Here is a 576,716-nt window from a genome sequence, read left to right as displayed (position 1 = left end):
TTAGTATTAGCATCTTAGTGATAGCAGTAATGGTTTTTATATTTTCCCATATAAAAACCATTATTGCAATCATTATTTTATTACATTTGGAAATGAATGACTGTTTTTGTAGTATTTATATATATTAGTATCTTTGTCATATTTATTGGTGAACACATGTTGGGGATGTGCATGTTGATTGCTTGGCTGGTGTGCGGTCAAAAAATTTGATTGTCATTACTGTGGAGAATGAACTGGACAGAGCATAGAGACTAATTTCGTGATTGTTAGAGCATTATTTGGCCAGGGTTGATGGTGTACTGGTCTGGTTTGGCATAGGGGATGGAGATATGTGGATAAGCATGATTTAAGCAGTAGAAGCATTAGTAGGGTTTGACATTTTTGGCTTTTTGAAAGTGAACTGAGCTTTTGAGATGTTAAAACCCGGCTGCTATAAATTGTTCAAGAGTTCTCAAATATTGATTGACAAATAACCATCAATTAGTTTTCAAACATTGGTTGACAGGTTGCTTAATGTAATATTATAAACACATTAGTACTACCCCATTAATAAAGAGAATGTCTTCCATTTGGTGTATCAACAGTATATCAGTATATGGAATAGTACCAGGACTTCCAGTGTTCCTCTAAAAGGAAAGGTGGGGAAGTATGGGGGAGAGCTTTCACAGGAATGCTTCTGTTCTGGTGCCCCTTTCCATGTCTCCATTGATTTGAATGCTTTACCCACCTTTCAAGGAATGAGGCCAGTTCCTGAATCAGTGCTTCTGCTGCTGTCTGTGAGACCACTGCTCCCCAGTGCATCTTACTTCCCACCTGGATCTGCTTGCTTTGTTAACAGGGGCTGAATATACAGTGACTTCCAACTGGTGTTTCTGTTTCTCCATTCTGGGGAGTTAGCCTGGCCCAGGATCTTGCTACTAGTTGGTGGAAGTGATAGAAGATCCCTTTTCTTCCTATAGTTCATACCCAGTTAGCAATAGTGCTGTTGGTAGCAGTTGTGAACCTCTGAGGCAGTGATTCTCAATAGTGGCTGACTGTGGTGGGAAGGAGAAGGTAAATTTGAAAAAGCATCTTTTTAGAAAATGGAAAAAATAACGGCTTTATGTTTTTTAATCAGTGTGTATATTTTTAAATTTGCTTCATTTAAAATCATGTATGGGGCTTCCCTGGTGGCGCAGTGGTTGAGAGTCCGCCTGCCGATGCAGGAGACGCGGGTTCGTGCCCTGGTCCGGGAAGATCCCACGTGCCGCGGAGCAACTAAGCCCGTGAGCCATGGCCGCTAGGCCTGTGCGTCCGGAGCCTGTGCTCCGCAACGGGAGAGGCCACAACAGTGAGAGGTCCGCATACCGCAAAAAATAAATAAATAAATAAATAAAATAAAATCATGTATGCATTTGAACGATACGTGTACATGTTAAAATATTCAAATATTAGTACTAAAAATATACAGTAAAAGGTAATTCTCTCTCCCTCATCTTCCAAGTTCCCCTTCTCAGAGGCATCCCTAGGCACTATGAACAGTACTTGTGAAACCTTCCAGAAAGAGTCATGCCCGTGTACTGTGAGAGTTACTTAAGTTTGACATTTCAACTAACATTTCCTGCTTATTCACTTGCACTTAGCTTTCAGAAGTTCTACTTTGAAGAAGGCTGTTGTAGAGCAAGTAGTGGTTAACAGAGCAGTTCAGTTATGTGTGTTTTGTAATGTCTGAGTGGGACTTTTGTTCATGAAAAGGACTAAAAATTACTTGGGTTTCAAATTAATGTTCAGTTTATTTAAGTGGCAAATTAAAAAACCTAGTTTTTCTTTAGTCTTGTTATTGTACTTGTAAGCATTGTAACTTATGCATAGAAATAAGAATGATAACTTTCACTTGCTCTTTAATTAATGTTAATTCAAGCTTAACTGATTAAATTCCTTCATACCCCTTTGTTAGTGAATTAAATTTTCTTAGATATTTAAAATACATTTATACTGTCAGTCTGTCAAACACTGCCAGTCCTTGAATCAGATTAGTTCCTCCCCACTCTGCCCCCTGGCCACGTTGCATGGCATGTGGAAATCTTAGTTCCCCGACCCACACCACCTGCATTGGAAGCATGGAGTCTTAACTGCTGGACTGCCAGGTCCCCAGACTGGATTTTTTATTTCTTTCATATTTTCCTTGTCAGGCTTTATAGTTATTTTAATTTGGGGAGTTGGAAGTGACTAGAGTTCATATCCCATACCTGCCATGCTTTGTGAACATGGACAAAGTATTAATTCTTAACCCTTCTGAGACTGTTTCCTCACCTAATAAATGGGTTCAACAGTAGTATTCTTTTACTGCACGTTTGTTTTAAGGATTAGATAGTTCACCCCAAGTGCTTAGCAGAGTTCTTAAGCATGTAGTAAACTTTCAGTAAATGTTAGGAAATATTATAATGACCTTGATTTTAAAAGTCTTTCCTCTGTAGTAGTTCGTCAGGATACAGTGTAGCTGCATAATTGATCACAGAGTAACTTTTATCTTCCTGGGGTTTCAGTGGGGGAAAATGTGGCAAGGATGGGAGAGGGAAGAGACAGGGAGAAGAATTGAGTAAATGGGATAAACTGTACAACATTTGCTCCCTGAACCATCTTCCCTGGAGTTCTGTGACACACTTTCTTGGTTTTTCTCTACCTTTCTAGCCACTCCTCAGTTCCCTTAGGCCTCTCTTCTGTGACCACTCTTTGACTTACCAAAGAGTACATCCTTAGCCCTCTTGTGTTTCATCCTATGCATTGTTCCTAGAAGTACATGCCTATGCCCAGGGTTTTGGCTTCCAGCTCCTTGCTAATTAAGAGAAAATTCATCCTCTCACTGGATGATAGCCAGCAACCTACCGGTCATCTTCATTGGACTGTTTCCCAGGCACCTGTAACAGGCTCAGAACTGACCTCATCTTCTCTTTAAGTGTGTTACTTTTGTATTCTCTGTCTTGATGAATGACAAAACCCTGTAACCCAAACCAGAAATTTGGATGACACTGTTCTTCTGGTTGGTGATGCATTCCCATCTGTTTTACCTTTAATATTTCTCAAATTTGCCTGCTTTCCCCCACCTCTTCTGTCCTTAATTCTGGTTTCTTCTCATTTAGATGACTGCCGCAGATTCCCTAGTTGTCTACCCATTATTATTTCCTTATTCCAGGTCATGTATCACACTGCTGCCAAGAGTGATCTTTTTGACTTCCCTATCTAATCATAGCACTCCCCAGTTTAAAATCCTGTGGATAAAATCCAAGCTCCTTATCAGAGCAAGTTTGTGTGACCAACCCCTCTTAACCTTTTAGCCTTACCTTTTCCCCGTATCCTTGACTGTGCTGTACTCTTTCAGACCCTCTGTCTTTTGGACTGCCCATCTCTTTTTAACCTTGCATTATAATTTCTTAGGTAGGGATCAGCTCCTCCAATGAGCATTACCTTACTGACTGTCTCAATTCTGATCTAGGTATAAGATCCTTGTGCTATTTCTGTCAAGTCACTTAATCATATTGTGTGATAATCCAGACACTTATACCATACGTTGACACGTGCAGATTAATGGTTTTAGAAGGATCTTGGTGGTCCAGGATGTTTAGTAATATGTAATTTTGCTGAGGCATGGATTCGTATTACTTGCACTTTGAGTTTGGTGGCAGCAGGTGAGTTCCCTTAGTTCTTCAGTGAGCCTAACCTCGCTCAGCATATAAAGCTGTCTTTTTATTATTTCCTTCTTTTTCCTGTTCATTTTCTAGTTTTGTAAGTTTTCTGATTCCAAAACTGGAAAATACCTTTAAACAAGAAACTGTAAGCCCGTGTAATGGCTTGAAAATTCAGAACGTTTTTAAGATGTCTTTTCTTCTCTCTTCTTTCCATCTCCCTTATCTTTGGCATTAAGTTTGTCAGCGGATGCAAACTCAAATATGTTTTTGGAAGCTGGGCAGCTTATATGAATGAGAGAAGTAGATCTCTCGGGTCATATGTCATACTGGAGTTTCCATGGCCTATCTAAAGGAGTTCATATTCAATATTTTTATAACACAGTGTGCTACCAGTTTGCAACCTTCACTGTAATTGCCAAAGACTGTACCTATATGATTTAGTTTATCTTTCTCTTTGAAACTGAATTCATTAAATAAACAGAAACTTAAGTAACTGTACTACTGCGTAGTCTTCTAGACCCTGCTGAAGTATCACTCACTTATGGAAGTCTCCTGAATTCTACTAGGAATTGTTTTTTCCTCCTTTTAGGTTGGTATAACAAATATAGTATTGATCACAATGTTTTTTGGTTTTTTAAAAAAATATTTATTTATTTATTTGGTTGCACCGGGTCTTAGTTGCAGCATTTGGGCTCCTCAGTTTTGGCACACGGGCTCCTTAGTTGTGGCATGTGAACTCTTTTTTTTTTTTTTTTTTTTGCGGTATGTGGGCCTCTTACTGTTGTGGCCTCTTCCGTTGCAGAGCACAGGCTCCGGACGCGCAGGCTCAGCGGCCATGGCTCACGGGCCCAGCCGCTCTGCGGCATGTGAGATCTTCCCGGACCGGGGCACGAACCCGTGTCCCCTGCATTGGCAGGCAGGCTCTCAACCACTGCGCCACCAGGGAAGCCCCATGTGAACTCTTAGTTGCAGCATGCGTGTGGGATCTAGTTCCCTAACCAGGGATCGAACCCGGGCACCCTGCATTGGGAGTGTAGAGTGTTATCACTTAGCCACCAGGGAAGTTCTGATCACAATGTATTTTAATTACTCATTTTCATGTCTTAATTTCCTGTTAGTTTATTGAGGACAATTATGTATTGAGAAGCATGTCTATTAATGCTATTATGTGTTCAATACATTGGTGTTGAACATTGAGCCAAGTGCTGGGCATATAGTAAACAGACATGTTTGTTGATGAACAAGTATCAATACCAAAATCTGGGGGCTCTGTAATATAACATTTCTTTTTCTTTTGATGATTCGAAGGGCTCTGTAGCTACCCTAAATTTCAACTTTGTTTCTTGGAAATTACCAAGAATGTTAGGGATGATCGATTATTGGATTGGCCAAAAAGTTCATTCGGTTTTAAAGTAAAAATAGAAGACACATTTTTCATTTTCACCACGAACTTTATTGAACAAAGTATTCACTGTTTTGTTCCACTACCTTCTGCCATTTTTCAAGCAACGTCATAATTCCATCTTCCCAAAACATTTAATCTTTTTGAGCAAAGAACTGTTCCAGGTGCCTTTTACAGTCTTCCAGGGAATTGAAATTTTTTCCATTAAGAGAATTTTTTAGAGACCAAAATAAATGGAAATCTGAAGGTGAAATGTCTGGTGAATAAAGCGGTTGAATCAGAACTTCCCAGCCAAGCTGTAACAGTTTTTGCCTGGTCATCAAAGAAACATGCGGTCTTGCATTATCTTGATAGAAGATTATGCGTTTTCTGTTGACTAATTCCCGATACTTTTCATTGAGTGCTCCTTTCAGCTGGTCTAATTGGGAGCAGTACTTGGTGGAATTAATCGTTTGGTTTTCTGGAAGGAGCTCATAATAGAGGACTCCCTTCCAATCTCACCGTATACACAACATCACCTTCTTTGGTTGAATACTAGCCTTTGGTGTGGTTGCTGGTGGTTCATTTCGCTTGCCCCACGATGTCTTCCGTTCCACTTTATTGTACAATATCTACGTTTCACCGTCACAATTTGTTTTAAAAACGGAACGGTTTCATTACATTTAAGTAGAGAATCACCGTGGAAATAGGGTCAAGAAGGTGTTTTTCCTTAACTTGTGTGGAACCCAAACATCAAAGCGATTCACATAACCAAGCTGGTGCAAATGGTTTTCAACACTTGATTTGGATATTTTGAGTATGTCGGCCATCTCCCGCATGGTATAACATTGATTGTTCTCAATTAATGTCTCGATTTGATCGCTGTCAACTTCAACTTGTCTACCTGACCATGGAGCATCTCCCAGGGAGAAATCTCTAGCACGAAACTTCACAAACCACTTTTGACATGTTTGATCAGTCACAGCACCTTCTCCATACACTGCACAAACCTTTTTTTGTGTTTCAGTTACGTTTTTCCCTTTCTTGAAATTAGAAAGCATAATATGCCGAAAATGTTGCTTTTTTTCTTCCATCTTCAATACTAAAATGGCTACATAAAAATCACCAATTTTGATAAGTTTTTTTTTTTTTTTTTTTTTTTTTTTTTCGTGGTACGTGGGCCTCTCACTGTTGTGGCCTCTCTCGTTGCGGAGCACAGGCTCCGGACGCGCAGGCTCAGTGGCCACGGCTCACGGGCCCAGCCGCTCCGCGGCACGTGGGATCTTCCCAGACCGGGGCACGAACCCGTGTCTCCTGCATCAGCAGGCGGACTCTCAACCACTGCGCCACCAGGGAAGTCCGATAAGTTTTTTTTTAAATGCACACTGACATGACAGCTGTCACAATACAATCTGACAAATTGTTTCGATTGAAGTTAAAGACAACTAAGCCCTACCAGAGCCATTTGAGGGAAAAAAATCGAATGAAGTTTTTGGCCAACCCAATATGTTGCTGTGTTTGGTGCAGACAGATCTGTGTACCGATGGTAACTAAACAGACTTAATTGCAAATAATCAGTCGTTCATCCCCTGAGAAAAGATCTGTTACAAGGGGAACTTCTTGCTTCTAATTTCATATGATTAAGACAAATTAATCACCTGATGACTGTGGAAAATGTAAAGAAATTTGAGTACACCTTGGATAAAGAAAGGGTTTGGAGTAAGCAGACCTGAGTTCTATTTCTGGTAGTACTAATTAGCCTTGTGACTTTAGGCAAGTCTTTCCCGGTCACAGTTTCTTCCTCTGTAAAGTGATAAGGGACTTTATGGTTTAACATCCTTCTATCCCTAAAATTATTTAATTCTAATACACTGTAATTTCGGGACTTCCCTGGTGGTTCAGTGGGTAAGACTCCGTGCTCCCAATGCAGGTGGCCTGGGTTCAATCCCTGGTCGGGGAACTAGATCCCACACACATGCTGCAACTAAGAGTTTGCATGCCGCAACGAAGATCCCGAGTGCCACAACCAAGATCCTGCATGGCGCAACTAAGACCCAGAGCAGCCAAAATAAATAAAAACAAAACAAAAAACAACTAAAAAAACAAACAAGCAAAAAAACCACTGTAATTTCTAAAATATTAGGACCAGAGATACTCATGGCCTAGCTCATTCTAAGGAGAATTTGAAGTAATTTACTGATACAAATATAATCCCATTGTGTGTGTGTTTCTAGAGAGAGTGCATTTAGGAGTTCTCCAGAAAGACACCAAAGAAGCTGGTCAGTAATAATGATCACTAGGGATTGGGGAACTGGATGCCTGGTGGGAAGGATACCTTCTATTCAGCGTATTTTCTTTTGTAGTGTTTGATTTTTATAGTGTGTGCTTGATTATCTACCCAATAAGGACAAATAAATTTTAATATATAAACATACACATAAAGAAGTCAGAGTAAAGGGAAAGTAAGGGTCTTATGCTAAGAGAGAGGCATGGGGATGGTAGTGCAGTCCATTAGGTCCTATGCAGTTATTTAAAGAAGACTGTATATTGAGCTCTCAAGTTATATTAGCCAAAGGTTCCAAGAGATTCACTTGACTTACAAGATACAAACCATCATCAGTAGTGAGAAACAGCCTTTCCTGGCACTGTGGTTTGAGGCATTTTCCTCTTAAATGGGATATTGTGTGATATGGTGAATGTTTTCAATAGAACCTCTACAGTCATACTGTAATGCAGTATCTCAAATGGGGGTCCTTGGATATATTTTGAAGAGAAGTTTCTTTGAGAAGACTCCAATAGTTTTTAAAATTTCAGTAACCTGAACTATAAGCATATGAATGACTGCCCCGCTTGTAACTGAGTATTGCCACACAATTTCAGTTCCCATGTTTGTGTGTGTGTTTAGGATCATTGGTTATCTATGTCTTTATTTGTAAGTAAGTAGTTTGTGGGACCAGTCAGTGGAAGGCCAAGTAGTGCTGGGCACACTGGGCAACTTGTTTGCAGTTGTTTGAATGGGAAAGTGATGGGAGAATTAGTATTATATGATGTATGTGTTTAGGCATGCCAAGCTTCAAAAAAAACACACTGTTGGGGGTTTCCCTGGTGGCGCAGTGGTTAAGAGTCCGCCTGCCGATGCAGGGGACATGGGTTCGTGCCCCGGTCTGGGAAGATCCCACATGCCGCAGAGCGGCTGGGCCCGTGAGCCATGGCCACTGAGCGTGCGCGTCCGGAGCCTGTGCTCCGCAACGGGAGAGGCCACAACAGTGAGAGGCCCACGTACCGCAAAAACAAAAAAAAAACAAAAAAAACACACTGTTGTAGTAGGTGATGCAATAGCCGTGTTGTGACTGGTGATTTAATTTCAGCATTAAATCTGTTGTTATCTATTAATATTGTTAATTTGAATCTTACTGGTTTTATATTTTTATATGTTTGTTTTGGTTTTATAGTTGTATAATAGCACAGTGTTATGTTTATATTTATTCATTAATAAAAATTTTTAAATTAACATTGAAGGTGTGTTAAAAATTTTGTTTCCTTTAAAATGTAATTTGTATCTCTGAAATTTGAGAAATCCTGCAGTAGTGATTACAGCTTTGCTTATTCTAAGCTGAGTCCACAGATGCCCAAATAAGAGGCAGTTTTCTACTCATCATTTCTCATAATTGATTTTGTTGAATTAGGAAAAAACTTTGAAATCATGAGTACAGTTGCTGATTAATGACACATCCAACTTACTTTGAAAATAAAGAAGGCTGAAGACAGCGGTGGTTCCTTGAATAGGTGGTGACTCCATCTCTGTTTACATGGAGCAACTGCAGGCAGGACTGAGATGGTTATCAGGAAAGGGTTCACCTGCTCTAACGCACAAATGAATGGATAGACCAGACTCCAACCTGCTCAGTTGAAGAGAGCATGACTTGAATGAGTTTAGTCTGAAAAAAATGTCGAAGTTGAAGTACCTGGTTATTCATTTTAGCTATAGAAAGATATCACTAATCTGCCTAATTTCAAAGAGCATAGTTTTCTGCTGAGTCCTCTAATAAGGACAACTCTTTTGGAAAAGGTTACTCTAGAAAACAGAATTGTACTATTTTAAAAAATTGTTGGATATTAACTTCCTGCTCAAAATGATTTTGATTTTATTTATTTTTTAGTATTTTAAAATATATTTATTTATTTATTTGGTTGTGCCGGGTCTTAGTTGCATCATGTGAGATCTAGTTTCCTGACCAGGGATTGAATCTGGGACCCCTGCATTGGGAACGTGGAGTCTTAGCCACTGGACCACCAGGGAAGTCCCTCATTTTGATTTTAAAGTTGTTGATCTGAAGCCATTTTTTCTGTTAGTAGCTTAGAAGAATCACTTTTCTGTTAAGGTAATTGTTCTTGACATCAAAATAATATTTATCAGCATAGAAGAGATAACTACTTTCTCTTTTACATTTCAAATAATAGTAGTAGAATTTTAAAAGAAGGGTGCAAGGTTTTATATTCTGTGCAGTGTTATCTGATCTGGCAGGAGTCTGTTGAATCCTACCATGTGATCTTAGGGCTGTAGACACCATTTATCAGATTAAGGAAGTTCCCCTCCATTCCTTGTTGCAAAGAGTTTTTAATGAGTGGATGTTGAATTATATCCCATGCTTCTTCTGCATCTATTGATATTCATATACTATTTCTTTAATCTGTCAGTATAATAAATTACATTAATCAACTTTCCATGAGAAAATGCTGTTTTATTCTTTTGAGCTCATTTTATATAATTTTTATTGTAAAATATACGTAACAGGACTTCCCTGGTGGCACAGTGGTTAAGAATCTGCCTGCCAATGCAGGGGACATGGGTTTGAGCCCTGCTCCAGGAAGATCCCACATGCCACGGAGCAACTAAGCCCGTGTGCCACAACTACTGAGCCTGCGCTCTAGAGCCCACGCGCTGCAACTACTGAGCCCGTGTGCCTAGAACCTGTGCTCCACAACAAGAGAAGCCACCACAATAAGAAGCCTGTGCACCACAACAGAGTAACCCCCATCACCACAACTAGAGAAAGCCTGCGTGCAGCAACAAAGATCCAGTACAGCCAAAAATGATGAATAAATGGATTTGCCTTAAAAAATAAATAAATAAATAAAATAATAAATAAATAAAAATTTAAAAATACATAACAGAATTTACCATTTTTACGATTTTTAAGCGTACAGTTCAGTGTACATTCATATTGATTGTTGTGATATCATCACCACCATCCATCTCCAGTACTTTTTCACCATCCCCAACTAGAACTCTTAAACAGGATGTTCCTGTTCCTACCTCCCTCTAGCCCCTGGCAACTACCTTTTGTTAATTAGAAAGGTAGCTTTTATTATTATTTTTATTTTTTATTATTATTATTTTTGGTGGTACGCGGGCCTCTCACTGTTGTGGCCTCTCCTGTTGCGGAGCACAGGCTCCGGACACACAGGCTCAGCGGCCATGGCTCACGGGCCCAGCCGCTCTGCGGCATGTGGGATCTTCCTGGACCGGGGCACGAACCCGCGTCCCCTGCATCAGCAGGTGGACTCTCAACCACTGCGCCACCAGGGAAGCCCAGAAAGGTAGCTTTTAAATGAAACACAATTTGGTCATGGTGTATACCATATCATCTTTTTATCTTATACATTGATGGCATCAGGTTACTAATATTTTGGTTGGAATTTCTTCAGTAACAGTTCAGACTATTTTCTAATTTCCATTGTGGTTTTATTCTTTGATCCGCAGGTTATTTATAAGTGTGTCTTTTAATTTTCAACTGTGAGGTTTTTTAATATTGGCTTATAGATTTAATTGCATTGTAGTTAAAGAATATGGCCTATATGATTTTAGTCCTTTGGAAATTAGTATTTATTTGCTGTTTGGCCAAGTATATTCTTTACTGAGATTACACATTGTTAATGTTAAATTGTTAACATTTTACCATAATTGCTTTATCTTTGTCACTATATCCATGTAGGTACACAGTTTTTCTGAATCATTTGAGAAGTAAATTGCAGACAGAAGGCTCTGTAACCTCTTAATCAGTATGTATATCCTCAAAACAAGGGTACTCTTCTGTTTAACCACAGCACACTCATTAATATCAGGAAATAAATATTGATATAATACTGCTAATTCACAGACCCACTCAGATTTTGCTGATCTTCCAGTTATGTTCTTTACAGTAAAAACAAACAAAAAACCCCAAAGATCACAAAAACCCAACTCCCCCCTCCAAAAACAAAAGCAGAAAATCCTCTTCCTTTCCCTCTTACATTTCTAATTCAGAGACCATCCAGGACCATACATTGCATTTAGTTTTCATGTCTCTTCAGTTAAAGTTAGTTCAGAAGTGTTTTGCACTTCCTAGTAAGTAAACATTATACATTTTGTGAGATGATACTTTGAGGCTATATGAATAGTTCATTTCTCATCAACTTTTTACCTACTAGTTTTAGCATCTATTGATGATTTGTGCCTGAGTCAGTTATTACTATAGTGGTTACCAGATGGTAAAATTTTAAAAATTTCATCATTCCTTCTGCGTTCATCATTTGGCATTTCACTGTAAGAAAAAGCTTTCTCTCCCCCTTTTTTCTTTGTATTTATTTATGTATTTATTTATTTATATATTTGCCTTGCTGTGCGGCATGCAGGATGTTAGTTCCCTGACCAGGGATTGAACCCGTGGCCCCTGCAGTGGAAGTGCGGAGCCTGTTTTTGACTGCGTTGGGTCTTCACTGCTGCACACGGGCTTTCTCTAGTTGCAGCGAGTTGGGGCTACTCTTCATTGAGGTGTGGTGGCTTCTTGTTGCGGTGGCTTCTCATTACGGAGCATGGGCTCTAGGCGCACGGGCTTCAGTAGTTGTGCCACGCAGGTTCAGTAGTTGTGGCTTGCGGGCTCTAGAGCTCAGCCTCAGTAGTGTGGCGCACGGGCTCAGTTGCTCCGCAGCATGTGGGATCTTCCCGGACCAGGGATTGAACCCATGTCCCCTGCACTGGCAGGCAGATTCTTAACCACTGCGCCACCTGGGAAGTCCCAAAGTTTGGAGTCTTAACCACTGGACCACCAAGTGGTCCCTTTTTTTCTTTTTAAAAATCATTTAAACATATTAGCATGAACTCCTGGATTCCTGTGTTATTCATTTATCATTTATTTTGATGCTTGAATTGTCCCAGATTTGGCCATAGGAACTCTTTCAAGCTGGCTCCTGTGCCCTTTTTTCATGTCCCCATCATTCTTTGATCACTTACTTTTCTTAACTTTTTTGCACAGTGAGATTTTTCATGCTCATCTTGTACTTTCACTGCCCCAGTTGTGGAATCAACCATTTCATCAAGGAACTCTGGTTCAGACCTTTTATTAGGGGCTATATTTAGAAAATAAGATCTGAATACCAGATATGTTCTTTTCTCCTGGGGTATCATTGCTCTTAGGCTCTATTAGAGGCCAGAGGTAGGATATTGTTTTAAAATGTACCTGGGATTTAATTTATAAGTACGACTGAGTGATGGCATGAAGAGGTCAGTGCCATTGAAGGAAGTTTATTACTCATAGTTTCTCAGACGCAGGAGGCACCATGCTATGCAGGGCCACATGGGAGAAGCACTAGGGTCAGTCAGGAGGCAGAAGGAATGAGGGGAAAATATGGATGAGGGCCTTTATCATCGTGGTGGTGGGAAGTTGTTAGGTGGAAATTTTCCCTATTGGGCAGGAAGTGAAACACAGATGCTGGGGTTTGTGGTTGGAGGGTTTGTAATAATTTATACATATACATACACATGTATACACAAAACATACACAAACATCGATGTATGCCTATAAATATTGAAATCCATGATTTCACTCTGATATGTTTAGTTCTGTTTCAGTACCACAGGATTTTTTCTAGTGTTTCCCCTTTCTGAATTTGTACCTCCTTTCTCTGACATTTAGAATCTAGCTTTCCATCTTTTTTACTCCAGCCCCATTGTGGGTAACAGTCCTGTGAGCATGAGGGCTATCTCATTGACCCCAGCCCCACTGAAAGTGCTGGCTGAGCACCCCCATCTAGTTCCATGAGTCACTTTTATATACAGAAAATTCTCACTTTGCATAGTTGCAATATGCATGAATTTCCAACATGGTTTAACTGAATGACACTGGTCCCCAAATAACAGTTAATATAACTAAATATAACTTGTGATCAGGAATAGCTTCTCCAAAAAATTTAAAATTTACTCTTACCCTGTAATAGCTGATTAATACCTCCCCTAGACAGTATTCAATTGAAGGTAGCCTTTTTTTACTTTTTAAAGGAAAATTACAGTCTCTGCATAGCTCTCAGCTTAACTTTACACAGCTCTGCATTTCCCTCTGTCAGTTCCTCTTGGAATGGTGGGTGGGTAGCAGAAGAGAGGATATGTACAAAAATGTATTTTTAGTTCTTTTGAACAGAGGGGTTGCTACAGCCATTGCTATTGATGACAGGAAGTATATTTATAGCTCCAGGGAAGTAGGGTCCTGGTTTAAGAAAACCTGGGAGGCTGTACTTAATATATTTCACTAAAGCTCATTTGCACTTCATAGGAAGTGAAGTCGAAATGAATGGACCTGTAACTTATCTTATGAAGTGTAGTTATTTTCATAAGTATATTCAGTCTGCTCCTGAATTTGGAAAAACCTTCAGTTTTGAAATTTCACAGTTGGTAGCACCTAAAACAAAGGACACCTGTAGAGTATATGGGGTGTGTGTGGACAGTTCAGATGGTGGCATGCAGTTGTACAGTTGAGGGGTTACCAAATACTGGTCCCAATTAGACGTTATTTATGAAGTTCTACTGGTAGAGCTTCTGTTGTGATTTTCTTTTAAAGTCTGAAATGAAAATAATTGTTTATGGGTCATAAGATAATCTCTGTAAAACCAATTTGGGGTTTTCCACTAGGCACCATATAACTTTCTCACAAGTTTGATTGGGACAGGACTTTTGCCATTGATTATCATGTGCAATGAACACATTAAACACAAGTTAAATTATTCTGAAGCCTTTTCTCTTTTTTTCCCCCACTCCTTTTCTTAATTGAGAGAAGCCAAGAGTTGGTTTCCAAGGATACATCTTCTCTCTTACACGGGTCTCAGATTGATGTAGTCATGGAAACCAGGCAGTAAACTCATTCTTGGCAGCGGCCACCACTGGTCTGATCCTTTCTTTTAAAGGCATAAGATTCTTTAATAATTCATTTTGGGAAGGTTGGGGCCAGATGATTCCAGGTCATCCCATAGGGGTGGTTGGGAATGTTGTTAAATAGATGTGATTGAGTTAAGTATTAAGAGCTTGCTAAACAAAACTGCAGTGATTTAACTAAAGATTTTATGCCTAATTTAAACAGGAATTTAAAATACAGAATTATTAATGTTTAGTTCTTTTTAAGAATATTTTAAAACATTCCTAAGTGTAATTTGAAGATTTTATTTTTTGTTTTTAACTTTATGAATTTAAAATGTTAAGAATTGTAGATACGTTGACCTTTGTTTAGCACAATGAAGGTTTTCAGCTGGCCCACTAAAGGCTATCCACTGATGAAATAAAAATATGAAATAATGTGCTCTTTAAAATATTTTTTGTGGATTCTGAAGCTGACTGCCTTGGTTCAAATTCCATCTTAGATATGTAACCTTGGGCAAGTTACTTAACCTCTCTGTGCCTCAGTTTCCTCTCTGCAAAATGGGGCATAATAACATCCACTTCATAGGGTTGTGGTGAGGAGTAAATGAGCTAAATTATGTAACACACCTAACTTACCAGGAGCATTCAGCAAATGTTGGTCATTCCATTTATACATAAGGAATAGAATTATTGATGAGGTTGTAAAGGCTGAAAAATAACTAAATTCAGAGAAGGTTTGTACTGAGTTCATTTATGAAAGACTTTTAAAGGAAGGAAGATATCTTTTTTAAAAAAAATTATTTTATTTTTGGCTGCATTGGGTCTTCATTGCTGCTCAAGGGCTTTCTCTGGTTGTGGCGAGCGCGGGCTACTCTTTGTTGCAGTGCGCGGGCTTCTCACTGTGGTGGTTTCTCTTGTTGCAGCATGGGCTCTAGGTGCGCAGGCTTCAGTAGCTGTGGCTCAAGGGCTCTAGAGTGCAGGCTCAGTAGTTGTGGTGCATGGACTTAGTTGTTCCGTGGCATGTGGGACCTTCCTGGACCAGGGATCAAACCTGTGGCCCCTGCATTGGCAGGCGGATTCTTAACCACTGTGCCACCAGGGAAGTCCCAAGATATCTTTTTAAAAATAAATTTATTTATTTTATTTAATTTATTTATCCTTGGCTGCTTTGGGTCTTCGTTGCTGCCCGTGGGCTTTCTCTAGTTGCGGCGAGTGGGGGCTACTCTTCGTTGAGGTGCGCGGGCTTCTTATTGTGGTGGCTTCTCTTGTTGCAGAGCACCGGCTCTAGGCATGCAGGCTGGGTAGTTGTGGCTCATGGGCTCTAGAGCACAGGCTCAGTACTTCTGGCACACGGGCTTAGTTGCTCCGCAGCATGTGGGATCTTCCCGGACCAGGGATCGAACCCCTGTCCCCTGCATTGGCAGGTGGATTCTTAACCACTGCGCCACCAGGGAAGCCCCCAAGATATCTTTTCTGACGTGTACTATTTTTTAGGTTAACAAGGGTGGTGGAGGATTTAGAATCTCCTCCCTATCCCAAATGAATAAACCATCTGTTACTTTTCCCTTTTAAAGATTTAGTATTGGGTTTACATAACTTAGCAAGATATTTGTCAATTTGGGAAACAGTAATCGTTTGATGGATTGCTACATACTAGGCAGGTACTTAGATTTCAAAGGTTAATGAGGCACATCCTGTTTTGGAGGGGGTATGAATGGAGAAGGGTAAAGAAGTGAGAATGACCTATTCTTTCAAAACTTAATTCTTTATAAATTGTGTTAAACGCTATATTAGCAGAATTTTAAATTTAAAAAAATGATACGGTGATAGCACAAATTAACTTAATAAGAAATATGCAAAACTAATATGAAAAAACTAAAGCTTTACTGAAGGATTTTTTAAAAGATATAAATAAATTCAATATTTATATTCTGTTCCTCAATGTGAGAGACTTAAATATTATAAAGATATTATATAGATGTCAGTGCTCCTCAAGTTATTCTACAGATTTAATGCAAATTGTTTGTAAACCCTGTGATGTGAGCCTTTTCGAGATCTTGACAAATCACATACACAGTTCATTTGGAAGAGTAAATGCAGTAGTTGAAAAATTTTGAAAAACTTAGAAGAAGAACAATAACTGGAGGTCAGTAGAAGTGGGGAGGGTATGTGACACTTGACCCTCCAGATAGTACCGTATACCAGGAAGTTAAAGGTGTTTAAGACAGTTTGGCGTTTGTGTTAGAATAGAAAAAAACAAGTATTTAGAGCAGAATAGTAAGTTCAGAAACAGACCTGGATATGTGGGGAATTTAGAATGTGAAAAAAATAACATAAAAATCACAGAGAGGACTTCCCTGGTAGCACAGTGGTTGAGAATCCACCTGCCAATGCAGGGGACATGGGTTCCAGCCCTGGTCTGGGAGGATCCCACATGTGGTGGAGCAAGTAAGCCTGTACGCCACAACTACTGAGCCTGCGCTCTAGAGCCTGTGAACCACAACTACTGAGCCCTCGCGCCACAACTACTGAAACTCACATGCCTAGAGCCTATGCTCCGCAACAAGAGAAGCCACTGCGATGAGAGGCCCGTGCACCGCAATGAAGAGTAGCCCCTGCTCACTGCAACTAGAGAAAGCCTGCATGCAGCAGCGAAGACCCAACGCAGCCAAAAATAAATAAATAAATAAATTTATTAAAAAAAAAAATCCGGGAGAAAAGGATGGAGTAGTCAATAAATGGTCCTGCCACAGTAGGCTGTTTTGGGGGAAAATACATAAAGATTACTAATTTAGACTATGCTCAAATAATCACGAGATTACAGAGTATGGTTAACCAGATTACTGAATTAACCACACTTTTTTTTTTTGGCCGTGCCTTGCGGCATGCAGGATCTTAATTCCCCAACCCTGGGGATTGAACCCGTGCTGCCTGTAGTGGAAGTGTTGAGTCCTAACCACTGGACCGCCAGGGAATTCCAAACCACACTTTGCATTCTTTAGGATGTACTGAATGATTCTTAAGATGATCTGAACACTGATGGCTGACAGACTACTCTCTAGTATACCTTGCCTTCTGTAATCACTAGTTGAATTTATACTTTCAGGAGTCATTATGTTCTAAACCTGCTTTTATGCCAGTTATACTTACTGTAATTTTGTAACCTAATTATATATTATTTAAACCAAGGAAATATGTAAAAATAGTTGTTTTTAAGTTAAGTTGAAGATCCTGGAAGGATTGGATAAATATAAGTCCCTCCCTTCCAGATTACTTTCTTAGTAGTTTTGGGCATGAACACTTTAAAAGATTAAGGGAAAGAAACCATAAAAATCTTATTAAAGGTTCTGTGCTCATTTGTCTCACAATTGTCTAAGTTTTTGTTCCACGCTAAAGAAATTGAAATTTGAAATCATCAATATGTATTATGGATATGATGATCTATGCAAGAAACATTAATTAGCATATCTGTACTTAAAGAAGATGACTTGGTATTCTACCAAAATATTGGCAGATGAATGTACATGTATTTTTTAAGTAAAAATCAAATATTTAAGTTACATACATTTATATATTTTTTGATTACCTGATTTACTGTATTTTTTCATGTAACCAGCCAGGCCGGGGTAAAAGTTTTTACCATTGTGTTGGGTAAAAGTTTTTACCATTCCCTGGAGGAAGTAAGAGGTGATGCTTTTATGTGCTTAGGCTAAAGAAAACCCTTTCTCCAAAGCAAGGTAATTAGACAATTTCTGTAAAGGGCCAAAGAGTATGTATTTTAGACTTCGCAGTCCAAAAAGCAAAATTGAGGCTCTTATGTAGGTACTTTATAACAAGAAAGAAAACACATTTCCACAAATTTATTATTGATGAAATTCAAATATGATAATAGTAATAATAATTATTCTTATTACTGAGTACAACTTTTTGTAATCCAAGTATACTAATGAGAAAAATGGACTTCTTTTTTAGGTGATGCATTTTGCTTAATTGGGGTTCAGAGTTACTGTTTCCTGTCATCAAAATTGATTGCAAATGTTCATCTGTTAATGCTGATCTGTAATGAGATTTTACATATTTCGTCTTTGGAAATATCTTCACACAGATGTACAGCCAAATATTGGTTTCAGCCCACAAGCATATGATTTTAATTGAACATATTAATCAATTGGGAAACATTTATAGAATTACATTAGATTTTTCTCTTAGTATTTGCCTTTTAGCATATCATTACATTGTAGATTAATTACTTCCTGTTAAAGGTTAGGTGTAAGTGCCATAATTGCACTGTTAAATAGATTTTGAAAGATGGAAATTTTCTCTGCACTTGCATTGAAGTCCTAAAAATGCTTCCAGAATTATAGTTTGAGCTAAAAATATATATCCACTGCAAATTTGTTTGAGAATTGAGATCTCACTTTTTGTTTTAACTTTTGACAGCAGCTTGACATTATTAGCTTTTGTGTAAATGAATTAACTGCAGTTTAAGTTTCACATGTAAGTCCAGTTCTGCCCTATAATGTTAGGTTGAATTTATTAAATAGTATAAAATCTTCAGCAAAAGCTAAGTTTCATTTGTGATCATAGTGATAATAGTGACTGAAAAACGGTCTTATTGTTCTGAAACTTCAATCTCAGCCCTGAGCTTTAAAAAATATATATTACAGTAAAACTTTACAGCTGCTAAGCCATCAAACTTGCGTGGGCAGGCAAGACAGGTTATTCTGCTTCTGCTGCTGACAGTGATTTAGCCCATGACAGTGAATGAAGTTCACCATTGACACTATTGGTTCAGTACCATGATAAATTCAAATATTTTCCACAGTACCTGCTGATGAAAAATAATAAACAACCACCTTATATCTTCACAAGCTTTGTAAGTTCCAACTAAGCCTTTTTCTACTCCATATATATTTTTACAAACATCATCAATTATAACTCATCTTAGCAGATTCTACTTCAGGTTGTTCTAAATTAGTATTTTCTCAGCTTCTGGCCACACAGACTATTCATAGAAGCTACTTCTTCAAATACTTTAAACTTGGCATTGACTCCTTGAGTAAACAACAGCAACTGAGAAGTATTAGTAACATCTAACTCATCAAGGGACAGGGGAATCAACTTGAAATCATTTGCCTTTAAAAAAAAATAGATTATTAATTTTGTTCCCATTGTCCTCAACTTCTGGAGCAGCTGGTTTTGCTGAAAGGCTAATAATAGTCTTAAGTTTATTTTTTCTGAATACATTTCTTGAGCTCCTGAAGTCAAGCATTAGTTTATTTAATTTTAATTTTTGGCCACCCCACATGGCTTGTGGGATCTTAGTTCTCTGACCAGGTATCGAACCCAGGCCCTCAGCAGTAGAAGTACAGAGTCCTAACCAGTGGACCACCAGGGAACTCTCAGCATGATTTTATCAGCTCACAATTGGCAAATTACTTTCCTTGCTTGGCTAACAAATGAGCTTCTTGGAAACTTACTTTGGTTGCAGCCTTATTTTTTTTTCTTCTCTCCTTCTCTTTCTTCCTTCCAGAAATTCTGCTGTGATGAGATATTCCACTTCAAATTTTCTACTTTTTCTGACCATTGCTTTCCTGTGAATTGGGAATATTGAGATGACTACTTAGTCTGGTAATGTTGATGTATATTGAATTTTTCTAGCACAGCTGTAGTGTCATTGCATAATAAACACAATGCTTTCCCATCTGACTTGATAACAAAATAATCCACACTCTCCACTGTGCCTTAAAAGCATGACAAAGTCCACTTTTCTCTTTTCTTGTTTTGACTTGATGGCTATGCACTGGTAAAAAAAAAAAAGATCACAGTATGCCAATATGCATGTGTAGCACTCAAAACGCTGTTGACTTGCAACTTCATCACTGCATTGTATGGTACACTGAGCAGCAGTGCAAAGCTCTGTGAGTACCACATATACAAGGAGCCACTCGATTCTGCCATTGTAATGTTAAAGCCAGCAATACATAGCCAATACATCAATGAATGAGTACCACTGTGATATTATTTGTGGACACTGGAGTTTGAATTTCATATAATTTTTGTTTCATGAAATATTCTTTTTATTTTTTCCAACCATAAAAAATGTAAAATTGTTTCTTAGCTTGCAGGTCTTACTAAAATCAGATGATTTGCTCACCTCTATTTAGGGTAGAGCATTACACAAGGCCAGAATCAAGAAGGAAAAGATTGCATAAAATTTGACTGCTTAAAAAGATAATATAAACAAAACTAAAATATTAACTGCAAATTGGGGAAAAATATTTGCAGCCATATGTCAGGAAAAGGTTAATATCATCCTAATATGAGAGAGTACCTACAGATAAGAAACAGACCAATATCCTGTTAGAAAAATGGGCAAAGACAATTCACCAAATAAATACAAATGTCAGTAACTGTATGAACTATTGATCCAATACTGAACCAGGAAAGGCAAATGGAAACATGGGAGGCTTTCACTTCATAAACTTGAGTATTGCTTGAGACTTTTACAGCAAGCAAACACTACATTTATCAGTGTTTAGAAACCAAAAAAAGTTTTCTTGTAATTTTTGAATTGCTGCTTGTTTTTCTGGTACCTAAGTTTTCTGTATTCCTGAACAGAGGTAGAAGAGGGTGAGTCCTGTCCCTTTCCTGCTTCTGCTGTACTATACATGTTCGTTCGGTTCAGAAGCCAGAGCATGTGGAGTTGAGGCCCCAGAAAATTCCCCCACCCCAGTCTTTTGTATCATCTCGGGTGTTTTACTGGGAAAGCATGATGAGCATTGCTTGCATTTGATACCTGTTGACCTTGAAGTCTAGAGTTTGATTTTTCAAATGAAGCTAGAACTTTGCTGGTTCCATTAAGCATTTTATAAATAACTTTGATGTTAAGAGTTTTGAATTGCTTTTTATTTCCATTTTTGTTGTTTTAAATAGTTCTTAATAGAAGCAAGAGGGTGGAGAGAATTTTTAAACCAACTCTTGTTTAAAATAGTTCTAATTTTGATAGGATTCTATATTTTCCTAGATTTGTTAAATATTTCTAAAGATGTTTGGCATAGGTATTAACACTTCGTGGGCCTGTTGTATACAAACTAGTTTTCTGGTTTTTTTTTTCTTTTTCTAGTTATGAATTAAGTCAGTCATGAGCAATAACTGAACCTGGAAGGTGTGTGACTGCTACTGCATTTGCTCAAAGCATTAGGTTAGCAAGGTGAATCACAAGGGATGAGAATTCTACTTTGCATTTCTTTTCAAATCAGGAGTTGTAGAATTTGATGTGTATGAAGCATGTTGTGTTATTCTTTTCCTATTTTCTATGTAGATGATTTCATTATAGGGACTTTGACTTTTAGATCTTGGTTTAAAACTCTGATTGACTAAGTGACGATTAAGTATATTTCATGTGGAAAAGGAATAATATGCTTGTCCTGAAATAAGCTGATCTGATCAGGAGGAACCTTATCCTAAGCACGGAAGGAAATAAACTTGTAACACCAATTACATACAGTGTAGCAGCTTTGATTGGGGGAAGATGAGTATGAGAGAGAGTAAGTAAAAGTAAAGTATAAATTATAAGAAGTTTGAGAGAAAGTGACTTTGTGATCTAACTTTGTGAGAGACAGAAGTGGGAATATTGGACAGGCATGTACATGTCCGTAGATTTTTAGGAAGGCATACTTCAAAAAGGTAGAGAAGACATGGGTATGAATCAGTAGGAATGGTATACCAAAAGGAACGTCAGTTTAGAAAAAAACAAAAACTACTCTCAAACTAAAGATAGGTGGTTGCTTCTAATAGCCATTCAGACTTGAATAAGAAATTAGAAGACAAGGACTTCCCTGGTGGCGCAGTGGTTGAGAATCCGCCTGCTGATGCAGGGGATACCGGTTCGTGCCCCGGTCCGGGAAGATCCCACATGCCGCGGAGCGGCTGGGCCCGTGAGCCATGGCTGCTGAGCCTGTGCGTCCGGAGCCTGTGCTCCGCAACGGGAGAGGCCACAACAGTGAGAGGCCCGCGTACCACCAAAAAAAAAAAAAAAAAAAAAAAAAAATTAGAAGACAAGAGTACTGAAAAATATACAGGGTATGTTAGTCTATCAGCAAATATAGAAAAAGTAAAGTAACTTCTCTTAAAATCTAATTAGTATTAGACTAATTTTTTATGAAAAAGCTTTTAAATCTTTTATGGCTTTTACTGCTATTCTCTCGAACTGCACTGTCCAATATGATAGTCATCAGCCACGTGTGCTAGTGTATTGGGTAGTGCTATGTAGAACATTTCCAGCATCACAGAAATTTCTATTGGGGAGTGCTTCAAGAATGAGATACATTATTAGAAAAGCTAGTAAAAAGTAAGTTGGGGTATAAGGATACTTTTCTGTCCAGAAATTTTGCTAAGGAAGAATTAGATTTTTATAATACTGAGACATTGGTGTGTTCTTTATTGTTGTACTTGCATTTTGTCCTTTATTTTGAAATAATTTTGAATTTACAGATAAGTTGCAATAATAGTACAGAGAACCTTTTCCTTTCCTTAACCATTTGTGAGTAAGATGATGACTTGATGCCCCATCAGCCCTTAATACTTAAGTGTGTATTTCCTACAGACAGGGATATTCTCCTATATAACCTCAATATACCCATGTAATCAGGACCTTAATATTGATACAGTAGTACCAGCTAATCCTTAGATTTCACTGATATCAGATATACATAGATATCATTTGTCCTGATAAAAATATTGTATAGCAGGAGAATCCAGTTCAGAATCACATATCACATTTAGTTGTCATGTCTGTCTTTGACTTGATCATCTTGATACTTTTTTTTTTTTTTTAACATCTTTATTGGAGTATAATTGTTTTACAATAGTGTGTTAGTTTTCCCTCTACAACAAACTAAATCAGTTATACATACACACATGCTCCCACATCTCCTCCCTCTTGCATCACCCTCTCTCCCACCCTCCCTATCCCACCCCCCCAGGCGGTCACACAGCACAGAGGTGATCTCCCTGTGCTATGCAGCAGCTTCCCACCAGCTAATCTTGATACTTTTGAAGAGTATAGGCTAGTTATTTTGAGGAATATTCCTCAATTTGGGCCTGAATGTTTCTTCATGGTTTGATTCAGAATATGCATTTTGTCAGGAATACCACATAAAGGGTGCTGTATTTTTATTCTAATCTTATTCACAATTTCCATTGTGTCCTATTTCTCGTAATGTTAGCCTTGTTGACTTGATACTAAGGTGGTGTCTACCAGTTTTCTCTACTGTAAATTTATTCACTTTTCCCTTTGTAGTTAATAAGTGTTTTGTGAGGAGGAGGTACTTTGAGACCATGTAAATTATCTCATTTCTTGTCAACCTTTCACCCACTGGTTTTAGCATCTATTGATAATTTTTGGCAGGATTATTACTATGATGGTTGCCAAATGACAGTTTTCTAATTTTATTATTCCTTCCATATTCATCAGTGGACATTCCATTGTAACAAAAAGCTTTCTTTTCTTCCATTCATTTATTAAATTGATACGGACTTATTGATTCCTATTTTATTTAGTGAGTTATTATCTATTAATATAATTTGTTACTCTGAGCCTGAATTTGTCCCACATTTGGCCAGTGGAAACCCTTCAAGTTGGCTCCTATATCCTTTTGACATGTCCTATCATTCTTTAATCACTTCCCTTTTTACCTTCTAGCACAACAAGATGTTCCAATCTTTCGTATTATACTTTTCCTCCCTCAGCCCTAAAATCAAGTCATTTCAACAAGCCCTGGTTCCTTTTATTGAAGAGCATGTTTAAAAAGCAGGTCTATGGGACTTCCCTGGTGGTGCAGTGGTTAAGAATCTGCTTGCCAGTGCAGGGGACATGGGTTCAATCCCTGGTCTGGGAAGATCCCATATGCTGCGGAGCAGCTAAGCCCGTGTGCCACAACTACTGAGCCTGAGCTCTAGAGCCTGCGAGCCACAACTACTGAAGCCCGCCTGCCTAGAGCCTGTGCTCTGCAACAAGGGAAGCCACTGCAATGAGAAGCCTGTGCACTGCAATGGAGAGTAGCCCCCACTGACCTCAACTGGAAAAAGCCCGTGTGCATCAATGAAGACCCAACAAAGCCAAAAATAAATAAATTGATTAATTTTAAAGAAAAAGAAAAAAACAGGTCTGGGCTTCCCTGGTGGCGCAGTGGTTGAGAATCCGCCTGCCAGTGCAGGGGACACAGGTTCGAGCCCTGGTCTGGGAAGATCCCACATGCCACGGAGCAACTAAGCCCGTGACGAATAGTAGCCCCCACTCGCCGCAACCAGGGAAAGCCCGCCCACAGCAACGAAGACCCAACATAGCCAAAAATAAATAAATTTTGAAAAAAAGCAGGTCTGGGAATTCCCTGGTGGTCCAGTGGTTAGGATTTCGAGCTTCCATTGCAGGGAGCATGAGTTTGATCCCTGGTCAGGGAACTAAGATCCCACAAGCTGCACAGCACAGCCAGAAAAAGCAGGTCTGGATGCTAGGTATGATTGTTCTACTGAGACATTGCTGCTTGTAAAGCCTCTGGACAGAGCTAGGGAATATACATATACATACACAAAATATACTCTTACATATGCATCCATATCTATATTTTCTCTCTGTATATATATATGTATATATAAAATGCTATGAGTTCACATTGGAACCTCCAATTCTAGGCTAACACCTCAGAGTTCATTTTATTTTCTCCCTTTTTTTGTACTTGAAACACCCTTCTCTGACAGAAAATTTTGCTCGTATTATTCTTATATATTTATTTAATTGCTCAGACCCCTTTTTAAAATAAACTTATTTATTTTATATATATATTTTTTATTTTTGGCTGTGTTGGGTCTTCGTTGCTGTGCGCAGGCTTTCTCTGTTTCTGGTGAGCGGGGGCTACTCTGATGCAGTGCTCAGCCTTCTCATTGCAGTGGCTTCTCTTGCTGTGGAGCACGGGCTCTAGGCGCACAGGCTTTAGTAGTTGCGGCACGCGGGCTTAGTAGTTGTGGCTTGCGGGCTCTAGAGCGCGGGCTCAATAGTTGCTGAGTAGGCTCACATGGGCTTAGTTGCTCTGAGGCATGTGGGATCTTCCCGGACCAGGGCTGGAACCCATATCCCCTGCATTGGCAGGCAGATTCTTAACCCCTGTGCCACTAGGGAAGTCCCTACTCAGACCCTCCCTTTAATGTACCCAGTCTTTCTTTCCTTCTGAGACCAGGTGGATGCCAGCCTTGCTCAGCACCACCTAATGAGTTTTAGACTTAGTTATTCAAGAAGGAAGGAAGTGCAGTGTATCAAAATTATTTGTAGATTTATCTACTTGCTAAAATTTATTTGTGACCCCAGAATCAGTACTTGCACTTTCACGGTTGTTTGGGGACATGTGCAGAGGGGTGAAAAATTTGCATCATCCAACACGTATATTCCCAGCTAAAGTCAAACAAGGTGACTCTCTGCCTTCTTGTTTCAGCTGTCATACTGTCAACAAGTGTCCTTTTTTAGTCTATTTAGTACTATGTTCTTTTACATTTTTGTGCTTTTATTGGTAATTGGCCTCCAAGTGTGCTGTGTAGTATTCCTAAGTTTCAAGAAGGCTGTGATGTGCCTTATGGGGAAAATACATGTTTTAGGTAAACCTCATTCAGTCATATCTTACAGCACTGTTGGCTGTAAATTCAATGTTAATGAATCAACATCCAGAAAAAGCAAAGGGAAATTTGCTGATCTATACATGAAAGTACTAAGGTAACATGTATAGTGCATGTGAATCTATGGAAAAGAGGGGAAAGTGGGTAAATTTGTGGATTTGTGAGGTGATAAACATGAAAAAGGCATAGTGGACAGCACTGTTATAAGGCTGAAGGCCAAAGAAGTTTACAGTTACATTATCCAGGACAAAGAAAATATTAAACCCTTCTTGGCTAGTGCTGGCTGGTTTACATTTCTAAAGGTGATACTGTGTGAAAAATGGTAAACTTGCAGGCAGTGCAGGTTCTACAGATCAGGAACCTTCAGAAAAAAATTTCTAAATACCTGCTAAGTGTCATTCAGGGAAATGGTTATGTGGAAAAATAGGTTTTCAATTCTGAGATTGGTTTGTTTTATAAAGACATTGATGAATGAACTTATATCAACACAAATGGCATTTTGGTTGACAAAATGTTGTGACCATGATAACATAACCCTGTATTTCTCCTTAGGAGCAGCAGTTCAGTATTTGCTAATTCAGTGTTCCTGGCAACTTTACAGAACATAACTACCACGAATAGCAAGCATTGGCTGTAGTTTTACTGTGTGTGTTTTTTTAAAGAAAACAGTTGATTTTTTAAAATAATTAATTAATTATTTATTTTTTGGTCTGCGTTGGGTCTTCGTTACTGCGCGTGGGCTTTCTCTAGTTGTGGTGAGTGGAGGCTGCTCTTCATTGAGGTGCACGGGCTTCTCATTGCAGTGGCTTCTCTTGTTGTGGAGCACGGGCTCTAGGTGCACCGGCTTCAGAAGTTGCGTGCAGGCTCAGCAGTTGTGGCTTGCAGGCTCTAGAGCATAGGCTAAGTAGTTGTGGCGCATGGGCTTAGTTGCTGCGTGGCATGTGGGATCTTCCCGGACCAGGGCTCAAATCTGTGTCCCCTGCGTTGGCAGGCAGATCCTTAACCACAGCGCCACCAGGGAAGACCCCAAACAGTTGATTTTTATTCTCTGTATAGAAGTAGCATCATTTATTATCTTTAGTCTTAGAATCACTTGTGAAAAACCTTGTTAAAAAATCAAAGTCTTAGCTTTTCTCCCAGTTTGTGATTAGTCCCATCCTTCCTCTCTACACACACATTTGAGAATCTCAAAGTAAAGATTTCACTGTTCATGGCATACATGTGAAGAGGTATCACAGGCAGAAAAAGAGGTATCTCAAATTCAGTTGGTGTAAAAACCTCACTTGTGCAGACCGTACCACCTTAATTGGTTTTGCTTGCGTAGCTAAATTCTTAGTCATACTTTAAATTACACGGACTTTGCTAAAAATTGAGGCAAAATCCACATAACATAAAATTAACCATTTTAAAGTATACAATTCATTGGCATTCAGTATTTCACAATGCTGTGCAACCAAGACCTCTGTCTAGTTCCAAAACATTATCAGCCCAGAAGGAAACCTTGTATCCATTAGGTACTCACTCCCCATTCCTCCCTATCCCCGGCAACCAACCACTAATCTGCTTTCTGTCTTTATGGATTTACATATTCCATTTCGTATACATGAAATTATACAGTATGTGACCTGTTTTCTGACTTCTTTCATTTAGCATAACATTTTCAAGGTCCTTCCATGTTGGAGCATGTATCAGTACTTTATTCCTTTTTTTTTAAACAATAATGTCTATCATTTATTTAGAATTTATATGGAATTTACAGAGGTTTAATAGCTTGCTTCAGATTACCAATGGTTAAATGGCAGAGCAAGAAATGGCAGAGCAAGAATTCAGCCCTGTTCTTCTGAATCTGCATAAATTACTTTACCATAAATAATGCCATTATTATATTGGGAGAAAAACTCTTATTCAAATTTTGGTTGGCAAATTTTAGGTATTTAATTTTGTTCTTTAGACATAAAATGCTCTAATTCAAGTGGTAGTTTGCTAGCTTTACACTGTATTGAGACTACTGTTAGTATATCCTCTAAAAACTAAACATTTCCTTTTGCTGCCCTTTAGAGGTTATAAAAAACAAAGGTTTGTTTTTGCTTTATAAAAACTAAAATTCCAGAATGAATGTAATCATTTATATGCAACTCAACTGTATCAACTGACATATGGTCGTTGTATTCTTTCGAATATTGCACTGGAAGATTGATCACCAACTGTCACCTACATGAACTGTTTTGATGAAATCAAGATGGTCATATATAAGAGTTTGGTTGCTTTCAGCATTTAGAAAACTAAAGTATTCTAGTAACCAGTAAATCAGATAGATTTTTCATACATCACACAGGTAAATATGCATTCCAGTAAGCTATCCCATTTTATTCTAAGGGTAAATACATCTTATTTCTTTATCCTGTGTCTTGAAGTTTGTGCTGTCATCTATGTATTGGGTTGGCCAAAAAGTTTGTTTGGGTTTCCCATAAGATGGTATGGAAAAACCCGAATGAACTTTTTTGCCAATCCAATATATATCTATCTATTTATTCTTTATATTTATCTATCATCTATCTATATTACTTAGAATATTTAGAATATCAGTCAGAGAAAATAACATAAAATTCAACTAACTCATTTAGTAACAAAGGCACTTTTTTGGCTAACTAGCTGAAAAATTTAGAGCTAGAGAATAAATACTTTGTCTGATGGTATCTTTAAGGCTGCATATCCATTTGTTTATGATGCTTTCAGCTTTTTCTCACTATGTTGGTTTCATCCTTATTTTTCCTCACAGTACTTTATTACTTTTTAAGGCTGAATAATATTTTGGTGTATTTGTATACCACATTTTGTTTATCCATCCATCTAGCAATGGACATTTAGGTTGTTTTCACCTTTGGGCTATTGTGAATGATGCTGCTGTGAACGTTTGTGTACAAAATTTTGTTCGAATACCTGTTTTCAATTTTTTTGGATATATACCTAGTTGTGGAATTGCTAGGTCATATAGTAATTCTCTGTTTAACATTTTGAGGAACCACCAATATGTTTTCCACAGTGGCCACATCATCTTACGTTACCACCAGCAATGTACAAGGTGTCTCAGTGAAGTGGATCTCATTGTGGTTCTTACTTGCATTTCCATAACAACTAAAGATGAACATTTTTCCATGTGCTTGCTGGCCATTTGTATATCTTCTTTTTGGAGAAATGTCTAGGCGAGTCCTTTGCCCATTTTTTAATTGGGGGAGGGGGTCTTTCTGTTGCCAGGTTGTGAGAGTTCTTTGTATATTCTGGTTACTAGACCCTTATGAGATACATGATTTACAAATATTTTCTCTCATTCTGTCTTCACACTCTATTTTTAAAAGTTTTTTTAAAGTTTTATTTATTTTTGTCTGTGTTGGGTCTTTGTTGCTGTGTGCGGGCTTTCTCTAGTTGCAGTGAGCTGGGGCTTCTCTTATTGCGGAGCACGGGCTCTAGGCACGCGGGCTTCAGTAATTGTGGCTCGCGGGCTCTAGAGCACAGGCTCAGTAGCTGTGGCGCACGGGCTTAATTGCTCCGTGGCGTGTGGGATCTTCCTGGACGAGGGCCTGAACCCACGTCCCCTGCATTGGCAGGCGGATTCTTAACCACTGCGCCACCAGGGAACCCCTCTTTTCACTTTCTTTTTTTTTTTTAAACATCTTTATTGGAGTATAACTGTTTTACAATAGTGTGTTAGTTTTTCCTTTACAACAAAGTGAATCAGTTATACATACACATATGTTCCCATATCTCTTCCCTCTTGTATCACCCTCTCTCCCACCCTCCCTATCCCACCCCTCTAGGTGGTCACAAAGCACAGAGGTGAACTCCCTGTCTAGCTATCTAATTTACATTTATTTGATAGTGTATATATGTCCCTGCCACTCTCTCACTTCGTCACAGCTTACCCTTCCCCCTCCCCATATCCTCAAGTCCATGCTCCAGTAAGTCTGTGTTTTATTCCCGTCCTACCACTAATCTCTTCATGACATTTTTTTCCCCTTAGAGTCCATATATATGTGTTAGCATATGGTATTTGTTTTTCTCCTTCTGATTTACTTCATTCTGTATGACAGACTCCAGGTCCATCCACCTCATTATAAATAACTCAGTTTCATTTCTTTTTATGGCTGAGTAATATTCCATTGTATATATGTGCCACATCTTCTTTATCCATTCATCTGTTGATGGACACTTAGGTTGCTTCCATGTCCTGGCTATCGTAAATAGAGCTGCAATGAACATTTTGGTACATGACTCTTTTTGAATTATGGTTTTCTCAGGGTATATGCCCAGTAGTGGGATTGCTGGGTCGTATGGTAGTTCTATTTGTAGTTTTTTAAGGAACCTCCATACTGTTCTCCATAGTGGCTGTATCATTTTACATTCCCACCAGCAGTGCAAGAGTGTTCCCTTTTCTCCACACCCTCTCCAGCATTTATTGTTTCTAGAGTTTTTGATGATGGCCAATCTGACTGGTGTGAGATGAACTTTTCACTTTCTTGATAGTGTTCTATGTTGTGCAAAATTTTAAATTTTGATGAAGTACACTTTATATTTTTGTTATGTGTGCTTTTTGTTGTTTTTTTTTTTTAAAATCTAAACTGTGTCCTTAATGCTTAGGGTGTTTTTGTTTGTTTGGTTTGGTTTTTTAATTAGTTAATTAATTAATTTTTATTTTTGTCTGCGTTGAGTCCTTGTTGCTGCATGCGGCCTTTCTCTAATCGCAGTGAGTGGGGGCTACTCTTGGTTGCGGTGTGCGGGCCTCTCACTGCGGTGGCCTCTTCGTTGCAGAGCCTGGGCTCTAGGCACGCAGGCTTCAGTAGTTGTGGCACACGGGTTCAGTAGTTGTGGCATGCGGGCTCAGTAGTTGTGGCTCGCGGGCTCTAGAGCACAGGCTTAGAGCTGTAGTGTGCAGGCTTAGTCTCTCTGCGGCATGTGGGATCTTCCCGGACCAGGGCTCAAACCCATGTCCCCTGCATTGGCAGGCAGATTCTTAACCACTGTGCCTCCAGGGAAACCCTTAGGGTGTTTTTGTTTTGTTTTGTTTTTTTGCGGTATGTGGGCCTCTCACCGTTGTGGCCTCTCCTGTTGCAAAGCACGTTTTTTTGCGGTATGTGGGCCTCTCACTGTTGTGGCCTCTCCCATTGCGGAACACAGGCTCTGGATGTGCAGGCTCAGTGGCCATGGCTCACGGGCCTAGCCGCTCCGTGGCATGTGGGATCTTCCTGGACTGGGGCACGAACCCATGTCCCCTGCATCAGCAGGCGGACTCTCAACCACTGCGCCACCAGGGAAGCCCTAGGGTGTTTTTTTGCTTGTTTAATTTTGGGTGCACGGGGTCTTAGTTGCGGCATGAGGGATCTTTAGTTGCAGCATGCAGACTTCTTAGTTTCAGCATGTGAACTCTTAGTTGAAGCATGAGTGAAGGATCTAGTTCCTCAACCAGGGATTGAACTTGGGCCCCCTGCATTGGGAGCATGGCGTCATCCCCACTGGACCACCAGGGAAGTCCTTGTTGTTTGTGCTTTTGGTGTCACATTTAGATAAGATTTTTAGGACTCCATTTCCAAATCCAGTATCACGAAGACCTACCCATTTGTTTTCTTCTACAAATTTTATCGTTCTTTTCTTATATTTAAGTCTTTGATTTGTTTTAATTTTTGTAAACAGTGTGAGATAAGGGTTCAGCTTCATTCTTTTGCATGTGGATATCCATCCAGTTTTCCCAGCACCATTTATTGAAGAGCCTGTTCCCCCCCATTGAATAATCTTAGCGCTCACGTCAAAAAATCAGTTGATTAAATAAAGGTGTATGTGTTTATCTCTGGATTTTCAGTACTATTCCTTTGATCTTTATTTCCTTATGCTACTACCACATTGTTTTGATTACTGTAGCTTTGTAGTAAGTTTTGAAATTGGGAAGTATGAGTCCTCCATCTTTTTTATTTTTTAAGACTGTTTTGGCTGTTTGGGGCCCCTTGCAATTCCATATTAATTTTAGGATCGGCTTTTTTATTTCTGTTAAAAAAAAAAGTACTGTTGGGATTTTGAAAGGGATTACATTGGCTCTGTAGGTTGATTTGGGGAGTGTTGCTATCTTAACAATATCACGGTCCTGTAATCCCTGTCTTTCCATTTATTTAGGTCATGTTAATTTATTTCAGCAGTATTTTGTACTTTTCAGTTTACAAGTCTTGTACCTCTGGTTAAATTTACTCCTAAGTATTTTTTATTTTCTGATTATATTTTAAATGGAATTTTTCTTAACTTTATTTTTGGATTGATCATTGCTAGTATATAGAAATACAACTGATTTTTTTAAAGATGTATTTTATTTTATTTTTTGATTAATTAATTTATTTTTTGCTGTGTTGGGTCTTTGTCGCTGCGCGCAGGCTTTATCTAGTTGCAGCAAGTAGGGGCTACTTTTCGTTGAGGTGCGCGGGCTTCTCATTGTGGTGGGTTATCTTGCTGTGGAGCACAGGCTCTATGTGCGCAGCTTCAGTAGTTGTGGCGCACGGGCTTAGCTGCTCTGCAGCATGTGGTATCTTCCCGGACCAGGGCTCAAACCCATGTCCCCTGCATTAGCAGGCAGATTCTTAACCACTGTACCACCAGGGAAGTCCCTACAACTGATTTTTTTTTAAATTATTTATTTATTTATTTATTTAGGCTGTGTTGGGTCTTCGTTGCTGGGCACGGGCTTTCTCTAGTTGTAGCGAGCTGGAGCTACTCTTTGTTGCAGTGTGTGGGCTTCTCATTGTGGTGGCTTCTCTTGTTTCAGAGCACGGGCTCTAGGCACGCAGGCTTCAGTATTTGTGGCATGTGGACTCAGTAGTTGTGGCTCGTGGGCTCTAGAGCACAGGTTCAGTAGTTGTGGCGCACAGGCTTAGTTGCTCCGTGGCATGTGAGATCTTCCTGGACAAGGGCTCAAACCTGTGTCCCCTGCATTGGCAGGCAGATTCTTAACCACTGCGCCACAAGAGAAGCCCCCTACAACTGATTTTTGTGTTGATCTGGTATCTTGCAGCTTTGCTGTATTTATTAGCTGTAACAGTTTGTGTGTGGTTTTTTTGGATTTTCTATATATGAAGAGAGATAGTTTTACTTCTTCCTTTCTATTTTGAATGCCTTTTTTTTTTCTTTTTCTTGCCTAATTGCTCTGGCAAAATCTCCCAGTACCTTGTTGAATGGAAGCAGCAAAAGTGGGCATTCGTGTTTTATTCCTGCTATTAGGGGGAAAGCTTTCAGTTTTCCCCCATTGAACATAGCTGTGGGTTTTTCATAATTCCCTTTTTCATATTAGGGTAGTTTCCTTCTATTCCTGGTTTGTTGAGTGTTTTTGTCACGCAAGGGTGTTTGATTTTTGTTAAGTGATTATTTTCTGCATTAGTTGAGATGATCATGTATTTTTCCCTTTTATTAATATGATGTATGACATTGATACATAGACTTTTAAGTAGTAATTAATTAGCTGTTAGCTTGTGTTTTATCCTATCTTTTGCATTGTATGTAGGGTTTATTATGAATGACTGTTCTGCAAGATTGTATTGCAGGCATGTCTTCAGGATATCAAATACTAAATGATATTATCTTCTTTTTTTGATATTATCTTCTTAAAATCAACTTTATTGAGGTATAATCAATCTACTTACAATAAAACCTGCCCACTTTCCATATACAGTTGAATGAGTTTTGCCAAATTTATATACCTGAGTGACCATCAACACAGTCAAGATATATAACATTTCCTTAACCCCAGAAAGTTCCCTGTGCCCTTCTCAGTCATTCTTCTCTCCCCTTACTTCCTGCACCCCAGGCAACTGTGGATATGCTTTCTGTCACTGTAGATTAGACTGTCTTTTCTAGAGTGCTGTATAACTAGAATCATACAGTAGTACTCTTCCATCTGGATTCTTTCACTCAGCACGTTGTTTTTGACATTTATCCATGCCGTTATATTAGTAATTAATTCCTTTTTTCTTTTTTCTGAGCAGTTTTCCATTGTATGAATATACTATAGTGTATCTTCGGTACGTTAATAAGCATTTAGGTTATTTCTAATTTGATTCTCTTATGAATAAAGCTGCTAGGATCATATGTGTACACGTCTTTTTGTAGATATATGTTTTTATGGAATTGCTGAGTTTTATGGTTTAAGTGTATGTTTGGCCTTACAAAAACCTGCCAAACTGTTTTTCATAGTTTTACACTTTATATTCTCATCAGCAGTGTGCAAGAATTTTAGTTCCTCGACATCCTCACCAACACTTGGTATTGTCAGCTTTTAAATTTTAGTCATTGTAACGAGTTTGTGGTTGTGTCTCATTGTGGTTTTAATTTGCATTTTCCTAATAACTAATGATGTTGAGCATCTGTTTATGTGTTTATTGGCTATATTTGCTTCTGTGAAGTGTTGTCTTAAATCTTTGGCCCTTTTTTTTGGATTATCATTTGTTAAAATTATCTTACACGTGAGTTGTTAAGAGTCCTTTATATATTCTGGATACAGTTCATTAATCATATATACATATATTATATGTATATAATATTGGGTTGGCCAAAAAGTGCCTTTGGTTTTTAAGTAAAAATAAAAGACAGATTTTTCATTTTCACCAAGAACTTCATTGAACAACGTGTTCACCGTTTTGTCCCACTACCTTCTGCCATTTTTCAGGCAACATCATAATTCCATCTTCCCAAAACTTTTAATCTTTTTGAGCAAAGAACTGTTCCAGGTGCCTTTTACAGTCTTCCAGGGAATTGACATTTTTCCATTAAGAGAATTTTGTAAATAACGAAATAAATGGAAATCTGAAGGTGCAGTGTCTGGTGAATATGACGATGAATCGGAACTTCCCAGCAAAGCTGTAACAGTTTTCGCCTGGTCATCAAAGAAACGTGCCGTCTTGCATTATCCTGATGGAACATTATGCGTTTTCTGGTGACCAGTTCTGGACACTTTTCGTCAAGTGCTGCTTTCAGTTGGTCTGACTGGGAGCAGTACTTGTTGGAATTAATCGTTTGGTTTTCCAGAAGGAGCTCATAATAGAGGACTCCCTTCCAATCCTACCATATACACAACATCACCTTCTTTTTTTTTTTTTTTTCCCTGGTATGTGGGCCTCTCACTGTTGTGGCCTCTCCCATTGCGGAGCACAGGCTCCGGACGCGCAGGCTCAGGGGCCATGGCTCACGGGCCCAGCTGCTCTGCGGCATGTGGCATCTTCCCAGACCGGGGCACAAATCCGTGTCCCCTGCATCGGCAGGCGGACTCTCAACCACTGCGCCACCAGGGAAGCCCTTTTTTTTTTTTTTGAGAGGCAATATCTACTTTAATATTTCCTTCGTTATCATCAATTTGTCAGTTTTTCAAAAAAATATTTTAAGATGTACACATCATTGATAACAGAAATGTGGTTAAAATGTGGTGGTATGGAAACTACATCTTTGATTCTAAGAAACACTGTAGTTTTTTGGTTTCACAAACCCATTGTCATGAAACTCACATCTCAACATAGCATGAACCTCCATGGTGAAACAAGGATTGACCGTTTCAGACCTTGATTTTATTCACTGTCATAAACTATAACCTGTGGGTGTGGGATAGTTTAAATTATTATTTCTATTTTACAGATGAGAGAAACAGTCAAAGAAAGATTAGAGTATCGTTTCCAGGGTCAGACATTTAATAAGAAAGAGGCAGGGCCAGGATTTCAACCCAGATAGTCTTCATTCCAGAACCTTTGCCTCCTAACCATTATGCTTCCAAGTTGCTAAATTCAGTTTTGGACATGTTGAGTTCAAGGTATTTGTGGGAGGGCCAATGGCAGATGTTCAGTATGGTGTATAAGTTTGAGGCTCAATAAGTAGTGAATTGTTGTCGAACCCAAGTTCGTGTGCCCGACCCACAGTGAGGCCAAACAAACCAAAACGTGGAATTGGGAGCGGAGAAAGGTTTATTGCAAGACATCACCTTCTTTGGATGAAGACCGGCCTTTGGTGTGGTTGGTGGTGGTTCATTTCTCTTGCCCCACGATCTCTTCTGTTCCACATTATTGTATAGCATCCACTTTTCATCGCCCGTCACAATTTGTTTTAAAAACGGAACATTTTCATTATGTTTAAGTAGAGAATCACATGCTGAAATACGGTCAAGAAGGTTTTTTCGCTAAACTTAACATGCACTGAAATATCAAAGCAATTCACATAACGAAGCTGGTGCAAATGATTTTCAGCACTTGATTTGGATATTTTGAGTATGTCAGCTATCTTCCTCATGATATAATGTTGATTGTTCTCAATTAATGTCTTGATTTGATTGCTGTGAACTTCAACTCATCTACCTGACCTTGGAGCATTGTCCAGAGAGAAATCTCTAGCACTAAACTTCACAAACCACTTTTGACATGTTTGATCAGTCACAGCACCTTCTCCATGCACTGCACAAACCTTGTTTTGCGTTTCAGTTGTGTTTTTACCTTTCTTTAAATAAGAAAGCATAAAATGCTGGAAATGTTGCTTCTTTTCTTCCATCTTCAGTATTAAAATGGCTACAAAAAATTCACCAATTTTGATGTGAAAATTTTATTTTATTTTATTTATTTTTAAAATTATTTACTTAAATATTTTTTACCACATTGGGTCTTTGTTGCTGTGTGCGGGCTTTCTCTAGTTGCGTCAAGCAGGGATACTCTGTTGCAGTGCGAGGGCTTCTCTGAATGAGGTGTCTTCTCTTGTTGAAGAGTACGAACTTCAGTAGTTGTGGCATGCGGGCTCTAGAGCACAGGCTCAGTAGTTGTGGCACACAAGTTTAGTTGCTCTGCGGCATGTGGGATCTTCTCGGACCAGGGCTCGAACCCGTGTCCCCTGCATTGGCAGGCGGATTCTTAACCACTGTGCCAGCAGGGAAGTCTCTGATAAGTCTTTTTTTAAATGCACGCTGATATGACAGTTGTCGCATACAGTCGAACAAAATTGTTTCGAATGAAGTTAAAGACAGCTAAGTGCTACTAGAGCCATCTTATGGAAAAAACTGAATGAACTTTTTAGCTAACTGTATAAATAAAATAAATATTCTCTCCCAGCCTGTGTGTTGCTTTTTTATTTTTTAATGGTGTTTCTCAAAGAGCAGAAAGTTGTAATTTGGGGGTCCAGAGTCAGCAAGGAAGAGTCAGATGATTTAAAACATGAGAAGGATTGAACAAGAGGGAGATTTTTCCATTGCTGGCTTTGAAGATGGAGGAGTCCATATGGCAAGGATTGCAGATGGCCTCTAGCAGCTGAGAATGGCCCTTGTGAGACAGGAGGGAAGCGGGCAGGGCACAACCATTGAAAGAGTGACACAGCTGTTGAGAATATGATAAAAACTTGTTAGAACCAACTAGGCCCAAGGTGCCTTAAGATGACTTCCAGCATTCTTTGAGCCTCATTATGTGCTCATTGTAATATATTATCATGCTAAATGACACATCCACCAGCACCATGACAGTTTTGAGGCCGGCCATAAAAGGCCAAAAAGTGGGTGGTGGCCCAACTCCTGGAAATCCCTGCCCCTTCCCCAAAATAGTTGGAATTACCCAGCCCATAAAAACTAATCACCCTCGCAGCCCGGGCCCACTCTCACCCTCTGAGATGGTCCACCTTCTGTCTATGGAATGTGTATCTCCTAGGGATCTTTCACCTTCTGATACGGCCCATGCTTTGTCTATGGAGTGTGTATCTCCCTGAATAAATCTGCTTTCACTCTACTTCTGGCTTTCTCTTGAATTCTTCCCTGTGCAAAGCCAAGGACCCTCACTTGGTGGCCTATTCCAGGGACTTGCCCGAGACCTGGGATGTGACCATTCTCTCGTGCCCCCTTCTCCTGCAGCAGTTGAATGAGAAGTAGCAAAGAAACAGGGACCATTGTCCTACAACTGCAAGGAACTGAATTCTGCCACAACCATGTGAACTTGGAAGAGGATCTTGAGCTCTAGATGAGAACACAGCATGGCATAAATCTTGAGTTTATCCTGATGACTGAGCAGAAAATCCAGCCATGGTGTGCCTCTAACCTTGTGGTAACTTGTTATGCCTTTAGCAGTTTCCTCTACTTTCTTGAGAACTTACTTAAACTTTTCAAAGCATGTAAGCATTTATCTAGTATTTTTAGATTTTTGTGGCTGGAGAGTTTTAGCAGATTTTCTAGACTCCTGTATTTGAAGATAAAAAAGATAAGACTGTGTGCTTTAAAGATTGAGTTTAATGTACAGAAATATTGGGCATCAGCCAAAGTATAAAATTAGTTTTACATATTCATTTATTAATTTCCAGTTTTTTTAACATCTTTATTGGAGTATCATTGCTTTACAATGGTGTGTTAGTTTCTGCTTTACAACAAAGTGAATCAGTTATACATATACATGTGTTCCCATATCTCCTCCCTCTTGCGTCTCCCTCCCTCCCACCCTTCCTATCCCACCCCTCTAGGTGGTCACAAACCACCTAGCTGATCTCTCTGTGCCATGTGGCTGCTTCCCACTAGCTATCCACCCTACGTTTGGTAGTGTATATATGTCCTAATTTCCAGTTTTAAACGACAGCTTTCCCTTTAAAGAAAGAGATCAGGAGCCTGATTTTCTTGTCTGTTTCCTGAGGAAGCAAAAAGGCAGAAACTTTGTGAATAGCAAGACCAGTGGTTGCTATAGTAAGCATGGGACTTCCTGACAATGGCTCTATTAACAGTAGGAAATGGAACCATGGCAGTATTCTAATTTGCTGTAAGATTTTGTTTCCCATCTTTAGAGTAAGAGGTTCCGCTATATCAAGGAATTGGCTCTTCCAGTTTATTTTATTCATTTAGTTAGTGATTAGAAAGCCTCACTGGTTGTGTACGTGGCACCATACTCAGGAGTTTTGTAATTATATGACAGTTATGATACATTTCAAACAGGGCTTTGAATCTTTCCTTCTGGAGGAAGCCCTTCTCCTCTAGTGGCTATTGACCTACCTTGGTTATAGACCCTATTCAACCAGTGGGGAGAGCATAGATTTTGGAATCATATATACCTGGGTTTGAGCCTCAGTCTTGTCACCTACCAGTTGTTTGACTGTGGACAAGTTATTTAACTACTCTGTGCCACAGTTTCTTCATCTGCAAAATGAAGCATATGTTTTCTGTGCTTGTTTTGAAGATATGTTAAATACTGAACATTATACACTTTGACACAGTGCCTGGCACATACTAAGCATTAACAAATGGTTATTATTCTGATCCTTGTTAAGCTGCTGATTTTTGATGTTTCTGGTTATGTCTTTAATTTTTTTTTTCTTAGTATGCCTGGTTTTTCCTTCTTTATTGAATGACTTTCAAGATGTGATTATAGTTGAAGGTGCCATTTAGAAAGGAGACGTGTGTAGAAGGCATAAAGTCTGCTTATAGACCCAGCTCTCGTGATAATCAGCAATGGTATTGGCATCTCAAGTTGATTGTTTCAAAGATCCATACAACATTTCATGGCCTTGAAAAGCAGAAAACACCCAGAAAACAGAAATCGAGCAGTTATTGAAGCATTGAATAGCAAAGATCATTATTATTTGTCCTTGATAAGGAATATCTTCCATGTTTGCCTGAGCCTTTATTTAATGCATTTTAAAATTTGTTGTATTTTTCTTTTCCCTTTAAACCTTACTGTTAAGTTCAAAAATGATCTGACCTAAAAAGAAACTGATGTCTTAGAACAGACATGTTTCTTACCTTCAAGGATCTTACTGTCAGTTGAAGGAGGCCATAAACACTTATAATAGTTTGTGACAAGTACTTTACTAGAGGTAATGATTGATTCTTGTGGCTAAAGGAGAGGAAGGAATTGGGACATCTAGGATCTCCGGCTTGGGTAAGGGGGCAGACCAGAGTTGGCAAACTGACCTGCTTGACAGTTTTTTGCACAGCCCACAAACTAAGAATTGTTTTAACATCTTTAAATAGTTGGAAAAAGTCAAATCAAAAGAAGAATGATATTTTATGACTTGTGGAAATTATATAAAATTCAAATTTCAGTGTTCATAAATAAAGTTTTATTGGACTATAGCTCCACTCAAACTTTACCTGTTGTCTTTTGCTGCTTTTGTGCTACAACAGCAGAGCTGAATAATTGTGACAGAGACTGTATGACCTACAAAGCCAAATGTTTACTATGTGGCTCTTCACAGAAAAGGTTTGCTGATTCCTGGAATAGATGGTGATTTTTATCCACTGAGATAAGCAATTAAGGAGGAATAGATATAGGAGAAAATAACATATTTCTATGAATGTTGGTTATTTGAATCAGAGGTGCTTGTGAGCTATACAGGTCTAGAAGGCAAGGGCATATATAGATATGGAATTCTGAAGAGAATTTGAGGCTGGAGATACATGGGGGGAGAAAAGATGAGATCCAGAAAGCCTGATGGAGGAGTGGTTCTCAGCCCTGGCTGCACATTGGAATCACCCTGGGTACTTAAATTAAAAACAACCCAAAAAACGCAAATACACACTGCCAGGGATACTTCCTACCTCCACCCTCTGAGGTTGTGATGTCCTTGAGTTGGGGGCGGTGGGGAGGTGGTTTAAAGAGTTCCCCAGCCTTCTAATGTGCAGCCAGCTTTGGGAACTGCTGGGATAGAGTGAGAAGATTGGGCATGGAACCAGTATTTAAGAGGCAGTTCTATATCTACTGAGATGAAGTGCTGATTGAGTAATGATGGGACTTGTGGCAATGGTCAGATTCACAGTTTGGTGGTGTAAATAAGGATTGTGAAGTCTTCTTTGGAGATCGTTGTTGACTCTATCAAGAGGAGTTTCTGTGGAGACCAAGTGAGAGTGTACGTCAAAGGGTTTGAGGTAGAGGAGGAGAGAAACTGAGTGTACTATTGAGAAGATTGGCAGGGAAGGAAAGGGGAGAAATTGATAGCTGGGAAGGGGAGGCATTGGAGATTTGGTTTGAGAGGTTCTTTAAGTTGATAAATGCTTGTGTCTATTCATGTACTGAGGGAGTCAGCACTTGGCAAGGAAACTGCCTGGTATGGCAATATCAGATGCCACCATTCAGTTTTTCATAGAAAAGATAGATTTTGAATAGCTCTTGGAATAATCTTATTTTATCCTTTTTGGGATTGTATGTTTAATGTGCTTCCTACATTTGGACACATTATCTGTATAGCTGGAAACAGAAATGGACATAGGCATTGAGAAACAAGGCCAACAACTGTTCTTCCCTTATCCTGTCTGGGGCATAGATCTCATCCATGAGAATAGGAGGGTGAACTGAACAGCCTCCATTATCTCTTCTAAAAATCTTTAATTTAAATGAGTACAAATTTTAATTACACCATTGAAGAACCCTATGAAATGTCTATGAAAAGCCTGTGAAATGTCTGTGAAGCCCACTGCCTGATCTTTTAGTTCCTTAGTACCTGGGCATGTGCTTTTTTTGAAGAACACCAGCAGTTTGTTTATGACTCACCCCTCGGTGAATTTGGGGGCACATTGTGTACAAAATATACCAACTTACCCTACCATTAGAATATTTCCTCAGGAGAAAAATTTAGTATAGAGTCTTCTTTTAATGTTTTTTATTATGTACAAGCAATAGATGTTGGTTAAGGAATACTTGGATAGTACAGAGTTCCCACCATTGTTGTTAACATTTTAGTTTATTTATTGGGAGTCTTATTTTTCCCCACTGGTTTTTTTTTTTTTTTTTTTTTTTTTTTTTTTTTTTTTTTTTTTTTTGCGGTACGCGGGCCTCTCACTGTTGTGGCCTCTCCCGCTGCGGAGCACAGGCTCCGGACGCGCAGGCTCAGCGGCCATGGCTCACGGGCCCAGCCGCTCCGCGGCACGTGGGATCTTCCCAGACCGGGGCACGAACCCGTGTGCTCTGCGTCGGCAGACGGACTCTCAACCACTGCGCCACCAGGGAAGCCCTCCCCACTGGTTTTTGTTTCTCAATCAGGGTACATTTAATATATGTGCCAGTGGGTTCTTCAGGAGTCAGATTGAGATGGAGTAGGAGGGCAAAGGGCTTACTGAGGAGTAATGCCTGTGAAGAAAAAGAGAAAGGATTAGGTTGGGCATGGGAAGCCATCAGACTGCAGTTCACACCTGACAAAATCTCTGCCAGCTCAGATTGCCAGATTGCCTCACTGGTTGGAAAGGGCTAGGCCATTGTACCACCACATTGCCCAGTCATTGGCTGGGGGAAGTCCTGAGGAAAGGGTGCCCTCTGTTTGAAAGCTAAGGTGGATTCTAAAGGGGTTAACAGCAGGAAGCTGTCAGCTAACCACAGTCTTTGCAACTAGACAGGAATTCCCTTATTGAAGGGGGATCTGAGCAGTATTATCTTTGTGCCTGCTAGGACATAAAATGTTCTGTCCTGCTCACATCAATTAGGATGGCTACTATCCAAAAAACAAACGAGAAAACAAGTGTTGGTGAAGATGTGGGGAAATTAGAACCCTGTGCACTGTTGGTGGGAATGTAAAGTGGTATAAAAGCTGTGGAAAACAGTATGGAGATTCTTTAAAAAATTAAAACATAGTATTACCATATGATCTGGCAATTCTGATTCTGGTATATGCCCCAAAGAATTTAAGCGATATTTGTACACCAGCGTTCATAGCAGCATTATTCACAGTAGCTAAAACGTGGAAACGATCCAAGTGTCCATCAGCAGATGAATGAATAAGCAAAATGTGACATATACATACAGAGGAGTAAAATTCAGCCTTGGGAAGTTCTTCGGTATGCTACAACATGGATGAGCCTTGAGGACATTATGCTAAGTGAAATAAGCCAGTAACAAATACTGTGTGATTTCACTTATATGAGGTACTTGGAGTGGTTAAAATCATAGAGACAGAAGAACGGTGGTTGCCACGGGCTTTGAGGGAGGGGAGTATGGGGAGTTATTGTTTAATAGGTATATAGAGTTTCAGTTTTACAAGATCCGAAGAATTTTGGAGCTAGATGGTGATGATGGCTGCATAACAATGCTAATGTAGTTAACACCACTGAATTGTGCATTTAAAAATGGTTACAGTGGTAAAGTTATGTTATATGTGTTTTAACACAATTTAAAAAATGAAAAAAAGTTTCCCGTTTTTCCTGTTTACATAAGTGGGTTATTTTGTAATTTTTCTAAACTTTTAAAATGGATACATAATATTCTAATATAATATTCTAACAGCTTTATATGTCCATTCCTTAAGTTTCTAAATTTTCTATATTAATAAAAATAGAGCAATGAGCATCTTTCTATGAAGTTCTTTACCATACTTAGGATTGTTTTCTTTGGATAGACTCCAAGAAGTAAAGTAGATTGAAGAGTTTGAACATTCTTATGGCTCTTCATGTTGAAAGTTCTTTTACAGTGTCAGTGCAAGGTATAAGCAGCCTATAGCATCAGATCCTCAACAGTTTCAGATTTGGTTTTCTTAATCTTGTCTAATTCGTAGCTTAAAAATAGTGTCTCTTTGTTTCTGACCTACAGTCTGTATGGTCTTTAGTGGGCTGTGAATTGAGGGATTTGGTTAACTCAATCCTCTGTCCAAAGGTCCAAAAGGATGGAGAAGATAATGTTAAGAATGAGGGCTCCACTGTGCTCCGCAACGGGAGAGGCCACAACAGCGAGAGGCCCGCATACCGCAAAAAAAAAAAAAAAAAAAAAAAAAAAAAAAAAAAAAAAAGAATGAGGGCTCCAGAATCAGATTGATCAGGTTCAAATCCTGGCTCTGCTGCTTACCACTTTGTGACCTTAGGCAAGTCTCTGTGCATCAGTTTATTCATCTGAATAAGAAGGATAGTGGTAGCATCTGCCTTATAGGGCTATGTTGAAGGTTAAATGAGGTAGAACATATAAAAACACTTAGTATGATCTCTGGACCATTGCATATGCTTAAGTGTTAGGTATTATTTCAATATAAATTGGATTATTTTAGTATCTTAAGATTTAGAATGGGAGAGAACATTAAATTCAGACTCTAGTGTTTTTCCAAGGGAGAAAATGGAGTTTTAAAGAGGTTAATAAATTTGGCCTGGGTCACTTAGCTAATGGGTTGCAGAGCTTGGACCTGAAGGTGAGTTTTTGACCAATGCTGGGGTTTTCAACTTTGGCCTTTGGGATAATTCTTTGTCATGGAAGGGCTGTCCTGTGATTTGTTAGACAATCAAAACTATCTTCAGACATTGCCAAATGTCCCCTGGGGGGACGTTTTGGTACGTAAACAACCCTACAGTGGAATAGTCCAGGTTTTGGGATTAGGGAGGAAGGTCCTCCACAAGAAGGACCTAATATATTGTTGAATTCCGTTCTCATGAGTTCTTCAGTGATCTGAATTAACTGTTTAAGATGGAGCTTTGTCCTGTGGCTTCTGAAATGTTCAGCACAGCTCTGTGAGACATCTTGTTAGAGTGTACTCCTCTCCCCTGGAACAACCAGTGGTATTTAAATAGGGCTGATTTATCTTTCTAAAGGTTTTTTCCTGTAATTGCAGGTGGCACAACTGAAAAAAGTTATTTATGGAATTCCAGTGAGTGTTGATGGATGATGCAGTTCAAGTAACTAAAGTAAGAGAAACAAAACCTGAGCTGCAAGGAAACTTTGTCACCTAACTTATTGTCCTCACAAAATATAGCTAAAATCAGATTCTCTCTCACTCCATTTTATTTCCAAGCTATAAGAGTAGTTTATTTTCTATGATTAAAAATGTTATAATTATCATCCTTTAAGACAGTGGTTCTCAACCTGGTCATGAATCAGAATCACTTAAAGAGCTTTAAGAAATAAAAAACCAAAGTCTGGCTTGCTCTCCTGCCCTTGTTGAATTAAAGTTTCTGTGGGTAGAGCACAGGTGATCCTGATGTCAACTACATATTGGCACTTGCCATCTGCCTGTACAAGGATCAAATCACAAGCTGCAGCGACCGCTGACCTTCAACACACCCTGAAAGGAGTTCAGGTTGGAGATCAGGAATGAGGCATTGTGTGCTCTGGGAAAAACTGGCAGAACAGCCCTTCAGATAGGTATTTTCAGGGGAAGATTTTATGAGCCCAATTCTTGCATCTCCTTGTATCTAGAAAAAGCACTAAAATCTTTCATGGTGACATCTGCTCCTTGTAACTGGCAGTAACCTTCACGAGACTAGCAGCAACCTTCTGCAAAAATATGTGCTTGATTGCGTGTACTCCACCTTCACCAGTTGCACATATACTGACCTTCCCCCCTACCTCTTCGGAGCAGTTTCTCAGAGCTATCTGAAATGCTGCCTCCCGGGCTGTAGTCCTCATTTTGCCCCACGTAAAACTTAACTCACAACTCTCACGTTGTGCAATTTTTTGGTAGACACCGAATATGGATCCTTGTTGAAAAACTGATGCACTGAGAGATTCAAAGAATTCAATACTTAGTTGGCGTAGCATTAAACAACTTGTATTAGAAAGGAAAAACAGGTTTTCATTATTCAATGTTCCCATCATTCTAAGTTTTAAATGGCAGTGTAAACCAGCAACTACAGTTTTGGAAAACTGTTGGATATTTTCTACAGAGCTAAACATACATGTACCCAATGACTCAGAAATTCCACTCCTAGGTATTTACCCTTGAGAAATGAAAACATATGTCTACATAAAGACTTGCACGTGAATATTCACTGTAGCTTTATTTATAAAATAGAAAAAGAAAGGAAATAATCAAATGTCTAAAAACAGGTGAAAAGAGATACAAATTGTGATATATTCATACAGTGGAATTCTACTCAGCAACAGAAAGGAATGAACTACTGTACAACAACGTGGATGAATCTCACAGATACAAGTTTGAGTGAAAGAAGCCAGACGGAAAAAAAGTAGATATAGTTCAGTTGCCAGAAGATATGATGATAGAAATAAGACTAGTGGTTCCTCTGGCAGGAGGTGGGAGAAGGAAGAGGTATGAGACAGCAGCATTGAAAAGGTTTTACATGTTAATGTATTCATATACATATTTTTCTTTGTTGTGCAAAATAAAGATTGTGTTGTACATAACATAAAAATTAACGTTTTATGCATACAAATCATTGACATTAAGTACATTTACATTGCTGTACAGCCATCACCACCAACAATCTCCATAACTTCATCTTCCCCAACTGAAATTCTGTACACATTATACACTACCTCCCCATTTCTCCTTCCCCTGAGCTCCTGGCAACCACATTCTACTTTGTTTCTGTGAATTTGACTACACTAGGTACACATGTAAGTGGAATCGTATAGTATTTGTCCTTTTGTGGCTATTTCACTTAGTATAATGTCTTCAAGGTTTATTCATGTTGTAGCATGGATCAGAATTTCCTTCCTTTTTAAGACCGGATGATCTTCTAGTGTGTGTATATACCACATTTTGTTTATCTATTCATCCTTCAATGCACATTTGGGTTGTCTATACCGTTTGGCTGTTGCGAATAATGCTACTAGGAATATTGGTGTACAAATACCTGTTCAGGTCTCTGCTTTCAGTTCTTTTGGATACATACTTAGAAGTGTAATTGTTGGATCAGATGGTAATTCTATGTTTAATTCTTTGAGGAACCACGATAGTATTTTCCATACTGGCTGCACTGTTTTACATTTCTACTAGCAATGCACAGTGGTTCCAATTTTTCTTCCTCACCAACACTAATTTCCGTTTTTTTGTTTGCTTGATAATGGCCATTCTAATGGGTGTCAAATGGTATTTCATTGTGGGGTTTTGTGATTTTTTTTTGAATTTTATTTATTTTTTTATACAGCAGCTTCTTATTAGTTATCTGTTTTATACACATTAGTGTATATATGTCAATCCTAATCTCCCAAGTCATCACACCACCACGCCCCCCACCGCTTTCCCCCCGTGGTGTCCTTATGTTTGTTCTCTACATCGGTGTCTCAGTTTCTGCCCTGCAAACCAGTTCACCTGTACCATTTTTCTAGGTTCCACATATATGCGTTAATATATGATATTTGTTTTTCTCTTTCTGACTGACATCACTCTGTATGACAGTCTGTAGATTCATCCACGTCTCTACAAATGACCCACTTTCATTCCTTTTTATGGCTGAGTAATATTCCATTATATATATGTACCACATCTTCCTCATCCATTCGTCTGTTGATGGGCATTTAGATTGCTTCCATGGCCTGGCTACTGTAAATAGTGCTGCAGTGAACATTGGAGTGCACATGTCTTTTTGAATTATGGTTTTATCTGGGTATATGCCCAGTAGTGAGATTGCTGGGTCATATGGTAATTCTATTTTTAGTTTTTTAAGGAACCTCCATACTGTTCTCCATAGTGGTTGTATCAATTTACATTCCCACCAACAGTGCAAGGGGATTCCCTTTTCTCCACACCCTCTCCAGCATTTGTTGTTTGTAGATTTTCTGATGATGACCATTCTACCTGGTGTGAGGTGATACCTCATTGTAGTTTTGAATTGCATTTCTCTAATAATTAGTGACATTGAGCAGCTTTTCATGTGTTTCCTGGCCATTTCCATTTCTTTGGAGAAATGTCTATTTAGGTCTTCTGCCCACTTTTTGATTGGGTTGTTTGTTTCTTTAATATTGAACTGCTTGAGCTGTTTATATATTTTGGAGATTGATCCTTTGTCTGTTGATTTGCTTGCACATATTTTCTCCCATTCTGAGGGTTATCTTTTCGTCTTGTTTGTAGTTTCCTTTGCTTTGCAAAAGCTTTTAAGTTTCATTAGGTCCCATTTGGGTTTTTTTGTTCTTATTTCCATTACTCTAGGAGGTGGATCAAAAAAGATCTTGCTGTGATTTATGTCAAAGAGTGTTCTTTCTGCCTATGTTTTCCTGTAACAGTTTTATAGTGTCCATTCTTACATTGAGGTCTCTAATCCATTTTGAGTTTATTTGTGTGTATGGTGTTAGGGAGTGTTCTAATTTCATTCTTTACATGTAGCTGTCCAGTTTTCACAGGACCACTTATTGAAGAGGCTGTCTTTTCTCCATGGTATATCCTTGCCTCCTTTGTCATAGATTAGTTGACCATAGGTGCGGGGGTTTATCTCTGGGCCTCCTATCCTGTTCCATTGATCTAATTTCTGTTTTTGTGTCAGTACCACATTTTCTTGAATACTGTAGCTTTGTAGTATAGTCTGAAGTCATGGAGTCTGATTCCTCCAGCTCCGTTTTTTTCCCTCAAGACTGTTTTGGCTATTTGGCGTCTTTTGTATCTCCATACAAATTTTAAGATATTTTTGTTTTAGTTCTGTAAAAAATGCCATTGGTAATTTGATAGGGATTGCACTGAATCTGTAGATTGCTTTGGGTGGTATAGTCCTTTTCACAATATTGATTCTTCCAATCCAATAACATGGTATATCTCTCCATCTGTTTGTATCATCTTTAATTTCTTTCATCAGTGTCTTATAGTGTTCTGCATACAGATCTTTTGTCTCCCTAGGTAGGTTTATTCCTGGGTTTTTTATTCTTTTTGTTGCAGTGGTAATCCTTAATTTCTCTTTCAGATTTTTCATCATTAGAGTATAGGAATACAAGAGATTTCTGTGCATTAATTTTGTATCCTGCTACTTTACCAGATTCATTGATTAGCTCTAGTAGTTTTCTGGTGGCATCTTTAGGATTCTCTATGTATAGTATCATGTTATCTGCAAACAGTGACAGTTTTACTTCTTCTTTTCCAATTTGTATTTCTTTCATTTCTTTTTCTTCTCTGATTACTGTGGCTCGGACTTCCAAAACTATGTTGAATAATAGTGGTGAGAGTGGACATCCTTGTCTTGTTCCTGATCTTAGAGGAAATGCTTTCAGTTTTTCACCATTGAGAGTGATGTTTGCTGTGGGTTTGTCATATATGGCCTTTATTATGTTGAGGTAGGTTCCCTCTATGCCCACTTTCTGGAGAGTTTTTATCGTAAATGGGTGGTGAATTTTGTCAAAATTGATAAAACAAAATGCCTAATCTTCTCAAAGAACCAGCTTTTAGTTTTATTGATCTTTGCTATTGTTTTCTTTGTTTCTCTTTCTTTTATTTCTGCTCTGATCTTTATTTATTTCTGCTCTGATCTTTATGATTTCTTTCCTTCTGCTAACTTTGGGTTTTGTTTGTTCTTCTTTCTCTTGTTCCTTTAGGTGTAAGTTTAGATTGTTATTTTGAGGCTTTTCTTGTTTCTTGAGGTAGGCTTGTATAGCTATAAATTTCCCTCTTAGAACTGCTTTTGCTGCATCCCATAGGTTTTGGATCATCATGTTTTCATTGTCATTTTCATTTGTCTCTAGGTATTTTTTGATTTCCTCTTTGATTTCTTCAGTGATCTCTTGGTTATTTAGTAACGTATTGTTTAGCCTCCATGTGTTTTGTGTTTTTTACGTTTTTTTCCCTGTAATTGATTTCTAATCTCATAGCATGTGGTCAGAAAAGATGTTTGATATGATTTCAATTTTCTTAAATTTACTGAGGCTTGATTTGTGATCCAAGAACTGATCTATCCTGGAGAATGTTCCGTGCACACTTGAGAAGAAAGTGTAATCTGCTGTTTTGGGATGGAGTGTCCTATAAATATCAATTAAATCTATCTGGTCTATTGTGTCATTTAAAGCTTGGGTTTCCTTATTAATTTTCTGTTTGGATGATCTGTCCATTGGTATAAGTGAGGTGTTAAAGTCCCCGGCTATTATTGTGTTCCTGTCGATTTCCTCTTTTATAGCTGTTAGCAGTTGCCTTATGTATTGAGGTGCTCCTGTGTTGGGTGCATATATATTTATTGTTGCATGTATAAGATACAGTATATCTTGTTCTTGGATTGATCCCTTGATCATTATGTAGTGTCCTTCCTTGTCTCTTGTAACATTCTTTATTTTGAAGTCGATTTTATCTGATATGAGTATGGTACTCCAGCTTTCTTTTCATTTCCATTAGCATGGAATATCTTTTTCCGTCTCCTCACTTTCAGTCTGTATGTGTCCCTAGGTCTGAAGTGGGTCCCTTGTAGACAGCATATATATGGGTCTTGTTTTTGTATCTATTTAGCAAGCCTGTGTCTTTTGGTTGGAGCATTTAATCCATTCACGTTTAAGGTAATTATCAATGTGTATGTTTCTTTGACCATTTTCTTAATTGTTTTGGGTTTGTTTTTGTAGGTCCTTTTCTTCTCTTGTGTTTCCCACTTACAGAAGTTCCTTTAGCATCGTTGTAGAGTTGGTTTGGTGGTGCTGAATTCTCTTAGCTTTTGCTTGTCTGCAAAGCTTTTGATTTCTCCATCAAATCTGAATGAGATCCTTGCTGGGTAGAGTAATATTGGTTGTAAGTTCTTCCCTTTCATCACTTTAAAAATATGTCATGCCACTCCTTTCTGGTTTGTAGAGTTTCTGCTGAGAAATCAGCTGTTAACTTTATGGGAATTCCCTTGTATGTTATTTGTCGTTTTTCCCTTGCTGCTTTCAATAATTTTTCTTTGTCTTTAATTTTTGCCTATTTGATTATGTGTCTCGGCATGTTTCTCCTTGGGTTTATCCTGTATGGGACTCGCTGTAATTCCTGGACTTGGGTGGCTATTTCCTTTCCCATGTTAGGGAAGTTTTCAACTATAATGTCTTTAAATATTTTCTCAGGTCCTTTCTCTCTCTCTTCTCCTTGTGGGACCCCTGTAAATGCGAGTGTTGTTTCATTTAATGTTGTCCCAGAGGTCTCTTAGGCTGTCTTCATTTCTTTCCATTCTTTTCTCTTTATTCTGTTCTGCAGCAGTGAATTCCACCATTCTCTCTTCCAGGTCACTTATCCGTTCTTCTGCCTCGGTTATTCTGCTAGTGTATTTTTCATTTCAGTTATTTTATTGTGCATCTCTGTTTGTTTGTTCTTTAATTCTTCTAGGTCTTTGCTAAGCCTTTCTTGCATCTTCTCGATCTTTGTCTCCATTCTTTTTCCAAAGTCCTGGATCATCTTCACTATCATTAATCTGAATTCTTTTTCTTGAAGATTGTCTATCTCCACTTCATTTAGTTGTTTTTCTGGGGTTTTATCTTGTTCCTTCATCTGGTACATAGCCCTCTACCTTTTCATCTTGTCTATCTTTCTGTGAATGTGGCTTTTGTTCCACAGGCTGCAGGATTGTATTTCTTCTTGCTTCTCTCATAGGTTCTCAATGAGCCTTCACCAGGCAGACGAGAACAGTAATTCAAAGGGCTCAGGTGCGCCTCACCAGTGCGTTTGTTGTTAGGCTCCTAGCAGTCAGCTTAGGAGCCCACTCCTCATCAACAGAAACTTTTGTAGCATTTTGTAAGCTTTGCCCTTACTGTGGGTGCCAGCCCATCTGACAGTTGTTTCCTGAAGAGCAGGGAAGGGTGTTTTACAGCTTTGTTGCTAGGAAGCGCAGATGTTGCAAGGTGTGCTGTGGCGAGGTGGTAAAGGCTCTTGCTGTCATGATTCCATGATTCCTGCACCATCCAAATGAGGTACTTTGGGCAAGTTACTTGACCGCTCTGAACGTTCAGTTTCTCATACTTCAAAAAACGTGTGCTGAGGTTCTGTGGCAACAGAACTGTACTGCTGGCTTCCTGTGTTGCTTTCTGTTTAACAGTTTGTTGTTTGGGGGATTGCTAGTGTTGGAAGATCTCCTGCAGAGGCGGGGGTTGGCTGTGGCTCAAGGTGAGGACAAGCACACTGGCAGCAGAAGTCTGGGAAATACTCCTTGGCATGAGCCCTCTCAGAGTCCACCATTAGCCCCGCCAGAGAGCCTGTAGGCACTCATTGTGGTTTTGATTTATTTTTCCATAATGATTAGTGATGTTGACCATCTTTTCATGTGCTTATTGGCCACTCGTATATCTTCTTTGGAGAAATGTCTGTTCAAGTCCTTAGGTCATTTAAAAAATTGCAGTCATATTTCTTTTTCAAAAGTGAGATTATTCACGTTTTAATAACTTGTTTTTAAAATTCTAATTTTTATTATACTACACACACATGAAAGATCTGCAGCACACATGAAAGAAGTGAAAGAACCTGAAATAAACATGTTCTCAGGTCCCCATCCCACTCTGCTGAGGCAGTCTTTAATTGTTTGAGACTTTTTCATGACCTCCATAATTCTAGATTATATATTTATATTGCTGTTTAACCTTAAAAGAAATCACAATTTTCTGCTTCTCTAGTATGAAAGAAGAGGGTTACCTCACATCACCGCCCCTCATTTGATATTTTTCATTGTTTTTTGTTCTTCTGTTATGTATTAGTTTCCTGGGGCTGCTGTTAATAACATACCACAAAACTGTGTGCCTTAAACAACAGAAATGTATTGCTTTACAGTTCCATAGGCTAGAGGTCCAAAATCAAGGTGTTGCTATGGTTGCTTCCTTCTGAGAGCTGTGAAGGAGAATCTATTCTTTGCCTCTTTCCAAGCTTTTGGTAGCCTCAGGCATTCCTTGACTTGTAGATGGCATTCTCCCCGTATCTTCACATAGTCTTCCCTCTATGCATGTCTATCTCTGTGTCTGAATTTGTGCTTTTTATAACAGTCCATTGGATTAAATTCCACATTAATGATCCCATCTTAACTTAGTCATCTGCAAAGACCCTATTTCCAAATAAGGTCCCATTCACAAATACTGGGTGTTAAGAATTTTGGGAGGATACAAATCAACCCATAACAAGTTGGTTATCTTTCCAGTTATTAGAAGTGTTCTTGAACTTCTGTTTTTTGTTGTGTTAATTTTGAGCAGTATTAGTTGAGTTCCACTTTGTCAGATGTGGAGATTAGTACTCCTGCCTTTCTGTCAGGTATAGTTTTCATTTTAAGCTGTCAGAATTGTTAACCTCTGCATACTGTCCTGTAAACACCGCAAAGCCTTTCGTGGTCTGTCCATAGGTTCTCTTTAAACTGGAAAGCCAGTAATCAGCATTTATATTATTATAGCTTTGTAAATATTGATCACTGTCAAGCCAAGCATTGTTTTCTGGGTTTATATTTCTTTCTCTGTGGGTTTTACGTCATGGACCCTGCACTGTTCAAAGGAGAAAATGAAGAAAACGTTAATTCTCTTTTTGAAACTATCAGTTGCTTCCAGTCATATCTTTATTTCTTGTTTGGACTATAACTTTCTCATATAATTTTCTCCCTGGAGTTTTTCTTATCTGTCTGTCTTTATTATTAGCCTACTTTCCCCCAAGCTCTCAATCACACATATTCTAGTCTATCAAGACCCTGCTCCAATTTGTACTAATTGTTCTTTAGGTCATCTGAACAGCTTGTTTTCTTGGGATTTTCCTTTTTGCATGTTTGAGTTGGATCCATCCTGCTGATCTTAGATCTCAGTCTTCTTTTTTAAATTAAAACAAATTTAAAAAAATTTTTGCTGGCGTTCATTCTCAAGTAACTTTTTTGGGGGGGGTATAGTTGTTTTACAATGTTGTGTTAGTTTCTACTGTACAGCGAAGAAGTAGAGTTCCCTGTGCTATACAGCAGGTTCTTATTAGTTATCTATTTTATACATATTAGTGTACACATGTCAATCCCAATCTCCCAATTCATCCCAACCCCCACCCCCCACTCCCCGCTTTCCCCCCTTGGTGCCCATATGTTTGTTCTCTACATCTGTGTTCGGTAACTTCCTGAGAGAAAGAGTACCTGCAGATAAACTGACTCTTTCTGATGTCTGTTCTTCCCTCATGTTTGAGTGATGGTTTGGTTGGGTTTAGAATTCTAGTTTTCAGGTTGTTTTCCCTCTGAACTTTGAAGTCATTGCTCGGTTTCCTCTGGCATCCATTGTTCCTCATGAGAAGTGAAATTTAGTCTCATTTTGTTTGCTGTAGGAAATTTATTTTCTCCCTTCTCTGGAAGCTTCTCTTTTTTCCATATATAGTTGACCCTGAATAACACAGGTTTGAACTGCACAGGTCCACTTATACACAGATTGATTTCAATAAATAACAGGCATACTTCAAGGGTATTGTGGGTTTGGTTCCACACCACCACAGTAAAGTAAATATTGCAATAAAGTGAGTCTCACAAATTTTTTTGGTGTCTCAGTGCGTATAAAAGTTATGTTTGGGGGAATTCCCTGGCAGTCCTGTGGTTAGGACTCCGTACATTCACTGCTGAGGGCCTGGGTTCAGTCCCTGGTCAGGGAACTAAGATCCCCCAAGCCACACAGCGCAGCCAAAAAAAAAAAAAAAATTATATTAAGTGTGCAATCACATTATGTCTAAAAAAATGTAAGTACCTTAATTAAGAAATACTTTAATGATGAAAAATGCTAACCATCATTTGAGCCTTCAGTGAATTGTAATCTTTTTCAGTAGTAACATCAAAGATCACTGATCACAGATCACCATAACAAATATAATAATAATGAAAACATTCAGAATATTGTGAGAACTACCAAAATGTGGTGCAGGGACACGGAGTGAGCAAATGCTATTGGAAAATGGTGCTGACAGAATTGCTGATGCAGGATTGCCATAGACCTTCACTTTGTAGAAAACACAATTTCTGCAAAGCACAGTAAAGTGAAGTGTAATAATAGGAAGCATGGCTGAATGTACTATAGCACCACATGATGGTTTAATCTGGGGATGCCGACCCTGCGATGAGGAGGGCGGACTATAAAGTTATACATGAATTTTTGATTGTGTGTGGGGGCAGTGGAGGGGGGTCCTGGTCGACATCTCTAACCCCCAAGTTGTTCGAGGATCGACTGTATTCTAGAATTCCATAATGGTGTACTTGATGGGCCCCCTTAATCTGAAGACCCATGTTTTTCATGTTTAATGATTATCTTATGTTTTTTCTTAGATAATGTTCTCCCCTCCATTTTCTTGTTTCTTTCTGTCAGAAACTTTGATATTGGGCCTCCTGGATTGATCTTATACTGTTCTTATCTATTCTCTCATTTTCAAACTCTTTGCCTTTGGTTTCCTTTTTTAGGTTCTCTCTTCTGGGAGATTGTCATGACTTTATCTTTCAGTCTTTCTATTGAATTTTTTTCAGTTTATTTAAAAATTTTCTAGAACTATTTCTTATTTTATGATTTTTTAAAATTGCATTCTGTTTTTGTTTCCTCTCTGAAGATAGTTTTTTAAGTTTTTTTTTTTCCTCTGGAAATATTCCTCTTTCTTTTAGTCATTTTCTTTTCCTGCTTGTTTATCTTTGGTGATCCTTGCCTGTTCTTTCATTTTTAAGAATGAGAGATTAGAAAAGTTGAGTAAGAGCTTTCAGTACATAGGCAGGGCTTGTCAGCTGGCAGAGTTAAGTGGGCATTAGCTGCCTGTTAAACTTTGAAGAATGCAGAGGGCTTGACCACTGCATTAGCTCTCTTTATTCTTCTTATTTCTCCAACTTTACTTTAGCCCTTGCTGTGTGTTTACACACATTCTTATTTACTTAAAGTACATCCCTGCTTTTGAACACCGTGTCTTCATTAATGAGTGAGGTAAGATTGTAGGCATTGACATCAAAAAATGACCATAAAATAGTGTAGGACAAAAAAAAGAAAAATCAAGTTGCAGACTTCTGGTTCATGATGCCAGATTAAAGACATTTATTCATTCTTCCTGATAACACCTCACTGAAACGATAGTGGAGGAATAATAAAAAAAAGTTTAACAATGAGAAATTTGGAATAGGGCCCATAGTAGGTGAAAGAAAGGGAATTGGAAGAGAGGAACTAAATGGAGGAAGCCACAGCCCAGAGAACTCATGGGATGGGCTCTGGATCAGGAAGGATCTGTAGTAAGAAAGGCCTAGAACCTGGAAATGTTGGCAGTGAAGCAGGCATTGACTGAAGAAAATTTACTTAAAGGTTTGTGGATGCTCCAAACCCCACCTAAGCCAGGCTGCCTGGAGTCAGATTTCTAGTTTATGGTAGAAGGAACCCGAGAGTAAGCTCCCAGCCCCTAATCACATCCCAGAGTGTCTGTGGAAATGAGGAACAGAGTGAGCTGTTACTACCAACATAAATGCATTACTGTTTTCATTCTCATCACTTTTGAGGTTCAAGGAACCTGTAGAATGCTTCTTAGGGAAAGTTTAAGTGTTCTTACAAATTTGGGTGTTATGAAATTGAGTTATATGGAATTTGAGTTCCTCATCTTGAAAGTGTACACCGTAAAAATCAAGGCAAAGAAATGTGTAATTTGAATACAAATGGTCATTTAATCATAGTGAAGGATTAGTGAATAAGGAACATGTGTAGGGGGAAACTTGGATAGTGCCTGCTGTATACTAGACTTTATGATGTGGTTTTATAGTATTACATGTAGATATATTTACATTTATATTACATTTTTATTTTTGGCTGCCCTGTGCAGTATGCCTGACCAGGGTGTGAACCCACGCCCCCTGCAGTGAACTCATGGAGTCCTAGCCACTGGACCACCAGGGAATTCCTGTATTGCATTTTTTATAGTACTCACAGCAGTCCTCTGTTATCAGTGGGAGACATTGCTATTTTAAAGATGAGGAGATGAAAACTCAAATACCAAGAGCTTTTCTAATCTGTAGTAGTGACAGAGCTAAGATTCATATACAAGTTTGTGTGACTTCACATTCCATGCTTTTTTCACTCCATCCTGTCACCTCTGTAAGGAAAATAATTGCTTTCTTAATTTCTCATGTATTGAGCATTTGCTGAGTGAAGTAGACTTAGATTCTGCTTTCAAGGAGTGTATAGTGTAAGTTAGGGGCACAAAAAATAAGTTTGCCTGTGGGCCATGAACTCATTGAAGACAAGAACTGGTTTTAATTGGCTTTCTGACCCAGCACTATACTACTATGAAATTTTATCAAATTGTATAACCACTGCCACAATCAGGATACAGTACTGTTCCATCACCACAAAGAAAAAAAAATCCCTCATGCTGCCCCTTGATATCAGAACTTCTCCCCAACCTAAACCTTGGCAGCCTAATCACTGTAATTTTTTTATTTCAAGAGTCGTATATGAAAGGAATGTATGTAACCTTTTGAGATTGGCTTTTTCACTCAGCATGATGCCGTTGAGATCCATCCAAGTTTTTGTGTGTATCAATAATTTGTTCTCAAAAAAAAGTAATAATAATAATTTGTTCTTTTTGGAGCTCAGTAGTATTACATTGTGTGGATGTACCACAGTTTATTCATCTGCTTGTTGAAGGACATTTGTATTATTTCCAGTTTGCTGGTATACAAAAAACTGTTACGAACATTCATGTACACATTTTATGTGTGGACATGTTTTCCATTTCTCTGGGATAAATGCCCAGAAGTGCCATTGCTGGGTCGTGTGGTAAGTATATGTTTAGTTTTTAAAGAAACTGCCAAGCTATTTTGAAGATAGGTTATAACAATTTTATATTTCCACTAGCATTATATGAGAGATGAAGTTTCTCTGTATCCTCACTAGCATTTGGCATTGTCACCTTTATAAAATTTTGGTCATTCTGATAGATGTATAATAGTATCTCATCATGGCTTTAATTTGCATTTCCCTGATGTCTGATGATGGTGAACATCTTCATGTCCTTATTTGCCATCTGAAAATATTCTTCAGTAAAATGTCTCTTCATGTGTTTTGCCTATTTCTAATGAGATTCTGTTTTCTTACTGTTGTGTTTAGAGAGTTAGTTATACTTTCTGGATAAATGTTCTTTATTAGATATGTGTTTTCTCCCCATCTGTGTCATGTCTTTTTATCTCCCTAACAGGGTCTTTGAGAAACTTAATTTTTAGTTTTGATGAAGTCCAATTTATGATTTCTTCTCTTATAGGCCTTGCTTTGGTGTCATGTCTAAGAACTCTTTGCTCAACCCTAGATCACAGAGGTTTTCTCCTGTGTTTTCTTGTAACATTTTTATAGTTTTACCTTTTATATTTACATCTAGGATCCATTTTGAGTTAATTTTTACATAAATTTTGTATCTCTGTTTTTTTTCTTTGCCTACGGAAGTCCATTTACTCCAGCCCCATTTATTGAAAACACCATTCTTCCTTCATTGGATTGCTTTTATATCTTTGCCAACAATCAGTTTAGGCATACTTGTAAGTATATTTCTGAATTCGCTATCCTGGTCTACTGATCTCCATGTCTGTCCCTTCTTCAGTACCATACACTCTTCGTTTTAAATAGATTTTATTGATTGATTGGCTGCGTTGGTTCTTCGTTACTGCGCACGGGCTTTCTCTAGTTGCGGCAAGCAGGAGCTACTCTTCATTGCGGTGTGCAGGCTTCTCATTGTTGTGGCTTCTCTTATTGCAGAGCACAGGCTCTAGGTGCACAGGCTTCCATAGTTGTGGCATGAGGGCTTCAGCAGTTGTGGCTTGTGAGCTTTATAACACAGGCCAGTAGTTGTGGCACACGGGCTTAGTTGCTCCGTGGCATGTGGGATCTTCCTGGACCAGGACTTGAACCTGTGTCCCCTGCATTGGCAGTTGGATTCTTAACCACTGTGCTACCAGGGAAGTCCAGTACTGTACACTCTTGATTACTGTAGCTATATAGTAAGTCTTAAATTGGGTAATATGGTTCCTCCAAGTTTAATTTTCAGTATTGTTTTATTCTAAATTCTTTGTCTTTGCACGTAAACATTACAATGAACTTATCCATATCTACTTTAAAAAAGCTGCTGTGGGACTTCCCGGGTGGTTCAGTGGTTAAGACTCTGCACTTCCACTGCAGAGGGCATGGTTTCAATCCCTGGTTGGGAAAGATCCTGCACGCCACATTCTGTGGCCAAAAAAAAAAAAAAAAAAAGCTGCTGTGATTTTTGATAGGATTTGTGTTAAATCTATAGTTCATTTTGGGGAGAATTGACAGCTATACTAATGTTGAGTTGTCCAAAACATGAACACAGCATGTCTTTCCATTTATTTAGGCCTTATTTCATTAGTGTTTTGTAATTTCCAGCATACCAGATCCTAAACATGTTTTCTTAGATTTATACTTAGATATTTTCTATTTGGGGGAGTGATTGTAAATGGTGTTATGTGTAAGTTTGTTTTTCACTTAGTCATTGCTAGTATATTGAAACATTACTGATTTTTCTGTGTTGCTCTTAATATTTTATAACATTGTTAAACTCAGTAGTTTCAAGAATTTTTAAATTGATTCCTTGGGATTTTCTATGAAGATATTCATGTCCTCTACAAATGGGGGCAGTTTTAATTCTACTTTACAACCTGTGGAAATTTTTATTTCCTTTTCTTGCCTTACTGCACTGGTTAGGGCTTCTGGTACAATCTTGAATAGGAGTGGTGAGAGCAGATATCCTGACCTTTTTCATAATTTTAGGAGGAAGTAATCAGACGAAGGTTTTTGTTTCTTTAGATGCCTTTTATCAGGTAGGGGGAGAATCCTTAAGTTCCTACTTTGCCAAGAGTTTTTCTCATAAGTGGTGGTTGGATTCTTTCAAATATTTCTTCTGAATTAGTTGATAGGATCTGTTGATTCACATATATATTAAAATATTTTGGTGGAGAAACCAAGATGGTGGAGTAGAAGGACGTGCACTTACTCCCTCTTCTGAGAACACCAGAATCACAACTAGCTGCTGGACAGTCATCAACAGGAAGATACTGGAACTCACCAAAAAAGATACTCCACATCCAGAGACAAAGGAGAAGCAACTGTGAGGTGGTAGGAGGGGCACAATCACAGTAAAATCAAATCCCATAACTGCTGATTGGGTAGTTCACAGACTGGAGAACACTTATACCACAGAAGTCCACCCACTGGAGTGAAGGTTCTGAGCCCCACGTCAGGCTTCCCAACCTGGGGTTCCGGCAATGGGAGGAGGAATTCCTAGAGAACCAGACTTTGAAGCCTAGTGGGATTTGATTGTAGGACTTCGACAGGACTGGGGGAAACAGAGACTCCACTCTTGGAGGGCGCACACAAAGTACTGTGTGCATCGGGACACAGGGGAAGGAGCAATGACCCCAGGGGAGACCGAACCAGACCTACCTGCTAGCGTTGGAGGGTCTTCTGCAGAGGCAGGGGGTGGCTGTGGCTCACCATGGGGACAAGGACACTGGCAGCAGAAGTTCTGGGACATGCTCCTTGGTATGAGCCCTCCCAGAGTCTGTCATTAGCCCCAGCAAAGAGCCCAGGTAGGCTCCAGTGTTGGGTTGCCTCAGGCCAAAAAGCCAACAGGGAGGGAACTGAGCCCCACCCATCAGCACTCAAGCAGATTAAAGTTTTACAGAGCTCTGCCCACCAGAGCAACAGTCAGCTACTCTACCAGTCCCTTCCATCAGAAAACTTACACAAGCCTCTTAGATAGCCTCATCCACCAGAGGGCAGACAGCAGAAGCAAGAAGAACTACAGGCCTGCATCCTGGGGAACAAAACCCACGTTCACAGAAAGATAGACAAGATGAAAAGGCAGAGGGCTATGTACCAGCTGAAGGAACAAGATAAAACCCCAGAAAAGCAACTAAATGAAGGGGGGATAGGCAATCTTCCAGAAAAAGAATTCAGAATACTGATAGTGAAGATGATCCAGGACCTCGGAAAAAGAATGTAGGTAAAGAATGAGAAGATGCAAGAAATGTTTAACAAAGACTTAGAAGAATTAAAGAACAAACGAACAGAGATGCACAATACAATAACTGAAATGAAAAATACACTAGAAGGAATCAATAGCAGAATAACTGAAGCAGAAGAATGGATAAGTGACCTGGAAGATAGAGTGGTGGAATTCACTGCTGCAGAACAGAATAAAGAAAAATGAATGGAAAGAAAAGAAGACAGCCTAAGAGACCTCTGAGACAACATTAAGTGCAACAATATTCGCATTATAGGGGTCCCAGAAGGAGAAGAGAGAGAGAAAAGACCTGAGAAAATATTTAAAGACATTATAGTTGAAAACTTCCCTAACATGGGAAAGGAAATAGCCACCCGAGTCCAGGAAGTGCAGCGAGTCCCATACAGGATAAACCCAAGGAGAAACATGCCAAGACACATAGTAATCAAATTGGCAAAAATTAAAGACAAAGAAAAATTATTGAAAGCAGCAAGAGAAAAACGACAAATAACATACAAGGGAATTCCCATAAGGTTAACAGCTGATTTCTCAGCAGAAACTCTACAAGCCAGAAGGGAGTGGCATGATATACTTACAGTGATGAAAGGGAAGAACCTAAGAACCAAGATTACTCTAACTGGCAAGGATCTCATTCAGATTCGATGGAGAAATCAAAAGCTTTACAGACAAGCAAAAGCTAAGAGAATTCAGCACCACCAAACCAGCTCTCCAGCAAATGCTAAAGGAACTTCTGTAAGTGGGAAACACAAGAGAAGAAAAGGACCTACAAAAATAAACCCAAAACAATTAAGAAAATGGTCAAAAGAACATACACATTGATAATTACCTTAAACGTGAATGGATTAAATGCTCCAACCAAAAGACACAGGCTTGCTGAATGGATACAAAAACAAGACCCATATATATGCTGTCTACAGGAGACCCACTTCAGATCTAGGGACACATACAGACTGAAAGTGAGGAGACGGAAAAAGATATTCCATGCCAATGGAAATGAAAAGAAAGCTGGAGTAGCAATACTCATATCAGATGAAATAGATTTTAAAATAAAGAATGCTACAAGAGACAAAGAAGGACAGTACATAATGATCAAGGGATCAATCCAAGAAGAAGGTATAACAATTATAAATATATACGCACCCAACACAGGAGCACCTCAATACATAAGGCAACTGCTAACAGCTATAAAAGAGGAAATTGACAGTAACACAATAGTAGTGGGGGACTTTTAACACCTCACTGACACCAATGGACAGATCATCCAAACAGAAAATTAATAAGGAAACCCAAGCTTTAAATGACACAATAGACCAGATAGATTTAATTGATATTTATAGGACACTCCATCCAAAAACAGCAGATTACACTTTCTTCTCAAGTGTGCACGGAATATTCTCCAGGATAGATCAATTCTTGGATCACAAATCAAGCCTCAGTAAATTTAAGAAAATTGAAATCGTATTAAGCATCTTTTCTGACCACAACACTATGAGATTAGAAATCAATTACAAGGAAAAAAATGTAAAAAACACAAACACATGGAGGCTAAACAATACGTTACTAAATAACCAAGAGATCACTGAAGAAATCAAAGAGGAAATCAAAAAATACCTAGAGACAAATGACAATGCAAACACGACGATCCAAAACCTATGGGATGCAGCAAAAGCAGTTCTAAGAGGGAAGTTTATAGCTATACAAGCCTACCTCAAGAAACAAGAAAAGCCTCAAAATAACAATCTAAACTTACACCTAAAGGAACAAGAGAAAGAAGAACAAACAAAACCCAAAGTTAGCAGAAGGAAAGAAATCATAAAGATCAGAGCAGAAATAAAAGAAAGAGAAACAAAGAAAACAATAGCAAAGATCAATAAAACTAAAAGCTGGCTCTTTGAGAAGATAAACAAAATTGATAAACCATTAGCCAGACTCATCAAGAAAAAGAGGGAGAGGACTCAAATCAATAAAATTAGAATTGAAAAAGGAGAAATTATAAGAGACACTGCAGAAATACAAAGCATCCTAAGAGACTACTACAAGCAAGTCTATGCCAATTAAATGGACAACCTGGAAGAAATGGACAGATTCTTAGAAAGGTATACCCTTCCAAAACTGAACCAGGAAGAAATGGAAAATATGAAGAGACCAATCACAATTAATGAAATTGAAACTGTGATTAAAAATCTTCCAACAAAAGTCCAAGACCAGATGGCTTCACAGGTGAATTCTATCAAACATTTAGAGAAGAGCTAACACCCATTCTTCTCAAACTCTTCCAAAACATTGCAGAGGGAGGAACACTCCCAAACTCATTCTATGAGACCACCACCCTGATACCAAAACCAGACAAAGATACTACAAAAAAAGATAATTACAGACTAATATCACTGATGAATATAGATGCAAAAATCCTCAACAAAATACTAGCAAACAGAATCCAGCAACACATTAAAAGGATCATACACCATGATCAAGTGGGACTTATCAGGGATGCAAAGATTCTTCAATATACACAAATCAATCAATGTGATACACCATATTAACAAACTGAAGTATAAAAACCATATGATTATCTCAATAGATGCAGAAAGAGCTTTTGACAAAATTCAACACCCATTTACGATAAAAACTCTCCAGAAAGTGCTCAGAGGGAACCTACCTCAACATAATAAAGGCCATATAAGACAGACCCACAGCAAACATCATTGTCAATGGTGAAAAACTGAAAGCATTTCCTCTAAGATCAGGAACAAGACAAGGATGTCCACTCTCACCACTATTATTCAACATACTTTTGGAAGTCCAAGCCATGGCAATCAGAGAAGAAAAAAATAAAAGGAATCCAAATTGTAAAAGAAGGAGTTAAACTGTCTCTGTTTGCAGATGACATGATACTATACATAGAGAATCCTATGATGCCACCAGAAAACTACTAGAGCTAATCAATGAATTTGGTAAAGTAGCAGAATACAAAATTAATGCATAGAACTCTCTTGCATTCCTATACACGAATGATGAAAAATCTGAAAGAGAAATTAAGGAAACACTCCCATTTACCATTGCAACAAAAAGAATAAAATCCCTGGGAATAAACCTACCTAGGGAGATAAAAGACCTGTATATAGGAAACTATGAGACACTGATGAAAGAAATTTAGGATGATACCAACAGATGGAGAGATATACCATGTTCTTTCATTGGAAGAATCAATATTGTGAAAATGACTGTACTACCCAAAGCAATTGACAGATTCAATGCAATCCCTATCAAATTACCAATGGCATTTTTTACGGAACTAGAACAAAAATGTCTTAAAGTTTGTATGGAGACACAAAAGGCTCCGAATAGCCAAAGCAGTCTTGAGGGGAAAAAAACAGAGCTGGAGGAATCAGACTCCATGACTTCAGACTATATTACAAAGCTACAGTAATCAAGACAATATAGTACTGGCACAAAAACAGAAACATAGATCAATGGAACAAGAGCGAAAGCCCAGAGATAGACCCATGCACCTATGGTCAACCAATCTATGACAAAGGAGGCAAGGATATACAATGGGGAAAAGACAGCCTCTTCAATAAGTGGTGCTGGGAAAACTGGACAGCTACATGTAAATAAATGAAATTAGAACACTCCCTAAAACCATACACAGAAATAAACTCAAAATGTATTCGAGACCTAAATTTAAGAACAGACACTATAAAACTCTTAGAGGAAAACATAGGCAAAACACTCTGACATAAATCACAGCAAGATCTGTTTTGATCCACCTCCTAGAGTAATGGAAATAAAAACAAAAATAAACAAATGGGACCTAATGAAAGTTAAAAGCTTTTGCACAGCAAAGGAGACTACAAACAAGATGAAAAGACAGCCCTCCAAATGGGAGAAAATATGTGCAAACGAATCAATGGACAAAGGATTAATCTCCAAAATATATAAACAGCTCATGTCGTTCAATATTAAAAAAACAAACAACCCAATCAAAACATGGGCAGAAGACCTAAATAGACATTTCTCTTAAGAAGACATACATATGGCCAGGAAACACATGAAAAGCTGCTCAACATCACTAATTATTAGAGAAATGCAATTCAAAACTACAATGAGGTATCACCTCACACCAGGTAGAATGGTCGTCATCAGAAAATCTACAAACAACAAATGCTGGAGAGGGTGTGGAGAAAGGGGAACCCTTTTGCACTTTTGGTGGGAATGTAAATTGATACAGTCAGTCTGGGGAACAGTATGGAGGTCCCTTATAAAACTAAAAATAGAATTAACATATGATCCAGCAATCCCACAACTGGGCATATACCCAGAGAAAACCATAATTTAGAAAGACACATGCACCCCAATGTTCATTGCAGCACTATTTACAATAGCCAGGTCATGGGAGCAACCTAAATGCCCATCGAGAAACGAATGGATAAAGAAGTTGTGATACATATATACAATAGAATATTACTCAGCCATAAAAAGGGGCGAAATTGGGTTATTTGTTGAGACATGGATGCATCTAGAGACTGTCATACAGAGTGAAGTGAGTCAGAAAGAGAAAAACAAATATCGTATATTAACTCATGTATGTGGAAACTGGAAAAGTGGTACAGATGAACCAGTTTGCAGGACAGATGTTGAGACACAAATGTGCAGTACAAATGTATGGACACCAAGGGGGGAAAGCCGTGGGGGGGTTGAGGATGGTGTTGTGATGAATTAGGCAATTGGGATTGACTTGTGTACACTGATGTGTATAAAATTGATGACTAATAAGAACCTGCTGTATAAAAAAGTAAATAAAATAAAATTTTTAAAAATAATGTTTTGAACCAGCTTTTCATTCCTGGCATAAACCCCACTTGTTTATGGTATATTGTTCTCTTTATGTATTGCTACATTTGATTTGGTAGTATTCTGCTGAGGAGTGTTGTTTCTGTGTTCCTAAGGGAAGTTGGTCTGGAATTTTGTTTTTGTTTACTGTGTGGTGTTTATCAAGATAATGCCAGTATAAAAATGAGAATTGGGACGTGTTCCCTCCTCTTCTGTTTTTTGGAAGAGATTGTGTATAATTGGTGTTATTTCCTTCTTAAATATTTGTGGGATTTGCCAGTGAAGCCATCTGGGCCTGAAGATTTATTTTTCTGAAGTTAAATGTTTCTTTAATAATTATAGGAGTTTGTGATTTTCAAGGAATTCATCCATTTTGTCTGAGTCAATGGATTTCTGTTTATCAAGTTGTTCTTAGTATTCCCTTATCCTTTTGATGTCTGTGGTTTCTATAGTGATATATCTTCTTTACAGTTTTGAAGGTTTGTTTTATGAACCAGCATATGGTCTATCTTGGGGAATATTCCATAGGAGCTTGAAAAAAAGTCTAGTCTGCTGTTGTTGGATGGAGTGTCCTATAAATGTCAATTAGGTCTTGTTGGTTGATGGTATTGTTCAGTTCTTCTGTATCCTTGCTGATTTTCAGTCAGGGGTTTTGTCAGTTACTGAGAGGGGGTTATTGATTTGTCTGTCTCTCCTTTCAGTTCTGCCAGTTTTTGCTTCATGTATTTTGAAGCTGTTTTTTGGTGCTACATATTTAGAATATTATGTCTATTTAGAATTGGCCCTTGTATCATTATGTATTATTCCTCTTTGTCCTTGATAATTTTCCTTGCTCTGAAGAATACTTTATCCAATATTAATATGGCTACTTCAGCTTTCTTTTGTTTGGTACTTCAATGGTGTGTCTTTCCTCATCCATTTAAAAAAATTAATAGAAAAAAAGCAGTTTATAGTAGAAAATGCAGAGTTCCCATCTACCCTCTTCTCACCACCCCCCACCAGTTTCCCTTATTAACATTTTGCATTAATGTGGTCAATTTGTTACAGTTGATGAGCCAATATTGATACAGTATTATTAACTAAAGTCCATAGATTACATTAGGGTTGATTCTTTGTATTGTACATTTTATGAATTTTAACAAATATATAATGACATGTATCCATTACAGTATCATACCAAATACTTTCACTACCCTAAAAACCTTCTGTGCTCTACTTTTTTATCCTTCCTTCCCTCCCCCTAAAACACGGAATCCATTTATTTCTAACCGGTCTGTATCGTTATATTCTATTTGAAGTAAATTTCTTGTAGACAGCATATAGTTGAGTCTTTTTCCTTTCTTAACGAATTCTGCTCATCCTTGTGTTTTAGGTGGTGTATTTAGACCATTTATATTTAATGTAATTTTCAGTATTTTGCATTTAAGTTTGCCATTTTATGAATTTTTTTGTTTTTTCATATTTTTCTTCTGCTTTCTCTTTCTTGTTTTCTTGTGGATTATTTGATTTTTTTTTTTTTTTTTGGCTGTGTTGTATCTTTGTTGCTGCATGCAAGCTTTCTAGTTGTGGCAGGCAGGGGCTACTCTTCATTGCAGTGTGCAGGCTTCTCAATGCGGTGGCTCCTCTTGTTGCAGAGCACAAGCTCTAGGTGTGCGGGCTTCAGTAGTTGTGGCACGTGGGCTCAGTAGTTGTGGCACACAGGAGTTGCTCCACAGCATGTGGGATCTTCCTGGACCAGGGATCAAACCCATGTCCCCAGCATTGGCAGGCGGATTCTTAACCACTGCACCACCAGAGAAGTCCCGAACATTTTTTTAGTACTCCATTTTGGTTTTTCTGTAGTGTTTTGAGTGTATCTCTTTGTATAGTTTTTTAATGTGATTGCTCTAGGGATTAAAATATATGTACATATTTTATCACGGTCTACTAATAATCGACCTTTTTACCACTTTAAGTGGAAACCTTACTACATTTTAGGGTCTTTTACCCTACTCCCTTTATGGTACAGTTGTCTTAAGTATTACCTTTATATACATTGAGAACCACAAGGCAATGTTATAATTTTTACTTTCAACCATCAAACGTAATTTTAAAAACTCAAGAAAGGAAAAATTGTTTAATTAGTGTATATGTATTTATATGTATATATGCAGTACATGTACAGCATGTATACTTGTGTGCACACACTCTTTCTACTGCTCATTATTGCTGCTTTTTGAGGTTTCCTTCTGTTATTATTTATTTCCTATGTGAAGAAATTTCTTTAGCCATTCTTTTAGAGCTGTTTTGCTGATGACACATTGTTTCCCTCATCTGCCAATGGCTTTCTTTCATCTTCACTCCTGAAGGATATTTTTACTGTAATGTAGTATTTTCACTTGATCCTTTCTTTTAGCATTTGAAAAATACTGTACACTTCCTTGTGGCTTCCATAGTTCCTGATGGAAAATATGTTGTCATTCAAATTGTTATTCTCTTAGAAATAGTGTATCATTTCTCTCTAGCTGCTTTCAGGACTTTTTCATTAGTTTTCAGCAGTTTGAAGGTTTATATCCTTAACTAAATTTGGGACGTTTTCAGCCATTATTTTTCAAATAATGTTTTCTATCTCTGCATTCTTTTTCTTCTCATTTTTTGGGACTCTGGTGGCACAAATGTTAGGTCTTTATTATTGTCCCCCAGGACTCTGAGGCTCTGTTCATTTCTATTAAATCTCTTTCCTATCAGTTGTGCAGATTGGACATTTCTATTGATTTGTTTTTAAGTTCATTGATTGTTTCCTCTGTCATTTCTGTTCTGCTGTTGAGCCTGTCCAGTGTTTTTTTGCTTTTTGGTTTTTTTCAATTTCAGCTATTGTACATTTTAGTTCTAAAATTTTCATCTGGTACTCTTTATATCTTCTGTTTGCTGAGTTTTTACAATTTCTTTTTGGAGAGTTTTTAGGATAGCTGCTTTAAAATCATTTCCTAATAATTTAAAATCTGTATTATCTTGGTGTTGGCATCTATCAATTGCCTTTTCTTCATTCAGGTTGAGATTTTCATGGTTCCTGGTGTGACAAGTAATTTTGGATTGCATCCTAGACATTTTGAGTATTCTGATTCCTATTTAAATCTTTTTATTTAACAGGCAGTCAACCTGCTTAGGTTTAGAGCACACACCCTGGCCTACTTTTGTTGGCTGTGGTTCAAAAGTCAGTTTAATTTTCGAGGTCTTGCTATGCTATTCTGGTCTGCCCTACTTGTGTGCTACCAAGAGACCAATCTGAAACCTGGGCATTATTTCAGACCAGTATTTTGTACTGAAACCTTTTGCTGTGTTGCTTCTGGTCACTTTTACAAATAGGTCACTCAGAGGTAGTCTAGGATTTTATACTGATATTTAGAGGATTCATTTCTCTAGCTCCCTCCTCATCATAATCTTCCCCCCATTCTCTAGGTGGGCTGGGTTGGAGCTCCACCTTATTATTCCAAGGTAGAAATGGAAGACAAGGCTCCACCCACATTCTCCAAAACTGCAGCCTAGTGGGGGTGGGGGAGGTGCTGCCTCATTAATACAGGACAAGGTTGGGAAACAGTGCCTGGTGAGGAGAAGGAGGGGTGCCAGTTTTTTGTTGTTGTTGTTTGCCTGGAGTATGTATGTTGAAATGTTTCTGTCTTGCTGTGCCTTTCCTTGGTCCTTTGTCTAGAGAAAGCAGGCTTTTCTTGGTACTTTTTTGTTTGTGCTCATTGTTGTTATCAGGTTGTAGACCTCTCCAGAGCTGAGGACAGGACATATTAGCAGTCAAACCAAACAAAAATTAGGAAACTTCCTGTGGGGTCAGTCCTTGTGTCCCATGGTCTCTAGCCAGTCTATCTTCTTTTTTCTCCTTTTTGGAATCATCTGTTAGTTGCTTCATGAATTTTATGTGGGCTTTTTGTTGTTGTTGTTGTTGTAATTAATGGGAGGAATAGGGTGAAGTTTGCTTATTCCACCTTGTCCTGAACTGAAAGTCCCTGTTTCAGTTTTAAATTATGAACATTAATTTATGAATACTAGTTTTCACCTATGTACTTTTTTTTCTAAGTACACAGTCATGCATCTACAGATAAGTTTGGGGGGTGGTTCCCCAATAATTATACCTCATTTTGTTTTCTCACTCCATTTAACTAGAACTTGTAAAACAGGTCAGCAAACTATGGCCCATCTCCCATACTCAGCCTACTGCCTTTTTTTTTTTTTTTGGTACAACATACGAGCTCAAAATGGGTTTTACATTTTTAAGTGGATGGAAAAAGACTCAGAAGAATACTGTATGAACATTACATGAAATTTTAAGTGTTCATGAATAAAGTCTTTTTGGAATACAGCTGTGCTCATTCATTTGCACATTGTCCATGGCTGCTTTTATGGTACAGCAACAGAGTTGAGTCTTTACAGAGACTGTGTGCCAGCCCCTGTTGTAGAAGATTACAAAATCATTATGGTGATAGCCAACATGCTTTTTTTTGTCCTGGTTTAGTGATAAATGATTTCAGTATTTTGCTTTTCAGTATATTGTTGGCCAATATTTTGAGATAATTTTCTCAGTTGAAAGATTCTTTTGTTTCTGGTTTTTAAGGATTCCTGAGAATTTTCCCTCACAAATTTGATTCTTTTCCTTTGTTCTCTGACTCACTGAATCGCACAAACTAGGTAAACCAGAAACCCAAGAGGAGTAGCATTTGACACCTCCTCTCCCTCAGCTCAAGCAAATCCACTATCAGGTCCTATGCATTTTACCTCCTAAATGTCTTCCTACTTGTAATACTTTACATCTTTGCCAGTAGCCTGGCCTCCTAACTGGGCTACCCACGTCCTGTACACTGTCCTCCGTACCCAGCTAGAGTGTTCATTCCAAAATGCCTGGCAGATAAATCACTCTCTAGTAGAAATAGAAGTCATGCTTCTACTGTTCAAAGGCTTCTTAATGCTCTTAGGACAAAGGAAAATCCCCCTTATGTGGTCCTTGACCTGCATCCCCACCCTTCTCTGGTACCGTGATCTTCCTTGTTCTCTGTGCTCTAGATATAACGGCTGCTTTCAGGCCTTGTTCCCACCATTTCTGAGACTATTGGCTAGAATAGAGTTCCCTATACTCCTTGTCTGCTTAATTCCTAGTCATCCTTGACATCCCAGTTCAGGAGTCAGGAGTTCTCAAGGAACTTTACTGAACTCCCTGACTAGGTCAGATTTTCTTCTTATAGGCTCTTAAAGTCTTGTAATTCCCTCTCACATTTATCTCTGAGGTGGGTTGTTTAATGTCAGGATTTTTTTTGCTCTTAGACTAAGTTTCATGAAGGCAAGGAGTCAGTTAGGTTTTGCTTACTGTTTCATTTCTAGTACCAGGAATAGGACCTAGCACAAAATGAGTGCTCAGTAAATCTTTTTGTCTGATGAATGCCTTTTTTAAAAATCAAGAATTTACAAGCAACCATCAGGGTAATCATGAGGCTTTTTATATTTTGAATTATTTTTGTGAGGATTTTTATTAATATGTTTCCTAGTAAGAGACCATTGCTAAATTTCTGAAGTAAGCTTTACTTGGTCATGTTGTAGTATAATTATAACACATGCTGCATTTTCTTGGTTAGAATTTTAAGATCTTTACAATTACTGTGTGTGTGCATGTGTGTGTGCTTTGTCAGATATTGATATCAGAGTTATCCTATTATTTTCATGTTTTATTTTATTGTTTTTTAAATTTTCAACTTTCTATATACTTATGTTTTAAATGTCTTACAAACAGCAAACAGTTGGGTTTTTTTGTTATTAGGTCTTATAATTTTCATATTTTAATTGGAACATTTAGTTCATTTAATGAAATTAGTTAAATTTAAATCTGCCATCTTACTCTTTTTTAAAAATACATTTATTTATTTATTTATTTCTGGCTGTTTTAGGTCTTCATTGCCGTGTGTGGGCTTTCTCTAGTTGTGGCGAGCTGGGGCTACCCTTCATTATGGTGTGTGGGCTTCTCATTGCAGTGGCTTCTCTTGTTGTGGAGCACAGGCTCTAGGGCATGCAGACTTCAGTAATTGTGGTGTGCATGTGCTTCAGTAGTTGTGGCTCGTGGGCTCTAGCGCGCAGGCTCAGTAGTTGTGCACAGGCTTAGTTACTCCGTGGCAAAAAAAAAAAAAAAAAAAAAAGCCCTGATTGCTTTTTCTTGAAGAAAATATTTCTGTATTTTCTACTGCTGCAAACCTAAGATTCCCAAACTTAGTTGTTTAAAACAACAGCCATCTGGGCTTCCCTGGTGGTGCAGTGGTTGAGAGTCCGCCTGCTGATGCAGGGGACACAGGTTTGTGCCCCAGTCTGGGAAGAGCCCACATGCTGTGGAGCGGCTGGGCCCGTGAGCCATGGCTGCTGAGCCTGCGCATCCAGAGCCTGTGCTCCTCAATGGGAGAGGCCACAACAGTGAGAGGCCCGCGTACTGCAAAAAAAAAAAAAAAAAAACAGCCATCTACAAACGATCCCCAGCTTACAATGGTTTGACTTATGATTTTTTCAACTTTATGGTAGTGTGAAACAAATATGCATTCAGTAGAAACCATACTTTGAATTTTGATTTTTGATTTTTTTCCCCCAAGTTAGTAATACATGATACAATACTCTCTTGTGATGCTAGACAGCAGTAGTGAGCCACACCTCCCAAGTCAGCCATGTGATCCCAAGGGTAAACAACCGATACCCTTATAACCATTGTTTCCATACAACCATTGTTTTTCACTTTCAGTACAGTATTCAATAAATTATATGAGATATTCAACACTTTTTTGCTCAACTGTAGGCTAATGTAAGTGTTCTGAGCATGTTTAAGGTAGACCAAGGTAAGCTATTATGTTTGGTATAGGTTAGATTATTAAATGCATAAAAAAAAATTTTTAATGCATTTTTGACTTGGGCTCTTTTCAGCTTACAATACGTTTATCAGGACATAACCCCACGCTAAGTTGAGGAAGATCTGTTATTAGCTTGTGATTCTGTGAATCAGCCATCTGTGCTGGGTTTGCTGTTTGGTTCCTCTGTAGTTTTGACTGGAGTCATTCGTGCAGCTGTAGTCAGCTAGGACTGAGATTGGGACTGAGAGTGTCTCAAGTACATGTCTGGCAGTTGGTGTTACCTGTCTGCTGGAGCTCTCTATGTAAAGAGGTCAGCAAGGGCTACTTCACATTATGGCAGCAGTGTTCCCAGAGAGCAAAATGGAAGCTGTAAGATCTCTTTAGGTCTCAACTTAGAAGTTATATGGTCACTTCTGCTGCATTTTATTGTTTCAGTCAAGTCACAAGGCCAGCTCAAATTCAAGAGATGGGGAAATAAATTTCACCTTTTGGTAGGAAAAGTACCAAAGTTTCATTATAAAAGGTATATGTACAGAAATGAGAGGAATGTTTGTAGCCATCTTTGCAGTCTGCCACAGTGTCTTTTTTTCCCTTTTGAATGCTTAATTTTTCTAAAAAAAAGAAAATTGTTTTCAGAAGTATTACTTTAGTGTATCTAGACACAGATTTTATTTTTATTTATCTGCTTGGGGTTCTTGGAACACCTTAAATCTGTGGCTTGATGTCTTCTGTCAGTTTTGGAGAATTTTTAGCCTTTGTCTCTTCAAATATTTCTTCTGTTTCATTTCCCTCTTTCCTCTTATCTGGGACTCACATTACATGTAGGTTAGATCATCTCACTCATATTCTCCCTACCCCTTATCCTCTCTTGTGTATTTTTTATCTTCTTGCCTCCCTCTGCTTTATTCTAGATAAATCCTTTTGACCTATCTTCCATTTCATGAATTCTCTCTTCAGCTGTATTTTATCTGTTCTTAAATACTTCTATTGAGTTCTTTGTTTCAACTATTGTATTTTCTCAGTTCTAGAATTTCTGTTTGTTCTTTTTTCTTTTTTTAATTCTGCCATTACCTTTTTTTTTTTCTTTTTCGGTACGTGGGCCTCACTGTTGTGGCTTCTTCCGTTGCGGAGCACAGGCTCTGGACACGCAGGCTCAGCAGCCATGGCTCACAGGCCTAGCTGCTCCGCAGCATGTGGGTTCCTCCCAGACCAGAGCACGAACCCGTGTCCCCTGCATCACTAGGCAGACTCTCAACCACTGCGCCACCAGGGAGGCCCTGCCATTACCTTTTTTAATAGCACTGACCCTTGGCTGAAATTCTCAATGCTATAGTACTTGTCTATTTTCTACTTATTTTCATGTTACTTCTTCATGGACCAGACATTGTATTTTTAAAATTGTTTATAGAAATAATATGAGACGCAGGATGATATCTTTTTTCTAGAGGATTTACGTTTGTTTCTGGCCTTTCATAGGGGTCTTGAATCGTTTTAATCCAGTTTCAGGGATTCAGTTGCTTTTAAGCAGGGGCAGGTCGACTTCAGTCAACTACCTAGGATACCTGTTATGTGTGGGAAACTTTGCTAGCTGCTGGGTAGGTCCTGTGAGCAGAGTAGTCATAGTCTTTGATTCACATGGAGCAAAGAATATTGATTACAATTGACAGGTAAATGTATATACAATTAAGTTTGGGAAAGCAATTAATAGGCTGTTATGGTAGTGAATATTTGGGATGGGGACGGAGTGAAAATGATCCTATTATAATTAACTGGGGCAGGTTTTGTTTAAGCCGAGATCTGGCTGATATGAGAAGACTGGGAGCAGAAGCATTCAAACAGCAGCAGTGCCAGTGTAAAGGATGGATGGCAACCAAAAAATGGGTAAGGGGAGAGGTGGGGGGAGAGAGCTGGGATTGATTTAGAACCATAATAATGAGCCTTGGAGACAACACCCCCCTACCCTGCTGCCACCGCCATTTTTGTTTCATTTTCCTTCAGAAAGATTAATGAATTGGGAATTGATAAATCTAGGTACTAGATCTAGTTCTGTGATCTTAGACTAGTTACCTAATTCTTCATTCAGAGCAAAATGGAGGGAGGGAGAGAAGGAGGGGACAAATGTGGAGGTGGGATGGGAAGTAATGAAAGGAGCACATGAGGAGAGAGACTATGTCAAGTTTCTTTGTATTCCTCACACGCTGTTTGGCGTGTATAGTAGTCATTGTACACCTGTTGATTTAGCAAAATGAGAACAGATCAGATCATATTTTTAATGGGGAATTAATCATGGACGAGAAGAATAAGAATTTTCCATCTTATTCCTCTACTACTTAAAGGAAAGAGAGTAAATGAATCAAAATGAAGAATAGTCATATTCATCTACCTTCTGGATGACAAGGATTTTATTGACTACCCTAAAATATTTTGGGTAACATGAGAATGGTAGATGAGAGAACACTTGAGATGTGAGCTTCTCAAGGGCAGGAGCTTCTCTCTCCTTTGCGGCCTCACTTGGCACAAGACAAGAGTTTGCCTGAACAAATTAGCAAATGAGTGTTTCCCTGCTTTGAAGCAACTTGGGCTGTTCTTACCTTATCAGACAGTTTACCATCCATTTGCTTTGTATAAGTTCCAGGGAGGGATTAAGAAACTATTTCCTCTCATAATATTATTAGCTCAAACTTCTGAACTGATTGATGGATTATAGAACTTAAATTTCTTCATAGCCAGCAGTCAGAGAACACGTTGTTACACTTAGGTAAACAAGATCATACCTCACAGATCCTTATGAAGTATTCTGTCTCTGGCCACAGACTGTAGGACTTGAGCTGATATTTGAGAGGGAGAGATTGGAACTTAGTAGAGTTACACTCCCTGTTTCTTAATTTTCCAACCATTATGTAAGGTTTTCTTTTTCTCGAAAGAGACTAAACTGGAATGAGAATGAATTCTCATCAGTAAAAGCAAAGCTTTAAGTAGGTCACCTGACTTTGCTTTTGTGCTCCACATTCACTCTGGTTATAAAAGGGCCTTTCATGAATTTTCTATGCTTTCATCACTGCCAGACTCTCTGCAGGCATTATAAAAGAATTAAACCACCCCCCCATGCCTGTCTCATTGACTCTTTCATAGAGTACACACTGCACTATGTTTAGCTCAGCAGGAACTCTTTGCAGACACTGAATATATGAAAAATCCTCCTTCTAGATAAGAGAATTCAGTATTGATTAGTGTCATAGCTACAAAAGTTAGTGTCTGCTAGAATCTAATAGATATAGTGACTTGTAGCCTAATTTTTGCCAAATTATTAGGTCAAAGCTTAACAAGTATTTATAGTAAAGTTATTATATGTAAAATTGGCCTATAGATAGTTTGTCTAATCAGTTGGATAGGAGATTGATGAATGCTTCAAACAATCTACATACTCATAATTAACTTTTCTAAAAATATTTATTTATTTATTTGGTTGCGCCGGGTCTTAGTTGCAGCAGGTGAGCTCCTTAGTTGCAGCTCGCCTACTCCTTAGTTGCGGCACGTGTGCTTCTTAGTTGTGGCTGGTGGGCTCCTTAGTTGCGGCTCACCAGCTCCTTAGTTGTGGCATGCATGTGGGGTCTAGTTACCTGACCAGGGATCAAACCCAGTTCCCCTGTATTGGGAGCTTGGAGTCTCAACCACTGTACCACCAGGGAAGTCCCTCATAATTAACTTTTTAAAAGAAGACAGTCAGCACTGAAATTGTTTTGCCTGCAAGAGTAGAGGAGGAAAGTAAACATGGAATTTTGAAGGGATATTAAGCAAGCTGCTTGTGACATTATCTGGTAGTAAAGGATTTGCATTTTATTGGCACCCTGTATATCTCAAGGAAACTATAACTGCAGTTGACTGTTGAACAACATGGGTTTGAACTGCTTGGGTCCATTTATATGCTGACTTTTTTCAATAGTAAATACTACAGTACTACATGATCCACAGTTGGTTGAATTCCGAGGGTAAGGAACCATGTATACAGAAGGCTGACTATAAGTTATATGCAGATTTTCAACTGCATGGAGGGTTAGTGCTTCTAACCCCCATATTTTTCAAGGGTCAACTGTATATGAAGTTAACCACAACCACATTTATTGATTTTTCAAGGACTACAGCCTATCATTTACAATGAATTCCAAACAATTCTGGTGAAATTAGTTTCTTGGAGTGTGGGGGGCTTCAAGTTTATTTACTCTGTTGTTCCCACTATAAAATATTCTCCAACAGCTTTTGAGTTTGTAGTCACTTAAAGTCTTTATTTTCTCTAATCATCTTTAATATCTACCTTCCTCTCCTACCAAGGTTAGACTGGTTCTGCAATTCAGCTGTTCTCTTGCTAGTACTCAACTCTGCTGGTTATATTTCTATTACATTCATCCAGCAAAACCTTAATTCTGTATGTTCTCCAAACCATTATTACTTAGAGCATTTTTCCAAAAGAGAGTTCTTGAAAAATGGATTTCATCTCACTTGGGCCCTCAGGGCTGTCCAGTGTCAACACACTACCATTTTCTGCAGCAACACTATTAGTCTGATCACTTCTTAAAGCTTTATTCCACTATCTCCTCCTCCTTTTTAGCTTTTAATTTTGCTTTATACTTCACAGGAAATCTTGAAGATGAAAGCCCCCTCACTTTTCTACTAGTTCTCTTATCTCTTCCTATCTTTCTTACATACCTTCCTTTCCTTCCCTTCTGATTCCTTCTTACCAGCATTTACACATGATTCATTCTCTTCACCTAACAAACCAACCCTCTCTTGAGTGCGAATCAGTGGCTATTTTTGCAGGGTATAAAAACCTATATCTCGTCACCTTGGTAGCCCCCTGATAATTTGCCTATATGTTCTTGTGGATTTTCTGTGTAAATGATAATATTTCCTGCAAATATGTAATTTTAATGATTAATTTTTATGATTTTGATTTTATGGTTCTGATTTCTTCTTATTGCAAAGGCTGGGACCTCTCATACATTACTGAATAGAAGTAAGAGTGGGTAACCATGTCTTATTCTTCCTTTTTAAAGAGAATGCTTTCAATGATTCCTCATTGAAGATGATAATTGCAAAATTTTGTTGTTGTTTTAAAATAGCTGTTTTATCAGGTTAGGAAATTTTCTTCAATTCCTAATTAAGAGAGTTTTTTTTAAAAATCATGAATTCATGTGTTTTAATTCAGTGCTTTTTCTACATTTATTGAAATGATTATATGATCTTTCTTCTTTAATATGGGTGAATTATATTTATAGATCTTAAATTAAAACATCCTTGGGGCTTCCCTGGTGGCACAATAGTTAAGAATCCAGCTGCCAGTTCAGGGGACACGGGCTTGAGCCCTGGTCCAGGAAGATCCCACAGGCCGCGGAGCAACTGAGCCTGTGCACCACAACTACTCAGCCTGCGCTCTAGAGCCCACGAGCCACAACTACTGAGCCCACACACCACAACTACTGAAGCCTGCATGCCAAGAGCCCGTGTTCTGCGCAACAAGAGAAGACACCACAATGAGAAGCCCGTGCACTACAACGAAGAGTATCCCCCGCTTGCCACAACTAGAGAAAACCCGCGCACAGCAACAAAGACCCAACGTGCCGAGAAATAGATAAATTTCAAAAAAAGAAAAGAGAAGAAAACAACATCCTTGCACTTCCCTGGTGGCGCAGTGGTTAAGAATCCCCTGCCAATGCAGGGGACATGGGTTTGAGCCCTGGTCTGGGAAGATCCCACATACCATGGAGCAACTAAACCTGCGTGCCACAACTACTGAAGCCTGCACACCTGGAGCCCATGCTCCACAACAAGAGAAGCCACAACAATAAGAAGCCTGCACACCACAATGAAGAGTAGCCCCTGCTCGCTGCAACTAAAGAAAGCCTGAGCACAGCAACGAAGACCCAACACAGCCAAAAGTAAATAAATAAATAAATATTTTTAAAAAATCCTTATACACCTTAGATAAACTCAGTTTGATCTTGGGTTATCTTTTTCGTATACTGAATTCAGTTTGCTAATATTTTGTTTAGGATTTTTGAATCTATATTATTGAGTGGAAGTGGTCTTATAATTTCCTTTCTTCTAATGTTTTTGTCCAGTTTTAGTGTCAGGTTTTGCTCACCTCTTAGAATGAGTTGGGAATTAGTTCCTCTTTCTTCTCACTTACCATCTGGGCTGAGTGTTTTCTTTGTGGGAAAATTTTAAACTGCTGGTTCACCTTGAAGTTTTCAAAATTATTTGCTATAGTTATTGAAAACAGTATTGATTTTCACATGCTGTAGTTGTAGTTATTTCCACTTTTCACTCATAATATTTTGTCCCTCTTTTTATTTTTTGTTTGTTTATCAAAGAACCATCCTTTCACCTTATTTCATTTTTATTGTATATTTTATGTACTTTTATTGTGTCTATTATTTCTGTAATTTTTAAACAACTTTATAATTGACATACAGTAAACTGTACACATTTAAAGTTTAAGATTCAGTAGGTTTTGACATATCTATACAGCGGTGAAACTCACCACAGTCAAGAGAGTGTGAACATATCCATCACCCCTCAAAGTTTTCTTATGTCCCTTTGTAATCCCTCCTTCTTGCCCCTGCCTACTCCTCCATCCCCAAGCAATCAGTGACCTGTTTTCTGTCACTATAGGTGTTTGTATTTTCTAGGTTTTTTTAAAAAATCAATTCATTTATTTAGTTAGTTATTTGGGCTGCATTGGGTCTTCGTTGCTGCACATGGGCTTTCTCTAGTTGTGGTGAGGAGGGACTACTTTTGTTGCAGTGCACAGGCTTCTCACTGCTGTGGCTTCTCTTGTTGTGGAGCACAGGCTCTAGGTGTGCGGACTTCAGTAGTTGTGGCAGATGGGTTTCAGTAGTTGTGGCTTGCAGGCTCTAGAGCACAGTCTCCATAGTTGTGGCACACGGTTTAGGTGCTCTGCGGCATGTGGGATCTTCCTGGACAAGGGCTCGAACCCGTGTCCCCTGCATTGGCAGGCGGATTCTTAACCACTGAACCACCAGGGAAGTCCTCTAAGTTTTCATCTAAGTGAAGTCATGTGTTACTGTATTAATCATGTGTTTATGATGCTTTGACATCTGGAACCTTGCTGACCTTGGAGAGACTTCACCTCCTGGGTTAGCCAGTTTCTGTAGATAGTAAACAACTCACCTGCTAGAGTGCCTTTCATATACAAACCAACCAATCCAGAGCCCACACCCTAAATACCTCCTTTATTGGGCTCTCATACTCTGGGTCACTGTTGACATGCTCAGTTCACCCTAGGACCATGTACCAGGTGACTGAGGACAACCTTTAAGCCCCAGAGCTAGTCTTAAAACTTTACCTTGTCCATTGCCCATTCCTTCCTGAAGAAACCACAATAATGGCTCTTATCAAGTTTTCCGCTCACTCCCTCTCCTTTCGTGCCACATCCTTTTGGGAACTGTGAGTAACAAACTAACAGACTATCTTTTCAGGGACAGTCATCTGATTTGTTGGCTCGCCATGCCTGAATAATAATAAAACCTACATTTTAAAACAAGTGTGTACTCTTTTGTCTTGCTCCTTTTACTCAGCATAATTATTTTGAGATTCATCCATGTTGTGTGTATCAGCAGTTCATTCATTCTTATTGCTGAGTAGTATTTCATGATATGTCTATACCAAAATTTGCTTATGCATTCATTTATTGATGGGTACTTGGGTTACTTCCAGTTTTTGGCTATTACAAATAAAGCTTCTGTGAACAATAATAAACAAATTTTTATATGGACATACCTTTCCTTTTCTCTTGGGTGAATACCCAAGAGTAGAATGACTGGATCATAGTATATGTTTAGCTTTTTAAAGAAACTGTCAAATGATTTTCCAAAGTGGTTATACCATTTTACGTTACGACCAGCAGTGTGAGGGTTCTGATTTCTTTATATATTCTTGACAACACTTGGTATTGTTGATTTTTTATCTTAGCCACTTCAGTGAGCAGATAGGGGATCTTGCATTTCACTTTGCATTTCCCTGATGATTAATGATTTGTAGCCTTTTTCATGTGCTGGTTTCCCTTTACATATATCTTCTTTGGTGAAAATTTGTTCACATCTTTTGCCCATTATTTTATTAGGATGCTTCTTATTGTTGAAGGTTGAGAGTTTTTGTGGATACCAATTCTTTATCAGATAAATGCTTTCTAAGATTTTCTCCCAGTGCGTGGCTGGTCTTTTTAAAAAATTGTGGAGAGATGTATATATAAATATATGATAAAATGTACTGTTTTAACCATTTTTAAGTATATGTGGTTTTTTGTTTTTGTTTTTTGTTTGTTTGATTTTTTGTGATAACGCGGGCCTCTCACTGTTGTGGCCTCTCCCGTTGCGGAGCACAGGCTCCAGACGCACAGGCTCAGCAGCCATGGCTCATGGGCCTAGCCACTCCGCGGCATGTGAGATCCTCCCGGACCGGAGCACGAACCCGTGTCCCCTGCATCGGCAGGCAGACTCTCAGCCACCACGCCACCAGGGAAGCCCTAAGTGTATGTTTTTGTGGCTTTAATTTTATTCACATTGTTGGGTAGCCATTACCACTGTCCATCTGCAAAACTTTTTCATCTTCCCCAACTGAAACTCTGTACCCATTAAATAATAACTTCCTATTTCCCCCTTCTTCAGCCCCTGTGACCACCTTTCTACTTTCTGTCTTTATGAATATGACTCCTGTACATACTTCATATGAATGAAATCATACAGTAGTTGTCCTTTTGTGTTTGGCTTATTTCACTTGTATGATGTCTTCAAGGATTATCATGTGGTGGTATGTGTCAGTTTCCTGTGTAAGGCTCCATTGTATGAATATACATTTTGTTGATCCATTTATTTTTCGATGGACACTTGGGTCACCTTTTGGCTGTTGTGAATAATGCTGCTGTGAACATTGGTATACAAGTATGTGTTAGAATTCCTGCTTTCAGTTCCTTTGAATATATACCCAGAAGTAGTGATATTGTATCCTATGATAATTCTGTATAATTATTTTTAAATAAATTTATTTATTTTATTTATTATTTTTGGCTGTGTTGGGTCTTTGTTGCCGCACGTGGGCTTTCTCTAGTTGCGGTGAGCGGGGGCTACTGTTCATTGCAGTGCACGGGCTTCTCACTGCAGTGGCTTCTCTTGTTGCAGAGCATGGGCTCTAGGTGTGCGGGCTTCAGTAGTTGTGGCTCACAGGCTTCAATAGTTGTGGCTTGCAGGCTATAGAGCGCAGGCTCAGTAGTTGTGGCACACGGGCTTAGCTGCTCCGCAGCATGTGGGATCTTCCCGGACCAGGGCTCGAACCAGTATCCTCTGCATTGGCAGGCGGATTCTTAACCACTGCGCCACCAGGGAAGCCCAATTCTGTATAATTTTTTGAAGAATCAAAAATATTTGATGGTTTCCACAGTGGGTACACCATCTTACATTCCAATTAGCAATGTACAAGTGTTCCAGTTTTTCTACATCCTTGCCAAAACTTGTTCTTTTCTTTCATTTTTCTTTTCTTTCTCTCTTTTCTTTCTTTTTTTAAAAATAATAGCTATCCTAGTGGATGTGAAATGGTATTTCCTTATGGTTTTGATTTGATTTCCCTAATGATTAGTGATGTTGAGCATTTTTCATGGGCTTATTGGCAACTTGTGTATCTTTGGAGAAATGTCTATTCAAGTCCTTTGCCCATTTTTTTTTAACCAGGTTGTCTTTTTGGTTGTTGAGTTGTAGGAGTTCTTTATGTTTTCTAGTTTTCAATCCCTTATCAGATAGGTGGTTTGCATATATTTTCTCTCATCCCTGGGTGTTCTTTTCATTCTGTTGATAGTGTCCTTTGATACACGGAAGTTTTAAATTTTGATAATTTAGGTATTTTTTTATTTTGTTGCCTGTGTTTTTAGTGTTATATTTTAAAAAATCATTGCCAGATCCAATGTCATGAAGCTTTTCCCTTATATTCTAAGAGTTTTATAGTGTTAGCTTTGATGTTTAGGTCTTTGATCTATTTTGAGTTAATTTTTGTATATGGTGTAAGTTGGGGGTCCAACCTCATTCTTTGTCATGTGGATATCCAGTTGTCCCAGCACAATTTGTTGAAAAGGCTGTCTTTCCTCCATTGAATTGCCTTTGTACATTTGTCAAAAATTACTTGGGCATATTTGTGTGGGTCTGTTTCTGGCTCTTAATTTTATTTCATAGATCTGTACATTTTAGCCTTAACACTGGGTAAATGGATTCCCCACATTTTATTCTTTTCAAAATTGTCCCTGGTTTTTGTTTTTGTTTTTTAATTGAGATATAGTTGACTTACAGTATTATATTAGTTTCAGGTATATAGCATAGTGACTCAAATTTGTATAGATTACGCTTCATTTAAAGATATTATAAAACTACTCACTGTAATTCCCTTTACGGTATAATATATCCTTGTAGCTTACTTATTTTATACATAGTAGTTTGTACTTCTTAATCTCCTACCCGTATCTTGCCCCTCCCCCATTCCTTCTCACACTGGTAGCCAGTAGTTGTTCTCTATGTCTGTAAGTCTGTTTCTGTTTTATTATATTCATTTGCTTGTTTAGTTTTTATTTTTATTTTATTTTATTTATTCTATTCTGTTTCCTTCTTTCCTTACTCTCTCCCTTCCTCTCTCCCTCCCTCCCTCCCTCTCTTCCTGTGCAGCATGTGGGATCTTAGTTCCCCAACCAGGGATCCCATGCCCCCTACAATGGAAGCGCAGAGTCCCAATCACTGGACTGCCAGGGAAGTCCGTGTTTATTTTTTACATTCCACATATAAGTGATAACATACAGTATTTGTCTTTCTCTGTCTGACTTATTTTACTAAGCATAATATCCTCCAGGTTCATCCATATTGTGGAAATGACAATTTTTCATTCTTTTTTATGGCTCAGTAGTATTCCTGTGTGTGTGTTTGTACACACCACATCCTGTTTATCCATTCATCTGTTGATGGACACTTAGGTTGCTTCCGTATCTTGACTGTTGTAAATAATGCTGCTGTGAACATTGGGATGCATGTATCTTTTCAAAGTAGTGTTTTTGTTTTCTTTGGGTATATACCCAAGAGTGGAATTGTATCATATGGTAGTTATATTTTTAGTTTTTTGAGGAACCTCCATACTGTCCTTCTTTGTCTTGTGTTACAGTCTTAGTTTTAAAGTCTAAGTTGTCTAATATAAGTGTTTGTACCTCAGCTTTCTTTTGATTTCCATTTGCATAAAATACCTTTTTGCATCCCATTACTTTCAGTCTATGTGTATGTCTTTAGATCTGAAGTGAGTGTCTCATAGGTAGCATATATATGGGTCTTGTTTTTGTATCCATTCAGCCACTTGGTTTTTTGATTGGAGTATTTAGTCCATTTACATTTAAAGTAATTGTTGATAGGAATATACTTACTGCCATTTTGTTAATTGTTTTGGGGTTTCTTTTTGTAGTTCTTTTTTGCTCTTTTTGTTCTCTTGTGATTTGATTACTATCTTTAATGTTATGTTTGGAATCCTTTCTCTTTTTTGTGTGTGTATCTATTATAGATTTTAAGTTGCTGATCTCTTAATTTCAAATGCATTTTAACAACCCTGCATTATTTTTTAACTCCCTCCTCCCATGATTACTGTTTCTGACATCATGTTTTTCATCTCTTTGTTTTGGGTATCCTTTATCTACTTACTGTAGATATAGATGATTTTATTACTTTTGTCTTTTAACTTTCCTACTAGCTTTTTTATGTGGTTTATTTAATACTTTACTATTTATTTGCCTTTATTGATGAACTTTTTCCTTTTGTCATTTTTATGTTTCTAGTTGTAGCCTTTTTTTTAAAGAGAAGTCTAAAAAAACATTTAACGTTAACATTTCTTTTTTATTTATTTATTTATTTTTTTTAAACATCTTTATTGGAGTATAATTGTTTTACAATAGTGTGTTAGTTTTTCCTTTACAACAAACTGAATCAGTTATACATATACATATGTTCCCATATCTCTTCCCTCTTGCATCACCCTCTCTCCCACCCTCCCTATCCCACCCCTCTAGGTGGTCACAAAGCACAGAGGTGATCTCCCTGTGCTATGCAGCAGCTTCCCACTAGCTATCTAATTTACATTTGATAGTGTATATATGTCCCTGCCACTCTCTCCCTTCGTCACAGCCCACCCTTCCCCCTCCCCATATCCTCAAGTCCATGCTTGAGTAAGTCTGTGTTTTATTCCCGTCCTACCACTAATCTCTTCATGACATTTTTTTCCTTTAGAGTCCATATATATGTGTTAGCATACGGTATTTGTTTTTCTCCTTCTGACTTACTTCACTCTGTATGACAGACTCCAGGTCCATCCACCTCATTATAAATAACTCAGTTTCATTTCTTTTTATGGCTGAGTAATATTCCATTGTATATATGTGCCACATCTTCTTTATCCATTCATCTGTTGATGGACATTTAGGTTGCTTCCATGTCCTGGCTATTGTAAATAGAGCTGCAATGAACATTTTGGTACATGAGTCTTTCTGAATTATGGTTTTCTCAGGGTATATGCCCAGTAGTGGGATTGCTGGGTCGTATGGTAGTTCTATTTGTAGTTTTTTAAGGAACCTCCATACTGTTCTCCATAGCGGCTATATCAATTTACATTCCCACCAGCAGTGCAAGAGTGTTCCCTTTTCTCCACACCCTCTCCAGCATTTATTGTTTCTAGAGTTTTTGATGATGGCCAATCTGACTGGTGTGAGATGATATCTCATTGTAGTTTTGATTTGCATTTCTCTAATTATTAATGAGGTTGAGCATTCTTTCATGTGTTTGTTAGCAATCTGTATATCTTCTTTGGAGAAATGTCTATTTAGTTCTTCTGCCCATTTTTGGATTGGGTTGTTTGTTTTTTTGTTATTGAGCTGTATGAGTTGCTTATAAATTTTGGAAATTAATCCTTTGTCAGTTGCTTCATTTGCAAATAATTTCTCCCATTCTGAGGGTTGTCTTTTGGTCTTGTTTATGGTATCCTTTGCTGTGCAAAAGCTTTTAAATTTCATTAGGTCCCATTTGTTTATTTGTGTTTTTATTTCCATTTCTCTAGGAGATGGGTCACAAAGGATCTTGCTGTGATTTATGTCATATAGTGTTCTGCCTATGTTTTCCTCTAAGCGTTTGATAGTGTCTGGCCTTACATTTAGGTCTTTAACCCATTTTGAGTTTATTTTTGTGTGTGGTGTTAGGGATTGTTCTAATTTCATACTTTTACATGTAGCTGTCCAGTTTTCCCAGCACCACTTATTGAAGAGGCTGTCTTTTCTCCACTGTATATCCTTCCCTCCTTTATCAAAGATAAGGTGACCATATGTGTGTGGGTTTATCTCTGGGCTCTCTATCCTGTTCCATTGATCTATATTTCTGTTTTTGTGCCAGTACCATATCGTCTTGATTACTGTAGCCTTGTAGTAGAGTCTGAAGTCAGGGAGCCTAATTCCTCCAGCTCCATTTCTCGTTCTCAAGATTGCTTTGGCTATTCGGGGTCTTTTGTGTTTCCATACAAATTGTGAAATTTTTTTTTCTAGTTCTGTAAAAAATGCCATTGGTATTTTGATAGGGATTGCATTGAATCGGTAGATTGCTTTGGGTAGTATAGTCATTTTCACAATGTTGATTCTTCCAATCCAAGAACATGGTATATTTCTCCACCTATTTGTATCATCTTTAATTTCTTTCATCAGTGTCTTATAGTTTTCTGCATACAAGTCTTTTGTCTCCTTAGGTAGGTTTATTCCTAGATATTTTATTCTTTTTGTTGCAATGGTAAATGGGAGTGTTTTCTTAATTTCACTCTCAGATTTTTCATCATTAGTGTCTTTTTTATTTATTGATTGATTGGCTGCATCGGGTCTTGGTTGAGGTACGCAGGATCTTTTGTTGTAGCACACAGGCTCTTTGTTGTGGCGCACGGGTTCTAGAGCGCATGGTCTCAGTAGTTGCAGCATGCGGGCTCTCTAGTTGTGGTACACGGACTTAGTTGCCCTGCACAGCATGCATGTGGGATCTTAGTTCCCCGACCAGGGATCGAACCTGTGTCCCCTGCATTGGAAGGCCGATTCTTAATCACTGGACCACCAGGGAATCCCCCCTTTAACATTTCTTGTAAAGCAGTTTGATGGTGCTGAATTCTTAGCTTTTACTTGTCTGTAAAATTTTTGATCTCTCCATCAAATCTGAATGAAAGTCTTGCCAGGTAGAGTGTTCTTGATTGTAGGTTTTCCCCTTTCATCAGTTTAAATATATCATGCTACTCCCTTCTGGCCTGCAGAGTTTCTTCTGAAAAGTCAGCTGATAGCCTTATGGAAGTTCCCTAATACATAGCTTATTGCTTTAAATATTGTCTGTTTATCTTTTTTTTTTTTTTTTTTTTTTTGCCATTTTAATTGCAGTGTATCTTGGTGTGATCCTCTTTGGATTGATCCTGTTTGGAATTCTCTGTGCTTCCTAGACCTGCATGTCTGTTTCCTCTCCCAGGTTAGGGAAGTTTTCTGCTGTTACATCTCCATATATGTTCTCTGACCCTTTCTCTCTTCTTCTGGGACCCCTGTAATGCTGTTAGTACTCTATTTTTGGCTGCGCTGGGTCTTAGTTGCAGCACACTGGCTCTTCGTTGCAGCATACGGGATCTTTGTTGCAGCGTGCAGGATCTTTTTAGTTGTGGCATGTGGGATCTAGTTCCCTAACCAGGGATTGAACCCAGGTGCCCTGCATTGGGAGGGTGGAGTCTTAGCCACTGGACCACCAGGAAAGTCCCAAATGTTAGTACTCTTGATGTTGTTCTCACAGTCTCTTAAACTGTCCTCATTTCTTTTTGTTGTTGTTGTTCAGTTTCAGTGATTTCCACTACTTTGTCTTCCAGCTTGCTGATCTGTTCCTCTTTGTCATTTAATATACTGATTATTCCTTCTAGTGCATTTTTCATTTCATTTATTGTATTCTTCATCTCTGGTTCTTCTTTATATTTTCCAATTCTGTTTAAAACTGCTAAGTTCTCACTCTGTTCATCCATTCTTCTCTCAGGTTCTTTGGTCATTTTTACAGTCATTACCTTGAACTCTTTATCAGGTAGACTGCCTATCTCCACTTTACTTAGTTCTTCTTCTCGGGTTTTATCTTGTTCATTCATTTTGAACATGTTCCTTTGTCACCTCATTATACCTAATTTGCTGTTTTTATTTCTGTGTATCTGGTAGGTTACATTTCCTGACCTTGGAGAAGTGGCCTTTTGTAGGACATGTCCTATGCATCCCAGCAGTGCACTCCCCTCTAGTCACCAGACCTATATGCTCTAGGGGTGCCCACTATATGAATTGCATGGGTCCTTCTGTTGTGGTGGTCTGGTAGGTGTGGCTGGCCCCTGGTCCATTTGGTTGCCAGGCCCTACCTTGTACGGAGGCTGCTGGCTGCTGGTTGGCTGGGCCAGGTCATGAGGCAGCTGGCTGTGGAACCCCGAGGGGGTCCCAGGGCTAGTGCTGGTTCACTGGTGGGCAGAGCCGGATTTGGTGGAGGCAGGTTGCAGGGCCAGGGTTCCTGGATGTAGTGTAGCCTGCTGGTGAGTGGGCCCAATTCCTGACATGGCTGGCTGCAGGTTCCAGGATGTCACAAAGCTGGTGCTGCTCCACTGGTGAGTGGGGCTGGACCCTGGAGCACCTGGTTGAGGAGTCCAAGGCATCTCAGAGATGGTGTTGGCCTGTTGGTATGTGGGGCCATGGCTGGTGTTGACCAGCTAGTGGGGGGGGCCAGGTCCCAGGGGGTCCTGGGACTAGTGCCAGCTTGCTGCTAGGAGGAGCTGAGTCCTGGGGTCTCTGGGTGCAGGGCCCCAAGGTCCCAAACCTGGTTCAACCTGATGTTGGGTGGGGCTGCTGGCTAAGGGACCCAGGGTGTCCCAGAGCTGGTGTTGACCTGCTAGTGGGCAGAACTGAGTCCTGGGTGAGGGGGTCCCAGGGCTGGTGCCAGCCTGCTGGCTTGTTATCTGGGTCCTGACAGGGCAGACTGCAGGGCTGCGGTGGCCCTGGGGTTGGTATCCACCAGCTGATGGGTAGGATTGGGGTACAAGGGATCCCAGGACTGGTGCCTGCCCATCAGTGAGTGAAGCCGGGTCCCCCGGTCTCTGGCTGCAGGGCTAAGTGGTCCCAGAGCTGGTATTGAACCTCTGGTGAATGGGGTCAAGGTCTTAGAGGTTCTGGGGCTAGTGCTGGCTCACTGATGGGCTTAGCTGGGTCCTGTGATTTCTGCTGTAGAACCCTGGGAGTCCTGAAGCTGATGTTGGCCCTCTGGTGAGTGGGCCCAGTTCCCAACACAGCTGGCTGTTCTTTCTAGGGTGTCTCAAAGCTTGTACCTGCCCACTAGTGCATGGGACCAGATACCAGGCTGACTTGCTGAGGGGCCCAAGGTGTCTTGGAGTTGGCGTTGGCTTGCTGGTGGGTGGAGCTGGGGCCCAGGGGGTCCTGCGGCTAGTGCCTGCCCACTGTTGTCTGAGTCTGGTCCCTGGGCTAGTGCCAAATCACAGGTGGGCAGAACCAGGGCCCAGGGTCTCTGGCTGCAGGGTCCTGGGGGTCCTGGAATTGGTGTGTTGGCTCACTGGTGCTCCTGCCCACTGGTGGGCGGAGCCGGGTCTTAGGGTCTCTGGCTGCAAGTCCCTGGAGGTTCCAGGGCTAGTGCCTGTCCACTGGTGTATAGGGCCAGGTCCTAGGCCCTCTGGTGGACAGGGCCATGTCCCAAGTTGGCTGTGGGCTCAGGAGGTATTAAGGTAGCCTACCTGCTGGTGAGTGGGGCTGTGTCCCTGCCTGGCTGGTTGCTTGGCCTGAGGCAATCCAGTACTGGTGCTGACAGGCTGGTGGGCGGAGCAATGTCCCAGTGCTAATAAGCTAGAGGGAGGATTCCAAAATGGTGCTTGCTAGCACCAATGTGCACGTGGTAGAACAAGCTCCCCAAAATGTCTGCCACCAGTGTCTGTGTCCGCAGAGTGAGCTCCAGTTGCCTCCTGCCTCTCTGGGAGACTCTCCAAGATTAGCAGGTGGGTCTGACCCAGCCTCTTTTCAAATTACGGCTTCTGCTCTGGATCCCGAAGCATGTGAGAATTTGTATGTGCCCTTTAAGAGGCTATTTCCCACAGCTCTCTGGGACTCCCACAAGTAAGCTCCCTTGGCCTTCAAAGCCAAGTATTCTGGGGGTTTGTCTTCCTGGTGCAGGACCCCAAGGTGGAGCTCAAACCCGTTGCTGCTTGGGGAGAACCTCTGCAATAAAAATTATCCTCCTGTTGCGTTTTGCCCTCCTGGGACTATGGGTCTTGACTATATTGAGACTCCATCCCTCCTGCCCATCTGGTTGTGGTTTCCTTCTTTATATCTTTGTAGATCTTTTCTGCTAGATTCCAGTCTTTCTCATCAATAGTTGCTCTGCAGATAATTCTGATTTTGGTGTGCCTGTGAGAGGAGGTGAGCTCAGGGTCATCCTAGTCTACCATCTTGGCCAAGCTCCGTCTCTGGTTTGTTTTAAAATTTTATTTTATGCACGTAACCTGTACTATATTTTGGTTTTATATCTCCAGTAGTTTATTCCAGTATGTGCTTTAAGCAGAACAAATACTTTTCTATATTGTTCTTTGTCTTAATTAATCTGCAGTATAAATTTATACTAAACTATTTTGTTTATTGAAGTAATCTGATTTCATTGCCTCCAGGCCCCAGATTGAATCTTGCCTTAGGTGTAACTCAAAGACAGTAGAATTTAGCAATCTATTTCTCAACCTTAGTGGTCCTTTTTCATTCTCTACATAAGCTCATCTTTGGAAATGAGCTGCTCTTGAGAGCTTCAGGCTCCTATTAATTTTAGGGGTTCCTCTCCCCTTTATTTTGGACCTGTATCACGTTGTCTTTCTCCATTGAATACCTATAATGAAAGTTGATTTCTGGTGTTCCAGGACTTCTTCAGGACCCTGTCAGCAGTTTTTCAGGTTCTTTTTTCTCACTAGCAAGTATTCAGGGTATGTGTGCCATTCCTACTCCACCCTCCCTTAGTGGCATGTGTCAATTTTTTTTTTTAAGTTGAGAATTATATTTTGTTGTTTGATTATTTATTTATTTATTTGGCTGCGCCAGGTCTTAGTTGTGGCACGTGGGATCTTTTGAGTTGCGGCATGCGAACTCTTAGTAGCAGCATGTGAGACCTAGTTCCCTGACCAGGGATAGAACCCAGGCCCCTGCATTGGGAACGTGGAGTCTTAGCTACTGGACCATCAGGGAAGTCCCAGGCATGTGTCAGTTTTTTACTCATCAGCACCCACCTACTCCTGCCTCCTGTGCTTGTCAGATGTCTCCTGCCTGACTTGCTCATTGCTGCTTTTGTCAGTCTCTACAGCTGTCTTCTTCTTTTCTTTGGCTTACTGCCTGACTTCCGTGGCAGCTGCTCTGTCATTGCCTGTCTGCCGTTCTGCCCCTTCTCCAACCCTTCACCCCCATTCCTTCCCCTGTAGATACAACATGTACTGTAGTACTGCACTGTTTTCAATGTTCAGAACTATGCTCATCACCTTCCCTATGGTATGTCTCAAAGCAATCATTCTCCTGCATATAGCATTGAGATTCATCTAAGTCAGAGACCTGGGCCTTCCCTGCCTCTGGCATCTCATTGTTAAGTTTTCAGTTCTGTCCCTATACACTTATCAGCCCTGCTCTGAGGTCCTCCTGGTTTATTGGCTAGATTATTTCAGAAAGCTTCAGTCAGCGGCCCTTCTAACCTCAAACCACACCAGCTGATCCTCTACCCTACTGTCAGTCATTGTTTTAAGATCCAAATTGTTATGGTCAACCTCCCTGTGTTAAAGCCTTTGGTGGTTCCTCAGTGTGTTCAGTGGAAAGTCAAAACTTTTTATTGTGGCCTAACAGGCCCCTTTGTGATCTGTTTGCTGTTTCTTCTTGCCTCATCTCCTGCATTTCCTCCACATATCCTCACAGACCCCAATCTGTAATGTCTGCCATTTTCACATTCATTTAGCAAGTGTTTATCGAGGTCCTGCTTGATGCCCTTACCTAGCTGTTTGCCATTCCTGGAACCAGATAGATCTTCTCAAGCTTCAAAGTCCTCTTTGCTTTAAAGACTTTTTCTTGTTTCTGACCCTTCTCCTGGCTAACTGCTCTTTATCCTTCCAAATTCATCTCAAGCATTACCTCCCCTGAAAATTCCTTCTGTGGTGTGCAGTTTTACTACCTCACCTTAGTGTTCATTGACTAACATTATGCCAGGTGATAATTCAGGGTTTGGAATAAATAGCTTATTTGTGCCTCACTGCTAGTTAGTGAACTACTTGATGGCAATCTATACCTACTCCAAATCTAATTGTCTGTGTATTCACATTATCTGGTTGGAGGTTTTTTGTTTTTTTTGGGGGGGTGGGGTTAATTAATTTATTTATTTATTTTATTTATTTGTTTTTTTGGCTGCTTGGGTCTTCGTTGCTGCACGCAGGCTTTCTCTAGTTGCGGCGAGCGGAGGCTACTCTTTGTTGCAGTGTGGAGGCTTCTCATTGCAGTGGCTTCTCTTGTTGTGGAGCATGGGCTCTAGGCATGCGGGCTTCAGTAGTTGTGGCTTGCGGGCTATAGAGCGCAGGCTCAGTAGTTGTGGCGCATGAGCTTAGTTGCTCCACAGCATATGGGATCTTCCCGGGCCAGGACTCGAACCCATGTCCCCTTCATTGGCAGCCGGGAACTTTGGAGTTTTAAAAGCCCTGAGTTTGAATCCTAGTAGGCACTTAATAGGTATGTGGCCTTGGACAAATTCCTTAACCTCTGTGATCTTTATTCATTTGTAGAATGGAGAAACAGTACCTAACTCAAAAGGTGGTTGTGGGGATTAATTAGGTTAAAGTATATAGAATGCCTCATACAAATGCTTAGCACATAGCAGGCAACCAGGGATTATAGTTGTAAAAATAGTTTTTGATCTTAATAATAAATAATATAATGTTGATGAATAAACAGTTAGCTGAAGGAACTGAACTCTCCATCTAGGTGCCTTTTTCTCAAATCAGAGAACGTGAAAAGCTCTGGAAGAAGGCTCAGGCAGAGCATAACATTCCTAGCTGCCACATCTTTGTTTCTTCCACACCTGGGAGACATCTTTCAACAGTCTTTAAGCTTTTGACCATTGTTATGGTCAAAATATCTTCACAGTGATATGTGAAGAAAAGTCCGGTAGATCTGGATTTGAATTCTACTTCTACAACTACCAGCTATGTGACCATCTCTCAATTTCTTTATCTTCAAAATGGGAATATGAAGACTATCTCTCATGTAGAGTTGCTCTGAGATTCAACTGAGATAAAAGGCCAAATATTGAGATAAATTGTACCTGATAACTTGATCATATTTTATCAAAGTATTGAATATTGAATGCTTAGCTTTGTATAGATGGACTCTTAATGGAAGCTGTCACAGCCAGAGTCTGTACTCTGGAGAATGTGCAGATTGGCTGAGCTCTCCTTTGCTAGTGGGAACTTCATAATATTAATTCCTTGTAACATTTTTTCTTTAGCAGATGTATGCAACATTGTGCTTCCTAGCAAGAGCACCAAGGAAAATGGATTTCAGAGCACCCTCATCATTTCCATTCCTTATCCATAGCAAGTCATAATGTTAGGAGTTGGTCTTCTTATTCTTTATAACTATCTGTATCAACATTGGGGTTGGTTGCATATATCAGAAAATAAGTTTATTTCTTATATATATGAAATCTGAAAGTAAGCAGGGCTGGTATGACAGTTCAACAGTGTCATCAGAGAACTTGGTCTCTTTCTAGCTCTCTATTCTATTATCTTGAAAGTCACTTCAGGGTCCATATGGCTGCTGGAGCTCTAATCATCACATCTGAATTCTAGATTACAGGAGAGAGAGGACAGGGGAAAATGACTCCCTACCTCCCTCCCTGTTAAACCACCTTCCTAGAGATCTCATAATATACTTTAGCTTATATCTTCTTGGCCAGAATTTAGTCACTTGTCTACACCTAGCTGAGGAATGGGCGTGTTCTCCTTAGTACTAGCATCCAGTTTTCTTTCTTTCTTCCTCTCCTTGTTCTTAGGTGAGGGTGGCATGTCTCTCCGGACCTCAGGGTCCATTGACAGGGAGTGTACATCTGTGCAAGGAGTGTTTCTCTTTGGCCAGAAGCTCAAAAATTCTTTCTTTACTAGATACTCAATATGCCTGTGATGGTTCCTTCATCTTGGGTGCAGTATATATATTTCAAATAATTTACCCCTGAAATGTGTGTAAGCATGTATAATTGATTGCAATTCAAGAGAGACTCCCTCCCCACAAGATACACAGCATGGTAAGTTGTAATAACACCAATATCAGCATCATAGGATTGGGAAGGATTAAGTGAGAAGAAGCATACCAAGTGCTCAGTGCAGACTGGGCTTTGAGATGGGAGGGCAAGTGTGAATGATTTAACAGCCAATGAACACTGCCCACCATCCATGTCCCCACTGCAGAATTCAGCCTCCACATGATTCCCTAGGGAATGCCTCAGATCTGCTGTGCTGAATTTGAATTTTAAAAACATTTAGGAAATGTTCTTAGACACTAAAATATTAGGAAAACAATAGGTATAATTTTTCAGAACTTCCTTTGTCGTTTGTCCTAAGGCTTTTAAGTATCGCTAATGGCATCTTGGTTTTCCTTTGTTATTTGAATGTTAAACTTTCCTGGCTTATCTCCCTAATGTATGTGCAATGGAAACAAATTTTTTTAAGCAAGAAATGTTTTTGTAATGAAAAAAGAACTGTATATTAGCCTTTTGTTTGGGTGTGGTGGGGTAGGAGAAAGGATACAGTGTGTATGCCATGTGTCCAATAAATTAGGGAACTGCCCAAACCTTCATGACTCGTCTCCCAAAGCCTCCCTGCTCATTTATTCTAAACTCACATAACCAAGGGCTTATTATTCATAAGCGTGTTTGAAAAAAATGAAAAATGTATAAGCTTTAGTTTCTTCCATTATTTGTGTTTCCTGGAGTATATAATTCTATCTTTACTCGGGCCACTGTTGCCCAATCAAAAATAACATGTGAGGACTTCCTGGTGGCACAGTGGTTAATAATCCACCTGCCAGTGCAGGGGACACAGATTCAAGCCCTGGTCTGGGAAGATCCCACACGTCGCGGCGCACCTAAGCCCGTGTGCCACAACTACCAAGCCTGCGCTCTGGAGCCTGCGAGCCAGAACTACTGAAGCCCGTGTGCCTAGAGCCCGTGCTCCACAACAAAGAGAAACCACTGCAATGAGAAGACCACGCACCGCAACGAAGAGTAGCCCCCACTCACCGCAACTAGAGAAAGCCTGCGCGCAGCGAAGACCCAACGCAGGCAAAAATTAATTAATTAACATTAAAAATGTGTAAAATAGAGGAGGAGATCATATATACAGTTAACTCCTACCTAACAAAAGCAAACAGAGGGGCTTCCCTGGTGGTGCAGTGGTTGAGTCCAGTCTGTCTGCCGATGCAGGGGACACAGGTTCGTGCCCCGGTGCGGGAAGATCTCACCTGCTGCAGAGCGGCTGGGCCCGTGAGCCATGGCTGCTGAGCCTGCACGTCCGGAGCCTGTGCTCCGCAACGGGAGAGGCCACAACAGTGAGAGGCCCGCGTACCGCAAAAACAAACAAACAAACAAAAAAACAGGAAGAAATGAATAGGACAAAAAATACAGTAACACTTTGAACATAAAAACTTGAATAAATAGGCAAAATACTATGTCCCAAGATTATGCAATGCAATACCATGAAAATACCAGTTCTCTCAGAACTGACTTTTGTAATCAGCCTTTTATTCTAAACATTTCAAATGTAGAGAAGAGTTGAATTTTATATCCACCCAGCTAAATTCTACAATTAACATTTTACTCTACTGTATCTGTCTATATCCATCCCCTGTATTCATCAATTCATATTGTTTTTAATGTATTTCAAAGTAAGTTGTGTATATCAGTGTACTTCTTCCCAGTTATTTAAGCATACATATCATTTACAACATGTGTTTATGGGTGGAATCTTTTTAGAGATAAAATTTATGGGGCTTCCCTGGTGGCGCAGTGGTTAAGAATCCGCCTGCCGATGCAAGGGACACGGGTTCGTGCCCCGGTCCGGGAAGATCCCACATGCCGCGGAGCGGCTGGGCCCGTGAGCCGTGTCCGGAGCCTGTGCTCTGCAACAGGAGAGGCCACAACAGTGAGAGGCCCGCGTACCACAAAAAAAAAAAAAAAAAAAAAAAAGATAAAATTTATGTACAGTGAAATGCACAAATCTTAAGTTATCATTCAGTGAGTTCTGAAAAATGCATACACCCACACAATCCATTTCCCTGTCAAGATATAGAATATTACTGTTGTCCAGGAAGACCCTCATGTTCCTTTTCAGTAAATCCTCCATCTCTTTCCCAGGCAACCATTGTTCTGATTTTTCCACCACAGATTAGTTTTGCTTTTTCTAGAACTTCATCTGTATGGAGTCATATGTTATGTACTCTTTTGTGTAAGGCTTTTTTCACTCAGCATGATGTTTTTTAGATTTATCCATGTTTTTGTGTGTATCGGTAGTTCTTTCCTTTTTGTTACTGAGTAATATTCCATTGTAAGAAAAAACCACTTTGCATTTATATATTCTGTTAGTGATAGTTACTTGGATTATTTTCAGCTTTTTGTTATGAACATTCTTGTACTAGTCTTTTTTTGGACATATGTTCTTATTTCTCTTGTGTAAATGTATAGAAATGGAATTATTGGGTCATAAAGTTAGGTGTATATTTAGTTTTAAAAGAAGTTGTCAGACAAGCTAATTTTTAAAATAAAATAAAAGTATCACAAATACCTCATCTAAAAATCATTCTGTGACAAGGCAGAACCATTCCTACTATTAGAATTTGTGCACAGGCTTCCTGGCATCATGCAGACTATAGCTGAAAGGGAGGGCTGGTTTCCTTCTGACATTTGATAGTGCATCTTTCCCTCAGATTCAAACTATTTAACTGTTCATCTGTGTCAAGACTAGGCCTTCGTCATAGAAACAGCTTTCAAAATCCTCAGTTCAGAGAGAGATATGGGAAAGAGATAAATTTGGGAGAGTATGGGATGTCAATAAATCAGATGAGACAGAGAGGTTGAGGGATTTAACAACAAAAAAGTCGTGTGTGTGTGTGTGTGTGTGTGAGAGAGAGAGAGAGAGAGAGAGAGAGAGAGGGAGAGAGACACACACAGAGAAGGGTGGGAAAGAGAGGAAGAGAAAGGGGAATGGGCAAAGGAGAAAGAAATACCAGTGGGCTTTCCCTCTTGTGAATTTTTAAAAAATATTTATTTATTTATGGCTGCATTGGGTCTTAGTTGCAGCATGCAGGATCTTACATCGCATCATGCAGGTTCTTTGTTGCAGTGCACAGGCTTCTCTCTAGTTGCAGTGCACGGGCTCTCTAGTTGTGGCATGCAGGATACAGAGCACGTGGGCTCTGTAGTTGTGACACATGGGCTCTCTAGTCGTGGTGCACAGGCTTAGTAGTTGGAGTGCATGGGCTTAGTTGCCCCATGGCATGTGGGATCTTAGTTCCCCAACCAGGGATTGAACCCACGTCCCCTGCATTGGAAGGCAGATTCTTAACCACCAGACCACCAGGGAAGTCCCTCCTCTCATGAATTTTGAGTTTTTTGCAAAAGTTATTATTATTTTTATTTTTTGGCTGTGTGGGGTCTTCATTGCTGCACACGGGCTTTCTCTAGTTGCAGAGAGTGGGGGCTACTCTTTATTGCAGTGTGCAGGCTTCTCATTGCAGTAGCTTCTCTTGTTGCGGAGCATGGGCTCTAGGCGCACGGGCTTCAGTAGTTGTGACTCGCAGGCTCTAGAGTGCAGGCTCAGTAGTTGTGACGCATGGGCTTAGTTGCTCCGTGGCATGTGGGATCTTCCCGGTCCAGGGATGGAACCTGTGTCCCCTGCACTGGCAGGCGGATTCTTAACCACTGTGCCACCAGGGAAGTCCCGCAAAAGTTATTTTTAAGATGGTTCAAAATTTTTTAAAAAGTCTTGTGTGCTGAAATAAAATGATCTCCAAAAGAGCCTCATTTTGTTTAACAGCTGCATAGTATTCCATTTTATGAATATGCCGTAATTTATTTAAACACGTTCCCCTCTCCCATTGATAAACATTTGGGTTATTTTCAGTCTCTTTCTATTGCAGACTATGTTTCATTGAATAACCTGTATATTGGTCACTTTCAAAGTATGGGTATATCTGTAAAATTCTCAAGTAGAATTGTGTCAAAGTGTTTGTGCTTTCGTAATTCTGATAAATATTTACAGATCGTATGAGAGTACTTGTTTACACAAACCCTTGCCCCAGCACAGTGTTGTTAAAGTTTTTTTATATTTGCCTATCTGATAGGTGAAAAATGATATCGCAGTATGGCTTTAATTTGGCTTTCTTTGATCATGAGTGAGTTTAAGCATTTTTTCTTATATCAGTATTTAAGAGAACTATTTAGTTTTCTGTGAATTGTCTGTTTCATCTCTTTTACTCTTTTGCCATCTCTTAATCTGTAGGAGTCCTATATTGAGGAAAATAGACCTTTGTGAATGAGTTGGAAATATTTTTAAAGAGCTCATTCTTTAAAAATATGGAGGTAGCTGTTTTAGTGGAATGGTGGAAAAAGAAGCCAGATTGCCATGGAGACAACTCTTTCTAGAAATTTGGCTGTGAAGTGGAGTAGAGAGAATGCTAGCTGGAGGATTGATATAGATTAAAAGGAGTTCTTTGAGAAATTCTTAATTGTGTTTAAATGCTGTTATGATAGGGCATTAAACCTAGGAGATGGTGTTAGAGTATCTACAGGACAAGGTTCCTAAGGGACTGAGATTCTTGGGAGGAATTGCAGAGAAGGAAGAAATTTGTAAATAAGGTGACAGGTAGGTAAGGGTGTCCCAGTCTAGTGGTTTCTCTTATCTCTGAAGTGAAGGCAAGGCCAACAGCCAAGGATGTGAGAGGAGATGGTTGGAGAGGAGAGGAGGTTCTTTGAAATCACTGGAGCATTAGAGAGAGAGCTGAGTGGGGAGATAGAGAAAGATTGCAGAAAGTGTTCAGAGTTCCATTGAGGCAGAAACAGTGATCTTAACCTTATGGGTTGTTTGATTTTCTTAAGGAGCATTTGGCAGTCCAGGTGTAGGGCTGACAGTTGGATTAGTTCAGGGTTGGGGAATATTTCCCCCATGTAGGTGTGATAGAAGAACAACATAGCAAAAGAATTTAGGATATTAGCAAGGTAGTGATTGAGCTAACACCAGGTTTTCTTGGTTGAGTAGAGAAGGAAATAAAGACAACAGAGATATTGGAAAGAAAATTAGAGGTTCAAGGGACTGAAAGCCTGGGTGAGGTCAAAGTTCAGGTATAGTAGACATAATAGAGTGTGAACTGCAAGGGTAAGGGAGTATGGTTGGAGAGTGGGAAAGTAAGATTCAGTATGAGAGCTTTTCCTTGTGCTGACAAAATCTAGAGTGCAGCCATTGTCATGACTGGCCCCAGTGGAGTGGAGGTATAAGGTCATTGGAGTTGAGGAAGTCAGGGAACTCAGAAACTTGTCTGAGTGATGTGAATTGTGGCTGTCATCTGTAAAGATGTTGAAACAAAATCTTCCAGGAGAATATCAGGACCTTGGAATCGGAAGAAAACTGTGAGCCACAATGCAGTGTCTTCAGTGACAAGTGAGTGCCAGGAAATCATAAGACAAAAAAGCCCTCAAGAACAGGGCGTATTAGAGCAGACTCCAGGAAAAATGGTTTGCATATGGCATCCTAGAGGACTGAGGAAGCCTCAACTGTACTTCCTGACTTTTCAGCTTTGGAATACTTGGAATGAAAGACTTGGAGACTGGAGGAGGGAAAGTTAAGCATAGGTGTGGTTGCAGTTTAGTCAGGGTGTCAGAAGTCACAGGAATTTACCTGAGGGTCTTTATATCCTCTGAGAAGAATGAGGCCTTTACGATGGTTTTCCTGGTTGTGGTCCATGGATATACCTTGTTACTGACATGGCTCTTCTTAAATTCTGACATGCCTCCCACTCCCTAGTTTATGCATACAAATCCTCTCCAACTTGCCATCCAGTATGCATTTGTTCTTTTCCTCGAATTCTTTCACTTCACTTTCCTCTGCAGTTTCCTTCCTTTAGTTTTGCTTCATATATTCATGCTTTGTAGTGAAATCTATTTTCTTTTTAACTTAACTTTTATTGATTATTTTTATTTATAAAAATATCATGCTCCTTATTTGAAAAATCTTGGAAATAAAATACAATATAAAGAAAATAAAACCCAAAAAATGCTATGCTAAAATGTTTATAGATCCTTCCAGGCTTACTTTCATGCATATACATTCATATACATACATAAATTTAGTTGAGATCAAATGGTATATTCAGGGTTTTTTTAGTATTTATTTACTTATTTTATTATTATTTATTTGGTTGTGCCAGGTCTTATTTGCAGCTCTCGGGCTCCTTAGTTGTTGCTCGAGGGCTCCTTAGTTGCAGCTCTCGGGCTTCTTAATTGTGGTGTGTGAACTCAATTGCAGCATGCATGTGAGATCTAGTTCCCTGACCAGGGATCAAACCTACGCCCCCTGCATTTGGAGCACGGAGTCTTAACGACTGCACCACCAGGGAATTCCCTATATTCAGTTTTGATCTGATGGGTTTTTTTAAGCTTAAAAAATGAAGGGCTTGTTCCATTTTCTTAAATTCTTCGAATATAGCATATCAAATAGCAACAATTATTGTCTTGAATAGCAGCGTAATACTACTGACTTTTTCCTATTTTCCCTATTTTTGGGTATTTGGATTGTTTGTATTTGACACTTAATGAATAGCTCCATATCATTTTAATCTGAGTTTCAGATTATTTACATATACTCAAGAATAGAACCTTGGAAATGGATCAGAAAACAATGTGGGCACCTTTAAGATTCTTGTATAATCTTTCTGGAAAGGAGTTTGTTACAGGCTAATTGGTATTCCCATCAGTAGTTTAAGTTCTATTTTGAGTACCATGGAGCACAATTGCTTAGGTCATATGGTAAGAATATGTTTAGTTTTGTAAGAAACCACCAAACTGCCTTCCAAAGTGGCTACACCATTTTGAATTCCCACAATGAATGAGAGTTTGCAGAAACACCAGATTTGATGTTGTCAGTGTTTTGGATTTTGGGCATTCTGATAGGTATGTAGTGGTGTCTCATTGTTTTAATTTGCAATTCCCTAATGACTTATGTTGATGAACATCTTTTCATATGCTTTTTTGCCATTTGTGTATCTTTGGTGAGGTGTCTGTTCAGGTCTGACTATTTTTTAATTGGGTTGATAGTTTTTTTATTGTTGAGTTTTAAGAGTTCTTTATTTTGGATAGCAGTCCTTTATCTGATGTGTGTTTGGCAAATATTTTCTCGCAGTCTGGCTTGTCTTCTCATTCTCTTGACATTGTCTGTTGCAGAGCAGAAGTTTTTAATTTTGATGAAGTGCAGCTTATTGATTATTTTTTTATGGCTCTGCCTTTGGTGTTGTATCTTAAAAGTCATTGCTAAACCCAAGGTCATGTAGGTTTTCTCCTATGTTATCTTCCAGGAGTCTTTTGCATTTACATCTAGGTCTGTGATTCATTTTGAGTTAATTTTTGTGAAGAGTATAAGGTCTGTGTCTAGATTTTTTTTTTTTTTGTATATGTATGCCAAGCTATTCCAGCACCATATTTTGAAAAGACTATCTTTGCTCCATTGTATTGCCTTTGCTCCTTTGTAAAAGATCCATTGACTATATATTTATGTGGGTCTATATCTGGGTTCTCTGTCATGTTCCATTGGTCTATTTGTCTATTCTTTCACCAATACCACACTGCCTTGATTACTATTTGCTTTTTTATATTACTATTTGCTTTTACAGTAATCCTCCAACTTTGCTCTGTTTCATTATTGAGCTAGCTATTCTCAGTCTTTTGCATCTCTATATAAACTTAACCAGTAGTTGATATCCACAAAATAGGTTGGTAGGATTTTGATTGAGATTGCACTGAATCTATAAACCAAGTTGGGAAGAACTGATGTCGACAATATTGAGTCCTCCTATCCATGAACATTGTTTATGATTGATTTCTTTTATATTTTGTAGCTTTTATTTTTTTCTATTGTCAGATATCAATTTTTACCTTTGTGATTTATTCCTTTGTGATTTCTTACAATGCATTTATGTTTAGAAAATCCTTCCTCACTCTGAACTCACATTTTCATTTATTCCCTCTTAAAATGTGTTTGTAAGCATTTAATTTTTCAGCCCATCTGAATCTTATTTTGACATATGGAATGAGGTGATGGGCTAACCCCCTCCCCGCAAATACATTGTTATTTTTCCTAAAACCATGTCCTATTGGTTTATCAAGAATAGACATGGATACATAAATAATAATCAGCCTTCCAATCTGTTTTCTAACCCTTATGGAGGGAATTGTATGCTTTCGCAATTTTGGATAATGGTCGGGGGGAAGAGGGGAACTGGTCAAATCTTGTATAGCTGTACCTTGGGAAGGCCACTGGCTGAACCCAATTCCCTGCTAGGCATGGTTATTTGTACCAGAGGCAAACTCCTGGGATGTTCATAAACCACCTGCATTTCTCCACGCTCCCTCAGAGATTGTCATGTGCCCTGTGGAGAGGCATGTTCTGAGTCCCTTGGAGAGTCACTACCATATTAAATTACCTCTAGGCTGTGAGTTTCATGAAAATGGGACCTCTGAGTGTATTGCTCCCTAGTTGTTTCCCTAGTACCTAGCTTAGTATAGGGCATAGACATCTGAATGGATGAATGAGCCACTACTACCAATGGGAATGTGCCATAGCCCTCTGATATGGTTTGAAGTGAAATAAAGGTTGAAAACAGCTGTATAATGTCTGCTTTGGAGGGCACTACATTCATGCAGTCAACCTACCTTCTCCATACTTCTCATTCTGAAGACACTAAAGCTGCACATAGCAATTAACTGGGAAGCTTTTAAATGGATTGCTACCTGCCTCTCACCCCCAGAGATGTAGTCTGGCACAGGGATTTTTTTTTGTTAAGTTCTTTGAGTGATTCTAAAGTACAGCCAAGGTGGAGAACCACTGCTCTTACTTATAGTTGTGTAAAGATTCAATTAAGTAGCTGGATTCCTGGGGAATTGTGCTTACCAGACTCCCAAAAGATCATTGGTCCTGTGTGTGCACTTTAATAGCTAGGAAGAGTTTGCCCAAAATACTCCTTTGGTGAGTATTTTGGACATAGTTACAGTATAATGGGACCTTATCTAAAATGGCTCTCTATTTTCCAGGTCAACATGGATTCCTGGTTCCTTCTTGTTCTGCTTGGCAGTGGTCTGATACATGTTGGTGCCAACAACACTACCATAGGTAAAGTGCCATTTGATAAGACTGGTATTTGGAATAGAATTTTGGTTTTATGTTTAATGACCCAAATTTAAAGGCCTCGGTGGTACTGAAGAAAGAAAAAATATTAAAGTTTTACTTAAAAGTGATAGTAAAATGTCTTTGCACATAACTGGGTTATAGTGTATGCTATGCTCAGCATTGTTCTATATACCATATACTACTTTAAATAAAGAGATTATGTATTCATTCCTGAAAACTTAAAAGAAGAAAAGAAAACGGTTGCTATTTAAGACTCATATATTGATTCTGAGGAACTAAGTAAAGAATCCAGTTTCTCCCTCCATTAGACAGTAATCCTTTGGAAGTGAGGGAAGGATTCAGCATTAAAAGAAGAGTATGTACTACTTGGCATATACCCAGAGAAAACTAATTCCAAAAGATACATGCACCCCTATGTTCATAGCTGCACTGTTCACAATAGCCAAAACATGGAAACAACCTAAATGTCGATCAACAGATAAAGATGTGGTACATGTATACAATGGAATACTACTTAGCCATAAAAAAGAACGAAAAACAAAGGAACGAAATAATGCCATTTGTAGCTACTTGGATACAACTAGAGATTATCATACTAAGTGAAGTAAGAAAGACAGATCCCATATGATACCACTTATATGTGGAATCTAAAATATGGCACAAATGAACCTATCTATGAGACAGAAATAGAGTCACAGACATAGAGAACAGACCTGTGGTTCCCAGGGGGAGAGAGGGAGGGAGAGGGATGGACTGGGAGTTTGGGGTTCGTAAATGCAAACTATTACATTTAGAATGGATGAAGAACAGGGTCGTACTATATAGCACAGGGAACTATATATCCAATCTCCTGGGACAAATGATAATGGAAAAGAATATTTAAAAAGAATGTATATATATGTATAACTGAGTCACTTTGCTATACAGCAGAGATTGACACAACATTGTAAATCAATTATACTTCAATTTTTTAAAAAAGATAATAAAAGAGTGTGAGTGTGTGTGTGTGTGTGTGTGTGTGTGTGTGTGTGTCTGCCTGCTCATTGGTCTCCAAGTATTTGAGAGTGTAGTAAGGGCTTGCTGCTTTGTGCCTCATACCTGTTGAGCTCTCAGATTCTTTGTGTGATGTTTTCTTGTTTTTTCGTGTTTGTAGTTTCACCTTCAGTAGGCGTTACAAGATCTATTAAAGCATCTACAGCAGAATCACTTAAAGAAGAGACCAAAACTTCAAATCCTACTTCTTCAGTAACTTCTCCTTCCTTGGCACCAACATTCAGCCCAAGCCTAACTCTGGGACCCACCTATGTAACCACTGTCAATTCTTCAGACTCTGACAATGGGACCACAAGAACAGTAAGCACCAATTCTGTAGTCACTGCAGTTTCACCAAATGGAACATGGCTTCCAGATAACCAGTTCACAGATACCAGAACAGAACCTTGGGAGGGGAATGCCAGCACTGCAGCAACCACTCCAGAAACCTTTCCTCCTTCAGGTACTAGAGGTGGTTTCTATTTGTTCTTTCTTTTCCTCTTTGAGTTTGTTCACCCTTTGATTATTTTTGTTTGTGTTTTCTAGCCGTAAAATTTCTTGAAATAAGTAAAATCACCCAAGCACAAAGTAATGAAACCTAGATATAGGGGATTCTCAGGAATATCTGGTTAACACAGAGTTAAGAGGAAAGAAGATAGGGGACTTCCCCTGTGGTCCAGTGGTTAAGACTCTGCACTTCCAATGCAGGGGGCCCTGGTCAGGGAACTGAGATCCTGTGTGCCGTGTGGTCAAAAAAAAAAAGGAGGTAAGAAGATAGATTCTGGAGGTTATCCTGCTTTGCATGGGATTCTGGTTACACTGGGGAGACTTAATCATGTTTAATGGTAGAGATGAAGGTTGAAAATATAAGAGAAAGAGGAGAGCTAATTGATGTGAGAGACTGAAGATGAAAGGATAGTGAAACTGAGTAATAGTATTAGCCTTGAAAAGAAAGGGATCCATGGAGACCATGGGAAGGAGAAGGGGTCTGGGTGTCTATAACAATTAGATAAGAGTGGAAGGCCTGTGGCCAGGAGTAGAGTTAGGAAGAGGAATTCAGGGAAACAGTTAAGTTACACTGCCAGTTTGTTCAGGGCCTCAGCCCAGCCCACTTCTCTTCTTGAATCAATCACTGGTTGAAGTGAAAGTGGCTTTGAAGATAGAATCAGAGACCTGAATCTGAGACCAGGTGGGGTAGGGCAAATTTCCGAGGACTGGAGGGGGTCCCTCAAAGGGCTTCTGTGAGTAGTAAAGGAAATAATTGTTCCCTGACAGCTATATAATTGTCATTCCTTTTCTAGCAAAAATCACTGTTACTCTTCTTTGGTCTTATAGCCTTGGCTCATATTTTTTCCTTGTTAGAAGGTGAGTGCCCCAGGTGGAATCACATATGGCTCCTGGGGGACATATTTACTGAATTGAATGTCATTTGCTGATGACATCTTTTAGCTAGACCTTACAACTCAGACCCTGCACCTTCCAGCTTTAATCTCATATTTTCTACTATAAAGGTTATGCAGCATTTGCAGTTAAGAGCACAATCTGCTGAGCCACACTACTTGATTTTGAATCCTAACTCTGCCATACACTAGCTGTGTGACAATAGGCAAGTCTGTTTAACCTCTTTACCTCAGTTTCTTCATCAGTATATAAGAATGAATGATGATGATAGTACTTACTTCATAAAGGAGCTGTTAGGATTAAACAAGTTAATATGGGTAAAACATTTATAATGGGGCCTACATATAGTAAGCACTAATTTTAAGTGTTAGGCATTGTACTACAAGTTTTACAGAAGTAATTCCTGTGAAGTATCCTAAGGATCCTATTAAGTAGGTTCTATATTATGTTTTATAGGTGAAGGAGTTTTACAGTGTTTTTCAAAGCACAGGTCATGACCGATTCTTGAAATCAGTTTAGTGAGCCACCACAAATTTGTGTGTGTGTGGATGGTCCTCTTCCATTTTTATTCTTTTCATGTTACATATATTATTTTGTAAAACTTTTGTTTCAGTTATATACAAACACATACTGAGTAATGGTGTAAAAATGTATTTCTTTCTGTAAATTATGGCCATTGCTTAGAGAGGAAAAGCAAAATAACTTGTACAAGCTGAAGTAGTAAATGGAAAAGGTGAGACTGTCACTGACTGTCTTCACGGCCTGTGTTCTTCTATTCTGTACTATCTTTCATTTAACAATTCTTTGAGATGACCAGGAGTAATTATCTCTTTTTAATAGTTGCTTGATGTAAGACCTTAGAGGTTAAATAATTTGCCTTAGATCTGAAGGCTGTCAAGTAGCAAGTAAGACCTATTTCTCACTTCTGTGGTCTCTCCACACTGCTGTTAGGGAACCGAGTTTTCTATAATCCGCTGTAGGTCCAAACTATGCCATAGCTGAGAAACCAGTTACTATACAGTTAACACATTTCATGTCTCAGAGAAGGCTGAGACTGCCTTTCACTGGTGGCTCTTATTCAAGATCAGTAGAAGGAAAACTATGGTACATCAGGTGTTACAGCCTGAAACCCCATTCAGTAGAAGGAAAACTATGGTACATCAGGTGTTACAGCCTGAAACCCCATATCTGCCACGTCACCACTGTTTTACCAATCCTTCCATAATTGTTACCTCATAACTTTTGGTAAAATCAGTATTTGATGTTTTATATTACTATGACTATATAATACTATTCCATGCTGAGCTGTGATGTGATTATTTTTTCTTTCTTGTACAACTTTTTTCTGGATTTAATAATTACCTTTTATTTTTTGCTATTGAAAGCCACTTCTTCCCAAACTTTCCATAGGCTTGTAATACAGTTAGTTTTCCACAAAGTCAGACCTATTAGATAATCTGTTTATTTCTTTTTTACCTAGAGATCGTCCTCTTGAGTCTTCCATTGTCATTGCCTTATTGAAGCCTAGGTTTTTTCTGATCACTAGGGCTGCTACTCAAGTGTCAGCCTGGGATTTCCCTTCTCTATCATTCTGGGAATTTCCTTTGCTGCTTCCTGGCTTCCATATTGTCTTCTTTCATGGATTACCCCATCACTTGGTAGAACATATCCTCCAGTAGCTTCCTGAGAAAGGGGTCTATGGGAGGTAAATTGCATGAGGAATTACATGTCTAAAAATATCTTTAGGGGTGTGTGTAGAATTTGAGGACATATTTTTTTTTCCCTAGAATTTTTAAAGCATTGTCCTAAGTGACTTCTAATTCCCAGGCTTGGAGAATTCTACTGCTATCCTGATTCCTAATTGTTTGTGTGTCTTTAAAGATCTTCTCTTCATCATTGGTGCCCTGAAATTTCATAGAAATGGGTCTTGATGTAGGTCTTTTTCCTTCATTAATTATTTTGGGATAGGAGCTTTGGAGCTTTTGTCCTTCAGTTCTGGAAATTTTTCTTGTATTTGTTCAAAAATGTTCTTCCCTCTTCCATTTTCTCTGTTCTGTTCGTCTAAAATCCTTATTATTTGGATATTGGACATATCCTGAATTAATTCTTTAATCTTAACTTTTCTTTCCTATTGACTTTTGCTTTGAGTTTGTTTTTCACTTTTCTAAAATAGCAAGTGTGTGTGTGTGTACATATATATATACACACACACATACATACCTTTTTTCTTCATTTATAACACAGATAATAAATGTACTGTGTACATTTCTACACATTACTTTTTTCAGTTAGCCTATGATACTTTTTCTATATTATAGTAAGGGGCTACCTCATTGTATGGCTTTACTTTGATGTATTTATCCAGTCTGCCCTATTAGCCAATGTTAAGGTTGGTTTTTTAAAATTAATTAATTAATTAATTAATCTATTTGTTTATTTTGAGCTGTGTTGGGTCTTCGTTGCTGCGTACGGGCTTTCTCTAGTTGCCGTGAGCAGGGGCTACTGTTCATTGTGGTGCACAGGCTTCTCATTGCGGTGGTTTAGTTGTGGCTCGTGGGCTTTGGAATACAGGCTCAGTAGTTGTGGCACACGGGCTTAGTTGCTCCGTGGCATGGGGGATCTTCCTGGACGAGGGATCGAACACGTGTACCCTGCATTGGCAGGTGGATTCTTAACCACTGCGCCACGAGGGAAGTCCCCCCACTGTTTTAATGACTGTAACTTTATAAAATAGTTAATGTCTGATGAGTCATCCCTTGTTAATCTTATTTTTCAGAATTTTACTAGCAATTCTTGATTATTTTTCTTCATAAGTGTTATAATCAACTTGTATAGCTGGAAAAAGTTTTTATAGGTCATGTTAAGTTTATAGATTAACAGGGACAATTGATATTTTTAATTCTTCCTATCCAAGAATGCTGCATATTCCATTTGCTGAAGTCTTTTATTTTGTATTTCTTGGAAGTATTTTAAAATTTTCACCACTCATGTTGCACGTGTTTTGTTCAGCTTATTTCTACATATTTCAAAGGTTTTTCTTTTTGTTTTGTTGCTTTTGTTAGTATAGGTGGAATATGATATCTTCTAACTGGTTGCTGTTGGGGCTATGAAACCTATTTTTTTTTATTGAGATACAATTGACATAATACTGTTTTAGTTTTAGCTGTACAACATAAGGCCATTGATTTTTTTTTGTACATACAGTATATTTTATACTGATCATCTCAATTAATTTCCTTTGTGTTTGACATAATTTTCTTCAGTTATCATAAGTTTTCAAATCATCTCATCTGCAAATATCTCTTTTTAAATTTCCAAATTTTTAGATCTCTTTTCTTCTGTTTAAATGAATTGGTGAATACCTCTAGAACAAAGTTAGGAAATAATAGTAAAAATAGATAGCCTTGTTTTGTACTTGACTCTAAGGATGATCTCAGTCGTTTTTCATTAAACATGGTGTTGACTCTTGTGTTGAGATAAACATATTTATCGTGTTCAGGATTTATTGACTCATTCCTGTTTTAAAGAGTATTTATGTCAAGAAGTGGTGTTAAATTTTGCCAGTTGCCAGCTCAGCATCATTGAGCAAGATCTGTATGGGCTTTTTTCTTTTTTTTTATCATATGCTTCGGTGAATCATATTAATTGATTTTCTAATTTTGAACTATTTACATTCCAGCAAAAATAGCTCCACTTGGTCTTGTATTTTTCTTGAATGAACTGCTGCAATTTATTTGATATTATTTTATTTCAAAATTTTTCATTGATATTTCTAAGTTATTTCTTTTTTTGTTAAAGATTTAATTTTTTATTTATTTTTGGCTGCACTGGGTCTTTGTTGCTGCACGTGGGCTTTCTCTAGTTGTAGAGAGCAGGGGCTACTCTTCGTTGCGGTGCACGGGCTTCTCCCCGTGGCAACTTCTCTTGATGCGGAGCACAGGCTCTAGGTGTGCGAGCTTCAGTAGTTGTGGCGCGCGGGCTTAGTTGCTCTACGTCATGCCAGATCTTCCCGAACCAGGGATTGAACCGGTGTCCCCTGCATTGGCAGGTGGATTCTTATCTACCGCACCACCAGGGAAGTCCCTCTAAGTTATTTCTAAATGGGATTGGTATATATGTTTCCTTTGTATGTATGCTATTTTTGATAAGTTTTGTTTGTCAGTGTTTCGTTTTGCTTCATAGAAATAATTGAAGTTTACCTAGAAAATTTTGCATTTCATTTAGGTTTTCAAAATTATTCAAATAGATTTGAGGAAAAGTCATCCCTTAGGGTTAATTTCTTACATAACTGTGACTATTTCTTATTTTATGTATTTAAGTCCTTTTTCCTGTTTAGGTTGACTAACCATTTATTTCATGGTTTGTTGCTTTTTTCTTCTAAAGAACCTGCTATTGTATATTTATTAGTTCTGTCATTTTTCAGTTTTTTATTTCATTAATTTCTTTTATTCTTATTTTTTCTGCTTTCCTTAGATTTATTTTGTGCTTTTTCTATCTTCCTGGATTGAATACTTCATTTGTTTATTTTTATTCTTAATTAATATGTATTTAATGCTATGAATTTTTTATAAGCACAGCTTTAGGCATATCCTATAAGTGTTCCTGTAGGTAGTTATATTAGTTAGGGAGTGGTCTAAGCTACTCTGACAAAGACATACCAAAATTCATTGACCGCTTAAGACACAGACGTGTCTTTCTCTCCCCTTTCACATTCCAGAAGTAGACAGGAGGGCTTTGCCTCATCAGAGACCAAATTCCTTTTTTCTTGTGTCTCTGGCATCCTGACAGTTGCCCTCATCTGCTTGGTCAAGAGATGGCTCTCATCACTGGGTTCTGGTTCCAGCCCCTGGGAAGGAGCAACAGAGGAAACAGTTACAAATAATTTCTTTTCCAAAGGGTATGACCCAGAAGTTACTCTCATTGCTTTTGTTCACATCCGATTGACTGGAATTCTTCATGTGATTACACCTAGAGTCTCAGAAATGTAGTCTCTAAATGGACAGGTTTGTGCTCAGCTAAAAGTGGGGGATGTTCTGTACTAAAGGCAAGAAGAGGAAGAGACTGATATTGGGGGGGCGTCGGTAGATTCTGCCACAAGTGTGATTTGTTATTTGTTTAGGCATTTTGCAGTTCGGTTTTAATTTTAATTTTCAAGTGTTTTCTTACTTTGTTAATTTCTAGTTTTATTGCATCATGATAAAAGAATATTGTCTATTATTTCTACTACGAGGAATTTATAAGGGCTTGAAGGGCTTGTGGATATTTCATAAGCCTTTGAAAAGGTTTTCTCTGTTAGTATACAGAGTTTGGTCTATGCCATTTAGATTTTATTATCTATTATCATTTAAGTCTTTTATATTTTTAACTTAATTTTGCCGTGTTGCATTTTAATGGCTTAAAAAGACATAAAGATCTCAAGTACCATTGTGTTTATTATATTTCTTTTGGCATTCTTGTATTTTTTGTGAATGTCGACGCTGCATTGTTTTTGTACTCAGGGAGAAGGACAAACCATTGATAAAAGTTTAGTGAATCTGGGCAGTCTTATTTCCCAGTTGTTGGAGGGTGCCTCATTGTAGCTCCAACATATACAAAGGGAAAAGTATCCATATTCCTAGAGCTTATTTTGTTTTACATTAGATTGAATAATAATGTTTGTCTTTAATCTGAGTGAATGTTTCTATTTTTTTTTACTTATTACACAGGTAATTCTGACTCCAAGGACAGAAGAGGTGAGCCATTCACCTTGTGTTTCTTGTCCTTTTAACAATGTACAATATTTGTTGCGTTTCCTCTGCTCAGTCTGTGGTAACCTTGTGCATCTCTGACTGTTAGGTGTTTATTTTTCCTTAAGTTGTTTCCATATTAACCTCATGGAGAAGAGTAACAGAAATAAGTATTCATTACGTTTTTAAATGTAGATGTTGTTTTTTCCCCTGGTCTATAAAATGTTGACCTCTTGTCACTTTATATGGCTTTTATGGATTTTCAACCCTCTGGTGTAACGTCCCTATGACTGGAGATGTTATGTCAGTTGTCTAAGCAGGACTGCAGAATCCCTGTTCACCAGAGAATAGAATACATGGGTACTCTTGTAGAAGTGGCATATTTCTCTTAGGACAACAGTAAGGCTACCATCAAAGAGTGTAAGATAGATTATCCAGTGGTCTAAGAAATGATCATTGCATTTGAATTTGGAAAATGTTCATCTGTGAAGCTATTTTTCTCATCTTGATTTCCTGTTTTATCAAATCAGGCTTCTTGTGTTTTGTTTGTTTTTTTTTTTTTTTCTGATTCCATTATTTAACAATGCACAATTTTTCCTGCATAAGTAATGGAACACTTGAAGGCTTATGAAGTCCCATTAAGTAGGGAGCATTTGAATCAGAAAAGTAGATACTCTGTACAGAAACTATAATTTAAGAAAGGAAAGAAAAGTAGATACTCTAACCCAAAGTGTTGCCCATCTGCCACTGTGTTTGGTGAGGAACAGTGAGGTGTTGTTATCATACTGTGTACAGATTTCCCTTGATTTTCCAGCTCTCGCTTTCTTAAACTCAGGAACTAGATTTGATTAATGTAGTGCCCTTGCTATTTACTTTCACTTACCAGATTCTCACTATCAAATGTAGAACTTAATAGATTTATGTTGCAATAGATACTTATATTTGCTCCCTAAAACGGCTCTTTTAACCAATCTTATAATAAAATTAGAAATCAAAGTGCTAGGCTTCAAAATTAAACATAAGATCTCTGATTCCTTCCTCTACTTAGTGTATATTTTCTTACTCTTCAGCCTTTTTCTTGCCCCATATATTATCCCTGTTTTACCTAGCTGACTAATATAGATGTGAGTAGTTTCAGTATTATGATTAAGAAGAAATAAATTACTTTAATTATCTAGATTATTGCTAATTGTGACAAACTAATATAATAAATCTTACCAAACAGGAAGATGAAGAGGCATACACAGTCTCAGCCCCATGTGTTATGATGCTTTTACCAGAGCATGTCCTTAGAAGTATTGCTATAAATTTTGATATCACATTCTAATTTTTTTTTTTTTTTTTTTTTGCGGTACGTGGGCCTCTCACTGTTGTGGCCTCTCCCATTGTAGAGCACAGGCTCCGGACGCGTAGGCTCAGCGGCCATGGCTCACGGGCCCAGCCGCTCCGTGGCATGTGGGATCCTCCCGGACTGGGGCACGAACCCGTGTCCCCTGCATCGGCAGGCAGACTCTCAGCCACTGCGCCACCAGAAAAGCCCTCACATTCTAATTTTAAAGCCAAGTGCTTTTTGAGAAATTAGGCTATTGTTTTGAAACATTTGCATTATAATGGGTGTGCTAAGCAAATGATGTCTTATGCAGATGATTAAGGGTTATAAATTTTTATGCATTGGCCTTTGATACGCTTTTGAACAGCAGTAGCTGGTGTTTTATTGCCAGCACATATAAGCATAAAAAAGAGAGGACAGGAAGCAAGCAACTTTGCTTCCTTTCTTTCAAAGTTGAAGAAACTAGTTATTTTCACATGTGTATTATTTTTAAAATGTATTCCAAATTATTTTGGTAGAGCCAGCCTTTTCCCAATTTTGAAAAATATAAATCATATAAGATTTACCATTTTAACCACACAGTTCAGTGGCATTAAGTACATTTACATTGTTGTGCAATCATCACCACCATCTGTCTCCAGAATTTTTTATTTTATTTTTTTAATATCATCCCAGACTAAAACTCTGTAACCCATTAAACAGTAACTCTTCATTTCTCCTTCCCCCAGCCCCTGGTAACCACTAATCTACTTTCTGTCTCTGTAAATTTGTCTGTTCTGTGTACCTCATTTAAGTGGAGTCATACAGTGTGTGTTCTTTTGTAACCAGCTTTTCTTTTAAAACATTTTCACTGGTGTTAATTTGGATGATTTGTGTACTATACAGTAATGTATGCATTATCTACCAAGTACCTCTTCACCATGAAGTCAGTGGTCATGAGTATACTTTCCAGTTGTTATTTAGTCTTTGCTAGTTTTAAATCTCAGTTTCATTAGTTTTATTCTAGGGGAAACAGACTCTGAGATAAAGATTCTCATGCAGCCCCTGTGAGACAGTGATGGCACTAGTATTGGGTAGAGGGAGGAAATGAGATACCATGGGGTCCGAGCAAAGGCAGCAAAAGCATTAGTATATGTGGTTAAAACATGGGCTCTGGAGCTAGACCACCTGAGTTTGTATGTTGATTCTTTACCACTTACCAGCAGGGTGGGGTAGGTATTTAACTCCTATGCCTCCTTTTGCCATTGGCAAAATAGGATGGGAACAATTTCCTTCATAGGGTTGTTGTGAGGAATGAACTAACATTGAACTAGTGCTAGGCCTACTGCTGGGTCAGCATATAGCAGTTGCTCAGCAACTCTTACCACCACCACCACCACTCTGTTACTATTACTGTTAATTAGATGGGAGACTAAGGGGATCAGGAATCTCAGCCAGCCAGTCAGAATTTGTGGAAACAAGGATGCGCTCCAAGGCAGGGTCACACTGCAGTTTACTACCACAACTGTAGATATTAGCTCATCCTCTGCCCTGTACCTTTTAAACAATATTCAACATAAACCTGTCTCGTCTTACTTTTTATTTTAATAGTTTTTTAAATTAGGGTTTTCACATGAAGACTTTATAACTGATATTTGTTAAATAGCAAGAGTACAGGATAAAACTATTCTAACCATACTTTACATTATTTTAGATGTAATCATTTCTATAACTGGGTTTTAAAAAAAAATCTGGACTAGTACCCTGTTAGTATTTGTAAAGGAGTCCTTGAGCTACAGAGTTCTAAAACCAGGCAGGGTAAACATTCTGTTGCACCCCAGAGGCTCCTTAAAGTTTCTCAGCTCTCAAATTAGATCACCTGCTCTCCCGGCTTTCTCTTTCAATACTTTGCTAGAGTTGAAGTCTAGAAGGAGGTTGGCATTCTTGTTAGAGAGGTATTTTGGGGGCTTCCCTTGTGACACAGTGGTTAAGAATCCTCCTGCCAATGCAGGGGACACTGGTTCAAGCCCTGGTCCAGGAAGATCCCACATGCCGCGTAGCACCTAAGCCCGTGTACCACAACTAGTGAGCATGCACTCGAGAACCTGCAAGCCACGACTACTGAGCCCGCATGCTGCAACTCCTGAAGACTGCGTGCCTAGAGCCCGTGCTCTGCAACAAGATAAGCCACCGCAATGAGAAGCCCATGTACCACAATGAAGAGTAGCCCTGGCTCACGGCAGCTAGAGAAAGCCTGTGTGCAGCGATGAAGACCCAACACAGCCAAAACATAAAAATAAATTAAATAAATAAAATTTTTTAAAAATAGGTGTTTTGGGATTATCATAGTAAGGGACATAATTAAGTGAACTTCATTTATGATGGCTTTCCCTAAGCACCTTTAATAATATATTCATTCAGCACCTATGAGGTGCTGATGATTCTAGAAAGAAAAAAAAAGAAAGTTCCCTGTCTGATGGAAGAAATGTGTGAACACCAAGAATCAGAGCCCACTCAGCTACATGCTATTGGATATATACCATACAAAGTGCTATGAGGAGAGCTTAAAAGGCTCACTGTACCTGGGGAGTGGGAAGGAGGCATGAAGGTGAGTTTTAGGCAGTTTAATATAGTAACTGAGGAAAATGAGGATGCACGAGACAGGGTAAAAGCAAGGAGACATGAAAGAGCCGGTCATGTGTTTGAGGAGCTGTGCATGGTTGACGTGTGTGAGGTGGGAAGTGGTCAGAGGTAGCCTCAGCAGCAGTGCATTGAGTTCAGGGTGTCTCCTGGTGATGTTAAGGAAGGAAGTGACGTGGTCAGATTTTTGTTTTAGAAAGATAACTCCAGAGGTCCTAGAGAATATGGATGGGCAGTAGAAATTAAGGTTTCCAAATGGTAATTTGGCCCAAGACAACAGTGATTGGGTTCATCCCAGAGTTTTGGGCACTTGAGGCAACTTTTTATGACTTTTGCTGTTTTTAGAGCACTTAACCTATAAGAAGCACTTAAAACAACTTTGCCTTTGAGCGTTGATAAATATTTCTACCAAAAAGTGTGAAGACGACCAAAAAAATGGGCCTCAGGAAGTGAGGCTAGAGGAGTATGGCTTTTACTTCACTAATTTTTTTTTTCTTTTTTTTGGCTGCGCCGGGTCTTCATTGCTATGTGCGGGCTTTCTCTAGTTGCGACAAGCAGCCGTTGTGGTGTGCGGGCTTCTCATTGTGGTGGCTTCTCTTGTTGCAGAGCATGGGCTCTAGGTGCACAGGCTTCAGTAGTTGCAGCACACAGGCTCAGTAGTTGCAGCACGCAAGCCCTAGAGCATGCGGGCTTCAGTAGTTGCAGTGTGTGGGCTCTAGGGCACATGAGCTTTAGTTGTTGTGGTGCATGGGCTTAGTTGCTCCGTGGCATGTGGGATCTTCCTGGCCCAGGGATGGAACCCGTGTCCCCTGCATTGGCAGGCCGATTCTTAACCACTACGCCACAAGGGAAGTCCCTTCACTGATTATTTTTGCAGTTGACCAAGGTGTGTCTTTAGTCCTTGAGTGATTCACCTGTCTATGTGTGAGCCCTTAAAATAACATGACCCTTTGTTTTCTTGGAAAGGGGATATAAGCAAATAGACAACTGTTGTCCCAGAACACCATTTTAGAATTTTTTAAATGCTGTCCTCTGGTCTGAGTCTAGGGAGTGAACTTCTGCTAGAATGGGTGGTTGGGGAGTGGGGCGTGGGGGTGGGAGTGGCAGGGAATCGACCACTGTTCCTGCGTTGCCTGCATCATGCAAGGCCACATCTCCAGAGGGCCCAGATCAGGACAAGGCTAAGCACAATGATATGATGAGTCCATCCGGTTTGGGAGGACCCCTAGGAGAGTGGCTGGATTCTGAGCCTGTCTCCAAGTCTGAGATTTGATACAGGGAGCTGTAAATTCTCTCCTACTTTATTAACAGATCTGACGCTCCTTCCCTCACACAGGCCTGGGAACATTTTTACTCTCTGTATTGTCTTTAACTGTATTAAAAACATGAGTGTAATTCAGATGTCAAGAGGTAAAATCTGATTTTTATGATAGAGGACTCTTCTGGCCTGAAAACTTGGGAGAGTTAAAATGTTTTTCCAACCAACCAACCAACAAACAAACTCATAGAAAAAGAGATCAGATTTATGGTCACCAGAAGCAGGGGGTAGCGGTAGGGGGAATTGGATAAAGGCAGTCAGAAGATACAAACCTCCAGTTATAAGATAAATAAGTACTAAGGATGTAATGTACAACATGATAAACATAATTAACATACTGTATGTTAAATACGAAAGTTGTTAAGAGTAAATCCTAAGAGTTATCATCACAAGAGAAAAAATTTTTGTTTAATTTTGTATCTGTATCAGATCACGGATGTTCACTAAACTTATTTTGATAATCATTTCATGATGTATGTAAGTCAGATCATCATACTGTATACCTTAAACTTTGTTTCTGTGAATTTCACTGCTCTGGGTACCTCATATAAATGGAATCATACAGTGTTTGTCTTTTTGTGACTGGTTTATTCACTTAGTATAATGTCTTCAAGGTTCATCCTTATATTGTAGCATATGTTTCCTTCCTTTTTAAGACTAAAAATATTTCATTGTATACGTATACCACATTTTGTTTGTCCATTCATCTGTCAAAGGACATTTGGTTGCTTCTACATTTTAGCTATTGTGACTAAACCCATGTTTAGTTATGAACATGGGTGTTCTTTTGGGCATATACCCAGAAGTGGAATTGCTGGATCATATGATAATTCTATTTTAATTTTTTGTGGAACTCCCATACTGTTTTCCACAGCAGCTACACCATTTTACAGTTCCACCAACAGTGCACAAGGGTTCCAATTTCTCCACATCCTGGCCAACACCTGTTATTTTCTGGGACTTTTTTTTTCCTGATAGGTATGAGATTGCTCCTCATTTTGTAGTGGCTTTTTTTTAATCGATGCAGGGTCCTCTTGCATAAATTGCAGTATATTTTTAAAGATTTATTCTATTTCTTATACTGCCTTTGCTGTCATTGGTATTTGTGAAGGTCTCCTGTAGGGCTCTGTTTGAGCTTTGCTCTGGAGCACTGAGTTGATTGGAATGTGCTCACAGTAGGTGTCCCTTCAGGAGGACAAACAGGAACATATCCTAAACTAGGGGTTCAGTCATTGTTTAGGAAGTTGGACACAGTTATCCTCTAGGTGGAACTGCCTTTCTTTTCCCCTCCTTCATGTCTTGTGGCCTAGAATTACCTCAGGTACCACTCTTGGTCTTCCTCTGTCTTTAGGGTCCACCCAGGAAACCCTCTGTGGACCTTGTGTGTCTGTCTGGCAGTCATGTGCATCCTCTCTGGATGCCAATTTTAACCAAAGCAAAACAAGCATTTATGAGACTATCAGGGATACTTAAACAGTAACTGAATATTAGATTATTATATCAAGGAATTAGTGTTGCTTTTTTTTTTTTGGCAGCGTTGGGTCTTTGTTGCTGCACACCGGCTTTCTCTAGTTGCAGGTAGCAGGGGCTACAATGTTGCTTTTTAAATAGGGTAAAGGTATTGTGATTATGTTAAGAATCCTTATCTCTTAGTGCCACATTCTGAAGTAAATACAGTTGAAATGATATGTCTCAGATTTGCCTTAATATAATCCAGTGGTTCTCAGCTCAGGATGATTTCCTCCCCAAGAAGACATTTGGCAATGTCTGAAGGTGATTTTGGTCATCACAATTAAGGGTTTGCTACTGGCATCTAGTAGCTAGAGACCAGAGATGATGTTAAACATCCTACAGTGCACACGAGAGCGCCCCACAGCAGAGAGTTATCTATCCCAAAATGTTATTAGTGTGCAGCTGAGAAACCCAACCCTGGTATAGATGAAAAAACTGGCATCTGGTAATATTGTCAAAGTGAAATGGTCAGTGCATAGGGATTTACTGTAGTGTTCTTTTACTCCTGTGTAAGTTTGAAAGTTTTCCATAATAACAAGCTATAAAATGTATATGCAGCTTATATTTATATATATATATATTTTTTAGTAAAGAAGCCATCAGCACACCCCCACTCTGTATAGAGTGCTGTTTTTCAAACTGAGCCCAGATGAGACACCACAGCTTGTTGCTCAGCCTGTGGGTGTACCGACTGCGCCGGCAAGCCTTTGGTTAAATACTCTACTACCCCAAGACCTGCTTTCATCCCCAGTCCTGGTTTGACGCTGAACTTGAGGTGTTTCTAGGCTCAGACTGATGGAACTAGTACTTACCTTTTAACTGGAGGCTCTTCAGCTGTGATTGATCTCTTCAGCAGTCCAATCCCATCTGCTTTATCGTCCACAAATCCCTCAAAGTTTCTGGTCTGCTGATGCCACTCTTTGCTGCCTTCCAGATGTGCTTTTTTTTTTTTTAAGATTTTTTCTTTTTTAATAAATTTATTTATTTTTGGCTGCATTGGGTCTTCATTGCTGCATGTGGGCTTTCTCTAGTTGCAGTGAGCAGGGGCTACTCTTCATTGTGGTGCGGTGGCTTCTCTTGTTGTGGAGCATGGGCTCTAGGTGCTCGGGCTTCAATAGCTGTGGCACATGGGATGGGCTCAGTAGTTGTGTCTCGCGGGCTCTAGAGCACAGACTCAATAGTTGTGGTGCACAGGCTTGGTTGCTCCACGGCATGTGGGATCTTCCCAGACCAGGGCTCGAACCCGTGTCCCCTGCATTGGCAGGCAGATTCTTAACCACCGTGCCACCAGGGAAGCCCCAGATGCAGTTTTTATTTCATTTGTATTTTTATGTTTCTTCTATCGTTTCAGTGTCCTTTTGGGAAGAGAAAGAAATAAAATTATGGATTCAGCCCCCTGTCTTGAGCCAGATGTCTCTAATTACCTTCTTTTAATACCTGGTATACAGCCCTCTGTGAGTGGCATTGAACAAAGACATATTTAGTGATAAATCATTAATTCTTTTATTCATTCGCTCAGTATAGTACATCCAGTATTTGTTTAGTGCCCACTATGTGTGAAATTCTGTGCTAGGTGTTCGGTATATGGTGAGAAGCAAAGCAGGTATATAATCCTTGCCTTTGTGGAATTTATGGTGTAAAGGAAGGACACTCATAATCAGCTGTACTCAAATAAATATATAATTACAAAGTGTGAGGGTATTATCAAGAGAAATAACAGAATGCTCTGTGAGACTAATAAAAACAAATAATAGCTAACACTGACTGTGTACATAATGTGTGCAAGTTACTGTGCCAAGAACTTTACATGGATGATCTCATTTAATCTTTAGAATAACTGATTTTACAGATAAGGAAACTAAGGCTTACCTAATTTAATGTTAAGTCAGAAAAGACCTCTCTGGTAAAAGTAACACTTGAAATGAGAACTGGATGACTAGGAGTTAGCCAGGCAAAGAACAGAGGGAGGCTATATACAGCAGAAGGAATAACATGTTCAAAGGCCCAAGGAAAGAGTGAACCCAGCATGGAAGGATGCCAGTGACTGAAGTTCAGTGAGCAAGGAAAGAGTGGGAGGAGATAGAGAAAGCAGGGGCTAAATGGGGGAGGTTGTTATTGGCCAGGGTAAGGATATTAGATTTCATTCTAAAGGCTTGGGAAACCATTGAAAGGTTTTACATAAGAGGGGAACATGATCTGATTTGCTTTCTTCGAGATCACTCTCCCTGCTTTCTGGAAAATGGACTGGCAGGGGATAGCAGCTTACCATGATTCAGTTGAGAGAGGACAGAGATTTAGACTAGAGTGATGGCAACAGAGTAGAAAAAAGGCAGACAAATTTGAGGTGTTGGTTTTAGTGTTAAAACATTACTTGCAGCTGGGTTGGGTATAGAAGCTAAGCATGGCGAAGAAACTAAGGGGATTTCCACATTTCTCGCTTGAGCAACAGGGTGGATGGGTGGCATTACTAGCTACTGAATCACCAGTGAGGGAAATTTTTTTAGACCCAGGAAGTTTGCATTGTCTATGAAATATAAAGTAGAGGTGACATTATAGTTTCAGAAGAGTTTGAAGAGAGGTCTGACTAAGCAGTGCAGATGTGGGAATTGCTAGCATATCACTTGAGCTTCCAGCCTGATCTGATCAACTAGATAGCATATAGAGAAGAGCGCCAAGAACAGAGCCCTGAGGAAATCAGACATTTAGAGATATGTGTTAGAAGAGGAACAGCTGACAAGGGAAAATAATTTGAAGCAGACAAGACATAGAATCAGAAGAGTGCTTTGCTGTAGAAACCAAGAGAGGAAAGTTCTTCAAAGAGGAGGGAGGGACTTCCCTGGTGGTGCAGTGGTTAAGAATCTGCCTGCCAGTGCAGGGGACATGGGTTCGAGCCCTGGTCCAGGGAGATCCCACATGCCGCGGAGCAGCTAAGCCCGTCTGCCACAAGTAGTGAGCCTGCACTCTAGAGCCCGCGAGCCACAACTACTGAGCCCGCCTGCAGCAGCTACTGAAGCCCGTGCACCTAGAGCCCGTGCTTTACAACAAGAGAAGCCACTGCAATGAGAAGCCCACACACTGCAACGAAGAGTAGCCCCCGCTTGACGCAGCTAGAGAAGGCCTGCGTGCAGCAACGAAGACCCAACGCAGCCATAAATAAATAAATAAATAAATTTTTTAAAAAGAGAGGAGGGCGTAGTCAGCCAGTTTGAATGCTCATTTTAGTGTGAGATCCACATACCAGGGTATGTTTGAAAATTGCCATCAACAAAGAAGCATGTATAATATCTCCCATCTCTTTAAAAACAAACTTTCCACCCCACTTCTCCCTCCAGCTGCTGCTTTTCTCTGAATCTCTTTATGATAAAAGTCCTCACCTCAAATAAGGAGTCGGTATCTCACTGTCTCTTCTTTCCGTCTTTATTTCACTCCATTTGGGCTTTCTCAACAACTGCTTAACTGAAACCACTCTTGAAAAGGTCACCAATAACTGCCCTCTTGTCAAATCCAGTTTCACATCTCTGTTTTCATCCTACTGAATCTGTTGATTGAGTATTTGATTGAGTTGACTACTCCCTCCTTCTTGAAAAACTCTGTTCTTGGCTTGCATGACACCACATTCTGCTGGATTGCCTCCTACCTCATGATTGCTGCTTATGAGTCAGTTTAACTAGCTGATCTTTTAAAAGAATGTAAATCCATTTATATCTCTCTCCTGTTCAAACCCTTCCAATCACATAGTGTTTCTCATCACATTCAGAACTAAATCCACACTCATTACCATGGCCTGCAAAGCCCTAAGCCTTCTGGCTTCTGCCCACATCTCCAGCCACATCTTGTATGAAAACTGGTCTTTTTGCTATTTCTTGAACCCACCAAACTCCTGAGGGCTCTTTTGCTTGCTGTTCCCTGTGCCTAGAAAGCTCTTTGCACAGATCTTTTTGTGGTTCACTTATTCACATTATTTAGACCACTCTAAGTAATGGCTCAGTATAACCACTTCAGACCTTCCCAAACTACTCTAACATAGCCAACCACTTCCCCCTCCCCAAAACCCATCACTCTCTATCCCTTTACCCTTCTTTTTTTCATATATCTTGCCCCTGTCTGAAATTATTTATGAACAGTTTTCTCCCACTTCCCCCCGAACATCAGCTCTCTGTCGCTTGTCTGTTTAATCAGTTCTCTATTCCCAGTGTCTGGAACAGTGCCTGGCATACAGTTGCTTGTCCATAAATATTTTTTGTAAATTTACTTATTTTATTTATTTTTGGCTGCATTGGGTCTCCATTGCTGTGCGGGGGCTTCTCTTGTTGCAGAGCACAGGCTCTAGGCACGCGGGCTTCAGTAGTTGTGGTGCGTAAGCTCAATAGTTGTGGCTCGCAGGCTCTAGAGCACAGGCTCAGTAGTTGTGGCGCACGGGCCTAGTCATTCCAAGGCATGTGGGATCTTCCCAGACCAGAGATCAAACCCATGTCCCCTGCACCAGCAGGCAGATTCTCAACCTCTGTGCCACCAGGGAAGTCCCCATAGATATTTTTTGAATGAATGCTGCTAAGAAGTTGAATCAGATGATGATGGGAATGTTTCCATTGGATTTGGCAATATGCCATTTGTTGGTGTCCTTGATGAACAATTTAAATGGCTCACTGAGGGTAGGAGTCAGAGCAAAATAGATTAAGGAGTACCCAGAGGTAAGGGGTTAGAGAAAACAACTGTTAAATAAGACAACCGTTGTAAGAAGTTAACTGTGAAGAGAGACATAGGGCTGGCTGTTTGTGGTTGGAGGAGGGTAAATGAGGTCAAGAAGACAGGTCTTTGAGGTGACAGTAATAGATGTAATACAGAGCATATGTGACAGGATTGACCTTTACATGGGGGAATCTGCTAAAGAGGATGAAAAATGGTGCTGCTAGGAAAGATGGAAAATGGAGAAGACAGTTACAAATTCAGACTGGTTGTATGGTTCGTGGTGGGGGCATGAGAGTGCAGGAAGAGGATGAGGCGGCACCGAGTCAGCTGCCATGAGGTTCAGTGTGGGGTGGAAAGGAAGCCAAGCCCTATGGAATGGAGGGCAGAGTTGCTGTATCTCCAAGCCAGATGTTGCTGTAGTTGGGGTCCTGGTGAAAGGTAGCTGTGGAAAGAGGTAGAAAAGAGTGCCCAGAGTTTTTTGACACAGTGCTTAAGGATCTAATAATGTGTTCTTGCTTTAATCAGGAACAGTATTCTCTGTGCCAGGAAACCATTTGGATTTATGATAGGAAAATTGTCATTTTTCGTTTCTCTCCCATCTTCCTCTAGATGGAGCGCACTTAGTCTGGGAGAAAGTACATTGTTGGCCCTGCACACCCAGCTTGCCATTAGGATTGATGAACACTCTATGAAATATTTGAGTATTTCTTATGTGCTGAGCACTGTTTTTGTTTTAGGCTCTATAGCAATGAAAGAAAGTCTCTACCTTCAAAGAGCTTTCATTGTAATGCAGGGAGACACAAAATAAACATATGTCTGATAAGTCAGAGATGGAGTGGACATGTCACCCTGGGCTCTTACCCTACTGTACCCCCCTCTTCACCCAATAGCCCTGGGCTGGCAGTGAAAGGTGTTCTCTGTTCTCCCTCCCTCCCTCCTTCCCCCTCCCCCTCACCCCCCCCCCCCCCCGCCTCTCTCCCCGCACCACCCCCTCCTTCTCTCCCTCTCTCCCTCCCCATGCCCAACCATCTACATAAGCATTTGGAGCAGCCCTTCTTCCTCATCTGGGTGTTTCCCTGAGCAGCCGACTTGAGCCCTCCATTACATACAATGATAATAACATATTTTGTTCTCTTGATTTCAGATGAGACGCCAATTATTGCAGTGATGGTGGCTCTGTCCTCTCTGCTAGTGATCGTGTTTATTATCATAGTTTTGTACATGTTAAGGTGAGCGTGCTAATGCTTCTGCATTCTCTTGGACTCTGTTTCAATACCCCAAGGTCTCAATAAGCCCACAGAGTCCAGAAGACAGTAGGATAAAGACAGTGAATGGGATAGAGGGGAATGATTCATGGTAGCACTCCTAAGATTAAAATTCTGCTTAGAAATGTTTTAAAGTTTTACATAGTCTTCCTTAACACCTAGCCCCTTCCCTTTGCTTCCATCTGTCCCAAGTCCAGTCCCTCAACTCCACTTCACCCTAAAACCCAGGACAGTGGTTTAGAGGTTGAGGGAAGAAGCCACAGTCTGTTATTACTAATAGGCATTTTAAGATCTTCAGATCTAGCCCTATTGAAACAACCCCTGAAAGCACCCCAGTGAAGATTATGTGCTCAGTAAAGGTCTACTTTATTTCTAGTTGGGGCTTTGTCCCCAAACCCTTCTAGGGCCCCTGACTCTGGCATGCTGAACTGAACCACGTGAGCTAGAGTTTCTCTTTCTGACTTTCTTCCAGGGTCTTGTAGGTATTACTCCTCAAACAGATACGAAAGCCAGGAAGGGAAACCCAAGGGAGAGAAGAAGGAGGTGCATTTGTTCTCTTCCTGCTGAAGTCACCACCCTGACTAATTGGTTTTAACTCTGCCCTTATTTTTGGCTTAAGCTGCTCTGGGCTCCCTCTGTTCTTCTGCAGGGATAAAGAGAGGGAAACCTTGTACACCCCTACAGTTTGTCGTATGTCTCCACCTTTCTGCAGGAGACTTGTGGCCAGACCTGTGCCAACCCAGTCTGAAGCTCTGGGCTTCTCCCTGGTTACACCAGGGAAGTACCGGGATTTTTGTTTGATACTCTTATCTCCCCCCACTGTATTCTGCCTACACATCCTACCTCCACCTGGCTATGATCTGCAGCGAATCCTGGAACTGGAGCTGCACAGAGGAGCCATTCAAGCCAGAACATACTGTGGGTTTCTCTGGGTTGAATTCTAGTGTGCTGAGGGCGAGCAAGAGCACAGTGGGGTGCTCAGTCACCACTGGAGCTGCTTCAGTGTGTGCAGAACCTGTCTCTAAAAGAGCTTGTTTTTGGGTAAAGGATATTTTAAAAGGCTGAATCAGTAAGTGGAGCTACAAAGCCAATGATTCGTCTCTCCTGACTGTGCTTAGTGTTTCACTATGAACATTTTCTCATTAGGTTTAAGAAATACAAGCAAGCTGGGAGCCATTCCAATTCTTTCCGCTTATCCAATGGCCGCACTGAGGATGTGGGTAAGACACCCCTAAATGACATGGGGAACCTTCATGGAGAAGAAAAATCAAGAAAATAGGAGTTTCCCCATCCTAAAAGGAAAGGAAAAAAAAGACTTGAAAACAGCCCTAGTTTTTGGATGCCTGGTCCATGAGATAGAACCCCTAATTTAGTCTCCAGAGAAGGGCTGTGTCCCCAGGGCACCTGACCAACTTTCCCCCTTATGCACTGCAGAACCCCAGAGCGTACCACTTCTGGCCAGGTCCCCAAGTACCAACAGGAAGTATCCACCCCTGCCCGTGGACAAGCTGGAAGAGGAGATTAACCGGAGAATGGCTGATGACAATAAGCTCTTCAGAGAGGAATTCAACGTGAGTTCTTTGCCGAGGCTGGTGTGTCAGCAGGGAGGAAGGCAGACCTAAGGTCAAACCTTTTGAATCATGGGGTAGAAAACAGGTTTCTAATGGGTTAAGAGGTGAGAAATTTTTTACCAGGTTCATCTGACTCCTTTCCTATGTGACCATGGACAGGAAATGCAAAAAGATTTGCCATACCTCCCTCTCCTACCCATCTATCCATTCATTCATCACTGCATCTGTTACTTTTGTTTAATAAATACTTATCAAGCATCTGATATGTGCAAGGTGCCAGGGATTTGCTGGGGAGCAAAAACAGATCTAGTCCCTACACTCAGGGAACTTGCTGTATAAGTTCAAACAGCAATATAGAACATGAAGAACTGGTGCAGAGGCATAGGAACCCATATTAAGAGGTGACCTTTTAGAGTCTAGAGCCAGGGGTCACAGGGTATCTTAAGTAGACAGTAGGAATAGGTCGTTGTGGAAAAGGAGCACCATGGCAGACCTGCAGAGCGCAGGCCTCATCTTGGGTAGTATTTACATTTGTATGTTTTATAACTCTCTCAAGGAAGCAGAACATGTTTGTGAATCTACCAGTTGATGATTCCAGTCCACCAGTTCAGAACTTCCTTTAAAAATGATATTTTAATTGAGACCTAATCATAGGCAAGGGCATGGGGGAAAGGGGGATGGGGAACATTCCAGGCACAGGGAATATCAGGAGCAATCTGTCAGTAGTGAGGGTGGGTGAGGGAAGGGCACATTCAAAAAATAATGAAGGACTGTGAGTGGCTGAAGGACAGAGACTTAAGGGAGTAGTAAGAGATGAAAATGTAGAAGACTGGGCCAGACTGTAGATCTTGTAGAATGTCATGAGAGAAGTGGGAAGCCACAGACCAACCAGATTTGTAATTTGGAAAAAATGACTCAGACTACTAGTTAGAGAATAGCCCATGGGGAGACCAGGATAGAAGCAGGAAATACAGTTAGGGGCTGCAGCAGTTAAGACCAGAGTCACTGATAGATTGATGTAAAGTGGTAACGATTAGAGAGAGGGGAATGGATTTGAGGACAAAGGAACAGTTCCAGAGTTGGCTAATTCATCAACTTGGGCATTGTTAAACTCTGTCTCCTTCATATCTTTCCACTCAGCCATGTGTCAGTCCTGTCTCTTAGGCTGGCTTTCCTCATGTTGCCAAAATGGCTGCCCAGGGAATTCCCTGGCAGTCCAATGGTTAGGACTTCGCTGCCAAGGACCTGGGTTCAATCCCTGGTCGGGGTACTAAGATCCCATAAGCCATGCAGTGTGACCCCCCCAAAAAATAATGGCTGCCCCAGTTCTAGGCACCACATGGGGGTAAACAAGGTTCAGTGGGAGGAGAATGACTGTTCCTGTATGTCTCCTTTTATTAGTGAGGAAAACTTGCCCAAAAGCTTCTGGAGACTTCCCTGGTCACATATTCCTTCTTAAACTAGTCATAAGCAAGGGAGAAATAGACTTACTGCAACTGTCTGAGACCAATCCAGATTATTCCACTGTCATGTAGACGATAGGGGGATAACCCACAGAATGGGAGCTCTGGTAGCAAGGAGGAATGTTTAATGGGTGGGTGGGTTACCACTCATATCTGCTCCACCTCTGAAGGGCTTGGGGGAGTGGAGAGTGATGTGGTCAGATTTGCATTCTGAGAAAATCACTAGCTACAATGTGGAGAATAGATGGGAGGGAAGCAAGAGGTGAAGCAGAAGACCATTGACCAGGCAAGAGTTAAGGTAATAACTTGGACCCTTTTTTCTGGCTGTTAGAAAAACAACACCATTTAATGCTCATTATTGATTATGAACATTCACCTCATCCCACAGGATATCACCTCAGCCTCAACACTATAGCTAGGTCTCCAGTAGACACTCTACTGTTTTTTAAATGTGATGCAAGCTACTTCTGGGTGATGGGTATGTGACCTGGTGGCTGTACTTTCTTCTGTGAAATGAGTTCTTTGTTTAGAGGTGATTCCGTGAAATCCCATAATAAGGCATTCCAGTGAATACCTGGATAGAGGTGGTGTTCCTAAGAGACATGGTAGGCAAATTCAGATAGGTATTTTGACAGTCAATTGCCATGCTATCATGGCCGCTATGTTCATGGGCTCATTGGGCCAGCACTGGGGTGGTGAGGGAAAGGGCCGACCAACATCTCCTGGGTTCTTGCAGTGAGTGCCATCTGGTGAGCATACACATGGAGCATAAATATTTCTTGTCTTTTTTGTCCCAGTTATCTACTACCCAGGGATCAGCTTAGATCCTGACATCCAGTTAAGTGGATAGTGTGATACCTTGCTTGAAGTTCCATTCACCAGACGGGTTTCTCTTTTATACTCATTCAGAGCCATACCTTAAGTAGATTATCCCATAGCAGTCTGCTTCCAGAATAGGCTAGCATTTCTCACAGAGCCATTTGTACACTAGGCTGGACATTTTTCTCCTTTAGTCAACTGTTAATATCATCAGGAAGTCAGAGGAATTTATTGAAGGAGTGGAGTGGGTGTGTGGCACGTGTTCTGTACACATCAGTTTCAGCTGAATTCTGGACATGTCCCAATTTATAGCTTATTGAATCACATAATACTTAGTTTATGATGGGCAGTTGACATCATATGGATATCTAGTGTCCCATGGTCAGGCTTACAGTCTCTACCAGACCCCAGTGCTAAGCTGGGAACATAGTCTTGCTGACAGGATCATGGTCTTGTCCTCAAATCCTAAGGTTTCTCACTATGATTCTCCTGCTCAGCCTGAAACACAGACACTTAGGGCCCCGTAGAATCTACCAGAGCTAATTTCTCTATGGCCTGGATCAGCTAGAGAGCCTTCCCTTTTCAGATCACTCAATAAATGAGTCAGAATAGGACACCAGCATGTGGTATAGACATGCTGTCTCCAAAATCCATAATGACCCAGCAATCATCACTCCTCCTCGAAGTGGGCAGGGGCGAGGGCATGGGGGCAAGGAGTGACAACTTACCCTTTACGTTGGAGGGGATATCCTAACGTGCTGCTGGCTTTTGACTTTCAGAAAACTTGGCCAAGGTGGCAGGCCACTATATAGTTGTCAGGGTGATGTCCTGTGAAATAGTGAGACAAAATCCCAATGAACCAGTTCACAGCAGAGAGAGGGCAAGGTGATTTATCACTGAAGCTGCTCCTGCCATGAGAAAGGGAAACTACTTCATGTAGTCCTTGTGCATCATACAGGAAAAAATAAGTGCACTTGCCTCATTAATAGCGAAATTCCAGGTACCACGGGTTATATTAGTCTGTAGGAAATATAACATCTGGAAAAGCAACTGCAAATCTGCAGCTCCACATGGTTGATGTATGACATACTGACATTCTTAAAAACTGTCAGCTTATCTGTTTGGTAGCTTGCATGGAGAGTAATAGGAAGCATCAGAATAGCTAATATTAGTAGTTACTGAGCACTCGCTTCATGCCATCACTAAACTCACACATCTAAATGGATTATCTCATCATTATCCCACAACTTTTAAGTCTCCTGTAGCACTTAGGAGCTCTGTGACTCATCTAGGGACCTAGCCTTTTGGTAAAGGGAGATTGCTGCTCCAGCAGCTTGCATTTGCTCTAGGTACTAGAATGGTACCTATTCAAAGGGTTAGGGGACCAATGTGGTTATTCCTGCTCCTTGCTGTAGAATTCCATTCCAACCATACTTTGGGAAAATAGGTAGCTCCTAACATGAGACCACTTCAAGCCAAAACTCCTTCCATCTCCTGGCCTACAAAGGCTCCATTCAAACTAGCATGAAATTATAGCATTCTGGGTTCCAGGAGTTAGTTATCTGAAGGCCAGAACCCAGTAGACCCCAAAAGATGTATTTGCCTTTACCCAGTGGTTACCATGGTAAATGCCTGCAGATTCTTAAGAGAAGATGAGGAGGAAGGTTCATGGTATAGGAGTGTTGACGTGCTGTGGCAGGGTTCTTTCTTACGTGTGCCCATCATTGAAGGGTTCTAGGTCTGTGAACTGACTCAGGCCTGGGAGTTGGATGAGAAGGAGTCCTTCTCTAGCATGAGAGTCTAGTCAGGCACCCTCAACTGACCTGAGCTGGCTGCCTCCCACTTCCATTATTGGGAGCTTCACAACAAATTATCCACCTCAGAGAAGTCTGAGGCCTGGTGAACTGTGGCCTCTGAGGCTTTTTTCTTCCCACTAATATCAAGAATCCCTTTTTGAAGTCAGTTCCTTCTTCTAAAAGATGCAGGTGCTTTCCTCACCCATGTACACCCTCTAGTGAGGCATGCATTGTAGATCCCATCAAGGACATGGTGAAGGTGTCAGTGAGAAGGTTGAGGCTGTTGGACCCCCCGTAACACTGATTTCCTCTACTTTGTGCCAAGGGCTTTCTGGCTTTTCTTTGTTACCTAGCTGAACCCAGCATTCAGTCCAGGTTCCTACTGGCCACCCCACCCCACCATTAGAACCGTGGCCAGTTTCCTGAGCTGTTACACTAACTGCAGAAGTTCAGTTAACCGTACCATAACTAGAAATCTAGCCCTATTCAAAAATTAGAATTAGACCCCTCCTTGGTCTAACATCCTCAAAATGTATATCAACAACTATTCCTGTGGTTTTTGATGATCCAACTCAGTGCATTCCTGCAGTTTCTTCTGGGTGTTAGTTCTTTGCTTTTCTACCTTCTTTATGTATTTTATCCTCCAGATCATGTTATGCTTGCATCCTGATTATCCATGAGCAATGAGAGCTGGGTTGTGGGGCAGTTTTCATCATGAAAGCAGGATGTGGTAGAGAGCATAATAGAGATTTTTAGAAGTTGGCTTTCCCCAACTCCTCTGTTTCCTTTCTGCATCATTTCAATTATCTCACTTTAAAGCCATGTCTTTCACATGACCAGCCAAGGAAAGATGTGAATTCCATTGGTATTAACATTTAACAACCAGCAAAATTCTGAAACCTTAACTTTTGGTTCAGCAAAATACATAGCACAGTCATAGAAGGACCCTGACTTTTGTGCTGTCTTTGGAGATAAGTATTTGATTTTGGAGCTGGGCTTTTTCTTGTTTTACTATCTAAAATTGTCAGAAATAATCCTATTCCTTGGTTTCAGCATTTCTCATCTCCTTTTAATTGGCACTCCCCCTCCCCCAACTCCTTTACCATCAGCTAGAGCACATCCCAGGTGATTGCAAGCCAATTTGAAGTAACTGTTTTACAGTCGTGAGGTGTGAGTGGCTTGTGCTTTCTCATAATGCAGATTGGTTGACAGTTCCTTTCCCTTCATCTGAACTCGGTAATCAGGTTCACATCACCCGTATTTCCCCCATCAGTATCTCACCTACAACCCCACTCTCCATTACTAACTACTAAGTGAGTTAAGGTCTTTTACTTAAAAACAAGAGAAGTCAACTCAAGCAAAAAAGTGGGGAAGCTGGCAGAATCAAAGGATGAGATAGACTACCAGCCTTTGGACAGAGCAGGTCCTATCCTGGTGGGTCTGGGCCCTCTAGGGAAGCCTCTGCTTCTTCCTGGGTTTCAAAATCCTGGAAAAGAGAATCTAGTTGATACAATGTAGGTCAGGTGTGACTGTGCTTGCATCGGTCAGCCCTGGCAGGAAAAAGGAGAGTTAACACAGGACAAACACACCAATTTGTGTCCAGTATCATAGAATTATATTCGTGTAATCATAGGGTGAGGAAGGCCTTTCTAAGCAAAACACAAGATTCAGAAGCTAGAATAGAACAGATTGAAAGAAATAAATATATTAAAATGTTAAGCATCTCTGAAAAATAACACCATAAGAAAGTGGCCAACTGGGAGAAACTATTTGCCACAGGTAGACAGAGAATTTTCTGTAATGTATAGAGCTTCTCCAAACCTGTGAGAAAAAAGTAAACATTGCAGGAGAAAAATTGGCAGTTCAGAGGAGAAAAACAAATGGTCTATAAACATAGGGAAACAAGCTCAACTATATCTAGTAATCCGGAGATCCAGATTAACACTAACCATTATTTTGGGCCTGTTAGATTTGAAAATTTTAGAAGATTGATATCAAATATGGGCAGGGGTATGGGGATAAAGAAACTCGTACACACAGGTAGGGGAAGTTTAAATTGATACAGCATTGGAAGGATGATTTGGCAGTATCAACCAAATTTTAAATGCTTATGCTATCTGACCTAACTTTATGGGACTCTATCAGAAAACAAAATATATGTTTGTACAAGGATGTTCATTGTAGCATTACTTATAATAGCAAAGAAAATAAAGTGGAAAATATTTATCAAATAGCAGAATAGCTAAATAATTTCTTGCATCTATTATAAAATTCTGTACTGTCATTAAAATAAATGTGTTGACATAGAAAATTATGGGAAAAAACATAGTCCAGGGGGCTTTACATGGTATAATCCCCTTTTTTAAAAAAAAAATCTATGTATGTCTGCATTGAGTGTGTTAATGCCTTTTTTTTTTTTTTTTTTAAAGTCTGGAGGAATACTGTGAACTGAGCAGTGGTTGCCTACAAGGATGGGTAGAAGACAGGAGAGACATGATAGGGAACTTCCACTTTCTACTGAATTATTTGACTTTCTTTTACAACAAGCATATTTTTAAATGACATTTTTAAAAGCAGACATTAAAAACTTTAAAGGGGCTTCCCTGGTGGTCCAGTGGTTAACACTCCGTGCTTTCACTACAGGGGGCGCAGGTTTGATCCCTGTTTGGGGAGCTGAGATCCTGCGTGCCTTGCTGTGCAGCCAAAAAGAAGAAGAAAAAAAAACTTTAAAAAGTTATTTTAAATATAGTAAACAAAGCTATTCAAGCTTATTAGCTTTAGCATAGTATCCATTATGCTTTAATGTATACATGGCATATAGAATAGAGTTGGTGTCCCCAGCTTGAGCTGTGCCAAGAGTCTTGTGGTCAGGTCTCTGTGACAAGGAATATCATTAAATGGGAAGTTGTTTTGGAGGAAAAACTGGACCGTGGGGGTGAACAGCTGAAGAAACAATAAGCATAGGAAATGACAGCTGTTTTCGGATATCTGACAGACTAAATGGGGAGTGTGTAACATTTCTATGAAACCCCACTGTGGTTGAAAGTTATGGGTAATGGAACTTTTGTCCTAAAGTTGTAAGCTGGAACATTTTACTGACCAGCATTTGTCTCAGAAGGAAGCATTGAATTTGTTTAAAAGAAACACTTTGGGGGGCTTCCCTGGTGGCGCAGTGGTTGAGAGTCCGCCTGCCGATGCAGGGGACACGGGTTCGTGCCCCGGTCCGGGAAGATCCCGCATGCCGCAGAGCAGCTGGGCCTGTGAGCTATGGCCGCTGAGCCTGCGCATCCGGAGCCTGTGCTCCGCAACGGGAGAGGCCACAGCAGTGAGAGGCCCGCGTACCGAAAAAAAAAAAAAAAGAAAAAAAAGAAATACTTTGAAAAGCCACTTATTGAGGTCCCTAAAACATGTTTAAGGTTTAATAAATAAATAAATAGACTTTAGTTAGCTTCTGAGATGAAGGGGATAGGAGACAGCTAGGGAAAGAACTAGAGGCTGTGAGGTGGTCACAATCTGAATTGTGAAATGTGAAACTCCCCAACCCACTCAGGACCCTGCATCTTTAGTAGAGACAGCTTAATTCTTGGATTTCCAGGTAAAGCATTTATGTGTAATTTGGTGACAGAACTGTGTGGCATCTGAGTGAATCAGAGGCAGAATAGTCTCTACATTGATGAGTTGTCTCCAAATGTATCAGAGCCAAAGGCCTATGGGAATTATCAGTACCTATGTCAATGGCTTTAGAATTCAGCAGTCCAGGGAATTGGGAGTTCAGGATTTCCAAGGGGCAGAGAAGGCACCAGCTGACCTCCTGGGTTTTATACTAGTCAGTACAAGGGAAAAACAAATTGTGTATCTGGGTGTTGAGTCCTAAACAGAACTGTTCCAAGATCAGGGGAACTGCCTTGGAAAGTAGTAGGCTCCCTATCACAGCAGAGTGTTCAGGCAATGGTGACTGTGGCCAAAGTATTTGGAAGGGGATTCAAACTTTAAAGTGAATGAGATTCAGTACTAGACTGGAGATGTTAGCACAGTAAGGCAAGAAAAGAAATGAAAGGTATTACAGATTGGACAGGAAGAGACAAAAATCAGTTTTTTTCACAGAGGAGAATATTGTCCCAGAGAAATCCAAAGACTCATCAGATAAATTATTAGAATTAATGTTGTTTTAACAGGGTTGATAGATACAAAAACAGCATAAAAAATGAATGCATTTCTGTTCATAACCACAATCAGAAAATCTAATAATTTTTAAAAGATGCCATTTACAGTAGCATCCAAAATGTGAAGTACCTAGGAATAAATTTAGTAAAATATTTATAAAATCTTTGGAGAAAATTATAAAAATGTTTGAAGACATTAAAGAAAAAAACCTAAATTAGTGAAAGAAATAAGATCAATGGATTAGAAGGCTCAGTATTGTAAAGTTGTCAATTCTCCCCAAACTGATACATAGATTCAATGCAATTCCAATAAAAATCCCAACAGGTTTTTTGTGGAACTTGACAAGCTGATTCTAAAATTTATATGGAGGAGAAAAGATTCAAGAATAGCCAAGACATTCCTGAAGAAGAAGAACAAGGTGAGGAGACCCGCCTTACCAGTATAAAGAGTCATTATAAAGTTTAGTAATTAAGACAGTTTTGTATTGGCACTGGAATAGATTGACCAGCGGAATAAAATAGAGAACCCAGAAGCAGATTCATATGTAAAGGGAAACCTATTTGTGACAAATGCTGTTGTAGTTTTGCTGGGGTAGAGGATGGTCTTTACAATAAATAGAGCTCAGACAACTGGGTAACCCCATGGGAATAAATGAAATTGAATTCCTGTCTCATACCAAAAATCAGTCCCAGTTGATGTAAACACTGAAATTTAAAGGAAAAAATGTAGAGACAATAATGTAGGAAAATATACTATTATCTCACATAAGAAGGTGTTCTTAAGACTTAAAATGTTTATAAAGGGAAAGATTGATCAACTTGACTACATTAAAATGCAAAGCTTCTGTTTATAAATAAGTACTATAAAGAAAATGAAAGGGCAGGCCACAAGCTTGGTAAAAAATACTTAGAACACTTATAACTGATAAAGAATGAGTTTCCAGAACACATAAAGAACTTCTACAAAGTAGTAAGAAGATAAATAATCCAGTAGAAAGATGGGGAAGCACTCAACTATGTTCTTCACAGAAGAGGAAACCCTGTTGACCAGTAAACTATGAAATGATGGTGAACCTCATTAATAATCAGAGAAATATAAATTAAACCTACATTTGATACATTTAAAGTCTGACCATAGCAAATGTTGACAAGGATACGGAATAACTGGAATACTTTACATTGCTGGTAGAAGTGTAAATTTGTACAGCTACTTTGAAAAACAGTTTGGCCTCATCTGGTAAGGTTAAAAAGATAGTCATACCTGAAACTCTTGCTCATGTGCATGAGGAAACACAATACAGTTAGTGCTCAAAGCAGGATGGTTAACTGTAAACAACCCAAATATTCACCAGTAGTAGAATGGATAAATAAATGTTGGTATGGTCTAAATATGGAGGACTACAAAGTAGTTAAAATGAATAAACTTTGGCTACATGGAACAACCTGAGTGGAATCTTCAGCACATAATGTTGGGCAAAAATAGCAAGTCACCATTTATCATTGCATTTTTATCAAAAAATAGACTGAACAATAAAAATATATATTTTTAAGGATACAGAATATATGGATACAAATAAAGCAAGGGGATAATAAATACAAAATTGCAAGTTTACTTGTGAAAGAAGGAAGAGGACATGATGAGGAAGGGCCCAAAGAGAACTTACAAGTTAAATTGGGTGGTGGATATACATTATTAAAAAATAATTGTAAAAATTGAAAAAAAAATTTTTTTTAATTGACATTTTTAAAAAATGACAACCTTGCTTCCAGTAAAGGCCTAAGCAAGGGATGAGGTGGTCTTTGATGCCACCTACTGTTTGTGGAGAATTTAACATCTTAGAGCCTTCTTGTTCAGCTGCTTCTGCCCAGCTCTCCAGGCTGGGTTTTTCAGAGTAGAAGCTAAAAGTAGGATTCCCCTTGTTTTCATCCATGACCCTAGGCTCTTTAATCTGATATTTTGCATCAGGTATGGTGTTCTCTAAAGCAAATCTTTTATTTTCTCTTGTCAAACAGTGACTCCTGTTTCTTCCTAACTTTCCTTTCAGGAGCCTCAGCCTACCTGGAGACCTAATTTTTCTTCATCATGACTTGGGGAGCTAGGGATGCTGACAGGACTTTGAAATGTGGTCATTGTCATTACTGACCCTGAGGACTATTTTCAAGAATCTTGTTGTCACTACATCTGTTCTACATCATTTTAGACAAGGGATGGTACAGGAAAAGTAATGCCTCAGGATTAGTCTTGAGGGCTTTTAAAAACTTGTGTCTCATCCTGCCCTGCATCAAGGCGGAAATCTAGCCTATCTGGGTGGAGAGAAGGCAAACTGTGGGTGAACTGGGAAATTCCAATCTTCTGGTCCAGGAAACTGCTTTTTCCCCTTTATGTATTGACAGCACTGGGTCTAAAGAAATTGGCTTTCTTAGTAAAATAACAGGCAGAACCTCCAGGGTTTGAACTCTGAAAAGAAAATCTCTTGAATAAGTGAAGGTAGATAGACTATGAGACCTTGACTCCGATTATCTTGGGGTATTTCACTTTAATTTCTCCTACCACTATCTTGCTCGTTCCTAGGAAGTATATTTGCTCCTTCTTAAAACTCTTGTTTCTTTCTGGCAAAATTGGTTCCTTTTAGGCTGGCATTTCCTTTACTTAATCTTTTTTATTATTTTTATCCAAGCTAGAAACCTGAGAGTCATCCTTCATTCCTGTCTCTTTCTCTCCCCAACTTTTGTTCATTCCATCTCTAAATCTAGTCATTCTAACTTCATAATTATGTCAAATGCATCTGTTTCCTTGTACCATCATCTTTCCACATTCTGAACTTGCCTTCCTCCCAGCCCATTTTCCATGTAGCAGCCAGAGTGATTCTTTAACAGGTAAAGTGGATTGCAGTTTATAAAAACCTTGAATGGTTTCCTCATGCACTTAAAGTAAAATTCAAACTTCCTATTCAAGGACCTATGTAGAAATATGTGGTCAACCTTGTCAAAAGACTCATCTCCTCCCACTTGGTCTTGCCATTTCCACCAGCAACATTTTCTACATGACACCCTCACTGACACTTTATTTCCCCACACAAACCAAGCCTTCTCCTGCCTCTGGGTTATCATACATGCTGTTCTTTGCCTGGAATACTCTTTTCCATACTCATCCTTCCTCATAGAGACCTACCCTTAATCTGTATTGATGTATTCCTTGGGCTTTCTGTTACTTTCTCTAATAATCTGTTCTCTCATTGCATTTATCATGGTATGTAATTTTATATTTACTTGTTTTATTTATTTAATATCTGTCATTCACCCACAAGTTTGCATTGTTCATGAGAGCAAGAACTGTGATTCACCACTGTTTGCTCTGTACCTAACTTGGTACCTAATAGGTACACATTATATGTTTGTTGAAAGAATGAATGAAAAGTAATACATGAACCATAATTTACTTAACTGTTCTCCTACTGCTGAATACTAAGGTTGTTTTCAGTTTGGAGTCATTCTAAATAATGATGAAGTAAATAATTTGAACATAGGGATTTTTATGTATTTAGGCTAGAATCCAGATTTGCTAGGTCAAAGGGTATGAATATTTTTAAAGCTTTTAGACATATTTCCAAATCACTTATCAGGAAGGTTGTCTAGGTTGTAATTTTAAACTATTTCTCTTTTTGCTTTCTTAGTTTTGAATATATAGAACACAGAAGAAAACGGTTGAAATAATAAAGTTTAGCTTCCTACTCCTATAAAACGAATTTATTTAATGCTTATTCTATGCCAAACATGAGATTATCTTATTTACTCCTTACGTAGCAGATATTATTGTCCCAATTTTTTTGGAAACTTTGGCCGATTTGCTCAAGTTCGTACAATCCAGACTATCTCATGTGTCAAACCATTTATATTTATCCACATACTTCCCAGTGCTAGCTGATTTACATTTGCTCCAAAACTGCTGCAGATTCAGTGTTACCTCATCCAAGTCCTCTGCTTCCTAACTGCTGCATCCATGTGAATGCCCTCTCACCCATTCACCTGTCCTTGCTTCCTTACCACATGATGCTAGAGGCTGGGCTGCCATACCCCTTTGTCAGGCTCCTAACTCAACTGACCATCCAGACCCCTCCTGTGTGGTTTACTCTGAGATACATCAGCTTTGCATGGTGGTCAGCGTGGGGATAAATGGCCCATCCTTTCAGTTATGTCCCCAGTCCTATATACTGGGGTGGTCCATTTTGACCCAGCATTGTAACAAGCTCCTAACCACATAGTAATCATACAAAGAGCATGCTGTGCTTATAGTAACAGGAAAGGCATTCTGCCTTCTGGGCATTCAAACTCTAAGGAGCTTAGAAGCTATTTAGAAGAGAGGTGCACTCTCTGTATTAGGTGCAAGTATTGACCTGAGCACATCTTTTCCCCCCCAAGAAAAGGTAGAACTTGCTGCCAGGTCAGAGTATGGTGCAGCAGTTTGCATGTTTGGTGTTTATCCCTATTAATAACTCCTGTAATTTCTCTTAACCTTTCAGGCTCTCCCTGCTTGTCCTATCCAGGCCACCTGTGAAGCTGCCTCCAAGGAGGAGAACAAGGAAAAAAATCGATATGTAAACATCTTGCCTTGTGAGTGTTTGTAGGGTTTCTTGGGATGTAATCTGAAACTGCATCTGTAGCCAGATTTTCTGAGGATGGAAAGAATCTTGTGATTGATCATAGGAAGGCTGGTAATAAGAACAGTCAAGCCTTTGGACTGAAAGAGCCTTTATGGCTCCCCAGGCAACCCCAGGTGCTCATAAAGTCAGTAGGGGTGCTTGACCAGGTTTTTTGTGGCAGGCCTAAAGTTTCAAGGAAGTTAAGGAAAGCAGTTTCACTAAGACCAGACAGCAAGTGCATGGTTGTTGTGGGGGTTTTTTTGTTGCTCATTGCAAAGAAATTCCAATTCAGAGTTCTCTTTGTAACTCCTTCCCAGAGTTAACCATTGCTAAACAGTTTATCTATAACCTAACAGACATTTTTCTGGGATCGTGGTCTCCAGAATGGAATATGCATAATCCAGTGGAATGTGAGAGCAAAATGTTTGAACTTTGCTTTATTTTTTATAATTGCTTTTTTAAAAAATTCATCCTTTAAATAATTCCTGGTGTAATTTTGGGTGCATAATATATTAAAGACCACTGTACTAGGTATTTACAGATACTTATGTCTTATTTGTGTATAAATGCATGTATATATATTATATATTTTTAGTGTAACTGGTATGCTGTATACATTGCTCTGACTTTTTTTCTTTTTCTTCCCAATATATATTGGAAAATAAGTCAGATGGAGAAAGATAAATACCATATGATTTCACTCATGTGGTATCTTAAAAAAACAAAACAAAACAACAAAACAAACACAAACTCATAGATACAGAGAACAGATTATTGGTTACCAGAGGGGAAGGGGGTTGGAGGTGGGTGAAATGGATTGGTGGGGGGGTCCTACTGTATGGTGATGGATGGTAGCTAGACTTGTGGTGGTGATGCTATAGTTATTACAGATGTTGAACTATAATGCTGTATACCTGAAATGACTATAATATAGAGAAATGTAAAATAAAAACAAAACTAATGTATTGGTAATTGTCAAGAAACAGAAGTGTTCACTTTCCTTTTTATCAACTGCTTACTATTCCATATTATGGATATATCTTAATTTATTTAACTTAGTCTCCTAATGATGGTTGAGATGTGTCCGAATTTTTGCTGTTATAAATAGTGCTGCAGTGACAACTTTATACTTGTGTGTCTCTCTACACATAGTCATAGATGTCACAACTGGCCTGGTTGCATTGGGACCAGTGAAAAATAAAATTGAGTTTAATTGAAAAAAAAATTTTTTTTTCCTAGATGACCACTCTAGAGTCCATCTGACACCAGTTGAAGGAGTTCCAGATTCTGATTACATCAATGCTTCATTCATCAATGTAAGGAACTTGAGCTTTTCTCATTATTTCCTTGATTCCTTCTCAGCTGCATGTTAGGAGGAATATTTGTCATTTCAGTTTTTTCCGGAGGAGTCTGAGTTTTTTAAAAGACTGAAAAAAAATTTTTAAAACAGTTTAAAATGTATTCTTATGTTTACCTGTCATCATTCCCAAAATTTTCCCATGCAGAAATCTGAACCTAAATGTATACTTTCCTGTAAGAGTCAGTGAATCCTTTATTGAGCTTATTCAGATAACTAAGAACAAAAGCACACCTTGTCCTCCAAACAGGACTAGAATATCTGACTCCAGATAAGTCTGGTTAGTCATGTCTACTAGAAGAGCTGAAACTGAAAGGAGGTTTTTAGGGGTGATTTAGAGAATGTTTATAAAGATGGTGTGCGAGACTTGAGTATGTTTTATAGGCTGACAGGAGGGAACCAGTAAAGATAGAGTTTGAGAGGAAGAGAGAGAGCAAGCAAGAGAGCTAGAAAGAGCAAGCCTGACTACTGAAGCATGAAGAGAATACTGATGGAATTTGTACACCCATGATCATAGCAGCATTAATCACAATAGCCAAAAGGTGGTAGCAACCCAGGTGTCCATCAGTGGAAGAATGAATAGGTAAAATGTAGTATATACATGCAATGGAATATTATTTAACCTTAAAAGGGGAAGAAATTCTGACACATGCTACAATACGGATGAATTTCGAAGACATTATGGTAAGTGAAATAAGCCAGTCAAAAAACAATAAATATTGTATAATTCCACTTATATGAGGTACCTAGAGTAGTCAAATACATTAAAACAGAAGGTAGAACGGTGGTTGTCAGGGGCTAGAGGGAGGTTGGGAGAAGGGAATTATCATTTAATGGGTACGGAGTTTCATCTGAGGAAGATGCAGAAGTTTTGGAGATGGATGGTGGTGATGGTTGCCCAACAATGTGAATGCCACAGACCTGTACACTTAAAAATGGCTGAAATGATCAGTTTTATGTTACGTATATTTTACCACAATTTTTGTTTTTGTTTTTTGTTTTTGTGGGGTTTTTTGGCCGCGTCGGATCTTAGTTGCGGCATGTGGGAATCTTCGTTGTGGTGCGAGGACTTCTCTCTAGTTGTGGTGCACAGGCTTCTCTCTAGTTGTGGCGCACAGGCTTCTCTCTAGTTGTGGCACGCAGGTTCCAGAGCACGTGGGCTCTGTAGTTTGCAGCACGCAGGCTCTCTAGTTGAAGTATGCGGGCTTAGTTGGCCCACAGCATGTAGGATCTTAGTTCCCCAACCAGGGATCAAACCCACGTCCCCTGCATTGGAAGATGGATTCTTAACCACTGGACCGCCAGGGAAGTCCCTTACCACAATTTTTTCTTAAAGAATACTGATGGAGAGATTAGTGTTGAACATAAGAAAGGATGTTTTTTCCTCCGAGAATGATGGTAAAAGTATTAGATAGAGGTGGTTTGTAGGTGTGAATAAATCAAGCTGAGGGAACTCATCTGTTTTTTCTAAGAAGTAAAGTCAAGGTTATCTGCTGAAAAGGGAGGGTGGAACTGTGACATGAGAGTACTGAAGTCAGTAATAAAGAATACTGAAAAGGGCATGAAAAAAGCATGTTTAGCTGCACCGAGGAACTACCTAAGATGGAAATCTTTGATACATAGGGGCCTCAGTTGTGTGATTTTCTCCAATTGTACCCTAGGATTGGTGATATGCAGAAAACATGTGGTACTCAGACAAAGGGGCTAGGGAAGTCAGTTGTTGCTTCAAGTAGTCCGCCGAGGGCTTCAGGTTCAGTAGAGAGAGGAAGGGATCAAGGACTAGGTCTCAAGAAATTGAAAGAGTAGTCTTGGGATAAGAAAAGGAGAAAGATGGAAGAACAAGAAGCTGTGGCTAAAAAATAGGCTATCAGATGGACTTCAGAAATGGAGTAGTGCAGGCACCCTCACTAGTATGGATTTGCTGAAATTCCTGTATATGTTTCTTAGTGATAGTCATATGTTTATAGTTAGAAGGAAAGGAACCCTGGTAGAAATGATTGATGTAGTAGATAAGGAAAATGGAAGAAGGCTAGTAACCAGCTAAGAGTCCCAGGATTTAGATCAAAGATTATGATGAAGTGGGTGGGAGGAACAGGTTGAGTTTAACATTATATGGAAGAGTATAGCAATATCAGAATGTTTCCACCTGCAGGTAACAGAATACTCAGCTAGAAGTGGTCTACACAGGAACATTTACTTCTCATATAATCTGAAGGCAGATTTATAGCAGTTCTAGGGTGGGCTGAGTCTGTGACTCAGTGACATCCTTAAGAAACCAGGTGTTTCCATCTTTCTACTCATATCTTCAGCCTATTGGCATTGTCTCTTGCTCACTAGACGGCTACAGCAGTTCCAAACATTTCTTATAAACACAACAAACAACATAGAGGAGGAGGAGGAGGTGGAGAATTTCTGCATATGCTTTTCTTTTGATTAGGGGCATGACCTTTCTCAGAAGCCTCTCCGGTACAGTGCCCTTCAGAGCCCGCAGGCCAGGATTGGATCACATGCTTACACCCTCTCTCCAGTCACTGGCTAGGGCACTGAGAATTTTCATGATTTGCCCTTCTGGGGCTGAGGAATGATCACCTTCCAAGCCAATGAAAGGTAAATGTCTGAACAAAAGCATGATTTTGATGGCAAGAAAGAAAGGGAAGGAATAGCTTATAAGTTAGTAACCAGCAGTGTCTGTCACCATAACCAGTTTGGCTCCTTCCTACATTGAAGGTGAAGACAGACAAAAGTAAGTTGGATGTTAAGGCTGGTAAGCAAGTAAGATGGGTCTATTCATGGTCATGATAAGCAAGGCACTAGAAGGAAACAAGCCTTCTCCTTTGGCCATGCTTAGTTGGAGCTCACAATAGGGCATCCTATAAAGCCTTGATGGTTATTGGAGGTTATTAATAGGTGATATGAAAGTTTAGATGAAGAGGGTTAAATTGGAGGTACTTATGAACTCAGTGAAAATAGAAAAGCAGGAAAAAGCTTATGGTTAACCATGAGTAAGAGTCAGGGATTAAAGAAGATTTAGGTTTACTAAATTCAGTCAACATTTTTTGATCACCTGCTGTGTGGTAAGCCCTGGGGGTAGGCTCCAAGGTTACAGAGGTAAGATATGGTCCCTAGTGTGATCTACCTACAAGTAGATCATAACCTTTAGTGTGCAACATGTGTGAAGGAGGTATTCCCAGATTCTTTGGGAGTTAGAGAAAGAAACATTCAGCCAACCTGATGAGCCAGTAGAGCTGAATATTGAAGGGTAGGTCTGAATTCAAGAGAAGAAAGATGGGCAGAAACTTCAAAGCAAAAAGAAAAGTATGAGCAAAGTCAGAGACTGGAAACAGTAGTCTTAGTTATTAGATACAAGATGGGAAGTCATGGGAGATGAGGCTTGGGGGATTGGTAGGAACTCGATCTTAGAAGGCATTGAATGTCAAGTGTGTCTGTTGGGGTTCTTAGTTGCAGATGACAAGAGTCCACTTTCTGTCTATTCTTTTCAACAGGAGGGCGTTTATTATAAGATAGTGGGTGGCTTACAGAATCTGTGGGAAAGTCACCAGGAACAGAGCAGCCGTAGATGTACCCAACTACCCCATATGTCTCTCATAGTGAAACCCCTGCAGAGGTGCTACAGAACTCAATGCTTCCACTGCCATGCATGCCTAAAGACCAGATCTTCCTGGCACAGTCACCATCTCACATTAATCACTTTTATCCCAAGTCTTACGTTGGGACTGCTAGGAAGAAGCTGGGTTCTTAGGCAGAACTGAGCTGCAAGAGAGTCTAAGGAATTTAGCTTTTAATTTTTCAGCCTCTCTAGAAAGAAAGTCAAGCTAGAAGTGGGTGGGACTGGATGCTGATTGAATCATCTTATGGTATCTACAAATTTTCAGTACAGCTTAGAGTTTTTGTTTTTTATTTCTTTTTGGCTGCGTTGGGTCTTCGTTGCTGCGTGCAGACTTTCTCTAGTTGCGGCAAGCAGGGGCTACTCTTTGTTGTGATGCATGGGCTTCTTATTGTGGTGGCTTCTCTTGTTGCGGAGCACGGGCTCTAGGTGCACAGGCTTCAGCAGTTGTGGCTTATGGACTCTTGAGCGCAGGCTCAGTAGTTGTGGCACACAGGTTTAGTTGCTTCGCAGCATGTGGGATCTTCCCAGACCAGGGCTTGAACCCGTGTCCCCTGCATTGGCAGGCAGATTCTTAATCACTACGCCACCAGGGAAGTCCCCAGCTAAGAGTTTTGATTTCTAGGCAATGGGATAACGTTGAAAGATGTTAAAGACAAGGAGCAATACGGCCACATTTGTATATTGATCACTCAGGTTACCATGTGCAACATGGATTTAGGAAGGGCCGATTGAGGGCTGTTACAGTAGCATGCTACAGATGGTGAGGGTAGAAGGGTTGGAGAAGAAGCATCAAAGTAAAAACCACTTTGGAGGTAGAATTCAGCAGGATATGCTGATTGATTAATATATGAGAGAGTATAGGGTGATACTCTGTAGAGTGTATTTAGGGTGGAGTTTCCTTCTTTCTCTATTTCTGGGCTGGAGGAAACACCTGAATATGTGGAAACCCAGTGCTGGGCAGCCAGGGCCATATCCACAGCCCCCTAACGTCGGGTACCCTGGAGGTTGCAATCCTGCTCATCCACCACCTGCCAACCCGACCTTTCCTCCAGATCCCTTTCCCACTCCCCCAGGAGCACCCCAGGGGAATCCAGCTTTTCCCCCTGGTGGGCCTTGTCATCCTGTGCCACAACTAGGGTATCCAGGATGCCAACCCTCAGGTCCCTACCCACCTCCATACCCACCACCTGATCCTGGCGTTGGCTCCTGGCATGGTAGGACCAGGAATGGTGATGGACAAGAAGATGCAGAAGAAAATGAAGAATGCTCATAAAAAGAAGCAGAAACACCACAAGCATGACAAGCATTCCTCCTCTTCCAGCAGTGACTCTTACTGAATACAGGGGCTGGACCCTTTCCTCCAGTCTCTCCAGTTCTTCTCTCCCATCAAGCTTTAGATGCCATCTTGTACTGGGGGAAATTAGCCCTTGTGTCCCTCCCCACCTCACCTCTGCAATCTGAGCCTCACTCTGCTATTCAACCCTAACTGGCGAGGGAAAATGGAAAAAGAATTGCCGTGGGCTAGCAAAGGCCATCTTCGCACTGCTTTGATAGAACTTTTAGCTGATGAGTTTTGCAAGAGATCTATTTTTTGAAGATGGTGAGATTTGAGCTAAATGCTGAAGACATGTGATTTCTTTATACATGTTGTATAAATGTGTAAAATGTGATTTTTTTACATTCTTTTGTAATACTTATGCTTGGGGAGATGCTGTGGAAATTTAATTATGGGGGAAAAAAAACAACCTATACCTTTCTTGTTTAAAAACAAAAACAAAAACAAAAAAAACAAACAGGGCTTCCCTGGTGGCGCAGTGGTTGAGAGTCCGCCTGCCGATGCAGGGGATACGGGTTCGTGCCCCGGTCTGGGAAGATCCCACATGCCGTGGAGCGGCTGGGCCCGTGAGCCATGGCCACTGAGCCTGCATGTCCGGAGCCTGTGCTCCACAACGGGAGAGGCCACAACAGTGAGAGGCCCACGTACAGAAAACAAACAAACAAACAAAAAATACAAAAAAAAAAAAACCAAACAAAAGAGTATAGAGTGATCCACGTGGATGTATCCAGCATAGTTGGGCACCATTAATCTGAGCTCAGGGGAGAGATTCCAAAGCCATGGCCTTTGAAGTCATTAGAGAGAGAAGAGTGAGCCCTGGAGCCCACAAACCACTGCCAAGGCACGCTGGGCAAGAGGTGCTCATTAGTGAGACACAAGGAGACCAGGAGAGAAGAGCATCTCAGAAGGCAAAGAGTAAAGCATGGAGAAGTGTTAGGTGGTCAGCGGGGTTGAGTGCAGATGAGAGGTCCAGTGGGAAAGAGGGAGCAGATGTCCTTAGGACTTGGAGTATAGGGGCAGGCAATAACCTTTGCTGAAACAAATTGTGGCCATTTGTTGTGGGCTGCCAGTTATACTTACAAAACCCTTTTTTCCTCCCAACATGATTGAGGTGCAGTTTATATAACAGAAATTCAAACATTTAAAATGTAGAATTCAGTGATTTTTAGTAAGTTTACCAAGTTATGCTGTCATCACTATAATTGTTTTAGAACTTTGTTAGTGGCTTTATTGATGCAATTCACATACCATAATTTTCACCCACTTAAAATTTATAATTCATTGGTTTTCAGTATATTCACAGATACGTGCAACTATGACCAATTTTAGAACATTTTCATCACCTCAGAAGAGAAACGCTGTACCTTTTAGCTATTGCCTCTTAGTTTTAGAACTTTTTGCTCACCCCAGAAAGAACCTTCTTGTCCATATACAGTTACTCCCCATTCCCACCCCCTGGCATTCATTTACCAAGCCCTTTTTGCACACAGAACCAAGATCACACATGAATCTTGAAGAGAGGTGGTGGCAGCAGGCAGTGGGGATGGTTCTGTGGTTTAGAGAATACAAAGGTCTGAAAGTGAACCTGACATTGGTAACAGGAGAAGAAGAAATAGGCAGTACAGATGGCAGCTGGGCTTCCCTCCTGGAGTCTTAGGAGGACCAGCTTCCTCTCTCACCTTGAGATGTCTAAGGGTATAGAGGGTCTTTAGAAGTGTTTTTAAACTGGTAGGAATGTAGGTGCCACCTAGAGCCAACTTGGCATTTGACTTTCAGAATCCAAAGATGTCTCAGGAACCAGGGAGCCACATTTCATCTTTCCCTTGAAATAACACAAGGAAGATCAGTAGTTTTGCCTCATTCTAGTTTTTCCTTATTGGTTGAGCAATGTCAACATATCACTATGTAGGCATGTTTGCATGGGGGATATATAGCACACTCCTGGTAAAGATGGAGCAGGAGGCACTTTGGGGCTGGGCCCTCCAACAGTGCTTTTCAGCTATTCATGACCCACATGCTCCAGTGAGAACTTGGCAGCAACTTCTCCTGGAGCAAGGATATTATATGGCTTAACATACTCTAAGAGCATCTCAGTTTTAATTACAAGTTTAGTGCTATAAGCAGAATGCAGCATCCTGAATTAAGGCTTTATCAGTTTCCATCTTCTAATGGTTAAAATCTTTTGGAGAATTCCTCTTAATAAAAATTTTAACAAGCTTCTTATTGTTGACTCTAAACATATCTATATTGAGGCCTAAAGCTTTCTACAGTGCTAGGAAGCAACCCTGCCCTGCCCTTGTTTGAGCTGGAATAGGAAGCGGCTTCTCAGACTCGGCCCCCTCCTTTATTCTGCCACTGCCTTGCAGACTAGTATTTCACATCATCACCTTGGTATGGTATCCCATCCATGAAGTTGCCTCCCTCATTGCCCATCTTAGTGCTGTCTGAGAGAGGCAGAAGGTGATTTACAATCCTTAAATCAAATGATTTTTCACTTACCTGGGATGTCTCAAGTGAACACTATATTTAAACAATGAGGTTGAAAAGATGTATGACTAAACAGTAAAGAAAGTTACTGCCAGTGTCAGTTTTTCAGAGGCTCCTTGACTTCTTTGTCTCCCACTTCCTGTAATGGAGAACCCTCTTGTCAAACACTGGGAGCTGTTACACCATACCCATGGGCTATTCCCCGAAAACTTTTGCACCTGGGTACAGCATCAGCAAGAAAATAACCCTTTTTCCTTCCTCGTGTGGGTCCAGCCTCACATGCTTCTGACTTGGAGGGTTCCTACCCATTAACACTAACACCCAGATTGTCAGCAGCTAAGAGAGCATCAGAACAGGGTCTAGCCTAGGAGTTGTTATTTGGATGTTCTTATACTAATGTTTGTTAATAATTCACTTTAAGAAGACTGCCTAGACCATGTAATCTTTGCTTCCTGCTATCCAAAGCTAATCCCATTAAAATTTCTAGAATGGAAATCCTTGTTAATTGCCTGGACCTTTTCACAAGGAAGGCTTTGTAAACTGGTTGGGAGTCTGGAGAATTTCATTCCTATCCATTTTTGGGTTTTCACTTTCTGTTTCTCCTCTACTCCTCTCCCACCCCACCCCCAGGGCTACCAAGAAAAGAACAAATTCATTGCTGCACAAGGTAAAGTAAGATAATTTTTTACTCTTGGGCTTAACCATGAATGGATTGGGGATTTTTCTTCCAAATGCTAATAGATTACTCAGAATATATTAGCTTTTCTGTAATTATTACCACCTGAAAGAAATATAATCTACCTTGCAGGTTTATAACTAAGGGCCTTCATCTTGATGACTTAGTGTCCAGGGATCCTTTGAAAGAAGTTCTTTTATATACGTGCATAAAAAATACTGGAGAAGGCTATACACACACACACAACACAGTCTAATGAGGTTCTTTGTCTTGGGGTCGTTTGGGAACCTTAAGTTCAAACTAGGCTGCTCAGAATTTGAATTTGGATTTAGTCTCCAAAGAGGTTTGGCCACCTCAGTGGTCCAGGCTGACTCATCTCCTCCTCCCACTCATGGGCCTGAGCGCCACTATTATTCACAGATAAGTGGTCTAAGAACCCTCAGAGCAGGGGCCCAATGTCATAGTCCTATACATGCTCTGCACATGTTTCCATAGCCTGAAGTTCTAACAAGTGTCCTCACCTTTGGGATCCTAACAAAAAAAAATCTTGATGTTTGCAGCACTAAAAAGTAATTGATGTTATTATGGTCCATCAAAGCCCATTTATTTAATCACTCAACAAATATTTATTGACCATTTATTAATATTATGTGCCAGGAACTGGCCTAGGTGATGGGGATATGTAGGGGAATAAAACAGAGTATGATCTCTGCCTTTTTGGAGCCTTTAGTTGGTAGAGGATAATTTATAGCAAAATAAACAGAAACTTTGGGAAGTGGCTATCCTGTTCAATATGATAGCCACTAACCACATGTGGCTATTTAAAATAAAATTTGGGGGAGCTCCTTGGTGGTCCAGTGGTTAGGATTCTGCTTTCACTGCTGAGGGCACGGGCTCAATCCCTGGGTGTGGAACTAAGATCCCACAAGCCATGTAGCGAGGCCAAAAAATAATAAAATAAAATTTTAAATTCAGTTCCTCAATCACACTAGTCACATTTTAAGGCTCAATAGCTACATGTGACTAGAGGCTACCATATTAGTGCAGATATGAAACATTTCCATCATCACAGAAAGTTCTGTTGGACAGTACTGTGATCGTGATAAAATAGGGATAGAGGTAAAATGAGGCAGAGGTGGTCAGAAGTCTTAGATCCTCCTTGCCCTTGCAGTCTCCCACCAGGACCTGGCCCTTGCCTAACTGGACCCCACTTTCCCTCCCTCTGTAGCCATCTGTCAATTCAGGTCCACCCTCCAAGGCCCACTTCAGCTACCACCTACTCAGTGATGATTTTGGCAACAACAACCACATATAACCTCATCCTCTCTTTGTTTGTCATGGGGCCTTGTTGATGCTAAAATAGTTCTTAAATTAAGTTCCCCTTTGATTTCCCCATAGCCTTTTCGCAGACTCCTTCCCTCTTGAACTTCTCCACAGTACTTCACACTCGTTGAAACCCTCCTGTTATTTCCTGCCATTCAGTCCTCTTGATTTTTCTCACTTTTCTAAATATTGTTTCTCTAGCTCTTATTCTTCTTTCTGCCCCTTAAGTATAGTTTCTCTTCAATACTGTGGATGACTACTTCCCTTGAAACTCCATTCTTGTCTTTCATGGCACATTTCTGTCCATTCTTCTGCCTCCCAGGCTTTTTGTTCCGTCTGAACTTGAATAATGCTTGAAGATCCCCAGCATTCTGTGTTTGACCCCTTTTTTACTCCTCCCCCTCTGTATCCTCTTTGAGAGACCTCATCTAATACTCACCTCTGTTTGACTGGCTGCTGCCTCTCTTGAGCTCCAGAGCCACATTTTCAAACTAACTTTGTACTCTTCCGCTTGAATTACCCCCACAGACTCTAGATTCAACATCAGAAACTGAAACGTGACTCTTCCTCAGCCCCAAAGCTGCTTTTTCTCCTCTGTTCTTTAGAGACTGGAATGTAATCTATATTCATGGTGACTAGAATGTAGTCTACCTAATCAACCAAACCAGATTTGGGATCATCCAGATCTCCTACCTGTCCCTTGCTTTACATATGACTAGTCCTCTTGTTTCTCTCTCCAAAATCTGCCTTCTGTGACACACTTCCTTACTCTCATCTCTTCTTCCAGCTCTGTTGCAGTAGCCTACTGATTGATCCCTCTGGGCCCTAACTTTGCTCCTTGCATTCCTTCCACCAGAATGGCCTTTCTGAATGCAAAATTTTTGTCAGACTCTCATGAAAATCCTAGAATGATTTTTCATTATCTGTAAAACAAGCCTTCCTTAGCCTGGCCTCCATCCCTTTAGATCCTGGTACCTCACCTATCTTTCTAGCTTCATCTTCTACGTTCTACACACCCTACACAGTGACCTCCCTGAACTCCTTACAGTCCCTGGATGTCTCATGCTCTTACTTGCTGCTAGCCCCCGGCACCTCTGCCTGGATTACCTCTTCTCCCTCTGCCTCCTTTCTAGACTCCCATCTACTTTATCTGTCCTAACATATAGCTCAAATGTCATCTCCTCCAGGAGACTTTTCCTGACCTTGCCAGGCAGTGAAATAATTCCACCTCTGTACATCTTTCTGGTATGTGTCCACTTCTGTCATTATTTGTTTTTCTTTTTAATATTTTTCTTTTTACCAAAGGGAATACAAGTTTTAAGAAAGTCAAAAGGTATTACAAGGTCTATAAAAACACAAAGTTCTCCCCCCTTTCGTCTACACTTTTTTAGTCTAAAGCAGCCATTTTTATTTTTTTATTATTTTTTTTGTGTGTGGTACGTGGGCCTCTCACTGCTCTGGCCTCTCCCATTGCAGAGCACAGGCTCCGGACGCGCAGGCTCAGTGGCCATGGCTCACGGGCCCAGCCGCTCCGCAGCATGTGGGATCTTCCCGGACCGGGGCACGAACCCGTGTCCCCTGCATTAGCAGGCGGACTCTCAACCACTGCGCCACCAGGGAAGCCCTAAAGCAGCCATTTTTATCTGTTGACCTTTTCTTATTATAGATAACTTATTTAATCCTCTTACAAACTACCTCACACTCAGACAGACATGTCCCTTTTCCCCATTCTCCCAGTGGAGTTAAATCACAATTCGTGGTGAAGATAATACTTGTTATTTACATTCTTATTACTATGCCAATATTATTCACAGCTAAAGCACATAATATTATATGATTTATTTCATATAGTTTTTGGTTTCCCTCTTTCTAAGAGTTAATAATTGCCTTTTTTCCTTATTCACTTAGTTTTTTATATACCTAGCACTGATTTTTTTTCTCTTAAACCCTTTACTAGAAGTATATATTTCCTCTCGGTACCCTCAGATACATGAGGTTTAAATTTTTTAGTTTAATTTTTTACCTTGGGGTCCTTCTAGAACCTTCTTCCTTCAGTTCCATTCTGGATTGATCTAGCCTCTGACAGAGTAATTATCCTGAGCCTTCCCTTTACCAACACCCTGAGAATTCTGTTAGTCTCTCTCCTGTGTTAGATCCCACTTTTTTCTTTTTCTTTGTTTGTGCCCTTCTAGTGACTTTCTGGAAAAGGCTGTGTGGGAGGTAAATTTTAAATTTCAGCCTAAGCAATTTACCCAACCTCTCTGGCTAATGACACCCACCTCAGAGCATGGTAAGAAGGAGTAAATGAGATATAAAGCACATAGCTCACTATCTCGCCCATAACATAGGTATTCTGTAGGGGTCATGATTTCTAATCCTCAACTATAGTATCCTTGGGAAACATTGTTCATGTTCTCTTTTTATTTTAAGAACCTCACATCCCCACTTCACTCCCTAGTGAAGTGCCAGGCACATACATGATGGATACACAGGAAATGTTCAGTTAGTAAGTAGGTGGATGGGTAGATGGATGATATATTTAGCTGGGGGCATGTGGGCACAGGCTTCCAAAAGTCAGGAATGAATGTTCCCAGTTTCCCAGCATCTTTCTTCCTCTTGGTGTGTGTTCTCATCTTTGCTGTTGGCTACTATAGGACCAAAAGAAGAAACGGTGAATGATTTCTGGAGGATGATCTGGGAGCAAAACACAGCCACCATCGTCATGGTTACCAATCTGAAGGAGAGAAAGGAGGTGAGTGGAGAAATTAGATAGAATGGCCCCTGATACAGGCATGACCAACAGAGGGACTGCTTTGCTGGAGTTCTGTGTTTGAGCCTAGGCTCTCTACCCCTTGTGGCTTCTGGGCCTGTCATTCATCCAGACAGAACCCAGGCCAATATGCCTTTGAAGGCACACTTTCCTGTGGCCTGGAAGCCTCCGATGAACTCAAGAGGTATACCTAGGGCACACCCTGTGTCTGGTGACCAAACAGCTCACCTTAGATCCAAAACATCCTGGAAGAAAGACTTGGGCCATTAGACAAGGAAAAGCCACAGTGGGGCTTTTCTCCCCTGGCTTCTCTAGTCCCTCACTGCCCTGGGTTTTTTGTTTTTGTTTTTGTTTTTGTTTTGTTCCTCCTACTGAGATAGCAGAGGGAGCTGTATGAGCTGAGACCCTGCAGGGCACAATGTGAGCCCCTGAACTGATCCTTCAGGCAGCCTTCTGACTGGTTCTTTTCTTTCTGTGGCTGCCAAGTCCATGCCTGGTCAGCTCCATCACTGGGCCACAGCCAACACCAGTCCTGAGTCCTGGATCAGTCCCCAGAGAGGAATCCCGATTCATGACAGTCTCTCTCCAGGATGGCCCTAGAGTCAACCTGATACTCACACTGGGCTGTTGGATGTATTGATTGGCTTAGGAGGGATAGCTTTAGGGCTGGGCTTTAGGTTCATTTTCTCCAACCCTACCTCTGGCTCTTGGGAGCTGTCCAAGGCCTAGTCAACCAGAGAAGGCCTTGGGCCTCTCGTGGCAGGTTTACAGTCTGCATCAATCCACCCTGGTGACTCCCTCATAGCAGGTTGCTCATTCCAGGGGATCAGACAGACTTGCCCCTAGAGCATGACCTAGGATATTGTGGAAGTACAGATTTTTTAAAAAATAAATTTATTTATTTATTTATTTTTGGCTGTGTTGGGTCTTTGTTTCTGTGCGGGGGCTTTCTCCAGTTACGGCGAGCAGGGGCCACTCTTCATCGCGGTGTGCAGACCTCTCACTGTCACGGCCTCTCCCGTTGTGGAGCACAGGCTCCAGACGCGCAGGCTCAGTAGTTGTGGCTCATGTTGCTCCGCGGCATGTGGGATCTTCCCAGACCAGGGCTCGAACCCATGTCCCCTGCATTGGCAGGCAGATTCTTAACCACTGCGCCACCAGGGAAGCCTGGAAGTACAGATTTTGTAGGTAAAATGGCTTCCGATTTGCCCTGAACTGCAAGACTAGAGGTCTAGTGAGAAAGAGTGAGAAGTATAGGGCTGGGGCTCTGCATAAGTTAAGAGATTGTGCTAAACAGGATGGAAGCTGAGGAACTTAAAAAAAGAACAGTTAGGCAGTTCCCTGGTGGCCTAGTGGTTAGGATTCTGGGCACTGCTGTGGCCTGGGTTCAATCTCTGGTCAGGGAGCTGAGATCCTGCAAACTGCATGGCGTGGCAAAAAAAAAAAAAAAAAAGGAACAGTTAAATAAGTCTGTAGCTGACTGAGGTAAGAGAAGGAGGCCATAGGGCGTTCTGAGGATTTTAGTATGGGCTTTTTGTGGTCCTTTTCTTTAGGGCCCTTTGCACCTGCTGGGGGTGGGAGGTCTGAGGTCAGGGGGGTGCATATCTGTTCCTTTCCAGTGTAAGTGCGCCCAGTACTGGCCAGACCAAGGCTGCTGGACCTATGGGAATATCCGTGTGTCAGTAGAGGATGTGACTGTACTGGTGGACTACACAGTGCGGAAGTTCTGCATTCAACAGGTACTGTCTCCTACCTCCTTTCTTGGTTCTCATTTAGAATCTGCTGACCATTAAGAGGCAGAACAGGCTGAGTCATCCCTGTCTTACTCAGGGTGGTCAGGAATTGCTGAGTGTGCAAAATGTTCGAACTCTGCAATCAGAGTTCTGGGCTCCCAGGGGATTTTTCTTTTTTGTTGTTTTTTTCTTGTTTTTTTCTTTTGGTCAAAGCTAAGGGGGGGAACATTTTCATGACTTTTCATGGCTGGGAGAAAAAGTATTACTGAGATGGAGTTTGGTCATCTTTAGGTATGAACCAAGTGCATCAGGAGATATTGCACCAGTATCTTCTGGTACTTGACTTACGTCTCCTCCTTTCTTACCCCAAAGGCTCCTGACATCAAGGATGTGGTGGGCCCTGCTCCTGACCCTCCAGGGGGACCGTGGAGCCTTGAGCAAAGGTTGCCTTCAGCTGAGGGCAGTGTGGTGCTATGAAAAGTGGGCTTACCAAGAGTCAGGAGACCTGCATTTTAGTTCTGACCTTGCCTTTTACTAATCCTGGGACCTAGACCAGGTCATTTAACTTTTCTGAGTTTCACATTTCATCTGTAGGCTGTGAATAATAGTAATAGCCTGCCTACACCATGGGGTTCCTGGGAAGGTTCTCTGTCCATGGTTAAAACTTTCTTAGGAAGTTTAATCCTCTCACTTTCCCATTGTCAGTGATAGCCACAGCTGGCCCTGGCCCCTAAGCCTCACCCTCCTTCCCCTGGTGCTGCCCTACCCCAGGGTATCAGGACCAACACACAGGGATCTCTTCAATTCACAGGTGGGCGACGTGACCAACAGAAAGCCACAGCGCCTCATCACTCAGTTCCACTTTACCAGCTGGCCAGACTTTGGGGTGCCTTTCACCCCTATTGGTATGCTCAAGTTCCTCAAGAAGGTGAAGGCCTGTAACCCGCAGTATGCAGGGGCCATTGTGGTACACTGCAGGTCAGTGTGGCCTGACCCTTGGCTCCCCACTCATGTCACATTCTGCTCCCATGCTGAGAGCAGGGAAGGCACAGGGGCCCTGGCTGAGGAGGCTGGCACAGAGTGGATGAGCTCTTGGGGCGCCAGGGCAGCATCCAGAGAGACTCCTCAAGAAAACTAGGTGCTGGGTGGAAAGCACTTGAAGAAAGAGGGAAGGGCAATCCTCCAAGATTGGGGGTGGGGTGACCACTGCTATGAAGCCAAGAAGCTAGGTTGAGTGCTGCCTTGTGTACTTGGAATCTTCAGACCATTCTAAGTGTCAAGGTTCTCTGGTCCTGATAACTAGAGGTAAAGAGTTCAGGGTACAGTGGAGTTGTTGGCTCTGTGAGAGTCCCAGCTCTACCTCATACAGAATTAGAATTTAAAGCCTTGAAGAAAGAGCCCTACCCTGTGCTGCCCCCTCCCTGGGTGTTCCCACAAGACACGCTAGCCATCCTAGTAATACGCCTACTCTCTGGCTACAGTGCGGGTGTAGGGCGTACAGGAACCTTTGTCGTCATTGATGCCATGCTGGACATGATGCATACAGAGCGGAAGGTGGACGTTTATGGCTTTGTAAGCCGGATCCGGGCACAGCGCTGCCAGATGGTGCAAACAGACGTGAGTGGTTTGTGGGTAGGGGGCATTCCAGGACCAAAACATCTACCCGCCTCATGGATTACTCAGCCTCCCAGGTTATTGTAAATGATCATCATACAGTGTGATGAAGGGCCCTCATAAATTATGTATTAAAAGAACTATGGAGCACAGAGGAGGCTGTGCCTAGGGGAATCTGGAAGGTGGGGCAGATGTCATTTGCACTAGACTCTAAGAGATATGGAAAGTAGGTCTGTAGGCAGCCAAGGGAGCCATTGCCCCAGAGCTGTGATGCAGCTCAGCCAGGTCCAGGAGCAGCAGTGAGGTCAGCTCTGTGGTTAGGGCATGGAGTTCAAAGGGCACAGCACTGGGAGAGGAGGGGGGCTGGCACAGGTTTTGTGTGTCACCAGAATTTGACAACCCCTCAGTCTATCCAGTCTGTGCTCTCTGAATGAGCAGGAGTTGGAGTTGTCCTTTTCTCCAGGAGGGTACCAGAGTAGGACCCTCCCTCCTAAGTTTAAGCACCCCCAGAGGGACTCATGCCTTTCAAGTCCTGCCTCTCTGAATTGGGACAAGAGTGAATCATTTTATCTCTGCTAGGATTGAAGAAGTGGACTGAAGTGAAATGGGAGTGGGAGGGAGTGCTCTGGCACCACCAGGACCATGTGTGTAACTGGGAACTCGGGCATCATCTGCATTTCAGATGCAGTACGTCTTCATATACCAAGCCCTTCTGGAGCATTATCTCTATGGAGATACAGAACTGGAAGTCACCTCTCTAGAAACACATCTGCAGAAAATTTACAACAAAATCCCAGGGTCTAGCAACAATGGATTAGAGGAGGAGTTTAAGGTAAGTTGGAGCTGAGCTCTTTCAGGATGAAGGATCTATGTGACCTACAGAATACAGGATGCTTGACTCTTTGTGGATTTACCAACAAATGGTGAATCCCCTTGCAAAGCATGTGGGTGGTTAAGGAGGTGGGTCTCTGGCCCTTTACTCATACCCTAGTCATTCTCAACCCATCCTGCATGTTAGAGTCACTTGCGTTGTGTTTAGGGGGGAAAAAAACCAAAAACAGGCAATGGTATTTTTTTAAGTCCTCCAGCCCCCACTCCCAGGTAATTATAATGTACAGTAAGAGCAAACATTCTCTGCAAAGTAAATATTTTTGTCTTTGCATGCCATAAGGTCTCTATTTGCAACTACTTAGTGCTGCTGTTAAAGCACAAAAGCAGCCATAAACGCCATGTAAACAAATGAGCATGGCAGTGTTTCCGTTAAAACCTCATTTGCAATCAGCAGACCAGATTGGCTCTTGGACCATAGATTGCTGACCCCTGCTTTATGCCATTTGACAGTGGTTCTCAACTCACCTAAGGGACATGTCACACTCTCATCAATAAAAGTGCTCCCAGAAGCAAGAGATTCTGTATTGGGATGGGGAAGACCAACTGCCTTAAAATACTCCTGAAGCTGTAATGTACACATGCATTACCTTGGGATCCTATTATGATGCAGGTTCTGTTTCAGCTGGTCTGAGTTGGGGCCTGAGATTCTGCATATATAACAAGACGAGGCTGATGCTGTTTTATGGGCTACACTTTGAGTAGCAAAAATCAAGAAGGAACCTTGGAATAAGGAGAAGGGAGGATATTTATTTGAATAAGGTTTTCTAAAGAATCTAAGACAGCCTCTGGGAGTAGAACAGCAGGGAGAGAGGGAGGTAGGACAGACACACTGTCTCCTATAAGACTAGATTACTTGTTCCAGGATCATAAAATTTCAATCTAAGGGAATCCCAGAATGGTCCACAGGAGCCGGGAAAACAGTGTTTCCCAAACACTCTTGGCTTATTAAAAACAGAAAAACAGTGTTCTGATAAGAACATGTGGAAATGATGGAGGTCAGGGCTCTGCTGAGAAGAGCAGTATGCCAGTGTGCCCTGGATGCAGGTCCAGTAACAGACATAATCTTGTCAAGTTCAGTTACTGAGATAAGTAATGTTTCCCCTCCCCTTCCCAATTCAGAAATTAACATCAATCAAAATCCAGAATGACAAGATGCGGACCGGAAACCTTCCAGCCAACATGAAGAAGAACCGGGTTTTACAGATCATTCCATGTAAGAGCCCTCTCCCCACCCAAAGCCTTAATGCCCCATCCCCCTTTCCCTTCACCCTTTGAACTTCTTGGGTACTAGTTAATGATCAGCTTGGGGACAAGAATTATGGCATTGTCTCTTATTGTTCCAGTTCTTCAGTGGCTTCTGGAAAGAGCATGAAGCCCAAAGGTTTTCTGCCTCCTGGGCTAGGAACAGGCATGTTGTTGCCCAGCTGGAATTATATCTGCTCAGAGCTGAGGTCGGGGGGGATAGATGGAAAGAGAGGGAGAAGAGGACAGGTGATGCTGGGGAGCCACAGGCTGCTGTCCTTCTTGCAGATGAATTCAACAGAGTGATCATTCCAGTTAAGAGGGGTGAGGAAAACACAGACTACGTGAACGCATCCTTCATTGATGTAAGTGGTGGCTGTGTCCCCGGCGCTCCCAACACTCCATGGAGATTCAGCTGGGCATTGCAGTGCTGCCCTCCCAATGCTTGGAAGGGTGGTCTTTGAGTCAGGCATCACATACAGAACTGATACCCTTCCTGTGCACTAGGTCTGTCAGAGCCCCTAAGAGCAGAAAGTGAGGGAACAGAAGGCAAACACCAGTCTGGAAGGAAAAGTTCACAACACAGACCAAAGGCTAAAAACACTAACCTCTGGTCCTTCCCATTCCTGCTGTCTCCATCCTAGCCCCAGACCCCCTTTCCTCATCTTCTTAAAAAGAGACCAGCATGCCAGCCAGGATTTGGTCCGTGGCCAAAGGGGAGCTCTGCCTGGGATGTGTTTGTCTCCAGGCAGCCCCCGTCCCATCCCAGTGGCCTGTCTTCTCCACTAGCCCCTCCCTGATCAAACCATCTCACTCCTGCCATTGACCTGGGCTGTATAGGGCTACCGGCAGAAGGACTCCTACATCGCCAGCCAGGGCCCTCTTCTCCACACAACTGAGGACTTCTGGCGAATGATCTGGGAGTGGAAATCCTGCTCTATCGTGATGCTAACTGAACTGGAGGAGAGAGGCCAGGTGAGCTCAGAAAGGTCCTGGGCTGCAGGAGACAAGAGACACATGAAAAAAGGGTGGGGGTGGGGGTGGGGGGTTGGTTCTAAGGGGGTATTTGGACTTTTTCTTTGACTTAAACTAATCAAAGAGCCATTGCCCAGCTGCTTGGTATCTGAACAGTCAGCTTCTCTCAGGACTGGTCTGAGCCTCCATTCGGTTCCTAGACAGTTCACACCCTCTCATTTCTCTCCTGAATACGGTCTCCCCAAGCCTAGCTTTGTGCACACCCTCTGCACCCCACCTCCACGGGCAGGGCAGAACTAGTGAGAGGAGGGATACAGAGCCAGACTGAGGCTCCGTGGTGGAGCTTGTGTGAGTGTCTCTAAGGAGAGAGTGCCTTCCAAGCCAGAGAAATTAACTAGAAGACTGGTGGGAAGATGGGTCACTTCTTTGCTGACTACACAAAAGAAAACAATAGAATTTGAGAAATAACAAAAATAAGAAACTTACAAGTTAACATTCAATAACAAGGAAATCTTTGAAAGAAAAAAGCCCTTGAGAATTGTCAGCCTACTCAGAATATAAAGGGACCTTAGAGGCCCCCTAGGCCAGCTCCCATTCAGTGTAGGAAATCTCTTAACATTATTCCTGAGTCAGAACCTTGCAGCCTCTACTGAGCACTTTCAATCTCAGGGGTCACTCTTTCTCTGTCCACCTCCCACCCCACCCCTCTCAGTATTACTGTGTGCCTCAGTCTGTGTTCAGATAGTGCTTATTATCTTCAGACTCTTTCTGCTGTGGTGCACAGTTCAGTAAATGGGTGCTTCGTGATGCCTGGTGCACAGCTTAACAGGGGTCTGAATCGAGAGAAAGAGCGGGAGAGGCCAGCAAGGGCCTGGGGGAAAAGGTCCTTCTAAGCCATAGTGAAGAGTTTGAATTTTGTAAAGCAGTTTAAGAACTCTTGACAATATCAGATTTGTAGGTTTTTTAAAATCCATCTGGCTATGGTGAGAAGGACAGATTAGAAATGAGCAAGCAAGCCAGAAGCAGAGAGGATGCTGCAGCAGTAATGCTGGTGGCCTGGACTCAGCAGGGGTGGTGAGAAGGGGTCTGCCCCAATAGATGGTGCAGAGGTGGGGTGGACTGGACTGGGGGAAGCGGGGAGAGGAAGAATTAAATATGTTTTTTACATTAGTTTTTCCAAGCCACATCTTTCCCATTCTGTACTTTGGCAGTTTGTTTATTTTAACCTTGATACAGCCTTGATATTTGCTCATCCTGATGTTCCGTTATGTCAAGATTTTTTTCAGATTTAATCGTTTAACTCATTAGTTGTTCTTCATGGATTTGTATCATGTACCTAATCAACAGACATACATTATAGGTCTTCACCTATCATTAATAACAATACTGATGAGGTGAGAGATTTGGAGGAAGCGTACACCTGAGTGACAAAGGCCAGTTGGGGGGTGAGCTACTTTGTTATCAGGAATTAGGTACATGTCTCCTAGCCCTCTCTGATAAGCTGTGATGGAACGTACATATAGACCAGGGACCTACATGAGGTTCCCTCCACACTTCTGGGCAGGTCCAAAGAGCAGGCAGAAAAAGCTGGAATGGCGAGCACATTCTCAGTCCACTGCCCTGTAATAAAAAGTACCCAGTGAATACCTCAGACTCTGTCTAGTCAGATTGTCAGGCTTTTCCATCCTTGAAATAGACCTAGTGAGAGTACAGGGCAGAAGGGCAGGAAGCATGTCTCACCGGTAGATGTGGGGAGAGAGGGGACATGCACACACAAGTTTTCCTGCCTGTTGGCCAGGCCTGCAGTCAGTTGGATGAGGCCCATTCCCCTCTGCCTACTAACACTGTGTCTATGCTTCTGTCTTAGGGCCAGTGAAACAGAAGCTTCTGAAGTAGAACAGAACAGGTTATAGTAACATTCTTTACCAGCCTCACCGGCCTCTAAGATAACATTTTACTTTCTGTTCCACCTCCCATTCATCTTATCAAGTATAGCTCCCAGAGCTATTAACACAGTAAGCCTAAATGAGACAATGAAGGGTGTCTCCATTTATACATTCTGACACCACTCCCTACCTCCAATTTAAATTCCGAGAAAAAGTCTGATCCAAAAATGTAAATTCTGTATACATTAAAATTCCAAAGGAATTAAAACCTAAAATTCTCTTTTCCCTGTTTTATTTTTCTGCACCATTTAAACCAGGGGGGTGCACCAAGAGGCTTGGTAAGGACTGAGTTCCTCTCAGCTGCAGCTTGATGCATCCACCATCATCATCAGAGTGGGCAGAGCAGCTCTAGCAGTTTCTGCATGGTGTCATCTCAACCCAAGCCCACATTCTACTTCTCCAGAGAGACAGTAAAACATGATAGCCCCTTGTTAGACCCTTGCCCACAAAGCTCTGTATCACCATCACTGTTTTCAGCCCCAGACCATAGCAAGAAACTTAGTGCTATCTAGGGAAAAGAGGGTAAACAAAGACAGCAAGAGAATAGACTGAAAAGCTTCTCTGTTTCAGCTTCTTTAGGGATACCAATATCTAGAGTCTATAATCTGAAAATATAAATCTTAGATTAAACCCCAGTTCCCAAGCATTCTTCTACTAGACTTGAACACCAACTCCTCATCTCCGATCACCCACAGATGACTCCAACACCTGGCTTGCTGCCCCTTTTTTAATTCCTATTTCTGTTTCTATTCTTGGAAGCAAAAGTATGTATGTGGGTGATCCATCTACTCTTGTCTTTCATCTTATCAGCCTCCTTAGCCATCCAGTTCCATGGTCAAACCACAACCTTGTCATCCCCCCATATCTGCACTGCCTTTGGAATGTCAACAATAGGCATCCCGCCCTGTTTACCATCTTGTGTCCTTCACCTCACTACTTCTCTTCTCTTACTCCAGTAGTTCTTTATCTTCATCAGGTCCTTAGAGACATTGGCTCCTCCATTTTCTCAATCTCAATCACCCCAGTAATGTCCCCACCTTCCTTCTTACTCTGTTAAGAGTTTTTGTGACTTGTCATTATTATAATTCCTCCCTTGTTAACACGCACTATTCCCTCATGGTCTCTTACTTTCATGGCAAGGTCTCTACCCTCGTAAACTCAATTCTATGCCTGCATCTGGTATCAAACATTACTGGGAGAAAACGCAAAATGGTGCTGAGTGGTCTCACATTGAATTCGTGACCACAAATCTAATATGGGTAATTAGTGTCACCTACCAATCCTACATACCCTTCCTTCTCTTTCCTCAGACCTTCAACATTCCCTCTTGCCTATCCCATCACACTCACACCTTATCTTTTGATCTCATTCTTCTCCAAGAAAGCAGACAAGAATGCTCTCATCTTCTTACCTCCAAGCAGCCAGCCTGGGGCTGGATGAATCTGTATCCATTCATCCATTCTCTTGTCTTCTCTCTGGTTGCAGTAGAAAAGTGTTCCTACACTTCTCAGTCCAACTGTCCACTGTGCCCTGGTCCCTTCCTCTCCTGTCTTCTCAAGGATCTTGCTGCTCTCATTATCTTCTCTCACCTCCATCCGTAAATAGTTCTCCTCTCTCCTCTATACTCTTATCAGCCTATTGTTACTTTCCTATTTTTAAAAAAACAAAGATCTCCTAACCCCACATTTCCTTCCATTTGCCATCCCATTTCTCTGTACCCCTTCCCAGCAAAACTTTAAAAAGCATTGGCTTTCTCCCCTCACATTCTTTCATCCTGTTCCTTCTAGGCTTGACTCCTCTGGGACTGCTTCAGTCAAGATCACCGGTGACCGCCATCTGCCCAATGCAAAAGTTATTTCTCTTTTCTTGTCTTTTTTGTTCCTTTGTAGCAGCATGTGAAGCCGTCAACTCCTTCTTCCTCAAGACACTTTCTTCCCTTGACTTCCATGCTGTCACCCCCTCCCCGCTCACTGGCCTGGCAACTCCTTTGTTATTTCTTTTGTGACCTCCTCCTCCTCTGCATGACCTCTAATCATTGGAGTGTCCAACACTCAGGTCTTAACCCACTTTTGTTCTCTTTTGATACACTATTCCTTGAGGATCTCATCCAACTCTGTGGCTTTAAATACTATCTGTATGTCAGGGACTCTCACATCTATGTCTCTAGCCCAGTTACCTCCCACCTTCCCAGTTGTGGACCGGTGTATCCACATAGCTACTTGATATCTTCTCATGGATGTCTGTTAAGAATCTCAAACTTCATATGGCCCAAATAAAATTTGGTTTCCTCCTTTCCCTCATACTGGTTCATCCCACTCTACCCATCTCAGTAAATTGTACCATCTTCCACCCAGATGCTTGTATCAGAAGTCTAGGAGTTACCTTTACTCCTCTCTGCTTTTCTCACTCTCCACAGCCAGTCTGTCAGTGAGTCCTGATGTATGCCGAGCATATCCACTTCTCTTTGGTGTAACTCCTGTCACCCACCCGCATGCAAACCATCATCTCTCATCTGCATCACTGAAGTAGTCTGGCAGCCAGTCTGCCTGCTTCCATTCCCGTCCCCTTTTAGCCACTTCTCCACATGGAAGCCAGTGATCCTTTTGAAAATATAAATCTAATTATATCACTCCTTGTCTTAAAATCCTCTTTGGGCTTCCTCATCTTGAGGGAAAATCTACCCATGCATTCAAAATTTAGAAACTTTTCCTGTTGATATCCAGTCCCAAGACTTGAATTGGGTCCTTCTTCCTCTCCTGTTTCCATTGTTTATTTTAAGTCTCCTAGTTTCCATTTTCCCTCATCCCTGTCTGCTCTCCACGTACAGAGTGGAGCATAGATTCTGAGATGAGCCACAGCCTCTACTCCCTGAGGGTCGGGTCCCATATTTGTCACAGCCTTGCATTCCCCACAGGCCTAGTCTCCAGCTCTGTGCTCTCATGTCTCCATCCTCAGCAGGATACCAAGGCATTTTTAGCCCTGGGTGACAGTGGTACAGCCACTGCTGGCTCCTGCTCTGGATTCTGTTACAGCTCTTTTTGCCATATCCCTCCCCACAGCCATGAGAGGCACCTCGGGAGTCAAGTCCCATTTAAGCCCAACCTGATTTTTCTGTTTGTGTTGTTGGGCCCACACAGAGGGCTAAATTAAATAAGTCTTTACCTGGCTGAGTAGGGTAATTTCCTGCCATCGGTCCAACATCTGCGATCATCTTATGTGGCTTCTCTTTATTTCATGTCATCCCTTAAATCCTATCCCCATAAGTTTACCAGGCTTGCTTTCTCTCAGCACACCATACCTGCTTCCCTACAATAGCTGTGTCACCTTGAAATTCATCCTACAACAGCACTGATCTAACTACTTGGTCCTACCACAGGTAATCATTTTGGCTGGTTGTCCCCTTTAGGCAGCCAGAGCAGACATGCTTTCACTGTTGACCAACTCCTTGTCCAGAGTTTGAAGAGGGGATTTTTTTTTTTTTTCTCCCACACTGCGTGGCTTGCGGGATCTCAGTTCCCGACCAGGAATCAAACCCATGCCCCCTGCAGTAGGAGTGCATAGTCCCAGACACTGGACCACTGGGGAATTCCCTAAAGAGGGGACTCTTTTTTTTTTTTTTTTTAATTTATCTTTATTCTATTTACTTTTTAAATGTTTGGCTGCGTTGGGTCTTCTGTGCTGTGCGCGGGCATTCTCTAGTTGTGGCGAGCGGGAGCTACTCTTCGTTGTGGTGCGCAGCCTTGTCATTGAGGTGGCTTCTCTTGTTGCGGAGCACGGGTTCTAGGCACACGGGCTTCAGTAGTTGTGGCACGCAGGCTCAGTAGTTGTGGCGCACGGGCTTAGTTGCTCTGCGGCATGTGCAATCTTCCCAGAACAAGCATTGAACCCGTGTCCACTGCATTGGCAGGTGGATTCTTAACCACTGCACCACCAGGGAAGCCAAGAGGGGACTCTTGATGGTTCAACTCTGCATCCCTGGGAGTCCTCCTTGCAATCTGCCCCTTTTGTTCTCTGTTATACCTCTTTTCCTAAACTAAGAAGATCTAAAATGTCTGAAGGCTGTTAAGTGTGGGACCATTAATATTTCCTTTTCTTGCCATAGTGTAATTCTAGCTCCTACATGCTGTTGCTGTAAAGCTCTTTGTATCTTAGCAGTTCTAATGGTTTTAAAGCCCCAGTCTTTAGTTCTGATAAAACTGTATAAAGGCGGTGTTGGGAAGGAACTGTGGTAACAAAACTCAGTCCATCCACCAAGGCCTGAAAACCAAAGTAGTCTCTGTTTAAGGTGAGCCTTAATTAGATTTTTCTGAAGCTGTTCTGGTTGAAGAGAGGGCCCAGAGCTCTGACCCTCAGGGTATCCCCAGGGCTCCTAGTGGGCACACACTGAAAAGCAGTGGTCTGTGACATTTCCTTGATCTACCACTTTAATAATCCCGTATTTTAAAATGAGCTCAGTGTCATTTATAAAGAGGGTAATGAATGATCACACATGAAAAGCAAGAAAAGTCATTAAAATGGACTTTTAATACTGATTTTATTTCGACTGAGAGACTACCAGTGATTTTTATTTTTGTATTTAATTTCTCCACATCTTTTCTAATGAACATAGAGTACATTTATCGTTGAGTATCGTTATTTATTTACTTATTTATTTATTTATATTTTTGGCTGCATCAGGTCTTCATTTCTGCGCACAGGCCTTCTCTCTAGTTGCGGCAAGCAGGGGCTGCTCTTTGTTGCAGTGCGCAGGCTTCTCGTTGTGGTGGCTTCTCCTGTTGCGGAGTGTGGACTCTAGGCATGCGGGCTTCAGTAGTTGTGGCTCACGGGCTCTAGAGCACAGGCTCAGTAGTTGTGGCACACAGGCTTAGTTGCTCCGCGGCATGTGAGACCTTCCCAGACCAGGGCTTGAACCCGTGTCCCCTGCATTGGCAGGCAGATTCTTAACCACTGCGCCACCAGGGAAGTCCCATATGGTTGAGTATCTTTAAATTGCCAACAGTGAAGTATCTAAGATCTCCCTAAAATGCTCTGAAGAAAGGACAGCATAACCATATTTTGTTTTATGTATTTATACCCTGGCTTGTTCTGCAGACATTAAACACATTCATTTACCAGATACTTATTGAGAACCTACCAGATGCAGGCAGTGTGCAAGGTGCTGGGAAAACAAAGATGAAAAGAGGCAGCCCCTGCCCGCAAGGAGCTGTAGAAGGAACTGAGCCAGGTGCAAGCAAAGACAACAGTAAACCATCTTGTGCTCACTAACAAGGACAAAAACACAAGAGCTAGCAACTATAAGGTGCCACTGCAGATTAAAGAGTTAAAGAGGAGGGACTTCCCTGGTGGCGCAGTGGTTAAGAATCCACCTGCCAATGCAGGGGACATGGGTTCAAGCCCTGGTCCGGGAAGATCCCACATGCCGTGGAGCAACTAAGCCTGTGCGCCACAACTACTGAGCCCGTGTGCCACAACTACTAAAGCCTTCGCACCTAGAGCCCATGCTCCACAACAAGAGAAGCCCACGCACCGCAACAAAGACCCAACGCAGCCAAAAATAAAATTAATTAATTAAAACAAACAGAAAAAAAGAAGTTACAAATTTTTTTTTTTAAGTGTTAAAGAGGAAAGGAATGAAAGCATACGGTGGACTGGGCTTTGGTGAAGCACCATGGCTGGGTGAGAATGTAATTGGGTTCAGTTTTTCTGGGTTAGCAGTCTGATATACATAAGTAACTACAAATGTGGGAACACCGCAAAGGAGCAAAGAAAAAGGAATTGGAACAATGACACTGATTCCTCCTCTCCCTCCACCCTGCATTGAGTGTTAGATACAGCTATGAGCTGATGGTCAGAGTTCTTCACAGACCCTGTCAGTGTTGCAAATTAGACTATAAATAATAGCAAAAGACTAAGTGATTAGTGGACTTAAGTTGTTAAATATGGATGTCCTGCTGGGGATCAGAAGTTAAACTGGAGTAATGTTAAGTAGTAGAAGGACCCTCTGAGTTTTTGATACCTTGGGGAAGAAGTGTGTCGGTGTAAGAAGTGGCTGTGTTGAGACGAGCAGTCTGCTCACAGGGCAGCCCTGCTTTTACCACACATGGTATTCTGAGCCCCTTACCTCTCCTATTTGTCCCCCAGGAGAAGTGTACCCAGTACTGGCCCTCTGATGGACTGGTGTCCTATGGAGACATCACAGTGGAGCTGAAGAAGGAGGAGGAATGTGAGAGCTATACCGTCAGAGACCTCCTGGTCACCAACACCAGGGTAAGGTTCCTGGTGGGTGGGCTCCTCCCACAGGGAAAGCAGGGTTGCACCTACCTCTCTGATCCTCCTTCCTCCAAAGGAGAACAAGAGCCGGCAGATCCGGCAGTTCCACTTCCATGGCTGGCCTGAAGTGGGCATCCCCAGTGATGGAAAGGGCATGATCAGCATCATTGCAGCCGTGCAGAAGCAGCAGCAGCAGTCAGGGAACCACCCCATCACCGTGCACTGCAGGTATGCCCACCCCAACCCTCAGGGGGAAGAGAGAGAAAGGCATGGGAGGCAGGCAGAGGGGTGTGATGGGAGCCTGTATCATATAGTGAAGAAAGCCAGACAAGAGGGGGATGTTGGCGAGCACATGGCAATCAAGTTTGATGACCAGGACAGGCCCAGATGATAAGAACTTCACACTTTAAGTGCTAGGGAACAGCAGTCCCTAATGTTAAGATATTGGGCAGGGGAGGTGATACAGAAGGGGAACAGCAGGGGAGACTGACAGTGGAGAAGACCAGTTGGGCAACATGGGAATGAGGCCTGTTTCCCTAAGAAACACAGGAAAAGAGAAAAGGGCAACTATTTTGAAAACAGTTAGAAGAAAAATGAACAAGACTATAAACATAGCTGTGAAAAAGAGGAGTCTTCTAGGTTCAAGGCTCAGTAATGGCTGGTGTCACTGACAGAAGGAAGATAGCAAGGGGACCCACAGGGCAGGAAGTGGATTTTGTTTGGGGTACATTGTATGAGATTGCATTTTAGAAAAAAATTTTACCTTGAGTTTGTATTGCTTTTATAATTGGGGGGAGGGAATCTCTTTTAAAAGGGAAGGAAGGGGCTTCCCTGGTGGCGCAGTGGTTGGGAGTCCGCCTGCCGATGCAAGGGATACGGTTTCGTGCCCCGGTTGGGGAGGATCGCACATGTCGCGGAGTGGCTAGGCCTGTGAGCCATGGCCGCTGAGCCTGTGCGTCTGGAGCCTGCGCTCCGCAACAGGAGAGGCCACAACAGTGAGAGGCCCACGTACCGCAAAAATAATAATAAAAAAATAATAATAATAATAAAATAAAAGGGAAGGAAGAATATATTTAAAATTCCTACAAATTGGTTTTGAAGATAGAAAAATGAGCAAAGGAACTTCTAGAAATGTATCTAGTAAATGTTCTTCACATGGCCAAAATGAAATATGTAATTACAAGAATTGAAGCACTGTTTATAATAGTAAAAGATGGTAGGGACTTCCTTGGCGGTCCAATGTTTAAGACTCTGGGCTTCCACTGCAGGGGCCACGGGTTCAATCCCTGGTTGAGGAACTAAGATCTGGCATGCCATGTGGCGCAGCCAATAAAACTTGAAAAAATGATGGTAAATAATCTAAGCATATATTAATAGGGGACTGGTTCAGTAAGCTCTGATATATCTCATACTACAGAGCTTCAGATAATTAATTAGAAATCTGTTTATGTACTGGTATTCAGTAATCCTCTAGATTTATTGCTTAGTGAGAAAAGCAGTGGGAGACAGGGAAAGAATATGTTTATGTGGGTATATGCATAAATTATCTCTGGAAGGACACACAAGGACCTGATGACACTGGTCGTTTCCCAGGAAGAAACTAAAAGGATGAAGAAGTAGAGCAGGAAGGAGACTTTCCACTGTTTCTGACCTTTTTGAAATTTGAACTATGCTAATTTATTACCCGTACAAAAATAAATCATTTGAAAAAACGTTTTTAAGAAGAAAAAGGGGCAAAGTCTACCATCTAATACAAATGTACAGTAAACATGAAAAGATGCTAATCCTTATTAGCAACATGAGAAATGGGGATGAAAACAGTAAAACATGGCTTTTTGTCCATTGGATTGGCAAATTAAAAGGATTCCTTGAACTACAAAAATAAACACTTCCTTGCCCACACTTTTAAATCTCCCATGCTCCTCTCTCCCTTAGTCACCCTCTCTGGGCAAACCCCAGATTCTCTAGCCACCCTGCACCATGCAGCTGAATATGGCTAAAGAAAAGCACCATGTTACAAGGCTCATTTTACATTTCTGATGACTTCATGGTTGGCCATTAGTGCTGCCCTGCAGTCCTTCTGCATCTCCCACTGTGCTAGACCAGGGCTAGGCAAACTAGGGCCCAGTGCCAGAGCTGGCCTGCCACATGGTTTTGTGGGGCCTGCAAGGTAAGACTTGTGTTTACATTTAAAAAAACTTTTTTTAATCAAAAGAAGACTATTTCATAACGTGAAAATTACATGAAATTTACATTTGTGTTCATATATAAGATTTTATTGGAACACGGCTATGCTTATATATTATCTGTGGCTGCTGTCCTGCTCCAGCAGCAGTATTGAGACCATTCGTGGTACTCTTACTACCTCACACTGCTGCTCAGCCCACAAGAAGCACAATTGTGCATTTGTAACTTGACTTTGTCTCTCTTCCCAACAAAACCTAAGATACTTTCTAGTTGGCCCTTTATAAAAAAGCCTGCCGGCCTTTGTCCTGGATGATCATTTCATCCTCCTCTCAAACCTCAAACCTCCAGTACCTCTCCCATCCTCATATTTAAGAAATGACCATGTTTTCTATTTGCCTAGGAAAAAAGAAGCAATCAGAGAATTTCCACTTGCTCTTAACCACCACAGCTCCCCATCTACCTGCATTAGTGCTGTGGACCCTGCATCCCTCCTGTTTAGTGGATGAGTTGTCTGAACTCTCTGTGAAGTCAGCTACATTAGTCCTTTATTGCTGTGTAATAATATTGCCACACACTTAGCATCTCAAAACAACACACATTTATCTTGCAGTCTTTGTCGTTAGGAATCTGAGCACATCTTAGCTGAGTCCTGTGTTTCAGGGTCTCAAAAGGCTGCAGTCAAGGTGTTGACCAGATGGGCTGTGGTCCCATCTGAGGCTTGACTGGGGAAGGATCCACTTCTGAGCTCACTTGGTTGTTGGTAGCATTCAGTTCCTTGTGGAATTTTGTATTTTGAAGTTCCTTGCCACGTGGTGGACCTTCCCAGCATGGGTGCTTGCTTCTTCCAAACCAACAAAGGAGAGAGTATTTCCTTACAAGACAGACATTATTATCCACATAACATAATCACATATATGTAATTGTATACGCTCCGTCACCCTGGCTACATTCTGTTGGTTAGAAGTACATCACAAGTCCTGCCCACACTCAAGGGGAGGGGATTCACACAAGTATGTGAACACCAGGAGGCAGGGATCTTGGGGGTCAAGCTAAAGTCTGCCACACCCACCCTCCACTTGGATACCAATTCCATCCTCTTTTGTCTCTTCAGGGACCTGACTTCACTATCCTACATCATCAGGTTTTCTTCTGGATACCTACTGTCTTCATAAAAATGTGCTATAATTTCTCCCATTTTAATATTTTTAAAAACTTTTGCCTCCAGTTCCCCTCCAGCTACCCTCTATTTCTCTGTTTTCCTTAAAAAATATGTACCCCCCCCTTGCATCTGCCCTTTGAGGGCCGCCTTTGACCTTCACATTGCTGAGTCCAGTGATCACTTCCTAATCTCATTATCCTTGACTTTCATCAGCATTAGACACAGTTGGTCATTTGGTTCTCTGTGGAATGCTTTTAGCATAGCTTCTCTCCAGGGTTTTTGTCCTCAATGGCTGTTCCTTCTCTGTCTACTTTGCTAATTCCTCCCCATCTGTGGTCAAGGGCCAAGTCCTTGGACCTCTGTCAACTGACAGTCACTCTCCTAGGTGAACTCATCCAATCTCCTGGCTTTAATACCAACTCCCAAATCTTTATCACCAGTTCACCCTCTCCCCTAAACTCCAGATTTATATTTCCAGTTACCTACTCAACATTTCCACTTGGGCGTCTTCAGTTTTAAAGGGTTATTTCAGAACTCCCGATCTCTCTTTCCAAGCCTACTGTTTCACAGCCTTCCCCACATCAAGAAGTGGTATTTCACTTAACTCAGATAAGAAGCCTGGAACCATTCTTTTTCTCACACATGTACATCTGTTCTACCTGCAAAATAATTTCAGAATCAAGTGTTTATCACTCCCCCCACCATGGCCCTCTGTCCAAGCCACCATGCTCTCTCCTCAGTAACTATACTGGCCTCACTGGTTTCCCTGCTCCCACCCTTCCTCCTGTAGTTTGTTCTCAACACAGCAGCGTGAGAGCTCCTTCTAAAACTTCAGTCAGACCACATCACTCCTTTACTCAGAATCCAAACACTGGCTCACGAGGTACAACATGTCTGAGGGCTCCTTGCTCAGGCCAGGCAGGGAGTGCACGGGGGGCCTGGCCTTCTCCCTGAGGGCCCTGACCTTACCCCGCCCACTTCCCTCCCTCCCTCAGATGCAGCTACAGTGGCTTCAGCACCTAGACACACTCCTGCATCATTCCTGAGATGTTCATTTCCAAGGGCCTCGTCCTCACCTTCTCAAGGTCTCTGCTCACATTCCCTGACCACCCTGTTCACAATAGCACTTCTCCCCACACTGCCCAGAACTGCTGTTCTCTTTTTTCCTTCTGATACTGCATATCTTATTGTCTGAGGGTACTGCTACCCACCACAGTCCCTACCACACAGAAGGCACTTGGTAAGGGTCTGGTGATGACACATTGAACAAGTGGACAGTGTCAAGGTGAGAGTCTGGATTCCTGGGATTTAGGAAGAAAATGAGCAGCATGGAAAAGAATCAGCAACCATATACCAGTGCAGAGGGGCAGGAAAGAGGGGGCCAGAACTCTTGACATGAATGAGCAGCAGGCCAGGGCTCCCCAGGCCTGTTTTTGTTTTTTGTGTGTTTTGTTTGTTTGTTTTTTGGCTGCACCACGCAGCATGTGGAATCTTAGTTCCTCAACCAGGGATCAAACCCGTGCCCTTGGCATTGGTAGTGCAGGGTTCTAACCCCTGGACCGCCAGGGGATTCCCCCACCCCACCCCAACCCCGGCTTGTTTGTAGGTGGACAGCGAAGCCTCAGTGCTGGGGGTGGGGGTGAGGTTATTCACCACTGCCCAGCGAGTGAGCCCCTCTGCAAGCAGAATGGGTCGTGCAAGAAGGGCAGCAGGGGTGCACCTGCCTCCTCAGAGCTGTGTGAGCTCCTGTGCCCACCCCCAGCAGTTCCACTGGATGACTGACCTTCCCAGGAGCACCAGCCTCGGCCTTTATCTGCTCATTGTCACTGTCACTCGCCTCCTTGGCACAGAGAGCCATTGCAGGTGTGATAAGTGTATCTGCTTTGTTACAGTGCGGGGGCAGGACGGACAGGGACCTTCTGTGCCCTAAGCACAGTCCTGGAACGGGTGAAAGCAGAGGGGATTTTGGATGTCTTCCAGACCGTCAAGAGCCTGCGGCTGCAGAGGCCACACATGGTCCAGACACTGGTATGCTGCCCTGTGTATTTATCCATGCCACCACACCATCTGCAGCTCCTGTGCCAAAGCCAGCTCAGGGGGGAGGCTCTTTTGAGGGGCCCATCTGATAGAAGACTGTGTAAACACAGACTCATCCTTCCTCAAGGTGCCTCAGACAAACAGAATGAGCTTTGGTAGGCAGGAGAGCAGTGGGGACATAGCCTAGCCCCACACCAGTAAGAGATGCAGGTGGCCTCTGTGAAGGCTAGAAGAGGTTGCCCAGGTGCCCCATGGAGCTCTCCATTTCTCCATGGGTCCAAGGTGGGGAAGACTCAGGAGTACCTCCTCTCCTCTCCTCAGGCTCCCTTTCAACAGGTCTCCTGACAGTCTAGATGACCAGTAATCACTGAGTATGTGGACAGACATGAGCTCATGTCTGACCTCTGCAGGCCTAGGACCGCCATCTGCATGTCCAGTCGCTTCTATCTGTAGAAGGTAGCTGCACTCAGCCCAGCGGGGAATGCTGTCAGAACTCTGGCAGGCAGCTCAGGGCTCACGTGGAAATCCAAAAACATTCATTTCCTCTTAATTTTCCATTTAAAAAAAAATGGCTTTGTCAGGAGCTGCAGGTACATTTTTCTCTTCAGTAACTACCCTGGCCTTTTCCCCCACCTTTCACTCTGCAGGAACAGTATGAGTTCTGCTACAAGGTGGTGCAGGAATATATTGATGCATTCTCAGATTACGCCAACTTCAAGTGAGAAGCGATGAGGCCCCGTGGACAGGAGAATTGCCTTTAATATTTTGTAATATTCTGTTTTGTTAATATACCCAAAATTGTGTATATATCTTACAACTGTTTTAGAAATTGGTACATAGGCTTCTATTACCTATTAGGTGGAGATTTTATATGTAAATGTGTTAGCACTGATAGTCCTTTTTCCAATGTTTTATTGGGGAATTAAATAGTGTGATGTTTGGATTGATATCATGAAATCCTCTGCCTGGAAATTGGGCTCTATTGTTCTTTGGTTTATACATCTTTTCCTAAAAGAAGAAACACAAAACTCATTCCAGGTAGCTAGGCATTAACTAAGAAAAGAAGCACAAAGTTATCAGAGCTCTTGAGGAAATTGGTTGTCCCAGTGCCCCCAGTTCAGACCACTCTCCCCTCCCTGCTCTGTAAATAATCTCTCCGCTTTCCACCCTTGCCCACCTTCTCGTACCGCCTACATCCCACCATGGCGAGTAGAGGGACCAGAGGTATCTCTGGCACCACACTAGGGATTATCGGGTAATAAAAGCTTTGACTCCCTGAGGAAACGTCTCTCCCTTTGTATGGGGTGGGGCAGTCATACCAGGGCTGGGGTTCTCCTGGGCCACTCCCATCCCTGCTGTTACTGTTCTGTCTTAGCTGGCTGCAGAGAGGGCACAGTCTTCCTGGCTCCTCCTTTCCAACAAACACAGCCCCTCTAGCTCTTAGGTAGTTATCAGGACCCTTCTTTCACTCCCAGCATATCTTTGGTGCAGTGGTCCTAGCCAGCCTTGCTCCCTGGGGAAGATGGCCAGGGTCCTCACTACTTCCCTAAGTACAGAGGCATGGAGGAGAGAGGGGTGGCTTGGCTTTCGGCTTTGAGTCAATTTGACCTCTCCAGTCCTTGGTGCTTTGCTGCAGAACTGTCTGGATCATGTCGCTCTGTCCAGAGCAAGGGTTTATATCTACATTTATTGTGTTAAACCGCTTCCATTTCCTTTCATATCTGTCCTCATTTCCAGGACTTTTATGTGGAAGTGCCTCAGATCCAGAGGCCAGGATGGTGGGAATCTTAGATTCCAACTCGAATTTGAGCCTAACATGTTAGACAGAGTGTCTTAAATAAGGTGGATGTTCATTTATTTTTCATGTTAACAGTCTGCCCAATCCAGAGACCCAGTATCTTCCATCTCATGGTCCCAGTGTCCCTTAGGATGTTGTTCTCATCCTCATGGTTGAGGTTGCTGTCTTTTCCCATGGAGAAGCAAAAAGAGCATGGGCAAACAATTTCATTTTTAAAGACATGAAGGAAAAGTTGCACTTTTCATTTCCCATTTCATACCCCATTGGCTAAAACCTAGTCATAAGACCACACTGAGCTACAAAGGGTGCTGGGAAATGTGGTCTTTAGTTGAGGGCACAGCTGGGAGGGTGTGTCTGTTCATGGCCTCCTTTCTTCATGATCAGTCCAACACAGGAACAGGAGAGGAAACCGGTTGCCATGACTGTCGGTGCAGGGCTGAGAGAACCTTGCAGCCCTCGGGGCCTTTCTTAAGGATCGGGGACAGTCGGGCCAGGGGCACCTCCAGGCTGTCAGGAGTGAGAGGTGGCACCCCCGTCTGGCCCATGGAGGCATGCACAGAGATCATCGCTGCCATGCTTGCTGGAGGAGATAGGACTTGAACTGGACCTGCAGGATATTGGAAGTTTAGATGAGCGAAAGGAGGAAAGATCAGCGGAGCAGCATTACAGAGGGCCTCAGATTCCAGGCAAGCAGAGATGCAGTGGCTCCAAGATAGAAGCCAAGTTCTGCATCACATGTTCAGGGTGTATGCACAAAGCCCAGGTGCCACGACAGACCACCTTCTGGAAGGTTGCAAGGGGTGAAGTCATGTAAGTCAGTAGGTGTACTCTGGTCCTTCTGTAGGAACCAAGGAACTGTAAGGGGCGATAAACTCAAAAAGTCAGTAGGTTTAAAAGAAGCATGGATAAATTAAGCAAAGACAGAATCTAAAGAATTTCTGGTGAGGGGTGCCATGCTTGGGAAGGAAACCCTGTCTCTGCAAGCTACCTGTTGGTGCCTCTGTGTAACCATGTCCAGGCAGATGGAGGAGGGCAAGCCTTGGGTCAGCAAGCCATGCAACGGACATATCCCCTGGTTGCTAAACAGACATCTTCAAGCAGGAATTATCCCAGCTCTTTGCTCCCTTCTCTCCCTCAGCTTATAGGTATGGCTCATCACTCCCTCTTCACCTCTTTCTTTTCCTGTATTATTCAGAGCTTACATGGTGTCAAGAAAACCCGACAGGCTCAAAGGGAAGTGTATTGAAGCTCACGTGGAACAATTGTGTGGGAAGGGCAGAGGAGATTGCTTCATCTAGTGCCCACTTCTCAGTCAGTCAGCTGTGACTGTGCCCACTGCACACCCAAACTTCTGGGGCCTGCCACACTTGCAGCGACCTCACTTCATCAAATTGTCTCTGTCCTGGGTTTTCCTTCATCCTCTACCCCCACCTGCCCAATATGCTCGTCTTTCATTTAAAAGAAGAAAAAAAAAGCACTTCCCCAAGCCTAAGTTCTTCCATTCCTACATATTCCTTCCTTACCCTTTCATCCTCAGTGCTGAGCCCCAGGGATCCACTGTCTCCCTGTCCACTAGCACCCCCCTTGGTGTAACGACTGCCTCTGACTTTTATCCTCACTCTGTAGCTTTTCCTCCACGGCCCCCTTCCTCAGAGGTCAGGCATTCCTGCAGTCTGTGTGGTGTGGACCCTCAGCCCTCCTCCAGTCCTGAGCTCCTGGTCCACACACTCCACTTCCTACTGTGACTCCACAGGGTGGCCCAGAGGCACCAGTCTCAGGCTCCGCACACCCAGCGGTTTGCCCAGTCTCCAAAGCCCACTGCCCTTTTGTGCAGCCTCCAGCATTCTCTGCCCCCACCCACCCCATCCCAGCCCTACTCCCACTGAGCACCAAACCCACAGGCCTGCCCCCGCCCACAGATCCCCCCGTAGTTCCTGTGTTAGCTCTTCTCCATTTTGTCTCTTACCCTAGAGCACCCACTGCAGCCCTACTGCCGAGACTAGCTAACTCTCCATCCTTCACCCAGACCACCTGCTTAGGGGGTGTGCCCCTCTGCGCTCCTACAGCACCTGAGCATTCAACTCAAAACCTCTGCTTTCCCAACTGATTACAGCAGCCCCCAGACTGGAATAATGTGGCCTCAGGGCTGAGTGTGAGCTAGAGCTCCGTGATGAACAAATGGCTTTCTGTGTCCTGCTGAGAGGGATACAAGGATGAATTCCAGAGTTTATAATCTGGAAAGGGAAAGCAAATACTCCTGAAAGGCGAAGTATGTAGCCAGAAAGGGAAGCTTTCCCCTGGGAAGCTTGTTCTTGTTTGGATTTTTCAGGAAAAACCACAGTCAAATTAAAGAGAAAATAGGGCTTCCCTGGTGGCGCAGTGGTTGAGAGTCCGCCTGCCGATGCAGGGGACATGGGTTCGTGCCCCGGTCCGGGAGGATCCCATGAGCCGTGGCCGCTGAGCCTGCGCGTAATCACAGAAAAAATAAAGGCACTCCATTCCTTTTTTTTTTTTTTTTTTTTTTTTTTTTGCGGTACGCGGGCCTCTCACTGTTGTGGCCTCTCCCGTTGCGGAGCACAGGCTCCGGACGCGCAGGCTCAGCGGCCATGGCTCACGGGCCCAGCCGCTCGCGGCATGTGGGATCTTCCTGGACCGGGGCACGAACCCGAGTCCCCTGCATCGGCAGACAGGCTCTCAACCACTGCGCCACCAGGGAAGCCCCCCATTCCTTTTTAAAAATAAACACCAGGGCCTTTGAATAAAACATTCTGTAAACCCAAACCAGAACTAAGCTAGTTTACTGAACTAAGAATTTTTTTCACTAAACCACAAAGCAAATGTTTTCCTAAAATTTACTTGGTTAACCAATACATAAAGGGACAAAATCTGTTTCCCAAAACAGTTTAACTGATCATACAGTCCAAATACTCATTTCAGGTAAGTCAGTTTGGAAATTCACCCATGCCCTCCTGCCTGAGCAACTGAAGTCGAGGTGCCCATGATGTCATCTCCCCCATCTCTGCCACAGAATTTGACACACCTGCTCTCCCAGTGACCAGCCACTGCGATGCCCAGGCTGACCCTGCCCTTGCACTTGCTGTTCAAATTGCTGTCCAAAGGCGGAGACTGGCTAACCCTATAAATTGGCCTCTGCCCCCCGGAGGCTGGTGGCTGGCAGCGGAAAGCTGAGCTGATGCAGACTAAGGCGGGAGCCTTTTCTGGCATTCCCGGGGCTGTCCCCAAATCCATGTATGGTCCTGGGCCAAGTACAGGATGAGGAGGGGTTGGAACCTTGAGGGACAAAATTATTCCTACCACCTTTGGATAGGCCCACAAAGGCTGCACTGCCCCCTTAACTGGGCCCCCTGTCAGGGACCTGCTTGGAGGAGAGGGCACCTGTGGGGTAGCTATGCCCCACCCAAACCTACTTCCACCTGGAGTGACCCAGTCCTGGTGCCCAGGTGTGTGGATGAGGACATCCCACCCAACCCATTTTACAAGTGGGCAAACGAGCCCTCAGGAAGAGTGGTCATAGCTCTCCCAGACTTCTTAACAGGCTGCTGGGCTCCTCACTCTTCGGCCCCCACTTTCCTACCAGGGAAGGTCCTGAGCTGGGTGGGACTCAGGGAGAACCCAGGCATTGCCTCTCTTAGGGCCATAGTTTGCTGTGTCAGAGAGGGCTGTGAGGGCTTTCTAGACCTAAGGGCAGGAGCTTGAGAATGCAGCTATGGAAGTGGCTAGATGAGACTTCAGGGGCATAGGCCAGGCTGAAGCAGGAGTCCTGTGACTTCAGATCCCTGGGAAGATGGAAGGAGGAGGCATCTGTCTGGTGACCCCAGGGCCGGCAGCTGAACAAACACTGGGAAGGGATGAGAGCTGGTGGCGAGCTGCCACCCATCCCCTCTTTGAGACGTCATTGGAGTCTGTGGGCCCAGAGCAGTGGGTGGAACTACCTGAGCAATAAATCTTGGGTCTGGCTGCCTGGGTTCCACTGCTGCCTGGAGGAGCCACCTCAAAGGAGCCACTTCATCCACAGCTCTCCCTCGGTGAGTGAAAAGGCAGGCTGCCCTCCCCAGGGCTGAGGCTCCGGGATGGAGCTCTATTCTAGGTGCATGGTACACTGCTCCTCCTCCCCCTCCCAAGTCCCTCTACTCCTGACCCATGCCCAGAAAAGCCCCCTTTCCCTCATCTCTCCCCAACAACACTATTCCTGTGCCTGCTGCCCCTAGCGTGGGAGGGACAAGGCGTAGAAACCCTTGCCCCTGTAACCACCACACATCCATTCCACATCCCCAACTGCCATGGAAGAGAGATAGCAACCCACAGGGAAAAGGAGCTGAGGGCCTGCCAGTAACGTCCCCCAGCACTGGGTGCCCCAGATGCCCCCACACTGCTGCCTGTCTCTTGAACAACTTCCCTGTTCCTCTCTCCAACCTTCTCTCACTTCTGGGATCCCTGAGGGAAGAAAGGGTAGTCCTGCCCTACTGGGGAAGGCCCTCAACTGGCAAAGCAGGGAGCCTCTGTGCCCCAGGGGTTCTGGGAGGTGGCTAGTTGCCAGGAGCCCTCAGGGTCCAGACCCCTGTAGTCCTGGTATAAGGAGCAATAGCAGAAGAGAGAAGAACATTAGGAGACACTGAAGCTGCCCCTGAAACACCAGTTGTCCAAGAGGACCCCGGAGGAAGAGGAAGGGGGTATGGATGGGAGCACTCTTTGAGTGCTGTCTACTGTCCATGGGAGCAGCCCTGCCATGGCCAGCTTTGGGCTAGGCCTCCTGGCGCTGCTGCTGACCACCCACCCTGAACCCTCAAAGGCTCAGCACTGGTCCCACAGCTGGCACCCTGAAGGAGAGCAAGCCTCCAGCTCACTCCATGACCCCCAACATACTCCTGGGCCCCCAGGTGAGCTGAAGGGTCTCCCCAGCCTAAGTGAAAAGAAAAAGGTGCTGGCTGGGGCTCTTTCATCTACCTCAAGCCTTGGGTGGAGGTGGTGAGGGCAGGCTGCAGCCTCAGTTCCCTTCTAAGGAAGGGTTCTGGGCACTGCAGCTCACAGCCCAGGCCAAATTGTCCCCAACCTCCCAAGTGATGTTCTGGCTCCCCCTGAGGACAGTGTGCCCTGGGAGAGTAGGACCATGGCCCGGTGGCTCCTCCGCAGGAAGCAGCACCTGGTGCAGACACTGCTGGTAAGTAGAGTGAAAGGTCCCCAGCGTTGGCCACTAGGGGCCAGCTAAGAACTGGCTGGGAGTGAGGGGGAATGACACACCACTGAGTTATTTATTTTTGGCTGCCTTGGGGTCTTTTTTGCTGTGTGCAGGATTTCTCTAGTTGCGGCGAGGGGGGGCTACTCTTCGTTGTGGTGTGCAGACTTCTCATTGTGGTGGCTTCTCGTTGCGGAGCACAGCTCTAGGTGCATGGGTTTCAGTAGTTGTGGCACATGGGCTCAGTAGTTGTGGCTCGCGGGCTCTAGAGCGCAGGCTCAGCGGCCATGGCTCGCGGGCTTAGCTGCTCCTCAGCATGTGGGATCTTCCCGGACCAGGGCTCCAACCCGTGTCCCCTGCACTGGCAGGCGGATTCTTAATCACTCCGCCACCAGGGAAGCCCCAATCCTAGACAATTTATGATGAAATACTATGTTTAAGTAAAAGATTAGAAGTCACTAGTGGAGTAGAAGGAGGTACTAAAAATCTCCATAAATAAGACAGTGGCGGCTGTGAAGTCCCCTAGGCTTCTAGACAGCCAAGGGAAGCCAACGTGGCTCAAGGTGGGCGCCCACAGACAGTGCAAAGAGGTGAGGGGTGTGACCTCACACTCTGCAGTACGGCCCCGATAACCAGGTGGTCATTGATACGTGCACTGGGAATGACTATGATTGCAGAGCTCCCCAAAGCCAATAGCAGAAGACAGATGTAGGGAGATGGTTTATTATTTTGCAAATTGTATTTTAAAGTGCACCATGGGAGCACGATAACTAAAGGAGAAAGCGTAAATTCCTATAAGGCAAGACGGTTATCGCCTAATTTCAGTCGGTGTGAGCTCGGGTTTTTAGATATCAGGTGGGCAACGCCCTTAAGCCCAATGAGCTAGAGAACCCGCAGGCTGGGTCTTCTAGGAGGCTAGGGGGCGTCCGCAGGACGAGGAAGCCACAACACCGGCCGTCGGCCAATCCTAAGCAGCGAGGCCAAGCCGGGAGGCGAGGGAAGAGGAGGGGAGGAGAGGAGGGGGCGGGTAAGGCCACAGCTCGGCGGTCAGGTGACCAGAGCGTCCGGGGGAATGATCGCCCCCTCCTCCCGCAGAGCCGACCCCGAGCGCCGCGCCCCGCTGCCCTCCAGTAAAGGTGTGAGGTCCCTGAAGTTGCTGCATCCTTTGTCCCCTCTCTCTCCATTGAGACCCTTCCCCTGGTGGGGGCTGGAGGGATGCAGGTCGGAACCCGGCCCCGCAGGGAGGACACAGCCAGGTTCCGGAGGGCGGGGGCGGACGCAAATGTCAGCGAGCAACAGAGGGTGGGGGCGGAGCCCGCGGACTACGCGTCCCGTGGTGCCCCGCGCCCACTTCCGGGCCCCAGTGATGCCCTGCGGCGCGCCGGACGGTGGGCGGTCTGGCCATGCTTCGCGCGGTGAGCGCCCTGGGTGCGCGGCCCATGGGCCGGCCTCCAGCCCCGTTTCTGCTCCACGCGCGCTGCCGCAAGACCCGCCACGACCCGCCGGCCAAGTCCAAGGTCGGGCGCGTGGCGACCCCACCCGCTGTGGATCCTGCGGAATTCTTCGTGCTGACGGAGCGTTACAGGCAGTACCGCCAGACGGTGCGCGCCCTCAGGTGTGTGTGACGGAGGGGGAGGCGGTGCCGTCCGGCGTGTGTGTTAGGGCGGGTGGGCGAAGAGAGTGCCAACCTTGGACGCGTCTCCGTCCAGGCTGGAGTTCGTCTCCGAGGTGCGCAAGAAGGTGCACGAGGCCCGGGCCGGTGTCTTGGCAGAGCGCAAGGCACGAGAGGACGCCGCTGAGCACCGCGAGCTGATGGCCTGGAACCAGTCGGAGAACCAGCGGCTGCGCGAGCTGCGGTGAGTGGGGCGGGAGGCGGGGCGGGGACGCCTTGTCGGCCCGGAGACATCCAGCCACGCTCAACGTCGGCCTCTCACTATAACCAGGATGGCCAGGCTGCGGCAGGAGGCGCAGGAGCAGGAGCGGCAACAGGCGGAGGAGGAGGCCCGGCAGGCCCGAGAGGCGCAGGCTTGGGCGCAGCTCAAGGAGCGTGAAGTGCTGCAGCTGCAGGTGGGCCGTGTCTCCAGAGGGTGGGGCTGTAGGCCGTGAACTCCGCAGGTGCCGCAAGTCCTGCGCGCAGCCAGGTGGGGGAGGTGGGGCCCCGGCTACATGCAGAGGGAAGAGAGTAGCCTTGTGTCTTGACACGGGGTTAGCAGGTGAGGATTTGGAAGAAGAGGCGTGCAGGGAGAGTGCCTGTCAGGAGCGAAGACAGGGAGGTGAGAGTTGACACTGCAGTGTTCACGTGGCTAGCCGCTGTCTGTGAGACTGGCCCCCGCGTTCCCCAAGGAGTTTATATTTTGCCGTGAGGGTGGGAAAGTCACCGAAGGGTTTAAACATTTTGGCCTGGGATGACAGGTGTGAGACTTAAAAGCAGGGAGACCAGTTAGAAGTGATCCAGCGAGAATGGATGAGGCTTGAGTTAAAGTAATAGAGGGAGAAGGACAGTTTGAGAGAGATATTGAGAGACTGATTCCACCCAGTGAATTGTCACAGCTGGTGTTGTGGGTTTTGTCCAAAGTGTCCAGGGGATGATTGTCTAAGAGAACTGAATGTGGCAAAGCTGCCTGATGTTCTTCCACTGGAAGGTCATGGGGTGCTTAGAGAAGATCTGGGCTGCAGACATCTTTCCCACTGGAGAGCTGGAGCCCCTCCCTCAGTGGGCTAAAGGCTAGCAGCCATGTTCTGAGGGCTCCCATTCAGCTGGCCTTCTCTCTTCCAATAGGAGGAGGCAAAAAACTTCATCACCCGAGAGAACCTGGAGGCGCGGGTAGAAGAAGCGTTGGACTCCCCCAAGAGCTACAATTGGGCCATCACCAGAGAGGGACTGGTGGTCAGGCCACAGCACAAGGGCTCCTGAGGACCCAGTAAGGACAGTGTCCACCCAGGGACCGTAGGGGTAGGGGGGTTGGGCCTGATCTGGAATAAAGCAGTTGTTTCTTATGAAGGAGGAGGCTCTACCTATTCCAATGCAGCCTTCACTTTTGGGCCTCAGCACCGACCACTTGGTCAGAAACTCCACACACACAGTGCCCTGTTCTGCACCCATGTACAACTCTTAGCAAAGCACCAGACCTTAGACGTTTTCCATCTCACAGAGGAGCATCTCCTGAGTATCCTCAAGGTCCAGTGCCTGGCATATTGCAGTCCTTAGGCCAAATCTGGCCTATTGCTTCTTTTTGTAAATAAAGTGTATTGGAACACAGCCACAGCTATTCATTGACTGCTCTCACACTGCAATGGCAGAGATGAGCAGTGCAGCAGAGACCTTATGACTTGCAAAGTCTAAAGTGTTGTTACATGACTTTTAAACTTGAAATATAGTTGATTTACAATGTTTTGTTTCAGGTGTACGGCAGAGTGATTGAGTTATACATATACATCTATCCTTTTTTAGATTCTTTTCCATTATAGGTTATTACAAGATAATATAGTTCCCTGTGCTGTACAGTAGGTCCTTGCTGGTTATCTGTTTTATATATAGTAATGTGTATATTTTAATCCCAAACTCCTAATTTAGCTGCCCTCCCATTATGACTTATTTTGGGGTGGGGGAGCCACACCATGCGGCATGCAGAACTTCCCTACCAGGGATCAGACCTGTGCTTCCTGCAGTGGAAGTGCAGAGTCTTAACCACTGGACCACCAGGGAAGTCCTATATGACTTTTTACAGAAAAAGTTTGTTGACCCCTGATCTAGGGCTTTCAGGCTCCAGCAAGGAGCAGGTATCACCCAGTAACTGAGCCACAAAGTAGCCATTGGCCAAAGACCTGCTTCTGCTTGACCCTCAGTTTTGCTGGCCAGGGTCTGGTGTGCTCAAGACACAGAAGGCAAGAAGACCCCATTTCTTCTGGTGGCCCTCTCCACCCTTGGCCTCGGTGACCCACATTTACCCTGGCAGTGTCAGCTTCCTTGGACTACACACCAGGTTGGTGCTGGCAGAGGCTTGATTGACCTTTATAAGGTCAGTGTGGCTTGTCAAGCACTTGGAGCAAACCAGAAATACTTGTGATTAAAGTTCACAAGGTTGGGGACTTTCCTGGTGGTCCAGTGGGTAAGACTCTGTGCTCCCAATGGAGGGGGCCCGGGTTCAATCCCTGGTTGGGAATCTAGATCCTGCATGCATGCCACAGCTAAGAGTCCACATGCCACAACTAAAAGATCCCGTAGGCCTCAACTAAGACCTGGCGCAGCCTAAATAAATAAATATTAAAATAAAATAAAGTTCACAGGTTGAATAAGTGAGCATACAGATCCATAGCCCCTGCTCAGGTGCAGCCCCTCCAAGAATATCCAGGGTGAGGAAGAGACATGTTTCTCTGGGCCGGAGCTTATGTCCCTTTGCCACCATTCACTGAACTTTGCCTAGATGCCACCAGAGGAAAAAACAAAACAGAATCCTTGCTTTTTTCCTTAGTTCCCATGTTGTAGATAGGACCTGAGACCCTCAAGAAATGAAAACCTTTTAGGGAATATGGGCAATCCCTCATGTTCAGGTAGGGAAGCAGGTAATAGAGATGCAAGCAAAGGGCCATGATTATCATAGTGCCTAGGACACAGTCCCCATCAGGGTATTGCATCCCTGAGGGCAATGGCCTCCCTCCTCAGGCTGGTAATAGCTCTTCTTTTCCCTGGTACTGAGCCCAGGCACAGCACAGTGGAGTCCTGGATTTCAGGTGCTCAGCGTAATTTCTAGGGTGAGCTGATGGGCACACATTGTGGGCCATGGATTGTACCCACAGCCTTGGGCTTTGTTATGGTGAGGAGTGGACCATCTGGTCCCCTGCAGAGGAAGCCTTTGGTGAGCTTTCACATGGGACATTGAGCCTGTTTGGGGAAGTCCTTGCTTTTCTGTCAGGATCCAGACAAGCCATCTGTCTTCAGGTACAGGAGACAGTGTCATACTTTCTTGAAACTCTGTCTTTGGGGTGTGTTTCCTTCACTGCTGTCCTGCGTGGGGCTATAATTCCTTAGCATTCACTGCTGATGGCAGCATGTCATGCAGAGCTACCAAGCTTGAACATTTTTGTTCTCCACCCACAGCCATCTTACTGGTTTCGGCACAAATAGGCAGTTTAGTAACTTCAGGGTTAATTCAAGCCTAGTGCCATCTGTACCTGCATTTAATGGATTGTAAAGTGCTGCTAGGTGCACACGTAAGCTGTCAGGTCATACCCAGTCCAGGTTGCAGAGTTATGTGGTGTACCACGGAAGAATGCCTAATCTCCAGTAGAACCCTAATAGTTAACCTGATGGGCAGTCTTGCTCAGAAACACCAGGGTCTCTTCTGATTCTTACCTCAAGTTCCAAATACAGTTTGGATCTGCTACAGACAACGTGAGCTTATACCTCCTAGAGAGAATCTTTTCTTGCTCAAGGCCCCACTTAGTAGTAGATTTGAGGGCTACCCAATAAATGCATTTGGAGCACAATACCCAAATGTAAATGCTTTCACCAAAATTTGAAGAGGCCTACTGTGCTTTGTGCACAATAGGGTAGAGAAGATAGGGGACAAGTAGAATTTGTGTTTCACTTGTTGAGAGAGGTATGCTGACCCCCAAGAACTTGGTTGAGTGAGCACTTTTTTCCCAGGATTTATGTCCCTGATCAAGCATAGTTGTTTTGGGAAGTTCAGTGGTGGTCCAGTGGTTAGGACTCGGCGCTTTCACTGCTGTGGCACGGGTTCAGTCCCTGGTCGGGCAACTAAGATCCTGCAAGCCTCGCAGTATGGCCAGAAAAGAAAAGCATAGGTGTTTTACCAAAACACGCAGGATTCTTGCTGCTTCCAATTCTCTAGGAAAAGCAGCATGACGTCAGTGAAGTGGACCACCATTATGTCCTTGGCTTGGGGTGGGTGGTCAGGGTCTTGAGGATTAGGTTGTGCAGAGTTATTCCCCTTTGGGGCTGGGTTGTGGTGATATACTGCTGCCAGGTCAAGGCATGCTGCTAGTAGTAGTCCAAGTGGACAGAAAAGAATGTATTTGCCACGTGAATGGGTGCCGGGTGCCTCAGTCTGTTCCGTCAAGGAGACTACCTAGACCTCAGTAAGCCTAAAGTCATTCCCCATATTTTTGCAGTATACTCCAGATTTTCTGTGTCCCCAATGTATCCAATGTTCCCTGAAATCTTTGGGAAATTTCCCCCTGAACTTACCCTGTGGGTATTTTCCTGACATAAGTACAGAAGTGAAATGGATACCTAGGAAACAAGCCTAGTTGACGGCTAAAATGAGGGCAATTCTGAATTCTGGCAGGAAGAGTCAAGCTTGGAACTCTTTCCTTCCCAAATAGGAAATCAGAAGCGATATTTGCAATCCCAGATCCTGAAACAAACAGGCATTTCTCCCGAGGGGTACTTCGATGAGTATTTCCTCAGTGCAGGTAAATGCATAAGCCATGAATGTGAACATCCATGTCTGGTAAATTCATAGTGCAGTTTACAAAGCCTTGAGATTTAGAACCTGTAAGGAAGACCACCATACTGCCATGGGGCCCAATAAAGTGACATAAAGAAAGGCAGAGCTGCATAAGCCCCACCCTCACCAGTACTGTACAGTGGCTCTGTGGGTCACTGATACCTAATAATCTTCCACCATTCTTTGGGCATTTTCCCTCGCTGAGGGAAGTGTTATATTCACACTTATTTTTTTAATGCTGGCTCATGCGGGAGAAAATGGTCTGAGAGTGGGACTTTGTATCTGGGAAACCCATAACTGAGGTATAAACGTCAGCCATGACTATTGCACCTTTGCCTGTCACTGCCAGAGCCAAGCCCGCAAGTGCTGGTGCTGGCTGACCTGTTGCTGCTGCTGGAACTGCAGTGCCTGTGCAGGAAGGAACCCAGGAGCCACACTTAACCACCTCCACTGCTGCTGCAGCTGCCAGAAGTACCAGAAGCTGAGGGGAAATGTGGATTTGCCCTTCCTCTGGCTTTAAAGACAAATCTTTTGTCAGTGACTCTTATGTTACTGTCATAATGGAAGCCAGCTGGCAAGGAAGGCTGGGAAATGTGTGCAGGCCTCCAGCCTCCTGTGGAACTGAGAGCAATGGTTGAATAACCAGTACAAACCAATTTTTTTAGAAGCACTGTTTCTCACAACTTACAGTATTTAGAATGGGATAGGCAGAATTGTTTTGTGGGGACTTCTTTAAAATAAGGCGAGATGAAATTTGAGACAGTCATATATTTTGGCAATCAGGGATTCACACTTTCTGAAATTCTGCAAAAATTATCAATAGCAACAAACAGCATATCACTAGCTTGTTTTTTAATCTGAAAAATGTGATACTTTCAAATAAAATTTTGTCTAAAAACATAGTTTAATTCTAACTTTTAATAATAGACAAATTTTATTTGTCAAGAAGAGTTTCATGTAAAATATCTCCAAATTGTTTGGCAAAGGTCATTAAAATACATATTTTTGAAAACAGCAGTTTTGTAAGCAACTGTTCTATATACATCTTTTTTATCATCATTTATCAGGATTGTCACTTCTTTGTGTGAGACACATGGTTTTTTCCCTCTGAATATTTTATTGCTGCCTGTGACATTCAGCACTTTGGAAATGTTTTTAAATGACAAATTTCCCAGACAACATATGGACTGGAAGAAAATATTTGCAAACGATGTGACCAACAAAGGCTTAATTTCCGAAATATACAAACAACTCATACAACTCAGTATCAAAATAAAAGCAACCCCACCAAAAAATGGGCAGAAAACTTAAGTATACATTTCTCCAAAGAAGACATACAGAAGACCAACAGGCACATGAAAAGATGCTCAGCATTGCTAATTATTAGAGAAATGCAAATCAAAACTACAATGAGGGATCACCTCACACGGTCAGAATGGCCATCATCAAAAAGCCTACAAATAGGGCTTCCCTGGTGGCGCAGTGGTTGCGAGTCCGCCTGCCAATGCAGGGGACACGGGTTCGTGCCCTGGTCCGGGAAGATCCCACATGCCGCGGAGGGGCTGGGCCCGTGAGCCATGGCCGCTGAGCCTGTGCGTCTGGAGCCTGTGCTCCGCAACGGGAGAGGCCACAACAGTGAGAGGCCCGCGTACAGCAAAAAAAAAAAAAAAAAAAAAAAAAGTCTACAAATAAATCACTCGGTCCATAGTAGGCCTTCAATAAATCATCATTCCCCCACATTAAAAAAAAAAGTCTACAAATAATAAATGCTGGAGAGTGTGGAGAAAAGGGAATCCTTCTACGCTGCTGGTGGGAATGTAAATTGGTGTAGCCACTATGGAGTTTCCTTTAACAACTAAAAATAGAGTTGCCGTATGATCCAGCAATCCCACTCCTGGGCGTATATCTGCAAAAGACGAGAACTCTAATTAGAAAAGATAACATGCACCCCAATGTTCATAGCAGCACTATTTACAATCTCCAAGACACAGACGCAACCTAAGTGTACATCAACAGATGAATGGATAAAGAAGATGTGTTGTACATATACAATGGACTATTACTCAGCCATAAAAAAGAATGAAATAATGCCATTTGCAGCAATATGGATGTACCTAGAGATTATCATTCTAGGTGAAGTAAATCAAAGACAAATATATGATATCACTTATGTGGAATCTAAAAAAATGATGCAAATGAACTTATTTAGAAAACAGAAACAGACTCAGACATAGAAAGCAATGTTACAGTTACCAAAGGGGAAAGGTCAGGGGGAGGGATAAATTGGGAGTTTGGGATTAACAGGTACACACTACTCTATATAAAATAACCAACAAGGACCTACTATATAGCACAGGGAACTATATTCAATATCTTGTAAAAAACCTATAATGAAAAAGAATTTATATGTATATATGTGTGTATATATATGTATGTGTGTGTATATATATATATGAATCACTTTGCTGTACACCTGAAACTAACAACATTGTAAATCAACTATACTTCAATAAAAAAATTAAATAAATAAAATTATATAGCCAATAATAACAAGCAATTTCCAGTATTTCAGTTACTTCCTGACCCGGCAAAATTTAAGTTTTTGTTTTTGGATGATCTTTGCAAGTAGAATAACTGCTCCAGGAAACTAATTTGGGGATGACTTGAGCTGATTGAGTCACACCTTGTGGCTTCCGGGACCCTTTTGTGAGTTTATAGTAGAAATTAAAAATCTCCAAGAGATATGGGAGTGTTTGCCTGATTTCCCTGCTCACTGCTTCAATCCAGAAATCCATATGAATAAGTTAAAAATAGAGAAATTGTGGTGAGAGGCAACGTAGCTTAGTGGTTACAAACCTGGTGCAATCTGCCTGCATTTGAATCCCAGCTCCCCTTCATACTACTTTGTTCCCAATGTCTTTGGGAACATTTCTTAGTCTCTCTATGCCTCAGTTTCCTCAAAAGTAAAATAGGAATAATACTAATATCTACCTGTAAGATTATTGTAATTAAATGAGACATTCGTGTAAAGCTGAAGTTCAGTGCTTGGGACTTAGTAGGTGCTCAACACATGTTAAATGAAACTAGAGAATGGCCTTAAACTCATACCACGAACTAAAACAATATGGTGATTCCTCAAAAGAATTATATGCCAAATACAGTAAAACTGGGAATCAATTGCGGGAGGAAGCCAAGATCCACTGTGCAGCTTCCCCTACCTCCAGCAGAGGGCAGCCTCACCAAGACAGTGACAGGGCCTTCAAAAGTTGGTAAATTTGACTACATTATTTTTACAAAGAAATGAAAGAAGGAAGGGCAGCAGGAACCTAGGTAGTTGTTCTCTCAGTCTGTTTCCTCTAACATCACTCTGTCTCTTAAATCTGTTGCTCTCTGTACGTTTGCAGTCTGCCTCTCTCTGCCTCTCATTTGAAAGTAAGTTGCAGCCGTCACAACACTTTATCTCTAAACATTTAAACATATATCATTTCAGAACAAGGTCATTTTCCAAAATAACTCTAATGTTATTATCTACCCAAGAAATCAACTCCCTATTTCCCCATCCTTCAAGCCTCTGACAACTACCATTCTACTTTCTGTCTCTATGAATTTGACTATTTTAGATATCTCAAATAAGTGAAATCATACAGTATTTGTCTTTTTTGTGACTGGCTTATTCACTTAGCATGATGTCTTCAAGGTTTATCCACGTTGCATCATGTGTCAGAATTTGCTTTTTTTTTTTTTCAGGCCATGCCACGCAGCTTTTGGGATCTTAGTTCCCTGACTAGGGATCGAACCCAGGCCCAGCAATAAAAGCACCAAGTCCTAACCACTGGACTCCTGGGGAATTCCCTCCTTTCTTTTTAAAAAAGTCACATTGATCATTGAAATACAATGGTATTCCTATGTATGTATATACCACATTTTGTTTACCCATTCATCCACCCATGGACACTTAGGCTGATTCCACATTTTGGCTATTGTGAATAATGTTGCTATGGACATGGGTATACAAATATCTCTTCAAGACCGTGCTTTCAATTCTTTTGGATATATACCCCGAAGTAGAATTGCTGGATCATATGGGAATTTTATTTTTAATTTTTTGAGGAATCACCATACTATTTTCCATGGCAGCTGTACCATTTTACATTCCCACCAATAGTGCACAAAAGTTCGTTTGTCTACATCCTTGCCAACACGTTATTTTCTGTTTTTGTTTTTTTTGTTTGTTTGTTTGGTTGATTTTGATAGATCCCAATGGGTGTCTCATTGTGATTTTTATCCGAATTTTTTAGTTTTGATGAAGCCTAGATTATCGATTTTTTTTCTTTCATGAATCATGCTTTTGGTGTCATATCTAAGACTCATTACCTAATCACAGGTAATAAACATTTTTTTCCTACTATTCTAAAAGTTTGATAGTCTTCAGTTTTACATTTAGATCTATAAACCATGTCAGTTAATATTTGTATAAGGTGTGAAGTTTAAGTCAAGTTTCATTATTTTACATATGATATCTAATAGTTCTTGAACCACTTGTTGAAAAGACTAGATTTTTCTCCTTTGAATTGCCTTTGAACATCTGTCAAAAATCAACTGACATGGGACTTCCCTGGTGGCACAGTGGTTAAGAATCCTCCTGCCAATGCAAGGGACATGGATTCGAGCCCTGGGCCAGGAGGGTCTCACATGCCACGGAGCAACTAAGCCCGTGCGCCACAACTACTGAGCCTGCACTCTAGAGCCCTCGAGCCACAACTACTAAGCTCGTGCGCCACAACTACTGAGCCTGCACTCTAGAGCCCTCGAGCCACAACTACTGAGCCCGTGTGCCACAACTGCTGAAGCCCACGTGCCTAGAGCCCATGCTCTGCAACAAAAAGAAGCCACAATGAGAAGCCCACGCACCACATCTAAGAGTAGCCCCCACTCACTGCAACTAGAGAAAGCCCACGCTCAACAACGAAGACACAAGGCAACCATAAATAAATAAATAAACTGACTTTGTCAGTTTCCTGGTTTTGGGTTATATGAAACACTATCAATGGGGGATCTTGAGGGAAGCTGCATAAAAGGTATAGATTAAATCTCTGTATTATTTTTTGCAACTTTTTGTGAGTCTTTAAATATTTTAAAATACAGTATTTTAAAAAATCAGTTGGCCATATTTGTGTGGACCTATTTTTAGATTCTCTATTATGTCCCCCTGGTCTATGTGTCTTGATTATTGTAACTTTATGGTAATTCTTAAAATCAGATAGTATGATTCCTCCACCTTTATTCTTCTTTTACCAAATTGTTTTGGCTATTCCAGTTTCCTTGCTTTCCAATTGAATTTTAGATTCAGCTTGTCTGTAGTTACAAAAATTCCTGCTGGAATTTTGATTAAAGTTGTGATATTGTTTTATCAATTAGATATTATTTTATAACCCACAGTATAGTCTATTGGTCAATGTGTTCCATGTGCTTTTGTAAAGAATGTACATTTTAAACAAGTTATGACACAAATGACCCTATCTACAAAACAGAGACAGACTCACAGGCATAGAGAACAGACTTGTGGTTGCCAAGGGAAAGGGGGTTGGGGGGGGATGGAGTGGGAGTTTGGTGTTAGCAGATATAAGCTATTATATATAGAATGGATAAACAACAAGGTCCTACTATATAGCACAGAGAACTATATTCAATATCCTGTGATAAACCATAATGGAAAAGAATATTAAAAAATAATGTATATATATGGATAACTGAATCACTTTGCTGTATAGCAGAAATTAACACATTGTAAATCAACTATACTTCAATAAAAAGCAACAACAAAAACAAGGACCTACTGTATAGCACAGGAAACTATATTCAATGTCTTGTAAGAACCTGAAAAAGTGTATATATATATATCTGTATCACTTTGCTGTACACCTGAAGCTAACACAACATTGTAACTTAACTATACTTCAATATTTTTAAATGGTTAAAAAAAATCCCAACAGGAATAAAAACAAAAAGAAAGAATGTATATTTTGTTTTTGAGTGATGTGTATATTGTTTTTGAGTGAAGTATTGTATAAATGTCAATTAGATCCAGCTGGTTGGTAGTGGAGTTCAGTTCTGTATCCTCGTTGATTTTCTGTCTATTACTATCAGTTACTGAGAGTGGAATATTAAAGTCTTTGATTATAATTGTGGATTTGTCTATTTCTCCATTTAGTTCTGTTCGTTTTTGCTTCGTGTATTGTTACTGAGTCCAAGCTTGCTCTGCTTTCAGCACGACAAGCCAATAAATTGGGAGACAAGGTGTTGAGGCAAGAGCATCTTCATTCAGAAAGCTGGCAGACCGAAAAGATGGCAGACTAGTGTACCCCAAAAACACATCTTATCAGGGTCTGGATGCCAGTTTCTCTTATAGAACAGGGGGGGAAGAGGTGAGGAAGTAAAATAAAAAGACCATTTGTCTTGCAAAATCTCCCTCAGCCCACATGGGGAGGGGATGTGTTAATTTCTTCTTTTCTGCAGCCATTCACAGGTGGGCAGGGTCAGAATGTCTCTCTGTGAGCTGAATAAAAGCCTTCTAGTTTAACAGTCAGGCAGAGGGGCAGGGTTCCCTGTGGCAGGCCATTTTGTATGCTTACAGCTATAGACAGTGATTATAATAATAACAAGAGCAACGAAAAGCAAAGGTTAAAGTAGAGGAAACAGAACCAACATGGCGTCAGAATGTGCTCTTCCCTGTTACAATTCCCCACTGTCAATGTCCATTCCACAGTCTTGTGGAAAAAGGGGCGATGACCGTTCTAACTTCTTGTTGTGTCTCATCAAATGGATCTTTCTGGGAATGTCCGCCATCAGTGCCAGTGTTCCAAATATTGCTTCTTTTGTTCCTCTTTGGAAAGTGTCTACTTTACACCTGTAGACTTAAAGAATATTCACAACCTAAAAGTTGAGAGTTATGTTTTATTCAACGGGAATTTTGAGGACTTCAAGCCCAGGAGGCAACATCTCAAGTTAAGGAATTTAGTGCTTTTCTATGTATGGGAAGATGCAAGAGCCTGGGCTCAATGAAATCATTCCTTTGATACACACCTCAGCTATCTGGGGCCTGTATCCTGTGTTTTCATATCCTGAGTTTCCTCGGGGCTCACCATAGGGAGTGGCTGCAGTCTAACGGCTGGTATGGCAGGAAACATTCCATTTCTTAGGTCTTCTCCTCTTGGTCAGGAATTTGACCAATATTTGGGAGACACTTCATGATCAAATTTTGTCCCACAGCACTGGGAGGCTCATCCCAGATCAGGCAAAAATTCTTAAAATGCAACTCCAGGTGCTAATTTTTGGATTAGGCCCTATCAATAATTAAAGATTCTCTGGATCCTCTGTCAATTATGATCCAGGAGACATTTTCCCTTGTTGCTTCTTCCCATACTTAGAATCACATTATTACAATTATTTTATGTTATAAATGTGATCTGTTTCCTCAAGATGTTTAGCCTTAAAAGTTTTTGTTGGAGGCCTTGTTTCACACTGGGTACTGTAAAAGACAACAATCTTATAAAATAGGATATAAGTAATGCAGCTAGTAACATTGACAAAGCACAATTTGGAAACAAAGAACAAATTAATACAATGATTAGTATAACTAGTTGTAATCCAGTTGCAATAACGAGCGACCAAAGGAAAAATAACTGATTTAATGAGCCATATGCAGTTTCACTGTACCAGCCATGCATACTTAAACATGCACGGCTTAATCTTTAAGACAAGCATATACTACTGGCAGGATCAACCAGGTAGAGAGAAAAAGATAAATGTTTTCTCTTTGTTTACAAAGGCATACTTTATCAACCTGTTGTAGATAATAGCCTAAGAGAAAAGTTTTTTTCTGAAAAACTAAGATTAAAGCTAGTATATTTCCCAAAGTCATAAAGTTATAAATCATATTTACCAGTCCTTTCAGTCCCATGTAATTAATTCCTGTTGATCTGGGTGAAGTAATCAGGCTTTCCATTAGTTTTTTCTTTGAATTTTTGAATTTCACTTTATTTTTTTATACAGCAGGTTCTTATTAGTTATCCATTTTATACATATTAGTGTATATATGTCAATCCCAATCTCCCAGTTCATCACACCACCACCATCCCCCCCAGCCACTTTCCCCTCTTGGTGTCCATACGTTTGTTCTCTACATCTGTGTCTCAATTTCTGCCCTGTAAACTAGTTCATCTGTACCATTTTTCTAGGTTCCACATATATGCATTAATATACAATATTTGTTTTTCTCTTTCTGACTTAATTCACTCTGTATGACAGTCTCTAGATACACCCACGTCTCTACAAATGACCCAATTTCGTTCCTTTTTATGGCTGAGTAATATTCCATTGTATATATGTACCACAACTTCTTCATCCATTCATCTGTCGATGGACATTTAGGTTGCTTCCATGACCTGGCTATTGTAAATAGTGCTGCAATGAACATTGGGGTGCCTGTGTCTTTTTGAATTATGTTTTTCTCTGGGTATATGCCCAGTAGTGGGATTGCTGGGTCATATGGTAATTCGATTTTTAGTTTTTTAAGGAACCTCCATACTGTTCTCCATAGTGACTGTATCAATTTACATTCCCACCAACAGTGCAAGGGGATTCCCTTTTCTCCACACCCTCTGCAGCATTTGTTGTTTGTAGATTTTCTGATGATGCCCATTCTAACTGGTGTGAGGTGATACCTCATTGTAGTTTTGATTTGCATTTCTCTAATAATTAGTGATGTTGAGCAGCTTTTCATGTGCTTCTTGGCCATCTATGTCTTCTTTGGAGAAATGTCTGTTTAGGTCTTCTGCCCATTTTTTGATTGGGTTGTTTGTTTTTTTAATATTGAGGTGCATGAGCTGTTTATATATTTTGGAGATTAATCCTTTGTCCATTGATTCATTTGCAAATATTCTCCCATTCTGAGGGTTGTCTTTTCGTCTTGTTTGTAGTTTCCTTTACTTTGCAAAAGCTTTGAAGTTTTATTAGGTCCCATTTGTTTATTTTTGTTTTTATTTCCATTACTCTAGGAGATGGATCAAAGAAGATCTTGCTGTGATTTATGCCAAAGAGTGTTCTTCCTATGTTTTCCTCTGACTTTTATAGTGTCCAGTCTTACATTTAGGTCTCTGATCCATTTTGAGTTTATTTGTGTGTATGGTGTTAGGGAGTGTTCTAATTTCATTCATTTACATGTAGCTGTCCAGTTGTCCCAGCACCACTTATTGAAGAGGCTGTCTTTTCTCCATTGTATATTCTTGCCTCCTTTGTCATAGATTAGTTGACCATAGGTGCATGGGTTTATCTCTGGGCTTTCTATCCTGTTCCATTTATCTATATTTCTGTTTTTGTACCAGTACCATACTGTCTTGATTACTGTAGCTTTGTAGTATACTCTGAAGTCAGGGAGTCTGATTCCTCTAGTTCTGTTTTTTTCCCTCAAGACTGCTTTGGCTATTCGGGGTCTTTTGTGTCTCCATACAAATTTTAAGATTTTTTTGTTCTAGTTGTGTAAAACATGCCATTGGTAATTTGATAGGGATTGCATTGAATCTGTAGATTGCTTTGGGTAGTATAGTCATTTTCACAATATTGATTCTTCCAATCCAAGAACATGGTATATCTCTCCATCTGTTGGTGTCATCTTTAATTTCTTTCATCGGTGTCTTATAGTTTTCTGCATACAGGTCTTTTGTCTCCCTAGGTAGGTTTATTCCTAGGTATTTTATTCTTTTTGTTGCAATGGTAAATGGGATTGTTTCCTTAATTTCTCTTTCAGATTTTTCATCATTAGTGTATAGGAATGCAAGAGATTTCTGTGCATTAATTTTGTATCCTGCTACTTTACCAAATTCATTGATTAGCTCTAGTAGTTCTCTGGTGGCATCTTTAGGATTCTCTATTTATAATATCATGTCATCTACAAACAGTGACATTGTTACTTCTTCTTTTCCAATTTGGATTCCTTTTATTTCTTTTTCTTCTCTGACTGCCATGGCTAAGACTTCCAAAAACTATGTTGAATAATAGTGGCGAGAGTGGACATCCTTGTCTTGTTCCTGATCTTAAAGGAAATGCTTTCAGTTTTTCACCATTGAGAATGATGTTTGTTGTGGGTTTGTCGTATATGGCCTTTATTATGTTGAGGTAGTTTCCCTCAATGGCCACTTTCTGGAGAGTTTTTATCATAAATGGGTGTTGAATTTTGTCAAAAGCTCTTTCTGCATCTATTGAGATGATCATATGGTTTTTATTCTTCAATTTGTTAGTATAGTATATCACATTGATTGATTTGCATATATTGAAGAATCCTTGCATCCCTGGGATAAATCCCACTTCATAATGGTGTATGATCCTTTTAATGTGTTGTTGGATTCTGTTTGCTAGTATTTTGTTGAGGATTTTTGTATCTATATTCATCAGTGATATTGGTCTGTAATTTTCTGTTTTTGTAGTATCGTTGTCTTGTTTTGGTATCAGGGTGATGGTGGTCTCATAAAATGAGTTTGGGAGTGTTCCTCCGCAATATTTTGGAAGAATTTGTGAAGAATGGTGTTAACTTTTCTCTAAATGTTTCATAGAATTCACTTGTGAAGCCATCTGGTCCTGGACTTTTGTTTATTGGAAGATTTTTAATCACAGTTTCCACTTCATTACTTGTGATTGGTCTGTTCATATTTTCTATTTCTTCCTGGTTCCATCTTAGAAGGTTATACCTTTCTAAGAATTTGTCCATTTCTTCCAGGTTGTCCATTTTATTGGAACAGAGTTGCTTGTAGTAGTCTCTTAGGATGCTTTGTATTTCTGTGGTGTCTGTTGTAACTTCTCCTTTTTCATTTCTAATTTTATTGATTTGAGTCCTCTCCCTCTTTTTCTTAATGAGTCTGGCTAATGGTTTAACAATTTTGTTTATCTTCTCAAAGAACCAGCTTTTAATTATATTGATCTTTGCTATTGTTTTCTTTCTTTCTATTTCATTTATTTTTGCTCTGATCTTTATGATTTCTTTCCTTCTGCTAACTTTGGGTTTTGTTTGTTCTTCTTTCTCTAGTTCCTTTAGGTGTAAGGTTAGATTGTTTATTTGAGATTTTTCTTATTTCTTGAGGTAGGCTTGTATAGCTATAAACTTCCCTCTTAGAACTGCTTTTGCTGCATCCCATAGGTTTTCATTGTCATTTTTCTCTAGGTATTTTTTTAATTTCCTCTTTGATTTGATCTCTTGGTTATTTAGTAATGTAGTGTTTAGCCTCCATGTGTTTGTGCTTTTTATGGTTTTTTCCCCATAATTCATTTCTAATCTCATAGTGTTGTGGTCAGAAAAGATGCTTGATACGATTTCAATTTTCTTAAATTTACTGAGGCTTGATTTGTGACCCAAGATGTGATCTATCCTGGAGAATGTTCCATGTGCACTTGAGAAGAAAGTGTAATCTCTGTTTTGGGATGGAGTGTCCTATAAATATCAATTAAATCTATCTGGTCTATTGTGTCATTTAAAGCTTGGGTTTCCTTATTAATTTTCTGTTTGGATGATCTGTCCATTGGTGTAAGTGAGGTGTTAAAGTCTCCCACTATTATTGTGTTACTGTTGGTTTCCTTTTTTATAGCTGTTAGCAGTTGCCTTATGTATTGAGGTGCTCCTATGTTGGGTGCATATATATTTATAATTGTTATTTCTTCTTCTTGGATTGATCCCCTGATCATTATGTAGTGTCCTTCCTTGTCTCTTGTAACATTGTTTATTTTAAAGCCTATTTTATCTGATATTAGTATTGCTGCTCCAGCTTTCTTTTGATTTCCATTTGCATGGAATGTGTTTTTCCATCCCCTCACTTTCAGTCTGAATGTGTCCCTAGGTCTGAAGTGGGGCTCTGTAGACAGCATGTATATGGGTCTTGTTTTTGTATCCATTCAGCAAGCAAGTGTCTTTTGGTTGGAGCATTTAATCCATCCACATTTAGGGTAATTATCGATATGTATGTTCCTATTACCATTTTCTTAATTGTTTGGGGTTTGTATTTGTAAGTCTTTTCTTCTCTTTTGTTTCCCACTAGAGAAGTTCCTTTAGCATTTGTTGTAGAGCAGGTTTTGGTGGTGCTAAATTCTCTTCGCTTTTGCATGTCTGTAAAGCTTTTGATTTCTCCATCGAATCTGAATGAGATCCTTGCCGGGTAGAGTAATCTTGGTTGTAGGTTCTTTCCTGTCATCACTTTAAGTATGTCATGCCACTGCCTTCTGGCTTGTAGAGTTTCTGCTGATAAATCAGCTGTTAACCTTATGGGAGTTCCCTTGTATGTTATTTGTCATTTTTCCCTTGCTGCTTTCAATAATTTTTCTTTGTCTTTAATTTTTGCCAGTTTGATTGCTATGTGTCTCAACGTGTTTCTCCTTGGGTTTATCCTGTATGGGACTCTCTGCACTTCCTGGACTTGGGTGGCTATTTCCTTTCCTATGTTAGGAAATTTTTCAACTATAATCTCTTCAAATATTTTCTCAGGTCCCTTCTCTCTCTCTTCTCCTTCTGGTGCCCCTATAATGCGAATGTTGTTGCATTTAATATTGTCCCAGAGGTCTCTTAGGCTGTCTTCATTTCTTTTCATTCTTTTTTCATTATTCTGTTCCACAGCAGTGAATTCCACCATTCTGTCTTCCAGGTCACTTATCCATTCTTCTTTCTCAGTTGTTCTGCTATTGATTCCTTCTAGTGTAGTTTTCATTTCAGTAATTGTGTTGTTCATCTCTGTTGGTTTGTTCTTTAATTTTAGGTCTCTGTTAAACATTTCTTGCATCTTCTTGATCTTTGCCTCCATTCTTTTTCTGAGGTCCTGGGTCATCTTCACTAGCATTATTTTGAATTCTTTTTCTGGAAGGTTGCCTATCTTCACTTCATTTAGTTGTTTTTCTGGGGTTTTATCTTGTTCCTTCATCTGGTACATAGCCCTCTGCCTTTTCATCTTGTCTGTCTTTCTGTGAATGTGGTTTTTGTTCCACAGTCTGCAGGATTGTATTTCTTCTTGCTTCTGCTGTCTGCCCTCTGGTGGATGAGGCTAAGAGGCTTATGCACTTTTCCTTATGGGAGGGACTGGTGGTGGGTAGAGCCGACTGTTGCTTTGGTGGGCAGAGCTCAGTAGAACTTTAATCCGCTTGACTGCTGATGGGTGGTGCTGGGTTCCCACCCTGTTGATTGTTTGGCCTGAGGCAACCCAACACTGGAGCCTACCTGGGCTCTTTGGTGGGGCCAATGGCGAACTCTGGGGGGGGGGCTCACACCAAGGAGTACTTCCCAGAACTTCTGCTGCCAGTGTCCTTGTCCTCACCGTGAGCCACAGCCACCCCCGCCTCTGCAGGAGACCCTCCAACACTAGAAGGTAGGTCTGGTTCGGTCTCCCCTGGGGTCACTGCTCCTTCCCCTGGGTCCCAATTCGCACACTACTTTGTGTGTGCCCTCCAAGAGTGGAATCTCTGTTTCCCCCAGTTCTGTCCAAGTCCTGCAATCAAATCCCAGTAGCCTTCAAAGTCTGATTCTCTAGGAATTCCTCGTCCTGTTGCCGGACCCCCAGGTTGGGAAGCCTGATGTGGGGCTCAGAACCTTCACTCCAGTGGGTGGACTTCTGTGATATAAGTGTTCTCCAGTCTGTGAATTACCCACCCAGCAGTTATGGGATTTGATTTTACTGTGATTGTGTCCCTCCTGCCAACTCATTTTGGCTTCTCCTTTGTCTTTGGATGTGGGGTATCTTTTTTGGTGAGTTTCAGTGTCTTCCTGTCGATGATTGTCCAGCAGCTAGTTGTGATTCTGGTGTTCTCACAAGAAGGAGTGAGAGCACATCCTTCTACTCTGCCATCTTGGTTACAATCTAAAGATCTGAGTACAATGCAACTGGCAGGAAACTTGGATATTTCTGTGACATATAACATTTTAGAATAACTGGAATTATGATTGATAACATATCAGGACATATCAGATGTTAAGGATTCCATATAAATTTTGGAATATCTATATTAATAACATTTATCCATACACTATAAACTAAGGTTCATCTGCAATCACTTGAAGATGTTTTTGAAGTAATTTAACATACCAAATAAACGTAGTTTGACATTCCTCTCTGAGATGTCTCAGAGATGTTCTTTCCAAGTAACCCAGGGTCAGCTGGAGGCTAAAACACTTTTGTCAGATTTTGATATTTGGGAAGTTTGTTAAAAATATCAAAAAGGTTTTAAAACAAAACAGGATCATAGGTCACTGTGAAACAATACTGATTCATTTAACCAAAGTCACAAAACAATTAAAAGAAAGCAAATACGGATCATCTAAGGGCACAGAAACTCATACAATCTGTTATCAAAAAGGAGCACTTCTTTTTTTTTTTTTAATTTTATTTATTTATTTTTGACTAGGGTCTTCGTTTGGGGTCTTTGTTTCTGTGTGAGTGCTGTCTCTAGTTGAGGCAAGCGGGGGCCACTCTTCATCGCGGTGCACGGGCCTCTCACTATCACGGCCTCTCTCGTTGCGGAGCACAGGCTCCGGACGCACAGACTCAGTAGTTGTGGCTCACAGGCCCAGTTGCTCCGCGGCATCTGGGATCCTCCCAGACCACGGCTCGAACCCGTGTCCGCTGCATCGGCAGGCAGATTCTTAACCACTGCGCCACCAGGGAAGCCCCCAAAAGGAGCACTTCTAACAGAGAGAGAGATCAAATTCCAGTCTTGTATTAGCTTACTTAACAAAATGCATTTACTTAGTTAAATTCAATCTAAATTTAGTTAATCCTGACCATGTATAAAACTTTCTCAGTAAAATGTAATTTCATCCCTCATACCTTCTTAACTGAAAGCACACATTCTACTATATTGAAATGTTTTATTATTTTCAGTAGCTTTAATTACATATTTAAATTAAAATCCCCAACTCTTAAAAATCTTAATTTCTAGTGAAAACCAAGAGGCAAGTAATAGTCACCAAAATCTGGAGAGACTATTTTAGATAATCTTCAGAACATACTTATTCATATAGAGTTTACCTAAGGCTCTTATCTCATTTACATTTACTTTAAGGTTTCATCATATCAAGTTATTTTTCTTGCTGACAAATTTGTAACAGGTATAACAAGATTTCATTTAACTTCTCTTAAACCTAGGTGCAGTGAAAGTATTATACTTAATGTTGATGACCCTAAAGACATGTTTATATTAATTAGATCAACAAAAACATTAATACCAGGTACTAATTTAATACTATTTTCCAGTTCACATGAACCTGAAACTCATTTATCTCAATTTCTCTTGTGTTTAGAATTGTTTGGTTTGTAAGCACTTACTTTTCTTTAAGCCAGTTAAACAGAGCTCATTCAGCCACTTCCTAGATGAGGGGGTGAAACTCATCAAGAAGATGGGTGACCACCTGACCAACCTCTGCAGGCTGGCTTGTCCCCAGGCTGGGCTGGGCAAGTACCTCTTTGAGAGGCTCACCCTCAAGCATGACTAGGAGCCTCTGCAACCCAGTGGCCTTTGAGGACCCCCTTTGGTGTCAGGGCTTCTACCTGAAGCCCCCCTCTGCAGCCAGTATGCAACTTCTTAACCATCCTGGAGCCTTCTTCCAAGCCTTGGACCAAATGGAAACAATAAAGCTTTTTGCAGGAAAAAAAAAAAAGCAGAGTTCATCCACAAATAACATCAGCAATGTTATCCAAAGACAAAGGTACATACAAACACACAAACAGAGAGATCTCATAGTTCTCATTTCAAAATTTCAGCCCTGAGTTGGGTACAGCACTGTAAAACCCATCAGTTTACAAAAGAGGTTGGATTAAAATTAGGTTTTTGGCAGATGGAAAAAAATCAAGCTCACTTTCTAGATGGCTAAATATTTATAGAAAAGACACTTAGGATTTCTATACCTTTGACAAGTCAATTTCTAAATTACTTTACCCTCTTTTCAAAATTTACATTTTATTTATTTTATTTTTGGCTGCGTTGTGTCTTTGTTGCTGCTCACGGGCTTTTCTCTGGTTTTGGCGAGCAGGGGCTACTCTTCGTTGCGGTGCACGGGATTCTCATGGCAGTGGCTTCTCTTGTTGTGCAGCACAGGCTCTAGGTGCATAGGCTTCAGTAGTTGTGGCACATGGGCTCAGTAATTGTTGTTCACAGGCTCTAGAAAGCAGGCTCAGTAGTTGTGGAGCATGGGCTTAGTTTCTCAGCGGGATGTGGGATCTTCCCGGGCCAGGACTCAAACCTGTGTCCCCTGCACTGGCAGGCAGATTCTTAACCACTGCACCACCAGGGGAGCCCCCAAAATTTGCATTTTATAAAGATGGCAGAGATGCGGGTTCCTGAGAGGACCAGATAGGACATTTGCATCTCAATACAGGCAAGTTTCTCCTAGGATGACTTTGTTTCCTCTTTGTTTAACACTTCATAAGATAAATAGGGAGGGTTTGGGGAGCGGTATCTATTAGAAAGTCAATCAACTTATTCCCCATTGTGAAAGTTACCTGGGGCTCCTGTGGGGAAATTAGAATTGGATGCCTCAAGTCCAATGGAGTCCCCTGGCCTTTTACAGGATACCGGCTCAAGGGAAATTGCCCTGCTGCAGAAGTGGCTCCCAGTCCAAGCTGGGTGCCCTATCGGGTCTTAGATGGTGATAATAAACCAGGTCCCTGTGCTCCAGGGGTAGAGACTTCTATTCGATCCCCATGGGTAGGGGAAACAGGAGGCAGTGAAAGGAGTGACTGTGTTGGCGGCATGGAGGGGCAGTTGGAACAGCTGCAGGTGCAGCCTGCTCAGCCTGTGAGGGAGTTGGATATGCCAGAGGGGGGTTTAAATTTTGAAGTAACATGCCCCCACTCTCATTTTCTCCCTCTTCCCCTTGTAGAACAGGTTCCCCCTTGGTTTTCCTTTCAGACCACTTCACCATAAGGTGGCAGCCCTCTGACTTTTTTTCTCCTGGTGCAGTAGCATAAATGCTTCTACATATGGAATCTCATCTATTTTCCCTGCTCTTTTGCAAAACACCTCTAACTGCAAGATTGTATAATAATTGAGTGAGCCATTCGGGGCCATTGCTCTTCTGATCCTAAGATATATTGGGTTCACATCCTATTACAATAGTATATCATGTCTTTCTTAGTCATAAGCTCACAGCTATGTTTTGCCCATTTTTCTAATATACTCCCCAAAGGGCTCTCCTTAGGGATAGATGGAGTATTTCCCATTTTTATAAGTTTGATAACACCAAAACATAAAAGATACAAACAAATTCCAACACAAAAGGCCCAAACAAATTCCAACATCTATGCACACAAAACCAAAACCAAAACCAACACCAACTAACCAGTTCCCAAATTAGGTAGAGTCCAACAACAATTCCCTCTCCAACAGGGTCCCCAATCAAACAAATTGGCTTGTCCCATAAAGGAAAAACCCAAATTGAGGGAGGAATATGTTCCCAGTGTGCACACCTGAGAGACTCACCCTACAAAATCGAGGCCTTCAACTTTCAGAAGTTTGTCATTTCCTTACTTCAACTGCCAAGCACTGGGGTAGCCAGTGATGCTTCAGGGAATTTGGAAGGGAAGATCCTCAGGACAAATTGTCCCAGCAGCTGCTAGGGCTGCCCAAATATTCCCTGACTAGGGCCTGCTAGCCACAAGCAGCAAGGCTCCTGGTTGGCTCACCAAATTGTTACCAAGTCCAAGATCGCTCTGCTCACCAAACAACAGGCCAGTGAATCGGGAGACGAGGTGCTGAGGCAAGTAGTAGTGACTTTATTTGGAAAGCTGGCAGGCTGAGAAGATGGCAGACTAGTGTACCCCAAAAAAGCCCATCATATCACGGTCTGGATGTCAGTTTCTTTTATAGAACAGAGGTGGGGAGGAGGTGAGAAAGTCAAGTAAAAAGACCATTTGTCTTGCAAAATCTCCTTGCTCTGCCCACATCGGGGAGGGGATGAGTTAATTTCTTCTTTTCTGCAGCCATTCACAGGTGGGCAGGGTCAGAATGTCTCTCTGTGAGCTGAACAAAGGCCTTTTATTTTAACAGTCAGGCAGAGGGGCAGGGTCCCTGTGGCAGGCCATTATGTATGCTTAAGCTATAGACAGTGATTATAATAATAACAAAATCAACGAAAAGCAAGGTTAAAGTAAAAGAAACAGAACCAACATGGAGTCAGAATTTGCTCTTCCCTGTTACAGTATTTTGAAACTCTGTTGCTTGGCACATACACATTTTTTAAAATAAATAAATTTATTTACTTATTTGTTTGTTTGTTTATGGCTGTGTTGGGTCTTCATTGCTGTGCTCGGGCTTTCTCTAGTTGTGGCGAGTGGGGGCTACTCTTCGTTATGGTGCATGGGCTTCTCATTGCGGTGGCTCTCTTGTTGTGGAGCATGGGCTCTAGGCACGCAGGCTTCAGTAGTTGTGGCTCATGGGCTCTAGAGCGCAGGATCAGTAGTTGTGGCACACAGGCTTAGCTGCTTCATGGCTTGTGGGATCTTCTCAGACCAGGTCTCAAACCCGTGTCCCCTGCATTGGCAGGCGGATTCTTAGCACTACACCACCAAGGAAGTCCCACATACACATTTAGAATTGTTGTCTTCCTGATGAATTAACCACTTTATCATTATATAATGAATTTATTTATCCCTGGTAATTTTCTTTGCTCTGAAATCTACTTTGATACTGATTTAGCCACTCCAGCTTTCTTATGATTTATATTTTCATGTCAAATCCTTTTCTATCCATTTACTTTTGAAAGCTGGACATAATATATCTGGTAATAGAAACTGAGGTAACCAGGCTTTTAGTATGAGGTTTTTAATGTTAATCTGGTTAGAATCTGGGCAGTGTGTAGATCTTTGTTGTAGCTGTAGGTTCCCAGCGCATATGTTTTCTCTCGTTTCAATGTTTTGTTTTGTTTTTCTCCCGTTATCTTTGCTTTTCTTTAAGGATTTCTTCTTACATAGAGTTGGTGTCTTGCAGCTTTCTCAATTGTAATCCACTGTATTATACTGGAGCCCTATTGATGTAGTGGTAAAGTGTGGAGAAGAGAGGCATTCTACAGTCTTATGATTTAATCTCAGGTTTTTGTTGTTTTTTTAATGGGCCTATATCCCTAGGCTGTGACCTTCAGCAGCCTATTTTAGCCTTTCTTTTTCCTCCCCTTAATTGAGACAGGAAGGCTATAAGTGCATAATTGGAAGTGTATAAGTGTCTAACTGGAAGTGTCTAATTGTCCTTCCCCCAGGTCAGATAAGGCTTTGGTAAAGTAGTTTCCCTTGAGGGCAGACCTTTGTTATAGACAGTGCTCTGGGTGTATTTCAAAATCTTTACAGGATTTTTCTCCAATCTTCACTTTGAGAATTGATGGCTTTCCTGAAGGCAAAACCAACAGAACTCTAAGGGTCTTTCCTAAGACTGGTCCCTTAGGAGTTAACTCTCAAGTTGGTGTGGACAGAAATAATCAATAACCAATCTATAAAAAGAATAGAAGAGTTTTATTTGAGCCAAACTGAAGACTATAGCCCAGGAGACACAGATTCAAGAAGCACTTGTGTTCCACTGGACTATAAAATGGGGGAGGTTTAAAAAGATGAAATTACATAAATTGTTTGTCAAGAATTAGGATTGGGGCTTCCCTGGTGGTACAGTGGTTGAGAGTCCGCCTGCTGATGCAGGGGACGCGGGTTCGTGCCCCGGTCTGGGAAGATCCCACATGCCGCAGAGCAGCTGGGCCCATGAGCCATGGCCGCTGAGCCTGCGCGTCCAGAGCCTGTGCTTCGCAACGGGAGAGGCCACAACGGTGGGAGGCCCGCGTACCGGAAAAAAAAAAAAAAAAAGAATTAGGATTGGAGCTGGCAAGAACTAAGGGTGCTTGTTAAGCAAGGATTGCTTGGGGTCTGAAATTGTTGCATAGTTACAAGTGATGCTGAAAGCTCAGCTTCTCTGTACACTGGTGCCAAATTGAATCTCGGAGACAGAGTTTTGGGTGAAGCAGGAAAGGATAGCTTTACTGCTTTGCTAGGCAAAGGGGGACAGAGTGGGCTCCTGCCTCGAAAAACTGAGAGGATTTGATGAGGGGTTTTATAGCAATACTTCAAGGGTGGTGTTGCTGACAAGATTAGGGTATGTGCAGGGCTTGCACTCCCTTAATCTTGTCTCAAGTGGTTTCTTGGCTGTTTCTCCCTTGATTAGCAACTGTTCAAGTGTGCCCTTTGGAACTCAGGAAAGGTCATGGAGGCTGGAGTCTTTCCTCCAAGAAATGCGGGACAAAAAGGCCTCCATGCCTGAGAGTCCCACAGGGCCCTACTCAGTTTCACAAGGGGAGACCTTGAGACTGATACCGACCAGGGTTCTTGGCCTTCCCCAATCAATAGAAACTGACTAGAGGCTCAACAAGAAATTCAGGCAAGTCCTTATTGGGACCCCTGCTACAGCAGGGGGTAGCAAGAACAAACAACAGGTTCCCTGCTTGCCTGCTCCCTGAGTGGGGGCAAGCTTGTTCCTTACATGGGGTGAGGGTAGGGGTGTGTCCAGTCGTCGGGCCAGAGGGGTGGCTTAGGTGTTTTGCTCACCCCCTAGGTGGTGGTGTGTGCAGGGGGGCATGCTCAGTACCCTGCTTTTTCTCCCAACATCCTGTTTTTGCTCCAGGCTATTCCAAAGTGGCAGTAGGGGTTTTTTTGGTTGTTTGTATCTTTTTGTCCATAATTTGCCCCAACTGCACATGCACGCAGTTATTTTCAGTTTCTTTGTGTTTTGTTGCTTGAGGAGAGGTGTGTCCAGGTGCAAGCACTGCAGCACTGCTGCAAAGGGTCCCAGGTCCCAGCCTGTCTCAATATAAGGCTGCTGACAGCTGCTAGCAGATACTGTTTTGAGAATGGCTGGTGGTGTCCTTGAGTCTGATACAGTTCAGAAAATTCAACTTCTCAATAATACTGGAATGTGTCTGAAACCATATCCACAATGGCCACCCAGCTCCATTTTGAATGCCTGAACCACAGTTACTCAGTTTTGATTTTTAAATGCATTCTTTTCTCTAATGGTTAAAGCAGATGTATAATTCATGTTTGACAGGCCCCAAAACAGGCTCTTCTAGTTAACATAAAGTTCAAGTTAAATCGTTTGTAAGCCAAAATGACTTCCCCATACCTCAATATGTGAAAATTTCTTCTATCACTAGTCCATACTCCACCTCCAGGATTAGTTAATTACCATTTGAGTGTTCCTAAAACTTGCTGGCTTCAGTGGCTTCTGCTCCCCAATAAGCTGATTTTGGCTCTGATTATTTATATTCACAAGTCTTTTTAATTTTTAGGGTGGCAGTTTGCCCTGTGACCTCCAGTCTCTGAGGGATCTAAGAAAAGTCATTAATTTTCAGTTTATTCAACAGTTTTATTGTTGTGAGGATGGGAGTGATGATTTCCTAGCTCTTTATGAATCAGAGATAAATCCAGAAGTCCATCCATTTACTTTTTTTTTTTTTTTTTTTTTTGTGGTACGCGGGCCTCTCACTGTTGTGGCCTCTCCCGTTGCGGAGCACAGGCTCTGGACACGCAGGCTCAGCGGCCATGGCTCACGGGCCCAGCTGCTCCGCGACATGTGGGATCTTCCCAGACCGGGGCACGAACCCGTGTCCCCTGCATCGGCAGGCGGATTCTCAACCACTGCGCCACCAGGGAAGCCCCATCCATTTACTTTTCATCTACATAAATCATTATATTTCGAGTGAGTTTCTTGTAGAAAGCATATAGTTGGGACATGGTTTTTTAAAATCCATTCTGAAAATCTTTGTCTTTTAATAGGTGTGCTTAAACCATTTACATTTAATGCAGTTTTTGATATTTTGGATTTAGGGCTACCATTTCCCCATTCTGCCTTCTTTGAGTTATTTGGATTTTTTTCATATTTCATTTTTATTAGTCTATTGTGATTTGACTATATCTTTATATCATTTCCTTTACTGTTCACTCTAGGGATTACTTAATACTTAATTTTTCACAGTTGTCTTAGAATCAACATTTTACCACTTCAAGTGGAAACCTTACCACAATAAATGTCCCTTTACCCTCCTTCTTTATATTGTAGTTGTCTTATTATTATATCTACATATGTTAAAACTCCATTAGACAATGTTATACTGTGGCTTTTCCTTCATTCCTAATGTTCTGATTTTCCCTTTGGTATCATTTTCTCTATCTGCAAAATGTCCTTTAGCAATTATTTTAGAGCAGGTAATGCATTCTCTTGGTTTTCCTTCACTGAGAATATCTGTCTTTTTTCTTGACTCCTGAATGATATTTTAACTGGAATAGAATTCAGAGTTAACAGCTCTTTTGTTTCAGTACTTTAAAAAGCTGTACCTCCTTCTGGCCTCCATAGTTTCTGATGAGAATTCCACAGTCATGTAACTTTTTCCCCAATTAAGTAATAGATTGTTTTTCTTTGGCAACTTTTAAAATTTTTTGCTTGCATTTAGTATTGAACACTATTGTTATGATTTTTCTGGGCATGAATTTCTTTGACATTATCCTATTTGAGTTTCACTGAAATTCTTGAATATGTGAGTTTATGTCCTTCACCAAATTTAGGAAATTTTCAGCTATTATTTCTTCAAATATTTTTTTCTGCTCCATGCTTCTTCTCCTCTCTTTCTGGGACTCTGATGAAACAAATGTTAATCTCTTCAGATTATACCACAGGTCCCTGAGGCTCTATAAACATTTTTTAAAATCTGTTTTCTCTCTGTTGTTCAGATTACATAATTTCTGTTGCTCTATCTTCAAGCTTATTTACTTATTCCTCTGCTATCTCCATTCTGTTACTGAGCTGTTGGGCTGCACCCTACAGGCCAGCAAGCCCTGTGCTTGCCCAGCCTCAAGACTGAAGAAAGAGCCCAGAGTCAGTGACAGAGACATCAATGGTTTAATGGATAGAGAGATCTTACATGTCTGAAGCAAAGCCCTGAAGTGACACCCCACCATGTGTGGCAGATGGTGGGCAGGGCATGGCAGCAGTCTTCGCTACACAGGGGAGAGGATGGGGGAATTGACATCAGGTTGGCTCATCAATTACCAGGGAAACCAGCATGCCCTTCACTGCCCCTTTGAGAAGCTGTCGTGGTGTAGATGTTCTGATCTAAAGATTAGAACAATCACTAGCTGGGGCTAGAGGCAAGTATGTAGGCATTTACAGATTAGGCTCTATGATTAAAAGGGATAGCAGGGGATATACAGAAAGCAAGAGAACGGCCATCTTGGGTGGCCTGATCATACATGACCGTGTTTTTCAGTTCTAAATTTTCCATTTCCTTCTTCTTTATGTCTTCTATTTCTTTGCTGACACTATCTTTCCATTCATTTCAAGAGATTTCACCTTTATTTCATAGAACATGTTTATAACAGCTGTTTTAGTGTCTTTTTATGATAATTCCAACATTTATGTCATTTCATTGTTGGTATCTGTTGATTATCTTTTCCTTTGCCAGTCAAGATTTTCTTGATTCTTCATAGGCCAAATAATTTTGCATTGTATCTTGATTTTTTTTAATGCTTTGTTATCATCATTTACTTTATTTTATTTATTTATTTATTTGGCTGAGTTGGGTCTTAGTTGCAGCATGTGGGATCTTCGTTGGGGCACGTGGGATCTTTTGTTGCGGTGTGCAGGCTCTTTGTTGTGTTGCAGTGCGTGGGCTTCTCTCTAGTTGTGGCATGTGTGCTCCAGAACGTGTGTGCTCTGTAGTAGCGGACACTGGCTCTCTCATTGAGGCATATGAGCTCAGCAGTTGTGGCACATGGGCTTAGTTGCCCCAGGCATATGGGATATTAGTTCCCCGACCGGGGATTGAACCTGCGTCCCCTGCATTGGAAGGCAGATTCTTTACCACTGGACCACCAGGGAAGTCCCTATCTTGATGTTTTGAATATTATGATGAGACTCTAGGTCTTGTTTCAATCCTAAGAATTTTTGTTTGTTTGTTTGTTTTAGCAAACAATTGACCAGGTTAGGTTCAGGTCACAATTTCTGACCTGCCTTTTGCGGGCTGTGGTTCTAATGTTTGTTCAGTTTTCAAAGCATTTGCAATGCTATTTGGATCAGACCCTCATGTGTGCCACCTGTCTCAAATTTGCACTATGGTCTAGCTGAATTCTAAAGCCTGTGGTGTACTGTATAGCATCAGATCTGCTTATGCAGCTTGAAGATGGGCTCAGGAGTCCATACCCAACTTTATGCATTTGCTCTCTTCACTCTCAACAGTCTCCCTGATACTTTCCAGCTTCTAAGGGCCTTCCTTCCTGGTTCTCTGGTCAGAAAGCTGGAGTTTTACATTCCCTGTTAGGCCACACCCTTCATGTGACTATATCTGTGTCCAGAGCCAAGTGGTAGAAAGATGAAAAGCAATGGAGAGTGACCCCATGCTCTTTGGTCAGAAAGGAAGCATTTCCCTCCCTCAGAGGTTTGGGCATCTGTCTGGATGTCACTGCTTTTGCTTTGCTGCCACCTTTGCCACCATTTCTGTGGCCATAGCAGCATTGCCTGGTGGCTGAAGTGTGATAGGGGGGAAAGGAGGAGTAGAAAAAGGGGAAATTACTCTCTCTGAGCTTTAGGAGATACCTTCCACTCCTCAGATCAGGAAGAGAGGAGGAATTCTCTTGGAATAATTTCTGTTCAACATCTGATGTACTCTTTGACTTCTAGCTAGGCAATACTAGAGGAGAAAAATAGTAAACCCACTGCCACTTCTGGGAACTTTGGATGCTAGTCTACTTATCTGCCTGCTACTGTGTACATTTCAGAGTCCTCATGTAGCCGCTCTGTGTCCAAAATTTATTCTTACATTCAACAAGAGAGACCAGGTGGAGTATGCTTGTTCCATCTTCTGCAGAACAAGAAGCTTTTTTTATTTTAAACTGTTATTTATTTGTTTGTCTGTTTTTTGGCTGCACTGCACAGCAGATCCCTTAGTTCCCCAACCAGGGATCGAACCCACTCCCCCTGCAGTGGAAGCTCCAAGTCTTAACTTCTGGACTGCCAGGGAAGTCCCTTAAACTTTTAAATTAAAGTATAACACACATACATAAAAGTGCACAAATCTTCAGTATTTACCTAATTTTCACAAAATAAACATACTGTGAAGTCAACATCAGATCAAGAAATAGAAGCACCTCTCATGCCCTTCCCAATCACTACCTACTGATGGTGGCCACTCTCCTCTTACTTCTAACTCAGTAGACTGAGTATGCCTCTTTTTGAACCTTATATAAATGAAATCGTACATTTCTATTCATACACATTTGTTCAGTTGACATAATGTCTGTGAGATGTTTTCATATGTAATAGTAGTTTCTGCATTTTTCATTGCTTTATGGTATTCTGTTGTATAAATTTACTTATTCCATTTTACTGGTGATGGACATTTGGGTTGTATCCAGGGGGGCTATTACAAATAGTGCCACTATGGTAAACATTCTTGGACATGTCTTTCGATGCTCACTCCCATGTATGTATTTCTGGAGCATAATTATGGGACCACATGGTATGTACATGTGCAGCTTGCGTAATACTGCAAACCAGGTTTCCCAAGTGTTTGTACCAACTTACACTCCCTCCAGCAGTGTATGAAGGTTCCCATTGTTCTATATTCCCTTGGTAATACCAGCCTTTTTTTTTTTTAACATCTTTATTGGAGTATAATTGCTTTACAAAATGGTGTGTAGTTTCTGCTATATAACAAAGTGAATCAACTATACATATACATATATCCCCATATCTCCTCCCTCTTGCGTCTCCCTCCCACCCTCCCTATCTCACCCCTCTAGGTGGTCACAAAGAACTTAGCTGACCTCCCTGTGCTATTTGAATACCAGCCTTTTTTAATTTTAGCTATTCCAGTGGGTGCATATCTCATGATGGTTTTTTTTTTTTTTTTTTTTTTTTTTTTTGTGGTACGCGGGCCTCTCACTGTTGTGGCCTCTCCCGTTGCGGAGCACAGGCTCCGGATGCGCAGGCTCAGCGGCCATGGCCCACGGGCCCAGCCGCTCCGCGGCATGTGGGATCTTCCTGGACCGAGGCACGAACCCGTGTCCCCTGCATCGGCAGGCGGATTCTCAACCACTGCGCCACCAGGGAAGCCCTCTCATGATGGTTTTAATTTTAATTTCCCCAATAACCAGTGGGATAAGTACCTTTTCATTCTTTTTTTTTTTTTTCGGTACGCGGGCCTCTCACTGTTGTGGCCTCTCCTGTTGCGGAGCACAGGCTCCGGACGCACAGGCTCAGCGGCCATGGCTCACGGGCCTAGCCGCTCGGCGGCCTGTGGGATCTTCCTGGAACGGGGCACGAACCCGTGTCCCCTGCATTGGCAGGCGGACTCTCAACCACTGCGCCACCAGGGAAGCCCCCTTTTCATTCTTATTAGACGATTGTATAGCTTTTTTCGTGTTTTTTTTTTTTTTTTTTTCTGGTTCATGTGTCTTTTTTTTTTTTGGCTGGGCCACATGGCTTGTGGGATCTTAGTTCCCTGACCAGGGATTTAAACCCGGGCCCTCGGCAGTGAAAATGCTTAGTCCTAACCACTGGACTGCCCGGGAATTCCCTGTAGGCATTTATTTTATTTTATTTATTTATTTATTTTTTAAATTTTATTGGATCATGCATTCTGTAGTTATAGGTGCGTAGACAAGTCATAAGTTAGGTTACCAATGGAAATTTAGGGGGTTTTTTTGCTTTTTTTTTTTTTTGTGGTACGCGGGCCTCTCACTGTTATGACCTCTCCCGTTGTGGAGCACAGGCTCCGGACGCGCAGGCTCAGCGGCCATGGCTCACGGGCCCAGCCGCTCCGCAGCATGTGGGATCTTCGCGGACCGGGGTACGAACCCACGTCCCCTGCATCGGCAGACGGATTCGCAACCACTGCGCCACCAGGGAAGCCCCAAGGCATTTATTTTAGAGTTTGACTACAAACCCTTTGTTGAGTGTATATGCTGGGTAATAAGAATGGTTTGATCCACAGGGATCTTTGGGAGGCACTAAGTGGTCATAAGTCTCCTAAGGACTGAAATAATCAGGAAGACCATTAAGGTCCCACTTGTTCTATATGACCAAAAGTACTTTACCTGTGGTGAATCAGGGCCTAACCTAAGCCACCACAACGTAGCATCCTAGTCCTTTACCCAGTTGCCAGACCTCTGTTTTGGTTACAGACCCAGAGCCACTTGGATGAAGGAAAGACCAAATGAAGGAAGAACCCTGCAATAACATTACATATTTGTACTGTAAATCTTCCTCCTGGCATTTGCCAAAGACACCTGTGACCTGTGTAACTGCAGTGGGGAAAAAATACCAAGACCTTCCTAGAATGTACACTAATCCCCAGGGACCCAGAGTTCCACTGTGGTCCAGTGATCAGAGCCAAAGCTTGTGGTGGTCAGGAGGTAAGTAGGATGTGGGAAGCAGGAAGTAACATCATACCTTTATAAAATGTGTGTGTGTTAGAGGGCAGGAGGTAAATCTCATGAAAATACAGAGGCTTGCACGTCAATGAAGTTTCTAGGAATGCAGTGGCCTGGGCCATGTTGGGATATCCTGTCAAAAGTGAAAGAATTCCCCAAATGTGCTGATAGGAAAAGCTAAACGTACAAAATTTCTTGAATCTAGCAATTCCACTTATAGGTATATACCCAAGAGAAGTGATGTTTATGTTTGCGCATGTAGGAGAATGTTCATAGAAGCTTTACTCACAATAGCTAACAACTGAAAACAATCCAAAAGTCCATCAACAGAATAATAGATAAATATGTTAGTATATTCTTACAACTGAATACTACTCAGCAATGAAAAAGAATTAAACCACTGCTACATGCATTGTTGCATATGCATGGATGAACCTCAATGAGATTATATAGAGCAAAGTAAGCCAGACATATAATTACATCTATATGAAGTTCAGAAAGAGGCAAAACTAATTTATTGTGATACGCGTTAGAGTAGAGGTTGTCTCTGAGAGGATACTGACTAGGAGAGTGCATGTGGGAGTCTTCTAGGGTGCTGATCATTGTAGTGTTTTACAAAGTATAAATGGGGAAAAATCCACTGAGCTGCACATTTAAGATTTGTGCCCTTTATGCAAATTTTACTCTGATAAGTAAAAGTGAAGGAGAAATATTTGCCATCATGAGACAAGGTGACATAGCTAGAAATGACTGCATTAATTTGTTGGCCAAGAAAGCAGAGAGTGCATCATATGAATACCCTCTCTTATGTAAATAAGTGTGTTGCTCTTATAGTAACAGCAAAACAGATGTCTTTCTACCCCTAAAAAAACAATGGACAAGTTGCTATACCTTGAGCCCTTGATCCCTGAAAAAGAGATGCATTGAACAGTGGACCTCCAGATATTTGAATCCACATTGGCCACATTTGAATGTACTACTCTGACCCATTTAGCAGAACCAGAAGGGCTGTGTGCTTTGAGGGTCATCCAGGGCAAGAGGACACCACAGGAGATCCAGCTGTAAGGCAGGCAGCTCTGCCTTTTAGGCCTTAGGACCCAGCCAACCCTCCATGCTCAAGATGCCCACGGGTGACCAGGATGCTGGGGAAGCCTGTGGCAAGCCCCAGTGGGGTCTCACATCAGAAGTCCCTAGGGTTTTAGAACAAAACTATGACCCTTTCTGACAAGTCACTAACTCCTTGTCGGAGACTACCTGATGCTGAGACTCCAGGGTGTATCAGCTAGCTTATTCTGTACACAAACCACCCAAACATTACTGGCCTGAAACAATAAAAACTTATTACTGCTCATGAGTCTCTAAGTCTCATGGATGATTCTTCCACTCTTGGCCAGGCTCATTCACGGTGTGTGGTCAGCTGTGGGTCAGATTAGCTTCATGGACAGAAGGACTCTTCCTGAGCTCATGTTCCCTCCCCAGCCCATACATGTGATCTCATGGGGAGTCTTATATGTCCAGTTGACCAAAGAGGAAAAAATGGAGTCCAGTTTTCAGACAGCTCATATCCAGGTGGCAGATGGCTACAGTGTTGCTGTCTTGCTTACGTGGCCCTGAAAGACAGTAAGGAGATGAGTTTTCTCCAATTGGCTGTACTTGATAAATTACATCACAACCACTTAACCTGGAACTAGAGAGAGCCTTAGGGACAGATAAGTAGCTAATGTTTTGGCTGCATGATGAGGGACTTGGGACTTAGCAGGAATATGATGGGAGGTTGGTAACGTGGAGGCCTGTGGAAAAGTATGTGGATGGACCTCTCAGAATGGACCTGAAGTTGGAGAATATTTGTGGAATATTTGTTGAATCTCACCAAAGGGACCTACTGCAGAGGTGGCTGTCAGTAATCAGGTGAACAAGGTGACTTGTGCATGTCAGACATCCTCTATCCCATCCACCCCAGTTCTTGCTCAGTGGACTCATGAACAAAGTGGTCATGGTGGGGGGTTGAGATTGTGTGTGAGCTCAACCGCGAAGGCTGATCTGGGTACCAGCACTGCTGAGAATCTAACCCACCAACAGCAGAGACCAAGTTGGGCATCATTCCCTGGGGCCCAGCCAGTCACTGCTAACACCAACATTTATAGACAAACTGAAATACAGCATGATGGATATTCCACCAAATTGCTTTTGACCAAAGAGCTCCCTTTATAGGAAAAGAAAGAGGTCAGTGGATTTTCCTGGTCTTACCATGCACCCATTCATCAGAAGCAGCTGGCCTTGGAGAACACCAGAACAGCCTATGAAGATGGAGTTACAGTATCGGCTCAGAGACAACACCTGGGGTTGGATTGTTTTCTGAATCTACAATCAGTGTGTGGGACTGTCTCCACATAGGCAGTGGTGTGGGAAAAAATAGCTGACTCAACAAAGGAAAATAATTCATGAACAGTACTGAGACACTAGTTGAAATTAGAAACTGCTCACTCTTTGCAGCTGTGAGATTTCCATTAGCAGTACTCAGTCACTCTGGCATAAGAATAGAGAAGGAAGCTGAAGCATTGAAGATCAAGGTTGTGGGGGACACCATTATGCACCAAAATTCTCTCAGCCCTACTCTTGTGGGCTCTGACTGGCTCTGCACCAGGACCACCAGGCAGTACTTCCACTTAGGTGGAGGTGATACTGCTCACCTCTTTTTTATTTAATTAATTAATTTATTTATTTATTTTTGGCTGCATTTGGTCTTCATTGTTGCACACGGGCTTTCTTTAGTTGCAGCGAGTGGGGGCTACTCTTCATTATGGTGCATGGGCTTCTCATTGCAATAGCTTCTCTTGTTGTGGAGCGCGGGCTCTAGGCATGTGGGCTTCAGTAGTTGTGGCACATGGGCTCAGTAGTTGTGGCTCATGGGCTCTAGATCGTAGGCTCAGTAGTTGTGGCGCATGGGATTAGTTGCTCCACAGCATGTGGGATCTTCCCGGACCAGGGCTCAAACCCGTGTCCCCTGCATTGACAGGCAGATTCGTAACCTCTGCGCCACCAGGGAAGCCCATTGCTCACCTCTTAAATTGTTCATCGAACACTTACCATAGGACCCAGCAATTCTATTCCTTGGTAACTAACCAAGAGAAATGAAGCATATGTCCATGCAAAGACTTGTACATAAATATTCATAGCAAGATTATTGTAATAGCCAAAACTGGAAACAATTAAATGTCCATCAACTGATGAATGGATAAACAAAATGTGGTCCATCCATGGACTACTTCTCAGCAATACAGAGGAACAAACTGCTGACACATACAATCACTTGGATGAACCTCAACAGCACTATGGCAAGTGAAAGAAACCAGACACAAAAGATTACATACTGTGTGTGGTTCCATTTATAGGAACCTTCTAGAAAAGGTGAATCTATATCAGTGGTTTCCTGGGGCTGAGGGTGGGAACAAGGAGTAATGGCAAACAAGCACAAAGGACTTTTCCTAGGATGGAAGCGTCCTAAAATTGGATTGTGCTGATGGTTGCACAACTGTTTACTAAAAATCATCAAACTGTGCTCTTACAATGGGTGAATTTTATGCTATATAAATTATACCTAAAAAAAATTATACGTTATTGAAATTGTTTAAATAAATAATTTCAACTTTTATGTCAAGCAGCATTTGGCACAACTGATCATTTCCTCCTCCTTGAAATCCTGTCTTCATTCTCTTGTTTTCTCTGAACTTACTCAGGCTTCAATTCACTCCCCCTAAGTGACCTCCTTCAGGTCTGTGTCTTTACGTATTGGTACTGATGATTTCCAAATTTACATATCTGCAGCCCAGCCCTCTCTCCTGAACCCCAGACTCTAAATCCCAAAGGTCTGCTCACAGTCTCCTTGGATATGTGATGGGCACCTCAAATGTCATATGTCCACACTGAGCTCCTGCCCTTCCCAACCCCAATCTGAGCCACCCTCAGGGTCCCCATCCCAGCTGATGACAGCTCCTTTCTTCCCACTGGTCAGGCCAAAAGCCTTGAAGTTGTCTTTGACTCCTCTTTTTCTCTCTCACCCATATCCAACCCATCAGCAAACCTCAACTGACGCTTCCTTCTACAGACACCCAGAAATGGGTCACTTCTGCCCACCACCTTGGTCCAGCCCATCATCATCCCTCGCAGGCATTCCTGCAGTAGCCTCCTCTTCCCTGCTTCCACCTTTTCCCCACAGCCTTTTCACAACAAGATATCCAAAGTTGTGCTAATAACATGTAAACCCAACTCAGAACCCTCTCTGGTTCCCCATTTCATTTGGGCCTATGTGACCCAGTCCCATGTGACCATTCTGACCTCAGGACTCGGTCATTCTGCTCCAGTCCCACCAGCCTACTTGCTATTCCTTGAACATGTCAAACATTCCCACCTCAGGACCTTTGCACTTGCTCTTTCCCCTGCCTAGAAGAGTCTCCCTCCAAAATTGTAAAATAGCCTTGTGATTCCCACCCCCAGTATCCATACCTTTGTGTAATCTCCTCCAGTTGCATGTGGGTAGGACCTGTAACATTCTTCTAACCAATAGAAGAATATGGCAAAAGTGTTGGGGGATCACTCCCATGATAATACTATAAGCTAAAGATGAAGGGATTTTGCAGATGTAATTAAGGGCCCAATTATCCAAATTAATCACTTTGATTTTGAGTTAAAAGATGACCCTGGTGGACCTGGCCTAATCAGGTAAGCCCTTTTAAAAGAGGGTTGGGGACTTTCCTGGTGGCGCAGTGGTTAAGAATCCACCTGCCAATGCAGGGGACACGGGTTCAAGCCCTGGTCTGGGAAAATACCACATGCTGCAGAGAAATTAAGCCCATGCACCACAACTACTGAGCCTGCACTCTAGAGCCCGTGAGCCACAACTACTGAGCCCGCATGCCACAGCAACTGAAGCCCACTTGCCTAGAGCCCGTGCTTCACAACAAGAGAAGCCATGGCAATGAGAAGCCTGCGCACTGCAAGGAAAAGTAGCCCCTGCTCGCAGCAACTAGAGAAAGACCGCATGCAGCTACAAAGATCCAATGCAGCCAAAAATAAATAAATAAATAAATAAACTTAAAAAAAAAGAAAACATACATAAAGTTTAAAAAGTTATTTTAAAAAATAAAATAAAATAAAAGAGGGTTGCCTGCACTTACAGACTTGAAGTACCAAAGACTCTTTCTCTCTGTTGCTGGCCTTGAAGATGCAAATCACATGAGTCCTACAGCTGCAAGGCAATGCATTCTGCCAACAATATCCCAGGCTCCAGAAAGGAATGCAGCCTGGCTGATATCTTGACTGCAGCCCTGTGAGACACTGAGCAGAGGACCCAGCCAAGCTGTGCCCAGACCCACAGAAACTGTGGGGTAATAAGTGGATGTTGTTTCGTTTTTGTTTTTGTTTTTTGTGGATGTTGTTTTAAGCTGCTAAATTTGTGGTAATTTGTGACATAGCAATAGAAAACCAGCCCACCCTCAGATATCCACATGGCTTCTTTCCCCACCTCCTTCAAATGTCAGATGTCACCTTCACAAACAGGCCTAGACTGAGCACCTCAGGAAAACTGCAACAAGTCCCACCTTTTCCTCCATAGCACTTACTGCTTCCTAACCCACTGAAATATGTTTCTTGCTTCTCCCCCTCCATTAGAATATAAGCCCCTGAGGGCTGGGATTTTTGTCTGTTTGTATCACTGATGTTTCCTAGCATCTGTACTGGGACCTGGTGCATCTTCAGATGACAGTTGTTGAACAGCTGAAGGAACACTGTCCTGTGGGGGACACTATGCTAAAATAATCTATGTGCATGTGTTAACTTGGGTGAGGTCACTGTGCTCATAGGGCAGGCGGGAGGCCTGTTTTCTTGACCCTCCAGGGTCAAGCCCTTGGCCTTCTAGCCCAGCAATGCCAATGAGCTGATTTGGGTGAGAAACAAGACCAGCTGCTGACTGGTAATCCAGGTCAGACTGATCTGCTCAGCCTGGCAGCCTCAGCACCCACCTTGAGGGGGTCAACAAGAGTGCAGAGGAGGCTGTCTCCTCTCCCAGGGATGACAAGGACCTCATTTTTTCCTATTGCATGTTGGGATCCCCAGAGAGCTGACTGAGATGGAGTTTAACATGCAGGATGCTTATTTCCAAGGGCCCTTGAGACCCACACTTGTGGAAGGGAGGAGGTGGAAACAAGGCTAGGCAGAGGGAGAACGTCCATGCAAGCCTCAGTTGACCCCACAGGGATGTCCTGAGCTGAAATAATCCTTCAGAGTTGTCCGGCATTAGGCCAAAATGGACCAGTCATTGGATGTGGGCCACTGGGGGAGGATGTGACTATGACCTTGGGACAGGCGGCTCTCTGTAGCTGAGGCAGGTCTTGGATGGGCTGTCAGCCAAAGGCTATCTGATGACCACTCTCCCAGCAGCTGGGTGCAAGTCCCTTCTTGAAGGAGGATCCACGCTGAGCACCTCCCTGGTCATGACAACACTGATCAACACCCTTTCCACTGAGGCAGTCTGTCTTTCTTTTATTTTTAATTATTTTCATTTTAAGATACTGTACTTTAAAAATGCAAAAAAAATCAGTTTTTAAAAAAATTTTATTTTTGGCTGTGTTGGGTCTTAGTTGCGGCATGCGGGATCTTCATTGCGGCATGCAGGATCTCTAGTTGTGGCGAGCAGGCTTCTCTCTCTAGTAGTGGCCCGCAGGCTCAGTACTTCCAGTGCAGGGGCTTCATTGCCCCGCAGCATGTGGGATCTTAGTTCCCTGCATTGGAAGGCGGATTCTTAACCACTGGACCACCAGGGAAGTCTCCCCAAATCACTGTTTTTAAGTGCATAACTAAAGACATGGAATTACAAATGAAACCAGTTATATTTATGAGCAGGTATCAAAATATTAAAAACATTTGAGATACAGTCCCAAATGTGCTTCTTTATTTAAAGCATTAGATAACAAGATCTAGTGGCAGGTCCAATAACTGCCATAATTTCAAAGTGATGATGAGTCTGATGTTTAGAGACATTTGCAATAGCTGTTGTAATGGGATAGGAGGACATCTGCCATTTTGATTTGCAACAAAGCCATGGGTATTGCAAACTCCACTGTGGTTTGTTGTCTACCTCACAGTTGTGGAAAGGCTGAATTTCAGTTAGAAGTGAGAGAAAATAAGATCTTTTCTGATCCCAGTTCCGGGTGCAGGGAAATGGTTGCTGGTGTGGGGAGTGGGGCTGAGGTTTCAGGAAATCGTGTTCAGGAAGAGGAGGACTTCTTTGCAGAGGGGAGCTAGGCTGTGTGTGCGGTTGGCCGAGAGGGCAGAGGGGGAGTCCTGCCGGAGTTTCTTCTGGCCTGGAGGGGCCCGAGGGTCCAGCCTGACCCCCAACCCAAGGTATTGGGAATGGGGGAGGGGGCTGCAGCCCCCCCCTCCACTAAAACCCTGTCCCACCCTAGGGCCCAGGCCACGGCACCGGCTCCCCTCCCAGAGCTGCTTCCTTCCCCTAGCGGCATTCGCTATCATCGCCAGGTCCATTAGCCATTAGCTGATGCGGTGACCTTGACCCGACCTGGCCCCTGCAAATGAGGGGGCACGCCGGGGGCGCAGGGCCTGACCCGTAGCGGCCTGCTGTGACCAGTCATGCGGCGGCCCTCTTAGACTCTGCTCCGCCTACGCGGCCCCTGGGCATAAAAAGCCGGGCCAGAGAGACGGCACAGCCGCCGGACCCCGGACCCAGCGCGCCCGCACCATGGCTGGCCCCAGCCTCGCCTGCTGCCTGCTCGGCCTCCTGGCGCTGACCTCCGCCTGCTATATCCAGAACTGCCCCCTGGGCGGCAAGCGGGCCGTGCTGGACCTCGACGTACGCAAGGTGAGCGCCCAGTCCTAGTCCCGCGGCGTTTCAGGCTGGGCAACCCGCAGCCACAGGGTCGCCCCTGCCGCTCCCTTTCCCGCGCTGACCCCGCGCCGGCCCCTGGCCTGGGAACCAAGGGAGCCGAGTAGCTTTTGAGTCCCCTCCTTCGACCGCTTCTGGGGCCCAAAGAGCGCCAGGGAGACCCCGAACCTCCGGCGCTCTTTTGCCCCGTCCTCCCCAACTCGGCTCAGGCCCCCGCCCCGCAGGGTCTCCCTCCCGGGCCCGGGCCCCTCCCCGCCCCAGGCTCACCCCCGCCCTCCCGCCAGTGTCTCCCCTGCGGCCCCGAGGGCAAAGGCCGCTGCTTCGGGCCCAGCATCTGCTGCGGGGACGAGCTGGGCTGCCTCGTGGGCACGGCCGAGGCGCTGCGCTGCCAGGAGGAGAACTACCTGCCGTCGCCCTGCCAGTCGGGCCAGAAGCCGTGCGGGAGCGGGGGCCGCTGCGCCGCCGCCGGCATCTGCTGCAGCCCCGGTGAGTCAGGCTGGGGCCGGGGCGGGACCGGGACACCGGGATCAGGCGGGGCGGGCCGTGGCGGGCCCTGACCCGGCGTCTCTCCATGCAGATGGCTGCCGCGGCGACCCCGTCTGCGACCCCGAGGCCGCCTTCTCCCAGCTCTGAGACCCGCCGGCCCCCGACACTGTCGGAGCGCAGCCCTCGCTCCCTCCGTAGCCACTCCCAGGAATTATGACTATTAAATAAAGCAGATTTTTTTCCCCTCCAACCCGACTCGCGTCTAAGTGTCAGAACTGGGAAGGGAGGGCGTTGGAGGAGTCGAAGATCGCCGGCTCTCGGCGCTTCATAGGGAATTAAAGCCCCCGCCCCGAGGGGAGAAGGTGCCATTCCGCGGTGCCATCCTGTAGGGGTGGATGGAGGAAGGAGGGGGACGACACGGCTGGCTCCCGGGGAGATGGAAACAGCCCCCTGCTTCCCACTCCAAACAGCTGGGGGCCTACAGCAGGCTGGACGTGAGAGGAACTTTCTAAGGTCCAAAGCGACAGAGTGGGGCCTACAGAGATAAGAGTCTGACGGGGGACCAGAGGAAGGGCAGGAGGTTGGTCGCAGAGAGTGAAAGACTTCCTGACATCTGGAAGCAGGCTTGGGCCACACATGAGGGCTGGCTTTGGGGAGGGGAGCTTGGCTGGGACAGCTGAAGGGGCTTCACGTTTCCAAGGAGCTGGACTCTCAGGCCGCAGGAGGCCACCTGTACTCTCAGAAGGGGTGACCAAGCTGGGGTGGCTGGGCAGGAGGGCCAGCACCACCCACCCCTGTGTCCCACCAAGGAGGCCCTGGGTTCCCAGTGTTGCATGGAAGCCAGGAGCTCTGCTCCTGACTGTGCAGTAAAGAAACGTGACAGCACTGGGGACCCTGCAGAACAGGGGTTCCTGAGAGCCCATAGCCACAGAAATGACCATAAAATGCAGAGGACACTAACAGAGAGACTCCTGCAACCTACACTTCTCATCCGTTCCTGGGTCAAAGACCATTTTGGAGCATCTATAAAAGCCTAACCCCTCTCCCCGAGAACGTGCCGCTGTTCACTTACTCATGCTGTGGGACAAAAGCGATTTCAGAAGGTGCATGCCCACACACCCACTCCAAATAAAACAGGAGCACATCACTATCTGTTAGTAATTTTTAAATGTTATTTCTGTGGCTTTCTCACACACTGAAGCAATGAGGATTCACTCAGAGGCCTCCCACCCACCACAGCAGTGTGTCGTCTCACAGAGTGGAGAGAGAAAAAGTATACTAGAGAGGACTGTAAGGTTTTCTTTGTATAAATTACAAAACCAGGAAAACTAAGCTATGGTGCTAGAGGTCTTGGGTGTGGTGGTGACAGGAAGGGGTGTAAGGGGGCTTCTGGGGTGCTGGTCATATTCTGTTTCTTGGCCTGGGAGCTGGTAAAACAAGTGTGTTCAGTTTATTAAAATTCATTCAGATTGCACACATGTGATTTGTTCACTTTTGTATGTATATTATACTAGAATAAAAGTTTTTTAATGAAAAAATTATCATTATTACCAAGATGTATGAAGAGAATAGAGATGAAGATTTTGAAAGCCCCAGTGGTTCCTGACAAGGCTGTGAGAGCAGGTCCCTCCTCTTACCCCATATTTGGAACAAGAAATGACTGAAAGCTGAGTCCTGTTCAAATCAACTATGGGGAAGTATGTGATTCTCATAAATTGGTGTTTGAGAACCATGTCAAAGTTCTGTGGTCCCTCAGAAACCACACAGATGAAGAGGGAAGCAACCAGAAGGAACCACACTACTCAACTAGAGAGACAAATGGTTAGAATTTGTGCTTTTTCAAGCTTGGGCATCCACCTGCCACATCAGCAGGAAGCCTGGGATCTCCCTCTGGGACCTTACTCTCTGAGTGCCCTGTATACCCTTCAAACCCCAGAGGATTCCATAGAGCAGAGCCATGTCAGCCCAGGTCTCCCCACGTGGAGAGAGAGTTCAGGGTCCCCTCACCCCTCCAGTGTTTTCTTTTCTGGTCTCAATAACACAGGGGCAGATTGACACCTCTTTTTCAGGGGATGATGCAGAGGTGGCATCAACCTGGGCCTGGCGAGGAAGAGGAGCTGGGAGAGCTGCCACGTGTGCTAAGTGAAGTGGTTCAATGGCCAGATGGTGCAGAAGCCATTCTTCAATCTTCCTCCTGGCTCAGACCCATGGCCTTTGTCCTCCTTGGAATGACTCCTTCAAACCACCAAGTGCTTGGGGCTTGTGCAGGGTGTGGTTCCCAACCCCCGCTTTGTATAACTAGTACTTTGTGAACCCATTTGACTACCTGGGAATGAAATTCCTAGATAACATGCCCACCCACACACAATTTCAAAAACATATAATTAGTCCTAGCAGTAATATAAAGTAGAGAAAAGGAAAGTAATTTCGTACAAAATAACACTATTTTAATATGTAGCTAAACAGGTCAGGCTACACTGGGTGACATACACACAATAAGGTCATCTCATGATTATATCTGCTTATATCAAATACAGTAAAAAGAGATTGGAAGCCAATCTCTACAGGACATTCAGGAAAATAAGAAGGTCAAAGCACCATGAGGATCAATAGTCTTTTGGGGGGCTTCCCTGGGCTTCCCTGGTGGCACAGTGGTTGAGAGTCCGCCTGCCGATGCAGGGGACACGGGTTCGTGCCCCGGTCCGGGAAGATCCCACATACCGCGGGGCAGCTGGGTCCGTGAGCCATGACCGCTGAGCCTGTGCGTCTGGAGCCTGTGCTCTGCAATGGGAGAGGCCACAGCAGTGAGAGGCCCGCGTACCACAAAAAAAAAAAAAAGTCTTTTTTGTACCTAAAGAAAAGATGGACTCAGATATCAATGAATAACAAAGAATGTATTCATGGGACACCTGGGGAAATTTGAACAGTATATATTTGATGATAATATATATTGTTGAGTTTTGGCTTGGGGCTTGCATGTGTGTGGTAACAGTCTGTGGTCATATCTTTTTTTAAAAAAAAATTTATTTATTTATTTATTTTTGGCTGTGTTGGGTCTTCGTTTCTTTGAGAGGGCTTTCTCTAGTTGCGTCGAGCTGGCGCCATTCTTCATCGCAGTGTGCGGGCCTCTCACTGCCATGGCCTCTCCCGTTGCGGAGCACAGGCTCCACACGCACAGGCTCAGTAGTTGTGGCTCACGGGCCCAGCTGCTCCATGGCATGTGGGACCTTCCCAGACCAGGGCTTGAACCCGTGTCCCCTGCATCGGCAGGCAGATTTTCAACCACTGCGCCACCAGGGAAGCCCCTGTGGTCATATCTTTAACAAAAGTCCCTCTCATTTGAGATGCACAATGGAACGTTTACAGATGACATGGGATGACTTGGGGGTGGGAGGAGGGGGTGGAGGTAGAGATGAAAGAAGGATCATGTGTTGATAATTGTGGGAGTGAAGGAGGGGGTAGGTACCCAAGAGGTCTTCGTTTAGTGGCTCTCCTTTCTTGTATATTTGAAATTTCTCTTAATAAAAACTAAAAAACCAAAAAGATTGTGGTAGAGGTAAATATTCTGATATGAAGAGATGCCCCAAATTTACTTTGTTAAAAAAGATGTGAATTAGTATCTGTACGTTACGAAATAATACTAATTTGTAAAATAAAAATTCATATGTGTGCATACCAGAATACTGTGGGCAACCTCAGAGATGAGCTCTTCACAGCTGTGAGAAGCTTTAGGACAGGGCATTCCAGTCTGAAAACTATAATCATTGACTGCATCACTGAGCATTTATTGCTGTGATTTATTTTTATGTCACTCTGTACTATCCAGCTCCTCCAGTACAACACTGAAGGACAGCAATTTCAGTTTTCTGTAGGGTCTATGTGGACAATAAGCTTGCCCTGCTTCCATACCTACTAAATTTCATGTAGTTTAGTTTTAAAATCTGGAATGGTTTGAAATTATACCAGAAGTTTTTCCCGACATCATAAGAGGTGATTGTCCATGGGGCAGAGGTCAGAAATATTTTTTCCCTTTCCCGATATTTTCTTCCATGTAGAGGGGTTTCCCTGAGATAACACTCCTCCCAGGGAGTAGCTGACTTGCGGGGCAGGGTGAAAGGAAAGGAGTAGGTATAATGCCACCCCTTCCTCTCTGATCCCTCTTGGGATGAGGCTGCCATCCCAGGAAGCACGTGCTGTCACAGTGCAAATTCAGGAGCTCAGTGGAAAGCCCTGTGAAGGTCCAGCTCCTTGTGTCTGGGACAGTAAACAGCTCTAGCTTGTTACTCAGCTTTGTGAAGCCTCCTCGCCAGCAGGTCCAAGTTGCATTGTCTAATATCAGTTCTATCAATAATAAAGGTAGTCTTCTGGCCTCCAAATGTCACATTCTTTTGTTTCATTTTTTAATTGTTTCAGAATTCAGGGGTTATAGTTAGTTAAAGTTAGGCTGACATTATAAAAACACCCAAACCGTAAGGAGACCTTAGGGAGGTAGAGAAGGTCACTGTTTAATTCCCTCTGTTCTACCAGTCCTCAGTGAGCATTCCCAGCTCTGTTCCACTTTGTCACTTAGGGACCCAGGTTTCTTCTGTCATATAGTTATGTCATCCCCTAGGCCTCACCTTTGTCTGCATATTTGAAACCAGGACGTTGTGGATTCCGCTGGGTGGGAAGGGAAAGAGTGTGGAGGAGGCTCACACTGTCGTTAAGACCCCAAGTTCACTATTCCTTTCACTCACATTTCATTGACAAGAACATGGTCATATGGACACACAGTGCAAATGAAGCTGGAAAATGTAGCTACAATTCTATTACTACACAGTTCCAATCAAACTCCCAGAGGATTTTTTTTGGTACAAATTGCAAAGGAACTAAAATAGCTAAATCAGTTATGAAGAAGAAAGTTGAAAGAGTCTCACTACCTAATTTCCAGACTTACTGTAAAGCTACCACACTCAGGACAGGGTGGGAGTGGAGAAAAGATAGGCCTATTGATCAATGCAACAGATCAGAGAGGCCAGAAATAGACTTACGTGTGTATGGTCAAATGATTTTGAGAAAGTCACAAAGACAATTGAATAGAGAAAGAATAGTCATTTCAACAAATAGAGCTGGAGGGAATTCCCTGGTGGTCCAGTGGTTAGGACTCCACGCTTTCACTGCCGAGGGCCCAGGTTCAATCCCTAGTCAGGGAACTAAGATCCTGCAAGCCCCATGGACCAAAAAAAAAAAGAAAGAAAAGAAAAAAATTAAAACAAACAAATAGAGCTGGAACAAATGAATATCCATATGCAAAAAATGAACTTCAATTCACAACTTGCACCTTATACAAAAATTAACTCAAAATGGATCATAGTTCAAATTCTAATCTGTTTAAAACTTATAAAGTTTTGGTGATTACAATAAAGTCATTATAAACATACACGTACAGCTTTTTGTGTGAATATAGATATTCATTTCACTTGGATCACACTACCTGTTAATGGGACTGGTGGGTTAAATGGTAATTCATATAAAGAAAGCTTTGAAAACTGTCCTGTTCCTGTCCTGTGTACCTGATCGTGGTAAAGTGTTGTCCCCATAATTGTACCTCCTCACGCTCCCCAGTCTTGTGGGACGGTCCCATTACTTCTCACACCCCCCCTTAGACATTTATTTGTGTGGTTAGCTGTCCTTCCCCCAATCTGGTTGGAGGATGGTGACATTGGAATGAAAATGGGGCTGGGGGTCAGTGCACTTGTTCCTTGTACAGGAGCACTTCTTCTGGAGGTACAGCAAGCTCAGGTCAGATCTGGACTCTCTAAGAGGCAGATTTTCCAGGTTCGAAGCCACTCCTGGGACTGAAGCTAACACATGCTCATTGTGTCTTCCAAGGATTCAGTTGTTTCATGTATGAAAGACAAAACTTCAAAATTTCTACAAGGTAATACGACTACACGTTCATGGATAATGTATGAATATTTCTGACAGACAAATTAGTGACATGTCCAATAATCCAGCCATCAGTATTCTTAAAGCAGATGTCTATTCTTTGATTGAAGACTTTAAAAAATATATTTAGTGGGCAAAATTGTTCCAGTTGTACACAACCAAATCGTCATTCCGCTGTAAAAACAACATTATATATTGTCTTAAATATGACGTATCATGAACCTAAATAAATAAATTAATTAATTAAATAAAATGAGCAGAAGTTTTTAATTTTGGTGAATTCCAAATGTATCAAATTTCTTCTTTTATGTATCTTGCTTTTGGTGGTGTCAGAGCTAGGAAATTTTTGTATAATTTGAGGTCCTAAAGAATTTCCCCTATGTTTTCTTCAAGAAGTTTTATAATTTTAGGGACTTCCCTGGTGGCCCAGTGATTAAGACTCTGTTCTCCCAATTCAGGGGGCCTGGGTTCGATCCCTGGTTGGGAACTAAGATCCCATGTACCACAACTAAGCCCACATGACTCAACTACTGAGCCCGGCGTGCTCTAGAGTGTGCCTGCCGCAACTAGAGAAGCCGATGTGCCACAACAAAGACCCAGTGCAGCCAAAATAAATAAATAAATAATAATAAATAAATTTTTTTAAAATAAATTTTATAATTTTAGATTTTACATTTAAGTCTATGATCCATTTTTTTAATTGAAGTATAGTTGATTTACAACATTGTGTTAGTTTTTGGTGTACAGCAAAATGATTCAGTTATACATATATATGAATATATATAGTTTTTTTTCTTTTTCTTTTCTATACATTCTTTTTCAGATTCTTTTTCACTATAGTTCATTACAAGATATTGAATATAGTTCCCTGGGCAACAGTAGGTCCTTGTTGTTTACCTATTTTATATATAGTACTGTGTATATTTTAATCCCAAACTCCTAATTTATCCCCCCTCCTTCCCCTTTGGTAAACATAAGATTGCTTTCTATGTCTGTGAGTCTGCTTCTGTTTTGTAAATAAGTTCATTTGTATCATTTTTTTAGATTCCACATATGTGGTATCAAATGATATGTGTGTTTGTCTGACTTACTTCACTTAGAATGATAATCTCTAGATCCATCCATATTACTGCAAATGGCATTATTTCATTCTTTCTTACGGCTGAGTAATATTCCATTGTATATGTATATACCACATCTTTTTCATTCATCTGTCGATGGACACTTAGGTTGCTTACCTGTCTTGGTGATTGTGAATAGTGCTGCTATGAACATTGGGGTGCATGTATCTTTTTTCGAATTAGAGCTTTTGTTTTTTCTGGGTACATGCCCAGGAGTGGGGTTGCTGGATCATATGGCAACTCTATTTTTAGTTATTTTTGTGGAGGCTGCAGTGGGTCTTCATTGTTGCACGCGGGCTTTCTTTAGTTGCGGCGAGTGGGAGCCCCTCTTCATTGTGGTGCACGGGCTTCTCATTGCGATGGCTTCTCTTGTTTTTTTTTTTAAAGAGAATTTTTTTTTAATTAATTTCTTTTATTTTTGGCTGTGTTGAATATTCGTTGCTGCGCGCGGGCTTTAGTTGCGGCGAGTGGGGGCTACTCTTCGTTGTGGTACACGGGCTTCTCATTGTGGTGGCTTCTCTTGTTGCAGAGCACAGGCTCTAGGCGCACAGGCTTCAGTAGTCGTGGCACGTAGGCTCAGTAGTTGTGGTGCACGGGCTTAGTTGCTCTGCGGCATGTGGGATCTTCCCAGACCAGGGCTGGAACTCGTGTCCCCTGCATTGGCAGGCAGATTCTTAACCCCCGCGCCACTCGGGAAGTCCCGCAATGGCTTCTCTTGTTGCGGAGCACGGGCTCTAGGCACGCGGGGTTCAGTAGCTGTGGCTTGCAGGGTCTAGAGCGCAAGCTCAGTAGTTGTGGCTCACGAGCTTAGTTGCTCCACAGCATGTGGGATCTTTCCGGACCAGGAATGGAACCCATTCTCCTGCATTTGTAGGCGGATTCTTAACCACTGTGCCACCCAGGAAGCCCTATTTTTAGTTTTTTAAGGAATCTCCATACTGTTCTCCATAGTGGCTGCACCAATTTATATTCCCACCAACAGTGTAGGAGGGTTCCCTTTTCTCCACACCCTCTCCAGCATTTATTATTTGTAGGCCTTTTGATGATGGCCATTCAGACTGGTGTGAGTTGATAACTCATTGTAGTTTTGACTTGCATGTCTGTAATAATTAGCGACGTTGAGCATATGATCCTTTTTTAAAAACCAAGCTGCCTCTTCCCACCGCCCTCTGTCTGGATGGGGGTTACTAAATTCCTATTAGGTCTGGTCCTGCCCCAGGTCTTCCCAGGCCTGGGGACTGGTCCTGAGTGTGCCACACTAGGGTAGAGGTGGGAGGCCATGACAGGGAGAGAAGCCAGTGTGGGCCCTGCCCTGATCAGATTTAATCATGCTGGACACTGAGCTGGGTCAGGATGATGGCAGAGCAGAGCTCTAGGACAAGAAGAGAGCTTGGGGCTGACTGAGACTGAGTCACCAGGCTCCGCCCCAAGGCAGGGTGTTGGGGTCAGGGCTCAGAGTGACTTCTCTCTGCCTGCGCTCCCTCCTGGCCACCCTCCTGGCCTCCAAGTGTGGGAGGATTCCAGAGGAGATGTAGCCCCTGTGGTCCCAAGACCTGGAGCAAGAAATCCCAAGGAGAGGATGCAGAGAAGAGAGGGGATAGAGAGAGAAGGATGGGAGGTAACGGAGGGGAAAGTTGGGGCAGAAGAGGCAAGGAAGGGATGAAGAGGGATAAGGAGAGAAGCAAGAGGAACGAGAGGTCGGGGGGTGGACAGGTGAAAAGAGACCAGTGAGGGGAAAGGGGATAAAGGGGCAGATGGGACATAGAAGAGGATCTGCATGATGCTAGCCGACTTCTACCCTGAAGCTGCACAGTCAAGGCTGGAAGGTCCTAATGTGAGTGTGTGTGTGTGTGTGTGTGTGTGTGCGCCTGTCTATGTCCAGTCAGCTGGGTCTGTGTTTCTCTGGGTGTGTCTGTGCTTCCCAATGTGTATCTCAGGGTCTGTATCTCTGACTGTGGTCAAAGATCACCGGGCATGTCCCAAACAATTTTTTTCTTGTTTGTTTGTCTGGCTCTGTGTGTGTGGTTGGTGTGGCTGTTTTGGCGGGGAGGGGGGATGTACCTAGGGTTTCCGTGGGCTCTCTCATGCTGGCTGAGTGGCCCGAATGGGGATGCTTAGTTTCCTCTTGGACCGACAGTACCTGGCCCCCCTCTCTGCTGGGTCTGGGGTGATGTTGTCCCCTCCACGCAGGCACATAAAGCACAGCCTTGGATGAGATAGGCTGGGAATTCCTGAAGCTGTTTGTGCCTCAGCCTCCCGGGATGTAAACGGGGATGAGAACTGCGGTCACCCTTGGTGCATCCCCTTTGCCTCTCTCTCTCACTCTTCTCTCCGTGACTCTCAATGTTTCTATCTCTCCATCGTTCTGCTGTCCCCCTGTCTCTTGCTATCTTGTCCACCCATGTCTTTCCCCCTCTCTGCCTTTATTTCCATCCTTCTGCCAGATCCCCAACCCAGCCTCTCCACGGCCCGGACAGTGGACCTTCCCCTCCCCACCCCCAGGTCGCCCTGTCAGTAGTTCTATCTAGAATCGTGCTGGCCCAAGATCGCTTCACGACAGGATCTGTCCCTTTTCTGGGGTGGATCTGCCCACGACTTAGGGTCCGGGAACTGATCCCCCACCCTCCTGTCCTCTCCCCTCTCCACCCCCAGAGACGGAGACGCACGCTAGCCAATGCCTTTAAGACCGTTTATTTTTCGTGCTGCGAGGGCGGGGGGTGGGGTGGGGGCGCCTCAGTAGACGCCGGGCTGGGCGGGTTCAGCGGGTCCCGGCGCCCCAGCCAGCTGCACCAGCCGCAGCAGCAAGGCCCCGCTCGGCCCGTCCAGCAGGGTCGCGTTGCTCAGGTCGCTGGCCCGGGCGCGTCCAGGGAAGCTGGCGCCCTGCCGGCACTCGGGCTCCGTCACGCAGCTCTCTGCGGGCAGCATGGGCTGAGCGCCCGGCGCCGGGGCGCAACAAGGTGCCCAGGCCCCGCCCCCGCCAGGCCAGGTTGGCCCAGACCCCGCCCCGGCCCCAGCGCCCCGCCCGCCCCCAGCCTTCTCGGCCGCTCACCGTCGTTGCAGCAGATGCCGGCGGCGGCGCAGCGGCCCCCGCTCCCGCACGTCTTCTGGCCCGACTGGCAGGGCGACGGCAGGTAGTTCTCCTCCTGGCAGCGCAGCGCCTCAGCCGTGCCCACGAGGCAGCCCAGCTCGTCCCCGCAGCAGATGCTGGGCCCGAAGCAGCGGCCTTTGCCCCCGGGGCCGCAGGGGAGACACTGGCGGGAGGGCGGGGGTGAGCCTGGGGCGGGGAGGGGCCCGGGCCCGGGAGGGAGACCCTGCGGGGCGGGGGGCTGAGCCGAGTTGGGAAGGACGGGGCAAAAGAGCGCCGGAGGTTCGGGGTCTCCCTGGCGCTCTTTGGGCCCCAGAAGCGGTCGAAGGAGGGGACTCAAAAGCTACTCGGCTCCCTTGGTTTTCAGGTGACTAAGAAACAGCTCTCAGTGACAGCCCTCGGCATCCTCCCTCTTCGTTGAGGGAGGGGTCCCGCATGGGCTGCATGGGAGAGACCTTCCTTCTCAGCTTTGGGGCCTCCGGGTGTGCACCCCTCTCTCAGCTGCCCACTGCCCTCCCCTTAATGCAGACCTTCTTCCTCTGCCCGCATTGCTCCAGCTCCATCTCTAGTATGCACCCCCTCTCCACACCCACCCCACCCCGTGCAGGGAGGTCCCCTGCCCCCCTCCAGAATACACTCAGGCCCTTCTTCCCATGTCCTGTTCCCTCTCTGGCCTTACCCTGCCCCTCAAGCCAGTGGGCCTCACTGGGCCCTGACCTCTGCTCACTCACCTATGGACTGACCCTGTGGGTGGCAGGGACATGAGCCCTAGAGGAGGGCATGAGGCACCTAGGTGACTCCAGCTTCCAAAGCTGCCAAGCAGAGAGGGGTTGTTTGTGGGGGCTGCCCACCTACCCACCCTAGTTTGTTCAGCAGCTCAAAACTGGCCACCTGTGGCCTTGGCAGAATTGAGCATGGTGATTGGATTTCCTTTAGCTCTGCTGAAGGTGCAATAAGAGGGAATCAATGGACATTCAGCACGAAAGAATTGGACTAGGTACCCAGCAGAACTTCCTTACAGGATACTTGGGTGGCACCTCCCACTCAGGCAAGCTCAGGGCAATGGCCAGCTTCTGGGGGCTGGGGGGCTGGGGCCCATGGCTAGGAGAGGCCAGGAGTTGAACAGGGAAACCCTCAAGTGCTGGAGAAGACTGAGCCTCTGAAGCTCCAGCTAGTCCTGGAGGAGAGGCCGCCATGGGCACAGAGGAGGTCTTGCCATCCAGTTCTCCCTGATCCAGCACCGAGTCCAGTTACTAGGGAAACCTCTCCTTCCTGCATCCCTTCTCTGGATGGGGACAGTGTTCAGGAAGTCCTGCAGCCCATCCTAGCCCGCCCGATAGCCTGGTCCCCTCTGTCTGGCCATGCCAAGCCTCCCTTCTTCTGTTGGGCACTTCCCCTAAAGCCTGCCTCTCCCACGACTTCCCTTCCTAGCCCCTGCACTGTGATGCCATCCCTGGGCCTCTGCCCTGGCCCAGTAGCCCTGAGATGGGCCACGGTCATACCTGTCTCAGCTCCAGGTCAGACGTGGCCCTCTTGCCACCCCTTGGGCAGTTCTGGAAGTAGCAAGCGGAGGTGAAGGCCAGCAGGCCGAGGAAGCAGGCAGGCAGTGTGGCGTCGGGCATCCTGGCAGAGGTGGGCACAGTCTGCAGTGCTGCTCTGTGGACTGTGCTGTGCTGCCTTCGCTGGCTGCCTATTTATGTCTGCAGGTGTTCCCTCTGAGGTGACGTGGCCACCACCCCCCTCCCCAGTGGCTCCCCAGGAGCCCATGGCCGCCAGGTCCCAGTCGTCAGCAGTGATTCAGGCATCTGGGGATGCACGTGGACCTGTGCAGGGGACGGTGGGGGAGGGGTGCCAGCCTCTGGGCTGTCATTGGCAGCGGTGTGGCTGTGGTGTGACAGGAGCTGCTGTGATTATAACTGTGATTCTCTGGACTCAGGGAGAGAGACAGATGTAGGGGGGGCGGTCACCTGGAGACTGTCTCCAAGCTTTCTGGTGCCCAGAAGAGGCTGGGGGTCAACAGGCCCTGTCCCCCCGACACAGACCCCAGAGAAGGGGGCAGGGGGGACACGAGGGGCTGCTGTGTAAGGAGCAGGTCAGGGCCCAGCCCAGGAGTGATGAGCAGGGGACAGTTGGTATGCAGGACCCCATCAGGAGCATTAGTCCTGTGAGAGGACAAGTGACTAAGAACGGCACACACTCGACGTGGTGCAGACAGAGGCCTTTGTACCGGCTGCACTAGGACAGAAAGTACTGCCTGCAGCCCCGTGTAATGGAGGCAAGAGACCAACATGGAATCAGGGGGTCATTCCCACTTGGTGGGTGGGGCAGGTTTCCGGGGGGAGCTGGGGATGCTCCCACCCCCCCACACACCCACACCAGGGTCCAAAGACTCAGGGACTGGGGACCTTGGGGACAGCTTCTTGGCATGTCCCCATCACTCCCCTTCCAGGCAGGAGCATGGGGTAAGGGGAGCATCTATGGGGGAATGAGGAAATCCGGACCCAGTAAGGTTCAAAGGTCGGGGGGTAAACTGACAACCACTTTGCCCCAATTCCTACCCTGACCAGGACGCTAGTTTGTGGGGACCAGAGCAGGTACCAGCTCAGGCCTGGGGCCTCAGGGGGCTTTGAGGCTCGGGGAGGGGCAGAGCCACAGCCAAAATGGGCCCAGCCTGAGAAGCAGCCTTTGGTTTATGACCCCAGGCTGGTGGGTTTAAGGGATGGAAGTCTCCCTCCCTGGGCTGCCTGAGTGGCCCTCTGGTCCTTGAATCCAAGCCAGCCACCCTGCACCTCTCAGGCTCTGCACAGCCCCCAGCTCACCCAGCCCCCAGACTCTTGGCCTCCTCTCCAGGGTGCTGCCGGGAAGCGCCAGCTGCTATCCTGACAACCAAGTGCAGTGCAAGTTCCCAGCTCCCAGAGATGGGGGGCTGTGAGGATGCTGGAGCCCAGCAGCCTGTTGAAATCTGGCCCCTGTTCCTCAAAACATCATGACTCGGGTAGATCACTTGACCTCTCTGTGCCTCATTTTTCTCCAGTGTGAAGTGGGGAAGATACTTGCACCCACACCACCAGGTTGTCCATGAGGACTGAGATAATGTAATGCAGGAGCGATTTGGAAAAGTGCCTGCACCACTGTAAAGTTAATTAGCAGTAGTATTGTAGTATTACTAATGCCATTATTCTTAATAAGACCTTAAGAGATTTCTTCCAGAGAGAGTAGCTTCCTGAGTTAATGCAGGATAAACGTCTTCATTCCGTTCATGGCCTAGAAATAAACTTGGTCTGGACATTGCCCTCCTGAGACTCTGCGTTGTGGGGCAGACTGAGAGGGGCGGCCAGAGGCCTGGCTTAGGCCAGCTGTGCCTTGGCCCAGCACCTTGCCCTCTCTGCACTTTTGGTCTGAGTTACCAACTGAAAACTGAAGGAGCTACAGGAAATGAAGGGCTCAAGCTCTGGTACAAGCTGTGTCCTGACTAGCCATGTCTACCTGAATCACCATTCTAAGACTTGCCTCCCATACCAGGGCCCTTTGAAGATCCCAAATCCCACCTCCACACAGATACCAGAGGGCCTGCTTCTCCCAATACCACCTTCTTGGAACCCACACTGGCTGGAAAAAGTCCCGTTACTGTGCTGACTGGCTGCATTTCCAGTATAACACCTCACAGGTCACGTGGACCCTGAAGACACCCCCACCCCTTCTTCACTTCCCTTATATGTTCTCTTTCCAAAACTACTTTTTCACACCTTTGCCACCCTTACATCTTCTACAACTTAGCTCATGATCTTGCTTCAGTGTCACTTAGAAAGAGGGGATTAACTCTTTTACCAGTCCTTCCCCACCACCCCTCACAGTACCCTCCCACACCTTTTTCTTGATATAATAATGTCATAATGGTTAGGTCACTATTACGAGTTAGACTGCAAGCTAAACTCCAAGCTAAACCATATGGTATATTATGATGACCTTTCCATCGCTGAACAACTGTTTGTGTTCCCTGGAGTTAGTGATCACCTTTGTTTTTCATTGTTGTCCAACTGCCATTTTTATCCAGAAGTCAACAATTACTCTTCAACTCACTCCACTCAGGCTTCTGCCCAAACCAGTGCACTGAAACTCCTGTTATCAAGGTCATAAACTACCTCTGTATTACCAAATTTGGTGGTCATGTCCATGTCCTCATTTTACATTATCCCTTAGTAGCATTCAACATGGTTGAGCAGTTGTCTTTTTTTCTTTTTGCCATGTCTTGCGGCTTGCAGGATCTTAGTTCCTCAACCAGGGATTGAACCTGGGCCCCAGCAGTGAAATTGCCGAGTCCTAACCACTGGATAGCCAGAGAATTCTGCACTTGTCCTTTTAAAATATATGCTTTTAAAATCCACCACACTGGATGTTCTTTCTCAGTCTCCTTTTCTGGCTCTACCTCTTTGACCTTGACTTCTAAATGTTGGAGTATCCCAGGACTCAGTCCTGTGTCCCTTCTCTTCTCTTCTCTTCTCTTCTTAGATGATTGCTTCTAACCCCATAATTTTATATACTTTCTACAAACTAATGATTCTCAAATTCATACCTCCATCCTTGGCCTCTTCCCCAAGTGCCCAATGACAACTCCCCTTGGATATTCAATAGGCCTTTCCAACTTAACATGGTCAATTCCTGATTCTTAGCTGCTCCCCTGCTCTCTCCCAGGGTTCTCCAGCCCTGCAATCATACCACCAGCCAGCCAGCTGGTCCTCCCAGAACCTGGGACTCACCTTGATCCATTGCTTTCCCTCACTCTTTGTTAGTCCTACCTCTAAAATCTATCTCAAACTATCTGCTTCTTTCCATCCCTGCTTTGGAATTTCATAGCCTGCTGTCTCCTTGTCCTAAAAGGCTTGCCTACCCTCACCTATCCCTGGGGTTCACCTTGTTGCTTTAAAGTGTCATCTCCCAAGAGGAGCCTTCCCTGAGCACCCACGTGGAGCATACCTCACACCTAGCTCAGTTATTTTCTAAGTTGGGTCTATGTTGATGTGTTTAATAGCACCTACTACAACCTGCAGTTCATTTGTTTGTTTATTATTATTATTATTTTGTATGTATGGCTGTACCCCCTCTAGAATGAAAGCCTCAGGGCAGAAAGGACTCCATCCTTTGTGTTCCATACTGTAACCCCACTCCCGGTACAGTGCTTGCCACACAGTGAGTTTTCAATAAATTATGGAAAGGAGGAAGGGAGGGAGGGGAGCCCTGGGTACCAGCCTCAGCTCTCCAGGGAGTTACTGTGTGACCTTGGGCGAGTCACACCTGTTCCCAAGGTTGCTTGATGTACTGACCCCACGTCCTATCTCACTGAGGTCTTAAGGGAATCAGACCTGAAGGTGCTATAAGGGGTTTGAATTTTCAGAAATCTTTACATAACAAAGAGCTGCAAGCCTCCAGATTAAACTCCAAATCTCAGAATGTTCTTTAAGTACTTCCTTACCATTAGACCCTCTTTTCTGAGAACAGGTAACAACTGCCCCCCACTCCTGTTTCTTATTCCTTTTTTCCCAGGGTCAACCCAGTGCTTGAACTATAATGACATCTCTGCTACCCTCCGAAGGGGGTGGCCTCATTCTCAAACAGGTCTGCTAGCGTCTCATCTCACCTGCTTCCTAGTAGTCTGACTCAAGGACCTGCAGCAGTGTGGTCACACAAATGCTCTGTGAACTATGCAGAGGACCGAAAGTGAGCAGACGCTGTGAGAGCCCGAGAACTGCTGACTGAATGAGTCGAAAAGGGCGCGTTGAGCAGGGGCAACAAACATAAGAAAAATGCTGGGCCTTAGCATGAAACTGCCTTGGGTCTGCACCAGGAGTAAGGAAACAATAAAAATTTAAAAAGCTTTCACTTCTTCATCATACGGGAGGGAGCTGAATGTGAATATGAGATCTCTTGGTTACATTAAGCTTAAAAGAAATCAGAAATGAGAGGTCATCATAAAAAGTCTTACCTACAAAAATAAGTAAAAAGCAACATAACCTAGGAAAAATATTTTTGACAGGCTTTTTTTGTGTATTAAAAGCCTGTACAGCAGCCAGGTGGGTGGATTCACATCTGGGGACTGTGGGCTCCAGGGCCCACGGGGCCGGCCTGGAGCACCCGCTGGGGACAAAGGCTTCTGCTCTGGGGGCGACCGAGGTGGCCCCCTTTGGTCGGCTGGGAAGAGCCAGGGGAGGGCCACATGCGCTTTTCCCACGCTTCAGCCAGACGACTGGCCAGAAATGCCGCGCGCGGGCTGAGGGCAGCAGAGCGCAGTCAGGAAGCTTCGTGGGCCTCGGGGACCGACCGGGTCGAGCACAAAGCGGGCGGCGCTGCCAGGGCGCACGGCCCGCCGGCTGTGCTCCCAGGAGGAATCTCGCTGCGCCATCTGACGCCCTGGCCCGGCCCCGCCCCAGCCCCGCGCTCCCGGCGGAGAAAAGCGCGCAGGGCGGCCACGCGGGGCGCAGGCAGAGGGGCAACGGCACAGGGCAGGTCCCCCCCACCCCCCGAACACCTTCGGTGCCTGTAGTTTGGAGAGTGAAAGCTGAGTGGGGAGCTCCGGGAAGAGGGGCCAGGGAGGGCGCAGCTGGCAGGATAAAGAACTTGTGCTGCAAAGGTGTGAAGGAAGAGGATCTAAGCATGGGGGCCGGGGCGGGACATAACACAGGAGGAACAGGCCTGTTGAACCCCGGACAACAGAGACTTCCATAGCCTTGAGTACCTGGCAGTACTGTTCTCAGCCTTTTACAAACCTTTCCTCCTTGAATCCGCATAAAACCCTAGGAAGGAGGAAGTCATTTTTATCTCCATTTGTAGACAGGAAACTGGGGGACCGAGAAGTTGCCCCCGGAAGCCCAGGTAATAAACAGCAGACCTGGGATTGAAACACAGGCCCCAGAGTCTGTGCTCTTTACCACTCCATTGCCTGGAAACCCACTAACAGTGACTAAACCACCAGGACATTTATAACTTGCTTAGGATTCAGGGTTGGAGGTTGATGGGCCTATGCTTGGCCTGGGGTCCAGGGATGTCACCTGGGAATTCCTTACTGCCTCTGGCAACTTCTTCATGTCTGGGCATCCCTCCTCATGGAAAGGGAGGCAGTCACAAAATGGGTGCCCTCCTCTGAGCCTCTCCTTTCTCAGGGAGGAGAAACTTATCTGTCCATCTTCTACACTAAACAGGGAAAATGCCTAAACAGGGGTGATGGGGAATAGCTAAAAATTACTGCAAGCTGACAGTGTGTTCCCAACATTACACTATAAGCTGTGCAACAATGTCAGAAGATACTTTTATCACCATTTTATTGATGTGGAAACTGAGGCTTAAAAGGGTTAAGCAATTTCCTGAAGTGCCACAGCCAGCAAGGAAGCAGAAGCAGGACCCCAACACCAGAGTACCCTGAGGAGAGGGGTCCCCACCCCTGCGCCTTTCAAGACTTTGATGGGTTATCCCAGGTTGTGATTTACTGTTTTGGGGGGAAGACAGAACTCTAGGAGCTCCTACAAATCATGTCCTAAATGTGTTAATCTGATGCCACCCTAACTTGCTTCAAAATAACATGAGACGGGTGAATTGGGTGAGGGTAAGTAAAGAAGAAATAAGACTAGCCATGAATTGAGAGTTGTTGAAACTGGGTGATGGGTACATGAGAGTTGATTATACTAATCTGTATTTTTGTATGTGTGTGGAATTTTCCATAATAAAAAGTTTTTTTTTTTTTTAAGTATCAGCTCCACCGTTTTTAGGACCTGGGGTAAAATATGACTAAACATATAAAAGTGGTAAGTCAAGCTAACAAAATGAAACATGTTCTGTCCTCCTACCTTGAAAAATACATGTTCATGATGACCTGAAGTCCATGTTCAGATTTGGAGGTCTGCAGCAGAACTTGGCAGCCTAAGGGGCTGGTCTCTCCCTGCAGCTTTGTTCTGTCCCAATGCCAGGGACAGGCACACAGGTGGACATTCTGGGCTCCGCCTGTGCACCTCACAGATCGCCTGCCCTTCCCACCATGTAGGCACATTTGCACAGCTGAGGGGCAGTCCACCTGGGCCACAGACCCAGGGAAGAGGACTCTTCCAGCCATAGATACAGTCATGGGGAAGTTAGGCAGCAGGTTCCAGGCCACAACCCTCAGTGCAGATTCTGTGTGCACATGTCCCCTGGTCTCACCCTGAGGAGAGCCCGAGAAGGCCCTCTAAGGGCTACTCTTGTTTGGGTCTTAGACACTAATGGTCCTTGAGTCTGCCAGAGCCCTGCCCTCAGTAGGCACATGGCTCCAACGACTCAGCTGCTTCCTCCTCGCCTGTCATAGGACACCAGCGTCCAAACCAGAGTGTAAACACCCATTTCACTGCCTTCTGCCCCTTCCTGACCAATCCTACCTGTCCCTCATGTTCTTGAGAGTCATATGTCCATTCCTTAAAGCTCCCTCAGTCTGTAGCCAATGGAGAAAGGGTAGTGCCTTAAAAGAAAATCAGGATGCTATTATGAAGAGTCAGCGGATGCCTCCCCCCAAAATCCACTGAAATCAGTACCAGATTGCCATCTTTCTTACCCCCATCCTTGACCTTAGCAGTCTTGACTCTCCCTGCAGGTTAATGTAGTACCGTACCTAGACATCCCTTAGTCATGTGTTTCCCTGTCTCCCTGCCCCACTAGACAGTGTTTCTTTCATCATTGTGTCCCGGACCCTGCATCGGGCCCCTCACTGGCTCTTCAGTAAATGGCCAAGTCAGTGTGCTGGCCAGCCCTGGAGCATTAAGATCCTCTCTGTCTGTGCTTGCGGCCCACAGTCAGGTACAAAATATTAGCACAGGAATATTTTCAGGCTTTCCCCTCCCCTCTCTGCTAAGAGGATTCTGGTTTTGAGCTCCCAGTTTCTCCCCCTCCTTCCCCAGCCCCGTCTGCAGCAATTGTCTAGGATTTTGTTTTGTGGTTGTTCCAGTTAATACTGCTGTGTAACAAACCACCCACAGTGCAGCGCTCTAGACAATCACCATTTCTTTACACTCATGGATTCTGAAGGTCGGGAATCCCAACAGGGCACAGCAAGGACACCTTTACTCTGCCCCACGATGTGTGGCGTCCCTGCTGGAAAGAGTGAATGGCTTGGGGCTGGAATCATTTGGAGACTTCTTCACGCACATGCCTGGGCGCCTGGGCTGAGATGACTCAGAGGCTGGGCCCAGCTGGGACTGCCAACTGGAGAGCCTGCCTGCCTGTGGCCTCTCTGTGTGGCTCCTCACAGCCTGGTGGCCTTGGGATAGTTGGACTTCTTGCCTGGTGGCTCAAGGCTTCAAGAGTGAGTGTTCTAGCAAACAAAGCAGACTGGCAAACTCAGAAATCTCGCAGGGTCACTGCTGCCACACTCCATCGTTTGAAGCAGCCACAAGCCTGTCCAGGGTCAAGAGAAGGAACAAAATGCTCCTTTGTGTAGGGGGAGTGCTGAATAATTGGCAACCAATCATTTGAAATCATCCCAGTGGTGTGAAGTCAGGAGGAAAGGATGAAGACTAAGGTTTGGAATAGATGTTTCCAGGGAGCACTGGAAAAGTAGGTATTATGGGAGCAGGTGCACCAAAGGACTGCAGGAGGTAGATGGGAGAATAAAGGGGGAATTTGAAGAAGAGTTGCTGACAGACATCACGCATCATGTGAAACTGCGTTTTGGCGGCTGAATCTATATTTTTGCTCCAGATCACTCCATGACTGAGCCGTGTGAGCCACAGCTTTGCAGGCCTTAAACAGACCAAGCTTGAACAGGTCCACCCAGGCCGCTCAAGCCTGCCCACAGGTTTCTTGAGTCGAGGAAACTTTCAGGGGCTGAGGCACTTACCATCATTTCCGCCATCTCATTACAGAAGGTCAATCTGCCAAGGCCGCCTGGTGCATAAACGCATGCCTCGGCATCTCATTTATCCCCAGTGTTCATGCTTCCCCTCCCCTCCCCATTCCCACGGGCCAGATCCCCTCAAGCCTGACCTCATTCTTGGGGTGGGAGGGAGAGGAAGGCAGGTGAGAGGGGCTCTCTCTGGGGGATCCTGGTTTCTGAGACAGGCTAATTACAGGCTTCCTATTTAATGAGCCATGAGGTTGCATTTCATCAGCTGAGTCATAGTTGATGTCTGGGCCCTGGGCCCAAGGGGAGAGTATGAAGAATCATGGGAGGCGGAGGCCAGGCTGTGTCTCTGCCTTCCTGACCCTCATTCTCTAGACCCTCTCTTTTCAAACACAGTTCTTCTTACCACCGTAGAGGGTGTCAGCAGCCCCCCTTCCTCCCTACTCCTACCTCTCCTTCCTGATATTTTCCCGGGACTGTCCTCCAGTCTGTCCATCCCTTATGCCTGCCCACACCCCCCAGGACCACATAGAGTTCATTGGTTATTGTTTCCTCATCACCCAGTTTCTCTTTCTCTTTCTCCCTCAGCCACGTACATCACACAACTGGAGCTGCTGTCTGTACCATGGCAACCACATCTCAGGATCCTAGCACCCACTGCCGTTGGCTAGCACCCACTGCCGTTGGCCGCAGCCTGCCAGAGACCATTCCTGAGCCACTCTTGCACCTGCCTCCTTGCTCCTTCCCACACACACCTCTTTCAGTAACTGTACGTGACAGGTACTTTTCCATTTTCATTTCAACCAGAAGATGTATCCATTTACAGGAAGTTAATGCTGCTGAGTCTTTATTGGCGGTGGTGGGGGAAGGGGAATTCTTTTATTTTTTGTGCCTAGAGGTGTAATATTTTTGAATTTTCAAAAGCTGTGCTGTAGCTTGGTCATGAGTTGTTATTCCATAGACTTTTTTGTGCCTGTAGTTCTGGGTCCCATGATGGACTTGGGCCCAAGTGGAAAGGTTCTAGTAAGTCGTGGAGTTGGGTGGTTTCCCACCAGATCAGTGCTGGCAGTGCCCCGTTCCCTGCACTAGGCTCCCATTCAATGGAGGGATCCTTAGCGGCTCTATGGTGACAACATCCAGGCCACCCCTGTAGAGGAGACCTGAGTCTGATCTTTGCCAGCCTCTACTACCTTCAGAGCATCTCAGGGGTTAAGTTGGTGGCCTTGGAGTCAGTCAGATGAGCTCTTCATGGAACTGGGCCTCGGCTTACTCCTTCTACCGAGAGTTGTGAGGATTAAATGGGATAATATGTACAAAGTGCTTAGCACAATTCCCAGGACGGCATGCTCAATATATAGAAACTTTCTAAAAGACTTATTTATTTATTTTTATTTGTTGTTTTTTGCTGCATCTGGTCTTAGTTGTGGTGCTCGGGCTTCTATAGTTGTGGCGTGCAGGCTTAGTTGCCCCTTGACATGTGGGATCTTAGCTCCCCGACCAGGGATTGAACCGGCATCCCCTGCATTGCAAGAAAGATTCTTAACCACTGGACCACCTGAAAGACTTCTGAATGCAAGGGTTTTTTTTTTTTTTTTTCGTACCTGGGATGGGCTTCAAATTCTCTATAATCTCCTTGATAATACATGCAAAATCATGTGTGTATAAACCACTTGTTCCTGGGCCGATCTTCTGGACACAGCTGACCACTCCACAGGGGGTGATGTGGCTCTAAGCCCCCCAGACCAGCCCTGGCTGCTCAGGCGGCCTGTTGGTAGGGTTGGAATCGTTCTCTTCATTTTTTGCCAAAAAATCTTTGGGTTAGAATACTATAGGTGGGATGGCTGGGTTAGAGGGATCATGCGTATGTAACTTTGCTGGATATTCTCCTCCACAGAGGGTGTACCCCTTGCATTCCCACAGCCTCACCAGCAGATTGTGGCCCAATTTTGAGATTTGTGCCAATCTGCTAAACAAGAAATGGTATTTCAGGCTTATTTTTATTTCATCATATTTTGAGCAAGGTTGAGCATCTTTCGACATGCTTAAAAGGCCATTTTCACTTCTTTGTGTCTTTAGTTTTAGAAGCTATATATTGGAGTATTAACCATTGTAATACAACTTACATATTGTATTTTCCCAGTTTGTAATTTGTGTTTTTACTTTGCTAATGGTGGCTTTTTTTTCTATGTAACAGGCTTTTTTTTGCTTTAATTTTTTATGTAGTCAAATTTATCAGTCTTTCCCCTAACTGTATGTGGATTCTGAAATCAGGAAAGGTTTTCTCACTTCCAGGTTTACAAGAATTTCCTCATTTTCCATTTTCTTCTAGTTCTTAGATGGTTTCCTTCTTCTAGTGACTCCAGCACCACTTACTGAGAGGTCCCCCCCGCCCCAATTTCCATATGCAGTTGGGCCTGTTTCTGGATTTTAAAATATTTTTCATTGCTCTGTGTATTCATGGGTTAGTTTTCCCCACCCCCAAATCAAACTTCATTTTCAGCTTTTTTCTAGTTATTCTGATCTGTTGTTCAAAATGATCTTTATAATAAGAATAGTGTGTAATGATGGCAAATGTCCATTAAATAATGTAAAGGGAAATAGCAGGCAACAGAACCACACAGTCTATACACATGCTTCTTTTTCCTTATAAAAAATTATTGGAAGGGAAAAGAGCCAAGAGAGCCATGGTTGAGTGGTCATATCTCAGCAGTATGGCTATGGGTAGCATTACCTTGTTACTGATGCAAACCTTGGTGGAAAAAACCTGCCAACTGCCACACGGCTGCCTCCTCCTCCTTCCTCCTTCCTGTGCCACTCTGGAGATCTTGTCACCCTCTGAGCCAAGGCATCTCTTTGTAAGGGAGGGAGTGCATTACAGCAAGGAGGAGCCTGGGGGCATGGCCTCTGCCAGGTCGGTGGTGGGGGTGGCCGGCAAGGTGCGGGCGCATCTGATTCTCTAACCCACTGCCCTGCTCTCCGTCACAAGCTCCACCCCAGTGTAGGGGTGTTTCCCTACTTTCCCGGGAGACAGGTTCCTAAGCGGTAAGGGGAACACCGAGGGCCACCACTGTCCAATAGAACTTTCTTTGATGGTGGAATGTTCTGTATCTGTGCTGTCCAACAGGGTAGCCACTGGCACATGTGACTATTCAGTACTTCAAATGTGGCTAGTGTGACTGAGGAACTGAGTTATTTTTATTTACTTTAAATAGCCACTCTACTGGCCATTGCCTCTTTGGCCAATTCCCAATCCAGCCACTCCCCTTCCAACCTAGAACTGGAAGGAAAGATCCTGCCTGTGTAAGTGGACTGAGAGGCCAAGCAGGCCGGTGTGGGCTGGAGAGGGGAGAGGGCAGCTCCGCGGGAGGGCCCAGCACACCAGCAGCCCAGCCCCTGCCCCAGTGGCCAGCACACAGGCAGGCAGCCCAGCGTCACAATACTGCAGACGGGAGGTGAGCAGCAGCCTGGCAGCCTGGCAGGGGGTTCTCTCCAGCGGCAGGTCTCTTTGTCTGCAGACCTACTTACAGCAACCCAGGCAGCAGAGGACCATTTCTTGGGGAATGGTAAAGCACCCAGCAGCTGAGCGGCCTCAGGCTGGAGACCCACAGGAGGAAGCAGGGCTGACGAGGGGTTGGGGGAGCCTTTCAGCTCCAGGACCCAGACGCAGCCGCCTGGAGATGGAGTACGCCGGGCACAGAGCAGCTGCTCCTCTTGGTGATTTGGTTTTCCTACTTCTTCTACCTTCAGGACTACTTCTGAGTGGCCCTCGTTTCTGCCTGCCCCTGGGGCTGGAGGGTGAAGGCAGAGCGAGCATGAGTGAGGAGTAGCCAAGGCCTGGGGCCTTGGCCCCACAAGGGGACGGCCAGGATGTGGGGCAAGGCCTCACTCTGCACCTTGGGGATGAAGACTGGAGACCAGCCACTGGGGCCCAGCTTCCTGCTCTCAAAGGGCCCAGGGCTGCATGCCCCCAAATGGACTTGGTGTTGAGTAAATGCTACAGGAAAGAGGACATGTGCCCCCACAGACCCCGTGGTCAGGCAAGGGGGCAGTGGGGTCACAAGGCTTTGAAGTCCCGAGTCTTCTCAGAGTCAATAGAGTCCAGCTCCTTCAGTTTATTGGTTAGCTGCTTTGCGCCCGCCCTGGGCTCTGGTGAGAAACAAACTATCCTTTGAGTCTAGTTGGCAGCAAGAGGAAAGTTATTCTCATTTTCTAGGGGAGAGAAACAGAGCCCAGCAGTGCTTTGTGTGTTTCTGGCAAGGGTAGTGAAAAGACCACTTCATTTTAGGGGACTCTTTAAGATAAAAATGGATGCATCTCCAAGGATGTGGATATGGCTCCACCTGTCCATCACAGGGTCTCCCATGTCTGGTTTCCTCCCAGAGCTACCTGGGGAGCAGCAGCCTGTTCAAAATGCAGATCACCTGGCCCCCTGCAGGAGGGGAGGAACCTCTGCCCTCATCTGGGCACTCTGCACTTTATGATGACCCCACACTGGCAGCTTCCTCAGGCTCCCAGGTTGGGAGAGACGAGACAAACCTCAGAGGGAAGGTCTCCCAGCAGTGAACTTGCTCTTGGGGAACTAGGCTGTTACCCTGAGGCCATGACAGGCTGAGGGTAGGAACTGCCCTCCCCTCTGTAGCAGTGCTTTTGCTGCAATGGTGGGGTTTTTCCTAGAACACAAGCACACAAGGAAGATAAGGCAATAATCTGGACTGACCCAGACATTTAAAGCCAAAGGACACATGGGAGCCTCGCCAGCCAAGAGGAAAGCCCACCAGTGCAGACCTTGGAGGCCCATTTGAGGAGGGGTCAAGGGAAGTGTCACCAGGAGGCAGAGGGGAGGGTGGGATTGCCTCTCCACAGCCACCTTTGTGGCCATACACAGCTTCTAAGAACTCTTAAATAAAACATTCTCTAACCCCAACCCCAGATCTCTAAATTCTTAGATCTGGAGTCCAAGAATGGAATTTTTAATAAGCTCCCTCCTTCCCCCATTAGTGTAAGAACTATAGTTCTCTCTGCCCTGTGAGCAAAGTGTGGAAGCCAGAGAGAACGCTGGCCTCCTCCCCTAGAGGGTCCCACTAGAGCAAAGCGGAGGCAGAAGGCCTGTGGGAGTAGAGGAGAGCAGGTGGCTCCGTATCCCGAGTGGCTTGAGGGACCCCCCACAGCCTGTCCACCGGTGGCTGTGATGAAATCTCAAGAATGAAATAAGAAGCATCACTGCACTCCTCCTTCCCAAACATGCTCAGAGGGAACAGGGAATAGCACAGTGTTATTTTTTCACAGATATTCTTCCATGACTAGGATCTACTCCATACAGTAAACAGTTGTAGGAATACATATTTTCTCTCTGGGACTCCAAAATTTTGAATGGGAAAAAAAAAAGCAATCTATCCACAAGTATCTTTGCTGAAATAGGTCCCATGAAGAAAAGGTACCTTTTCCCCTCAGAGGGCAGTGCAGCTCTGCCAACACACAGCTAAGCAAGCTGTCACCAGCCCAGGGGGCTGCTCAACCCTCCCAACCGGCGTGCACACCCACCTGCAAACCCTCATGCATCAGATGCATGTGCAAATGCAACTTCTTGTCCCTTCAGGCCATTGACCCAAATTACAATCTGACAGGGTTGCAGTGTCTGCTCATGGCTGCCCTGTGACAGTCCCACTTTGTGTGGGTACAGGTGGGGTAGAGGAGTATGATGACACAGACAAGAGGAAGCCCACAGCAGACGTCAACCATTGCTTTATTAAGGCTCGGAGTGGTTTGCCAGTCAGAGGGGCTGAGTCATTCACTCCACAGATCCTTGCCATGCTCCACTTTTGGGTGACACTGAAGGTGGAGGCTCTCTCTGAGATCCCGAGCCACATTCACATCCACCTTGTAGGCTGAGGGGTGTGTGCAGACAACCTGGGGGGCCTCAGAGGGTGGGGCTGGCTCTAGCAGGCCCTGGGCTCTGGCAGGGGGTGTTGGCAGGGAGGCACGGGAGGGCAGGGACATCTCCCCCATCCCTCCCAGCTCAAACTATGGCTTTGTTATCCTATTGCCACTTGAGCAGGCGTGGAGAGCCCCTTCCCTGACCCCTCACTCCGCAGGCCCATGTGCTACGCTGTGGGAGGAGACAAAGGGACAGCCCGCGAGAAAGCAGAGGCCCCCCTGTGCCTGGGACCTGGCCAGACCTCAGGAGCTTTGACCCCAACTCGCTCCTCCTCAGCTCCTCCCAGCGATGGATCTTCTCAGGTTGAGGCCAGTCACTCAGAAGTGAACCCGCAGAACGTCCTGGCTGGCAAATGGCCGCTGGCAAGCTATGCATGTCATGGGCAGGGAGCGTTGCTTCTCACCCAGGCAGGGCCGGCACAGGAGATGGCCACAGGGAAGCTGGTACACGGGCTCCTTTTTGAAGTAGGGAGAGAACACTCTTTTGCAGGATGTGCATTCGGGGCCCAGGATGCTCCCAGGCTGCTCTGGTGAATCAGGGAAGAAAATAGGTCAGGGTTAGGAAAAGCTGCCCCCAGTCCAGGCTCCATCCTGGAGGCGGGCGTGTGCCTGAAGTAGGACAAGAAGTTTCCTAACCCTGGCCTACCCTGCATCCCTCCAGCAGCCTGGCTTCCTCCCTCCCTAGGCTGCCTCTGACTGATCTGGGAGGAGAGGATGCCAGGGAGCCTGAGAATCTGGGGCGCCTCCTCTCCATAATCAAATCTCAGCTCCAATGAATGTTCAAGAAAAGCTGGCTTCTGAGGGCTGCTGGGCAGCACTGGGCCCTTCCTGCTGCTCTCCCAGCAAGATGGACTTTCCCCTGGATAGGCTGCCAAGGTCAGAGCAAGGCACAAGCTCACCCTGACAACCTTGATAAACTGCAAGAAAGGTGAGATATGACAAGAAGAAAAAGCAAAAAATGGTCTGAGGTACCCAGGTTGGACAGGTCAAGGGGGGACGGAGGTCACCAGAGGGGCAGGGCTGAGGTCTGTCTGTAGCAGACCTGCCTGCTGAGCCTGGCACCTGAGTCTCTTTAGCCCTGTAGCCCAGCAGCTCCCCTCCTGACCCATCAATCCCTTTCTTGTGCTGCAGGCTCTCTCCTTCATGCTTCCCACAGGGTCTCCTGAATGAGGGCCACAGTGGGCAGGTCTTGCCAGCCCTCCTCCCCAAGCTATACCTGCTGCTCTTCTCTCGTGGCTCTTGCCTAGGGAGGCTGCTCTTTCTCCCCCAGTCCACACCCATCTGGAGAGGGCAAGGATGACCTTTTGGGTGAAGAGCCATAAGAATGAAAGGGAGCCAGCCATGCATGAGTGAAAGGGACAGCAAGTACAAAGAGTGGCTGGTCCATTAAAGAAACAGAAAAGACAAAGGTATGATGTGTGAGAGCGGCAGAGCAGGCTGGAGCAGGGCTGGAACATGCAGGACCTCACAGGCAGCAATTTCTATTGTGTTCCAAGTGCAACGGGATACCCTGGAAGGATTCTAAGAGGCGGAGTATCATGATCTGGCTTACATAAAAAGATCCCTCTGGCTCCTCTGAGGAGGATGGGCAAGGCAAGCGTGACTGTGGAGAAGCAGCGGAGGCTGCTACAGGAATCTGGGGGAGCAGTGCAGGAGCTGGGGCCAGGGTAGCAGCAAGAGTAATGGAGCAGAGAGGACATCCCTGAGATCTACTTTGGAGCAGTGTAAACAAGACTTGATGATGAACAGAATGTCAGGAATGTTGACGGAAACCAAAGATGACCTCCATGTTATAGGCTTGACCACAGGGTAGTAGATGCTTGCTCTTTACCAGTGACTGGATGATGGGGGGCTATGGGGAAAAACCTTTGGAGGCGCCTGCAGTTCTGAGTTAGAAATTCACTTAAGATATCCATGAGTTTCCCACATAGAGGCGCCAAGAAGCTATAAGGGAGGTCAGGGTCTGAGTTCCAAGGAGAGGAAGGAGCTACAGGTGAATATGGGCAGTCACAGGCCAAGTGGGCTCTCACTTGAGTGACACAGAGTATAGAGAAGAGGGTCTAAGACAAGAGTCTGGAAGAGAAGGAAGAATCAGCAATGGAAACTGAAGAGAGACTGTTGAAAATGGGGAGAAAAAGAGCATAACATCCAGAAGGCCAAGACAGGTGTTTCAGGAAGGAGAGGCTGGTTAGCCACAATAGACGCTGCTGAGAGGGTAAGTGATCATCGAATTTGGGGTCATGGAAATTGCTGGTCACTTGGACAAGACAGGTTCTGGGAATGATTAGGATGGAAACATAATCAGAGAGACAGGGAGGAGGTGACAAGAGGCAGAAAAGGTAAGATGGCCTGGGATCCAGGCAATAAGAGAACAGACTAACTTTGGATAGGCAGGAGGAAGAAAGTGTATACCTTAGCATTAGCCCCACCAGATTTCATCTTGTAAAAAATGCTCCAGGTTCTCTCTCACTTTGTATCCTAACCGATTCTATCATCCATTGTGGTCCCAGGTGCATTTTAGGCAAAACTTAGCTCAGTAAGCTATCACTGTTCTAAGATACTGGTGAAAATGTTAATAGGAAGGGATGAAGATGACATACTCAACTTGAAACCACCCTCCACATTTACATAAAGTACCCCAGATGTCAGATGAGAGACTACATAAGAAAAAGAAGCAAAAAGGGAGAAACAAACAAAAGTCCTCAGGACAGAGTAATTAACATTAGATCTTACCCAAAAAACACCAATTCCCAACGCCACAGAATTACTAAGAATTGACTAAAGAAAGACTTTCTTGTGAAGAGTTAAACTTCATAGGCAGCCCTTGAACTCCCCCTGGAAAAGTAAAGGTCTGAGTGCTGGAGCTAAGGAGCCGGGGCATAGAGATTCACAGAGCCCCAGAGGCATGGCCCGGCATCCTGTTCAAGGGCTCTGAGGAGATAGACAGGGCCCCTCTTACCCGAGCTGGAGCCTGGCCTCCAGGAAGTACTGCTCCCTCTTGTGCTGAGGTGCTGGAGCTGTCCCCTGGTCAGCCGAGCTGTGAAGGAGGGCATGGAGCCAAGGGTTGACGTCAAGGCAATTTCCAAGCTTTGCGACAGCTTTTGCTCATGGGATACTGGACCTGTTGAGAGACGCACAGACCACAATATCCACAGAGGTTTGGCAAAAGCGAAGACCAAAATACAAAGTCCTCTGAGAACCAGAAATGGTACTTCTAACTTCAAATAGACACAAACATAAAGAAGATCCTCCCTAATGTCTACTAATAGACTGTGATGACAGGATACCAGGAGTTAAAGCCCTGGGGTCCCTGGCAGTTCTTACCCATCCCACACTGCTTTTGGGATTCCTGGGCTCTGCGCTAGCTTTTCTCCTCCTGTACAAATTGCTGGGCAGGCCTGGGCCACCTCCTGGCTCACCTGTAGAACTGTACCCTACTTTCTGAAGGCCTCCCTGCCTGCCAAGGAAATGACTGGGGCAAGTAAACGCCCAGTTTTGTACCCCTGCTCCCTGCCCCCATTCCCTCCCCAACAGCCTTAGTCTGTTCTTTCCCCATCTCCTCCCTGCTAGGGCCCCCTCAACTCTGCAGGGCCACTGGCCTGCACTCCCTTTGTGTTCATGTCCTCTTGCTTCCTAGGTAAAGCAAAGCAGTCATTATCGAGTGGAATAATGAAGACCTCACTCTGCCCACTCCACTATCTATAGGGCCTTCTCTGGATATGGGCTGAGGGTGAAGGTGACAGGAGATGGGGACAGCTGCTGAAGAAAGGACCTAGAGATCTGCCTGATAGCGGGGTTCCCCAAAGTGGCACCATAAATGTACCCCAAAGTGGGGAGTGGAATGTTTGGTCTACAGTATGTAGGACATGCGGTATCAGCTTGAGGCCTTGAAGGAGCACTGGTCAGCGTGGTACTGTGTCACCAACAAATCTGTCAAGGCCAACACCACTGGAGACCTCCACAAACATCAAGGTCTAAGTATCTTTCTCCGCATCTTGCCCCACTGCACCTCAGATGCTTCCAGGAGTTTCTGGGGGTCTTGTTAACTACATTTACACTCAAAGCCAGAGAAGACACATACGTAACCTTTAAGCGTGCTATTTGCATAAGCCTTTCTTTTAGACTAAGATAGGAACTTTAAAGAATGATACAGGTGGATGGACCTAGAGTCTATCATACAGAGTGAAGTAAGTCAGAAAGAGAAAAACAAATACCGTACGCTAACGCATATATATGGAATCTAAAAAAAAACGGTACTCATGAACCTAGTGGCAGGATAGGAATAAAGAAGCAGACGTAGAGAACAGACTTGAGGCCATGGGAGGGAAGAGGAAGCTGGGACGAAGTGAGAGAGCAGCATTGACATATATACACTACCAAATGTAAAATGAATGGCTAGTGGGAAGCTTCAGCATAGCACACGGAGATCAACTCGTTGCTCTGTGACAACCTAGAGGGGTGGGATAGGGAGGGTGGGAGGGAGGCTCGAGATGGAGGGGATATGGGGATATACGTATACATATAGCTGATTAACTTTGTTATACAGTGGAAACTAACACAACAATGTAAAGTAATTATACTCCAATAAAGATGTTAAAAAAAAGAATGATAGAATCTAAACAGACTAGTTTTCATAAGGAAAAACAAAAAGTTGTCAAAGAGCTATCTCCAAAAGCACCAAGCACTGACAATCACAGGAGAATTCTACCAAACATGTAAAGAGTAAATGAGGGACTTCCCTGGCGGTGCAGTTGTTAAGACTCCACGCTCCCAATGCAGGGGGCCCGGGTCCGATCCCTGGTCAGGGAACTAGATCCCACATGCCGCAACTAAAAAGAAAAAAAGATCCCGCACACAGCAACTAAAAAAAAAAAAAGAAGATCCCGCATGCTGCAACGAAGATCTCGCATGCAGCAACAAAGATCCCACATACTGCAACTAAGACCTGGCATAGACAGATAAATAGATAGATAGACAGACAGATAGATAGGAAGGAAGGGAGGGAGGGAGGGAGGGAGGGAGGAAGGAAGGAAGGAAGGAAGGAAGGAAGGAAGGAAGGAAGGAAGGAAGAGTAAATGATTCTAATACTACTAAATTGTTCCAGAGTTTAGAAAAGGAAAATTTCCTAATTCTTCTTATGGAGCAAATCATTGATACCAAAACCTGACAGAAGGTGATGTGTACTTGTGCGCGCGCACACACACACACACACACACACAACTGCAGTCCAATCTCATTAATGAAGGCAAAAATCCTAAATAAAAACACTAGCAAACAGAACTAAGCAGTACACTAAAAGCAGCATGACCAAATGGAGTTTCTTGCAGGAATATAACAGTGGTTCAATATTAAGAAGTCTATTAATGTACTTTACTGTATTAAAATATCTAAGGATGAAAAATCATAATATCATCTCTACTGATATTGAAAAGGCATTAGACAAAATCCAACCACTAATCTTGGGTAAATACATTGAATGAAATAGGAATCAATGGTGTGGGAGAGTGTCTGAAATGGCCCCCAATGAATCCCACATGAACTTAGTAACTTGCTTCTTACAAAATACAATAAAAGTGATGGGATGTCTTTATCTGTGATTAGCTTCTACAAGACTGACTTCCACTTGTTTGCACATGCTGGTGTACACAGCTACCATGTTGTGTGCTGCCCTTGAGAGGCCCATATGACAAGGAATTGAGGGCAGAATCCAGCCACCAGACAAAAGGGAAGTGAAGCCCCCAGTGCAACAATTCAGCAAGGAACTGAATCCTGCAACAATCTCATGAGCGACCTTGGAAGTGAATCCTTCCCCAGTCAAGGCTTGAGATGGCTGCAGCCCTGCCAACACTTTGATAGCAGCCTTGGAAGACCCTAAAGCAGACAATCCAGCTAAGCAATGCCTAGATTCCTGACCAGAGAAGCTGTAAGTTAATAAATGTGTGGTTCTTTAAGCCAGTAAGTTTTGGTGTAATTTAAGCCAGCAAAGCATAAAACAAAGGGCAAGTGCCAAGCGTCACCCGGGAGGAGAAGAGATGACGATGGGCTTAGACATAAGACGAGGGATTACCTGTTGAACAATCCATGAGCTCACTGGCAGCTTTCATTTTCTTAGCAGTGTGCTCTGAGGTAGTGGGTGAGACCAGAAGGCTTGTGGTAGAAAAACAGGAAGCATTTAAGCCAAGGCTACTGTCTGGGGCATGTTCACCCTGCTCCATCTTCCTTTTCTGAGAGGGCAGAGCAATGGAAGAAGGGGTCATTGCCAATGCAGTCTGTGCTCTCCCAAGCAGGTGGCAGCCAGGGATGGAGTGCTGGAGCAGGAAATGGTCGATCCGGGCCTTCAAGGAGGGGTGAGGCAGGGGCTGGGAGTGTGGAGTAAAGGCTACTCCTGTGAAAGGATCACTGGGCACTCGGCCCCATGCGGCTTCACTACGGTTACACTTCTCCAGTGTGCTCTGGTCAATGACCTTGCCTGAGGGCAGCAGCATGGGGTAAGGCATGATCTCCAGGGTGATGGGATCCAGGAACTCTTCAGGTACATCCCGAATTACCTCAGCCAGCTCCAGTAGGCTGGAGGGGGCCTGCTGGCCCTCAGACTGGCCCCCAGGATCACAGTCACTCTCCATGGGCAAGGCCGGGGCCTGTAGAGACAAGTCCTGAGGGAGGCTCTCTGAGGCAACCAGCAAAACACTGTCTATCACCTCCTGAGAGCAGGTTTTGGCTGGCTGACCCCATACTTCCAACCGCTTGATACAAGGGATACCACTGCCTGTCACATGGGTGATACAAATCTTGAGATGGGCCACATGACTAAGAGAAAGAGCCCCTTTATTCCAGAGCTCCTGGGCCACAACAGCAGGGGAGGGGAGTGTGGCTTCCATCGGGCCAAAAGGTGGCCTGGCTTTGAAGCCCTTGTGGCTAAACACCACTTGGCTCTGGTTTTTCAACAAGACTTTGCCCACCAAAGTGAACGCTTCTTTGTCCGGAATGGATGGCTCATCTGGGCCTGAGGTCTGGCACTCGGGGGTATTCCAAGACACTCTGCTGGACAAGGCAGATGTATACATTTCCAGGCCAGTGACATTCTGGCCTCCCCCAGCTGTGAGGTCTATGTTAATCCTACAGATTTCCACATTGAAGGGAAAGGAAACTGTCACATAGACTGGTGGCTTAATGAAATACTCTGTCCTAAAACCATGACTTCTCTTTGTGAGGTCTTCAGAGATGAGATTTTCTACTTCATAACCATCAGCTGATATCTAGATTTAATGACAAAAATGAGACACATTGATTTGACGAGATCCAAATGAAGACAACTAGTTTTCAACAACTTGTCACTTCTAAGAAAACTCTTTAAAGAAAATCTGAAGTTCCTCATTTGAAATTTCCTCTATTACATCAAATTCTCCTGGGGTTTTCTTTTCTTTTTTTTTTGGCAGGCATCCAAGATCAGGTCAAAGGCTGAGGGCAACTGTGTCGCCAAATACTATCCATCCTTAAAACATGAGCAATAAAACTCTGCCTAACCAACAAAAAAATCCCTTCAAAATAACATGTCTGTGAAAAGGGGGCAGATTTACAAGTGTTTTTTGGATTGTTTTTGGGTTTGGGGTTTTTTTTTTTGTTTTTAAATTCAGAGGATGAAAATGTACAGATTTAGGGAAAAATAAAGATGTTCACTGAAGTTCTCAATTTTGTATTTGGACACTATCAATTATGAGAGTTTCCCTAGGAAGGCATAACAAAGGAACTTCTTGTAAATCTATGAATGATGAAACTTGGAAAAAAAAGTTTGCACAGAGACAAGGACCACAAAAGACTATGGGAAATTTAAAACAGTGAATGTGCTAGGGGTGGGATTGTGAGTAGCTTTTTCCTTTCTCCCTTTTAATGTGTCCAATACTTGTTATAACCAACGGAAATTTTAAGATATCCTTGTCTGAAGGAGTCAGCTTAACAATCTGGGAACCTGAAATAATGTGCTGTGTGCAGAAATTCCAAATTGGAGAAGAAGTTCAATTCTCCCCTTGGAATTTCCTTACTCCCTGCTCTGGACTGTGGAAGATAGCCAGCTTTGTACAAAAGGGGAGGCAGCTTAATTCAAATAATAAAGAACAAGGAATCCATATAACAAATATAGCCATTATTTCTAGCATGAGAAGTTAGCAAGAACAACAGCATGGGAGAGACAGAATTTCTACCTTCACTTTGACCTTGAGTGAAATTAAAATTTATTGTCAAAGGAAAGAGAACCCTCCACAAAATGAGTCACAACTCAGCTTGTAACGGTGCTGACTCTAGAGGTACAGTCTGACCCATGCTTACCTAAATATCATCTGGTAGACTCTAAAACAATGAGGGTGAAAGCACATTAAGCCTGAATTAAGTCTACATACACAAGGCAGGAAATGGGGAAAACTATAAAAATAGATGTCATATATTTATTTATGTGTATATACTTGTTTTGTTTACCTTGTTGCAGTAAATTCTTGGTCTGAACTGCGGGAGGCAAAGATTTATTACCATCCTTACGGCTGAAAGGATAGCTTCCAAGCATCAGAAATAGCCTTAAATGAAAAAATAAAACTTGGTATTAGAGAAGTTAAAATTCAAATCTAAACTTTTAGGAGTTAATTCAAAAGATCAGCTTGGTGTTTTGTGACCACCTAGAGGGGTGGGATAGGGAGGGTGGGAGGGAGGGAGATGCAAGAGGGAAGAGATATGGGGATATATGTATATGTATATGTATAGCTTTGTTATAAAGTAGAAACTAACATACCATTGTAAAGCAATTATACTCCAATAAAGATGTTAAAAAATTAAAAAAGATGAGAATCAAACAGGATAACAACAAAACTTTAACACACACACATTCTCATGGTCTATACTCAACTCTTTTTGTATATTACATGGGATACTGGGAAATTAGTCACTGAAAAATTACAAAGCAGATTTCTTTTGCAGACTGTGTAGTTTGGTTCTCTGGATGACAGCTGTTCTAAAGCCCCAGTGGAGGCAAGGGCCTATCAGCTCTGCAGGGGGCTCCCCACAGGAAAGAGAGGGTCAAAAGTGGATGAGCTCAAAGAAAAGAGAGGACTACTTAGCCAGAAGGTTTAGAATGAAAAGGATCACAGAAAATAATCATAGTGGTGCTATGCATCATTGTCATTTAACACTTGTTAATGCTATTATGTTTTCTTATTAACACGAAAACAATTAGAAGAACCAAAAATGTCGTTATTGAGAAGTAGAAAATCTTAGAGTTGAAAAGCACCTTAAAAGAACATCTAGGGGCTTCCCTGGTGGCGCAGTGGTTGAGAGTCCGCCTGCCGATACGGGGGACACAGGTTCGTGCCCCGGTCTGGGAGGATCTCACATGCCGCGGAGCGGCTGGGCCTGTGAGCCATGGCCTCTGAGCCTCTGAGCCTATGCGTCCGGAGCCTGTGCTCCGCGGCAGGAGAGGCCACAGCAGTGAGAGGCCCGCGTACCGCAAAAAAAAAAAAAGAACATCTAGGAGCTTCCCTGATGGTGCAGTGGTTAAGAGTCCGCCTGCCAATGCAGGCGACATGGGTTTGAGCCCTGATCCGGGAAGATCCCACGTGCCGTGGAGCAACTAAGTCCGTGTGCCACAACTACTGAGCCTGCGCTCTAGAGCCTGCTAGCCACAATTACTGAGCCCACGTGCTACAACTACTGAAGCCCGCGCACCTAGAGCCTGTGCTCCGCAATGAGAAGCCACCGAGATAAGAAGCCCACACACCGATATATATATATATATATAAAAGAACATCTAATCCAAATAAAGCTGACCCTCGGGACTTCCCTGGTAGCACAGTGGTTAAGAATCTGCCTGCCAATGCAGGGGACATGGGTTCGATCCCTGGTCCGGGAAGATCCCACATGCCGCGAAACAGTAACTAAGCCCGCATGCCTAGAGCCTGTGCTCTGCAACAAGAGACACCACTGCAATAAGAAGCCCACGCACTGCAATGAAGAGTAGACCCTGCTCACTGCAACTAGAGAGAGGCTGCGTGCAGCAATGAAGACCCAATGCAGCCAAAAATAAATAAAACAAACATATCTGACCCTTGAACAACACAGGGTTTAAGGGCACTGACCCTCCACACAGGTGTTGAAAATCCACGTTTATCCTTACAGTCTGCCCTCTGTGTTGTTTCCACATAAGTGAATTCAACCAACTTCAAATTGTGTGGTACTGTCGTATGTATTTAGTGAAAAAAAATCCACATGTAAGTGGACTTGCACAGTTCAAACCGGTGCTGTTCAAGGGTCAACTGTAGTCATTTTGATGACCAATAAGCAGGGTAAGGGAAATGGATGAAGGTGGTTAAAAGGTACAAACTTCTAGTTAAGATAAATAAGTTCTGGAGATGTAACGTACAATGTGGTGACTACAGTTAACACTGTATTGTATATTTAAAAGCTCCTAAGAGAACAGACCTTAAAAGTTCTCATCACAAGGGCTTCCCTGGTGGTGCAATGGTTGAGAGTCTGCCTGCTGATGCAGTGGATGCGGGTTCGTACCCTGGTCTGGGAAGATCCCACATGCCGCAGAGCGGCTGGGCCCATGATCCATGGCCGCTGAGCCTGCGCGTCCGGAGCCTGTGCTCCGCAACGGGAGAGGCCACAACAATGAGAGGCTTGCGTACCGCAGAAAAAAAAAAGTTCTCATCACAAGACAAAAAAAAAAAAATGTAACTATGTGAGGTGATAGATGTTAACTAAGCTTATTATGGTAATCATTTCACAATATATACATATATTAAATCATTATGTTGTACACCTTAAACTTATACAATGTTATATATCAGTTATAGCTCAATAAAACTGAAAGAAAAAGACTAATGTCCAACAGCCTTCGTTTTTCTCTGTAGAGAAGTAGGGAAGGCACTAGAAACATCCCTCCCAGTGGTAAGCCTCTCCAGCGGATTTGAACTCCTTGAATGAGGCCAGCCAGGCATTCTACGCTTTTCCATCTAACAGACAAGGCCATGAAAAACTCCCAATAGTGACAGGGCCACCCTCTGGGGTCTTGGTATTGTCGTGCTCAGTAAGTGCCACTTGCAGAGGCCAGGCATGTTGGGCATCCTGCAACATTTTAGTGAGTAGCTTCTGCACAGTGAAGATCTGCCATGAGACCTGTGAATGTTTATCTCAGCCTAGCCCCTATGTCAGTTTTACATATAAACACAGAATTTTTTTTTTTTTTTTTTTTTTTTTTTTTTTTTTTTTTTTTTTTTTTTGCGGTATGCGGGCCTCTCACTGTTGTGGCCTCTCCCGTTGCGGAGCACAGGCTCCGGACGCACAGGCTCAGCGGCCATGGCTCACGGGCTTAGTTGCTCCGCGGCATGTGGGATCTTCCCGGACCAGGGCACGAACCCGTGTTTCCTGCATCGGCAGGCGGATTCTCAACCACTGCGCCACCAGGGAAGCCCCAGAATATTTTTTAACATGGTTTTAATACATGCTGAATTTTCTAGGACGGGAACTTCCATGTAAACCACAGGAAGATCATACTTTGTTTACTTCAGGTCTTTACCAAGTGTGGTATTCAGAAATGCTAATATATCTGACAGTCCACATTTGTAGAAGTCTGCATTCGTGTTGATTCTACATGTTGGTAAAAGCTTTTGATTACTTTTTTTTTTTTTGGCTGTGCCACACAGCTCACGGGATCTCAGTTCCCCAACCAGGGATCAAACCCATGCCCAAGCAGTGAAAGTGCCAAGACCTAACCACTGGACCACCAGGGACTTCCCTTGATTACTTCTTTATTATTATTTTTAAAAATTTATTTGGCTGCGTCAGGTCTTAGTTACAGCACGTGGGATCTTCGTCACAGCATGCAGGATCTTTCCTCGTGGCACGCAGGCTCTTTGTTGCAGCATGCAGGCTTCTCTCTAGTGGTGGCCCGCAGGCTCCAAAGCGCGTGGGCTTAGTTGCCCTGAGGCATGTAGGATCTTAGTCTCCTGTATTGGGAGGTAGATTCTTAACCACTGGACCACCAGGGAAGTCCCACTTGATTACTTCTTTATGCCTTCCAATATGGTCATACCTAAACATTCATACATGAGAATAAATTTTACTATCACACTTCAAAATTTTTACCTTAAGTTACTGTTAAGGCATTTGTGTGCATATATATATGTTTGTTTTATAACTATATAGGAAGGTTATATTCTTTGATTTTAAGTTCAGGACAGTACATTACAAAATATGTATTATTAATATAGAGATGAATCTGATGGGGTAGAGAATCCTTGGCCTAAAGTCTCCTATACTTTGTTCAGAACCTGTGCTGAAACTCTTTGTGCTTCTCACTTTTTGAGGCATATATAGCATCTCTTTGCCAGAGCCTCCTAGAATTTGACCTGGAATCAACATGGACTAGTTGATAGAATTCCTTTTTTGGAAGATTATATTAATATCTCCAGGCTTCTCTAACACCTTCTTGTTCTTCACAGTAACTGAAAAATAAGTGTCTGAGGTATTACATACGCAAATATTCTCAGGGCCCTTGTATGTACCTCCTTTTGGTCAGGAAACCAGAGCTCATTTAGAGCAGCACTTCCCTCAGTTCTTCTGCCCAACTAGGGCAGTGGGCTTCTTGTTAAGTTTTTGTTTTGTTTTAAATGAAAAATTAAGCCATTGAGTTTAATACAGAAGTATTAAAATGAATATACAGCCCAGACCAAGGAAACAAAACATTTCTCCTAAAAAAGCAAGCCTGGGGCTTCCCTGGTGGCGCAGTGGTTGAGAATCCGCCTGCCGATGCAGGGGATACGGGTTCGTGCCCCGGTCCGGGAAGATCCCACGTGCCGCGGAGCGGCTGGGCCCGTGAGCCATGGCCGCTGAGCCTGTGCATCCGGAGCCTGTGTGCCCCGCAGCGGGAGAGGCCACAACAGTGAGAGGCCCGCATACCACAAAAAAAAAAAAAAAAAAAAGCAAGCCTAAGATTTGCCAAAGGAAAACAGACAATATGATATTGACACAGGTGGTGACACGACAGATTTCCAAGTGCAGAACTAAGCTGGTCCTAGGTAAAGCAGTGAAGTTAGCCCGCTCTGGGGTTTGCAAGGGTTTTCTTTTCACTGTCACAGGCAGTTCTCTTCTCCCTTCTTTGCCCTGATGGGAGGGGGCTTTGGTAAGAAAAAACAAAGAGAAAGAAACTGTGTTATAATACCAAAATACTGAGAGGTGGTTCATATTAGTAAGATAAAGGCAATCATCTCTAGTCTGCAATCATTTCTATCCCCACAGTCCACATCCGAGACCTTTTCTCTGACTTTCAGAGACAAAAACCAACTCTGGCAGAGGTAACAATGCCAACCCACTGAAGTACTATTTGATTTCTCAGTGGGAGGCACTGATTTCACTAACATATACATTCTTCCTACCTTCTGTCATCTACTTAGACATTTCACTTTGATTTATTCTACATATTATGATATTCATTTATCTGAGAATGTAAATGCCCGAACCAGAAGAAGTTGGGCGGGGGTCTTCTTGGAGCCATGATGAAGAGCTTTCCTGTGAGTATGAAGCCAAATGGAAAAAAGCCTTCAAAACCTATCTGAGTATCCAACTCAATAGTAAATTGTAGCATGAGATGCAGTTGCCCAGATGTGACCAAATTCCTTGCCCCACTGCAAATACTCTTTACCAAATAGTTCACTGGTTCTGTGTGGCTATTAGCAAGGAATTTTATATGAAACAGCTCTATAAAGTTGGGTGCTGTTTTATTAGGTTGTCAAAACGATCATTCCCTATTCTGCATGGCATCCTCTCTCTGAGACCCATGAGAAAATTCTCTCTTTGGTCTCAGTACTAGGAACAGTTGCTTCTTCCAATCAACTCAATATTTTAAGTACGAATATGAATCATATAATTGATCATGATCTTATCTTTACTTTGGCTACTAGAAAACTCAGAATGAAATCTGTGGCCTATCACTCAAATTTCTCTCTGCCTGAATTCTTTACTTATTTTTATATCATAATGTATGTTGTGAAAGCTACCTTAAAATCATTTTGGAACAGGATGGGGTATAAATAAATAATAAACCATCCTCTTTTAGGTGGACATTTTGGTTGTTTGCAACTTTTTACTATTATTATGTAATACTAAGATAAAAATATTAAGCAGATTTTGTCCTTTTTTTTGGTCTTAGTATAACTTGATTTTTTAAATAAATAAATTTATTTATTTATTGGCTGCACTGGGTCTTCCGTGCTGCGCGTGGGCTTTCTCTAGTTGCAGCAAGCGGGGCTACTCTTCATTGCAGTGCGCAGGCTTCTCATTGTGGTGGCTTCTCTTGTTGTGGAGCATGGGCTCTAGGTGCACAGGCTTTGATAGTTGTGGCACGCGGGCTCCGTAGTTGTGGCTTGCAGGCTCTAGAGCGCAGGCTCAGTAGTTGTGCACGGGCTTAGCTGCTCCGTGGCACGTGGGATTTTCCTGGGCCAGGGCTCGAACCCATGTCTCCTGCATTGGCAGGCGGATTCTTAACCACTGCACCATCAGGGAAGCCCTTGATTTTTTTTTAAGGGTCCTACATGTTTCTTGATAAGGTTGCTATTTATTAATAGGATCCTTTTATACTGTTAATTTTTCTAACCACTTATTGCTATATTAGGAAAGCTTTTCACTTTTGTATCCTTATTATGTGTTCAGTTATCTTTTTATTTATTTAATTATTTGGCCACGCCACACAGCATGAGGGATCTTAGTTCCCCAACCAGGGATTGAACCTGGGCCCCCCGCAGTGGAAGTGAGGAGTCTTAACCATTGGACCACCAGGGAAGTCCCTCAGTTATCCTACTGAGCTCATTGATTTTAACAAATTTTCAGGTATTTGGGGGGGGGAGGAGGTTCTACAATCTCAATAATAATGAGAGCCTCTTTCTTAAAATGGTAATTTTTTTTTTTGCGTTACGCGGGCCTCTCACTGCTGTGGCCTCTCCCACCGCGGAGCACAGGCTCCGGAAGCGCAGGCTCCGCCATGACTAACGGGCCCAGCCGCTCCGCGGCACGTGGGATCCTCCTGGACCGGGGCACGAACTCGCGTCCCCCGCATCGGCAGGCGGACCCTCAACCACTGCGCCACCAGGGAAGCCCAAAATGGTAACTCTTCTTTCTGTCTCTCATCTTACTATATTAGCTAGAACTGCCAGAATTATATAAAATATTAGAGTTGCCATGCTTGTTTTGTTCCCATTAGAAAACTCCTGTAGTGTTTCATCTTTTAACATAATGCTGATTGTTAGACTGAAATATTCTATGTTAATAAAGCACTTTGATTTTTATAGGTTTTTGAAAATCAGGGATATGCTTTGAATTCTGATTGTCTCTATATATTGAGTTTTATAATTTTTCTTATTTGACAGATTAATGAGATATAACACATTTTCCAATTTTTTTAAAATTTATTTTTGGCTGCGTTGGGTATTCGTTGCTGCGTGCAGGCTTTCTCTAGTTGCGACGAGCAGGGGCTACTCTTCATTGCAGTGCGTGGGCTTCTCATTGTGGTGGCTTCTCGTTTTGGACCTTGGGTTCTAGGTGTGTGGGCTTCAGTAGTTGTGGCATGGGGGTTCAGTAGTTGTGGCTCATGGGCTCTAGAGTGCAGGCTCAGTGGTTGTGGCACATGGGCTTAGTTGCTCCATGGCATGTGGGATCTTCCCGGACCAGGGATCGAACCTGTGTCCCCTGCACTGGCAGGCAGATTCTTAACCACTGTGCCACCAGGGAAGTCCCCAAATTTCCAATTTTAAGCCATCTTTTTATTCCTAAGATAGGCTCTAGGTGGTTGTGGAAGATTGTTCTTTAAATGTTTTTCAAACTCTACTGAATTTGATTGGTCATATTTAATTTTAGATGAGATAACACTGCACATTCATGTAACATTTACAAGCCCTATGCTAGGAACTGGAGTGGAGATAAAAATGAAATGGTCAGGTGGTGAAACTATTCTGTATGACACTGTAGTACATGGCATTATACATTTGTGAAAATCCACAGAACTGTACAACACAAAGAATAAACCTTAATGTAAACTATGGATGTCAGATAAAAATAATATATCGGGCTTCCCTGGTGGCACAGTGGTTGGGGGTCTGCCTGCCAATGCAGGGGTTACGGGTTCGTGCCCCAGTCCGGGAAGATCCCACATGCCGTGGAGCGGCTGGGCCCGTGGGCCATGGCTGCTGAGCCTGCGCGTCCGGAGCCTATGCTCCGCAATGGGAGAGGCCACAGCAGTGAGAGGCCCGCGTACCGAAAAATTAAAAAATAATAATAATAAATCAATATTGGCTTTCCAATTATAATAGATATACCACATTAATGCAAGATGTTAATAATAGGGAAACTGTATGCAAGGGAGAGGATGTATATGGGTACTCTGTATTATTTGATCAATTTTTCTGTAAGCCTAAAACTACTCTTAAACAGTCTAATAACAATAATAATAAAATAATAATAATAATAATAAAGAATGATTGGGGAAAAAGTGACTGAAAACAAATTAGGACTGGAGAGCAAACTGAAACAAGTGACTGTGCCATTACAGGATTAGAGTAGCAGACCCTTTAAAGAAAATCTTACAAATCATGGTATCTGTTTCTTTAGAAAATAGTGATGCCCAAACATTGTAGGATTCTAAATGACTCTCGTTGCCACTGAGGTCTGTGTATGATCTTTTCCTCTCTCTGGTTCCAACACTCCTGATCTTTTAAGGCAAGTATTTCCTGCCTTAATGCTTAACACAGAAAAAAAAGAATGGCTCACCATATGAAAATGCAAACAGTCTCATCCAGGAAGACAGGCTCCTCAGCTCTGCCTACGGAATAGCCAAGCTACCTGAATTCACTGCAAACACTCTCCAGTGAATACTTACAAATTAAAGACTCCTTATCCAAATTTGGCATCTAAGTACAAGATAGACCATGTCTGAGTATAAGCTGGGGACCACAGATCATGGCTAAAGTGCCCTGCAGTTCAGAGAAGCAGCTTGGAGCCAGACAATATGGCATTATAAGATAGCAAGATAATAAATATTTATAAGCAGATATCAATTTTCATTATAAAGATTTTTTATTACAAAATATTTTAGATAAAAAGGCAAAGAATATAACATAGTAGACACTCTTCTACCCACCACTTAGATTTAGCAAATGCTAACATTTTGCCACATTCATGTCTCATTAATGTACCTTAATGATAATTTACCATGTATTATCTTGCAACATACTTTTCTATTAAGCATTATTATTTTAAGTTTTTTCATGTTGAAATGTGTATAGATTGTTCATTTTAACTTCTTCATAGTATTCCACTGTATGACTAAAACACAGTTTATTTCTCCACTGACCTATTACTTATATTTTAAATTTTTTTACAATGAAAAAATGCTGCAGTAAATATTCTCTGTAAGTCTTTTTGTGGGGAAAAAAAGTTAAATAACACGGTCCTGTCCTCAAGTCTTGAAGCATTACAAACTTCCTTCCAACAGTGATTACGGAATACAACGGTTTGTAACAGAGCTTTTCACAGATGACATTAAGAGTAGGGAAGGATGGTCTAATCAATGTTTTTCAATTTGTTGTTTTAAAATCAAGTTATAGGTTGAAGAAAAGAAATATGAACTAAAAAAGTACAAAATACCAAAGTGCACATAGTGTATGATTTCATGAGACTTTTGTTTCAGTTTTATACAAATACATATAACAAATATATACTAGGTTCAATATAAAATGTACTGTGGCTTCTGATGAAAAAGACTGAAAACACTGGCCAAAGGTATACCCAGAAGTCAGCGAAGAATTCACAGGAGTAACGTTTGAACTAGAGACAACGAAGACACAAGTCTGACCTCATGGGCAACTTTGAAGAAGGACAGATACCACATACTAGTGGTAAATCACACAATATGTGGTTGACTATAGGAGTCAAGAGACAAGAACAGGAACAAAATGGGAAGGGCACTAGGGAGAAGGACCAGTAAGAGTCAAGGCACAGAAACAGGACAATGTGAGGCCAATCCAGAAAATGCCGAGTATGCCACTTAGCTGGAGGAAGCAGGGCTGGAAGGGCAGATGGTAGAGATGGGAAGGGCCCTGAATGACATGCCAAGGGGCTTTAGACTACTTTACCTGGTGGGCTGAGGCAGTATGTTTCCAAACTGCAGATCAAGAATCAAGAACCCAAATTACTGAGCCATAACCAGCATTTTAAAAAATTAAGAAGAAAAGAAAGGTCAGAATGCATCATACATGAGGGTGATCAGTATTTTGTAAAACTTTAGTTTCAGATATATGTACATATGAAACACTATCTGGGTTCTGATGAAAAACGTTTTTTTTTTTGCGGTATGCGGGCCTCTCACTGTTGTGGTCTCTCCCGTTGCGGAGCACAGGCTCCAGATGCGCAGGCCCAGAGGCCATGGCCCACGGGCCCAGCTGCTCCACAGCATGCAGGATCCTCCTGGACCGGGGCACGAACCCGTGTCCCCTGCATCGGCAGGCAGACTCTCAACCACTGAGCCACCAGGGAAGCCCAAAAATGTATTTCTTACTAAGTGCTGTAGTAAAAGAATTTGAAAGCTACTGGTCAGAGGAAAGTCATAGAAAGTTTATAACTAGGGAGAGAAATGACACTAATAAAAAGTCTGCCATTAACCTCCGAGATGACAACAGCAATTTTGAACCACTTAGAGGCAATTCACCCTTTGAGGGGATTTCCTTTCCTCTGGCTGATGTGTTCACACTATTTTTTGTACTATATGAGGGGCTATCTTTGCAAATGACTTTCTGGAGATATCAAAGAAGAATATCAAAGTACAAAATACTTAGAAATAAACTAGCAGTCTGTTTTTCCCTTGACATTTTCTTTATTTTTTTTCAGAACGTGTAACTTTCAGTGCTAAAACCAGGAAAGTCCCAAGCAAACTGGGACATCCTATCTGGAAGGCTTCTGTCTGTGCTTCTTTGGAGCTTAAAGCAGCCAAGCAAACCTTTTTGTTGCTGAAGACTCAAAACCTAGAGGTGGGGAAGTGTGGAGGGATAACTTAGAAGAGAATAAGGTAACCATGACACTTTCTGGACACCTGTGCATCCATCTTCCTTTGGCTTACAAAGAAGTTGCCATAGCTGAGTTATACAAGCTGATTTTTGAGTCTCATGAAAATGTAATGGAAAGTAATTCTGGCAGATACACATATTTTAAAGACTAGGCTCAAACAGGTTACAGAATAAAAAAAAAAGATTACCTGTCAAATAAGAGAAAAGCATTTAGCATCAAAGAGTGGGTGGAATACCAAGGCACTGAGCAATTTCATAAATTGGGCATTTCAGCTTTTTTATTTTTTTTATTTATTTATTTATTTTTTTTTTATCAATTTTTTTTTTTATTTTTATTTTTTTTGTGGTACGCGGGCCTCTCACTGTCGTGGCCTCTCCCGTTGCGGAGCACAGGCTCCGGATGCGCAGGCCCAGCGGCCATGGCTCACGGGCCCAGCCGCTCCGCGGCATGTGGGATCTTCCCGGACCAGGGCACGAACCCATGACCCCTGCATCAGCAGGCGGATTCTCAACCACTGCGCCACCAGGGAAGCCCCAAGGCATTTCAGCTTTTAAAGAAGTACAATACTTCTTATAATTTCTAAATTGAGTTACTGGTCCATCCAAGTAAAAAATCTGACTTGTGTGCATTTTTTTTTTAATAGCTGGTTAAAATGAAAGACAGCTGTCCCAGCATATCCCACATAGCCACCCACCGATGAGAGGGAAGCAGGAAGACGAGAACACAGGTGTAGGCCCAAAAGAAGCCTGCAATGTTATACATCTGGAGCCAATTCACCCTTCAAGAGTTTAATATGTGCAAGATACTCTGCTAAGCACAAGTGGACACAGTTTTTCCTCTTAAGAAACTCACAGGATCAAAACAAGGCACAGATGGGGAAGGGTTCTAATACCATTTACTCTGTACCTTAATAGCAGTGTCAGAAAAATGATATGGGAACCCAGGTAAGGCAATCAAGCTCCTCACATACAAACCTGACCCTAACTCTGTCCTTCTCCTCCAGGGCCTTATTCCATCTGTACTTGCCTCTCTCTTGAATCTTCAGCTTATCTCTGACTATTGGATCCTTTCTTCAACATGTAAACAACATTCAAGTCTCTTCTGCCCCCATCAGCCACCTCAAAAGAACCCAGCCTTGTCTCTCTTAGGGTTGTCAATTTAGCAAATAAAAATTTAAATGTCCACTGAAATTTGGACAAACGATGGATTTTTTTGGTTGTTTGTTTAGTATAAGAATGTTCCATGTACTACTCGGGACATACTTACACTAAAAAATTATTTATTGCACATTCAGCAAACTACGAATAGAAAGGAACTTCCTCAACACAATAACGGACATTTACGAAAAATCCACAGCTAATATCATACTAAGTGGTGAAAGACTAAAAGCATTCCCCCTAAGATCCGGAACAAGACAAGGATGCCTGCTTTCACCTCTACGATTCAACTTTGTCTAGAAGTTCTAGCCAAAGCAATTAGGGAAGAAAATGAAATTAAAAAGTATCCAAAGTGGAAAGGAAGAAGTAAAACTACCTCTATATACAGATGACATGATCCCATATATAGAAAATCCTAAAGAATATACACATATACATACACAAAACTTAGAAGAGCTAATAAAAGAATTGAGCAAAGGTGCAGAGTAAATCAGTTTTATTTCTATACACTAGCAATGAGCAATTCATAAAGGAAATTAAGAAAATTCCATCTACAATAGCATCAAAAAGAATAAAATACTTAGGAATAAATTTAACTGAGAAGGTGCAAAACTTATACACTGAAAACTACAAAATGTTGTTGAAAGAAATTAAAGACTGGACTTCCCTGGTGGTGCAGTGGTTAAGAATCCGCCTACCAATGCAGGGGACACGGGTTCGAGCCCTGGTCTGGGAAGATCCCACATGCTGCGGAGCAACTAAGCCCATGCGTCACAACTACTGAGCCTGCACTCTAGAGCCTGCGTGCCACAGCTACTGAAGCCCGCGAGCCTAGAGCCCGTGCTCTGCAACAAGAGAAGGCACCGCAATGAGAAGCCCGTGCACCACAATGAAGAGTAGCACCCCACTGGTCACAACTAGAGAGAAAGCCCATGCACAGCAACAAAGACCCAACACAACCAAAATAAATAAATTTATTTTTTTTAAAAAAGGAAAGAAATTAAAGAGCTAAGTAAATGGAAAGACATTCTGTGTTCATGGGTTGGAATACTTGATATTAAGATTGAAAAGATACTAAACATCATCAGTCACTAGGGAAATGCAAATCAAAACCACAATGAGATGTCACTTCACATCCACTAGGATGGCTATTTTTTTTAAACAGCAAAGATGTGGAGAAATTGGAACCCTAGTACATTCTGGTAGGAATGTAAAATGGTATAGCCACTGCGGAAGTATGGTAGTTCCTCAATAAGTTAAACATATAATTAATACATGACCTAGCAATTTCACTCCTAGGTATATACCCAAAAGTACTGAAAACGGGTGTTCAAACAAAAATTTGTATATGAGTGTCCACAGCAGCACTATTCATAATAGCTAAAATGTGAAAACAACCCAATGTCCATCAACTGATGAGTGGATAAATAAGATATTGTATATATATATGAAATGGAGTATTTTTTGGCCATAAAAAGGAATGAAGTACTAGTACATGCTATAGCATGGATGAACCTTGAAAATATTATGCTAAGTAGAAGTCAGACACAGAAAGCTGCATATTGTACAATTCCATTTATATGAAATATCCATATATGCAAATCCAGAGAGACCAAGCAGATTAGTGGCTGCCAGGGTCTGAGGAAGGGGGAAATGTGGGGTAACTGCTTAATGGGTATGGAGTTTCCTTTGGGGGTGAAGAAACTGTTCTGCAAGTAGATAGTGATGACTGGCTACACAACACTATCAATGTACTAAATATCACTGAACTGTACACTTTGTTTAAAATGGCCAATTTTACATGTATTTTACAAAACATTATTCACTACTTATCTGAAATTCAAATTTAACTGGGCATACTATATTTTATCTGGCAATCCTAGTCCCATTCTAAATTCTGCTCAAGTTTCCCCATCCCTTCAAAGGTTCCCAAGGAATTGCCTCAATATTTGCAATCCATTCCTTAACTCCACTCATTCAACAGGTGTGCAGTCTGGCTTTTGCCCTGACAATTCAATTCAAATTGCTATTGTTAACATCACCAGTGATATCCAAGTTGTTAAACTGATTGAAGATTTTTCAGTTCTTGCCTTAATTGCTCTCTCCCTAGCAACTGACTATACAAACCTTTTCTTTTTTGAAATACTCTTTACCCTTGGCTTCTGTGCAGTGAAAAGTTAACTCAGCAGGTTTGGGGTATTCAAGTCGTGCACATTTCAAAGAAACTTCACCAAGTCCTGGGATATAATCTTTAAGCCTTTGGAACATTGTAACTGATAAGACTGTCGTATATACATCTAGGACCTTGGGCCACACCAGATAGTTTACACTAACAGAGTAATTTATGGTGGGAGCCTTGGGTCATGCTGTATAAGCTGGACCTCTGGAGGGGCTGGGGACTGAGTAACTAAGGTCAGCCATGTGGGCACTCACTCCATGTCTACATGACTGACCCCAAATAACAACCCTGCACACCAAGACTCAGGTGAGCTTCCCTGACTAGCAATATCTGTACATACTGGCAAACATCATTGTTGGGATTAATTAAGAGCAGACTGTATGTCTCCACTGGACAAGGACAACTGAAAGTTTGTGACTGGCCTCTCCTAGACTCTATACTATGTGGCTTTTTCTTTTGCTGATTTTATTTATTTATTTATTTATTTTGCAGTACGCAGGCCTCTCACTGTTGTGGCCTCTCCCGTTGCAGAGCACAGGCTCCGGACACGCAGGCTCAGCAGCCATGGCTCACGGGCCCAGCCGCTCCACAGCATATGGGATCTTCCTGGACCGGGGCATGAACCTGTGTCCCCTGCATTGGCAGGCGGACTCTCAACCGCTGCGCCACCAGGGAAGCCCTCTTCTGCTGATTTTAATCTGTATCCTTTCACTATAATAAACCACAACTGTTATGTTTTTCTTTCTTTTTTTTTTTTTTTTTTTTTTGCGGTATGCAGGCCTCTCACTGTTGTGGCCTCTCCCGCCGCGGTGCACAGGCTCTGGACGCGCAGGCTCAGTGGCCATGGCTCACGGGCCCAGCCGCTCCGCGGCATGTGGGATCTTCCCGGACCAGGGTACGAACCCGTGTCCCCTGCATCGGCAGGCGGATTCTCAACCACTGTGCCACCAGGGAAGCCCATAAGTTTTTCTTAGTTCTGTGAATCATTCTAGTGAAAGTGGTCTTGGGGAACCCAGACTTACTTCTACGCCCCTATTTTTTCCTAAGTCTGATTATCTAACTGTTCTTTTCCTGTCTTTATCACTGGATCCCTTTGCTTTGCCCTCCCTATAAATTCTGGTATTCTACTCTTGGTCATCTTTTCCCCTCCCTACCTGCAATAACTTACTTTCCACCTGTCCTAGGCAATTTCTCTCATGGTTCTGCCATCTGACCTCAATGGTTCATGCCCATATGAGAACCCAGCCTGGACCCTTCTGCCTAGAGGCGCATCTCAGCATGACCCAGGCAGACTCAGCATTAACTCTGTACCCAAACACATTTCCTGCGTTAGTCTCAATTTTAGTTGCTGACTCCCTATCAATCTAGGCACTAAAATCATCATTCCCCAAACTGATCAATTAGCAAGTATTGATCTTTTTCCCCCTTCCAAACATCTCTGAAATGTAAACTTTCCATTTGCATAATTTTGGCCTTGTCTCTCACATGAGCTCTTGCACACATTTGTGAAATATTCTCCCTGACTGATCTCACACACCCCCAACACTCAATCTAGTTCTATACTGCTTTTTACCTAACGTTTCTACAACATGAATCTCTCCAATTACTCCCTGACTTAGACCCTTTAGAGGCACTCTAGCCCCTGTAAACCTAGGCTCTTTAGCAAGGCCATAAGGCTTGTGACCCAGATATTCTCTCTCTCTCCAGCCCCACCCTCTCAATCTAGGCACTAAAATCATCATTCCCCAAACTGATCAATTAGCAAGTATTGATCTTTTTCCCCCTTCCAAACATCTCTGAAATGTAAACTTTCCATTTGCATAATTTTGGCCTTGTCTCTCACATGAGCTCTTGCACACATTTGTGAAATATTCTCCCTGACTGATCTCACACACCCCCAACACTCAATCTAGTTCTATACTGCTTTTTACCTAACGTTTCTACAACATGAATCTCTCCAATTACTCCCTGACTTAGACCCTTTAGAGGCACTCTAGCCCCTGTAAACCTAGGCTCTTTAGCAAGGCCATAAGGCTTGTGACCCAGATATTCTCTCTCTCTCCAGCCCCACCCTCTGCCTTCCTTCTATCCCCAACTCTCCAGCAATGCTCAACCACTCTAAGTTCCTCGACCACACTTACTAAACATTATTATGTCCCAGGACCCATTCTAGGCACTGCAGATAAATTTTAGACAAAGTTAACTCAATGAGCTACCTTCCAACAGGGAAACCAGTTAAGTAAATAAAGAATAATTTCTGATACTGCTGAATGCAATGAGGATAATGAAGCTGAAGATGACAGAGCATGATCAAAGGCCAATGGGGTAATTTTAGTTAGCATGGATGGGGAAGTGACTTTTGAGAGGAAACCTAAATAATGGTGGGAGAAGTCCGTTTTAAAACAAATTCTCATAGATCCCAAGTGTTTATAAAAGTTACCTGTATTAAGTTTCTTACATATATATAATCTTCTTATGCTTGTGGCTCTAATACAAACCTGAAGCCCCCTAGACTACCTATTATGGGAGTAATACATTTCCTTCTTGTCAGAGCTACTTGCCATGAAAAACATTCTGCCTGGTCATCAGATTTGGGAACCACTGGCCCAACAGGCACTCATGTAATTCTACTCTTCTACGTCCAATTTTAAGGAGAAAATATCCTTGGGAGTGGGGTGAGGAGGAACTATGAAAGAGAAGTAGAAATGCAGACAAAGGGGCTAAGAGGAAGATAATAAGGTAATTCTGAAATGGCTCTTTGAAACAGGTAGAACCAGCAACTAAGGACAACCAACCAAATCTAAACGAAAATGAAAAGGACTTTAATTTTAGAGGGTGTGAAGAAAACATGCATGGGGGAAAAATGGTGAAATGTAAGTGAAGCTGTAAAAGATTCTTATTTAAAACAAAGTATAAGAAAACCACTTTTTAAAAATGAGCTTTAGGGCTTCCCTGGTGGAGCAGTGGTTGAGAGTCCGCCTGCCGATGCAGAGGACGTGGGTTCGTGCCCTGGTCTGGGAGGATCCCACATGCCGCGGAGCAGCTGGGCCCGTGAGCCATGGCTGCTGAGCCTGCGTGTCTGGAGCCTGTGCTCCGCAACGGGAGAGGCCACAACAGTGAGAGGCCTGCGTACCGCAAAAAAACAAAAACAAACAAACAAACAAAAAACAAAACAAACAAAAAAATAAAATAAAATGAGCTTTAGACAATGCCTGACTATACTTCTGTCCTAAAAATTCAAAATAACCATGAGATGAGGCCAGTAAACAGAAAGGAAAATGAGATAGGAGTTACTTGACCATAAGACATTTTAAGATGTTTATTATTTACCTGCACAAATTAACAGCAACTTATACAACTGAACCAGGTTACAATTAATTCACAGTAATGTACGCTAGCTTCTATCTGCCACAGACAAGAACACAACTAAGTCTCCTCAACAGATGATTTTATTACCAAATCTACATTCTGGCTTTTATAACTGTTTCACAACACCTGGCACAGTGCACATCTACAGCATTTATGACTAAAAATGACCCTGAAGGCCCTTCAGAGAGCAGAGGTGAACACTTTCTCATGGAGAAACGCCAGCTTTTCCAAGCGAGTTCGTTTCAGTAGTGGGAGCCATTCCCAGTGAGATAACTCCACCACATGGTATCCAAGCTGATTCAGCTGCCGCCTCTTCATATTATGTAGTCCAAGCAGATCCCTGGAACCATAGCAATACTGGTTCTTGTTTGTCAACTGAATAGCCAGCTTCACTTGTGGGGCCTGCCTGCAGGCCGGGGGGCACAGGCCATCCATCTCCATGGCCTCCAATCTGTCTGCCGTATTGCAAAGGGAGCCCCACATAGGTATGGCCGCCTCCTCCTCTAATTTCATGGGCTGCTGCCCACTGTCTGACTCAGTTTCCCCTTGCAAATGCCCTCTTGATTTCCCTTTTAGCAGCTGATTCATCAAATCATCTGTAAGGCTGATTCCCACATGCTTAAGCCTTAATTTGGCTACATCTTCAGTTGGTGTAGCTTCTCTGTTAAATGGTAATGGCTTCATGTTAACATCAAGCTGAACCTCTAAATCAGAAGATCGGGTATGAGGCAAAATCATATGGTGTTTGACATACTGGGGCCCACCCAACATGGTCTCAAGTAAAAAGAGAGCTTCTAGGAATTCAGGCTTTGAGTTCATATCCTTCCTTGCTAAATTCCACAGCATTTCCAATGCCTTTTGCTGAAGGTGAGAACTAAGACGATTGCCTCTGTAATCTGGACACTCAATGCCAACTGTACCATCAAGAGTATATAGCTCCTTGGTGACCTCAAACTTACTTCTCTCCTGAGCTAACCTGACAAACCCTGGACTCAAAGCAAAATCTATAAGCTCTATTGGAAAGTACTCAGAAAATGCCAGGCCCAGCAAGCAGGTGAGCAGGTGTTCTGGGTATCGGTTGAACTCAGGCATCTTTCTGTGAATCTCATTTATCAGGCTAGAATAAAACTCTTCTGCATTGGGTGGCTTATAATTCAGAGTTCCAAATGACCACAGAATCTTGGCAACATCTTTACTTCGACAGTATGCTACCCTAGGAGGCAAAGAAGCAGCCACAGCATTCATTACCCCTTCATCCAGGATGCGTAAGGCCGAGCAGGCAAGAGTCAGGTGCATGACACCTTGAACTCCCAGGGAAGGAATTCGCTGAGGAGCAATCTGTCCAAACTGCTTCATGAAATTTACGTGATCCACATGAGTGAAACGGAACATTTTAAGAATATTCACTAAGGCATAACTACTCAGATGCTGCATGTCAGCACAAGCCAGGTCTCCAATTTTCCGCATGACAAATTCAGAGAGACTACTACTTGATTTAAAAAACCCCAAACAGATTGTACCAACCTCCTCTAAATTGATCAAATCTATATACTTGAGGATTAATGATTCCAATTTTTTCATTAGGTCCTGGGGTGCCTGACGACTTTCACCTATAATATAAATTAAGTGAATCAGCTGGGACAAGGATAGCTCTTTCCAGTGCAAATTAAGATAACTAAAAAAGATTTCTAAAAACCGAGGTACTCTGCGGCCCAAGTACCGCCAGAGGTCAGCCACCAAGAGAAGTTGGTCCAGACTCACCTCCCATACCTTATGGCAAAATTTGGTTTCAAACACATCTAGCACTGAATGGGAATGAGGAATTCCTAAATTGACAAAGGCTTTCAAAATACTGATCAGATCTGGGGCATCAAAGAGATTTATGTTTTTCACACTCAGCTGGCAGAGCAGAGCAAAGCTGGCACTGGACAGCAAAACAGGATGCTGCTCTGCAGGCAAAGAGCTCAGCTTACAAAAATAGTCAGCAATAATTTGAGGCTGGAGATTATCTTGATAAACTGTGACTTTGTGCAAAATTAGTTCACCTTCTGAAACAGACAGGGGCTGACAAGTCTGAGACCTGTTATAGCTGTGAAGCTGGTATTCTGGTCTTAGCTGTAGGAAAACTCGAGGGTCTTCAAAGGAATCAAAAGTTTCTACATCCTCTTCATCAATCCTCATGGCCCTGGGTGAGCCCGGCTTCAACGTGCTGGCCTTAGAGGCAGAAGCCCTACTGAATTCCAAACCAGGGAGGGTACTGCTAATTGTCATTATTCTCCCAGAAGCAGAGGTGCTACAAATGTTAACTTTTTTGGCAGGATGGCAGAGGCTGTTTTCTGGAGAGTCCTGTCCTTTGCACCATGTGCAGCTTCTCATATTCCAACATGCCACACTTCGGGTTGCACCGTAGGTAAAAGGACTGCAAAAACCTCTATATCTTAAAGGTTTTAACAGCTTGAGAGTGGCTGCCATTCTGGTGTCAGTACTGATCATTTTGGTAGTCAGAACACAGTCCTCACAGGTTTGACCAAGCAATTTCTTGTTTACATGGTTCTTGATTAGAGCTGGATGGGGAGGCATTCCACAGAAACTGCCTGGAAATCTTCGGCATATCACAAGAGCCATGGATCACAAATGACTGGGCCAGAATTGGTGCCAGATACTGAAAGAAGGGTAGATGAAGAGTAAGTGGCTTCCACCTATCATAATACCAAAATTTATACACTATAAAAAATGGATTAAAACTACACCACTGTCCACTCAAGTAAGTTCAATGCTGGTGAGCGCCCAAACCACAAGACAGCATACATCAAGGATAAACCCCATGTACCTTGCATAAAGGCAAAGGAAAGCCCCAAACCCAGGGTACTATTGGGCAGTTCTTCAGACTGCTCCTCAGTCTGAACTTCCTTTGTCCTCTGGACAGACTTCCTTTATGCTTAGAAACAGCTGTTCCACTAACATCCAACAGGAAGGAGGCAGGCAGATTTCCAAAAAGAAAGCTGGGAACAAAAGTGAACAATCTATTCCACCTCTTCGATATCAACACATAAAGAGCATACTTGGAGAATAAAAAAGTTGGTAAAAGCTGCCATACTAACAGCTAAAGTAAAAAGTGGGATTTGGGGTAAAGTTTAATTAATTATACCCACAATAACCTTCCCTGTTCCTCGTTTTGATTACAGAATTTGGTTGTTCTAATGCTGCTCCTGTACCTCTTAGAAGATGCCTATTCACCTTCCAGACCTCTCCAGTCTAAATCACTAACACAGAGTAGTCATGTTCTTGGGAAGTAAACTCAAAAACTCACTCACAAGGAATGAAATTGTGCCATTTGCAGACGTGGATAGACCTAGAGACCATCATACAGAGTGAATTAAGTCAGAAAGAGAAAAACAAATATCATATAATATAGCTTATATGTGGAATCTAGAAAAAATGGTACAGATGAACTTATCTGCAAAGAAGAAATAGAGACACAGACATAGAAAACAAATGTATGGATACCAAGGGTGGGGAGTGGGATGAACTGGGAGATTGGGATTGACATATATACACTACTATGCATAAAATAGATAACTAATGAGAACCTACTGTACAGCACAGGGAACTCGACTCAGTGCTCTACTGTGGTGACCTAAATGGGAAGGAAAACTAAAAAAGAGGGGATATATGTATATGTATAACTGATTCACTTTGCTGTACAGCAGAAACTAACACAGCATTGTAAAGCAACGATACTCCAATAAAAATTTTTTTAAAAAAAACCTCACCCACTTTGGTGGGGGAGGGCAGAAGGCCCAGGCCCTACTCACTGTCAATTCATGGGTGGGACACAAAGAGCATCTCAAAGCGGGGCTCAGGGAGCACCAATTCATGCAACTGCCCTGCTGACAAGGGGGCAGCACAGCTTTCCTCTGGAGGAGGCAGATTAGCAATGCTTCCAGTGAGTCAGGTGTTGATTATCCTGCCTGTGAGCAGCCCAAGTCCCATTTTTCTCCTACAGTAGAAACCATGAGAGGCTATGAAAATGACTCTGCTGTACTCTTGTTTTCAATGTTTATTGTCTTTCCCTCTACTTGAGAAATGCCAAGGCCTGACAAAGAAAACCCAGGGAGCCCTAAGCTGCCAAGATATGGACCAGACAGGGCACTTGCTGCAGAAAATGCCATGAGGGTTCTGAGGGTGCCAGAATGACTTTCTGAAATGCCTAAGCTACTCCTGTCAGTCCCTTCCTTCCAGAGCCCACAGTATAATAAATAGAGGACTGCAGGGCAGGCCAGTAGCTTTTTTCAGGTAGCCCAGCTACACACGCTTCTCTGGATGGCAGAAATGTACACTCTAATTTCATTGTGAACCAGAACGGAATTCTCTCATGCCAAATCTTTATACGCTTGGTTTCTTACTGTGGCCTGGGGACCATTCTGCCCACTATGTTTCATTCTGTGGGTCTAGATGCTATAGATCAGGTGTTAGCAAACTATGGCTCAGAGCCCAAATCTAGCCCTCCATCTGTTTTTCTAAGTAAAGTTTTATCAGAACATAGCCAGGCCAATTGTTAAATATTGTCTATGGGTGCTTTCTCACTACAAGAGCAGAGTTGAGTAATTTTGGCAGAGAATATACGGCCTACAAAGCATAAAATATTTACTATCTGGCTCTTTACAGAAAAAATTTGCTACAGACCATTAGCTTACTCCTATGAATGCATATGGCCAACTTTTTAAAAATTAGAAAACATCAGAAAAACAGTACTGAAATAATTTTTTCTTTAACACTTAGATGATAATTAAAGATTTATGCCTCAAAATAGTCACTAGGAATCTCAATTAATATTGCAGCACAGGCATGGTGGGAACAAAGGAGAGAGCAATTAATGGAACTCTTCAGCTGACAGAACAGGGCTTCTAAGAATACCTGTTTCAGAGGACTTCCCTGGTGGTCCAGTGGTTAAGAATCTACCTTCCAATGGAGGGGATGTGGGCTCGATCCCTGGTCGGGGAACTAAGATCCCACATGCCACAGGGCAACTAAGCCTGCATGCCACAACTACTGAGCCCGCGCACTCTGGAGCCTGCGTGCCACTAGAGAGAAGCCTGCACACCGCAATGCCCGCATGCTGCAACAAAGGTCCTGCGTGCTGCAACTGAGACCTGACGCAGCCAAAGAACGAAAAAAAGAAAGAAAGAAAGAATACCTGTTTCGGAACCTGGAATCTAAATTTAATTCAACACAATGTGCAACTAAAGCAATTGTTCAAAGTCCTTCTTCTCATCTTGGGAAATAGATCTGAAGAAATAACTTAAAAAAAAAAAAAAGACAAAAAAAATTTTTTTTTTAACAATAGCAAAAAACTGAAAACCCATATGTCTCTCCAAAACAAGGAGGGTGATTTACAGAGTAAGTGTGTTTCAGGCATCAACACATGGAAAAGTACATACAAATAGTCAATGGAACAAACAGAACACAACAAGTGCCATCACTTAAAATATACTGGGTTGGCCAAAAAGTTCATTCGGGTTTTCCCAAATGAACTTTTCGGCCAACCCAATAATTATATAAAAGGAAAGTAACTATGTAGCTTCTTTGTTGGGAGACTTTCTGCTACACCTTTGATAAATTCCTTTTTTTTTCCTTTTTACTGGGGCTAAAACTGTTAAATACAAGAGTACATGGATTAATTTAACAAATACTTTTATAAATAATCTAATTTTAAAAGCACATCAAATAATTTAAGTTACTGCAATTAATACTACCTAAGAGTACTTAATGAGATTACTGTATGTGGTCCTGAAATGAACAAAAGAACCATGTGGAACATCATTTGACTGGTGTAGATGCAGTGTTTTGAATTGATGTGGCTCTTTTTGATACAAGCTAAGGGAATTCCCTGCTGGTCCAGTGATAAGACTTCACGCTTCCAATGCAGGGGGGCGCGGGTTCAATCCCTGGTCTGGGAACTAAGACTCCACATGCTGCATGGCACAGCCAAAAAAAAAAAAAAAAAAAAAATACAGGCTAAGTCCCAAGATGGAAATAATAAGAGCCACAATTGTCTCAGGGTCTCCACTGTGCCAAGCCTTGAATAAGCTGCTTTATCTGCATCAGTTCCAATCCTTACAACTTTTCTGTAAGGTAAGTTTTATTATCTCCATATTGTTGATAAGGAAAAAGAGTCTTCACAAGATTAAGAAACCTGCTGAAAATTACACAGCCAAGGGACAGAATGGGGTTTGACATCACATCAAAGATTATCTGATTCCAAAACCCACATTGCTAGTGTATTGAAGAGATAAGAAGGGGAGTCAGAGTCCAGACAGGGGTGTGGGGAGGACCCCCAACAATCTATACGGTTTCCAGGTGCCAGGAAGCTAGAGGACTAGAACTGGGTGAGCCCAAAAGCCCCTCATACCTCTAATAGTCTAAGATCCTAGCTATCACTAGTATATACTACTTATAAAAAGAACAAAAAGAGGGCTTTCCTGGTGGCGCAGTGGTTGAGAGTCCGCCTGCCGATGCAGGGGACGTGGGTTCGTGCCCCAGTCCAGGAAGATCCCACAGGCCACCGAGCGGCTAGGCCCGTGAGCCATGGCCGCTGAGCCTGAGTGTCCGGAGCCTGTGCTCCGCAACGGGAGAGACCACAACAATGAGAGGCCCGCATACCGCAAAAAAAAAAAAAAAAAAAAAAAAAAAAAAAGAAAATCTCAAAGACCAAAATCTACATGAAGGAATGAGTTTACAAGATGCCCCAGTATTAAGGTAAAGAGAACTATAATTGAAGTTTATACATAAGTTCAACATAGAAGGAAAGTAAAGGGAAAGCCCAGGATAATGATGAAGGAAGATCCCAGGACTACAGCTGTGAGCAGACACAAAGAGCAACCAGTTTATGCTGGAGGAGATGGATATTACATAGGAGAGAAGATTTACATTTCTGATAGGTAATCTGAGGATGAACAAGTAATAGGTAGATGGAAAACCAAGCCAATAACAACAACAAAAATGATTAATTCCAAACAACACAAAGAAGTTGTACAAGACAGAAAATGTTATCATATTACTCTCCTTACTCAGCTGTAAACAATACTTACATAATCTTATTTATATAAACCTTGAATATCTGCCTCACCAAAAATTATGAGCAACCTATGTTGGGACATTAAAGGGAGGGGAAGTGGGGTAGAAGAAAACTGAGTAGTGATACAAGAGACCTAGGGCATCAAAGTCCATAACAAAGAAGTCAGAAGATTTTATAGACATAGATATATCCTAGAAATCAAGAAATAGAAACACAAATGTTATTTAGAAATACACCAATGAATGCCAAAAGAAACAGGCAAATAGTTGAAAAGTGACTCTGGGTAACAAAAATGGAGGGAGAAAAGAAAGGGAATTAATTTTAGTGTTATAAGATCTGTCAAACTATTTGCCTTTTCTTTTTTTTTTTGGCGGCGCTGCATGGCTTGTGGAATCTTAGTTCCTGGACCAGGGATTGAACCTGTGCCCTCGGCAGTGAAAGCGCAGAGTCCTAACCACTGGGCCACCAGGAAATTTAACTACATAAGCCATGTATTTTTTTTCTTAATAAATTTATTTATTTATTTATTTTTGGCTGCGTTGGATCCTCATTGCTGCACGCGGACTTTCTTTTAGTTGCGGTGAGTGGGGGCTACTCTTCATTGTGGAGTACGGGCTTCTCTTGTTGCGGAGCATGGGCTCTAGGCGCATGGGCTTCAGTAGTTGTGGCGCATGGGCTCAGCAGTTGTGGCTCATGGGCTCTAGAGCACAGGCTCAATAGTTGTGGCACACAGGCTTAGTTGCTACGTGGCATGTGGGATCTTCCCAGACCAGGGCTCGAACCCGTGTCCCCTGCATCGGCAGGCAGATTCTTAACCACTGTGCCACCAGGGAAGCCCCAAGCCATGTATTTTTAATTTCAAAACTTAAATTTACAAAACGCATGTTCTAACAGGAAATTAAAGTGTTCTTCAAGAAAACAATCAGGGACTTCTCTGGTGGTCCAGTGGGTGAGACTCTGCGCTGCCAATGCAGGGGGCCCAGGTTCCATCCCTGGTCAGGGAACTAGATCCCACATGATGCAATGAAGATCCCATGTGCTGCAACTAAGACCCAGTGCAGCCAAAGTAAATAAATAAAAATAAATATTTTTTTAAAAAAAGATAATCAGTGAATAGAGAAAGCAACCTTGGGAATTCCCTGGTGGTGCAGTGGTTGGGAGTCTGCCTGCCAATGCAGGGAACGTGGGTTCGAGCCCTGGTCCCGGAGAATCCCACATGCCGCGGAGCAGCTGAGCCCATGCGCCACGACTGCTGAGCCTGTGCTCTAGAGCTCTCGAGCCACAACTACTGGGCCTGTGTGCCACAACTGTTGAGGCCCGCATGGCTGGAGCCCATGCTCCGCAACAGGAGAAGCCACTGCGTGAGAGGCCCATGCACCACAACGAGCAGCAGTCCTCGCTCGCTGCAACTGGAGGGAGCCTGCATGCAGCAATAAGGACCCAACACAGCCAAAAAAAATTAAATAAATAAATAATTTTTTTAAAAAAAGAAAGAAAGCAACCTACATACTCAAGGAAAATGCTGAAAAGTTATTTCTAGTACAAGCACTTTCTATTGTCTGTAGAACTTCTCTGTGGATGCCCAGTAACAGAATGATGACAAAATAAATAATCTTAGAGCCATGCAGAGTGAAATTGCAAATGGCAAATAGCAGCTACTCACTTTTTCACCATGTAACTTTTAGCACAACTGTATAGACACCATATCTATGTATACAGATCTGAAATATAACCACTTCAGAAGCTGGGTATTAAGTACTGTGGAGAAAGAAAGGGAAGAAACACAAGGAAGATACAGATCCAATAAAGCAGAAGAGTCAGGGGAACAGGCACTACAAAGGAGAGGAGGCCAGAATGTTTTGCCCAGATAGAGAAAAATATAGCTGGGAGTTAGTTCCTCCTTACTTAAGGGCTCCCAGACAATCCATAAGAAAGCTGGAGAGAGAACACTATGAGATGCCCAATCAGTAACTCCCGATGCCTACTCTAAAGGTTCAAATTTATGTGACATCATTTCACAAAACCCCTTTCCTAGTTAAGTGCCCCAAGGATAGTTAAGGAGCCCCAAGGCTCCTTCCCATCCAGAGCCTCAGAGACCACTGGACCAACCATGGCTGTTCTGAAAGGCACTGCCCAAACCACCCTGAATGATGTGATTTCACAAGAGCGAGAAATCTTACCTTTCCACCTTCCAGGTACAGGTCTGAGCAAGGCCGAATAGCTTCGTTTTAAACTACAGTCCAGAAGTTAGAGGAGGGGAGCCAGGCGGAGGAAGGCAGCCATGCTAACTGTAGATTAAGTATATGACACCCTCAGCATATTCAATTTACCAGTTACCGGACCTCATCCCTTAACTCTGATTTGAGTCTTTTGCTAGAAAAATTTAACCCACTTATATCCTGATAAAATTACCATAAATAAATGGATACCTCAAACTCCATTTTTGTTTTAGCAAATAACGTGTTGCGTAGCCCTGAGAATTAAACTAGCAAAAAACGAACTTTCTCTAGGCACTGCAGTCTACGAAAGGATTGACAAAAATCCCAACATGTAAACTATCTGCACCCACAATCATGTGAAAATTTTTCCAAATAAACAGTCCAAGTACCTATCACTGTTAGCACAACCAAACATTTGGTTTTATCTGTTTTCCTAGATTTGCAAGGCTGCACAGTATAGTATTTCAGACAAGTGAGGGGGAAACATCAGAATTCTTTGGTATCAAAGTTGACTTATTTGCATGATGAATGACAAGGCTTAACAGGGGACCGGGAAAAATAAACCAATGAATAGGGAAGAAAATCATACTGACAAATTAAATGTGCATAACTGCCAAAAACCTCACTTTCTCAGTTATCTTATGCAGCACAGAGTCTTTAGGTTTTATTCTGGTCTACCAGGCAGAAGCAAATTCATCCCAGAGCTTGCCCAAGGCTATTCAGAGCAGTGAGTCACAGAATCTAGGTGACCGACTGTTCTTACTATTCACAAAGTGTGTGCAAAGTGCAGAAAACATAAATTCAGATTCCAGCAGCAACAAATGACTAAAGCACAAAACATTAGCCATGTTGGTGCTAAAGCACTTGGCTCCAGCTCCACAGGATGAAGCACCGTCCAAGGGTCTGCAGTGAGTGGGCAATGAAACATCACCCGAGGAGGCCCATGAACGTAACTGGTATGGAGAGGCCCCACAGCTCCCTGAGTCAGGAAAGAAGAGCTGTGTCATGATTTGTACGGAAAGAGAAATGGCAATTATTTTTCTTATCCCTGGAGAGAAAAAAGGGAGGGGGACATCAATAACACCCTTAGACTTGTGCAACCAGAAACTATCTGTTATAAAATGGAGAAAGGGTATATATCGTATTGATATTTACTGAAGACTCAACTTGTCCCAGGTACTAAGCAAAATGCCGCACGGCCTTGCTGCTCAAAGTGCGGCCTGCGGAGCAGCGGCATCAGCCTCACCTGGAAACTGGTGAGAAACGCAGAATCTCAGACCCCACCCCACGCTTACAGAATCCGAACCTCCAGATTCCAGTGAATCGCATGCAGATTGAAGTGTGATAAGAGAAGCGGCAGAATATCTCACTACGCTCTCACAAAAGACGTGTGAAGCAAGTACTGTTATCATCTCCGTCTCACAGAGGAAAACTCAAGGTTCAGGTAAGCAGCCTGCCAAAGGCCACAGAACTCCGGGTCGCCGAGGTTCTTCCTAGAACCGGGCCTTGGACAGGTGCCCGCAGCCCGCGCCGGGAAGCGCAGCCCAGCTCGGCAGGGAGCGCCGCCGCGGCCTCCTCTCTGGCCGCCATCACTCACCTGAGCCTGCCGAGCGCGGTCGCCGGAACACCAGTCGCCACTCCCGCGAGTGGCCGCGCCTCGGCGACTGCTCCAGCTACATCCGGGCCGCACAGCCCCACTTCCGGCCAACTGCCCGCTACTTCCGTATGCTGTGCGAGTGACGGGTGCGGCCGAGGCTCAAAAGACTCTGTCAGCGTTTTCCAAAGACGTTTTCCACAGGAAGATGTTGCTGCAGAGACAGGACCTACGGAGGGAAAACACCGCTGTGGATGGACGGCTCTGGAAGTCACTAAATAGTCTAGATACAGGTTCGAATCTCAGACCGCTACTCAGGGTTTTATGGCCTTGGGGAAGTCACGTAAATTCTCTAACCCAAGTTTCTTATCTGCACAATGAGGTAATCATGCATTTATAATAGAGATATATCTAGAAAGCGTTCTCAGGAGGAGAGTTAGTGATGGATAGACGAACCTGTTAGGAGAAATGGATGTGAGGTTCTGGGCTGAAAAGGCCAGAGCTTTGGCAGATGAGCCAGGGTGATCCTCCACCTCCCCAAGTAGGGGGCTCCCACCTGCGTGGGTATGGGCAACCAGGCAGGGAAGAGACTCTCCAGACTTCCAGGAGCACTTGGCCCCAGACGGCCGTCCCTGGGGGCACTGGAGACGATCAGTGTGATCAGAGTGGTCACACCTTGTCCGTGCCTAAGGGCTGTGAAGGGGACCTGAGAAATAGTGCTCCCTCCAGGGCACCGTCTTGACAGGGAGACAAAACCAATGTAGGGAGGACACTTCACTGCAAGGAGAGGCAAGCCTGGCATCCCAACTCCTGAGCTCTGTGGAGGGCACTGTTTGCCTGGGGGTGAGCTTTTGGGGCCCTAGACCACTGACACCACTGCTCAAAGAGGGTTCTCTCACCGGGGCCGGACCAGGGCAAACACTGTGAGTTGCTGATTATGACTCTGTCCTTGCCAGCAGAACCGAGAGAGAGCCTAGGTGATGAAATGAACTGTAACTGCTCCTTGGCAACCACGACAATCCCGTTCCTCTTTGCCAATACTTAATTTCCCAGGCTCCCCTGAAGTGAGAAGAGCATGTGACTCAGTTCCAGTCCACAAAATTTAAAGGGAATGGTGCTGTGAAGCTTCTTGGAAAACTTTTACTTTCATGATAGAGTGCTGCTGCCTAAGTCACTTCACGCAGCTGTGGCTGCCGCCTTGTGGCATGGAGGGAACAACATGCAAAAGATGGGAGAGGAGGAGGATGAAAAGTCTAGATCCTTGATGGACCAACACCTATGACACTTAGAGGATGCTTATGTCCAGACTTTTTGTCAGGTGAGGAAAAGTGAACCACTCTTTGAGGTCCTGTTTATCAGGTTGTGTTACTTGTAGCAGAGTGCATTCTTGATTGAGGGTCTTTGTGAAGATGACCAAAGGAATTATAAAGGACAGCTCCCTACTTGAAGCACACTTGGGTCGCTTCTGCCTTTGGGGCCTCACCATTAATTACAAACCAGTTCTCAGACTTCATGTGTTCTGCCCTCTGGCTTTGGCTAATCACTGTAAGGTGGCTCAGGACACTGCAGGCTGCATCTAGTTGTCCCGCATCACCTGCCTTCTGACCAGCAGTCTGGTATCCAGATTCTGAGCTGGTACTAGCTTGAAACCCTTTTGGCAACAGTCTGAGCTGAAGAGAAAGACCCTTTGGGCAGAAACGTAGAACCACTACTCCTCCTGGGCAACAGAGAGGAGCTTGGGCTTTGGGCCAAACTCCTGGCACAGCCCAGTGAGCACCTCCAGTCTCATGCCTCCTCTGGGAAATGTTTACTCCAGCTTTGCCCTCCACACCCCCCTCACCCAGCCTCACCTCCCACACCTGCAAAGACACAAGCATGCCAACAGAGTGCCACTTGAGAGGCTTTCTCCATTTTATTTCTTTGGGAAAAGAAAATGAAGTCTTTCCATCACATGTGGTAGAGATATATATTTATATATATTTATATATAATTTCTTTTGTGGTTGGAAATCCCAAAGCTGAGTCTGTTCATATTTTTTTCTATTTTTTTTTCCTACTAATGCCTCCTCTTCCCCCTGCCCCTCTGGTCCAGGCCCAGTTTCTGGGGCAGGTGCAGTGAAGGGTGAGTGGAATGGGCAGTGATTGCCAGGACAGCCCCCCCACCCAGCTCAGAGATCTGGTGAGGGGCACTGGAAAGGGCTGTGCAGAAGGACAGAGGCCACAGGGGCACTCCTGTTTTTGTGGGGGATGCACAGCTCGTTAAACAGTCACCAGTCATGGGAGGAGGCTGGTCAGGGGTCAGGGGATTGCTCACAGTAGTTGCCAGCTCCCTCCACCCTGCCCCACAAACCCAGTCTGTGGGTGGGAAGGAGAGAGTGAAAAGAGAAATACAAGGGCTGAGGGCCAAGCCTCCTCTGATTTTTATTGCTGGTGTGTTAGAAATTTGCCTTTTCCTTCTTATTTTGGGGAGATGGACTCTGAGAGGGCCCCCAGAGGAGGAAGTGACATCGGCTGCCCCAGTCCCCACTGATGGCCATGCCAGGCCTACCCTGGGCAAACACTAAGCAACTTCAGGCCTCTGGGACCCAGGGGTCAGTGATCCTCTCAGTTCAGTCTTGCTCTTCAAGAGCAATCATAGCCACCCCCACCCCCCCAAAACAAGGGCCTCAGGCTCAAGCTTGGGCCCAGTGGAACTTGGAAGCGGGCAGTGCACCAAAGATCAAGCAGTTTTCTACTGGAAGAAAAGGTGAGATTTGGGGGAAGAGATGGCCTAGGACAGTGATGTTCTGAGCATGAAAGCAGTAGGCTGAGCATGAAAGCAGAAGGTGGCTGAGGGAATCAAGTCAGGGAAAACACAAGAAGACATCACAGACACTCATGTGACCTCAGAAACTAGGTGAGGGGAGTGCCTGAGAGGCAGGTGGCACTTAATAGCTGTAGTTAGAGCTGGACAGTGGCCCTGGGTGTGGGGTCAGCCAAGCAGATGGGGCTGTTGTCCTGTGGGATCCTGGTCAGAAGGGTGAGGGTAAAGCTAAGAAGCCTCCAGGTGACCCTTCTCAAGAATAGGATGGCAGATCTTCCCTGGGCACTGAGCATCCAGCCCCAGCCCTTCTCTCCTCCAACACACACATATGGACACACACTCAGGACCAGGCCAGGCTCTGAGGCCTGAGTCCAAGAGACCTTGGCAGGGAGGGGCTGAGCAGATAGCCCTCTCAACCATAGGTAGGCCACCTGCTCCTGCTTGTCCTGCCAGTCTGCCCAGGGAGGGAGAAAAGTACTGGAAGGAGAGAGGCCAGGAGTCCAAGGTGTCAGCTTTGGCAGAACTCACGCAGGCCCCCTCAGGTTACATGGCCTAGGAGTTGGGTACAGAGAGCATCTCTGGACACAGGGTGGCCGACAGTAGCAGCCCAGACCCACCAAGGAGCTGGGCACCTCGTGGCACTGCAAGGCCTGCCACCTCTCCAACAAGGGAGTGCCAAGAAAAGGAGCATGAGTTCCCCTGCTGCCTGGGCTCCTCATCCCCACTCACTCTCCCTTCCCCTATTTCCTCCTTGGGAGGAGGGTTGAGTGGGCTGCCCAGAGGGGCAGTGGTGGAGCTGGGAGGCACCCAGTGAGGGCAGGGGAGGGGCCTGGTCACAGCTGCTTTGAGAACCTCTTTGGTCTGGGGATACAGGGGACATGGGGAAAAGAGATGGCAGGGAGGGGATACTGGGGACTCTGGCCTTTGACTGGGTATTTGTCAAAAGGCCACATGCCCAGGTAGGGGATCAGATTTCTGTGGACTCAATGCGCTCGAGGCGGGAGGGGGTCCAGGCTTTCTTCTCCTCTCCATGTTGGGGTGTAGGCGTGCTGGCACCTCCCGCAGCCCCCCGCTCTCGCAGCCGCCGCTCCAGCTGCTGGTTGCGCTGGTACATTTCCACATAACTCAGCTGCAGCTGCTTCTGGTACTCGATGACCTTCTCCTTCTCCTCCAACCACACTCGGCGCTCCTCTGCGAAGCTGGCACCCTGGCGCTCCCGGGCTCGCCGCTCAGCTGCCAGCTCAGCCTGCAGGCGCCCCACCTCCCGCCGCAGGGCCCGAGTCCCACTCTCCCCCCCAGCTTCCACCTCCCCATCCAAGGAAACCAGGGAGGCGGCAGCAGCCACCCCAGCCTGACGGCGCATCTTGGTCTCGTCGCTCTCGCAGGTGGCCAGCACATCCTGCGGCTCGGCCGGGTCCACTGGGGTCAGCGCCGGCTTGAGGCAGGCAGAGGGCAGCTCGCCCTCACCCAGCTCCAGGCTGGCCTGTTTGCTGCTGAAGGAGTCCCTCAGGCTGAGCAGCTGCTCCTCCTTCTCCCGCAGGGAGGCCCGGCCCTCCCGCAGCTGCGAGCGCAGCCCAACAATCTCACTCAGCTTCTGGGACACGTCCGCCTGCGAGTCCTTCAGCTGCTGCTTCAGTAGGGAAATCTCCCCAGCCTTCTGGCATACCTGGGCAGGGACAGGTGAGAAGAGAAGTCAGGGTGAAGGCAGAGCTCTGCTCACCCCCACCCCAGCCCCCATATCCAGCCCAGGGCATCAAGCTGCCCCAGGGCTCAGGGTCAGCTCCTCATCATGGCAGAAATGACATGCAGGCTTCCCTCCTCAGACTTGGGACAGACATGGCTAATCTCACACAGCCTGGGACAGCTCTGGTCCTCACAGACACTCCTAATTGATCCCTGCACAACCTTCACTCCCCTTGTGATAGTTGTGGGCTGCTGCTCTGGGTTTCTCCAGAGAGAAAGAAGGAAGGGGACACAGGGAGATGCCCAACCCCCCAGTCTGCACCTCCCACTTAGTTTCCTCCATCCTGGGCAGGAAGTCGGCCTGTTCCTTCTGGCAGGCGGCAACCTTGTCCTCAAGCTCTTCCCGTTGCCTCATCAGCCGGGCTGCCTCCTCCTGCAGCTGCTTCTTGTCCTGCTGCAGCCGCAGCACCTGCAGCTGTAGGCCTTGCTGGGCGCGCTGGGCGCGCCGGGCCACCTGCTGCAGCTTCCCACTGCAGCCCTGCCGCAGCTCAGCCAGCTCACGCTCCCAGGCCTTCTGACGCTCCTCCAGCACCTGGGCCACTGCCGCCTCGCTCTGCTCCAGGCTACGCCGCAGAGCTGCCACCTCCTGCTCCTTCTCCCACAGCCGTTCCTCTAGCTCCTGGATCAGAGCACTGGGCGAGGGTGGTGAGCAGGCTGCAAATGGCAGGCCTCCACCTCCGCCGTCCCCTGATCCCAGGTGGCCTGGCCGCCCCATGGATGAGGATGACCCACTCTTGCTGGAGGCCCGCACACTGTCGGAGGTCGCCAGGTCCTGGTAGCCTGACCCACCACCGCTGCTGCTGCCACCACTGCCACTACCATAGCTGGCAGTGCCAATGCGGTTGATGTGGCTGGTGGAGGCACTGAGGGGTGCCAGGTGCTGGCTATAGCTGGAGCTGTAGGTGGGCAGGCTTGTGAGTGAGTTCCGGCCTGAGTCTGAGAGGCCGCCCCCTCCCCCACCCGCTGGGGTCATGGTCCGAGACTTGTCCAGTCCACCCTTGAGGCCGCCAGGGCCCTGTCGTCCCTCAGGGGTCCCGTTGGTCTGGGGGGGGCACAAGTTCTGCATGGAGTGGAAGTTTTTGGGTACAACAGGCTTGAAGGCTGAAGGCCGAACTAGCGGCTCTGAGCACTGCACAAAAGCAAGGAAGGGGGAGTGGACATCAGGATGGGACCTTAGCCTTGCCCCCAGTCTCTTCCCTCTGATCTAGACTTGTTCAGCCCCACCTCCCAACCCCATTGGATCTCCATCCTGGGAGTCCCTCCTGGCTGGAGTCCCACCTTATATCCACCACCTGCCCCCCTCACAGCCAGGTCTCTGCCCTAGACCTACCATCTGGAGTTGGCCCCCAAGGCTCCCCAACCCAGCTTCTATCTCAGCCCCTACAACCCAAAAACATCCAAGAAGGCCCACTTCACCCTCCTCTCTGGGCTGCCTCCTGCCCCAGGAAAAGGCCCTGGGGACTGACCTGGTCTAGCTTGCCAGAGGTGGCCAGGAGCTTGGGTGGGTGGCTGGGCTCACGATACTGTGGTGGGGCCTTGTCACTGCCGCCGCTGCTGCTGCTGCCACCACTGCTGCCCACCACGTTGCCGCAGACATCTGTGTGGTCATTGCCCCGTAGCTCGCCATTGAGGTAGAGTGAATTGGCGAGAGCCTTGTCCTCCGAAGGGTAGCGGCCTGGCCTCTCCCTGCTGGCCCCACTGCCACGGGGGCCAGGGAAACTGCCTTGGCTGCCCCCACCCCCTGTGCGGGTGCCCACACTCTTCATGGCAAATTCCTGAGTGTGGGCCACCCCACTGCCCACACTGCCCATGGCCAGGCGAGGGTCTGGGGGTCCGAGCTCAGAGGGCCGAGGGGCAAAGGCCAGGAGGGGATCCCGCCCTGGATCAGCGCGCACAGGCAGTGTCTCCAGCTTCGCCATGACTAAGCCAGGGGGGCACTGTGGGCACAGGTGGGAAAGCAGATAGGTCAGCCCCACCTCCACTCCCACCACCGCATGCAAGCCCAACCCGGCACCACCTGCACCCTGCCCCTCAGTGTCCCCTTCCTTATAGTGGGTACAAGAGTTCCCAAACACCCAAGGTAAAGGAATGGGGCTGGGTAAATAATGATAGCTTGGTAATAGGGGCTGCCCATTGCACACCCGACAAAGCCCAACCCCCAGGGACCATGCACCTACCCTCCTACCTTTGCTCTGCTCAGTATTCCATTCCTTAACTCCTACCTCAAGCCCACCTCCTTCATGAGCCTCCCAGACTCAGTGACCCCCTCAACTCTTCACTGCAACCCCCAGAACTCAGGTGTACTTTACTCCGGGTCTGGACCCCTATATCCCAACCTCATGGGCTGGGGAGATGGGGTTGGAAGGGGACAGCAGTACCTGAATTCAGTAGGGAACCTCAGAACTTAAGGGAGGGAGAGAAACCCACCCCTATCCAAAAACTGGATGGGAGTCCTTCCCGGCCCCCTAACCTAGGGTGTTGCAGTCAAGGGCAGAAGTGGAGGCTCACTACCAGCGCAGGATCCTCTCCTTGCCTCTCCAAGGGGGTGGGGGGCCGACGGGTCCTCAAGCCTTGGACCCTCCGAGGCCCGGTCTGCAGGGGCCATGTGCCTCACTCTCGCAGCTCGGCCAGGACCAGCTGCGCGACTTTGGACGGGCCGACTGAGCCATTCCGGACTGCAGTTTTCTCCTCTGCGAAATGGGAGGAATGGAGGACCTACCTCGCAGAGCTGCCGCATGCCAGACACCCCAGGGAGGCGGGCGCGGGGAGGGGACAAGGGTATTGGGGGGTCGGGTGGGCGGGAGCTGACGCGACGGCTCTCATCTGGGCCACCACGGGCATGCCCCGCCCCTCGCGGACGGCCGGGGACCTCAGCTGCAGCGCCCAGCAGGGGACCCTCCCGGAGGTCTTCCCAACTCCGCTGCGTGGGGGCCTGGCCCGAGAAGGCCCCCTACCCATGGTCAGTACCGCAGCAGAGGCCCCCGGGCTGACTGAGGCCGGGGCAGAGGACGCAGCGCCGGCAGCGCGGACGACTGCCATGCCTCCCTCCTGGCCTGCTGTTCCTACAGGTGGGCGGGGGCAGGGGCGGGGCCTTCGTGCCCAGCGGCGTCCAGGAGGATTCCGCGCCTGCAGAACCCCTCCAAGAATTCACTGCCTTCGGGAAGACTTCCTGGATTACTCCCCTCCCCCGCTCCTTGCGGACCTTGACCCTGCTCAGTTCACCGTGAATTTCTCTGAGCCCTTCAGTGGACGTGCGCCCCTCCTCCCCCAGGGCCGGCCCACAGGAGCAGGGGGAGCAGGGCCTCGGGTTACCTGCGCTCAGGAAGGCCCTGCTTCCTGGTTCCTTTGTCTCAAGTCCGCACCTGGGAAGACCTGCCCCAGAGATCCTCATATCCAGCCAGGCATTGGGAGCAGGCAGTGCCTGCTGCGAGGGCAGACGCTCAAATACGTGTGCCAGAAATGGCAGGGGGCGCCCTTCAGGCCTTTAACCCCTGTTCCCACCAGAAACCAGGCAGGGAGCGTTCCTTCTCTGCCAAGGTGAAGGGGTACAGGTAGCAGCCCTCAGCCCCTTGAGTGCTCTTCAAACTGTCTTCTACCCATATGCCCATTTTTAATGCTGTGTTTGTGCTATCAGGCCGCAGACCAGGGGATCCTTAACAAAACTCTTGCCCTTCAGTCTTCTGGCCATCACACCTGGAATTACAGCCCTAGGTGGTTGGAAAACTTGCCACAAACCAGTCCACACTGACTTTGTAAAATTCCGTTCTATCAGCATCTCCCCCCACCCCCCAGGTGTGGAGAACAGGACTTTACTACATTCCTCCCTTAAGCTAATCTGTTCCACATGTCCCACAAGGCTGAGACTTAGGGTGAGGCAAGAGAGGCACCTAGGGCGCAATTTAAGTGCAGGATCAGCAAGTGCAGGACCCTGAGAGTGAGTGCCTCCTTTCATCTGGTGCCCTAGGTGCCTCCCTTTTTTTAAAATATGTTTTTGGCTGCATTTGGTCTTCGTTGCTGCGCGCAGGCTTTCTCTAGTTGCAGTGAATGGGGGCTACTCTTCGTTGCGATGCGTAGACTTCTCATTGCGGTGGCTTCTACTGTTGCAAAGCGCGGGCTCTAGGCACGCGGGCTTCAGTAGTTGTGGCTCGCGGGCTGTAGAGCACAGGCTCAGTAGCTGTGGTGCATGGGCTTAGTTGCTCCGCGGCATGCGGGATCTTCCTGGACTAGGGCTCAAACCCATGTCCCCTGCATTGGCAGGCAGATTCTTAACCATTGCGCCACCAGGGAAGCCCTACATGCCTCTTGACTCACCCTGGCCATGCTGTCTCCATTCCCAGTATACTCCAGCCCAGATATCCCCCTCCCATCCTAAGCATGACCCCCTTCTCTTGCCATCTCTGGATGCAGTGTAGGGAGCAGCTGGGGACTGAGAGGGTGGAGGCTGTGAGGCCTGAGGCTTAGAACCAGTGGGAAGATCTGGGCAGGGAGGAAGAACGGACAGAATTTCATACAGATGGTGTTCAGGGGGTGGGGGCAAGGGAAGTATCTGGACTGGGGCACCAGGATGGGTGTGACACCCTTAACTTGATAGGAGGAGAATGTTTGGGGGAAATGGGTGATTTGAGGAAGACCAGAGAAAGATATCTGTCACATACTGGATGGAAAGAGAGACTGGAATCATGAGCATTCAAGGGTGGTGTGGGTGGCATCCAGCATGGAGCTCGAGTGGCAGAGCCCCAGAAGACTGGGAGGTGGTGAGGGAGTGGGAAGAAGGCCAGGAGAAGGAGGGCCTGAAGACCAAGATGGAGTGGGCTGAAAGAATGTGGGGGCAGCTCCTGGTGTTAAAATGGGGGCCAGGGCTTCCCTGGTGGCGCAGTTGTTAAGAATCCGCCTGCCAATGCCGCGGACACAGGTTCGAGCCCTGGTCTGGGAGGATCCCACATGCCGCAGAGCAACTAAGCCGGTGCACCACAACTACTGAGCCTGAGCTCTAGAACCCACGTGCCACACAACTGAAGCCCACACGCCCAGAGCCCGTCTCTGCAACAAGAGAAGCCACCGCAATGAGAAGCCCACACACTGCAACGAAGAGTAGCCCCCGCTCACTGCAACTAAAGAAAGCCCGTGCCCAGCAACCAAGACCCCACGCAGCCAAAAATAAATAAATTTATATTAAAAAATTTTTTTAAAGGGACCAGGTAAAATTGGGATTGGCAAGGGTGTCCTGAATTTGGCAGGTGGAAACATCACGTGTCTATGAAAGAATGATTTCAGAAAAGTGGTGCAAGGCTTAGCCAGACTACAGGAGTAGGAGGGGGGTCTGGAGGGAAAGATGGAAGGGTTCCCCTCTTTTTTAAGAGAAGGCCAGAGAAGGCAGTAATTTAAGGTGGTTTGGGATCCAAGGGCTCTCTTCTAATTTTAGAATTTAACATGGTAGAAACCTGAGTGTGGCGATATCCTGAAGGAAGGCATCAATAGTGAGATTAGAGATCTAGGCAAGGGGGCTCCACCAGAAGCCTGGGTGTGGACAGGAGCAAACCTCAGAAGTGATCATGTTGATCATGAGAGTGACAGGAAGGTTCTTTGCAAACTGTAAGGTGCAGTACAAACATGCAATACTACCTTCTCTGAGATTCAGGAAAGGAGAATCTGACCATAGGTTGGGGCTGATCATATTGCACCCTGACCCACTGTTTCCCTGGATTGTATGTGGTCTCCAGGAAGGCCTGGATGCCCAGAGTCCTGGATGGATGGAAATGAGGTCCCAGAACTGTTTCCTGAGCCTCCTATCCCTGTGGTTTACCTGGGGAATCTTTGATTACCAATCCACTGCAGCTCTCCCTGGAGTCTTGCTCCCCAAAGAGCTTTTTGCCATAATTCTAACCTGTTATGGTCAACCTCATACAAGCGTTCCCTGCCCCTTCTCTCTCCCAAGCTTGGGCTGCTGCAGCTTCTTTCCACAAAACCCCAGCAGGGACTGGCAGGATAAGGAGGGGCGTATGTTTCCCTAATAGGTGGAAACTGAGCCCAGCGGAAGGGTTTGAGCTTCATTTGTGGGTCAGGGTTCTGAACTAGCCCAGGTAGCTGAGTGTGGTCGGCAAAGACAGCCTCATGGCCTCAGCTCAACAACCTGGGGCGACAGCCTGTTGCCTGATTCTGCCTCTATCTCTGTCCTATCAGCTCTCAGTGCCTAGGACATTACACACAGTATTAGTGGTCATGAACGGGCCAAATAGACAATACCTGGGGGTTACATGGGCAGGTCCTTCCATCCTACAGTGACCACCCACCCTGCCGTAGCTGTGTCCCTCCCCAAACTAGGAACACTCCACCCTTCTCTTGGGTCTCAGAGGCCCCAAGCTCAGCCCATTCACCCCCTAAAGATCTCAGCAGCCCCTCCTGCCAGCATCCTTGCGGGGGGGCTCCTCACTGGGCTTTCTTCCTCAGCACTCCCTCCCCTGTGCAGCTGCCAAGGGACCCTTTCTAAAGGGCAAAGCCGATCTTGTCTGTGCTCTGCCCAAGAGCTACTGCAGACTCTGCTATTGCACCAAGTGCAATAGATAGAGTTATGGAGGTATCAGCTCTAAGTGTAAATCCCAGCTCAACTGATTAGGGGTGGAACTGCATGCAGGTTATTCCACCTTGGGTTCTCACACCTACCTTACAGGAATCTTAAGAAGTGAATGTATTATGGGTAAATGCCTGGCATTCCTCTCAGCCCTCAGAACCAGAGCAGAGCTTGCAGCAGGGCCCCCAAGGCCTCTCCTGTTGCTCATCCTATTTCCCTTGACCTGAGGCCCTCTCCATTCTACACACAAAATCTCTTCTCAGCTCTCTGTGCCCATCCTGCATCCTTCAAGGACCAATCCAAATGCTGCCTCCCAGCACAGCATCCCTGATCTACCCTGGGAGAGGGGGGAGGGTGGTCTTGGAGCACTTGGCTCAGGCCACTCCAGGGATATTTCATTCTGAGACTGGCCTGTGAGTACCCCCAGGGGGAACGGACGGCAGAGTCTTGGGATCTCTGGCCCCTGGCACTGAGGAGATGCAGAGAGAATGCGTGTGGGAATGCTAGTTATGAGCAATGCAAAGAGGCAGTGAATCGGACAGGAAAATCAGGAAGGGCTTCCGAGAAGAAGAACTGAGGAAGAAAAGGTATCAGGGACACTGTAGGGCTTTGGGGGGTGCAGAGGTCTCCAGAACTTCTTGGTTGGGATGTGTGAGGGAAGATCCATCTTCCCTTGGCGACAAAGAGGGAAGGGCTCCATCCCCTAGATCCTGGCTCTGATAAATCCCATGTTTCAGGACTGAGGGGGCTGACAGCGCCCCACACACACACACCCCGAGCACACACACGCGCACACACAAGCCTCCCGCACGGGGGTGGGGGGGTGGCGGGGGGCGGGTGTTCGGGCGCTGCCCACGACAGATAGAGACCCCGGCCACAGGCCATTCCGAGGAGGTGCCCGGGGGTGGGGTGGTCTCTGCGGTGGGGGAAATCCCTCCTGCACCTCTCAGTGCTCCCCACCAAGGCGTGTGGCCCGGGGGGCGGGGCGCAGAGGGAAGAGGTGACATAATCCGGGCCGCACCCCCTCCGGCCGCCACCTTCCTCCAGGCCCTGCGAAGCATCCATGACATCATCGGCCTCATCTTCACTCCCCTCACCCCCAAGGATCCCAGCAGTGGGACGCGCCCCCTCCCCGGCTCCGGGTCCTACCGAACGAGCCTCGCGGTGCAGCGGGCAAGGCGACAGGTCGGAGCCGGGCGGGGCGCCGCAGTGGGCCTGCCTCACTTACTCGCTATCTCAGGGTCCGGTGGGGGGGTCTTCGGCGCGGGCGCCGCCGGCCCGGCTAGCTGGCGCAGCCAGAAGCCCGCCCGGCTGGGCGCGAGGCGCGGGCCCGGCTGCGCTCCGCGCCCCTCCCGCTCCCCGCCTGGGCCCCGCCCACTCGCGGCTGCGGCAAACGCGGGCACGCCCTCCAGCCACGCCCCCCGGGCCCGCCAATCCCCGGGCTGGGGCAGGGCCCAATGCCTTAACCCTTTCGTCGCTGCGTCCAGGCCCGCGCGTGGGACCCCTCTCTTTCACTCACCCCAGGGCTCCGCGAGTCTGCCCTGAGCCCCCTGCTCATTCCCTGTTAACCCTCAAGACCCTTGGGCTCAGCCCTCAGTCTCTCCTCTTCAACAAATCCAGTAGGACCGCGCCCTCCTTGAACCCCACATCTTTGGCGACAGGGAGGAGCCCCTCTGGCTTGGGGAAGGGGCTCTAGAAGCTAAGCCCCGAGCCCTATTCCTCTCGCGCTCCCGCTCTTTGGGACGCGACTTCCCAGCGAACGCCGTGGAGACCTTGCAAGTCTGCAAGGTGGGGGCGGGGCGAGCCGTCTGGAGTGGATCCGACAACGCGCTTGGAAGACCCTTCCGGGCGCGGGGACAAGCAGGCGGGCATAGGGGAGGCTTCGCGGGTCCGTGACTGTGTCCGTCAGCAATCGGAACCGGTATGAAACGTGATTGTCGCGGAGGATCACCGTCGTGGGGGAAAAGGCGGGCGACAAGGAAAAAGACATAACATTACAATCGAGCAGGGTTTGACTGCTTCACCCTGTGGGCCGAAACTGGCTGGATGCCCGGCCCCTCGGAGTGAGAGGGAGTAAGGTGGTTCGTCTCAGATCTGGACCACCAGCTTCGCACGCGCTTGCCAGGTCTGTGAGAAGAGTGCTCATTCCGCCCGTCGTGGCCCCGGAGGACTGCCGGGAGGAAGAAGTCTGTCTGGAAGTGAGGCCTTAGCCTTGAATAGGGTAGACAAGCAAGCCAGGCCTAGGGTTCAGAATTAGCAAGAGCCTGGAGGCACAAAGTGTCTGTCCTAAAAACTGCAGCGTCTCCACTCCGGCTGGCATTTAAACCATTGTAGCTCTACTGTTAACAGATGACTTGTTTGGTCATCTGTCATCCTATTTTATGGTTTTTATTTCTGGCTATTTCCTGTTTTCTGAATTTTTCCATATTTGCTTTTATCTGCTATAGTGATTTGCAATGCAGAAAGCCTGTTTTTAATTCTCCTGGTTGTTGCCTTTATCAAATAAAAATGCAGTTATATTTCACAAATTATTAAAGTCAATGACAAATCATTTATTTTTATGTTCCTCCTTGTGTAATGAGAAATTTCCATCTCTTGGCCTGCTGCCCTCACACTTACTTTTATCTGTCCACTTAATCCAGGATGATAGACCCAGCTTTTGTTTACACTTTTTTTTTAAGTCACAAAATCCTCTTTTTCAATCATTGTTTTTGCCTTTTGCCAACGCTTCGTTTAATTAGTAACAATGTCACTGCCAGTTTTTTATGCACTAATTTTTCTGTTCCTCATCAGATTCATCTCCCACTTGACTGGTGATTTCAAGGAGAACTCTGGGATGTTACCTTTTTCTAAGTCTTTGCCCTAGGTGAGAATGCCTTTCTACTGTCTTTACACACATGGTGGTTTATTTATAGAATTCTTGAATTTCAAACTATCCCCGTCAAGACTCTCTTGTCCTTATCTCATTCTTTTGGCTCTTAAAATGGTAGCAAGTACACCTGAAACTAATATAATGTTATATGTCAATTATAGCTCAAAAAAAAAGGTAACAAAGCTGGGCTGGTCTCTTTTATTATTACTTGTTTTAATATTTATTTGGCTGTGGCGGGTCTTAGTTGCAGCAAGCAGGATCTTCGGGGCATGCCAGATCTTTTTTTAGTTGTGGCATGCAGGATCTAGTTCCCTGACCAGGGATGGAGCCCTCGGTCCCCTGCTTTGGGAGCATGGAGCCCTAACCGCTGGACCACCAGGGAAGTCCCTGGGCTGGTCTCTTTTAGGCGAGCAATTCACCTGGTGCTTGTTGGGATTTTTCTTTACCCTCAAAAGTCAAACATTTTGCCAGTATAATTCTCAGTATAGGCATTTTTCTGTTACTTTTCCAGAAATAAAAAAGGTCTTATTTTCAACTGAGAAAAGTTTTCTTCTATCTTTCTTGTCCATTCTATGAACAGATTGTTTTGGACTTTTTTCTCCCCTAAAATTATCACGTTGGATTGCCATTGTCAATTAAATCTCTTTGTCCCTTTTCTCTGAATCCTGGAGAAACTATCTCAAGTTTTTTGTTTTTGTTTTTTCAACATCATTGATTTAATTTTCTTCAGAGTCAAAGGTACTCTGTTTTCTCTAATATAATATTTCATTCTGTTTGTTTTATTTTCCTTTCATTTTAGCCATTTTCTACCCACCTCTGTCTTGATCTCAACTTAATCTCTTTTTATAGTTCTCTGTTCTTATGTCATGGAGAATGTGGTTTTGCATCTTAAGAACACCAGGAAAATAAGAGAATAACCGTATCTGGCTCTGTTCCAATGTATATGAAAACCTTGATGATGTGGACAATTTTCTGGGAAATAAAATTATAAAAATAAGAAAGATGTTGAAAATATTATCCAAGAAACATGTCCAAAACAGGCTCTAGGCCCAGATGGTTTAATGGAAGAATTCTCTCAAACTTTCAGTGAACAGATAATCCTCACCCTATAAGTCTGTATCAGAGTGCAGAAAACCAAAAATAGTAAATATTTCATTTTATGAAGCCACAATTTGCAATAAAGGAAGATCAGAAAGGAGAACTACAAATGAGTCATACTTATCAGTTCAGAGGGGGAAAAAAATCCTAAATACAAATCAAGGAAATAAATATTATTGTATATGAACTTAATAATCCATGAGTGTGTTAAATGAGAAAAACAATCATCATAATAGATGCCAAAAAGTCATTCAAAAATCAATACCCCAAAGAACCCTCATAATTAACCAGGAATGGTTGAAATTAAGATTCAATATTTTGTGCTACCTTGACAAAATCCAGAGGGCCTCAAATGGCCTAACTGAAAGTTGCCCTAGTCAAACAATCCTCCTTATCAAATGGACAAGTTGCAGTTTCTGCTTATCTCTGAGTATTGTAGTGGGTTTCAGTTCTCTGCCAGCCCTCAGATTTATTCAAACAACCAATCAGATCCCCTGCAGGAACCAGTGGGCACTCACCCTCTTGCTGCTACAAAGTCTGCCTCCCACAGTCCCTGGTTGTTCACTATATTCCTGAGTGCAACACCTGCGTGGCCCTGGGTGGCTTGTGGTGTTCTCCTCCCCTGGGCTGTGAGTATATGTGCTGTCAATCTCACCTGCTCAGTGTCAGGTATTGTGTTTGGCCATCCCCATAACCCTAAGGAGGGAATCTCTGCCTCACCAATGGGGTGAAGAGCAAGTAATTAAAACAAGAGTATATCAGACTAACATGGAATTCCCTGGCAGTCCAGTGGTTAGGACTCCTCATTTTTACCGCCAAGGGCCCGGGTTTGATCCCTGCTCAGTGAACTAAGATTCCGCAAGCCGCAAGGCACAACCAAAAAAAAAGAGTATATCAGGCTAACAAAAATTAAAAATCCATGTTGGTGAGGATGTAGGGAAATAGGAAGTCACAAAGTGTTGTTTTGTTTTGGCTGCGTTGGGTCTTCATTGCTGTGCGCTGGCTTTCTCTAGTTGCCGTGAGCGGCGGCTACTCTTTGTTGCGGTGCGTGGGCTTCTCATTGCGGTGCTTCTGCATGGGCTGTAGAGCACAAGCTCGGTAGTTGTGGCGCACAGGCTTAGCTGCTCCGCAGCATGTGGGATCTTCCAGGGCCAGGGCTAGAACCCGTGTTCCCTGCACTGGCAGGCAGATTCTTAACCACTGAATCACCAGGGAAGCCCCACAAAGTATTTTTGAGAGTATAAATTGGTACAACCTTTTGGGAGGACAATTGGGTAATTTATTAAAATGAGAAATGGAAGAAATACCATCACAAATAATATGACAGATGTACAAAGACAGTCATTGACATAATGGTGTAATAGTCAAAGAAAAAAAGTTTTTTTAAACCTAAATACATCAATCTACTAAGAGAAGACTGATCAAGTGAATAACAATGCAACCAGTGCAAGTCCAAAAAAGCAAGTGGCAGAATCATGTATGCACACTACTCTAATTTTTCTATTATTTTTAAAAGTATATGTACATGCATAGAAAAGTCTGGAAAGATACATACCAAACTATTAACAGTGGCTACCTTGAGATGGTGGGATTTCAGGGAGTATGACAGAAGAGAGGACTCTAGGCACTTTGGTAATGTTTGCACTCTTTAAAACAAGCATGTGTTTTGTTACTTTTGTAAAAAAAAAAAAATTATTTTTAAGGTAAAGAAGTTTGCTTGCAAGAATAAACAGGTGAGTAAGCTCTGAAAATTTAGACAGACTATTAGATATTAAATATTTGCTGAAAAATCCCTGCCCTCCCATTCTAGTGGGAGGAGACAATAAGTAAAATATATAGTGAATTAGAAAGTGGTAAGTACTAAGGAGAAGTTGAGACTGCAGGGAATCCCAATTCTGAATAAGATAGAAGGTCTTGCTGAAGAAATGCACTCAAGTTACAGACCTGGAGGGGAGGGAAGCAAGCCTGAAGCATAAAAGAGGTTCCTAGGATGCAATCATTTTACCTATAACAAAATGAGCTTTTCTTTTTCAATGTTTTGTTTTATTGCACTAAAGCTTCCAGACAGAAAAATGGTTAAACATTAAAACATTATAGTTTTTAATAAGATCAATAACTACGAAAAGAATTAGCATTGTTAAAAATCTACCTTTTTTTTTTTTCTGGCCACGCCACGTGGCATGCAGGATCTGGTTCCCCAACCAGGGATCGAACCTGTGCCCCCTGCAGTGGAAGTGTGGAGTCTCAACCACTGGACCACCAGGGAAGTCCCAAAGGTCTACCCTTTTAAACGGCACTGGCCCTAGATTGTTTTATGGTCTAGTTCTACCAATCTATAAACAGGTCATTCTAAATCACAGGAAAAGAGGAAAAGCTCTACGGACCTAGAGATTATCATACTAAGTGCAGTAACTCAGAAAGAGAAAGACAAATACCATGATATTTTTATATGGAATCTAAAATACGACACACATGGACATATCTACGAAACAAAAACAGACTCACAGACATAGAGAACAGACTTGTGGTTGCCAAGGAGAAAGGGGGTTGGGGAGGAGAAGGATTGGGAATTTGGGATTAGCAGATGCAAAGTATTATATATTTAGGAATAATAAACAAGGTCCTACTGTACAGCACAGGGAACTATATTCAATATCTTGTGATAAACTATCATGGAAAAGTATATGAAAAAGAAAATATGTATGTATAACTGAGTCACTTTGCTGTACAGCAGAAATTAACACAACACTGTAAATCAACTTTTTTATACTTCAATAAAATTAAAAAGAAAAAAGGAAAGATCTCTAATTTATTTTATAAAGGTAGAATAATCTTAATGCCAAAATCTAACAAATGAAACAAAAGAAGAAAATTGTGTGATTGATTAATCACCTGTCTTCCCCACTAGCTTGTAGCACCTATGTAGACAGGATCCTTTTTTAAAATTCCATATTTCCATCTTAATACTCTGGTAAGCAGAATAATGGCCTTCCAAAGATGTCCAAGTCCTAATTCCCAGGACCCGTGACTATGTTAGGTTACATGGCAAAGGAGAATTAAGATTGTAGATAGAATTAAGTTTTCTAATAACTTTAAAATTGGGAATTATCCAAGTGAGCTCCATGTAATCACAAGGGTACTTAAAGATGGAAGAGGGAGACTTCCCTGGTGGTCCAGTGGCTAAGACTCAACACTCTCAATGCAGGGAGCCCGGGTTCGAACCCTGGTCAGGGAACTAGATCCCACATGCCCCAACTAAGGATTCTGCACACAGCAATGAAGATCCTGCATTCCACAACTAAGACACAGCACATCCAAATAAATAAATATTTTTATTAAAAATGGAAGAGGAAGTCGGTGGTAGATTGGGGTGGGCAGGGAGGGAGATGTGACTATGGAAGTATGGTTAGAGAGATACAACGTAGCTCGCTTTGCAGATGGAGGATGGGGGCCATAGGAATATGGGTGGTCTCTTGAAGATGGAAAAGAGCCTCCAGAAAGAAACATAGCCCTACCTTGATTTTAGCCCAGTAAGACCTGTGTTGGACTTCTACATAACTACAAGATAATAAACTTGTGTTGTTTTACAACACTAAGTTTGTGGTAATTTGTTACAGCATCACTAGAAAACTAATGCAAGCACATAACAGACACTCAACATTCATTTGCTGAATGATGAATGAAACCACAAAAACCCTGGGTCTATACATAAATGGGTAAAAGATAGAAATATATCAGTCACAGAATACAAATGGCTAATAAGCATTTGTAAATATCTTCAGCTGATATTGAAGAGATGCAAACGAAAATCTATCAAATTAGCAGGCTGGGGCTTCCCTGGTGGCGCAGTGGTTGAGAATCCGCCTGCCGATGCAGGAGACACGGGTTCGTGCCCTGGTCCGGGAAGACCCCACATGCCGCAGAGTGGCTGGGCCCGTGAGCCGTGGCCGCTGAGCCTGTGCGTCCGGAGCCTGTGCTCCGCAACGGGAGAGGCCACAACAGTGAGAGGCCCGCGTAACGCAAAAAAAAAAGAAAAAAAAAAAACCAACTATAAGTGAAATGTTGATGACCCAAGCATGCTGGGGTGTTTTACAAACTGCTGATGTTCACTTACACACACACACACACACACACACACACACACACACACACACGGCCTGTGAAAAAGAAAATTTAAAGGAAAAATACAAAAACATTATTAGACTATATTCTATTTTTTACCACTATTCTTTACTAATGGCACATTTTACCTAAGATAGAAGATGGTTTTATGTTCCCCAGGAATTTTTCTTTTCTGTAACATTTTTCTTTTCTGTTTTTAAATTATTGATGCTTTGTTTATATAATACTAACAGACTTAGACTTATCTGTACCTATATGATATAAACCTCACTGCAAGATATTTAGAAACAAGGTAAGAAGGAATACAAGTCACTACCCCACCTGCCATGTCAGTTGAGTTTTATGCACTCACCTCTATTTGTGAAGCATGTTGGTCCCTCTTAAAGCCCCAAGCAAAATAATATTTTAAATGATTATTGCATCATGGAAATTATGGTCATGCCCAAACCTCTAATCAATTTTATGGAAACTTGCAAACTCCAAAAATGTTGCCAGATTTAATTTTTGTAAAATCTGGGGTAAATTTGTCCAGCAGAAAGTCTTCTCTGTAAACTCTGTACATTATCATTACAGATAGGTACACTGGTGGTTAAGTGAAACTTTTATAACCTGCCTTGGGGGCCCACATTTCCCACGTGTCCAATACACACGAACTAAAAAGGCATCAAGACAACTGTCAAACTAGACATCAAGCGTGTGTCTACACAACTACTATATGGTTTAGCTCAACAAAAAAGTGACCTGACTTACCTCACTGATGAGGAATAAATGAAAATAAGACAACAGAAGTATTTATCTCAGTTACTCAGTTACGATACAGTCATAACATTACTGGTTTTAGTTTTGGTGTAATTATTATGGATGTGTTTTTTGTATCATGTTAGAAATTTAAGTCAAATTATAAAATCATATAAGAAAGTTAAAGTGACTAAAATTGGTCAGAGTAAATCTAGCAGGTTATATAAAGGGATATATTTAAACAAGTTTAGTGTTACAGTATCAGTATTTGGTAGGTTCTCTTATAAGGTTCCTTTACACATTTATCTGTAATGAGTAATCAAATATTGCATTAACCAGTCAAAAATTATGTATGGTGTCAGAATAAACTAAGCAAAAAAATTCTTTTCAATGTCCCCACTATAGTCTACATTGCTTTTGGTACAATTCTGTGACTACTAAAAGTTATGTATGATACACAACTCTTCACTCAGATACTGCCCTGTCAATGCAAAAGGAACAGGCTCCTTAGAACCCTGTTTTTCAAACTGTAGGTCAAGATCTGTGAGTGGGTTAGAGAAACAGGGAGTTCCCCGGTGGTCTAGTGGTTGGGATTCTGCGCTTTCACTGTCATGGCCCGGGTTCAGTCCCTGGTCGGGGAACTGAGATCCCACAGGCTGCTGGGGGCAGCCAAAAAAAAAAAAAAAAAAAAAGAATAGAGAAACAAATATCAACATGCATCAAACCATGATAAGCAAAGGATTACTGTGAAACTTTAGCTTGTTCATTATCTCTGTATATGCACACACTCATGTCCTTGATGTAAAACGGATTTCTTACTGTCAAAAAATTTTGAAAAACACAGCATTGGTAGAATAGTTGTCTTCAATCTTGGGGCCAGGGCTTAGGACTGGAGGTGTCTGGGGCATGCACTTGTGAAGGCTTGCTGCAGTGCCCTCCAACAGTACAACGGGGGCATGGAGGGAGGAGGTGATAGAGTAATAAAGATTTGTGGGATATGAAGATTGCGAAGAAAGCTTAAGAAATGAGTTAGTGATTTAAAACACTAATTAAACATCCCCCGACACTTCACTAAATACAGCCCAAATCTCTGGGCTCAGTATTTACCACCCTTCCCAGCTGGGTCCCAAGTTCCCTTTCCACCCTGTCTCACCTTTGCCCCCACCTTTTCCTTTCCTCCACCCAACACTCCATGCCCCTCAGTGAACCACAAACCTTTACATTCTGCACACCTGGCTTCTCCTCAGCCCCAAAGGCCTCACCTTGTAATTACAGGCTGTGCACCTGTTGGCTGAACGATGGGCAGTATCCCTGCTATATTAATAGCACTGCCCTGCCTCCACTTGTGGATGGGGCCATGTTTTGTTTACTGTGATTCCCTGGGGTGCTTAGCATCCTGCCTCATACTTAGTATTTAATAATTTTCCAACTCTTGACCAATTTTGTAAACAATCATTTTGATAAGACTAGTTTATTATATGGCTCTCCAACCTCTGCTTGTCAATATACCTTGAAGGTGCCTTAAAAAAGAAAAGTTGTAGGACTTCCTGGCAGTCCAGTGGTTAAGAATCCGTGCTTCCACTGCAGGGGTGCATGGGTTCAATCCGCGGTCGGGGAACTAAGATCCTGCATGCTGTGTGGTGCGGCCAAAAAAAAAAAAAAAAGTAGTGATAGAACCGAACTGAACCACACTGGACTCTATTGGGAGCAAAGTGCTTTCAAAATAGACCTGTTGGGCTGGGCTGTGAAGATAAGGCACCTAGAACTAGCACAACAAGCACTGTGTAATTTAGGGGTTACAAAACTCAAAACTTATCTGATTGGTTGAAGCCATCAGTCTAGAGTTCCTGATGGAAGGGGGAAATCTGTGAAAGAGGAGCCACACAACAGGCTGAGGACTCAGATGGGTCCTTGGTTCTGAATCACCATCCTTCAGTCATTTATATTCTTAGCCACCTGAAATAACCACCCTGGTGCTCCAGGATAAGTAAAAACTGTACCCTCAGGAAAAAATAAAAATGTAGTTAGTGAAAAAGCAAATGGAAATCCATGGTATTTAAATGTTTATAATGTTTTAGCATTACATGTACAGATCAGTAATGTAATCACTATAATACCATGTGTGTCTGGTCAACTTTTTAAGGTATAAAAGTATTTAAAATAATTTCATATACAGCTGACCCTTGAGCGATGTGGGTTTGAACTGCTTGGATCCACTTACACGCAGATTTTTTTCAGCAGTAAATACTACAGTACAGCACAATCTCTGGTTGGTGGAATCCGTAGGTGCAGAACCACAGATAGGGAGGAACTTCTGTATAGAGAGCCAGCCATAACTTATATATGGATATTTGCCTGTGCAGAGGGCCAGTGCTCCTAACCCCCCATGTTGTTCAAGGGTCAACTGTACTAATTTGGGGAGTTTGAATGCTTAGAAATATTTAAGTGATAATTAATGTTTATAACACTTGATAATTTGTCTAAGTGGTTAAACTTGAAAGTTTTCATTTATTAGTTGTTAAAACAGTTTGTACATATTTAGAAAAATGATAATCACTTACTAGCTGAAGAACCATTCATTTGATACTTTTATTAGACTAGTAAATTGATTACTAAATAATGCACAAAGGGTTATAGGTTTTTCCCCTCTACACTAAGCCCCTGGGACATTAGGAGTCTTAGAAGCCTTCTGGGATATGAGGAAGGGTTGTGCCTTTTTTACTCCTGGCCTGTGGGCAGTGTCCTGAAGGTAGAATGGGGTGGCTTGGGCTGCCATAGTCATCTTGCTACATGGATGGCAGTGGCTGAGGATGGTTGAGGGAAAGGAAGAGACCTGGAGCTACCGTCTTGCTCTTCCAGAGAAGCTCCTTCCATTGGGGATTTTAATTACTCGCAACTTTACAGCCTGTCTTTCCACCCCACCCTCACTTCCTTCGCTGGCTCTCAACCTTGGCTACGCATTGTAATCTCTTACTTATGTTCCCTGGACCTCAACCCCAGAGATTCTGATTGAACTGGTCCAGAGTGCAGCCTGGCACGAGACTGTGGTAAACTCCCCAGGTGATTCTAACGAGCAACCAGGGCTGAGAACCACTGCTCTAACTGTAAGCTCTTCTTTTCCCTTTGGAATTTTATCTTTCTATCTCATACTGTGGTGATCTATGTCTATTTCTTCCTTCTTCCTAGACTGTGGGCTCCCAAATGGCCTTCCAAACAACGCATGTGGCCCTTCCCAGCTCCAGGTGACTTCAAGTGTCCATCGCTGATAGAAGTAGCAGAGTTATGCCTTATTTGGAATTTCGGTTCTACAGTCTATGCTTACGGCATCAAATGAATCATAATCACCCTTGACAATCCCTCAGGAAGGCTCTGTTCTGGGAGCGTGATGTCCTGTCTCCCCATCACCATCTACATAGACTGTTTCCTCCTAGACCAGAACAGAAAGCTGCCTCCTCCTCCACCAGGCACCAGAGGAAGTAGGTGGTTGTGTTTAGGGGCCATCTTGCATAAAAAATACACATTTAAACACATGCCTCACCCTCAGCACAGCAGGAAGCTCATGCCATGAACAGCTCACAGGAACCAGAGTGCTGACCCTACAGAAGACACACATCTCCCATCTCAACCCACTCTCGAGCATATGGTCCTTACATCCACCAGTGGGTGGAATCACCCACACCATTCAAACTTTTTGTCAAGGACGTAGAGCTGAATTCATGTGAGGTACTATATGAAGCAATGTCCCTCCACTGCACAATCCTATCCAGCTCACACAGGTCTTCCCCTTTCTTCTCCCTGTCCCACAAGCAGCTGGCCCAGCCGCTCTCCTCCCTGACCTCCCTTCCATCCCTCTTCAGGCTGATGTTCCCTAGGACTCTATCCTTGGCACTTCTCATTAACTCTTCTTCCTAAGGGCTCTCATGGTAAGACCTCCTTCCTCAGTTCGGGGAGATGTGGCCCAAGAGGATTCCCACTTTGGCTCTGGTAAGGTAGGGGAGAAGGAGTAAGACCTCATCCAGGCCTTGGGGGCTGGGCTTGCAGGACACAAAGGAACAGAGTAAATGCTTTTTTTTGAATGAATGAATGAATGCATGCTTGATAAGAATGGAACTTGTATCTACCTCCAAAGGACCCCACCCCCACCCCCAAGATATATTCTGAGGCTGAGATTTTCACCTGCTTATCTAGCACCCCTTCTGCCACACCAAGCCACGCCAAGCTCACCAGTGCTCACAGACCTTTAATCTATAACTGCCTTGCCACACTCCATCACTGCCCCAGGATGGAAGGGAGGGATAACGATGTATAGCCAGCTAGACCATGCCAGCTCTGAGTCCAAGAGGGAAGGGCTAGGTCAGGCTGGGACCTGGGCAGGGGACTCCCGGCCCCAGGCGATGAGGGAGTTGCTGGCCTGGGCAAGCTCGGTGATGGATACCCGGCCCCGCTGTCGGATGAAGTTAGCCATGGCAGCCAGTTCCTCCGGGGTTATGTAGATGAACTTGCCCCGGTCGTCAATCACACCTGTGGGGACATGCAGGTTGTGGGGCTGAGCCCTCCCCACCTGGCCTGAGGATGCCCACCCACCCACCCCTCCTGCCTGTCTACTTGGCCTTTCCTGGCTGTATCCAATCTTGACTAGGTGAGTCAAATCAGGCTTCCTTGCCTGTCCTCGTCACTCAAAGCCATCCCCAGGCCTTAGCATGTCCTCCTTGTAACTGCATGCCCCTCCTCAGTACACTGCCCCCCCAGCCGGGTGGTCATCCTACCACTGCAATAAGTCCCTGCAGCCCCACGTGGCTAGATACTCCCCAAGGCCAGGGCCCGTAATGACTGACTCTTATCCTCTCACCTGTAAGAGTTCCCTCAGTCAGCAGGTCCTGGATGCGGTTTATGGTGTCCTATGAGGAGAACAGTTCTCAGAGCAGAGATGGGTGCTGCCATCCCCAGAAAAGGCGCTCGCAACCTCCCTCCCACCACAGCCAAATCTCCTCCTCTCCTTCTCATGGCCACCCTGCAATGTGACTCCATGTTTCCCCTTTGGAGGGACCCAGAGAGAAAGGGCTCTGGTCCTGGGACCCTGCAGGACCCCTGAGAGTAGCTCTCTTCCAACCAGGGGAGAACCGATGGTGACATTTGGCCGAGAAGGCTGGTATAGCCTGTTGTAAGACAGCTGTCAAGGTAACTGGATTTGGGCTGCTAAGAGTGATAGGGTTTAGACATTTTTCTTTTTTCTCCCTGCCTGTTTTCCAACTAGTTAGAAAGGCAGGATTCCTGGGGTGCCAAGAGATTCCTACACTCTACTCATTCTTGGTTGGGGGCAGGGTGGAAGGGGCATCAGGACTTTCCATCTTTAGGGCAGGCCCTCTCTTACAGCCACACAGACCCCACGGCCACACTCCATGTAACAGGCCACCTTGTAGGGCTTACCTGAGTCCGCAGGCCCACCTGGGAAGCCAGGTCTTCCAAGAGCACGACCTTGGACTGCTACAAACAAAAGGAGGAAAGGGAGTGAGGCTGAGCTTAGGCAAATCCTTCTCAGCACTGGAACCCTCTGAAGTTAGCATTCTGATCCGATCTGCTCTGGGTGGCTGGAAAAACACTGTGCAGATTCCTATGGGAGAGCCTTGCTCCCTTCACACACTACTCACGCACTCTCCCAACTACCCATATGGAGAAACACACACATTCATAACCTCTCTCATTCCCTTGCTTGTGGGCAGAGATCTGCCCAAAACTACCACCTGCCCCCCAGGCTCCTGGACTGAAGACCACCCTGAGACAGACTCACAAGTGGAGAACCAAGCACAGCTGCCACCTTCTCCTCTGCAACCAGACGTATCTTTCTAACATCTTGGGCAAGTTGGAAGGGGAAGCACCATAGTGATGAAGGGGAGGGGTGACAGTCACCAAAAGTTATTTTAAAAAACTTTTCTAGGACTTGTATTTGCTGAGAACCTGCCAGGACAAGGTACTGAGAAGGTGTTGGGGAAGCAATGTTGAAAAAGACATAGCTCATAGCCTCGCCAGGAGGAAACTGAGAATGTGGAGAAGAACAGAGCAGATAAAAGGCCCCAATAAGCCAGGGCCTCGGTAGACGCTCATTCTTGCCTCACCTTTGCTCAATGCACCCTGGCCTGGAGAGTACCACAACCCTGACACGCTCATACTTCTTTTTACCCATCCTCTTCACACCGTATGAGCCCCCCCTTAAAATAACTGTTGATAACACTGCTCAGTGCTTTCCACACACAGCCGTGTGCCACATGCCTCCCTCACATCCTCAGGAGAAACGTTAGTTCCCAGGGGTGCAGGCTGAGGGTCTACTGCTGGATCCTACACATGCACCTGCCCCTGCCTCCCCCGCAAACACAGCATATGACTTGAGAGAAGACGGTCTTTCGCATTTCTGTGAATCTTCCATAGCAAATGAGCTGGGGTAGGAGTGACATGGCGACACCGCCCCAGCTGCAGATGGCATGTGACTGTTTGAAATGCCAAACTGAATATGTAAGCAGGGAGGCAAGTGAGCGGCAGTTGGGCCAGAGTGTGGGCAAGCACAAGGTGACCTGGTCAGCCAGCCTCTACCTACAAAGCAGGGAGTGGGTGCTGGGCGCCGAGCGACAGCCCAGAGTGGGAATATGGAGTCACCCCAGGTGGTCCCTGAAAACCTGGCCTGAGGGGATGCTGGGGCCAAAAGTATGTTTGGAAAAACAAACCAACCAACCCAGCCTCAATCAGAAAGAAGAGTGGAGTAACAAGAGCAAGCTATGCCTGTGCATATAACTGCTGCTCACAGAAATGTCCCTCCAGTTCTGAAACCCTAAGACGAAAGGGTCCACCCCCTCGGAGCCAAGAGGAAGGTGGGTAGACTGAATTTTGGAAGTTCTCCTTCTCCCTGCAGACAGCAGCTCTGGGAGAATCAGCTAGCATAGGCTGGAGAGACTTCTAAACTCCAAACGAGTTTGGAGAACCCCCAGAAAATGGCCCCTCCAGAGAGGTGCTGAGAGCGAGGGCTGGCACTGCCCTGGGTACCTTTTCTCAGGCCTCTGCCTTCGAGAGGGGGACCTGAAGCTGATGCAGGAGGGCTTCCTGGAGGAGAGACTCAGGACTACATTGCTGCCCACTGGGTAGGTGGGGACAGTGAGCTCCAAACAGCTGCAGGAAAGTGTGAGATACCCTGACCAGGGTTGCAGCCCTCAGTCAAGTGTGCCAGGGTGGAGAATGGGCTCCATCAGAGGGGAATGGCGGCAGTCTGAGGGAGCCTTCTCCCTCTTGGGAGCCCTGGCCCCCAGCTGGGAGGTATCTAAACCCCACTCTCTTCTGGGAGAGGTGGGGGAGGGTTAGCAAGCCCCGGCTCCTTGGCGCCCCTGGTTACTACTCCCACCACCGCCTCCGCTCCCTCTGCATTCCTTCCCTCAGCCGCCTCTGCACCCCTGAGCTGCACTTGAAAACCTCTCTCCTCATCGCATCCTTTGTGGAAGAGGAGAAGTTGCTTAGCAGCAAAGCAGAGCAGGACGTGCTTATGCAACGCAACCTGGAGCAGTATCTGGGAGGCCTGCACTGCAGCTGTAGACAGAAGGGGGCACACTTGCTGCCCTGCCCCAGATTCCAAAGGAAACATCATCCTATATCCCCCGGAAGACCCAAGTTACTGGTTGGGAACACATGGCAGGGGATGCTTGTTTCACCTCAGTATGACAAAATTGGCAGAAAACACACGTGAAGAAACTTGAAAACACAGTGACTCACTGAGCATGGGGTCTGAAGAGCAGGGAAACTGTCAAACCCTAAGTGTGAGGAAGCAATCATAGACTCGCACCTCCCACACAGACCAGGTCCTTCTCCACCTTTGGGGTCAGAGGAGAAGGGACTCTCCTGGCCAGGACCCCAGCAGCTCAGCCTCTCTTTGTCCACCTGCCCACTCCTGCACGAGCTTGAGGCCCACTCAGGCCTACTCCCTCCAGGCCCCAAAGATGCATCCAACATGCACACAGAAGCAGGCAGCTGACACCCAGGTTCTGCTCTGTGGCTTCTTACCTTAATGTAGTTGATGAACTCGGCCAGGAAGCTGTGGGACTAGAGGAGCAGAGAAATCAAGGTGAGTGTCCCCCTGGCAGGGGCCACAGGGTCTGTGCCTACACACCTGCCCATCTGAATGCCACCTGCCTGCCCTGCCTGTGTGCCTGTCCAACCACATGCATGAGCAGTGGAGCCTCCTGTGGTGTGGGGACCGAGGCACCACTTCTCCCAAAGACAAGGTCTCAGCCGCTAGTGTCTGCTGATCCTGATGCCCACCCGCCTCTCACTGCCTGACTGGGGAGGCAGGTGAGGAGCAGCGGGGTGTCTGGGACAGGGTGGCTCATCTTTTTGGGCACAGGGAGGGGTTTCCTAGGGGTGGTGGACCCACCTGCTCCTCAGTCATGGTCTCGCCCACACCTTCTTCCTCCACCACGAAGGCCTCCTTCAGTTTCAGATACTCTTCATGCTCCCGCTGGGCCTGCTCCTCCCGGGTTTTCCTCTCCTCCTCCTCCTGTGGACACAGAAGAGGCAAGAGTCAGATATTTTGGGGTGAGTGCCCACCCTATCCTGTTCTGGTCTCTGCCGCCCCCACAGGGCAGCACAGCATCCAGACCAGTCCTTTCTCAGGGACAGAGCTCCTTTAAGACCTTGATCCCTCTGGGCCCTGAGCTGAACAGCAGGATCCCTCTTCTCAATCAGTTCCATCACCTCCCAGGTGAATGCTGCTCAGCCCCCCTTTCCCTGAAAATCCTGCCATGAACCCCCGCATAATATCCTCCAGTCACCTCCCCTCCCACTTCCTGTCCTGTCCTGTCCAAACTTCGTGAACAAACACCCAGTTTCCCTTTCCCACCAATCATCCATCCTTCCAGCCCATTCCAATCTAGCTTCTGCATACTCAGCTCCACCAAAACAAGTCCTGCTATGGTCTCACCCATGTCCTCCAACCACAAAAGCCAAAGGACAACCATCAGGCCTCATACCCCTGTCTTCTCAGAGCCAACCATCCTTTCTTCCCTCCCTTGGCATCCAGACCCTACCCTCTCCTGGATTTCCTCCTGTTCCTTGGGCCATTCTTCCTGCCTCCTCCATCACTCAGCCTTGTCCCTTCTTTCTCCTTCACTCTCTGGGCCACCTCACCATGCCCATAGCATCAACAATTATGTCCTTGCCAGTGGCTGCCACAGTTGTATCCCCACCCAAATCTCTCCTTGCACACGCACGACTGCCCAAGTGGCACACCCACTGGGCTATCTCACAGGCACCTCAAATTGATTATGTCCCAGAAAGACCCTGTGATCTACTCCCCACACATCTAGTACTCCTCCTGGGGCCCCTAGCTCACTGAATCACATAACCATCTGGCCAGATGCCCTGGTCAGAAATGAGGCCCCATCTACCACTTCTTTCTTTAACTTCTGGAAAACTTGATCCACCCACGTCACTCCATCACCAACACAACCTACTGCAAGAGTCTCGCCCCAAATCAACCCATTTTCCAGAATTCTCAGAACGATCTATTTTAAACATGAAGCTAAAGCTGGGACACGGAATATACAAGATGAGCCTGGAGCATTTTGCAGTGTCAAAAGTAAGAAAGTACTTAAAAAAACCAAAACAATAAGGGTATGTCAAAGGTACACAGGAGCCAACTAAAAGAGCTCCCAGTGGCCAAAGCTGGAACAATCTAAGCAAAAAAGTAAATAAGATAGCACTGGATGGGATTTCCCTGGCGGCCCAGTGGTTAGGACTTTGCACTTTCACTGCTGAGGGCCCAGGTTCAATCCCTGGTTGGGGCACTAAGATCCCACAAGCCACACAGCATGGCCCCCCCCAAAAAAATATAGCATTTGGATTATAATACAAAGTTCAAATAAATATCCATAAGTCCATGCGGATACAAATAAACAATTGGAAACTTCTCTGGTGGCACAGTGGTTAAGAATCCGCCTGCCAATGCAGGGGACATGGGTTCGAGTCCTGGTCTGGGAAGATGCCACATGCTGTGGAGCAACTAAGCCCATGCGCCACAGCTACTGAGCCTGCGCTCTAGAGCCCACAAGCCACAACTACTGAGCCCATGTGCCACAACTACTGAAGCCTGTGCACTCTAGGGCCCGTGCTCCGCAACAAGAGGAGCCACTGCAATGAGAAGCCCGTGCACTGCAATGAAGACCCAACACAGCCAAAAAATAAATTAATTCAAAAAAAGAAAAAAAAAATTTTTAATTGCTTAAAAAAAAAAATTGAATTAAGAAAGAAGAAAAGATAAATCTGTACAAAAGAATTCCAAATACTTTATGTAAATATTCTCCTCTTAAGAAGGTGGAGCATAGCTCCCTACCCCTTAAGTGTGGGCTGTGCAGTGACTTGTTTCCAAAGAAGCATGGGAAATGGAGAAATCTGGCAAATATAACCTTAGCCAGGTAATCAAGGTTAACATACTAGTGATAGGTCAAGTTGATAACATGTACCCTTGCTATGTTGCGGTGAGGATGACACTTCACCTCCGGTCTTCCTCCCAGAAATCTATAACCCCCAGTCTAACCGTGACAATAACATAAGCCAAACGCAAATAGAGGGACATTTTACAAAATACTTGTCCAACAGTTCACAAAACTGTCAAGATTATCAAAAGCAAAGAAAGTCTGAGAAACTGTCACAACCCAGAGGAACGTAAGGAGATATGACAACTAAGTGTAATGTGGTATCCTGATGGAACCCTGGAAAAGAAAAAGGATATTTGGGGAAAGCTAATGAAATCCCAATAATGTGTCAAATTCACTTAACAATAATGTATTAATATTAGTTGTGAGAAATATACCACAGTAAGGTATGATGTTGATAATAAGGGAATCTGGGGTGCAGGGGAGAAGAGTCCCAGAATATTTAAGGTGCATTATTAGGATCAATATTCAGAAAGGTAAAAAACTCTCTCAACTAATGCCTCCCCTCTGCTGTGTTCCAGCCCATCTGCTATAGCACCCATAGCCAGGCTTCCTGCCATCCAGTGTCCCTGGACAATAGGGCCAGTAGAGGTCAAAGGCTCCATGCTATGGGGTCTTCCCAGCTGGGCAGCCCTGGCTCTCACCCTATACACCCCATATCTTTGTGATGTTGCCTTTCTTCAGCACCTGATTCTCAGAAGGAAGGAAGCACCTGGCAAACAAATGTTGATTCACCTGCCCTTATTGCAGTGGCCTCCATTCCCTGAGCATCTTTTCTATGCCAGGCCCCAAACAGAACCTGGTGCAGATACAATCCACCATCTCTTACAATGTCCTTTAACAGCCTCAAGACCCTTGGGATCCAGAATCCCCCCCTCCGCCACCTTACTTCTCTGACCCCTTTCCTTCTTCCTTACCCTGCTCTAGCCACTCTGCCTCAATGTACTTCAAATGCTTCAGGTGTGTCCATAAATCACATGCACAAAATTTCAGTCTCAGGCTCACTTTTCAGCAGCAGCTTTACAGAGGCTGTGCCTAGAGCTCAGGGACCAAATAAACCAGGGCCTGCACCTGGCTCAAGGCCCCTCTTCTAGGCTGGAGGTGTTGGGAAGCAGCATGGGTATCAAGGCTGCCTAGGCAGCTGTCAGAAGTCTGCATCGGGGGCCTGGCTCACCTTCTGTTCCTCCTCCAAGCGAAGCCGCTCCTCCTCCTTTTTCCACTCTGCCTCACGCTGCGACTCAAGGCGTTTCCTCTCCTCACGCTCAGCCTCCTCTGCCTGGAGAAAGGCCTTCATGGGGGGTACATCTCCACCCCCAGCTAGAGTTTGCCCACCTCCCAAACAGGCCAGGCCAGGCGAGGCCTGGCCACAGACCAAGGTTGCAGGAGACGGATACAGGCAAGCATCAAATACCAGCCCAGCATGCAAAGAGCCTCGAGGGGAGGGTCTGCCATTTAGAAGACCCTTTTCCACTTCTCAGAGCTGCACCCCATCCCTCCTGCTTGCCTCACGCTGGGCTTTTCGTGCTTGTTTCTCCTCCAGCTTCCGTAGTTTCTTAGCTCCAATTTTCCCTAACAGGTGAGTTTCCACTGGCTTCTCAATGTCTTCTTCCTCTTGGGCTGAGTATGGTCAGAGAAAGACACTTCAGGTCCTGGCCGTGGAGGACTGATGATGATGGATCCACCCTACCCCTTGTGCCTCTCCTTATGGGGGGATCTCCTTCCACTCACTTGCAAATACCACTAGCCCAGCTCTGCCCTCTACAGGACTCTGCCACATAGAAATTCATCTGGGGGTGTGTGTGTTAGGTGTGGGGGAGGGGTGAGGGAACCATAGGGCAAGAAAACAGATGATAACTTTAGATCTGCATAGCCATAAAGAAAGTACTCTAACCCAAGAGTTAAGCCCTCAGGAAATGAGTGTGCCCACACAAGGAGAGTGCTGGAATAGAAGGAGTGGACTGAAGAATTCTCTAGGTCAATCTAAAGACTCCTGCCCTTGGACTTCCCTGGTGGTGCAGTGGTTAAGAATCCATCTGCCAATGCAGGGAACACAGTTCGATCCCTGGTCTGGGAAGATCCCACATGTCCAGAGCTACTAAGCCCGTGTGCCACAACTACTGAGCCTGCACTCTAGAGCCCATGAGCCACAACTACTGAGCCCACGCGCCTAGAGCCCTTGTTCTGCAACAAAAGAAGCCACCGCAATGAGCCCGCGCAACGAAGAGTAGCTCCCGCTCGCCGCAATTACAGAAAGCCTGCACGAAGCAACGAAGACCCAATGCAGACAAAAATAAATAAATAAATAAATAAATAAAGACTCCTGCCCTCCTGTTTGGACAATGAGAGCCAAAATGAAGGAAGAGGGCGTTGGCTCAATGCAATAGGGATCAGGGTCCAGAGCTGCTAGTCTCCAGGAGCAAAGGCTGGGTCCTAAGTCTCCCCTAACTACATCCTATGGCTCCCAGATATCCCTCCCACACTATGGCTTCACACCCCACTCTTCTGTCCAGCTTTGGGGGTCTCCTCACCCTCTAACCCAGGTCCTTTCTCCACCAGGCTGGGCCCCTCTCACCTGGGATGACGGCCTCCCCCTCATTCTCAACTACTTCTGTCCAGGCCACCCGCTGGGCTCGACGCTGGGCCTGGAGGCGGCTGCCCAGGTCCCTGCGGCGCCGGGGCCTGCCCCCAGTTCTCTGCTCCTCGGGCTCCAGGGGCTGAGGCTGGGCCACTCGGCCTGCTACTACTGCCTCTTCCTCATTGTGCAAAGGCTCTTGGACAGCTGTAGGGAAGAGAAGAACCATGATTCTGTCCAGCAGTCCAAACCACCTCATGGCAGGGGGAACAGCATCCTGGAAGCCTCACCCTCCTCTGCTCAACTTCCTCCAGGCTCCTGCTGCCCATAGCAAAAAGTCCCAATTTCTCAGTCTGACTATGGAGGCCTTCATAACCTAAACCCAGACCTTGGTCCTGTGCAGCAAGATCACCCCATCCCTCCCACCTGTGCTGATATCCTTCTTTCCACTCAAGGCCTCACTTTTCCAGTTGACCTGTCAGGAAACTACCACCCTGCAAGACGGAGCTGAAGCTCTACCTCCTCTAGGAAGCCCACCTTGACCTCTCAAGACCTCATCTGAATGCCCATGGCAGAACTGCATTTATCTGTTGCCTAACACCAACTGCCATGGTTTTATCTGGCACCCCAATCAGAGAGCACACCCGAGGGCTGAGTCTCTCCTCTCAGGAAGATTTGTTGGCTATTTGCCTTACCTCATTTTCTCTGTGCCCCCCTCCACCCCCACAGATGCTCTGAAGTAGCTTGTGGGTCCAAGGAGGGGGAAAGACATACACACAAACCCATATGCTGATAAGAAATGATGGGGAGGGGGGCAGGATGGAGGATGACAGGTGTATCTGTTCTGTGCCCTGGAGGATGACATGGCCTTCCGGGCGGGGGTGCAAAACAAGGAGGAAGGTGCATGGCCACATGGGTATTCTTCTTGAGGGTGAAGGAGAGAGCTTCCTGGAGCCACCTCATGCTCTGTTCAGCTCGTGGGTAGGTAGGAAACTTAGGTTCCCCCTTCTCGTCAGCTGCTCTGGAGCCAGCCTGGGAGGGATGGGAAGCCCTGTGGATCCCCCAACGGGTGCAGAGAAGGGCTGCCCGGATGAGGGATGTGAGTGCCCGCCAGGGCCTGGCCCTTCTGCAGTGCCGAGGGGCGGGGGGAGAGATGAGGCGAGGCTCTCTTTGGGGTCAGGAGAAAGGCGTAGGTACCCTGATACTCTGTCCCCGAGCCGCAATCCTGTCCTGCGGCTCCCCGCTGGTCCCCCTTCGCGCACGTATGCGCATGCGCGCAGCCTGCCTGCAGCGGAAAGCGCGGCGATCTCCTCCTCCCAGCCAGGCAAGCCGGCGCATGCGCAGGAGTCGCGGCTCGATGGCCTAGAGAGGCTCCGGAGTCAGAGAACGCGCGGCCCCACCGGCCATGGCGTGGCGACATCTCCTACCTGCTACCACCCGGCTCCGGCTGTGAGTCAGGAAAAGGATAAGGCCGACAAGCAGAGCCGCCGCCACCAAGTACACCACCGGGGCCACCATGACAACGACTTCCAGGTGGAACCAGCCAGCGCCTCCACCCGAAGGCCCGGGATCTCCCACGCCCCGCCTAAAGCCCATGTGGCCCCTCCCGTTTCCCATTATAGGCTCCGCCCACCACTCGGCCCCGCCCAGGCCGCACACTAAATTTAGAGGCCCTAATTTTTTTCTTAATCTGCTGTACAGCAATGAATGAATGAATTAGCTGTATAGCAAAGTGATTCAGCTATACATATATATCTTTTTTTTTGGCCTTGCTGCGCAACTTGCAGGATCTTAGTTCCCCAGCCAGGGATTGAACCTGTGCCCTTGCCAGTAAAAGTGCAGAGTCCTAACAACTGGGCTGCCAGGGAATTCCCTACATTTTTAAAAAATATTCTTTTCCATTATGGTTTATCATAGGATACTGAATATAGTTCTCTGTGCTATAGGAACACAGAAGGTAGGAGCTTGTTTATCTATTCCATATATATCAATAATAGCTTACATCTGCTAACCCTAACCTCCCACTCCATCCCTCCCCCAACCCCTCCCCCTTGACAACCACAAGTCTGTTCTATATGTCTGTGAGTCTGTTTCTCTTTCATACATAGGCTCATTTGTCATATACTAGATTTCACATATAAGAGATATATGGTATTTGGCTCTCTTTCTGACTTACTTCACTTAGTATGATAATCTCTAGTTGCATCTGTGTTGCTGCAAATGAGAGGCCCTAATTTTTAACTTTAAAATGAATTCTGGGGGAGTAAAAAAAGTTAAGTGGAAATTATTGCAAATGGTTATGTGCAGTGTGACATTTATGTTTTAAAAGCACTAAACAATACCACAGTGTTTATGGAAGCATACATATGCATAAAAAGTAAAAAAGATGCTTGGGAATGATACATACCAACTTCAGAATAGCAGTTACCTTTGGGAAGGGAAGAAGTTGGATGGCATTAACAGCAGAGCTTTGCCTATATCTGTGACATCTGATCTCATTAAAAGTGGAGACCAAATCTTAAAAAAAATAAACTGTAATATACTTTTGTACTCAGACTTGCAATTTCATACCATTTTCAAGTAACTTATTGTGTTGTACAAGAATTATTGATCCAGTTTTCCATAGTGAGCACTAGGAAATTAAATACAGGGAATTTAAATTTTCTTTTAATTCTTGACACTGTTAAAAAAGAAAAACAAAACTGGGACTTCCCTGGCAGTCCAGTAGTTACGACTCTGCATTTCCAATGCAGAGGGCGCAGGTTCGATCCCTGGATCCCTGGTCTGGGAACTAAAATCCCACATGCTATGTGGTGCGGCCAAAAAAAAAAGAAAAAAACAAGCCAACAAAAAAAAGCTGGAGACAAATTCTACATCAATAAAGTTGTTTAAAAAAAAAAAAGGGCTTCCCTGGTGGCGCAGTGGTTGAGAGTCCGCCTGCCGATTCAGGGGACACGGGTTCGTGCCCCGGTCTGGGAAGATCCCACGTGCCGCGGAGCGGCTGGGCCCGTGAGCCATGGCCGCTGAGCCTGCGCGTCCGGAGCCTGTGCTCCGCAATGGGAGAGGCCACAACAGTGAGAGGCCCGCATACTGCAAAAAAAAAAAAAAAAAAAAACCCTAGGGACTCAAGATTTTTAAAAAAGCAAAACCCATGATGTGTGTATAGGGGAGGATTTGAAAAAATATGGACACATGTTAACACTTTTAACATATGTTAAATTGGAACGGTGGGAACTTGAGCATTTATGATTTTCTGTAATTTTGAAATAGTTCATAATTTATAAACAAGCAAAAAGGACAGGACAGTGTTTTTAAAACATATAAATGTTGATAATCGTTAAAGCTGGTCAATGGTTATATAGGGGCTCATTATAGTGCTTTTTTTTTTTTTTTTTTTTGGTAAGTTTGACATTTTTGTGCAAGTTTGAAATTTTCCATAATAAAAAATATTGTTGGGCTTCCCTGGTGGTGCAGTGGTTGAGAGTCCACCTGACGATGCAGGGGACACGGGTTCGTGCCCCGGTCCGGGAAGATCCCACATGCTACGGAGCGGCTGGGCCCGTGAGCCATGGCTGCTGAGCCTGCGCTCTGCAACGGGAGAGGCCACAACAGTGAGAGGCCCGCATACAAAAATATTGTTAAAAAGTAAAAATTAAGACTTGATACATTTTTGTGTGTAATTTGCATGTGCATAGAAAGTTGTTTGGAAGGGCGAAACACGAAACTGTCAATAGATATAACTTCCTTGCTGCCTCAGATTATATCACTTTCACAGCTTTCATATGGAGTTTTCAGATTGTCAGGGTCCTGGACCCTAAGCATGTTGCTTAAGGTTTGTGGGCAGACTGAGTGGGGTGGAAGATGGCAGGGAGAACAACAGTGAGACAGCTGCTGCCCTGGTCCAGGTAAGAACAGAACAGGGCTGGATTCATGACAGTAGCATTGGAGTGGTGAGGAGGGGACTGATTGAAGAACTATTTCAGAGGCAGAATTGATAGGACCTGACAGTCTCCTTCGAGGGCAAGAATTGTCCTTCTTTGCTTAACTTGGTTTCCTCCACAATGAGGGAAGTGCAATTCCAAAGAGATTTTCTGTCATATTCCTTGCTAAAGGAAACAAAAATTTACATTTTAGGGACTTCCCTGGTGGCGCAGTGGTTAAGAATCCGCCTGCCAATGCAGGGGACATGGGTTCGAGCCCTGATCTGGGAAGATCCCACATGCTATGGAGCAACTAAGTCCGTGTGCCACAACTACTGAGCTGCGCTCTAGAGCCCGCTAGCCACAACTACTGGGCCCATGTGTCACAACTACTGAAGCCAATGCACCTAGAGCCCATGCTCCACAACAAAAAAAAGCCATCGCAATGAGAAGCCCACGCACTACACTGAAGAGTAGCCCCCGTTTGCTGCAACTAGAGGAAGCCTGCACGCAGCAACGAAGACCGAACCCAGCCAAAAATTTAAAAAAATAATTTTAAAAAAATTTACATTTTAATTCTGGCATAGGCTAGTTAATGAATAAATAGTGCAGTCCCCTTCCTTTCTGCTCAGAGAAACTAAGAACCTATTTACATTGGCTCACCAGTTAAGTGGAATAATCGATACATTTCTTTTTTGTTTTGTTGTTGCCTAAGAGGATTTCTGTCACTTGCAACCAAGGATCCTAACTAAAGATCACACATACACAAACTTCTGCATACAATTTTAGATATTCACACATCTCCTTCCTCCCCTCCCCCCCACCCTGCCAAGCTCTTGGGCTCCAAGACCTTCAGCTTTATTTATCTAACTATATACTATTTATTTATTGGCTTGCGGGATCTTAGTTCCCTGACCAGGGACTGAACCCGGGCCTTCGGCAGTGAAAGCACAGAGTCCTAATCACTGGACAGCCAGGGAATTCCCCAAGACCTTCAGATTTAGAGTAAGGTCCACCTAAAAGTGAATACTCATTTCCAATACTCCATACTTAATAACCCTGTAACTGAAGCTTTCAACAGTCAGGAGGTCGGCTTTGCTGAGGGGAACCTCTTCTGCCCCTCCACCTCCCTGAAGATTCACCATGACTTCATGAATTAGGAAGACAAATGACATAGAGGGAAGGCAACCACTTCCTGATGTAACCCACTACTTCTCAGGTCAACTCCAAGGAGCCTCGCAAATCACATGGTAGAAAGGGATCACATGGCAGAATGGGAAACTTCAGGACCTGCCTTAGGACACAGTGAGGCCTTTTGGCCTATGCAATACTCCCGCTATGGTAAAGTCGTTGAGCAACGGGATTTCCCACCCCCACACACACCGAGGACAAAGTCTGGGATCTAAAAAAAAAAATCATCCAGATTATTAGAGGTCTTTAACATTAACGAAAATAACTCATTCAGGCATTGACAGTCCTCCAGACTTCCGATGACACTCCTCTGACAGGAGTTGCCTCACCAGGAGTAGAGCTGGCCCTGAATCTGCCCTTACTGTTAACCTTTGGTTGCTGAGTCCATGAAGGAGGGAGACAGCAGAATTGCCCAGTGGGGGTGTCAGCTGTGGGTCAAGGCCTATCGCACAGGTGGGTCTGCTGGGGCCCTCTCTACTCTTTGCTGTGTTGGGGATGAAAAGATGTGGCTGAGAAGGGATGATGAACTTAAAGGACTGGAGGGATAAAATAAGGGAGTCGAAATACTGAAGTCGCAAATCTGGGAGATGGGGGAAGAGACCGGGCTAGATTTAGGCTATGCCAAGTTTAAAATCACAATCAAGTAGATCAGAGCTGGCAAGCAAGGAGGAGCTAAGGAAGTGAGGCTGATGGTGAGGTCAGGATAAAGACCCAGGTTTGGGGGCCCTTGTCCAGAAGGAAACAGTTTCCGGAGAGAGCTTTAGAGTGCCCGCGGTTAAGACGAATCGTCCAGAGCCTAGGCAGTTCATCACCAGCCTCGAGGTACGTACGCTGGGCTTCTTTGCTTCCTCGGTGTCCCTGTCGCAGAGAGGGGTGGGGCAGGTGGCTGGAACGGTCTCTTCTGACCTTGAGGAGAGCATCTCTTTGCGGGAGGGACTGGTCTCGGCTTACACAACCTCCAGCGTTGGGAAGACCCCAGCAAATCCGACGCAGGGGTGCCGAGCCCTTCTCCTCCCTTCTAGCGCCCGGGGCCCGAGGCTGCTCAAACGGAAAAGGGCGCTGTGCTCCCGGGGATCTGAGCAAGGATTCTGGGTGCCCAGCGCAGCCTCCCCGCCCCTAAGGTGCCCAGACTGCAGCTGCCGCCGCCATCGCAGCGCGCAGCACGCAACAAAATCCACGGCCGGCCTTCCAGGGACCCCAGGCCGGAAACCGGGCCACCCCCTTCCGCCACAAGGCGGAAGTAGAGGGGCTTCCGGTGAGCCTGCCAGGTACTCGTGGCTCACAATGGCGGCCTCCTTGTCCGGGAAGAAGATCGTGTTTGTCACGGGGAACGCCAAGAAGCTGGAGGAGGTGACGGGAGGGGTGGGAAGCCGACCAGGAGGCGGTTGGAGGGTAGCGTGTGGCAAGGTTGGCTGGGGAGAAGGCGGAGAAGTGGCTTCCAGTCGGAGGGAAGCACGCGGGTGGAAGAGCAGAAGGGAAACGGAGTCCGAGCCGGAGGGATGTGTTGGATCGGGAAGGGGGGATGGGCCGCGCGGAGTGGACCGGCACGTGTGCGGAGTGGGGGTGACCCGGGGTTGGACTCGATAGAATGAGGGCCTTGACAAATCCGGGCTCAGGGCTTGTGAGCTTAGAGGCATCGGGAGCTGAAGTCGTGGTGGGGTCCTTAACACTTGTCCCAAAGGTCACCTCTTAAGCTAGGTCCCAAACCGGGACCCTGACACTCCTCTGGAGCTGACCCAGACCCCGCTGCTGGCCTGGGGTTGGCAGGGGCCGGACAGGGTGTGGGGCGAGGCCTCCAAACTGAGTTCCACACCCCACCACGGTCCGGAAATGTGGTCCTCTTTCTGCCATCTGTGAAATGGCCATTATGCAGGTTGTCCTTTTCACAGCGCAATGGAGAAGGAGGAGTGGAGGCAGTGGATCCAAAGTTCCTGCCTACAGGGACTTTGTGGTCAGCTCTGAGAATTCTGGGGGTTGATGGAACCGCTTTGGCTGCAAATAGTAGACACAGGGAGCTCATGTAAACAACCAGGTGACAATCGTGGGAATACAATGGTATGCTCTCCCACAGGGCTTGAGGAGTCTTTCTCAGGAGTCCCTATCGAGGGGTTTATTTGTCCTTCTAGTTCTCTCTGGATGCACATCCCTTTTCCTTTTGAGGTCTTTCTGCATTTTTCCCTTCTGATGGAGGAGGCAGTAAGGCTTCTGCCAGACATCAGCTCTGATTGGTCTTGCTTGGATCAAAGGTTTGCCCTTACTTAGTCAGCCATGGTCAAGGAGGTGGGTCATGTGTGGGGAATCAGGATGACACCCGCTAGGTGTCTGAGGCAGACCAGTGGGTTGCAGTCATTAGGGTCATTTGTCTACAGCATAGGGACCAGTGACACTTGCGTGCTGTTACAGGGTGGCCTCAGAAGTCAGAGTCCTGTGCTGATAAAAGGTTTGGGATCTTGAGGCCAGAACAGACAAGCAGACAGGCAGTGCCACACTGAACAGAGCCCCATGCAAGATGGTGGGTGCCAGCTCCCAAGGCCATCTCTACCTCTGGTTGAGAATGTGGCCCTGCCACATTTAAAGAAGAGGGAGGGAATTCCCTGGAAGTCCAGTGGTTAGGATTCGAGCTTTCACTGCCCGGGCCTGGATTCGATCCCTGGTCGGGAATTTAAGATTCTGTAAGCCATGTGACACGGCCCACCAAAAAAAGGAGAAAAAAAAAAGAAGATGCTGGAGTGGCCAGAGGAGGCTCACTGGAGAAAATGGACTTGAAGTTGGTGTGCAGGCTTCAGTAGTTGTGGCACGTGGGCTCATTAGTTGTGGCTCGCAAGCTCAGTAGTTGTGGCTCATGGGCTCTAGAGCACAGGCTCAGTAGTTGTGGCACATGGGCTTAGTTGCTCCGCGGCATGTGGGATCTTCCCAGACCAGGGCTCAAACCTGTGTCCTCTGCATTGGCAGGTGGATTCTTAACCACTGTGCAACCAGGGAAGCCCGGGTTGTTTCTTTTTTTTTGATATTGAGCTCCATGAGCTGTTTGTATATTTTGGAGATTAATCCTTTGCTCGTTGTTTCATTTGCAAATATTTTATCCCATTCTGAGGGTTGTCTTTTCGTCTTGTTTATGGTTTCCTTTGCTGTGCAAAAGCTTTTAAGTTTAACTAGGTCCCATTTGTTTATTTTTGTTTTTATTTTCATTACTCTAGGAGGTGGGTCAAAAAACATCTTGCTGTGGTTTATGTCAAAGAGTGTTTTTCCTGTGATTTCCTCTAAGAGTTTTATAGTGTCTGGTTTTACATTTAGGTCTTTAATACATTTGGATTTTATTTTTGTGTGTGGTGTTAGGTGGTGTTCTAATTTCATTCTTTTACATGTAGCTGTCCAGTTTTCCCAGCACCACTTACTGAAGAGGCTGTCTTTTCTCCATGGTGTGTTCTTGCCTCCTTTGTCATAAATTAGGTGACCATATGTGCATGGGTTTATCTCTGGGCTTTCTATCCTGTACCTTGATCTATATTTCTGTTTTTGTGCCAGTACCATAATGTCTTGATTTACTGTAGCTTTGTAGTATAGTTTGAAGTCAGGGAGCCTGATTCCTCCAGCTCTGTTTTTCTATCTCAGTATTGCTTTGACTATTCGGGATCTTTTGTGTTTCCATACAAATTGTAAAATTTTTTGTTCTAATTCTGTGAAGAATGCCATTGGTAGTTTGATAGGGATTGCATTGAATCTGTAGATTGCCTTGGGTAGTATAGTCATTTTCATAATATTGATTCTTCCAGTCCAAGAACATGGTATATTTCTCCATCTGTTTATGTCATCTTTGATTTCTTTCATCAGTGCTTTATAGTTTTCTGAGTATAAGTCTTTCGCCTCCTTAGATTGGTGGTTTTTTTTTTTTTTTCTTTTGTGGTACGCAGGCCTCTCACTGTTGTGCCCTCTCCCGTTGCGGAGCACAGGCTCTGGACGCACAGGCTCAGTGGCCATGGCTCACGGGCCCAGCCGCTCCGCGGCATGTGGGATCTTCCCAGACCAGGGGACAAACCCGTGTCCCCTGCATCGGCAGGCGGACTCTCAACCACTGCACCACCAGGGAAGCCCCTTAGATAGGCTTATTCCTAGGTATTTTATTCTTTTTGTTGCAATGGTAAATGGGATTGTTTCCTTAAGTTCTCTTTCTGACTTTTTGTTGTTAGTATAGGAATGCTAGAGATTTCTGTGCATTAACTTTGTACCCTGCAGCCTTACCAAATTCGTTGATTAGTTCTAGTAGTTTTCTGGTGGCATCTTTAGGATTTTCTATGTATAGTATCATGTCATCTGCAAACAGTGACAGTTTTACTTCTTTTCCAATTTGTATACCTTTTATTTCTTTTTCTTCTCTGATTGCCTTAGCTAGGACTTCGAAAACTATGTTGAATAAGAGTGGCGAGAGAGGACATCCTTGTCTTGTTTCTGATCTTAGAGGAAATGCTTTCAGTTTTTCACCATTGAGTATGTTGGCTGTGGATTTGTCATATATGACCTTTATTATGTTGAGGTAGTTTCCCTCTATGCCCATTTTCTGGAGAGTTTTTATCGGAAAAGGGTGTTGAATTTTTTCAAAACCTTTTTCTGCATCTATTGAGATGATCACATGGCTTTTATTCCTTAATTTGTTAATATGGTGTATCACATTGATTTGAATATGTTGAAGAATCCTTGCATCTGATGTATGATCCTTTTAATATGTTGTTGGATTCTGTTTGCTAGTATTTTGTTCAGGATTTTTGCATCAATGTTCATCAGTTATATTGGACTATAATTTTCTTTTTTTGTGATATCTTTTTCTGGTTTGGGTATCAGGGTGATGGTGGCTTCATAGAACGAATTTGGGAGCATTCCTCCCTCTGCAGTGTTTTGGAAGAGTTTGAGAAGGATCGGTGTTAGCTCTTCTCTAAATGTTTGATAGAATTCACCTGTTAAGCCATCTGGTCCTGGACTTTTGTTTGTTGGAAGATTTTTTAAAATATAAATTTATTTATTTACGTTTGGCTGCGTTGGATCTTCGTCGCTGCACGTGGGCTTTCTCTAGTTGCGGCAAGCCGGAGCTACTCTTCGTTGTGGTGCACAGGCTTCTCATTGTGGTGGTTTCCCTTTTTGTGGAGCATGGGTTCTCGGCAGGTGGGCTTCAGTAGTTGCGGCACATGGGCTCAGTAGTTGTGGCTCGTGGGCTCTAGAGCACAGGCTCAGTAGGTGCGGCACATGGGGTTAGTTGCTCTGTGGCATATAGGGTCTTCTTGGACCAGGGATCGAACCTGTGTCCCCTGCATTGGCAGGCAGATTTTTAACCACTGTGCCACCAGGGAAGTCCTGTTGGAAGATATTAAATTACAGTTTCAATTTCATTACTTGTGATAGGTCTGTTTATATTTTCTAATTCTTCCTGGCTCAGTCTTGGAAAATTGTACATTTCCAAGAATTTGTCCATTTCCTCATGGTTGTCCATTTTATTGGCATATAGTTGTCTGTAGTAGTCTCTTATAATCCTTTGTATTTCTGCAGTGTCAGTTGTGATTTCTCCTTTTTCATTTCTAGTTTTATTGATTTGCATCCTCTCCCTTTTTTTCTTGATGAGTCTGGCTAAGGGTTTATCAATTTTGTTTATCTTCTCAAAGAACCAACTTTTAGTTTTATTGATTTTTTTTTTTTTTTTCCAGTACACGGGCCTCTCACTGTTGTGACCTCTCCTATTGCGGAGCACAGGCCCCAGATGCTCAGGCACAGCGGCCATGGCTCACGGGCCCAGCCACTCTGCGGAATGTGGGATCTTCCCGGACCAGGGCACAAACCCATGTTCCCTGCATCGGCAGGCAGACTCTCAACCACTGTGCCACAGGGAAGCCCATCTTTTATTTCTTTGATTTCTCTAGTGATCTCTTGGTTACTTAGTAATGCACTGTTTAGCCTCCATGTATTTGTGTTTTTTACAGTTTTTTTTTCCTGTAATTGATTTCCACATAGCAGTGTGGTCAGAAAAGATGCTTGATACGATTTCAATTTTCTTAAATTTTCCAAGGCTTGATTTGTGACCCAAGATGTGATCTGTCTTGGAGAATGTTCTGTGTGCACTTGAGAAGGAAGTGTACTGTGCCACTTTCAGGTGGAATGTTCTATAAATATCGATTAAATCTATCTGGTCTATTGTGTCATCTAAAGCTTATGTTTGCTTATTTATTTTCTGTTTGGATGATCTGTCCATTGGGGTAAGTGAGTTGTTAAAGTCCCCTACTATTATTGTGTTACTGTCGATTTTCCCTTTCATGGTTGTTAGCATTTGCCTTATGTATTGAGCTGCTCCTATGTTGGGTGCATAAATGATTATAATTGTTATATCTTCTTCTTGGATTGATCCCTTGATCATTATGTACTGTCCTTCCTTATCTCTTGTAACAGTCTTTATTTTAAAGTCTGTTTTTAAAAATAAATTTGTTTTATTTATTTATTTTTGGTTGTGTTGGGTCTTCGTTGCTGTGCATGGGCTTTCTCTAGTTGCAGCAAGCAGGGGTTACTCTTCGTTGCTGTGTGCAGGCTTCTCATTGAGGTGGCTTCTCTTGTTGCAGAACACAGGCTCTAGGCATGCAGGCTTCAGTAGTTGTGGCATACGGGCTCAGTAGTTGTGGCTCACGGGCTCTAGAGTGCAGGTTCAGTAGTTGTGGTGCATGGGCTTAGTCACTCCACAGCATGTGGGATCTTCCTGGACCAGGGATTGAACCTGTGTCCCCTGCATTGGCAGGCAGATTCTTAACTGCTGCACCACCAGGGAAGCCCTAAAGTCTATTTTATCTGATATGAGTATTGCTACTCCAATATTCTTTTGATTTCCATTTGCATGGAATATATTTTTCCATCCCTTCACTTTTAGTCTGTATGTGTCCCTAAATCTAAAGTGGGTCTCTTGTAGACAGCATATATATGGGTCTTGTTTTTGTATCCATTCAGCCAGTCTGTGTCTTTTGGTTGGGGCATTTAATCCATTTACATTCAAGGTTGTTATCGATATGTATGTTCTTATTACCATTTTCTTAATTGTTTTGGGTTTGTTTTTGTGGGTCTTTTTCTTCTCTTGTGTTTCCTGCCTAGAGAAGTTTTTTTAACATTTGTTGCAAAGCTGGTTTGGTGATGCTGAATTCTCTTACCTTTTGATTGTCTGAAAAGCTTTTGATTTCTCTGTTGATTCTGAATGAGATTCTTGCTGGGTAGAGTAATCTTGGTTGTAGTTTTTTCTGTTTCATCATTTTAAATATATCCTGCCACTCCCTTCTGGCCTGCAGAGTTTCTGCTGAAAAATCAGTTGACAATGTTATGGGGATTCCTTTGTATGTTATTTTTTGCTGCTTGCTGCTTTTAATATTTCTTTAAAATTTTTAATATTTTTTCTTTGAATTTAATTTTTGTTAGTTTGATTAATATGTGTCTTGGTGTGTTTCTCCTAGGGTTTATCCTGTATGGGATCCTCTGCACTTCATGGACTTGGGTGGCTATTTCCTTTCCCATGTTAGGGAAGTTTTCCACTATAATCTCTTCAAATATTTTCTCAGACCCTTTCTTTTTCTCTTCTTATTTGGGACCCCTATAATTCGAATGTTGGTGTGTTTAGTTATTGTCCCAGAGGTCTCTGAGATTGCCTTTGATTCTTTTCATTCTTTTTTCTTTATTCTGCTCCTTGGCAGTTATTTCCAGCATTCTGTCTTTCCAGCTCACTTATATTTGTTCTTCTGCCTCAGTTATCCTATTTTTGATTCCTTCTAGTGTATTTTTCATTTCAGTTATTGTGTTTTCATCTCTGTTTGTCCTTCAGTTCTTCTAGAACTTTGTTAAACATTTCTTGTATTTTCTCAGTCTGTGCCTCCATTCTACTTCCGAGATTCTGGATCGTCTTTATTACCATTACTCTGAATTCTTTTTCAGGTAGATTGCCTATTTCCTCTTCATTTATTTGGTCTTATAGGTTTTTACCATGCTCCTTCATCTGTTGACATACTTTTTTACCCTCTCATTTTTTCTGATGTGTGGGATTGTGTTCCTGTTTAACTGGTTGTTTGGCCTGAGGCTTCCAACACTGGAGTTTGTAGGCTGTTGGGTAGAGCTTGGTTTTGGTGCTGAGATGAGGACCTCCGGGAGACCTCACTCCAATGAATATTCCCTGGGGTCTGAGGTCCTCTTGTTAGTCCAGTGGTTCAGACTCAGAGCTCCCATCGCAGGAGCCGTTCACTTGGGGGTTCTTCCTGTCTCCTTTGGTGTCAAGGTCCCCCACCAGCATCTGGCAGGCACCCTAGTTGTAGGGAGACAAGAACTCTGCGTCTTCCCACGCCGCCATCTTGACTCTGCCCCTTGTAAATGATATTTTGAGATATCTGCTACAACTGTAATGGGATATGAAAACATCTGTGATTTTAATAGGTTTAAATATCACAGGAGATGCGTTTGTTTTCTATATTCACTGTTGAAAGGGATGCTAAATTTCAGGTAGGGGTTAGTGAAAATAAAGCGTGTTTTTTTTTTTTCTAATCCAAGTTCACAGACCTCCTGAATTCTGGGTAACCCCTGATAGAAAATTCCTGGCCCAAAGGATAGGTTTTGGGAGAACTGAGAAGGGAAGAGCGTGTTCTAGGTAGGTGGTTAGCATGAACAGAGACTTGCAGTAGGAGGGAGGGATCGGAGAGTGAGGAGACGGGGGAGCTGACCTGCTGAGGTGGGACCCTGAAGGCTGGGGTGAGGCTCGTGGGCCTGACTTGGTGAGCTTTAGGGGACTGACAGGAGAGTTACCTGACGAGAAAGGTGGGTGACAGCTTGTGTAGTAATGGGGAATAGTTAAACAAATGGTGATAAATGTTCTTTCATTTTGGAACAGGTCATTCAGATTCTAGGAGATAAGTTTCCATGCACTTTGGTGGCACAGAAGATTGACCGTATGTCTCTGTTTAGTTCTATTTTTAAAAGATGATTCAATTTCTCTCTTTCTCTGTGACCTGACTGTGTGTCTGTTTCTCTGATAAGTGCCAGAGTACCAAGGAGAGCCTGATGAGATTTCCATTCGGAAGTGTCAGGAGGCAGCTCGCCAGGTGCTTGCTCCACACATGTCCTGTACTTGTGCCTCTTGTCCTGGTGGCTCCTGGGGTCTGTGCCTGCTGGGGATGGGTAGAGAATATGGTGGGCAAAGTTTATAATGACTTGAAGGACCTTTCCAGGCTTAGCTAGGCTGGAGTCAGTTAATGTTGGCTCTGGAATACTGCCTTCCTTTCTCAGCCTTGACTGCATAGTATCCCCCAGATGACCACACACACACATAATTCACTCTTCCCGGTTCTCAGGTGCACGCATTCCACCCCTACATTCTCCCCACATACATCCACCCTGCACTCACACATCTCTGTGGAACTGAGAAGGAGTGCTTTGTAAACAGTCAGGCTGCTTGAGTATGAATCCCAGCTCTCCTGTCACTGTACCTGGAGCAAGCTTTACAACCTGCCGAGGCTTTGATGTCCCTACCTTTAAAATGAAGATAAGAGATTAGTCAATGGCTGTTACCCAGAGCATATGGACCTCTATCTGCTGCTGTTGTTGCACATCCCAGCAGCTGTGGGTGTGGCCCTGGCCTGGGTGGCCAGGGAATTCAGGGTGGAGATGGGGCCTACTGCTGGGTGCGGGTCTCAGGGCTGCATGTCCTTGTGCTTCAGGTGCAGGGCCCTGTACTGGTGGAGGACACCTGTCTGTGCTTCAACGCCCTTGGGGGCCTCCCTGGCCCCTACATGTGAGTGCTCCCCCACCCTTTTGCAGGGCCCTAGCCACAAAACCACTTGAACTTTGAAGTGATTGGTTACTTGATACTGCGGGTCATTTACTGTCTTGGCATCAACACCAGTATGTCAGATTGTCTTGAGGGAGGATTAGGGATGGGGAAGAGGCATACCTTTCTTTTGTAAAGTGTGAGAATGTGATTGTGTAAGTTGAGATGGGCAAGGGGCACTCACCCATTGGAGAAGGTACATTCGTGGGCAGAGCAGTTTCAGGAAAGAGGAAATAAGGAAGTTGAGCTCTGCAGATGGATTTCCTTAAAGCTCTCCAGTACCCTGGACCCCCTCAGAAGGTCTTTGTGTATCTCTAGGGTACAAATACCCCAATTTGTTAGGTCTTGGGTATGTATACAGTTGACCCTTGAACAACTCGGGGGGGTTAACCTGCGTTTAACTTACAGTTGGCCTTCCATATCAGTGGATTCAGCTGTATATTACTGTAGTATTTACTACTGAAAAATATCCATGTATAAATGAACATATGCAGTTCAAACTCATGTTGTTCAAGGGTTAACTGTATCTTTAACTTTTGGATTGCTCATTTGTTTGCCAAGGCAGTAGCACCCCTACATACTTGCAGTGTGCATTGCTCCATATTCTTACCAGCACTGTTTTATGACTTTTTAGTATTTTGTAATGGTGGGAGTGGGAAATGTTACCACATGCAATTTTAATTTGCATTTCCCTAATTACCAGTGAGATTGAGGGCTTCACTGGTTTGTCGATTCTTCTGTGGATTGCCTCTTTGTCTCCATTTCCTTTTTCCTATTGGATTATTTCTCTTCATTTTAAGTTGAGACATTCTTTATCTTTTCTCCTTGGCTCTCCCAGGGCTCTAATCCCTGGGGGACGCAGCCCAGAAACAAGGTGGTAAGAACATCCATCTGCTTGTGGTGTCTGACTCACCTTTATTTCTCTTGCAGAAAGTGGTTTCTGGAGAAGTTAAAGCCTGAAGGTATTATCCCCATTTCTCTCTTTCTTTAGACCTGTTTGAAATTAAGAATCTGTGGGTTCTAGGGGAGGAGCTCCAACTAGTAATCAGGAATCTCAGGTTCCATCCTCTTCACGGAGTCTCCATTCACCTCAGTTTCCCATCTATAATCTACAGCTCACACTCTCCCTATACACCCGGTGCCAGGGAGCACTGAGATTTGGGAGGAGTGGATGGGGTGGGGGTGGGTGGTGAGAGCTTTGAGTTTGAGGGACAAAGGGGCTCTAGTTGATTCTGGCTCTGAGAGGGACTGGCCCCACTGCTTGCTCTCTTTGCCTCAATGCGGGGTGGAGAGGGGTCCTGGTCCCAGCAGCGCATACCCTGAAGCCCACAGTGGTAGAATAAGGAACCCCACGTCCCCATCACCCAACTTCCTGTTATCAGTGCAGGGCCTATTTGGTGATATGTATAACTCCCCTCGCCACCTGGGCCCCTTGAGTGCAGAGAGCGGGCTGGGGCTGGGCAGCATAGAGTTCGCTGAGCCCTCACTGCATCTGCCCGCAGGTCTCCACCAGCTCCTGGCTGGGTTCCAAGACAAGTCGGCGTATGCACTCTGCACGTTCGCGCTCAGCACTGGGGACCCAAGCGAGCCTGTGCGCCTCTTCAGGGGCCGGACCTCGGTGCGTACCCATGCTTGTTCCCCCGCGTGCCGCCAGAGGGCGCTGTGACTCGCGATGATGCTGCAGGACTGTGGTGGGGAGGGCGCGCCCCTGGGTACCACAGCTAGAAGTGCTGTCAATCCCGAAACGTATTTGACCCCTGAGTCTGGTGTTTGGAAACGCACAATGGCTTAAAGCTGTTGTGGCCTGGTATACCAGAGCTCTGCAGTGTATGCTCTCCTGAGAAGCAGATGTGGAAACTGAAGGTGACAACTCCTAGAGCTACATCTATAGCTCAGACTTCTCCAAGCTTGAATCTCCTCATTCCACTGCTGAGGCAGCAGCTTCCCTTGAACATCTCACATCCTTTCCAACTTTTAATGTTCATATAGTCTCTTCCTTCTCCCCGCAACTCATTCCTTTCAGAACTGCCCTTCAGTGCTGCCCATGCTTACCTATTAGACCATAGCTTCAGCTGCTTCTCATAGGGTCCTGACCACCCTCTGGGCTGGCCTGCTCCCCCCCACCCCCCAGTCCATCCATCCCCTCCCCGTGGCAGGAGTGTACCTTCAGGCACATCATTTCTCTGCCTTGTCCTTTCAGCTTAGGACAAAATCCAGAATCCCACCATAGCTCACATAGCCCTATGCCAGTGGCTCCACCAGGGACTGTCCACAGATGTTTTACTTTACACTCTCTGATTAGATTTTTAATTTTTGTGGTGAAAAAACAGGTAACAAATTATCATCATCTTTTTTTTTTTTTTTTTTTGGCGGTACGCAGGCCTCTCACTGTTGTGGCCTCTCCCGTTGCGGAGCACAGGCTCTGGACACACAGGCTCAGCGGCCACGGCTCACGGGCCCAGCCGCTCTGCGGCATGTGGGATCGTCCCAGACCGGGGCATGAACCCTTGTCCCCTGCATAGGCAGGCAGACTCTCAACGACTGCGCCACCAGGGAAGCCCTCATCTTCATTTTTATGTGTACAATACATGTACACTGTTGGGCACCAGATCTCTAGAACTTTCTCATCTTGCAGAATTGAAACTATGCCCATTGAATAACGACTCCACCTTCCCCTCCTCTCCCCAGCACCTGGCAACCACCATTCTACTTTCTGTTGCTAAGAGTACAGCTACCTCAGCTACATCATATAAGTGGAATCCTGCAGTGTTTGTTTTTGTGTGACTGGCTTATCTCACTTAGCATAATGTCCTCTAGTTTCATCCATGTTGTAGCATGTGACAGGATCTCCTTTTTTAAGGCTGAATAATATTCCATTGTGTGTGTATATATATATATATATATATATATATATATATATATATATACCACTTTTTCCTTTATCCATTTACAGGCATACCTCATTTTATTGAGCTTCACAGACATTATGTTTTTACAAATTGAAAGTTTGTGGCAATCCTGTGTTGTCAGATGATGGTTAGCACTTTTAGCAATTAAGTATTTTTAAATTAAGGTATGTACATTTTTTTAGATGTAATGCTATTGCACACTTAATAGATTACAATATAGTGTAAACATAAATTTTATATGCAGTAGGAAACCAAAAAATTCATGTGACTTGCTTTATTGCGATAATTGCTTAATTGCAGTGGCCTGGAACTGAGCCCACAATATCTCCGAGGTCTGCCTGTATTCATTGATGAACACTTGCATGGCTTCCACTTTTTGGCTCATAATGCTGCTATGAATGTGGGTGTGCAAATATCTCTTCAAGATCCTGTTTTCATTCTTTTGGATATATATCCAGAAATGGGATTGCTGGATCATATTGCCTGGTTACATTTTTAAGTTAGTTTTAGTGGTCTGCTACTTTCACAGAAATGTTCTCTCAAAATCAGAAGTATGAACAACCACAGGCCCAACTTCCTGCACCATGACTGACTAGCAGCTATGCTGCTGACGGGGCCTGATCACTGCCATCTGACCATTCCCTATTGTCTCCGCGGCTTGGGCTGCTGTTTGTACTTTGTGGCTGCCAGCCCCGACTTTAACTGAGGTAGCCGTGTTTCTCCTTGTTCTGTTCTCCCCTGTGCTTTCTAAACCCCAGCCACATTGTCCTTTCAACAGTGCATATGCTAAGCCCTTCTCCATCTCTGGACCTTGGCACAGCTGTCTCCTCCACCTAGAATGTTCTTGCCCTAGTCCTTTATGTGGCCAAAGTGTCCCCTCCTCACTGAGGCCTTCCCTGAGCTCCCCATCTTGTTATTCTTGAGCCTAGCTCCCAGTTTGTTGCTTCTAAGACACTTTGCATTTGGTAATCATTAATGTGTTTACTGATGTAATGCTTGTTTTGCTTAAGAGATCCATCCTGTGAAGGCAAGGCTAAGGCTTTCTGTTTTCCTGGTGCCTGCTTCGCTGAGGTGTTCAAAAAACAGTTGTTGCATGGGTGAAGTTCAGAGTGGTTCAGTAACTGGCCTCAGTCACACAGCTCCCCATTAGCAGAAGCAGAATTTGCCTTTGGTCTGAATGACTTGGAATTTATATGGCTAATCCCCATCCTCTACTACATCCCTTGTATTTTATGTTTTTTTTTTTTTTTTTTTTAAACTCCCAAGGTAACCTGACATCTCATGACACTGGTTATCTTTGTCACGTTTTCCTTTTGGAATTTGCCCATTACAGCCAATATTTACTGAGCTCATTTTTGTGTTGAACGTTGTGCAAAGTAATTTCTATTTTGTTATTTCATTTAATTGTTAGCGCCTCCATTGTATTTTGAGAAATGCAGTAATAGTAGCAGGCACAGGGCTTGGCTACAAAGTTCAGAGCCCTCAAATTTCCTATTAGGAGAAAATGTTTTCTGTTAGTCTTTCAAATTTGATTCTCTTCTTCAGTGAGGTCACAGTTGTCAAAGCTTCAGAGAGGGAGGCTGGTCCCAGGGGTATCGGTGGGCTGATCAAGCATGTGGTTCCTCCCTGTCTGTGGGGAGCGAGCCGTCCTGCTCTGCATTTTATCTGTGTTCAGCAAATATTTGCTGGCACCATGGACCCCTTGAAATAATATATCTTGAGTAAATAGGGTTTAACCAAATTCATGAACTAACCAAACTCATGCTGGCTACTGCCCTCCACATAGTGCATCTCTTCCACACCCAGTGGCACACCTGTCCCCCTTTCCTCTGGCAGGGCCGGATTGTGGTGCCCCGTGGCTGCCGGGATTTTGGCTGGGACCCCTGCTTTCAGCCTGATGGATATGAGCAGACGTAAGGAGCCCCAGTTTCTTTCAGGGGTGTGGGGTCGGGATGGCCGTGGTCTGGGTTGGGTCAGTGCCCCGCCCAGGTGCAGTCACGCGGATACAGGCGGGGCAGGCTCTGAGGTGCCGTTCTGTTCCGGCTGAAGTCAGCTCTGCTGGGGTGGATGCAAGGAATCTGGGCGGCCTGGTCCACAGCTGGGAGGCAGCTGGGTGTAGCTGAAGTCCTGGGCTCTCGGGCTCAGCTCAGCGCAGAGCAGCTTTGTAGCTTCAGTGGCTTCCCCGCTCTGACCTGGGCTTGTCAGCTTTGTTGGATGATTATCTGACCCCCATTTAGTCTGGGAAAATGTTAGCACTTGGCCACCATGCTACACCCCCACAGTGCCAGGTGTTCTCAGTATTTCATGCTAGCCCCTGCTTATTTACACGGGACATGTTGGCCATTATTGGAATCGGGTTTGTCATGCTGGAGGGGGGCCCTTAGGGCGTGTGGCCTGAGGCCTCACAACAGCCAGGCAGGGCTGAGGACAACATGAAGCAGCACTTTGGTGACACAAATGCTCTATATCTGCACTGTGCAATCCGGTAGCCATTAGCCACATGTGGCTGCGGAGCATCTTAAATGTGGTTAGAGCAACTGAGGAACAGCATTTATTGTTATTCAGTTGTAATTGGTTTAAATGGCCACAGTGGCTGGTAGCCACCATATTGGACAGCATAGATGTGAAAGGGACAGCTGGAGTGGGGATTCTCACCTCACTGGAATCCTGCCATGGATGAAGGCCACTGGCTGGCTGTTCAAGGCTCGCCTGCTGCCCCCTGCCCCACCTGCCTGCCCCAGAGTGCATTGGAGGAGATTGCTGTGTTTGCTCTGTCAGGCCCCACTGCTTCCTGTCAACAGATGACAAAGCTGATCAAACATGCAACTCATCCCCCTGTCCCCAGCTTCCCTTTGATGACTTTTGGACACACTAGAACCAGTTTAAGATCCTTCCACACTCATTAATATGGGTTTCTACCTACAGGGGAATTTAAAACTCTGATTTTTAAAAAATTAACTCTGGTTGCCAGGAGCTGGTGGCCCCACTACCCTTTCCTAGGGACTCTTTGAGCTTTGGGCTCCAGGATGAGGTGAGGTGTACACACCCTCCCTGAATCTGGGCTCCCTCTTTGAGCTGCTACTGTTGCCCCTTAGGTATGCAGAGATGCCCAAGGCTGAGAAGAACACCATCTCCCATCGCTTCCAGGCCCTGCTTGAGTTGCAAGAATACTTTGGCAACCTGACTCCACTTGGAGCTGGTGATGACCACTCTGGCTGAGGATCCCGGGAGGGCTAACCTGAAACTGCCTCTATCAGGCACGCACCCGTCCAAGTGCTGCCTTCAGGGTTACCACTTCCTGGGGGTGTTACCAGCCGTCAGGAGCAGCTGGCTCTGCTTGGAGAAACTTCGGCTGGAGGATACCATCCTCTTGCCCTGAGGGATTCAGTGGTCTCCTACAGCCTCCAGGCCTGGAATCCGGAAAGGACCTTGGGTGTTAAAACTGGCCTTGGCAGGGTTGAGGGTTTGGGGAAGAACCACACAAACAGCCTTAGATGTTTTTTAAATGCAGCAAATAAAAATTCCGGAGGGTACTTGCTTCCAAAATAAACTGGGTGTATTTACTTTGAAACCTGCCCCATGCAGGTGTCTGTCTCCTGAGTCCCCTTTGGCACGAGCAGGAACCTCGGGGGGGCAAAAGGCGTGGGGGGTGGGTGGCTGGGCGAAGGCAGTGCTGTGTCGAGGCTGTTCATGTGCCCTTGCTAGCTGGAGTATTATATCTTTCTTTTTGTCCTTGAAGTCTCTGATCATGGGCTGAACTTTTCCATGCCACATCCCTGCTGCCCGCCCACCCAGCCACTGAGCAATGCCACCACCCAGCTGGCCTCTATTGTGTTTGCTGGGTTGCGGGGGCGGGCAGTGTGGGATGTTGAGTGCTTTTGCTTTATTCTGGTGTACATTAGAGCAGCTAAAATGTTGGTTTATGGTTATAACGCCAGGTTCATTTTTATGGCAGGGAGGAGGGATGGAGTTCTTGACCCCAGTTGGGTTGACATGCCACGGTTCAGCCTGGGGGGGCCAGCTGAGTTGAGCCCTTCAGGAGGCCCAGCTCAGCTACCCCAGACCCTTACTGTGTCCTGGTGAAGCCCTTCCCTGGGAGGGACTTCAGAGGCCTGGGGTGGCTCCCTTGCCTTCCTGCAGGTGTTACTCTGGTAAAGAGGAGGTGCCCAACCCCAAGGACAATCAGAAAAGCCTGTTGTGTGCAGCAGGTTGGTGGGGTGGGGGGTCCTTAATGCTGGTGTGTCGCTCCCAGGCTTAAGTTACATCCCCTCCTCAGTCCTAGCAGCACGGCCCAGGGCCTAGATTTAACAGTTGTTTCCTCCCCTAAAATTCATCAGCACGTGTGGGTGAGGACAGGACCTCATCCCTTTGCTCCCTTCTTGTCTGTGAAGCCCAGCTGGGCTGTTTCCTCAGAAAGTGCCCGTGCTGGTGCCCAGCCTCCTCTGAGTTGTCTGCTTGGGGTGGGTGGTGTTTGGCTGGAACTCAGGTGTGGGGTGCCGGGGGACCTGCCTACTCCTTGCCTGGTGATCCTGGACATAGCCCCACCTGCAGGAAACACACAGGCTACTGGGGTGGGGGCCCCAAAGAAGGATCGCTTGCCACGTGGCACTTGGAGCAGGGCGCCCCTGTGTGTCTGCTTCTCAGCTGCTTCCTGAGTTCTGTCCTGGATGCACAGTACATTTTCTGTCCCCTTTAAACTTTACCCATCCTGCAAGCAGCACCGTGAACGTGCTCATCCCACCCTACCAGCCACTGGGCTCTTCACTGGCCCCAAGCCCACTTTCCCTGCAGGTTCCTGGAAACATGGCAGAACAAAGGCCTCCTGGTCTTATCTTCCACGTTTCCCTGTTGAGCTACTGTGTGGAGTTGGAAGTAATAGCCCTTAGGCAGCACTCAACAAGTCAGTCCCTTTTATCCCACTTCCCCTGGGAGGGTTTCTCCCTCCTCAGGGCCCTCAGGTGGCCTTCAGAGGCTGGAGCAGGGCAGCATGGATGGAGGCAGTATGTAGAAGCGTAGAAACAGGAGCTTTATTCTCTAATATGCATATGGCAAGTTCCTTACACAATCAAGGAAATGGTTTCTCTTTCAGGCTCTTTTATCAAAAGAAAATCCGTCCTGCTTAGTCCCACCCTGGGCAGAAGCTGCCCTGAGCAGAGTTCCGGACCCAAAGCAAAAGGCTAATTAATGGGAAGAGGAGCAGACACACACCTTGGAGCCCCCTCAATGCCCAGACACCCTAGGCCAGTTGGGACAGCTGTGAGGGTGTGCAGCACAGAGCAGCACCCTAAGATACCCAACACACAGCCACAGAGCCAGCCTGGGAAGACCCAGAGTGATGGGCGAATGGGGTGTGGCCAGGGCCTGGTGGTCAGGTCCTCAGTGCTCAGCGTCCATGGCGTCCAGGTACTTGGCTTCAATGATTTTGGGCAGCAGGTTGTAGCTGAGGGGAGGGGGAACAGGCAGGAGGATAAGCACTGGGTCGGGGAGGAGCAGGCTGAGGGTAGCCACTCCAGCCCACCGTCTCCCGCCCAGCCAAGCCCCTCCTGCCTGCTGGCCACCCTCCTGTACCGGATGGGGATCATGGCGATCATGATGAGGGGAAAGATCATCTTCATATAGGGCAGAGTGCTCATGCCAAAGGCACAGAGCAGCAGCAGCTGCAGGACCTGCAGGCCTGTGAAGTAGTGGATCTTCCTCTGGGGCACCCTCCGGATGTAGTGGGTAGGTGGGTACGAGGTCTGTGGGTGGCAGGGACCAGGCGTGGGCAGGTCTGCAGCCATATCCCCCACCCCCACCCCTCACTCTCAGGGCCAGACACTCACTTGGTCCTTGAGCAGCAGGACCATGCGTGCAAACAGCTGGTTGCCGTCGATGGAGGTGAGCGCGATGTAGAGAAAGAGGCCGTAGAGCACAGGCTTGGGGATCCACTGTAGCGGGAAGGGCAGCAGCAGGAGGGAGAAGCCCACCAGGATGCTGGCGCCCAGGGCGGTCAACCGCGTCTCCTTCACACTCACAATCCTGCGAGGTTCCAGTGCACTGGGTCACCTCCGGCCTGGTCCACAGGGCCGTGTCCATCCCAGGTCACATGTGCTTCCTGGGCTCTGTTACTTCTGGGCCCTTAGCCCCCGAGCCATATCCTTCCTTAGGTCATATGTGGCCCAGGGCTACCCCCCACCTCAGGGTCCACGTGACTCTGGCCTCACGTCTCAAGGGGCCACTTTCACACTCACGTGTCGTAAATGTGCCCATTCTCCACACGCTCCTCCACCAAAGCTAGTGCCCGCACGTGCAACGGGGAGTGGGGGTAGGCAGCGTGGATCCAGGGCAGCCCAAACAGAGACAGCCCGGTGTTGATGATGGCGATGAGCAGGAGGTCCCAGTGGTAGGCAGTGCCCTTTACCAGCCTGCAGCAGGCAGGGTCACATGTGGACAAAGCCCCATGGCCCCTGGAGGGCTGGACACATGCTTACCCCTCCCCTCCCCAGCCCTGCGAACCTGTTCTCCGGGGCATTAGCCAAGGCAGCCACCAGGTTCTGCTCGATGAAGAAGAGCATGGAGAGGAGGAAGCCAAGGCCCATGGCGCCGCTGACGGCCACCAGGGATAGCGAGTGCATCTCGGCCATCTCAAACAGGCTCTTGCTCGGGTTGTAGCGGAACTTGCCCACTGCAGCCGGGTACAGGCCCCTGCTCAGGCCTTCCTCCCTCACAGAGCAACCCACCCCACCCCACGCCACGCCACGCCTAGTCCCAACTCACTCTTGATCTCCTGGAAGCCGTAGGAAGAGATGAGGGAGAAGGTAAGCACTGAGATGGGCAAGGCACAGTCTGACAGGATCTCACGCATGTAGGGGTGCAGGTAGGGGCTAGGGAGGCAGGTGGGTGTCGGCGTGGCCTGCAGCTTGCGCTCCCTTCCCCTCACCCTGAGGGGGCACCCCTCACCTCTTCTTGAACTGGTAGAGGGTGTAGCTCAACCAGAGTGTCCCCAGCATGATGAGGAGGCTGAGCACAGCCGTGTCCCGGGCCAGGTGCTCGGGGCCCTGGCTGCCCACTGAAGTCAGCTCTGGTGGGCCGGCCAGGAGGCTGCTGTTGAGGGCAGTGTGGAGGCTGCTGTTGAGGCTGGGGCTGAGGCCCAGCAGGCTCACCGGGGAAGACCTATCTTCGTAGTAGTTCCCAGGGTTGTGGCCACAGTAGTACTTCTGGAAGACTATGGACACAGGCCAACAGGACTCAGCCATCTGGGCTGTGGGAGCCTGGGGCCCAGCAGCTTCCTCCTGGATGTGGGGGTGAAGGAGCCCCGAGGGGAGGAAGAGGTTCTGGGGGGAGGAGGAGAGAGAGCTGGCCTTCTGTCAGCCAGGACCCCTTGACCTGCCTGTCTACCCACCACCCCACACCCTGCCCTTGTCCATTTCTGACAGCGAATCCTGCTTGGCCCAGTGCCTCTGATCCTGCCTAGGGCAGCTCTGTCACCCTCTAGCACGTGGGCCTGCTGCTCTTTGCCAGTCATGGCTCCCAGAGCACCCTGGGCCATGGAAGCAACCTTAGCACTTGCATGCTTCTTGGCTGCTCTGGGCACAGTCCATAGCCCCCCATCTCAACTCAGCTTCCCCTGCAGCAGGTGGCCGCCGGCAATACACTCACTTTTGACCGTGCCCTTGACAGCATCCAGCACGAATGTGATGGAAATGAACAAAGCAATGATCTCCTCCGTTGACCTGCCAGCAGGGGATATGCCTCATAAGACGGGGTGAGCTGTTAGTAGGGGGGAGGCTTCCCTGAGCCTCAGCATGGCCCCCTACCTCCTGCCATGAAGAGGACCAGGGTCCCATGCTTTCCCCTTGGAGCAGTGATATGGTGGGGGCACCCCATCTGCTCTAGGGTTAACAGGGCCTCAGAGGCTGGCATGGAGGCTGACCCAGGCCCCTGGCCTTGGTGTCCCTCCTGCTTGCGAGTCCCAGCAGCTTAGGGAAGGCCCTGTCACCTCTTGAAGAGACTCATGACCAGGCTGAGGTTGAAGAGGGCATAAACCGCGAGGAAGAAACTGTTCCACAGGCCTGTCCATGCATAGAAGGTACTGAAGTCCAGATCGTAGTCATCACAGATGCCACGGATCACTGCAGGCGGCGGGACAGGAGTGAGCAGTCAGGGCCAGGCTGGGACCAGGGACCACAGGAAGCATCTCCCCGCTGCTGCCCCCACTGCACCGTGGATGTAGAGGGCCAGGGGTGCGGTCGTCAGCAGCACCACCAGCGGCTGCCCGGAGAAGAGTGCGTACAAGAGGCCTCCAATGCTCTGCCCAGCTATGGTCTTCTGTACATCTGAGGAAGTGGGGCGGTCAGGGGGGAACCGTGACCCTGGGCTCCACCCAGCATGCCCCACCAGGCTCCAACTCCTCACCAATGGCCCCGTTCGTGTTCTCATCGTTGAGGGACCCAAAGGCAATCGTGGGCAGGAGGCAGGCGAAGTAGAGGAACAGGGTGGTGGTGATGTATTTGCCCACAGCTTTGTTTTTCCCGATAATGCCTAGGAATAGGAGACAGGGCGGAGGGTGTGTTGGGGACACAGGACAGGCCTGAGGCCTGAGCTACAGGCCGAGCTCCAGGAGGGCCATGGGCCACTTACCATCAGTGAAGTCCAGGGGGTACACAGGGAATCTGCGGGCGATGTCCTCCCGGATGCCCCTCCCGATGGGGAGAAAGTCCTTGTGCCGTGGGGGCTGGGAAGAGGACACGCGCCCATCAGCCCTGTGTCCCCGCCCCATGCTGCCCGCCCGGGCCACCTCTGCCCTGCACCTGCGGGGGTCTGTGGTTGCAGATGGAGCTCATGCTGTAGTCCTTCATGCTGATGCTCGGACAGTGGCTCATTACAGTGAGCAGCTGTCTCTGATGTACCAGGGCCTCCTTGAATTCCTCCTCCGTGCGGGTCTTCAGGAGCTTCTGGCGGAAGGTGATGTCTAAGAACATGGTGGCAAACGTGCGTCCCACCTCTGTCGCAGTCTTGGTGCTTTTCTGGGGATGGGGCACGAGAATCACATCTGTAGCCACTGTAGAGCAAAGGGTGCCCAGCCCCGGCCCGGCCACTCACAGGCAGACATTCCCAAGCACAATGGCAGTTGCTCTCCCCATGACCTGGATGTAGTCCCCCAAAGTTTAAGCATAGTGGACCCTGCCACGATTTCCACCAGGTCAGCAGATCACTAGAACTACCATCAACCTAGTATTTTTTTTTTTTAAATAAACTTAGGTATTAAATCTGTATAATTCTGGATAATGAAATCATGATTACGGAGAAAAATGTTCACCCAGCTACTTTTCACTGGTGGCATTTGCATGGTCGGCTGGTTTATGATTTTCAGAGGGGTTCCAGGCCCATCCAGCCTTCTGCCTCTTGCCTGGCCAAGCTCAACCCTGTCCGTGAACTCAATGTTCAACCTCCACCACAGCAGCCTGTCTCACCTCCCCATCCTAGGTCCCCTGGGAGCAGCATCCACCCCTCCATGCTGCCCAAAGCTACAGTCCCGGGTCTGCACCGTGTACACTGTGCTTTCTGGTAGCTTTAGAACAGGCTTGTTCCCCCGAGGAGGAGCCAGGTGTCAGGATGGCTGGCCTGTCTCAAAGCACCAGTCTAGCCACTCAATCCTAGGGATTCTATTCCTTCCAGCTGTTCTGGCCACCTTGTCAGCTGTCACTCCCTCTGACCCATGAGCTGCCCACTGCCCTAAATGCCCTTCCTCTCTCCCCAGCACAGTGACATCTGGAGAGATTCACAGTATGTCTGTGAGAGCCCTGGGAGGGACGATCCCGTTAGCACCCCCTTTGCTTAGAGAAAGCCTGGGGAGGGGCCATCCGAAGCTCTGAGTCTACACCAGAGGCAGGGGCAGAATCATCAAGAAGCCGATGGAATCTTAAGCATTAAGGCCCTTCCCAGGCCTGGGGAGGGGCCCTAGCCATTTTCTATTAATGATTTTAAAATCATTTTCCATAAAAGAAGATTCCCCAAATTGTATAAGTCTCAGCCCCCACAAAAGCGAGATGCCCCTGGCCGGGGGGTAAATGCCCCAGGAAGGAGTGGGGATCTTTGGTCAGCAAATCATAGCCAACTAGAAGAGTCAGGGTTGGGCAGGCCAAAGAAAGGCCCCTATGTTTGAATAGTCATAATCTTAAAAAGTATCTCTTTTCAGTCAGAAAAGGAATACAACCTTTTGGGCAACTTCTGGGGAAATTAGGGCTTGATGGAGACCTAGCAAGTATGCTTCAGATAAACCCCAGTATGGCGGCGATGAACAGAGAGGGTGAGAATGTGGCCTTCAGAGGCCAGGACTGTGGTGCCTCCAGCACTGGGAGAGATGCCCCCAAGAAGACGGCAGGGTAACCTGGAACCCTCCTTCCTGGGAAACAGAGCAGCCACCCGAAACCCCTCCTCACCATCTTGGGTGGGGCCAGCACCAGGATGACAAACCGCACCTCACAGGAATTCTCCCCCCAGTTCTGCGGGCGAACCAGGCGGCTGATGCACACGTGCCGCTTCAGCAGGGCCTTGGAGGTACAGCTGGCAGGGACAGAGAGGGCACACAGCACACAGTTGCCACCCTTGGGAGCTGGGGCTCCCCCCTCCCCAAGCCCCCAACTATGACCCCAGTGACCTCTGTTAGGGAGGAAAAAAAAGACCAAATGGGATGGATTCCTCACTCTCTCTCCCCCCAGACTGAGCGGGCCAGCCTCCACAGGGACTGGATGCCTGGCTCCAAGGTGATGTGGGGAGGCCAGTTGTGGCAGCCCGGCAACTCACATGATGCAGAGCCACGACTGCTGGTATTGCACCCCCGTTACTGTGGCAGTGACCCCTTGGATGGTGTCTGACAGTAGGTGAACTGCTGACAGAGTGGAAGGAACAGGAGGGTCAGATGGCCCCACCTCCCTGACCTCCCGCCCAGGCAGAGGAACAGCCCTTACCTTTACCCTCCATGGGGGCCCCGGCATCCGTGAAAAGCATGGCCATGAGCAGGTCCAAGTTGCAGTTGGGCTCAGTGCTGTGGGAGTCTTGGGCTAAGCGGCACAGCATGGCCCGTAGCACGTCATCCAGGGAGGTGGCTGTCTCGTTCAGGATGATGCTGGCCCGTGCCAAGAAGCCGTCTAGGTCCCGGTGTGCTCGGATCTCTTCCTCAAAGTTCTTTAACTTCAGGTACTGTAGGGACCCCACACACAGAACCACACAGGCCCATAAATAAGAAAGACCTCCTGTCACTGTCTGGGTCCTTCCTCTGTGGTGGTCCCCGGCTGACCCTGCCCACCAGGACCCGACACCCGCTTCCCGGAGAGAAGACCAGTGTGGTTGGCCCCAGCAGCCGGGCCCTGGGCTAGTATGAGATCCAGCATCAGCGTGAGCTCTCTCAGGGAAGCGACCACCTCTACCTCCAGCTAGTGGCCCAGCACCAAATGTCTCCCATCCGGTCAATGGGCCACTCACCTTGCGGGAGGTGTGTAGGAGCCCGTAGCCGCCAGGCGATTCACTCTCTGCTGGAGGAAAGCGGGAGGGCTCAGGGGGCGGCCCCAGCCCTTCAGGTCTCTCTTGGTGGAGCGGGGCCGTATCTGCCCAGTCCCCAGTCCCCTGCGTACCTCCCCCGACCCGTCCCTGTTACAACCCCCATACCCGACTGGGTGGGCTGCACCTCGAGGTTGACATTGACAAAGAAACGGATGCTCTCGCCAGACACAATGGAGGAGTTGACCGTGTCGAAGGCCTCATCCCCCAGGCTCTCCTCACGGGTTTCAGAGGCATCATCCGCGTCACACTTGAGGTAGCCTGGAGCCCCAACCACCACCAAGAGAGACCCCCCCCAAGAGGGCCTGGCTACACACAGGACAAAGGGGCTCCAAGCCAAAGGAGCGGGGGCCCCTGGGCTGTCCCACTTGGTGCAGTCTCAGTGAGTGGTAAGGGAGGCCTCTAGCAGGCTAGGAAGGAAGCCTCAGCTTAGGCCCAATATCTGGTCCTGGCCCAGCCCCATGAGTATGGCAGCCAGCTTGCAACCCCCACCCAACGGTTTTCTCCAACATTCTTCAGCAGCGGGAACCCTGCACTGTTCTGTGCCACACATATCCTTTAGCTAGAGAAAGAACATGTTCATTCCACAGACACTGAGCCAGGCACATGGTACAATGATGTAGTTAAGACTGACTGGCCCCTGCCTTCTCCGAACCTCCAGGTTGCGGGACCTGGACCTGTCTGGCTCCCCAGAAGTGACTCAAGGAAAGCCAGAGCCCTGTAGTATCTGGACCTCATTGGCACAGGGAGGGCATGTGGGGCAAAGCATCAAGGCTGAGAGACCTTAGTCCAACATCAGACAACACCCAGGAAGCAAGAGAGCCAGACAAACAGAGCCGGAGACAGAGGTGACAGGACCCCAGAGGAGGCCTCATCTCAGGCCTCCACCCACGGTGGGTGAGGGGCATGTTATGGCACCCTGGGACTCCAGAGCACAGAGCCTGCTGCCCCTTTCTTTTGGTCTGCCTCTCAGTTCCTGCAACTGCCCCCCTCCTATAAGAAGCCTTCCTGATGACATGTAAAAGTTCCAATCTGCCCTGAGTCCTGCTGGGGCTCCCCACAGCCTCTGGGATGACAGCCTGAGCCAGCCCTGCTACCCCTGGCCCCTCAGGCCCAGTCCCACGCCGCCCACCTCAATCTCTCACTCCTCAGGCCAGGCGGCCAGCACCCCAGGCATGCCAGCTCCTGTCCTCCAAGCTGAGGGCTTCCCTCCCTGGAGGGCCTTCTTCAAGGCTTGACAGCCCCTTTCTCCTCTGGCAAGTCCACCTACGGCCCTCCCTGCCTTACTCTTGGCCCAGCTGACACCTCTTCCTCACTGTCCTTGTGGGTCCCCTGTGGTCCACCACTTGTGATTCACCCAGGAGCCCGTGTAGCTGAGACCCCACCAATGCCTGAAAAACACCTGTGCAGTAACAGGGACGGGTCAGCAGCATGCCTCCACCTGCCAGGCAGTGACTCACCCTGACTCACTTCCACTCCCTCCCACGGGTTTCCTCTGCACATCCCAGGCCCTGTTCCCCCAATGTCCTGTGCTCAGCCTGGACCCTTTCTGGGTAGGAGGCACTAGGCCTGCCCTGTCAAGGCCCTCATGGACTGGTGACCCCTAACTCGAGGTCTGCGCTGCACCCAGAGCCCAGAGAAGAACAATTAGGTCAAAAGATGTCATTCCCCCATTTGTCATGGAGCTCATGTCCATGAAAAACACCTTCCTCCCCAATTTTAGAACTGCTTTGCTTAGAATGCTTGGTTCCCCAGCCCCAACCTGTTCCAACCTCCCTTCTGTCACCCCCACCAGCACCCACTATTCCCTGGCATGCCTCTCACACTGTCCCTCTTCTCCCCTATCCTGGGCTCTGTCTAGGACCTACCCAGCAGGCACTAGCAGCTCCCTGCAAGGCTCCTGGGATGCATGCGTGCCCTATCTCCACCCTATAGCCCAATCACATACCTAACCTGACCACCAGCAGCCTGGCACATGCAGTCACCATGCCCTGGGGACCCTGGGTAGGAGCACATCACCTCTGTGTCCAAGCACTAAATGTTTAGTGTCCCACTAAACACCCCTCTGAGGCCAGCTCCTGAATCTGGGCTCAGGAGAGGCAGCACAGAGCCAGCCCAGAGATATGGGGAGGGAGAGAGCTAGGCCGGTGCAAGCAGGGAAAGCTGAGGTGCAGAGAGGTTACAATTCTTTAGAGGGACAATGGCAGCCCCTCCCTCACAGGGCTGGGCAGGGTCTGAGGAATGTGGGCACACACAACACTTAGCCTAAAAGCTGGTCAGACAACCAGAGCATTGTAACAGCAAAACCATGGGCTATCAGATAGTCCACATAGTGCAGGATGGGAGCAGCCTGCCCTCCCAGGACCGCAGGACCACCAGAGATCTGCCAGAGTCCAGGGCAGTGTCAGCTGCCCCTCTGACCACATCACAACCTTCTGGAGGGTAGAATCCAAAGGCATCCCAGCACCAGCAGAGGACCATGAGTACCCAGGTGGATGGACTAGGTCCCCAAGAGACTTTTGACCAAGGAGCTCTCTCTATACACACACCCATACCTGAAATGTACTCACCTGCATCCTCAAAGTATCCATTCTGAGACATGGTAGAAGAGTTTTCTGCAAGGCAAGCCAAAGAATTGTCACCAGCTCCATGCCAGCCCCAGACAGTCTTCAGGGCACATCTGCTGCCCACCCCACACCAACCCTGCTGAGTCTTTCTTACCCTTCCCAGAGACCCTGGGAGAAAAAGGAGCAGGGGACAGTACAAGACAGGGGCTCCTTGAGGAGCCAGAGGAAGCCAGGCCTGTTATTCTTCAGCCCATCTGCTAGGGGCTGCCCAGGTGGGAAAGGACGGAGGCAGACAAGGAGACGTTCGCAGCTTGTTTTCTCCGGGAGTAATTAACAGTACCCAGTGAAGGAAGGAAGGATTCTCTGGTTGCAGGAGTCTGGAGGGAGAACACCCGTCTGGCCACCTTCCCTGTGGAAGCCGGCCTCCCTCTCTCAAGCCTTCGCTGCCAAGCCCAGTAACTGGGCTCGGGCTCTTCCAGCACATTTCGGCTCTCACTCTCACGTCGGTCCCTGGTGCCATCAACACCCATCACACGTGCAGTTGCCCCCAACCTCACGCGCCAGGGGTCACACGGGGGCTACCCGGCAACGGCCTCCTGCCCTCAGCACCACCCACTTTCTCCTGAGAGGCGGAGCCGTTGGTCCTCTTGGGAGATGCCGTGGGGTGGGGGGCGGGTGGTGGGGGAGGAAGAGAGCTGTCCGCGCTCTCAGCGCTGGGCCCCGGATGGATGGTCCGGGCTGTTTGTGCCTCGCTGTGCGAGGAAGGAAGCGACAGGAAGGGCCGCGGGCACGAGAGGAAAGCGCCTCCAGACTCGGAGACCCTGGGGGTCGGGGGGCAGGATGCGGACGGACTCCCGGGGCGGGAGCCCGGGCGGCATCCAGAAGGGAGGAGCGGGGTCAATAAAGCTAGCACCAGAGGCTGCAGGGATGGACAAAGGACGAGGATGACGAGGGTATGGAAGGGTAGGGATGCTACCTCCCATGCGGGGCAGTTCAAGTGCACGTAAATAGATGGTCGTACAAACCCCGGGCTGGCCCTCAGGTGTCAGAGCGGCGACGGAGAGACTGCTGCGGCCGCGCAGGGGACAGTCAGAGGCCCAAGGATCCCTAAGAGTGGGCAGGCTGCCGCGCAGCGCCAGGGGCGGGAAGGTGCCGGGTAGAACGTAAAATGAGGCTTTCCGAGGTGGCTGCACGCCCGGCTGCGAAGTCCCTGGCGCTCCAGGTGCTAGGGACCCCGCAACCCCGTCCCGCCATTTGCAATCCCCCCACCCCTCCACCAGCCACCTCGTAGGTTCAAAAACTGTTAAGAGTTTCAAAACGGCGTTAAGTCAAGCGCGCAGTGCCCACGAAGTCGTCCTGGGCTTCCCCCAGCCACCCGCGTACCCACCCGCGCTCCCACTCCCTCGCGGCTGAACTCACCCCAGGCACCCCCGTCCCGGTTGGGAAGCCCCCACGACCCTCTCGCCCACCACGCCGGGGGCCGGTGCAGGCCGGCGGCGCCCGCATTCCCCCCAGCGCCTCGACGGCTCCGCGTCCCAGCTTAGCACGCCTCTGCGACGGAGACCAGACGGCCTTCCAGCCGCAGGCACCCACCGCATGGCTGGAGATGGAACACGCGCCTGGTGGCCGCGGCCATGGCCCCAGCGATCAGCCGCGGGACGGCTGCACACCAACGTGCACGCCCTGGCTCCTCACCAGGTGCCGCGGGACCCCAACGTCGGCGTCCAGGGCGGGCCGGCGGCTGAAGCCGGTGACACAAGCCTGCGCCGCGCCTGGGTCCTAATGCCGCGCCGACGTTCCTCCCCAGCGCGGTCCGGGCGGGGTCCCGTCCGCCCGCCCCGCGCCCTCACCAGAGCTCCTGTTCAGCCCGGGCGGGCTACCCCCGGGAGCCCGCGGCGACTTAGCCAGAACGCCCGCGCGCTGAGCGTTAGGGGATGAGCGGGGCTGCGAAGTTTCTGGGAAGAAGCTCGGTGAGCTCGGAGACCCTCGGAGTTGAGGCAGTGAGGCGGGTCTGGGTAGGGCCTCCCTGCAGTCGGCTTTAAGCTCTTGGCCGGGCCTCATCACCCCCTCCTCTCGGCAGGGGGCCTCCGCTGGGCCCAGCCCTCCTGGGCCCCGCCCCCTCTATTCATCCCGGCTGCTCAAGCGGTAAATCCTCCTGGTCCTCCTCCAGGAAGCGCGCCCCGACTAACTACACGGGCCGGCGCGCGTTCTCTGGGCTACGCCCTGCCCCGCAGAGCCCGCTGCCCTCCCGGCTCGGCGGCGTCGGGTTTACTGGCAGCGCGCCTCGCGGTTTCTCTCCCGGCCTCGTTGCGCCCTCGGCCTTCTCTTCGGTCAAGGTCTTGGCTTGCGGCTTTTTTCCTTCTCAAGATGGCCTCGCCACCCGGTTTTCCTTCCCAGACACGAGGGAGCCCGGCCCGGAGACGCGCCTTCTCCGGCGCCTGGTCCTCTGCAAGCAGAGTATGTGTTCCGGGGGAGGGGTGCGGGGTGGGGTGCGAGCTCTCTTGTTCAGGGAGGCGGTGTGGTGCGCGCGGCCAGGCAAATCCAGCCCATGCGGTGAACCCCTGGTCTGATCCTTAGTGGCTTCTCAGCAAATGATCACACAGCGCTCAGGCCCCGGATTGACCCAGGAACTCTCCCCCCAACAAAGTGTTAACCCCCCATCCCCTCCACACTGGCCACCAGCCCGAGGAATAGCAGCAATCTGACCTCCTGCTGGAAAGGAGTTCTCCGCCTCTGTCCCCCAGGCATGGAAGAGGGCAGGCGAAGCAAGCCCAGGGTGAGCCTACCTCTACGGCGGCGGGGGCTTCCCTGGGGCCCCCAAGGGGTTCCTGGTGCGTTGGGGCAGCCCATGCATAGATCTGGTGAGGCTGACCTGGTTTCCCCTCCCAGCGAGATGAGAGAGCATTAGGAGCAAAGCTTCATGGAGTGCCCTCCTTGGCAGATGAAGGCCTGGGGGTCAGGATGGCCCTGAGCACCCTGCTCCCTACTACTGCAGAAGATGCTGCAGAAGAGACCTGCGGGACTCTGACCAGGACTGACTCAGGGCTGGCCACATGCTTCTCCGGTTGTGGTGAGCAGAGCTTGGGTGGAGACATGGGGTCTCCTCCATTCAGGGGTATCCCCTCCACTCAGCCTAGGGACCGTCTCTAGGTCACCGTTTAGGTAGACCCGCAGCCCATGGCACAGACTCCCCCAGACAGCGGGGTGGGGGATGGAGATTTGAAGGGGAGCTGAAGACAGGCAGTCTGATTGCCCAGGAAGCAAAGTTCCATGTGGGAGGTGCAGGGGCTGGACCCCTGAAAAGACACACATTTTGCCCTCAGCCCCTCTCATCTCAGAATGCCTAGGTTTCTACATCTGCCTCCCCATGTCATCAGCAGCTCCCAAACACCTGGACATGCCAACCCAACTGTTCCTGGAAGCCACCCTGGAATGGAGCGGACACCTCTCATCCCCTTACTGCAGCCTCCTCCCTCATCTGAGGCCCTCACCACTGAGCTCACTGAGGAAACAGGAGCCCACAGTCAAGATCTCCCGCAGTCGTCTATGGACCTGACTCTCACAGAAACTGACACCAACCCCTTCTGACCCCTTCCCCATTATAGCCTCCTGCACTCTGCCCCTGTGGTTTCTATTCCCCTGGTTGTCCTGGAGAGAGCCCCTGACGCCCACACCCCTGCTGCAAAGTGAGAAGCTGTTTCCTTTAGTCCTCCCACCCACCACCTGCCCTCTGTGGACCAGAGGCTGAGGGCAAATACAGGTGCTCAAGGTCTCCCTTCCCCCATACTCCCCATCCCCACCCCCCTCCATGCCCCAGTGGGTCCTTACACAGGGGGTTTAGGGACCTGGACATAAACACACACATTCCCTCTCATTCCCATCCTTGAAGTCTCAGACTTTACTAGGCTGTGGACACAACCTTGAATTCTGGGTTCCACAAGGCGCTTAATGGCTTTCCGAAGTACTTTCAACTGAGTTTTCTCCTTTAGCCACTATGCCTATAGATTTTAGAACCTGGAGAAGTAACTCTATAGTATCTCATTAAAAAACAAAACCCAAAATACTCCCTTGAATTCCCCCCTCCAGGTACCACCCATTTCCTCAGCTGCACTTCAGAACAAATTTCTCCAAAGAGTTGTCTCTAGTTCTCTGTATCCATGCCCCTCCTACCTCTCTTCAACCCATGCATACTGATCTTTTGTCCCCACTACTCCACTGAAACTGCTCTCAAGATCATCCTGCCTCAGCTTTCTGCCAGCCCCTCCCCCACCCCCTAGCAGCACCCAACACCACCAATCCCTCCTTTTTTAAAAAAATATTTATTTATTTTGGCTGTACCAGGTCTTTGTTGCAGCATGCATGAGGGATCTAGTTCCCCAACCAGGGATCAAACCCGGGCCCCCTGCATTAGGAGAGCAGAATCTTACCCACTGGACCACCAGGGAAGTACCCCTCCTTTTTTCTTGCAACATTTCCTTCTCTCTCTCACCACCTCGGACCTAGGAGTGTTCGCCTGCCCTGGATCTTTCCCTGGATCTATGGCTCTCTACCAGCCACCGCTGGCCACCAGATTTCATGACATCTGCCACTGAACTCCTGACTTCAACATGACATAGCCTATGTATACCCTCCCCACTACCTGGATGGCTACTAGGGAATTAAGATGATATTCAGGCAAAATAGAGCTCCCGAGTCCACTATCCGCCACCATCTACATGGCTGCTCTGGACCTGGGAGTCCCCCCGACTCATTCACATCTGATCCATGAGTAAGTTTTGTTGGGTTTACCTTCAAAATAGAGCTCAGTTCTGCCCACTTGCATCCCCAGCCTGGTCCATCATCTGGCCCTCCGACTTGCCCCCACCCACCATCCATTCTCCACCTCCAATGGCTTCTCATGGCATTTAGGAAAAAAATAAATAAAAGCAAACTCCCTGCTGTGGCCTAGGGGAATAGGGGTGTGGGGTAGGGGGTGCTGTACAACCTGGCACCTGCCTATTTCCCATCTCATCCCAGACCTCCTGCTCCCAAGGGAGCACTGTTCCAGCCACGTGGCTGCCAATAGTTCCTTCAACACAACCGGCCCCCACCTGCCTCCAGGCCTGGAGAGTCTGAGTACCTGGAAGGTGTGTCCACAGCTCTTCTTGTGGCTCAGTTCATCCTTCAGCTCTCAGAGAGGCCTTCCCTGGTCACACAATCTAAAGTAGGTTCCTGTTTTCTTCCATCACAGATCCTCATGGCCCCTAACTCTGCAGCACAGCCTTCTTACTTTACTGCCTGGGCCATCTCCCAGGCTAGACTGGGATCTCCCTGAGAGCAAGGCTATGGTGTCTTTCACCAGCACAGCACCGGTGTAGTAGGTGCTCAATAAATCCATGACATATTGAACGCATGACCAACACCTCTATGTACAGTTCCTGGAGGCTTTCAAGCCATGAAGCCCCCCAGATTACCTCTTCAGCCGCCATCCTCCACTCCCACTCAGGTTTTCCAGCCAGATACTCCTGACTCCCCCTGCCTACTTCCTGTCACCTGGACTCTTCATATGTCCAAGTCCTTGTATTTCTACTTCCAATCTGCCCTCTCCTACTGCCCTCACCTTCCTTGGACCCTTGGCAAGCATGGCTTTCCACACCTTATAGCCTTAGGCTTTCCCTGGAGTCACAAGCCTCTTGGGGCTCCTTGCTGCCCAGGGCAGACAGCCTTGACCAGCATTCCCAGCCCCTTAACAGCCCTTCTCCAGCTGCAGCTGTACCGCCCCCTTGCTGTTCCTGGAAGGAGAGATGATGTTCCCACACTATCCCTCCAGTGGTGCTGGAGGGGGCTGAGGGAGGGAACAGGGCCTCCACTGGCCTCCCCTCTTTCCTGGGGGATACCTCCAGGCCCCCTGGGTAGGTGAGAGGAAGACCTTTTGGTGCTCAAATATCACAGCATGAAGCCTTCTCCCAGTTGCCATCTACCCCTACTGAGAGGAAGATCCAGGTTCCTATAAGGGCAGCCAGGAAGGGTAGGAGCCCTGTGGAGGGCCAGAAGGACCTGCTCCCCTCAGGACAATATCCCTCTGTGCCCCCCATACTCAGAGTCAGAATCTAGTGCTAGACAGCAGGCTGTTGAGCAGGAAGGTTCCAGAGCTGTCCCACTGCCCTCATGCCTTCTGACCTGGGTTCCAGTTCCACAGTCCAGCTTCTCAGCCAAGAAACCCCTGGCAGACAGACACCACTAGACACTGACCTACTTTCACTCATCCTGCTCCAGGGTATCCCTATGAGGGGCCAGGAATCTGCATTCCCAGCAGAGCTGGCCCCAAACTTCCCACCCTCATCTACCCCCAGGCTCCACTTCATTTGAACCCCATCACCAGCCACCTGAGACCTTCCAAGTGGTGAATCCAGGTGGCCTATCACCCTCCTGGTCATCACTGCCCTCCTTAGCCTTTATATCCTCCTTATCCATGGCTCTCATTCTCACTGGTCCCCTGTGTCAAGGAGCTGCCCAAGGTTCTGCTTCGAGCTCAATAGTCAGGGCTGACACTGCCTGCCGCCCCACTTCAGCTGTCTTTCTTTTTTTTTTTTAACATCTTTATTGGAGTATAACTGTTTTACAATGGTGTGTTAGTTTGTGCTTTACAACAAAGTGAATCAGTTATACATATACATATGTTCCCATATCTCTTCCCTCTTGCGTCAGCTCTTTCAAATGACCTCCAGCTCCTCCCAGCTCCTGTGAGGAAGCTGGATGCAGAGAAAGGAAAAGTTAGTGGAGAAGGCATATAGGGAAACACCCTCGGGCAAGACGTTCAGCCTCTTTGGGTCTCTGATCCTTTTTATCTATAAAACAAAGAAGTTGAAATCGAGTCTTTTTTTTTTATTTTATTTTTTATTGGAGTATAGTTGACTTACAATGTTGTGTTAGTTTCTGCTGTGTAGCAAAGTGAATTGGTTTTACATATATATATATATACCCCACTCTTTTAAAAATTCTATTCCCATATAGGTCATTACAGAGTATTGAGTAGAGTTCTCTGTTATACAGTAGGTTCCTATTAGTTATCTAGAAATAGTTTTTTTAGTTAGAAAATTCCATGAATTTTTGGTTATCAAACCATATTTCCTCTTCCTGTTGTCCTTATTTTGCTATTATTTGTACATTCACCCAGGCATGAAATTTCAGAGTAAAGATGTAAAGTTTCTTAAAATTTTGAAGCTATGAAGGAAAAAAATTAAACTTGTTTATTGGTATGCGAAAAACAGTAGTAATGGTAGGATAAAATGGAAATATAGTCACACTTCATTTGGTTAGATTTTTTTTTAACAGATTTATAATCATTTATTAGTTTGACATAAAATTTGTTGACCCTGATGCAAGTTTTTTAACCAAATTATTTTGGCTAGTCAATTTAGCAATGCTGAGGCCTGGGCAAAACAGGAATAATTTGTGGATAAACAAATTTATTTTTCTTCAAATTTCTGGAGAATGAAACAAAAGAATTTTGGAATTGTTTCAAAATGTTGGGTTTTTTTCCACTTTGGCTTTTTCCACTTCTACCTTGAGGTCATCCCTTTGGCTCTTGTCTAATTAGTCATTTAGTCTTGTCAATTGCTCCTTCAAAATCACTCTCTAGTTGGTCCAGTTCTCACCCCCACCAATGCGGAGTAGCATTACAGTCTACATGATCTTTTTTTTCTTTTGGTTGGGTCATTTCCCTGACCAGGGATTGAACCCCGGGCCACAGCAGTGGAAGTGCAGAATCCTAACCACTAGACCACCAGGGAACTCCTGATCCTTCTTTTATTTAGGAAAAAAAAGTATCAAACAGGCCCCCCAGGAACACTGGTGTTCCTGGGTATACAGAGGCAGTAGGGAGCCTTTTCTCCATCTTCAGGGGGGCAATTATCTTAGCGAATAGACATTTTCAAGTTAAAATTTTTCTTCCCATTTAAAAGTCACTACTACCATCACCACCACCACAACAGAACAACTATGTTTGCTATCACTTGTACTAGAAAAGACTAGCAGAAAGCAAAAAAAATTAGATAGGTATCTGACTTTAACGGAAAAGCTTAGAAATGGCCTTCAGGTGGATGTGCAATGCTGATCCAGGGGAACAAACCCTTCTTTGGGGAACCCAGCTCCCAAATGATGTTGAAGCACCCTCATAAATGTGCAGTGACCCCTGGCCAGGCCAATTAGAATACTCCTGACCATTGTGACTGATTCAGGGATGAGAATGTGACCCCAGATTTTGGGCCTGCCTTTGGAGAGAGAGGTCGGGTTTCGCCTTTGCGGTGTTGGGGCTGTTGGGTGGCACAGAGGAAGCTACTGCCAAGAGACAGTGAAGCCATTAAGGACAGAGAGGGGCCTCTGTTGACATCTGAGACCAGTTGAACTTGAAGCTGGTACCACCCTGGACTCCTCTTAGAGCAACCAAGCCATTCCCTTTCTGTCATGAGCTGGCAGTAGGACCGTGGTCAGATTTTCTTCGGGCATGACTGTTCCCTAGATTATATGATAGAAATTAATACATCAGCATTTCTCTGTGCTCCTCAGAGAGCCTTGTGATTTTCAGCAGCTCCACGTTCTGCTTCAAATCACTTTCCACATGTCTATCCCACCAGGATTCCTTGATTCTGGGACTCTGGCTTGGTCAAGCATGCCCTCAGGGTTCAGTTCAGTAGTCTGCGGCTCCTACTGTGGGCCACTGGTGGGGAGGACCCCTTTCCCCATCCCTGGACTTCTTGGCCTTCAAGTCCTCCTGGTCCTCAAAGATCATCCAGTCCTGGAGCTCTCTGCCATTTACTGTCTCTCCCTTCTCTCTGACAATTCTTTGGGGGTAATCCCCAAACCCTGGCGGTTTCTGGGAAGTGCAAGCACAGGAGCTCCTTCAAGGTTCAAGCCCTGTAGGATGGCACGTGTGGGGGTGTGTGGGTGTGTGTGTGTGTGGGGGGGTCCGGGGTGCGCAGTGGGGAGGGAGGGGGCGTGTTGGGAGGCTCTGAGTAAGCTGGTGCTGAGGAGGGTGTATAGTACTGAGGCCAAGACCCCTCCCCCAATTCTCTCGGCTCCTCGCATGCTTTTGCGATCACATAGAGCCTCCAAACCCAAGACAACCTTCCCAACCATTTGAGGGAGGCTGCCTGTGGAGCCTGCACCCTCCCCCTAGGGCCAGCTCCCAAATCTTCCCAGTGGGTCACTTCCTTCGTCCGGAGGCCCCTGCATTGAGGGTGGGATAGGAAGCAGGGTCTCTGTGGACACCGGCGGTGCCCCTCCTTAGTCGGCCCTTTTTCCGAAACGACAAAAGCCCCTGCACGGGGTGGGTCCTTGAGAGCTCCGGGGGTTCCGGCCGACCTCTCCCTTAGACCGTGCGGTTCCAAGGCCCGCCTGACCTAGGGAGCGCCAGGAGGGATGCTCGGATCTAACCCGGCGAGGGCAGTGACCCTGCCACCTGGGCCAACTACTGTCCCTTCGCGCCTTGCTCATCCCCCAATTGTAAAGCGGGACCAAGTGGCCACCTGATGGGGCTTTGGCCGGGATTAAACCAAGCTACCAGCCTGTGAAGCAGTGGTTCTTATGGCAGCCTGGCGCAGGCGGGGTGCCCCGCAGGCCAAGCACCGGGGCTGCGGATGCAGCTTCTCTGGGTGAGGGTGGGAGAGCTTATCTCTGGGGCCCCGCGAGACCCCCGCGCCCACAGCCAGCTTCCTCGAGCCCCTCCTTGGGATCTGGGACTCCCAGAGAGTGCCCACCGCAAGCCACGGTGGTCTCCTCATACGAACTGTATTCTCTGCGGCCGCTCAGGGGTCTGGGGAGGGGAGTGGAACTCCTGAGGATCCCTCCTGAGGCAGCCCCAGGAAAGAGGCTTCCCGGGGAAAAACTGCAGGGAGGTCCCCAGTCCCAGGGGGAAGGCCACCTCCTGAACCCCCAGGGACACTTCGGGAATACAACAACAGGCAACTACTGGAGGCCCTGCTTGTTCAGTGATAAGTTTATTGGTCCTCAGTATTACATCTAAGTTAACAAGATAAATTCACATACACAACTGCAGGTAAAAAACATGAAAATAATATAAAAATAAATTGAAGGCTACTTTTATATATTTACTGAATTAAGTAGTGTAATAAATACTATAATAAGCAAAAAGCTTCAATCACACAATTGTTTCACTGAAGTTACAGTAGTGTTTGTAAATAGGAGTTTTAAAATTTAAGTTATGAATATTAAAGCACTGAAAAACTAGTATAAAAGTGAATTTTGGCACGTAAGTGAGCTCTTATGTCATTAGTATTTGACAACCTGGAACATGAGGAAGCGATTTCTCACCTACTTTTTGAGGTACAACTATCCATCTAGGTCAGCAACATGGCTGGAATACTTAATAGCTTACAATCTTTGAGTTAACTTTTCCCTTTTGACAAGCCCAAAGAGCAAATCCAGAGCTTATTACTGTGCAAAAAATTTCCAAAATCCTAATAGAATTTAGGAGGGTACTTTTTTTTGAGACCTACAGGGCCTGGTGTCCAGGCCTCAGGTCACAGCCCCCAGGACTCTGTGGGGCCAACTCCACTCCTTGCCAGTGGCCCCTTCCTAGGGTGATCCCTTTTCTCCAATTTCTGCCTCCTTCCAATCAAAAACAGAAAAATCCCACATCAAAATGTAAAATAACCTATAACTTCAGCGACTTCAACACTATCACACTCACTCGGGGTGATAAAAAACTGAAGCTGCTAATAGAAGAGTGGGCAGAAAGCATGTAAGACCCTGGAGGACTTCTGCCTATCCCTAAGAACCTGATGTCTTTGGCTGGATCCCTGGTATCCACTTCTAAGGTCAAAATTTCAAACACAGTGTCATGGCCCTTCCTCTAGAGACAGTCTAAGACCCCACACCTCCACCTGGAGTGTCCAGAGGAATCAAGTGGATATTAATCTTCACATCCAAGACCCAGAGGCCCCAAAGGTTACAAAGGAAGGGGCAGTGTGGGGAGGAAGCACCCTCCCGGCCTCAGTCCTCAAAGAGCTCACACAGCGCACTGCTAGTGTGCCTCTTCACCAGGGGCACAGCAAGTATGCCCCAAAGAATGCCCTTTCGCCAGTGTGCCCTTCACACTCCCAAGCAGGCTGAGGAGCGTCTACGGAAGCCTCAGCCAGTTTTGCCTTTTTGGCTTTGAAACTTAACATTTTGACTTTTTTCAATCACAGTTTCATATTCAAGTTGAGGTAATCACAGTTTCCCCTCTAACAGGAGAGGAATTGGGGCAGCGGGGCAAATTGGTGAGAGAGCATTTCTATGGACAATGGTCAGAAACCAAGACCATCAGGAGGTATAGTCCCATGCAGTGTTTAAGACCCACTTTTATGGGCGGGCTCCGACCCCTCTTTAAAAACTCTTTTGTGCAGCAGCCAGGAAATGGCTCGAGCTCCTAGAAAGAGAGCTTTCATTTAAATGTTCACAGCAACCCATCTGGAGGAGATGGGCTGTCGTCTCCCCCCCCTATCGCCCTCCGCCACCCCCCCACCCCCCACCCCCACTCCCTTTTCTAAGGCTGCTTGAGTTTTTAAAAAGAGCTCGGTAGAGCTAAAGGAAGCTACAGTAACTCATTATTATTTCATCAATTGCACTTAAGATCTCTGTTATTGATTCTGAAGCAGAGGCAGGCCCATTGTGGACCCCAGCCTCTGGCCAGCTAGAAGTGAGGGGCTCCCAGACTGGGGCTCCACACCTGGGCCCTTGTCACCAGCAACTTTGGGAGCTGGGACTGGAGCACATGGGCCTTTTCAGAAGCCTTTCTTCAAGCAAGAGTTCTTATTAAATGGTATTTGGAGTACTGTTCATTTGGCTTCAAATGAAAAATTTTTTTCTAATATAAGTACATGTTACTAACAAGCCCTTGACAACTGCTTACTACTTGCATGCAGGCCTCTGTGTGACAGACTACATGTGCTCCATCGGTTTTCTGTCTCTCCTCTGTGGCAGGATCCTTTCTCAAAAACCCCTCTACATTACTAGAAACTTTGCTGGTTTTGCCTATGTGCTCCTTCCTAAGGCATGCAAAAAAATACGTGAAATTCAGAAAGCATTTACAATCTAGGCAGCTGAGGCGCTGAAGTCCTAACAGACATCACCTAAGTATCTGTGCCTGCGACCTTCCTCTTCCCCACACTAATTCTGGAGGTCAGGCATGGGATACACTTGAAATTCCCCTCTGCTTTTTAGTCCAGCTGAAAACAAAGCTACTAGAACGAATTCTAATTTGGATATTGGAATTCTCTGAAATTCCTGGTCCCCTGGAGCCAAACAAATACAAGGCTAGCGAAGATGCTTGGAGACATGAGATTCCTGAAGGTTGGGCTGAAAACCAGGCCTTCCCTGGCAAGACTGAGGGGAGGTATGGGTGCTGAGGCTGAACCCCCTTGAAGTGAAGATGCCCCATAAGCGACCAGAACCCTGGGCCTACGACTATGCAGTTGCAGGACACTGCCCTTAACAGTGAGGCAAAGCGTCACCAGGAAGGCCTGAGCATCAGTTTTTCTCGTCCCCGAATGAGGTAAACCAGAGTGATGACATGAGGAGGTTCAAAACCAGTCCCAAGGGTGGCTGCTTGTGTCAATTCAAAAGCCACATACTTGTGGAAAGCAACCAGTCTTTCCCCTCTGTTTAGTCCGTAAGGGAAATTCCCTCATTTTAGAATAAGCTGATCATCTCCTCCCAAGCTGTTGGCTCTATGGGTTGGGATTGGCCAGGGCTTGTGTTGTTCCCTCTAGGACTGGGCACAGGGTCAGCAGGGCCCAAGCCTTCAGTGGAAGGGGCCTAAACAGGAAGGCAGGCACTCCACTGGGATGAAAGGCTCTCCTGGGGTGGTGTCTGAGGCCCGAGGCCTGTGGTGGCCTGGGCGCCCAGGCATGGCCACAGTTTGGCAGCCAGGATTCTTTATGTCCCAGCAGCCACTCTGTGCAATCCAAATGCTCCTCCCCACCCTCACACACTGCTGCAACAGCCCAAAGGAAATACTGTTATCAGAGACCCAGAGGTCCTGGACTGCCGGCTACACACAAAGGGCAGCCCCTGTCTGCTCATCCTCCATGAGGGCCCCCCTCCCCCGCCAAATCAGTGGTGCAGGTGATGCTCTTCAGCACTGTATAGAGAATAAAGACAACATGCACTCAAGCCAGCACACAAAGGCCAAGGAGAACAAAGATAGCCCCTCTAGGGAGGGGCCTCTGGAAAAGCTGAGGTTAAGACACCCCGTTTTAGAATGTCCATCTCCAGGGTCTTCTTCCTCTAGGGCTTCTGCTCAAAGAGGTCATGATACTCCTGCTGCTCCAGCTCGCGGTTATACTTCTCGATTTCCCGGTTGGCTTCTTCCACGTAGTCATTCATGAACTGGTCCATGACTGGCACCTCATTAAGGAAGAAGGCCCTGAGCCTGGGGGCCAAGGGAGCTGCCCAGGCTAGAGGAATCTGTGGACAGGTGAAGTAGGGGACACTGAGGGAGTGAGTGTTCAGCCTGCACAGAAGGTACCTGACTGGCTTTTTTAATATACTGGCAGCACCACAGCTGCAAAGAGTGTGACAAGGGTTGACACAGGGCCCTTCATGAGCTCTTAGAACTGAGCCCTTCAGCTTTCACTAGCCCAGAGCAGCACCCCATCCACCTTTTCACAAATTAACTACTGTAATTAGACCCAGTCTCCAACTTATAAACCATGACTCACTGATAACCACAGGATGTCACCACAGCTGCATTTAAACTACAACCCACAGAGTAACCTCAGCCATCACTGAATGAAGAATAAATGTAATTTTAATAACTCTAAGAGGACAAAATGAAAAGTCAGCCTCTGTGGCTTGCTGTGTATTCCCAAACCCAGCCGGCACCAGGGGCTGGGTTATTATGATGGCTCTAGCAGATACACTGTTTACAGCCAGGTTTTCACACACCCCCAGCCTCTCTGCCCCAGATTCCAAGGATACGTGGGTGAAAATCAGTCTTGTCACCAAAGAAGTTGACAAACTGGGTGCCATTATAAAAGTAACCTGCAGGTAGGGGGTCCAGGTGGCGTTTCACCTGTAGGAGAAGAGGCCTGTTAGAATTATCTGACAATTTTCTATCATTCACTCATTCATTAAAAACAAAAACAGGGACTTCCCTGGTGGTCCAGTGGTTAAGACTCTGCACTTCCACTGCAGGGGGCGTGGGTTTGATCCCTGATCGGGGAACTAAGATCCTGCATGCTGCGTGGTGCGGCCAAAAAAAAAAGACACCCCAAAACAAACAAGCCTATTACCCTAGCAAAATAGCCCACTTTGCCCTAGGTGTGCCAGGGAATTAACACCACCCGCACAGCAGCCATCAAACAATGACTGACAGAGGTTCTCCCACCTCTCAGGGAGGAACTCTGGGATTATTAACGGGACCAAGACCCAGGTGCCAATAGTGGTACTGGTTTGACAAAATACGATTCCCTTCTCTTACTTTCCCATTTTCCTAATAGTGTTTTCTAGAATCACTTGCAAAATAAACTACCTGTACTCAAATCCTTGTTTAAGGTGTGCTTCTGGGGAAATACACACTGCCTACCTTCTGAGGTGCCCATGGTATCCTCAGCAGGAACACCCAGAGATGCCCAGGCCCTGGAGTCGGAATAAAGGGGCCCTCCTCAAATCTACAGCAGGGGCTCCTGGAGGCCCAGAGTCCTGCCCCACCTGCTCATTACTGGGACTTATGACATAGCTCATGCTGAGACCCGGACTCTCTGTCCCTTTTAGCCTTTCCCCCAAACCCATCAGGAAAAGGCCTCAGTGGGTATGGGAACTGGGGTAGAGCCTGGGAGTCAGCCTGGAGTCTGAGAGGGCTCCTCAAAGGGCCTCTCGTCCTGGCCTCAGGATTTCACAACCTGCCATGAGCAGCTTCAGGATCTAGAGTTTTAACCTGGGCTCTCGCTGGTTTCTCTGTAGTTTATCTAGGACAGAGGAATGGGAGGAGGAAAGGACTTCTGCAGCTGCTTGAACACGGTGACAAAACAGACCTCCATGTCACCTGTTTCTCCCACAGGCACTAGTTCTCCTCAATTTCACAACCACATCACACCAGAGGTCACCCTGCCCTTCTCACTGAGGATGCAAGGCCAGGTGAGCTGAGGTTTCTCTTTACCCAGCTTCCCTCTGTGGCCTGAGAGAAGCAGGACCTCCAGCATGCCCTACAAACAGCCACCTTACTCAGGAATCCTAAAAGATAGAGCTGCACAAGAACATCCTTGGGACACTGAGGGGACTTAGGCCCCCAGAGCAGGGTACTCACATGGATGTTCCTGATCTCCTGCTGGGTCAGCATCCCCCTGGTCTTCAGGGCTTTCCTCTGAGGCTTCTGTGCAGAGATGTAAGGAGGTGTTAGTTTCCAACAGAGCTGATGGGTACACGGGAGGGTGAGGGCTCAGGGCTCTGGGGGCCAGTTACATGACTGAGATGCCAGCAGAAGGGGAAGCACAAGCATCATCATGGACTGGATACAATATCCTGCCTGTCTGCCCCTTGAGAAGACCACTTTCCCACCACAGAGTCCTGCGGGCCAGGTGAAAAAAACGGCAAAAGAAAGACTGATGCATTTGCAAATAGGCATGTTTCTGCCTCTTTGCAGATTCTCAATCCTAGGCCCCACCAATGACAGACATGCAGATAAAAGAACTGGAGGTCTCACAGTCAAATACCATTTAAGTTTATCCAGTGAGTCTGAGAAAGACCCAGTCTGCAAGCAGCCATTCCTTAGTATAAAAGACAGGTCCCAACTGAGCATGTACAGAAGACCCAGGCCCTGGCCAACTGTATTTCCAGAGCTCTAGAATAAGCTTAAGCTCAGACTGTGCTAAGAGGCTCAGAACCCAAAGCTAGCAGCATATTAGAGGATTTTAACTCCAGTCTGGATTTTTTTTCTTTGTAGTACTGGACTAAAGATGCTTGTGTGGATCTATAGGCAAGCCTCCTCTTCCCCTGTACCTCTCTTCAGGGCCTCCGGGCTCACTGCTGTCTATGCTTGGAGTCTTGGTTTGCAAAGGACTCTAAGCATATCTTTGTTGTTTTTCCTTTCTAGAGAGAGAACCAAAGTACAGGAGATACTTGGCTCAGAAGACAGGAGAGCCTATGAATTAGGTTCAGCTAAGAAGACATTTTTGAGTTTAGAACACTAAGCTGATCCAGGGTCCACATGAAACAACTAAGTTTCACCTAGGTCCTGATTAAGCCATCTGATAATAACTCCAGTCTGCCTTGGGAAGCAGCACTGGAAATGGCTTTGGAAATGGCTTTGAGAACCTGGGCTCGCAGGGTAGGCAGCAAAACAAGTCTGCCTGGAGTTTGCCCAGGGGCTTCCTCCCACTCTGAGAGTCCCTGAAAGCTCTGGCTGAGCCCGTGAAAGCGCTGGCTGAGCCCGCGAGGGGTGAACCAGTGGGGAGAAAGCAGAAAGAAGGTTGAAGGGCTTCTGCCTCAGGTCCAGCAGCAACTATGAAGTGTCTGGTCATATCAGTGCCAGGTCTGTCTGGGCTTTGGAAACCACCTGCTTAGCTGACTGCCGCAGCCAGTCCTTGACACTTTCTTCCTTCAGGGAGCAGCCTATGAACACGAGGTAGCACTCCTGCTGCCCGCTGCTGCCTTGAGGTGTGCTTCTGGAGTCAGGCGGTGGTGTGGGTCCCTCCAAAACTGGCACGATGCTCAAGGAATTGGCCAGAGTGTTGTGGCAGACCTCCATGGTCCTCTCAGAGTCTGCAAGGAGAACACTTTAGTCCCTGAGACCCTGCCCCAAAAGGATAAGGCATCTGGCTGGATTAGTGCAGCTATGGGGGACAGATTCACAAGACATGCAGGAGGGAGAACTGACATGACTGGCTAAAAATTAGAAAGGATGAAGTAAGAGAGGGAGGAACAATGTAAGTTTTAGCTAAGCTGATTGGGTGATCAGGTAGACACCATTAACCCAGAAGGGGACTACAAGAGGAAGAAAAGGTTTGCAAGTGGAAGAAGAGTCTGACTCTGCATCTGTGGCATTTGAAAGACTGTAGGACCCTGAGTGGGAGGGTCCCACACAGTCCTGTGTAGGGTCCTACACAGTTATTAGAAGAAGGGAATGGCTGGGGTCACCCCTATGGAAGAGGTAGTTGAGGAGAAGCAAGGAAAGCTCCCTTGGTAGAGGTGGAGGGGGTGGGTCTCAGCTGAGGTCTGAGAGTCCATGGGAGGAGGGCAAGCTCAACAGTACAAGTGCTGCAGGAGGGACACATGGGTGGGAAAAGGAAAGATGTAATCGGGTTTATAAGCTGAGGCGCTGGGGGCTAAGATATACTGGAGACACAAGAAAAGGGTAAGGTTCCCCAAAAAGGCATGATGAGAAAGAGATCTAAAACAAAGAAAGGTTTACCTTTAACAAGAAAGGGGTCAAGAGTCAGTCTAAATAAAAAAGAAAAGGAAGTGATGATAGGGGAGAGGAAAGAGCAGGTGGGGGTCTGCCAGAGACTGAGGGAAGTGGGCTTGAGTAAGGGGCTTGTAGAGAGGGGCCAAAGTTTCAGATTCAATAACATAAATTAAGCCAAAGGTTAAGGACCTTGAGAGATTCTTTTTTTTTTTTTTTTTTTTTTTTTTGTGGTATGCGGGCCTCTCACTGTTGTGGCCTCTCCCGTTGTGGAGCACAGGCTCCCGACATGCAGGCTCAGCGGCCATGGCTCACGGGCCCAGCCGCTCCGCGGCATGTGGGATCTTCCCGGACTGGGGCACGAACCTGTGTCCCCTGCATCGGCAGGTGGACTCTCAACCACTGCGCCACTAGGGAAGCCCGAGAGATTCTTTTATAGAGGCTCTGCCACCTAATTCTCCTATCTGAACCCAGATGATTCCATGCTTACAACTCTCAGTGGCTCCCTGCTGCAGACACCCCTAGTTACTTGCCCAGCATTCCCCTCTTCCTCCAATACCAACTCCCCATGGGCAATGGCAACTTGATCCTGGCCAATGAGAGAAGTCTGCTGAGGAACTGATAAAGACACCCACAGGAAGAGCCAGCTTCTTCCATCAGCTGGCTGTTGTGTCTGGATGTGACACCTAGACCTGCAGCACTACCTGGCAACCATGAGGGGTGGGAACCTGAGGAAAAGCTGACACCAAGAATGTAAGAACACAAAGGCCATATATTACCTGGGTCTTCAGTGGCCTTGCTATGCTGCCAGACCTCTTGACTTCTTGCTATGTAGTGAACACCTCCTAGTTGAGCTGGGGTTTTCTGTTATAACTGCCAAAGATGCCCTAACAGACACACTCCTTCACTTCCTCCCCTGGGACCCAGACACAGTAAATCCTTTTTGGCTCCTGAAACGTGCCCTTTTTTGCCTCACATCCACAGCACATGCTCTGCCTTTTCCCTGGAACATTCTCCCCTTTCTCAATGTTGAGTTAACTGGCTCCTTGTTTTCACACCTTCCCTGAACCGCAGCCCAGGATTGACAGACTTCAGGTTGCAAGGGCTCCAGGGGTCAAAGGCTGATAAACAGGTTTACTGAACAGAGCGGAGGAGAAGGCAAGTGGAAGGCTTGAAGACTTTGGCAGAAACGGATCCAGAGCTGGAAGGCTCAGCATTGGGGTAGCAGAAACGGATCCAGAGCTGGAAGGCTCAGCATTGGGGTAGCTCCTGGTGACAGGTCTAGGAGGAGGCCATAGGATGGCTCAAGAGGGGTGGAGTGTGAGTCTCTAGAACAAGGAAGTCAAGGAACTGTGAGGAGAGTCCCAGGGCAGGTTCACCCAGGGGTAGGAAAACAGATCCTCCACTGCAGAGTAGAAGGACCTGGAAAAAGATTGGAACCCTGACTGAAAGGGATGACTGGAGGAGCCTATGGTGTAAGACCCAGAGGGGGGGGGGGTTTGAGAGAGTCTAAGAGGCATCAGTGGTCTGCAAAGCACCAGCAGAGGGTACGAACTCACATCATGAGGTGTGAGCACTCCACAGAGTAGCACTCCCAAATCCAAGCGCCCAGTTACCTGAAAACTTCACTTTGCCCAGGATGTGGTAGATGTTTCCAGAAAAGGGACTTGGCTTGATAGAGGACTGAATTGCTGGTGGAGGAAGAGGACAGGATTGTTACTCACCTGGGGGCAGAGGCCAAGTCCACGGTGGTACAGCTGGGAGGGTTAGGGACTGGAAAGGCACCTCCTCTAGGGTCCAGGGTTCACAGGTACCCCCACCAGATCCTCCCCCAGTGGCTCTGCCACTATTCCCAGGGGTAAGGGACTCCTGGGTCCTCAAATTCTTCTGTCTTTTTTTTTTTTCTCAGTACGTGGGCCTCTCACTGTTGCAGCCTCTCCCGTTGCGGAGCACAGGCTCCAGATGCGCAGGCTCAGTGGCCATGGCTCACGGGCTCAGCCGCTCCGTGGCATGTGGGATCCTCCCGGACCGGGGCATGAACCCATGTCCCCTGCATCAGCAGGCGGACTCTCAACCACTGCGCCACCAGGGAAGCCCCCTTCTGCCTGCTTTCAGACCCAAATGGTGAGAAGAGACAGCACACACAGAATACTAAAATGGTGCCAGGAAGCGGGGACAACTCTGGGGCATTCTTTTACCAGTGTCTGGGACATGTCCCGGTCAAGGCTTACCTTTACACTTGGCCACAAAGCGAGTCTTCTCCAAGGGACGACCAAACCATACACAAATCTGAACCATTAATGGAAAGACCGATCCAACATCAAATTTACCTTCATACCTTAAAAGGTTTAAAAGATTATAAATACAAGTAATTGGGGCTTTGAGTGTTACTACATACTACATTGGAAAGAACTACATATCACTTATCATATTTGAATTCTCCCTTAATTGTACGTCATTTTGTGTACAAAGCACTTATTTGAAAGCATTTATGTCTCTTTCATCTTGAGACTGAGAAGCATGTTTGCCCCCTTAGAGCAGGAAGGTCTTACCTTCTTTGGACTAGCAATTCCTTAAAGTCAAAGACCCCCTCTACCTTTGAAGCTTGCCGGTATCCCAACTGGGATTAGGGGTCCCTCCTGGTACCTTTGGTACCTCTTCCTCAGGATCCCCTCCCACTCTCTTCAGGGCTCCCACTATGCCCCACCCTCACTGAGGGCAGTTTAACAGACTGTACATTTGAATGTGCAGCCTCTCCAGAAGGAACTAAAGGGCTGGAGCATCTCTAATCTGTTTCCTCAGTTTTGAGTTCAGCAGACATACTGACTGCCACAGACTCATTAAGAACGCAGCATTTAAAAAATTTATGGAAAATTTCAAAGATGTGCAAAGATAGAAGGGCAGTGTAATGAATTCCTACCACCCAGCTTCCAAAGTTATGAAACTGTCATTCCTTCTTTTGAATGATTTCATTGAGATGAATCCCTTGATTGGAATCAGTCCAGGAGAGGGCATAACATCTCATGGGTAATTTATACCACCCACAGTAGTAGATGAGTACTAGTTTTCACACACATTGTTGTTTCACAACAATTCCCCCAGAAATGAATTTTATAGATATTTTTGCCTAAATGTAACAGGTGTCAATCAAAGCAACAGTGAGACACCATTTTGCATTTGAGTATTACCTACATGGAATTCTGTTACCACAGTTGCCATTTATACTTGGTCTTAAGTGGACTGTTCACATCTATATAATATGGGTTACTTTTCTTAAATATCTAAACAAGCTTCCCAAATACTATATTAATGCTTCATCACATTTGATGCAAACACTTCCCTCCAGTCTACTGTATTTTCTTATTAGTTTCCTTTGTTTGAAAACTGCACTGCAGTTTTGAATTTTACATTGTTGAAAGTATCTTACTCTTTAAAGCAACTTCTTTAAAGTAAGGTGGTGGCATAACATTTTTGCAAGACTGACATGTTCTTTTTGTTCTCTCCCCATCCAAACATGAGATTTGGAGACCACGGGCTTCTCAGGCTTCTGTGTTCAGAGGCTGTATCCTTAGGGGAATTTGGAGGGGCCAGGGGAAGAGTACAAGGTTTCCTTACAGACTAGGAACAAGCCCTTCTACCAGGGGAGGTGGGGGTGGGGTCGGTGACAACGGAAGGCTGTGGGAGGGGAATAGCTGAGAATCTGCACAGCACAAAGCTGAGCACATCCTGCAGCTAAAGCCTGTTCACTCTGAGGTGGTGGCCCTCACCCAAGGAGAGAGGGGAGTAATGTATAGCGATGAGCAGGAATCTGATGACTGCCATCTTGTTAAAAGCGTAAATCATCTGATTCCTAGGAATGAACTTGGAAGGGAGGGCCTCAACAGTAATTCTGAGGCCCCTCCATCTCTGATTCTCTACAAGGGCTGATCTTCCTGATAAAGGAAGATTTCAGACTCTAGATTCACAGAGCCTTCTAATGAACTTCCTCATACTTGTCTCTGTCCTAGATTGGTCTGCCTCAAGAAAAGTCTGTGCCCTGAGCTAGGTTAATGTATGCCATGCCCACAATGAGCTGGTATGGACTGGAGAATAGGTGCTTCCCTACGCACCAGGTGGAGATGACAGAAGTCTCAGGCCCAGGCCCAGAGGTGTGGGCAGCAAAAAGGTCAGTAGCTGCAACCACTGGAGAGGAGAGTTTCACCCCAGAAGCTCCATCTTTTTCTTTTTACCTAAGATATTACTATCTTGTTCAGGCATAAGGAATGATCCACTTACTCACTGTTTAAGTATGATGTGACTCAAACCAGAGGTTCCTTCTAAAAATAAGCCTGAAAACCTTCAATTTTACATATTGACCTTTTTTTTTTTTTTTTTTTTAAACAGGATAGTACAATCAGTTTTTTGCTGGTACAAAATACTGGTGATGTAAGGGGTGGTTGGAGGACACACAGAGGTGGCTGAGGGAAGTGAGTGAGGATAATAAAGATGATCCAAATCAACATGAGGGATCAATTTTGGCTAAGCTTTAACAACTGTCTTCCCCTGAACCTTCAACAGAGCAAAACTAGTTATCTATTCCATACAAGTGCAGCATGGTGGTTAAGAGTACAGGCTCTGCTGTACAGCAGAAATTAACACAACTTTGTAAATCTATTACATTTCAAAAAAAAAAAAAAAATACAGGCTCTGAAGCCACACAACCTGGGTTTGAAACCCAGCTCTTTCATTTACTAGCTGTGGGACTTTGGACAAGACATTTAAGTCCTTGCTGCCTCAGTTACCTTATCTCTAGAATGAAGAAAACAATGGAGTCCACCTTGCAGGCTTGGTTTGAGGATGAATGAGAAAACACAGGTTGAACTCTTAGAGTGGCACTGTGAACAGAACTTTCTGTGATGATGGAAATGTTCTGGATCTGAACTATCCAAGACAGTGCTACTAGTCACAGGTAGCTGTTAAGCACTTGAAATACGGCTTGTGTGAGTAAAAGGCTAAATTTTAAATTTTACTTTATTTTTATTAATATACATTTACATTTTATTAAGTAGCCAAATGTGGCTAGTGGCTGCTGTACTGGAGAGCGAAGTCTTAGAACAATGTGTAGCACACAGTAAGTGCTCAAGTGATGCTGGAAATGTGATTACAGTGCACTTTACACTCTCTTTTCTCTTCCTCTCCTATCTGGAGGACAGGTTCAGGTTAGGAGGTCACCTGCAGAGCACAGAACATCCCCTGGGCCACAATAGCAGGGAACCTACCTGTCAGATGGGAACCCTAGAGGACTGACTATTCTCAGAAGAGACTCTCTCACCCGGGAGGGTCATAACTCCTTGGTTCCATGCCCGCCACCTCACCCTCACTAGAGGCTAGAGGAAACAAAGGATACCATTGTGCTTAAGGCCTATAAGATGACTCCTTAAGTCTCAACATCCAGTAAGGGTCTCAATTTGGACCCCAAGATGTGAATCACTGGGCTTCCAGCAAGGCCAGTGGTTACTGGGACATGGCAGGCTGTTGCAGCTGCCATTGTCACCCTCCTAGAGCACACCTGGTATTTTCACTTTCTTTTTTTCTTTCCTGTAAATAAATAAATCACTGAGTTTATAAAGATATCTTAGCTACTTTTCAATGATGATACTTGCCAGCCAGGGTACATTAGATATCGAGATCGTAGCATCTGAGGACTCGAAAAACTATTTTCTGAGAGAATCAGTTCAATGTCTTCATTCCTTTGAAAACATACAGAAAACCCAGGTTAATTAGAACTATTAACCTTAACCTGTACATTCTGCTTACTCTCTACACCCCCATACACACATACAAGTACACACATATATATTGTTTTCTGTTATTTCACCCCTAAATACTTTAGTATGCATCTCTAAGAACAAGCACATTCTCTTGAAGAACCACAACAGTATTATCACACTGAGGGAATTTAATACTGAGGACAAGCAGCACTGGTATCACATGGGAGCTTGGTGAAAATGCAGGATCTCCAGCCTACTCCAGACCTACTGAATCACAAGCCTCATTTTAATAAGATCCCCAAGAGGTTCATATGCACATTAAAGTTGGAGAAGTATTGATCTAATATACATCCATTTTCAAATTTCCCCTTTTTGGGGGGATAGGGCACTCAGGATCCAATCAAGGATTGCTCATTAATTTATAATCTTTATTTTCCTTCAGTCTGGAACAATTCCTCCAACTTTTTTTGTTTGTTTCTCATGGAATTGACATTTTTGAAGAGTACATGCCAGCTGTCTTGTGTCCCACAACCTGGATTTGTCTGGTTGCTCCTCATGATTAGATTCAGCTAAACATTTCTGGCAAGATTAATGGCCAAGTGATGTTGTGTCCTTCCCATAGTGTCACGAAGGAGGCACATGATGTCAGTTTATCCCACTAGTGGTCTTGCTAAGTTTAATCATTTGGTCAATGTCATGTTTTCTAGATTAGACCTCTCCACTGTGAAGGTACTTTTCCCTCTTTGTAAGTAGTAAGTAGCCTGTGGAGTGACAGATACTTTTTATTTATTCATTAATTAATTTAATTTATTTATTTATGGCTGCACTGCATCCTCGTTGCTGTGCATGGGCTTTCTGTAGTTGTGGAACAGCGGGGGCTACTCTTTGTTGCAGTGCGCGGGCTTCTCAGTACAGTGGCTTCTCTTGTTGAGGAGTATAGGCTCTAGGTGTACAGGCTTCAGTAGTTGTGGCACATGGGCTCAGTAGCTGTGGCTCGCAGGCTCTAGAGAACAGGCTCAGTAGTTGTGGCGCATGGGCTTAGTTGCTCTGTGGCATGTGGGATCTTCCCGGACCAGGGATTGAACCTGTGTCCCCTGCATTGACAGGCAGATTCTTAACCACTGCGCCACCAGGGAAGTCCCGTGACATATACTTTGAGACAAGTGAATATCCTTTTCCTCAACAATCTGTCATCCACTGCTTTTAGCATCCATTGATAACTCTTGCTTAAATCAAGTATTACATGAAAGTTTACAAAATGGTGACTTTCTAGTACTATAAATCCTTATTTATTTATTAGCTAGAATTCTTCTATAAAGAAGAGCTTTACTGTTCTCTCTCCCTTTTTTTAGTATCACCACAGACTCATTTTACTCCATGTGCTATATAATCCATTATTATCATGGTTCTCTCATATACTCAAGTTGTCCCAAATTTGCCTAGTGGGAGCTACTTAAGATAGCTTCTGTATCCTTTCATCATATCTCCACTAATCTTTGAATACTTCCCTGCTTTTTTGTCATAAAATGTACTAGGCTCACCTTGTACTTTCACTCCCTAAACCTGCAATCAGCCAATTCTCCAAAGAGTCCTGATACCTTTTAGTGGGGATTGGTACTTAGAAATTAAGATCTAGAGGTAGAAGCATTAATTGCTATTATTATTTCTAGTCCCTTTTAATGGAAAGGGTATTATTTCTGGTCCCTTTTCATGGAAAGAGCTAGGGAATATACTTTTTTTTGAGATAATGAGTTTATATCAAGTCCCCCAATGCAACTCCAACATTTGCAGGGTTTTTCCTTACCTTTCCCATTTCATATTTATAATCTACCTTCTCTAATCAGTGATGTCATTTGCAATCAGGGTTCCAACAGAGGATTATGCTCAGAAGCTACTTGAATTATTTTGCATATGTACGGTTCTTACTACTTTGGTATACAGATGGATTCACTTTTTTGTTTGTATTTTTTCCCTCCTTGTTGACTTAATTTTTGAATGTGTAAAATATGTGCATTGCTCAAAAGTCAAAACTATATGAAAAGTATACACCTTTTAGCACCTTATTGAGCAAACAAAACTGCTATATGACAAGATGTTTTCATACATACATACACACAAAGTCACTAATTCTCTATTTTTAGTTTGTAATTTGAACCCAGGTCTATGAAGTAAAGATATAATTTCCCTATGTTTCTATGCCATTTCTCTCACATCTTAACACAAAGAACACTGAGAGAGTCTTGACTTCCATCCTTTAATGATGAGAACGTGAATGCATCAAAACAAAACATCTCAAAACAGTACAGGATACTAACATGTGGGGTCCTCTTGGTGATTTTTACACAGCATCAAAAGCACTTCAAGGGGGGGCTTCCCTGGTGGTGCAGTGGTTGGGAGTCTGCCTGCTAATGCAGGGGACACGGGTTCGAGCCCTGGTCTGGGAAGATCCCACATGCCGCGGAGCGGCTGGGCCCGTGAGCCACAACTACTGAGCCTGCGCGTCTGGAGCCTGTGCTGCGCAACAAGAGAGGCCGCGATAGTGAGAGGCCTGCGCACCACGATGAAGAGTGGCCCCCGCTTGCCCCAACTAGAGAAAGCCCTCGCAGAGAAACGAAGACCCAACACAGCCAAAAATAAATAAATAAATAAATAAATTTAAAAACTGAGGGGGTCCGAGGTCCCCTTTAAAAAAAAAAAAAAAAGCACTTCAAGGGCTTCCCTGGTGGCGCAGTGGTTAAGAATCCGCCTGTCAGTGCAGAGGACACAGGTTCGAGCCCTGGTCCGGGAAGGTCCCACATGCCACGGAGCAACTAAGCCCGTGAGCCACAACTACTGAGCCTACGCTCTGGAGCACGTGCTCTGCAACAAGAGAAGCCACCACAATGAAAAGTAGCCCCCACTTGCCGCAACTAGAGAAAGCCCACCTGCAGCAACAAAGATCCAACACAGCCAAAAATAAATAAAAATAAAATAAATAAATTAAAAAAAGAAGCACTTAAAGACGTAACTTTTATAAATGCTCAGGTCTTTGATACAGTGGAAAGACCCAGTGGGCCATAGCGAGACTGCTGCATCTGAGAAAGTGGCTGGTCCTGCGGAGTGAAGTGAACTGGTAAGTTTACCTGGTGACAATCCCATTTTCTGCAAGAATGAAGGCTGCGGAAGGATTGGCAGCTCTGATGAGGCTCTGCAACTGAATGAGGAGAGGGTGCCTCTGCTCTGTGGTGTGACTGGTGAACACCACATTACTCACCAGGCCTGGGGAACAAAACCAAAAACAGTTCAGCCTTTACAGAGTCCTGACTGGGGCTGACAGTTTGCACAAATGTGAGCCCTTGCTCCCTCCCCTGATCATCCCTTCTAGCAGCCCCCTCATGTAGACACCCCTGCCACCCAACATTGATATACATAGCCATCATTCTGCTCCTCTTTCTGTCACTGCAACCTCTTGGAGTGAATGGCCTCAACTCTGTGGCTGCCTCACCTCCTAACCTCCTCTGTCTTCTTAATTCTGCTTTGATACCTGGAGTTTTTTCATCTAAGGGCCCTTTCTATATCCCACATACTTAACCTCATCAGGAACCGGTGGCCAGTGACTTTTCACCAGTTCAGAACACAGACATGTACCAAGCACAAACCATATGTCAGGTGCTAACCATTCTCAAAGTCAAGAAGTCTTGACTTTGCACAGTCAAGAAGTCTCACCCATGGACCCACAGTTCCAAGGTAAGTGCTAACAAAGATATTCACAGAGTGACACAGTAAGGAAGAGTGGCACATATAAAGAGAGGTTGTGGAGTGGGCCACAATCACTCTCAACCTTTCTGTGAAAATACAGAAGTAAAATCCACAGCACTACAGATAATTTCAAAATCAGAGAATCTGCCACATCCCACCATGCCAACACAATTGTAATACCTCTTCCATACTTATTTTTACATGGCTAGGATCACAGCATATACACCATTTCTGCTATAGTATCATTTGCATTTGTGTTATTCAACCATTTTTATTCACTTAATACTGTGAAAATTTCAAACATATACAAAAGTAGAAAAAAATAGTATAATGAATGCCCACGAGCCCATCACTTGGCTTCAAGAAAGATCAACATTTGGCTAACTATTTCTTCTATACCGTACCCCAACCTTTTCTCCTTTCCTCTCCTTCCCCACTGGATGATTCTGAAGCCAATAATAGACATCCTATTATTTCATTCAAAAATATTTCAGTATGTATTACCATAAGATAAGGACTCTTTAAAAAATGATTAACAATAAATTCTTTAATATAAAATATCTAGTTCATATTCAAATTTTTCTGTCTCAAGAATATTTTCTTAATTTTTTGGAAACAGGAACCAAACAAAGCTCATATATTATATTTCACTGATGCATCTCATAATTCTCTTTCAATCTATAGTTTTCTTCTTACTTCTTTGTGATTTATTTGTTGAAAAACTGCATCTTGTATATTTCTCTCAGTCTAGATTTTGCTGATTGCATCTCCATAGTGTTGCTTAACATGCTAGATATATCTGGTTTATAGATTCAATCTTTTTTATTATAATCTAGTTTTTAAAAAGTTCTTGTTCTTTTTCTAACTTCTTAAGTTAAATGCCTAATTCATTATTTTTAAAAGCCACAATGAGATAGCATTTCACACCTGTTAGAATGGCTATTCTCAAAAAGACAAGAAATAAGTTGTGTTGCTGAGGATGTGGAGAAAAGGGAAACTTGTACACTGTTGCTGGGAATGCCAATTCCATAGTGGTACAGACACTACGGAAAACAGGATGGAGATTCCTCAAAAAATTAAAAATAAAAGTACCATATGATCCAAGAATTCCACTTCTGGAATGTACCAGAAGGAACTGAAATCACTATCTTGAAGAGCTGTCTGCACACCCATGTTCATTGCAGTATTATTCACAATAGCAAGATATGGAAACAACCAAAGTGTCTATTAGTGGATGAATGGATAAAGGAGATATAAGATATATCTTATATATAAGATATATCTATCTTATATGTGATATATATATGAATGTTACTCAGCCATAAAGATAATGAAATCTTGTCATTTTGCCATGGATGGACCTCAAGGGCATTATGCTAAATGAAATAAGTCAGACAGAGAAATACCATATGATCTCATTATATGATCTCATTTATATGCAGAATCTAAAAACAAAAACAAAAACAAAAACAAAAAACAAAAACCAAGCCCATAGATACAGAGAACAAACTGGTGGTTGCCAGAAGCAGGGGGTAGGGGGTGAGAGAAATGGGAGAAGAGAGTCAAAAGGTAAAAACTTCCAGTTATAAAACAAATAAGTCATGGAGATGTAATGTACAGCATGGTAACTATAATTAATAATACTGTATTGAATAACTAAAAGTTGCTAAGAGAGTAGATCTTAAAAGTTCTCATCGTAAGAAAAAAATTGTTTTGTAACTATGTAAGGCAATGTATGTTAAATAAACTAACTGTGGTTATTTTGCAATGTATACAAACATCAAATCAGTCTGTTGTACACTTGAAACTAATACAATGTTATATGTCAATTATATCTCAATAAAAAGAAAAATTATTTCTTGTTTAGTAACATAGTAACTTAAAGGTATATGCTTTCTTTTGAACTATTTGGTACAGAAATATTCATGACAGGTTGTAGATGGTATCCTTTATCATTAAAAATTGCCCTTTAATTAATTTATTTATTTGTTGGCCATGCTGTGCGGCATGTGGGATCTTAGTTCCCTGACCAGGGATTGAACCCGTGCACCTTGCAGTGGGAGCATGGTGTCTTAACCACTGGACCACCAGGAAAATCCCAAAACTGCCCTTTTTAGACTCTTCAGTATTTTGCCTGGTATTCAACCCTGCTGTTATTAATATCAACCTCATTTCTTTTTGTTTGCATTCGTCTGTTATATCTTGTCCGTTCTTTTATCACCATCCTTGCTTAGTTTTAGATGCTTCTCTTGTACAGAACATCATATACTTTGATTCTATTTTTTGGTTTAATCTGAGATACTTTTTTTTTTTCTGTAGTACGCGGGCCTCTCACTGTCGTGGCCTCTCCCGTTGCGGAGCACAGGCTCCGGACGCGCAGGCTCAGCGGCCATGGCTCACGGGCCCAGCCGCTCTGCGGCATGTGGGATCTTCCCGGACCGGGACACGAACCCGTGTCCCCTGCATCGGCAGGCAGATTCTCAACCACTGCGCCACCAGGGAAGCCCTGAGATACTTTTTAATAGGTGTTTATTCCATTTATATTTACTGACACTTTGTTTCTGTTACCTTGTTTATGTGGAATTCTATTTAAAATTTTTTTTTAACTTTTAGCAGTATGATTTCTGCATTCTGTTTTCTGCTTTCCTTCTGATAAGTGGTGAGCTTATAGTCTGTTTTATGTTCTTATGATAGCTATCCTTATGTCACCTTTAGACAATGTCTTTTGACTTTTCCATATGACAGACAAGGAAGTTCATATACCCTTAAATTTGTCCCACTTCTCCACTATCACGTTCTGGTTGGTTACATTAATAATTTTATAGTTCCTCCAGTGGATACTTTTTTAAAAAAAGTTTTACTGTTCTTATAAATTTATTTATTTATTTATTTATGGCTGTGCTGGGTCTTCGCTGCTGTGCGCGGGCTTTCTTTAGTTGTGGCGAGCGGGGGCTACTCTTCATTGCGGTGTGCGGGCTTCTCATTGCAGTGGCTTCTCTTGTTGTGGAGCACAGGCTCTAGAAGTGCGGGCTTCAGCAGTTGTGGCTCGTGGGCTCTAGAGCGCAGGCTCAGTAGTTGTAGCGCATGGGCTTAGCTGCTCCGCAGCACGTGGGATATTCCCAGACCAGGGCTCAAATCCGTGTCCCCTGACTTGGCAGGTGGATTCCTAACCACCATGCCACCAGGGAAGCCCAAGTGGATAATTTTGTATCTTTAAAGAGTACAATTAACTCTTTACAACTTAACAGCTTTAAAATTTACTAATCTCCCACTTGAGAAGATGTAGAGGTAATATCTCTCTTGTTGCCTCCTAATTTTTTATTAAATATAATTTCATTTATAGGTTTTGAGATTTTCAACATTTATATTCTATTTTGTAATAGCATTCTCATAGATGTTATAATTAATTCTATACCTAAGAAAACTCAGTGCTCATCATAAATCTTTTTACTAATAGAGACTAGTTTTATAAACCATTAGTTCATAAGTGAATGTCTCTAAATTATGAGACTTCAGCTTTCCTAAGTAAACCTGTAATTGCAGGATCCTAAATAATGAATATTCAGTACAGAAGACTCTTACTAATACTGTTTACTTCAGTCAAGTGTTTTAAACAATTAACTGTAGTTAGTTTTTGAGGGCAAAACTCATAATGTACGGAAGGGTTCACAGAGAAAGCAAATTCCCTTCCTACCCAGCAACCTACTTCTATCCCTGGAGGCAACCATATTTATCAGAGTTTTCTTTCAGATATGTGCTGAGTACTTACAAGTAAATGTGTATGTATACATTTTTCCCACAAACAGTGGCATACTATACCATTCTGTGCCTTGTTTTTTCACTTAAGCCCTTAAAAAATTTTTTTTGGTAAAGCTTACTTCTTCCTTACAGTCTTCTCTAATACCTTACCATCCCAATCCTCCCCTCATGTCACCTTGCTGTCTCCCTTTCTCTGAACTCCGAGAGCTCCTTTGAATAACACAGGCGGTGCTTAAAATATAAGGCTTATATTTTTATTTATCTTCTTCATATATGTAAAAAGATAGCTAAGGTAAAGATTAAAGCATGTGTTTTAGAGCCAAGCAAGCCTGAGTCTGAATTTTCGGTTCCACTAATTATCCATGGGTGACATTAGGCAAATTGCTCAACTTTCTCTCTGAGCCCAAATTTCCTCCTCTGTCAGATGGGAACACATACCTCCAGGTTATCTGTGAATGCTTTATTACAGGTTACAGAGAGTAAGAACTCATTAAATGCAACCTGACACTACTACCACCACCATCTCATCATTTGGGAATGGGACCCTTACATGTCCCCCAAGGAGCCTGGACTGATCCATTCCTCAGACTGACAGAGGTGGCTGTGGCACACCTTAGCCACAGCAACAAGCAGGAAGGTAAGTCACATGACTCTCACCAGCCTAGGCTGCTGAGCCCATGGTTTAGATGAGTGGCTATCACTGGTTTGAAGGCAACTTCCAGGACCCCTTGCCCCTGCCTTTGCTCTGAGGCAGAAGTTAGTGATACTTCCTTCCTCTCACCAATCATACTTATAAAAAGTGTTCCAAAACTCTGAAGACTGAATCTAACCTCATAACCACATTCCATTCGCAACCAGGGAACAGAGTTAGGAGCTTCATGTCAATGGTCGTGTGTTACAATGGGGACAGGGCACACACAAAGGGTATAAAATATGCCTAGGATCATAGATGTTAGGAGATAGGGCTTGACTGTTGAGCACATAATCTGCTTCCTGCGTGCTTACACACTGTTTGGGAATCTATTGGTTCCTTGGTTCTGAGACATGAGTCCTGCTCTTCACAGGTATCTGTTAGTGCTCCACAGCAAGTCAGTAGGCCTTAGGTAAATATGGCCCATATGCCTCTGCACAGTGCTTGAAAGACCTCTGAGGATTCAAGGGTGAGTTTCCTCAATGGCTTCCTGTGACATCCAAGTGGTCACTTGGTAAAAGGCACACCGACTGCCCAGTTCCCCAAACCTGGGCCATCGTCCACCCTCTACTCTCAGTCCCTGCTACCATTTGCCTGGTTTAGACCACTGGTCTCTCTTCACTAGGTTACTGCTCATTCTCTCTACTTCCAGGCTTCCTTTACTACAATTCATTCTTCCTACTGTAGTAAGAGTAATCTTTCAAAAACATAAATCTGATCAAGTCACTTCCCTACTTAAAATATTTAATGCATTCCAATTATTTTTAGGCTGATATCTAAACTTCTTGGTCTGCTTGACCTATCTGCATGATGCACTTCCTCAGGGCCCTAGTCATACTCTAATCACCATCAGGCCTTCAATCTTGCTATTTCTTCTGCCTGGAGCCATCTTTTCTCTCATTTTTTTGAAGGAGGGCCAACTCCTCCTTTAGGGTGTAGACAATTTGAATAGCACCTCTTCCAGAAGCCTTTCTTAATCCCCCAGGACTGGGTTACAGTAGGCATTAGATAAAGATTTGCTGAATAAATGAACAAATGAATGAAGTGTAATAAAAGACACATGCAACCTGACCTCCGAGGCAGCTGCCTAAGAAACTAAGCTGTGGGTACCCACATGCCAAAAATTCTCCCACTTGCAGGTCTGAGCAAGTACCATTCATCAGACAGTTATCTGGAAAGGTTTCTAAGATTTATTAGTATATACATACTTTTGGTGCAAAATTCATAAGGTACAAAAGGGTGTTCAAGTTTCTTCTTCCCTTCTCTGGCACCCTGAACCTTATTTCTCCTCCACAGAGGCAACCACTAATAACCAGATTTTGGGTATGCCTCCTCAGATAGTCTATGCATATACAAGTATATAGGAATATACAGAACCACATTTTCTTAACAGCTTCTCCTACACTTAAAACTTCTATTCTCAAGGTCTTCAGGTATGGCCTAGATGTGGTAACAACACAAGACTTGGGAATTCAAATGGAGAATATGTCTGCATTTTGTTTATTCTATTTTAAAAAGGTTCCTCACATGCCTTCCTTGTTCATAAGCTTTAACATTAAGATGGACCACCTGCAGTTAGAGTTTCAGTAAAGCCTCCTAACAAAGGTGACACTGGTAGTGCCTGTGCTCCCATTCCCATCTAGAAAGGTCACTCTAGAGGCTGTGGGGAGGCAGTGAGGACAGCCTGGTGAGCCTACTGCCAGAACCCCATGTCCTGGTACAGCTACAGGAAGTGGCTGGGGCCTTTGGAAACTGAGTAAAGCAAGGTCAAGCAGCCAGGCCCAGAATGTGGCACAGTGGGGTAGCAGGCAGGGTTCTAGAAGGCTCAGCACATTCCAGAGATGGCAGTTATGGGAGCTGGCTCCTGCAAGAGGCCCATGACATTCCCAGGGGCGGAAGACAAGAATAGCTGTGGTGGATCTTGCAGTGAGGAGTCAGGAAAGACTGAGAGAAGATCTGTAAAGACCCTAGGACTCTACTTAGCATCTTAGGCAGAAGAAACTGGAGAGTCAGACTACTGCGAATGTGCCAACCTGAGTGGCACGCAGCAGGGTCACAAGCACAGGCTCGGCCTGCCTGAGAAAAGGCTAGGATCTGAGTCTCTGACAGACACCTTGCCCAAAGTCCTGTCTGCCCCATGAGTACCATGTAGACAAACACTGTGGGCTTTGGATTCTAGGTCAGGAATTGGACATAGAAAAGGAGCTTTGCTTTGTGGAGAAACAAGCTAAAGGATTATCCCCAGCATTCCTTAGGCCAGCTATGCAATCTGCTACCTGCCAAGAGGAAATGCCATCTTCAAGGCAAGGTACAGCAGTTATCTGGAGCACAGGGTGAAGAGGCCATCATGAGCGGTTTCATCTTGCTTGGGCCGGGAGCTTCCTTCAGCTCTGTTATCAAGGAGTGGATACTCTGATTTGGCCAATGCCGCACCAGTCTGGGCTGTGAGTGAGCAGGCAGCCTGGAATGGTCCGTTCCCAAGAGTGGAGAAAAATCTCTGAGTTCTGTTTGACCATCCCAGTCTGGCTAAAGACTTCCAGCAGCCGAGAAGAATACAAATCTCACTTCTTTTGTCTATCTACAGATACATCTAAAAGCAGGTCATGGTAGTAAATTATCTGCACTCTGTTTTGAAGTCAGCATTATAATGAGCCTTGCTTGTTGTTTAAGCATTGAGATTATTTCCTAATCCTTGGATTTCTGTAATACACATCATCTTGTGGCTGCAATACAGTGCTTTTCTCATTGTAAAATAATCTTTTGTTGTAAAAGCAATGAATCAGGGAGCTTGATTCATGAACAGGAGCGAAGGGAGGCAACTGCTCCCTTGGGACATGAAATGTTTGTCTACCGGTGGCAGATCCTACCTCTTAGAGAGCCACCAAATCTCTGAGGAGGAAGAAATACTTGCATTTTATCTCCTCTCTCCCCAGAGGGTCCACGCCCATGGTGAATTAGGTCAGATCAGTCTGTAGGGTCCTCTTGGCCCAGATGTAAGGGGAAGATGTCTACCTAGGCACTATCACTTAACAAGCCCTTTGCAGTTCAGAAAACAGCATATATGGCCTCAAGGTTATCTGTCTGCATCTGATCACACTCCCAGCTTTCTTTTCTTTTTTTTTTTTCGTCCTCCGACCAGGGACTGAACCCGGGCCATAGCAGTGAAAATGTCGAGTCCTAACCACTGGACTGCCAGGGAATTCCCCCAGCTTTTTTTTTTTTTTCTTTTAATTCTTTTTTTAAAAACACATTTATTTATTTATTTTATTTTTGGCTGCGTTGGGTTTTAGTTGTGGCACGCGGGATCTTTTGTGGTGGTGCACAGGCTTCTCTCTTCTTGTGGCGTGCGGGGTCCAAAGCATGTGGGCTCTGTAGTTGCAGCATGCAGGCTCTCTAGTTGTGGCTCGCATGCTCAGTAGTTGCAGTGCATGTGCTTAGTTGCCCCACGGCATGTGGGATCTTAGCTCCCTGACCAGTGATTGAACCCAAGTTCCCTTCATTGGAAGGCAGATTCTTAACCACTGGACCACCAGGGAAGTCCTCCCACCCCCACCCCAGCTTTCTTTATATAAGCACAGAATTGACACACATTGCCTTTGAACAATGAGTTGGAAGGCAGTGTTAATGAAATAAACCTACAAAATCCCAGACAGAACTCATTCTGTCTTGGCCTAAAAGAGCTTTCCTCTTGTAATACTGGCCCAGGTTCATGGACAGTAAAGACAGAACACTTGCTTAAGGTTCTTTGCCAAGGTAGCCTGATCATCTTTTTCCCACATGCAAAAAAAGCACAGGGGCATTGAAGGAGAAAGTGTCAAGAAGCCAAGGGGCACTAGGGTGGCAATCATGTGATCGATCATGTGATCAATCACATAGTCAGAGGGGCTTACTATAGCCCACACCCTTGGCTTTGATCATGACTTCCAAACATTTATTGAAGGACCAGACAGCTCACTTTGGTTATCTCCTGGACCTATGTTTTCTCTTATGTAGTCTATTTCAAGAATAGGTACCACCAACCTTCCCAATTTCCCAAGCTAGAAACCTAGGAGTCATTCCAGATACCTCCTTTTTCAATGTCCCTCCATCTAGTCTGTTACCAGATCCTACTGACCCAGCCCCTATAAAATCTCTTTAATCTACCTGTGGTATACACTGTGGATAGACCTAGCCAACCTCCATTCAACTCTGTTTCTGGGGTGCAGTGCCTAGAAAGCAACAGGGGCCTCTAAAAGCTAGACTTGAGACTCCCTGGTGCAGCAGTCCAACACACACATTCTTCTCTCCAGTGACCCGGCCTCCTGCCCTGCACAGCCTCCAGCTCAGCTCTTTCCCAAGACAACAGCTCTACGAATGCTCTGTTGTCTCCATTCCCTGTGGATTGGCAATGGGATCAGCAGGGCAAAACTGTGCTGGTGACACTGAGTTATTTTCTTCTATCTGATTTCTACTTGCTGGGCTGCTTCAGGAAGCCCAGACCCCAGGCCTTCTGACAACAATAAGTATTTTATCACTAACTGTAGGAAATTTAGAATTTATTCTGGGTCTCCAGCCATCATAGCTAATATGACTAAAAAGTGCTGCTCCCAGGCTGCCAGATGGTAGGATAATGCAAGGCTGAGTATAACATACAGGATGGGTGGCTTTTTCTAAATGTTATAAAGGAGACGTGGAAAATTTCAGTATATGTAGCAGGCTAAGGGAGAAGGTTCTACTCGGCCATACTCTCACTCATGGGACAGGAGAAACGCATCAAAATCTTGCCGATCCACAGGCTAGGAATACCTAATTCAGTCCACTGACATTAGCTGGAAGGCGAGGGCAGACTTAAGCCCAGCTCAGAAGAGGTGTTGCCATGGCAATTTATTATCATTAAGAGACAAACTCTTGGAAAAAATCTGCCTATCAAATATGATAAAAGCAAAAAGTGCCCAAGTTTTCCCTGGATCAGTTTTATTTGCTTTAGATTTCAGAATGGTAGGTGGGAGCATGAAGAGAAGTCTGTTGCGTCTAAACATAATTTGAAAGGCATGCAAGCGAAAATAGAGCATATTGCTTACCTTGTGAACACTGGTCGAGACATTTAGGAAAAAGAAATCTAGGGAGAAAAAAAAATATTTTAAAACCATTAATCTCAGAATTTTCATTGGTTATTTCTCCCAAAAATGTGAATATCACTAACATACAAGTGACTTACTCAGTGGGGCAACTGGCAGGCAACACTGAACATTAAGGATAGCCATGATTATATAAAAGGTTTTCATAGCTTTGAACCAAAGTCCCCTAAGCCAGAAACCCCATAGAAGTCCCAAAGTGGCCAACTCCTGGTAGAATGTTGAAGAGGGGATACTGAGGATAGGGCCAGCTCTCAAGACTATAGGAAATGGAGAAAGAGAACTTGGTCTTCTTTTCCACCCTCCCAAAGAGATACTGTCCTGACAGTAAAGGGGAAATTTCAAAGGAAAATGAGAATTATTTTGCCTAACCATGCCAAGGGCCTTCAGTACCAAAGTTGCCATATTTCCCTTTATGTGCACAAGAGAATCCTGGTTTCCTTTTAATCCTATGCTGAGCTCAAACGGTGAATGAAATGAAGGAAACTGACTGATTGGATTGAGGGTGACTAATGCAAAGTGTGAGTTAACAACTGTAGCTCTGCAGTAAGCTCCAGAGAAAAGCCCATATTCTCAGTGATTTAAAACTTCGAAAACACCACAGTGCTCTTCTTAGAGAAGAAAGCTAACACTAATGAGAATAGCTGCCTTTTATCAAGTTCTTACCATGGGCTGGGCACTGTGCAAGCAGTTCATATATACAATTTTATTCTCACATCCACCCTGTGCCTTGGGTACCTAAAAACCACAAAGAGTGGGTTTAGGTTGGCTAAGCAAGCTAAGCACTTGGCCCAAGGTCCCACATGCAGCTAGGAAATGGGAGAGCTTATACTGGGACCCAGGTTCGTTTGGCACCACAGAGCTCCTGTGTTTTCTTCCCCTGCAAATAAGATACTTGATGAAGCCACCCTCTGAATTGTTGCTGGTGTAGTTGGCAGGTATTAATGCTGTTCAAAACATTGAGGGGAGTTTCTCTCCTGCAATTTTCTTGGTAGTGGCAAATCCTCATCTTTTAATTTGATTTCTGACAACAGCCAGACACACACCATTTGGAACCAAATTTGGTGGATGAGTGAGCTGGATGAATACAACTTTGGGCTGTGGATCTAGTTCACTTGCCTGACTCCTTCATAGTTTCTAAAGAATTCCATGGGAGAATCCCCATGTGCTCTGAGCAAGGTCAGGAGCCCTGGAACAAAGGAAGAGACATCCGCACCAGAGTCTCCCAAGAATAGAGATCACTGACTTCACTGCACTCATAGTCCACTGAATGGCCTGCCACACAGCAAATGCATTCTTAGAAAAATGTCTGCCCCCATCAAGTGCCTGTGACTTTAGAGTACATGCCCTTAAAAGCCCTCAGCATCCTGCTTGCTTTCTTGCAGCAGCCCACAGCAATTCATACCAGTGGTGTCTTAGACAAGGTTGAGCAATGTTTCCCCTCAAGGCATCTTATACAATCACAGGTTGGATGCTCATGTTTTAAACATCTGACAGGGTAGAGGGCCATTAAGCTGCTCACTTTAAACAGCTGCAAAGAAAATACTCAGAACACATGGACTTGCACCATACATGCAATTTCTTCTCATATCTTGGCATCTCTGGCATCCCTGTCCTTCAAATTCATATGCTGGCTTTCTTTACTAATCCAACTATGACTTATCATTGCTCTTTTATAATTCTTATAAAATTACATGAATCTTTTATTACAGCACTTCCTACCCTATATCATGATTAATTGTGTACATGTCATGGGTGTGGCATTTGGAAAATTATTTAACTTTTCTGAGCAACAGCTTCCTCATGGTAAAACATAGTAATGATGCCTACCTTAAATGCCTCCCAAAATACCTAAAGGGGATTTTGAGGTTTGAAAGGGGTAAAGCATCACAGTGTCTAACAGTGGAAAACAAATGTTGGCTCACTCCTTTCCTTCTCTACATATCGTCCTCCCTACTAAACTGTAATATTATTGAAAACAGACAATAACAAGTATTGGTGAAGATGTGGAGAAATGGGAACCCTCATACATTGCTGGTGAGGATGCAAATGGTGCAGTGGCTTTGGATAAGTTTGCAGTTCCTCAAAAAGTTAAATATACAGTTACCACATGACCCAGTAATTCTACCCAAGAGAACAGAAAACATACAACCATATGAAAACTTATACATAAACATTCATAGCAATATATTTATGACAGCCAAAAGATGTAACTCAAATGTCCATCAACTGATGAATGGATAAAAAAGATGTGATATATCCATACAATGAACTATTTGTCAATAAAAAGGAATGAAACATTGACACATGCTACAACATGGATGAACCCTGAAAGAAGCCAGACACAAAAGGCCACATATTATATGATTCCATTTATATGAAATGTCCAAAATATGTATATCCACAGAAACTTCAATAAAGCTGTTACATTAAAAGAAGCAGTATACGTGATACTATAAAATATCAAATGGTTTCCCCATCATCCAACATTTTCCCCCAAGGAACTGGCCATTTCCCAGAAGGAACCACTATTCACAGTTTGGCATGTATCCTTTTAGATATTTTCTATGTGTATACAAGTAAACATTTAAAAAATACACATTGTTTTGGTAATTTGTTTTTCTTACTTCATAAAATATTATGGCCATTTTCTATGTTAGAAGAGAAAAATCTACTTGATTTTAAAAAATGCCTGCATAGCAGTCCATTATATGAATATCCCCAAATTTAACCAGTCACTTACTAATTGAGCATTTGGATTATTTCCAGTTCTTTGATATTATTAATAGTGTTGTCTTGAACATTGCAGAGCACACCTGTCATATTTCAGACTGCCCAGTACCTTCTAAACACCTTTCCCAGACTTGGAATTAGGAGGCCCGTCCCTGGCGTAAATGGCAGAAAACTGCTTTTCCAGCCTTTTTTGCCATCTAGTGCAGGCATATAGCTCAAGTTCTACCAACTAGACTCCAAGTGGCAATGAGCATGGTGAGTGAGGGAATGTATGGTAAGCAGACTCATTTTTCTGGTGGAGGAAGTGGTTGAGATATCCCCTTCACCAGGGCAGCCCTACAGGAAGTTTGAGTGTTCCACCTGGCTGCCTAGCCAATACAGCCTGACCCTCCTAGAGACTCTGCAAGCTATAATGTACATTAGTAAATTCCTCCCCAGCTAGACATGCTGGAGTGGGCTCTACTGTTTGGAATTAAAATTTTGCCTGAAACAAACACCCCTATACATCTTTGCACATTTGTAAAAATATAACTGTATGATAAAATTTGAGCAATGTAATGGCCATATTTGTCTCCTAAGAGATTAAATCATTTACATTCCTATCAACAGTGTATAAAAAAAAAGAGTGTATAAGTGTACCTATTTTCTTACACTGCTGCAGTATAATAAATCACCCCAAAACTAAGTGGCTTAAAATAATGATGATTTATTATTTCTCATGATTCTAGAGGTTGAATGGGCAGTTGTTTTGGCCTGGGGCAGCTCAGCTGGGGCTGATGATTATCTAAGATGGTCTCACTCACAGGCCCAACTGGATTCTCAGTACAAATGCTAGGAATGGATGGCTGAGCCTCTCTCTCCACATGGTCTTTCATCCTCCAGCAGCCTAGCCCAGGCTTCTTCATATGGTGGTCTTAGCTCCCAGAAGCAAGAGAGGGCAAACCCCAATGTGTAAATGCTTTTCAAGCCTTGGCTTGTTTCATGTTTCTTGATGTCCCACTGGCCAAAGCCAAGTCACAATGCCCAGGTGAGAAGTAGATTCTACTCTTCAGGTCTTGATGGGAGGGGCTGCTTCTGCTGTGGCCATAATTTTAATCTACCACAGTTGGCTATGTAAGGATGGATTCCTTCCTCCCTTCCTCCCTCCCCCTCCTTTCTTTCTTTCTTTTGGCCATGCCGTGCAGCTTGCAGGATCTTAGTTCCCCAACCAGGGAGCGAACCCAGGCCACGGCAGTGAAAGCACCAAGTCCTGACCACTGGACTGCCAGGGAATTCCCAGATTGTTTCTGCTTTTTAAAAATTTATGGGCTGGGCTTCCCTGGTGGTGCAGTGGATGAGAATCTGCCTGCTAATACAGGGGACACAGGTTCGAGCCCTGGTCTGGGAGGAGCCCACATGCCGCAGAGCAACTAGGCCTGTGAGCCACAACTACTGAGCCTGCACATCTGGAGCCTGTGCTCTGCAACAAGAGAGGCCACGAGAGTGAGAGGCCCGCGGACCGCGATGAAGAGTGGCCCCCGCTTGCCACAACTAAAGAAAGCCCTCGCACAGAAACGAAGACCCAACACAGCAAAAATAAATAAATAAATAAACTCCTACCCCCAATATCTTCTTTAAAAAAAATTTAAAAAATAAAAAAATTTATGGGCTTAACACTGGCCCACTTAATTTTTTTCTTAATGGAATGGGATTAATGTTATTTAATAACTTTCTATTTTTTTTAACCAGTTTTTTTTTTTTAATTTATTTATTTACTTGGCTGAGCCATGAGGTCTTAGTTGTGGCACATGGGATTTTCTAGGTAAGGCATGTGGGATCTAGTTCCCTGACCCGGGATTGAACCCAGGCCCCCTGTGCTGGGAGTGCACAGTCTTAACAGCTGGACCACCAGGGAAGTCCCAATAACTTTCCATTCTTGATCATGAGTCCCATAATTGTCTTATTCTATTCCACATGCACCCCCATGCACATGAAACAGAAAAGCTCCACAGCCCATGCACAGGGACTAATCATTAGTTTTCCAACAGAGCATTAGTAAACCACTATAGTAAATTACTTTCTGAAATGGATTCAAAAGTAAATTTGGAAATTTCTCATTAATATCTAAAAAAATGAGCAAATCAGTAATTTTGATTTATTGACAAATATTATTTTTGATCTTATACTTTTTTTTTTTTGGCTGCATTGGGTCTTCATTGCTGCACACAGGCTTTCTCTAGTTGCAGTGAGCAGGGGCTACTCTCCTTTGTGGTGCGCTTGTTTCTCATTGCGGTGACTTCTCTTGTTGCGGAGCACAGGCTCTAGGTGCGTGGGCTTCAGTAGTTGTGGCTCACGGGCTCTAGAGCACAGGCTCAGTAGTTGTGGCACATGGGCTTAGTTGCTCCACGGCATGCGGGATCTTCCTGGACCAGGGCTCAAACCCGTGTTCCCTGCATTGGCAGGCAGATTCTTAACCACTGCGCCACCAGGGAAGTCCCAATGTCTTATACTTTTTAACTCAGCTGATTTTGTCATTTATATTTTTATATTCCATAACTATAATTCATATACTTTACCCTTATTTCTATATTTAAAGAGATTATATGCTTATCTTTAGCTTGTTTATTGATTTACTTATTTAAATTCTCTTCAAGGACACTTATTCCTCACATGCTGGCAGACTCATTTATTCCACAGGCACTTCATGAGCACTTACTATGTACTAAGCATTAAACAGAAATGATTTCTGTCCTTGCAAAAGCTAAATCTGTATTCTATAATTCCTCTCTTTTCTCTAATTGTCTTCATCTCTTTGTCTATTTCCTCTCAAAATTTTTTTTGGCCGTGTGGCTTATGGGATCTTAGTTTCCCGACCAGGGACTGGACCTGTGCCCCCTGCAGTAGAAGGGAGGAGTCCTAACCACTGGGATTCCCGGGAATTCTGTATTTCCTCTCCATTTTGTTTTAGCAGTGTCTACTTTACTTCTCACTGCTTTGAGATTTTCATTTCTATAGTGAAATTTTTATTTTCTTTCTAGTACTCTAACAGTTTATCTTTCAGCTGCTTTTGTCAGCTAAATTCCTTTTCCCCCCATCTTTTCTATTTAACTGCTTTATTTATAACCTGCACACCATAACATTTACTCATTTTAAGTGTACAATTCAATGATTATTTTTAGTAAATTGTTTACAGAGTTGTGCAACCATTGCCACAATTCCGTTTTAGAACATTTCCACTACCCCAGGAAGATCCCTCCAACCCATTTCCCCAGACCTTGTATATCTCTTCCTTGAGCTCTTCCCTCACCACCCTGTTAGTTTCTCTTCTCCTTAACTTTTTCTTGATAGTGTAGAAAAGTACTTGTCTAGAGTGTAACCTTTGTCTGTTCTTTGTTTATTACTATCTTTTCCTACCTTTCTATGTTAATATCTCTGGTAGTGTCTAGTCCCCTGTTAGACCCCTTTCTGCTTTCATTCATCTTTAAGTAAAAACTTCAGAAAAAGAAGAGACATGGATGGTAGAAAGAGTGGCATATAAGACTCAATATGGCATTCTGAAGTACAATGGGGATGCTCAGCATTCACTACAATAACCTAACCTAAGGCAGAAGGAAAAATAGACCACCTTAGCTTTATTATGGGAGAGGAGAACCTAGGTCAGAGCTAAAGAGAAGGGAGAATGGTGTAGACATTTCTTGGGATCAGTTAAGGTGACTAGGGAAGTAACTTCTAATGTAAATTCTATGAGAAGTCTAAAGATATCAACTTGGGACTCAAGAAGGGAGCTTTTTCAGATGAAGATCTAAGGATAGATCAATCAGTTACCAGGAGATGATAATAATATGGACTAGCCAGAAAAACCACATGATTACAGACCTTGGATACATTCTACTAGGCTAAAGGGAGAGGAAGTCAAATAGCTCTATGAAAGGACATTGTAATGTTTGAAACCTCCCAGTGAGGATTTCTCTCATGATGAAATAGGTACTTCCAGATACCACTAGGGCAGTATAAACTGCAAAACCCACTCAGAAAGCAATCTGGAAATATGAATAAAGAGTAATAAAACTATCATACAATTAATTAATAATATATCTTTGAGGAATCTATTCTAAGGAAATTATCTGAAATTTGAGAAATTTACATGGCTAAAGAAGTTCTCATAGCATTATTTATGATAGTGAAAAGTTGGAGACATCCTATGTGACTAACAGTGGGGAGCTGGTTAAGACTATTATGTCCATACATGTACATAATGATTACATACCCAATCAAAATGTAATTACCATTGTAATTGCAGGAACATATATATGTTCACTTATATAACATGTCTATAAGTTAACCTCAGAAAAAGGATATAAAATTATATGTATACCACAACTGTAAAAAAGCATGCACATCAAAGACCAGAAAGGAATTCACAAAAATTATAATAGTTAACATTGAATGAGATGATGAGTGAATTATACTCAATTTTCTTTGTTGTTGTTATATTACTTCCAAAGTAGAAAAAAGTTCACCTGTTTGTAATGAGAGTAAGTGTCATTAACTGAGGTAAGATGCTTTAAGTGGCTTAACCACATGAAAAAGTATCTGTGAAGTACTCCAAGTGCCTTGGGACACAAAGCCCTTCCCCTGCAGTAAAGAGGAAAAGAAAAGCCTGCCATAGGCATTCTTTTTTTCTGGGAGAAGCTATTTCAAGTCCCACTGTCCTAGAAGGGTGACTTTTCAGTGCACAAAGTGGTGAGAAGCTGCCAGTCCAAACGGTAGCTCTGAGGACCTAGCACTAATCAAATGACAACTGGGTATTTATTACATATAAGGTAGACTGATGCATTCCAAAAGATAAACACACGTAAAGATGTGTCTCCTACTAGTAGGTGGGAGAAAACTGCTTTCTGTACACTTAAACACAACACATCCTGTGGGCCAGAGGTGGTCCTAAGTATGTACCTGTGCTCCATGTAGCAGCTCAGGGGTTCCACGCACACTGTGATGGCACCAATGGTGAAGGAGGACTTGACATTTGAATCTGGATGTATCTGCAGGGCCTGGACAACATCAATAACATCTGTGTAGCTGGGGGGGAAAAAAGGAAATAATTAGTTTACTGATTGGTGCTTTAGAGTGCGGGAAGAGGGGTATGCTTGCCAAGTGGCTGAGTGAGCAAGGGTGGAAGGAAAACCAAAAGGGGGAGACTGCAACTGGGTTCCTTGGGGTCACCCCACTTCATGATTTAGAGCCCCTGGAGTCCACAGTGCTTCTGTATTTCCGAGTTCCATTAGTTCTAACTGCAAGAGTGAGTGGACGAACCCTACTGCCCACTCCCCTTAGAGAAGCCTGCAGGTGATCCTGGGGCTCTGAGGGTGGGACTTGGTGTTTTCTAATCAAGTTAGTAGCTCTCGCATTGGTGTATTTTCTTTAATTGCTCTTTCCTCTCCTTTCATCTCACAGCACATGCAGGCAAGAGAAAGAGGGATTATGAGACACATCTCCAAGTCAGTAGACACATGTCAAACACCAACTGCATTTGTATCTCCTGCCTGGAACTCCCTCCAGGGCCAATTTGATGTTTTCAATTACAACTTAATACATTCCTGATCCAACTCTCCCACATCTGCTCCTCTTGAGGTCTTGTCCTTCTCAGCAGAGGAGATTCCACTCTTTCAGCTGCGAGGCCAAAGGTTTGTTTGGCATCTTCTTTGACTCCATTTTTTCTTAATCTTTAAAATATAACTATGCTCATACTCCCACTCTACCACTGAGTCCAAACTGCTTCTGTCTTTGTATCTCCCTATAACCTGAGGGGTCATCAGGTAAGCCACTGAGTGAGTGGCTTCCATCCCCCTCAGCCTGAAAGCCAAAGCTCTTACAATGGCCCACACCCCTCTAAGATCTGACCTGCACTGCAGGGATAAGTTTAATTTCTTACCATTTCATCCTGTACCTGAATCTAACTACTTTGACCTCCTGGCTCTTCCCTGAACGTGACAGGTATACTTTCACCTTTGCACTCTCTGTCCCCTCTCCTGTAATGCTCTTTTCCTCAGATGTCTGCAAGCCTCACTCCCTCATCCCCCTTTGGATCTATGCTCAATTGGCATCTTATGAGAGAGGTGTCCTCTGACTTCATACAGCCTAGGGGATACAGCAATCCTCTCTCTTGATACTCCCCACCCTCACCCCAATTCTTCTCCAAAGCACTGAACATCAGCTACATACACTGTATTTTCTAATTTGTTTATTGTGTGCCTCCACAATAAGAATGTAAGGTAGTTGCTGGGTGCTGTAATCAATGGTGCCTAAAGCAGGGCAGGTGAATGAACTGGACATTGAACTCCAGGCAGATCCCTGGCCACTCCAAGAACATTTTCCTGACTGACCCAGCCTATCACAAAAGGTCAATTCTTATGGAGGAAAGGCAAATCTGATGGGCAGCCTCGCTGATCATAAAGACCTGGGTCTTACCTTGGGGCTGGGGGGATAGGTACAGCCTGCCTGGGCTATTTCCTGAGTTCCTACAAACAATTCATCTGTACAACGGTACTCGACTTTACTCCACACAACAACGTTAGCACCCCCAACCCTAGGTCTGCCTCTGTCCTGACCAAACAGCAGTGGGCGCTTCAGAAGAGAACATGGTGTGTTAGGTTCTACAAAGAGCGAGCCTTCTGCTCCCTGGCTTCTCTTGGAGGCTTCTCCCACTGCCTGGGCATGTGTGTATACAACCATGTAGAGTGCTTTCCACTGGTTCTGTAGTGTCTGGATGGTCCTAGATGCTAGGAGAGCCCCTCACACTGCAGCAACACTCTGGTAAGCAGGCCTGAAGCTTACAAACTGCCCTAAATCTCTTTGTAGTTGTGTTTAATGGCCTTAATGTTCATGGTGAAGTGCCCTAGCCTTGCTCCTCAGCATCAGCTTTTTCCTCCTCTTCTAAAAAAAAAAGTGTGGGGGGGCTTTTTACTTTCCATGTTTGGTACAAGCTGTAGAGACTCTCATTTCTTAGGGTTAAAAAGAACTGAAAGGGACTTCCCTGGTGGTGCAGTGGTTAAGAATCCGCCTGCTAATGCAGGGGACATGGGTTTGATCCCTGGTCCAGGAAGATCCCACATACCGCGGAGCAACTAAGCCCGTGCACTACAACTACTGAGCCTGCGCTCTAGAGCCCATGAGCCACAACTACTAAAGCCCGCGCACCTAGTGCCCGTGCTCCACAACAAGTGAAGCCACTGCAGTGAGAAGCCGGCGCACCGCAACGAAGAGTAGCCCCCACTCGCCGCAACTAGAGAAAGCCCACGTGCAGCAATGAAGACCCAACACAGCCATAAATAAATAAATAATCTTATTTTAAAAAAAAAAGAACTGAAACATTAATAAGTCAGTCCTGAGGATTTTGGCAATTTTAATACAATAGATTTCCCTTAGAATGACTGGAGAATTCCCAAGTTTTCAGAGGATTACATTAATTTTCACTGATTTTAATGGAAAAAAGTTAGAGTAAAAAACAGGTCCCAGGCTCCTTGGTGAGGCCAATGTATCTAGGTGAAGTATCCGGGCACTGCAGCCAGAAGCCACTGAGGCAGACAGCAGGTCTTTGGTGTCAATCACTCTACTTGTTAATGGGGTGCCTGCTAATGCCCTCCCTTACTGCCCAGCCCCTGCCTTATAACCATCCTGGGCATGGCTTCCAGACAGCAGGAGGCAGCCCTCACCTCAGAAGGATGCACACCGATCCAGCTGCTGAAGCCTGTACCTGGCCACTCTGGCTAAACTGCCCCAACTGCATGATGAAGGCAAAAAACTAACTCTTTGTATTGCCTCTTTCTTGTCTGTATTCTCTTTATTAAAAACAAAAACAAAACAGAAACGAAAAAAACCCAGCAGGGTTTTAACTTTCTTTCCTCGGAAACAACAGATATTCCATACAATTGTCTTTCAGGCTCTATTTTACATTTGCAATTTAAGCCTACAATTTTATCTCGTTTTACATTAATTCAATTTTTGTTTTGAGCAATACTGTTTTAAATGTAGATAATGTAAAGAATAATTTTACAATGTTCCAGAGTATAAACAAATACAGTCCCTCAAATTCCTTAAAATTATTAAAACTCAGATTTCCGCCGTTTTACTTATTTGTGTATGTATTAAGTTCTATACAATTTTGTCACCTGTGTAGGCTCCACCACCATGATAAAGATACTGAACAGTTCCATACCACAAAGCTCCCTTGTGTTGCCCTTTTAGAACCACACCCACCTCCCTCCTGTCCCCAACTCCCACCCCTAACTCCTGGCAACCACTAATCAGTCCTCCATTCCTAAAATGTTATCATTTCAAATACATTAATTTTTTTTTTTTTTTTTCCGTATGCGGGCCTCTCACTGTTGTGGCCTCTCCTGTTGCGGAGCACAGGCTCCGGACGCGCAGGCTCAGCGGCCATGGCTCACAGGTCAGGCCCAGCCACTCCGCAGCATGTGGGATCTTCCTGGACCGGGGCACGAACCCGTGTCCCCTGCATCGGCAGGCGGACTCTCAACCACTGCGCCACCAGGGAAGCCCTCAAAATACACTAGTTTTTAAAACAACAATCTAATAATCCACTTGATGTCAAAGCTCAGCACCACTGCCCACCTGCTGCAGTAAGCAGAATGGGACCAGGCCACTCTAGGGGCAAAAGAAAACTCTGCCCTACAGCACAGAATCCTGTACATCAAAATAAAGGCCACATTCAAGGAATAAAATTCTCAACTTGAGAAGCCTCTGGGGTGTCCCCTTACCAACAACCTCAATACTGGGCTCTAAGGCTCAGCCCCAAGGAGATGGACATGTTACAAAGAGGCTGCCATGTGCAAGAGAATGGGCCCAGCCTGTAATAACAGTGTCATAGTGAGCACCACAGCAGGAAATCCATCTGAGGTTCCTAGTGTCCTGGGCTATGACTGGGCAAGAACTCGGTCTGAGAGTACAAGTGGGCTGGCCACATACTGTCACTGCAGTCCAGAGCAGCCAGGACAGCTAGCACTTTTTCAGACTTGTACAGTTAGAGACAAGGAGTCAACAGTGCTTTCTGAAGTAATGGAAGATGGAAATGACCTCAGCTGCACAATGTCAAGCTACCAAATTTGACTCCAGGTCCACACCCCCAATGACTCTCAACTCTGGAGAAGCAGCAGGAGGTGATGAAGCTAGGCCAACCCATTCCTTTCACCATTAGAGGCAATGGAAAACAAGTGGTTTCCAGCATTCTGGCTCTGTGGCTTTCACAACCTCAGTCCACTAGTAGGACAAAAGGGTCAACAGAAGGGAAGCCCAAAGCAGGTGTAAGAACAAGATCTAAAGAAGAGGAAAGATGGCCTGGCAGGGCACATACTCCCACCTGCCTCCTGCAGCACCATCGGCCTGGCTTTCCTCCAGTTCTCATCATCACACCCCAGAGACCAAACAGGGCTTTGGATCTGGGCCTATTCTCTACTGGAAACAATTAGCCAGTTGCAAATACTAATTATTATGAGCACAAAAAAATACAGCATAGCACAAAAGCACTTTGTGAGAACTGCCAAAAGTTTCTTTATCACCAACTATAATGACAGCAGTAAAGAGCACAGCCCATGTTTTCCTGATCTGGCATGTTCTCCTCTGGGGCCAGGGGATGATGGGCCTGCTTCCTCCCTGGAAGCTCTTAGAACAGGTCAAGGGAAGCTCCTTGCAGCCAGGGCTCCCCAAGCAGTGGTACACACTCCGAAACTGTCCTCACAGGGAGCTCCTTGCCCAACTGGATTATTTATACTCCTCACTGAGGGTCCAAGGAAACCCTCCTGCACTAGCCATTCCGTGGATGATGGGGCTCGAGACTAGAGTGTGGGGACTGTCTCTGCAACTCCACAGGAGGAACGACTGAAAACTGAAGCTCCCTTGCCTCGGTGGCAAAGGAAGAAGCTTAGGGACCATTACTGTTAGAATTATCAAAGAATCTTGCCCAGAAAACCGCCTCCCTAACTCTCTGCCTTCTGAGGATATTGATGTTGAGGCCAAACTTAAAACTTGTGTGCAATCTTCACCAGTCACTCTGGGCTACAGGATGGCAACAGTTCTTGTTGAAGGCATATCTGTGTAACACAGACACTTCTCATGCATGTGTGTTTGTTCTGTGCCCCAAGTTAGCCACACATGAAATAACAATAATGGCGAGGTCACCAACCTACCCCACTATCCCCAAAAGACTTCCAGTGCTCACCCTTGTAACACCACCAGTAGTCTGGTCTTCTTGCGGATGTAGGCTGACTGGCGGGCAGAGCGATTCTGTTGGGCCTCCAGGGCACTGGAAAGGTATCTCTGGAAGTGGGCAGCATGAAAACATTCGGAGCTATCCATGACTTGACGGTATACCATCCACCTGGAAATGGCAAGTGTAATCTCAGCATGAGGACCAGGCCCATAGGCTCTGCCAGTGGATTCAAATGTGACCAGTACTCCCACAGACTCTCTGTCCAGTGAACCCATACAGGAGAAAGCAATCCTGGTACCACAGAAACAGGTAGAGTGCACTGGCTGGCTAGGGAGCCCTGTATCCTGCAATCACTACCACTGGAGCTTTTGGCAGGAAATGCCTTGCCACAGGAAAAAAGGTCAGATAAGCACATGAGCAACAGATTTCAGAGTTGAGAAAGACTCCTGAACAGGCAGTCACTTCCTGAAGGATCATTCAGTAAAATGGCTTCAGTACAGTTTTTAGTAAAATTCTTGCTAAGAATAAGTAATGGGAGGAGGGGGAGTTCCCTAGGGGCCTAGTGGTTAGGATTTGGCACTTGCACTGCAGTGGCCCAGGTTCAATTCCTGGTTGGGGAACTGAGATCCCACATGCCACGTGGCACAGTAAAAAAAAAGAATAATGGAATAATGGGTAGGGTGAAGAATTCAGATTCTTTACAGAACAAAAGCAATGGAAATGAGGGAGGAACTGGTTAGCTACTGAGTACTTATGAGGGAGGTCTAATATTTCCCCATACCTTTCCAGAACTTACCTCCCCACAGCCGCCCCCCACAATCTCCCACTCAAAACTCCCAAACTTCTAGGCGATTTCAGTCTTCTCAATTCTGCTATATGGCCTCCTGGAGGATGCCTTGCCTTTTTTTAAAAAAAGTAAATTTATTTATTTTATTTATTTATTTTTGGTTGTGTTGGGTCTTTATTGCTGTGTGTGGGCTTTCTCTAGTTGAGGCAAGCGGAGGCTACTCTTGTGGTGCACGAGCTTCTCCTGTTGCAGAGCACGGGCTCTAGGTGCACAGGCTTCAGGAGATGTGGCTCGTGGGCTCTAGAGCGTGGGCTCAGTAGTTGTGGCACACGGGCTTAGTAGCTCTGCGGCAACTAAGTGGGATCTTCCCGGACCAGGGCTCGAACCCGTGTCCCCTACATTGGCAGGTGGATTCTTAACCACTGCACCACCAGGGAAGCCCAGGATCCCTTACTTTGAGGTAGACCTACTAGTTATTAAAAGCCTGGTCTGCAAGGTTTGTTTAGCAATCTGCCAGCCAAATGGAAGTGATGGATGAATGATTTCCCCAATTTTACCTAAGCCAGCACGTCCCAGTTCCACCTGAGCTCACACAGTCCCCTTGTGGTCACGGAAGGATCACATCCACCAGCTCTCAAGTTCCAACCACCCTGGTCCTGAATTCCCCTGCTGACCAGGCACATTCCCAGGCCTCTGCCCATGCTGGTCTTGCTGCTACAGGGCTCTTGCCCAGATATCCAAGAGTTCATTCCCCCATTTCCTCAGGCCTTTGCTCAAATGTCACCTTCTCAGTGAGGTCTTCCCTGAGTACCCAATTTAAAACTGGAATCCTTGCCCCAGCCCAGCACTCCCTATAGCCTTTTCTGCATTAATTTCTCCATAGCACTTTTCACTAGCTAATATACTATTTTCCTTATCTGGTTAACTGTCTATCTTGCCAAACTAGAATACAAGCTCCATGAAGGCAGAGATTTTCTAGTCTGTTTTGTTCATTTGTCCCCTACAGTTAGAACAGTATCTGGCATACAGAAAGTACTCGGTATAAATGTGTTAAATGAATGGATGGATGGATGACTACTGTGCCGATACCAGTGACACCAAAGGTCAGTGCATGTTGAAGGTTTCCCAGTGCCAAGGCAGACCCAGACATAGAATCCCTTTCCCCAAAGCAAAGGCAGCAGCCATACTAACCTGCCGTATTCCTTATGCAGAGTGACCAGAAAAGCACAGAGCTCGCTAGCATGACAGCCTGGGAGGCCAGTTACAATGCTGATAATTACCTACATGAAAGAAAAGCCACGTGGGTTTGTGATTCAACTGAGAGGCAGCATTGTGTAAGAGGTTAAAAGAACTGACTTCTTGAGCCAGGTTCTATGGGTTTGAACCTCAGCACCAGCACGCACTAGCTATGTGACCTTGAGCTCACAACAGAACCTACCTTGCAGGGTGGATGTAATGATTAACTGAGTTAATATAAACAAAATGCGTGCAACAGTGTCTGGCATATAGCAAACACCATATACAACAATGGAGTGTTACTATAATAATTTCCATGGAGCAGGCTGTGACTAGATCAGTCTATGTGTGGAACAGATAACTAGTGAGAGCCTGCTGTATAGCACAGGGAACCCTACTCAATGCTCTGTGGTGACCTAGATGGGACGGAAATCCAGAAGGGCGGGGATATGTGCATAAATATGGCTGATTCACTTTGCTGTACAGCAGAAACTAGCACAACATTGTGAAGCAAATATACCCAATAAACTAAAAAAAAAAAAAAAAAAGGTATAATGGAAAATACTGGGCAGAAAGGAGGTTTGGGACAAAAATGCCACAGGCTAAATTGGTGTCATAAACTCAGCGAAGGAGGGGAGTGGCCTGTACCTTCCAAGCCACAGGGCCTGAGCTGAGGAAACAAACTGGGTGGAGGAAGCACTTCTCAGTCTTGATGGGGAGAAGAGGTGCCAGGCTGCACTTTCCTAATCTTGGCACACGACCACATGAAAACAGGGCCCTCTGCAGGCAGACATTCCAAAGCAACTCAAGAAATTCACCAACAAAGAAGGGGTCAAGCAGAAGAAGAAAGGAACCATGCATTTGCTGAAGGATAACGATGTCAGTGACATAGCATGGCAAGGGCTTCTTTAAGTATGTTTTATTTCACAATACACAAGACTCACTGGGACAGGTCTGGAGTGAAGTTCAACTTGGTGGCACTCATTACCTGAGCTAGTCCCATCAGTACCGAGATGGCTATGGGTGCCTCTTTTATGGGAAACAGTTCTTCCTCCTCCCCTCTGACCAGACTCTTAGTCTGTATCCCTTTCTGTGCCTGTGGGCAGTACTCCATGTAACTGACTTTCTGTTTATACTCTTCCCATCCAAATTTCTCCATCTTGGTTCCCATTCCTCAGCACCCACACCTCAGCCTCTCAAATCCCAGCAAACATGCTCACAGCCAGATACCTTCTTACTTAAGGCCAGTCCTGTAGCACTTTGTTACATGAAATATCAATACATATATTAAAAAATATTTAAAATACATAAAATATAACATTTTCATTTTTAAACTCTTGCTTAAGGGAAAAATGAGGCTTCTGACTGCTTAATGCTTCTATTTCCTTTTGCAGCTGAGTGTCTTCTAGATTTGCACAGAAATAAATGCCCTCTTTGAGCATATTATGATATATGGTTCCAAAGAAATGGTGGGAGGAGTCAAGAGGAGAGGCGTGTGAAGCAGGAGCAGATTAAAATCCACTCTTGGGAAGACAGTGTTTATAAAGTGTCACCTTATCCTGGTGGTGCTAGCAAGGTCTCGCTAACACTTTCCCTTACGAAGCTCAATGTGCCAGGTAAGTCCTTGCAACCAGAAAGAGCTGATGGCATGAGAATACTGAGTAGGAGTTTGGAAGACCTGGAGGAGCAAGGGGAAGGCACAGCAATATGCCAGGGTTTCATCATTGCTATGGGGCTCAGCTGGGGTTAATGTAGATGCCTGTACACAGTCATTATATAGAGCAGGTTTCATGTGTATCATTACATCAGTATCCAGGGAGGTGAAGAGTCTTAGAAAAGGGACTCTGCCTGAGCTCCTTTTGTTAATTGACACTGAAGATTAAGGGCAGGCTATCAGGATTATCTTCCCATGAATTCCCAGCTTATTTGGTGAGCTGCTGTACCTTGTCATTTTCTACTCTGTGAGTAGGGTTGATTTCAGCTTGCTGCAGCAGGACAGGGAGATGGGTCCTCGTCACGGGTTCCTGACTAATGCTGCTGAGGGCAAAATGCTGGAGAAACCTAGAAAAAGAAAGATAATGTTATTATGTTACCATCATCAGCCTTGCCTGAATATGCCCATTCACATGATAAACTTATTTAATTGCTGAAAAGAAACCTTAGTGAATATCTATAGAGAATAAAATTGTATATGGTGTGTCACTACTACTTTTTATAATTATTCTTAAGAAGCTATAAAGAAAGAAAATGGAGCTTAGAAAGTACCAACTCTGAGGTTTCTGACATTTCAAAAGTCAGAAACAGAAAAACAGAGCTCACCCATCCAGCTCTGGGAGTTTGGCTGAGAGTAGCTTTAGAGGACTCCGTTTCTCCCCAGCAGAATGGCTCAGGACACTGAAGAGCTTCTGTGCACTTGAGTGTCTGGAATATCAAAGGCTCACAGATTAGAATTCCATCTCTCTACAGCAAACATACTTTACATAACTTGTTCTGATACTTTCAAGCCAAAGTCCAGTGACAGAGTCAATACTTCTAAAACAAGCATCTCACTGACTTAAGCAAAATTTGGCATTAATGCAGGATGACTGGTTTGCCCACATAGGAAGCCTGGCCTAAAACCTTTGGTAATACTACAGGTTTCTGATTCTTGGTGGATTTCATCTCTCTTGACTTTTGTTCCCCAAAGGCACTGGCTACCTGCAAGTTGGCAGCACTGGAATGATTGTGTCGGCCCTTTCAGAAGCCAGGACCCCTGTGTTACATAACACAAGTCATCCTGCAGAGAGAGCAGACACACACAGCCTAGGGAAGCAAGCATAAACACTGAAGGCAGCCACTTACAATCTCTTTTGTTCCACAGATAATCCATCTTCCTGGATCACTTTTAAAGACAGCCCTGAGTTAGCCTGCTGTTGCCAGGGGGAGAAGACCTAAACAAAACAGAATTTGAGCAAAGAACACTTTAAACCCAACAACAGGATATGGAACCCACATGGGGATTTGATGGCTGTTGAAAATCTAGACTGTCAGTACAGAGAAAAACCATCATAACAAACAAGTTTGTTCCAAAAATAGAGGCCTGAAGCAATTTTGTTCTGTATTTTTAAAAACTAGAATTTCTTTCTGGGTTCTTCTCCCAGGGATTCTGCTCCGTAAGAGGCCAGGAAACACAGAGGAAGGTATCAGGTAATACTGTTCTGGCAGCAGGGGCATGTCTTCCCTGGTGACAGGGCCAGACAGAAGGAGTTCAAGCAACTCCTGCCTAGAGGCAGAGGAATAGCTGAAGAGAATCTCTAGGTTCCTAGAATGAAAGGACAAGCACAAGGAGGTAAAAGGACCAACTGGCAGTAAGATGGAGACACAGACAGGCCCTAACAGCCGCTCTGCAGTCAAGGCCAGTTCTTGCCTCTTCCCTGTTTTACGAATCTATCCTGAGAGAGGGACTGTCCTCTCAAAAGCTGTTGCATCACACCTTTCCAAGCATTTCCACCAGAATAAGACCAGCCATTTGTATGACTCTGGCTACTGCTTGGTCTCTAAGTAGGCTGTATAATTCTTGGTGAGCTCCCTCACTAGTGCAATCTATGCTGACAGCCTATGGTGTGCAGCCTGCCAGGTGGAACCACTTGCAAGGGCAGGGCCTATGAACCGTGGGGAGGGAGATTTGGGGGCGAGGTAGAGAGCTCTGACCCAGTAGGTAGGGCCTAACAACTCAATAAAGTAGCTAAAAGGAAAATGAGTCTAATTATGACTTATAAGGGACAAAGAAGATTTTTCTTAGAAGTTAAAAAGCCTTTTGTTCAGTTCCTTTAGGTTCTCACCTTTCAATGGCAAGAGTACTATTCCAGGACCCAAAAAGATCAGAAGCAGCCACCCTCACACCAGCCCTCCCAACTCTCCCTCTCAGCACCTCACTGTTAGCCCTGAAACATTGCCTTACCAACTAAATTGCTAGGAAAAAGGGTAGTAATTGTTTTGCTGAATAATGATTGATGTTACCTCTGAGTAAAATGTTTGGTATATCTTGGATTTGGGGAAAAGCGCAATCATCAGAAAATTGTTTGATCCACGGAAATGAACTGGAAGATGGGGAAGCAATGAACTTTTGAAGTCTATCAGAAGGGCAGCAACAATACTGGTGGAATCCTAAAGAGAAAAAGAGGGAGCATCACTGAGAAAAGCCATATGCATGATACAAGCCTTCACATCTACTGTCAGAACACATATGGTGAATGTCAGTCCAGTTATTTTCACATTACGTGGTTTACTGGGATTCAGTTATAGATGTGCTTGCCCACACCCAGTTTTAGGAGATATAGGAAATACAGGGTCTTTTCTCCTAAACTGAAAATATCATCTCTTCCTAGGATATTAATCCCTTATCGGATAAATTACTTGCAAAAATATTTTCTCCCATTCTGTGGGCTGCTTTTCACATTCTTTTTTTTTTTTTTTTTTTTTTTCAGTACGCGGGCCTCTCACCGCTGTGGCCTCTCCCGTTGCGGAGCACTGGCTCTGGATGCGCAGGCTCAGCGGCCATGGCTCACGGGCCCAGCCGCTCCGCGGCATGTGGCATCTTCCCGGACCGGGGCACGAACCCATGTCCCCTGCATCGGCAGGCGGACTCTCAACCACTGCGCCACCAGGGAAGCCCCACATTCTTAATAGAGTCTTTTGATGCAGAGAAGTTTTAAGATTTGATGAAGTCCAACTTATATATTTTTTTCTTTTGTTGTCTGTGCTTTTGGTGTTAAATCCAAGAAACTGCTGCCTAATCCAAGGTCACAAGGATTTACTCCTATGTTTTCTTCTAAGAATTTAATAGTTTTCGTTCCCACATTTACGCTTATACTCCATTTTGAGTTTGTTTTTTGTATACACTGTAAGGTAAGAGTCTAACTTCATTCTTTTGCATGTGGATATCCAGTTTTTCCAGCACTGTTTGTTGAAAAGACTGTCCTCTTCTCATTGAATGATCTTGGCACCCTTGTTGAAAATCATTTGACCATATAAGCAAGACTTTCTTTTTGGGCACTCTATTCTGTTCCATTGGTCTATATATCTAATCTTACACCAATACCACACTGTTACAATTATTGTAGCTCTGTAGCTAGTTTTGAAATTAGGAAGTGTGAGTCCTCCAGCTTTCTTCTTTTTCAAGGTCATTTTGTCTATTTTGGCAGGGGAGTCCCTTGAGATTCCATATGAATTTCAGGATGGGTTTTTTCATTTCTGAAAAAAACGCTATTGGGGTTTTAACAGGAATTGCCCTGAATCTATTGATTGCTTTGGGTAGTACTGTCATCTTATTTTAATATTAAGTTTTCCAGCCCATGAACGTGGGATGTCTTACCATTTATTTAGATCTTCTTTAATTTCTTTCAGCAAATGTTTTGTGGATTTTGGTGTTTTAAGTCTTTCAACTCCTTGGTTAAATTTATTGGAATTGTTTCCTTAAGAACCTTTTTGGATCATTCACAGTTTGGGTAAGGAAATGCAACTGTTTTTTTATCTGTTTATTTCGTATTCTGCAACACTGGTGAATTCGTTTGTTAATTCTAACAGTTTGTGTGTGTGTGTGTGGAATCTTTAGGAATTTCTACATATAAATCATGTCATCCATGAGCAGAGCTACTTTTACTTCTTTTGTTCCAATTTAAATGCCTTTTATTTCTTTTGCTCACCTAATTGCTCTGGCTAGGACTTCCAATACTATGTTGAACAGAGGTGGCAAAAGCAAGTATTTTCGTCTTGTTCCTGATCTTAGAGGAAAAGGTTTTTTTTAAAAGTTAGTTTATATATACTTTAAAATTTTTATTTATTTATTTTTGGCTGTGGGCTTCTCTAGTTGTAGCACATGGACTTAGTTGTGTTATGTGGGATTTTAGTTCCCCAACCAGGGACCAAACCTGGGCCCGCTGCATTGGGAGCATGGAGTCTTAACCACTGGACTGCCAGGGAAGTCCCGTTTTTTTTTTTAATCATTTAAGATTTCATTATGAAAGTCATATGTTCATTAAATAAAAATTTGAGAAAAATATAAAAATAGAATAGAGAATAAAGGTTAAAAAAATTAATTCAAGGTCCCATCACCCAACTCCAACTACAGCTAACATTTTAGTACTTTTCCTTCTAGTCTTTTCTTCCTATTCATTCATTGACTTCCTTTTTTATGTATTGGGAAATCATATTCATTTTTACAGTTTCAAATCTTGCTTTTAAAACTTAATCTACCATTAGCATCTACCATGTTGTTGTAAACTATCTGTAAACATTTTCAAAGGCTGCATCCGACACCCCTCCTAGCCCACCACTATGACTGGACATTCATATTATCAATTCCACTTCACCTTTTGTCTACTTCACTGTACCTTTTATCTACTCTTTACTAATTTACTAATTTACTGTTATACATGGTAGCATGCATCTGATGTGCTTCCACGTATCTGTTAACTAACCTCACGTCCTCTGAACACCCATGACCTGGCACTCAGTGTTTTCATGTTGATAAAGTTAGAGCTCTTCATAGAAAAGAAACAGCAACTCATTTTTTTTTTTTTTTTTTTTTTTTTTTTTTTTTGCGGTATGCGGGCCTCTCACTGTTGCGGCCTCTCCCATTGCGGAGCACAGGCTCCAGACGCGCAGGCTCAGTGGCCATGGCTCACGGGCCCAGCCGCTCCGCGGCATGTGGGATCTTCCCGGACCAGGGCACAAACCCATGTCTCCTGCATCGGCAGGCGGATTCTCAACCACTGCGCCACCAGGGAAGCCCCTCATTATTTTTTAATCACCAAAAATAGTTTTCCTGGTTTGTGTTTTTGTCTTTTAATTCCCCTTTTGAATACTTTTTAGAGTTTTAAATTATTAGTGTGATAAATTTTATGCTACATCCATAAAATGGAATATTACTCATCAATAAAGCAATAAAAAGAAAAAACTATTGATACACACAACAACATGGATGACCTAAAAATCATGCTGAGTGAAAAATGCCAGGCTCAAAAGGGTACAGAATGTATGATGACATTTTAGAAAACGCAAACTAATCTACAGTGACAGAAAGCTAATAAGTGGTTGCCTGAAGCCAGAAGCTGGGGGGAAAGATGATTTGCAAAAAGGTATTAGGAAACTTTTGGGGGGTGACAAAAATCTGTATCTTGACTGTGCTGGTGGTTATATGAATATATACATCTGTCAAAACTTTAAAGAGATACAGTTAACTGTATGTATGTATGTATTTATAATATATTTTATTCAATCCAACATATCCAAAATATTTAAAATGTAACCAATACAAAAATATTATGAGATATTTTACATGCTCTTTTTTTTTTTTGTGGTATGCGGGCCTCTCACTGTTGTGGCCTCTCCCGTTGCGGAGCACAGGCTCCGGACGCGCAGGCTCAGTGGCCATGGCTCACAGGCGCAGCCGCTCCGCGACATGTGGGATCTTCCCAGACCGGGGCACGAACCCGTGTCCCCTGCATCGGCAGGCAGATTCTCAATCACTGCGCCACCAGGGAAGCCCTACATGCTTTTTTTAAGGTATAGCTGATGTACAATATTATATAAATTTCAGGTGTACAACATAGTGATTCACAATTTTTTTTTTTTTTTTTTTTTGCAATATGCGGGCCTCTCACTGTTGTGGCCTCTCCCGTTGCGGAGCACAGGCTCCGGACGCGCAGGCTCAGTGGCCATGGCTCACAGGCGCAGCCGCTCCGCGACATGTGGGATCTTCCCAGACCGGGGCACGAACCCGTGTCCCCTGCATCGGCAGGCGGACTCTCAAGCACTGCGCCACCAGGGAAGCCCGTGATTCACAATTTTTAAGGGTTATATTCCATTTATAGTTATTATAAAATATTGGCTATATTCCCTGTGTTGTACAATAAGTCCTTGTAGCCAGTTAATTGCACTTAAAGTATACTTCAATAAATTATCAGCAAAAAGTTAAAAAAATCCTTAAGTGGTCAAATCTGACAAACTTTTCCTTTAGAATTTCTTGTATCATTTCTAAGCTTAGATTAGAAAGTCTTCCTGTCCCTAAAGATTTAATAAATATTCATTTTTACATTCTCCTTAACTGGACTTATTGTGGTGATCATTTAATAATATATATGTCTAAGACAGTAGAACTTAAAAGTTCTCATCAGAATCTGAAAAAGAATGGATATATGTATATGTATAACTGAATTGCTTTGCTGTACACCTGAAACTAATACACTGTAAATCAACTATACCCCAATATAAAATAAAAATTAAATTTTAAAAAGTTCTCATAAGAAAAATAATTTGTAAATATACCCTTCTTTCTACTTATGAAATTTTAAAGTATTTAATTTTCTCAGAAGTTTATTTTCGTTTTTGATATGAGTTAAAAATCCATCCCGGGCTTCCCTGGTGGCGCAGTGGTTGAGAATCCGCCTGCCGATGCAGGAGACACGGGTTCGTGCCCTGGTCCGGGAGGATCCCACATGCCGCGGAGCGGCTGAGCCCGTGAGCCATGGCCGCTGGGCCTGCGCGTCCGGAGCCTGTGCTCCGCAACGGGAGAGGCCACAGCAGTGAGAGGCCCGCATACCGCAAAAAAAAAAAAAAAAAAAAAAAAAAAAAAAAAAAAATCCATCCCCACCCACCCCAAAATTAGGTAACATCATTCCAGCCCTTAAGTTTCACCCTTTCCTTCCTGATGTTGGAAGACTCTTTAACCTAATTAATATCAAATATCAAAGCTTTCACCTAATATAGGCATCTAACATGTCTGGTTGGTCTGCCTGCATTTTTGGAACAGCCTTTAAGGAACCAGGTTCTATGTGGAAGAAAGACATAACTCTTTCTGACTTGCTCATAGAATTCATTTTCAGAGCTATCTGACCAAACCACTTTACCTGGTCTCTGTCCCGGCTCCCAAACAAGCTGGTTTTGAGGCTGAGACCACACAGGGTGGAGGGCCTGCCCTCTGCTCTGGTGTCACACTGTGATGAGCTGTGCCCTGGCCAAAGGGTACAGGCTAGGGGAAACTCATAGCTACTCCTATGGCTCACAAGAGCCTCTCCACGACTTTCCTGCCTGCCTGCCTGCCTGCCTCAAGGGCAGCGCTGGTTCCTAACATCCTGCCCTGTGGTGGTAGAGGGAGGACAGGGAGTTATTTGATTTTCCCTCAGAAGTGTGAGTATCTTTCTGAACATCAAAACCATGGACTGTAAAACACCTACCCCATCATAGAACAAAACGGAATTCATGTGATCCTTGGAAATGATGATATTTCCGTGATGACGGTCAGAAAACAGAAGTCCACCAGAGAAGAAATGTACTTTCCCTGGAAGGAAAAGAGAGCTGGTAAGAGCTGGAGGGCTGGATTCTGGGGGCCAGTATCACAATGTTCTTCCTGCAGGTTCCAGGCCAAGATAGAGTGGTAACTAGAGACCATCTGAAGTGCTTAAGTTAAACAATCTTTATGCTGAGCCCTGTGCTCTGAGAAAGACAATGTACCCTCCTAGGGCCTCAGAGAGAAATGAGGCATCAGATACAGTCTTTGCATAAGAATTAGAAAAAGCAACAAGTGAGTAAGTTATCAGCTGATGGAGAGAGGCAAAATTCACATTCACTTACGGGTGTCTTCCAGGGAAATACACTAAAAAAGACTTTGGGTATGTCTGCTCCATTACTGAGTTTATAGATGCTCCTTTCTATTATTTTGGCAGAAGCTCTGAAATGACCACATCTCTCACATAAGGCCCAAGAAAGAGCACTAGGGTGTCAGTTGTTGAAAGACTGGTGAAGGGTGCTTAAGGGACCCTTGCCAGGAAAGGAACATGTGAGTTAGGCAATAAGTGAATTCTACAGACACTGGAGGCTGCTGTTCTGTAGTTCCCAAAAGCAAGATGGGTGGGACATGGACACTGAGTGTGGGTTCCTTAGAATAAGGATTCAGGTTTAAGGAGAGCTGCTTGTTTCCTGGGTGGCCAAAGTTACACAGCAGCTCAGTATGGGCCCTAGGGAGTAGATCACAGAAATGACGGACACTAAGGTGACAAGGGTTAAGGCTGGGCCTGGGCTTGCTTTGAAGACCCAAATGAAGCACCCAGGGCACCCACAGATGCCTAGGTGAAGCTGCTCTCTGGAATGGTCCAAGCTGGATCCTTCCTATTCCTGTAATAGCCTTTCTTTCCATGTTTTCACAAACAGAGAAGAGATAACGTATTTCTTAAGAGCTCAAGGCACCGGCTTGGGGAAAACCGCCAATATCTTACTGCTAAGGCAGAGGACATGAGACCAAGAAGAGTGACTGATTCCTTGAGCTGTAGTTCTAAAAAGGCAGCCCCAAAGCTGTGTAAGTTGTAATGACAAGAAGAGCAAAGGCCAAGTTTTGAAGGTTTCCTGAGAAGGTGGGGTTTCAGGAGGCAGTGGGGGGCCTAGAGAGTATATGTGCTTGTGTGTGTGCATGTTAATGGGGGGTGGGGAGAAGTGGGGGAGGTGAGGCAGTTTTTAGGTACTAGAGGACGGTTTGAAGCCTGAATATCAACAAAAGAACAAGACAACCAGTCAGAGGGAACTAATGCCAACCTTACCAGCCAGCCCAGTTCAAGGCGCTCAATGGTTCAAGTCCTGTAAGGCTCCTACCCTCTAGCAAGTAAAACCTAGCCTCACCTACACACAGTCTTGCCCTATGGCCCTCCTGAGTGGAGGCTCCTCATGCCCCAGCCTCATCCTGCACCCATGCCAAGGTTCATCACTGCTGTTCCCAGACCATTCCCTCCCACAATGGCACAATATTTTCATGCCCTCAGAGACTCATGCCCCTCCTTTCCTTCACTGCTCACATCTACTGCCCTCCTAATTATGCGACAACACTTCAAACAGCTTCTGAATGTGTTCACAGTCTTCTCTTCCAAAGCCGACACTCCCATTCTCTGAGAGATCATGGGGTGGGCCATGCCACGCTCTGGCCTTGCTGCTCCTCAATGCCAGTTCCATACCAGTAAAGCAGCACCCAGAATGTCTTAACTTCTGAAATCTTCAGCTCCAGAACCTACTCTCTGACTACAAAATGCCATAATACTTTTAACTATCTCACTCCCCAAACCTCATCCCGTGATGTCACTGCCTTTGAAGCCTTCAGTTCCCCCATTTTCCCTTATTGCTCAGAAATTTCTGACTTCCCTCTCATCCACATTCAGGGCCAATCTCCAGGGACAAGACAAACTTTTGATCTCTCTTTTGTCAGGGAAAGGGATGGGAACAGATTTTATTTAGTATCTACTAAGCACCAACCATGTCATATACCTTACAGTTTTCCATCTTTGCAACAACTGTAAGAGGTAGTATTATTTTTAGAGGACTGATGGGAAACTGAAGCTTAGAGAGATCTTCCCAAAAGTCATAGAACTGCTTGATAGTGGAGCCAAGTACAGAACACAGGTTTGTCTGATGCCAGGGCACTGTATCATTCTAGCCACTTCGGTTCTCTTTTTTCCTTTACCTCTGCTCTCTCCACAGCCCATGTGTGGCTAATCTGATGAGGTACCTTCTCTGCTTGCTTAACCTCAACAAGCCCTCAGTGCTTCCTGGCAGTCCCACCACTGCCATCTCCTTCCATCAACTCCTCCAGGGCCCAACCAAAGCCCTTAACACTCTCCTAACACCACAACTTCTTAAACTCCAGCCACAAGATGACTCTACCTACTGTTACAGAGGAAAGAGGGGTCAACAGGTGTAATCAGGTAAAAACTGCTCCCCTACCTACTGCTTAGTATCTGGACCCTTCCATGTCCTGGGCTCACTGTCCACCTGTATACCTCTAACATGAAGCTTCTGAGGAACAAGTACCACTCAAAGGCCTCCTGGACAAACCTCAAAATCACTCCAAAGCTTCCAGAAAACAGCACATATCTGAGAGTTGGTACATTCCAAGTAGTCACTGGGAAGATGGGAAAAGAAGTGGATCAGGGAGGTCATCTCCAGCACTTCTCCCTCTAGATTCTAAAGCCTCTAAACAAAATGAAAAAGAGGCAGAGAGAAATTCATAAGGCAGTGCTGGAAAAGCACTCACTATGGGGCCTGGCCCAGGGCAAGAGCTGATTTTAGTACTGTTGCAGACTGTTCTGTGTTGCAACTACCCTTTGCTCTGGGAATAGTAACTACCCTTTGCTCTGGGAATAGTAATAGTAATAATAGTTATTATTCTCAGGGCACACATGAGATAATTGAAGTCTCTCACTGGGTGGTCCAATGCCAGTGCCCCAGTCTCTTAGATCCTAATCCACTTGAAGTAGTAACACTTCCAGTATCTGTTCTGGACTTGTGACTGTCAAACTGTTTTCTGATAGGACATGCCTTTGCAAGGGCTTCTCAGTGACTGGGGGAGCCAATTCCTGATGAGATCTCCCTGGCTCCTTAACCAATCCCTGGTGCCTTGCTTAATGGGCTCTTTCATTCCTTCTCCATTCTGTGAGTATGAAAACCCAAGGTAAGAGGAAGTTCCCCCTCAGTACCCAAGAAGTAGCAGGGGACTACAGCAGGGCTGTCTTTGATTGACCTCTACATCCCCGGAAGTCTAACAGGAATGAGCCCTCAGGGCAAAATAAGACACCAAGTGTTAATGAAGAATTTGGCTTTTCCTCCTTCAGACAACTGGCTGTACAAATAAAAACCCTTGGACTTCCCTGGTGGCGCAGTGGTTAAGAATTCGCCTGCCAATGTAGGGGACACGGGTTCGAGCTCTGGTCCAGGAAGATCCCATGTGCCGCGAAGCAACTAAGCCCGTGCGCCACAACTACTGAGCCTGTGCTTTAGAGCCGCTGAGCCACAGCTACTGAGCCCGCGTGCCTAGAGCCCATGCTCCACAACAAGAGAAGCCACTGCAATGAGAAGCATGTGAACCACAATGAAGATTAGCCCCCACTCGCCACAACAAGAGAAAGCCCTCACGCAGCAAAGACCCAACACAGCCAAAAATAAATAAATAAATAAATAAAAATCCTCTTATGGTCCAGCCTATGTAAAGAGGGAACATTATCACTGCTGGGAAAATATTATGATGCAATGGCTGGATAACTTTCATTCTGTGTATGTGACAGTATGTGAAGTATACACATATGATTTACAGAAAAAAACGTAAACAACAACAAACCCTGATACCTGTATATGCACCACTCAGCTTAAGAAATCAAGTATTCCTAGTGCCTTTGAAGCCTCCTCAATGTCCTTCCTCAGAGGCCCTCTCTCCCACCCAGAAGGAATGAACATCCCAAATTTTATGTAGTTTTACCATACTTCAATGTATCTATAAACTATATACGATTTAGTCTTGTTTCTTTTACTTTCATACAAATGGAATCTTAATACATGTGTTCTTTTGTGACTTGCTTACTTCTTTCAGCATTCTGTTCCTGAGTCATCCATGCTGTAGGTAACACGCAACTGTGGGTAATATGTATGTTGTAGGTATATGCTATATAATTCATTCATGCTCAGTGCTTCAGAGAACTTTCTCTTTTAAAGTGTCCCTCAACAGTTTCATATCAGCACAAGGGAATACATGAGAGGGTGCAGAATGAAGCAGATGGCCACTGCCTGGGCCTTCCCATCACAGGAAGGTGAAACTCAGCTTGGTCACCAGAGTTCTCAGACTTTATGTGTCAATGGTACCAGTGTCTCTGCTCCTCATTGCTAAAAAATCTCTGCCTGATGGAAAAAATACTCTGGAATCTGTAAGTTGCTACAGGGATAATGAAGGTGCTGCCCGAGGGCCAACCACTCACTGAGGCTTGTAGGAAATAGTCGATAGATGGTCAATTGATATTCAACAAAGGTGCAAAGACAATTCAAAGTAGAAAGGAGAGTCTTTTCAACAAATGGTGCTGGAAAAAATGGATATTCCCATGTAAAACAATGAACATCAGGTTCATACCTTGCACCAGATATTCTGCCCATTCGTACCAGCCACAGTGGAAAACCTCGTACTTCATAGGGATGGCAGGTAGAGTTCTCAGAATGATTTTGCCTCACTACCGGGGTAAAATTAGTCCTAAACTAAATGCTGCTCTGCTTCTTGCCTAACAAAGCTTAAAAGAAAGGTCCAGATGATAAGAGTAGAAGAGAAATAGAGTAGTTATTATCACTGTATTCCCTATGTTCACGGCTAGAGGAAAGGCTGAATCATGTTAACCTGAGACATGAAAGTTGTAAAAAATGTCTAAATTGAACTTCTAGAGATGAAAATACAATTTCTGAGAAGAAAAAAACACTGGATAAGACTAATGACATGACAACTGTTGAGAGCTTAGCTACTCCATGGTACTGCTGCCTCAGCATCCATTTTGTTTGGCCAAGTGGCCTGCACGGGCCTTAAACTGACACTAGCCCCCTCATGCGAGCACATGCCCTAGACAACAGCCTGCAGAGTCACAAGCAAATGTAAGTTCCTGATATGACTTTCCCAGCAGCCCTTGTCATCAACAGTCTCCACTGCCTCCTTAGTGCCTTCCCCTTGTGTGCCCCTTATATAAGACCTCCATGGAGCTTACCAAAACCCAACGCTTTTTGGTTTGAATTGACCAGTTTGGCCTTAGCCAAAAGGCTAAGGAATCCCAAAGCACTCCAACCCACAGACCCTAATAAAGGCATGTACCCAGGTCCAGCCTGCACCTTGCCTTGACCACCGCCCCCTGGCCCCCGCACCTCTGTGTAGCCCCTCAAGGCATGCCATGTACTTCCTCCTGGACCTGTGAGTAATAAACTTCTTTATTTCAATTTCTTTCATGGTCTTTTGCTGAACCTGGCTCACCATCCAGTAGCCTGTGTTCCGTTTAACAAATGTTAATTTAACAAACTCATAAAAACAATGCAGAACAAAAGATTAGTAAATCAGAATATGTAGAAACTATGCAAAATAAAACACAAAGAGAAAAAAGACTAAAAATAATTGTACAGAGCATCAGTGAGCTGTGGGACAACTTTAGGCAGCCAAATGTATGTAATTGGAATCCTTGAAGGAGAGGGGAAAACTAAAGAAATAATGGCCAAAAAATTTCCAAATTTGAGGAAAACTCTAAATCCATCAATTCAAGAAACTAAATGAATCCCAAGCATAAGCAACATGAAGAAAACCACACCAATCATATAAAGATCAGATTGCTTAAAATTTGTGATAAAAAGAAAGAAAATCTTAAAAGCAGGTGGTAATAAAAGACACCTTATATAGAAAGGAACAAAGATAAGAATGACAGTAGATTTCTGCTCAGAAATAATGTTAGCAAGAAGACAGTGGAGTGGAGCAACATCTTAAAGCACAGAAAGAAATGGTCAACCTACAATTCTTTATCAAGTGAAAATATCTTTCAAAAGCCTCAGGGTTGGGACTTCTGAAATGGCTGTGAGGAGTCTGGAAAATTCTCTCCCCAGGAAGCAGCCATAAAACTGGACTGTCAAAAACAACTAGTTAAGGACTCTGGAAACGGACCAAAGTTATACAACAAAACTGAGAAGCATTTAAGGAATTCTACTGAAGCTTGGTAAGAACAGTGGAAATCTATGGTATTTTAGCTTGGGGCTATTCACATTACCTCCCCTCCAGCTCTGTGGTGCAGAAGTCTTAGGAAGGAGAGAGACTGGCCTGCTGGAGTGGCTGACTTTATTTGGGGGCAAAGCACAGAAAATTCCATACATAGGGATATCAAAAACCAAAGCAATCCAAGTGGCAAACATGGGACTTCCCTGGTGGCGTGGTGGATAAGAATCTGCGCTCCCAATGCAGGGGGCCCAGGTTTGATCCCTGGTCAAGGAACTAGATCCCACATGCATGTCGCAACTAAGAGTTGCGTATGATACGCTACAACTAAGGAGCTGGTGAGCCACAACTAAGGAGCCTGAGAACCGCAAATAAGAAGCCCGCCTGTCGCAATTAAGACCTGGTACAACCAAATAAATAAATAAATAAATATTAAACAACAACAACAACAAAAACAAAGTGGCAAACATTCAGGGAAGACCAACATACCAGAGATCTCAATGCTGGCTGGTACAACCAGCCAGAAATGTAACAGGAAAATCAAAGGATTGAGACCATAGATGGCAATTATGTCTTTACATACTGCAAGAAAGACGTGTTGTAAGGCACTGTCCTGGTGCCAGGTGCACCAAGAGACATATATAAGAATGCTCATGAGAGCACTGTCTGGGGCTTCCCCGGTGGCGCAGTGGTTGAGAATCCACCTGCCGACGCAGGGGACACGGGTTCGTGCCCCGGTCCGGGAAGATCCCACATGCCGCGGAGCGGCTGGGCCCGTGAGCCATGGCCGCTGAGCCTGAGCGTCCGGAGCCTGTGCTCCGCAACGGGAGAGGCCACAGCGGTGAGAGGCCCGCGTACTGAAAAAAAAAAAAAAAGCCTTCAGAGAGCACTATCTGCAATAGCAAAAAACTATAAACAACCCAAATGTCCATCAAGAGTCAAAAGGATAAACAGCATATTTTCATACAAAGCAATCCTATGGAACCATGAAAATGAATGAGCCATATGGCTACACACAACAATCTGGATGAATCTTGGGACCAGAACACTGAGTGAAAAAAGCAAGTCCCAGAAGAACACAATAGAGTATGATCCTAATTTGTATTAAATTCAAAAATAAGACATTGTTTAGGGATAGAGGCATATGTGGTAAAACTCTAAAGCAGGCTCCTGAGGATTAGGTACTGGGCAGCCTGCCTGACCAAGGTCAGCAGGGTAGGGAAGAGAAGGGCACATAAAGGAAATGAATGAAAAGGAAGCTGCATAACAAAAAGTCTTTTGATAGCAGAAGTCACTAACTGGGAAAGGGAAAAGATACCAGAACTGGAAACATTTCAAGGTAAAGGAAGTACTATTCTTTTTGTCCATAAGTAGTTCACTGGGCCATCCCCAGACCAAAAATCAAAAGACCTGTATCACCCCCTGCAGATGTCACCACTAACTTGTACTATAACCTCAGACCCATTTTTCACCTTCTATGGGGCTCAAGATACGATGATCAATCAAGATAATGCATGCTGATGAGCTCTTTAAATGCCTTCAGAGGATGGGAACAGATAAATCTCAATCTCAACTCCAGGCAGATTTACCTAGACCCAAATGACATTTAAGCTTCAGGACCCCTCACCTGCTCAAGCCCCTTTTCAAGGCCCAGAGAAGAGACCTAACCCTTCTGTATGTACTATTTTTCCTTAAGAGAGCCCTGAAGTGGTATAAACTTCAAACCCTATAAAACTGACCTGAGCCCTAAAGTGGTGAAATGCTTAATATACAGCCAGAGGATACTCCTATTTAAATTCTCTGCTCTACTGAAATTTCCTGCCTCAGAAAACCATCTCCTAAATTCAAACTACATTTTCCTCAGGAACTAAGAAAGTGTGAATCTAAGCTCTCAAGTGTGTGACTAACAAGGCCCCAGAAATTCCTGGCTTTATTCGTGTGTAGAGACCTCAGGATACACTGAATCTTGCTGGATAACTCAATACAGTGTAAGATTATTTTTCTAACAAGGACTTTTGCTAAGAAGGTGCAAACTAATTTTGGCAAATATCCTTGCTAAATATTATAACTGGCTCAACAATGACACAGCACAACCACCTCTGTGTTGTGTCTACAAGCTGATTTTAAAACATTATGCAACTTTGCCTCGAGGATGGGAGTACTGTCACACACTCTCCTTCTTTAGCAAATGTTCCTAACTTCCTGGTTTTTTGCACCAGGATCTGGAGAGGCAGATATGCAGGGGGCACAGCATGATAAAAAATGCTACCTGGCATTTTGTGGATCGAAAACCAGGACTCCTTGTGCTTTATCTTCTATGACAACGGAGGAGCCAAGTTTAACCAGTGATCTGAGAACATGGAGAGCAACTTGTCACTGGAGAGAATATTTTCAAGAAGAACATATTATCCAGAGAGGGAATTTGCTTAGTAAAGGATGAGGAATTTGTGGAGTAAGTCACAACTCCTCTTCCACAAAAAAAGGCTTATCTAACAGGGAAAGAATAGGACTCATAAGAAAATGTTATTTTGAGGAAACCAAAAAGGAGCATGGAATGAATCCCCAGGAAATCCATGTAAGACCAACACAGTTCTTGAGAATTTTACATCAGCAGAAACACTGCCAGCTTGGACTGAAAGGGATAGAGAGAACAGAAAAATGAAAGGAGACTGTTGGACCCCTAAAATTCTAGCGGCAAGAAGCAGGCTGATAAAACTAGTCAGCTACAAAGTGCCACCTTCATGAAAAGGACAACAGAGGTATAGCCACAGACCAGAGGGCAGAGTCATGAGCCTACAGGGCAAAAGTAAGAGTTTAGAGGGTAGAACCAAGAGCCCAGGGGGCAGAACTAAGGGCCATGGAGGACTATTCCTAGGCCTTGAAACCTAATCTAGGAACTGGAGTTTGCCTAGCTGAATTTCAAAGCTGCCTTGGGGTTGGGACTCCTTTTTACCTTTCATTTTACCCCCTTTTTAATATGAATGTCTACAACTGTTATCCTATGCCAGTCCTACCTTGTATGTTGTGAGGGCTGGGGCAGATAGCTTGCCTCTAATTTCACAGGCCTACAGATGGAAAGGAATTGTATTCAGGACCTGTACTTTATGAATTAGCTCCAGAGCCTCACCTACAGCTGATTTAAATAATCTTGATGATGAGGTTATGGATTTTTCAGTTGGTGAGATTTAAGACTCTGAATTGTTACCATAATGGAATGAGGCTCTTGGGTGGGGGTGATTATATCTTGCATGTGAGAATCGTGGGGCCCAGAGGGCACACCGTGATAGGCAGAAATTTAAAACAGCCCCCATGATCTTCATCCTCTTAGGTTACTCCTGTATTCATGTAACATTATATGGCAAAAGGGAGATTATCTGATTGGGCCTCCTCTAATCACATGAGCCCTTTATAAGCAGACTTTTCTCTGCCTGGTAGAAGAGGAGTTCAGAGAGATTCGAAGTGTGAAAGAGATTCAACACAATTAAGGTTCTTTGTTGCTGAGATGGAGGGGGTCACAGGGCAAGGACTCCTGGGAGGAGGAGCTAAGAGTGGTCCCAATTGATAGCCAGCAATGAAAGAGGCCCCTCAGTCCTACAGTCTGAAGGAAATGCACTCTGGAAACAACCTGGATGAGCTTGGGAGCAGGTTCTTTCCCAGAGCCTCCAGATATAAGCCTGGATAATGCCCTGACTTCAGTCTTATGAAACCTTAAACATGAATCCAGCAAAGCATTCCTGGACTTCTGACCACAGAACTGTGAGAAAATAAATGCATGTTGTTTTAAGCTACCGAATTTGTGTTAATTTGCTACACAGAAGTAAAAAACTAACCCAGGTTTTGTTTTGGCCCAAGAGAACCTATTTCTGGACATGTTGCTGCTCTAGCCCATTCTGAGAGCAATCCTCAGGCAACAGCAAGAGGACGAGGTGCAGTTCTGGCACCAGTCCTTTCTAGCACAAGTTTCCTCATCTGGAAAATGGACAGATCAAAAGAGAAAAGCTGTAAGAAAACACTTCTACATCAACAAGTTTTTTCAGATATCAGATGTATTATTAATTACAACACTCATGTTGAAACCTGTGAAAGAGGTACCCAGACAGAGTCAAAAACAGAAAAGTCAGAGCCGCTCACCTTCCTCAGGCCAAGACTGTGGATTACTAGAATAAAGATACGCCCCTTCTCCTCTAGTTAGAAAAGTGCCCAGGAAACACTCATCTCCCTTTAAAAAACAAACACAAAGAGCAGGTGATTTACAGCATAAACATTCAGAGAATCAAAAGTCCTGCCCAAGTTAGTCTGTCTACAGAGGCTGCTAAGTCAGCCTCAGATTTACCCAGCTCTTTCATGGCCTTTGGCACTGCTTGGCTCTTTGCCATGTTACTGGTATTCGTGACTCGTGCTGAGAAAAAGAATGTTAAGGTCCTCTCTGAGTCTAGGCACCACAGTCTGCAATGCTTGCTCATGTTCCCGTAGATTTATATCCTCTGATAAAAGAGGCAGCTTCTCTTTGGCCTAAAGCCTTGACCTCTTAGCTCTACATGTCTAGGCCAATTTGAGATCTGCATGTATGTATGTAATTTATTTATGCCGCACCACGCGGCATGTGGGATCTTAGTTTCCTGACCAGGGATTGAACCCGCGTCCCCTGCACTGGAAGCAGGAAGTCTTAACCACTGGACAGCCAGGGAAGTCCCTGAGATCTGCTTTTAAAACTACCGGGAGATTTTGAAAAAATACCTAAGGTTTAAGTGGCAGAAAGAATCCCTCTAGTTTGTACCCCATACATGGTTATTTCTAGAGCTCTGCTGGGAAGGGGAAGAATACAAAAAGGAATTGAGACAAGAAGGTACAGAACCTTTAGATTTGCAGTAAGAGGAAATATTTTAAGTTGTTTTTATAAACTGTTTACATTTTATTTTGATATGATGTTAACATTAAGAATAAGAAGGCTGCTTACCATAACCGATTGCTGGGTTTTCTCAGAAAATTTTACTTCAGTATCTTCTACCTGTGTCCAAAAGGAGTACAGATTTCACTTTACTACTTCAAGGGCAAAACTCTGCTAGGTCTCCCTTGTGCTCACATATTTCTAAGAGAGCAGTCCCTCCACCAAATCCAGTGTTCTGAGGCCCTGATGGCTGGCAGAGCTGGCTGCTGGTCACAAAGCTCAGAGCACCAGGCCATGATGGGCTCTCTCATGGGGACCTGAAGTCCAGCTAAATGAGCCTACGATATGTGGAGATACGTTAGTCTCCACTTACATTTCACTTCGGAAAAAACTATTTTTAGGGATGAAGGAAAGAGAACATTTTAAAGTATTTTGAATGTGTTTTCATTTAAACATGTTCACATTAGAGGATGACTCTTGCTCTTCTCTATTCATGTCAGGATTGTAGAAACAGAATATAAACAGATTCTGAAATAGGTACTTAGACCATTACTAGACTCACTGCTGTCATATTTCCTGTGTCCCAAGGCACCAGAGTTTCAGACCAAGTCCCACAGATGAAGATGGGACCATTCCACATGTAGAGACGTGGTTGTAAAAATTCAGCAGCAACTATTCTGACCAGAAAAGGGAGCACATGATCCACTTCTCACTTTCCATGTGACCTTGGACAGGTTGGTCAATTCCTAAACCTCAGTCTCCTCATCTGTAAAATGAGGGTGTTAATTTCTTCCTTTCACAATTTAACAGGGACCCAGATAATTGAGTTCCTTTATTTTGGAACTTTTCCAAGATTATAAGAAAGTTAAAGAAACTAGATTCATCTGTATAAAGGAAAAGAGCAGAGATAAAAACTTCTATTCCTGAAAAGTGGCTACGTAAGGATCTGACATCCCACCAGGACCCAATGAAGAGGCTCTTCCTTAAACGTTCTCCCCAGTTTCTCCACGTTTATGTCCAGTTTCACCTGATGAATGACACTAACCAGCCAGGAGCAGAATCTGGGTATGGCAGCTGTCAGGATTATGAAGCTGGTTTCTGTGGTAACAGTGCCATCTGCAGGAAGACCACAGATATGCCGGTTACTGCCCACCACCAGAGCCCACCTTGCAGGCCCCAGACTGCTTCCCCTTCTCAGGAGTGAGGGCTCCTCTTATTAGTATACAGAGTCTGAGGCCTTCAGAAAGTGAAAACTTCCTCATCTGGATACAGGGAGTCTAATGAGGGGATGGAGAAAGCCTTCCCCATGTGATTAACGCTGTTCTTTTTAAGCCAAATAGAAATACATATTTAAATAAAGAGTCCATTTTATCTATACTTTTAATTTTTGTCAATGTAGTACAGATGTATATATTAAAAACCAAACAAAACATTATCAAGCTCATCCTACTAGCACTGGATATTATCATTCTCTAGAATTTTTTGCTAACATAATGGGTAAAAAAACCCAGATCTAATTATTATTTCAAATTGCTTTTTTCCTGACTAGTAAGGCTGTACATATTCATATATATATACATACACATACAGTGGACCCTTGAACAATGTGAGGGCTAGGGGTACTGATCCTCTGCACAGCTGAAAATCCATGTGTAACTTTACAGTCAGCCCTCTGTATCCACAGTTCCACATCCACGGATTCAACCAACCATGGAACATGTAGTTCTGTAGTATGTAGTTACTGAAATAAATCTGTGTATACGTGGACCTCTGTAGTTTAAACCTGTGTTCAGGGGTCAATTATGTGTGTCTGTGTATGTATAAACATTAAAAAATATATTTTTTTTAAATATTAAAATTTTTTTTTTGTTTTCCACTCCGGTAAACTGCCTGCTCATATTTTTTGCCCATTACCATGGGGTAGCTTGTCTTTTTCTTATCAATTTATAAAATTTATAAAAGCTCTTAAATTAGGATATATACCCTTTGTTTATTTTAAGTATTCTAATATTTTCACCAGTCTTTTGATTTAGTTTATGGTTTATTTTCCCAAAAATATATATATACATATAAACAAGTTCAAGTTTTGCTTTACAAAGATGACATACACTTACCCTTTTCTTTAACCAAGATCTGAGATGTCAAAAATGATTCTGAGAAGACCACAGATCCTAAGCACCCACTTCCTCCCAGCAAGTCAGAAATGTCATAGATGGTCATACAAGCCTGTATCAAATAAGAAACCAGAGTTAGTCCAGTTGTCAGTCCTAAACATACAGGGAAAGATCCATAAGAAACAGACAACAAAACACTAAGGCACATGGCAAAAGAATACTGGAGAATTTCTAAGGAAAACTCAAGTATAGCTTGAAATACATCTCAAACTGGGAGATGACTTCAGGATCACCCAGGCTTTTTGCTCCTTGGTCAGAGGCACACTTGGGCTAGATGAAGAATATCTTTATGTTTCTGTAAATTCCCTCAAATTGCTTATCTTCCCTAAAAGGCAATGCAACAGCCTTCCTTCTTAACCATGACCACTGTCACATCCCAGTGTGTCCACATGCTCATTCACTCCTTCTTTGGTTTGGGCTCAAGTTCTTAACAAATCTGGAAAGGGGGATACATGTCTTCATGGATATTTCTGGGTACCTATCAAAACATGCAAATGCTTCTTTCAGTACCAAAAAATCAAAAGAAAGCTGTTTGAGCTTTAATGGCCAAGACAAATAAAAACAGAGGCTTCAGTAGGCCAGAAAAAAACTAGAGCAACTCAGAGAAAGCTCCTAAATGGCTGGTAAGAAGGATATAATTTAGTTAAAAACCAGTGAAAATGAAATAATACTGAGATGAATCTTGCAGAGGAAATGCAGAAATTGGTACAAGCCAGAGTTAGAGTTTGAGATGACCGTGAAGATCTGGTGAAGGACATAGGGTAAGCTGCACAATGAGCGCTCCCAGGTCCCTGCCCTTCCTGGCCTGATGATGCTGAATGGCCAGGTACAGAGCTCCTAAAGCTAGAGCTCATTTTCACACCTTGTTTTCCTCATATGGGATCCCTGCTCTATCCTCAGTACAGAGACAAAAGACCTAGGCCTCTTGAAGGGACTGCTAGATTCTCAAATAAAAATAGATGGCAGGGGACTTCCCTGGTGGTGCAGTGATTAAGAACCTGCCTGCAAATGCAGGGGACACGGGTTCGATCCCTGGTCTGGGAAGATCCCACATGCCACGGAGCAACTAAGCCCATGCGCCGCAACTACTGAAGCCTGCACGCCTAGAGCCTGAGCTCTGCAACAAGAAAAGACACTGCAATGAGAAGCCCATGCAGCACCACAATGAAGAGTAGCCCCCGCTCTTCGCAACTAGAGAAAGCCCGTGCAGCAATGAAGACCCAACGCAGCCAAAAAGAAAGAAATAAAAAATAAATTTATAAAAAAGAAAAAAAAAGATGGCAGAAGAGTCGAAAGGGAAAAAATCATAGTTAAAGTCCTTAATCATCCATGTTGTCATAATAAAGGAATGTACAAAAGTGACAGATAGGCTTTATATTTCAGTTAACTTTCTGATTAGGCATCACAACTGGAAGGTTTATCTAAATTTGTTTCAAAGAATTTTGAGTATCTGAAGACACAGAACCTTCCTGGGCTACATGGTTCCTCTTAAGTGACAATGATCAGTTAGGTTCCCAAATCAATTAGGAAGACAAATCCTGTGGTTTCCTAATCCCCCACTTCCCTATTTGGCCTCTGGTGTGGAAGGGGAAACAGGACATTAAAAAGAATACATGTAGTATTTTTTAGACACTTGCTGTGTGTACTTCCCACATGTGGCATGGGGAGAGAAAAAATATGAAGCATGGTTCCTACCTTCAGGAAACCTATAATGTATAGCTGGAGAGACAAGAGCATTCTTACATAGAAGTCATCATGTGACACATTACTATAGAATTACTCCCTAATTTATGTAATTTACTTCCTAATTATGTATTCCTATAGGAATACAGTATTTGTAGGGAGAAATCAGCAGGGTAGCCTTGGAGGAGTTGGCAGAACTTCATCTCTGCCTAGAAGGGAGGATAGGATTTGGACAGAAAGCACCAACATCCTATCTTTTCTTTCCTATTTCATTAGCTGCTGCTGAATGTGTACTTAACACAGTAGTATGATTCTACCAGACTGCTAATCACCTACTCCAGTGCAAAGCATCTTCCAGAGCACCGCACAAGAGTCTAAGAAGAGAAGTCAGGGAAACTAAAGTCCAGCAAGGAGACAAAGTATTATTACCTCAATATCAGAAAGTATTTCCCAGTGTCTTAATAATGTCACAAAAAAGTCTCCATCAGTTCTAAAAGAACATCACCACAAAATACTGACAGAGACAGGGAGCAGGTATGTTATAAGCACAGAAACTACTCACCACCTTAAAAAATTACCCATGTTGTACTACTCTCTGTAGATAACACTATACTTGTCCCCTGGTGATGGCAGTGGGCATGCATTTGTACCAAATCATCCACACCTGCCCACCCAGTTCCCTATGACCAAAAGCTCACTGAAATTAAGGTTCAGGCAGTAGCCACAGAATGGACTGAAGGTACAACTTGTACCCATATATACTACAACCAGAATCTTGGCTGGATGTCCACCATCCTCTTATGCATTGCTTGCCAATTTTCTTCGTATCAGGATACACTGGGGTAAATAGAGGATTTGGATGTGGCTGGGAGCAACTGGTTTAGAAACCCTGGCTCCCCAAGACCATGCCAGCTCACCCCAGGGATGAATATTTCTGCATCTCTAAACCCATTCCCTTGGCCCATTAGTTCTGCCTTTAGCACGTAGGTCAGAAAGCTCTGCTCTCACTACCCCACTTCACAGGAGACTCAGGCCCGGTTTTTCTTTTTTACGTTAGTTTGTTTTTATTTTCATAAGCAGCTGTTAAATAAGGGCATAAGGACTTCCCTGGTGGGGCAGTGGTTAAGAATCTGCCTGCCAATGCAGGGGACACGGGTTCGAGCACTGGTCCAGGAAGATCCCACATGCTGCGGAGCAACTAAGCCCGTGCGCCACAACTACTGAGTCTATGCTCTAGAGCCCACGAGCCACAACTACTGAGCTCGTGCGCCACAACTACTGAAGCCCGCGTGCCTAGAGCCCGTGCTCCACAACAAGAGAAGCCACCGCAATGAGAAGCCTGTGCACCACAACGAAGAGCAGCCCCCGCTCGCCCCAACTAGAGAAAGCCCATGCGCAGCAACAAAGACCCAATGCAGCCATAAATAAATAAATAAATTTATTTATTTATTTATTTTTTTAAAAGGGCATCAACACAGAGAAGCCACTGAAAACTTGGTCTGTGTTGAGGTAGGCTTGTCATCAGCTCCCATTTCCATGTGAGGTCAGAGGAACCTCAGCCACTTGGAGGAAGCCTTCCTAATCTCAAGAAGAGGTGTCTACCACCCCCACCCCTCCCAGGTAAGACTCTGCACCCAAGGGGCACCTAGACATGGGAGTGTGGATGTGGTAAGCCTTGTACAGCTGCTGGATACCTTCAGAAAGCACAGGCTCACCACCACTGCAGCTGGAACAGTCCTGAAAGTAGACTAGTTTTCTCAGGTAAAGGGTGGGCTGCCTAAGACTCCCACCCACTCCTACCTCACCCCTTGTAGATGTCAGCAGGCCATTCCCTGCCAGCTGACCTGTAACAGCTCTGCTTACCGTCTTCATAAAGTATAAGCTATCTTCACTGTCCAGAGGCACAATTCTACAAGAGGAAATTGATGGGAGAGACATATATTAAATTTACAGTGTTCTCTTTTTTCAACTTGTAAGCAACTCACACTCAGATCTCTCTCAGGGATTTTCAAAACACTGGGTTGCATGTATGCAGAATTCCACTTGGAGGGAACTAGGTCCACCCCCCAACCCACCCTAGTCTCTCAGTGCGAAGCATTCAGGGCAAAGGGTCTCAGCTGAGCACAGCCACCTCCAAGCCCAGCCCTGGAGTGATGCCACTGCCAGATGTAGAAGGGTGAAAAGATCATCCATGCCAGCAGTTACAAGGTAGCTGCTCTTCTTTTTGCTCCTAAAACTTGCCCCCAGTGAGGACACACCATAAACATATACTTACCTTCCCTGATTATTCACAGCATGTATATGAAAAGCCATCTTGGAGCTGTAGACCCAAAACAAAATAAAACAAAAGTCAGTCTGCTTTTGTGACCACTGTGTTGGCATCCTCCCCAGACACCTGCCACTGCAGTGCACCTGTGCTGGGCTCTCACAGCCACCAGTGAGGTGTGTGTCATCCTTACCTGCCTTAGGGTATCATGCCATCAGCATACATGGGGTCAATGTCTGACTCCAGTCATGGCCCTGCCTCTGTGCAGATTCTCAGGGCTATCTTGACTCTTGGACAGAGCAGGAGAGAACTATGTGACTGCCATCCATGGCAGATTGAGAGTAAACCTCTACTTGCCCCAGGCCTCTGGCCCACAGCTTGACATATTCTCCTGCTCCTCCTCCTCTTCACCACCTTTGAAGTCAAGCTGCCATCCCTGCTCGGAGTCAGACTGCTACCCACAGTCAACTGCTATGTAATAATGGGCATGTTCAGGCCTTCAGAACTGAGGAATAACCAGAAAACCCTTTTGGCATCAACTCTTTTTGTAAAAGAAAGTTTCTAAATTGAATTAAGTTTAATTTTTTTGCCTTAACAAGTACTGGTCAGTCATATGCTAACTTCCCGTGTTCCTCTTGGGAGAAGATTTGCTAATTTGATGCAGTTTGAGGGAAGTGACTGTGTGAAGAGAAGGAAGTGGGGCTCTTGGGTAGAGGACTGGCCCTGGAAGACTCTCCTCCTATTGCCTGGAATGTATTCTCTCCTTGTTTTTTCCTCCAGCCAAGGTGGTACACCCCATGCATAAGAGGCCATGGGATTGAGAGCGTGGCCTGCCCTAGAAAGGCAGAGTGGGCTAGGCAAGGCCCCGAGGACAGGAGGAATGGAATGACTTTGTCAGCCATGCCAATGGTAAAGAGAGGAGAACCCACTGAGACAGCAACTACCATTCACTTGCCCAATCACTCTACAGGGCAGGAAGATGATGAAACAGATGCACAGAGAGCTCCCTATCTTGCCCAAGGTCACACAGCTGGAAAGCAAAGAAGCTTCCTTAAACTCAGGTCTGCCAGGAACAGACAGTGCAGGTCAGCACACAGCCTTAAGGGACCAAATTTCCTCTAGCCCTCCCCTCTCATGGTCAGAGCTACAAGATTCAGAAGACCCAGAAGAAAGGAAAAGAAACCTGAAGCAAGCCTACAGCTTTGCACCAAATCGTTCTGGCTCTTTCCTACACTCCTGGAGCTATAGCTAGCAATAGAATTCTTCTTGTTAGATCATTAACTAACTTAGTTTTCCAAATGTTCCTTCTCACTACCCAGGGCTGCAGATGTTAAGAAAATGTGGGGTATGGAACAGAGGTACCACAGGGCACATCCCAGAAGTGTCCTTAAAGAAACTCTCTGATATTGGTGTCTTCTGTCTCCTTTGCAAAAAGTACACCAGGTCATCCTTACATAGGACAGAAGGTTGAGTGGACTGGGTTCAAGAAGGTTTAGCTATGGACAAAGACTACACAGAGATCCACTATGATATGCCAGGAGATGTGTGATGGGAAGACTGCCAGGAAGCCAAATTCCCAGACCTTCTAGACCCTGAGACATGGCCAGGCTCAGGGGTTTCTACCATCTGAGAGGCAGATGAGGTCCAGGGCAACTTTCTTCTAAGCAGTGACCATCTTCATGTGCCCAGGGCCCCTAATCCTAACAAACCTCATCACTCATGTCCCCAGCTTCATCTTTCTAACCTCTGAACCCAGGTCTATCAGTTCTAATACTGATCTGCCTCCCATTCCAGCCTCAGGCAGTGTGTCTGACTCTCAAACAGTTCCTCCATCCTTGGCTCCTTGGCCTCTCAAATAAAGTCCTGATCAGGAATTACTCTCCTTCACGTATCTTATTGATTTACTGGAACATTTCTCAAAGGGGAGACAGAATATCAAATACAAAGGAGAAAAGGGTTTTTAAAACAGAAACATTAAAGAAAAGCTTTTATAGACAATATCAGCTATTGCTTACCGTAGGGCTGCCTTAAACTGCATCAACTCAAAGGAATTTAACCCGGATCCAAAGGTCTGCTCAGCTACCTCCTTGGCCTGTAAAATCAGTAACAAAACAGAGACAATTAGCTTTCACTGCAGGAAAGAATACACTTAGAAGGGCCCTTCTCACATATGGCCAGGAGAACACTTCCCATCCCCTCTAAGTGACTACTTTGTATACATCAATAGATTAAAGTGAAAACATCTTGTTAGGGGAAACAGGAGCCTGCTTTCTTCGGGATGGGTACACATGAAAACACTTCATTCAGCAGGTGGGCATTGGAACCTGATCTGGTGACCTGTAACCAGCTGGGATGGTGCCATTGTGAGGCCTGGAAAAGCGCTTTCTCCTCCCCTCGAGATCACTGCCCTCAGTGTTTCTGCCCAGATGCTAAACACATTCAAATAACTATAAAGTTATAAAAAATCAGTTGAAAAACAAAGGTGCAGAACTGATACTGAAGAATAACCTACTGTTTTACATAAGCTTTCAGCTAAAGGGCTGAGAAATCCCAAGTACCGGGGGAATCGAGTTCAGTGAGGAGGGAAGATGGCAAGGAACTGGTGACAAGGAACTGGTAACTAGGCGATAGTCTCTTTGATATCAATACAACCTTTCCAATGTCAAAAGGTTTGCTTCAGGAAAGGTCCTATTGGCACTGGGAGGCATCAAGCCAACTTGTTTTCATCTGTCAATGAATGGGTCAGATATAGAATCCAGCTCAGCACAGCAGGTTAACCACAAAACAGCAAGGAAGTAAACGCTCAGAGAAAGGGAACACATGTGCCTGTCTAGGAAAGACAAGTCAGAATTTCTAATCTTTAGTTAATTTTTTAAAACACAGAATTATAGGAAATCAAACTATGTAGCTCAAAATAAACTTATCTAAACTTTATTAAAATTCACAGTACAACAATCTATATTTTTATTTTTTAATTTTTGAAAGCCTTTTAAAAAACTACTAAGTAAAACAATATACTACAGAATGATTTTTTTTAAACACAACCAGATATCTACAAAGAAGTGTTGATTAGCTGTCATGCATAAGACAAGCTCAGCACACTAAAGGCATCTCTTTGGTGCCCAAGTTCACACACAAAATTAAGTACTATAAGGTGTGCAAATTAAAAACAGATCAATAAAAAGTTTCACATTAAAATAACTACTAAGGAAAGAGAAATGCGGTATTTAAATTACCTTTGTTAGACTGGAAGTTTTAGCATAACATGCAATGGCAGCCAAAACAGCTTCAATAACAGCAGCATATACCTGTGCCAAGAGCCTACTTTAAAAACAAAAAATAAGGGTTAACTACAGCATCACAAGGTTTCATCAGAAGCTGTGTGCACATAAATGACATTCTCTAAGAAACAGATTTTTAAACAGAATGAGAAAAGTATAATAACAGAACTTGTTGATTTCTAGACCTTTTAAAAGTTATGTGTCCCATTCCAATTTTTACTTTGCTCTTGTTAAACCATGATAAGAACCACCTTTTCTTAATTCTGCTCAAAAGACCAACCCTCCCTGTTTGTGATCCAACAGAAGAAAACTGTGTAGACTCCTTGACCCTCTATGAGGACCCGAAAGGTATCATGACACAGACTTGCTGCTTTTCCAGGAACCAACCACAGCACACCTTCAAGTCGTCTCCTCCCCAGGCCTGCTAAGGGCTGGCTGCTACTGGAACCTCAGGGTGGGACCCCTCAGGGGGCAAAAGAGATTATCCAATTGAGGAGAAGACTTGCTCCACTTAAACGAAAATTTTTTTGTTTAATTGGGGTACAGTTGCTTTATAATGTTCTGTTAGTTTCTGCTGTACAGTGAAGTGAATCAGCTATACATATACATATATACCCTCTTTTTTGGATTTCCTTCCCATTTAGGTCACCACAGAGCACTGAGTAGACTTCCTGTGCTATACAGCAGGTTCTCATTAGTTATCTGTTTTGTTTTGTTTTTTTTTATTTTATTTATTTATTTATTTTTGGCTGTGTTGGGCCTTTGTTGCTGCACATGGGCTTTCTCTAGTTGCGGCGAGTGGGGGCTACTCTTCGTTGCAGTGCGCGGGCTTCTCAATGTGGTGGCTTCTCTTGTTGCAGATCATGGGCTCTAGGTGCGCAGGCTTCAGTAGTTGTGGCACATGGGCTCATTAGTTGTGGCTCACAAGCTCAGTAGTTGTGGCTCATGGGCTCTAGAGCACAGGCTCAGTAGTTGTGGCACATGGGCTTAGTTGCTCTGCGGCATGTGGGATCTTCCTGGACCAGGGCTTGAACCTGTGTCCCCTGCATTGGCAGGCGGATTCTTAACCACTGTGCCACCAGGGAAGCGCTAGTTATCTGTTTTAAACATATTAGTGTATATATGTCAATCCCAATCTCCCAGTTCATCCCCCACCTTTCCCCCCCTCCCCGCCTTGGTGTCCATACATTTGTTCTCTATGTCTGTGTCTCTTTTTCTGCCTTGCAAACAGGTTCATCTGTACCATTTTTCTAGATTCCACATACACGTGTTAATATATATTTGCTTTTCTCTTTCTGAGTTACTTCACTCTGTATGACAGTCTCTAAATGCAAATTAATAGCCGGAGACCACTTTCTAAATAGCTCACCTGATCTTGAGAATAGAGTATGCTTTTGAGGGGAAGCATCCCCTGCTCCTGCCCAACCTTGCGCCTCCTATCTGACTTCACACTTCCCAAAGACATAAGGTTTTTTTCTTGGGACTTCCCTAGTGGCGCAGTGGTTAAGAATCCACCTGCCAATGCAGGGGACATGGGTTCGAGCCCTGGTCCGGGAAGATCCCACATGCAGTGAAGCAACTAAGCCCGTGGGCCACAACTACTGATGCTGCACTCTAGAGCCCGTGAGCCACAACTACTGAGCCTGAGTGCCACAACTACTGAGCCTGCGTGCCACAACTACTGAAGCGTGAGTGCCTAGAGCTTGTGCTCGGCAACAAGAGAAGCCACTGCAATGAGAAGCCCACACACCATAGCGAAGAGTAAGTAGCCCCCGATCGCCACAACTATAGAAAGCCGGCGAGCAGCAACGAAGACCCAACACAGCCAAAAATAAATAATAAATAAATAAATTTATTTTAAAAAGGAAGGTTTTTTTCTTTGCCAGACAGGGAATGCCATGAAGATTCCTAGAAAATCCAAGTCTGGTTCCCTTTTGGGCAGGGTTTCTCAATCTCTGCATTTTGGGCCAGCTAATTCTTTGTTGAGAGGTCTTCCCTGTGCATTATAGGATGTTCAGAAGCATTCCTGGCCTCAGTAGTAACCTCAGTTGTGACAAGCAAAAATGTCTCCAGACACTGCCAAATATCCCTGGGGGTGGGGGGTTGGGGAGGGACTGGTGGGAGTGATGTGGTAGAACTGCCCTCGGTTGAGAACCATTGCCTTAGGGGAAGGAGACCCAGGGTCTTATTAGGATAATCAGAGAGAAGGGGCTCATCCACAAGGCCTCAAAGGCAAGGGAGGTGTTTGGCAAGTAACTGCCTTATCTAAGAATATGTTTATTTTTAAGCCTGAGAATCTTCTAACAGGTAAAGGAAGGCGAAAGGAGTTTTGTAACAGGGAAGAGCAAGTTCTGACTCCACGTTGGTTCTGTTTCTTTTACTTTAACCTTTGCTTTTCATTGCTTTAGTTTTTATTATAATCACTATCTATAGCTGTAAGCATACATAATGGCCTGCCATAGGGAACCCTGACCCTCTGCCTGACTGTTAAACTAAAAGGTCTTTGTTCAGCTCACAGAGAGACATTCTGACCCTGCTCGTCTGTGAATGGTTGCAGAAAAGAAGAAATTAACACAACCCCTTCCCAGTGAAGGAGATATTCTGCAAGACAAACGGCCTTTTTACTTTACTTCTTCACCACCTCTCCCTCTCTGATTCTATAAAAGAAACTGGCATCCAAACCCCAGTAAGATGGTTTTTTGGCCATCTTCTTGGTCTGCCGAATAAAGTCTCTACTCCTTGCCTCAACACCTCGTCTCCCGATTTATTGGCCTGTTGTGAGCTTGGATTCGGCAACAGTTTGATAGCAGGAAGAACACAGAAATGATCTGGTCTAACACTCTCATCTTACAGAAGAAACAAGTAGGGCCTGTAGAGGAACTCAGGTCTGCTCTCAGCCTGGTGCCTTTCCATTGTGCCAACATCACACTACCAACACCTTCAATTTCCTCCTTGGCTCTCACACCACACCTCTGCATTGCAGGTAAGAGATTTGAATAAGGTAAAAGAAAAAGAGAACCAATACATAACAAAATGACAGCTCCAAGGTTCAACATATCCTGAAGATTGCTGACCAGGCCATGGCAGAGGGGTATGTCCTGGTAGGAAAGTGCCCGGCAGGGACACTGCCAAAGAGCTTGGCCACTTCCAGGTATGACAATAATCCTCCACATCTCAACACTAAAGGCAAAGATTTATAGAGGCCAAAGACATATAAAGATACCCTTACTCCCTCCCTCACCCAGCTTAATTCAAACATCACTCAGTTCAGGCCAACACTGGTTCAGGCCAACCCCCTGCTTGGCCTTGTCCTATACAGAGACCCTCAGGCAAGAGTTCAGTACAAAGCTATCTGGATTCTGACTCAGAGAAAGGCCTGGACAGGAGGCCTGAGACCCATGATTAGGGAAGGGCCTGCTCTATGCCTAGATGGTGCTGCTGTTGCCTTCAGTAGGACTCCATTAGGCCCCAATTCCACCAGCCCTGTGACTTAACAAGTCTCCTGATGTGGGCCCAAGCACCTCTCAACACCAGTCCCTGAAGTAGAGCACCAGTGACTTTGGTTTAAGCAAAATGTCTACGGGTCTAGAATGAGGATCCAGGGCAATGGCTAAGCACAGCTGGCATGGAAACACAAACAGGTACAAAGCAAGACTATACATATCCACCAACACATGAGAATGTGGTTGACTTGCTGCTAACGTAAAGAAAACCCCTACAAAAAAAATGTATACACACTATAATTACAGCTACACAAAACCTATATGTATAACTAAAAAAAACAACAACAAAAAGGTACACATTAAGATACTAATGCGTGGGGCTTCCCTGGTGATGCAGTGGTTAAGAATCCACCTGCCAATGCAGGGCACACAGTTGTTTAAGCCCTGGTCCGCAGGGGACACGGGTTTGAGCCCTGGTCCAAGAAGGTCCCACATGCCGTGGAGCAACTAAGCCCATCTGCTACAACTACTGAAGCCTGCGTGCCTAGAGCCCATGCTCTGCAACAAGAGAAGCCACCGTAATGAGAAGCCTGCCCATCGCAATGAGGAGTAGCTCCCGCTCACCGCAACTAAAGAAAGCCCGTGCACAGCAACAAAGACCCAATGCAGCAATCAATCAATATATTTAAAAAAAGAGATACTAACGGGTGGTGTCTAAGAAGAGGAATTATGGTTAATCTTATTTATTTTCCCCTATTTCTCAAATTTTCAAGTGTGATTATATTACTTTATATTTTTCCAACAGAGCCTTACCGGTTCTACCCTAGAGATTCTAATTCAGTAATTCTGAGAACTACTATAGCCTGGGAAATGTATCTTTTTTTTTTTTTTTTTTGTGGTATGCGGGCCTCACCGTTGCGGCCTCTCCCGTTGCGGAGCACAGGCTCCGGACGCGCAGGCCCAGCGGCCATGGCTCACGGGCCCAGCCGCTCCGCGGCACGTGGGATCTTCCCGGACTGGGGCACGAACCCGCGTCCCCCGCATCGGCAGGCGGACTCCCAACCACTGCGCCACCAGGGAAGCCCCAAAATGTATCTTTTTAAAAAGGTCCTTAAATGTTTCTCTGTGGCCTGTCACTATTAGCCTTTGGGAAGCACAGACCTAACTAGTTTATGCTAGGATATTTAATCAGGTAATAAAAGAACTCTATTACCTTCATAATTCTGAAAGAAAATCCCTTTATGGAATTCAGAAATTCCTGCATTATTATGGATTGATTACATCCTCCCAAAATTCATATGGAATCCCTAATCCCCAATGTGACTATATTGGGAGATAGGGGCGGGCCTTTAAAAGGTAATTAAAGTTAAAAGAGGTAATAAAAGGTGGGCTCCTAATCCAGTAGGATTGGTGTCCTTATAAGAGGAAGAGACACCAGGGACTTCCCTGGTGGTCCAGTGGTTAAGAATCCACCATGCAATGCAGGGGACACCGGTTCGATCCCTGGTCAGGGAACTAAATCCCACATGCCATGGGGCAACTAAGCCCACGTGCCACAACTAGAGAGCCCATGTGCCACAACTAGAGAGAGAGAAGCCCACATGCCACAACTAGGGAGAAGCCTGTGCACCTCAACGAAAGATCCCATGCACCAATGCAACTAAAAAATAAATATTAAAAAAAAAAAAAAAAAGGAAGAGGCACCAGAGATAACTTTCTCTCTCCATGTAAGCACAACACTAAGAAGGTGGTGGTCTGAAACTCAAGGAGAGAAGCCTCACCAGAAACCAACTCTGCTGGTATCTAGATCTTGGACTTCTAATCCCCAGAATTGTGAGAAAATAAATTCTGTTGTTTACGTTACCCAGTCTGTGGTAATTTGTTATGGTAGCCCAAGCAGACAAGCATTAATGAGTTTACTTCGTGTCTTTGGTTTCCTGCTATACTGGGGGCGGTGGGGGGTAGAAGTCAACACTAGTCCCTTTCTAGAGAGTTGCATGGCCTGAGTTGAGATCCTAGCTCTGTTCCATAAGTCTGAGTGTCAAATTCAGAGGAAACACCTCTCAGACCAGATGTGGTTTCACACAGGTTCTACCAATGGGTTTCAGGATGTTTTATTTTTTGGAAAGCCCCTATTACAAAATGCACTATATAGAAAATATATTAAGAAGCGTTATGCCATTTAAATGCGTGGGTGTGCAGGCAGTAAGTCTCTGAGTCTGGAGAGAGGAGCAGATGGCAAACCTGGCAGAGTCTCTAGCCTAGACTTCAAGATAAAAGACAGGGGCTGGGACATTCTGGGAGACTACACAGCTCTACTTTACTTATTTATTTTACTTATTTATTTATTTGGCTGCATCGGGCCTTAGTTGCAGCAACATGGACTCCAGAGAGCATGGCCTTGGTAGTTGTGGTGCAGGCTCAGTTGCCCTGCAGCATGTGGGGATCTTAGTTCCACAACCAGGGATCGAACCCATGTCTTCTGCATTGGAAGGCGGATTCTTTTTTTTTTTTTCGGTACACGGGCCTCTCACTGCTGTGGCCTCTCCCGCTGCGGAGCACAGGCTCCAGACGCGCAGGCTCAGCAGCCATGGCTCATGGGCCTAGCCCGTGTGGGATCCTCCTGGACTGGGGCACGAACCTGCGTCCCCTGCATTGGCAGGTGGACTCTCAACCACTGTGCCACCAAGGAAGCCCTGGAAGGCAGATTCTTAACCACTGGACCACCAGGAAAGTCCCTCTGCTCACCTCTTAAGCCAAATGTCCAACTCAACGCTGATCTCAAAAGGAGGTAGATGTGACAATCTCAACATCTGAGTAATTCAATGTGAGAAAGCAAAAATGTAATAGAAATGAAGACTTACATTTGTTCAGTTTTCTTGGGCAGCTTGTTGTCATCTCCTATGAAAGAGGACCATGTATTAAGAATGTGACAAGATTACAGGAGATGCAAACACTTCACAAGGAGGCTAGAATTTCTTAATTTGAAGGAGATGTCAAGAACTACATTTTTTCTTTTGAGTTAAATACTGTACAAGCACAAACAACAGTGAAACCTAGCTTCTGCCAGTATCCTCCCAGACCATCATCCCTGACACTGACCTTGACAACCAATCAGCATCACCACTAAACACCAGAGAAGACATGTGGAATCTTCAGCTCTGGAATGTTTTTGCTTTTATTTTTAAACTTTTAAATTAGGAGGTATAAGTAAGCAGGCTCAGTTCTGCCTCTTTCTTCATCTCCTTAATTATCCAACCCAAGTCATGCTTCTTTCAGAGTTTCCTGGCTTATATAACAATGCTCAGGAGAAAACCTGGTTTCTGATGTACTCTCCTCTGTGGAACAGTGCTGGGACCCTCATTCATTCAAGAGTTCTTCTCTGTGTCTCTTTGGATGTCTGCAGCTTCTGGTTACCCCAGCAAAAAGGATAGCCTCAGTCAGCCTAGCCTTTCTGAATGGCTCCTCAGCATGGAGCATTTGCTCCTGTCAATGTTCCCAGCTTATGGGTACCCTTCTACCATGGCTCTTCCTCACCTTCCTCACTAGAACAATAGGCACCTGGCTGAGTCATCCAAACTCCCACTGCAGCCCATATCTCCTCCTGCTATCTCCAATTACAGCTGATTCATCTTTGCCTTCCCTCTGATACCAAGCACTTGGTCTCACACATGGATTGGACCTAATATATATTGAGCTGATAATTATTCCTCCTGAAATACTCTGTGAGAAATGTGTTAGGCACATCAACAGGGAATTACAGGCTACAAAATGAGTTTCTGAGTGAAGCAGTAAATCTCAAGTCCACTTCTAGTTCATGCGAGAAACTTTTCATTAGGTAAGTTGATGAGATGACAACTTACATGGACTTACCCAGGTAAGGAACATGAGTAGCTCCAAAAAAGTATGTTCTTGAACAAGCAAGGGGTCCCTTTGGTGAAACACACTGTACTACCTGGATGTCAGGAAAAAAAAAAGTAAAAAAGGAGCAGGGACTTAAGTGTGTATTGTTAGAGAAACAAAAAGTGTATAGTTAATAGAAATCCATTTTATTTTACCAACAGCTGACTCATTATTTTTTAAACGCATAGGGGAAAAGGTCACCTTTAATTGTTGTTTTTCCAAAGGTATCTTGTGTGTGTTTTATAACTTTCAATACATTGTGAAGCTGCTGTTAGGTCAGCCCAGGACGCTAAAGAATTAGCAACTTAGAAAGAAAAGAAGACAAAACATGCTTGGGTTTTGACTGTCATTAATGTTTAGTGCAGAACTTTCACAGTTTGGACCTTGGCTGACATGATATGCAGATGTGGGAAGGCAGCTACAAATTCAGGAAAGGAGGTGATACCCAGGTCCCCACCTTCACTTGTATTTCATCTCTGTACATAGGCCATCGAGAAGAGAAAATAAGTTCTCTAGATTTTTAAATTCTTATTTTTCTTCCCTGCTTAGTTGTTCATTTATACAGATGGAAATGGATGTCCTTTTTTCTTTTGAAAATCCAACAATCTCATCAGGGTTCCTAGGATAGTAGGTGCAAAATTCAAAAATGCTACCACAAGAAATAGAGGAAAGGAAATTAGCACTTATTAGTATCTTATTTTTTTAAATTAATTAATTAATTTATTTTTTTTATGGGTGCGTTGGGTTTCTGCACAAGGGCTTTCTCTAGTTGCAGTGAGCGAGGGCTACTCTTTATGGGGTGTGCAGGTTTCTCATTGTGGTGGCTTCTCTTGTTGCACAGCACTGGCTCTAGGTGTGCAGGCTTCAGTAGCTGTGGCTCACAGGCTCTAGAACGCAGGCTCAGTAGTTGTGGCACATGGGCTTAGTTGCTCCGTGGCATGTGGGATCTTCCTGGACCAGGGCTCAAACCCATGTCCCCTGCATTGTCAGGCAGACTCTCAAGCACTGTGTCATTAGGGAAGCCCAGCACAGTATCTTAAAAACAGCTAAATATGACAGAAATATTCATTCTTTCTACTTTACTCCATTAAGGAAGTTACAAGAGAATATATGGCATTTTTCTGTAATCCAAGTTATAGATTTGAAATAAAAATTTAATTCTGACTAATCTAAACTATACCATAGTGAATATGATCAATACTGCCATGATCCTAAATGAAAAATCATGTACATAATTCTAATTTTTAGTTAATAGGCTTATTTCCTCAAAACATGTTCCTTGGATTTCCAAATTTTCCCTAACTAAAGGTTTTTTTTTTTAAGGTGCCATGTATTTCAAACCTGCTTCCCTAGATGAGGTCACAGATTTATGTAAGCCTATATTAACATCAAATTTATTGATGTTTAGATGCAACTGACAAGGAATTCATCTCCAAAATATACAAACAGCTCATACAGCTCAATATCAAAAAAAACCCAAACAACATAATCCAAAAATAGGCAGAAGACCTAAATAGACATTTCTTCAAAGAAGACATACAGATGGCCAAAGGGCACATGAAAAGATGCTCAACATCACTAATTATTAGAGAAATGTAAATCAAAACTACAACAAGGTATCATCTCACACCAGTCAGAATGGCATCATCAAAAAGTCTGCAAATGGGGCTTCCCTGGTGGCGCAGTGGTTGAGAGTCTGCCTGCTGATGCAGGGGATACGGGTTTGGGTTTGTGCCCCGGTCCACACACACGAAAAAAAAAAAAAAAAGGAAATTGGTACAACAGAATTTGCATGTGTAATGTAAAACTGCTCAGATAATCTGGATTTTCAGATTTAATATCACCTAGTATTTTGTAAATTATTCACAAATGGCACAGGAAGGGAAAAGCTAAGTATGTCACCTTGAAACAGAGCTGAATGAAAGTTCCTAACTAGGGCCCCCACCACCCCAGGACCAGGTCTCAGTAAGTTCCTTGACTTCATTAGCTTTTCATGTTTGTAAAATAAAGAACCCCAATTATTACAGAAAGTTGTATAAATAACCTGCTACATTTTTGTTTTGGTAATAGACTATTTTTTTTTAGAGCAGTTTTAGGTTTACAGAAAGACTGATCCGAAAGCACAGAGAGTTCCCACATTATCTCCTGTCCTTCCCTCTGCCTCCATAGTTTCCCCTATTATTTGTCTTGTAATATATTTACAACTGATGAACTAATATTGATAAATTATTATTAACTAGAGTCCATAGTTTATATTAGGGTTCACTCTTTGTATTGTACATTCTATGGGTTTTGACAAATGTATAATGACATGTGCCCATCATGACACTATCATACAGAATAGTTTCACTTCCCTAAAAATACACTACGATCCATCTATTCTCCCTTCCTCCCAAACTCCAGGCAACAACGGATCTTTTTATTGTCTCCATTTTTTTTTTTTTTTTTTTTTTTTGCTGCACTGCATAGCTTGTGGGATCTTAGTTCCCCTGACCAGGGATTGAACCCAGGCCCTCGGCAGTGAGAGTGGCAGTGAGAGCGTGGAATCCTTAACCACTGGACCGCCAGGGAATTCCCTTTACTGTCTCCACTGTTGTACCTTTTCCAGAATGTCATATAGTGGGAGTCATATACTATGTAGCCATTATAGATTGGCTTCTTTAACTTAGCAATATGCATTTTAGGTTCCTCCATGTCTTTTTGTGGCTTGATAGCTCTTTTTATCAATGAAACACAGTCCACTGTATGGATGTACCACAGTTTATTTATCCAGTCACCTGCTGAAGGACATCTTGGCTGCTTCCAAGTTTCCAAGTTTGGGCAATTATGAAAAGTGATGTTATAAGAAAAAATTCCTTGTGTAGGTTTTCGTGTGGACCTAAGTTTTCAGCTCATTTGGGTAAATACCAAAGAGCATGATTGATGCTAAAAGTATGTTTAGTTTTGCAAGAAACTGCCAAACTGTCTTCCAAAGTGGCTGTACCATTTTGCATTCCCACCAATAATGAATGAGAGTTTCTGTTGCTCCACATTTGGTGTTGTCAGTGTTTCAGCCATTCTAAGGTGTGTAATGGATGGCTAAATTATTGCTCCAAACATTTCACAGCACCATCCTCACTGACTCTTCTACTAGTCTGTGAGATCCTTCGAGGCAAAGACTATGACTATATTTTCCCTGCACCTAGCACAGTGAGTTAATGACTGAAAGCCCTTTAGCTTTGGAGTCATACAGACCTAAAAACAGAAATTGGCTAAGTCATCCACAATGTGGGTGTGCACTGGGGTTGGTTTCTTTTTTTTGCAATTTTTTTTGAGATAAAATTCACTATTTTAAAGTATACAAAAAAAATGTACTGGTTTTATCATTGTGTTCTTTTGTCCTCCTTATTGTTCCAAGATTCCTTCTTTTTTTTTTTAATCATTTCTTCTTTGTTTTGACCAAACTTCCTTTAGTCATTCTTTTAGGGTAGGTCTGCTGGCAACAAATTCTCTTAGTTTTCTTTCATCTGAGCATGTCTTGATTACCCCTTCATTACTGAAGGAGGTTTTCACTGGATATAGATTTCTAGATGATAGTTGTCTTTTAACACTTGAAATGTAACAGTCAAGACATAACTTAGGCTTGGAATGACTGTCTATTTTCAAGTTAATTTAAAATTCTTATTCTACTGTTGATACTACTTGGATAACTGAAAGTCTGGTTCATGAAAGAATTTTTTTAACCTTTTCCCTTCAAATATTTAAAAATTAAATATGATACTTTCAAATCATATCTAGTACTTATATAAAAATACACAGTCGGGCTTCCCTGGTGGCGCAGTGGTTGAGAGTCCGCCTGCCGATGCAGGGGATATGGGTTCGTGCCCCGGTCCGGGAAGATCCCACATGCCGCGGAGCGGCTAGGCCTGTGAGCCATGGCCACTGAGCCTGCGCGTCCGGAGCCTGTGCTCCGCGACGGGAGAGGCCACAACAGTGAGAGGCCCGCGTACCGGAAAAAAAAAAAAAAAAAAAAAAAAAAATATATATATATATATATATGTATATATATATACAGTCAGTTTTTGATCACTTTTCACACCAAAACAACTTCAAGTTCAAGGTTAAATCAATACACTAGTTGGAAAGGTTCTATTTATCCAGCTCCCCTCCTCCCTATTTGATAATAAAACCAATAAGCACCAGGTAGTCAAGCCACTCACCATGTGTTTGGCAAAGCTCCCGCTGGGACCAGTGCTGCGTACCAGGTGCCCTTCAGAAGGGAAGTTAAAGTTGCCAGCATTCAGGTTTTCTCGTGTGGAATGATTACCAAAGAGAACAAATGGCTGCCTATTAGGGCTAGAGTGGCAAATCAAAAACATGTGATTAGTGAAGAGATTACTGGCTAGGGAAACTTCCAAATGAGTGAGTTCTTGGGCTTCTCTGACTGTCATCCTGCAGTTTGAGCAAGGTGATTAGTACAGTCCACCTAATGCTCCCTGCTGGTTGGGAAGAGATACCAGATTATCTTTGACTCCTCCTACTGACCCACAGGGACATAACTAAACCCAAGCCATGTTTATATTTTTAGCTTGTCCAGCTGCTTAAGGAGAAAGTTCTGTAAGTTTGCTGTCCATGATGCAGAGATGGAGCAAAATCCCAGTTTTATACAATTGCATTTTGATAGAAATATACATTTTCAAGAATGATAGCAGCTGTGATACTCACACTGTAAACAAACAATAGAGCTGTTAACCATTCCCACGTAGCTTTAGGAGGGAAGGAGGAAAGTAGGGTTGCAAATGTTCTCACCACCACACCTACCTATCCCTGCACCCATCCCTCTCTTCCCTCTTTCCTCTTGGCTGCAAAGCTTCCTCATAGTTTCCCTACTTTCCACTCTGCTTCCACTCTGCCCTCCTATAATCCATCCTCCACATTGCAGAGAGGTTAATCTTTTAAACATTCAAAGCCTTTATTTTCAGGAGAAGGGCTGAAATCTTTCACATGGCCAACAAAGACTAACATGGTCTGGCCTGGCCAACTTATTTAGCTCCATATAAGGCCACTCTCTCCCAACTTGCACACTCCAGCCAAACTCATCTTCTTTTATGTTCCTCAACACACATTTCTTTTATGTTCCTTACGTTCTCATCTCAGGACTACTGCTTTTGTCCCTTAATTATCTTTACTCATCATTCACATCTCATCTTTCCCCAGAGGTCAGCTCTCCAGTGTGGTCTTCACAGTACCATGTTCTTTTCTCCTTCAACGCATCAATCAGAATTTGCAATTATATATTTCTTTGTGAGGTTGCTTGATTAATTTCTTATTTCCCCACCACACTATTCACTCCATGAGGGCAGAGACTGTCTGGTTTATTTTTAAATCATGTATCCCTTGCTTAGTATGTCATACCTATTTGTCAACAAATAGTCAATGACTAAAGGATATTTTTAAAAGATAGTTTCTGCTATGGATTGAATGTTGTGTTCTCCCAAAATTCAACATGTTAAAATCCTAACCCCCAAAGTGATGGTATTAGGAGATAGGGATTTGGGGAGGTGATTAGGTCATAAGGATAGATGAATAGGATTATAAAAATTATAAAATTATAAAAATTATTATAAATTATTTTATAATTATAAAAATTCATGAATAGGATTATAAAAGAAACTCTTATAAAAGAGGTTCCAGAGAGATCCCCCTTGCCCCTCCTGCTATGTGAGGTTAGAGTGAAATGACACCCATCTATGAGAAAGTGGGCCCTCACCAGACACCAAATCTGCCAGTGCCATGATCCTGGACTTCCCAGTCTCCAGAACTGTAATGGAGAAATAAATGTTTGTTGTTTATAAGCTACCCAGTCTATGGTATTTTTGTCACAGGAGCTAAAACAGACTAAGACAGTTTTCTTTATCCCATACCCTTTCCTTAAATTGCCCTTAGAGTATGTCATATGGAAAATCCTTTGTATTTCTTCTCATTGTTCTTAAACATACTTCCTTAAGCTTCAGGCAAACTGGGGCTCTTAAAAGTAAAAATGACTCTGATTCTATTCTTATGCTTAATTCAAGTTAAGTGAGACTCTGTGCAGAAAAAGATGACTCTGAGTCCCAGCCAGGGTAGTCTGTCTCATTACCAGATTGGACTGCAATTGGGGAAGAAAAGAAAGGAAAGACCTACTCGCATTTATCCATCAGAGGAACTATACCCTGCTGGGCCTTCCTAATTATCATGGCAAGAGAGGTACTGAAGGAAACACTTCAAGAAAACAAATGTAGCAACCCTCAATGCTCCCATGTCTTCCTGGGGCTGGACCTTTATGCCCAATTGCTTTTACTCCCCAACAAGCCACTGTTGATCACTGCCCAGCCCTTGGACACTCTGCTTCCTCTAGCTTTGCTGGGTTACAGATGGAATACAAAATTCCTTTCTTTAGATTTTAGCAAGTTACAATGTTTTAAAAGCCACCTTAATATAAAACTGTTTTTAATACAAAAATACAAAAGCAGTGAAACAGACAATTTTATAGAGTATGGACTTCTTACTCTATGATGACTAAAGTCAACCCATATTTTCCTGACTCCAGCTTCTGTACTTAGATTCTCCCCCATTTCCACCCCCTTGTCAACCGCATTTTCTCTATTACCATTCAATTTCTTTCCCAAGAATCTTACCTATTTTCAGTTACATGACTGGAAATCATTCCATGACTAAAGTAGCTTCTGAATGGCTAAAAAAGAAGCCAACATTATATATATTAAGATCAAAATTTTATAAAACAATCACAAACCCCTCATATATGCATGTATGTATGTATATAATGTGTGTGTGCATGTGTTTGTGTGTGAGAGAGAGAGAGAAAGAGAGAGAGAAAGAGGGAGAGATGCATGTTTATAGATTGTTATAAGAACATGGGAGGACATATGTGGTGGATAACAACATGAATTTGGGGGCTAGAAAGCAAACAAACAACAATTAGCAAAGAAAAAAAAGACAAAAGGCTGCAAAAGAAAAAGAAAGGAAAAGGAAGGTAAAGAAAAATCCTTGTCCAACTTTACAGTTTTTAACTACTGAAAGGAAATTGGACAAACCACCATCTGTGTTCTAAGTTACTAACCATATAGGAATCTTATTCTTCTATTAAATTTTTTTCTACATTTCCAATAATTAAAATTATGTTAATTCTATAAATTATAATATATATTAATTCTAATATACTAATTTGAAACGAGTAATGAGGGAGAATCCAAGGGACTTAGAAGTACTGACAGAAGTTTCCCAGGAAACCACAGAAGTACTTCTCAGCTTTGATGTACATAGTGCTAGGCTAAACACTAATCAAACATTAATATGCAGGGTCTTTGTCAAGAGTTCAAAACTTCAAAAGGCAATTCTAATCCCCTTAAATAATACTGATTGTTTCCCCCCCCCCCCGATTAAATAAATAGTATATGCTTATTTTAGAATACAATAAAAACCACCTACAATCTCTAAGAACTGTTAATGTTCTGGTACATTTTCTTCAAATCTTTCTTCTATGGTATATTCATAGAATATATATAGATTGTACCAAAGTTTATTAAATAGTCCTTTATTCTTGGAAATTTATATTGCTACTCTTATATCATAAATAATACTGTAATGAATAACTTTTCATAAACTTTATCTACAGTTCTGATTATTTCCTTAAGGCAAATCTGGAAATGAAATTATAGGGTAAGAAGGCAAAACTATATTGCCAAATTGTTTTTCAAAAAAGTCTGATCAATGTACACTTCCACTTACAATATCTGAGTGTGCCTAGCTCAGGGTAAGCACTGTCCAATAAATGTCCTTTTAAAAATATATCTGTCAAGTTGACAAACGAAAAATGGTACCTCGTTGTTGTTTTATTTTATACCCCCGCTTTGATTTTTAATGAAGTAGAATATTTCAGATATGTTCAATGGCCATATGGACTTCCCTTTGGTAATTAACTGTTTATTTACATCCTCTGTATGTTTATCAACTGGAGTTTTGGAGTTTGTCTTACTGATTTGTAAAAACTCTTTATATATTAAAGGAATAATAACTAAAGTTTATTGAGGGTTTACCATGTGAACTGTGACAGGCATTTAAATGTATTTTCTCAAGTACAGTTGACCCTTGAACAACAAAAGTTTGCACTGCACACGTCCACTTATATGTGGATCTTTTAAAATAGTAAATACCACAGTAATATATGACAGGCAGTTGGTTGAATCTGTGGATGTGCAACCGTGATGCCAAGGAACCGCAAATATGGAAGAACTGTGTATAAGGAGGTGTTGTGTACACAAAGGGCTGGCTATAAGTTAAATGCAGATTTTCGACTGTGTGGAGGGTCTGGAGGGTCTGGGTCCCTAATGCCAGTGCTGTTCAAGGGTCAACTGTAATCCTAGTAACAACCTATGCAGTTCATTCTATCATGATCCCCTCTTTACAGATGAGTTGGCTAATTTAATTAACTTGTCCTAGGTCACAGAGCTAGTAAGCTGCATAGTCAAGATTCTAACTGGATTTGGGGAAAAAAAGATAAAGTTAGATCCATATCTCACATCGTATACATATATCACATCATATACACGAAAAATCCCAAGTGAATTACGGATCTAAATTGAAAAAATTAAACCATACAAGTACTAAAAGGGTAAATTCCTCTTTAACCTTAGATTTATAAGCCTTTCTGTATATGACTCAAAATCCAGAGGCAATAAAAGAAAATATTAATAAATTTATATAAAGATAAAAAGTTTGCATGGCAAAAAACCACCATAAACAAAGCAACTGATAAATAAGGAAGAAATATTTGGAATATATATCACAGACAAAAAGGTAATAGACTAAATATATAAAGAACTCATAAAAAACAAGGGACAAAAGACCTAAAACCTGTGCTCTACAGCTCAGTTAATAATATTGTACCAATATTAAAATGGGAAAAAGACATGAAAATAAAATATAAAATGGCCTTCAAACATATGAAAAAGTGTTCAAGCTCAGTCATAATTAGAAAAACACAAACTAAAATAATACCAAGATACCATTTCTCATTGATGAGACTGTCAAAAATTAAAAAGTATGACAACACATTCTATTGGTGAGGCTGTGGTAAAACAGGCACTCTCATATGTTGCTAGTGGGAATGCAAATCAGTACAACCTTTCTGAAGGGAAATTTGGCAATAGCTAACACAACTACATATGCACTTACCTTTTGACCCAGCAATCCCATTACTAGGTATACAAACCTCCAACAATATGAAAATACATAAGCACAGAGTTATTTACTATGGCATTGTTTGCAATGGCAAAATACTGAAAATAACCTAAATATACATACATACGACAGGGGTTAATCTGCATATAACTTATAGTTGGCCCTCTGCATTCGCGGCTCCTCTGCATCCATGAATTCAACCAATCTTGAACCGTGTAGTACTGTAGTATTTACTACTGCAAAATATGCAAGTGGACCCAGGTAGTTCAAGCCTGCGTTGTTCAAGGGTCAACTGTACTATGAATTATAATAAAGAATGAACTGACCTAGAGAGAGTTCCAGGATAGTGAAAAGAGCAAAGTGGAAATGACTACATATGGTATGCTGCTCTTCAAAGAAAAGAAAGGATATAAGAAAATACCTATGTATCTGATCATTTGTGCAAAAGAGACAGAAAAGATAAACCAGAAACTGAAGACATTTGTTACCTACTGGTAATGGAATGGGTGGAAAAAGGGTGGGAAGAAAGTGGGAATCAGAACATGGTAGTAAGAACCCAGGAGTGACATGTCACTGAGTATATCTTTTTGAATATTTTTTACTCTTAGAATCAGTAATAAGAAGAAAAGAATTAAAAAGAAAAACAAACTGAAATAGGCATCAGTGAGAGGTGGGACAACTTCAGGTGGCCTAATATAGAGGTAATTGGAGTCTCTGAAGGAAAAGAGGACAGAAAAAATAATGGCCAAAAACTTTCCAAACTTGATGAAACTAAAAATCCAGATCCAAAAAGCTCAACAAAACCCAAGCATAGGAAATACGATCAAAATTATAGTGAGACATACCATAATCAAATTACTCAAAACCAGTAATGAAAGAGAAAATCATAAAAGCTACCAGAGGGAAAAAGGACAAGTTATGTACAGAAGAACAAAGATAAAGATGAAAGACTTCTCATCAGAAATAATGCAAGTGAGAAAGAGTGGAACAACATCTTTCAGGTACTGTAAGGAAATAACTGTCAACCTAGAATTCTATACACGGCAAAAATACTTTCAAAAATGAAAGTGAGGGATTTCCTTGGTGACACAGTGGTTAAGAATCTGCCTGCAAATGCAGGGGACACAGGTTCAACCCCTGGTCCAGCAAGATCCCACATGCCGCGGAGCAACTAAGTCCATGTGCCACAACTACTGAGCCTGCGCTCTAGAGCCCGTGAGCCACAACTACTGAGGCCCAAGTGCCTAGAGCCCATGCTCCATGACAAGAGAAGCCACCACAATAAGAAGCCCGCATACCGCAACGAAGAGTAGCCCCCACTCGCCACAACTAGAGAAAGCCCACGTGCAGCAAATGAAGACTCAACGCAGCCAAAAATAAATAAATAAATAATTTTTTAAAAATGAAAGTGAAATAAAAATTTTTTTCAGACATACAAAAGCTGGAAGAATTAATCATCAGAAGATTCACACTACAAAAAATGTTAAATGATATCCTTCTGGGAGAAGGAAATCGTACCAAATGGATATCTGTGTCTACACAAAGAAATGAACAGCACCAGAAATTTTAACCACATGGGGAGATATGTAAGATTTTTAAAATTATTTAAATCTTTAGAAAATATTTTTAAAGATTTTTCTCCTTTTTTTTTTTTTTTTTTTCCGGTACGCGGGCCTCTCACTGTTGTGGCCCCTCCCGTTGCGGAGCACAGGCTCCGGACGCGCAGGCTCAGCGGCCATGGCTCACGGGCCCAGCCGCTTCGCGGCACGTGGGATCTTCCCAGACCGGGGCACGAACCCGTGTCCCCTGCATCGGCAGGCGGATTCTCAATCACTGCGCCACCAGGGAAGCCCTTAAAGATTTTTAAAGACAAAAAAGACAATTGACTGTTTAAACAAAAATAACCCCAATATATTGTGGGGTTTATAACATAATGTAAAAGTAAAATGCACAGCAACAAAGATCAACTCCAGTTCCAAAGGTCAGGAGTAGGGCCTGTCCTGGGTCACAGTGGAACATAGCAGAACTGAGGACTGGCAGTGCAAGCCCAAAGTAAGCTCAAGTATAAGCTCAAGATCACTCTTTTGATCCTTCCTGTTGACTAGTTTTGGGAACTAGTTTGGGAACTAGTTTTGTGCCTTATTTATTTATTTATTTAATTTCTGGCTGCATCTGGTCTTAGTTGTGGCACGCGGGATGTTTGTCGAGGCATGCAGGATCTTTTGTTGCAGCGCGCGGGCTCTTTGTTGTGGTGTGCGGGCTTCTCTCCAGTTGTGGCCTGCAGGTTTTCTCTTCTCTAGTTGTGGCATGCAGTCCCCAGAGCACGTGGGCTCTGAGGTTTGCAGCACGCAGGCTCTAGTTGAGGCGTGCGAGCTCAGTAGTTGTGGTAAGTGGGCTTAGTTGTCCCACGGCATGTGGGATCTTAGTTCCCTGACCAGGGATCGAGCCCGCATACCCTGCATTGGAAGGCGGATTCTTTACCACTGGACCACCAAGGAAGTCCCTGTGCCTTAGTTCTTGATTTACATACCTCAGTTTACTCATGGAGTGGGTCTTATCCTGAACCTAGTAACTTCACTACTGTTGTTTGCCTAGAAAGAAAGCTTGGCATTACCTAGAGGTTCAACTGACAAAGGTGTGCTATTCACATGTGGAGAATTATTCCTAGGCTTATTAACTGGTGCCCAACAGAATTCCTGGCTGACAGGGGCACCACCTCTGACAATGAGTATCTTTCTTGTAGAGAAACTGGCACAGAAAAAATAACCTTCTTATATAGGGGTTGGCATGGGAGTTAAAAACTTCTTTACAGCATGCAACAAATCTTAAGGAAATGATAGCCAAATTCGCATTGGTAGTGCTGTATTCTGAGAAAATTTTTAATAAAAATAAAAACAATAAATAAACTAGCCAATTTCTTCTTTCTCTTTAAACCTTCCTTTACATACCTCACCCGCCTGAGATTCGGACAATTCCAGCAAGAAGGGAATTTCTGTGTCAAAACTGGCGAAGAAGCTAGTCCACTGATGTTCAAAAGTCACCAAATCCTAGAAAGAAAATGAAAAGATAATGTGGTCATTCAAGGAGGTACTTTAGAAAACCAGAATCATGAAACCGCATCTGATCTCAAAATACCAGACCATTTAAATATGTTGTTTAAAAGGTAGTAGCAAACTACTGATATATGTTACCACATGGATGGACCTCAAAAACATTATGCCCAATGAAAGAGGCCATATATAAAAGACTACAGTATATGAAATACTCAGAAAAGACAAATCTACAGAGACAGAAAGTAGATTAGTGGTTTGCTTAGGGCTGAGAGTGGGAATGGAAGTTGACTGCAAGTGAGGACAAGGGAACTTTCTGGGTTGATGAAATGTTCTACAATTCAAATTGTGGTGATGGTTGCACACCTCTGTAAACTTACTAAAAATCACCAAAATGTACACTTAAAATGGGTAAATTTTATGGTATATAAATTATATTCCAATAAAGCTGGTTTTTTTTTTTTTTAAAAAGGGTGGTAATGTCCTTTAAAAGCTGTTTTTGAAAAGGACGGTTAGCAACCCTTGTTGAAGAGGGAGTTATTTATGAGGCACCTAAAGCTATTTATGAGACACTACATCTAGTACCATAAGCTTATAGCAGTGAAGCTTTGTTCAAGGACAAATTAGTTGACTTAAGTTAGAAGTTCAGTGGGGCCAGAGGTGGCCCAGAGCCCTTTCTTCCCTCATCCTCTCCTCCTAGCGGGAAAGCAAGTATGAGGAACTCTGCACCTTCCCAGCTGACTCTCCTCTACATAACAGCTTGCCTCCCTCCCCCATCCCAGCTGCTTTTCAGCCTCCTCTCTGAACTCATTCCTGTTCCCAACCACTACACATTGCTTTGCGTTCCTGGCTTTTCTTTAAGGCATCATCAGTTAACCCAAAATATAAGGTATGACTTGCTTGATTGAGATACTCAAGTGACATCTTTGTCCTTATTTTGAAGTTGCTGTTAATTTGTACTCAAATTGGATAGTTGTCTTTACTGTCCATCTCACACTGTGTAAGTGTACATGACAAGCACCCAGCCTAGTGCCTTGCTTACAGCAGGCATCCTGTTTGCTGCACTAAAACTGGCTGTCTGGATCTATGCTCTTCTCTACTCTTCTCTTTAAGGATACACAAGTACTCATATGAACTCTGTGTTAGCCATGCAATGGCCCTAGGCATAAAGCACAATGGATCTCTGCTGGGAATACTTAGTGTAAACAACATTCTCAAGTGACTTCACTATCTGCTGCCCAGACAATCTATATTTTGTTTATTTTATGTATATATATATATATATGTATATATATATATATACACACATACACACGTATTACATTACATATATGTCAATATTTGTCTAAAATTATTTTCAGTAATATGTAGGAGACAGTGCTGATACTGTTTTCTGAGTATGTTTTATATATAACATAGGATAAAACATCATGTATATGTGTGTGTACATATGTATGTATATATATGTGCGTGTATATATAAGTATGTATATGTGTATACACACACACAAGGAGAGAAAAGGCGAGGGAGCAGGGAGAGAGAGAAGATAATTTCCTAGTTTCATCCACTGAAGAGATCTAGAAACAATGACCAAACCAGGAGCAAGGAGCATTTCTAGCGCCCAGACTGTGGTGCTGAAATGTCATTTCCCACTCAAAGAAACCATAACTTACTAGAGAAATGACCAATTCCAGGTCTGAGACAGGAAATGTACACGATAAGCCTGGAATATCTTGTCAGTACATAGCAGAGAAGTTACTGAGGACTATTAAGATTGTGTTAAAAGGATCTGTGACCAACTTGAAGTGAGACCACAGCCCAAAGATGGAACAATTTAGAGCATCAGTAAAGATGATAACTGCAATGGACAGAAACATATCAAATATGTTTAAATCTGAGTTCAAAATTAGACATATTTTTTAAAACTATTTTTTTTTTACTGGTTACTTTTGGAAAACGGTTGGGAACCAACCTTATTTTGAAAACTTATAAGTAAAAGCAAGAATTCAAACATTTATCTTGCTTTTCCTACATGAACGTCACCACTGCATAAACAATATTAGCAAGCTGAATATTTCCCTTTACAGAATATAAATGAAGAAGAAATTATAGAATTGGAATATCACCATTTTGCAATAGTGAATTAAGACTCTAATTAATGAAGTAAAGATCTGAAGATTGCACATCAATGGCTGTTCACAAAATAAAGAGAATCAATTAGATACACGTACTTCTTGGTAAGGAACATAACACCCTCTATGAAGTAATCTTCCCACTAAAAATCAACCCTGAAACTCATTAAACCTCTAGATTCAATTACTAATAATCAGGAAATACAGAAGACAGGGAAACTGTTAAACGACATCATGGGAATGCAATCAACAAAATCCCAGTAAGGGGCTTCCCTGGTGGCACAGGGGTTAAGAATCCACCTGCCAAGGCAGAGGACACGGATTCGAGCCCTGGTCCTGGAAGATCCCACATGTCGTGGAGCAACTAAGCCCGTGGGCCACAACTACTGAGCCTGTGCTCTACAGCCCGCAAGCCACAGCTACTGAGCCCGTGGGCCACAATTACTGAGGCCCGTGCACCTAGAGCCAGTGCTCTGCTACAAGAGAAGCCACTGCAATGAGAAGCCCATGCACCACAACAAAGAGTAGCTCCCACTTGCTGCAACTAAAGAAAGCCTGAGCACAGCAAAGACCCAAAGCAGCCAAAAATAAAATAAATTTTAAAAAAATCCCAGTAAGGACAACCATATGACAATGATCTGGTTTCTTCAACAGACAGTTAGCAAGGTATGGGTGGGAACAAAGAGAAGAAGGGGGAATCCATACATGAGAAGAAACCTAAAACACACACAAGCAGGCAAAGCTAAACTATGATTAGATTCAGATAGACTTGTACTGGAAACTTTGCTTTGCCTCTTACTGGCTGTGTGACCTTGGGCAAGGGACTAACCTCTCTGAGCCGCAAATGCCTTATGTGCATAATGGCGGGGGCTATTATTTACCTTACAGAGATATTTTAGGAATTAAATGAAATAACCTGTAGAAAGTGCTTATTACCAGGCCTTAAACACTAGATGTCTGCAGTACTTGTCAATTTCTCTGCTTCTACTGTTGGCTAGCTGGAGTTGGCTAAGAACATCTGAGCCTCCACCTTGATTTCCTGGCATTTGTCTGCTCTATCTCTCAGACACCCATAATGCATATCACTGGCCTCAGGTAAGTCACATCTGAGGCTATGCAACCCAGTGTGGGTCTGTGCTTTCCTTGCCTGGCTCTGTCCAATCCCCTGGGCTATACCAGAATGCTTCACTTTGTGAGGCTTAGGAAAACAAAAAGAACCAATATAGCTATTAGTACAGAATACACTTTATTCTGTTTTCCAATTCTATTTAGAAACAAACTCAGAAGTATGTTTCTATTTTAATGGCCTACATGGTGACACTCACCTTGGTTTGTGTCTACGATAAGAAGTAGAGTTATACAGTTGGGAAGTCACCATTTTCTGGCTACCTTCTACGGAAAAACACTGCGTGCTTTGGGGGATACACAGAAAAGATAGGCACTTTGCTCCCAAAAAAGTTCCCTGAGGGAGGTGGATATGTCAGTACTAATTACAGAATAAGGTAGAATGAATCATTAAATACTGCCTTCAGCTCCATGCTATGACCAAGAGTGACAAATCCTAACCACTAGACCATCGGGAATCCATGCTGTGACTGAAATGGAAGATTTCACGTGTGTGTGTGTGTGTGTGTGTGTGTGTGTGTGTGTGTGTGTGTGTGTGTGTATTTAAATCTTCCTAATATCCTTGTGTACTTCTCTAATGCCCGCTTTATAGATGAGGAGACTGAGGTACTAAATGGTAAAGTGACCTGAGGATGCAATTCTAACAACTAGCAAAAGTGAAAATATATCTAGGTAAGGGATACCCAGAGCCTGTGTGGTTTCCATCAGACACACTATTCTCCAATTTTTCTCCAGCACAAACAGTGCATTTGTGGAAATGGATACTGTGTATGGAGGTAGAATTGGTTCATTGGATCTGATGATGAAGAAGGGAAAGTCCATCTGCTCAGACTCCTGAAGGCTGAATCCAGAATCCAGAAGACAGGCCCAGATGGATATCAAGATCAGATAAGCAGTAGAAGTCTGCAAACCCCAAAAAACATGACAGTGTGCCTTGGCCCTTGGCCACCACGGAAGGACCCTGAACTTCAGACAGAACTCTTGCCCCTAGGCTGGCATCCGGCAGTGTCTGATCTCAGGTGACTCAAAGGGGGAAAAGAAGCTTAATTTCAACATTTAAAAGTATTTTTAAGAATTACACGAGGTAGGACTTCCCTGGTGGTGCAGTGGTTAAGAATCCACCTGCCAATGCAGGGGACACAGGTTTGAGCCCTGGTCCGGGAAGATCCCACATGCTGCAGAGCAGCTAAGCCCATGTGCCACAACTACTGAGCCTGCACTCTAGAGCCCGTGTGCCACAACTACTGAGCCCACATGCCACAACTACTGAAGCCCGTGCACCTAGAGCCTGTGCTTAACAACAAGAGAAGCCACTACAATAAGAAGCCCGTGCACCACAATGAAGAGCCCCTGCTTGCTGCAACTAGAGAAAGCCCATGCACAGCAACGAAGACCCAACGCAGGGAGGGAGGGAGGGAGGGAGGGAGGGAGGGAGGGAGGAAGAAAAAGATTTACATGAAAAGAATTACATGATGTAATAAATATAAGAAAATGAAAGTTTCTAAGACACAGAACACAAATTATTTTACAAAGATGGAAATATACTCTGCTTTTTTACTTTTCTCACCAAACATATTTTGAACATCTTTCTAAATCAAATCTCAGAGCAGTCTGCATTTTCCCTTTGCAGGATCTGACCAAGAAGCATGGCGCTGTAGGCTCTCTGGCCATCAAAGAGCTGCCGGCAGTGATTGACCAGTAAAAATTAAGGCCTAAATGCTAATTCTGACTATAAGATTACCAGTCTCAGCAAAGAGAAAATACATGTGAACAGAAAAAGTATTTGGATATTGAAGAGAAAAAGAGTTTTTAAACAGAACTTTGGAGGCTATGAAGCAGCTAAGCAAGAGAAGAGAGAAGCAAAAAAAGTAGATTTTAAGAAGTAATATGGGTATGGATTGGCTCCCTTTAAAAAATTTTTTATAGGCACAAGTAATGACTAGAATTGTATTTTAACTTCTTTTGGTTGTTGGATTTGAATTTTATTAACAGTTGTAGACTCACCACAGAGATCCCTGCACAAATTTATAGTCATTTTCATACATATTTATTTTATCCTACTTAGGGTTTGCTGAGCTTCTTGATCTGTGGATTGATGTATTTCATCAATTTGGAAAGTTCTCAGACATTATCAACTTAAATTTCCAGCCCCATTTTCTCTCTACTCTCCCTTCTGGGACTCCAATGATCTACTATGCTAGATCATTTGACACTGTTTGGCAGATACTGGATGCTCTGTTCCATCCCTTTTGCTCTTTTTCTCTCTGTCCTTCAGTTTGGAAACTTTCTATTGACTTATCTTCAAGTTCACTGAACTTTTCTTCATTCCTGTCTAATCTGATAAATTAGCCAACCTAATAAATCTTCCATTTCTATACCATATATTTTTCATTTCTAGCATTTCCATTTGGTTCTTTTTATAGTTTTCAGGTCTCTGCTACAATTCCTCAACTCTTCACACGTTGTCCCATTTTCTTCCAGATTCTTTAGCACTTTTATCAGTTACTTAAACAGATCAAATTTTGTTTCTTCCAGTCTTATAATTTAAAAAAAATCATATACCAGACATTTTGTACAAAAGACCAGTAAAAACAGAGGTAAATAGTACCATATACCTCTAGGAAAGGGCCACTAGATCCCTTTCGTTAGGCCACTAAAGCAGGGATCTAAGTCAATTTGATCTATAATTGATCAGGGTCTGCGTTTTGCAGCATTTGTAGTTTGGTTTACTTCATCACTAAATTCAAGTATTTCGAGGGTGGGGTGTGAACTTTCATAAAGATTTTGCTCAGAGCACTGGGACAAGATTCTGGAAATCTCTTTGCATTTTATAGCTGAGCCACCAGCTTGTGGAATCATGGACAATCTCTCCCTGCTTTACAAGCTGGCTACCACTTTTCTGGGTGGTTAAGGAGTTCTCTTTGCTCTCTAGTCCCCTTGGCTCTGTCTGTGTAGAGAGATCCTTGCCTTGCTGCCTTGCACCCAGCCTTAAGAGGGCAGCTGCTTATACTCTGTAAAGTCCTGGAATGCCTCCAAATGACTGCTCTCAGCTCTCCTGCGCTAATCCAGGTTAGAGTTGAGTGTCAAGTACCTCAGGGGGAATGGTTCTCAGCACTCCTGCCTGGCGCCTAGTCTTTGGTGGACTACCCTGAGCTCTTGTGAGGACCTATGGTTTAGAGTTGAGGGGTAGGTGCTGACTCACTCACATACAGCCATTAAAAGCTCTTTAAAAGGTCACCTGATTTTTACTTATCCCTGTCTGTGATAGATTTCTCTTCCTCCTGCTGCTCCATTGGAAATGAGAACAGTGTCCTATGAAGGGCCCTACTTTTTTAGAAACAGAGTTCTTTGAGGTTTCCTTGCGTCTACAGCTCTCTAATGATTTTACACTATTATTTTGTTGCATATTCAGATTGTTCTGGTTATTAGGGTGAGAATAATGGTCTCTTTTGACTTTCTATATCCCTAACTGGGAGTGGAAAACCATGGTCATTTTTATTTCTTATTTTGTGAACAGCCAATTCTGGTTGTCTCCCAGTTCCCCACTGCTGTATTTTTTTTTATCAATTTGTAAGCGCTCTCCATAGTGTAGTGGGTATAAATGTGCTCAATCATATTTTGGTATAAGAAATATCACCTTACTTTATTCTTTCTAAATAAAATTAAATCTGGCCCTGAGTCCTCCTCACTCTTCCTGTTAGATGGCAAGTCCACTATCAGACATTAAAAGAGCTTCGTTTCTACTTCTTCATGGTATCACCTAAGAATACCAAGCTCACTGGAAGTCAGAAAACCAGGAAATGGCCTGGTCTACAGCTCATGATGATTACCACTGTTGCTTCTTCAGTTGCATGATGTCACTGCTGTTCTAGGTGTAATTAAAAATGCTCTCCTGATGGTCCCATTCCACTGACTCCAGAGATGCTTGCAATGTTCTCAAAACTACAGTGCTATGTCTAGCTTCCATGTGTGACCTGAAGCATCCTCATATTCAGGGCACTGCATGCAAGTGGGGCATGGGTCTCAGATACTATGCAGAAACTCCTAAACTACTTATCTCTCTTATTTGTTTGTGGTTAAATTTTATTTAACATTCTTACACTCTTTTTTCCCTTTATTTTTTGTGGCCATGCCACGCAGCTTGTGGGATCTTAGTTCCCTGACCAGGGATTGAACCCGGGCCCTCAGCAGTGGAAGCACGGAGTCCTAGCCACTAGACCGCCAGGGAATTACCATCATTCTTATACTCTTAATGTTGTAATATTTGCATTTTCACTTTTTCCCATAATTAGGCAAGCCATGGATTGATGATGATGATTAGGTCTTTTTAAATAACAAAAAGTTCAGGTTTTAATTTTCTTTTATATAACTATTTTATTAGAAATGTTTAACAGAATGGATGTTCAATTTCATCAAATGCCTTTTCAGCATCTATGGAGTTATAATAAATGGTTCCAAGGAGAAAAATCAGTAGTGATTACATTAATAGATTTCCTGATATTAAACTAAATATTAAGCCCTTAATAAACGCTGCTTCATCACAGAATGTTCTTTTACTATGATACTGTTTGCTACCATTTTACTTAAAGTATAGGCATTAATATTCGTGAGACTGATGTGCAATCTTCACTTTTTGAATTATTTTTGTTGGGTCTTGATTTCACAGCTCATTTCATTAAAAGGCTACATACAAGCTGTTCTTTTTCCATGCATATCCATCCATGACCCCTGAGAGACACTACTGAGCTGTTTAAACAAAGTACCTATACCTTAGTTTTGTTTGTTACTCCTCATTGCAAATTGCTCTGCCCACTGTGAATTTTTTCTTCAAAGTTCAGATGAAAAATTAGTGCCTGATCCTGTAATCCAGGAGTTAGTAAATTATGGCCTGCCGGCAGGCCATATATTTTTATAAATAAAGTTTCCTTGGAATACAGACACACTCATTTGTTAAAGCATTGTCTATAATGGCATTGCTGAGTAATTTGAACAGAGACACAGGGCCCACAAGGCCTAAAATGTTACCATCTACTCCTTTACAGAAAAACGTTGCCAACCTGTCTAATCCTTGATTCCTTTAAGGCACACACCAACTTTTTAATCTTTTCATGCCAGAGAAAGAGTGCAAAAAGACACCCTCTTTATTCTTTTTCTGAAGTCCAGCTCAATGGAAAGAATGTCTTTAGGTGAAAACCTAAATCTTGGACCAGGCAGGCAGCCTTGGTCTCATCTCAGGTGAGGTTTCCTCAGAGTGGAAGAGGTAGTGTCTCTTTTGAGGTCCCCTTCCACCCCCCAAGAAGTTCAAGATAATAATTGGGGAAGAAACTGTTCAATTCTTTGACTAAAGCAAACTAAAATATATCCTGCATTTCTACAAGTTAAATACCATTAGTGGATAATTGAGCTGGTTGTAATATTTATAAGTTAAATACAGTATGGCTCCTTACTTCTGAAAGCAAACTCTCCAGAGACATAGGATCCATCTTGCTGTAGACATTCCATAGATTCAAACTCACATCCTGCAACTGCAACACAAGGGGAAAAACATTGAAATAACTGAGTCAGTATCATTAGGATGATCAGAATTATTTCCTGACATTTAGAAATGACTATCTTGGTGAAAACTCAGTGATTAGAATAATAAATAAAAATTTTATATTATATTAGAACCTATACATATTAATAAATGTGTCCCATTCAAGGAAACTATCTGTTCAGAGACTTTGGTATATCTTTTGAATATCTTCAATGATGGGCATATATATATTTATATACATACACATACAAAAATATTTTGTCTTTGTTTAGAATAAAATTTTAATTAAAATACAACATTCCTATAGTTTTAAAAAATCAAATACTAGTCCTAAAGGCTTGTAATAAAAACATTTTAATCCCTACTCCAACCGTTCACAAACCTCTGCTAGTCTTAATCCTCAGAGGCAACCACTTTGAAGTCTTTTAACATTTTCTTTTTGGTAATTACCTCTATATTTTGATATAAGCTTCTATCACTATTTCTTGATTTATCAATTTAGAAATTAAATACTGACTTATGGCAAAGATGTAGCTCTGCTATGCCTATCCCCATTCCCATATGTTTTCTCACATATACACCTTAACATTATCTAATATCATAATATGACTTTTTTGGTTATACCAGTAGTTATTGTTTATAATATTAAGGAGATATATATATATATATATAAAATTCACTGCAGACCAAGTGCATACCATACTCATATTTGCTTTCTTAAACAAATTGTTTTTCCAAGAGCTACCAAAAGCTTCATTCTTTTCACATGTGTAATTAAAAAAATCAATCCTAAAATTTTTTCTACCTTTCCCACTTAATTTGCTAGTATGCTTACACTAGGGTTTCTCAATAGCAACACTACTGACATTTGGGGCCAGTTATTCCTTTGTTGTGAGGGGCTGCCCTGTGCATTGCCTTGTGCAAAATCCCTGGCCTCTACCCATCCCCCCGCCCCGGTCCAGGCAAATCAAAAGCATGTCCAAATATTGCCAAGTGACTTGGGGGAAGGGGGAGGAAGGGACAGCAAAATCACCCCAATTGAGAACCACTGGCTTAAAGATATCAGATAATCTATCATTTCTTTTTCTTCTTGCTTCATTCTGGTATGCCTGTTATGTAAGCTTGCTGTGCAACTGGAACTTCCACTGAGACTTCTCTTTGCTATCATCCTGGTGCTCTCACGTGATGGATCTGATTCCATGGCTTAATTTGTCTCCTGTTCCTTGGTTAACTTGTTTGCTAGAGAACATCCTCCAACAGCTTTCTAAGAAAAGATTAATGGGAGAAAATTTTAGTTTTAAAATGTCTTTATTCTGTCCTTACGACTAACTTGGCAATCACTGATGCTCTTTCCATTCTTCTGTGTTCTTTCGTCTCTGTGCTTCATCTTGGATAGTTTCTACTGCTATGACTTCAAATTCACTAATCTTTTCTTTGGCAGAGTCTAATTTAATGTTACTGCCATCCAGTGTATTTTTTCATCTTAGATATTGCAATTTTCGATTCTAGAAGTTCAATCTGAGTCTTTTTTATATTTTGTTTCTGTTAACACGTTCAGTCTTTCCTCTAGCTTCTTGAACATATGGAACAGTGAGAATAACTTTTAATGTCCTTGTCTGCTAATTCTAACATTTCTGTCATTTATAGGTCAATTTTGATGGACTGATTACCTTATTATCAGTCATGTATTCCCACTTTGTAAACTGATAATCTTTGGATGCCAGACACTGTGAATTTTACCTTGTTGGGTGCTAGATATTTTTGTATTCCTATAAATATTCTTGTGATTTGTTCTGGAATGCAGTTACTTGGAAACAGTTTGATCCTTTCCGTTCTTGCTTTTATAAATTGTTAGGAGCGTCCAGAGCAGTGCTCAGACAAGGGCTGATTATTCCCCACAGGAGACAAAACCCTCCTGAGGACTCTATCCAATGGCCCCTGTGAATTATGCATTTTTCGAGTCAAACTGGTGGGAACAGGTACTATTCCCAGCTCTGAGCATGCCTCGGGCACTGTTCTGGAATACTTGCAGATATTTTTTTCTTCCTCCACTTTCAGTAGTTACATCACACATGAACACATAGATCAATAGTCTGTTGAATACTTGGGATGTGGGGGTGGGGAGAAAGAGGAATCTTGGCAGATCTTGGGAGTTGTGTTTTGGAGCAAATATTTCCTCTTTAGTACTCTAGCCGTCTTGGTCTCACCAGACTCTCAGCTGCATCTACTCAGCTCAGTAAGTGCACTGGGATCTACCTGGGTACCCCCTTCCTGTGCCATGGCCTGGAAATTTTCTCAAAGTTCAGTTGACCCTTGAATAAGGGGGTTTGGGGAACTGACCCTCTGTGCAGTCAAAAATCCCCGTATAACTTATAGTCAGCCCTCTGTAAATGCAATTCTGCATCCATGGATTCAACCAACTGTGGATCGTGTAGTATTATAGTATTTACTACTGAAAAAAATCTGCATATAAGTGGACCTATGCAGTTCAAACTCCTGTTGTTTAAGGGTCAACTGTAGTAAGCTAGGACATTCATGGGGCTCACCTTATTTCTCTCTCAAGGGAATCACTATTCCTCATTGCCTGACGTCTAGTGTCTTGAAAATCACTGCCTCACATGTTTTGTTTAATGTTTGTTTGTTTTGGTTGGGGAAGGAGAGAAATCAAGTTTTTGTTGTCTTATCGCATGACTTATTCTTTCTGCTTTTTATATTCTTTAGTCCTCAGTGTTCAAAAAAGGCATAGATAGGGCTTCCCTGGTGGCGCAGTGGTTGAGAGTCCGCCTGCCAATACAGGCGGCACGGGTTCGTGCCCTGGTCCAGGAGGATCCCACATGCCGCGGAGCGGCTGGGCCCGTGAGCCATGGCCGCTGAGCCTGCAAGTCCCGAGCCTGTGCTCCGCAATGGGAGAGGCCACAACAGTGAGAGGCCCGCGTACCGCAAAAAAAAAAAAAAAAAAAAAAAAGGCATAGATAGATTTAAGGTTTTTCTACTCTCATTGATGCTTGCTAAAAGCTTTTATTTCTCTTTATCACTGGAAATGTTTACTCTTTTTTTAATTCCCTCCATTCTGATATCTCTGCTCTATTTTTCTAGAACTACTTAATGGCTATCAAACCTCGTGGATAAGTTCTCTATGACTTTTAAGTTTTTTCTCATATTTTCTACCTATTTCTAAACCTTTATATTTTGAGATTTTCAGAACTTTACCTCCCAACTTCTCTGTTAATTTTATCAATTATCATTTTCCAGAGCTCATATTTTCCTTATATTCATTTATCACAAAATAAAACTTATTCTAGTAAGTCACCAAATCTTACATTTCTCTGGGCATCCTAAGGAGAGTTTTGTATCTTAACTTTTCCTCTATATCATAAATCATCTTTGGTCTTAATCAATCAGAGTTTTAAAAAAATCTTGATCTTTTTCTTTCGAGTTACAGGTATTTAATAAAATGTGTGGTGAGCTTTCACTGCCTGTTTATATTTTCAAATGAAAAGGCTGATTGGAAGCTTTCTGCTCTCAGCAGAGCTTGTCAACTACCTGGAAGTTTTATAGGGAGAGTAGACAGGCAGGAGGCAGTTATTATAGGATCTCTACTCCCTCATATTCTAAGTGTGAAAGTACAGATAGAGAGCTTTACTCTCAGCCATCAAAAGCTACACTACCTAATGAGTTCCCTTTGTTTTGTTTTTCAGTTTCTATAGAGAAACCCCACCCATCCACTCACCTTGTTCCGTGTTTTTCCTAGTGTGGAGGTGGCAGTTGGTAAATGTCTGGTTGTTTATCACGTGGGAGGTGGGGAGGACGACACAGACTACTACATAACCTTCAATTAATTCATTTAAAAAAAATTTATTTATTTATCTGTTGGTGTGCCAGGTCTTAGTTGCAGCATGCATGTGGGATCTAGTTCCCTGACCAGGGATCGAACCCAGGCCCCCTGCATTGGGAATGCATAGTCTTATCCACTGCACCACCAGGGAAGTCCCTAATTCATTTTTTTTAAAAATTATTTTTTGTTTATTTATTTTGGGCTGCTTTGGGTCTTCACTGCTGTGCACGGGCTTTCTCTAGTTGCGGCAAGCAGGGGGTTACTCTTTGTTGTGGTGCACGGGCTCCTCATGGAGGTGGCTTCTCTTGCTGCAGAGCACGGGTTCTAGGCGTGTGGGCTCTAGAGTACAGGCTTGGTAGTTGTGGTGCATGGGCTTAGTTGCCCTGCGGCATGTGGGATCTTCCTGGACCAGGGATTGAACCCATGTCCCCTGCATTGGCAGGCAGATTCTTAACCACTGCACTACCAGGGAAGCCCCCTAATTCATTTTTGTTATCACCGATTTCCATTCTCTATCCTCCATTTTATTACCTTCTTCCTCACTGATTTAACCTATTTGGCTCCTTCCTCTGTACTGTGGAACAGGTTTACAGGTGTGTCAACTGATTAGATTTTTGAGGTACTGAATTTGATTTCTATTTTTTAAATTTATTTATTTATATTGAATAGTTGATGTGCAAAATCATGTAAGTTACAAGTGTACAATATAGTGATTCACAATTTTTAAAGCTTATACTGTGTTTATAGCTATTATAAAATATTGGCTATATTCCCTGTGCTGTACAATATATCCTTGTAGCTTACTTTATACATAATAGTTTGTACCTCTTATTCCCCTACCCCTAATATTGCCCCTCTCCACTTCCCTCTCCCCACTGGTAACAACTAGTTAGTTCTTCATATGTGTGAGTCTACTTCTTTTTCATTTTATTCACTAGTTTGTTGTATTTTTAAGATTCCACATAAAATGATATCATGTTTGTCTTTCTCTGACTTATTTCACTTAGCATAATACCATCCAAATCCATCCAAGTTGTTGCAAATGGCAAGTTTTCATTCTTTTTTTTTATGGCTGAGCAGTATTCCATTGTATATATATATACACCATATCTTCTTTATCCATTCATCTACTGATGGACACTTAGGTTGCTTCCATATATTGGCAACTGTAAATAATGCTGCTGTGAACACTGGGGTGCATGTACCTTTTTGAGTTAGAGTTTGGGGTTTTTTTTTCTGAATGTATACCAAGGAGTGGAATTGCTGGGATATAAGATAGTTATATTTTTAGTTTTTTGAGGAACCTCCATACTGTTTTCCACAGTGGCTCTACCAATTTACATTTCCACCAATGGTGTATGATGGGTTCCCTTTTCTCCACATCCTCACCAACATTTATTTGTGTTCTTTTCGATGACAGTCATTCTGACAAACGTGAGGTGATATCTCATTGTGGTTTTGAGTTGCATTTCCCTGATGATAGCAATGTTGAGCATCTTTTCACATGCCTGTTGGCCATCTGTATGTCTTCTTTGGAGAAATGTCTGTTTAGGACTTCTGACCATTTTTTGATTGGGTTGTTTGTTTTTTTGATGTGGAGTTGTATGAGCTTTATATATATTCTGGATATTAATTCTTATCAGTTGTATCATTTGCAAATATCTTCTCCCATTCAGTAGGTTGTCTTCATTTTGTTGATGGTTTCCTTTGCTGTGCAAAAGCTTTTAAGTTTAATTATGTCTGACTTGTTTATTTTTAATTTATTTTATTTGCATTAGGAGGCAGATCCAAAAAACTACTGCTACAATTTATGTCAGAGTGTTCTGCCTAGGTTTTCCTCTAGGGGTTTTATGGTTTCCAGCCTTACACTTAGGTCTTTAATCCACTTTGAGTTTATTTTTGTATATGGTGTTAGACAATGTTCGAATTTCATTCTTTTACATGTAGCTGTCTAGTTTCCCCAGCACCACTTATTGGAGACTGTCTTCTCTCCATTGTATATTCTTGCCTCTTTTGTTTTAGATTAATTGACCATAAGTGCATGGGTTTATTGCTGGGCTCTCTATTCTGTTCCATGGATCTATGTGTCTGTGTGCCAGTAACATACTGCTGTTATTACTGCAGCTTTGTAGTATAGTCTGAAGTCAGGGACTGTTCTTCTTTCTCAAGACTGTTTTGGCTCTTTGGGGTCTTTTGTGTTTCCATACAAAATTTAAAATTATTTGCTCTAGTTCCATGAAAAATGCCATTGGCATTTTGATAGGGATTGAACCGAATCTGTAGATTGCCTCAGGTAGTATGGTCATTTTAACAATATTACTTCTTCCAATCCAAGACCATGGTATATATCTCTCCATTTGTGTCATCTTTAATTTCTTTCATCAGTGTCGTACAGCTTTAGGTCTTTTACCTCTTTAGGTAGATTTATTCCTAGGTATTTTATTCTTTTTGATGCAATGGTAGATGGGATTGTTTCCTTATTTTCTCTTTGTGATAGTTCATTATTAGTGTACAGAAATGCAACACAGGGAGATCAGCTAGGTGGTTTGTGACCACCTAGAGGGGTGGGATAGGGAGGGTGGGAGGGAGGGAGATGCAAGAGGAAGAGATATGGGAACATATGTATATGTATAACTGATTCACTTTGTTGTAGAGCAGAAACTAACACACCATTGTAAAGCAATTATACTCCAATAAAGATGTTAAAAAAATGCAACAGATTTCTGTATATTAATTTTGTAACCTGTAACTTCATCAGATTCATTGATGAGCTCTAGCAGTTTTCTGGTAGTGTCTTTTAGGATTTTCTATGTATAGTATTATGTCATCCGCAAACAGTGAAAGCTTTACTTCTTCCTTTCCAATTTGGATTCCTTTTTTGTCATAAATGGCCTTTATTATGTTGAGGTATGCTCCCTCTATGCCCACTTTTTGGAGGGTTTTTAATCATAAATGGGTATTGAATTTTGCCTTTTCTGCATCTGTTGAGATGATCATATGGTTTTTAGTCTTCAATTTGTTAATGTGATGTATCACACTGATTGATCTGCAGATACCGAAAATTTCCATTGATAGATCCCACTTGATTATGATGTAGGATCCTTTTAATGTGCTGTTGGATTCAGCTGATGATTCTGTTGACGATTTTTGCATCTATGTTCATCAGTGATACTGGCCTGTTATTTTCTTTTTTTATGATATCTTAGTCTGGTTTTGGTATCAGGTGATGTTGGCCTCACAGAATGATTTTGGAAGTGTTTCTTCTCTGCAATTTTCTGGAATAGTTTCAGAAGGACAGGTGTTAATTCTTCTCTAAATGTTTGGTAGAACTCACCTGTAATGCCATCTGGTCCTGGACTATTGTTTTCTGGGAGTGTTTTTGTTTTGTTTTTTTTGTTTTTGATTCAATTTTAGTACTGGTAATTGGTCTGTTCATATTTTTTATTTCTTCCTGGTTCAGTCTTGGGAGATTGTACCTTTTTAAGAATTGGTCCATTTCTTCTAGTTTGTCCATTTTATTGATGTATAGTTGCTAGTAGTGTTCTCTTATGATCCTTTGTATTCCTGTGGTGTTGGCTGTAACTTATCCTTTTTCATTTCCGATATTATTGATTTGGGTCCTCTCCCTTTTTTCTTGATGAGTCTGGCTAAAGACTCATCAATTTTATCTTTTCAGAGAACCAGCTTTTAGTTTCATCTATCTTTTCTATTTTTAAAAAAATCTCTATTTCATTTATTTCTGCCATCTTTATGACTATTTTCCTTCCACTAACTTTGGGTTTTGTTTGTTCTTCTTTCTCTAGCTCCTTTAGGTGTAAGGTTAGGTTGTTTGAGATTTTTCTTGTTTCCTGAGGTAAGCTCGTATTGCTACAGACTTCCCCCATAGAACTGCTTTTGCTGTGTCCCATAGGTTTTGGATCATCATGTTTTCATTTTCATTTGTCTCTAGGCAATTTTTTATTTCCTTTTTGATTTCTTCAGTGATCCATTCGTTGTTTAGTAGCATATTGTTAACCCTCCATGTGTTTTGTGGTTTTTGCAGTTTTTTTCCTTGTAGTTGGTTTCTAGTCAGTGTTGTGGTTGGAAAAGATGCTTGATATGATTTCAATTTTCTTAAATTTACCAAGGCTTGTTTTGTGGCCTAGTATGTGACCTATCCTGGAGAATGTTCCATGGGCACTTGAAAAGAATGTGTATTCTGCTGCTTTTGGATGGAATGCTCTATATCAGTTAAGTCTATTTGTTCTAATGTGTCATTTAAGGCTAGTGCTTCCTTACTGATTTTTTGTTTGATCTGTCCATTGACGTAAGCATGGTGTTAAAGTCCTCTATTATTATTGTGTTACGGTTGATTTCTCCCTTCATGTCCATTAATATTTGCTTTATGTATTTAGGTGCTCCTATGTTGGGTGCGTATATATTTATAATTGTTACATATCTTCTCCTTGGATTGATTCCTTGATTATTATGTAGTTTCCTTCTTCGTCTCTTATAACAGCCTTTATTTTAGGGTCTATTTTGTCTGATATAAGTATTGCTACCCTGGCTTTCTGTTAATTTCCATTTGCATGGAATACCTTTATCCATCCCCTCACTTTCAGTCTGTGTGTGTCTTTAGACCTGAAGTGAAGCCTCTTGTAGGTAGCATATACAAAGGTCTTGTTTTTGTATCCATTCAGCTACTCTGTGTCTTCTGATTGGAGCAGTCAGTCCATTTACATTTAAGGTAATTATTGATATGTATGTTCTTATTGCCATTTTGTTAATTGTTTTGGGGTTGTAGGTCTTTTTTCCCCTTTTTCTTCTTTTGTTCTCTTGTGACTTGGTGACTATCTTTAGTGTTATGTTTGGATTTTTCTTTTTTGTGTATATCTATTACAGACTTTTGGTTTGTGGTTACCATGAGGTTTTTATATAGCAATCTATATACATACTTGATTGTTTAAAGTTGTTGATCTCTTAATTTTAAATGCATTTTAACAATCCCACAGTTTGTACTCTCCTCCCCTCACTATGACTGTTTTTGATATCTGTTGGGAAAATTAAAGTAGTCTTGTTCAGGCTTCAGATGCAGAAGCAGGCCGCTGACTGACCCGTGACCCACCCTGGACTGCACACTTGCTTGCACATCTAATAATGCTGCTCGCAAGGGAAGCAGCACTCACAATAAGAAAGGGAGTGGCTCTTGGAATTTCTTGAGCCCCAGGGACCTGGCCAGTCCCCTGGGGTCTAGAAACCTTGTGACCCACATGGTGAAACAAACAGCATTGCTAAAGTAAATCCAGAGCTGCATTTTGGCATGCAAACTGATACCAGTTTGTGGCCTGGAATTACAAATGGAAGCCCCTGGAACTCTGATCTGAAGTCTCACCCATGGGGTGGACGCACTGCCCAGGACCCTTCCCAACTGGGGATCCAGACTGCTGTTACTCAGGACTTCTCAGCTGCTGTTTGGATCTGGAAGTAGGTGTTGGCCCAATTCTGTGATGTATATATACCGTGTTATGTTTCTCTAGTATTCTTATTCCTTTCCTTCTAATGATTGTATGTTAAAATTAAACTAAATCATCTTTCATTAAAGGATTAAAGCTGTTTATTTGTGTGAAACAAGTGGTTATTTTGCCAGTGAATCCAACAAACCTTAAAACCGAAAGCAGGCTTTCGGCAAAACAACATCACATTTTACATCTAATTCTTTTGTGTATCTCATTTAAGTGCTTATTCTGTATATTTGTGGATAGTATGGATTTTACTACTTTTGTCTTTTCACCTTTCTACTAGGTTTGTGCATGGATAATTTCCTATCTTTACTGTATGTTTTCCTTTACTGATGAGCTTTTTCATTTCATAATTTTCATGTTTCTAGTTGTGGCCTTTTCTTTTTCACCTAGAGAAGTTCCTTTAACATTGGTTGTAAAGCTGGTTTGGTGGTGAACTCTTAGCTTTTGTTTGTCTATAAAGCTTTTGCTCTCACCAACAAATATGCATGAGAGCCTTACTGAGTAGTGTACTTGTGCTTGTAGGTTTTTCCCTTTTGTCACTTTAAATTTATCATGGCACTCCCTTCTGGCCTGTAGAGCTTCTGCTGAAAAATCAGCTCACAGCCTTATGGGAGTTCCCTTGTATGTTATTTGTTCCTTTTGTCTTGCCACTTTTAATATTCTCTTTAATTTTTGCCATTTTAATTATAATGTGCCTTGGTGTGTTCCTCTTTGGATTAATCCTGTATGGGACTCTGCATTTCCTGGATGTAGATAACTAACCTATTCCAGGTTTGGGAAGTTTTCAGCTATTATGTCTTCAAGTATGTTCTTAGCACCTTTCTCTCTTCTCCTTCTAAGACCCCTATAATGCAAATATTAGTGCACTTCATGTTGTCCCAGAGGTCTCTTGAACTGTCCTCATTTCATTCTTTTTTCTGTTCAGCATCAGTGATTTCCACTACTTTGTCTTCCAGCTTGCTGATTCATTCTTCTGTATCATTTAATATACTGATGATTCCTTCTAATGTACTTTTTATTTTCGTTAATGTATTCTTCATCTCTGGCTGTTCTTTATATTTTCTAACTCTTTGTTAAAAAACTTCTAATTTCTCGCTCTGTGCATCCATTCTTCACCCACATTTTTTTTTTTTAATTTATTTTTTTGGCTGTGTTGGGTCTCCATTGCCGCACACGGGCTTTCTTTAGTTGTGGCAAGTGGGGACTACTCTTCATTGCGGTGGCTTCTCTTGTTGAGGAGCACGGGCTCTAGGTGCGTGGGCTTCAGCAGTTGTGGCACACGGGCTTCAGTAGTTGTGGCTTGCGGGCTCTAGAGCACAGGCTCAGTAGTTGTGGCCCATGGGCTTAGAGGCTCTGTGGCATGTGTGATCTTCCTGGACCAGGGATCGAACCCATGTCCTCTGCATTGGCAGGAGGATTCTTAACCACTAAGCCACCAGGGAAGCACTAACCACATTCTTTGATCATCTTTTTGATCACTACCCTGCACTCTTTCTTGAGAAGATTGCCTTTTTCACTTCACTTAATTCAGCTTCTGGGGTTTTATCTAATTCCTTTGACTGGAACATGTTCCTCTGTCATCTCATTTTGCGTAAGTTGCTGTTTGTATTTTTATTTATCTGGTACATTAATTATGTTTCCCAACTTTGGAGAAGTGGTGTTCTGTAGGAGACATCCTACGCATCCCGGCAGTGCACCCCGCTCTCGTCACCAAAGCTATATGCTCTAGGGGTTCTCCCATGAGGGCTGTGTGTGTCCTTCTTTCGTAGAGGGCTACTTGGGTGATGTGGTAGGCTTTGTTGGTGCCTGGTCCAGTTGGTTGCCAGACCCTGCCTTGTGCAGAGGCTGCCGGCTGCTGGTTGGTGGGGCTGGAAAACCTCAGGGAGCCCCAGGACTAGTGCTGGCTCACTGGTAGGTAGAGTCAGGGTCCAAAAGACTCCAGGGTTGTTGCCTGCCCACTGGTGGGTGAAGCCAGGTCCTGGAGTTAGTACCAGACTACTGGCAGGCAGACCTGTGTCCTGGAGTCTGGTTTCTAGGCCTAGAGATCCCAGAGCTGGTGTCAGATCACTGGTGTGTGTGTGGGGAGGGGGGGCATGTCCTGACACAGCTGGGTTTGGGGTCCAGGGTGTCCTGAAGCTTGTATTTGGCTGCTAGTGGGCAGGGGGCTGGGGCCAAAGTGGTCTCAGGGGAGGGTCTGGCCTGCTTTGGGCAGGCTGGATTCACAGGCTGTGGGAGTCTGGTTTTCTTGCAGCTGGCGTCTGCCCCTTGGTTGGTGAGACTGGTCCAAAGGCCGCAGCAGGCTTCCTGGAGGGCAGGGCTGGGGCCCAGAGGATTCTGGGAGTGGTGCCTTCCCACGGGTAGGTGGAGCTGGGTCCTGAGCCTCTGGTGGGCAGGGCCATGTCTAGAGGCAGCTGTGGGTTCAGGAAGTCTTCAGGCAGCCTGCCTGCTGATGGGTGGGGCTGTACCCCTGCCTAGTTAGTTTGGCCTGAGGCATCCCAGCACTGGCCCCTACAGGCTACTGAAGCCAGGTCTTGGTGCTAATGAGCTAGAGGGAGGATTCCACAATGGCAACCACTAGCATCAGTGTCCACATGATAGAAGGGAGCTCCCAAGGAATGGCTGCCATCAGCATCTATGTCCCTAGGGTGAGCTGCAGTTGCCTTCTGCCTCTCTGGGAGACTCCCCAAGACCAACAGGTTAAGTCTGGCCCGGGGTCCTATCAAATTACTGCTTTCGCCCTGAGTCCCAGGGCATGTGATATTTTGTGCACGCCCTTTAAGAATGAAGTCTCTGTTTCCCCCAGTCCTGTGGGACTCCTGATATTAAGCCCTGCTGGCCTTAAAAGTCAAATACTCTGGGAGCTCATCTTCCCAGTGCAGGGCCCCCAGGCTGGGGAGCCTGATGTGGGGCTCAGAACTCTCATTGCTATGGGAGAACCTCTGCAATGTAATTATCCTCCAGTTGTGGGTCACCCACCTGGGGGAAAAGGACCTGACTATATCGCAAGTCCGCCCTTCCTACCTGTCTTGTTGTGGTTTGTTCCTTATGTCTTTAGTTGTAGAAGGTCTTTTCTGGTAGGTTGTGGTCTTTTTTCATCGATGGTTGCTCTGCAAATAATTCTGATTTTGGTGTGCTTGTGAGAGGAGGTGGGCTCAGGGTCTTTCTACTCTGCCATTTGGCCAATCTCCCTGATTTCTATTTTGAAATTCAAATCTTAATTCTACTAATGAATTCTGAGACTTATAACAATATTTCCTCATGTCATCCATCTCCCTTTTTAATTCTGCTTGCTCTACCTACCATATCTCATTTCTCTTTTTACAAACTGCATTCTTAAAGAGTACAAAGAGATATTTTTCTCAATTTTTATTTCCTGGAGAAAATATTTTTTAAAAGCATGCTGATCTATCCCTGCATCTAATATGCTATGGGTCTCTTTCTTACCTTTTGAATTTTTTCATAGGGTTTATGCCACTTTTCTGTACAAAAATCTTATATTTGTCCATAAAAAGGTGAACGAATGTTTACTCTATAGTTATTCTCATTATTCAGAGGATTATTTTAGAATCCTCCCCTTGGGGAGCTGGTTAATATAAATTTACATTACCAGGTCATACAGTTCCAGCAGCTGGAGAGTAAGAAGAAGGAAGCTGGAGGCAGGGAAAGCCCTAGCAGAGGAACTTCCCTGTTCTGCTTCCAGGAAGAAAGAGTTCCCTATACCACAACTTAGTTTGGCTCAGCCTAAATACCAAGTAAATGCTATGTGGGTCTGGTTTCCTTTCTCATGCTGGCACCTACTACATCAGGGATGAAAACATCCTCTGAATTAAGGATTTTCTTCTGGGTATGAGCATGCAATAAAAAAGAAGTTTAAAAAATTAAGTTTTAAGTATATGTAGTTCTCCTCCTAGCTTTCAAAGGAAGCAAGAACTTTTCTGGCTCAGGCAGTTATCAGGCCTTTAATATATGAATCAGAGAGAAGTACAGTATAATGGCAGAGCTGATCAGTAGGCCAAACTGCTCCATACCTTAAACTACCAGGAAGGACAGGGTAAGGAAGAGAAGTGAGGTCAAGGGAAATGAGATGGAGACAAAAGGAAAGTATCTGAGAGAATAAAAATTAGTGGCTACAGAGAAGGGCAGGATCTGAAGAAAGGGATCTTGAGAGAAGATTTATAGTAATAATTCTTACAATATGATGTGTGCTATTTCCTCCTCACTGCCCATCCCATCCCCTAAAAACACCACCCTATAGGAAAAATCTACATTACCTGGATTTGACTCCATGGTGTGATGCACCTTAAGGCAGAAGCCAGAGGCCTGCCCCATTTGAGCTGCATGAATTGTACAGCCTCCTAGTGCACTGCTTTCTAATGCTAATCTAGTGGCAGCCCAGGGGTTAGGAGCACAGGCTCTGAAGCCAGACTTTATCGACTGGGCCTTAGGCCTGCCACTCACAGGCTACTAGCTCTGTGACTTTGGGAAATTCATTTAAACTTTCCATAAAATAGGGATGGTAATAGTACCTACACTTCAGAGGGTTATTGTAAGAATTAAAGTTAATTCATGCAAAATGCTTAGAACAGTGCCTGGAGTATATGAGACAGTATAAATGCCTAGTTTATACAATTAATTAAAAATAAACATTATCACTAAAAATTTTAAGCTTCCTCTCTACTTCCTATGGTTTGCCTCCTTTCAAGCCCCTCTTCTTCTAAATTAGAGGGCATTAGGTGCTATCAGGGGCAGCTCCCACAGCCTTGTTGATGTTCTGCTACCTGTGGTCAATGTGAGAAAACTGGTTTGAAGCAAGAAGAGTAGGGCTGATGTGGTGTGTGTCTCTTAATCCCTAAAGCCCATGTTCCTTTACATTACAGGGTTTGCCAGGTGAGCCTCCAAACATTTCTTAGGGACACTGCTACTTCTCAGAAGGGGGTAGGAATTAACCCTGGGCCTTGCTTCCAAAGGTCCCACTTACTTCTATCCCTAAGAGTATGTCCCCATTTCTAGCATGTCAATGTTCCCTCTCCCTGGTTTCCTGTACTGGGGGCAGGTCATTTCAGTGGGGATCATATGGAGGCATCTGGATACCAGGTCATCCTCCCTAATATGTACCCTGGATGATCCCCTCTCCCAGTCTCATTCATTAATTCACTTAACAAATATTTATTGGTCATCTTCTAGATGCAAAATATACTGAAATAAAAGATACTGTTTTTACCATAAAATCTAACCCTTTTATTCCTCTAGTATGCAGTACTTATACAAAATTCTCATTGCTCCTTTTATTGCTCTTGAACAGTTAAATTATACGAACTTCTGAGCTACAAACAACAAGAATGCTTTTGTTCTCAAGGAGCTTCTAATCCAGAGACCAGGGGTGGGTGAATGGGTGCGTGGGTGTGACAAATGTGGGTGACATAGGACAATAAAAGCTGTAAGAGGAGTCAGCCTAGGGTGCTATAGTGAACTTAGAATGGGGAAAGGAGAGGAAGGAGGACAGAGAGGAACTCCAAGAATAAAGGGCACAGGAGCTCAGTTTGGGGACTAGCCTTAAATAGCAACTATTTTCCATTTCAAGTCTTTTAACTTGCTCCATGCCCTTTGGAGTCACTGCCAGCTTTTCAGAGTGTTATACACCCACATTGTGGGCCTTCATAAAAACAGCCCAGTGGTAGACAAAAACCAGGCACACTGCTTTTCATACGTACCTCGTATTTCATGGTAAAAAATCCATCCCCTCCAATGCCCTCAAGTGCAAAGGCCTGTACAATTGGCCATTTCTCCACTACAAACATATCAAATATCTGCAAGTGACCTAGAGGAATCAAGTACAACATGTATCAAATACCGTCCTGGATATAGCAGTCTAAACCTGATCTAATGTGGTCATTAGACATCATTTCTCACAAGTTCACCACAGCCTCATCAAGCAAAATAAAACTGAAACAGATACACAAACGAGTTACAAAAATTCAGATTTCTCTATAGTATTTTTTCACATTCTTGTTTCTAAGTAAGTAAATAAGTAAATAAATAAATAAACAGTAGCCTTCTACATCTGACTTGTATCACTAAGTGGATATATTTATTAACAGACCAAAACTTGGCTCCTTTCCCTTAAGAAACACAGCTAACCAACTTCCTCAAGGGAAAATTACCAAATCAAAATTTTTCTTTTCTTATAACAACAAGCTTCAGTGTGTAAAGTTTTTTTTTTGTTTTTTTTTTTTTGTTTTTTTACTAAATAAGATACAAGCACTGCTAAGCTTGCTGATTTTTTCCCTCTGTTTTCACACTTTTTAAAAATTCGGGGGCTTCCCTGGTGGCGCAGTGGTTGAGAGTCCGCCTGCCGATGCAGGGGACACGGGTTCGTGCCCCAGTCCGGGAGGATCCCACGTGCCGCGGAGCGGCTGGGCCCGTGAGCCATGGCTGCTGAGCCTGCGCGTCCGGAGCCTGTGCTCCGCAAAGGGAGAGGCCACAACAGTGAGAGGCCCGCCTACCACAAAAAAAAAAAAAAAAAAAAAAAAAATTCGGCCATGCCGTGTTGGCATGTGGGATTTTAGTTCCCATACCAGGGATCGAACCCATGCCCCCTGCACTGGAAGCACAGAGTAACCACTGGACCACCAGGGAAGTCCCCTACACATTATTTTTGAGTCTCACTGTCAGCATATTTTTAACAGCTACCCAAATTACTATTTCTTATTAGCAAGAGGCCCCACATCTACATTTCAAGTATAATAAGTGGTATAGCATAGATGGCAACTATGGTAAATCCCTTATCAGTTCTTCTGACTGCTGCTGGTAGCATGCTATGTTGCTGCAGAAACTTCAGTTATAAACACAAGCTTGCATAGGAAAGTTCCCAAATTTCATTCTGCTTGATCCTCTCTGCCTTTAGTGAAAACAAATCAACAGGTTTCCCAGCTGAATGCCTCCACCAAATGGAGAAGTAAGGACATTCGTTTCACACACCATCCCAGCAAGGTTCTAAAATGGCTGTCAGATACACACCTTGGGAGCTGTAAGGAATGCCAATTCTACTACAGTCTCGAACCATGTCCACAAAACTGGCAATTTTAAATTCTTCTGCAGCTTCCTCATCTTCATACTAAAGGAAATAGAAAGGAAACAGGCTCTAATGAGACATCATACAAAATCCCATATTTCCTGTGCATTTTTATTAGTTGTCCCAAATGTCCCAAGAGGGTTTTTTGGTTTGTTTTTGTTTTGTTTTGTTTTGTTTTGCTTGGCCACATTGTGTGGCTTGCGGGATCTTAGTTCCCTGACCAGGGACTGAACCCACTTCCTTGGCAGTAAAAGCACAGAGTCCTAACCACTGGAATGCTAGGGAATTCCCATTAAGAAGGTATTTTTAAAGGCAACTTTTAGTGTTTGCTGGTCAGAAACACGTCATTCCCTTACCTTACACCACACACAAAAATCAACTCAAAATGGATCAGAGACCTAAATGCAAGAGATAAAACTTGTCCTCAAAAGTCCCCCAAATGCTCATATGGAAAGAAGGGTTCTGGACCTACATTAGGTCACAATTTCCATGAAATCCTAAATCTTAAGTCCCAATTTGATTTCTAGCCAAATCTTTGAAAAGGTTCTAAAGGGAAACAGAAACAAATACCAAGAAATCCAAACATGGAAATGTCACAGAGCTTATCAAATTCTCCTGGGGCAGTTCCTAGGCAATGGACCCAGGCCAAGGATAAAGAAGCAGGGCAGGAAGGCAGGTTCACAAGCCCACTGTTAGGTCCCAATTTTAATAGTCCTTTTTGTCTCTTTCAGGCATATAATTTATTGCTAGGGTAGCCTCATAATGAAATATGAAAAGTTCCACTAAAACCTTTTTTGTGTAACCACATTTCACAAATTTTTTTTTTTTTGGGGGGGGCCATGTTGTGTTGCATGCAGGATCTTAGTTCCACAACCAGGAATCAAACCCATGCCCCCTGCAGTGGAAGCTTGGAGTCCTAACCACTGGACCACCAGGGAACTCCCCAATTTGATTTCTTTAAGGACCTCCTGTTCCCATTCTATCAATACATTTTCCTGAACGACTATCCTTAGAGTGTCTCTAATCGCCTATTTTATCGTTTCTTCTCACCTCATTTTCGGTCATGCAGTGGAAATGCAGATTTCTCCAATGTGCCACATAGGGTAAAAGATAGTGATAATTTATAGGATTACAGTACAGATGGACACTATCTGATTTAATCAATATAATCACATCTGTAAGAAAAACAAAATTAAAACAAGATTGTCAAAAGCATTTCCTTTAGACATCTTCTGCCCACACAATCAGTAAAACCATTAAAACTACAGAAACAATGTAACAAAACTCTAAACTGAAAATTCTTTAATTAGGCAACGTGCTTCAAAGTGACTGTAGAACACTCAAGTGTGGACAGCAAACATTTCCTCATCCCCATGCTATGCTTCCACTACTGTGGCCCTCTGGTTATGGTAGAATAAGTCAAAAGAACAGCCTTCGGGGTGTTTCACAAAGTTCAACACAGCAAAATTTGTTGTACCAAACTCAACTGTGTACTTCGTTGTGGAGACAGATAGTAAATGGAAACTCTACAGGTAAAAGCCACTGAGGCAGGAAAACAGCACCAAATATGGCCAGTGACTGGTTCTCCTGCAGACATCAGTGTATAAAGCTCTTGGCTGCTGGCTCATCTGGCTCAAGGCAAATCGTGGGCCCGAGGATATCCCTTTCCTTGCAACCTGGGAAAGGTTATTGTGTACAGATGTAAACTCTGTACACAGGAAAGGCTGGGAGGAAGGAAGTAGAAGCACGTGATCAGCAGCTCACAGATTTAGAGAATAACCATCGATGTTGGTGGGTCAAATAAATAAAGCAATCCCAAAGGTGCAAATAAAACCAAGTAAACTAACAAACAAGCCATGGAATGGGGCAGGAATATTAAAACCGTTTGAACACTGAGAAAGAAAGCAGTCACACTTCCAGAAGAAAAGCAGAGGCTCCATTCTAAGGCTCCTCAGAAACCAGAGTCATTAAGCCTCTTTCTAACATAATGACACTAGGGAAGGGGCTAGAGGAGATGGCTGGAAGTGAGAGAGGAGTGTGGGGGCAGGAAGCAACTGAGGCATCAGGTTTAGGGCAATGCCAACACAGTAACACAGTGTGACGGACCATAATCTACAAAAACATAAGCCCAGTGAATACTGATCTCAGCTGACTGCACAGCTGGGTGGCCTCATGAAATAAAGGTCCATGATGGTGGCCTTTTAAGCCACTCTGAGCTCCACACCTGGTTAGTTAGAGCCTAGGTGTTCTGGCAACACAGTATGGAGCAGGCTCTTCACTGCTGACTCTCAGCTAAGTGCTGGAGAAGCCCTGTCTCATTCTGCTGGGAGACCCACCCTGAATCATCTGTAGGTCACTTGCTCAACAGTGAGAGTTTGATGTCACCGAGGGCTTCCTGTATAGACTGTACTCTATACTAACGTTTAACATACTGCAAAGAATTAGGATCCAGTAAAAGAAATAATGCAACAGCTACTAAACCTAATGAAGCATGCTCAGGATCTCACAAGACTGACATCATCACTACAAATAAATTTTAACAGAGTACACAATCAGGTAAAAGAAGAAAGTATAAGAGCACGTAAACTATTTTAAAAGTTTCTTTTTAAAATAAATCCTTTGTGCTTGCCTCTTTTTCTCTCAGATAATTAGGGATTGTAATGTAGAAGATAACTCTGGTGAACTCAGCTTTCCAGCTACTTGGATTTAAAAAATGAATTTATTAATTTGGAAGAAAACGCTCCCTTTATAAGCACTCATTGTGCTAGGTGACAGGATAAAGACAAAGATAAGCAAAAAGGAGCACCTTTGAGGATTTAAACTACCTCCTTAATTTCAGTACTGCAATGTCCTTAGCAACCTTGACTGCAGTAAAATGTGTGGTTGGTACAAGTATCTGCCTTTTTGTAATTGTCTAAATGAGCTGCCAAGATGAATTCTTTCCAAACCAGTATATGTTTTACAGTGTAAGAAAGCATTTTTTTAAATCAAAATCTGAAACTAAATTTGAATTGAAAAAAATTAACAGAAGGAATAATTTCACCCTGCCTTCTGTACTTCCTAATTAAAAGAAAATCTTTCACCAATCTGTTAAGGATAGATACTATTAAGGACTTTACTACAGAAGAATTTTCACATACACTAGGTCAGGGTTCTTCACCTTCAGCACTACTGACAGTTTAGACCAGATCATTCTTTGTTGTGGGGAGCTGTCCTGTGTATGTGTTGTAGGATGTTTAGTAGCATCTCTGGCCTCTACCCGCTCTGCCCAGTTGTGACAATCAAAAATGTCTTCAGATACTGCCAAATGTTCCCTGGGGGATAAAACTGCCCCCAGTTGAGAACCACTGTACTAGATCCACAGCAAGATCGTTTCAACATCAGATGTTTGCTTTCACGCGTCCCCTAGCTGCTTCACAAGAGCTGTCTCTCATCCATTTTTATTTGTCTATTCCTGTGTCTCCTGATCCACCTGGCAGACAAGTCATAATGCTAAGTATGTGATATCAGAGATAGCTCCTGGGCATCACCCCATAGCAGCATGAACACAGGTTGAGTGTCTCAGAGCCAAGGAAAGGGGAATGTAAGCAGAAAGTCTGCATTGTAGTCACAGGCATCATCATAAATTACAGCTCACAGAAAACAATTCCCAAAGACAGAGCAGGACAAAGAAGCTTTGTTCCTAAGCTGAAGATCCACATGAAGTCCTCCTTGCAGGAGTAGCCTGCCGGCTTATCCTTGACTCACAACTGAAAGTGCTTTCATAGGACAACGGCACATAATATGAACCTCCCAGCATGTAGAGGCAATGGAAAATTCAGAGGAAAACTAGTACCTTGCCAAGAAAATATAAAGCCAAACACTGATGTTTACTTTTTTCCTCTAAAACCGATTTATCTAGTACTGAAAACTACTTGTCACTAGTCTCTTATAATCCAGCAGGTAACCGACAGAGCATATTACTTAACATATCAGCAAAGAAGAAATGTCGTTTTTCATTAATAAAAAAAGCAAAAATTTACTGGATCTTCAGGCTGTTTTAAATTTCATCATATTTTTCCATAAAAAGCCCATGAAATAAGAATCCAAAGTACTAAATCACTTACTCCTCTCTCACACAGACTTCACCAATATATACTTACCATCTAGAACTTCTTCAGAAAACCCTGTTTTCTCAAAATCACTGGTATTCTGATTGTACAAACCAAACAGAAGATAATTTGCCAGCTCTCTGCAGCCTTCATTGTACCTGCTATCGATTCCTGCAAGGCAAAAAAGGCTCTGATCAGCTGTACTGTACTACGGGGAACATATGAGTCCCAACAGTTTGCCCCTGCTCAGCAAAACCTTAGTGGTTAAGTTAAAGGCAGCACCTCAACCAGTTCTGTGCCAGAAGCCAAACTAAACAACTCTGAAAGAAGCAGGCCTCAGCATCAAGTACTCTTACATGGATTCAAGATCTATATAGCTGAGACAGTCAAACAGCACAGAACATAGAAGCTGTTAGTTTAATCAAAAGCAATTCTTGAGGATAGAAGGAACCAGAAAATATAGTCCAAGTCCTGCCATAGTTGGTTAAAATTTTAATGCTTTCGGTTAGAATAGGAATAGGCATCAGAAAAGTATTCTCTTCTCAAAGAGACCTTTACCACATGGAATTAGATAAAGGAGGATTTAAGGTGGTTTAAAAAGAACTCAAAGAAGTAAAAAGAGGACAAGTAAATGAAACCTCAGACATCCATCATTTCACAAATATTTATCAGGCCCAAGGCCTAGCACTCTGCTGGGTGCTGAAGCATGTAGTAAACATGCCTACAGATGGTCTTCACAAAGCTTACAGTCTAGTAGGGCTGGGTCAGAGACTAATAAAAAGGAAATTAAATACTGCCTTCACAACTGCCTTTCAATGCCACAGGCACATATACTACCTGGTTCCTGGATATCTGTGAAGGCCCAGAGGTATGACTCTGGGCAAGAGGGACATGTCAAGGGTAGGAGGCAGTTGGCTACGTGAGGCTAAGAGGAAGGGGTTGGGGCAGAAGAAGCTCCAAGAATGGAAATATGGCTGAAGCCTGGGAAACAGGACTGCCAGTTGTTATTCAGACCAGTGAAAAGTAATGGGCATTCAGACCAGAGGGGCTTAGGGACCACCTGTGGCAGGGGACTTCAAATATGGGAAGACTACTTTCTCAGCTAGATCAAAGCAGCACAGCCCTCTTTTATGCCATCCAACACTTTAGTGAAGAAAGAGATGAAAAAGATTCAAAAGCAGAAATGACCTGGCCTACATAAGGCCTGAAGTAGAAAAGGCTACAGAGTTAAAAATAACCAGTGGACGACTGGGCAGCATGTCCTTTCTAAGGATTCCAGCTACATAAACTGCCACAAAAAATGCTAACATTAAAAAGACTGACCATGTAAAATTAAAGGCAAAAGATACTATATGTAACCACCATACTCTAGTCAATACAGTTGTTTCCCATGGGGGAATTTTGGGCCTCAAATCTGATACTGCTAAACATGCATACAGGAATTAAACAAGTAAATGGATGGTAGACAGTAGGTGCCAAGTTTCTCACTGGTGGAGTGTAAATTTACAGATAAGCAAGAGAAGGAGGCTAGAATGATCCATGTAGTAATGGGTTAGAACTAGAAACACTAATATGAATTCACGTTTAGCTTAATACAGTAGAGACAGTTATATAACACTTACAGATGTGTATATATACACCACTTAAGGTACACACATATATTTCCTTATTTTGTCAGCCAAGAGGGCCTAAAAGCAATGACATCCCAGTAGCAAAGACCATACCCAGTGCCCAGATCTTGGTTTCTAATACCATTCTCCAATAAAAGAAATCAGGGTTCCTTAGAGAAATGGCAAATTCTAGGACTGAAGCAGGTAATATACAAAATAAGACTGGAACATCTTATAGTGTCAGAAAGTACAGAAGTACTAAATAAACTAAAACTTCTGTGGTGATATATCAAAGGGAGGGATGTAGGAACCAACTGAAAGAGCCCCAAACGGCCAAAGCTGGAACAATTTGAAGTAGTGGTAGATTATAACCTAAGGTATAAATGAAGTAGTACTGGATTTTAACTTAAAGTGTAAAATAAATCTCCATGAAGACATACAAACAAACGATTGAATAAATAAATAAATGGGGGAGAAGAGACAAATATCCCATGCAGAAGAATTTCAAATAATTTATGTAGACACTACCCTCCTCAAGGCAATGGAGCATAATCCCTACTCCTTAAGTGTGGGCTCATAGTGACTTCCTTCCAAAGAGGACAATATGGAAGGAGGGGTGGGGAGAGTACTTTACAATGCAGAACCTGACAAATATTATCTTAGCCAAGTGATCACAGTCAATATAAACAGTGAAAAGTCTTGTTAGTATGTATCCTTGATATGTGATGAAACTGGCATGTTACTTCATTGGTCTTGCACTCCAAAATCCATAACCCCAGTCTAAGCATGAGAAAAACATAAGAAAAATCCCAAAAGAGGGATTTCACATATGTCAAAACTTATCACATCATACACTTTAAATATGTGCAGTTTACTATACATGAATTATACCACCATAAAGCTGTTTTTTAAAAAAGGTTAGCAGAAATTCAGTGAGAACATCTCCTACACCCTAATAACTAAATGAAAAATGCCAAAGTGGAGGGAGTTGAGTCAGAGTTGCTCAGGATACTGTCGAAGCTAGAGGCTAGATTAAACCAACCAACCAATCATGAGGTGCTATGATAACTCTAATTACCCAAAAAAGCAGAATTCACTAAACCCCAGAAGCTGTTTAAAAACATACAAGTGCCTCACTGATTTCTTGCTTCACATTCACATACAGCTGTTTGTCCCGAAGGTTTTTTTTTTGGTCACACCACGCAACATGTGGGAACCTAGTTCCCTGACTAGGGATCGAACCCACGGCCCCTGCATCAGAAGCACATAGTCTTTACCACTGGATTGCCAGGGAAGTCCCTGTCCTGAAGGTTTATTAAGTTTTACCTCAATCTTCACACCCAGCCTCAAACATCAATTTCTGCAACATTTGTATTTTCATTTAAAAAAATATATGTGTATATATATACATATGGTCTCGTGATATTCTTATAAGTTGACCTTTTCCTCAATCCTTTAGTATTCTATATTCAAGTAGCCCACATGATCAATTTTATGCAGCCTATTTTTACTAGGGTGAGCCTTAACTAACAGAAATAACAGCATAAGTGCAGTAACAAACAGGTGATTTTATTCATAAGTAAATTCATGGCAAAGACAGCCCTCACACCCTTGATGGCTGCAGCTGGAAAGAGAATCCAGTGAGTGTTGTTTCAGCATTTGACTGGAATTCTAGGCCCACCATAAACTATGTCTCTTGGCTAAGTGAGTGATGAAGCCAAGACTCAAACCCAAAACCTGCCTGGCTCCAGAGTGCATGTTTTTAACCACTCTGCCCACTGCCTATTGTAAATTTAAATGCAAGTGCTGTTAAGTGAAAAAATAAAATTATGCATAGACTATCTGAGGAAGGACAAAGAAGAAAGTGGTTCGCTTCTGGGAAGGAAACTGGGTTGTTGACAGACAAACAACCTGACCTAAGCAAGTTTTATAACTCAATACTGTGAATGTAAATGAAAGTGAGATAAAGAAGGAGACTGATCTGACACAGAAAAATCTCCAAGATATACTTATCAAGTAAAAAATTTTCAATTAGATTAACAACAATATACATAAAATGTTCCCTTTTGTGTTAAAAAAAATACGGCTGATATTATCTCTGGGGAGTGAGACTGGGTAACTGGGATGATTAGAAAATTTTGTTCATTATTATTTGTGTAATGTCTTAATTTTTAAATTATATGATGTGTTTTCATAATAAAAACAGTGTTAAAGAACAAATAAATGCCGAATTCTGCCACTCTATGGCCCTGAGCAAGTCTGTTTGATCTCCCAGAGCCTCAGTTTCCTCCTCTGTAAAAGAGGGACAACACTGCTTCTTGTAAGGTTGCGGTGAGGAGAAATGAGATAACATGTACAAAGTGTCTGCTCTGTGGTACAGGCTCCCTATCTCACTGATATCTCACCTGACCTCATTAAAACAGCAACAGGGCTTCCCTGGTGGCGCAGTGGTTGAGGGTCCGCCTGCCGATGCAGGGGACACGGGTTTGTGCCCCAGTCCAGGAGGATCCCACATGCCGCGGAGCGGCTGGGCCCGTGAGCCATGGTCGCTGGGCCTGCGCGTCTGGAGCCTGTGCTCCGCAAGGGGAGAGGCCACAATGGTGAGAGGCCCACGTACCGCAAAAAACAAAAACCAAAAAACAGCAACAGAGCTCAGGGGAACAAAAGCTGGGAGAAGAATACTAACTCACAGCTTATCTCACAGTGATGATACTATTATTAATATCTTCCTGTGAACAGAAGCCAAGCTGTCCCAGCCCTGAGTCCCACCTTGTTAAAAGCACTGACCTAGGATGCAAAGGATCCCATCGGGTTGAGACTTGCTGCTCTGGGTCAGGATGCTCTGAACCTGGCGGAGTCGACTGCAGCTGCAATAAGAACAGAAATCAGCTTCCTGAGTGCCAGCACATGAAGGCATGAGGAAGGAAATGACTGCTAGGGATGGAAACTGGTCCTTATCTGACTTTGGTATCAGAATCATAACAAGAAATTAGGGAGTATTCTTTTTTCTTCTATTTTTATGCAGAAGTAGTCTGAAGACTAAGTCTGCTGATTACAAACTGATGGTCAGTGGCTCTCTGGCTCAACAGGATGGAGCCAAAGGCCCTCTCATGATGAATGCTGGACAGGACTAGAACTGAGTAGCTGACCAGAAGGACTTCCAATGACTTCTCAATTTTGAAGTTTAATCAAAGAAGAGTTTCCACACTTACCTGTCCTAACTGTGGTCATTATTGGTCTGTTAAAAACGAAAAAAACAAACAGATAAAAACCAAAAACTGGCCTAAGGACTGAAAGGAAGCTCTGATGTATCATCATAACTACCCCCACAGAGAGTGTCAGTAGATGGTACTTGCTCCCATTTCTGTGCAGATCTCTGATTCCATTGGTTTTAGGCATATGCCCTTCCTCCCAAACAAAGCATAAGGAGAGACACAACCAGACATTAATATCACTTCTAAGGACCCCATGCTTTCCATATCAATCCATCGTCCTTCCCAGAAGTCCAAGAGAGAGCTGGTCACTTTCCTGCTTGAGACTGCTCTTTCCATAGGGTCTGTCCACATCACCTTCAGGTCCAAGATCTGTCTCCAGTATTCATTCCCTAACACTCCTATATTAATTTTTTTCCCTACAGTCAACATATTCCCAGCCCTACCACATCATTATTATCTAAGATCCTCCACAAACCAACTACAGTAACTGTTCCATCCATAACAATCAGATTTCATCCTCACCCCTCTGTTCCGGTACACTGCCCGACACTCACCCAAGCAATAGTATTTCCAGCCAAACAACACCACTTCCCTTCCTTGGATTCTCTTTCCCCCCTGTTTTCTTTCTGATGTTCCATACCCCAAGTCCATGACTTAGTGGTCATTATCACTGTCTTCCCTCAAGATGTCCACAATCTTCCACCTAATACCAAAACCAAAGATAGCACCAAAAATAGAAACCTACAGATCAATATCTACCATGAATATAGATATAAAAATACTCAATAAAATATTAGCAAATAGAATTCAAAAACATACAAAAAGAATTGTACACCATGACCAAGATTGATGCAAGGCTGTTTCACTACTGGTAAATCAATCAATATAATCCATCATCTAACAGGCTAAAGAAGAAAAAAAAAATCTCGCAACCATATAATTGACGCAGAAAAATCATCTAACAGAATTCAACAACACACATTCATAATAAAAACACTTAGAAAACCAGAAATAGAGTTTCCTCAACTTGATAAAGAACATCTACAAAAAACCATCAAAGCAAAGTTTGGAATATACTTAATGGTGAAAGACTAAATGAGGAACAAGAAAAATATGTCTGCTCTCATTACTCTGATTCAACATAATACTGGAAGTTCTAGCCAATGCGATAAGGCAAAAAAAAAAAAAAGGAAATAAAAGACATAAAGATAGAAAAGGAAGACATAAAACTATCGCTCTTTGCAGATGACATAATGATCTATGCAGGGAATCTCACAGAATCTACAAAAAAATCTGAGAACTAATAAGAGAATTCAACAAAGTCACAAGATCAACACATAAAAACCAACTGTATAAATGAACACTAAGAAATCAAAATTAAAAATACAGTATCATTTAAATATAAATCTAACAAAACATGCACAGGACTTACATGCTAAAAACTGCAAAACACTGATAAAGGAAACCAAGTAAGATATACGTAAGTGGAGAAACATACTGTATTTACGGACTGGAAGACTCAACATAATATAGATGTCAATTCTCCTTAAATTAATGTACAAGTTTAACACAATTCCTATCATAATCCCAGCAAAATCTTTTGTAGATATAGAAAAGATTACTCTAAAACTTACATGGAATGGCAAAGGAACATTCTAGAATAGCTAAAACTTTTCTGAAAATGAATGAAGTGGGAGGAATCACTCTACCTGATGTCAAGACTGAGAGACAGGTTCAAGATAGCGGAGTAAAAGGACGTGCACTCACTCCATCTTGCGAGAGCACTGGAATCACAACTAACTGCTGAATAGTCATCGACAGGAAGACAATGGAACTCACCAAAAGAGATATCCCACAACCAAAGACAAAGGAGAAGCAATAATGAGACAGTAAGAGGGGCACATTCACAATAAAATCAAATCCCATAACTGCTGGGTGGGTGACTCACAAACTGGAGAACAATTAAACCACAGAATTCCACTCACTGGAGTGAAGGTTCTGAGCACCATGTCAGGCTTCCCAACCTAGGGTCTGGCAAAACAAGGAGGAATTTCCAGAGATTCAGATTTTGAAGGCTAACAGGATTTGTTTGCAGGACATCAACAGGACTGGGGGAAACAGAGACTCCACTCTTAAGGACACACACAAAATAGTGTGTACGTCAGGACTCAGGGGGAAGGAGCAGTGACCCCATAGGAGACTTAACCAGACCCACCTGCTATTCTTGGAGGGTCTCCTGAAGAGGTGGGGGATGGCTGTGGCTCACCAGGGGGACAAGGACACTGGCAGCAGAAGTTTTGGGAAGTACTCCTTGGCATAAGCCCTCCCGGAATGTGCCATTAGCCCGAACAAAGAGCCTGTAGTCTCCAGTGCTTGGTCGCCTCAGGCCAAACAACCAACAGGGAGGGAACTCAGCCCTACCCATCAGCAGACAAACAGATGGAAGTTTTACTGAGCTGTGCCCACCAAAGCAACACCCAGCTCTACCCACCACCAGTCCCTCCCATCAGGAAGCTTGCACAAGCCTCTTAGATAGCCTCATCTACCAGAAGGCAGACAGCAGAAGCAAGAATATTACAATCCTGCAGCCTGTAGAACAAAAACCACATTCACAGAAAGACAGACAAAACGAAAAGGCAGAGGGCTATGTACCAAATGAAGGAAAAAGATAAAACCCGAGGAACACAACTAAATGAAGTGGAGACAGGCAACCTTCCAGAAAAAGAATTCAGATAATAATAGTGAAGATGATCCAGGACCTTGGAAAAAGAATGGACACAAAGACTGAGAAGATGCAAGAAATGTTTAACAAAGACCTAGAAGAATGAAAGAACAAACACTTAGAAGAATTAAAGAACAAACAAATAGAGATGAACAATACAATAACTGAAATGAAAAATACACTAGAAGGAATCAATAGCAAAATAACTGAGGGAGAAGAATGGATAAGCGACCTAGAAGACAGAATGGTGGAATTCACTGCTGCAGAAAAGAATAAAGAAAAAAGAATGAAAATAATGAAGGCAGCCTAAGAGACCTCTGGGACAAGTAAACGCACCAACATACGTGTTACAGGGGTCCCAGAAGGAAAACAGAAAGGACCCAAGAAAATATTTGAAGAGATTATAGTCAAAAACTTCCCTAACATGGGAAAGGAAATAGCCACCCAAGTCCAGGAAGTGCAGAGAGTCCCAGGCAGGCTAAAACCAAGGAGAAACACACCGAGACACATAGTAACCAAATTGGCAAAAATTAAAGACAAAAAGAAATTATTAAAAGCAACAAGGGAAAAACAACAAATAACATACAAGGGAACTCCCATAAGGTTAACAGCTGATTTCTCAGCAGAAACTCTACAACCAAGATTACTCTACCCAGAAAGGATCTCACTCAGATTCGATGGAGAAATCAAAAGCTTTACAGACAAGCAAAAGCTAAGAGAATTCAGCACCACCAAACCAGCTCTACAACAAATGCTAAAGGAACTTCTCTAAGTGGGAAACACAAGAGAAGAAAAGGACCTACAAAAACAAACCCAGGGCTTCCCTGGTGGCGCAGTGGTTGAGAGTCCGCCTGCCGGTGCAGGGGACATGGGTTCGTGCCCCAGTCCGGGAGGATCCCGCATGCCGCGGAGTGGCTGGGCCTGTGGGCCATGGCTGCTGAGCCTGCGCGTCCGGAGCCTGTGCTCCACAATGGGAGAGGCCGCGACAGTGAGAGGCCCGTGTACTGCAAAAAAAAAAAACACAAAAAAAACCAAAAACAAACCCAAAACAATTAAGAAAATGGTAACAGGAACATACATATTGATGATTACCTTAAACGTCAATGGATTAAATGCTCCAGCCAAAAGACACAAACTCGCTGAATGGATATAAAAATAAGACCCATATATATGTTGTCTAAAAGTAACCCACTTCAGACCTAAGGACACATACAGACTGAAAGTGAGAGGATGGAAAAAGAAAGAAAAACAGCAAAAGAAAGCTGGAGTAGCAATACTCATATCATATAAAATAGACTTTATAAAATAAAGAATGTTACCAAAGACAAAAAAGGACACTACATACTGATCAAGGGATCAATCCAAGAAGAATATATAACAATTATAAATATATATGCCCCCAACATAGGAGCACCTCAATAAATAAGGCAATTGCTAACAGCTATAAAAGAGGAAATTGACAGTAACACAATAATAGTGGGGGACTTTAACACCTCACTTACACCAATGGACAGATCATCCAAAATGAAAATAAATAAGGAAACAGAAGCTTTAAATGACACAACAGGCCAGAGAGATTTAATTAATATTTATAGGACATTCCATCCAAAAACAGATTATACTTTCTTCTCAAGTGCACATGGAACATTCTCCAGGACAGATCACATCTTGGGTCACAAATCAGGCCTCAGTAAATTTAAGAAAATTGAAATCATATCAAGCATCTTTTCTGACCACAACGCTATGAGATTAGAAATGAATTACAGGGGAAAAAAACGTAAAAAACACAAACACATGGAGGCTAAACAATACGTTACTAAGTAACCAAGAGATCACTGAAGAAATCAAACAGGATATCAAAAAATACCTAGACAAATGACAATGAAAACACAGCGATCCAAAACCTATGGGATGCAGCAAAAGCAGTTCTAAGGGGGAAGTTTATAACTATACAAGCCTACCTCAAGAAACAAGCAAAAACTCAAACAATCTAACCTTACACCTAAAGGAACTAGAGAAAGAAGAACAAACAAAACCCAAAGTTAGCAGAAGGAAAGAAATCATACAGATCAGAGCAGAAATACATGAAATAGAAAGAAAGAAAACAAGAGCAAAGATCAATAAAACTAAAAACTGGTTCTTTGAGAAGATAAACAAAATTGATAAACCATTAGCCAGACTTACCAAGAAAAAGAGGGAGAGGACTCAAATCAATAAAATTAAAGGGCTTCCCTGGTGGCACAGTGGTTGAGAATCTGCCTGCCAATGTAGGGGACACGGCTTCAAGCCCTTGTCTGGGAAGATCCCACATGTCATGGAGCAACTAAGCCCATGAGCCACAACTACTGAGCCTGCGCATCTGGAGCCTGTGCTCCGCAACGGGAGAGGCCGTGACAGTGAGTGGCCCCCGCTCACTGCAACTGGAAAAAGCCCTCGCACAGAAATGAAGACCCAACACAGCCTAAAATAAATAAATAAATAAATAAAATAAGAAATGAAAAAGGAGAAGTTACAACAGACATCACAGAAATACAAAGCATCCTAGGAGACTACTACAAGCAACTCTATGCCATAAAATGGACAACCTGGAAGAAATGGACAAATTCTCAGAAAGGTATAACCTTCCAAGACTGAACCAGGAAGACAGAAAATATGAACAGACCAATCACAAGTAATGAAGTTGAAACTGTGATTAAAAATCTTCCAACAAACAAAAGTCCAGGATCAGATGGCTTCACAGATGAATTCTATCAAACACTTAGAGAAGAGCTTCTCAAACTCTTCCAGAAAACTGCAGAGGAAAGTACACTCCCAAACTCATTCTATGAGGCCAACATCACTGATACCAAAACCAGACAGATAGTACAAAAAAAGAAAATTACAGACCAAGACTACTGATGAATATAGATTCAAAAATCCTCAAAAAATACTAACAAGCAGAATCCAACAACACATTAAAAGGATCATACATCATGATCAAGTGGGATTTATCCCAGGGATGGAAGGATTCTTCATCATACGCAAATCTATCAATGTGATATACCATATTAACAAATTGAAGAATAAAAACCATATGATCATCTCAATAGATGCAGAAAAAGCTTTTGACAAAACTAAACACCTATTCAGGATAAGACCTCTCCAGAAAGTGGGAATAGAGGGAACCTACCTCAACATAATAAAGGCCACATACGACAAAACCCACAGCAAACATCATTCTCAGTGGTGAAAAACTGAAAGCATTTTATCTAAGATCAGGAACAAGACAAGGATGTCCACTCTCACCACTACTATTCAACACAGTTTCAGAAGTCCTAGCCACAGCAAATAGAGAAGAAAAAGAAATAAAGGGTATACAAACTGGAAAAGAAGAAGTAAAACTGTCACTGTTTGCAGGTGACATGAAACTACATATAGAAAATCCTAAAGATGCCACCCTGAATAACCAAAGCAATCTTGAGGGAAAAAAAGGGAGCTGGAGGAATCAGACTCCCTGACTTCAGACTATACTACAAAGCTACCATAGTCAAGACAATATGGTACTGGCACAAAAACAGAAATATAGATCAATGGAACAGGATAAAAAGCCCAGAGATAAACCCATGCAACTAATCTATGACAAATGAGGGCAAGGATATACAATGTAGAAAAGACAGTCTCTTCTATAAGGGGTGCTGGGAAAACTGGACAGCCACATGTAAAAGAATGAAATTAGAACATTCCCTAACACCATACACAAAAATAATCTCAAAATGGATTAAAGACCTAAATATATGACTGAACACTATAGAACTCTTAGAGGAAAACATAGGAAGAACACTCTGACATAAATCACAGCAAGATCTTTTTTGACTCACCTCCTAGAATAATGGAAATAAAAACAAAAATAAAGAAATGGGACCTAATGAAATTTAGAAGCTTTTTCACAGCAAAGAAAACTATAAACAAGATGAAAAGACAACCTTCAGAATGGGAAAAAATATTTTCAAATGAATCAACGGACAAAGGATTAATCTCCAAAATATATATAAGCTCATGCAGCTCAATAATCAAAAAACAAACAACCTAATCAAAGAATGGGCAGAAGACCTAAATAGACATTTCTCCAAAGAAGACATACAAATGGCCAAGAGGCACATGAAAAGCTGCTCAACATCACTAATTTAGAGAAATGCAAATCAAAACTACAAAGAGCGGACTTCCCTGGCGGTCCAGTGGTTAAGACTTCGCCTTTCAATGCAGGGGGTGCAGGTTCAATCTCTGGTAGGGAAACTAAGATTCTACATGCCTTGCAGCCAAAAAACCAAAAACATAAAAACCGAAGCAATACTGTAACAAATTCAGCAAAGACTATAAAAACGGTCCACATCAAAAAAACAAAAACAAAATCTTAAAAAAAAAAAACAAAACGACAATGAGGTATCACCTCACACTGGTTAGAATGGGCATCATCAGAAAATCTACAAACAACAAATGCTGGAGAGGATGTGAAGAAAAGGGAACCCCCTTGCACTGTTGGTGGGAATGTAAATTGGTACAGCCACTATGGAGAACAGTATGGACATTCCTTAAAAAACTAAAAATAGAATTACCATAAGACCCAGCAATCCCACTACTGGGCATATACCCAGAGAAAACCATAATTCAAAAAGACACATGCACCCCAACGTTCACTGCAGCACTATTTACAAAGCCAGGTCATGGAAGCAACCTAAATGCCCATAGAGAGATGAATAGATAAAGAAAATGTGGTACATATATGCAATGGAATATTACTCAGCCATAAAATGAATGAAACTGGGTCATTTGCAGAGACTTGGATGGACCTACAGACTGTCATACAGAGTGAAGCAAGTCAGAAAGAGAAAAACAAACATTTTATATTAACGCATATATGTGGAATCTAGAAAAATGGTACAGATGAACTGATCTGCAAGGCAGAAATAGAGACACAGAGGTAGAGAACGAAAGTACGGACACAAAGGGGGGAAAGCAGGGTGGTGGGGGTGGTGGGATGAATTGGGATGATTGGGATTGACATATATACACTAACACATATAAAATAGGTAAATAATAAGGACCTGTTATATAAAAAAATAAAACTCAAAAAAATTTTAAAAACTTATCATATAGCTAAAGTAATCAAGACTGTGGTTCTGGCTGAGAGACAGACACATAGATCAATGGAACAGAACAAAATAGCCAGAAATAGACCCACAAAAATATAGCCAATTAATATTTGACAAAGGGTGGAAAGTGATTCAATAGAGGAAAAATAGTCTTCAATAAATGGTGCTGAAACAACTGGATATTCATAGACAAAAACATGAACCTCAACCTAAACCTTATAACTTTCACAAAAATTAAGACAGATCACAGATTTAAAAATTTTAATGTAAAACTATAAAATGTTTAGAAGAAAAAAGAATAAATATTCAGGGGGTAGGATTTAATGAAGTTCTTAGGCTTAATACCAAAAGTATGATCCATTAAAAATTTGATAAATTAGTCTTCACCAAAATTTTAAACTTTTGCTTTGTGAAAGAACCTGTTTGGAGAATGAAAAAATAAGCTACAGATTGGGAGAACATATTTGCAAATCACTTATCTAACTAAGCAGAATACATAAGAAACTCTCCAAACTCAACAGTAAAAAAACAATCCAATTAGAAAACAGCCCAAAGGCATGAAAAAACATTTTCTCAAAGTAGATATAGAGATGGCACATAAGCACATGAAAACATGTTCAACATCATTATCCATTAGAGAAATGCAAGTTAAAACCACAATGAGATATTACTACACATCTATTAGAAAAGCTAAAATATCCATACCAAATGGTGACGATACCAAAATGCTGGTGAGGATTCAGAGAAACTGAATCATTCATAGATTTCTGAAGTAAATTAAAGAAGACACCAATAATGGAAATACATTGATGTTCATGCATTGGAAGACTTAATACTGTTAAGCTGTCAATACTACACAAAACAATCTACAGATTCAATATAATCCCCATCATAATTCCAGGAACTTATATATATATTTTTAAAAAATTTTTATTGCGGCATAATTGATTTACAATGTTGTGTTAGTTTCAGGTGTACAGCAAAGCGAATCTGTTATACAAATACACAAATCCACTCTTTTCTTTTAGATTCTTTTCCCTTATAGGCCATTACAGAGTATTGAGTAGAGTTCCCTGTGCTATACAGTAGGTCCTTATTAGTTATCTGTTTTATATATAGTAGTGTATATGTGTCAATCCCAATCTTCCAATTTAACCCTCCCCTCCATTCCAGAAACTTTTTTTGAAGAAACAGAAAAATCTATCCTAAAATTCATAGTAATTTCAAGGAACCCAGAATAGACAAAACAATATTGAAAAAGAAGGATAAAGCTGGAGGACACACTTCCTGATTTCAAAAGTTATTACAAAGCTAACCATAACAGTTTGGTACTGGCATAAAGATAGACATATAGAATAGGGGTCCCCAACCCCTGGGCTGCGGACCAGTAACGGTCCGCGGCCTGTTAGGAACCCAGCCACACAGCAGGAGTTAAGCGACGGACGAGAGAGCAAAGCGTCATCTGCAGCTCCCCATCGCTGACATTAATTATCCCCTGAACCATCTCCCCGACCCCTGGTCCGTGGAAAAACTGTCTTCCACGAAATCTGTCCGTGGTGCCAAAAAGGTTGGGGACCACTTACTACATAACAATGGAATAGAATAGAGAGCCCAGTAATAAACTCTTTTTGTGACTGGCTTATTTCACTTACTATAATGTGCTCATGGTCAAATGATTTTTGACAAGGGTACCAGGATTGAGAAAGGAGAGTTTCTTCAACAAACGGTTTTGGGAAAAGTGTATAGTCACATGCAAATTAAAAAAAAAAAAAAGAATTCAAACTCTGACTTTACACCATATACAAAATTTAACTCAGAATAAAGACCTAAATGTAAACTTAAAACTATAAAATTTTTAGAAGAAAACATATGGGAAAAGCTTCATGACGTCAGAGTTGGCAATGATTTTCTGTCATTTTCCAATGACACCAAAAGCACAGATGACAAATGGAAAGATACATAAATGAGACTTCACCAAAATTAAAAACTTATGTTCATTGAAGGACACAATTAACAGAGTGAAAAGAAAACCCACAGAATGAGAGAAAATATTTGCAAATCATATATCTATTAAGAGGCTAATATCCAGAATACATAAAGAATCTCTATAACTCAACAACAACAAACAACTCAAAATGGGCAGAGAACATGAATAGACATTTCTCCAGAGAAGATACATAAGTGGCCAATAAGCACATGAAAAGGTAAAAGATGCTCAATATCACTAATCATCAGGGAAATGCAAATCAAAACCACAACGAGGTATTACTGCCACACAAATTAACATGGCTACTATCAAAAAAGCAGAAAATATAAAGTTTAGCAAGGGAGCTTCCCTGGTGGCGCAGTGGTTGAGAGTCCGCCTGCCAATGCAGGGGACATGGGTTTGTGCCCCAGTCCGGGAAGATTCCACATGCCACAGAGCGGCTAGGCCTGTGAGCCATGGCCGCTGAGCCTGAGCATCCGGAGCCTGTGCTCCGCAACAGGAGAGGCCACAACAGTGAGAGGCCCGTGTACCGTAAAAAAAAAAAAAAAAAGTTTAGCAAGGATGAGGAGAAATCAGAACCTTTGTGCACCATTGGTGGGAATGTAAAATATTGCAGTTGCTGTGGAAAACAGCACAGTGATCCTCAGAAAATTAAACACAGAATTACCATATGATCCAGCAATTCCACTTCTGGGTATACACCCCAAAGAAATGAAAGCAAGACTCAAAGAGATATTTGTACACCCAAGTTCATAGCAGCCTTATTTGCAATAGTCAAAAGGTAGAAGCAACCCAAGTGTCTATGGACACAGATAAACTGTGGTATATACACACAATGGAATATCATTCAATCTTAAAAAGGACAGAAATTCTGACATATGCTAAAACATGGATGAACTTTAAGGACATTATAATAAGTGAAATAAGCCAGTCACAAAAGGACAAATATTATATGATTCCATTTTTATGAGGTACCTACAACAGCCAAATTCACAAAGACAGAGAGTAGAATGATGGTTGCCATGGGCCGGAGGGAAGGAGTGGGGAGTTACTGTTTAACAGGTACCAAAGTTTCAGTTTTGCAAGATGAAGAGTTCTGTGGATAGATACTGGTGACAATGTGAATGTACTTAATAACACTAAATTGTACACTTAAAACAGTTAAGATGGTAAATTTTATGTGTATTTTACCATAATTAAAAAAATTTTAAGTTAAAAGAAGCCAATGTGATGTAAAACAGAAAGAGGGAGAACTCTTCTTATGTAAAAGAGATTAAAGAATAATAAGACAATGCAATTTATGAAACTTAATTCGATTTAAACAAACAAACAAAAACCCAGGGAAACATCTATGAGACATCTGAGGAAATGTGACTATGCCTTGTATAATAGGTAATAATTATATTATATATTATAATATTATTATCTATTATCCAGGGCATATTCAAATGGACTATTAATTTTCTTAGCTGAGATAATATTATGGTGGTTACAAAGTAGAATGTCCTTTTTCTTAGCAGATGCATGAGGCAGTACTTAGGAGCAAAGTGTCATTATATCTGCAAACTGAAAAACGTTTAACAGAAAAGAAGAATGAAAAGAAAAGAAAAAGTAAAGACAATGCACATAAGGTAAAAAGTTAAAATTGGTGAATCTGAGCGATGGGTATAGAGTATTCATTGTACTATTCTTTCATCTTTTCTATATTGTTCGAACATTTTCATAATACAAATTTGGGGCTGGATGTAAGGAGGACATGTGGAGTAACTCAGGGTTTGGAAGTAGAATTTAAGCTGCAAGATGACTAAGATTAAAGAAAACTTCTTTCTCTGGGAAATGGTTGCCTGTCCCTCCCCACTTTCTCATGTTTAATATAAGATTCATTTTGCAATCATTCTCTACAGGACAAATATTTCATTAAGTTGGTCCTTTGGTCCATTGCCCAACTCTGGCTGACTACCAAGGTTACCAAGAGCTCTTGGGCTTTCAAACTTAGAATCAGCCAGTGACAAAAAGCATTAACAGGTCATGTGACCAGGAAACAAACAGCTCCCCAACTACTGGTGGGAAGCCAAGACAATACTGAAGATAGGAGCAAAAAAAGGATTTTTTCCCTGCAAGTATTTTGGGAAATAAATAAAGGGAAAAGTAAAACAAAGTGAAAACATATAAAATGTAGAAAGACCTTCCTCTTCCCAGAGTAAAACATTATCATAGTATTTTCTTGTCAAATGGGTAGAACTAAATTTAGTTCTTTTTTCCTTTGAATATTTTCTTGCTTCCCAAATTTAATTTTTAACCAGAACATAGCCTATTATTTGTCACTGAACCATTAAACTTTTCACTTATGAAGTATTTACCTATTAAAAAACAGCTGGTAAGTATAAAGAAAACCACAATCATTCATATTTCCAGCACCCAGAATTAACCTACGTTAGTACCTTTTTGAATTACATAAAATATTAATTTATCATCCTTTTTTATTTAAAAAAATGGAATATGAAATATAAAACTAAAGTCTTCATTGTTCCCCACCCCCGGAGGTCACCATTATGAGTTTGTTGTGTATCCACCCACTCTTTTTTCCTTTTTTTTAATAGAAACTTACAAACACACACCAAGCCCAGCAACAGCACTGCCCTGTAGCTTCCAGGTCTACCTGAGCACAGTTGGCACATCCTGGGTAGATGGCCTGTGGTCACCCACAACTTTACAAAGTTCCTCCTTTAGAATACCTGTAGACTCAACAGACACAGTAATACTGTTTATATCAAACATGCTGCTTGTATACTATACTTTACTTCTCACTTTCCTTGGATTCAGGCTAAAAATCTAGACATGATAGATGACACGACGAAAACAAGACCCGAAGAGAAGCAGTTTACCCAAGATCACAAAGCTGAGTAAAGATTAACAGCCCCAGGACCTGAGTGACCAGGCACCCTGACTCTGAACTTCTGATATATCTCACTGATTTCCTGACAATAAAGTTAGCCTCAGATACAATATTTCTGAATTCTAAACAATCATCTCTGTTCTCCCCATCTTCCATTTTATACATAATAGTTAATTCATTGCTCACTGCTTTTATAACCATTACTGTATACATAGCCAGGTATATTTTCTTGTTTGTTTGTGATTCATTATCCTGGTTCCCTGAAAATGAAGGAGAAAATTTGAAAATTTTATTTCTGACTGTTTTTCCTCCATAATTTATGCTTTTTGATTTTCAAAATTAAACAATTAAAACATGAATAATTCTCCTTATATTCTATGTGCTTTGTGCTTTGAATGTTTTACAAAGTGAATCCTCATACCAATCTGAATCACTTTATCTTATAAAACTGCTGTGAACAATCTGATGTAATACATATTATTATGTAATAATAATTACATAATAATTATGTAAATACATATAAATAAATACATATATTATGTAATACAATCTGATGTAATCTCTCAGTGATACATAGTTTGGGTGAGTTTTTTGGGGAGAGAGTTGTTTTACATAAAATCATAATAACGACATATGTAACTGCTCTGCAATGTGCTTTTTTCACTTAACATTGTACCTTAAGATCTTTCCAAGCTAGTAAATAGAACACAACCTCATTTTTTAAACTGTTGTACTATGTTCTTTTGTTTTTATTTAACCAGACACTATAACTGAACATTCAGGATTTTTATTATTTTTGCAAATAGCAAACAATGCTTCATTGAACCACCTTATATAGCCATCTTTGGCACAAGTACTAAAGTTTCTGCAAGGTAGAGACTAGCACTGCCAGGTTAAGAGGTATCTGCATTTAAAACTTTGATAGATCTTGCCAAATTGTCTCTTAAAACGTTCACCTACAATATGCCAGAGTACCTGTTTCCCCATAACTTCTAAACCATGTGTGGTTAGAATTTTCATTGTTATACAGCTGTCCCTTATTATCCATGGAGGATTGGTTCCAGGACCCCCTCAGATACCAAAATCTGCAGATGCTCAAGTCCCTTATATAAAATGGCACAGTATTTGCATATAACCTATGCACATCCTCCGGCACACTTTAAATCATCTCTAGGGACCTCCCCGGCAGTCCAGTGGTTAAGACTCTGGCTTCCAATGCAGGGGACACGGGTTCGATCCCTGGCAGGGAACTAAGATCCTACATGCCACATGGTGCAGCCAAAAATTAAAAAAAAAATCATCTCTAGATTACTTATACCTACCTAATATAAATGCTAAGTGAACAGCTCTAAATACAGTGTAAATGCTATATAAATAGTTGCTTGTGTGCAGCAAATTCAAGTTTTGCTTTTTGGAACTTTCTCAAATTTATATATATATATATATATATATTATTTTTTTCCCCATTTATTTATTTATTTTTGGCTGCATTGGGTCTCTGTTGCTGTGCCTGGGCTTTCTCTAGTTGCGGCGAATGGGGGCTACTCTTCGTTGTGGTGCGAGGGCTTCTCATTGCAGTGGCCTCTCCCATTGTGGAGCATAGGCTCTAGGTGTGCAGGCTTCAGTAGTTGTGGCACGTGGGCTCAGTAGTTGTGGCTTGTGGGCTCTAGAGCGCAGGCTCAGTAGCTGTGGCACACAGGCTTAGTTGCTCTGTGGCATGTGGGATCTTCCTGGCCCAGGGCTCGAACCCGTGTCCCCTGCAATGGCAGGCGGATTCTTTTTTTTTTTTTTTTTTTTTTTTTCTGTACGTGGGGCTCTCACTGTTGTGGCCTCTCCCGTTGCGGAGCACAGGCTCTGGACGCGCAGGCTCAGCGGCCATGGCTCATGGGCCCAGTCCCTCCTCGGCATGTGGGATCCTCCCAGACCGGGGCACGAACCCGTGTCCCCTGCATCGGCAGGTGGACTCTCAACCACTGCGCCACCAGGGAAGCCCTGGCAGGCGGATTCTTAACTGCTGTGCCACCAGGGAAGCCCTAAAAATATATTTTTGATTGGGGTGGTTGAATTCATGGATGAAGAACCTGTGGATATGAAGGGCTGGCTGTAATAATTATTTTATTTAGGAGTTTTGCATTTGTAGTTTTCCTTTGCACTCTCCTAGTCAAACACCAGCATTATGCCAGCATGAGAGAACAAATGGGAAAGCTTTCTGAGGTATATACTTCACTTAGCATGTTTCCATTTTCGTTTCCCTTGGTAACATACACTGTGCCCCTTCTCTGCCACTGCATCCAATCATGACTCACCCAGAAGCAAGCCAGGTCAGCTGGAGTCCTTTCCAGGGATTTCCTATTTTAGAGGTAGAAGAGAAATGACCTCTAGGGTCACAGTACAGTAAGAATGTGGATTTGGGGCTACATGGATAGAGGCAACTATTTTGATAGCAGAGTCTTGGTTCCAGTTCCTGAGGCCCTAGTTCTTACAGGTCTTCCTACACGTTCATCTCCCCACTATTCCTTCCAGCCAAGTAAGCCAATACATTCACTCCCTTTTTTTACTTTAATCTTTTGAGTTGGGTTTCTGTCACTTGAAATAGAGAGCATTCTTCTTATTATGAAATCCATCCCAGGAAATGTTTAGGGTTAAAGCATACCAATGTCTGTAACTTACTTTGAAAAGCATTAAAACATAGGATGGGGCTTCCCTGGTGGCACAGTGGTTGAAAGTCCGCCTGCCAATGCAGGGGACAGGGGTTCGTGCCCCAGTCCGGGAAGATCCCACGTACCGCGGAGCGGCTGGGCCTGTGAGCCATGGCCGCTGACCCTGCGCGTCCGGAGCCTGTGCTCCGCAGTGGGAGAGGCCACAACAGTGAGAGGCCTGCATACCGCAAAAAAAAAAAAAAAAAAAAAGGATGGATTGATGGATGGATAACGGGATGACTATATGATAAGGCAAACAGAGCAAATACCTTAAGCAGAGAATCTAGGTATGAATATACATGAATGTCCACTGAACAATTCTTTCAACTTTTCTGTACTTCCAAACAGTTTTCATAATAAAATATTGGGGGGAAAATCAACAGCAGGAGTAATACAACATATTATCATATCAGCGTTAATTCAGACTTCAGGTACTGATTACAAGGAGCTACTGCAGGACTGCTAAGAAAAGGGTTTAAGGGTTTAAGAAAGCTGGCCCTGCATTAAAGTGGCAACTATTTATTCTCTCCATAAAACAGACTTGGAAGAAAGCCAAGAAGGCAGGATGTGTCTCAAGTCAATAAATGTCCTTTCCCACTGATGTCCTTTCTGGAGCAACAACTTGCAATGGAAAAAGCAAAGGCAACATTATTCCTGTCATGACCATGGTTAACCAGTGACCATAAATTGACTCAAACTGAAGGGATACACACACACACACACACACACACACACACACGACTGAGAAATGTGTTGGCATCATTTCACTATTCCATGACTTGAATTTTCTCCCAGCATTTTCATGTAGCTCATCACAGCCATTAGTAATCCTAAGCAATGTAACTTTCATTCCACACAGCTACCTCTCTGTGGTAGAGACAAACAGGTGCCTAAACCATATCCATTCTCCCCTTCTTTTTTTTAACATTGGGTTGGCCAAAAAGTGCCTTCGGTTTTTAAGTAAAAATAAGACACACATTTTTCATTTTTGCCAAAAACTTTATTGAACAACACAGTCACCGTTTTGTTCCACTACCTTCTGTCATTTTTCAGGCAACTTCATAATTCCATCTTCCCATTCTCTGACCCCTATCTTTGCTCTTTTTGAGCAAAGGTTCCTGGTGTCTTTTACAGTCTTCCAGGGAACTGAAATTTTTTCCATTAAGAGAATTTTGTAAAGACCAAAATAAATGGAAATCTGAAGGTGCAATGTCTGGTGAATACGGTGGATGAATCAAATTCCCACCCAAGCTGTAACAGTTTTTGCCTGATCATCAAAGAAACACACGGTCTTGCGTTATCCTGATGGAAGATTATGCATTTTCCGTTGACTAATTCTGGATGCTTTTTGTCGAGTGCTGCTTTCAGTTGGTCTAATTGGGAGCAGTATTTGTTGGAATTAATCATTTGGTTTTCCAGGAGCTCATAATAGAGGACTCCCTTCCAACCCCACCTTATACACAACATCACTTCTTTGGATGAAGACCGGCCTTTGGTGTGGCTGCTGGTGGTTCATTTTGCTTGCCCCATTCCTTCCATTCCACATTATTGTACAGTATCCACTTTTCATCTCCCATCACAATTTGTTTTAAAAACAGAACGTTTTCGTTACGTTTAAGTAGAGAATCGCATGCAGAAATACAGTCAAGAAGATTTTTTTCACTTAACTTGTGTGGAACCCAATCAAAGCGACGAACATAACCAAGCTGGTGCAAATAATTTTCAATGCTTGATTTGGATATTTTGAGTATGTCAGCTATCTCCCGCGTGGTATGATGTTGACTGTTCTCAATTAAAGTCTTGATTTGACTACTATCAACTTCAACTGGTCTACCCGACCACGGAGCATTATCCAGCGAGAAATCTCCAGCAGGAAACTTCACAAACCACTTTTGACACATTTAATCAGTCACAGCACCTTCTCCATACACTGCACAAATCTTTTTTTTGCGTTTCAGTTGCATTTTCACCTTTCTTGAAATAATAAAGCATAATACGCTGAAAATGTTGTTTTTCTTCCATCTTCAATATTAAAGTGGATACACAAAAATTCACCAATTTTGATACACTTTATTTTTTATTTATTTAAATAAAATTTATTTATTTATTTATCTATGGGTGTGTTGGGTCTTCATTGCTGTGCACGGGCTTTCTCTAGTTGCAGCGAGCAGGGGCTACTCTTTGTTGAGGTGCACGGGCTTCTCACTGCAGTGGCTTCTCTTGCTGTGGAGCATGGGCTCTACGTGCGCGGGCTTCAGTAGCTGTGGCACACAGGCTTAGCTGCTCCGCGGCATGTGGGATCTTCCAGGACCAGGGCTCAAACCCGTGCCCCCTGCACTGGCAGGTGGATTCTTAACTACTGTGCCATCAGGGAAGTCCTGATAAGTTTTTTTTTTTTAATGCATGCTGATATGACAGCTGTCATAATACAATCTAACAAAACTGTTTCGAATGAAGTTAAAGACAACTAAGCACTACTAGAGCCACTTACAGAAAAAAACGAATGAACCTTTTGGCCAACCCAATAGTATTCCAATTTTATTTGGAGCAGCAATAGGCACAGCTCCTTTGCTTCTAGAGCTGACCAATGAGACATGCAAAAGCCATCAGGTGGAGGCTTCTAGGAAAGTTTTCTGAAGGGAAAGAACTGACTCAACTAGGAAAGCTGCTGCTTTTCTTTCCCCTTCTTGCCTGACAGACCTGACAGCTAGAGTTCCTGCAGCCAGTTTGTGACCATGAAGCTATGGAGAAAATGGAATCCATTTGCTAAATACAAACACAGAAGTGGCCTGGTTCCCTGATGACTTCATAACAGGACTAGCCTGCTCTCCTCTAGACAGACATCTTTTGCAAGAGAGAGTAAACCTCAAAGTTAAGTCATTATTGTTAAGCATCTTCTACCAGCTGCCAAACATGGTTCCTGACAGGTCACCTTATCTAAAATAGTTAAAACTTGTACCCAACTGCAATTCATGTCTATGCATATTTCACAAATTGGGGTATATAAGACTCTCTACAAACTAAATCTGAGAACTTCAGAAAATGCTCCCCACCACAAATGGAAAATGTTATTTCAAAGGCTGTCACTATGTTCCACTGTAACAATATATTATTTTCCATTTTCTTCCTTTTCTCCAGATTTCTCTGAGCATTTCTACACACAATCTGCTCTTTGTAAAGTCAGTTTCACAGGTCTTCATTCAAAAGGCATCCACAAGTACTTTCCCTCACTTCTTTGACTATTAAAAGCATGCCAAATATAAATGCACTGTGGAATCCTGGATTGGATCTTGGAATAGAAAAAAGACATTAGTGGAAAGACTGGGCAAATAAAGTCTGGAGTAATAAACTCCAAATAAAAACAAATTTACTAAGTAAACAAAGTTTACCTAATAAACTAATGTACGGTACAAATATTAATTTCTTAGTTTTGATAAACGCACCATGTTAACGTTAGAGGAAGCAGAGTGAAGGCCATATAGGAACACTATGTACCATATTTGCAACTCATCTATAAACCTAATATTATTTCAAACAAGTTGAAAGCAAAAAGCATGCCAAATTAGCTAACTTTCCCTCGAACTAGGGTTCAAAATCACAGAAAACGTTTTAAATACCCAAGTAGCAAACTCTGTGTTTTCTTTTCCTTTTAATTTCAGGGCAAAACAATTTTTTTTTTTTTTTTTTTTTTTTTTTTTGCAGTAAGCGGGCCTCTCACTGTCTCACTGTTGTGGCCTCTCCCGTTGCGGAGCACAGGCTCCGGATGCGCAGGTTCCAGACGCGCAGGCTCAGCCGCTCTGCGGCATGTGGGATCCTCCCGGACCGGGGCACGAACCTGTGTCCCCTGCATCGGCAGGCAGACTCTCAAGCACTGTGCCTCCAGGGAGGCCCGCAAAACAATATTTAAGCTGTGGAACTCTTGAGGGCATCTGTATCTCATGTACTCCCCCTCTCCAAAAATTAGAATATCACAGAAGAGCCCAAGAGCTAGGAAACACTGTTACAATATTGTGCACTATTAATGCAACTATACTCACTAAATAAGAGTCCTCAGAACACAGTCATCCCAGACATATATGAAAATGCAGACAGGGGCATCCCCTGCTTTTCAAAGTTCGCTTTTACATAAGATCTACCTGTTTTCACTAACTGAAAGAAATCTGAAGAGGGTTTTTGCTTTTAGGAAAAAAGGTGAAAAGCAAAGATAGCCAGCATCTGTTCTGCAGTGTAGCAATGAGAGTGGCACTGCCAAGCTCCTTCCCTGGTAACTACACTCAGCATAACAGCAACAAGCCTACACAGCTTTGAACTGTGTCTGTGAGCATCTGTGCTTTATCCTGATTTATTTTGTGCCTCTGTTAGCAAGATGTGTTCTAAGGTAATTGCTCCTTCGCTTTAGGCTGTTTCACCTTACAAAAGGTTTCCTAGGAAGGCTCTACTTTCTGATAGCAGGGGAAACCCATACTTAGACCTACACCCTGGGCCAGAAATAAGGTCATAAAAACATAACTAAGCAAACCCTTTTTACTTCTATAAGCACCAAACCAAGCCTCCCTGGCCAGCATCCAAGCAAGTATACTGAAGGTGAAACTTCACATTTTCAGACACACAAGGTCATAGTCTTGCTCTGTATTTTGAATTTTCTTAAGGCAGGGACAATTACCACTTCTGTAGATCTGTAAACCCAAAAGAGAACCACAGGTATTGGTACCTGACCAATAAACATCACCTGAAGAGAAAACCTGCCTCTGTGAGGCTTTCCATAAGCGCTCTCTATAGAAAATCACTATGGTGAACCACCTTCCCACCATCTAGCTTACAACTGTGTTTCTTCATTCTCTGAACACCCATAGCCCACAGTTTCACCTGTAATTATGCTTTATTCATTCAATAAATAATTAGTGCAAGCAGTGTTTCATAACAGCTAACAACAGCAGTTCACATTTAGTGAGTACTGACTATGTGCCAGACACTGACCTAAGCACTAGGGCAAGCAATAAGGGAAATGGCAATAAAAAATGGTCCCAGCCCAGGGCTTCCTTGGTGGCGCAGTGGTTAGGAATCCGCCTGCCAGTGCAGGGGGCACGGGTTCGAGCCCTGGTCCGGGAAGATCCCACATGCCACAGAACAACTAAGCCCATGAGCCACAACCACTGAGTCTGGGCTCTAGAGCCTGCGAGCCACAACTACTGAGCCTGCGAGCCACAACTACTGAGCCCGCACGCCACAACTACTGAAGCATGCGCATCTAGAGCCCGTGCTCCACAATGAGAAGCCAGTGCACCGCAACAAAGAGTAGCCCCCGCTGGCTGCAACCAGAGAAAGCCCACGTGTAGCAACGAAGACCCAATGCAGGCAAAAATAAACAAATAAAAAATAAATTTCTAAAAAAAAAGGTCATGATGATGTGCCTTGGCATGGATATTTTTAAATTAATTGTGCTGGATTCTTGCAGGGTCCTTTTAATCTAGAAACACACCTCTGTTTGTGGGAAACTATTTTATTTTGGATGATTTCTTCATGCCAACAAACAATAACCACCCACTATCCCTCCTTGATACAGACATCTACAAACCTGTAGGTCACTCAGTCCTCGACATTCTCTCAAGATTTAGCTTCTGGATCATTGTCTCCTTGCTATTACTACTCCCATCTTAATTCATGATGATCTCAACATGCACTGAGATAACCTTTCCACTATCCTTACCTCTCAGTTCCTTTACTCCTATTTTCCAATTATGTCCTCTATCCTACCTCAGCCACTCCCTCCCACAGTGCCCATATCCAAGCAGCTCAACACAGCTGAAGGGGAAGCATTCAACCATGCTAACTGGGTCTCACCCACCTTAAATTTATGACCACAAATGCCAAATGGGCACCTGGTGCCCTAAAACATTTCCTTATTCAACTCATTTTTTCCCACTCTCCTGGATGAATTTTACACCTTCTTTCTCCTCAAACTTCCAACACCTCCCCCACTCTTCATTTTTAGCCAAAGACCTTTCTTCTTATTTAACTGAGAATATGGAAGTAATCAGAAGAGGACGTTCACTCTGTCCCGCTACCAAGCTACTAATTCACCAGTATTTGGGTCAATATAATCACCACAGATGAACTGTCCATGTAGCAATGGAGCTTAAGGTCAACATATCCATTTATATCCCAGACGCCATTCCCTCTCATCTACTCAAGGACTTCACCCCTGCAATTGTCCCTTCTCTCTCTTTAATCATCAATTTGTCTCTCTGTACTCCACCATTCCCATTAACTTACAAACATGCTATCTGCCCACCTAAAAACAAAAAGAACCTAACACTTCATGCCCTTCCAGTCACAGCCCTATTACTCTGCTCTCTCTTACAGAAATCCTTGAAACAACATCACTGTTACTATCTATACTCACTGTCTTCAATTCCTCTTCTATATCCTCTTGAACCCACTGCACCAAAACTGTTCTTGTCAAGGTCGCCAATGACCTCCACGTTACCAAATCTAATAGTCTATTCTTGCATTTATCATTTGACTATCCTTGATTCTTCCCCTATCTCAGAGGTAGGAAACGATTTCCCCTCAGAATTTGGAAGATATTGCTACACTGCCTTTTTTACATGGGATATCCCAGGGCTTGGATGTTGGTCCTCCTCTCTATCTACATTTACTCCCTGGGTCTCTATCTAGTCTCACAGCTTTCAAAAAAAAATTTTGGAGTCACCAGTAATATGGGCAGTATTTCCAGTTTCAATATCTCTCCTGAACTACAGACTAATATATCCAACTGCTAATCCAATATCTCCACTTGGCTATCTATTATCTATTAGGAAACTCAAACGAACAAGACCAAAATTGAACTCTATTTTCTCCACAAATCTGCTCTTATTCCAATGTTCCCAACATCAATAAATGGCAACTCCATTCTTCCAACTGCTGAGTCCCCAATTGACTATGCTTTCTTACATTATTGTTTCTTCAGCCCTATTTCCTCCCCAGTACTTATTTCTCACCACTCTGTATTATGATTTTTACCTCTCTCCACTTACAAAGGAGCTCTTGCAGGGCAGAGGCCTGCCTTATTGCTCTGAATCCACAGCACCTAGCACAGTGTATGGTGGATTATTTGCATAAAGAGGCAGTGACATTTAAACTTTTAAACAAGTCCTGAGCAGGATCAGATTCCTCTGCAGGAAAAGATCTGAAGTAGGAAAGCATATTTCAACTATTTCCACTGGTTCCTTAGTACAAGTAAAGATAATTATTTGGTAATAACTCCAAAATCTCAGTGGCTTGAAACAAAGGCTTACTTCTTGCTCACTCTACATGTCAAACATAGGTCACCTGGAAGCTTGCTCTGGTTCCCAGACTGAGACTAGCCACCATCTGGAGCACCAACAATCACCAAATGAGGGAAAGAGTGACAAATTACACACCAGAAGTTTTTACCATGAAGGGATACACATCATTCCTGTGCATGGAAAATTCGGAGTTTGAGTATGATTAGTAAAGTTAGCCAACATTGATCTTTTTAACATAAAAACACTACTTACAAAAAAAATGTATACTGACATGCTACCAGAAGCAAGGAAGGAAGCAGTTATTTCAGAGATGGATTTTATTCAGAAGCTCTTTTTTCCCTAAAAGTCTCAAAGACTCCAGACTTCAAAGCTCAAGATGATATGGGATGAACCTCAAGTCTACACAGACCCTGGATTTAAAGTGTGGCTGCTTCAAGTTCTAAAGTATCCTGTGCAGTTTCTATTTTATTCAAAGTTTAAATACTTTCTAACAGTGAAACTGGCTGCCAGAAACGTTAGGACAGACTGGAGATGGTTACCATAAGCTGCTAAACACTTGGAACTGTAGAGCCCACTGAAATTCCACTGAAGAGCAGAACAGGAGTCCAAATATGTCACCTAGCATCACCTGCCAAATCAGAAGCAAATTAGGACTCCCAAATGCAATCAAGGGTATCTAGTCCCACCTCCCCATCCTTTATTTATTCAACCAACATGTGTTAGTAGCTGGGGTGGAAGAAGGAATGTCGGTAAGTAAGAGAGGGGCTGGATTTTAAGATTCAGTTCTTGTCCTCCATGAATCTGGTGGAGTAAAAACAAACAAAACAAAGAAAAAAAGATTTGAGAGCAAAAATTCCAAAATACAATGCCTTAAATACCATAACAAGGATACAGGAAAGGCCCTTCTCACATATAAGTTCACAAACTTCTTTCAAGGAAACAACACCGTATTTGCTTTGTTAAGTAGCTAGAATAAAGAAAAAGCAAACAAAACAAATAAAAACCCTCTTCTGGTTTAATGACAGGTTAGCAGAACCAAAGCCCATTTCTCTCTTCCTCCCTTCCTCTCAATGGTCTCTGCCACAACCCCTCCATCATCCCAACCTCTACACTCCACTGGGGCAGCTCCATCACGAATAATACCGAAACTATCAAGGTCAGCCCCAAAGGCACAGGAAGCAGACAGCAGAAACAAATCTTCATATATCGAAAGGGGGCAGGGACCCTCCCTATACTGAGGCACCCGGGGGCTCTATCTCTAGGCTCTGTGGCCTGGGATCCGCAGCTTTCGGGGATTCTGGCCCCCTTTTCCTTATCCAGGTCCCTAATGACCTCCACCTGTCCTCAACCTGAGCTCTCCATCGTGGAGTGAGGGAGAGGCTCGGGCTGGGGCAGGGGGAGGTGGGGAAACGCGCAACTGGGAAGATGCTGTCCGTTTGGGTGTTCCTAGGGGGCGGGAGGTGGGTACTCTCTAGGGAAGGCGCAGTGAGACGGAAAGGCTCTAAAGGAGACCTACTGTAGGGGAGCATGAGAGGTAAGCCATTTCGAGGGAAACCCATTTGGGGGGGTCTATAAGGGGAGCTATTGTGAGGGAACGTCTCCACAGATGGCCGTCTCTGGGGGAAATATCCTATGGGGAAGGCAAGTGAATTAACCATACAGAAGGCACTGTGGAGGTTCTCGATAGGCGAATCTTTCTGGGGAGAAATGTTCTATGGGGTTGGGGATGTCATAATAAGGGGTCTTCACAGAGGAGCTGTTGTGGGGTTGTCGATACAGGAGCCATTGTGGGAGCCTCTGCACCGAGAGCCGCTCCTCGGGAAACGTTCGTCAGGGAACCGTTCAGAAAAAAAACGTCCGCAAGGAAGCCATATCGGGCCACGCCCTTCGGCGGGAGGCGTCTCCAGACCCCAACAGCCCGCAACCGCCTGCCCGCCCGCCGGCCCCTCTGCGGCCTCGGCCCCGCGTACCTGACGGAGGGCGACCCGCGGCCAGGGCCGCCGGGGGACCGTGCGCGGGGCAGCCCCAGCCGGTGTGGGGGATACACGTCCATGGCTGCGAGAGGCGGAGGAGGACAGCGCCGCTGCGAGGGTCACTCAAGCCTGCGGGGCGTCTCCTGGCCCGCTTCGGCCGGGCGGGGCGGCTGGGCGTGCCGGGTGGGCGGGGGCCGCAGTGCGCGGGGGCACGTCGGGGGCGGGGGTGGAGCCGGACGCGCGCAAAGAGCGCGGATGGGGGCGTCGGGACTGGTTGGGGGTGGGGGCAAGCGCACAGCTGCGGGTCAAGTCTTCCTTAAGCTTCGAGGCGGCCGGGGTAGACGTTGGGAGCGTGGGTGCCCAGAGTGAAAGCTACCGCGTCGCCTCTCTGGCCTCTCCTCAGGCTTCGCATCGTGGAGTGGGACTCTGCGGCGCCCCCAGCCTCGCACACGGGCGCGCCCGGGGGCGGGGCCTCGTTCCGCCCCGCCCACTCCACTTCGGCCTCCAGCAAAGCCTTCTGCTGCCGCAGCAGGTCCCTGGCGCGGAGATCTGAACCGCCCTCGTGCTCGGCTTTCGTGCCCCGGTCTCCCAGGCTGGTTCCTTGCAGCTGTTTCCTCACCCGCTGCTAGTCAATTGTGCACCCTCCCTTCAAACATTCAGCCGATATCTAGCCGACCTAAGGTTAGCGGTGCGCGTCCAGCCTTGCGCAGACTTTAGGGGCTCACAGGGGCCCAGAGGATCCCTGCCCTTTACAGTTCAGATTCTGACTCGACCCGTTTCCGACTGCAATCCCAGCGAGCGTCAGTCTTCTGTGTAATTGACAGTTTCCAGGCATCCTGTATATACAGGACGTATTTAATGATTTTATCCTGCGTCGCATATTGACTTTGTCAGGATGCCTTAAATGTCCTGAATTTATTTTCTTATAATCAGTTTAAAACTATTAGAGCTATTTTTCCGCCACAGTAATTGGTGCTTAAATCACTAACTGAAAATCCTACCTTTACAAATAAAAGATCTGTACAGTGTCTACGGTGTCTCCAGCGAGTTTAGCTGAGGGAAGACCAAAAGAAGGAACTAGAAATTAAAAGTACTTATTTTTCATATTCAAGAAAGGAAAAGACTTTTTTTGCGCAAGTTGTAAGTCCTGATCAAGTAACCACCATTATTTAGAGATAACTTCACATCAGTACACAGGCTCTACAAACCAGCCAATCAGCGACAGCCTCACTCCAGTGGCTTCTGAAAATCAGCCAGTCAACAACTCCTTCACTCCCGTAGCTAGGCTTCTGAAAGTTCGTAAATCAACGACAGTCCAGAGCTTCTGAAAGTCAGCCAATCATTGACAGCTCCACGCTTCTAGACAACAACCAATCAGCAAGTGCCTCACTCCAGGGACCAAGCTTCTGATAGTTAGCAGGTACTCAGCTTCCTTACTGCAGTAACCACACTAACAAAGCTGGAAGCCTGTCAATCGCTGGGCGCTCACGCTTCTGAAATACTGCCAGTCTCTGAACGCTAACTTCCCAAAATATTGGATTGGGTTGGCCAAAAAGTTCGTTCGAGTTTTCCGTATCATTGGCCAACCCGTATTGGCTCAGCTCCGACTTTGTTAAGGGAGACTGTTCCTTACAAGTACAGCTCTCCTTTGCAGGCAGACTAGATATTCACCTTTGAGTTCAATATGCTTTTCGTAAAATCCAGTTCGCAACCCTTTCACGACTCAACTCCCACCTTACCGTTAGATATGAATTTGGGCTTGTGACAGATGCAGTGATGCAGTCATGAGATTTACTAAATACAGCTTTTTCAGTTCTTGCGTTGGTCGCTATTACCAATTTTTTTTCTTTTATAATTAAATGGGTATATTCACAAAGTTGTGCGATCACCACCACAGTCATTTTAGAACATTTTCAGCACGCCCAAAAGAAACCCTATACCTTTTAGCAGTCATTCCCCCATTTCTTCCCAACCATCCCAGCCATAGACAACCACTAATCTGCCTCTCTCTCTCTCTCTCTCTCTCTCTCTCTCTCTCTCTTCCCGCCCCCCTTCTATGGATTTGCCAATTCTGAACGTTTCACATAAATGGAATCATACAGTATGTGGTCCTTTGTTACTGACATTTCATTTAACATAATGTTTGCAAGACTCATCCGTGTTGTAGGATGCACAAGGATTTCATTTTTTATGGTTGAATAATATTCTATTGCATAGTTATCTCACATATTTCTTATCCATTTATCAGGTGATGGACATTTCCACTTTTTAAATTTTTTTTTTTTTTTAGCTAATGGTGCTGTGAACATTCGTGTACAAGTTCTCCTGTGGACACACGTTTTCAAGTCTCTTGGGTATATAACTTAGGAGTGGAATTGCTGGGTAACTCTATCTTTTGAGGAACTTCCAGACTGTTTTCCAAAGCAGTTGTACCATTCACAGTCTCACTAGCAATGTATGAGAGTTCCAGTTTCTCCACCTCCTTACCAACAGTTACTGTCTTTTTGTTCATAGCCATCCTAGTAGCTGTGAAGTGGTATCTCACTGTGGCTTTGATTTGCGTTTCCCTGACAGCTAATGATGTTGAGCATCTTTTCCTATACTTACTAGCCATTTTTATGTTTTGGGGGAGGAATGTCTGTTCAGATCTTTTGCCCATTTTTTAACTGGGTTGTCTTTTTATTAAGTTGTAATAGTTCTTTATATAGCCTAAATACAAGTCCCTTATCAGGTATACAATTGCAAAAATTTTCTCGCACTCTGTGGGTTTTCTTTTCACATCCTTGATAGTGTCCTATGAAGCACACAATTTTTAATTTTGATGGTATCCAATTTATTTTTTTCTTTTGTTGCTTGTGCTTTTGGTGTCATATGTAAGAAACCATTGCCTAATCCAGGGATTTACCCCTACATTTTCTTTTAAGAGTTTAGTAATTTGGGCTCTTACATATAGGTATTTGATCCATTTGAGTTAAATTTTGTATTTGATATGAGGTAGAAGTTCAGCTTCATTCTTTTGCATGTGGCTATCCAGTTGTCTCAGCACCATTTCTTTTCCCATTGAGTTGTCTTGGCACCCTTGTTGAAAATAAATTGTTACCTCGTTTTTATTTGCTATATTTGAACCCCTAAGTGCCAAAATGCAAGTGTGAATTTCATGATACATTTTCTGAATTAAATGAGGAAAATTCCTTTTGAAGCTCTTTGTGTAGTATGCAAGTGTTCATTCAGTATTGAAAATGGTGGAAAGTCAGATATAAACCAGCATATACTATCAGCTAAGAGTAAAAGATGCGTGATTTCTTCAACTTGTATCAAAGAAAGTGATAAAATTTTGATTAAAAGAAATCTAGATGAAGAACATAAAATAATCACAGCAGAAGTTGTAACAGTCTCCCACATTGTATATTGTCATCAGTCTTTCAGCTCAAATGACTCTTTGAATGTACTGCTACCAGCAGGATTTTCTAATTCCAAAACTGGAAGCAAAATGTCAAATGCCAGGACAAAACCTACTACAATAATTAGAAATATAATAACTCTATTTACTATTGCAGTGATTATCAAAGTCCTAAATGCCTCATCTTTTTATGGATGCAAGTAATGACAAAGCAGGAAAATTTGCTTGTGCAATACCCTTCTTGTGAAAAGGCTCACTTGTAAGGTTATTTTAAGTAAAGACTCTTCCAGATGAGACTTCAGAAACAAGAGCAAATTTTTGCAGAGACTCTCTTATTGACTTAGGAGTTAACAAAGAAAATTGTACTGCTTTTGGTGGCGATGATACCAATACAAATGTTGGTAGATGTTCGCATAAAAGTGCAGACATTGTTTATTCAAAGCTGAAGTAAAGTAGGGAAGCAGTTAGGCTATCTGGCTCATATTCTGCATGGTGCTGCTCATACAACACCTGATGTCTTTCCTGTTGACTTTGATGTAATTGTCATGAAATTGTTCTCTTAAGCGCCAACTGAGCAACTGAGGAATTTTTGTGATTTTGTTGGCATTCAGTACTGTTCATTTCTCTTGCATTCAGAAACTTGTTAGCTTGCTTTAATAAATGGAGACTCCTCAGTTTATTTGAAGTACTGAATCATACTTTAATCATAAAGAAAATGCCCCTCAAATTCTTATTTACTTTAAGGGAAACTTAGTTACCTCTTGTTCATAGTTTATAATAACTCTTTAGCAATAGATTATGCAAAGTGAAAGAAGAGAAACCAGTATTGTTGAAACACTCCATTGCTTAAGAGAACTGTAAAATGCACTAAAGAATGATTTTTTTAACATCTTTATTGGAGTATAATTGCTTTACAATGGTGTGTTAGTTTCTGCTTTACAACAAAGTGAATCAGCTATACATATACATATATCCCCATATCTCCTCCCTCTTGCATCTCCCTCTCACCCTCCCTATCCCACCCCTCTAGGTGGTCACAAAGCACTGAGCTGATCTCCCTGTGCTATGTGGCTGCTTCCCACTAGCTGTCTATTTTACATTTAGTAGTGTATATATGTCCATGCCACTCTCTCACTTCGTCCCAGCTTACCCTACCCACTCTCCATGTCCTCAAGTCCATTCTCTACGTCTGTGTCTTTATTCCTGTCCTGCCCCTAGGTTCTTCAGAAGCATTTTATTTTAGATTCCATATATATGTGTTAGTGTACGGTATTTATTTTTCTCTTTCTGACTTACTTCACTCTGTATGACAGACTCTAGGTCCATCCACCTCACTATAGATAACTCAATTTCATTTCTTTGTATGGCTGAGTAATATTCCATTGTATATATGTGCCACATCTTCTTTATCCATTCATCTGTCGATGGACACTTAAGTTGCTTCCATGTCCTGGCTATTGTAAATAGAGCTGCAATGAATATTATGGTACATGACTCTTTTTGAATTATGGTTTTCTTAGGGTATATGCCCAGTAGTGGGGTTGCTGGGTCGTATGGTAGTTCTATTTTTCATGACTGCCTTTTGAAATGGATCTCATCTCATGAAGAATTTGATTCTTGTACAAGAACTAAATACTCTTCCAGCATGGGAACCAGTGGAATCATCATGTGTAGTGTTGAAAAAGAAAGGAAGAAAAATTGATGACAATGTTCTTTTTCTGTTACTGGATAACATTTTTAAAAGTTATTGATCAGGGACTTCCCTAGTGGCACAGTGGGTGAGAATCCGCCTGCCCATGCAGGGGATGCGGGTTCGAGCCCTGGTGCTGGAAGATCCCACATGCCACGGAGCAACTAAGCCCGTGTGCCACAACTACTGAGCCTGTGCTCTAGAGCCCATGAGCCACAACTACTGAGACTGCGTGCCACAACTACTGGAGCCCGTGCTCCACAACGAGAGAAGCCATCGCAATGAGAAACCCGCACACTGCAACAAAGAGTAGCCCCTGCTCGCTGCAACTAGAGAAAGCCCATGCGCAGCAACGAAGACCCAATACAGCGAAAAATAAATAAATTTATAAAAAATAAATAAAAAGTTATTGATCAAGAGATGCAACATAATACTGAAAAATGAAAAACTATCTCATTCCATGAAAGATGGTATTTGCTTCAACAAGTCATATTTGAAGAGCAATTTTCAGGGTTGTTAACTTTATCCTAGTATATGTTCAGTATATTGGCTCATAATGCTAATTTTGAGTATATTTTCTCATTAATGAATGTTCAATAGACAAAAGAACTAAAGAAGTTAGATGTGACCACTGTAGAAGCTATGACACAAAGAAAATGAACATAGACTGTGTCTGCAAGGGATTTTATAAGCAAATACCACAAAACAAGGAATTATTGAAAAGAACCAAATGATCAGAATATAATTACAAAAATGTATAATTTAGATACTTATAATTTATTTTCTATGAATAACAAATACTTTTTTTTTTTTTTTTTTTTTGGCGGTACCCGTACCTTTCACTGTTGTGGCCTCTCCCGTTGCGGAGCACAGGCTCCAGACGCTCAGGCTCAGCGGCCATGGCTCACGGGCCCAGCCGCTCCACGGCATGTGGGATCTTCCCAGAACGGGGCACAAACCCGTGTCCCCTGCATCGGCAGGCAGACTCTCAACCACTGCACCACCAGGGAAGCCCACAAATACTTTTAAAGTATATGTACCACGCAATATTTTTCTTTTCTATCAATGTAGATATGCATAAGCAATTAGATATAATTCAAATTTAACTGGGCCCCCCTGTTTTTCATTTGCTAAATCTGGCAACCCTACTCATAAATGATCTGAGATACTGTGTGTTACCCACTTGAGAGGATCTTCTTAAAAGTTTTTCCCCAATAATCTTTTTTAATGAAAGTATAATTTCCTTACAATAAAATGGATAATAAAATACAGTACAGTTCAATGAATTTTGACAAATGTTTACAGTTTTAGAATCATTGCGCCCCCCCCCCCCAGCTAGGATACAGAACATTTGCATGACCATAGAAAAGTTCCCTGAGACCCCTTTGCAGTCAAATCCCCACCTCGGCCCCAGACAATTACTGATTTGATTTTAATGGCCATAGATTAATTTTCTCTGCTCTTGAAATTTATATAAATGGAATCAGTATAATGATTTTGGGATTTATTCATTTTGTTATACATATCAGTAGTTTGCTCCTTTTTACTGATGAGTAGTTTTCCGTAGTTTGGACAAAACGTAATTTGTTTATCCATTTACTAGTTGGTAGACATTTCAGTTGTTTCCAGTTTGGGGCTATTATGTGTAAACTCCTATAAACATTTATGTATAAGTCTTTGCATGACCTATGTTTTAATTTTTCTTGGGTAAATACCTAAGAGTCATGACATAGGTCATGTACCATATGGTACATGTATACTTAGCTTTATAAGAAAACATCAAACAGTTTTACAAAGTGTTTGTTTTCATTTTACATTCCTACCTGCGGTGCAGGACAATTCCAGTTGTTCCATATCCTCACCAACACTTGGTAGTGCCAATCTTTAACTTTCATTCTCCTGGTTATGCAGTGGTATCCCAGTGGGGTTTTAATTTGCATTTCCCTAATGATAATGATGTTGGTTACCTTTTCATATTCTTATTTAGTATCTGAATATCTTTTGTTGTGAAGTGACTTTTAAGTATTTTGCCCATTTAAAAAAATTAAGTTGTTTATATTTTATTACTGAATGAAAGGAATTTTTAAATGTATTTTGAATATGATTTGTTTCCCAGATATATGCATTGGGAATTTTTTCTCCTAGTCTGAGGTTTGCACTTTCATTTTCTTAAGGGGTATCTTTTATGAAACAGAATGCTTTAATTTTCATGAAGTCTAATTCATTTTCATTTTTTTCATTTATTTAAGAAGTAAATGTGGCTAGCTATGATATTGGGGCTGTAGGAACAAGAAGAGGTAGGAAGGCCTGGACCAGCTATGAGACCTTACCTGAGGTATTGATCCCCACCCCGCTCTCAAAGCCTCTAATCAGAGTCTTGAACATGCAGAATAATAAAAGCTTGAACAGATTCAATTTGATTCTTTTGGCAAAGCTATTACATAACTACCTATGGTGGTCTGGAAGGCTTCTCAGTATAAGTGACGTTTGTGCAGGGGGTCCAGATAATGAGTGATAATAAAAGCTATTATTTAAAAACACACTGTGTTCCAAGCACCTTTCATGTACTTCTTTGTAGTAGCCAACCTCCAAGCTGGCCCCCAGCGATTCTCACCTCCTGTATTCAGGCCTTTGTATCGTCCCCTCCATTATACAGGTAAGAAAACTGGACTTCAGAAAGGTTAAGGAACTTGCCCAAATAAGTATCAGAGTAGAATTTTTTCCCTTGACAAATAATTTAATTTTTTTTTGCAATTTCCGTGAAGAAATAATAAAGGGAAACATCACAGCTTAGATAATAAATCTATTCAGGCTTTCTTGAACCTCCTTAATTTTTCTCTAATGTTGTAACTTCTCTCAAAAATCTCAAGGCTGCACAACTTTACACACCTCTCTATATCCTGTCATGCATTTCCCACTAAGCAAAGCAAATACTGGCACTATTAGAACAGAGTTTTGCTTCTAGCTCTATCTTTCTCCAGTGCTCTGCCTCTTTGAAGGGTTTTCTAGGAAGAGAATAAGGGAAGAGCATTAGAGGCAGAGAAAACAACAAACGCAAAGAACTGAGGGTTTGGCAGGATCCAGCTGCTTCAATATGGCTAGAGATCAAACTTCTTGGGAAAGGAGCTGGTATTTGGTGTATAGAAATCTGTAAGTCAGGACTTCCCTGACTTCCCTGGTGCAGTGGTTAAGAATCCTCCTGCCAACACAGGGGACACGGGTTCGAGCCCTGGTCCAGAAAGATCCCACATGCCTTGGAGCAAATAAGCCCGTGCGCGCCAGCTACTGAGCCCGCGGGCCGCAACTACTGAAGCCTGCGCACCTAGAGCCTGTGCTGCGCAACAAGAGAAGCCACCGCAATGAGAAGTCCACGCACTGCAATGAAGAGTAGCCCCCGCTCGCTGCAACTAGAGAAAGCCCACGTGCAGCAATGAAGACCCAACACAGCCAAAAATAAATAAATAAATTTTTTTAAAAAAGAAAGAAACCTGTAAGTCATGCCAACAATTTTGGATTCCTCTACAGTAAAAACAAACAAACAAAAAAACCCCAAAACTTTAGGCAGGGGAGAGACATGCTATATCTGAACCTTCAAAAGTGTCTGATTAAGCAGACACTGTTGGTGCTTCTTGGCACTTACCATTTCCTTGCATGCTAGCCACCTTCCCTGTGAGCAGGCTGGAAGGGCTGGGAAATTAATGCCTGCTGGAAGCCCTCGGTGACTGAAAGGAGTTGTTGATTTTTTTTTTTTTTTTTTTTTTTTTGCGGTACGCGGGCCTTTCTGTTGTGGCCTCTCCCGTTGCGGAGCACAGGATCCGGACGCGCAGGCTCAGCGGCCACGGCTCACGGGCCCAGCCGCTCCGCGGCATGTGGGATCCTCCCGGACCGGGGCACGAACCCATGTCCCCTGCATCGGCAGGCGGACTCCCAACCACTGTGCCACCAGGGAAGCCCTGAAAGGAGTTGTTGAATAAATACCCCAGCTTCTCACTCCTCAGGTGGGATGATTCTGAGGCATGTGTTCCACAACATTTCTCAAGATTCCCCAGGATTAAGCTCTAATTGCCCATAGTGATAACTTGTTTGAGAATGGGTACTCCATTGACTGCTTTCCCTTCCCCCAGTCTCTTCCCCATTCTCCTGATGGTTTTTCCTGTGATTACCTCACAAACAAGGTACAGTTGTCCACCCTTACGCATAAGGGATATGTTCCAATATCCCCAGCTGGATGCCTGTAACTGAGGATAGTACCAAACTCTATAGATAGTCTATTTTTTCCTATACATACATATAAAGTTTAATTTATAAATTAGGCACAGTAAGAGATTAACAACAATAACTAATAATAAAATAGAACAATTATAACAATATACTGTAATAAAAGTTATGTGAATGTGGTCTCTCTCTGAAAATATCTTATTGTACAAATGTAATGCCTTTTTCATCTTAACTAAGCACTTATGCACTGTGGCTGTAACTTTTGCAGTTTGAGGTGTGACAACAAAACTAGCACGGATTTCCTTTTTCCTTCACAATGTCACAGACCGAAGATTTGTTCTCACTGTAGATTTTAGCAACCCCAGCGTCTGACTTTTTTTCTTTTCTTATTAAGTTGAGAATATTCACCTTTTCACTTAAAGGAAGCACTCTACCTCTTTCCTTTGGCATATCAGAATTGCCGGTGTCACTACTCTTGCCCTTGGAGCCATTATTAAGTAAAATAAGGATCACTTGAACACTGCACTGCAATGCTGCATCAGTCAGTCGGATAACCAGAACTATTGGGCAGGATATGCTGGACAAAAGGATGTTTCACGTCCTGGGCAGGACGGAGTGGGGCAGTGTGAGATTTCATCACGCTACTCAGAATGGGACGCAATCTAAATTATTTCCAGAATTTTCCATTCCATAATTTTGGACTGAGGTTGACGGCAGGTAACTTAAACCTGGGAAAGCAAAAGTGAGGATAAGTGGGGGGACTTGAACTCAAATTCTTATCTCAGGGTCTACTTCTGAGCCGGGGAAAGGGAGGACTACAGGGTACAACAGATGGAATAAGAGGTAATATAGCCAATGTTTATTCAAATGCACATTAAAATGTTGATTCTTTACAAATTACTCTATGAATTAAATGAAATTTCCAACAAAATTCTAACAGGATATTTTTAATGGAACTTAAAAAACTGATCCCTATGGTCATTAACATTAAAGTCAGTTGCAAAAAAAGAAGAAAAAGGAGAGGACACTTGCCCTACCAAATTTAATGCCTTTTCTGTCTTAAGATTTATTATGAATCTATCATAATGGCACAGGGTAAGCAGTCCTAAACGTATATGAGACCTTATTGTATAATACATGAGGCATTACAAAATAATGGGGGAATCGATGGACTATTCAATAAGTAGTGCTGGACAATTGACTACCAATGTGTAAAAGAATTAAATCTTTATGTGACATATGCAAAATAAACTGCAGGTAATTTAAATATGAAAAACAAAACTTGCAATTATTAAAGAATATATTAATGTTTATAACTCAGAAAAAGGGGAGGATTTCATAAGTATTACAGAAAAATCAGAAATCTAAAGAAAAGACTGATATATTTAATCAAATCAAAATTCAAAACATATGTACAATACATAGTATAACCAACTTAACCATCCATGCTATAGCATGGATGAAACTTGAAAGCATTATGCTAAATAAAAGAAGCCAATTGTAGAAGACCACATACTGTTTGATTCCTTTTTTCATATATAAATTTTATTTATTTATTTATTTATTTAAACATCTTTATTGGGGTATAATTGCTTTACAATGGTGTGTTCGTTTCTGCTTTATAACAAAGTGTATCAGCTATACATATACATATATCCCCATATCTCTTCCCTCTTGCATCTCCCTCCCTCCCACTCTCCCTATCCCACCCCTCTAGGTGGTCACAAAGCACTGAGCTGATCTCTCTGTGCTATGCGGCTGCTTCCCACTAGCTGTCTATTTTACATTTGGTAACGTATATATGTCCATGCCACTCTCTCGCTTTGTCCCAACTTACCCTTCCCCCTCGCGTATCCTCAAGTCCATTCTCTAGTAGGTCTGTGTCTTTATTCCCATCTTCCCCTTAGGTTCTCCATGACCTTCTTTTTTTTTTAGATTCCATATATATGTGTTAGCATACGGTACTTGTTTTTCTCTTTCTGACTTACTTCACTCTGTATGACAGACTCTAGGTCCAACCACCTGACTACAGATAACTCAATTTCATTTCTTTTAGTGACTGAGTAATATTCTATTGTATATATGTGCCACATCTTCTTTATCCATTCATCTGTCGATGGAAACTTAAGTTGCTTCCATGTCTTGGCTATTGTAAATAGAGCTGCAATGAACATCATGGTACATGACTGTTTTTGAATTATGGTTTTCTCAGGGTATATGCCCAGTAGTGGGATTGTTGGGTCATATAGTAGTTCTATTTTTAGTTTTTTAAGGAAACTCCATACTGTTCTCCATAGTGGCTGTATCAATTTACATTCCCACCAACAGTGCAAGAGGGTTCCCTCTTTTCCACAGCCTGTCCAGCACTTATTGTTTGTAGATTCTTTGATGATGGCCATTCTGACCGGTGTGAGGTGATACCTCATTGTAGTTTTGATTTGCATTTCTCTAATGATTAATGTTGTTGAGCATTCTTTCACATGTTTGTTGGCAATCTGTATATCTTCTTTGGAGAAATGTCTATTTAGGTCTTCTGCCCATTTTTGGATTGGGTTGTTTGGTTTTTTTGTTATTGAGCTGCATGAGTTGCTTATAAATTTTGGAGATTAATCCTTTGTCAGTTGCTTCATTTGCAACTATTTGCTCCCATTCTGAGGGTTGTCTTTTGGTCTTGTTTATGGTATCCTTTGCTGTGCAAAAGCTTTTAAGTTTCATTAGGTCCCATTTGTTTATTTTTGTTTTTATTTCCATTTCTGTAGGAGGTGGGTCAAAAAGGATCTTGCTGTGATTTATGTCATAGAGTGTTCTGCCTATGTTTTCCTCTAAGAGTTTGATAGTGTCTGGCCTTACATTTAGGTCTTTAACCCATTTTGAGTTTATTTTTGTGTATGGTGTTAGGGAGTGTTCTAACTTCATACTTTTACATGTAGCTGTCCATTTTTCCCAGCACCACTTATTGAAGAGGCTGTCTTTTCTCCATTGTATATCCTTCCCTCCTTTATCAAAGATAAGGTGACCATATGTGTGTGGGTTTATCTCTGGGCTTTCTATCCTGTTCCATTGATCTATATTTCTGTTTTTGTGCCAGTACCATATTGTCTTGATTACAGTAGCTTTGTACTATAGTCTGAAGTCAGGGAGCCTGATTCCTCCAGCTCCGTTTTTCTTTCTCAAGATTACTTTGGCTATTCAGGGTCTTGTGTGTTTCCATACAAATTGTGAAATTTTTTGTTCTAGTTCTGTGAAAAACGACATTGGTAGTTTGATAGGGATTGCATTGAATCTGTAGATTGCTTTGGGTAGTAGAGTCATTTTCACAATGTTGATTCTTCCAATCCAAGAACATGGTATATCTATCTATCTGTTGGTATCATTTAATTTCTTTCATCAGTATCTTATAGTTTTCTGCATACAGGTCTTTTGTCTTTTAGGTAGGTTTATTCCTAGGTATTTTTTTTTGTTACAATGGTAAATGGGAGTGTTTCCTTAATTTCTCTTTCAGATTTTTCATCATTAGTGTATAGGAATGCAAGAGATTTCTGTGCATTAATTTTGTATCCTGCAACTTTACCAAATTCATTGATTAGCTCTAGTAGTTTTCTGGTAGCATCCTTAGGATTCTGTATGTATACTATCATGTCATCTGCAAACAGTGACAACTTTACTTCTTCTTTTCCAATTTGGATTCCTTTTATTTCTTTTTCTTCTCTGATTGCCTTGGCTAAAACTTCCAAAACAATATTGAATAATAGTGGTGAGAGTGCGCAACCGTGTCTTGTTCCTGATCTTAGTGGAAATGGTTTCAGTTTTTCACCATTGAGAATGATGCTGGCTGTGGGTTTGTCATATATGGCCTTTATTATGTTGAGGAAAGTTCCCTCTATGCCTACTTTCTGGAGGGTTTTTTTCATAAATGGGTGTTGAATTTTGTCAAAAGCTTTTTCTGCATCTATTGAGATGATCATATGGTTTTTATTCTTCAGTTTGTTCATATGGTGTATCACATTGATTGACTCACGTATATTGAAGAATCCTTTCATTCCTGAGATAAACCCCACTTGATCATGGTGTATGATCCTTTTAATGTGTTGTTGGATTCTTTTTGCTAGTATTTTGTTGAGGATTTTTGCATCTATGTTCATCAGTGATATTGGCCTGTAGTTTTCTTTCTTTGTGACATCTTTGTCTGGTTTTGGTATCAGGGTGACGGTGGCCTCGTAGAATGAGTTTGGGAATGTTCCTCCCTCTGCTATCTTTTGGAAGAGTTTGAGAAGGATAGGTGTTAGCTCTTCTCTAAATGTTTGGTAGAATTCGCCTGTGAAGCCAACTGGTCCTGGGCTTTTGTTTGTTGGAAGATGGTTAATCACAGTTTCAATTTCAGCGCTTGTGATTGGTCTGTTCATATTTTCTATTTCTTCCTGCTTCAGCCTCAGAAGGTTGTTCTTTTCTAAGAATTTGTCCATTTCTTCCAGGTTGTCCATTTTATTGGCATACAGTTGCTTGTAGTAATCTCTCATGATCTTTTGTGTTTCTGCAGTGTCCGTTGTTACTTCTCCTTTTTCATTTCTAATTCTATTGATTTGAGTCTTCTCCCTTTTTTTCTTGATGAGTCTGGCTACTGGTTTATCAATTTTGTTTATCTTCTCAAAGAACCATCTTTTAGTTTTATTGATCTTTGCTATTGTTTCCATCATTTCTTTTTCATTTATTTCCGATCTGATATTTATGATTTCTTTCCTTCTGCTAACTTTGGGGTTTTTTTGGTTCTTTTTTCTGTAATTGTTTTGGTGTAAGGTTAGGTTGTTTATTTGAGATGTTTCATGTTTCTTAAGGTAGCATTATATTGCTATATACTTCCCTCTTAGAACTGTTTTTGCTGCATCCCATAGGTTTTGGGTCATCGTGTTTTCATTGTCATTTGTTTCTAGGTATTTTTTGATCTCCTCTTTGATTTCTTCAGTGATCTCTTGGTTATTAAATAGTGTATTGTTTAGCCTCCATGTATTTGTATTTTTTACAGATCTTTTCCTGTAAATGATATCTAGTCTCATAGTATTGTGGTCAGAAAAGATACTTGATATGATTTCAATTTTCTTAAATTTACCAAGGCTTGATTTGTGACTCAAGATATGATTGATCCTGGAGAATGTTCCATGAGCCCTTGAGAAGAAAGTGTATTCTGTTGTTTTCGGAATGTCCTATAAATATCAACTAAGTCCATCTTGTTTACTGTATGATTTAAAGCTTGTGATTCCTTATTTATTTTCATTTTGGATGATCTGTCCATTGGTGAAAGTGGGGTGTTAAAGTCCCCTACTATGATTGTGTTACTGTTGATTTCCCCTTTTATGGCTGTTAGCATTTGCCTTATGTATTGAGGTGCTCCTATGTTGGGTGCATAAATATTTACAATTGTTATATCTTCTTCATGGGTCGATCCCTTGATCATTGTGTAGTGTCCTTCTTTGTCTCTTGTAATAGACTTTATTTTAAAGTCTATTTTATCTGATATGAGAATTGCTACTCCAGCTTTCTTTTGATTTCCATTTGCATGGAATATCTTTTTCCATCCCCTCACGTTCAGTCTGTATGTGTCCCTAAGTCTGAAGTGGGTCTCTTGTAGACAGCATATATATGGGTCTTGTTTTTGTATCCATTCAGCCAGTCTATGTCTTTTGGTGGGAGCATTTAACCCATTTACATTTAAGGTAATTATCGATATGTATGTTCCTATTACTATTTTCTTAATTGTTTTGGGTTTGTTATTGTAGGTCTTTTCCTTCTCTTGTGTTTCCTGCCTAGAGAAGTTCCTTCAGCATTTGTTGTAAAGCTAGCTTGGTGGTGCTGAATTCTCTTAGCTTTTGCTTGTCTGTGAAGGTTTTAATTTCTCCATCAAATCTGAATGAGATCCTTGCTGGCTAGAGTAATCTTGGTTGTAGTTTTTCCTTTTAATCACTTTAAATATGTCCTGCCACTCGCTTCTGGCTTGCAGAGTTTCTGCTGAAAGATCAGCTGTTAACCTTATGGGGAATCCCTTGTATATTATTAGTTGTTTTTCCCTTGCTGCTTTTAACATTTTTTCTTTGTATTTAATTTTTGATAGTTTGATTAATATGTGTCTTGGCGTGTTTCTCCTTGGATTTATCCTGTATGGGACTCTCTGTGCTTCCTGGACTTGATTAACTATTTCCTTTCCCATATTAGGGAAATTTTCAACTATAATCTCCTCAAATATTTTCTCAGTCCCTTTCCTTTGCTCTTCATCTTCTGGGACCCCTATAATTCGAATGTTGGTGTGTTTGATGTTGTCTCAGAGGTCTCTGAGACTGTCCTCAATTCTTTTCATTCTTTTTTCTTTATTCTGCTCTGCAGTAGTTATTTCCACTATTTTATCTTCCAGGTCACTTATCCGTTCTTCTGCCTCAGTTATTCTGCTATTGATTCCTTCTAGAGAATTTTAAATTTCATTTACTGTGTTGTTCATCATTGTTTGTTTGCTCTTTAGTTTTTCGAGGTCCTTGTTAAATGTTTCTTGTATTTTCTCCATTCTATTTCCCAGATTTTGGATCATCTTTACTATCATTACTGTGAATTCTTTTTCAGGTAGACTGCCTATTTCCTCTTCATTTGTTTGGTCTGGTTGGTTTTTAACTTGCTCCTTCATCTGCTATGTGTTTCTCTGTCCTCTCTTTTTGCTTCACTTACTGTGTTTGGGGTCTCCTTTTCACAGGCTGCAGGTTCGTAGTTCCTGTTGTTTTTGGTGTGTGCCCCAGTGGCTAAGATTGGTTCAGTGGATTGTGTAGGCTTCCTGGTGGAGGGGACTAGTGCCTGTGTTCTGGTGGATGAGACTGGATCTTGTCTTTCTGGTGGGCCAGTCCACGTCCGGTGGTGTGTTTTGGGGTGTCTGTGACTTTATTTATGATTTTAGGCAGCCTTTCTGCTAGTGCGTGGGGTTGTGTTCCTGTCTTGCTAGTTGTTTGGCATAGGGTGTCCAGCACTGTAGCTTGCTGGTCATTGAGTGGAGCTGGGTCTTGGTGCTGAGAAGGAGATCTCTGGGAGATTTTCACCATTTGATATTATGTGGAGTTGGGAGGTCTCTGGTAAACCAATGTCCTGAACTCGGCTCTCCCACCTCAGAGGCACAGGTCTGACACCCAGCTGGAGCACCAAGGCCCTGTCATCCACACAGCTCAGAATAAAAGGGAGAAAAAATGAAGAAAGAAAGGAAAATATTAAAATAAAATAAAGTTGTTAAAATAAAAAATAATTATTAAAAATTAAAAAATATTTTTTAGAAAAGGAAAGAAAGAAAGAAGGAAGAGAGCAACCAAACCAAAAAACAAATCCACCAATGATAACAAGCACTAAAAACTAAAGAAAAAAAAAAGGACAGACAGAACCCTAGGACAAATGGTAAAAGCAAAGGTATACAGACAAAATCACATACAGAAGCATACACATGCACACTCACAAAAAGAGAAAAAGGAAAAAAATATTTATATTGTTGCTCCCAAAGTCCACCTCCTCAATTTGGGATGATTCATTGTCTATTCAGGTATTCCACAGATGCAGGGTACATCACGTTGATTGTGGAGATTTAATCTGCTGCTCCTGAGTCTGCTGGGAGAGATTTCCCTTTCTCTGTTTGCACATCTCCTGGGGTTCAGCTTTGCATTTGGCCCCGCATCTGCGTGTAGGTCGCCTGAAGGCATCTGTTCTTCGCTCAGACAGGACGGGGTTAAAGGAGCAGTTGATTAGGGGGCTCTGGCTCACTCAGGCCATGGGGAGGGAGGGGTATGGAATGCAGGGCAAGCCTGCGGTGGCAGAGGCCAACATGAAGTTGCACCAGCCTGTGGCGTGCCGTGTGTTCTCCCGCGGAAGTTGTCCCTGGATCACGGGAGGCTGGCAGCAGCGGGCTGGATAGGCTCCTGGGAGGGGAGGTGTGGATAGTGACCTGTGCTTGCACACAGGCTTTGTGGTGGCTGCAGTAGCAGCCTTAGTGTTTCATGCCTGTCTCTGGTGTCTGCGCTGATAGCCGTGGCTTGCGCCCGTCTCTGGAGCTGGTTTAGGCGGTGCTCTGATTCGCTCTCCTTGCGCACCCCGAAAGAATGGTCTCTTGCCTCTTAGGTAGTTCCAGACTTTTTCCCAGACTCCTTCCCGGCTAGCTGTGGCACACTAGCCCCCTTCAGGCTGTGTTCACGCAGCCAACCCCAGTCCTCTCCCTGGGGTCTGACCTCCGAAGCCTGAGCCTCAGATCCCAGCCCCCACCCGCCCCGGCAGGTGAGCAGACAAGCCTCTCAGGCTGGTGAGTGCTGGTTGGCAGCAATACTCTGTGCGGGAATCTCTCCGCTTTGCCCTCCACACCCCTGTTGCTGTGCTCTCCTCCGTGGCTCTGAAGCTTCCCCCCCACCCTGCCACTCCCTGTCTCCGCCAGTGAAGGGGCTTCCTAGTGTGTGGAAACTTTTCCTCCTTCACAGCTCCCTCCCACTGGTGCAGGTCCCCTCCCTATTCTTTTGTCTCTGTTTTTTCTTTTTTCTTTTGCCCTACCCAAGTATGTGGGTAATTTCTTCCCTTTGGGGAGGTCTGAGGTCTTCTGCAAGCGTTCAGTAGGTGTTCTCTAGGAGTTGTTCCACATGTAGATGTATTTCTGATGTATTTGTGGGGAGGAAGGTGATCTCCACATCTTACTCTTCCACCATCTTTAGAAATCTATTTATTTTATTTTTGACTGCGTTGGGTCTTCGTTGCTGCACGCGGGCTTTCTCTAGTTGCGGCAAGTAGGGGCTACTCTTCGTTGTGGTGCACAGGCTTCTCACTGCAGTGGCTTCTCTTGTTGTGGAGCATGGGCTCTAGGCACGCGGGCTCAGTAGTTGTGGCTGGCGGGCTTAGTTGCTCCGCGGCATGTGGGATCTTCCCAGACCAGGGCTCACACCCGTGTCCCCTTCATTGGCAGGCGGATTCTTAACCACTGCACCACTAGGGAAGCCCTATTTGATTCCTTTCTTTTTAAACATCTTTATTGTGCCGCCAGCCGCGGCGGGTCCTCAAAGTGCAGCAACAATCAACGAGAGGGGGTAGGGAACGGAAAGCACCAAGGTATGGGATAAGAAGGGCACAAACAACTGATGGTTGCAAGGCAAATTTAATAACAAAGCATAGTCATATATATACCCCTAAAGCAGGGACTTTGCACCGTCATTGTGCCCTAAAGCAGAAACTTTGTATAAACATTGTTCTATAGAACTAGTCTTTCATCTCAGCTTAGTCGCCACCATATCTGCATCAGCGAGTTTATCGCTTGTTCCACAAAGGCACCAATTTCCCCTCCAGGGTTGCTTTTCCTAGCTTTAGGGAACAACCAGGGACTCTCATTATCTGAGCAGTTCCCTGGAGCGATCTGGTCAAAGGCCATCTCCTTTTTTACGTTCATACCATAAAGTCCAGGATGCCTACCAAGGAGAGTACAATCGGGCCCTGAGGCTTATGAGGGTCTTAATGGCGCATTCCTCAGAGGGCAATGCTCGCCACATTTCCCCCTTTTATTTTTTAAAGCTTGATAATGCAATTTCAACCCATACACATCCTGATGAAGAGTAGCGAGACGGCCAACAATAAAGCATAATAAACAAGGTAATGCAATTAAAATCAACAATACACATGACCCCACAGTAATCAATCCTGTGAGTCCATTTTGAAACCAATGCATTGGGTTTAACCATTGAAGCTGATCCATGAGTCCTTGAATTAATTGTTGGGGCCCGTCTTCTTGTAGATGAGCTTCTTGAATTGCTTGTATTTCCGCATTAAGTTTTTGTATGTCCAAACTAATGTATCCATCAGTCCATACACTTAAAATGTGCATTTTTACTTTGTTCCAATCCCAGTCAGTTTCATTATAAACGTGATGAGTCACACAAATCCAAGTATATTTAGCATGGCAAATCAAATGCATTTTCAATTTTAAAGCCATAATTTGGTCTCCTAAACCTATGAGAGCATTTTTTAACTCATCAACTTCAGTTGTTAGTTGAGTATCAATATGACTTTGTAATGCTAATGCAATACTGGTATTTTTAGACAATTGATTAACATAATGTGCTTGTTGTACAGTTTTACTTAATGCTAAACCGGCGGTAGCGGCTGTGGCTGTTAAAGCGGCTAAGGCTAATATGCTACATATTAATATTCTAATGAATCGTTTAGGTCTTTTTAAAGCTTCAGATAATTCTAGCCAAGCTTGCATGCTAGTACTATGATACCATGGTTCAGAAATATTTACAGGCAGCATTACATAGGAAGGTTGTTTTAACATCATAACAGAAAAAGTTCCTTTCATAGGCAGAATGCAAGTACTAAAAATACAAATCTGACAAGTTATATTATATCCTATGGAACCAGAAGTAAACTCAATCTGTAAATCTCCTATTAGCAAGGCATATGGGGGTGCAACACAAGTAATAACCAATTGATAAGAATAAGACAATGCAAACTTCCAAAAACCCCAATGCTTATAAAAAACCAAACTATTATTAGTAACAGGAACTGAAGAAATTAAAATGGTACCATTATTATAATTTAAGGTGCACCAGATTTGAGAATTACTCCATGTATCATTACATACTGCAAAATCAGATTGGGGAAAATCAGAAGGAAAAAAGGAGGGAAACTTCAAACTTGTAACAGCTTTAACTACCTTTAAACTATGGCCGGCCAGTAAAGTCCCTTGTCCTCCTATATATACTTCAACACACAGATAGTATCCTGTATCAGACATCTGAAGCTGATCAATAAAAATAGAATGATCTAAGGGATCACTAACCTTAAGTCTGGAAATACGACCTTGAAAATGAACAGGCTTATGATCTTTATACCAAAACACATCGGTAGTCAAATCCCCACATTTAGAAACAGTTTGTTTACAAGGAAGAAGTACAGATGATCCTACTTTCTTATATTCAGAATTAATCTTGGAATAAAATTGCGATTGTATAGTTGTTTCATAAGCCATTGCATGTTCCAAAGCTATAGCTTTAAACATCCTGACTCTATATTCAAAGAGCTTAAACAAACAGGAAAAGAATTAAACCAATTAGTGTAATTTATGGACATATTCATGATGGGAAGATTTCCCATTACTCTCCCCAAAGTAGAATCATTATAAAACACAGGAAAATCAGCCTCTGCCCAAGTAACTGGTTGTAATAAAGGTGGATCGGGTATGTAGGCCCAATAAGAAAGGCCTTCAACTGGTGGAGCTCCAAGCACTGCAATCATAGCCAAAAATAATGTAAGTGGGGTACGGGATGCTGGCCCTTCTTCCATCAACCGCCGTGCCTGAAAAACTAAACATTGTAAGTGAAACCAAGTTATTTGTTCATTTCCTGCCTCCTGTATCAGGCGCCTCCTCTGCCTTCGATTCCGTCTCATCCTGCGAGGTATTCGTGGGGCTTGAGGGACACTCACTGGTCGACTGAGGCGGAGACGCCGCATCCTTTGGATCAGATTGGCCATTGTGGGAGGCATGATAATGTCGTACCAATAGTTCAGGGAGCCAACGGGGAGCTTCAGAATCCTTTGGAAAAAACACAAACATAACCTCGACCCCACATCAATACAGGATCAGGACCTTTCCATTCATTGGTTAAAGGATCACGCCATAATTCCGCAAAGTAGAGGAAAAAGGGCGTTCATAAGGAGTATGACCAAATCTGTTCATTGTTTAAAAATTTAAAATAAATACTGCATGCCATAACATATTCTGTGGAGTCCTATTATACTTTCCCTTTTTTATTTTTTGTAATACAAGTTTTAATTATTGATTCATGCACTCAATTATACCTTGTCCTTGTGGGTTATATGGAATTCCAGTTATATTATGGATAGAAAAAATAGACCAAAAGCGAGCAAAACTAGCACTAGTATATCCTGGGGCATTATCTGTTTTCAATTGTTTTGGAATACCCATAGAGGTAAAACAGTGTAATAAATGTGTAATAACATATTTAGTAGACTCTCTGGCTGGGGGGCGGGTAGCAACAATAAATCCAGAATAAGTATCAATAGTGACATGAACGTATTGTAATTTTCCAAAAAAGGGGACATGGGTTACATCCATCTGCCAAAGTTGTCCAGGAAGTAAACCTCGAGGATTCAATCCAAAATGGGGAACAGATAAATGAGTGACACAAGTTCCACAATTTTTAACAATCTGTCTAGCACTTTCCTTTGAAATTTTAAATTGATTTTGTAACATACTAGATGATTGATGATGTAAGTGATGCATTTGTTCAGCTTGTTGTACATTGGTAAGGTAATTCACAGCAAACACTTGTCTAGTAGCAGTATCCGCCAATTGATTACCCTGACTTAAAGGGCCAGGCAAGCCAGAGTGTGAATGAATGTGCAAAACCGCAACAGGATAAGAATGTTGTTGAATATATGACTGTAATAGTATAAAAATATTAAACAATTGTAAATCATTAGTATGACTGATTGTAGCTGTTTCTATATTACTTAAAACTGTCATCAAATAATGACTACCAGTATAAAGATTAAAAGATTCTGAGGTAAATGTTCTAAAGTCTAAAACAATAGCATATAATTCTACTCTTTGTGTAGAGGTAAATGATTTTTTTCCTTTATTACCACATCATTAGACACGAGTGCTGCTACACAATTAGCAGAGCTATCAGTGAATACATTCCGAGCTCCAGTGATTAGCTTGGAGGTAATGATTTTCGGATAAATAAAAGAATGCTGTAGGGCAAAATGTACCAGTTTATCAGATGGGTAATGATTATCAACTTTCCCAGGATAATCGCAAAAGGCAAGTACCCAGTGATTGGAGGTAAACAATAACCAGGAATGTTGCTGAGCAGTATAAGGTATTGTAATGTTGGCTGGCTCTGATCCCATTAACTGAATAGCCCTTTTTCGTCCCATTTGTATTAATTGTGCAACTAATTCATAATATGGAGTTATTACTTTAGAAGAAGTATTTTTCATATGAACCCATTCTAGCACTCCATATTCTTGCCAAAATAATGCAGTAGGCACATGAGGTGTAGGACAAACAATAAAATAAACTGGTAAATGATAATCTATCCAAGTTAATTGCGCAGCTTGAATTGCTTGATTAACAATAGCAAGGGCCTTTTGAGCTGGCTCAGTCAAAACTCGAGGGGAATTAGGATTGGAGTCCCCTTTTAAAATATCAAAAAGTGGTTGTAATTGAAATGTGGTTATTTTTAAACTAGGGCGAAGCCAATTAATATCTCCTAACAATTTTTGAAAATCATTTAATGTTCGCAAACAATCAGTTCTTATTTCAATTTTTTGAGGAACAATCTTTTGATCGTAAATGTATCTCCCCAAATACGAATAGGGTGGATGCATTTGAATTTTTTCAGGGGCAATTATAAGGCCATGCTGTTGAAGTTGTAACTGTAATTCCTTATATGCTTGTTGTAGGACATCTGAATGTTTATGAGCGATAAGAATGTCATCCATATAATGAATTAAATATAAAGAAGGAAACTTTATCCTTATAGGCTTAAGTGCTCGAGCTACGAACAGTTGGCATAAGGTTGGACTATTGGCCATACCTTGAGGGAACATTTTCCATTGATAATACATCATGGGTTCCTGAAAATTCAAAGCAGGCAAGCTAAAAGCAAATCACTCTTTATCCTTGGGAAATAATGGGATAGTAAAAAAGCAATCTTTTAAGTCTATTACTATTAAAGAAAATCCACGAGGTATAGCACTAGGAGAAGGCAAACCCGGTTGTAATGCCCCCATAACAAGCATGGTTTGATTTACTGATCTTAAGTCTTGAAGAAGACGATATTTGCCAGATTTCTTCTTTATGGCAAAAATAGGAGTATTCCAAGGGCTATTGGACACTTCTAGTCGACCTAATTTAACTTGTTCTTGAACTAATTCATGTGCAGCAATAAGTTTCTCCTTAGTTAGGGGCCATTGGTCCACCCATACTGGGTCATCACTTAACCAAGTGATCGGATCTGCATGGAGTGGAGGAGAATCCAAGGCCCCTAAGAAAAACCCAAACCTTTTCTAGACAACTTTGGAATTGCAGCAAGTGGGTTTCTAATACCCTGTTGATTTTTTCCCAATCCTAATCTGGGATCAAATCCCTGGTTCAATAACATATGATTAACTGCTGAATTAGAACTTATTAATAAGACTCCCATTTTTTCTAACACATCTCTGCCCCACAAGTTAATAGGCAAATGTGGTAAAACATATGGTTTAAACATTCCATTATTACCTTCAGAATCTTGCCAATGCAGCAATTGTGCGCTTTGTTGCGGAGAATGGGACTGACCAATACCCTGTAAATGAGTAACTGTAGAATGACTAGGCCATTGTTGTGGCCAGTGCATCCAAGAAATAACAGAGACATCAGCTCCAGTATTGGTAAATCCAGTGAATATTTTTCCATTGATCTTTAATTCAAGCTGAGGCCATTCCTTTTTAACTTGTTGAACCCCCAAAATAGCATCAGAGGAGCCAAAAGCATTAGTACCTGTTTTTTGATGTTGCAAAACCTGCCCTTCGGGAATATATGGCACAAGCAAAATTTGAGCTAAACGTGTACCTGTTTCAATCATAATTGGAGATTTTTGAGACTGTACCATAATTTTGATCTCTCCCTCATAGTCCTCATCAATTAATCCAGGCAATATAGTTAAGCCCTTTAGGTTTATGCTGCTTCTCCCTAGTATAATGCCAGCTGTTCCCTTAGGAAGGGGCCCATAAACTCCTGTATTTATTATTTGGGGTCCCACATCAGGGGTTAATAAGAGGTCAGAGGAGGCACAGGGGTCCAATCTGGTACTCCCTGCTGTAGCCCGCTGTAAGGCAGAGATGGGGAATTTATTGTTGGTCCCGTCATTGAATTCTTCTGAACCGATTGAGGGGGTATTACTGACATTGCCCCTATTGTTTGTTGGGGCCGAGGCTGGCCCCGAAGGAAGTTTCCCGACAAAGGAGTCCCATCTCTATGGGTTTGGGATCTACATTCCTTTGCCCAATGTCGGCCTCATTGACATCGAGGGCAAATTCCCATAGGTTTAGTTGGGTTATTATTATTTTCTGGTTTCACCGCTCCAGGTTCTGATATAGCCTGGTGGCATACTCGGGCAAAATGACCTGGCTTGCAGCATTTAAAGCATGTTTGCGCCTTTTTAGTTTGGGGACCAATTCCAGCTTTAGTGAGAGCTGCAGCAATGGCAGCTCCCTGTAAAAATGATAGGCCAATATCAGCACAAACTCTAATGTAGTCTTCCAAAGTTCCTTTTTTCTTCCAAGGACGAATAGCTGCTTGACAAGTACTGTTTGCATTCTCATAAGCTAATTGTTTCACTATAATTGTACCAGATGGGCCATCAGCAATAATACGACTAACAGCTTGTAGTAGTCTATCAACAAAATCAGCATAAGGTTCATCAGCCCCCTGATGTATCTTAGAAAGATCTTCCGTTCGGCTAGAAGTGGGAAGCTTTTTCCAGGCTATAAGAGCTATGTGATTAATTTGGGCATAGGCTACAAAAGGAAAAGCTAACTGATCCTGTAATGCAAGATATTGTCCTTCACCTATAAACATTTCATAAGTAACTGGCAAATTATGAGCCCCGTTGCGATCAGCCTGCTCGGCAGCCTTTTCATAATAATCTGACTTCCACAGCAAATAATCCCCTCCATTCAAACAAGCACGAGCTATCGACTTCCAATCAGCAGGGGGCAATGCTTCAGCAGCAATGGTGTCAAGCATAGTTATAGTAAATGGTGCAATGGGCCCGTACTGGGCACAGGCAGATTTCAAGTCCTTAAGTATCTTAAAAGATAAGGGTTGATACTCTCGAAGATTTTCTTGGGGATTCTGGGGATCCAGCCGTTCGACCACAGGACAAAAAAATAAAGGATCCTCACTCCTAAATAATGCCCCTCTAACATCCTGCTGTAAGGGGCTCAGTTTTAAAGGAGCAGAGGAATATAAGGTTAAATTTTTAACAGACTGTTCCACCTGATCCGGAATATGTTTATCAGGGTATTTTTCAGCTTCATATTTAGCTTCCGCATCAGCCAAATTGAAAGAGACATCCTCATCAGAGGAGGTTTCAAGAGCCATTTTAGCCATCAAGGGGGGAACAGTCGGGACCGGAGGGGAAATATCACACAAGTTAGGTACTGAATCATATATGGGCTCGAAACCGTCTTTAATGAAATTCCATAGACTAAACGTAATAACGGGTACCCCACCCGGTCCATTTTTATCGTAATGCCTTTTTAGATCCTTTCCAACTCTCCTCCATATAGCGGCATCCACAGAGCCCCCTTCTGGAAACCAAGGAGAGACTTCATAAACATGTTGTAGAAAATCAGAAACTTGAGAAGCAGTCACAGTAGTGCCGCGAGTTTTTAACATTGAAAGTAAAATTTGAGCGAACAATTGTCGCTCCTTAGATTCTTTTTGTCCCATATTCTTTTACTTCTGACTATTGCCCCGAGTTACTATCAATTTTACTATGTGGCCACACTTTCACTCTTAACTCCGGGGATTCACCTACCAAGATTCAGATGTCCCTCTCGTCAGGTCCCTGTTCGGGCGCCACTTGCCGCCAGCTGCGGCGGGTCCTCAAAGTGCAGCAACAATCAACGAGAGGGGGTAGGGAACGGAAAGCACCAAGGTATGGGATCAGAAGTGCACAAACAACTGATGGTTGCAAGGCAAATTTAATAACAAAGCATAGTCATATATATATCCCTAAAGCAGGGATTTTGCACTGTCATTGTGCACTAAAGCAGAAACTTTGTATAAACATTGTTCTATAGAACTAGTCTTTCATCTCGGTGTAGTCGCCACCATATCTGCATCAGCAGGTTTATCATCTCGGCTTAGTCGCCACCATATATGCATCAGCGGGTTTATTGCTTGTTCCACAAAGGCACCAATTTCCCCTCCAAGGTTGCTTTTCCTAGCTTTAGGGAACAACCAGGGACTCTCATTATCTGAGCAGGTCCCTGGAGCGATCTGTCCAAAGGCCATCTCCTTTTTTACGTTCATACCATAAAGTCCAGGATGCATACCAAGGAGAGTACAATCGGGCCCTGAGGCTTATGAGGGTCTTAATGGTGCATTCCTCAGAGGGCAATGCTCGCCACATTGGAGTATAATTGCTTTACAATGGTGTGTTAGTTTCTGCTTTACAACAAAGTGAATCAGTTATACATATACATATGTTCCCATATCTCTTCCCTCTTGCGTCTCCCTCCCTCCGACCCTCCTTATCCCACCCCTCTAGGTGGTCACAAAGCACTGAGCTGATCTCTCTGTGCCATGTGGCTGCTTCCCACTAGCTATCCACCCTACGTTTGGTAGTGAATATATGTCCATACCACTCTCTCACTTCGTCCCAGCTTACCCTTCCCCCTCCCTATATCTTCAAGTCCATGCTCTAGTAGGTCTCTGTTTTATTCCCGTCCTACCCCTAGTCTCTTCATGACATTTTTTTTCTTAGATTCCATATATATGTGTTAGCATATGGTATTTGTTTTTCTCCTTCTGACTTACTTCACTCTGTATGACAGACTCCAGGTCTATCCACCTCACTACAAATAACTCAGTTTCATTTATTTTTATGGCTGAGTAATATTCCATTATATATATGTGTCATATCTTCTTTATCCATTTGTCTGTTGATGGACACTTAAGTTGCTTCCATGTCCTGGCTATTGTATATAGAGCTGCAATGAACATCATGGTACATGACTCTTTTTGAATTATGGTTTTCTCGGGGTATATGCCCAGTAGTGAGATTGCTGGGTCATATAGTAGTTCTATTTTTAGCTTTTTAGGAATCTCCATACTGTTCTCCATAGTGGCTGTATCAATTTACATTCCCACCAGCAGTGCAAGAGTGTTCCCTTTTCTCCACACCCTCTCCAGCATTTATTATTTCTAGATTTTTTGATGACGGCCGTTCTGACCGGTGTGAGATGATATCTCATTGTAGTTTTTACTCGCATTTCCCTAATGATTAATGATGTTGAGCATTCTTTCACATGTTTGTTGGCAATCTGTATATCTTCTTTGGAGAAATGTCTATTTAGGTCTTCTGCCCATTTTTGGATTGGGTTGTTTGGTTTTTTTGTTATTGAGCTGCATGAGTTGCTTATAAATTTTGGAGATTAATCCTTTGTCAGTTGCTTCATTTGCAACTATTTGCTCCCATTCTGAGGGTTGTCTTTTGGTCTTGTTTATGGTATCCTTTGCTGTGCAAAAGCTTTTAAGTTTCATTAGGTCCCATTTGTTTATTTTTGTTTTTATTTCCATTTCTGTAGAAGGTGGGTCAAAAAGGATCTTGCTGTGATTTATGTCATAGAGTGTTCTGCCTATGTTTTCCTCTAAGAGTTTGATAGTGTCTGGCCTTACATTTAGGTCTTTAACCCATTTTGAGTTTATTTTTGTGTATGGTGTTAGGGAGTGTTCTAACTTCATACTTTTACATGTAGCTGTCCATTTTTCCCAGCACCACTTATTGAAGAGGCTGTCTTTTCTCCATTGTATATCCTTCCCTCCTTTATCAAAGATAAGGTGACCATATATGTGGGTTTATCTCTGGGCTTTCTATCCGGTTCCACTGATCTATATTTCTGTTTTTGTGCCAGTACCATATTGTCTTGATTACTGTAGCTTTGTACTATAGTCTGAAGTCAGGGAGCCTGATTCCTCCAGCTCCATTTTTCATTCTCAAGATTGCTTTGGCTATTTAGGGTCTTTTGTGTTTCCATACAGATTGTGAAATTTTTTGTTCTAGTTCTGTAAAAAATGCCAGTGGTAGTTTGATAGGGATTGCATTGAATCTGTAGATTGCTTTGGGTAGTAGAGTCATTTTCACAATGTTGATTCTTCCAATCCAAGAACATGGTATATCTCTTCATCTATTTGTTTCATCTTTAATTTCTTTCATCAGTGTCTTATAATTTTCTGCATACAAGTCTTTTGTCTCCTTAGGTAGGTTTATTCCTAGATATTTTATTCTTTTTGTTGCAGTGGTAAATGGGAGTGTTTTCTTAATTTCACTCTCAGATTTTTCATCATTAGTGTATAAGAATGCCAGAGATTTCTGTGCATTAATTTTGTATCCTGCTAGTTTACCAAATTCATTGATTAGCTCTAGTAGTTTTCTGGTAGCATCCTTAGGATTCTGTATGTATACTATCATGTCATATGCAAACAGTGACAGCTTTACTTCTTCTTTTCCGATTTGCATTCCTTTTATTTCTTTTTCTTCTCTGATTTCTTTGGCTAGAACTTCCAAAAGTATGTTGAATAAGAGTGGTGAGAGTGGGCAACCTTGTCTTGTTCCTGATCTTAGTGGAAATGGTTTCAGTTTTTCACCATTGAGAACGATGCTGGCTGTGGGTTTGTCATATATGGCCTTTATTATGTTGAGGAAAGTTCCCTCTATGCCTACTTTCTGGAGGGTTTTTTTCATAAATGGGTGTTGAATTTTGTCAAAAGCTTTTTCTGCATCTATTGAGATGATCATATGGTTTTTATTCTTCAGTTTGTTCATATGGTGTATCACGTTGATTGATTTGCATATATTGAAGAATACTTGCATTCCTGGATAAACCAGACTTGATCATGGTGTATGATCCTTTTAATGTGCTGTTGGATTCTGTTTGCTAGTATTTTGTTGAGGATTATTGCATCTATGTTCATCAGTGATATTGGCCTGTAGTTTTCTTTCTTTGTGACATCTTTGTCGGGCTTTGGTATCAGGGTGATGGTGGCCTCATAGAATGAGTTTGGGAGTGTTCCTCCCTCTGCTATCTTTTGGAAGAGTTTGAGAAGGATAGGTGTTAGCTCTTCTTTAAATGTTTGGTAGAATTCGCCTGTGAAGCCAACTGGTCCTGGGCTTTTGTTTGTTGGAAGATGGTTAATCACAGTTTCAATTTCAGCGCTTGTGATTGGTCTGTTCATATTTTCTATTTCTTCCTGGTTCAGCCTCAAAAGGTTGTTCTTTTCTAAGAATTTGTCCATTTCTTCCAGGTTGTCCATTTTATTGGCATACCGTTACTTGTTGTAATCTCTAATAATCTTTTGTATTTCTGCAGTGTCCGTTGTTACTTCTCCTTTTTCATTTCTAATTCTATTGATTTGAGTCTTCTCCCTTTTTTTCTTGATGAGTCTGGCTACTGGTTTATCAATTTTGTTTATCTTCTCAAAGAACCAGCTTTTAGTTTTATTGATCTTTGCTATTGTTTCCATCATTTCTTTTTCATTTATTTCTGATCTGATATTTATTTCTTTCCTTCTGCTAAATTTTTGTTGTTGTTCTTCTTCTTTCTCTAACTGCTTTAGGTGCAAAGTTAGGTTGTTTATTCGAGGTGTTTCCTCTTTCTTAAGGTAGGATTGTATTGCTATAAACTTCCTTTTTAGAACTGTTTTTGCTGCATCCCATAGGTTTTGGGTCATTGTGTCTCCATTGTCATTTGTTTCTAAGTATTTTTTGATTTCCTCTTTGATTTCTTCAATGATCACTTCGTTATTAAGTAGTGTATTGTTTAGCCTCCATGTATTTGTATTTTTTACAGATCTTTTCCTGTAATTGGTATCTAGTCTCATAGTGTTGTGGTCGGAAAAGATACTTGATGTGATTTCAATTTTCTTAAATTTACCAAGGCTAGATTTGTGACCCAAGATATGATCTATCCTGGAGAATGTTCCATGAGCACTTGAGAAAAATGTGTATTCTATTGTTTTTGGATGGAATGTTCTATAAATATCAACTAGGTCCATCTTGTTTAATGTATCATTTAAAACTTGTGTTTCCTTGTTTATTTTCATTTTGGATGATCTGTCCATTGGTGAAAGTGGGGTGTTAAGGTCCCCTACTATGATTGTGTTACTGTCAATTTCCCCTTTTATGGCTGTTAGCATTTGCCTTATGTATTGAGGTGCTCCTATGTTGGGTGCATAAATATTTACAATTGTTATATCTTCTTCATGGGTCGATCCCTTGATCATTGTGTAGTGTCCTTCTGTGACTCTTGTAATAGTCTTTATTTTAAAGTCTATTTTGTCTAATATGAGAATTGCTACTCCAGCTTTCTTCTGATTTCCATTTGCATGGAATATCTTTTTCCATCCCCTCACTTTCAGTCTGTATGTGTCCCTAGGTCTGAGGTGGGTCTCTTGTAGACAGCATATATATGGGTCTTGTTTTTGTATCCATTCAGCCAGTCTATGTCTTTTGGTGGGAGCATTTAACCCATTTACATTTAAGGTAATTATCAATATGTATGTTCCTATTACCATTTACTTAATTGTTTTGAATTTGTTCTTGTAGGTCTTTTCCTTCTCTTGTGTTTCTTGCCTAGAGAACTTCCTTCAGCATTTGTTGTAAAGCTGGGTTGGTGGTGCTAAACTCTCTCAGCTTTTGCTTGTCTGTGAAGGTTTTAATTTCTCCATCAAATCTGAATGAGATCCTTGCTGGGTAGAGTAATCTTGGTTGTAGGTTTTTCTTCTTTATCACGTTAAATATGTCCTGCCCCTCCCTTCTGGCTTGCAGAGTTTCTGCTGAAAAATCAGCTGTTAACCTTATGGGGATTCGCTTGTGTGGTATTTTTCCCTTGCTGCTTTTAATATGTTTTCTTTGTATTTAACTTTTGATAGTTTGATTAATATGTGTCTTGGCATGTTTCTCCTTGGATTTATCCTGTATGGGACTCTCTGTGCTTCCTGGACTTGATTAACTATTTCCTTTCCCATATTAGGGAAGTTTTCAACTATAATCTCTTCAAATATTTTCTCAGTCCCTTTCTTTTTCTCTTCACCTTCTAGGACCCCTATAATTCGAATGTTGGTGCTTTAATGTTGTTGCAGAGGTCTCCGAGACTGTCCTCAGTTATTTTCATTCTTTTTTCTTTATTCTGCTCTGCAGTAGTTATTTCCACTATTTTATCTTCCAGGTCACTTATCTGTTCTTCTGCCTCAGTTATTCTGCTATTGATCCCATCTAGAGTATTTTTAATTTCATTTATTGTGTTGCTCATCATTGCTTCCTCTTTATTTCTTCTAGGTCCTTGTTAAATGTTTCTTGCATTTTGTCTGTTCTATTTCCAAGATTTTGGATCATCTTTACTATCATTACTATGAATTCTTTTTCATGTAGACTGCCTATTTCCTCTTCATTTGTTAGGTCTGGTGGGTTTTTACCTTGCTCCCTAATCTGCTGTGTATTTTTCTGTCTTTTCATTTTGCTTACTGTGTTTAGGGTCTCCTTTTTGCAGGCTGCCGGTTCACAGTTCCCGTTGTTTTTGGTGTCTGCCCCCAGTGACTAATGTTGGTTCAGTGGGTTGAGTAGGTTTCCTGCTTGCGGGGACTAGTGCCTGTGTTCTGGTGTATGAGGCTGGATCTCGTCTTTCTGGTGGGCAGGTGCACGTCTGGTGGTGTGTTTTGGGGGTGACTGTGACCTTATTTATGATTTTAGGCAGCCTCTCTGCTAATGGGTGGGGCTGTAGTCCTGTCTTGCTAGTTGTTTGGCATAGGGTGTCCAGCACTGTAGCTTGCTTGTCATTGAGTGGAGCTGGGTCTTGGCGTTGAGATGGAGATCTCTAGGAGATTTTTGCCGTTTGATATTACGTGGGGCTGGGAGGTCTCTTGTGGACCAGTGTCCTGAAGTTGGTTCTCCCACCTCAGAGACACAGCCCTGACGCCTGGCTGGAGCACCAAAAACCTTTAATCCACACAGTTCAGAATAACAGGGAGAAAAAATAGAAAGGAAAAAAAGAAAGGAAGGAAGGAAGGAAGAAACGAAGGAAGAAAGGAAGGAAGGAAGAAAGAAAGGAAGGAAGGGAGGAAGGAAGGGAGGAAGAAAGGGAGGAAGAAAGGAAGAAAGAAAGGAAGGAAGGAAGGAAGAAATGAAGAAAGGAAGAAAGAAAGAAGATAAAATAAAGTAGGACAAAATAAAGTTATTAAAATAAAAAATAATTATTAAGAAGAAAAAATTTTTAAAGTAAAAAAAAAAAAAAAAACGGGTCAGTCAGAGCCCTAGGACAAATGATGAAAGCAAAGCTATACAGACAAACTCTCACACAGCAGCACACACATACACACTCATAAAAAGAAAAAGGGAGAAATAATAATATATCTTGCTCCCAAAGTCCAAATAATATTATGTCTTGCTCCCAAAGTCCACCTCCTCAACTTGGGATGATTCGCTGTCTATTCAGGCATTCCAAAGATGCAGGGTACTTCAAGTTGATTGTGGAGATTTAATCCACTGCTTCTGAGGCTGCTGGCAGAGACCTCCCCCTCTCCTCTTTGTTCACACAGCTCCTGGGGTTCAGCTTTGGACTTGGCCCCGCCTTTGCGTGTTGGTCACCCGAGGGCGACTGCTCTTCGCTCAGACAGGACGGGGTTAAAGGAGCAGCTGATTCGGGGGTTCTGGCTCAGGCCATGGGGACGGAGGGGCATGGATGCGGGGCGAGCCTGCGGCGGCAGAGGCTGGCATTACGTTGCACCAGCCCCAGGCGCACCGTTTGTTCTCCCAGGGAAGCTGTCCCTGGATCCCGGGACCCTGGCAGTGGTGGGCTGCACAGGCTCCCGGGAGGGAGGCACACAGGCCTCTTGGTGGCGGCAGCAGCAGCCTTAGCGTCCCATGCCCGTCTCTGGTGTCCACGCTGATAGCCGCAGCTCGCGTCCGTTTCTGGAGCTCCTTTACGGGGCACGCTTAATCCCCTCTCCTCTCGCACCAGGTAACAAAGAGGCAAGAAAAAGTCTCCTGTCTCTTCGGCAGCTCCGCGCCCGTCTCTGGAGCTCCTTTAAGCGGCGCACTTAATCCCCTCTCCTCGCGCCCCAGGAAGCAAGGAGGGAAGAAAAGGTCTCTTGCCTCTTTGGCAGCTCCAGACTTCTCCCACACTCCCTCCCAGGTAGCCGGGGTGCACTAACCCCTTCAGGCTGTGTTCACGCAGCCAACCCCAGTCCTCTCCCAGCTTCCGACCGAAGCCCGAGCCTCAGCTCCCAGCCCTTGATTCCTTTTCAATGGAAGATCTAAAATGAGCAAATCCATAGTGACAGAAAGCATATTATTAGTTGCCAATGGCTTGGAGGAGAGGGTGAATGGAGAGTGACTTCTTCTGGATTTCTTTGGGGGATGACAAACATACTCTAAAATTAGATTGTAGTGATGATTGTACAACTTTGTGACTATAATCAAATCCCAATGGGGACTTCCCTGGTAGTCCAGCAGTTAAGAATCTGCCTTCCAATGTGGGGGACACAAGTTCGATCCCTGGTTGGGGAACTAAGTTCCCACATGCCACAGGTGACTAAGCCCACACACTCTAGAACCTGTGCACCACAACTAGAGAGCCAGTGTACCATGACTACTGAACCTGCGTGCTGCAATGAAGAGCCTGTGTGCCCAGCTAAGACCCAATGCAGCCAAATAAATAAATAAATAAAGCAATGGATTGTATACTTTAAATGGGTGAATTTCATGGTATGTGAATTCTTTTTTTTTTAAATTTTTGGCTGCATTGGGTCTTCGTTGCTGCAAGCGGGCTTTCTCTAGTTGCAGCGAACCAAGGCTACTCTTCATTGCGGTGCACGAGCTTCTCATTGTGGTGGGTTCTCTTGTTGCAGAGCACAGGCTCTAGGTGCGTGGGCTTCAGTACTTGTGGCACACGGGCTCAGTAGTTGTGGCTCATGGGCTCTAGAGCTCACGTTCAGTATTTGTTGTGCACGGGCTTGGTTGCCCCGTGGCATGTGAGATCTTTCCAGACCAGGACTCGAACCTGTGTCCCCTGCATTGGCAGGCAGATTCTTAACCACTGCACCACCAGGGAAGCCCCTGAATTATTTCTTAATAAAACTTTCTTTTTTTAAAGGTAAGCCACACACTGGGAGAAGATATTTTCAGTGAATATTATTGACAGATTATATCAAAGAATTCTGTAAAGCAATAAAAATGACAACCCAATATAAAAATGCATAAAGAATTGCAATAGACATTTCAAAGATGAGGAAATTCAATAAACATATGTAAATATGCTCAACATCATTAGTAATGGGGGAGAAGAAAACTAAAATAATGAGATACCATCACACCTATTAATTTGGGAAAAAAACTTTAAAAAGCTTCACATTATTCAGTGTTGCCAGGATATGGAAAAATGAGACTTCTTGAACACTTCTGGTGGGAGTATAAATTCATATAACCACTTTGCACCACAATTTAGTAATATCTAGTAAAGATGCTTACATGTCCCTATAACCCAGTAATTCCACTTCAAAAAATTTTTTTTCATATGGGACTATATGAAGTAAATCCATAGATGTTTATGCCACATTGTAATAGTAGAATTTGGGAGGGGGGATTTAATATCCATCAGTAGGGGATCAGGTGTGAAATATGAATCAAATATGGAATATTCATTCAATGTTATATTATACAATTAAATGAATATGGATAAATCTCAAAAACACAGAGTTCAGTAAGCTACAAAAGAATATTTTCTTTTTTTTTTTTTTTTTTTGCAGTATGCGGGCCTCTCACTGTTGTGGCCTCTCCCGTTGCGGAGCACAGGCTCCGGACGCGCAGGCCTAGCGGCCATGGCTCACGGGCTTAGTTGCTCCACGGCATGTGGGATCTTCCCGGACCAGGGCACGAACCCGTGTCTCCTGCATCGGCAGGCGGATTCTCAACCACTGCGCCACCAGGGAAGCCCAGAATATTTTCAATATGACACTTTTAATAGTCTTGGTTTTCCAGAGAAACCAAACCAGTTTTATATACATATTATTATAAGGAATTGGCTCATGAAGTTATAGAGGCCAAGAAGTCCCACAATTTGCTGTCTGCGAACTGAAGACTCAGGAAAGCCCGTAGTATAGTTTTAGTCTGGTTCTAACGGCCTGAGGGCCAGGAGTGCTAATGGTATAAAAATTCTGGTCTGAGAGCAGATGACTGATGTCTTAACTCAAGTGGTCAGGCAGAGAGAGTGAATTCTTCCTTTCTCTACCTTTTTTTCTACTCAGGCCCTCAACTAATTGGATGATTCACACCCACCTTGCAGAGGGCAATTTGCTTTACTCAGTCTACTGATTCAAATGCTAATTTCATCCCAAAACATCCTAGCAGATAAACAGAGAAAGATTATTTAATCAAATACCTGGGCACCCTGTGACCCAGTTAAATTGACACATAAAGTTAACCACCACAACACAATTAATCTAAATTAAAATAAACATACCTGGGCTTTCCTGGTGGCGCAGTGGTTGAGAGTCCGCCTGCCGATGCAGGGGACGCGGGTTCGTGCCCCGGTCCGGGAAGATCCCACATGCCGCGGAGCGGCTGGGCCCGTGAGCCATGGCCGCTGAGTCTGCGCGTCTGGAGCCTGTGCTCTGCAACGGGAGAGGCCACAGCAGTGAGAGGCCCGTGTACCGCAAAAAAATAAATAAATAAAAAATAAACATACCTGAAATGATATCATGTATATTGCAGCAAAAGTATAAGAATATGATAGTTGTTGTTTCTGAGACTGGGGAAGGTAAACTTGGTGAATATATCTTCATCTACAATGTTTTATTTCTTTCTTTTTTTTTTTTTGTGGTATGCGGGCCTCACTGCCGCGGCCTCTCCCGTTGCGGAGCACAGGCTCCGGACGCGCAGGCCCAGCGGCCATGGCCCACGGGCCCAGCCGCTCCGCGGCACGCGGGATCCTCCCAGACCAGGGCACGAACCCGTGTCCCCTGCATCGGCAGGCGGACCCTCAACCACTGCTCCCCCAGGGAAGCCCTGCTTTATTTCTTTAAAAGAAGATTTGAATCAAATATGACAGAATATCAACATTTGTTCATTTGGGTGATTGGTACCCAGGTATTTTTTTATATCAACCTTCCTTATTCTTATCAACATATTTATAGTTTTTCAAATAAACAAGAACCTCTAAATCACTATGAAAATATAACCCCCCTCCCCCATAGAAAATGAACAAATGATATGAACAGGCAATTTACAAAGGAATAAATGAAACTGTGCATCTCAGACTGGGACTTGAATCCAGCCAAATCCCAGATTGGGACTCAAACCCACAGTCTTTTAACTGAGATCACACACCTGGTCTCAGGACTTAATGAAGCTCAGGTTCTGAGCTTCACAGAAAGAATTCACTGAGAGACAAAGTGATAGTTTAGAAGTAGATTTATTTAGAGAGAAACATGAGAGACAAAGTGATAGTTATGAAGTAGATTTATTTAGAGAGAAACAAACTCCACAGACAGAGTATAGGCCATCTCAGAAGGCAAGAGCAACACCAGGGTATGGGGTTATCAGTTTTTATAGAGGTGGGTAATTTCATAGGCTAATGAGTGGGAGGAATATTCCAGCTATTTTGGGGAAGGGGTAGGGATTTCCAGAAATTAGGCCATCGCCTACTTTTTGACCTTTATGGTCAGCCTTGGAACTGTCATGGCACCTGTGAGTGTGTCATTTAGCTTGCTGATGTATTTACAGTGAGTGTATCCTGAGGCTTAAGGTCTAGTGGAAGTCAACTTGTTTGCCATCTTGGTGCCCCCTTCCCTCCTGTTTCAGAAATACAAACGGCCAAAATAAAAAAGATGAAAATATGTTCAACTTGACCAGAAATCTGGGAAAGGAAAATTGAAACAACAGTAAGATGGCTTCTTGCTTATTAGATAAATCCATCCTAAAAGAATAACAAGCAGTGTGGAGAAATAAACACTCTGATATCTGCTAAATGGAGTAAAAATGGGTACAATCTTGCCAGAGGGCTCTCTGGCAAAATATATGTAGCAGGTTCTCAAATTCATTTTCAATCTGGCTTGAATATTGGACTGATACAGATTACACTACTCTGTGAATGAATTTTACCCTGTAAAAGTTAATTAACAGTAGCTTAGCCTGGGTGGAAGAGTCTTTCTATGTTGAAGGTGTGGTGGCTGTGGCACAGTGATGTCAGAAACCAAGGTCCCTTCTAATTGTGTGTCTGCTGGCTTTCATTCCCTAGATGTCTGTTCATGCTCCAGCAGCAGAATAGAGGAAAGGACAAGGAAAAAAGAGCAAAGGATGACAATAGCTGTCTCTCAAGGAGGCTTCTGGGAAGCTTCCATATGACATTCTGCCTTCATCTAGTGTCCTGAACCTAGTTATGTGGACATGCCTAGTTAGAAGGGAGTCTGAGAAATGTAATTTTTATTCTGGTTCAACTAAGTTATCTTGTTTGTTTTTCTTTTTGGTAAAGGAAATAGGGAAGAATGAATATTAGGAAAGAAATAGCAGTATTTGTTATGGGTATGTAGAGAAAATTTTATTTTGATATGGTCTTTCATGAACGATATGTTAGATGTTGTAGGTGCCCTTCCCAGATTCCGTTAACCTAGGTAGTGCATACAATCCCTAGCTGTTGTGAGTTTTGGTTGATCTCAGATTACAGCTGCTATCTTCTTCAGAGAATTGTCTTTGGCCTACAGCTGCTACCTCACAAAGAAGTGCCTGGGAGTTTACACCCACTCCAGGGGAGAGAGAGACAACCAATGGTTTACTGACATGGGGTAAAAAAGCCCAACTGTTGCCTCATGGCAGATAATTCAGTGGTACAATTCTCACTCCAGAACTCCCCTGTGGGATCAGGTTGAGGCTAGACTCCAGCTGAGGCCATATTCTTCACTGCTTCCTTTATATACATCTTTCATTATGTGCACAAGAATCCTCATCTCAGGCTCTCCTTCTAGTGAACTTGACCCAAGACAAGTCCCTATCTACTGGGTAGTGGGAAAAAATTACATTTCTGTCCTGTCCAGAAACCTTAGTCTAATATAATAATTTGGATGGTCCTTTTAGGTAATACCTAGTCCCTGCAATAGATTGGATTATTGTTCCCAATTCTTCACTCCCTCCCTAGTATACATTATGCTTCCTGACCCATTGACTTTGGACTTGGCTATAAGATTTACACTGCCTAGTGGAACGTTGGTGGATGTGGTGTGAGCAGAGGCTTTAAATGTGAGTGTGGTTTGGCTTGGCCTTTTGCAACCCTGTCCTCTGTCATGAGAAGAGCATGTTACAGTAGCCGCTGGTCCCAAAATGAGGAGACTTGTGGAACAGATTTGAATCCTACTCATGGCCTGGAGCCAAGTTCAGTTGATCCCAGTTGAAGCCAAAAGAGCTCAACTGAACCTCAAACCCATGAGTAAGGAATAAAAGCTTGTTACTAAAAATCACTGTGATTTAGGATTGTTGTGCAGCAGGAGTATAACTAAAAGTGTCTTTTTGAGAAGAAATGTTCAGATTTTTAGCTTTTTGCACCCATCTCATTTTCAAAGAGGACATGTGGATGACCAGGGGGAGGTGGACTTACATGTCCATCTCCGACCTGCTGACATCCACAGCTGATGAGATCAATTCTCTTTCTCAGTTTGAGCTGGGTCTGGTGTCTTTAGCCTCCCACTGGGTTTTACTTGCTCTTTGGACAACTCTGAGTCATTGTCCTGTCTCCTCTGTCCCTGTCTATGAAGGTCAGCCCACCCATCAGCCCCCGATGCCCCATGACGGACCCACTGGCTCTCACCTAGCATTTGCTCCACCCAAGGATCATGGAAGTCATGACAGGAGCTCAAGAAAAGCTGCATCCCTTTTTGGCCACTCTGTACATTGCTCTTCAGCAGGTTCTAGCAGGTTAAAGCATTGCTCCTCTACGTGGTGGCCTCCTCCCAGAACCCCAAACAGGGAATGGAGTGATTTCTCCTGCCCTTAAATCATAGCTGAATTCTTGAACTCTTTCTCCAGGCTGAAGTCTGGAACAGAGAGACTAGAGCCCATGCATTCCATATCCTCTCTCTGCAGTCTCTCCCTCCTTTTCTTCTCCATGATACTGTCAGGGCAAGGCCTAGGTTTTGAAAGCACACTTTGGAGGAAATGCTTCAATCGAATAGCTATTGTTATGTCAAATGGAGCTAATGGAATTTAGAAAATTATTTCCCTCTCGACAATGCCTTGCTTTGGAGCCTATTGATATGCAGCAAAACTGTTGTGAATGTCCAAAGTTGAAAAAAAATCCTTTTTGTTTATGTCCTGGAAAAAATCAAATCTTCACCAGCACCCCACCAGGAGGGATGAATTGTGGACATGGAGATGTGTTGCTCAGATCCCCCTTCCAGAAGGACTGGCTGCCCAGCTGCAGAGAGCATGTCAGCAGCCAGCCTCCAACTGTCAGCTCCCTCAGGGTCTGCCTTAGCTGAAAAAACCACCCTTCCAAAGTCATGCCCTTCTCAAGGCAGCCTGTGTGCGGTGACTGGGTCAGGTGGAGGTGTAAAGGCCTGGCTATTCTGGTCTAATGTGGGACACTTTCATGGGCAGTACTCACTCAAAAATTCCCTGCCATGTTGGCTGAGGCTCCACTGGGCCTGCATCATAGTTTGATTTCTTCCTCTGCCCAGTCTGGCTTCTATCCCCTTCTTTTCCATAATAAATGTCTTGCACCTCAAACTCCATCTCAGTATCTGATTCCAGAGAACCCAACCTATGACGTGGATACTTTGGGCTGCATGTAAAGGTCCTTATACATACAATGGAATATTATTCAGCCTTAAAGAGGAAGGAAATTCTGGCACATGCTACAATATGGATGAATCTTGAGAACATTATGCTAAGTGAAATAAGCCTGTCAGAATTACTGTTTATCTACTTATATGAGGTACCTCGAGTGGTCAAATTTATAGGCAGAAAGTAGAATGGTGGTTGCCAGGGGTTGGGGAGGAGGAAATGGGAACTTATTATTTTACGAGTACAGAATTTCAACTAGGGAAGTGAAAGTGTTCTGGAGATGGATGACAGTGGTGGTAGAACAACAATATGAATGTACTTAATGCCACTGAGCTGCAAACTTAAAATTGGTAAATTTTATGTTATGTATATTTTATGACAATTAAAAATATTGGTTAAAAAAGTCAGCCACAAATCAAAGAATTACACACTACAGGCAAGCTTATGAAATGTAAGAATGGTTAAATATTAGAAAATTTATTAATATAATTCACTGTACTAGTAACACAAAGAAGAAAAAATATCTGATCATGTCCATAGATGTTGAAAAGGCATTTGAAAAAATGTAACATCAGTTCCTAACATAATTCTTAATTAAGCAGATATTAATTGATTCATCTTAATATGACAAAGAAATTTGTTTTTTTCTGGCTGTGCCGTATGGCTTGCAGTCCCTTACCAGGGACTGAACCCGGGCCCCAGGCAGTGAAAGCACCGAGTCCTAACCACTGGACCACCAGGGAATTCCCAAACGACTAATAATTTATATCTAAAAGCAAAAACCAGCAGTGTAACACTAGAAACATTCCCATTAAAATAACAAACACCCACTATCACCACCGTTATTTAATATTGTTCTTGACAACTAGCTAATAACTTAAATTTTTAAAAATCGAAAGTATAAAATTGGAAAAGAAAAGATAGGTATAAAAGACAAAGATAAAGGATATAAACAAACTGTACACAGAAAATATATTCAACATCTTTTATAATAGAAATAAAAATTACAACTTAATTTTTGCTAAGATTAGCAAGGTTAAGACAATGGGCACTTATATTTGCTGGTAATGTGGAAACTGGTACTACTGGTCTATGGAGGGCAATTTGACATCTAAAAAAATCACAAATATACACATTGGACATGTCTTTTTTTTTTTTTTTTTTTGCAGTACGTGGGCCTCTCATTGCTGTGGCCTCTCCCGTTGCGGAGCACAGGCTCCGGATGCGCAGGCTCAGTGGCCATGGCTCACGGGCCCAGCCGCTCCACGGCATGTGGGATCTTCCCGGACCGGGGCACGAACCCATGTCCCCTGCATCGGCAGGCGGATTCTCAACCACTGCACCACCAGGGAAGCCCTGGACATGTCTTTTTACCTAGAAATTTCCACTTCTGGGAATCTATGCTATAGATTTGTTTCATATATGTGTGAAATTTTATCTATTTAAGTATGTGGCAGATACTGCTATCTACCAATATCCATTTCCCTTTTCTTCCTTATAAAAGAAACTTGATTTTGTTCAAGGTGACAATAAACCCAATAAAAACATATCACCTTGCAGCCTGGGTAGCCACATGTCTCAGTTATGGTCAATAAACCAAAGACATTGATTGGAATTCAAGGAAAGTTCTTTAAGAAGGACAGAACTCATGGACCTGTCTTTTGGCTCTTCACCCTCTGTCTTTTTACTGGTCTGGAATGCAGAAGAAATGCCTGGAGGAGCAGCATCCATTCTGTAAGTATGAAGATGAAAGTCATACACTAAGAAAGGCAGAGAGGGGAGGAGGAGCCTGGCTTCCTGAAGATGGCATTGAGCAACTGTCTCTGTTGTGGAATTCCTTCCTCTGGACTCCTTTCTGTAAGAGAAAAATACACTCTATTTAAGTTTTTTAAAGTTGAGTTTTCTTTTACCTTAAGCTAAAAGCAATCCTCTCTGAATCAAAAGATTTTGATGGTAATATCAATTGCTGCATTGTTTGTAATACCAATAAAATTGAAAACAATCTAAACGTCCATCAACAGAAGAGGGTAAATAAGTGATGGTACACACATGCAATAAAATACTCTGTAGCAAGAAAGATGAATGAGGAACACCCACAGGTATTGATAAGCAATGATCTTCAAAATACATCATTAAAAGAAAAGAATCAAGATGTAGAACCACGTGCCTATTGTCCTATCATTAATGTAAACAAAAAGGGGAGGGGTGTAGTTTTGATAGCTGCGGAAAACAGCGAATTTGCAGGAAAGCCTGTTTCTTGAGGTCCCAGGGAAACAGAGAAACGTCCCATTGGAGGAACAGAGAGAAATGAGAGTAAAGGAGGCTGCTGCCCACTAAATCTCTCATGTTCCACTCTTCTGCTTTGGCAGCCTTTCCATCCACAGGCCTCTGTGTCCTCTTGTGGAAAAATTCCTTGTGTTATGATACTCTAAGGTGTCAAGTGGGCTGGTGAGAGAGTTCCAGAGTGAGCTGGATGACTGGGGAGGGGTACATGGAAGGAGAAGCCTGTGCCTCAGAGGGTAAGTCTAAAAGACAGTGCTGACTAAGCCACTTTCCTCTGGCAAGTGCCCATGGACCCATTCCTCAGTCCTAGGAACACAGGAGAGAGAACAAAAACTGAGGGGTTGTCACATAAAATCTTAGTGAGATGCTGCAAGTCTAAAGTAGTCCTTTTAGGACCATCATGTAAGAAAGTGGCCTCAAGGTATATTTCAGCAGTTTCAACACAGAGTGATCTTGTCATTGGACACATTTCACAAAGATATAAGAAATGGGACAGAGACCATGCTCATTCTTTTCATACGACAGAGGCCCGGCAGGTAACACTTCCAGAGAAAGAATGGAAGATTCTGAGAGGATTACACAAGAGTCTTCCCTGGTCTTTTCTGGAAAATAAGGGAGGCTATGGTAGAAGGGAACTGAAAATTTCAAAGTATTGATCATATCCATTAAATAAGACATTGTGTTTAAAAGCACTATGACATCATGATACACAGGGCCTTGATTTCATCTGATTTTTTTTTTTTTTTTTTGGTATGCGGGCCTCTCACTGTTGTGGCCTTTCCCTTTGCGGAGCACAGTCTCTGGACGCACAGGCTCAGCGGCCATGGCTCACGGGCCATGCTGCTCCGCGGCATGCGGGATCCTCCTGCACCAGGGCATGAACCCGTGTCCCCTGCATCGGCAGGCAGGCTCCCAACCACTGCCCCACCAGGGAAGCCCTCATCTGATTTTATTAAAAATAAACCTGGGGCTTCCCTGGTGGCACAGTGGTTGAGAGTCCGCCTGCCGATGCAGGGGACACGGGTTCATGCCCCGGCCCGGGAAGATCCCACATGCCGCGGAGCGGCTGGGCCCGTGGGCCATGGCCGCTGAGCCTGTGCGTCCGGAGCCTGTGCTCCGCAACGGGAGAGGCCGCGACAGTGAGAGGCCCGCGTACCGGAAAAAAAAAAACAAACCTGAGGCTTCCCTGGTGGCGCAGTGGTTGAGAATCTGCCTGCCGATGCAGGGTACATGGGTTCGAGCCCTGGTCTGGGAAGATCCCACATGCCGCGGAGCAACTGGGCCCATGAGCCACAGCTACTGAGCCTGCGCTTCTGGAGCCTGTGCTCTGCAACAAGAGAGGACGCGACAGTGAGAGGCCCGCACACTGCGATGAAGAGTGACCCCCGCTTGCCACAACTAGAGAAAGCCCTCGCACAGAAACGAAGACCCAACGCAGCCAAAAATAAATAAAATAAATAAATAAATTTAAAAATAAATCTGGATTCAGATTTTTGATAGAAATATTAAGTGATACTGTATCCATCTCAGTGCATCACATCAGTCAGCTTGTCACATTAGTGGTGATGCTAAGTGTAATCCCTTGATCAAGATGGTGACTACCAGATCTCTCTACAGTAATGGTACCTTTTCCTCTTTGCAATTAGTAAATATCCTTAGGGTGACACTTTCAGACCTTTTCAATACCTTTTCCCCAAACTCTTTCATTGCAATGGTTTCATCTTTCATTGATTATTCCTGTCTGAATCAATTATTACTAGAATTCTTATAAAATGATTTTTTCATTTCTATAATTCCTTCCACATTGACTAGTTGATAATCTTCTATGAAGAACTTTCCTTTTTATCTCCCTTAAAATGTGTTGTGTTCATATCAATATAGATGGATGGATTCCTTTTTACTCAATATATTATAACCCATTCTGCATTATTCATTTGCGGCTGGCATGACCTCAGATTTGACATGGGGCTCTCTTTAAAATGTAGATTCCAAGGTACCTTCTCCATTATCTGGGAGTGGAGTCTGGGGTTCTGCATTTATAACTGGCTCCCCCTAGTGCTACTTATGCCCATTAAAGTTTTAAAGGCTGAAGAGAAGCCCTTCCAAAGGACCATCTGAGGAGTTTATGTTAACAGTGGTTCCCCCCCACCTGCCAAGGCAATAATCCTAAAATATGAAAAGGCTGCTCCTTTGAGTCAAGGAAGACCAGAATACCAGCAAAGGCAAGTTTGTCTTCCGTGGGTAGAGAGAGATGAGTAAGAAGTGGAGAGGTTGGGAGGTGAGATAGCTACTATTTCCTTTACAGTAATTTTTTTTGAATAATGGGAACCATTTGCTTCTATCCCCAAAGGTGGGGATGATATTTGGAACCAAACACTGATATAATTAAGAAAAAGCCTAGATCAGGATGGCATATAGAATGCATGAGTATACAGTGTCATCCCTGCTGGTATCCCAAAGAAACCCAGAAAAAACGTGAAAAAGAGAAACTAATAGTTTTATAGAAGCATCAGGAAACTAAAAAACCAACAGGCCAGACAGTCTAAGAAACTCCTGGAAGATAGAGAGCAGAAAGAAATGTGTGGTTAAAAAAAGGAGGAATTGAGCTCATGTGTTAATGCCTGCTTCCTCTCCTAACCTCACTAAAACAACAGTAAATTAGAAACAACAACAACAACAAAAACAAACACAAAACCCACAAGGAAAAAAGAACAGACATTGAGGCAAGACTGGGTTAGTGATGCCCATAGTATTTTAGATGTTTTTTACCTGGCATAGGAGAGAAAGAGAAAATGATTCCACAGTCAGAAAAAAGGCAAAATTATGATTGATCAATTCCTGATACCTCGAGGAAACACCTTAATATGCCCAGTTTGAATTAAAGCTGAAACTAGAGTCCTGAGGAATGTAATCCATTGCCACAAGATGTCTAATTGATTCACAGCTACTGAAAGAACAGACAGTTTTATGGTCCACTATAGTTATAGTTTAACTTTAGAAACCAACAGATTCTATGATTTTACAGCCTGGTTGTGTAGTTAAACACAAGGATTTTAATGCTGTGTAGAAAGTTAACTGGTCTCGAATCTTACCTAGCAAACTGTCTTTGGAATTCCTTTCATTAACTTTACACACATACACACTTCTGTTTTTCAAGCACTGGAAAACCAGCCTTTTTTTTTTTTTCTACCTGCTGTTTTTTTCCTTAAGGAATTAAATCAGATTTTGATAAATGCTCACAATCTCTTCGTTTTAGAATTTTGCTTTAACATTGCTTTCAGTTTTCTCAGTTCTGCAAAGTAAATGGGGGTGAGCCAACAAGAGGAAAAACCAATTTGTGCTTTAGTACTCCAGAAAGGCTCAGAGATTGGAAATACCACATCTCATGGTGGGAATGGGGGACATAACTGAAAATCTTGGTCCTCATCTATCAAGACAGAAAACTAGAATTTGCCATCTGGAAAGGTTGGATGCCAAAGCTCTTGGCTTAGGGAGATCAGGCACAGTTGAGAGTGAGGCTGCTGGAGTGGATATGGGGGAATTGAGTGAAGTCATCCCCTTCTCTGAGCCACACAGATTATACCACTATCCACTGTCTCCCTTCTACTCACACATACACTGCCCCCTACCAGGCAAATCATATGAGGAGCTTCTCTAGAGAAACTGGCCAGCCCAGAGAAAAATACCTACAGAAACTGACCTTTGGGGGAGTCCCCCTAGGAGATTTCCAGGGCCCTGCTCATCTGTTACTATGAGGCCACAATCAACAAACTCCATCCACAAACCTAAAACTCTAGTTCATGTGTATATGAACAGATGGCCATAGGTCACCTAACGTGGAAAGCTGCTAACATGGAAATCAGAGACCTAAACAAACTGAAAAAAGGAACTTGAGGAAATTCTTCCCACCTTCCAGTCTCCTCCTAGTGCCTCCCACAGGCCAAGGGAGCTTGAGAAGCTATGAGGGTCAGTCCCCTGAAAGCACAAGATGGGCAGGCAGGGAGTGGATATGTATGCAAATAGGCACCTGACCAGCTCATCCTTGAAATACCAGCTAAATTCAGACAGAGGGAGACAGAGACAAAGATAGTGAGACAGAACAGAAAGAGGGAGAGAGAGAGAGAGAGAGAGAGAGAGAGAGAGAAGGGCGAGAGACAGAGAGAGAAATAAGAAAATGGTGGGAGGAAACTTTCAAGAATATAATCCAAATCTCAAAATTGAAGCTTGTGGTTGGAAAGGTCTCGTCAGGATTCCAGCATAATAAATGAATTAAAAAATATAAACCCAGCCAATCAATATGAACTCATGTTTAGCTTAACACATATACAGATGAATAGAAACAGAAATAACTTTAGAAATAAATGCATGTCTACATGGGTTAGTATACATATGTATATTTCCCCTTTCTACTGAGAAATCCTGGGAGCACTGACACTACAATAGAAACAAGTACACCCAGTGCTGAGATCTTGGTTTCTAATACCATTCTCCAATCAAAGGAACCAGAATTCCTTGGAGAAATGGACTGAATTTAGGTCTGGGGCCAAGAAAATACAAAATGATCCTAGAGAATTTTATAGAACCAGAGATAAAGAAATTGCTTAGAAACTACAACAACAGCAACAACAAAAGATAGGGCAAGTCAAAGGGATACCAGAGCCAACTTGGAGGAGTTCCTAATGGCCAAAGATGAAACAAATTGGGAAACAAAATAAATAATGTAATATTGAATTATAACACAGAGTATAAAATAAATATACTTGATATATATATTTATTGATACTTATATCAATAAAGCAATTGAATACATAAAAATATGGGGGAGATGGGACAAATTTCCTTTAAGGAATATTTCAAATAATACACATAGACATGCTTCCCCCTTTGCAGAAGGTAGAGTTTAATTCCTTTCACTGTCCCCTTTGAGTGTGGGCTGGACTTGGTGACTTACTTCCAAATGATAGAACATGGAAGGGGGAAAAATAGTAACTTTACAATGGAGAACACCACCTTGACCAAGTGATCAAGGTTAATATCTTCAGTAATAAGTTGTGTTGATAAGTGTCTCTGATATGATGTGATAAGAAAGTTACTTTTACCATTGTGGGTTTTTTTGTGGGTTTTTTTGGTGTGTGTGTGGTATGCGAGCCTCTCACTGTTGTGGCCTCTCCCGTTGCGGAGCACAGGCTCCGGACATACAGGCTCAGTGGCCATGGCTCACGGGCCCAGCCGCTTAGTGGCATGTGGGATCTTCCCGGACCGGGGTACGAACCCGTGTCCCCTGCTTCGGCAGGCGGATTCTCAACCACTGCGCCACCAGGGAAGCCCTACCGTTGTGTTTTTTATCCCCAAATCCTATAACCACAGTCAAGTCATGAGGAAAACATCAGACAAGCCCAAATTAAGGGACAAAATATTCTACAAAATATTTAGTCGGTACTCTTCACAGAGAACGGTCAAGAATACAAGGAAAGACTGAGAAAAGTTGAATAAAAAAGGATGGGAAATACATACCATGCAAATGTTAACCAAAAGAAAGCTACTGTAGCTATATTCATATCAGAGAAAATAAACTTTAAGGCAAACAGAATATCTAGAAATAGAGATTTTTTCTTAATGGCAAAATGTGCAATTTGCCAGGAAGATACAGTAATCATAAATTTGTAGGCACCTAATAACATGGTCCTCAATGTTAAAAGCTAGATTGGGGGGCTTCCCTGGTGGCGCAGTGGTTGAGAGTCTGCCCGCCGATGCAGGGGACATGGGTTCATGCCCCTGTCCGGGAGGATCCCACGTGCCGTGGAGCGGCTGGGCCCGTGAGCCATGGTTGCTGAGCCTGCGAGTCTGGAACCTGTGCTCCGCAATGGGAGAGACCAGCAGTGAGAGGCCCGCGTACAGCAAAAAAAAAAAAAAAAAAAAAAAGCTAGATTGGGGCTTCCCTGGTGGCGCAGTGGTTGAGAGTCTGCCCGCCGATGCAGGGGCCGCGGGTTCTTGCCCCGGTCCGGAGGATCCCACGTGCCGCGGAGCGGCTGGGCCTGTGAGCCATGGCTGCTGAGCCTATGTGTCTGGAGCCTGTACTCCACGGCGGGAGAGGCCACGGCAGTGGGAAGCCTGCGTACCAACACCACCACCGCCAACAAGCTAGATAGATAGGACTTGAAAGCGAAATAGATATGTGCACAATCATGGTGAGCCATTTTAACATACTTCTCTCAGGAACTCTCTCAGGAACTGACAAAACAGACAAAATAAGTCAGTGGGCCTGTTGTTTGTCTGTTCTTTCCTTCTCTCTTTCTCTTTTCTTGTCTTATTTTGTTTTGTTTTTAGTTCCCTTTCCAGGGATTGAACCCGTGCCCTGTACAGTGAAAGCACGCAGAGTCTTAACCACTGGACTGCCAGGGAATTCCCTAAATGAAATTTTAAATTATTGAATAAAGAAAAATTGAAGGAATCAGATTAATGGAGATAGGATCAAAGAGAACCAGAGCTCAAAATATGCCTGCCAGAAGTTTAGGGGCAGGTGAAAAGCAGGGCTTCTCAATGATGTTAATTCATTTAAACAACATGGAATTATTACAGGGATAGAAAAACAGGTCAATGGAGCAATACATAGTCAAGTAACAGAACTATATAAATGTAGAATCTAGTTTGTAACGAATGTGACATTTACAACTGGTGGGGAAAAGATAGACTATTCAACATATGGTTTAGGACAATAGGTTTTACATATGGGAAAAAAATTAAGTTAGATATCTACCTCATGCCATAAATAAAAAAACATTCGGATGGAATACAGATCTGAAATAAAAAACAATTTTTTAAAGTAAAAAAAATGAGCAGATTAAAAAATTTATAAACATACATATATATAAAATATATACAAATATAATTTGGGAAAAGGAAGGTTTTCATAAACAAGACACAAAAGATGGAGGTGAGTACGGTAGTTTTATGCTTACCAGGTTTTCCCTTTTTCCAGTTCTTCCATAACCAAACTCAGTCCATGTGGAGCACATTCTGAGTAGTCTGAAATGACTGAACCAGCCACCAGACACAAGAATAGATATATAATACATACTGGTCAGGGTGCCCATAATAGCAAGCAGGTTCTCCTGGGATTCCTATGCCCAATCCATGAGGAGAGTCCTTCTCCCTTCCTTTGGAACCAGGAAGTGTAATAATATGGGCCATGTTTCCAAAAAGATGAAGGAAGCTTCAGTGGGAAAGAAGCCCAGGGAACTGATAGAATGAGAAATGGTCCTAATGACATGGTTGGAGTTATGATTCTAGTTGTGGCTTAGGACTAAATACCTCTAGAATTCCCAATTTTGTTAGCCAATAAATTGTCTTTTTATCAGAACTAGACTGAGTTGGGCTTGCATCACTTTCAAGCAAAGAACCATGTCCAATAATCCAAAGATGATAAAGGTGAATCTTGTTGATTTAAACTCCATAAAACCACAACCTTCTCAATAATGAGAAACAGCATAAACAAAGTAAAAGATAAGTGGTAAAATAAATTATTTACAGCAAACAATGGACAAAAGATCAAGTCCAGAATATATACAGAAAGCCTTCAAATCAGTAAGGAAAAAATAAAATGGCTCAAAGGAAATACGAGAAAAGGGTATTGTGTTAGAACTCTTTCCTTTGAAAGTAATAAAGCTTAACTCGTACTCCTTTAAGGAAAAGAGTGGGGTATTTTTGTGTTCAAATAATTGAGAACCCAAAGCAGCAACATATTTCAGGAATGGCAGCATTCTGGTGGTTAGATATTGCCCACAGCAATTGCTTGCTCTCCCTCTCTCCATCTCTTAGTTTGAATTCTTTCTTTCTTATGAGTAGGTTTCGTTGCCACAAAGGGTCTCTTTACATGGCAGCAATATATTTTCCTGCATCTGAGGGCTGCCCTCATTGTATTTGTCATAACTGTTTTGATTGTAAGTGTTATAAAATCCAGCCCAAACTGGTTTAAACAAAGAAGGGAACTCATTAGCCTGTGTAATCAAAGAGGTGTAATCTAAAGTAAGACTGTCTGAGTGGAGCTTGAACCAAGAGCTTCAACAACATCAACTAGGACTCATTTCACTCCCTCCACAGTATCCTGCCTTCTGCTGTGCTGGCTTTATACTCAGGTTCCTCATTATGGCCTCCAGCAGCCCTAGGTTCCCCTCATCCTTGATGAGGAAGAGTGAAATATATGTTAGGGAGTAAACATTTATCTACCACAATGTTCTTAAACGTAGCTCTTAACTTTAAAGACAGACAGATTTCCCAGAGTCCATATCAATGTGCCCAAAGACTCTAGCAATGCCAGGGCCTGTGTCTTCCTCTGGGCCAATCCATCATTGTATCTCACTGAATGGGTTTTTGGTTGGGTATCCTAGGAACAGAGCCTGAGCCAGGGATTCAGCTGCACCTGATTGATTGAAGAGTGCTCTCAGGAAAATCTTATAAGGGAGTGAGGGAAACAGAATAGGGCCAGGGAAGAGACTAGGCAAAGGTGAGGGTCCAGCTGCAGTCTAACCTGATCTCTTGGGGAGCACTGAAGCATAAATTGTTATGCAGAATTGCCTCTCCCCTCTTCCCTTGGGTCTCCTTATCTTTAGATGCGGAATGGCGGTGGGGAGGTGGTGTGCAAATCGGCCCTCTCCTGCTGCAGGCAATTCTCTGAAGAAAAGTGCAGCTGTCAGCAACACTCACCTGAACTGAAGGATGGGCGCCCTGATCAGTAAAGGGAGTCTAACTGGGGTGCCAACAGTGTCTACTACAATGATTTAGCATGATTGACCTACTTGGGTCATTTGTATGCCTTGTGACAAAGGAGATAAACCTTTTGAGTGACAGCCCCATCAGAATCATATGCAATGGGAGAAAGGCAATTCTGAAAAGTGGAATCAGATATTGTCTGCTGTTCCCTTCAGAACTCACACACACATGCCTACAACTTTTTAAATGCCCCCATCTAAGATAATGCAGTTAGCTCACAATTGAAGAGAAACTCTTCACTTCTTGCAGCGGATGCTGTCATTGCCTTTCCCAAAGTCCCTTGTCCTTACCACTTTAGTGCATACTGGCCTGACTTCCAGCTGCCAGTATGTGTGCTTCTCTGAATAAGGGCTTTCTCTGATTGTTCCCTATTTTGTTACCTAAACAGCAGGCCAGAAGTACAAGGAATTAATGTTTTTCCCTCCCTGGGAGCTGCTCTCAACCAATGAATGACAGGAGTTGATGTACAAACACTTCAGCTCCCTTACTCTTTGTAGTGGAATAACACTGTGGTGCATGTTCTACAGTGGCTCCCAGAGTTTACCATGGGATTAAGATCTAATTGTACACAATGGTAACTGGCATGATAATACACCCTATATTTGTTCTCTTACTTTTCCTGTGTCACTTCCTTACACTCCTACCAGTATTCTCCTTTACCTCCCAAGTAAACAACTACTTACAATTGATACAAGTGTTCTTTGCTTTGACAGCTGACAATGTTCCTTGGTCAGTCCTTCTCACTGCCTCCTGGCTACTCTCTGTGCTGTCCTCCATGGCCATATCTAAAAGGTTTCTGGAATGGCTCCCCTTCTGAATTCTGTACAGCTTTAGCAGGTTGTTTCCTGTTGATGTGAGATCTGAGGCCTTAGGATGCTTTAAGGTATTGTCAGCCATACTTGCCTGATCAAAAGACTCAACTGGGGTGCTTAAAAACCTAAATTCCCAGCACTGCTCTTCACCATTCTAAAGGAAAAGATCCTGGGAAATTGTCTTTGCCTGGATTCCCTAAGGAACAGAGCAGGAGGCAAAGGTTTCATAGTGGGGCCTTAATGGAAGGTACAATCCCAGAGCAACAAAAGACAGAAATAGGGGAAGGAAAGAAAGCAAATGCAAGGTGGTCTATTGCTGAGCTCACCAAAGCTTCAAGAAAACACACCTGGTTGCTTAGTTATGCAGGAGTCTTCTTTAAAAGTTATGCAAACCCGCCATGTCTTGGAATGTTCCACTGAGGGGTGAAAAATAAAGATTATTTCCTGGTTCTCCTGTCTCTTATCTTACGCTGGCCAAAGTTCACACATGGCATGTTAACTCCCTCATAACCTGGGATTCTTTTCCACTCCTATAGAAGGGGAGGCCAAGTTCCTTGGCTGACAGGTTTACTAAATCATGGGTAGGAAAATAGCAGTTCCCCCCAAATGAGGAAATTCAGGGAGAGAATAATTAACTCACAGAATTTGAAGGTCATAAGGTAAGGGTGATATTCAAGATATTTAACAATCAGTACATTATGGACACAGCTCAATCAGAAATTATTATAGGTATTATAGGACAAAGAAAATGAGTACTTGTGTTGATAACATTAGGAATCAAGATTCTCAGAACAGAATCTCTCCTGTATCTCTTTTCAGAGATACAAACATAGAATCAAAATTTTGTGAAACCTTGTTGTCCTAAATTTGAACTTGGAAATAGACATGAACTTAAGATGAATTTTCTTTAAAAAAGCAAACACAAAAATTTTCTAGCTCTGTATACTAAAAACAAACAACAAAAACAGCCATGTCTCTAGGAATGAGTACCCCTAGCCCCTAGATTGTGATCTCTAAATACTGTTTTTCTCTAAAAGGGACCAGGACTATTTGAAAAAATGATTCCATGTCTAGGGCAGAAAATGTACAAGATGACATGAAACATCTTGCATTAGAAATGTAAAACCTTTAGGGAATTCCCTGGAGGTCCAGTGGTTGGGACTTGGTGCACTTTCACTGCCACGGCCTGGGTTCAATTCCTGGCTGGGGAACTAAGATCCCACAAGCCTCACTTGGCTTGGGGTGGGGATGGGGGGCAGGGGGGGTGGACTTTAAATACTACTGTAGGAGCTGACTTACTATATGGGACAATTTGAGAATCAAAAAGAAGAGTGATTACAATGAACTGAAAGACATCAAACTTGTTGCACATGAGTTCATAATGATATTCAAAACAATAGAACAACAAAATACTTTGATCAGTTTTGGAGGATGCCAGGGAATTATTTCCTTGTTCTGAATACTGGTAAACAAAGGCTCATAAGCACTTATCATACTTCTACTGTACAAACTATACCTCAGAATAGCTAAATAGTTGATGAAGGAATATTATTCTTTATAGAACAATCACAGTTAACAGATGCATAAAGGATGATAGAATGAAATATTAGAAATTATAAGTATTATAATTAAAATGAAATAATCACTCTAGGCTAGTTCTGTCTAATATAGCTTTCTGGGTGATGGAAATACTCTATATTTGCATTGTTCAATGCAGTAGCCTCTATAGTTACTGAGCTAACTTAAAATGTGGTTGGTGTGACTAAGGAACTGAAGTTTTAATTTTATTCAGTTTTCATTCAATTTAAATAGCCACATGTAGCTAGTTGCTATTGTATTGGACAGTACAGTTCTATGGCATGATTAGTTTGGCTGTTAAAATCATTAGGTGAAAGACTGGTGGGGAGTTTATAATGGATGGATTAGAGTGACTACCCTTGAATTTACTGATTGGGACTTCCATGGTGGTCCAGCTGTTAAGACGCCGAGCTTCCAATACTGGGGATGCAGTTTCGACCCCTGGTCGGGGAACTAAGATCCCACATGCTATGCAGTGTTGGGGTGGGGCTGGGGGAAAAGAATGTACTGATTAATCTAAAAATCACAAAAAGAGACAAACAGACATTATGTCTACTGATGTGATAAAACAGGAAGTATGTAATACTACCCATGAAGTATTCTTGCCAAAAAATGAAACCAGAATCTGATCTGATCAAGCTTCTAGATCTAACTATCAGTTTAGGAAACATAGGGAACAGAGGAACATGATAAACAACACCATAGCAAGAGAGATCAGCAAAATCTAGAATGTGGTAAACTCATCAGAACAAACATTATGATTTATTATGATAACCAAATAAGTGCAAGAGACAAGAAGTGGAAGGGCATGAAACCTGTAGATTAGAGAGCTAAAAGACAGACCAGTCAAATGCAAACGGTAGACCTTATTTGGAACTAATTATGTCTTAGTCTGGGTCCCCCAGAAATCATAACCTGATTTTTAAAAAAGCTATGTGCAGGACTTCCCTGGTGGTGCAGTGGTTAAGAATCTGCCTGCCAATGCAGGGTACACGGGTCTGAGCCCTGGTCTGGGAAGATCCTACATGCCGCAGAGCAACTAAGCCTGTGCACCACAACTACAGAGCCTGCGCTCTAGAGCCCCCGAGCCACAACTACTGAGCCTGAGTGCCACAACTACTGAGACCACATGCCTAGAGCTGGTGCTCCACAACAAGAGAAGCCACCGCAATGAGAAGCCTGCACACCTCAAGGAAGAGTAGCCCCCTCTTGCCACAACTAGAAAAAGCCCGCATGCAGCAACAAAGACCCAACGCAGCCCAAAATTAATTAATTAATTAGTTTTTTAAGAAAGCTATGTGCAAACACATAGCTTTTTTTAAAAAAAAACTGAGAATTATGTTTTATTCAGCAGACACACTGAGGACTTAAGCCTGGGAGGCAGCCTCTCAGATAACTCTGAGGGATGTTTCCAAAGAGTTAAGTGAGGCGCCAGGATTATAGGAGTTTTTTCAAGAAAAACAGTGTAGTCAGCATCAATAGATTACTGTTAATTAAAGAAAACCAGATATCTGGAGTTAATGAATTTAGCACTTTGTATGGGAACATGCAAGAGTCTGGGCTCATTGAAATGATTCCTTTGATATGCACCTTAACTATCTAGGGCCAGTATCCTGTTTTTTTCCATACTGAATCCCCTCAGGATGAACATTCAGCGTGGCTTTAGTGGCTGATGGCTAGATGGACGCAACATCCTTTGTTTACTGATACGGCAGGCGATTTTCTTCGACCACAACTGGAAGGAACCAGCTCTTGTGTCTCAGTCATGGGTCCCTTTGTGTGTGTCCCTCTTTCTGCTTCAAGTTTTTTTAAAATTTATATTGGAGGGACTTCCCTGGTGGTGCAGTGGTTAAGATTCCACCTGCCAATGTGGGGGACACGGGTTCAAGCCCTGGTCGAGGAAGATCCCACATGCTGCAGAGCAGCTAAGCCCACGTGCCACAACTACTGAGCCTGCACTCTAGAGCCCGTGAGCCACAACTTGTGAGCCCACGTGCCACAGCTACTGAAGCCCGCATGCCTAAAGCCCATGCTCCACAAGAGAAGCCACTGCAATGAAAAGCCCGTGCACTGCAACGAGGAGTGGCCCCCGCTCACCGCAACTAGAGAAATCCCGCGTGCAGAAACAGAGACCCAATATAGCCAAAACTAAATAAATATATTTAAAAAATTCTTTTTATTGGAGTATAGTTTATTTACACCACTGTGTTAGTTTCTGCTGTACAGCAAAGTGAATCAGTTATACATATACATATATCCACTGTTTTTTAGATCCTTTTCCCATATAGGTCATTACAGAGTATTGAGTAGAGTTCCCTGTGCCAAACAGTAGGTCTTTATTAGTTATCTATTTTATATATAGCACCATGTATATATCAATCCCAATCTCCCAATTTATCCCTCCCACCTTCCATTCCCCCCTGGTAACCATAAGTTTTTTTCTTACATCTGTGACTCTATTTCTATTTTGTAAATAAGTTCATTTGTAACATTTTTTTAGATTCCACATATACAGGATATCATATATTTGTCCTTCTCTGACTTACTTCACTCAGTATGACAATCTCTAGGTCCATCCATGTTGCTGCAAATGGCATTATTTCATTCTTTTTTTATGGCTGAGTAATATTCCATTGTGTATATGTACCATATTGTCTTTATCCATTCCTCTGTCTGTGCCAACACACTTTATTGAGTAGTGTGACCTCAGGGAGCAGGAGTGAGGGATGCTAAGTGAAACAAGGAAACAGGGAAATCCAACACAAGAAAGCATGATCAAGATGGCCACCACTAAAGGTGATTCCTTAATCCTATAGACCTCCTAAGAGACTACATGTACTGTGTCTTAGGACTGTTGCTCTGGGGATGAAAGGGAAACAGTTGTTCATTGGTTCTCATTCTCCATTGGTCAAAGTTTACCTCAAAGAGTGTTAAGTCCTTGGCACTTCTGGGTTGTGCATGCCTGGGTGCCAAGCAGATTTCCACAGTAGCCCACACTGCAGCATTAAAGAAAAGCCAGGAGCAGGTGCTGGGCTGTACCTGTGTGTTGAACTGTGCAGAACCGTGCAGAACTGATCTAGGCAACAACTGCTGAATTAAGAGACAGGTGATCCCCAGAGGATCTGGAGTTATGCACAGAGGTGTCTGACACAAACGGTATAAAGGGAGAGGGGTGGGGGAGAAGGGCAAAATAAATCAGGGACGTTTCTTTTGATTAATTAATTAATTAATTAATTAATTTTTGGCTGCATTGGGCCTTCATTGCTCTGTGTGGGCTTTCTCTAGTTGCGGCGAGCAGGGGCTACTCTTCGTTGGGGTGTACGGGCTTCTCATTGTGGTGGCTTCTCCTGTTGCAGAGCACGGGCTCTAGGCACGCGGGCTTCAGTAGTTGCAGCACGTGGGCTCAGTAGTTTTGGCTCATGGGCTCTAGAGCACAGGTTTAGTGATTGTGGTGCACGGGCTTAGCTGCTCCACGGCATGTAGGATCTTCCCTGACCATCAGGGCTTGAACTCGTGTCCCCTGCATTGGCAGGTGGATTCTTAACCATCATGCCACCAGGGAAGTCCCTAAATCAGGGAAGTTTGAATGCTAACTGGCTATTGGGTGAAAATCATACTAAGGTCCTTATACATGAAATGATATGATGCCTGGGATTTTCTTCATAATAATCCAGTTGGTAAGGGAAAGTGGATGAAGGCATAGCTGAAACAAGATTAACCATGAGTTATGTGCTGGTTTTAAAAATGTCCAGTAACTTTTTGGTATTCCTCTCTTTAAAAGATAGAACCTAACTCCTCCCACCCCCCACCTTGGATGTGGATGGGACTTAGTGACTCATTTCTAATGAATACAATGTAGTAGAAGTGATCTTGTATGTCTTCCAAGACTACATTATAAAAGCATTGCAACTTCCACCTTTCTGTCTCTCGGATCATTCATTTTGGTAGAAGCCAGCCACCATGCCATGATGACACACCAGCAGCTCTAGGAGAGGCCCAGGCCACAAGAAACTGGTGCCTCCTGCTAACACCTTACCAGCCATAGGTATGAGCCACCTTGAAATAGATCCTTTAGCCTCAGTTAAGGCTTCAGATGACTATAGCCCAGGCCAACCATTTGCAGCCTCATGACAGAGCCTGAGCCAGAACCACCCAGTTAAGTCAGTCCTGAAACCCTGACCCACAGAAATTGTGTGAGATAAAAATGTTTATTATTGGTTTAATTTGCTAGTTTGGGGCGTAATTTGCTGCACAGCAGTGATCAACTAAAACAAGTTAATAATTGTTGAGGCTGGGTATTGGGTTCATCATACTATTCCATTTTTGTGTATGTTTGATATTTTCCATGATAAAAATTAAATATTGAATCTCTAAAAATTAAATATTGCATCATCATATAAATACTTTCCAGGTGTGTTAAAGACTACCTGTAAAAAGCAAAAAAATGCCTGGCAAATTATCATCTTTGTAACTTCAAGAAAGGAAAGGATTTTTTAAAAAAATATTTATTTATTTATTTGGCTGCATCAGGTCATAGTTGAGGCATGTGGGACCTTTAGTTGTGGCATGTGGGATCTTTAGTTGTGACATGTGGGATCTAATTTCCTGACCAGGGACTGAACCTGGGCCCCCTGCATTGGGACCACAAAGTCTTAACCACTTGACCACCAGGGAAGACCCAGAAAAGGATTTCTTAAACAAGACTCAAAAAGCACAGACTATAAAAATTGATAAATTAATCTACACTAAAAATAAGGACTCTTTATTGAGTGATACCATAAAGAAAGTGAAAAGCTGAACAAAAATCTGGAAAACGGTTTTTGTCACACATATAATGAAGAAAAGATTAGTATCTAAATATATCAATCAATAATAAAACTATAAACCAATAGAAAAATGGGCAAAGGATATGAATGCACAATTCAAAAAGTATATGAACGCACAATTCACCTAAATGACCAATAAACAAAAAAAGATTGATTGACCAATATCTGCAACTCTGTTTTGGTTACCACAGTAATTGACACCCTTCCCCTAGCAGCTCTCAACAATGGCTGACTGGAGGTGGTGTACAAATACCCCCAAATACGCCAGTCCTGTTGCCTCCCTGGGGTTTGTGTCCTACACCATTTCCCAGAGTTTCCCTTGAAACCAGAAACTGGTTTGGTAAAGCACCCTGTGTTGACTTCCCTTCCCTTCCATGTCTCACTTCCCCACTCCCTACCAGCTTCCTAGGATTACATCCCATAGTAACCTTGAATACTCGCCTCAGGGCTTTCTTCTGAAGGAACCTAAGCTAATATAAAATGTTCCAGCTTCCTTGCCACAGGCCAGGCCTTTGGTCAGCTGGCTCTGTATACAGGGTTACCTGCTGCTCCTCACCCACCTTGGGGTTCCTGCCACAGTCAGAGTACAAGTGAATGCAAGAACCACTTTGCTGTTAGGAAGTCTGCATTACTGCCAGTGGCTTCTAAGATGATGGGAGCTGGTGCCAGTGGCTCAGCAGCAACATGAAACTTGGACCTCTGCGTAGGCATCAGAGGCCTTGATCACAACCTTGGCAATAATCTGTATTTTTGCTTTGGGCGAGCTCTAAAAATAGAGATGGTGTTTCTAGTGGCACCAGGACAGTGGACTTTGATGCGAGTCAGCTTGGAGAGGAGACGGCTTCTCTCTGAGCCAAAGCAGGAAATGAGGAAATGGACATCTTCCATGGATTTGCCATGTTGTCTCAATGCTAATATCTTCTGTTATGGCATGGGTTGTATGCAGGGGGACTTCCAAACTCTTGTTGCCTGTATAAGTTAATTATTGCCATGAGAAAAATTATCCCCAAATTCAGTGGCTTACAAGAACAATTTACTATCCTCATGGTTCCTGTGGGTCAGAAATTTGAGGGCAGCTTTACTAGGCAATCCTGGTTTAGGGTCATTCATGAGGTCAGTTAAGATGTTGGCCAGGGCTGCCATCATCTGAAGACTTGATGGGGACTAAAAGATCCACTTCCATGTTGGCTCACACAGGTATCTGGCAAGTTTGTGCTGGCTCTTGATGGGAGGCCTCAATTCCTCACCACCTGGGCCTCTCCACAGGCTGTTTGAGTGGCCTCATGATATGATGACTGGCTTTTTCCAAAGCAAGTGAAGAGAGAGAAAAAGAAGTGGGATGGTAGGGAGAGAGAGAGAGAGATTGACTATCCTTTGTATGGTTGCATTCTACCACATTCTATTTGTTAGAAGTGAGTGACTAAAACCTGGCCTACATTCTAGGAGAGGAATTAAACTCCAGCTTATAAAGATAAAGGGAATATCAAAGAATTTGTGAACATTTTTTTAAAGTACCACATTGCTTTTAGTTCAATAGCTAACTATAACTTGGATTACAAGGTCTTTTCCAGCTTCTATTTCTGACTAGCTAACTCCATTTTTCTATTCTTTCCTTAAGTAATCAGTAAGGTACAAATCATCAGTTAGGAATATAGTATGGTCAAATCCTATTACTTTAATTAATAACTAGAACACTTATCTGCCCTTATTAGGAGGAAATCCTAGAATGTCTTCCTCTAGAATCACTCTCTTTCAGTGAATTACCCAAGAAACCTGGGGCTTATTCAGTCTAAAGTGGCCAGTCCAGGGCTTCCCTGGTGGTGCAGTGGTTGAGAATCCACCTGCCGATGCAGGGGACACGGGTTCGTGCCCCGGTCCGGGAAGATCCCACATGCCGCGGAGCTGCTGGGCCCGTGAGCCATGGCCGCTGCCTGCGTGTCCGGAGCCTGTGCTCCACAACGGGAGAGGCCACAACAGTGAGAGGCCCACGTACCACAAAAAAAAATAAAATAAAATAAAGTGGCCAGTCCAGCTTCCAAACAAGTCAGCCAAGTCAGGTTTGTGCATCTAATTTGTGAAGAGTAAGATGTGAAAAGTAAGTGTAGAGAAGACACTGATTGAGAAGCCATCCCACTCATCTCCAGGGAGATGGCAGGAAGGAATATTGTCAGGTGTGGAGATCATGAAAATACAATGGTCAGATCTCCTGCTGTGTGGAGTGTAACTGACTGGCAGCCCAGCAGCCGCCAGTCTGGCTCCACCACCACATTTGTACTAATGTAGGCCTCTTCCTGCGAAATTCAGGGCCACTCCAACAGGAAACTTTGGCTCCAACACTCACCTTTGGCCTGGACAAGCCTTTCTTGGAACTGCACTGCAGTCTGAGACTCTTCTTAACAAGTCCTGTTTTCCCCCTTTCCTTCACAGCTGTCAGTTTTTTATTCCAGTCTGATTCCTCTCCCTGCCTTTTCCTGCTTCCTTTCTCTTTATCCTTCACAGATGTTTCTCCTAATAAGTCTCTTGAACTAATTCTGTTCTGGCATCTGTCTGTTTCTTGGTAGGCCTCCCAGGCATTCACGGTGCTGGAGCTGATTCCCACTGGCTTGTGGGAGCAGATTCTGTGCACCACCTTCCCAGCTCCACATTCAGTGACATCATGTTGGTAGCTTGAAATAGGTCATGACGGGAGTATTTACACTGTAGGAATCAACAAATGCTACACATGAAAGCTTTTTTCCCCCTAGCAAGCTGGTTGTTAAACATTTTTCAGTATATCTCTGGTATATACCCAACAGAAATGTGTACATATGTTCACATATGTGAATCTAGCACAGAGACCTGTGCTAGATTCCTAGACTGTTCATAGTAGAGAAATGAAAATAAATGACCTACTAGATACAACAATATGGATGAATCTCACAAACATAATGCTAAGTGAAAGCCAGTCACAAAAGAGTCCATATTGTAGCATTCCATTTACATAAAGTAAAAAACTGGCAAAAGTAATCTATAGTGTAAGAAGTCAGGAGAGGAAATTCCCTGGTGTTCCAGTGGTTAGGACTCGGCACTTTCACTGTCAGGGCTGGGGTTCAATCCCTGGTCAGGGAACTCAGATCCCTCAAGTCGAGTGGTACACCAAAATAAAGTGTGTGTGTGTGTGTGTGTGTGTGTGTGTGTGTGTGTGTGTGTGTGTGTATGCCTAGTTAGTTCTATGAAGGCAGGGATTTTTAAACACAATTTTTAAATTGTTGTGGTTAAAAAAAACCACATATAATAAAATTTACCATCTTAACCATCTGTAAGTGCACAGTTCAGTAGTGTTAAGCATATTCACATTGTTGTACAACAGATGTCCAGAACTTTTTCATCTTGCAAAACTCAAACTCTATATCCAGTAAACAACCACTGCCCACTTTCCCCTTCTCCCAGTTACCTCATGTAAGGGGAATCATACAGTATTTATCTCTTTGTTCACTTAACATAATGTTTCTAAGGTTCATCCATGTTATTGCATGTGTCAGAATTTCTTTCCTTTTTAAAGCTGAATACTATTCTATTGTATTTATTTACCACATTTTATTCATCCACTCATCCATTGATGGATGTTTGTGCTGCTTCCACTTCTTGGCTAATGTGAATAATGTTGCAATGAACATGGGTATGCAAATATCTCTTCAAGAGTCTGCTTTCAATTATTTTGGATATATATATATCCACAAGTGATATTGCTGGATCATATGGTAATTCTATTTTTAATGTTTCCAGGAACTGACAAACCATTTATCATAGCGGCTGTACAATTTTACACTCCCACTAACAGTGCACAGTGATTCCAATTTCTCCACATTCTCGCCATTTGTTATTCTGGATTTTGTTTGTTTGTTTATCTGTTTGATAGTAGCCATTCTAATGGACGTGAGGAAGAGCAGGGATTTTCTTTCATATGCTTTTTCACTGCTGCCTCCCCAGAGCCTAGGTCAATCTCTGGTACATAGTAGCCACTCAATGAGTATTAGTTGCATAAATGAATAAATTGAATGAGTTAACTTCATGTATAGGGTTGTGTAGTGGGCTGAACAGTGGTACCGCAAAAGATCTGTCCATATCCTTACCCAAGAACCCGTGAATATTATGATAATTGGAAAAGGGTCTTTGTAGATGAAATTAATTAAGGATCTTGAGATGAAGAGGTCATCCTAGATTACCCAGGTGGGCCCTAAGTCTAATGACAAGTGTTCTTATTTTTTTAAAGGGAACTTTATTTTTATTTATTTACTTTGCGCTGCGTTGAGCCTTCCTTGCTGCGCGGGCTTTCTTCAGTTGCAGTGGAGCGGGGGCTACTCTTTGAATCTCACAAACCTAATGTTGCGGTGCACAGGCTACTCTTTGAATGTGGAGCGGGGGCTACTCTTTTTTTTTTTTTTTTTTTATGGTACACGGGCCTCTCACTGTTGTGGCCTCTCCCGTTGCGGAGCACATGCTCCTGTCGCACAGGCTCAGCGGCCATGGCTCATGGGCCCAGCCGCTCCGCGGCATGTGGAATCTTCTTGGACAGGGGCATGAACCTGTGTCCCCTGCATCTGCAGGCAGATTCTCAACCACTGCGCCACCAGGAAGGCCTGGGGGGGCTACTCTTTGAATCTCACAAACCACCTGTTGTGGTGCGCAGGCTTCTCATTGTTGTGGCTTCTCTTGTTGCAAAGCATGGGCTCTAGGCGCATGGGCTTCAGTAGTTGTGGCATGTGGGCTTCAGTAGTTGTGGCTCACGGGCTCTAGAGCGCAGGCTCAGTAGTTGTGGCTCATGGGCTTAGCTGCTCCACGGCATGTGGGATCTTCCTGGACCAGGGTTCAGACCCCTGTCCCCTGCATCCTGCATTGGCAGGTGGATTCTTAACCACTGCACCACCAGGGAAGCCCGACAAGTGTTCTCATAAGAGAGATACGCACAGGAGAAGACAACACAGAGGAGAAGACAATGTGATGACAAAGATTGGAGTTATGTGGCCACAAGCCAAGGAGGACAAGGAATGCCAACAGCCACCAGGAGCTAGAACAGTCAAGGAAGCATTCTCCCCTGAAGTCTCCAGAGGGAATGCAGCCCTGCTGAAACCCAGAACTGTGAGAGAATAAATTCTTGTTGTTTTATGCCACCAAGATTTTGGTAATTTGTTACAGCACTCACAGAAAACTAATACAGGCTGTTACCCATAATTCTGAGAAGTTTTTATCAAAAAGGATGGCTTTGGGAGTGGGGTGGGAGGATGAAAGAAATAGATGAGGGAGATTAAGAGGGACAAACTTCCAGTTACTAAATAAACATCACAGGTATGAAATGTACAGTGTGGGGAATACAGTCAATAATAATGTAATATCTTTATGGTGAAAGATGATAACTAGACATCATGGTGATCATTTTAGAAGGTATAGAAATACTGATCACTATGTTATAGCTAATGATACTGAGTTATATACTTGAAAATTGCTAAGAGAGGAAATCTTAAATGTTCTCACCAACAAAAAAAGAAATGGTAATTATGTGATGGGATGGAGGTGTTAGCTAATACTATGGTGGTAATCATTTTGCAATATATAAGTGTATCACATCAACATGTTGTATACCTAAAACTTACATGATGTTATATGTCAGTTCTATCCCAATAAAGCTGGAGAAAAAAAAAAGAAATACAGAGCACTATGTTGTACACTAGGAACTAACAGTGTTGTGGGTCAATTACACTTGAAAAACAAACAAACAAATAAACAAACTTATAGAAAAAGAGATCAGATTTGTGGTTATCAGAGGTGGAGGTTGTGGGGTGGGGGAATTGGATGAAGGTGGTCAAAAGGTACAAACTTCCAGGTATAAGATAAATAAGTGCTGGGATGTAATATACATCATGATTAATATAATAAACTCTCTTGTATGTTATATGAAAATTGTTAAAAGGGTAAATCCTAAGAGTTCTTATTATAAGGAAAAATATTTTTCTGTTTCTTTAATTTTATATCTATACGAGATGATAGATGTTCACTAAATTTATTGTGATAATCATTTCATGATATATGGAGGTCAAATCATTATGCTGTACACCTTAAACTTATACAATGCTGTATGTTAATCATATCTCAATAAAATTGGGGGGAAATGGCTTTAGTTTGGGAAGCTCTAATTTGAAGTCATCCTTCATGGGTGTACTATTTAGCAAGGCCAGTTGTCTTTTAATGTTATTATTGTTTTCATAACATCTAATCTATGTACAGGAGAAGGCTTTTAGTTCTCTATCATAGAAATTTGGGGAAAGGGTCATGCATCCAGCTCATGCAATAGAAATTTCAAGTCCTCTGCCTTTAAATTGGTTATCTCTTCCCAAGACTGGGTTTTGTCCCTTGAGCTGATGTAAAGTTCACTTCCTATATTTGTGGGGCTTGTCTATGGAGGCCATAGGGTCTCTGCCATAGCTCAGGAGGCTAATTCTGTGCTCCCAGGTCAAGGATCCCTAAATACTTTCCCTTAGAGCCTGCCAAAGAGTATTGGGATCTTATGTTTGTAAGTTGACCTATCCCTCACATGGGAGCTGCTACCCAATAAGCTTCATTCCTACATAGAACCCTCCCAGTTGTGATTGTTCCGAAGTTTCAGGATCAGCCTTTTTCACAGGCAATATAGTACCTTACCTGTTAAGTGAGATCCTGACATCTGTAATCAGGGAATTACTTCATTTCATGTATACTAAAAGTATAAGAAGACCTTTGGCATACTAAAATATGTTGATGTTTCAAACAGTTCAGAGAAAGGTCTTTTGATGCTTAGGGAAGGTCAGACAGCTGATCAGATAGATCTTACCAGGGAAGCATTCATCCTTGCTATATAGTGCCCAATAAATATTCGTTGTATGTAGTAAACTGCTGGTACCCCTCCCAAATTTCCTTTACTGGATCCTTCTTACTGCTGTGAGTGATGGCTGCTAAATGAGATACGTGTACAAAATCCTGGCCCTTTTGCCTCAAGGTGGGATCAACTCTATGGTGCAATTCATGCTCCACAGCTCTCCATAAGATCAGGCTGAAGCTCCAGATAAGACCACATCTTATCAGCTACCTTCCCTGCCCTATCCTGCTTCCTTCATTGCCTTTCTCCTAAGAGTACTCTCCCAATAAATTATGCACTCAAATCCTGTTTCAGGGTCTGCTCCTAGGGAAACAGACCTAAGACACTGCATGAATTTAAAAAGTATAAAAATTCATCCATGTCCATGACCTGGAGACAATGTTAAAATGCAAGCAAAGATATAGAAAATGATGACATGAAATCAGAGAGAGCAGAAGGGCCACACGGAGAGAATGCTTTTCTTGAGTGGAAAAAACAAAAAAACCCAAAAAACCGGCAGAGGCAACTTCAAACCATCTTAGTGGCAAATGTCCCTGGCCATGCAGTTAGTAAGAACTATGTTATTTAGAGTCTGGACTTAGAACAGTTCCAGATCAAAGGCTAAGAATTCTTTGCTGTTGGCATTAACGTTTCTGGGACCAGGAGGTGGCTGCTGTGATAAGGACTAGTGTAGAAACAGGTGGCATGGGATTTCAGGTAGAACAGCCACAGTACCTTGGTGATAAGGAATAAGGAGTCCAACAGAAGTGCTTCCAGAGCTGCAGTGATCCCTTTCATTAGGTGTGACTGGATATTATACCAGAACCCACTTAGTATTATATACAGATGACTAGCTGTACATGATATTTGTATACATAATTATACAGCCATTCTTGATCAATTCTTAATCAAGTTTACCTCACAAGACGTTTTCTTGGCGGAAGCAAGTTCTGGTAATCTATTGCTGTGTAACAAATTTAGTGCCTTAAAAAGTACACTTATTGGGCTTCCCTGGTGGCGCAGTGGTTGAGAGTCCGCCTGCCAATGCAGGGGACATGGGTTCGTGTCCCGGTCTGGGAAGATCCCACATGCTGTGGAGGCCACAACAGTGAGAGGCCCGCGTACCACAAAAAAAAAAACAAAAAAAACAAAAAAAAACACTTATTTATTTTGCTTGTGTACCTGTAATTTGGGGTGGGTTCAGCAGAGATGATACCCCTCTGCTTCATGAATGTCTGGGGCCTCAACTTGGAAGACTTGAATGGCTGTGGGCTGGCTTCCTCACAGCATGGCAGTCTTAGAGTAGCTAGACTTCTTTTAAGGCAGCTGGATTTCCCCAGTGCAAGTGTTCCAAGACACTCAGGAGGAAGCTGCAAAACTTCCTATGACCTAGACTCAAAAGTCTCAACACATCACTTCCATCATAGTCTACTGGTTAAACAAATCATTAAAGCCACCCCAGATTCAAGGACTGGGAGGATTAGTCCCCACATCCTCACATAAATAGTGTAAAAGAATTTGTAGCCATCTTTAATGCACCATACAGAAACAGAAAGTGTAGTGGACTCTGACAACAACAGTAAAGGAGAAAGAAAATATCAATACTTCCCGTCACAAGAAAAGATTTTGTTATTTATTTATTTATTTTTTCGGACCTCTCACTGTTGTGGCCTCTCCCTTTGCGGAGCACAGGCTCAGGCTCCGGACGCGCAGGCCCAGCAGCCATGGCTCACGGGCCCAGCTGCTCCACGGCATGTGGGATCTTCCCGGACCGGGGCACGAACCCGTGTCCCCTGCATCCGCAGGCGGATTCTCAACCACTGCGCCACCAGGGAAGCCCCTTGTTTGTTTTTTAACGACAAGATAATTTGAGCATGTCTGAAGGCTAAGGAAAAAGAACCAGAGAAGGGAGTAGATTAAAGAAGAAAAAGAATGTTTGCTGCAGCAAGGTTTGAGAGCTTTGGAGAGCAGCCATACTGCTGCTGTGTAGATGCGAGCCATTTCCTGTTAACCTCAAGTGTTGGTAGAGTCACATGAAACTTCACAGCCTGAGCTCAGTTTTGCTGTGGGGAGTGGTGGAATAGGTTGGTTCCACTTCTGGCCTGGAGGAGCAGTGCCTCCTGAGGCCAGGGCATGGCTCCACATCAGCCTGTCCCATGGTAGGGCCATGTCTTCCATTTTCCTGTCTCATCCTGCACATCCCCATGTAGGAAACTGTAGCAAAACATAACCTGCAAACCAGAATGCCAGTGCTAGGGCCTAGGCTGAACAACGGGTTTCACACAGGAATAGGAGGGATGTGTGGGTGGAGAGCTGGCTGTTGTGCAGTTCAGCTTCACCAGGCTTAAGGGGATGCAGAATGAGGAAGGTCAGGACCTGGGTATGAGGTACATCGTAGAATTTTAGAATTCTGTGCTGTGTGAAGAGAAGCTTCACAGGTACATGAGGGCCTTTCTTTGTTTCCCACGGACTGCAAGGTGCCCAAACTATGAGACAGCTGCCATGGGAATATTCATCCCACCACAAGGCTTATGTCAGACAATGTTCCGGTTATCTATTGGTGAGTAGCAAACCTCTCTAAAACTTGGAGGCTTAAAACAGCAGCCAGTTTATAATTTCTCAGGATTTTGGATAAGGCATAGTAGGAAAGACTTCTCTCTGTTCTACGTAATGTGGAACGGCCCAGATGGCTGGAACAATGGCTTGTTCCTTCAGTGACTTTGTCCCTCAGCTGGGATGGGTCCATCAGGTTCTTGTGTCTGGGATCTCAGTTCTTGGTGATAACTGGGTTCCTACTTTTCCTCCATGTGGTCTCTCTGCAGCAAGGTGGAAGAGCAGCTGCAGCTCAGGACTATCAAGAGCTCAAAATCAAGATTGCTAGGTTGTTCTTAAAGGCTCATAACTGGAACCGGCACATCATCACTTGCCCCACATTCTTCTTCAGTTAAATCGAGTCACAGGTCCGTCCAGATTCCAGGGTCGGGGACCACACACGGTTGTACTGCCAGGAGGCATGTTTCACTGGGGGGCACCAAAGTAACAAACTACCTAACAAGAAGGGCTCCAGGGACAGAACTGTGGGGGGCGGGGAGAGGGGGAATGCTCCAGTTCCTAATTTTATGCTGCCCTTTCTTCAGAGATGATTGGAGGGCAAATAGCGTGGAGCAAGGTAACCTCAAACTTCCTGTACAGAATTAAAGGTGTGTGGTCTGGTCTGCTACTTAATCAGCCTGTATCAAGGGAGGCTGCACTGTGCGTCTTCAGTCCTAGGCATTTATTGAGCACAGCCGATGCGCTAGGTTCTTAACACAGGTGTTACTTCGTTAACCCTATACTACAGAGGACAAAGCAGAGGCTCAAAGGCAGCACTGCTACAGTACCGCATTTAGCGTCACACCACGACGCTGACTCCTAGGCCCTTTCTGCCCCGCAGCGAGCGAGAGTTGGGGTAGAGCGATGACCAGGGTCTTCGGGACCGCAGCGCTCAACTCTGCCGGCTTGGTTAGCATAGGGACCGGATCCGAGACAGCCAACGGGAATAG

General features: G+C 43.4%; 12 protein-coding genes, 1 long non-coding RNA gene and 1 pseudogene across 38 annotated transcripts in view; 7 read left to right on the top strand and 7 right to left on the bottom strand.

Moving 5' to 3' along the window:
- The window catches only part of PTPRA (protein tyrosine phosphatase receptor type A), a 183,093-nt gene extending 10,156 nt beyond the window's left edge, over positions 1–172,937 (top strand). For 2 of the 8 annotated variants that reach the window (XM_067011886.1, XM_059037685.2), the window contains 21 exons: positions 102,582–102,660; positions 103,832–104,173; positions 110,817–110,843; positions 123,450–123,534; positions 124,717–124,790; positions 125,005–125,141; positions 137,903–137,993; positions 139,262–139,338; positions 147,461–147,497; positions 151,484–151,581; positions 153,219–153,338; positions 154,144–154,310; positions 154,814–154,949; positions 155,629–155,778; positions 156,957–157,050; positions 157,368–157,444; positions 157,920–158,054; positions 166,142–166,267; positions 166,347–166,498; positions 171,509–171,644; positions 172,301–172,937. In XM_067011886.1, the coding sequence (XP_066867987.1) occupies positions 102,588–102,660; positions 103,832–104,173; positions 110,817–110,843; positions 123,450–123,534; positions 124,717–124,790; positions 125,005–125,141; positions 137,903–137,993; positions 139,262–139,338; positions 147,461–147,497; positions 151,484–151,581; positions 153,219–153,338; positions 154,144–154,310; positions 154,814–154,949; positions 155,629–155,778; positions 156,957–157,050; positions 157,368–157,444; positions 157,920–158,054; positions 166,142–166,267; positions 166,347–166,498; positions 171,509–171,644; positions 172,301–172,375 (2,409 nt within the window). In that variant the 5' untranslated portion in view covers positions 102,582–102,587 and the 3' untranslated portion in view covers positions 172,376–172,937. Of the gene's footprint in view, positions 1–19,745; positions 19,844–102,581; positions 102,661–103,831; positions 104,174–110,816; positions 110,844–123,449; positions 123,535–124,716; positions 124,791–125,004; positions 125,142–133,713; positions 133,802–137,902; positions 137,994–139,261; positions 139,339–147,460; positions 147,498–151,483; positions 151,582–153,218; positions 153,339–154,143; positions 154,311–154,813; positions 154,950–155,628; positions 155,779–156,956; positions 157,051–157,367; positions 157,445–157,919; positions 158,055–166,141; positions 166,268–166,346; positions 166,499–171,508; positions 171,645–172,300 lie in introns of those variants that run through there. The other 6 variants (XM_059037684.2, XM_059037687.2, XM_067011888.1 and 3 more) reach the window with 6 other exon arrangements.
- Positions 143,825–144,344, top strand: LOC136792490 (proline-rich protein 13 pseudogene; annotated as a pseudogene).
- A 5,246-nt stretch (positions 172,938–178,183) lies between the features above and the next one.
- LOC131741137 (progonadoliberin-2) lies at positions 178,184–179,951 on the top strand. 2 transcript variants are annotated; one of them, XM_067012353.1, is made up of 3 exons: positions 178,184–178,349; positions 178,494–178,630; positions 179,741–179,951. In XM_067012353.1, exons 1-3 carry the CDS (start codon positions 178,199–178,201, stop codon positions 179,777–179,779), a joined length of 327 nt encoding a protein of 108 aa, XP_066868454.1. In that variant the 5' UTR covers positions 178,184–178,198; the 3' UTR covers positions 179,780–179,951. The 2 variants fall into 2 exon arrangements, with proteins under 2 accessions (XP_066868454.1, XP_066868453.1); XM_067012352.1 differs by lacking the exon at positions 179,741–179,951 and having other exon boundaries at positions 178,494–178,678.
- A 48-nt stretch (positions 179,952–179,999) lies between these two features.
- On the top strand, positions 180,000–190,816 carry MRPS26 (mitochondrial ribosomal protein S26). Of its 3 annotated transcripts, none has more exons than XM_067012351.1 (5): positions 180,000–180,260; positions 180,355–180,501; positions 180,589–180,712; positions 181,425–181,566; positions 188,863–190,816. In XM_067012351.1, exons 1-4 carry the CDS (start codon positions 180,049–180,051, stop codon positions 181,557–181,559), a joined length of 618 nt encoding a protein of 205 aa, XP_066868452.1. In that variant the 5' UTR covers positions 180,000–180,048; the 3' UTR covers positions 181,560–181,566; positions 188,863–190,816. The 3 variants fall into 3 exon arrangements, with proteins under 3 accessions (XP_066868452.1, XP_058893707.1, XP_058893706.1); XM_059037724.2 differs by lacking the exon at positions 188,863–190,816 and adding an exon at positions 185,465–186,123; XM_059037723.2 differs by lacking the exon at positions 188,863–190,816 and having other exon boundaries at positions 181,425–181,904.
- A 29,503-nt stretch (positions 190,817–220,319) lies between these two features.
- Positions 220,320–221,136, top strand: OXT (oxytocin/neurophysin I prepropeptide). The gene is made up of 3 exons (XM_059037726.2): positions 220,320–220,461; positions 220,770–220,971; positions 221,063–221,136. Exons 1-3 carry the CDS (start codon positions 220,342–220,344, stop codon positions 221,116–221,118), a joined length of 378 nt encoding a protein of 125 aa, XP_058893709.1. The 5' UTR covers positions 220,320–220,341; the 3' UTR covers positions 221,119–221,136.
- A 9,559-nt stretch (positions 221,137–230,695) lies between these two features.
- On the bottom strand, positions 230,696–232,912 carry AVP (arginine vasopressin). The gene is made up of 3 exons (XM_059037729.2): positions 232,608–232,912; positions 231,070–231,271; positions 230,696–230,932 (listed from the first exon to the last, which is right to left on the bottom strand). The coding sequence occupies exons 1-3, from the start codon at positions 232,725–232,727 to the stop codon at positions 230,754–230,756; spliced, it is 501 nt and encodes a 166-aa protein (XP_058893712.1). The 5' UTR covers positions 232,728–232,912; the 3' UTR covers positions 230,696–230,753.
- Positions 232,913–246,684: 13,772 nt separating this feature from the next.
- On the bottom strand, positions 246,685–283,685 carry UBOX5 (U-box domain containing 5). Of its 6 annotated transcripts, XM_067012047.1 has the most exons (7): positions 283,581–283,652; positions 281,945–282,052; positions 277,884–277,987; positions 255,362–255,456; positions 252,960–254,148; positions 249,852–250,013; positions 246,685–247,419 (listed from the first exon to the last, which is right to left on the bottom strand). In XM_067012047.1, exons 4-7 carry the CDS (start codon positions 255,413–255,415, stop codon positions 247,211–247,213), a joined length of 1,614 nt encoding a protein of 537 aa, XP_066868148.1. In that variant the 5' UTR covers positions 255,416–255,456; positions 277,884–277,987; positions 281,945–282,052; positions 283,581–283,652; the 3' UTR covers positions 246,685–247,210. The 6 variants fall into 6 exon arrangements, with proteins under 6 accessions (XP_066868148.1, XP_066868147.1, XP_058893694.1 ...); XM_067012046.1 differs by lacking the exon at positions 277,884–277,987 and having other exon boundaries at positions 283,581–283,685; XM_059037711.2 differs by lacking the exon at positions 277,884–277,987 and having other exon boundaries at positions 246,685–247,414; positions 283,581–283,672.
- FASTKD5 (FAST kinase domains 5) lies at positions 272,616–282,030 on the bottom strand. Of its 2 annotated transcripts, none has more exons than XM_059037696.2 (2): positions 281,945–282,030; positions 272,616–275,348 (listed from the first exon to the last, which is right to left on the bottom strand). In XM_059037696.2, exon 2 carries the CDS (start codon positions 275,309–275,311, stop codon positions 272,867–272,869), a length of 2,445 nt encoding a protein of 814 aa, XP_058893679.1. In that variant the 5' UTR covers positions 275,312–275,348; positions 281,945–282,030; the 3' UTR covers positions 272,616–272,866. The 2 variants fall into 2 exon arrangements, with proteins under 2 accessions (XP_058893679.1, XP_058893678.1); XM_059037695.2 differs by lacking the exon at positions 281,945–282,030 and adding an exon at positions 277,884–277,971.
- Positions 283,686–285,470: 1,785 nt separating the features above from the next.
- On the bottom strand, positions 285,471–296,044 carry LZTS3 (leucine zipper tumor suppressor family member 3). 6 transcript variants are annotated; one of them, XM_067013254.1, is made up of 5 exons: positions 295,919–296,044; positions 290,634–290,812; positions 289,589–290,059; positions 288,385–289,251; positions 285,471–288,045 (listed from the first exon to the last, which is right to left on the bottom strand). In XM_067013254.1, exons 3-5 carry the CDS (start codon positions 290,039–290,041, stop codon positions 287,347–287,349), a joined length of 2,019 nt encoding a protein of 672 aa, XP_066869355.1. In that variant the 5' UTR covers positions 290,042–290,059; positions 290,634–290,812; positions 295,919–296,044; the 3' UTR covers positions 285,471–287,346. The 6 variants fall into 6 exon arrangements, with proteins under 6 accessions (XP_066869355.1, XP_066869354.1, XP_066869357.1 ...); XM_067013253.1 differs by having other exon boundaries at positions 295,840–296,026; XM_067013256.1 differs by lacking the exon at positions 290,634–290,812 and having other exon boundaries at positions 295,919–296,028.
- Positions 296,045–307,740: 11,696 nt separating this feature from the next.
- Positions 307,741–318,171, bottom strand: DDRGK1 (DDRGK domain containing 1). Its single transcript, XM_059037718.2, has 9 exons — positions 317,986–318,171; positions 316,559–316,765; positions 315,491–315,603; positions 315,161–315,262; positions 311,928–312,050; positions 311,558–311,596; positions 308,948–309,004; positions 308,370–308,418; positions 307,741–308,041 (listed from the first exon to the last, which is right to left on the bottom strand). The coding sequence occupies exons 1-9, from the start codon at positions 318,152–318,154 to the stop codon at positions 307,875–307,877; spliced, it is 1,026 nt and encodes a 341-aa protein (XP_058893701.1). The 5' UTR covers positions 318,155–318,171; the 3' UTR covers positions 307,741–307,874.
- Positions 318,172–322,804: 4,633 nt separating this feature from the next.
- Positions 322,805–337,948, top strand: ITPA (inosine triphosphatase). 3 transcript variants are annotated; one of them, XM_059037720.2, is made up of 8 exons: positions 322,805–323,019; positions 330,554–330,611; positions 330,700–330,764; positions 331,380–331,453; positions 332,420–332,451; positions 332,992–333,107; positions 336,235–336,311; positions 337,494–337,948. In XM_059037720.2, exons 1-8 carry the CDS (start codon positions 322,954–322,956, stop codon positions 337,615–337,617), a joined length of 612 nt encoding a protein of 203 aa, XP_058893703.1. In that variant the 5' UTR covers positions 322,805–322,953; the 3' UTR covers positions 337,618–337,948. The 3 variants fall into 3 exon arrangements, with proteins under 3 accessions (XP_058893703.1, XP_058893702.1, XP_058893705.1); XM_059037719.2 differs by having other exon boundaries at positions 322,877–323,019; positions 336,185–336,311; positions 337,494–337,666; XM_059037722.2 differs by lacking the exon at positions 336,235–336,311 and having other exon boundaries at positions 322,877–323,019.
- Positions 337,949–339,404: 1,456 nt separating this feature from the next.
- On the bottom strand, positions 339,405–350,221 carry SLC4A11 (solute carrier family 4 member 11). The gene is made up of 20 exons (XM_059037680.2): positions 350,097–350,221; positions 348,507–348,551; positions 346,045–346,197; positions 345,862–345,908; positions 345,348–345,579; positions 345,184–345,265; positions 344,820–344,943; positions 343,188–343,403; positions 343,018–343,111; positions 342,793–342,918; positions 342,600–342,713; positions 342,377–342,509; positions 342,037–342,110; positions 341,338–341,602; positions 341,155–341,261; positions 340,894–341,062; positions 340,629–340,802; positions 340,221–340,416; positions 339,967–340,136; positions 339,405–339,838 (listed from the first exon to the last, which is right to left on the bottom strand). The coding sequence occupies exons 1-20, from the start codon at positions 350,137–350,139 to the stop codon at positions 339,775–339,777; spliced, it is 2,628 nt and encodes an 875-aa protein (XP_058893663.1). The 5' UTR covers positions 350,140–350,221; the 3' UTR covers positions 339,405–339,774.
- LOC136792578 (uncharacterized) lies at positions 339,426–343,650 on the top strand. Its single transcript, XR_010836544.1, has 3 exons — positions 339,426–339,801; positions 340,884–341,072; positions 342,011–343,650. It is a non-coding gene; the product is annotated as an uncharacterized lncRNA (long non-coding RNA).
- Positions 350,222–358,452: 8,231 nt separating the features above from the next.
- DNAAF9 (dynein axonemal assembly factor 9) lies at positions 358,453–508,305 on the bottom strand. 3 transcript variants are annotated; one of them, XM_067012213.1, is made up of 38 exons: positions 508,126–508,305; positions 483,006–483,085; positions 478,660–478,779; positions 475,568–475,692; positions 474,463–474,559; positions 473,157–473,263; positions 458,021–458,098; positions 449,215–449,313; positions 443,704–443,759; positions 442,797–442,847; positions 441,247–441,382; positions 437,018–437,099; positions 436,009–436,045; positions 429,657–429,744; positions 428,436–428,512; positions 426,430–426,474; positions 426,018–426,063; positions 422,412–422,523; positions 421,343–421,413; positions 420,367–420,417; positions 419,541–419,628; positions 409,114–409,217; positions 403,898–404,044; positions 402,740–402,828; positions 402,218–402,319; positions 401,842–401,959; positions 399,854–399,942; positions 397,885–398,043; positions 392,604–392,729; positions 384,885–384,922; positions 374,759–374,894; positions 371,529–371,615; positions 368,118–368,224; positions 367,503–367,577; positions 365,041–365,246; positions 363,793–363,858; positions 362,466–362,559; positions 358,453–361,885 (listed from the first exon to the last, which is right to left on the bottom strand). In XM_067012213.1, the coding sequence occupies exons 1-38, from the start codon at positions 508,206–508,208 to the stop codon at positions 361,773–361,775; spliced, it is 3,585 nt and encodes a 1,194-aa protein (XP_066868314.1). In that variant the 5' UTR covers positions 508,209–508,305; the 3' UTR covers positions 358,453–361,772. The 3 variants fall into 3 exon arrangements, with proteins under 3 accessions (XP_066868314.1, XP_066868315.1, XP_058893661.1); XM_067012214.1 differs by having other exon boundaries at positions 429,657–429,741; XM_059037678.2 differs by lacking the exon at positions 442,797–442,847.
- Positions 508,306–576,716: the final 68,411 nt, after the last annotated feature.

The sequence above is a fragment of the Kogia breviceps genome, chromosome 14 (genome assembly GCF_026419965.1).
Source record: "Kogia breviceps isolate mKogBre1 chromosome 14, mKogBre1 haplotype 1, whole genome shotgun sequence".
NCBI classification, from domain to species: domain Eukaryota; kingdom Metazoa; phylum Chordata; class Mammalia; order Artiodactyla; family Physeteridae; genus Kogia; species Kogia breviceps.
The sequence above is the reverse complement of the archived record's forward strand: the minus strand, read 5'-3'. Positions and strand labels throughout refer to the sequence as shown.

Excerpts from the sequence above, each read along its gene's own strand:
- LOC131741137 (XM_067012352.1), top strand. The coding sequence starts at position 178,199 with ATGGCCAGCTTTGGGCTAGGCCTCCTGGCGCTGCTGCTGACCACCCAC. Across the intron at positions 178,350-178,493 it reads ACATACTCCTGGGCCCCCAG|CTCACAGCCCAGGCCAAATT; the intron begins GTGAGCTGAAGG and ends TGGGCACTGCAG.
- MRPS26 (XM_067012351.1), top strand. The coding sequence starts at position 180,049 with ATGCTTCGCGCGGTGAGCGCCCTGGGTGCGCGGCCCATGGGCCGGCCT. Across the intron at positions 180,261-180,354 it reads CAGACGGTGCGCGCCCTCAG|GCTGGAGTTCGTCTCCGAGG; the intron begins GTGTGTGTGACG and ends GTCTCCGTCCAG. Across the intron at positions 180,713-181,424 it reads GTGAAGTGCTGCAGCTGCAG|GAGGAGGCAAAAAACTTCAT; the intron begins GTGGGCCGTGTC and ends CTCTTCCAATAG.
- OXT (XM_059037726.2), top strand. The coding sequence starts at position 220,342 with ATGGCTGGCCCCAGCCTCGCCTGCTGCCTGCTCGGCCTCCTGGCGCTG. Across the intron at positions 220,462-220,769 it reads TGGACCTCGACGTACGCAAG|TGTCTCCCCTGCGGCCCCGA; the intron begins GTGAGCGCCCAG and ends CCCTCCCGCCAG. Across the intron at positions 220,972-221,062 it reads CGGCATCTGCTGCAGCCCCG|ATGGCTGCCGCGGCGACCCC; the intron begins GTGAGTCAGGCT and ends CTCTCCATGCAG.
- AVP (XM_059037729.2), bottom strand. The coding sequence starts at position 232,727 with ATGCCCGACGCCACACTGCCTGCCTGCTTCCTCGGCCTGCTGGCCTTC. Across the intron at positions 231,272-232,607 it reads CTGACCTGGAGCTGAGACAG|TGTCTCCCCTGCGGCCCCGG; the intron begins GTATGACCGTGG and ends CCCTCCCGCCAG. Across the intron at positions 230,933-231,069 it reads CGGCATCTGCTGCAACGACG|AGAGCTGCGTGACGGAGCCC; the intron begins GTGAGCGGCCGA and ends TGCTGCCCGCAG.
- UBOX5 (XM_067012046.1), bottom strand. The coding sequence starts at position 255,415 with ATGGTAATAAATCTTTGCCTCCCGCAGTTCAGACCAAGAATTTACTGC. Across the intron at positions 254,149-255,361 it reads CAAGAATTTACTGCAACAAG|ATATCAGCTGATGGTTATGA; the intron begins GTAAACAAAACA and ends CATTAAATCTAG. Across the intron at positions 250,014-252,959 it reads GCTCATGGATTGTTCAACAG|GTCCAGTATCCCATGAGCAA; the intron begins GTAATCCCTCGT and ends GTCTCTCAACAG.
- FASTKD5 (XM_059037696.2), bottom strand. The coding sequence starts at position 275,311 with ATGGCTCTTGTGATATGCCGAAGATTTCCAGGCAGTTTCTGTGGAATG.
- LZTS3 (XM_067013254.1), bottom strand. The coding sequence starts at position 290,041 with ATGGCGAAGCTGGAGACACTGCCTGTGCGCGCTGATCCAGGGCGGGAT. Across the intron at positions 289,252-289,588 it reads CCTCTGGCAAGCTAGACCAG|TGCTCAGAGCCGCTAGTTCG; the intron begins GTCAGTCCCCAG and ends GCTTTTGTGCAG. Across the intron at positions 288,046-288,384 it reads TGGAGGAAACTAAGTGGGAG|GTATGCCAGAAGGCTGGGGA; the intron begins GTGCAGACTGGG and ends GTCCCTGCCCAG.
- DDRGK1 (XM_059037718.2), bottom strand. The coding sequence starts at position 318,154 with ATGGGCTTTAGGCGGGGCGTGGGAGATCCCGGGCCTTCGGGTGGAGGC. Across the intron at positions 311,597-311,927 it reads AGACCATGACTGAGGAGCAG|TCCCACAGCTTCCTGGCCGA; the intron begins GTGGGTCCACCA and ends CTGCTCCTCTAG. Across the intron at positions 308,419-308,947 it reads AGGTGGGCCTGCGGACTCAG|GACACCATAAACCGCATCCA; the intron begins GTAAGCCCTACA and ends TTCTCCTCATAG.
- ITPA (XM_059037719.2), top strand. The coding sequence starts at position 322,954 with ATGGCGGCCTCCTTGTCCGGGAAGAAGATCGTGTTTGTCACGGGGAAC. Across the intron at positions 323,020-330,553 it reads ACGCCAAGAAGCTGGAGGAG|GTCATTCAGATTCTAGGAGA; the intron begins GTGACGGGAGGG and ends ATTTTGGAACAG. Across the intron at positions 332,452-332,991 it reads GGAGAAGTTAAAGCCTGAAG|GTCTCCACCAGCTCCTGGCT; the intron begins GTATTATCCCCA and ends ATCTGCCCGCAG.
- SLC4A11 (XM_059037680.2), bottom strand. The coding sequence starts at position 350,139 with ATGGCCGCGGCCACCAGGCGCGTGTTCCATCTCCAGCCATGCG. Across the intron at positions 343,404-344,819 it reads TGCTGGCCCCACCCAAGATG|AAAAGCACCAAGACTGCGAC; the intron begins GTGAGGAGGGGT and ends CCCCATCCCCAG. Across the intron at positions 341,603-342,036 it reads TGTCAAGGGCACGGTCAAAA|TCTTCCAGAAGTACTACTGT; the intron begins GTGAGTGTATTG and ends CTGTGTCCATAG.
- DNAAF9 (XM_067012213.1), bottom strand. The coding sequence starts at position 508,208 with ATGGACGTGTATCCCCCACACCGGCTGGGGCTGCCCCGCGCACGGTCC. Across the intron at positions 436,046-437,017 it reads TACTCATGTTCCTTACCTGG|GAGATGACAACAAGCTGCCC; the intron begins GTAAGTCCATGT and ends CCTCTTTCATAG. Across the intron at positions 401,960-402,217 it reads AAACTCCCAGAGCTGGATGG|GTTTCTCCAGCATTTTGCCC; the intron begins GTGAGCTCTGTT and ends TTCTTTTTCTAG.